The sequence below is a fragment of the Podarcis cretensis genome (assembly GCF_951804945.1).
Source record: "Podarcis cretensis genome assembly, chromosome: 5".
NCBI lineage: Eukaryota > Metazoa > Chordata > Lepidosauria > Squamata > Lacertidae > Podarcis > Podarcis cretensis.
The window spans coordinates 38,558,489-39,135,204 of record NC_137174.1 but is presented as its reverse complement, the minus strand read 5'-3'; the positions used below and the strand labels follow the sequence as shown (position 1 = coordinate 39,135,204).

At 41.9% G+C, this 576,716-nt stretch overlaps 7 protein-coding genes and 4 long non-coding RNA genes across 25 annotated transcripts; 4 read left to right on the top strand and 7 right to left on the bottom strand.

Moving 5' to 3' along the window:
• Positions 1-176,379: 176,379 nt before the first annotated feature.
• Positions 176,380-314,301, bottom strand: DNTT (DNA nucleotidylexotransferase). The gene is made up of 11 exons (XM_079978454.1): positions 314,180-314,301; positions 275,519-275,687; positions 267,660-267,788; positions 254,609-254,779; positions 253,856-253,927; positions 246,579-246,702; positions 243,457-243,589; positions 209,485-209,587; positions 196,644-196,907; positions 195,037-195,120; positions 176,380-176,571 (listed from the first exon to the last, which is right to left on the bottom strand). Exons 1-11 carry the CDS (start codon positions 314,251-314,253, stop codon positions 176,485-176,487), a joined length of 1,410 nt encoding a protein of 469 aa, XP_079834580.1. The 5' UTR covers positions 314,254-314,301; the 3' UTR covers positions 176,380-176,484.
• BLNK (B cell linker) lies at positions 309,573-408,722 on the top strand. Of its 5 annotated transcripts, XM_079978435.1 has the most exons (26): positions 309,573-309,634; positions 310,217-310,298; positions 315,368-315,430; positions 350,408-350,454; positions 376,770-376,835; positions 380,778-380,834; positions 382,642-382,688; positions 383,825-383,859; positions 385,117-385,270; positions 386,772-386,929; positions 390,413-390,500; positions 391,140-391,235; positions 393,555-393,580; positions 394,158-394,183; positions 394,972-395,076; positions 397,094-397,136; positions 397,682-397,715; positions 398,063-398,135; positions 398,543-398,573; positions 398,987-399,029; positions 400,246-400,324; positions 402,002-402,033; positions 402,237-402,316; positions 403,575-403,658; positions 404,772-404,927; positions 407,111-408,722. In XM_079978435.1, the coding sequence occupies exons 2-26, from the start codon at positions 310,296-310,298 to the stop codon at positions 407,228-407,230; spliced, it is 1,746 nt and encodes a 581-aa protein (XP_079834561.1). In that variant the 5' UTR covers positions 309,573-309,634; positions 310,217-310,295; the 3' UTR covers positions 407,231-408,722. The 5 variants fall into 5 exon arrangements, with proteins under 5 accessions (XP_079834561.1, XP_079834559.1, XP_079834560.1 ...); XM_079978433.1 differs by lacking the exons at positions 309,573-309,634; positions 310,217-310,298 and adding an exon at positions 312,385-312,584; XM_079978434.1 differs by lacking the exons at positions 309,573-309,634; positions 310,217-310,298; positions 380,778-380,834 and adding an exon at positions 312,394-312,584.
• LOC307217360 lies at positions 380,902-382,629 on the bottom strand. Its single transcript, XR_013839577.1, has 2 exons — positions 382,078-382,629; positions 380,902-381,000 (listed from the first exon to the last, which is right to left on the bottom strand). It is a non-coding gene; the product is annotated as an uncharacterized lncRNA (long non-coding RNA).
• LOC307217361 lies at positions 404,929-407,062 on the bottom strand. The gene is made up of 2 exons (XR_013839578.1): positions 406,633-407,062; positions 404,929-405,719 (listed from the first exon to the last, which is right to left on the bottom strand). It is a non-coding gene; the product is annotated as an uncharacterized lncRNA (long non-coding RNA).
• Positions 408,723-410,138: 1,416 nt separating the features above from the next.
• ZNF518A (zinc finger protein 518A) lies at positions 410,139-423,649 on the bottom strand. Of its 6 annotated transcripts, XR_013839568.1 has the most exons (6): positions 423,463-423,649; positions 419,458-419,574; positions 417,313-417,352; positions 417,063-417,180; positions 410,740-416,644; positions 410,139-410,709 (listed from the first exon to the last, which is right to left on the bottom strand). XR_013839568.1 is itself a non-coding variant. In XM_079978405.1 (5 exons), exon 5 carries the CDS (start codon positions 416,537-416,539, stop codon positions 412,058-412,060), a length of 4,482 nt encoding a protein of 1,493 aa, XP_079834531.1. In that variant the 5' UTR covers positions 416,540-416,644; positions 417,063-417,180; positions 417,313-417,352; positions 419,458-419,574; positions 423,463-423,649; the 3' UTR covers positions 410,139-412,057. The 6 variants fall into 6 exon arrangements, 5 of the variants coding, with proteins under 5 accessions (XP_079834531.1, XP_079834534.1, XP_079834533.1 ...); XM_079978405.1 differs by having other exon boundaries at positions 410,139-416,644; XM_079978408.1 differs by lacking the exon at positions 423,463-423,649 and adding an exon at positions 423,379-423,397 and having other exon boundaries at positions 410,139-416,644.
• A 24,922-nt stretch (positions 423,650-448,571) lies between these two features.
• On the top strand, positions 448,572-462,595 carry CCNJ (cyclin J). Its single transcript, XM_079978663.1, has 6 exons — positions 448,572-449,094; positions 449,728-449,870; positions 455,707-455,917; positions 457,558-457,857; positions 457,958-458,117; positions 459,836-462,595. The coding sequence occupies exons 2-6, from the start codon at positions 449,802-449,804 to the stop codon at positions 460,230-460,232; spliced, it is 1,137 nt and encodes a 378-aa protein (XP_079834789.1). The 5' UTR covers positions 448,572-449,094; positions 449,728-449,801; the 3' UTR covers positions 460,233-462,595.
• CC2D2B (coiled-coil and C2 domain containing 2B) lies at positions 461,055-498,873 on the bottom strand. 3 transcript variants are annotated; one of them, XM_079978656.1, is made up of 37 exons: positions 498,850-498,873; positions 497,999-498,084; positions 496,800-496,868; positions 495,330-495,396; positions 494,711-494,790; positions 494,382-494,462; positions 493,247-493,339; positions 491,531-491,714; positions 490,791-490,927; positions 490,558-490,683; positions 489,074-489,283; positions 488,648-488,745; positions 487,405-487,545; positions 486,192-486,318; positions 485,776-485,897; positions 483,646-483,823; positions 482,682-482,832; positions 481,474-481,621; positions 481,252-481,390; positions 480,725-480,928; positions 480,121-480,210; positions 479,572-479,666; positions 479,108-479,278; positions 476,712-476,814; positions 474,978-475,087; positions 473,942-474,038; positions 473,311-473,409; positions 472,835-473,017; positions 471,725-471,928; positions 471,276-471,365; positions 470,309-470,422; positions 468,830-468,964; positions 466,840-466,962; positions 465,377-465,435; positions 464,148-464,325; positions 462,992-463,727; positions 461,055-461,933 (listed from the first exon to the last, which is right to left on the bottom strand). In XM_079978656.1, exons 2-36 carry the CDS (start codon positions 498,044-498,046, stop codon positions 463,539-463,541), a joined length of 4,443 nt encoding a protein of 1,480 aa, XP_079834782.1. In that variant the 5' UTR covers positions 498,047-498,084; positions 498,850-498,873; the 3' UTR covers positions 461,055-461,933; positions 462,992-463,538. The 3 variants fall into 3 exon arrangements, with proteins under 3 accessions (XP_079834782.1, XP_079834783.1, XP_079834784.1); XM_079978657.1 differs by lacking the exon at positions 498,850-498,873 and having other exon boundaries at positions 463,014-463,727; XM_079978658.1 differs by lacking the exons at positions 461,055-461,933; positions 462,992-463,727; positions 498,850-498,873 and having other exon boundaries at positions 464,148-464,218.
• Positions 498,874-499,172: 299 nt separating this feature from the next.
• Positions 499,173-525,038, top strand: LOC307217481 (uncharacterized protein). Of its 4 annotated transcripts, XM_079978661.1 has the most exons (13): positions 499,207-499,294; positions 500,222-500,302; positions 505,591-505,646; positions 511,338-511,413; positions 512,535-512,666; positions 513,623-513,746; positions 515,006-515,066; positions 515,156-515,202; positions 518,911-518,986; positions 520,184-520,285; positions 520,618-521,442; positions 521,898-521,978; positions 524,372-525,038. In XM_079978661.1, exons 4-13 carry the CDS (start codon positions 511,405-511,407, stop codon positions 524,685-524,687), a joined length of 1,773 nt encoding a protein of 590 aa, XP_079834787.1. In that variant the 5' UTR covers positions 499,207-499,294; positions 500,222-500,302; positions 505,591-505,646; positions 511,338-511,404; the 3' UTR covers positions 524,688-525,038. The 4 variants fall into 4 exon arrangements, with proteins under 4 accessions (XP_079834785.1, XP_079834786.1, XP_079834788.1 ...); XM_079978659.1 differs by lacking the exon at positions 505,591-505,646 and having other exon boundaries at positions 499,173-499,294; XM_079978660.1 differs by lacking the exons at positions 505,591-505,646; positions 521,898-521,978 and having other exon boundaries at positions 499,173-499,294.
• Positions 524,808-525,529, bottom strand: LOC307217483. The gene is made up of 2 exons (XR_013839609.1): positions 525,441-525,529; positions 524,808-525,379 (listed from the first exon to the last, which is right to left on the bottom strand). It is a non-coding gene; the product is annotated as an uncharacterized lncRNA (long non-coding RNA).
• Positions 525,530-530,893: 5,364 nt separating this feature from the next.
• On the top strand, positions 530,894-572,453 carry BTAF1 (B-TFIID TATA-box binding protein associated factor 1). Its single transcript, XM_079978621.1, has 38 exons — positions 530,894-531,416; positions 540,565-540,688; positions 542,163-542,277; positions 542,634-542,780; positions 543,848-544,011; positions 544,436-544,572; positions 545,954-546,065; positions 546,184-546,252; positions 547,099-547,188; positions 547,647-547,742; positions 547,844-548,020; positions 548,920-549,060; positions 549,189-549,313; positions 549,518-549,638; positions 550,088-550,192; positions 550,478-550,627; positions 551,060-551,202; positions 551,355-551,529; positions 552,011-552,214; positions 553,643-554,069; positions 555,404-555,594; positions 556,506-556,659; positions 556,741-556,850; positions 558,533-558,734; positions 560,264-560,412; positions 562,152-562,304; positions 563,346-563,467; positions 563,564-563,731; positions 563,892-563,969; positions 564,058-564,187; positions 564,280-564,421; positions 564,563-564,693; positions 566,204-566,329; positions 566,819-566,971; positions 568,652-568,863; positions 569,710-569,869; positions 570,328-570,498; positions 570,838-572,453. Exons 1-38 carry the CDS (start codon positions 531,403-531,405, stop codon positions 570,985-570,987), a joined length of 5,538 nt encoding a protein of 1,845 aa, XP_079834747.1. The 5' UTR covers positions 530,894-531,402; the 3' UTR covers positions 570,988-572,453.
• On the bottom strand, positions 570,798-575,827 carry LOC307217447. Its single transcript, XR_013839600.1, has 2 exons — positions 575,762-575,827; positions 570,798-570,921 (listed from the first exon to the last, which is right to left on the bottom strand). It is a non-coding gene; the product is annotated as an uncharacterized lncRNA (long non-coding RNA).
• Positions 575,828-576,716: the final 889 nt, after the last annotated feature.

Genomic DNA, 576,716 nt, shown 5'->3' with positions numbered 1-576,716 from the left:
TTTTAGCCTTTTAATTAATTTTAATTAATTCTGCATCATGTTTTTTGTAATTTTAATTTTTTAAGTACAAACATTCCCCTTTTAAAGGAGTCGAGTATCCATTGTTTTCTTTAAAAACCAGAACAGATTTTTTTCTCTGCTGGAAATAGCAGTTCCTGGTTTAAATGGTTAGTGTTCATGTTTTGAACTACAGTTCCCATAATGCTTCGTTTCCTTCACCTGTATTATTGCATCTCAGGTAGGCTGCTGCTCTTTTGGGTGCTACAATTCCCAGAATGCTCCAGATCTTCCATCACCATTGATAAATCTGAAGCTGGTTGCTGCTCATTTTTGCCCAACAGTTCCCAGAGTCCTTCAGCGCTGCAGTATCTCAGACTCTCACCAAGCCTAGGCTCTATTCAAACATGTACGAATGTATTTTTGTCCCCCACTTTGTGTGCCTTTGAGTGCACAATCAAGTGATAAGACAGCAAGTCTACACATTCATTTGTGAATCTTCAACCATTGAGTGACCAAGTAATGAGGCACAGAGCGAAGAACATGAAAGCACGAATCACCCCCAAGTCATTTTAATGAAGGTTTCATTGCTGGTTTGCTACAGTATTAAACTGCAGTATGCAGGGAGGCTTCTATAGCCAGCTTCTCATTGCTTTTGCCGAGCATAGAAGCCAAACCAGAACCTTCCACAAACTGTCAGAGGCACTAAGCTTCTGAATACCAGTTGCTGGGAAACCAACTGGAAGGGGAGAAAGTTACTGCACTCAGATCCCAATTGCGGGCTTCCCAAAATGGTTCACTGGTTGCCCACTTTGAAAACAGGAGGCTGGACTAGATGGGCCACTGGCCTGATCCAGCACTCTCACCTTATGTTCTTACATTAACAACAGAAGGTATCCTTTCTGCTGAACAAAGCATGACAGTTTAATTAATCTGACATGCCATTTAATTTGCCTTTCTATTAGCATTCTTAATATGATTCTCAGCCCCCTCCCTTTCTGGGGAGACCATTTACAAAAGAAACCCCTAAATTGGAATTCTGCTTCCCAAAAGGTTTAATAACACTGAAGCAATAAACAGCAACAGGAGGATCTGACAGGCTCTGCATGACTGCAAGCTTAGGGAAGTGTTGCTCCATGAGTGCTTTTGAGAAATGATAGAAGCGGACTGAATTAAAGGGGTGGGAGGGAAGACAAGGTAAATAGAAAAGGAGTTATGGAGCCTAGAGTTAAATCACAAGGGTGAGGGGGGAGTGAAATCTCACAAAGTGAGATGTTTTGCCCTGAGAAAATTCTAGGGACACAAAGCAGAAAGATGACCAGAGGCTTGAAATTTCAAAAGCAAGGAATAGGTCTTGAAAGTTCTCGGTGCGGGGAGACAAAATGGGAACTCAAGCACAGAAAAAGACATGTGACCTCTGTTTCTTTGTATACCAGGACAGTAATGGGAGAGCGCTATTCCTTTCAGAAGAATTATTTAGGTTTAAAGACCTAGACTGGTGATGTTCATAAGTGACAGTGGGAGATGCTGCTTGCCATTGTGTCGTGCTTGTGAGCTCCCTGCAAACATCTGGATGGGAAATGGGATGCTAGATTAGGTAACATTCTGCAGACTTGGGGCAGGAAATGAGGCAACCTGAATTTCAGCTAATGTGCACAAGTTCAATCCTGCTTTCCAGTCATAGAACCTAGCCAACTCTCTACCTGCTCTACACCTAACATCTCATATGATGGAGGGCATAGTTATTTTTTATTTTTTTTGAGGGGAGAACCAGCTCGTGGGCCAAACGGGCAGGCCTGGTTGACTAAATTTGGCCCATGGGCTTGCAATTCCCCATCCCTGATCTAAATATATGTGTTTTGTGCATTAATAGATGTCAGCAGGGCCAGATTTAGGTTTCATGAGGCCCTTTATATGTCCAGCTGTCCTTTGTCAACAACAATTTGTCACAGTTTTTTGTGTTGAATATATGCTATATGGTAAATTATGGACCTAATGGGTATCTAAAGCCATTTGCCACTGCTGCTGTATGTAGGTTTTATTTTATTTGTTTTTTTATCTTATATTTTGGAAATGTACATCCAGGTTTTTCTTTCCTTTAACTTTTTTTTGGGGGGGGGGGGCAAGAGAGTGGGGCCCTAAGCTATAACTTGTATAGATTATACGTAAATCCGGCACTGGATGTCGATATGTAAGATCATGGGACAGCTACCTCAGCCCTTGTTCTTTCTTCAAAGTCTTGCAAGTGGATGAAGGACAGGGATACTGAATGTTTCTAGGACTGAGGTAAATCTGTGAAGCTTGCTTGTTATTTTTGCTATTGGATGCTGTATGCTGTTAAAGTAATCTTGATATATTTATAGTATTGAAATGTGGGGGGGGGGGTTGTAAGCTGCTTTGAGCATGATTTTTTTTGTGTGTGGAGTATTTGTATTATGCATAGATGTGCTTGACATCACATGTTTGCAGATGTACATTAGTGTTAATGTATGACAGAGAAAGAGTATATAATGTGGGCTGATCCATTTATTTATAAAAATATTGATATACCACCATTTCATAGAAAATATCCAAAAGGGGTTTATAACAAAAATACACAAAACTATATAAAACCTGAGAACAGACTTCAGTTAACCATTTTGGAAATATGTATCCTTAATTGCCTTCATAGCCTGGCAGAATATGAATATTCACTATCCAATTTGTGGCAATTCTTTTCCCCAAATGTCAGAATTCCCTCAGTTTCTGCTTCTCAAGCAAACCCCGGGGAAAGAAGCAATTTTAGCTGGGTGACTCTTAGCATTCACTGAAGGTATCACTAAGCTTTTGGACCACTACAAAATGTCAACATTTTCCACATTTTGGACCTACACTTTATTTATTTGTGCAGAGATTTATGTTGTACTGTTTCAGTCCTTAAACACCACTTTGGGTGGCCAATAATAATTATAATGGACTCTGAAAAGAAGTAACATTACAAAAATACATTATAACAAAAACAGGGAGAGTTTCAGCAAATAAAACCGTTTCAGCAAATAAAACAAAGGCACCAGATAAAACAAGTTACCTATCCAATGAAAACCAAAATCCTGCCAAAACAAAATAGATTTTGTCATATGTTAAAATACTGCAGGAAAGCAGGACAATTTAGATGCAGGCAATGAGAAGATGCTTTGAACCTCCACCACAGGACACAGAGGTCAGTGGGCAGGCTGGTACAGCAGACTTTAATATATCTTATACTAAAATGAATTGAATTTTCCCTTGCTTGTGTAACCCCAGCCATTGATGTCCCTCCCCCTGAAAAAAAAGTTTTCTCTTGTTATAAAGCATCTAGAATATGCTTAGAATCAGACTTTGATGAATCACAAGGGGAAAGAGCTTCACAAATGTGGGTCAGCCACAGGAGAGATCACTTGGCTAGATGCAGTGAGAGAGAATGCCTGCACCAGCAATCTGAAGACAGGGCACTGGCAGGGAAATAAATAAATAAGGTCTAAATGTGGTGTATAATTAGGGTAGCATAAACAGTTGGAAGTCACGGTGTTCTGTGTGGGATTATAAAACACATTTCTGGAATCACCATCAAGGGACCTTTCTGCAGGCATAAGAAAGGTGGCTATATAGCAAAGGTGTGTGCTTATTTTGAAATGGATCTTAGAACGGGGAACAATGTAATTCCACATGCATAGGAAAGAAAAATGAAGACTTGAATTAGGCTATACGTTGTCTCGGAAACTGAACAACAGGCACATTTCAGGGACTGCTCCACTTTCCGTAATTGCACTCTGGTTTATTATTCTGATTAATTCACTTTGAAAGATAGATTGCTTTCTAAACGACAGTCACAAAGAGGGTCAAGATATATTGGGGAAAATATTAAAATATGTTAAGGACTAACTTTTTTTTTTAAAGTAATCTCTTCTTGGAAATTTGAAATGTCCTAAATTCCAAAATAGACAATACTGAGCAGTATAGACTAGTGTCTCAAATTAAGGCAGATGTGCTTTGTTTGCATGCTGAACACTGGCATGGCTATAGTTTTCACAGAATCATAGATCTGGAAGGGACCAGGAGGGTCATATAGTCCAACCCCTTGTAAGGCAGGAATCTTTTTGTTCAATGTGGGACTCGAACCCACAGCCCAAATGACTGAGCTACTGGCACATACATTGTGAATGGTTTCAGGTGCTATGCACATTGTAATGGTTCTAGGGGTTGCTTGTGTGTAAGCCGGTGCAAACACCTGGGTGTATTGCCTGAGTGAACCTTTTCTGTCCGGACAGCCACTCACCCGTGGCTGTCTCAATCGCTGGCAGAATCCGTCAGTGGACATTTCTTTAACTTTTTCCAGCAAAGAAGCTCTTTGACGCCTAGTCTCCTCCTACTCTCTCTGCACGAAAGCCTTCTGCGCAAGGAGGGCGTAGGCAGCGCAGGACCTCTACTCTCCCCGCTGGTCCCCGGCAAGGAGTCATGGGACCACCTCACCGCTTTCCCCATCTGCCCCCCTTCTCCACTGGTGCTACGCTGATTCTCTTCCCCAGAAGATGGGCTGCCTCTCTCAATCCCGGGATGCTCTCTGGAATCCCTCTGGATTTTGCTCTCTCCCTCCGGCACTGATGGCAGTTCCCTGACATCCACCTCCTCCTCAGGACCCACACCCCACCCCTGGCGCGATTTTCCAGTACAACCTCCTCTCTCTCCTCGGTCGACGATGCGGGGAATCCCCTGAAGGAACTGTCATCATCTTCTGAGGATTCAAAACCAGCCTCCCATCCGCTCGGACTTCTCCCCGCTGGTTGAACCTCCCAGTCTGATCCTTCTCCCTCCCCTTCCTCCTCTTCGGAGGCAGGGAAACACACAAAGTCCCCTTCGTCGTCTGTAGGTCCAAATTCTTCCTCCCAGAATCTAGCTAATGGTTTGGGCTTCTCCGGGAACAAACCGTGGAATTCTTCCACCAGATACCCGTCAGTGATTGATTCCGCCGGGACCCAAGTGTTTTCAGACCTAGGTTCCCCCTCCCAGGCTACCAAGTACTCTACCTGGCGACCTCGCCACCTTGAATTGAGTATTTCCGTGGCTTCATTACAGTGTTCTCTCTCCTCTACCCGTGGGTGAGTGGTAACCCCTCCCTCCCATCCCAGGAACTCCCGCCCCTCCCTGTAAGGTGAAAGTAGGGACCTATGGAACACCGGATGTATCTTCATGCTGTCAGGCAACTTGAGTTTAAATGCCACGGGGTTAACCTGCTGTATTACCTCAAACAGCCCCAGCCGCCTAGGCTGCAACTTCTTGCACCCTCCCTTTAGGGGTAACCCTTGGGATGACAACCACACCCTGTCCCCCACCCATATGGCCTCCCCCCCCGACGGTGCCTGTCCCCCTGCCTCTTGTAGACTTCCTTGGCCCGCTCCAAGTTCAGCCTGAGTTGCTGGTGTAAGGCCTCCATTTCCTCCACAAATTGCTCAGCCGCAGGTACACTCCATCCTTCCTCCCCCCCCACCCCGGGAAGGCCCTGGGGTGACACCCGTAATTGGCCATGAAAGGGCTCATTCCCGTGGACACGTGTTCAGCGTTATTGTACGCAAATTTGGCCAAAGCTAATTTCTCTACCCCATCGTTCTGCCTCTCACTGACATAGCAGCGAAGGTGCTGCTGGAGTAAGCCGTTCGCTCTCTCGGCTTGTCCGTTGGTTTCTGGATCCCTCGTACATATTCCCTTACGTCTTCCCTCACCTTTGGCCACCAGAACTGCCTGGTGACAAGTAGCATGGTCTTGTGCTGTCCAAAGTGCCCAGCTGTTGGGTTGTCACGGAGTTGTCTAAGTACCTTCCCCCTCAAAGTCTCCCCTGGTACATACAGCGCCCCCTTATAGTACAGTAGTCCTTCCTTTTCCTCAAACCCTCCATTGGCTTCCTTCCCGTCCCTGAGTTCCCTGATTTTTGTCTGAGCAAACTCATTGTCTCTGGTGAGCCCTGCCAGTTCTCGTTTCCCAACCAACGCTCCCACACACGCACACCGGTCCTCGGGGAACACGTGTCTGGTCTCTGGTGGCCCCTCTCCTTCCATGTACTTCGGTTTCCGGGAGAGAGCATCTGCCCTTACATTTTCCTCTCCTGGCATGTATTGGATCTCGAAGAAAAACTTGGCGAACTCCTGAGACCACCTGATATGTGGTTGAGCACTCGCGCGGTCCGCCAGTATTCCAAGTTCTTGTGGTCAGTTCAGACCTGTATCTTGTGCCGCGCCCCTATCAATAGATGTCTCCATTGCCGAAATGCCGTATAGTTCGCAAACAGTTCTCGGTCATACACCGTGTAGTTTTGCTCTGACTTGCTCAGCTTCCTAGAAAAAAAGGCACACGGCATCCAGTTCTGCTTGGCCCCGGGCTGCAAAAGGACCGCGCCGATCGCGCAGTCGGACGCGTCCGTCTCCAGTCTCATGGGCTTCTCCGGATCCACGTGCAGGAGCTGCTCTTCCGAGGCGAATGCCTTCTTCAGTTTTTCAAAGGATTGCTGCGCATCCTTTGTCCACGCGAACTTCTTTTTGCTACTAAGACAATCCGTTATGGGCGCTGTCTTTATGAACTTCCTGTAGAAGTTGCTGAAGCCTAGGAACCTCTGCACATCCTTTCTGTTTTTGGGGGGTTTCCATTCCAGCACTGCCTTCACTTTGCCCGGATCCATGGCTAGTCCTTTGTCTGACAACCTGTACTCCAGGAATTCGACCTCCCTGGCATGGAATTGGCATTTTTCCAGCTTGACCCACAACTGATGCTTCTTCAATCTCTGTAGCACCTCTCTGACATGTTGCTTTTCGTTGTCCGAATAGATTAAGACGTCATCCAGAAAGGCTACGCAATTCTTGTACAGCAGGGGCCCCAACACATGGTGCATGAAGGCTTGAAAGCAGGCGGACCCCGATTGTAATCCAAATGGCATAACTAAGTACTCAAAAGCCCCCAGGGGGGTGAACATGCTCGTTTTCCATTCATCCCCCTCCCTTATCTTAATCAGATTGTATGCTCCCCTGAGGTCCAGCTTGGTAAAAATCTTCCCCTGCCTCACACGTGTCAAAATATTGTCAATCCTGGGCATTGGGAAAGTCACGGGTTCTGACACCAGGTTTAGGGCCCTGTAATCCACGACTAATCTGGGCTGATTAGTCTCTTTTTTGTCCACAAAGAACACTGGACTGCCTCCCACCGCCTTTGATTCCCTTATGAAACCTCTCTTCAGGTTCTTGTCAATAAACTGCTGCAACTCCTGCATCTCCTGGTCGGACATGGCATACAGCTTACCCACCGGTAACTGAGCCCCTGGAAGCAGGTTGATTTGGCAGTCAAATGGCCTGTGGGGGGCAGTCTGTCTGCCTCCCTCTCGCTGAAGACATCCTTCAAATCAGCATATTGTGTTGGCACCTCCCTCTTTTGCTCCAGGGCCACCCCAGTCACCCTGGCCACAGTCCTTCTTGGTTCCTTCCCTCCCAGACAGTGTTCTAAGCAGTAAGCTGACCCAAAGGTGACCGACCGCTGATGCCATGACACCACTGGGTCATGTATTGCCAGCCAGCTCATTCCCAGTATTATCGGGGGTCCTGCCAGCATGGCCATGTGAAAGGCAATGGTCTCCGTATGTCTGGAGACCCTCATTCGCATTGGCGGTGTCTGGTGTGTCACTTCCCCTCCCAGGAGTTCCCTGCCATCGATGGTGGTCACCTGCAAGGGAAAATCTAGTGGCAACAGGTAGAGCTGGTGCTCCAGAGCGAAGACTCTGCTGAAGAAATTACACGAGCTGCCAGAATCTAGCAGCCCCTCCACTTTGACGGGGTGCCCATTTGTGAGTTCTAGCACCACCTCTATGGTGAGAGCTGCCTTGGGGGGGTCAGGCTGGGGCACTTCTATTGGTTGCTGGCCTGGCTGCTGCCCCTGCTGGTTGGCAGCCAGGCGTTGACGTTTCCCTGCACCTGCTCTTCCTCCCCCTTATCATCGTGGCCTGCAGCCCCCATCATGCTTTGCCAGGCTTTTCATTGAGGGCAGACCTTTGAAAAATGTTCCGGCCTCTGACAGAGGAAACACTTCTTGGTAGTTTTCCACTGTTTCCCCTCCCTTTTCCGACCTTCCCCAGCGTTTGAAACTTCGCACGCACGCGCTCCATCAATTTCCATTGGCTCCGCCGCCTGGGAAGACTCCCTCGGCATCTCCGGAATGCGGTTGTCATGGAAACGTTCCATCCTTATCTCCCGCTTTTCCTGAGCCCGCGCTTCCTGGCGTACACCAATCCCAAGCACAGCCTTTGTGAGTTCATCCATCGACAGCGGGCGGGCCGCTCGAGACAGCTCGTCTTTCACTCCGGGGGCCAGACATTTGTACTGGTTCAGAGTCCAGATCCCACCCGAGCTTGTGGACTAACATTGCAAAACGCGACCAGTAGTTTCTGACAGTCAGGCTCCCCTGCTTGCACCCCATCAGCTCCCTCCGTGTCACACTTTGCTCAATCTCACTGGAGAACATCACGTCCATCGTGAGGTAGAATTTCTTAAGATCTTTCAAAGCGTCATTCCGCGATGCCATCAAGGGCCTGATCCATTCGCGCGCCCCATCCTGCAGATGTCCAATAATGTAAGCCACCCTCTCCCCGTCATCTGCAAAGTCTTTTTTCTGCAATTCCAAAGCGTATTGAATTTCCGTCCGGAAGGCATTGTAGTCTTGGGGCGTTCCACCAAACTTGTGTACCAGCCCCGGGACCTTCCTCCCTATCAGGGTGGCTCTAACCTGTGCATCCTGAGCCCGTCTTTCAGAAATATTTGACAAAGAGGGTATGAAATTAACACAGGCATGGGAAAATACGATTTTGGTCCAACAATTCACCAAATCTGTCTGTCTGTCTGTCTGTCTGTCTATCTGTCTATCTGTCTATCTGTCTATCTGTCTATCTATCATCTATCTATCTATCATCTATCTATCTATCATCATCTATCTATCTATCTTTCATTTGCAGATAAAATGAGAGACAAAGGGCTACATGCTAACAGCCTACCACACAACGAGGTTTAACTGTTAAGACTTTGAGTGATACTATAGCATATGCAAATGATAACTATAGTGTGTCAGAAGAATAATGCAACCTATATTTCATATTATAATTTTAAAGACCATAATATAGGAGTATACCATGTATGAGAATTTTGCCTTCGGCTCCTACATTAAGTTAATTAGACTGTGGTTTGTATTGCCGGGTGAGAACAAAATACAATTTTTTACTTCCATTTTTATTACTGCTGCACTAAAGATTTTACTAATATCTATAAAAATGCACACATTCTCTGGGATTTATTTGACCCTAGGCTCTTAACACTTAAAATGCCTTCCTTTTAGGTGAAAAGGGAAACCTAAGGAACACCTCTAATCTTTCATAAGCCTTAGGCAGTCTTCCTTTGAGAGATACCGTGCTGTGGAAAGAAAAATCAAATCAAGGCAGCAGAATCACAGTTTATTGGCACATTACTATAATGTTCTTGCTGGATGCAAGTATATATTTCATAGCTTACTTCACAGCATATAACTGAGTTTCAGGAAAGAAAATAGTCTGCTTAGGTGTTTTTTAACTAGAAGCTGATGGTAGTAGTTCAAAGCATCAAATGCCTTTTGCTGCAAATTTCAGGATATTGCAAGGTAAAGTGTATTTTTTTTAGACAGAACATGGTCAAACTTTCATATTTTTGCACCACCATCTAATAAAACCATGGGGACCTTATTCTTACCCCAGGGGCAGCAGTTGAAGTCTCAGCAAGGCTGTTTTCAGTATAATAATATTTGCAGTAGAAATCCTTGGTATTTTCATGATTAAATTGCAAGCACTGGTAGTGCTGGTCAAGAGTATTTCTTGCGGTTACTTTTTATATCTCACAATAAACAGAAACACAGGCAATTCTGTAGAAGAATGGCATGTGCCCCAAAACAAGGGGAAACAATTCCCCCTCCTGCCCTCCCTAACCCCTTTTATTTGAGTCAGTGTTCTCTAAAATAGGGTTGCCATATTTTAAGAAGCTTGGGGGGGGGCAATCATCCCAAGTTGTTGAGCTTTTTAGGCGACCGGCAGCAGCAGATGGTGGGGTGGTGAGCTGACCCTAAACAGTCTCTCTCTCTACAGATAGGTAGCCGTGTTGGTCTGCCATAGTCAAAACAAAAAAAATTCCTTCCAGTAGCACCTTAAAGACCAACTAAGTCAGTTCTTGGTATGAGCTTTTGTGTGCATGCACACTTCTTCAGATACATTTGGTATGAGCTTTCGTGTGCATGCACACGAAAGCTCATACCAAGAACTGACTTAGTTGGTCTTTAAGGTGCCACTGGAAGGAATTTTTTTTGTTTTGACTATGGCAGACCAACACGGCTACCTATCTGTAACTGGAACTATGGAAGGCACCACATTGAGCCGCATGAAATGGAAGTCCATCAACCTCACCAAGAAACTTGCACAGGTACAGACTGATATCTTCTTTCTTACTAAATGCAAGAACCTGGACATTATACCCAAGGGTCTTAGAATTAAGAACCCTCTACAATCCACGTATCCCACTGTGTATCTGAAGAAGTGTGCATGCACACGAAAGCTCATACCAAGAACTGACTTAGTTGGTCTTTAAGGTGCTACTGGAAGGAATTTTTTTTGTTTAGTCTCTCTCTCTGTCTCTCTCTCTCTCTCACACACACACACACACACACACACACACAATTTGGAAGTTTAAGCTATAAAGACTCTCCTCCCTGGAAGAGAGGGGAGTGGTTGTGGGCGGGAGCCTGAGCACCGCCCCTAGCAGGGGGCGTTAGCCCCCTGCCTCCACCTCACCTGGCTGGCGCCCACGCCCCCCGGTAGGCATCCAACCAGGTGCTTCGGAAGGGGCGTGTTCAGCAGCCTTTTGCTACAGCGCCAGCCTCTCCCTGGCCTCATTCTTCGCCGTCGTCTCGAGCTGACCCTAAACAGTCTCTCTCTCTCTCTCTCTCTCTCTCTCTCTCTCTCTCACACACACACACACACACACACACACAATTTGGAAGTTTAAGCTATAACAGAATGCTATGTAACCCACATAGTTAAAGCAGTAGTTTTCCCAGTAGTGATGTATGGAAGTGAGAGCTGGATCATAAAGAAGGCTGATCGCTGAAGAATTGATGCTTTTGAATTATGGTGCTGGAGGAGATTCTTGAGAGTCCCATGGACTGCAAGAAGATCAGACTTCTCCATTCTGAAGGAAATCAGCCCTGAGTGCTCACTGGAAGGACAGATCCTGAAGCTGAGGCTCCAATACTTTGGCCACCTCATGAGAAGAGAAGACTTGCTGGAAAAGACCCTGATGCTGGGAAAGATGGAGGGCACAAGGAGAAGGGGACGACAGAGGACGAGATGGTTGGACAGTGTTCTCGAAGCTACCAACATGAGTTTGACCAAACTGTGGGAGGCAGTGGAAGACAGGAGTGCCTGGCGTGCTCTGGTCCATGGGGTCACGAAGAGTCGGACATGACTAAACAACAACAACAACAAATGTAACCCATAATAAACCAAAGTATTATGCCTGGGGGCTGGATCCAGCCCAATCTCCTTCTCAATCCAGCCTGTGGATGGTTTTTACATGAATAGAATGTGTGCTTTTATTTTATTTATTATTCATCTCCGGGTTATTTGTGGGGCATAGGAATTCATTCATTCTGGCCCCCCACAAGGTCTGAGAGACAGTGGACTGGCCCCCTGCTGAAAAAGTTTGCTGACCCCTGGGTATTATGCATGCTACAAACAGAGAGAACAGGAAAAAGTAATTGTACCAAGGCAAGAGGAGCAGCAGAAGTCTATTTGATAAGTGATGCGACAATAAGCTCAAAGCACAAACTTTACCAGGAGGATCCAGGCAGCTTCCTTTCTATCTTCCCCTGGAATTTACAACAGTGGTGTACATAGCACCAACTGCAAATGCATGCAGGGCCATGAGCAGTATGCATGAAAACATCAATGCTAAATTGAGCAGATACCCGGAGGCTGTGCACATTATTGCGGGGGACTTCAATCACATAGATGTGAGGGCAGTACTCCCAAAATTCCATCAGCACATTGAGTGTGCAACAAGGGGAGAAAATATTCTTGACAAGGTGTATACGAACATTAGACGGGCATATGAGGTCAAGACCTTGGCGCACCTCGGTGGTTCAGATCATGTGTCCCTGCTTCTGACACCAGTATACACACCCCTCAGGAAACAAGGCCAGATACAAACACGGGTGGTTACGGTGTGGCCTGAGGGAGCCTCTCAGCAACTGCAGGACTGTTTCCAGGAGACCGACTGGAATATCTTCGACCATCAAGATCCAGAAACTTATACATCAACGGTCCTGGATTATATTAGATTCTGCACAGCAAATGTCACCAGGGAAAAGTATGTTAAGTTGTATCCAAATAGGAAGCCATGGATGACAGGAGAGGTTAGGAGATTATTGAAGGCCAGAAATTCTGCTTTTAGAACTGGGGACCGGGTATTGTATGGCATAGAAAGAGCGAACTTGAAGAGGGGTATCAGGAAAGCAAAAGTGGAGTACAGAGGAAAAATTGAGGACCATCTGAGAAATCATGATACTAGACAAATGTGGCAGGGAGTCCAACATCTGACTGGTTATAAATCAAGGAATTCATCAGTGGTAGAGAGTACTGCTTCCTTGGTGGGAGAGTTATTGGCTATTGGCGTCACTACCTACAGGAAATGCTGTCAGGGTGGAAGAGGGAGAAGTGAGGCGATATTAAAGGAGGTAAACATGAGGAAGGCTATGGGCCCAGATGGGGTGGCTGGCAGGGTGCTAAGAGATTGTTCGGACCAACTGGCAGGAATCTTTACGAAGATTTTTAACCAGTCTCTGGCCCAAGCCACCGTTCCACCCTGTCTGAAATCTGCTACCATTATACCCCTGCCAAAAACATCAAAGATAGACAGTCTAAATGATTTTCGCCCTGTGGCGCTGACACCCATTATAATGAAATGTTTCGAAAAACTGGTGAGGAAGCGCATCTTATCTTGTCCGCCAGTGGGACTTGACCCTTACCAGTTTGCGTACAAGGCAAAGAGATCCACAGAGGATGCTGTGGCAATGGCTTTACATGCTGTCCTGACTCATTTGGAGAAGCAAGGGAACTACGTGAGATTGTTATTTGTAGACTTTAGTTCTGCATTTAATACTACTCTTCCGCATAGATTGGTGCCCAAATTATTAGACCTGGGACTTCCACCATGTTTGTGCAGGTGGATATTAGACTTTCTATCAAACCGTTCCCAAAGGGTCAGGTTGGGTTCCCACGTCTCTGTGGATCTCATCACAAATACGGGGACGCCGCAGGGGTGCGTGTTGAGCCCGCTTTTATACACACTCTATACAGCTGACTGTGCCCCCAAATACCCCAGTAATAAGATCATTAAGTTCGCAGATGATACAACGGTGGTTGGTTTAATTACGGCTGGAGAGGGGGAGACGGCCTATAGGAAGGAAGTTGAGCAGTTGGGGGAGTGGTGCAGGAAAAACAACTTACTGCTTAACTTAAAGCAAACAAAAGAGATCATTGTGGACTTTAGGAAATGTAAATTGAATATTCAGCCACTTATTATTGAGGGGAAGTGTGTGGAACAGGTCTCAGTGTTCTGATTTCTGGGAATGGAGTTGAGAGACGACCTAACCTGGGGAGAGAACAGCAAAGACCTGGTGAAGAGAGCACAGCAGAGGTTATATTTTCTGAGAATCCTCCGGAAAAACAATCTCTCAAAGGACCTGTTGATGGCATTCTACCATTGCACTGTGGAGAGCGTACTAACTTATGGTCTGTGCGTGTGGTTTGGGAGCTGCATGGCCAGGGAAAAAACAATGCTATCCAGGGTTGTAAAGACTGCAGAGAGAATTATTGGGTGCACTCTTCCCACCTTAGATCAAATCTATGCTGCCAGGTGCCATAGGAAAGCGGCAGAGATAGCACATGATAGTACGCACCCCGGAAATGATCTCTTTCAGCTTCTGCCTTCTGGAAGAAGGTATAGGGTTATAAAGGCCAGGACTAGCCGTCTGAAAAACAGTTTCTACGCTAATGCAATTCTGGTTCTAAATGCAGCATAAGGGGTCTCTGTAGTATAGTGTATTTTAAAATGGGGTTTTAGAGTTTTTTAGGGGTTTTTGAATGTTTTATGTAGTTTTATGTAGTTTTTATGTAGTTTTATGTAGTTTTTCACTTTCATTGTTCCTCAAGGGACAATGACAATAAAGATATCGTATCGTATCGTATCGTATCGTATCGTAATAAGCTCAAAGCACAAACTTTACCAGGAGGATCCAGGCAGCTTCCTTCCCACATGCCACAATGGTAGCTCATTGGAAGAGGAAGTTGCCACAAGAGCATAGCTGCAAAGGCAGGGGCGCCGACTTATAAAAAATATTGGGGGGGGGGGCGGGGGCCCATACCGACTTATAAAAAATATTGGGGGGGCCCAAGACCTCCAAACCGCTGCTGCTGGGGGAACGAAAGGGGCGAGCCCCGGGCTGCCCCGACCTTAAGTGAACCTGTGAGGGCCCGCCCTTTGCGGCAGCCGATTGGCTGCCGCCGTGGGCGGTGAATATTAATGAGCTAGGGGGAATCCCCGCTTCTCGCGGGGCTGACGCCAGCCCCGCAAGATTGTTGATGGGTCGAGAGCCCGCAACCCCACCCCCTCTCTAGATCGGGAGTGGCTTTGTTTTAACTCATTACTGAATGTATTTTAAAAGGTAACTATCGTCAAACAAGGAAAATAAAAAATACCAACATAATTTTGTGATTTTACAAAGCATAATATAACTAATAATTTTCTTAAATTATTGGGGGGGGTGGAGCCCCCCCAAACGAATTTTTGAGGGGGCTCGGGCCCCCTCAGGCCCCATGGAGTCGGCGCCTATGTGCAAAGGGAATCCTATTGGACTCTTGTGTCATGAGGTAACTCAAGGAAACAATAGGGTTTCACTTGGTCTCTACACTCCAAACAATTTATCATGGAAACCCAACCTTGATATAACATTAAAGGAGTCTAAGCATTTGTAGTGCTTGGGTTCTGTGTTTTAAATAGCAACTTCAACTGTAGGGATTGGATGAGTTGAGAGGGAAGAGGTGCAGGATTTGGAACCATAGCAAATAAGCTATGGTCATTAGCTGTACTTTTACAAAAAAAATAAAATGGTGTTGTATTAGTTGTATTTTTACAGCTTTTTTATTGCTGGAGTTAGTGGGAGATTTTCCCCCCTAGTGCTAATTGCCACAGGTCGGTGTGGCAATTTTCACACAGATTGCCACTGGGGAGGGAATGTTTAAATACCCTCTTATCCACTGTTGTGCTGATGACAACTGTCCCCCACCTCCAGGAGAGATGTTTCTGGCATTTCATTTTTTAAAAACAGTAATTTCTAATCACATTGTTAACGTAACAAGTAATTAGGCCCTGAGACATCCTGACCCAGACATGAATAGTACAGATTTTACCATTCAGAATGCAGCTTTGCACATATAAACCAGCACAGAAGCTCATATTCCCAGTGGGAGGCAATGTATTTCACTGGGATGTAAAAGTTGATTTCCCTTTCGTGCATCTGAGAGAAATGTTGCACCCAGGTGTAGTCATCTCCAGATATGAAATATTTCATTAGCCTCCTGAGTGAACCGTGGGGTGTAAGAGATGCTTGGTGGATGGCAATCAGAGAAGTTCCATTTGATTTCACTGGCTGATGCAGAGTTTGCTTCAGAGGACTGCTTGCTAGAACATCTTGACCTGAAGGAGTCCAGAACAGAACCAAAGAGCTGTTCATAAGCAGCATGTAAAACGACGATTCCTGCATTGTTGCTCATATGAGCTTTGCTGTGAGAAAGGAACTAGTCCCCCACCTCAGTGTTGAATCTTGCTGTGCATCCTCCATATCCCTAAAAAGGGAGAAGTGCATTTCCTTTGGAGCAAAGAGAACAATGAGTGTTTGTTTATAAAAATAATATTTGCTTATAACTATAAAGGCAGAGCAAAAAGGAGGCAAAAAACATGGGCTCCTATGAGGTTGCCACCCCACAACAGATGCACATTTTTTGCAAACAGTTCCCCCTAATATACAGTGGTACCTCGGGTTAAGAACTTAATTCATTCTGGAGGTCCGTTCTTAACCTGAAACTGTTCTTAACCTGAGGTACCACTTTAGCTAATGGGGCCTCCCACTGCCGCCGTGCCACCACTGAGCAATTTCTCTTCTCATCCTGAAGCAAAGTGCTTAACCTGAGGTGCTATTTCTGGGATAGCGGAGTCTGTAATCTGAAGTGTCTGTAACCTGAAGCATCTGTAACCCGAGGTACAACTGTAATGCTACACATTTGCTTCCTTGCTATGTCTATGCAGATGTCTGCGGCAGCTGGCATAGGTGCCTGCTGTGCTATTGGCTTGCACAGTTCAGCTCATTGGCTGGCCCTGGGCAAATTATCACATTAAGGCAGGTGTGCAGAACCTTTGACCTTCCAGGCATGGCTGTGAATTCCCATCATCACTGGACATTGACCATGCTTGCCAGAGCTGGTGGAAGTTGTCGTTCAGCAACACCAGGAGGGCCAAAAGTTCAGTTACTGTTTTGTAAATTTGAAACACGGCGGACTTTTAGGGAGCCGTTGTGAAGACAAACGTGCTATGGATTGTAAGGCGCTTAACACATGAAAAAGGCTGTGTAAATGATTAATCATAATAAAATTATATGCTATAAATAATGCCAGTCTACAAAAGCTAGGAGAGAAGATGCACTAGCAGCACTAATGGAATGTATTGAAGGAAAAAACCAATTCCTTTACCTTTAGGCTAAGATAAACAATTATAAGTGGATTGCCTTAAATCATGAAATCACTGAGGCAGGGACTCTTAGTTACAAATATGCAAGAGTGCATGCAAAACATATTCAAGCTCCTTGCAATTACTCTGCAATGGGAGGCTCTCAGCAGTGATTTATGTCTTCCCCTCGAAGACGAGCCTCCTGCCCTGGACAAAGATTTCAGCTGATTCAAATGGCAGTTGCTACAGAATGGGATGGTCCTTTTATCAACATAGGGAGCAAGCAGGAAATCATTTTCTCCAGCTTCCAATATTGGCACCACAGTCCTAATAAGTGAAAGGACTCAATTAGATTTCTCTTGGGGAACAATAACTCTGTACAGTGGTACCTCGGGTTACATACGCTTCAGGTTACAGATTCCGCTAACCCAGAAATAGTACATCGGGTTAAGAACTTTGCTTCAGGATGAGAACAGAAATCGTGCTCCGGCGGTGCAGCGGGAGGCCCCATTAGCTAAAGTGGTGCTTCAGGTTAAGAACAGTTTCAGGTTAAGAACAGACTTCCGGAACGAATTAAGTACTTAACCCAAGGTATCACTGGATCTGAAAGTGGAAAAGATGCTTGAGAAAGACTCTGATCTTTTAAGGCCTGCTTAAAGAATAGTTTCAGCAAGGAAAAGGAGAAGAGCCAGAAGAGATGTCAAAGGACATCCATATCATATGTTTAAAGCACACTGCTTCCTCCAAATAATTCTGGGAACTGTTCTTTGTTAAGGGTGCTGGGAATTATAGCTCGAAGAGGGTTAAACTACAGTTGCCAAGATTCTTTTAGGGGAAGCTGTGGACTCTACATGGTGTTGATGTGACTGAAAATTAGAAAGTGAGATAAAAGGTGAAATACCGTAAATAAAACTGGGAACAGAAAGGTGGGGATAAGAGAAGAAAGCTGCTACAAAACAAAAAAGTAAATGCAAAAGAGCCAGAGGGGAAAGGATGAAAAAGAAATTGGCAGGTTGAGTGTGGTGCAGGGAAGGTAAAGTACAAGCTGAGTGTGAAAGAAGACTTACAGGAAATGTGTAAGAAAAAGGAACCAGTAAATTCTGTCTAAAATAGGGCGGCAATATCTCCAGAGCTTGGAAAGCTGAGCAATGGAACTCCGTGTCATAGCAATGTCCAAAGATAGATTTGATATGAATAGAAAATTATGTCAGTGATTGCCAATGGATCTGTACAGATTCCACTTCCATCCACCACCATGATGTAATGGACTCTGCACCTGTGCCACCATTTTGTAACTGGGTGGGGGGAGGTCAGTAATGTCCATCTGTCTTCAATGGTCCTTTGGGGTTGAAAACCCCTGTTCTGATCCAAGGAAAGAAGAGGGATCGTGGTGGGTCAAACCTGGAGGATGGTAGTGTACTTAAAGGGAGTGTACACTCTCAGTTTCGTGTGCCTCTCTGCCTGTGAGGGTCCTAGGCTTAGTTGGAAAAACGCTAGGAAAGATTTGAACTGAACAAAAATGTTTTTCCTTAGAAACAAAATTGTACAGAGCAACAAAGTAATTGCCTACATAGAGCTAAATTCATAAGTCAGTATAATTAACACAACAACAATGCAACCAACTGTCGCTCTTCATCCAAACTGAAATATGTAATTGTTGCTTGGAAAGCTCTGTAGTCAGGCAGTGCACACCTGTTTCTTGGCTTTCTCAAGCTACTCCTTTGCAGACCATTTTAGTCCCAGAGCAACGGGACAAGAGCAGCAAGTGAAATTTGTACATGGCTGCTAAGAGTGGTTGTCAAACATTTTTCTCTGGGGGGGCCACACTTTCAGAAAAAAAAAATTTAGCCCATCCTTTCAGGGCTAAACCCTGAAGCTTACTGCCACATCCAGAACACCTGCATGCACATGAGTGTGAACATAATTTCTCGCACACCCCTTCCCCCAGAAGATTATATGTGGCCTAACTTCCTCAGCACTGATGGTAACACTTATCTTCCAGCAGGACGGATATGCTACAGGGAGTGATCATGTGACACACAATACACCTAAAAACATAAGAAGAGACTGCTGGATCAGATCAAAGGCCCATTAAATCCAGCATCCTATTCTCACAGTGCCCACTCAGTTTCCTGTGGGAAACCCACCATCAGGAACCAAGCTGAAAAGTGCTATTCCCCTCCTGTGGGATTCTGGGATTTAGAAGTATTTCTGCCTCTGATTGTGGAGCCACACAGAGCCACACAGAGCAGAGCCACCAAGGCTAGTAGCCATTGATCATTGGACAGTGAATTTGTCCAATCCATTTTAAAAGCCAGACAAGCTGGTGATCGTAGTTCCATCATTCAACTATGTACTATATGAGAAGAAGGATTTGCTTTTCTGAATCTTCCAACATGCACTGTGAATAGTATGGTGTATTGGCTTAGCAAGTCAAGCTTCCATGTCACAAACCTCAACTGTTTTGCGTAAGGAAACTCAGGAAAACAATAAGCTCTCCAGTGATGTCTTTCACCCTGGCTCCTAGGTTGCAATCCTATCCATGTCTAATCAGAAATCCCATTTCATTCAGTGGGACTTGCATTCAGGTACACATTTATAGGATTTTAGCCTTAGGTTATCATCCTATAGATACTTACTTGAGGGTGAGTCCCACTGACTCTGGTAGGACTTATTCCTGGTGTACTCTAGATATACATAGGATTGTGCTATGAAAGTGGGATCCACTTGACATGGTATGACTTAAATCTGAGTACACATGCATGGCATTGTATTGTACATCCCTAGCAAGAACAGAAATTCCCTGTGTTTTTATTGTCATTCCTCATCCTGGATAGTTAAGAGTGTGGACCAAAATTAACGCAAGTACAGCATTCAAAGACAGAACCGCCACCCCCCCACTAACAAATATAATATTTGGATCCAGAAGAAAGCACATGGAGCCATTATCCCCTATTCATCTACACATTTCCCCCCCACATTATTAGCTGAAGCGGGAAAACTGGTGCCTCTTCTATCAATATGATCTTTGGCATAGTAACAACCATTTTCTACCAATTCCCATATGCTGTCAGCGTACAGATGCCTTCCACCATGCAGGAGAAGGCAGGTCAGATGCCTCTAATAGACACTGACCCATGGTGAGCAATTCATGTAAAAATGTGCTGTGCTTTTAACCCTCATGGCTGGGTAAATAAATCTCAAAGACAATAGCAGCATATGCTGATGTCTCAGAAACCAAGATATGAAATCAAAGCAAGCCCATATGTAGCAGCTCTCCCTCCCTCCCTCCCTCCCTCCCTCCCTCCCTCTCTCTCTATAAAGAGATGTTGATTGAGTTTCATATATATATATATATATATATATATATATATATATATATATATCACACACACTGTATGTATGTATGTATGTATATACACACACACACATTCTGTTTTACAGTTTAAAATATTCATTTAAACAACCTTAAAATATCAGTGACTTTCCTTATTCTCTTTCCATGGTTCACTTTGCATAACACAAATTCCTGCATATTTTACATAAACTAAACCATTAAGTATTCTATCATTACATCCATAAAAGCTTATTTACACTTTTGAATTTATCTTAATGCTGCCAACATTTTCAAATGTACACAATTGCCCCCCCCCCATATATTCAATAAGCATTTTCCAATCTTCTTTCAACGTATGTTCTTCTTTTTCTCTTATTCTATAAGTTAGGTCCGCAAGCTGCATATATTCTATCAGTTTAAGTTGCCATTTTTTGGTTGGGACCTCACTAATTTTCCATTTTTGGGTTAATGAAACACAGGCTGCAGTAGTGGCATACATAAATAACCTTTTTTGACACCTGGGAATTTCCGTCTGAATTATCCCCAACAGAAGGGACTCTGGTTGTTGCTTTTTGAAAAGTGCCTTTAAACATTTTTTTCAATTCATTATAAATTATTTCCCAATAATCTTTTACACGTCCACCAAATATGAAACAACGTACCCTCGACCTCATTACATCTCCAGTTTCTTTCCACATAGGGGATGAGAAGATATACTACAGTATAGATGTGCATATGAATTTGATGTATATAAACACAGAGAGGCACTTTCTGATGCATAAGGTCATCATCATCATCATACATAGCATTCCTACAAATCTTTATGTTACATGGTCTTACTGTAATCCTCCCAGCAGCTCTGTTAGGTAGGCCAGTGTATTATCACCCCCAAATTGTAGACTGGATGAATGTGCTTGTGGGGGCTGTCTGCTTAAGGCTGCTTGATAAATTCATGACAATGGTGAGATCTGAATCAATGGCTTCCTCATGCTCTTAGCTGCTGTGCTGTACCAGTGCTCTCAGTGACTCTAGAGTAGTCCTGTACCCCATCACTTGCATGCAGACAAGTTGCTAGCCATTTATTTATTTAACACTGCATTTCTTCCACTCAGTGGTGTTTCAGGCAGCTCTCAGGAAAATAAAAAAGCCATTAAAATAACAATACAGGAGCAGTAAAAACCCAATAGCAGCAGATAAAACAAGCCCATATTTCCAAAGCAACAGTAATCAAAGCAGTGCCAGCAGTCCACAGACCATAACAGACCACCAGTGCCTTCCCAAATAGCACTAATAACTCTGTCTACTAATTAATACAACGTAGAGCATCAGGGAGTAAGAGCCCTTTGGAAACAGGATAGCCTTTACCTGGAGCATAGGAAGATAGCAAAGGTATGGGCTATATGCAAATTATCTACCCATGCACATACACACTCCATTTGTGATATGATAGAAACATGGCAAAATCTGTTTCTTTTGTGTGCACTTTGGCCCATGGCATGGAGGACTTCTAGTTTTGTACGCTGAACTGGCTGCAGGCTTGTAAGTCATTGTCAAGGAGGCCTGGAGCTTAGTGCAAGTTTTCTCTGTTTTATATGCGCTGGCACCAATAAATTAATAAATGCAGCCCTGCGAGCCCCACGTCTCAGCAAGTCTCCCAAGAGCCCTTTCCCTTTTTTTTTCCTGTATGAAATGTGTGCTTTTGTAGGCCATAACTCACAATCATGCTGCTTTTGTATGTTTACTTGCTTTCTGCAATAATACGTTAATGTAGTTCACTTGGGGTTTTACGGGAGTTCTATAAACAACAATGTGATTTATTCTGCATCGCAGGTGGCCATTGTGCTACAGCAGACAATGGAAAAGGTCACCCTCACATAGAATTTGCATCTGAAGGTTTCCTTCCCCAGTTATGGGGCTGCAAAAGCTCAGGAAGGGAAGCTCTAAAGACACACAAAGGAAATGCCTAGCTGTCTCTTCAGGGCAACTTACCAGCTAATTTGTACCGCCTGAGTTCTAGCCTAGGGGATTAAACTTACGGGTTTGTGCTGAAGGAAGCACGCTGAATGAGGCTTCTTGAGTTTGCCCTTACCCCTCCTGAAATAAATTGGGAAGTTTCCATATTGGGAATAGAAAAGGCATCAGATGCTGTGAACAATTTTCGGAGTAGTATACACAGAGGTCTTTTTAATGCAGATGCTCACTGAAAATATGGGCAAAGACACAACCCCCTAAGCCGTAAGTGTCCTTGGCTGCACTTCACCACCCATCTATTCTAGAGTAGCCCTATGAAAGTCAAATGAAACCACCTTGGAATGAGTGAATTGTGGATTATGACCCTTGAGAGACAGGGAAACCTAAGGGTGTGAGGATTTTTTAATAGACCAACTATTGAGCATATACTGTTTGCTCAGAGAATGTATTCTCCAGATTTCCATCTGCCTGCCCAATAACTGTGAGCATATTTCCCATTCTGAGCGCTACTTCCTTCATTTATGTGCAGTCAATTTCTCTCTTGCGTCCAAGGAGCATACAAGAGCATGTGCCCACCCCTCAAATTATGTGGACTGTGTGTTAGAAACAGTAAATATATATATTCTATTCCTTCTGATATAGTAACACCTCACTAAGACATGGACAGCCCCCATCCACCTGAGCCACCAGAACACTTACTGGGGAATTTAGAGAAATGCTTTCGTTAAATCATATTTAATCTGGGACAGCCCAATGGAAAATACCTGTCTGGTGCTCCACTTCTGTTCCAGGTAAAGATTCTGACCAGACTGGCACATCATTGGAATAGTACTCTAAGATGGCAATGGGGCAGCATCCCCAATGTACCTGAGGACAGCGGGCTACTCTAGGGCGCTCAAGGAAGAGGGTGGAAGACTTCTGCCACCTCTGGCATCTGCCACCAGCTGCCTCACTCTATCTAAATGGTGTTGGGTGGATTTGAAGGATAGGATAGGCTGTTATTTATTAACTATCCTTCTTTACTCACTTGTTTGAGTTTAACTTCCAGTTTACAGAGTTTAAAATTACCATCCCTTTGCAGGGACAATGGTTGCTTAACCTTATTAAGAATCATCCAGAATGATTTATCTGACAGGATCTTTCCCATTTTATCCCTTGAAAAAATAATCCCACAGAAGTCTGTAATGTAAAATATTGTTTACTTATATAAAGCTTCAGAATCGATTCAGCAGTAAGCAGCTGTGAAAAACAATTCAGGCAGATTATACTTCTAGATTACAAAATACATAGTTGAAATTAAATGGAGTTGAAATTAAAATGGAGTTGTGTTCAGACGAGCGTGGGACTAGCCTCCATTCTCATCAGCTACTTCCATGGCAATGAAACAGACTGAGCTCCGAGCAGGAAGGAAGTAATAAGGAAGTACAATATTTTTTGCTCTATAACACGCACCCGACCATAACACGCACATAGTTTTTAGAGGAGGAAAATCCATAGGCATGCCACCCGTAGGCATTCCCTCCATAACACGCACAGACATTTCCCCTTACTTTTTAGGAGGAAAAAAGTGAGTGTTATGGTGCAAAAAATACGGTAATAAGGATCATTTTCCCATTGTTACTTTTCCCGCCAGGGCAAACAAGGGGTGTAATCTCACAGAGTATCCTCTCTGGGAATTTACAATGTCATAATCCTTCGCTTATTTAGCAACACCTGACATTTTATTTTGGCTGCATCATTATTTCCCAAAAAACACAGGGCCAGCCTTTTATTTACAGCAGGGTATTCTTTCCCCCAAAGAAGCTATGCTACAGCAGCAGTTTTCCAATGAGAAAACTCCAAAAAGCACAAGCCTAGGTGGGCTATTTATTCCATGCGAAGTGTTTCTTTAAAGATGATGTTTTCCATGCATACGGCGATGTAGCAAGCATCATGCACACTGTCCTTGGTATACATTCAGGAACCTGCTATACATTGCTGCCAAGTGTGCACCTATCAAAATGGACATTTTCACAATCTCTTTGCACACCAATGCACACTGAATGGAACCCCGCTACACCCACAAACAACTTTCCTTGTGTAGAGTAAACATTTGGTGTGAGTACCCCCCCCCCATCCTATCCAGGGCACAATAGACATGCTGGTGATTTGATTTGCACTGAGATTCTGTGGTTCCTTTTGTTTGACTCCCTTGTTTCATCTGCCAAAGTGTGAAGTCTGACAGTGTTTCAGACGCTTATATTTTTGGCAAAATCCCAAGCGAAGACGCAGCAGAAGGGGGGAGGATGGAAAGGTAATGACTTTTATCAATGTTTTGTTTCTTCAGAAACATAGTGCTGTACATTTACATTGCGCAAGTTAATAAATGATGGCAAATTCCTCCAGGCATTATCAAACTGTGTGAATTTGTGTATCTGATCAAATATTTATCAGCTGAAGTCTCTTTCTCGTAGAATATCTTTTTCCCCCTTTTCATTTATTGCTCTAGGCCTTACTCCACAACACTGTGGTGATACTCATGGGTTTTTGCCTCTGAAGGAAGGCAATCATTATGGAAAAAAAACAACAACCCTTCTTTAAAACCACAGGCAGGATGAATTTTATTTTATTTTATTTTTTATTTGGTATTTCTCTGCTTAAGTAAACTACTATGCTATTTAATTATCTTTTCCAGCTAATTTGCTTACAACTATGCAAGTAGATAAATAGGGACTGCTTACCAGCGGGAAGGTAAAAGGCGTTTCCGTGTGCGGCTCTGGCTCGCCAGAGCAGCGATGTCACGCTGGCCACGTGACCCGGAAGTGTCTCCGGACAGCGCTGGCCCCTGGCCTCTTAAGTGAGATGGGTGCACAACCCCAGAGTCTGTCAAGACTGGCCCGTACGGGCAGGGGTACCTTTACCTTTACCTTTATGCTGAAATAAAATTTCATTACCAGAGCTGAAAAGACATACTAATTTCCACTGATATGACCTTTATTTTTAGTCAGCTTACTCTTAGATGAAAGGGATTATCTGTGCTACATGTTGTCATAGTACAGAAAGGATGATACCTTTGTCATCTGTGTGCTGCTACAGTTCAACAGTCTCAGTGTCAACACTGAAATAAAGTGTCATGTGTATAAACATATAAAGTTGCCTTACGCTGGAGACGGATGAATCTGTCTGTGCCAGTTTCTCTTAGTTTCTCACTTGTAATTTTAGTTCTCCTCATTTCTGTAACAGCATGTGCTTTTTTAAAAAAAAAAAAGTCTGAATGAAAGTGTGTACACATTTGTGTGTGCATTTCTTTTGCACACATGATTTTTTAAATCTATTTTTGCCTAATATGCACATTGTTGCATGCAGTTTTCCCCAACACAATACATTGTTGTGCATTATTTTCATTAATATGCACACTTTTGAGCTCCCCTCCCCTTAATGTATGCCTTTGAGGATGTATTTTTGACTTAACCACATCTCAAAATTCAGAGAGATGTGAATCTCAAATTATATCTGCCTTTGGGAAGTAAGAATAAAGTAGGTTAGCAGTAAAAGGTGAACCACATGCATTTCCCCCTTTACATTACCTTATACTGTCAGAACAGTGGCTCATCTATCTTAGAATGGGCTACCCTGATTAAAAAGTCACTTTCTAGGCTCACAAAGCAGAGATCATTCACTTCATGTACTATCAATGTTCTTTTAAAACTATAACTACAGATGCTAGAATAGAGCTTCTGCATGCAAATAATGTACTCTCCATTACTGGGCCATGCACGTGTGTGTGTGTGTGTGTGTGTGTGTGTGTGTGTGTGCATGTTATTTCTTTATTGCCAATCCAAATTATCTGTGTTGTATTCAGCTAACTTTTACTGACTAGACCCATTGAGATTAATGGCCATGTCTTAGGCCCATAAGTTTCAGTGTTTCTATTTTGAGTAAACGTTAGTTGAATGCATCCCATAATATTTAGGATGTGGCTTTTTAAAGGGGAAAGGGTGTGGCGGAAACAATTACATTTCCTAAGTATTATTTCCTAAGTGTTGAAGCCCATAGATACTTTACACAATAGTGTTGCTTGTTGTAGCTACATTGTTGTTGCCTAGGGACTGAAGTGACTTGGACTTCACAGCAGTCTTGGATCAGGTATGAATGAGGGGAAATTTCAGCTGTGGTTTCTGTGCAGTGTAGTAGAAATAACATGGCATTATTCCAGCTCAGGTATAAAAAACAACTAGGGAAAAAGCAATTCAGGATGCGCTGAGAACAGCTCAAACAATCTGAGCTGAAGGGTCAAGTATGATGTGTTATTTCAATTAAGATACCCTTATCTTACTTGGAAGAAACCATTGCCTTACTCACACAATATATTGTTACACACCACTCCAATCTCCACAGCAGTGTGAGATTCTAAGAGTTCCAGGCACGCTTACCCAGAGTATATGTTTCCTTTTGAGCAATGAGGCATAGCAGAGACTGTGGTGTCTTTAGGTTATATGGTTTATTTACACACATATACAACCTGAGCCTATGATGGGTAGGTCCCCAGAATTACCGTATTTTTTGCCCTATAGGATGCACTTTTCTCCTCCAAAAATGAAGGGGAAATGTGTGTGCGTCCTATGGGGCGAATGCAGGCTTTCGCTGAAGCCTGGAGAGTGAGAGGGGTCGGCACGCACTGACCCCTCTCGCTCTTCAGGCTTCGCGCAGGTCTCCGCAAGGCGCGGGAGTCCGGCGCCGGGCTCCCACCGCTTGCGGAGAGTTGCCTGTTCTGGTGGCTGGGGTCGGGGAAAGCTCAGGCTTCCCCCGCGCCGCGCCTGGGGGGGGGGATATATATTTTTTCCTTTATTTCCCCCCCAAAAAACTAGGTGCGCCTTATGGGATGGTGCGTCCTATAGGGCGAAAAATACGGTATAACCCCCCAAAGTCTTGCATCTTTCATAGCCACAGTCTGGATTCAAGTAGTCCACAGCTATTTCTCTGTCCGCTACTTTCTGCTTGTCCTGGTCACGAAACTCCCTCCTCCAAGTGCCTAGCTCACATGGGTTTATCTGTGGAGTGGAAGGGGCCCTATCCATCATTTACAGAGTTCCTTTCATCTATTTTGTTCCTTTAATGCAGAGCTTTCCAAACTCTGTGTCGCGACACGTTAGTGTGTCAGTTGCAGTGTGTAGGTGTGTCACGCTAACTCTCCCCACTCTCTTCCCAGTGATGGAAAGGGGTTAATTTAACCTCTGGTTTGCTAGCAAAACTGGATTACTGTGTCGCGAAAAGATGCATGTCTAAAAAAGTGTGTCACCAGCATGAAAAGTTTGGAAAGTTCTGCTTTAATGGCTCATCCCCAGGCCCTACCTCATGAGGAAGTTAGCTTTGCTTAATTAGCCCTCAACACATGCTAATTTCAGAGGATCAAATGTGTCTAGTTTAATTAACTTCTAACACTTGATGATTGCAGGATTTACAAGTGTCTAACACAGCTTAATACACACAGGTCTGTCCTAATACACATGTGTCTAACACACAAGATCTGACTATTACCTGGTTTTAATGCTCCAAGCATTGATTAAATTCTAACACGTATTAGACCCATGAATTTAGGGCTAGAAGTGGCAGACCCCCCTTTACAAAATCCTTGAGAGTTTCTGCCAGTCAGTGTAAACAATACTGAACTACATGGAGATGTAATCTTTCTTTGTTCCTATTCTGGATAGAATCCTCAGCACAGTATCACTCCCTCCTAAAGCTTCATTTCTCCTCTATATTTTTGACGGACTCCATTGCCTCTGATTGGACTCGATGGCCCTTGTGGTCTCTTCCAACTCTATGGTTCTATGATCTTGGCTTTGCTTTTTGCTTTCAGAGCAGCAAAATTATACACCATATGAGACATATGGCTATCACCCAGAACTGTAGAGCTGCATCACTTCTCTTCTCCCCCTTGGTATTGTGGAGCAAAAGAGATTTTTGGACGTGACATCATCGTTCTGAGTTTTCCTCCTCTATTGGGGGGGACGACTGACAGGATCAGGCACCCCAAATACATAGCTGTGAAGCTTGTAATCTTTATGAATGTGGATTTCACTTTCTTAATTCCCGAAAACAGCAAATGCTGGGAACTTCAAAGAGGTGACTATACTTGGAAAAGAGCGAATAACTTCTGCCACTCAAATCCTCCTGCTTTTGTCAATTCAGAAGGCTCACCGACAGATCTGAAGTAACTCTCACTTAATCCTCAACAAAAAGACAGGACAGCAGAATGAGCACAGAAACATTTAAAAGCAACTTGGAGGGGTTAAAAGGCTTTCAGGTCAGACCTTTAGCTGCCAGACTTCTTGGGCTCTCCGTGAGGCACAGAAGAGGAAGTAAATAGAATATCCTTTCTCGGACTATTTGGCTGCGTACACATTGCCAGCTTAAAACACAGACTGATCTCTTCCACTGAATTTCAAATCGCATTTCCACATCAGTATGGTTGGGTGTGTTTTCAAGTTGCCTGCTGCCTGTCCACACCAGTGGATGATTTCATATTGCTTACATTTTCAAATTAGATCAAAGCTGATTTTGGGGTGGGGGGAGGGGGGACACACACACCCAAACACAGCAATTTACAGGTTAGATGTGGATTGTGGTTAACATTGTGTGTGCATGGTTTCACAAACCAGCCGTGGGAGCATGTGGATGCCGAATAAATGGGAGAGTGCGCACAGCCACCTATATCTAATGAATAAGCCTTATTCCACTGTGGTCGCACAATGGATTTTTTTTTGGGGGGGGGTGTTCAAAGCAAGAGGATGGAAACCCCAAATCTTCCTGATCACCCTCCATATGCATAATAGGTACAAAAGAAGTAATCATCAATATCAAGGTGATGGCTGAAAATGATATAGTGTAAGACTAGAACAAGAGGTACATATTGACACACATATATTATTTTCTGATTAATCAAAGGGGTAAGATTATGGGGACATGAACTCATGAGACTTACAGCATATCATAGCTAAAAGCAGTTAGGAACTTACAACATGAACAGAAGCAAGGCGAGGACATAAAGCATGCTTGTGCAAGACTTTAAGACAGAAGTTTATTTTTGTAAGGACAATGAAAAGGAGATAAAAGGATACAGATGGCAGAGGGGTAAGACTGGGAATGGAGGAACTGCCTAGACTGTGAGCAAGTGCAGGAGAGAAGCAAGAAGGACATTTGTATGTGTTGTTAATTCTTTAGTGTGTTATTTCTGATTCTTTAGTCTATCAGTTCTGTTCTAGCTGCAGCTTAATAAATCGTTAATATAATGTGAACTTGTATGATCTGTTCCTGCTTGATTCAGATATTGGGAAGGCTCCAGCAAACTTCAGATTCGCACCTTTAAGTGAGATAGTAGGATCCCTGTTGGAAAGTGTACTTTGAAGAGCCTCATAAACATCAGCATAAAATTCCCTACAATAGATGGATGTCATCAGACTATGGGGGCAGATAGTCACCAGAAAGTTGGACAAGGCATGAAACAGTATCAACCAGGAAATCTGATTCTGTTGAGCCAGGACAAAGCCTAGGGCTAAGAGACAGATAATGCACAGGGAGCCAATGGAAAATTTTGAGCTGGGGGGGGGGGGTAGAGAAAGTGGCACTACATTTGGATTGAGCTCTTTTTCAAAGGTTAGAGTCTAGGAGTCTTAAAATGCACTTCTAAAAGTCACTGTACATGATATGCAATTAGATGGATGAGATTCTGTATAATTTGGCATATGTCAGGGAAAGAAAATGCCCCCGCAGAACACCATTGTCTGGAGAACAGAAACAATGTGACTTTCCCCAGCACATAACGACAGTCATGTTAAGGTTTAGCGGGGGGGGGGGGGTCTACTCTTCATTGTTAAAATATTGAAATGTCCAATATAATATATATTGCTGAAATAATAAGGAAGCACAAAAGCCACATTTCTTTATTTCCCACAGTTTTCTTGTTAGGTAATATGTCCAGTCCTGAAATGGCTTTCAGATCTGAAATGAGAATCTGGAAACTTAACTGGAAGTCAATGAATGATGCTATTAAAATGCATTTAATCTAATGCATGTAATACATGAGATATATGTAAGTAGCATCATCTATTGACTTCCAGTTAAGTCTCCAGAATGGGGAGTGGCTGCATATGCGCAACATTTTATTCTGGAATCCATGGAAACTTAGTGTTGCGTCCCCCCCCCCCAGTCCACACACAATCTATATCTAATTGAAAAATTGGCTTAATCCTGAAGATAAAAACTTATTGCAGATTGATCTATATCATATATGGATGTCAGGAGACTGCCATCTGAACCAGGGAGGGAGGCAGGGGGGCCGTTGGGATACAGAGAGCCTCCAAAACTCCTGAGGAGCAGTTCCTCTTCCAGCGGTGGGGAAAGCCACACCTCCAGTGAGGAAGAGAGGGCTCGAGGATGTTGCTGAGAGCCCCAGCGCCTCACCTCGCCGGGCCGACCAGGAGGGATGCACGCCACTTCCGTCACCCAGCTTGTGCAGAGGGGTGAAATGCAAGGAGGGGAGGAGGAGACTTGAGGTGCCGAAGTTCTTATGTTGGGGGAGAAGCCGGAAGGGGCCACTCCCAGATTCTGCAAGTGACTGAGACGGACTTGAACTTGGTAGATCTGCACTGTAAATAGTTTGCACAATAAAACCTGTAAAAGACAGGTTGGAGTCCTGCCTGGTTACTCACGAGCAACCACCATCAGCATCTGACAATGGAGATGGATTCTGTACCTATATAGTCATAGGAGGGCTTTTACACTTGCAAGGTGTGCTGCCCTTCCACCTGCAGTTCTAAACAGTTTAAACTGTTTAGAAGCAATCATCTGCAAGGCCGGCCCTAACGTTTGGCCAAGTGAGGTTGTTACCTCAGACAGCAGATGCTAGGAGTGCCAGTGAAATAGTGGAGGACAGAACTGCCTAGGCCAGAGGATTTCAGCCTTTTGGCATCCACAGCTCCCTTGACCAACTACATTCTTTCTACAGCACCCCCATGGGGCTCATCAGTCAGTTTTTTGCCACTCCTTGCCTGCAGAGCTGCCAGCCTTTCACCCTTTTCCGAACACCCTCCCTCAGGGTGTTCCCTCAGCCTCCTTTCCTCTCCCCTCTCTGGGCCTCTGGGCAGCTGCAGCTGCTGCCTCTGGTCTCTGAGCTATCACACCCCATAAAAAGAGAGGTGCCTCCTCACACTGCCCATAGGAGCCTGGGAAGCATCCACTGACCAGCCCCAGAGGCACCATTCGCCTGGGGAGCTTGTAGCCAAGGCTGCTGCAATGAACAGCTGTGCAAGCCTTTGGGAGGCAGAGACATGAGAGGGCATCAGAGGAGGGAGGAATGGAAGGAGGGACAGAGGCCAGTGTTGCTTTGCTAAACCCCTGACCACCATTCAAGGCACCCCAGGGTGCCATGGCACACTGGTTGAAAACCACTGGCCTAGGCCATGAAGCCTGCACTTTGCCTCCTATTCTAGTCTGCTGCCTGCTGCCCTCAGTTATGGTGGAAGATGCTGTCTCATTGTTACTGTTGAGGTAAGATTTAACTACCATTCCAGTTCACTTCTGTAGATGGAATGCAAATGGGATGCTGTCTTGGGCCAGCCCTGTCACCAGGCCCATGAGACAACCAGAATTTTTGTTTTGAAGAAGAAAACCCTTTGCAACATGGCTGAGAAAGCAGAGAGGAATTTAGGAAGCAAGCTGTTAACAATCTCACTGAGTTATTGACACATATATCACAGGGGTAGCGGCTAGCCAAGGGCTACTTTTATCGAAAATATGGAGGTCTATAACTATTTAGAAAAAAGAAAGGGGGGGAGGAGAGAATGTCAAGCATTATTTGAAGGCAGATTGAATTTTCAAATCTCTTTAGCTTGGAAGCTAAGAAAAACAGAATGTTTGTCAACTTTGCTTTTTGAAGTAAACACACAAGCAATCTCTCTCGGGAGGCAGAGGCCTTTGGAAAGTAGTTTCACACATTCCTATCGTCCAGTAGGCTGAGGATTATTTGCAGTACACTGTCTAATGAATAAATTTCACTGCCTCCCTGCATCTCCAAAGGAAGCATGAAGGAGGTGTGAAGACAAAAGGAGTGTGCTGAGGTGTGCACATTGATCATGCGTCTCCTAAAGGTGGCATTCAATAAAGACAAATGTTAGCAAGCAAATGATGTAGCCACAGGAGTCGACGGAGCCATGAAAAATGAATTAACCTTTCCTCTGCTGGAATCCCCGCGACATCATTTTCAACTCCATTGGGTGTTCCACCGTACTCAGTGGCGTTTCAAAGCACGACAGGTACATCTGGCAAACATCTGTCAGACATGCCAAGGAGGTGCAAAGTAGCCCAGAGCTCCTGCAGGAAAATGCTGCCATATGGATAACTATGACGCACTGCAGAAGAGTCAACAGGAAAGAAACTTTTATGCAATCTGTACATTTTCACAAAGGTCAGTGCATACCTTCTTTCCCCCCCACCAAATATCACTGCACATATATGCATCAGTGCATTGCTGTGCACCTTCAGTCTTCTGCTCTCGTTGACCTAACAAATCTGGATGCCGCCGTATTTAGAGGCTTCCAAAGCAGGACTACCTGTCGGCTAAAGGAAGAATGTTCTAAGCAATCCTGACGGCAGCACTTAACAGCTGCCATAATCCTTGCAGCAACTGTTATTATCCCCTGGGGCGATGGAGCACAGATTACAATGGTGTGACTAAGGTAATGGGGCATCTTGAGCTGATGTTAAACACACACACACACACACACACACACACACACCACTCTTGATCCCCATGTTATTTCTTTTCTGGGTTTTTGCAGGCATGGTATTCATCACAACCATTTGGTTCTACAATAATAAAATAGAAGACAGAGCTGCCTGGTTGCTTAAACAATGTGAAGCCACTTTGAGAGTCCTCCTGCAGGCTGGGGAAATGTAGTTCCATTATCTAGGTATCCGGGAAGTTCTTTCCAGTCTTCTGCTGCTGTAGAACAAATGGCTGTGATGATTGTTATGGCTCTTAACAGCTACAGAAGACACAAACACGAAGGTGCACTGGGCTTTATCCAGTCTAACTTAGTTGAACATAGTTCCCATGGACACCAGTGGGACTTGGCATGATTCAAGCCCAACTATGTCTACTCTCTTCAATATGGCTTTTTTCCAGATAAGTGAGGTTAAGATTGCAGTCATGACTAAGTTTTCACATTGATTTCAAAGGGACCAAAGGTCAGACTATTTGCCTAGGGCCTTCTCCCTCTGGGCCCAAACTGCAAAACCGCTCAGAGCAAACACAAGGCAAGCAAAGGTTGTTGCTGCAGGAGGACCTCTTCATTCTAGGCTTTCCTTTTATGATCAGCAAGACATGAGAACAGGCAATAACAGTGAGGAGAATGAGGAGCAGGGTGGCCAGGACACATTGGGCGAGCAGTGGCCTTCTAACAGGGGCAATGACCTGGACAGGTGCCTGACAATGGCGTTGGGCCTGGACCTTATACAGTATTCTCTACTCTCAGCCACTAACCCTTCCATGCTAACCCAATCTCTCACAGTGATGCAATTTCTCCACTATAGTCAGGTGCGGCGTGAATCCAATGTAACCCACAGAGATGAGTATGTAGCAAGCAATCACAAAGCTACAAGTTGGCTTGTCCACTTCTACTATAGCAGGCAGAGGAAACTTTTCCAGCACAAGGACTGCATTCCTCTCTATGCAACTTTCCAGAGGCCACATGACAGTGGCAGGGGGGACCAAATTGAGAGGAGCAACAAATGCGAATTTTACCTTTGTACAGTAGGTTGGTTTCTACACACACTGGCGCACCCACCCTCTTTCCCCCATCCAGGCAAACAAGAGACATTCTCAAAGTTCAGAGTTCCAGTCAGGCACAACCACTCAAATGGTGTGTGTGCAAATAAGGTCTAGAAGGGTGTGTGGCTTCTGAGGGGTAGGGTCTGGGGAGAGTCCCAAGGGCCAGATAGAGAGCCCTGGAGGGCTGTATTTTGTACCCTGTACTGAGGCTCCCCATCCCTGGGCTATAGATTGGGGAAATAAGTGTCTAACCCTTAAATTTTAGCCCTTGAGGTGAGGAACGAGAGGGAAGCAAAGCTCTTTTCAGCTGTTCCCCATATTTTTATACTCCTTGAAAAGAAAAGTGAGTTATGCTGTGAAAGACATATTTCCATGTGATCATCAATAAAGTTGCTCTTCTCTCTGGTTTATGATGATATCCTTTCTCATTTGGAGGGAAGTGGGCTGAGCAAATTTGGCCAACAAATGTTCTTCTACCACAGCATTCACAGAAACACACACATAGATTTTTTAAAAAATTAGGGATGTCCTACTGTTCTGTTTTTGAAAGAAAACAGAAACAGCTCAGGAGCATAAAGAATTGCACTTAAAAGATATATCCTTTTATTGTTCATATAAAAACCATTTTAACTTATTGCCAATATAAAAGTGTTATTTAAAGATTTAAAACTGAGTCAATCTAAATGGGAAAATACCGGTAATTGCTGGAAATTCTCTGAGGTAAAATTTTTAGAAGCACCTCAGTGAGCCAGAAGCCCCAAACCTGCTCAGTGAGATTTCTGCTCTGCTCTGTTGTTAATTAACATTAAACTAATGCCTGCTCTGGGGTGGACAATCTTAGTTAGTGTCACAATGGAGTTGTGGGAAGAATCCATGGCAGAAGAACCACCATTTCCTAAACTCCACCTAGCTACACACCAGCCAGAGTGGAAGGGGAGGGGCCAGCTTTTTCTGTCCCATCTTTTTGTTCTTCGACTCAATACAGATAAAATAAAGTACTTCTTCATGCAGCACATAGTTAAACTATGGAACTTGCTCCCAAAGGAGGCAGTGGTGGCCACCAAGTTGGGTGGCTTTAAAAGATGACATGGCAAATCTATGGAGGATAAGGCTCCTAGCTGTGATGGCTAGGCTCTGCCTCCACAGTTTGAGGCATTAATGCTTCTGAATGCCAGTTGCTGAAAACTGCAAGAGTGAAGATTGCTGTTGTATCTGGGTCCTGTCTGAGGGTTTTCCACAAGCATCTGGAAGGCCATTGTGAAAACAAGTTGCTGGACTAGATGTCCTGATAGAAGGAAGTCACTGAGCGATAGACAGCAATTTAATGTCAAAGAAGATTGTTTGCACTTGACTTCCTCGAAAAATTAGAAAAGCTAACATCTAGTTGGAAATAGATATTAATTGGCTGTTATCGGGAATTACGGAAGTTAAATGGAAAGAGATGTGAAAATTGCTTAAATATCTCATGGCATTATATCAGGGAATTATCGCTTAATTAAGAGATGTTTTCCCCTGCAAAGGATTCTCCCTGGAGACCAAAACTGATGGAAAAAGAATAAAAGAAAAACATCCTCATGTTATGCAGAGATTATCTATATTAGGAGAAAGGTGCATCTTGAATTTGAGCTTCGTGAGCATGAGCTGAAATCCTGGTGTCAAATCACAAGCTGTTTAAAAAGCTAGATTTCACTTGTGTTGGCCATGAAAGTGAATTCTTCCCAGAGCTGTTTCACTATAGATCAGGCTAACCTTTGGTCCTCTGGATGTTACTGAACTACAACACTCATCAGTCCCAACCAGCATGGCCAATGGCAAGGGATGATGAAAGCTGCAGTTCAGCAGTATGTGGAAGGGTCACAGATTAGCCACCCCTACTCTACGTGCAGCAATTCTGTTTCTGGTTGCTGTGGTGGCATTTCCTATGTCTAGAGCCAGCATAGTATAGTGCTTAGAGTGTCCACTAGGACCTGGGAGACCACAGTTCAAAACCACGAAACTCACTGGGTGACCTTAGACCTGCCCTTGTCTCTCAATCTCACCTACCCCACAGGGTTGTTGGGATTAAATGAGGAGGGGGTGAACCATGTATACTACCTTGAGCTCCTTGGAAGAAAAGGTGTGCTATAAATGCAACAAATGTGCAAAAAAATGTGCAAAATGTGAAGGCAGACTTGCAACCGTAAACATGTGAACCTCTGAAGAGCATTGATTGGCTCCAGCTCTCTAAAATGTGTCTAATTTGTGTTTAGGAAATTAGCTAGGTTCCTGCTATGGAGGGCATGTGGAAGAAGTATCTGTTTTTTTAAAAAGCTGTTTCTTCCCCCTGGTACTTTCCTGCTATAGTAGCCAGAAACTGACTGCATAAATTGATCTGATTATTGTTCTTTTGGATGTTAAGGATGCTAAGGGTTCTGGTCATTGACAGTCTTTAGGGTACACAGAAGGGTTAGCGTGATTCCTGAAATCAGCACCATGAAATTTTGCACATATGCAAAGTAAAAGAGAAGTGGGGGACATGCTGCCCTCCAGATATTGACGGACTACAACTCCCACCATTTCTGAACAAAGCTCAGGCTGACCAACATGAGCTGGAGGGCCAGAAAATCCCTATCCCAGAAAGTAAAGAATGAATGCTGCTTCCTCAAAAGCAGCAGCTGGGGAAGGATTGGGCTTTCACAACTAATGCAGTTCATGCACACAGTATTCTGCCATCTGCTACCTGAGCTTGCATGTAAAATGTAAGGTGAGAAGCTATCCCCCATGATCTGAGGCCCACCAGTGATGAAAAAGCCCAGCATCACACATAAGGTTGTCAGATCCTGAGAACTCAGGAGCTTAAGTGCTCAGAAGCTTATTGCGCTTTTCCTTGTGTGGTTTCAAAATATGCCTTATTCATGTTTACCTGTCAGGGTGAAACTAGATGTTAATGTTGCTTTGCACATAATGTCATGTTTTAAACATGTAAATAACAGTCACTGGTGGGTGTGTTTGTGGTGATAATGATCAGAATTGCGGCAGGTAGGAAAGTGGAGGGTTAACCCATTTATTGCCTGCTGCATTCATGATGAATACTCCTCTTTTGAAGCTGTTAATTGCAATGGGAGGCATTTCCCCCCTCTGATTTATCAATTCATTCTCCATGCCTGATATAGTCCTGATAATTATCAGCACCTCAGAGCATGTTTGCAACTGTCCTCATCATTTGCTGCTCTCTGGGAGGGATTTGGAAGATGCTGGATTCTAACCCCAAAGTCTAGTCATACCTGTACCTCTTTCTCTTAGCTTTTAGCAAATGGTTTCTTTCCCTGAAATTCCGGGTTCCCAAAAATTCTGGGCAGAAGTCAAGCAAACAGCGGATCCTAAGATCTGACAACCCTGCAACACAGAAGAGGCATTAAAAAACACTCCCCCTATAACTGAATAATCAGTGTCTCCTTGGCTATTCACAGGCAGACTGTTGTGTGTGCAGCCCTGACTAATTCTGAGCTGGGAAAATAGAATGAGAGAGAGATGTAAACATGAAGCCTTATTAACAAGACAGATCTTATGTTTCATCTGTTCAGAAGATTAAGGGAAAGCTAGTGTGGCTTTTTAAAATTAAGGCTCTGTACACACTATACATTTAAAGCACATGGCTTCCCCCAAAGAATCATGGGAACTGTAGTTTGTGAAGGGTGCAGGAAACTAACTACCTGAGGGGCAAACTACAGTTCCCAGAATTATTTGGGTGGGTTTGAATTAAATGCATGGTGACTGTATACACCACCTAAGTTCCTTTCTAGCAAATTACTGGCTAGACAACTGCCTAGTTGACAAAAGCTTTGGGGAGATTTCAGCTGTGATCCGGCCATCAAGGCCATCAGTCTTTCTAGTCAGTATTTTTGCAGCTCACACTTGCCCATACGACACCTCTTCACATTTTCCTGCATTCATGTCTTCTTTTGTAAATTCCTGATCCAAGCACACACGTTTGTTCCTTTTATTTTATTCTATTGATTTATAGCTTTTTCTTTTGGTTCAAACCACAAAAGGCAGCTTGCATTACAGCATGACAGCCCCCATAAAAAAGCAAACACATTAAACATTAATAAAAACAACGATTAAAACTTCAGCAAAGTCAACAGACCCAACAGCATGACTACTGAACGAACTTTGTTGTTGTTATATTGTTACGGCTGAAGGTCAGCCACAGTTTTGTTAGATGGGTGGCCGTTTCACAGTCTGTTATGGTCAGCTGAAGTTTTGTCAAAATGGAGTTAATGGTTAGGTTGGAGTGACTTTGTTTTTGAATGACAAAACTCATCAGGTCTGGGGAAGGTAACACACACACACACACACACACACACACACACACACACACCCATTGAGGGAAGAGGAAACAGGAACATTTAAAAAAGCTGGTCAAAGGGCTATCTAGCCCAGCATCCTGTTTTCCATGGTGGCCAACCAGATTCCTGTGAGAAACCCAAAAGCAGATCATGAGGGTATTAGCCTCTCCAACTGTTGCTCCCCAGCGACGCCATGATTCAGGAAGTGTCATGATGGCTATATGTTTGGCAGCCATTTATCCTCCATATTAAAATGTCTTGCATTATAATATGACATCTTGGGGTAGCAAATTTCATAGTTTACTTAACTACGTGCCCTGTGAAGAAGCACTTCCTTTCGCCTGTCCTGAATCTCCCACCATTTAGCTTCATTGGATGGCTCCAGGCCATAGTATAATGAGAGATGGAGAAAAAACTTTGCTCCGTCCGCGCCAGGCATAATTATATCAACCTCTATCCCGAACACTGAAACCCACATCAGGCATAATTATATCAACCTCTATCCCACCTCTGTCTCACAGGAAAGTTGCTTCAGCCCCTGATTACGTTGGCTGTCAAATGCCAATGCATAAATAAATAAAAATGTGTGTATGTGTGAGAAACAGCAATTGGCAGTTTTTTCAGAAAGGAAGGGGAGAGCCGAGAATTTCTAGCTGAAGTTAGCTGTTACCGAGTGGGTGGAACTTAACAGGTGGCATGTCTCTGAGTCCTCGTTGCTGAGAATCACAAACAGAAAGAGTGTTATTGCACTCATGTCCTCCTTGAGGCCTTCTCACAGGGATCCAGCTGCCACTGTGAGGGCAGGATATTGGACTAGATGGGCCTTGGCCTGATCCAGCAGGGCTCGTCTTCTTTTCATGCCGCCCAAGGTGCTCTTTGAGGGTTTACTTAGTAGGAGCACCCATCTTTCCCCAAGCATACTTGTATATTTTGTAAATATAGCAACCATCACAGCTAGACCATATGTCTCTGGTATGCTTTCATCCAAAGGAAATTAAATCCATCAACACCATCAGCCTTCTTCCTGTGCAGAAACTGTGGCGCGTGCAACAAAATACTTGGTGCACACATGCCAAGTCACAGGGAACATAGACCTAAAAGGCACATACAGCATTCAGAGACAAATTTTAACAAATTTGGGTACTGCAAAATTTTCATTTTTGTTGATAATGAACTCTCTGCAGCCAAGCAAATGTTGTTGACATGCCTGAACTGCATGCTTAATAGAATTTTTATGGGGAATAATGGTTGGTCTGAGAGCCAATGCTGATTAGCACATATTCCCAGCACTGTGTTAATAGCTAATAATGCCGCCATTAACCTCTGTCACCACAGCCTTGTGGATAATTCATGTTAAATGGACAGAATCTTTTTCAAATGCAACAACCAGAATTCCAGACCGTACAGGTGCATGGCGGTAGTAACATAAACAGGAGTTGGTTTGCTAGCAGTCAGATATTGGCCTAAATGATATTCTTACTTGCATCAGCAAACTGGCTGCTGTAAGTGAATCGAGAGCTAAACAGAGAAACTGCTTCAAGATGCTTTATGCCATGCGATATGGGCGATATAACAATATATGATGGAAGATAATAGAGTGGGAATGGATGACTTACATTTAGTGATGCAAGACTAATTTGGAGAGTGAGTACTTGATTTCAACCATGGTAAATACAGTGCTTGAATGAACTCATCAAGGAAATGTCCATAATGGCCCCTGCTGCAAATGGCACATTACTCAAAATTGTGTTGCCTTTAGAATAGCAGTGACAACAAGGCATGGGGGAGAAATTCAATTCAGTACACATTTAAAGCCAAATCTGTCAAAGTTGCACTTTCTGAAACAATGTGAGAACAGCATTACAGCCATCATTCACAATTTGCACTTATTCAAAATTTGTGAGGCAGTTCTCCAAACAACCAATATTTACAAAAATGCACATTCCAGGGTAAACAGTGCATAAAAGGGTATATTAGTGTAATACAAAAAGACATTATATTGTGGGGAACCGCTTGAAAAACTGTGTGCATTAGTCAAAAGTGCATACAGAAATGTGTTTATTAGAATAAATTTGCCACAGAACGCTGATTAAGTTTAAAATAAAAAATCAGAAATTTTGGCAGAAATGCGGAGAACCGAATTTAAGATTAGTGGGTCCCAGGATTAGATTACCACCAGGCCACAATATCATCAGAACTATAGTGTCCAGATCAAGGGAAGTAATAGTACCACACTTTTCTGCCTTGATCAGACCACACCTGGAATACTGTGTCCAATTCTAGGCACCACAATTTAGGAAGGATGTTGATAAGCTGGAACATGTGCAGAGAAGGGCAACCAAGATAATCACGGACCTGGAAACTAAGCCTTATGAGGAACGGTTGAAAGAGCTGGGTATGTTTTGCCTGAAAAAGAGGAAATCGAGAGGAGATATGATAGCCATCTTCAAATATGTCCATTTAGTGACAGGTCAGTTGTGACCCTCCACAACAGCAGTAATTGGTGATGACACTATCATTCTAGCATTGCTAAGTTAATTAACTCAGTTAATTAACTATCATCCTAGCATTGCTAAGTTAATTGTTTCTAACATATGGCGGGACGCGGGTGGCGCTGTGGGTAAAAGCCTCAGCGCCTACGGCTTGCCGATCGAAAGGTCGGTGGTTCGAATCCCCGCGGCGGGGTGTTCTCCCGCTGCTCGGTCCCAGCGCCTGCCAACCTAGCAGTTCGAAAGCACCCCCGGGTGCAAGTAGATAAATAGGGACCACTTACTGGTGGGAAGGTAAACGGCGTTTCCGTGTGCTGCGCTGGCTCGCCAGATGCAGCTTTGTCACGCTGGCCACGTGACCCGGAAGTGTCTCCGGACAGCGCTGGCCCCCGGCCTCTTGAGTGAGATGGGCGCACAACCCCAGAGTCTGTCAAGACTGGCCCGTACGGGCAGGGGTACCTTTACCTTTACCTTTAACATATGATCCTTGGTAGTACTTCTTGTCAAAAACAGCCCACAGCCATGATTTTTTGGGTAGATGGTCCACATCTGTGAATTTTCAGAAACTGAACCTTGAAAGTAAGCTGGAGGCTGTATAAGATTAAATTCACATATGGAGGATCCTTGCTTTTTAACTGCAGCATTGTCAGGCTCGTGTGTGTGTGTGTGTGTGTGTGTGTAGAGACATCACAGACCATTGCCAGGAGTTTTATACTACCTCCCATCTTCTACAACATGTTTAGGTAGCCATTAACTTGACTGAGGTTAATACTGGGCAATAGTATGATGGAGAGGCTCCATGGCTCCAGTGGTAAACCATGAGCTGTGCATGCAAAGTGTTCAGTCCTTAGCACCTCCAATTCAAAGGATTTCAGGCTATAGGGATGGGTAAGATTCATCGTCAGCCAGAATAGACCAGGATTCCACAACCTAGTGCCCTTCAGATCTTGGTGGTCTATAATTTCTGACCATTGGTCATGTTGGCTGAGGTCAATGGGAGTTCAACAATGGGAGGGTATAAGGATGGCGAAGGATGGCATAAATTCTACTGGAATAGATAGACCAATGGTCAGAATAAAAGAGTTTCTAGTGCTCATATTTATTTCCTAAGATGCTTTTCACTTTTTTCTCCATCTCGTATCTAAACTTTATGCTGCTCACCAAGCCCAATTTCCCACATTTTTCTAAAGTCATGCTGTGGCTTCGGTTTTGTGATATGACAATATTTCACTGTTGGTACTTTTGATAGGATGTAATTTATTATTTTTGATGATCTGTCACAGGTAACCCAGTGAAGAAAATCATTGTTGTAATACCAATTTTGTGTTCCCCCTGCGATTAATTGAAAATGTAGGTCAACATCTACTTCACACTGATTATATTAAATGCAAGGTAGGTCTCTCTCTCTCTCTCTCTCTGTGTGTGTGTGTGTGTGCGTGTGTGTAAGCTGCATAACAATAACTATTACACATTTATTATGTTTTAAAATAACAGTACTCTTTCAACTCTGGCAACTGATTTGTGAGTGTACAAGGGATTTTTTTTATGCATGTAAACATCCCATTTCAAGAGAGCAACATAATGAAAGCACTATTTTTCCTTTGGAGATTCAGTAATTGCCGTGCGATAAACACGCAGGCCTGGGTACAACTAATGAGTGGACTTAAATATAGAAACTAGTAATTAAATCGTGCTTTCTTACCACTCTAATTGGTATTTAATTCATGCACCTGATTTTTCAGGTGTGTGTATGCACTCATTAAACATGACCTCCAAGAAAGTTAGAGATGCCAGAGAAGAAAGGAGGCAGAATGACAAGTCTGGTGAAGTGAAGGTTACCCTTTTCCTCTTGTGCTGGGAAATGCTTCCCTAAGTACTGTAATTACACAAAACAGAAACGGTGGGTCAGCTTCAGGAACTTTTCACATTAGGCAGCATGACCACAGCGCCTGCCAACTCCACTGCTATTCAAGACTTGTCAGCATTTCTCTTCTAAATCTTTGTTTAGAACTTTTTATATATATGAAAAATTGCACTCTAGCTGCAAATGTGTTTCGCTCGCCTGCCAGAAACTGTTATTTAAGGTGCTGTTGTGCATGTATTTTAAAAAGCATCTCTCCCCCCCCCCCCGCTTTTGTGCCTTCAGTTTCTCAGACAGAAAAGCAGCTTTCCTGCTGGTGCCCATCTGAGCAGTAGTCCAGAGCCCCAGTTAGCAGAATAAGCAGAAGGATCCCTCAAAACAATGGGGCTGCCTAGCCACATTTTGAAGTAAGTATAGCAATGCGCATTACCATCTACAGAGTTCCAGAGCCTAAAATGACCTAGCTGCACCCTTGGTTTTGCATAGAGCTATTCGGGGACATCTAATTTATTGATGGCCTACCAGCAACTTATGTTCTTCTTCTTCTTTTCCTCTGGCAATTTGGTGGGCCTTTTAGAAGCCCTACAGCATGGATGAAGAGTATTTTGAAGGCTAAGGGTCACATTCCCTTATGAACAACCTTCCAAGGGCTACATACCAGTGGAGGGTGGAGCCAGAGGCAAAAACTTGCCAATAGGCCAGCTTCTACACACACACACACACACACTATCCTTTATTTAGGCAAGGACACATTTCAGCCAGGCAAAAATACTCAAGTAAGATGAGAAGCAAGGTTGGTGAGTATGTGATCTGGGGAGAGGGGTTGTAGATAGTGGGGGGTGGAAAGTGGCCCAAATAGAGTTCCAGGTCTCAGACAGAGGCTCCTCACTCTTGCCGGATTTGACCAAGAGGCTTCCAGTTGCTGATCTCCACATTGCCAACATTTAGAATAAAATAAACTAAATTGAAATGTGTGAACATCTGGAGTAGGAAGACAAATGAATTAATTTTTTGTATGAATGTATCTTGGTTGGGAGGGCTAATGAATTTGGAATTACCATACTTTCCCATGTATAAGACGAGGTGATTTTTTTTACTCAAATATTATGTTTAAAATTGAGGGTTGTCTTATACATGGATAGTGCATTGGGGGGACATGGGATTGGTTGGTGCCACAAGCCTGATATTGTCTGCAGCATGTTATTGGTAGTTGCAGCAAGGGGTGGTGTTGATTGGCTGTGGCTGTGGCAATTGGGCGGGGATTGGCTTATTCTGCCAGCAATGGGACAGAAAATTGTTGGCTTTTGCTGGGCGATCCTCCCCCCAAAAAGCTCAACAACTCTGGGCAATTTGGAGTCCCCCAAAATAGGGGGCTTCTTATACACGGAAAAAACCCGGTAACTAGAATATTTATTATTACCACTAAAACTGGTTATATCACACACAGAATCATTATCTTATTTCCTAGGCCGTAACCCTCAAATGGTTTTGGTAGCACAGACAATATCCCCAGTTAACTAAATACCCTATGCAAATGATGTACCATTAGTAGGGGAATGCTTAATTCACAAACGTATCTTAAATATTACATGCCTGCAAATTACACAGAGCAAAGCTGTCACAAACTGTGCCTCCAAAGAAGAAAGATTCCCAAAGGGAAAATTGTTGTTTTCATAAATAAATTGTGTACACAGGGATCCTCTTGTTCTCCAAATATCCATGTGATTAATCATTAAATATCCTTGTGTTATCAACGCAGGAAGCAAATGCCTTAATATTCTCTTTGTTTCCTTTCCAAGTTGTGGAAAAGGGTGTATGAAATGACAGCCATCTTCTAAGAAAAAGAAAGTTAAAAGAAAGTGTTCCAAATTAGGCCAGTGGTGGCTAGGATGCTATTCTGGCTCTTATAGCAAATCATATGGCCCTGCAGACTAGGGATGCACATATCTGTTTTGGGTTTTCTCAGTTTTTCATTTTTACAGTTTTAAGTTCAGCTCTACACATTTCCACAACAACTGGCTTTTTTTTTTTTTTTTTAGAAAAAAAGTGATTAACTCATGACAGTTAATCACAACTTTTATATGCAATTTTGCATAATATGCATATTTTTGCAAAGCTATCTCCCTTAAAATAATGCATTTTTAATCTTATTCCCCCCTAAGATATGTATTTTTACTTGCAATTTACACCAGTGTGTGAATTTTTGTGCACATTACTTGGCCGGGGAACTGAAGGGCAAAATTCACAGATGTGCAAATTTCAAAGGCTGTACAATGCATTGTTTTGGGAAGGGCACATTGTGTAGGTTCACTTTTAAATGTGAGCTGAAACAAATTGCCCCTCCATTGGCATTTCAGATTCAGTTGGCATTTAACAGTTAAGCACACTATAACAGCTGGTATAGGGGGATCTATCTTCTCATGGAATGAATTGAGATGTCTACATGCACAGAAGCTCTGCATGCATACTGGTGAATACATGCTACTGAAATATATGAGTTTCAACTTGTTGTGATTTTGTAAACAGTGAGAGAAACTCATATTTTGCTTTGCAAGCCTGAGATAAGGACTACGGATGATAAATCACCTAGTTCAATTATGACAGCAATGGCAATGGCATACACGAATTCCACTGGGCTTTCTTTTTCTGGATTTCCTTTTTCTTTTTCCAGATTTCAAAGTTGTAGAGTGCTCTCTTTGTTAACTTTTGGCATGAAAGTGTATACCAGCAGCTTTCATCCTTTAAAGAAACTCCATTGGCCATAAAAACAAGCAAAGATCCCTCTCTTGCAGAATCAAGTCACTTTCTCTTTACTCCCAATTTTAATTACAGTGGCAACATTAATGAGTTGAGCAGCCACATCTATTCTTCCTCCCACACCATTCTTGGGAACAATTTGCTTTTAGACTAGGTTTGGGATTTCACTTCTGGGCAATGTTGCTTGCAGCAAGTAGGCAGTGGTAATATGTTATGAATCATGTTTGAACGGTTTGCAAAAAAGAAAAACCCTCCCATTTTGTTTTATTTGAAAAATAAAATATTAATGTTTTAATTAAAGAAATTGCAACTCTTTAGGCTAGGAAGGCAGAATGAGGTCGTGGAAGAGAGGCACTTTTAGGACAAGTTTTGTCCAGGAGGTAGGAAAGGATCCTCTCTCAGTGGCAGCTGGTGACCACTAGACCTGGTAGGGCTGCTAGAAGGCCATGGAATGTAGCCAATAAGGTCACGTGGGCATGGCCAAATTCTGGTTTTCTCCCCATTCTTCTCCCTTGTAAACTAAACTAGAATATGTTCTACAGTGGTACCTCAGGTTAAGTACTTAATTCATTCCAGAGGTCCGTACTTAACCTGAAACTGTTCTTAACCTGAAGCACCACTTTAGCTAATGGGGCCTCCTGTTGCTGCCGCACTGCCGGGGCACGATTTCTGTTCTCAACCTGAAGCAAAGTTCTTAACCTGAAGCACTATTTCTGGGTTAGCAGAGTCTGTAACCTGAAGCGTATGTAACCTGAAGCGTATGTAACCCGAGGTACCACTGTACTTTGGTTCAGAAGGGGGTCCCTACTGTCACAGTTGCTTCTCTGGCATGGGAGAAATGTTGTGTGGTCTCCACCTTTTCCAGTTCTTTTCCTGTCCTTCTTTCTAGAGAAACAGTGGACACAGTTTTATTAAAACTTAGTACCTCCAGAGCTTTAGTCTTATGCTCGTTTTCATGAATGTGCACACAGTTAAAGCATACCTCCTCGATAGCAAACAGGTACGCAGGTCTCTGCTCATTTAGCAATGCTTTCTCAATCCTGGTTTTTTGGTGTGAGTTTTTTTTAAAAAAAAGCACAACATGCTGGAAACTTACATTTCATAGGTCATGGATCTGATTCGTTGGGGAGACACCACAGTCCTGTTGGCACTTGGGAAGTAAAGCACACACACTCATCAGTTTTATTTCAAACCATGCAGGCAAAAACAAGTTATGTCATTGTGATTTAATATGATTGACAAGTTGGTGGCATCGTCCACCTATCAAATTTGTCCCATGGAGATGTGTGGAGAAAAGGACCTGGTCTGTCATCCAGCTCTGGTTCCCCTCACCTGCGCTATTGCTTCAGAGGGCAGGACTAGAAATAATGGGTAGAAATGGCAAGGAAGCAGATTTTTTTATATACTGTATGAGAAGCTTTCTAATGGTAAGTGCTGGTGACAACAGAACAGGCCAACTTGGGCTGTATTGGACTCTTCTTTGATGGAAGAATATAAGCAGAGGTTGACTTCCGGGTTGGCACCTCCGGCAATGGCTGAATTCCTCTGATCGGGAGGAATTTGCCTCGTGGAAATTTGGGTCTGGCCGCCACGGCGGAGGTGGAGACCCACAAAGAATCACAGGCGGGTGAAGCCTGTGAACGTGGGATTCGGCTGACACCTTTTGTGCCTCCCCTACTCACGGGGAAACCCGGTTTCGGGGATCCGGAGCGACGTGGGGTGAGCGGCGCGGTGCTTCGAATTGACTGCTTCTTCCACGGAGCGAAGCCGCATAGCTGTTGCCGGAGAGCGCTGATTTTTTCCTGTGGACAATTTGATCTTAAAGCAACTACCCGTGAGTAGAGCGGAGAATTGGATTTTTAAACGTCTTAATTTGGTGTCGAAACAGGGAGGTCTAAAACAGGAAGTCCACCTTCCCCTTTTGTAAATAGACTGAAGCAATGAGGATGCAAGCTGAAGCCTCGGAAAGCCTATTGTAAAGGACTAAATTTCCATCGGTAAAAAATACTAAACCCCCCTTGGTGGCAGGAGAAGAGGGGGGAAAGTTTTGGACTGAGTATACCTGCAGAAGAGAGTGAACAGAGTTAAAATACCACCGCTCTGATCCTGGAAACGGGCTGCCAACAGGACTGACGTGTTCTGGAATGCTTATTGATCATGATTAGAACGTTCACTGACAGTTAAATAAGGAATACATTGTTTCCACTGTCTCCGTCTGCGTTTAAAAAGGAGTAAAAGTAACAGAAAATTGAAACTAACTTTATTGTTTGAATTGAGTTTAAAAGGACTAATACAAATAGAAACTGTTTCCCTCTAGAGGAACTGTTTCCCTCTAGAGGAAGCCTTTGAAACTGTTACAAGAGTTGAGCTGGGGGAATTCCCAGCTGCAAGATAAAAACCTTTGAGATTCTGGGGACCTTGAATCGGTTAAGAATGTTGACAGAAGAGGCCTTAGTGGATGTATTATGTAAGATAAGTGACTTATTGGAACAGCTTCACAAAAAGGTGGATGTGGTAATTACCAAAATTGACAATTTGGGACAAAAAGTGAACACCAGTACAGAAACTATTCAGAAACTGACACAGGAATCTACTTTGACATGGCAAACTGCGGAGAAGGCTAGGGAGAAAGTTATTGCCGTTGAACCTAAAGTAACACAATTGGAGAGAGAGAAAGTCCCAGCCTTACAGATGCAATTTGATGACCATAAGTTGATGCCTGCTATGATTGAATTTAAAGAAAATCAGATTTCGAGGATCAGAGCCCTACCTGAACTGGAGAAGGAAAGTTTGATAGATTTCCTCACACAGGAATTTGATGATTTTTGGGACCGGGACTTGGGTCAAGAAGAGATTAAAACTGTGAGGGCCTTCGGACTTGGAAGAGGAAGGAAAAAAGAGAAGAACAAAATAAGAGACTGTTGGAACTACCAGAAGAACTTAGAAGAACAACAGTCAAGAGTGGAAATTTTGAAAGACGTCCTGAAATACCTTTTGGATCTTAGATTTAACTACGGAGATTTGGTTGCCCTGTCGAGAAGGAATAAAATCATCTTTAGGTGGGAGATTCCCCAAGATCTACTCTTTAGCCTCGAAGGAAGGAAAATGAAAATAAGATCAGTGGAAGACAAAGTAAAGCTCATGTATAAATATGAAGAAGACTCGAAGTAGGGACTTGGAAAAGAGTTAAGAGCATCGGACAGAAGATCACCAGGTTGATGGACTATAGGGAATTGGCGGATATGACTGGCAGAATCTGGGACCAGGGAGAAGAGTCGGTGGAAGAAGATTGGAAAAAGTTTAAAGACTATTTATAAAAATATTGCAAAATTAATGAGTGTTAGAAAAATGTTGGAAAGGAGTTATATGGCTTTAGTAGAAATGTTATAAGGAATTAAGTACAGTGGTGACTCGCAAGACGAAAAGAATCAGTTCCGCGATTCTCTTCATCTAGCGGTTTTTTCGTCTTGTGAAGCAAGCCCATTGATGGCTTAGTGGATTAGCGCTATTAGCGGTTTAGCGGCTTTTAGCGGCTTATCAGTTTAGCGGATCAGCTGATAAGCGGCTTAGCAGCTTAGAAAAGGGGGGGAGGGGGGAAAAATCGGAAAAACTCGCAAGACATTTCATCTTGCGAAGCAAGCCCATAGGGAAATTCGTTTTGCGAAGCGCCTCCAAAACGGAAAACCCTTTCGTCTAGCGGGTTTTCCGTCTTGCGAGGCGTTCGTCTTGCGGGGCACCACTGTACAAATAGATTATTAGAGTATTAAAGGGAAAATAAGGTTAAAATATGTTAAGACAATTATATATTAAAGGGAAAAATAAGGTTAGAATATGTTAAGATAAATTACAGGACAGAAAACAGAGGAAGATGGAAAGGAATTGCTGAAACAATTAATTAAAGTGGAATACAAAAAGGGAGGTGTGAGGAGGTCGTTGAAATAAGTAAATGAAAGTTAAGATACTGAACTTATTAGATGTGTTTTAAATTGTGTTTGTTTGGTTTTGTTAAAATTATGTTTTGGGGTTGGTGTTGTGTGGTGTCTTTGTTTTTGTATTGAATTGTATTGTTTTGTTTAATTTTTTTTCTTTCTTTTGTAGTCTTTTTTTGTAGTCTTTAAAATGTTAATAAATATTATTTTTTTAAAAAAGAGAATATAAGCAGAGGTTGGACTTCCATCCATCAAGGATGCTGGAGTTGTATCCCTACATTGTAGGCCCTGTACAGAGCAGTGATCTAGGGTAGATGGCATCCAAGATCCCTTGGAGAATTTCAACACTGGACTAAGTAAATGTCCCATAGCAGCATACTGCTTGTGCTAGTGGAATGGCTTGTGCAAGAGAAGGGCAGGGAGCCAGTATGGTTCTTGTGACTGGTTGTGCGACAGATTGCTGTATCCCTGATACTACTGCACCACAAGCTTCCACTAACCCAACTGTTGTGTTGGATTTCACATTGTGCAACCCTTCTTCTCACCCTTATGTTAGCACAACAGTTAGCTAACAAGTTAGCACAAGTTAACGGGGCAGGTCATAGTCCAAAACATTTGGAGGACATCAGGTTGGGGGAGGCTGTTGTTGAGAAATGCATTGGATCTATTTTTATTCCATTCCATTATCATATCTCACTGCTGCCAAGTCTTCAGATGAAAATGCCAGAGCAGAGTAGACATCCCCAAATGTTTTCCATCTGTATTAGTCAACCACTGCAAAAAATGACAAGCATGTTATGTAAAACCTGAGGGTATGAAATTACAATGTCAGGGCAGGCAGAACTTTAAACCCAAAGATAAAGGTCTAGAGTAGAAGAACCAAATATTTAAGAGTTATTGAGAAGCGTAGAGAAGATGCAACACACAAACCCCCGCCCCCAAACACTAGGTAATACTGTAGAAATGTACCTATAGCTGCAGTTTAACCCAGGTCACTTCTCAGATGTATCCCTGCTGATGAGAATTGTCTGTTTCACGTTATCTCCACTCTCTAGCTTGTAAGAGTTCTGTTGATCTAATGTGCAGGGAATATAAAAATGCTTTGCCTTCTAGCTTCTCTGCATTCCCTTCTTGATACTTTGCCTCTGGGAAGATATAATCTGATCCCTCTAGCAATGCCACTGTTTGTAATCTAATTAGTGCTGACCCCCATTCACACCTGCCATGTAAAGGTGTGGTTTTTTTTGACATTGAACATTTCCTCTCTTACATACACACATAGAGTGTGTTGTGTAGCCTGAAATCACATTTCTAGTCCCCCCCCTTAAACATTTGCTGACCCAATAAAAAGACATTGCTTAACTTGTTCTGCAGTAACAGCAGCAACAACATCCTAAGTGTGGCTACTCAGAAGTAAGTCCCATTGACTCCCAGGGGAGCTTAATCTCTGGTATTTGTGCTGAGAAGCACAGCCATGCAGCCCAATTTTAGTTCTCAGTATAATGGGACTTAATCATCTGTAAGAGTGATTATGACTGTAGCCTCAGGCTGCAATATAAAGTGTTGTCTATTAGGTCTTAGAGAAACCAATGGACTTCTTAAGACACAGGCTTGGACAGGAGGGGGCAGGGAATCAAGGGCTTGAAATCCAAACCAGAGAAGAATTGCTAGCTTAGGCCTTGTGGAATTTCTGCCGCCACCCTTGCCCCATGCAAGGTAAATGGACTGGCTTTGGTCCGTTAGTTTGCATAGTGGTGGGTCAGTGAACTATGCAAGGGTAATTTTTGAATTTGAAAAAGGAATCCAACCTCATTTGAGGACCCATCATATTTCACTCTTGCTGGGTCCCCTTCCCCCAATACAAGACAATAAAGTGATTTCACTCAATTGAATTCTTGACTTATATACTAAATTTTATTCCGCCTTTCCATGAGAATGTGCATGAGGCCGCTAACAACAATAAAATGAATGCAAAAAAAACTATCACAATAAAAAAGTCACCATATAACAATGAGATCAGATAAAAACAAATCAATGAAACAGTGGCCAATTAAAACCAGCACAAGGACACACACACTTGCAACACATAAGTTAGCTAGTGAGAGCAAAGAATGGTCTAATTAAGAAGGGTTGTCAGAGGAAAGTGATGAGAGAAGGATCTAAATGAGCATCCCCTGGGAAAGGACGTTCAGAGCCTAGGAATAGCCATTGAAAAGGCCGCCTCCCTAGTTTCTTGAGAGATTAGAATGTGCACTTGGTATATTGGCAGGAAAGAAGTCATTTCTCCCAAAGATCTTAAAAACCATGCAGCTGTGCATGGGTTGGTCTTTTAGGTATCCTGGTTCCAAGTCATTTAGGGCTTTAATAGAGTTGGAACCAGCTCTTTGGATTGTGTCTGTTATAATAGCAGGTGCTGTCTCCAGTCAGCCATTGGCAGTTTCTGAACACTTTTCAGATTCAGCTCCACAGGGACCTTAGCTTTTGGAGGGGGCTAGGAGTCTGGACAGGTGAGATGAGAGGGAATTTTTATGAGTTCTTGGATCATCTGGGATGAGGAATTGTTCAGCAACAACCTCAGCAGTATGGAGGCGAGGAAAGATTTCATCAGTACCCTGGACAGCTCTGTGCAGGTTGGAGGCTACATAAGAGCAGAGCACAAATGTTAACTGAACAAAGCCTTTGTGTCAAAATCAGCTCCTGGGGCTTGGTGGTAGGGATATCAGAGAATTCTCATGGAAACAGAAACAAGAGCTGAAATTGCGGGTGTTCACATATTCATTCAATGTCTGGAATGGAAATCAATCCACCGAAACCCATTGGTATTCACCGTTGTTGCTGCTCTCAGTCCACAAACAATGCGTAGTGGATTACATCCCTCACTTTGCATTACATTCCTTTGCATTGGAATAAATGGGGCGGAATAACATAATGATAATAAAACACACATAACTGACATAATTATGTAAATTATGAAAGTTTTGCAATTTTGCCATGGTGGACCATGAGACGAATAACTGTTTTGGCAGAAGATGAACTGCTACTGAATGGAAACAGCACTGCATTGCAGAAGGGAAATGGACATCTCCTCACATTCGTAGCCCAGGGCACAGTCTCAGCTTCCCTCCACATATTCATCATATAATATATTTTACATGAATAGGGTTCCAAATACAACTCTATTTGTTTTTCTTGGCAAAGATTATTCTTTCTCCAAACACAGTGATGCAGGCTCATAATTAACTTTTGTACTCTCAGATGGACCCAATAACATTAGAGCATTCATCTTAAATTTAGTAGTCACATCCAATTTCACAGAAAATACCAATAAATCTTTTATTTCAGATACTTTTAAACCATTATTTATTTAGCTGCTTACCCTCGACAGCTTAGTGTACATTTGCAAGCAGTAAGAGATGTCATATAAAGGCACTGAATACCTACATATTAATGCACTCTGTCTGCTAACCAATACCAGAATGATCAGAGCATTAACCATGAAAACATAAAGGTTTGGCCTTCTGAAATATGCAGTTCAGGGACTCAGCAATGCCCTTTTACATCTAGACCTTGATTTAAGAGGCACCGTGGCTAAAAGCTTAGGAGATTGTGTGCCTGCTGCTGCTGCACTTTAGAAGGCTGAACTGAAATGAGTTCAGGGTGAAATGCTTTTCTTCATTTTAGTGCAGAATGGGTTAGGAACGCTAGTTAAATCTACATCTCAGGGTTTCGCTCTCTAAAGAACAAATTAGAATTTAGATCACAGCCACTATTTCATTTTCATGCACAAGAGGGATCCTCTTGGCAGGATCGCTGTGCCTTGAACAGCTGCCTGGCTGGAAGAATTTCAAAGAGGGCACTTTTCCCATCATGGAGCTGTCATTCTGGGAGCTGTGCTTTTCAAAAAGGGAGCCCTCAGCTCACCCTCAGCCTGGGAGTAGCCAGGGGCACCAACTGCTGGGGGCTGATTCAAAAAATCAGGGGGTAGAGGAGACCGAGGTGGCACAGCTTCAGCGGCCAAGTCCTGCTCCTCCTCCTGCCATGGAGGGGAAGGAGGGTTGAAGCAGGTGGCAGCAGCAGGAAGAGGAAGAGGAGGAGCCACCAGCCGTTGAAGCCATGCTGTCGCCATGTTCAGCTCCACATGCTGGTTCTTTCCGATGTCTTGAAGTTGCGCGTGCGATGTTGGGACATCACACACATGCGATGTCACGTGCACAACATCACTGCTGCCCCCATCACCCTCGCATGTTGGCGCTTCAGGGAGTAGCTATTTCAATTGTAGCTTTCAATCATTGCCAAAGTTATTCGGGATGGACCTGCCTATAGAAACTACAGTATATTAAGATAAATTATTAGGATAAAAACAAGGATGAAGGATTTGCTGGAATATCTAACTGAATCAGAATATAAAGAGGGGAGGTGTGAGGAAGTCAAGGAAATAAGTTAAAGAAGCAAAGTTATGTAAAGGTTTGACTTTTTTGACTTTTTGATTGTATGTAATTTTATCTCTTTTTTTTCTGTTTTCGCTCTCTTACTTTTTCCTGGATGTGATTTGCTTTTATGTACTGTTTTGTTTTCTTTTTTGATTCTTTTTGTAACCTTTAAAATTTGAATAAATATTATTTAAAAAGGAAAAAAAAGAACAGAAAAGACATCCTCTATGAAAGCAGAGAGAAACTGAACAAAGGAACAAAGGAAACAGGAAACCACTAACGTCACATCCCGTCTCTCTTTCCCGTGAGACTGCAAGGTCTCTGGAATGTAAACAGAGTCCTGTGACTCCACGCAGCTGCTCAGTGAGAAACAGAAACTAACAGTGTGAACAGCAGGGGGAAGGGAACTACTTGGAAATGCAGTGGTGGGAAATGGCCTTGTTGCATTTCAAGCCACTAATGTGAACATAGCCCAAAGAAGATGATCTGCATTCAATCAGAGAGGGATCTTGAGCACCACCCTTCCTCCTCTCAATCAGCCTTCTGAAGCTGTATACCTCAATGGGAAATGACTTGTTGATAATCACCCCATGCTCCATCTATTCTAGGGGATCTCTCTGGCCTTAAACTTGACAATTGTGAGGTTTGTTTTGCTGGGATTATCGTGCTTTAGCTATAGTGCATATGCAAGGTTGTGATTTGGGGCCTGACACGGCAATAAAAGAAGATAAATGGAAGATATGAACTCCCTAGGCAAAGTGGCAATTAATATGGCAGATTGATGCTAACATAGTGGAATCAGGGACATGTAGAGGAGAAAGGCAAGAAGGAGAGAGAGAGAGAGAGAGAGAGAGAGAGAGAGAGAGTCCAGCAAACCTTGAAACGAAAGCATTAATATTGTTGAATCTGCATGATCAGGACCTCCATTAGTCAAAACCTCCGATGATTTCCTTCCGTTCCACAGCAGCTACATATTTATATAATCCTACAATGATTGTTTGTTTCTTGTTGCTTTAAAAGCTTCCTGTTTATGTTTTGGAAGAACATTTCATTCTTCACATTAGAACTAATGAGGTTGTTCTGTTTTATGAGCAATAACATAATTTCTTTTACAGCTCTTTCCTCTTATTCACATTATTCCAGCTTGTGTTTCATTGTAGAATTAGGCACACTGGACTAGACTATGTTGTTGTAAGGTCAAGCCAGAACCCCACTGAAGTAAATAGGCCTTTCCCAGTATTGGAATTTGTGGATCATTGTGTCTGCATATGGTCCTACATAAAACAACAACAGTTATGAAAGGCTTTGGGGTGATCCTGCCATTGATTTCAACAAGAAGAGGCTGAGGTCCTTTGAGAGGCCTGTGTTTGAGATCGATGTTGCTCTAAACCTTTCTATAATTCACGAACTCATGAGTTGAATTTCAAGATGTAACACTCAAAGTTAACACGGGAATCATCTGTACTGGGAAATATGACCCTTTATATAATTAACTGTTCAATAATACTTAGAATTCTGACAGTATGTTTCATCTTCAAACAGTTTGGCAAGCTTCATCTAATTAATCCTCACAACTACCCAAGGAAACAGGTAATCTTGCATTTATTATCTTCCTTCGCAGGGGATAATAAATTCACACTAATGTAACCAGAAGAGACCGTATAACAACTTGCTTTAGATGTGCGATATACTACGAGCAAGGAAATTGTTGTTGTTGTTTTATGTATTCATTCCTACTAGGACAAATGTACTGCCCCCCCTTACCCACACACTTTAATTCCCACAACAGTGCCATTTAGGAATAGCGACTAGCCCAAGGTCACCCCCTTGGCACCCCATACAAAGACACAAATTGCATGTGGCCTTACATTTAATTGGTCTGCGTCTCAGAGTGAAAGGGAGTAGTGTCCTTTCCTGCTTTATCCGTTTTAGCTGGGATTGCTGAGTGCACTGAAAGATTGGCTCTTTCCTCCATTCTTGGGCTTTTTCTTAACTGTCTGTCAAACAGAAATAAGCACAGCCAAAGAGAGCAGTTTCAATTTTGTCAATTATGATTTAATACGTATTAATTGCCTCATCCTGTTCTGAAGATATGCTGAAAATGAAATCCTGTACTAATGATACTCCTGGCTAAGGGGAGAGGCAGGATTCTGTGTGTGCAGGGTGGGAGGAATCTGACTATGATGCAACCTAGTGCTACCACATAGCACTAATTTAAGCCGATTCTGCTTCAAGTTGTGTCCAAAACATCAGTTCTCATTTCTTCTTCTTCCTTCTTGCTCAACATGTTCTGTTCTACTTGTTGCTGTAGCTGGACTTGTGTCTATGTAAGTGCTGTGTTGTCCCTTTTTAGACTACCCATTCTCTTGAAATATTTGTTGCAACGGATTTGTTTGAGGGGCTCACCGGTGTGTGTGTGTGGGGGGGGTTTCCAGGCCTTTCCTCCAGGCCCCGTCTGACCACCTTCTTTCTATGGGACCTGTATGTAAGTGGCCTCTTTGGCTCTTTCTATTGGCCCATATGGGACCAACATGAGTGGCTGGGCCTGGTGAACTTTAAATTCCTTACCCCTACAGTTATGATTTGTGGGTTCCCACTTAATTTTATTTTGATTTTAAATGTGATTAGAATTGTATTTTAAACTAATCATTTGATTTTGTGTTTTAATGTATTATATATTTGGTGTTAGCCGCCCTGAGCCTGGTCTTGGCTGGGGAGGACGGGGTATAAATAATTTTGATTATTATTATTATTATTATTATTATTATTATTATTATTATTATTTCTGAAGAAAAATAGGTGCCAGTACACACCATGCCCTCACCACTACCCCTGCCACCGCTTGCCTGCCACACCTGCTTGATCGTTCCTCCCCCCACCTTTGCTGCTTCCTCCTATTCCATTGCTGTCACTTCCCACTTTGGTGCAACCCTTACAATTGCCAAACACCTTTCAGAAAGGTGACTGACAAACAATCATCAAGCATCTTCCTTGGCAACTCTGGGAGGCTGTGCTTGCAGCTGGAGGAAGCAGCTGCAATGGAAGAGGAAGCGGCAAAGGTGCGGGGGGGGGAGTGAGCACACAGGCAAGTGACAGTGGCAAGATGGTGGCAGGGGGGAAAGAGGTGGCAGTACGCCATACTGTTGTGTACTCAGTGGCGTAGCGTGGGTTGTCAGCACCCGGGGCAAGGCAAGTAATTTGCGCCCCCTAACCCTGGATTCGCGCCCCCTAACCCTATCCCTAACCCTAACCCCCAGATGTTGTGCCCGGTGCGGCCGGCCCCCCCTGCACCCCCCACGCTACGCCACTGTGTGTACTGACCAAAAAAAGCACTGGGGGTCACCCACACTTCCTCTTTCCTTGCCACTTTCCCCCAGAGAAAACTACTCTTTAGCACTCAATTGAAGCAAACAGCAATTTGGGTCTTCTCTGGACTGACATTTGCTCTGATTAAGCACCAAAGAGCGAGTTTTCCCTGGGAAAGGAGTGGGGCAAGGGGGAAACTGCTCAGAACCCATTACTTTCTAGACACAGGACAAGCAGAAGTGTGGATCAGCCCAATACCTAAGCATGTTAAAAACTGTGAAGGTAAAACAGGTCCACAAATCTAGCAGAAGCTTCCTATATGGCAAGAGAACTGATTCCCCATAGGACAGAGTTACAAAATCCTTCCGGAATGTGCCTTTCCAGAAGTGAAGTTAAAAAATAATAATAATGGATTCCTTCTCTCTCAACAAGTACCGTATTTTTTGCACCATAACACTCACTTTTTTCCTCCTAGAAAGTAAGGGGAAATGTCTGTGCGTGTTATGGAGCAAATGCCTGCGGGTGGTGGTGGGGATCTGCTGCAGTCGTGAGCAGAGGATCCATGGTTCCCCTTCCTTCCCTCCTCCGTGGTTACAAAGCATGGATCCACATGGATCCTCAGGATTTTTGCATTGGGCTACTCCAAACTCACTGTCAGATCACATGTCTGTGGCCACAGCATGAACCACAAAAATCATATATCCACTATTTTGTTTAGAATATTTTTTTTCTTGTTTTCCTCCTCTAAAAACTACGTGCGTGTTATGGTCTGGTGCGTGTTATAGAGCGAAAAATACGGTAACTAGGAAGGCACTTTTGGGGATTCCTCCACACAGATGCAGTATTCAAAATACTGGCATTTGTTAATCAACCTCATAATTATGAGAGGAAGATTATTCCCAAGGAAAGGTGTTTCTATTAATTCAGCACATGGGGATTTAGGAATTTCTGGAAGACAAAAACATAAGAGAAAGTGTGCGCATCACAAGAAAGATCACCACGGGGTGGGGGGTGGAGTGGAGGTGTGGGTGGAATAGTGAACCTCAGAGAAAATATAATGAGTCAGTCTGGGATTAAGCTACCAGATAGTGCTAAAAATAAGGAAGGCAGTGGTGAAGTTGAGTTGTGCAGACCTCCAGGGTAAAAAGGAACATGAGAATAAATATTCTACTCAAAGAGTATATGGCAGAGGGAGGTGTGTGTGTGTGTTTGGGTAATTCCAGCTCCTCTCTAATTGCTAAGAACTTCTGAGACACAGAGATGGTGAAAGATACAGAAATGAAGATGCAGCTAATGATTCACCAGAATTAATTAGGGATTCAAAGACTTGTCACTAACAATAGATGCTCTGTTGGTGCTGCATTAGGCAATAACAAAGATCTAAGCGCTTTTAAAATGTTGAAACAATGCTGCAGAAATATATATCTAATTATCCAGTTTTGATGGGACCAGGAGTCACAGGGTTTAAGTGGATTTTAAAAGAGCTGAAAGCAAACCAATGCACAGCAGGATGAGCCAGTGCAAACTGGTACACCGGTAGCTTCTTCACTATAGAGTAGCTGCATCATCGCAAATCATATGCTATGGAAAAGTGGACACTTCTCATTTCCTTAGTCTTAAAACACAGTGGCAGAGGTGCATTCCACATTCAAAGAGGGCCAAGAGCCTAGCTATGAGTATGTTCATTAGTCTCTATGCATGTTGAATAAGCGGCAGTATTTTCCAAGTATCTTCAGCTTGCCAGTCTGTGATAAAGCCAGCTCAGCTGCTACTTTGCAGAGACACATCACCGCCAGATGAAGTGGGCAGAAGTGGGGAAAGAAAACCACAGAGGGATTCTTCTGTTGTTACTTATGCACCCAAAAATAATGCAAGGAGCACAAGGTGTTCAGTTTTTTATGATCGGGGGAACTATTTGTATGAATTAACCACAGAAGAATGACATAGATTTTTTTTCCAGCTTGTGATAAAAGCCCTGCAAGAGTCTCTCTTTTTTAAAAGCAAAAAACAAAACAAAAAACCCAACCCAAAAAACATTGAATGTGTAAACTGCTCTTTAGTTTGGAGTACTAATTACTTGCCAGTGACTTTTTGAGCCAGTCATGCCTACCTCCATGTAGCTGCATCTTTGTGGTTGACCACTGGGTCATATTCAATTTACTCAGAGGAAACCCATTGAAATTAAAGAATATGACTAATAATTCTTAGACAATTACATTGGTTGTCAGTTTCATTGACTGGTTAAAGTTGCATAAAGCCGCATATATTCAGCTAAATTTAATTCAGAGGAGATGCATTGAAATTAATAAGCATGGCTAAGTTAGGTTAATAAAAATCATTGTGTCTACTCTGAGTAAATCTTAAGGCATGGCAGGTGTTTGAGAATCAGAGAGGGCCTCGCAAAAATATGTTCTGGATGACATGGATGTGGAAATATCCCAGATGTGTGATGCAGTCATATGACTTGCTATCTTAAATGTTATCAAGAGGACTCAAGGAATGGAACACAGGATTGTGGTAGCCACCCTTTCGGGCATATCTAGTCTGGGTCAGCGGTCTACGACTAATCCTCCTTCATGTTTCCACCAATATTAATGTAACAGCTATAAGCAGGTTGCCATATTGATGCAGCACTTGGTATAAAATATTACAGGCCATCAACACTGGCTCAAATTGGTATTGTGTAAATGGAACTTGTACAGCAGGCTGGTTTCTGGGTTCCCCATTTATTTCTTTTGATGGCCTTTCATAACTCACTTGTAGTTCTGCTTTGCTCCATCACTCCTGAGTTATGCGGTCATCCATAACTCCTAGAAATAAATGATGTGCCACAAGTTATTGCTCTGTACAATATTACATTAATGTGTGTTACTCATATCATTTAGATTTTCCATTGAAACTCACATAAATTTGTTTACAATGTACCAGTCTATTTACATCTAGTAGAGGAGGTTTTGTAAATGCAGCCAGACAGCTGAATGCTCTCTTAGCCTAAAACCAGATGCAGCTATAAAGAGAGATTGGCATCCTAAACCTAAACGCATTGGGTAGAATCCAAGGTAGCTCTGACTAATGTATGCAGTTCCTATTGGCAAGTAAGTCTGTGGAACTTACTTCTATGTAAACATTCACAGGCTAGGAATGCATGATCCACTCCATAGGTTGCAGTAGGATTTTGTCGTAACTAATTTATATTGGATTGTATTAAATGAGAGTTTACTCTTCAATGAATTGTAGTAACTGCTTGAAAACATCAAGATGCAAAGCAAAAAAAAAAAACCTCTCAGACAAACAGGATTGGATTTCAAGTAAATATATTTAAAGTAAGGTACCATTGCAGGGACATGGGTGGTGCTGTGGTCTAAACCACAGAGCCTAGGGCTTGCCAATCAGAAGGGCGGTGGTTCGAATCCCCGTGACAGGGTGAGCTCCCATTGCTCTGTCCCTGCTCCTGCCCTGCTCCTGCCAACCTAGCAGTTCGAAAGCACGTCAAAGTGCAAGTAGATAAATAGGTACCACTCTGGCAGGAAGGTAAACAGCGTTTCTGTGCGCTGCTCTGGTTTCGCCACAAGTGGCTTATTCATGCTGGCCACATGACCTGGGAAAATTGTCTGTGGACAAACACCAGCTCCCTCGGCCTATAGAGCAAGATGAGCGCGCAACCCCAGTGTCGTCCACGACTGGACCTAACGGTCAGGGGTACCTTTACCTTTTACCATTCCAGGGGCTCACCATAAGGTACTCATCACAGGGGAGGAGACTCTTGAGAGTCCCATGGACTGCAAGAAGATCAAACCTATCCATTCTTAAGGAAATCAGCCCTGAGTGCTCACTGGAAAAGGACAGATCCTGAAGCTGAGGCTCCAGTACTTTGGCCACCTCATGAGAAGAGAAGACTCCCTGGAAAAGACCCTGATGTTGGGAAAGATTGAGGGGACAAGAAGAAGGGGATGACAGAGGACAAGATGGTTGGACAGTGTTCTCAAAGCTATTAACATGAGTTTGACCAAACTGCGGGAGGCAGTGGAAAACAGGAGTGCCTGGTGTGCTCTGGTCTATGGGGTCTTGAAGAGTTGGACACGACTAAACGACTAAACAACAACAACAACAAACCATTGCAGGAATGGGGAACATGTGGCTTTCAAGGTATTGTTGGACTACAATCCCCATCAGCCGGTAGTCAAGAGTTCTGATCCCATGTCTTATGTTAGTTATGCCACCTGATCCTATCAGACATAAGCTCCAGTGATTTTCTTAAATAATAACCTGAGCATAACTGGATGATCTTAAACACAATTAATTGATAGGCTTAGGAAACTGGATGGAATCAGACTGAGGACTTTAGTATATTTATTACTTCAGTATTACAAACTACACAATTGCCTGAGATGGATTCTACATTTATTGCCTGAGGCTAAAGACCTTTATAACAAGAGAAGTTACCTTTCATGTCACATACGGATTAGTTCCTGATTAGTAAAGTAGCTGCATCAAAATATTGTTAAATTCATTGGGTAAATGAATATTGTAGAAATACGTTTGATGTAGTTACTTTACCACTTCTTGAGCATCAAGGATTCCAGGATATGTGCAGTGCAATGTTTGATAGAGAGATACTTTGACACATTCTATATAGAATTCAAAACATGTCTTGCAAGATGGCATTTGATAAGGCCATATGGAAAGTAAATGGCCTCTTTTTCCAACCTACTCCTAGAAGAAATACATCATGATTTTAACATTAAGCTAAGCAATATCAGAAAATGATAACTTGAAGAAGCCCTCAGATTGAAGCTATTTTTAAATACCATTCATAAATTGTATTTAAGTTGCTCATAAATGAACTGGAGTCAGGGGCAAGCAGCAAGATAGCCAATTTATGAATGGCACCACATTATAGTGAATACTTAGGCACACTGTGAAGAGCTTGAAAAGGATCTCACCAGTATGTGAATGGAGAACATGGCAGGTGACGTGTATTGCAGTTATTTGTTAAAATCTAACCTATGTTCATTTGCATGAGAGTAAGTTCTATTCAATTCAGTGGGGCTTTCTTTGGAGTAGGTAAGTAGATTTGTGCTGTAAGCTGCTTTTCCAGCAAGAGTAGCAAAAGACTCAATTTGTGCCCTTGAATTATGATAATGGCTCTTGCTCACCAGGAGGAAGGATGGAGAGATATGTGTAGAACCCTCCTGACTTTGTGTGGCCTGCTATACAAAGTAAGAGTAACATCCATTGCATCTGGCTTCACTTCACTCACTGCAGGCATGTGGCCCCCAGATGGTTGCCCATGAAAGAATGTGGCCCTCTGGCTGAAAAAGATTGCCCACCCATGGTCTGTGTTGACTAGCAGCAGTTCTCTAGGGTTTCAGCCAGAGATCTTTCATACCTTGAACTGCCAAAGATTGGACTTAGGGCCTGTTGCCAGCAAAGCATGCATTCCACCACTGAACTACAGAACTTCTGTGCTGGGGATAATTGAGAAAGTGATTGGCTGGGGGAAATCACCTATATTTTAATGGCATTATGTAAAGCAATGGTGAGGATGCAATTGGAATACTATGCTAGACTGAAGTGTGGTTGGTCAAGGCAGTAGCAGCCAATTCCACTGTGCCCACACCATACCAAGCTCCATGCTGCCTTGACTTTCCCCCTCTGCCTCTTGGTAACCAGCAGTAATGCTCAGCATTGTGAAGCCAGGTCAGTGATGTGGCCCTGCTGGCCTCTACTGGGCAGAGGACTAGGCCTTCTCCTTGTGGACCAGATGGTGGGACATCCTAAGGCAGAAGGCCCATGTTACTGCCTCTGAACTGGATTTCAGATGCCAGGTAAAAGCTATTATATTTTACTGATGCTTTATCATTTAGTTGAATCACTCCCTTTTTCCCTACATATTTTTCTTGCAGTGCTATTTTCTTCTGCTCTTGCTATGTTATGTTAGCTTTTTCTTTTTCATTTTAGTGTTTTTAAATTAATTTTTAATTGTATTATATTTTAATATGCTTTTGTAATCTCATTGTCTCGAGGGTGGAAAGGTAGGGTGAATATTTGCTTAATAAATGATAATATAGTTCTGATCAAGCCATCTCAAAAAAGAACATACAGAGCTGGAAAAGAGGTATAAAATGGAAAAGTGTTTGGAGCTTTTAATTTGGAAAAATAATAACTAAGGGGGAAAATGACAGAGTTTCCCCACCTCTGTCTCATAATTAGTTAAGCCACCAAAATGTGGGATTGGTGGGGAGAGGGATTTAGGAAATGAAGTTCCACAGCTTAAAATAAAGCTTGACAGTATCCGGAGCAAAGCAAACAAACAAGCACAGTTCTTCAGCTTGGAACAGAATCTGAGCAGAGAAGGAGAAGAACTCCTTGCTCAGTTGGTAAAGCATGAGACTGTTAATCCCAGAGTTGTGGGTTTGAGCCCCATGTTGGGCACAAGATTCCTGCCTTGCAGGGGGTTGGACTAGATGACCCTCATGGTCCTTTCCAACTCTACCATTCTATGATTCTATGATTCTACCAACAGTGCACTAGTTAAGCTGGCTTGACAGAAGACAAGTCAACAAGTATGGGAGCAAGTATGGGTGGGTCACGCAAGGGACACGGGTGGCGCTGTGGTCTAAACCACTGAGCCTAGGGCTTGCCGATCAGAAAGTCAGCGGTTCGAATCCCTGTGATGGGGTGAGCTGCTGTTGCTCAGTCCCTGCTCCTGCCAACCTAGCAGTTCAAAAGCACATCAAAGTACAAGTAGATAAATAGGTACCGCTTTGGCGAGAAGGTAAACGGCGTTTCCATGCGCTGCTCTGGTTCGCCAGAAGTGGCTTAGTCATGCTGGCCACATGACCCAGAAGCTGGACGCCGGCTCCCTCGGCCAATAAAGGGAGATGAGCGCCGCAACCCCAAAGTCGTCCACAACTGGACCTAATGGTCAGGGGTCCCTTTACCTTTTATGGGTGGGTCAGACACACAACCTCTCCCATATAAAATGAGAACTTCAGGTTCTATTAGGCCTGGATAAGTGAATATCCCTCTGCACATCAGCCCACATATACTGTACACTCTATCAGAGACACAAAGGAGTTGATGAGTCGAATAAGTAGGAACATATAAAACTTGTCACAAATCATGATCTAGATATGGTGCAAGTGGCAGATTTGTAAGCATATTTCCATGTTCTCTGGGAGGAAAAACATGCCTAGCATTTTCCTGAGTGAGTGTATCCATGCTTTCTGGAAATGGAGCACAGATGCCCTAAAGTGGGGGGTGACTGAGCTCAGGCCGAAGGCCAAATGCAACCCCCCCAATCCTCTAGCCTTCTGGACTGTCCCCAGAACACACACCCCACTCAGCTGGGCTCCAAATTCACCTTGAGTGTTTTTGTCTGGGTGGAATGTGTCCATGATCTGCAAATGCTTTTTGCTTGCCTCATTGGTGTACGTGTGTAGTGATGAATATAAGAGTTGCATCTGTTGCTCTAAGAGGCATCTGTTGCCTCTGGCCATGCCCACCACCTGCACACGGGCCCTGGAATGCAGTCATTCTGCTAAGAAAGGTCCCACCCCTGCTCAGGACAAATATAGCAGCAAGGAATGGATTGCATGCAAGTATACAAAAGCATCTATATACAAAATAAGAAGCTGTATGCCCATCCTTAGGCACTCCAAATAACACTAACATTTCCAAGGACTGTCATTCAAGCTAGTACAATATATTTTCCCTGTTCAAAAACACTAAACAGTCACTATATATATATATATATATATATATATATATATGGGACACAGGTGGCGCTGTGGGTTAAACCACAGAGCCTAGGACTTGCCGATCAGAAGGTCGGCGGTTCGAATCCCTGCGACGGGGTGAGCTCCCATCGCTCTATCCTTGCTCCTGCCAACCTAGCAGTTTGAAAGCACGTTAAAGTGCAAGTAGATAAATAGGTACCACTCTGGCGGGAAGGTAAACGGCGTTTCCGTGCGCTGCTCTGGTTTGCCAGAAGCGGCTCAGTCATGCTGGCCACATGACCCAGAAGCTGTACGCTGGCTCCCTCGGCCAGTAAAGTGAGATGAGCGCTGCAACCCCAGAGTCGGTCACGACTGGACCTAATGGTCAGGGGTCCCTTTACCTTTATAATGCTAAAGGGGAGGGGGAGGAATGGCATCTATAGCATCACAGAGAAAACTTACCATTCTGCTACAAAAAGAAAAAGGATATATTTAGGCCAGATGTCACCTACACGTTTCTAGGTAATTAGCAAAGAGAAATAGCATCCGATAGATACTTTTCTTTTTTTTAACAAGGAAGACTCTGGAGAATAGCAATAATTTAATAAGAGGTACTGTAACTGGCATGACAAGGAATTTCAAGCTTTCTGCCATTCTTTCTTTCCAGATACTTTAGAGGAGGTCTTAAAGTTCTTAATGGCAGATGGCATTACTTATTCATATTTTTAGAAATCTTTTGAAGAAGTTTCCAATGACAAACTTTTCTTAAACCTTAATGATTAGAATCTAAACTCAGACAAGCAAATGAATGAAGATCAAATGTCAAAGGAGACTATTGGTAAAACTGGGTTTTTGTAGAGTGGGTCAATACATACATGACTCAGAGGTAGACTCCTCAAGTGAGCACTGAAGCTTTTGCCTGATATTGCTATTGAACCAACAAAAAATTGCTGCCGAACTAAAAACACCGCTTCCATCATCCCCCTCCCTCCAAATATGATCATTTACTTAGTAGGAGAACATTTCACATGCAGGTGCTTTCAAACAAATGTGAAACATGAAGCATCAGCTGGTAGATTCCCTGTATGAAGACTCTACCATTATGTATATATGCATTGGCCTTCAGAATAACAGATAGGTTAGGGATGTGCATTCATTTTTTAAATGAATGGGGGAAATGAACAATTGAGCCCCATGCATTCATTGATGGTTATAGGCACCGACAAATGGGAATCTGAATGAATGACAATGAAACAAATGAAAATTAATTCATTCCGTGCTTTGCATTGAATATAGTGGTCATTATTCTGTGTACAGTTCACAGAAAGGTCATTGGGTGGGTGGAAGAAAGTAGTAAAACTGACTTATAGGAAAACTCTATCTAGTAAAGATAGCAGTTATGATGCATCTGTATTCCTTTTGAAATTGCCTCTACAGCAGGAATCCTTTGTCTGGAATTTGGCCAGCAGGTGTGGGGGTGAGAGATGCAAGGATAATGCCATTTAATTTCAAACCATTTGCATAAAAAATGCTGACATGACAGTAGACTTGTTGTTTCAGTTACAGGACATTTGCTTTGCATTAAGAAAGTCCCAGTTGCAGTCCCTGGTATCTCCAAGAGAACAGCACCTGAAATCCTGGACAGCTGCTACTACTCAGTGTAGACAATATTGACTAGAGAGGCCAAAGGTCTGACATAGTATAAAGCAGATCCTATATTCCATAGAGTGCAGAATTGCTGTGGAACTCCATACTGGAGAACCCACAGGGCTTTGCAATATCCCGCCCCCAGCAGCACTTTCTATAGCTGGCAATCCAAGTAAGAGTGGAGCCACTGCAATACTGTGGGAATGTTAAGGATAGTAGGAAAGATTATATTGAATAAGTATTATCCTTCCTTCACTCATACTAGTAATTGATGTAGCAATTGATATAGCTAGAAGCTAGTTTGCAAATTCATTTGAATCTCTTAGTTAAGATTATTTCCTGGTGTCCCCTTTAAACCCTCTTGAAAGAATAAAGACACAAGCGTCTTTCTGAGTAAAGTAACAAAATGTTTGCTCACATTTCAGTTCACGATTTGATCCCTGAGAGGCAGGCTTTACCTGGTAGTTACATAAAGAAAGTATGAGTTCATTTCATAGGGAGACTGAACTCATGTGCTGCTGGCTGAGAGCCAGCAGACAACAAAATTACATGAAGGCAACAAAATGGCTGCAGGAGAGCAGCAACAAGACGACAGAAAGACAAAACTGCAAGTGAGAAAATGGCTGCATGACTTGGCTCTTTTATAGAGTCAGCCAGAGCCACACCCATCTCCCAGGACACATGCAGGGGAAGGAAGCTCTAGACCAGTGGAACAGGAAGTTACACCGACTGGATGTTGCCCTGCATGTACCCACTCTAGGGAAATAAGGAATCTTGTATTTGACTATACTAGTGGATTACATCCCACAAATAACCCCCCCAGTCCCCCCCCATAAGAATACAATGGTTGATAGTATTGAAAAGAGATGGCGGACAACAAACAGAGTCACACTCTCCCTGTTGTCTCTCTCCTGACACCAGTCACCATACAGCATGACCAGGGTAGTTTCTATACCAAAACTGGGTCTGAATCTTGATTGAAATGCATCTAGAAAATCAGCCTTCTCCATAGCATCGTGGGTTTTATTTTCCATCATGCATATAAGACTATCACAGAAATGAGTATATATCAACTATTCCCAAGGTTCCCTTATTCTCTGATGAGCGATGTACAGTGTGATGATTTCCCAGCATGTTCAATAAGTACACATTCTTCATACATTATAGAATAAAAGAACTCAATAAGAACATCATTTTAAAAAAAAGTTATCCTGAACTGGCACCCTAACATGAGTAAATTGACAATGATGCATGCAGTGGTCCTTATTAAAGACATTCTCTCACTGGCTATTCCAACATCCTGCACTAATCTGAGGGCTAGTGTAACTATATGTGCATTTAAATTAATATAAGCAATTTGTTTTTGTTCTCTGGGAAAGGGAGCAACCCAGCTTTGACTCAAACAGACCTTGGACAATGGTTAGGCTTTTGCAATCTGGAGCATGCAAAAGAGACCTATTCATGTTTTGAGAATAAAAATAGGATAGCAAGCCTTTTTCTATCCTCCCTGTTCCTGAGAGCAATTTACATCTGAAAGTACAATGGCAGGATAGGTGGAAACTACTTTCATAAAGGGTTCTTTGGGTGGGGGGAGGAGTCTGCCATACAGACACAGTTTCAAATGGTACCATTCTGCCTGTAACTGGCTTTGTAACACTTTGCTTTAGAAAACTCAAAGTGTTCAGCATTTTCACTCAGACAGAAGTGCTTTCCTAATCACATCACTTGAGCTGGGGATTCTTCCCACATTGGAAAAGGTTAGAAGTGTTTTAGGATATTATCTATTGAGCTTTCAGTTTAGAGAGTGTTTCAGTTCTGTGAAGTGCTCTGTTATTCCCCATATTACAAAGAGTGAAATGAAGTGGTAGAGTTCTGGGGCAATAAAATGAATGGTACCATTTAGGGTGCTCATTTTTTAATGTCACCCTATTTGAGAAACTCCCAGGAAGCAGAAAACCAGCATAGCAAATGATGAAATGGACTAGAACCTTCATTTTGATGTACTATTTTTTAAAAAAAAATTCACAGGAGCTCGTTCTTTATTTTTCTAAATTCAGGGAATTTTTTTAAAAAATGGTATTGCCCAGATGAAGTATTACAGTCATCTTACATTATTTTAAAACATACAGTATTTTTCCGTGTATAACACGCCCCCGTGTATAAGACGACCCCTATTTTGGGGGACTCCAAGTTAAGAGAATGGGGGGAGATTGCCCAGAATTGTTAAGCTTGGAGGAGGGCATGCCCAGAGTTGTTGAGCTTTTTTGGGAATTGCCAAAAATCACTCACCCAACTGACCAATCATCCGCCCAATTCCCACAGCAGCAGCCAATCAACAGCAGACCTTGCCGCAGCCACCAATCACCAACCCAATCACCAATGACAATCTCCTGCTCAAGGCTGCAACCAATCACCCGTCACACCTCTGCACTATCCGTGTATAAGACGACCCGCAATTTTTAACATTATTTTAGAATAAAAAAAATCATCTTATACACGGAAAACTACGGTATATAGCGACATTCCTATAAGCGGCCAAACTGTGTGACCATTGCTAACGTTTTTCTCTTAGAGCTCATATGCCATCATAAACAGACAAGAAATATATTTGAAATCAGAGCATTTGTTTCGGACAGTTCACTTTTTGTCATCTTGCTCATATTTGAATTGAATCATGAAACTCGTGCATTCCCACAGTGTTTCAGCTGTTGAGGTGCTGCAAGATCCTTAAGAGTTGCTGCTGAAAATTTATGTGATGTGGAAAATGCTATGGTCATCACAGCTTGCAAAGAAAGTGATCCACCGAACCCCAGCAGAAAAATACAATTGCATATGCAGTCCATTCAGGATCTCATTCTCTCTCTCTCTCTCTCTCTCTCTCTCTATATATATATATATATATATATTAAAAGTAAGCAGCAGAGGAGCATGGTTGACAAGCCGCCCAGAAAAAAGTACATTCTTTCAATTATTTCTAGTCACTGATGAATTGGAAGTATAATCTCTTTGGAGTTTGGCAAAAGTGCAGCTGTAGCTTTACTGATTATTGCTGCCAATATTTCTTAGAATTCAACACAGTGGATTGGAGGGAGGGGGCAGGAGTGGGATGGAAACCTTCCAGAGGGTAAGACTGTCAACATCAGGCTTAGTATGCATGGCTTGGCCATCAAACTAAGACAATGGGCTCTATTCTACAGAATTATAGAAACAAAGCCTTAAAACACAGTTCAGTTGTTCTTTTTCTCAGTTTGGATTGAAGCTGCCTTGGGGGGAAATGCATCACAACACAGTATTTTCATAAAAACCACAGGATATATATGGATTGTAGCTAACATCATATGTGCATCACTTCCCAGCCAACAGTGGGAGTACTTCAGATGCAGAGTAAACAGGGATGTGTACTCAGCCAAAGAGACGACAAATGTTCTACCTTGCTAAATGACCTGATTTCTGTCTTATGAGGGACAAAACAATATAAGATGGGGTGATCATGTTATAAGCCCACTCCCAGTATAACTTAATCTCTTTACCCAGGCTTTTGGCTCTTAATTTGAAGGCTGGCATTTTGGCCTCCTTTAGTGGGATGGGACCTGTAAGTCCTGCCTTTTATCTGTACAGTGGTACCTCGGGTTACATACACTTCAGGTTATAGACTCCGCTAACCCAGAAATAGTACCTTGGGTTAAGAACTTTGCTTCAGGATGAGAACAGAAATTGCACGGTGGCAGTGCAGCAGCAGTGGGAGGCACCAGTAGCTAAAGTGGTGCTTCAGGTTAAGAACAGTTTCAGGTTAAGAACAGACCTCTGGAACGAATTAAGTACATAACCAGAGGTACCACTGTATATAACTGTGTTTTTAGATTTTTATTGAATGTTCCTAAATGGATTTTAATGTAAGTTACTTTGGGTCACTCTGTGAGAAAAGTGACTAACAAACTCCACTAACTAATTAACAATCTCAAGTTGAGCTCAGGTAATTTGTACCAAAGTGTGGGTACCAGACGGCTGGAGGCAGGTCTGAACACCAGCAAAGAGACCAGACCAGGAGGGCCAGTAACTCCACAGAGTCATACTCAATTTAAAAGCAGCTTGGAGATGGCAGAGGAAAGCCTGGGAAGAGATGGAGGAGGAAGAGAGAGGGTGGAGGTGTGTGTGGGGGGGAAACCCCAAAGGCCAGGTGAGACTGGCAGAGAGGGCAACACTTTTTGGGTGAGAGATGCCACCATCTGTGGAGATTGTGGAGAAGGGGAGCATGGAGGAATACAAAAGAATAGAGGTTGCCAGAGGAGCATTTACCACCTGCAGAAACATCTGAGGAGGAGTTTGTTGTCCTAAGGAAGGCGTGGATGTTGAACTGCTTGGACTCTGCAGCAGGCTACCTGAATAAGGATACTGAGATTCAGTGCTTTTCTTCGGGGGGGGGGGAGTGACTGCTTAACCCCTGAGGACCCCCATTAAAAAGCACTGCTGAGAATGGAACTCACTAGCCCCACTTCTCTCATGTGAGCTGTGGTCAGTCACAGGCCACACTGAAGATGCCCCATGGGTAAATGGCAGAGATTCAGTGGCTAAATAAAAAAGAACTCTCAGAGCAAATGCACACACACCAGCTCTAATCCTGCACACAGTGACACTGCTTAAATGCCATTAGATTTGGTAAAGTTATCCATGAAAATGAAATGTGGTCATTCCTCCAAATACAATGGGAACCAAGGAAGGATGTCCACCTAACAGATATTCAGCTGACTGTTAGTAACACAACAGTGAATCAGGTGGACCCTTGGACTGATCTTTTACATGTGGTGTTTGAATAGCCTAATTGTGCACAGGATTGCAGTGTATGTCATTCTGAATCACCAAAATGATTATTGTGTAATGCCATAAGACGTGAGGTTCTGCCTCTGTAGCAGATCCTGGGCCTGAACCTATTATTATTATTATTATTATTATTATTATTATTATTAGCCATTGTTGTAGTATGTAAGGATGGGTCTCTCATCATCTCCACGCAGCTTGCTGGAATGACAGGTGGGAGTGGAGTTCATTATATCCTACAAGCTGGTAACATTTTGTGCTTTATTAGCAGGGTACAAATATAAATTGCCCCCTTACTTTAAATCTATTAAATTGCCCTGGGCATTTTTAACTGAGATGTTTAATCTAGACATGCTTTAAATAAAATAAGTAAACACTGTTAAGACAAAATCAGGGAAATAACATCTAAGAAATATTCAAGGTGTATGCAGTTCCTGTAATGCATCTTGTAGTAGTGGGATAGATGCATGAGGAGTGCAAGCACCTCATACATTTTCCCAGTTTAGAAAAATAGGCTCTAGGGTGCTTTCTCCCATTAAAGATATATTTGTGCCAGTCTTTGACATCCCTTTTGACAACTATTAAAGACATATCAGTTCTAAAGGGCCTTTGGGGACTGAAGAAATGGCCGGCCAGTTCTGTATTGCTGCTGTTCTGCTATTGGGTGATTTTATGTCATATTTTACTGTGAGTAGTAAGCAACTAAGGTTTACCCAGAGTAGACTCGCTGAAATTTATGAACAAGACTAAGTTAGGTCCATTAATTTCAATGGGTCTCTTCTGAATAAAATCCAGGAACCTTTGGCTGACAGGTGGTCTAATAACAGTAAAGAGGAGTTTCATTCCTGATTTCTGTTATGGGTGTTTGGTGCCCACATCTAAATTTCTCCTCGGGTGAATCAGTAGTCTTCTGTGACAGTCTTGCCTGTTCCTGTTGAGACCATGTAAATTATTACAAGACTGTTGTCCATTCTACCACTATTGGTAAATTGTTGAATTGCCACATATTCCTCTTCGATACCACTTTATCATATCAAACATACTATAAAAGCATTATAAAAATAGGTTCCACATCCAGAAAAGCAGGCTTTTTCTTTACAGCCTGTATTTCAATAAAGTATTTACCTTTTCCCCCATCAATACCAAAAATGCAAAATAAATGTTACATATTTCTGGCTTCAACAACTTAATTTTACGGGGAAAGACTGGCTTAAGACAGAGGGCTGCTTAGAATTTTGAACTTGGCAATTTGTCATTTTTCTATGAAGGGATTGTCTGGCTCTCTCATGGCTAGTACAGAACAACTGCATTTTACATAATTTCCTTTTCCTTTTGCTGAAACACATTGTTGTATCTAGACTGAATCAGTTTGCATAAAGTTTTAAACAGCAGGCTAAAACCAATTCACCGAGAAATTGAGTCTTTAAATTTTTTTATTGGAGTGACAGAGTCCTGGATACCATAAAACCTTATCCTTTGCTTGGGGTAATTTTGAATATGTAATCTGGTTTTTCTTTTCTTTTCTGGTTCGTTTGGTCTGACTATTTGTGTATGTTTAAATAGTCAATACTGTAGCAGTTGTATAAGCTAGGATTGTTTATAAGATGACAAAATGGTATATCGGTGTGTATTCGTTTGTTTGGGGGGGGAATAGTTCTTTCTATATATATTATTAAAAAAAACTATTTAAAAATAGGTTTTGAGTGCTCAGTTTACATCCGTGTGTACCCAGTTCCAGACCTTGTTCCCTGAAGTGAAGAATGAAGAGAAGAAATAAAAGGTCCTTCATTTTCACTGGGGATCACTGCCAATAGTGGACAGCATGGTGGGTCACCAGTGCTTACCTGGTTGCCTCACTGCTGCAGTGCTAACAGGAGGTAGAGGGAAGGGACCACATCAGCACTGTCCAAGTGCACTAGTGGAGCCAGTCCGATGCTCTAGCTCAGTGTTTCCCAACCTTGTGCCTCCAGCTGTTTTTGAACTACAACTCCCATCATCCCTGACTAGCAAGACCATTGGCAAGGGATGATGGGAATTGTAGTCCAAAACAGCTGGAGGCACAAGGTTGGGAAACACTGCTCTAGCTAATGCATTAGCACAGCACCAGCCTTATTCTCCCCCCTCTCAAGGAGCAGGAATGTGACCAACCAGAGGTCAGGTAAGTGCCACTCCCTACCATGCCATCAGCAACCAATCACTGTCTTAGAGTGATGGCAAAGTTTTCCCCATGGGAGTTTCCATTCTGGTACTTTACCTTGCAAATTCACGTTGCCAAGAATAGGTCTGAAATGCTCCTCACATCACCACTTTGCATAATCAGTTAGGAAAAACAACCTGAAGTACGCAGCTACAGAACCCTCTTTCCTGAGTGATCTTTTAATTCTGCAACAGGAAAACAGCTGAGATGCAGTCATCAAATACTATTTGCCGATGCTGTCCCTGTGCATTTTATCCTGGTATAAAATGATCACATTTGCCACTTATTAAACTGTAAAGGCTGCAATCCTAACCCCGCTCACCTGGGAGTAAGCCCTGTTGAATTTAGTGGGACTTACTTCTAAACAGGATTGCAGCATGAGTTGTGCTAAACTGCAAGGGCTGCAGAACAAGCAGCTTCTGACAGGCAATATGAAAGCATTTCCCCATTTCAACCTGTCTTTTGAAAAGAGGCAAATCATGAAGGAAAGCTTCAGTGTAATTGGATCCGGTGAAAATTAAACAGAGCTGGCACTAGCAGAACTTAACTGATTCCCATTGTGTAATAATATGACAGCCCAAAGTTCCGAGGCCTGTCAAAGTGGGAATGAGTACAAAGGACTTCATAACGAAAGGAAAGGTGCTTCATAAGAAAAATCAATTGACTTAATCTATATGTATATGGCATGGAAGCAAAAGGAAGCTTTCAAAATTCTAGATAATCATATTAAACCAGCAGTTTTGAAGCAGGAGTCTATTGATTGCATTGGGGAGTTGTTAAAGGAATCACCTTACAGCCTGGAGTGAGAAATTATGGCATGTAGATTTCCACTTGCCTTTGTCCTGTATCTATCAGCCGCAGGCTAGGCGGCCAACCATAGATACAGAGGTAGACAAGCCCTTGTTGAGACATCCATATCCAGAACAAGTTTAGTAATAAGATATGCTTATTATTTTGATGTTGCTCTATATTTTTCCAAGACACTATTATGTTTTTACATTTGTCGGAGGCTGCCCAGAGTGGCTGGGGCAACCCAGTCAGATGCATGGGGTACAATTATTATTATTATTATTATTATTATTATTATTATTATTATTATTAATGGTTAGTTTTTCTACCAGTTAGGATGTGGCTTGGATCAGGCAGATTTGCAGTTAGAAGTGGCCAGTAAGTGTTTTGGTGGAGGTTTTCACAGCTAGCTGGCAAAATGGATACTTGCCCTGAAGTATTCCGGGGGCATGCTGTTATATTTGGGAAGGAAATAATATTATTTCTTGTAAAGCACACTGGGAATACAATTGCAGGCCAAATAAAAATACCCATAGCACAAACTTCCTACCACTCAAAAAAAGTGGTTGGCATTAACAACTATAACAGTATAACGCATGAATTCTCAAAACTATCACATCTTCATCCTTGTGCCTTCAACAACTGTATCTCAGAAATTCAGCAGCCACATGCAGCCTATGCTGAGAATTCAGTGATGGAGAAAAGTCTGCCTGCTGAATTTCTGACTATCAAACAGCATCTTTGTGGTAAAGTAAGTAGAACACTATGATCCCCTCCCTCCTCAGATGCTCAAACACACACACACACACACGTGTAAAACTATAGCCCACAGCAATCTGTCCCTGGGTCTGCTTTAGCTGTTGAACACGACTCTCTGCAATAATGTCCATTGTTGTGCTATACAGATCCTGACAGCTGACAGCATCCATGTCAAAAATTTATTTTGGCAAAATGTATTCACAGTATCTGTCCACATATTTAGTAGAGATAACTAGGGAGAAATCTGGATGTATGTTTTAATAATCTTTGCTATCTCCTGATAAATTTCATTCCAAAATAAACAGAGCTGCTCTTTGAAAATTGCAGTTATCTGATTTTTTCAGTGTGGTTCTCCATTCAAACAAGGTTTACAACCATTAAGGGAAATTGTGCATATAAATGCAAAGAGCATATAAAATGCATTATATAAGGGAAAATTGATTGCAAAACCTGTGTAAATTAGTCAAAATGATTCATACTGGTGGGAGAACATACATATTGCCTGGATAAAATGCAGTTGACTACTGCAATGCGCTCTACATGGGGCTACCTTTGAAGGTGACTCGGAAACTGCAATAACAACAAGTTCTGAGAGACCTAAACTGGCTCCCAGTACATTTCTGAGCACAATTCAAAGTGTTGGTGCTGACCTTTAAAGCCCTAAATGGCCTCAGTCTCCACCCCCATCGTTCAGCCTAGAGGTCCAGCTCTGAGGGCCTTCTGGCGGTCTAGCACTGAGGTCCAGCTCTGAGGGCCTTTTGGCGATTCCCTCCCTGCGAGAAGTGAGGTTACAGGGAACCAGGCAGAGGGCCTTCTTGGCAGTGGCGCCCGCCCTGTGGAATGCCCTTCCATCAGATGTCAAGGAAATAAACAACTATCTGACTTTTAGAAGACATCTGAAGACAGCCGTGTTTAGGAAAGTTTTTAATGTTTAATGCTGAATTGTGTTTTTAATATTCTGCTGGGAGCTGCCCAGATGGACAGGGTAGAAATATATTATTATTATTATTATTATTATTATTATTATTATTATTATTATTAAATGCACATTCCCCAATACTTGTTGGAGATTAGGTATATTGATTGGGAAATATGTGCAATTCCCTTTTTTGTGGACAGATTAAGCGCAACTTCCCCATGAAGTCTGGTGAATGTGCACAAAGACCAGTTGTTTTGCAGATTAACTGCTCAGTTGACATCACTCCTAAAAACTGTTGCTTGCATTTTGCTGATGAAGACACTGAGGCTTCAATAGCTATATGACAGGCAGAAGAAAAAAAAATTGCCACTCTAATGTCACAGGAACGGGAGTGGGATTGAGACTAAGGATGAATGGAAGGTACAGCAAATGAGAAACACAATATTTGATATGTTGTTGGAAATTCTTAAATACAAGTAAAAGCTGCCTTCAAAAAAAAATCAAAAGAAGAAGTGTCATTCTTTAAAGAGGCATGGAGATATATATATATATATATATATATATATATATATATATATATATGCTATGAAAAGATTTCGGGTATTTCACACTCACTAGTTACTTCCTTCAGAACATCATGGCTGTTATTTTGCTAGATTTCTCTGGCTCCCTGCAGCTTATTAAGAACCAGCACAGTTTCTCCTGCAGTTCTTTGCTCCATCTACCGCGTGGATTGGACATCTTTGGGAAATTAAAGTGGAGCGGGCTACAGAGAGAATGACAGCCGCCGATGCCAAAGTTTTGAAATCAATCCATCCGTCTTGATTTCTAAAGGAAAGAGAACAGGACATCAAAAATATGAGACAAAAGACAAATGGCTTCCTTAGTTGATCAGAGCAGCACAAACCTCTTTTAGACGTGTATTTAGACAGATCTGTGCCCGTCAAAGAAAAGGCAGGCAGCAGGGAGAGCAAAGTGGAAGAAAATGAATTACATTAAAGAGCAGAGCACATTCATAAAGAACAGTAGATGATGACCCCCAGCGCCTAAGTCATTGATCTCTTCCTCACTTTTTCTTGACATTATGCCATGAGCCAAATTAGCTTGCCGTATTTGCTGTTTAACAGAGCACCAAAATACAGTAGTGGCAGCGGTAAGCATAGTAGATTTATATTTAATTGTGCTCTTCTCTATTTTCTGTAATCAGTATGTATTATTGTGACTCAGCTGCAGTGTAGTACTTGCTGTTACACTCATCACACACACACACACAAACACACACACTTTCAATGTAGGGGCTAAAACTAACTCCATCGCTCTGTGTTTCTATTTGTCCACTCCACCGCAGCCACCCACTGAGCTGATCAGCAAGAGACGGTACCTTTGCTGAGCCTCCTGTCCTCATTAAGGAAGATAAAACTGTGGCACATCTGAAGCAGTCACCATTAAATCCATTTGAAAATGCCTCCTGGCAAAGATACCCTGTGCTCAGAATGTTCTCTTGTCCCAAATGTTGAGTTGAACTGTGATTGCCTCCAGACTGCCGGTATTTTGAGGGATAGATTCAAGCACACACTGGATACTTAGGTTTGCACAATTAAAAGAGATTAAAGTGCTCCCTCACCCTGGTGCAACAAATAACTTTTCATATATTTATTTAAATTTCCCCGGAGACACCTCAAAATACTTTATGAAAACCTGTTTTCCTGTACATATAACACAGCTTATAACAATATACATCTGTAAAAATTTTCTTATTCATGGTAGAAGTGTATAAAATGATGCACGGTGTAGAGAAAATGGACAAGGACACTTCTTCCTTTCTCATGATACTTGAACTGGGGCCATCCACTGACACTGAAAGGGTGAGCAGATATTCCGCCTTCTCTCTATCATGTAACTGTTGACTATTCACATATACTCTTTCTTCATGATTTCCCGTTTCTTCCATTTGTTATACATGCCTTCCAAATTTGTCTTGCTTGTTTCCCATACTCTGTGTATTAGGATAGAGCCAATGAAATGTTGAGTCATTGCCTCTAGCTGTTTCTTTCTTGTAGTTTCCTGCCATTTAGCAGGTTTCAGTAACACCACTTCAGTTTCCTGTGCATCCATGAAACTATTATTCCCTGTACCTGGTGTTCCCCTGTTGTCTGTAATATTATCTTAATATTAAACCCTCCCTCTCAGGGTTTAGTTTAAAGCTCTCCTGACCAGATTTGTGAGACTCTTAGCAAACATATTCTTGTCAACTGCTGTGAGGTTCAATCCATTACTTGCCAGAAGTCCTTCATCAAGAAAGCAGAGACCATAGTCCAGTAAGCCAAACCTGGTTTACTTCCAGTATTTTTCCTTTCTCTTCCTGGGCCATGGCCTTCAACAGGAAGGACTGATGAAAAAACCATCTGTACCCAGAGTCTCAAATTCCCTTGCTACACATTGAAGGCTGTGTCTAGCAATATTGTTTGTACCGATAAAACGAAGGTGTTGAGGTCAGTGGGCTTTATAAGACTTGACAACTTCTCTGTCACATCATGAATTTGGCATCTGGAAGACAGCATACCTCTTGGGACATCCTGTTACCTCCACCCTGTCCCCCTCAGTAGGGAGTCACCTATCACCACCATACATCTCTTCCTCCTCTGGGGAGTAGCAGAAATCATTCTGTACATTGTACCTTCCACAGCTACCTCAGTATGTTCTGAGGTCTGCATCAGCTGTCCTTGCTCCTCTGACCCAGAATTGGTGTCCAAGATGAGGAATCAAGTTTTCAGCCCCAGTGACACAACATGGCTCCTGACAGTCCTGCTTCTGTGTGTCTTATTCCTCCAGGAGTTTGTCTCCCGCAGTGGACAACCTTCCTCTTTCCTAGGGGCACCCCTCCTGCCCCCTCAGCATTGCTGTTCCAGGACAGACCACTCTGCTCTAGCAAGAAAATCCTCATCTTGCCCAATGTCTTGAAGTGTGGATAGGCAGGCCTCAAGTTGCTGTACCTTCTCTTCCTGCAAGGTAACCAGCTTGCATGCGCAGCTTCATATTTTAAACTCATTTAAATCATAGCACCATCATGACTGCAAGAATAAAACAGAATTTACTTCAGCGCGGGTGGTGTTGTGGTCTAAACCACTGAGTCTCTTGTCTTGGGCTTGCCGATCAGTAGGTCAGCGGTTTGAATCCCCATGATGGATTGAGCTCCCGTTGCTCTGTCCCAGCTCCTGTCAACCTAGCAGTTTGAAAGCACACCAGTGCAAGTAGACAAATAGGTACCGCTGCGGTAGGAAGGTAAATGGTGTTTCTGTGCGCTCTGGTTTCCGTCACGGTATTCCGTTGCACCAGAAGCAGTTTAGTCATGCTGGCCACATGACCCGGAAAGCTGTCTGTGGACAAACGGTGGCTTTCTTGGCCTGAAAGCGAGATAAGGGCCACAACCCCATAGTCACCTTTGATTGGACTTAACCATCCAGGGGTCCTTTACCTTTTACCTTTACTTCAGCTGCCCTGATCCTAAACACATTTTTAACTTGGGAATATGCATCATTTTATTGTAGAAAAGGGTAGCATATTTTCAAAGCAAAAATATTAAAATAGTCATGCACACAACTGGCCAGCTGCCTCCTGACTAAGTGTTAAGAAGGACGAGAAGGAGGAGAAGGAAGGAAGGAAAAGGAGAGGAAGGAGAGATATGGTAGTGACCAGCATATGCCCCAATGGGCTCTTGCATGCTCATACCGTCCCTGGTGCTGAAATGGGACCTGATCCCACCATATGTTGTTCTCTGGGTGTCAAGACTTCAGGGAATCCAATCCCTCCCATGCTGGTAGTCAAGAAGTAGAAAAACAAGAAGAGTTCTTACCAGTCTTTATTCAATATCCACACAGAGAGAGACATAGAAACGTCATCTCTCTTTGATAATGGTGTTGCTCCATGTAAAGTCCCACCCCCTCCATCTCTCCTTTTCGATGCCACCCATGTGCTGGGTAATCTGGGCTTTCTGCCTATGAGCTTTCTGTTCTACTTGCAATTCACACCACATCCTGGGAGAGGGGGGATCAGGAATGCTGTCTAAAGGCACTGAGTCTGTTGGCTGTCTCTCCCCTGGTGATTCTTCTTCCTCCTCATGCTCACCCCCAATATTTCCCAGCTTCTTCCCTCTGCAGCCTCTGAACTATAATCTTCTGCAAACCACTATACTGTGCAGGGGGGGGGGCGGACTCCACCATTCCTCCTCCAATGTCCAGTCCCTGACATCGGGTGGTAATTTGGATGTGCCCTGGATCGGAGATCCCGGACTTTGGGTCTGAGATCCAGGCCTAGTTGCACCACTGAATGAGAGCAGTTTCTTCTATACCCTTTGGCTTGAACATAACAATCACAGCTGCAACCTTAAACGAAAGCTCTAAAATATAAGCCATATCATTTCTTACTCAGGGGAGGCCATTTTGCCATTACCCACATTTCTAGAGAGCAAAACCTAGTTTTCCTTCTATTGATGTCAGAGAAAAAGCAAATTATTCCCTGTCGTCCTGGATTTGGAATCAGCCATCATGATTTGCCATACATGATAAGTTCACATATTCACAACCCTCAGGCGTGATTATTTCAATTATCTGGACTGAAATTGCTGACATGTGCAGTGCTACATTTGTTTTGGGACCAGAGTGCATATCATACCGGCACTCGCTCTGCTGACTCTCTGAGGAATATCGCATCAAATTCAAGGCCTCATTCCTCATCCTTAACCTGTTTCATCAGATCGGCCCTGATTATCCAAGGGACCGACTCACCTGTGCCATGACAATATCTCATGACAGCTCCAGCCCACTGCCACACTCAGATATGAATTCTGTAGCCCTGGAGTCATCAGACTTCTTGCTTAGTGCATGGCCTGCAAAATCTGGAACTCTGCCCCTGAGGAGGAAAGTGTGGGCACATACTTCAGATGTAGCAGGCAAGCAATTGAAGGACCTCTGGCCCTTCAGATGTTGCTGATTCCAATTCCTATCATCCTTGGCCAGCATGGCCTTTGGGCTTGATAGGAACTGTAGTCCAGTAACAATAGGGGGCGGCACAAGGTCCCCATGCCTGCTATAATGAAGAGCTTTGATTTCACAGATAACTATTGTTCCATTACTACACCAGGAAAGGGCTATTTGATGACCTGTACAGTGGTACCTCTGGTTACGTACTTAATTTGTTCCAGAGGTCCGTTCTTAAGCTGAAACTGTTCTTAACCCGAAGCACCACTTTAGCTAATGGGGCCTCTTGCTGCACCGCCGGAGCACGATTTCTATTCTCATCCTGAAGCAAAGCTCTTAACCCAAGGTACTATTTCTGGGTTAGCGGAGTCTGTAACCTGAAGTGTATGTAACCCGAAGCATATGTAACCCAAGGTACCACTGTAATATTATTTAAACACAGACCCATTGGAACTTTGGCCGCAATTACCCTATGAAATTGAAGCACATTTAAAGCACATGGCTTCCGCCAAAGAATTATGGGAACTATAGTTTAGCCCTCACGTTTCTCCAATTCCCAGCACCCTTAACAAAATACAGTTCCCAGGATTCTTTGTAGGGAAGCCATGACTATTAAAGTGGTATGAGAGTGTGGATGTGACCTAAGAACAAATGCCTGGGTTGGCTTTTTTCTGCCTCCCTCCCAATCCCTTTTGTGCTGTGACTTTTAGATTGCAAGCCTGAGGGCAGGGTCTGCTTTGTTATTGATCTTTGAAAGCTGCTAGGGGAGGGGTTTTTTTTGGCTAAAGAGCAGGGTTAAAATGCTTCAAATAAATAAACGATGGATGCAATTTTCTTTTATCAGGCTCAAGTTAAAATATAAATATCCACATCATTATTTTAAAAATGCATAGCCCAATATGAATGCCCATAGGAATGAACAATTTAAAAGTTTGTGAAAGTTTATTTCTGAGCAGGGCATGCTGCCTAAGACCAAACAGACACCTAAATGCATATACAGGGGTTGTTCTTTAATAATGTCTTCTTAATACTAAAAAAGAGTTATGAATAGCTCACGGGCACTGATGATATAGCATGAATATAACAAATACAATATTTATAGCACAGCATATGAAATCACATCTAAAACTCTTTTGACTAAATTTCTGATTGCAATTTTGGGGGCCAAAATAATATGTTGTGGATTAATGTGAAATAACCTGGTGGTATATATTCCTTGTGATATATTGGGGTATGTGGGAATACAATGCCATCTGATATAACCAAGTACAAGTCTCAGTAGCATTTTATGGACACTTGGAAATGGCAGTGCTCTTACTGACTTGCTGTCAAGATGGGCTGCTGTTGGGCTCATAATTGGTATCTTATGGAGAGAGAGAAAATGAGAAGCCCCCCCCCCCAAAGCCAAGGCACAAGATCTCCAGATTTAGGTATGGACAAGTGGTGGCTCCTGGGCCAAGAAGGCACATCTGCAGTGAGCAAATGGGTGGAAAGGTGTGGTGGGATTCTGCTCTGCCATCTGTCTTTCACTCCTCCCAGTAGTCCTTCTTTAAAGCTTGGTTATGGACACTTTGGCCCCCATATCTTGACAAGAGTTAGTGTGGCGTAGTAGTTAGAGTGTCAGACTAGGACCAGCTATGAAGCTCACTGGGGTGACTTTGGGCCACTCACTGCTTCTCAGCCTAACCTACCTCACAGTGTTGTTGTGGGGATTCAATGAGGAGGGGAAGAACCATATACCCCTTGTGCTCCTTAGAGAAAAAGGTGCCTGCCCAAGGTTTGTGGTACATCTACATAAATGTTGGCTTACTTCTTCAAAACATGCATGAGTGTAATCCAATCTTTTTTTCAGCCTGCCATCCATTCAGAAGGGGAAAAACCTGATATGTACCTGTATATATGCCCTTCAAATCATTTCGAGTTATGCATATTTGGTGCTCAGTATCTGTCAGTATCTGGTTCAAAAAAAACAAAAAACCCATCTCATAAGAAATGGCTTTTAAAGAGCTTCTTCCCCTCAACTTAATGTCCAGAGATTGGAGGGGTGGCTGGGTGTTGCAATTGCTGCCATGTCAACTTGCAAGGGATTAAGTGAATTTTCACAAGCAATTAGCTTCTGGAGATACCTGTGAAAGCAAGTAGGCCTTCTGTGTGCTGCAGTAATTGAGAATGGCAGGTGCCGAGGTGAAGGTCAGGTATCATGCTGTTAAAATGCAAGCAATCTGTACATACCTACCAGTGATGAGTGGAAACAAAATTACATTCTGGATATAACGGCAGGCTGCATAGTTTGTTTTAAACTCAGCAGTGAAACAAACAGCTATGGAAAGCCAAGCTGCCTGCAGTAATTGGCAGAGAGCCAGATTAAACGATGGCAGACTGCCTTTTGTGACTAGGAAATGATGACTAGGGAAGCCCCATAATCCAAAAGGTGGGTTTTTTTAAGAAGCAGTGTTTGGAAAAGCTTATGTGTGCACATAGGAAATGTGCACCTATTGTATTCAGCTGTTTGAACATTAGGCACACGACTTTTTTTGCTGTGGGTGGGGGGTGGCTTGGGGAAACTGTCTGTACCCAACAAAGAAATGTTGGAAAGATATTTACATCATGCAAGATCCAAAACAGACAGGTTTGGGGGCTCAACAGTTGAGAAGGATTAACCTCAAGTAGGGAGGAAGAAATCTGTCAGTTTTGGTTCTCTAGGTATCTCTTTTTTCCAAGTTTAATCTAGAACTTTCTCCCTGACGCACAATTTCCCACTATTCATTTTATGTGCCGACTGTTCAAATTTGTGAGTTTCTGCTGGTGGCGGTGCCACCCCTTATGAGTTTCCAGTTCTATTCAAAGGCCTACTAATTTTCTTAGGCTTTTTGATGAACTGTTGAACCACTGAGTTTCTCTTGAAATGTTAATGTTTTACAGATCTTTCTTTGTTACCAATGTGTATGGTTTTAATTCATTGTGACTGGATCCTGTTTTGGGGTTCCTTTGTAGTGAAAAGCACACAATAAAAAAATCCAGATAGATAAACAAACAAATATATCCTTACTCTTAAAATCACAGAGATCAGAATAACGTTTTCACACATAAATACACTCACACTAGTGCAACTCACAACTGTGGGGGAAATATGGAGGAAGATTGCACTGCAGAAATATGAAGGGGAAGAAAGAACCCAGCCTTTCACATCTTTGACTATATGATGGAAAGAGCAATAGAATATTAAACATACGATGCATGCTACTGTTTCTGGCCCCTTTCCATTAGCATTTCTTGTACGTATAATTAAAAGAAGATACACTGCAAAGTACATTTGCAGTTCAGGAATGGTCAACGTTCTCTTGCTACGCATGTCTAAGTACTCAGAAAATACAGTTCTGGTTGTGCGTTGAATATAGGAAAACATTGATTTTTCCAGTTTCGACCTCTGTCACTGAGACACTCTGAAATAATTCCACAGAGAAAACCTAGCAATGTGTATATTCATCACAGCCTGACACATGCTGGTAATATTTGTCAAATCATTTATGACAAATGTTACAATACGTTTTTCAATACATTTTCTAGACAAATTACCTTTCTGATCTGACAGGGCTAAATGCAATCAAGTAACTAGTTAGAGAATTTGTTCAAATTTCACAGAAGAACACTGTACTAAGCACAGCCTATAAATCCAAGCACACTTTTGGAACTGACAGAAGCTTTCATCCAGGAGTTTGAAAGCAGCTGCAAGTGTGTCGTGGCTGAGCTGTGAGCAGCAGTTGGTGATCATCCCAGAACCAGGAGCTGTGGAAAAAGTCCAAAGACAGGACCAAAGAGCAAATCTGAACTGAAAGACAGACAAGGAGGCCGGATGGAGCCAGAACACAAAGGACAAACCAGGAAGCAGGAGCAAGCAGCAAGCCAGAAGGCATAATAAGTACTAGAGTTCAGGAAGGCCTTGTTACCCTCTTCCTGTCCTTCCTACCTAGATGGAGCCAATGGCCATCATGGATAGATGGGTTCAACCCAGCACCCAAAGATACCTAACTGCCTATGCAGGTGGTTCAGCAGGCAATGGCTGGCTCACTGCATTGGGCAGGTGTGTACACAAATGGAAAAACTCCCAGTTCTAAGCGGGGTGTGTGTGTTGTGAATTCAGTGGGGGAGGAAAGGGTTAAACACATGGGAAACCCATCCCATGTGCCACAGATCCATTCCTGATTCTCTGCTCTCTCTGCCCCCACTTCCCTCTGCTTCCAATTTAGAGTTGAAAAAAGCACCATGAAACTTGAAGTGATGCTTATGAAAGTCACATGTAGATTGTTCATTTGTTCACCTTGTTTTGGTTCTGGGAGCAATCTCTCCATCACTTGCTCTGGGAATGGGTAAGGTAAAGGTAAAGGGACCCCTAACTCTGGGGTTGCAGTGCTCATCTCGCTTTACTGGCCAAGGGAGCCGGCATACAGCTTTCGGGTCATATGGCCAGCATGACTAAGCCACTTCTGGTGAACCAGAGCAGCGCACAGAAACGCCGTTTACCTTCCCACCGGAGTGAAACCTATTTATCTACTTGCACTTTGACATGCTTTCAAACTGCTAGGTTGGCAGGAGCAGGGACCGAGCAACAGGAGCTCACCCCCTTGCAGGGATTCGAACATCCAACCTTCTGATCGGCAAGCCCTAGGCGAGAGCCTAAATACATGGTAGGAGCACCCTGCAGGAGTCATTGGAGAGATCTCAAGACAGGGAAATGAGGACAAGGTTGTTTAACCTAGTGCATCATCCTAAGGCTACAGTCCTGTAGCATTATCCCAGGCCTATGCTTTCATAAAGCTATAGAGGTTCTTAGAATCAAATAGCTAGCTGCATGGTCTGACTCAGTTAAAGGCAGCTTCCTATGTGGCATCAAAAGAAACTCTGGATACAGTGTTTGGGAACAAACCAGGTGTTTTCTAGATTTACATGCTGGAATGATGACCTCTGTTTCTGAGTAATTTCCATCAGGAAATTGATTCAGGGTTTTTGGGGGGTTTTTTAAAGGAAGATTTAATTCTTTCTAGGTCACTAAAACTTCAGCACAATCTATCAGCGTCCATCATAACCTATTTCATATTGCATAAATATTCCGTCATGACAACTGCTCTTTTCCAAATGAGAATTGTGCCTCTGTTTTGTTTGTATAGTGAAGATTATTTGGGGAGGGGGGATAGGATATTTCTGATTTATTCTTGTGTTTATACAAACAAACAGCATCGGCAATATAATGCAAGGAATAACTTTGCTGACCGTGTAGAAAACAATCTAATGGGAGAAGTCAAAGGAAGGTGGATTAAGGATATGGGATTGCTAGTGTTGCAAAGCTGACCCTTACAGGAAAAACTCTGTAAGAAAGCAAATTAATTGTAGCTATTTTACCACTTCAAAAATATGGCGGGTTTTATTATTTAAGACATTTTAGTTGAGTAAGTTTCTTTTACTCCTATAATGCTGCAGCTTGTTGGCATATCGCCATGGAAAAATTACTTAAACATATTTGCAAATGAGTTTACAGAGAGGTAAATCTACTGGATTAAATAGGACAGTTATGCACGTTTACATTATATTTGTAAGAAGCACATTTTGAGAATATTTGTTGTGTGTTTCATATTTCACAAATGCAACTTTGGGCATTTTATGATTGTGCATTGACATTTGTAATGACAATGGGAACAGAGTTAAGTAGACCTTGGGTATCTGAAAAGGTCCAGTGGATGATAAACTCAAGTGCTTGTTGGCCATTATCCAGTTTACAAATTCCCAACAAATGTTGCCTCTGGGTTCCATTCTGCACTGGACCATTTCCATTCTGCACCAGACCATTTCAGACAAGTTGTTCTATTGGGTTGTCACCACATGGGTACAGATATATATTCCAAGTATCCACTGAACTGGAGTGCGGGAAATGGGGCCACACCTGCTGGGCACCTTCCAGCAGTGTGGTGTAGAGAGCCAGCATGGTGTAGTGGTTAAGAGCAGTGGACTCGTAATCTGGCGAACTGGGTTCGCATCTCTGCTCCTCCACATGCAGCTGCTGGTTGACCTTGGGCTTGTCACGCTTCTCTGAAGTCTTTCAGCCTCACTCACCTCACAGAGTGTTTGTTGTGGGGGAGGAAGGGAAAGGAGAATGTTAGCCGCTTTGAGACTACTTAGGGTAGTGATAAAGCAGGATATCAAATCCAAACTCCTCCTCCTCCTCTCCTCCTCCTGCTCCTCAATGTGCTGCATGCACTGGCCATATTCCTCAGCAGGGAAGCATTTAGTGTTGATGAGAAAAGACTCTTTCCAAAGGTGGGGTGAGAGAGAGGGTGCCGGCTGGCCGCACCGCAGTTAAATCGCCTACAGCCACACCCACCCTGAAAGCTGATTGGCCAGGGCTGTCCCACAGGGAGAAGAACCCCAGCAACGATGACGTGGCCAGCATGACGCAGGGAGAAGAGGCATCCCTCCGCCCCTTAGGCCGGTAAGCTGTTGTGACCTGGTTGCCAGGCCACAACGCTGCCCACTGGGAAAAGGTGAGTGGACTTCTCACTGAATGATGAATGGTAACATTCTCAAGGAATGATAAAGAGATAGGCCAATATATAATACATTGTCTTTATTGTTCAATATACGAAAGAAGTGGCTTGATTGCATTAAACAGCACAGTATTTTAAACAGGAACCTATAGGATATGGGATAAGTTTGCGGCATCTTTGGAGGCAGTAGTAAAAGCTATATTAGGTCAGTACAAAATATTTGTAGCTCTTACAAATGCTAAGAGAAGCGAGGCAGCTTCTGTCCCATAAGATTAAGAATGATGTTAATTTACTTCAGTACAGTGCAGTGCATTGAAATATGGACAGTGAGATTTATCATATTTCATTGACAAGGATTTCTCTCATTGGTGAAAATTGTATTTTCAAAGGCATTTGCTTTTATCATTATTTATAATATTGTAATATGAATACCACATCTAATAAAGTCAGGGTGTTTACTCCAGGACTATAAAAAGGTAGCATGAGTTAATTCAAGTGACAGTTATTCTAGTGAATTATCATACGTCTGATAGAAAAAAAAGAAACTGGTGACTGTTAGTGATGGCCAAATCTCTGTTTCATTTTCTCTGTTTCTTATTTTTCCATTGTTCAGCTTGTCATATTTCTGCATCAGTTTGTAATTTTTTTTAAAAAAAAGCTCTCATGAAAGCCAGCATTTTAATGCATATTTGTACTAATATACTCATTTTCACAAGCTATGTGCCCCAAAGTACTTCAATTTTGCTCGTTAGTTTTTCCAATGTAAACATTTTAATGCACTCTTTCCTCTAATATATAATTCCCCCCTACACACAAACAAGATTTGTTTGGAGAACTGCATTGCAAAATGCTGAGAATTTCAGTAGCTGTATTTCAGGTCATGGATTATTTCTGTGCAAATGAGTTAGGTTCACTATAATATACAAACTAACCAAATTCCTCCCACATCCTTAAAATGGAAATTTCAAATGGTGGTCTGCAAATCACAGGTGGCTTGCAAGCGTCATTCAGGTGAGCTGCAGAAAAGTTGCAGAACAGCTGAGAATATCTGTATTTGGCCCTGTCTTTTCTGATGACAGAAATCAAGGCTATTTGGATCATCCAACAAGCTATGGGATTTCATAATATGGAACTGGAACAGTCTACTCTGGTCCATTGGGGGTGGAGTTTGACAAATGTTGGTATGGAGTCTTCTTTTTAGAGGGAGAGGATATTTGTAATGGCTTTCCCATTTGTATCTCTCCCTCCCCTCCTCTATTAAGGCAGTTTCTTAACTTCCCCGCATAACACTGCTCTGTAAATTGCCTTTGGATTTAAACCTTCTGCATTCCCCTTTGCTTAATTTATTGTTGTGCTCTACTAGCAAATTGCATTTGATTTTGAAAGCACACAGATACTGTGAAGGCTAAATCAAACACTGTTTTGGATGGTAGCAAGTGACAACTACCATTTTTAATTTGTATTATTTAAAAAAAGATATAACAAGTAAAACCACTTGTGGGAACAAGGGTTGCCCCACTTTGGCCCAGAGCCCCTTGCAATTTTTAATTACCCATCCTAGCTTAGAGACTTTTATCTCACCCCAGCCACTTCTCACCCATCCCTTCTCACTGTGTTCTCCAGGAACAACAACAAGAAGAGTTTGGATTTGATATCCTGCTTTATCACTACCCGAAGGAGTCTCAAAGCAGCTAACATTCTCCTTTCCCTTCCTCCCCCAGAACAAACACTCTGTGAGGTGAGTGGGGCTGAGAGACTTCAGAGAAGTGTGACTAGCCCAAGGTCACCCAGCAGCTGCATGTGGAGGAGCGGGGACGCGAACCCAGTTCACCAGATTATGAGTCCACTGCTCTTAACCATTACACCACACCGGCTCTCCAGGAAAAGGTTAGTGCATCTCAGATACAGTTGAAAAAGTTAGATAGGTCATTGATCAGCAGACTTAAGCCCACCCCACTCACAGCTTCTGTTTTTCTCTGCTATTTTTGTCTATACAATTGCCTTGCTTTTTCCATAAATATTTTCCATATGAAATATGATACTGTCAAGTTGAAAATAAAGGCAAAAATAGAAATATGACAATGAGCTTTTAAAAGAATAAAATCAAAAATAAACTCAAATGGATAATTTATAAAGTTGAGATGCAGCCTTTGAATAAATAACCTTTTTTGAGTAAGGACATTTCAAAGCAAAAGTGCATTATCCAATTTTGCTTTACTGCTGAAGTGTAGATGTGTGTGTTGATAAGAGCCTTCCATAAAGAATCTTTTATACCAATGGCAGACCGTCTTGCTTGGAAGAGCAAGTCTCTGCAATGAGTAATATACTGCATTTTATTCAGGTCTCACTTCATTACATGGATCAGATTGCTAGCTTCTGATCCCATCAAACACACTGTCGCCTACCATCCAAATCACAGGCCTTTTGGTAATGTGAAAATGCAAGTCAGTTTTAAGTTCTCTTTGGAATCAACAGAAAGACTAATGATGCTCAGAAGAATAATTTGTGGTGGTAATTCTCATCTCTGTACACTTCTCCCATGGATTTTTTTATAGACAAAACACAGATTGTGCAATCACTGAAATTGCCTTCCTTTTTAATCATTTTGAGCTTTAAGTGTTTGAATCATTAAAGTTTTGTTCACTTTCAAAGTCAGAGAGAGATCTTAAAATTGTCTCTATGCTCACAGAGGCAAATGTTGGGAGGAAACTGTTGGAAACAATGAGTTTATTTCACAACTGCTTCTAATAAATCAGGTTTTCTATTAATCCCAGTTAAATTTTGTGGCCTGGGATCACACATTGGTTCTGAGAACATGGGATTTTCCAGAGTTTCCATTAGCACATTTAAAGTTGGTCTGCATAAGGCAGGCATGTCCAAAAGTCCGTTTTGGGGGCCTAATCCGGCCTGCCAGTTGGTTTAATCTGGCCCATGTGGCTGTTTATTTCCTGGGGTAAAATCCTAAAAAAACACCTCAACAACTCCAACCCTAAAAAAAGAAACTTTGGTCGGCCCTTTGGTCGTCCCCCACGGCCCTTCACTTCATCAAATCTGGCCCTCTTTGAAAAAAGTTTGGACACCACATAAGACAAGTAAAATGAAATCACCATTAACATCCTGCCCCAGTTAAAAATGTCTTTGGCACTATAGATATGGTCTGCCTAGCTTCTAAATCCTGCTAGTTATACCTCTAAATGTCTAACAAATCAGTCAATATTCATTCACTCTCTTTTTAAGTATACAGTGGTGCCTCGCAAGACGAAAAGAATCCATTCCGCGAGTCTCTTCATCTAGCGGTTTTTTTGTCTTGCGAAGCAAGCCCATTGACGGCTTAGCGGATTAGCGCTATTAGCGGTTTAGCGGCTTTTAGCGGTTTTAGCGGCTTAGCGGATAAGCGGCTTAGCGGCTTAGAAAAAGGGGGGGAAAGGGGGAAAAAACCCGCAGGAACTCGCAAGACATTTTTGTCTTGCGAAGCAAGCCCATAGGAAATTCGTTTTGCGAAGCACCTCCAAAACGGAAAACTCTTTCGTCTAGCGGGTTTTCCGTCTCGCGAGGCATTCGTCTTGCGGGGCACCACTGTACGTTGTTGAATCTCCTATTATCCATGCTCCCGTATCTCTCACCCCAAACACTTACAGATGCAAGGGGAAATTTTGAACTATGAGGTTAACACAAACAGTGAGTGTCAATGTATTTATGGGGTCTAGGTGTTTAGCTGGGGAGTGCACAGGTTCCAGGATTTGCATTGTATCTGTGCATTTCATGAAATTCTGGTGCATTTCTGAATCACTCTGTGCTCTCTCCAGTTAGATCTGTTTCAGAATCCGAGTTATTCTGGACAAAATGAAGCTCCACATTCCTCATTCACTATAATAGGGAATCTAAATACAGCAATAACTTTTTTCTCATTGGACAAAGTGGGTAAAATTTGCAGGCAAAGAGTGGACTAAGTCTCCAAATTGCAAACAAAAACGTCCTGGGGCATTTTGTGGAGGACATAAAAGAGATGAAATTTCCTCTGTAATTCCTTATGAGGTGGGAGAGGGGAGTCACCTCTCGCTTTCTTATCTTAAAATAATACAGAGACAGCTGCTTGGTGTGCATTCTTGCTTATACATCTTTTAAAACTTCATAGCTTCATACCTTCCTTTCTGGTGCTTGTTTGTGCCCTTCAATAGGCCTTGAAATATAGGTCTTGCCAGAAGAGTTCTGAAAAGCTCTGTTGTTTTTGTTAAAGCAGAGCAAAGGGGTTTGGGGGAGGGGCATGGGGGTTGGGGGGGACTTAAATGAAGTTTTAAAACATTTTTTAAAAAATCTCCCACTGCTTTGCTTTAACAAACAACAACAACAACCGGCCAGAACTCTTTAGTACTCTGCAGGCAATATTTTGGATAGCTTCACTGCCTGCAAAGCCCATTGACCAAGAGACACAGAGAGTTATAGGAAAACATAACAGTATAAGACAGGGTTGTATTCCCCCATCTGCCCCATGGCTCCAGTCTGTGGTCCCTGGATCTGGCCCTCTGCACTGTGCTGACCAAGGCTCCATCCACCTCACCTAGGATCCACCCCTGAAGCAATTTAGGGGTGGGGCTGAGGGTTTTTTAAATGCTCTTTTCAACATACGGTCAGGAGGTGGAAAAAGTACATGCTGCATCTTCGCCCACTTCCCAGAGCAGGCGAGTTCAGTCCTGCAGGGTGCTGCTCCCTGCATACTTATTTATTTGCAAGTAAAGATTACAAATATTATTCTTGAGGTCTTTTATCTCGTTTCAACTTAAAAATTATCACATTAAGTAATGGGTGACTCTAACTTTGGTCATTTGCAGCAGTACTTCGCCTTCCTTTTCTCTCCTCTGGAGGAGATTCTGAGGCCTTGCTCAGAGTGAAGGCCATTCTGCTCATGCACAGAGAGAGCACTGGATACAGCGCCATTTTTGGGGGGAAGGGGGAAAGAAATGAGAAGCTGAAAGAACCTTATTTCAGATTTGTTTAAATATTTCCATACGGCACCTCATCTATTTTGCTGCTGAGATCATCAAGAGGGGAAGAAAGATGCTGTGAAAATTCTTTTGTTCCTCAGTACAACTCACCGACTGTTCTCCAGTAATGAACTGAAAGGCCCAAAGTTGAGATTTTTCAGGGTCCCTCAAATTGCTTTTACTATCAGGAACTAAAATTAGACCACTGAAAGTTCCATGCTACCAATATACTTCAGCACAAAAGTGATCTTCCCTCCAAGTTAATTATAATGTGCCCTGAATGTTAATGGATAATGTGGGAGGCCATTTGCCACTTTACAGAAATGCTGAGAGACGATGCTTTTTGGAATGCCAGCTTTCTAAGACTTACTTGTGTGTGTGTGGCGGGCAGGGGGTGCCATTATTATTTGCTTCTCTGTGGCTGCAGAATGCAGCTTAATTGCAATTTTATTTGAACTACAGGGACTGCTTTTTTTAAGAAAAAGAAAACAGAAAAAACAGGCAAAGTGCTAATTGATTTAAGATTCTTCAGTGCTTTGGGAAAAATGCTGAGAAGTGCTCAGGGCAAAGTTTGTGTTGTTGTTGTTTTCTTGAAATAGCCTAGTATAAACAAGTGTTTAGTTTTAGAGTGAAAACTTTAGAGTGAAGTCTTCTATAAGAAGAGCCCTGATAGGTCAAACCAAAGACCCATCTAGTCTAGCATTCTGTTCTCTCAGTGGTCAGCCATGTGCCTGTGAGAAGCCCTAATAAAGAATCATTTTGATTAGTACTCCCTTGAGTTATCTGGCATGCGTGAAGGTCTTAGGAGAAGCATAGCACCTGATACTCTCAGTGTATAGTCAAGGAATGTTGCTCATGCTGCTATTCTCGACAACTCAAGGAAGCTTGTCCTGGGCTCTAGAGTAGGGATAGCAGGAGTGCCAACTTGGCCCCACAACCATGGGTGCCCAGGGCCATGGGTGCAATGCCGCATGCATGACCCTGGCACCAAAATTTGTGGGTGCATGGCACTTTCATAGGGAATTTTGTAGGTGCTCGGGCACCTGGGGCCTCAGGGTGTTGGCCCCTGTGGGCGTGGACAGACCAAAGGTGGACAGACCCATGGACGATTAGGTTATGAATAGCTACTAACCATGGTGGTTTTGCTCTGCTTCCATGGTTGGAGGCAGGAATGCTTCTGAATACCAGTTGCTGGAAAGCACAGGAGATGAGACTGTTGCATTCAAGGCCTGTTTGTTGGCTTCCCATAGAGAAGCTGGCCTCTTTGAGAAAAGGATGCTGGACTATATGGGCCATTTAGACTGATCCAGCAGGCTGTTCTTATACATGTTCTTAGGTAGATGGGGAGTTTCTACAGGTAACGGGCTTTCTGGAAGCCTGGTAACATGGATTTCCCTTTTCAAATATTTATTTTTCTGAGCTGTGGTTTTACAGTTGCAGAAGGACATTTGCATCAGCCTGAGCTAAGCAGCAACCACACAGTAGCAAATGGGATTCCATTTAAGATATACTTTTAATAGAGAAAGCCGATTCTCCCCATAATTAATATTGCCCATTAAAATTTGATGGTAATTTGATGGTTACCCTAGTGCCAGTTATTTATTATCCTTAACATTTCTTAGATGCAGCTATTTAGGGTTGCTGTATTTCAAAACACAACAAAAGTTGTTGTGAATGTAAGCTTTTTGAGATGTTTCTGCTGCTTTTCCCATCACGTTTCCACACATCCGGGGTTTCCCTGAAGTTTTGCCAATTTGGCAAAAATCCACACACACCCCTTACGCCATTTTTACACCCCTAAACCAGGACATGTCAAGAATATTTCTGATGTATGCCAAGCCTAAGCTATCAGAATCACTGGCAAAAACCTGGAGAGATAGGGATGATGAGATGCCTTTTTGTACATACGCTGAATATATGTGTGTTAGTGTAAGTGCCTTAGGTTGCATATAAACAAGGGGAAAGAGGGGAACTAAGCTGGTAAGAAGATGCTGAGCTAGTAGGCTTTTGGGTCTCCCATTTCCATAGATTTGCAAATAAGCTACTTCCCCACACTATAGGAAATGCCTTGTTGATAATGCTTAGTGCCATTTTCAATGAAATTCATGATGTCCCAAGCCCTTAGGGTGGATTGGGCTATAAATCTAAATATCTTGTGTACAGAGCAGCAGAAGTGCTTGTCAATGCAGCTTCTATTGTGGCTAAAATCCAGGATGCTATAAATGCAAAAGAAAATGGCAGCATGACCAAGATCCAAGTTTAATTTCAGAGTAGATTTAATTAAGCTATAATTGGCTCCAGCACTGTGATCAATAAGGAAGAGGCAGCTAGGCAAAGGTCAGTGAGTTTTAAAGTAATATTTTCCCATATATTTGATGGTGTAATACGTGTGGAAAGAAAAATGATCCCGTGAACAGGGTATGAGACAAGATGACAGGAAACCTTTCATCCTTGCTTTGTCTCAAAAGTTGTGAGTGACCTTTAAGATCCTCACCTCCTCCATTCTTCATCCGTCTGCCTTTGTTAAGTTTAGAGAAGGCAAAAAAGGGGGTGCCATATTAAATCAATGCTATGGCTTCAATGAAATTTATTTTGAATTGCAACAGAGGAAGGTTGAAAGAGACATGATGTTCACTGGGTGAAGAAGGAAGAAAGTATTTCAGGACTTATGACCAGCAACAAGAGACAACAAGGGAATTGCCACAAGAAGGGCTGGAGATGCTAGCAGTCTGCAAGCACACCCCGAGAAATGTTACTAGTCTTAGGGAAACATTTTGCACCTTTCAAAATTCCTTGGGTATTTTGGCCAACCATGATGCCCTCAATTTACACAGGACTTTGTTTTATACAAAACTAAGTTGCAACTTATTCATGTGAGCATCCCCCCTGAGAAATTGCACTGCTCTTTTCATCTCTCTTCTTTGCTTTTCATATGTCTTCTTATCTTGGGAACTGTAGTTCCCCTTCCCAGAGATGCAGTTCCCAGAACCTTTAACAAACTGCACTTCGCAGGGATTTTTTTTTGGGGGGGGGGAGCCATGTACTTTAAATGTGTGGCTCTGTGCATGCACACAGTTGAGTTGATGTTATGGACTGTTTTAGTGACTGAAACAAAACCACTTGTAAAAAAGTGGTACAATGAAAACATGTTGCTTTGAATTTCACTTTACAACTTTAAGTAGTTCCCTGTATCTCAGAGAAATGAAGCCAAAATGACTGATGAACATCTTATAGCCAGAGGATATTTATAAGAAATCTGTTTCTTGAAAGGCCAGAGAGAGAGTGTGTGTACTGTGCTGCATTTTGTTGCAGCCAGAAATGAAGAGTTCTGTATCACCTTAAATAACGTGCCAAGGGGGTTCATAGGTAACATCTACTTCAGTAGGTGGCAGGTCAAAATGACATTATGCTTTATGCAGATGTGTCCAGTGGAAGAAAAAATGGTTTTACATTGTGAGATTAACACTGCAATCCTATACACACTTACCTGGGAGTGTGGCCTATTGAACTCAATGAGACTTACACCTGTAAATACATGCATAGGATCATACAGTCAAATATAAAGGGATATATCTTTAAAGGAAGGATAGCATACATGGGTAAATGAATTGAAACAAACAAGATTCAGTCAACAAGATAATGTCTGCTTTGTCTTTTAATCACCTTGTAGAGTAGATCTCCTCATTCAACCTGTCTCTGCCTACACCTTCACTGCCCACTTCATACATCTAATGTAAAGACACAGACTCTTACATAACAATACTGATTACACCATAGGTTAGTCTTTAAGGTGCCATAGGAATCTTGGTTGCACTCAAGAAATTATTTGGTGAATAAGGGTCACGTCCAAAGGTGCCTTAGTACCTGGATGGTGAACCTGCAGCCCCCGCAAATGTTGTTGGATTCAAACTCCCATCATTCTCACCCATTGGCTATGCTTGCTTGGACCGATGCGAGTTGGAGTCCCACAACATCTGGAAGACTGCAGATTCCACTTCCCTTCCTTAGAAGAAAAGCATTTCTGTTTATGCAAGTTGGAGTATCTCATTTTCACTGAACCCCCTTACTCACTCAATCCTCCTATCTTCCCTAAAACACTGCTTCTCAGGATTGGGGAACCCTCTGGGGGGAAATGAGATATGGCGAAGAGTGCTGCAAGTAGGGACATAACCTTAGCAAAAATAGTGGTGCCTCAACTTGCATGGCAAGAAGTGCTTTCTGCTAAGGCAAAACCTCCATTTTATACAACCACTATTGTGATGCACCTCTTGTGGTTTGTCACGCTTGATCGCAACTTGGTGGTCAATTTTATATTCCCACACCCACACACAACGTAGATACTTAAGGAAAGTTGGGGAGGATTTGTGAGATTTTTTACACCCGTAGTAGATTGAACTGAAATGAACCATAACATTTCACAACAGTTTATTAAAGGAGAAGTGTGGATTCAGCTTCAGAATACTGAGCAAGCAGTTAAGAAGATGCATCAGCAGCCTCTGTAGCACAGCAGAAACAAAATTCAAGCGGCATCGCACAGTACTATGTATCACCTAAGGACTCATCACTGGGATTTATATTGCAAGTTAAACTATTTTAGTGTGAACATTATGAAAACACACAGCTTTCCACTTGCTGTTCAATGAAGATAGCTAGTATATGCTTACCCTGTCTACTACTACTACAACAACAACAGCCCCTAACTGGTAGAAATAGAGCCCTTCTCAAACTTGGTGATAATTGAATCAGTGCAAGCTCGAACAAGGATGGTGTCGCTAAGGATTAAAGCATTGCTAGTGTATCTCAGGAGAGCTGCGATCGCATATGTTTGAAATGAGAAGTGATAATGAGTTTTAAGATCTCTTGCTTTCCTCTTCTGGCGTAAGCAACAGTCCATCACACTGTTTTTAATGATAAGTTTTCAGCATTCGCCTACAATCAAAGACTTAGAACAGGAGGGATGTTCTAATCGGAACTGATTCCACAGCTCTGGCAAAGTTAATAAAATATCAACTTACGGTAATTTGTTTTTTGCAGTGAGGTTTTCCTTCTGGTGTCAGCTCCCTGATCGTAAACACTGTCTAAGCAAACCGAGTCTGACTGTTCAAAATTGTTATGCTAAAACATTCCTTAATGAAGCCAGCTATTAAGAAAAAGCTATTCTGATTTTGCATCAAATAAGTTTCCTTTAAAATGCGTATACCTCTCACAAGAGAGTGGGACGCAGGTGGCGCTGTGGGTTAAAGCCTCAGCGCCTAGGACTTGCCGATCGAAAGGTCGGCGGTTCGAATCCCTGCGGCGGGGTGCGCTCCCGCTGCTCGGTCCCAGCGCCTGCCAACCTAGCAGTTCGAAAGCACCTCCGGGTGCAAGTAGATAAATAGGGACCGCTTACCAGCGGGAAGGTAAACGGCGTTTCCGTGTGCGGCTCTGGCTCGCCAGAGCAGCGATGTCACGCTGGCCACGTGACCTGGAAGTGTCTCCGGACAGCGCTGGCCCCTGGCCTCTTAAGTGAGATGGGCGCACAACCCCAGAGTCTGTCAAGACTGGCCCGTACGGGCAGGGGTACCTTTACCTTTACCTTTACCTTTACCTCTCACAAACTATGATTCAGGGGTGGGTAAAATTTTTGCTCCTACAGAACACAGGACTCTGGGGTTGGGTGGACTGGAGAGCTTAGGGTGCTTGGAGAGCTGCATACCAATGGGTCTCACCCACAGAGGGCATGGCTGGCACTGGTGGTGAGAAGGCCATTCATGCGCATTCACATATGCACTCATTCTCTGACCCAGTGATAGAACATCTGCCTTGTATGCAGAAATTGCCAGGTTCATTTGTCCCCATAATAATAGTACTGATCTATTCTGCCTTGGTCAGACCGCACCTGGAATATTGTGCCCAGTTCTGGGCACCACAATTTAAGAAGCATATTGACAACCTGGAACGTGTGCAGACAAGAGCAACCAAGATGATCAAGGGTCTGGAAGCCAAGCCTTCCAGTTGAGGGAGTTGGAGATGTTTATCCTGGGAAAGAAGAGACTGAGAGGAGATATGATAGCCATCTTCAGATATCTCAAGGGCCGTCACATGGATGATGGAGCAAGCTCGTTTTCTCCTGCTCTGGAACGGAAGACTGATACCAATGGAGTCAAGTTACAAGAAAGGAGCTTCTGACTAAATGTCAGGAAGAACTTTCTGACAGTAAGTTCTGTTAGACAGTGAAATGGACTCTCTTGGAGGTTTTTAAGTAGAGGCTGGATGGCCATCTGTTATGTATTCTTTAGTTGAGATTCCTGCATTGCAGGGAGTTGGAATAGATGACCCTTGGAGTCCCATTCAACTCCACAATTCTATGATTTGATAATACCCTGTCAAACTATTTTCAATTGATTTGTTTAAGAATATAAGAAGAGCTCATATTTGTTTATTGATACTACAGCAGCAATGGCTGACCTAAGTGTACATATGGAAAGCCATAGAAGTAGGGGGAGCCTTACTCTTTGTAGATGGGGTAATCCTCTCCACACACAACAGAATCCTCATGTAGCATGAAGAGCTAGAAACCCCTCAACATAAGAGGATCTGCACTATGTCCAAAGACCCTCTGGGAAATATTTCCACTTCCCTGTTCCTTAAATTGCGTGAATCTTAATACATATTTCAAACTATTGAAATCTTCCATCCATTTAATAACATTTCCTCCCTTTAATCTAACATCTAAGCGCTGATTAATTTCATATATAAAAATATATATACATGTGTATGTGTTTTAAACAACACCTTACAAAACATGTCATTCTAAAAGATGCTATTTCCAAGTGATGATTTATTGTTCTAATACTGTACACTATCTGAGAACAGTTGCTGTGATAATAGATGGCTGTAATATATCATCCAAGTGGCATTATCAAGAACGTTACAGAGACAAACTTATTTTACATTTTAATTGAGCTTTAACTTGGCGGTTTAAAAATATGTCATTAAGAAAGACAATTATATTCACAGCTGCACTAATACTAATATTGAAGGGCTTGGAGCTTTTCCAAGCCATTTGTAGTACCCCAAAAAACCCAACATCTGTTTCTCATTTAATGGCTGCCACCCTCACATATTCCCTGAGGGTTGTGTTTCTATCACTAAGATATTGCATCTTCCCAGTGCTCAAATCCATATTTTTATCATAGAAAGAATGTAGTCCTCCCCTCCATTTGTCAAGGAAAGGGGAACATCAGGCCTGGAGCCCTCCAAGCTGCTCTATCAGGGCTTTAGTGCTTCCAAACATGTAAAGCATGCAGAGAAGAACACTGTTACTACATTACGTGAGAGCTCTTCCACTCGCTTTTACTGACTCTTAAAGGGGCCATGGGCCAAACTGCAGATAAGCTAAACCTGCAAGCTAGCTGGAATTTTGCCCGTGGCCCTTTAAGAGCAGCTTAAAGTAGCTTGTAATGGGGAATTCGGGACTCTGCATGACAAAGTGAGGAGCCGTGGTGGCTTAAGGATTTTTATGAACATCCTGGCATTTTCGTGACAATTGAAGACCATGTCAGAAATCTGCTGGTGGAGATAGGTATGATGGAAGGGAAGGAAGAGGGATGTTTGAAAGATCAGACTAAATCTGCAAGACTCAGTTCAGACCCTTACAAGGGTACAAACTGCCTTTATGTTGTGCAAGAGTTGGTGTATCCAATCTGCTGCAATATTGCAAACAGTGCTGAGTACTAGGCTCAGTTAACCAAAGTTTTTTAGGCTTTGAACAACTGGTGTACAGTCCTTCTATTCAACTGGCTCATGACAGGGCAGAACATCACTGTTTCTCATTATATTTTGTTTCACACCAAGAATTTGGTGGATTTAGAGAGAGGGGCAACTCTATTTTATCTGATACGGTGTGCAGCAGAAAGTTATGATTAAATAGGCCACAGTAAGCAGGTACTCCTGAGGAGCAGGAGGGAAATGATGAGAGTAATGGTGGGCACCAGGAAGCATTGGAAGGATAAAGAGAAGCTTACCTGACCCTGGCTTGGGGGTAAGGAGATTTGGAGGCAACACCAGGGGCTTGTGCCCTAAGTTGTTGTGCCCTAAGTTTACTACTCTTACTTGGAGGTAAGGACAGGAGAGAAATTCAGTTAGGTTCACATTGAAGGCAGCCTTTTAAATTTGCACTTTCTGGGAGGGGGGATACACAAACTGAATCACTGTCAAAAACCAAGTGTGTCAAAATTCACGCTTCTCTGAATTTTTCACTGCAGTTCTCTGACAAAGTCATGTGTAATGCACATAGTAGGCTAAAATGCGCATCAAAATGTATGTATCATTGAAAATGACATTTAAAAATGCATTGTACTGGGGGGGAAATGCTTTGCAAAAATGTGTATCGTGGGATAAATTCACATGAAAATGCTGGTGAATTTTCACGAGGGCATTTTAAAAAGAATAACAAACTAATGTGAAAATATGAAGAACTGAACTGGGGATTGGAAAAATAAGAAACTGAACTTGACCGATTCACCCATTGCTACTGGGCACTGACTGACCATGTATAATGTGATTTATTCCCATGCCAGTGTATAGAGGACGGTACCCTTAATACGTTTCATTTCTAACATGATTTTCCCCTTAGAAACATTACAGCTTTTCTAGATGATGCTATTTGTGAGAACAAGGCTTCACTAGGACAGGTAAAATGTTTCACCATAGTACAATCAATTTTGCCTAAGTATATGTCCCTGTGAGAAATCCCCCAAAGGGAGAAAAGTAAATATGAATCTAATAAAACTAAGTCATGTTGTTGAAATTTAGGAGAAGCCTACAAGAAAGTTGCAGTGTGTGTGTGTGTGTGTGTGTGTGTGTGTGTGTGTGTGTGTGTTATTGGTATAATGGATGGATGGCAAAGCAATATAAGAAACCCATTTCAGTCTACCTCTCACAAGAAAAGCTATTTTTATTAATTTAGAGGACTCCTAATTTAACTCAACAGCCTTTGATACGGTAATAAAAAATACCATAAAAAATTTAAAATGAATCTTTCCAGAGGCATTTTTCAAGCAATATGTTAAAATAGGACATATTTTATAAAAGTCATCCAAGTAATTCTGATTACATCTTAGAAATAAGAATGCAAACTATATACATACTGGGCAGTCATTTCCAAGGAGCTCCAAAGGCATTTTATTTCAAGCTATTATGAAAACCGACCCACTAATGCAAAACATTGTATAGTATGCATAACAATGGTACAAAGGATTGGCATCAGTTAGTGAATGCCTGACCTCAGCAAGCAGGTGGGAGAACTCGCCATAATACACACTGCACTCTAGGCCATCTTTTTAAATTTGTACATGGTCCAGTGTTTAAAAGCAAGTTAACATTTGATATTATGCATATGGATCAGATCTCAGAGCAAAAGCCTCAAAGTGCTACACAGGAAGGAACACAAGACATTATATTCTGTATGCAGGGCAATTCCTAAATATAAAATATTAGCCCATGGTGATATTCTTAATGGGATGGGTCTGGGTCGGTTCTGGCTACTGCTCATAATGCTAAGCCAACCAAAGTGGATGGCACTCTACAGAGTTGCACAAAACAAACACACTGCTGCCCACATCTCAGCTTTTGTGGGGAGCCAAAAGCTGGATAAGGCAGATCGTACACCTTCTTGACCATCACTGAGGATAGTAGAGTTTATAATCTATAATAAATACAATCGTATTTGATTTCTGAACAGCTTAGTTCTCAATCGTTTTGGCTCCTGAATGCCACAAACCCAGAAATGACTGTTCCGGTTTGCGAACTACTTTTGGAAGCTGAACATCCAACGGGGCTTCCATGGCTTCCAATCGGCTGCAAGAGCTTCCTGCAGCCAATCGGAAGCCACACTTTGGTTTCCGAACATTTTGGAAGTTGAACGGATTTCCAGAACAGATTCTGTTCGACTTCCAAGGTACAACTGTAATTGGAAAGTCAACAGAGGGTGAAGAAAGAGACACAAACCTAAGGAGACAACATGAACCATAGCCAATATCAAGCCCTAAATAAGTAATCAGAATGTTTAACTGGACTAGGGTTTTTCTTCCAGAGTTCCAAACAAAGCAGCTTCCATGAAAATAATTCAATCACAGGGATATATACAGTTAGTGGTAATCAGTGATGGCACTGATGCCTAGATCATGTTCCCTACACAAAGCTTGAAATATGTTTATAGCTAAACTTTCACTCTAAGTGCAATGGATAAAATAAGAGACAGTTGGCATGCCTTCTCCTTACCTTCAAAATCTACCCTGAAACCTTTCTTTGGAGTGGCAGGTGGGGGAAAAACATCAGAAGCTGCTAGGAGAAAATCAAAACCAGGAAAAGCATCAAATACAAAGAGGAGATATTATTACAATGCTAAGGTATTAGAAGACAATTAATTATGGTTAATCATTTTTGCACAATCTAATCAATAACCTGTTTAATAGAGCCATCTGTGTCCATGCTGACGCATGTGTGTCTTTTGTTTGTTTGTTTGTTTGTTTTGTATGACTGCTCCCCACATCAAATGGGGGTAGTCTTTTTGAATGGTCGTGTGCAGCCCCCCTGACCCCATGTGGCTCCCGGCAGTACAGCCTGGATTCACACACACACACCCCAGGCTGGACACCTGGAGGTTGCCACCTACCTCTGCCAGTTATCCAATCCCAGCTGGAGAGATGTTGCCAGGAGAGAGTTGGCCAGGTAAGGGGAGGGTCCACCCTGCCCACACAATAGAGGGTGGAACTACTCACCCTCAGTCAGCTCCAGAGCTTCTCCCACCCTGCCCTCCCTCAGTTAAGCCTTCTTTTGCAGGTTAATCTCTTCTTCACGGGTACGCGGGCGCTGCTACATTATGGTCGCTGTTGAAGGGCTGGAATTGGCAGGTTTTGACTTCCTCGTAGCAAAACGTAACAACTTTGGCAGTTTCAGGTTTCGGGAGGAATCCTTTAGTCTATCTTCACTAAATGGGGGGGGGGGTGAAGCGGTGACCCACACATCCCCTCTGGTGGTGATCCCAGGGTTCACCGTTAAAGGGGTTCTTTTGAGGGGAGGCATTGGCCATACGCCAATAGGTTGTCATTGCTCTCCCCTGTGATGGCAGCAAAATGGGGGGCGGGCTCTCTGCTTGAACAGACGTTCTTCAGAGCCAGCCCAATCCACACACATTCTGGATGACCCTAATGTTCCCCAGATCCCCAGCCAGGGACTTGGAGGGACTGGGGACTGGGCCCAGTGCCTAAGCCAAGGTCTCCCTACATCTGAAGCTTTAATAAAGTTGTGGCCAATTTTAATCCCATAACACATTGTCTTGAGTGATTATTCCACTCGGGTGTTGCACGGGGTTGGGGGGGTCTCCTCCTGTCCACACAAATATGTTTTATTAGTTTTTACAAGTTATTTTTAAAATCCAGCTAACGTTTTTATTTGTTTACAATGGTCTCCTAAGTAAGTTATGAATTTTCCCCATTCCATCTTCTTGATTCCTGAGTCTCCAGTCAGTTTTGCCATTTCAGCATAGCCCAGCAGTTTGGCTTGCCATTCTTCCCTAGTCGGGACTGTTGGTTCCCTCCATCTTTGGGCTAGTAGCATCCTTGCAGCTGTTGCCGCATACATAAACAGTCTTTTCTGGTCTTTTGGGATGTCAGAACCTATAATTCCTGCTAGAAAAGCTTCTGGTTTTTTGACATTGTAAACATTTTTTTCAATTCATTATGTATCAATTTCCAAAAGGTACCCTCCTTCTCTTTACACTTCCAACAAATATTGGCGCTTGTTCTATATCTTTTAAATAACTTAGTAGGAGTCAGATACCGCCGGTACATCATTTTCATATAGTTTTCTTTCAGTGTACAACATGGTGTAAATTTTGAATCTGTTCTCCATAAAGGTAAAGGTAAAGGTACCCCTGCCCGTACGGGCCAGTCTTGACAGACTCTGGGGTTGTGCGCCCATCTCACTTAAGAGGCCAGGGGCCAGCGCTGTCCGGAGACACTTCCGGGTCACGTGGCCAGCGTGACATCGCTGCTCTGGCCAGAGCCAGAGCCAGAGCCAGAGCCGCACACGGAAACGCCGTTTACCTTCCCGCTGGTAAGCGGTCCCTATTTATCTACTTGCACCTGGAGGTGCTTTCGAACTGCTAGGTTGGCAGGCGCTGGGACCGAGCAGCGGGAGCGCACCCCGCCGCAGGGATTCGAACCGCCGACCTTTCGATCGGCAAGCCCTAGGCGCTGAGGCTTTAACCCACAGCGCCACCTGCGTCCCTATCTGTTCTCCATAGCCTCTCCCAATTTGCCATTTGTATGTTATGTCCTAAGTCCTTTGCCCAGTTTATCATAACCAATTTAACCTGTTCATCCTTTGTATGCCACATGTGTTTTTCTTTCAACCCTGGACACTCAGAAAAGTCTTCTGTAACAACTGAAAGTAGGCATGGATGATACAGTCAATTTCATATTGGTATTATGAAATCACTTGCCTGCAGGATGCTTCCAGATGTAACTGGCTTTTTTGGGGTGGGGAGAGAATGGAAGGGCCTGTTTTGTTTCATCTACTTCTCCCTGAATATGGTGCACCATGACTTACTGTTTTTTGTTTTAGAGTGTGCACTTTATTTGATGTAATATTATATGCTATGATTAGATAAACAATGTGTCATGTTTGCTAGGATACTGAATTTGTACCTTCATGTGGCTCATTGGAGCTGCTTAACCTAACAGTTTCGTACATGGCAAGATGTTATATATGTGGCTATAAAGTAAAGCACAAAAGTCCAACAGGCAAGGTAAGCTTCATTATTACTTTACTACTTCCACAACTGAAAGTGAGCAATCCATTCAGGGCTCTTGGCAGATAAAAGTTGCCAAACAGAAAAGGTCCAGATAAGCTCCAAGGTGAACACAGAAGTAGGGATGATGTATTTCAGGAATATCGCTCGTGTATTTTGAGGAAAGAATCCATAGTTTAAACTAGAGTACTCCAGCCTAAGATTTGGCAGATTATTTCATATCCGCTTGCAAACCTCAAGTCAAGTCACATAGCACCCAAGGCCAGGCAAGAAAAATTTTCAAGCTTCTCTCCACTTCTCTGGCAGTAAAAAAATACAATAAATAAATAACAATGCACTGTGCTTTGGTGACACCCAAAATCAGTGGCTTGAGGCAACTGCCTCACATAGACTAATGGTCTGGCCAGCCCTTTCAGTAGCGGACTTTCACATTACCTTCATCCTGGTCCTTGTAAGTGGAGATGCCAGGGACAGAACCTGGGACCTTCTGCATGTACTGAACAGTGGGAATTGGAGTCCAACAGTACCAGGAGGAGTGCAGGTTTCCCATCTGCTTTGAAAGGATATCTAACTGGTATGTAAAATCAGTAATCCAGAAAGTCTAAAAAGTCTGCTATCTCTCCATAAAAGTCAACAGTTCAGTTGAACAATTCATCCAGGCACCTTTTATCTTTTTCTTTGATTGGTGTTTGTAAATTAGAAAGGGAGAAAACAGCTGAAGTGAGGACAAACACAACTTTTACTTGCATGCATAATGCAGTTGTTTGGAGGGAAAGGAAAATAATTTTCTTTATCTTTTCCCTTTTGAGTAATGTGCATTGTAGCATATAATCTTTTATGGAAGTGGGAAATAATAGGTTGTTTAACTTTGATAAAAAAAAATAACTCTGAGTCTGCAGAGGATTTGAAAGGTGAGAAATTGTTAGGCACAGTTAATAAATGTAATCATTTTGTGAGAAACACAGGTTGCTAATTACTAAAATAGTATTTGAAGGCTAACCTGCTTGTGGAACTGAACCTCTATCTTCCAAAACAAACAGAAGGGAAGTCCATAGGCATTTTGATAAGTCCTGGGACAATTACACCTATCACCTGAGCACTGCAATTATCACATGGTTGCAGAAGCAGCTCACTGGATGGGACAAAGCAGCTAAGCTAGTTTCCCAGCAGGTGGAATTCCGTTGTGAGTTACCTCCCAACTTATGTTTATTTAACCACCTTAAAAAGGGGGCAGAAATGGAATGGTCATCTGGGAAAAATGACTTTGGCAACCCCACCCACCATTGAATCCAATGTGTTTTTACTATACACAGTTTTTGCTTTACGTGATATCCCCAGAACATTGAGAATCTCCTGTATTCCATTTTCATATTCAGTCAGCAGAGTAATATGTAACCCCAAAGATGAAGTAAGCAGCCGAGCTCACATTGTATGTAGCAGATTAGAACAGCAAAAGGTGGTGGCGGGGGGGGGGGGAGAGAGAGAGAGAGAGAGCACGATGCAGCAAACATTTGGGCTGGAAATGCTTGTCTGAAACTTCTTGATGAATGTTTTGGTAATAATGAACACAATCACATAATGAAATCAGGAAGAAAGAGCAAAAATGATCTGACTTAATTGGACAGGGTTTTTTCCACAACTAATTATCTAATCAGTTCAACTGCTCAGCCCACTGGGTAGACGGCACCTGGAATCACAAGAGGGGGGCAGAATGAGTTGGAGATGAGAAAGGATTTTAAATTTGGAAGATCAAATCTGCTCAAGTGCAAAAGTGTGAGAGAATAAATAAAGCAATAAATCATGTGCTGCGTTTTTTTTTTAAAAAAAAAGGCTAGGAAAAGTGATTTATATGAATATGCATTTGCTCCTAATTCAACATTTTTCATAACACAGCTTATTCATGGGTGTCACTTGTAGCATATGGGAATGAAAGGAAAACAGCCAAGAGAACTCAGTGGAGGATGAATGGGGCACTGACCCACCAACCTCAAACTACCCTGAACCACAACACAGAAGCATAGAAAGCAATGTCCCAGGAAAGAACACGCAAATCAGTTGCTATATGTCAATGAGAACTGAAAGCTCATGACACATTTCTAAATATCACATCTGCGGGGGGGGGGGGGGGGACAAGCCAGATCCATTAAATTAAATAGCCAAATGCTTACCTTGTAAGTTGTATTACCACTTTCAAAGATCCTCCCCAAATGTTGTGGATTTCAGAGAAAACAATACTGGTATCATTTATTTTCAAGTAGCCCAATGAATTAATTGGGATGGATCTGACTAATTTAGTTTTGCCCTTAGGTCTCTTTTAAATCAATGTGACAAGTTAGTTTTGACCAGCTGAAGTCCCATTGATCTCCACGGGACCTATGTGCAACTAATTAACCAACCCAGTATTCTGACTAAAGAATGAGTTGTCCCTATACTGAAGCCTAAATAGCAGTTCTGAGAAACTGGCCGCACAGTACAAAACTGATCAGAACACAGGAACAGGGAATAAGCAACAGTAGAAAAGGAAGAACACAAAACAGGAATAAGAAACATTGACTGGTTGGTGCCATCATGGTATTTGGGCAATATACAGCAGGGGAAAGAGCTTTTTGCTGAACAAATGAAAACTAAGATTCTTTAGGAACAACTGATAGATACTTAATGTAAGGACAGGAATAGGATTTTTAGAAATACATTCTTCCTGACTAGACACTGAAGAAAAGGCTATTCTACATAGTACACATCCAGCATCAGTGAACCATGAAAAGCATTTGGGTGCAAGGAGAAGGAACCAATAAAAAAAAACATTTCCAACAACGGACAAATCCTTCATGACAAACTCAGTAAAGCAAAAGAGAAATTTATCCCTAGTTATACAAAGTATTTGGACAAAATGTCATCCTCTTCCAAGGATGATGAATAGGTTTTTGCAACGAAGGGGGAGGGGGGACACAGAACCAACCGATGCAGGAGGAACTCAGAAACCTTCCCACAAATTTTTATATAACCACAACTGTGCCCTTTTCAGAAGTCTCTTCTAAGAGCATGTTATCAAGCTCCATGAACTCCACATGACCCTCTCTGGGTAGTTCAGATACCCTTTGGGGAGCAGGAAGAATGTTCTTCACACTCAGGTGGCACATTGTTGACGTAAAGGTGAACAGCTTCAACATTAAGGGGGATTAATCCTATGGGTTCTATAGTACATGTAAAAGCAAAAAAAGGTAGGATAAAAATTGACCTTGACTGTTGGGCTGTGCCAACAATTTCTTTCACATTTCTCCTCCCCTGCCCTCAACTATCCTCCATCAATTAATGGAGAAAAGAAACTGCGCTTGAAATTGTTGATGAAATTCTGGTAGGTGGGGTGCAAAGTAATTTGTTGGGCTTCTCTTACTTTTGAGGGGGCCCAGGTCTGTTTGTGGGCATCCTTTCTTTCATTCTACAAAACATCTCATCAGCGGGCTGTCCTCTGCAGCCATTCCGGGTTCCCAGGAGGACGTCATGAGGTAGCTGCTCCCATCAGGCTTCCCAGGTCAGGAAGTGTGGGCAACTGGGGAGGCTGCAGAGTGCTGGAGGAGCGTTTGATGGAAACAAAATGCACAAACCACCCTTGGCCACCTCACAATGAGAATGTATGCTCAAAATCCTGTACCCACGCAAATCCTAAATTCTAAAGTGCTGTTGAAAAACAGGACAGAAATCAGCGCAGCATCACTTCAGTTACTTGTATTGGGCTCAGATGCGATGTAGACATGTAGAAGCCCTAACTTATAAACATAAGTATAGTTAAATCAATCTACAAGGCCAGTGGCGTAGTGTGGGGGGTGCAGGGAAGCCGTCCGCACCGGGCGCAACATCTGGGGGTTAGGGGGCGCAAATCCACGGGTTAGGGGGCGCAAATTACTTGCCTTGCCCCGGGTGCTGACAACCCACGCTACGCCACTGTACAAGGCTGTTGCAGCATTTTAAAATGAACTATGAAATATTCTTAAAGATGCAGAGATGCCTTTTTAATAGTGCTTTAATGATATGGCACAATTAAGTATACAATGGACCCTCCTGATACGAACTTAATTCGTTCCGGGGGTCTGTACGTACCCTGAAAAGTCAGCATCTAGAGGCACCGCTTCTGCACAAACAATAGAGTGCTTCTGCTCATGCATGCGTGGTGAAACTTCCGGGTTTGTATACTTCTGGGTTTGCCGCGTTCACAACCTGAAAGTTATGTTACCCGAAGGTAACGTAACCCGAGGGTCCACTGTATTATTTTTGCTGTTTATCCTGTTTCACATTGTAAAATTGACCCAAGAAATATGGGTTCAGGTCTCGTTGCTGCCATCCATTGCTTGTGTACCTTTGGCAAATCCTTCTCCAAGCAACAGGATCTGCCTGTAAAATGAAGCTTGAGTGAAGTAAATATATAAGTACTAAAATATAATGAAGTTGATAAAGCACTCTTTGCATCCAAGAAATTGTTAAAATCAGCAACAATTGCATTCTTATCTATGGAGTACAGAGATGAAAAGGTGATGAATGGCTGTGATCTCACAGGAAGCCTCTCTTCTCTGAGTCCAATTGTCTGTTCACTGGACAACACTGGCTTCTATTGCTCATTATATATCTATTTGCTTTAAGGCACCATAATGAGTTAATTTGTGACAAATAAGAAAAGTAAGCACATGTGAGGAGGCTTGGTGAACAGATTTTGTGTCAACACTAGCAAGATCAAAGAGGGAGAGGGTACTTTCTCCTAAAGTATTGCATTCCAACCAGGGTGGTATGGTGAGATCCAATTTCGGATCTCCCCTCCTAACCATCCCAATTTTCACAGCTCTGGCCCTACCAACATTGGTAGGGCCAAAAGTAAGGCTCCTCCACCTTCATTTCTACTCAGGACAAAAACAAGAAAGTTCAACTGCCTTTAGTTCACCTCCCGCAAAGCCTTAAGATTGCAGTTATTTGCCCCATTCCCATAAGGCTACTAACTGAAAAATATGAGTTAATTGTATCAGATAGCCTGCTTTATTAAAATCAGTGGAGAATATTCAGAGCAAAACCTGTTAGACATGCTTCTTAACATCTCAGATAACCAAGTTCAAAGTTAGTTCATCAACTGCTACTTTTAATTGTTCTCACTGGGAGTGCAGTAGGATAGGATTCACTGGATGATTTAGCTGAAAAACATTTTAACCCCTTACTTTCTAGAATTTTTTTTTCCTGGTACTGAATATATGATTTGTCTTGTCCCCTTCATTACGAACAATGAGTTAGTAGCGATTTTTTATATTTTAAAAAATTGCTTCTGAAAGGTACACAGTGCATTAGTCATAAATGGGCTACGTCACCTTTCGTTTCAAGCATTTTGACCTTTATCAGCTAACTTGCACTTGACTGAAGATTCATCAGTTTGATTTGGACCTGCACAATGATGTAGAAAAGTCAGTCTCTTTTACTGTCTGCAGCCAGTATTTGAAAATAAAACGGCTATTTCTTCTCTCTCTCTCTCTCTCTCTCTCTCTCTCTCTCTCTCTCTCTTGTCTTAATAGGCTTCTGAAAAATAAAAGCAACCCTCAACGAACACTTTTATTAGATGAATATGCCTTGATTATTTCCTGCATATTTAAATTAAGACTAGCCATTATAGTGGGGGGAAATTATTTTCATCTTTCACATAGGATGATAATACAATCATATGGCTAAAAGTGCCTGCCTGGGAAACATTTCCACTGGGATGAATATGAAAGGCCTGAAAGTTCATTATATTCAAATGTAAAAGTTAATGGCTATACTGGCAACATAAATGGCCACAAATATTGAAAACACTGCTGAATTTTGACAAAGGGTGCATACACACTGTGTGAATAATGAGTATTCAATGCTGGATTCAGGTGTTTCTTGGAGAATACCCAAGGTTGTGGACCTTCTTGGATATTTTGGTCCTTTCAGCACTCAGTTTAGAAACTGAGATGCCTACGGGCATGTGGAATTAGTCATGCAGTTCTTTGGATATCAAACACTACAAATATTCTCACAAAATGAAGACAGTCCTGAGGAACAATATTCATATTTTTGTTGGAAGATCAACAACTCCATGTTTATATCATCTAGACTTGGAGTTTTGTTAGCTTTTCATTTGTGAATAAGCCCTAGGACTTCTCTTGTACTCACCATTTCCCTTAGTTTCTCACACTTCCTTCCTGCAAAAGTTAGTTCAGGCACAGGTCTCTGCCTTACAACTTTTACTGTGGAGATAGAGACAAAGAATCCATTCAGCTTCTCTGCCATTTCCTTATCTATTCTTAAAGCACACCTTCATCTCCCCTGAGCTTTTTGGTGCAATAATATGTTCCCAGCATTAAATTACTTTTGAGGCCATGCATTTCTACCTACAAGGTTTTTGTGGATGAGTCTGCCCTTTTTCAGCTTGATAGTTTGACAGAGTGCTCTCTTTGATGTACAGAGCAACACTGCCCTTTCTTACCTCTAGAGTTTGTATCCAGAAATAATCATATCCTGCAGTTTTTCTCTGTTCCACCAGGTTTCTGTAAGGCCCACTACATCTATGATCTCTTTAAAAGTGAAGAACTCCAGCATAGCTTGGAGACAACTACCATGCCCATATAAACACCTATACATGGTGTTCTACTAAAGCTTTTTGGCCCCCTATAGCCCTCCTCCCACAACCAAGCTTCAGGCCCAGAAAATGTATGATGTTTGTTCCCACAAAAGGCAAGATGTTTCCTCACAGGCAGATGGTGCCAACACTAGTTGGTGTGATATACATTTAATGTAGCCTCAGGTGCACATTTTAGGATAAAAGAAACGTGGAAGCATACAGTGCCCAAGTCTCAGTAGAAAAGCGTAAGTGTTGGAACTGTCATTTTTGCAGTGCAGGGTGGGGAAGGAATGTCTGCTTTTATGTACTTATGTATGTATTTATTTATAATCCACACTTTCATAAAAATAGGTACAAATAAGAAATAAAACAACAAAATGCATCCATAAAAGATCGTTTAAAACACTGATAAAAAAAAAATCAGCAAATACTGATTGGTTAAAAAAAGAAAATCCCTATTGCAAAGGCCTGACTAAACCATATAGTTTCCCCTTGACTTTTCCATCATTTCAAGGATAGCCAACAGGACTTGGCTCAGACAGCATAGGGGGATGGGAGAGATCCCAGAAGGTGAATACTTTAATCATTTGTAGCCTATAGGTATAAGTGAAGAATAAAAATGGCCCATCACTTTAATCACAACAGCCATTATTTTATTCATTCATTCATTCATTCATTCATTCATACCCTGCCCATCTGGCTGTGTTTCCCCAGCCACTCTGGGTGGCTCCCAACAGAATATTAAAAATAGAATCATACATTGAAAACTTCCCTAAACAGGGCTGCCTTCAGATGTCTTCTAAAAGTCAGATAGTTGTTTATTTCCTTGACATCTGATGGGAGTGTGTTCCACAGGGTGGTCGCCACTACCGAGAAGCCCATCTGCCTGGTTTCCTGTAACCTCACTTTTCACAGTGAGGGAACCGCCAGAAGGCATACTACCGTTAGCTAGTAGTGTTCCTATCAACTATACAATTAAAATAATGAGCACAGCTTTTATAGATTTATGATGGCCATAAGGATCAATCAACCCATTTCAGTTCAATTATGTATCTAACAGAGCAAGCCAAGACATGTACTTCTGTGAATGGTGGGACTTTCCAAGTGGGTGGGTTGGAGAGGTATGGTGCTGCTGGGCTGGCTGAATGCCCACCATATACTATGCTCACTCAGCCTTGGAAGAGAGGGGAAGGCACATGACTCAATAAATATAAAAATGGAAGAAAAACAGCAGACGCTAGCTCAATATCCCTGGAGACACAGCCAGAGCCCACCAGTCAGAAACAGCACTGGCAATGATGTCCACATGCCACACCCACACATGCAGGGAGCCAATAGGTTCACGATGACTGGGACACCACCACCACCCCCCCCCCCAGCATATGTCCCTGCATTGAAACAAGCATGGCATGCATAATGATGCCAGAGTGTGCACACCCACCCACTGCATCAGCTCCAAAGGTTCAGCCAGCAACAAGCTTGCTATTGCTGGCCACAGTCATCTGTCTAGGAAAGTGTTCAAATCCCATTATATAGTTCCCAAAGCACTGCTTTGCAGTACAACACACACAAAGAAGGTTGGAGTGCCCACACAAAACAGGGTCCACAAAGCTCCCTGCATAGGAGATCACAAACAGCCATCCCTGCAATAAGAACCACCCAGGGAGGGAAATACTCTTTCGACAATCCACCAGTGAACTAGAGCCAGAGTGGGGGGGAGGGAGAAACCCTCAACTTCATGAGGATGTGTTAATGGTGTCTAAAGGTGCAGGAGAAATTCAATTCTGTTCATATTTCGAGGTGAATTCACCTAATCGTCCCTTTCTGAATCCATGTGTGAGCTGAAATGCAGCCATCCTTAAAAAATTGCACGTTTCCAAATTATGTGATGCAGTTCTCCAACTAAAGACTGTGTACAAAGTGCACATATTGGGGGAAAGTGTGCACTAAAATGCATCAATTAGTGAAGATGACATGTAATAAGATTGTTTGCAAAAATGCATATATTAGGCAAAATTGCATGCAAAATGTCTATACAGTAGTACATACGCTTCAAGTTACAGACTCCGCTAACCCAGAAATATTACCTCGGGTTAAGAACTTTGCTTCAGGATGAGAACAGAAATCATGTAGTGGCGGCGCAGCAGCAGCAGGAGGGCCCATTAGCTAAAGTGGTGCTTCAGGTTAAGAACAGTTTCAGGTTAAGAACGGACCTCCGGAACCAATTAAGTTCTTAACCCGAGGTACCACTGTACTGTGAGAAATGGGCACTAAAATGTGGATACGTTTTCATGGCTTAAAAAAGAAAAGGAATTCAAAAACTGATGTGGAAATATGGAGAAATGTGAATTTAAGATTGGAAAAGGGAGAAATTGAGAAAAACTGAAATTGACAGTTTTGCCTATCCCAAGGGGTGTCACACATTGTTATTGACTAGGAGTTACATGGGAGGAGAGCTGGGGTTGCCCTTCAGCAGCAGTTGCTTGTTCCTTGGACTATCTCATGCTAGGATCATAGAATCATAGAATCACAGAGTTGGAAGAGACCACAAGGGCCATCGAGTCCAACCCCCTGCCAAGCAGGAAACACCATCAGAGCACTCCTGACATATGGTTGTCAAGCCTCTGCTTAAAGACCTCCAAAGAAGGAGACTCCACCACACTCCTTGGCAGCAAATTCCACTGCAGAACAGCTCTTACTGTCAGGAAGTTCTTCCTAATGTTTAGGTGGAATCTTTTTTCTTGTAGTTTGGAACTATTGCTCCGTGTCCGCTTCTCTGGAGCAGCAGAAAACAACCTTTCTCCCTCCTCTATGTGACATCCTTTTATATATTTGAACATGGCTATCATATCACCCCTTAACCTCCTCTTCTCCAGGCTAAACATGCCCAGCTCCCTTAGCCGTTCCTCATAAGGCATCGTTTCCTTATTCCTTATTGCTGCCTGCAATATTTCAAGTACCAGACTGCAATTATAAAAGGAGTGTAAAGAAAAATGTAGTATAACAGATTTGTCAAGGGGAAGAAATAAGGAGGTGTATCTTACACTCAGTCCTCCCCTGTCAGAAACCCAAAAGCCTCAGTTCTTCCACACTCAGAGCAGAATGTGACAGGATCATGGCCCTACAGTCTTGGGACTAATCAATGTGCCATCCCTACAGGTCAGAATGGGCCTCAAGCTGCACGAGGCTTCATAATATCTCCCAGATGCAAAATTAGAAAAGGAAATTTCCACACAATGGTTGACTTGGCATTAAAATCCAGTGGGACTCCTAGTTCAGCTGTCAGAACACTTTAGACAGTAGCCAGAAGCCCAGACTTTATCCCCTGGTAGGTTATGACTCACTTGATCTCTTCCAACAGTTGTACAATATAAGGGAAATATAAGGGGAGAGAAGACTGCTGTGCGGTCCACATGGCTGCTGTGCTCAGCCAAGGGCAGGACTGAACTAAATTCTGCTCTTTGTCCTGCCTGCACCGCACAGTGGTGCCAACAGAACAATTTGGGTGGCTGGACTTTCAGAAAATCTAAGACCATCAAATAACAACAACAATTTTTATTTCTACCCCACCCTCCCCGGCCAGAGCCAGGCTCAGGGTGGCTAATACCATTACAATTACAGTAAATAATAATAATAATAATAATAATAATAATAATAATAATAAAAAAAAAAAAATGCAATTTAAAATGCAGCCTCATTTAAAAAGTAGCCCATAGATCAAAACTATAAGGGGAGGGAAACATAAGGGTCAGATTGAGTCCAAACCAAAGGCCAGGCAGAACAGCTCCATCTTGCAGGCCTTGCGAAAGATGTCAAGTCCCGCAGGGCCCTAGTCTCTTGTGACAGAGCGTTCCACCAAGTTGGGGCCAGTACTGAAAAGGCCCTGGCCCTAGTTGAGAGCCCCCCACCCAAAAACTCATTTATTCCATTAAGTGCATCAGTAGTGCCTTGATACAATGATGTAAAAAGCTTTGCAGCTGAAGAGAAATATATCTTAGCCTTTGGGCTTATTGCCTGCATCATGTCCGTTCTTCCAGACCAAATTGTGCAAAACATCAGGCTTGCTGCAGGATCTGGAAGAAGAAGTGTTTGAATGAATGAAAGTTTCTCTTAGCAGAAGCTACAAAATGTTGCCCAGCTTGGAGGGGGATACTTCACTAGCAGTGAATGAAGGGGGGCGCAGAGAGAGAGATTACTTGAAGTATAGAACATAACGGAAGAAAACGCAGAATGACAACTGACAGTATGTATGCCAGTCTGGCAGATAGATGGTTACTGAAATGTGGTCAGGTGTGGTTGAAGCACACAAGGAGAGTTTTAAACTCAGCACTGTCAGTTTTACAAGAACATTAATAGCTACAAGGGCCCCATTCCCAGCAGCAGGGCGCAAGCTCATTTGCCATGTCCCAGTCAACTAGTACGTGACAAACAATAAAGGCAATTTTCAAAAGCAAGTAAATAAGTGCTGCTGCATTAGCAGTTCCCTGGAACTGAAAAGGTGATGTCAGTGTATAATACACAGGGGCACACATTTTTCTTGCAGTATTAAGCCTCTGAGTAATGCAATTTACTGAACCCCATGTCTAACAGCCTGACTTGTTTCCATAGGCGGCGGGGCGGGGGGGGGGGAGAGACCCATTCAGTCTCCCTCTCTCTGCCCCAAGGCTGCTCCTGCTAAAAGAAACCACCGCTTCCCTTCCTTACCAAAAAAACTACACAATGGTTTGGTTCTTATATCATGCTAAGCCAAATCATGGCTAGCATGAATGCATGAGAATGGCAACATCCCCACCACACATTTGAAGCAGCATCATGTCACCTTAAACAGTTACGGCTTCCCACATAATATTATGGGAGCTGAAGTCCATTGAGGGTGCTGAGAGTTGTTAGGTAGCCCCTGTTCCTCCTCACAGAGCCAAAATTTCCAGAGTTCCCTGTGAAGAGGGGTGGGTTGGGGGCCACCAGGAGACGGTGGCAGCCTGGTCCTAGCTGGTCCTTTCGCTACTGCACCACACAGAGCTAAGCCACAGTTTGGTTTAGTGTCCTATCCAGGTATGGTTTAGCTTTCGTGGTGCTGTAAACCACATGACAAACAGCTCCCCGAAGGAGTTTTGTCAACATGGACCACAACTCCCATTGTTCAGGGGTAATGAGAGCACTACATTAGCTACCCCTGGTAAAGACAGTACTGAGTTAAGATGGCCCAATGGACTGACCTGGCATAAGACAGTTATGTTCCCCCCCAAAAAATTCATTAATAGCCTTAAGTCTTCAGTGCTGCCTCCTGGAACTTCCAACCACTCAGGAAAGTTGAGAGTCACACACAAAATCAATAGTAGTTCACTAGATAGGAGACAAAGAGGAAGGATTTGATGCTTGCAATACTCAATGAATTTCTAATCATCATCATAATTTCAAACTTTGAGGAACAGAGGAAGCTAGATGGGAGAAATGCATGCATAGTGTGTCAATTCTTAATAGTGTGCAAGTGTTTAAGTAGGAGTGCATTAGGCAATGAGGCATCAATATAAATATCTGTATATATTGCAGGGGCAGTCATTTCAATGCACATGAGCTATTCAGTCACAATTAATGACACCCCGCTGCTTCATTTCAGGAAAGGTGTGTGTGTGTGTGTGTGTGTGTGTGTGTGTGTGTGTGTTAGGAGGAAGATTTAGATCTATCTTACATTTTAGACGGAACAGTGCACAATAGAAAAATAAAATTTAAAGTGCCAACAGAATCCAGGTTTTATGGTACCCACCACTGTACATGAAATCCTGATGTATTGTCTTTACCTCTGGGGCAAAATACAGTCACGTGGTTCACACAGGAGATTCATTTTTCCCCTCAGAATCATTTTTGCTGAAAGCTTCTTGAGATGAAAAATGGTAAAAGACAGAAAAAATAGTGGGAGGAAGACGATGACTTTGTCTTAAGGGATTTTTTGTCTCTTTGCTGACTGAGAAGGTGGAACAGGGTCAGAGAAAGCTTTAAGGGAATACCTATCTTAAGACTTGCTGGAAGGTCCCATGAAGCAGTTTTAAAATAAGAAACTTGGGAGGAAAATAGTATCAGCCTGCAGTAAAGCAAATTATCCAGTCAGAAACCAGCTCTGGGTCAACAGATTTTGAGGTCAGAAGTTTAGAGCAAGATATTGTGCATTAGATTATTGTCGGATCTGAACTTTGAGGTTTAGATATAAATTGCAATACCAGTATGGTGTAATGGGAAAACTAGTGCACTGTAGTGGTTAAAGTAGTTGGAGTGGAGACCCAAGTTGAAATCCCCACTCAGCCATGAAACTCACAGGGCCAGTCACTGTATTTTAGCCTAACCTTCCTCCCAGGGTTGCCATGAGGATGAAATGAGGAGAGAGAGAACCACATAACCCCCGCCCCTGAGCTCCTTGGAGGAAAAGCAGGATAGAAACATCGTAATAAATAAAATAAATCCCAAGACCGTAGGTATCTAAAGATCCATGAATGCTGCAGCAAGTAAGCACTGATATTTACCAGAGTAGACATTTGGGATCTCCCCATTTCCAAACAAGTGGACATCTCTGTTAACAAGCTATTTGTTTGGTGGGCAAGGGTTGCAGTAATACTGCCTAGCTATCCTCTCCTGATTATGAAGCCAGTTGGGCATTAAAATATGCCAAAAGGGTGGAGAACTTTTTCAATGGGGAACCTTCTGGGGGGGGGGGACCATATGCCTGTGGTGACTGTGGCCAGAGGAGGAACCATGAAAGTGACTCTTACCTTTGATCAATAGGATACATTCCATCCATACAAAAGTCAGATGTTTCTACATAGACAGGTTACACCCAGACATGCCAGAGGCAATATCACAGTTCGAGGACACATTCTAGCCAGCCTAGGGTTGGTGAGGGTGTGACCTGGTGAGGAGATAGTCCTAGGGTTAGTTGTGATCAGGTCCAGGTGGAGGGGTGAGAGTGATGGCATGTGTCCTGGGTGGCAGATTGGGGGGTGGCAGAACAACATCCTGCCCTGACAGTGATGCACCATGGAGGAAAGAGGTGTGGCCACAATGCACACTCAATGACTCCTTACATTCTGGCTCGGTTCCACTTATTAGAAGTAGTGGGTGGACAGTTCCCCACCCCAGATTTAGAGCTACTCACTAAGGGACCTCTACCATAACCCCATTCTCCATGCTAGGTCTTGACATCTAAACATTCTCATTCTGCTTTGTTTTCCTTCTATGAGCTCTGGTAACTGTGTTTCTGCTTCTTCTGCTCTCTGCTAAGTAAAGCACCACTGATGTCTTGTAGAAATGCCAAGAAGAATAAATGACAAGTAGTTCTAATAAGTAGATGTAGCAATAATAAGGCAGCTCTGGTGGTCACCAATTGTCTTGTGAAACACCTGAGAAACCAATTAAGTAATTAATGATCAAGGCTGCAGAATTCAAGTATAAAATGGCTCTGTTATGTTAGTGTAATAACACAAATCTCAAAAAGTATTACTTGCCATCACAATAAAAAAGGAAATATCATTACAGGAAAAACATTTCATAATTTGGGTTGTATCCAGCTAAAACATACTCAGAGAGGACCTGTTGAAATCAATAGACTTAAGTCAATCCATTTTAATTGGTCTACTATATTTATGAGTTAGATACAACCCTGTATGTTTAGCCTGTTTTACATCAACTCAAATTTCATAATACTCCTCCTGTACCATCCGTGCAATTGACCTACAAGACAATTGGTTCTACACTTGAGGGAAAATCATAGATGGAACCAGAATCAGCTCTCTTAATTTCCTCTCTCTGCTATCCTAGAAACATAGGTAAAGGTAAAGGTACCCCTGCCCGTACGGGCCAGTCTTGACAGACTCTGGGGTTGTGCGCCCATCTCACTTAAGAGGCCAGGGGCCAGCGCTGTCCGGAGACACTTCCGGGTCACATGGCCAGCGTGACATCGCTGCTCTGGCGAGCCAGAGCCGCACACGGAAACGCCGTTTACCTTCCCGCTGGTAAGCGGTCCCTATTTATCTACTTGCACCTGGAGGTGCTTTCGAACTACTAGGTTGGCAGGCGCTGGGACCGAGCAGCGGGAGTGCACCCCGCCGCAGGGATTCGAACCGCCGACCTTTCAATCAGCAAGTCCTAGGCGCTGAGGCTTTAACCCACAGCGCCACCTGCGTCCCTTGCGCCACCTGCGTCCCTTGCGCCACCTGCGTCCCTTTCCTAGAAACATAGGCATATGCAAAAGCAGAATGACCATCTAACCTACTAAAGAATTCTACACGGGCTCTGTTGGTTGAGAAAAATCACGTTCCGTATTTATTTCAACCACTTTTAGCTGCTCTTCATTGAAATCAAACCCAGAGCAGGTTACAACAATGAAAATTCATGAATACATACTCAACAATAAAAACAAATGAAAAACTATTTTTTAATGTGAGCAGTTTGATGGTTTTAAACAAATCCTATAGGACTTCAGTCCCTGGGGGAAATAAAGCATTTGCTTTAACAAACTCATAAGCACCCTTCGTCGTATAGTTGAGCACAAACAATTTTATGGGGCTCCTAAAGAAGAAGAATAAAAACTTATCATTCTCCCAGTATACAACTTGAATGAGAAGCTGCCGTTGGAGAACTCTGGTCTTCATGTTTGCCCAACAGGAACATTGTCCAGGACCACAGTCTCTTACAGAATATGATAGGCAATTCCTGTTGAACATGACAATTAAGGTAGCAACCAATGTCAACCAAATGAGGTCTCCCCAAAGAGATGCAGGAGAAGAGCATCTTCCCTTCTCTGTGACATAATCCTGGGTGCTACCAAATGGTAGATTTCAAAAGGGGATTGGAACTGAGGGCTGTGAGTCAGTCTAACCTTTTATGAGCTCTGTGTCTGTGACCCAGGATGCCTTAGAATTTAAGCAAAACATAGACTTGCTAAAGGTTTCTGGGTAGCCCTTACAACTGCCATATCACTTTGAAATAGCGGGTCAAATATGGGAACAATCGACTCCTCTAGGCATCAGGGCTTCATGATGTATTGCCTTGTTCATTGCTTTTTCAGACTTAGAGAGATATTTCTTATGGTAGCAAAGTGTGAAATTACTTTGTCACTGCTACCAAGCACAGCAGGGGATTACTAATAATGAAACATAGCTTTGTGCTGCTCTGTTAAGGCCAAATGACTTCTCTAGGATGACTTAACAGTAATTTCAAACATAGCTCTAAACAATCATAATAATCATAAGCCCCCATCTATTTCTGGAAACACAGCAAGCACAGACTGAGGGATGTACACAAGACGTTCTAATATATACACGCCAGACCAGAGCCCGACCACAGTGGTACCACTATACTGGACTTTGGGCTTATAGTGGATCCCCTCTACAGGTGGTAGGAGGTATTAATTTACTGACTTCAAAACCAGGCTACACAAAATGGTTGAAAAGAGACACTGAATTTACACTATTTCAGAGCTAAATATACACTACACGGTAATAAATTCATTGAAAGTTGGGTCACATTTATAAAGTATTGGGATGACAAAATGCAAGATAACGTACAACAATGTGTTTTTGACTTTATGTGCTTTAAAGAACTTGCCCTTAATATTTAATATTCAGTATTCAGTACTTATTATTGCTGCTAGATTACAACCATTATGCTTATATTGTCCTTTAGTTGCTTTGCAATATGAATTTGTAATTTGTATGAATTTATATTTTCAGTTATTTATATGAATGTGTAATGTGTATTTTTTGTAATTTGTAAAATTTCTCTTTTTTAGGTTACATAGTTTTACACACATACAGAGAGAGAGAGAGAGAGAGAGAGAGAGAGAGAGAGAGAGAGAGTCAGGCAGCCCATTGTGTTGTGTTGGGCCCTGGACTTCTGCCTTGAAGTCCCGTCCTGTCCCCCTGTCCCCCATTAGCACCATTGCCCCATCCTCCATTCAGGGCTGACATCAGAGGTCATATTGGACCTGCTGAGGTTGATGTCTCGCTCAGGTCCCCAATGCCAGTTTCTGGAACCTCCTGTCTCAAATAAGCTAAGGTACTTCCATACAAGAGTCTGAGAATTTGATACATATATCGGCCAAGGTACCTTGATAGCAAAGCTTGAAAGGGGAGATTTTTGTACATTTCTCCTGAGCATTGAGGGCCATAGAAGCATGTATTCCTCATGTGACGAGGGCATCAAGGGGCATGAGTCTTGGTACAACCCCCAGTATTGGGCACACACTCTGGCCCCCTGTACCAGATATCCACATGCATAGGCTTCTACACAATCAGTACACTGGCATTTTCAGATATCCGCATCACGTGGAAGCTGTCAAAGAGCGAGCCGGCGATAAATCACACCACTCAAAAGTGCAGTTAATGCTTTATTAGTGATAACATGATCTTCACTTGGTGCAGTGTCAGACCTAATGAGCACAACAGCTTATCTCCAGTAGGGCTCAGCTACCAGTAGTCCCCACCTCCCCACAGCTATCTAAGTCCCCTCCTCTCCAGGGCTTTCCCCAAGCAATTGGAGACTGTGCCTGCATGCTGCCTGCTGCTTTTCCACCCATTTCAGCCTTCTTCTGATTCTGGCAAACAATCATCTCTGCCTCTTGGCCACCTCTCTTGCTTCAGCTTCTGCCTCTGATTCTGGACTTCTCTCTGCCACAGACTCTCCCATTTCACTAAGCCTTGTTACCTCTTTAGCTTCTGACACCTCCTCTTCCCAATCTTCTCCCTCTGACCACTCATCGTTGTCCCACCACCAATCCCCAGGCTCTGCACCTTCTTCCCCTGGGGCTTACCTAGCTGGTTCCTCCCACTATTCCTCTGCATCCATCCATCACACAAAAACAGCTGCTTCTGCAGTGGCTTACACACTCTTTGTCTCAACTTCTCCATGTATCCCTATGTTTGGGTTCCTGCAGTTTGAGCTCTAGGAGGCTTGGATCAGGAACCTCGACCCCTAACCACTCCCATTCATTACAGTTTCATAATGAACTAGGATCTCTGGAGGGAAAACGGAACACATGCATTGGATTATCAAAAAGAAAGCCAATAAGACTGGACAAAGTTGTGGTCAGTTTGGAAAAACCTGTTATAAAACTATGTTATTTAAAACAGATTAGAGGCAACCAAGGAATGTGTGGCTGCAGGTCGGCAAATGTGTTCTGTTTTGAAGAAGTGTGTATACCTTTTTATCATGGCAGAAACGTAGCTGTGTTGATTAAATCCATGCAATGATGGTGTTTACCAGTTGCCTGACACTTCGCTGTAAATATAAATGAATGACAGCATAGATAGCGATGCTAACGGAGTGGTGAAAGTTCTAGAAGGGTGTCTCTTGATGTATTGTGCATAAACTTGATTTGTTTAATTGCATGCGTGTAAACCTGTTATTTTCAGCAGCTGCATAACATTAGATTCTTCTGCAGATATAGCTGTAGTAAGCTTCTCTTTGAAATGAGAATCAGTTGTTGCTCTGTGGGGAATGTTCTTAATTTTGATGAGTTCATTATATGTGGGTTATATTCCTTTGTAGAACACATTATTGAGCCTGCGATATCTCTGAGTTGTTCTGTGAATTGCTTCATACATGTTGCTAATAAATTAGGGCTGTCAACTAATTACAAGATTCTCGGTCGCTTGATCATTAATAATTTCCATCGATCTGCATATTACAAACCTCTGAAGATTGAGGAAAATGTAAGACAACTTAGAATTCCATAAACAAAAGCTGTTCATAAGGCCAATTTATTCCAGCAGGGATGGCTTGCTCTGTGGTCCTTCAGTTGGAGGTGAATCACAACTCCCACAATCCCAGACTATTGGCCATGCCTCCTGGGGCTGATAGGAGCTGGATTAGAGCACTTATGCCCTCAGGGGGAACTGAGGGGTACCAATTTATAGATATTCTCAGTGAACTGGGATGTAAAGTCGGAGTTTCAAACCAATGCTATTTTTCTAGAAAAAGAGGTGCTGGAATTCACCATGAACACCTCCCTCTCTTAGAGTGGCAATGGCACCCACCTGAGAAGTGCCAGAACTGTCCCAAGCTATCATGTTTATACTTTGAGTTCTTAAGTGCTTTATATACTAATAGGTAAAAGTAAAGGCAAAGGACCCCTGGATGGTTAAGTCCAGTCAAAGGCGACTATGGGGTTGCGGCGCTCATCTCACTTTCAGGCCGAGGGAGCCAGTGTTTGATAGACAGCTTTCTAGATCATCTGGCCAGCATGACTAAACCACTTCTGGCACAACGGAACACCGTGACAGAAACCAGAGCACACAGAAACACCGTTTACCTTCCTGCCGCAGAAGTACCTATTTATCTCCTTGCACTGGTGTGCTTTCAAACTGCTAGATTGGCAGGAGTTGGGAGAGAGCAACGGGAGCTCAGTCTGTTGCAGGGATTCGAACCGCCAACCTTCTGATCAGCAAGCCCAAGAGGCTCAGCGGTTTAGACCACAGTGCCACTCATGTCCCTTTTTTATATATACCAATAGCAGCACCTTGAACTTAGCCTGGTGCAGATATCTGAACAGTGTTGTGTGCTGACAAAGTCTCATTCATGCACAAGGGAAGTTCCACATAAGGGCTTTAAAAGAGAGAGAGACCCCACCCAGAAACTCTTGTCACATAGAACTGTTCGTGCAAATCATGCTTTACTGAAGAGTTCACATAGTCCTGTGACACAGTGTTAACTGTGTTAACAGAAGAGTTTCATTCCTGAAAAGGAACATTCAGAGCTTTTTTTCCCTCTGACAAGCACTCCTGCTGAACCGTTTGCCAAGGCCTATCTCACTGTAGCCCTCAGCTTTCATTTTTGCTGCTCTGTTCAATTATGCCAACTTTGCTATGTAATTAATATTGCAAAATTATATCAATCCTGCTCCGTATGCTCTGTGGAGAACCACTTAATGTTTTCCCAGGCCAGTTCTCTGTGATTTCCATGCCAATGGAGTTCATTTGTAGTCATCTGGTCATTTTCCTTAATGAGGCTAAGCGGTACGTCTGTCAGTTTCAATTCGAAACTTCCCCTTCAAACAAGGTACAACTTTTTGCATAAAGAAAAGGTGGTGAGCTACATCAATGCTTTCAAAAGTGTTTTGATGCAAGAAGCATCCTAGCCTTGGAGCCATGGAGCTCCCAGGCAAATCTTAAAAGGACATGTATGAAAAAAAGCTCAACAGCTCCAATAAGAATTTTCAGGCTGAAATGAGCCTTAACAAGGAAGAGGCTGGAAGACACTCCCCTATCAAGATTTAGGGAGTCCCTAGCTTAGGAAATTATCCAGCTGAGGCCTGAGTGAAATGTGCAGTCCCTGAACTAGTCTAAAAGGACCCTGGTCCAATTCATTATACTAGTGCTTTTTTCCCCCTGGCAGAATGCACCAAAACACAATACCACCACCTTTTCCTACCAGATACACTCACAAGAGTTCAGGACTGCCATTTGGCTGCTGCTGAGGAGAAGCAAGAATGTTACTGGGGGGGTGGCGCTGTAGGCAGATTGTGGCCACTGCAATAAAATAAAGGGTCAGATGGAGCCTGGGTGAGTCAGAGGCTTCCATACCACCACTGCCCCAGACCAGAGCAACAGAGTGCAGGAAGAACTCAGGAAAGTGCCCTCCTCCATCACCCACAGCCTTCAGGCATTGCACACACCACACATTAACATAGCCATTCACCCCCTCCTTATCCCTGTGTGGGAGCTTGGGGGCAGATATGAGAGACAGAGAGAGAGAGAGAGAGAGAGAGAGAGAGAGAGAGAGAGAGAGAGCGCTTGGCTGAAGCAGTCTGGTGTGTGAGAGAAGGACAAGGGAGCAGAGGCTGGAGTTCGCTTGTGGGGGCAAGCAGTAGGTTGAAGTTGCACCTGGGAGCCACTGACTGACTGACTGCCCAACGTAGCAGAGCACGAGACTTGGCCGGCTGCCCCATAAGTGAGAGAGCACAAGCCAGGCAGGGGAGGGGGGCTGGCCTGTGGAGCCCTGCCAGCAGGAAAGGCAATGGCAGCGATGGCAACAGCAACCTCCAGAGGAGGCCTCTTCACCCGCCTTGGTGGGTGGGTGGGTAGGCAAGTAAACTTCAAGTAGCTAACCCACCCCCAACACCCAGCCTTGGTGTCAGGCCATTCCCCTCCCCCATGCACTGCCCCCTCCCCCTGCCCGCACCCTGCCCCCCATCTTTTAATGTTAGAATTGCTGCTGCTTATTTCAACCATGTGAGCTTCACTGTTTTGTTAAACTGCTTTGACACATTTTGGGCGCTTCTTACCTCCTTGAACAGGATTTTGCTTGAACAGGATTTTGGCCACTATTTCAGGGGACTTTGTGTCTGCTGGATCCTGCCTCAGTGAATAGAGGTGAAACATAGTTACTTCCAATCCCTAGAAAGTCTGCAGACTTCAAAAGTCAATGTGTGAAGAGACCATGTTATTATACATAGAGGGTAGAGAAAAATGGGAGATTTTAGTTTACCAAGTTCTCATGATGCACTACATATGTCCAAAACCGCCTCCTCGTTTATAACTTCTCTGGACGCATTACATCCCTTACAGTGCATCATGTTAACATCTGATATATAACTTGCGTGACAAACAATGGGAAGCAAACAAAAGAAAAATGCAGCACTTGTTTCTATCATGCAGCTTTGACTCAAGATTTGATATTACAGCTATCAGAGAACGGTTTCGCAAAATGAATATGTAAACCATGCATAGCGCTCTTTGAATAGTAATCACCGCAGCTCCCAGGTAATGCCACTGTTCTCACTGTTTGAGAAGTTTGTGTTTGAATCTGGTTATTCAGATAAGTGGCTAATTTCAGGCTTTCTTCATCTACCAAATCAATCAGAAGCCTGGCATTGACTTCAATGGGATCTAGTAAGCATCTTGAAATGTGTCAGGTCATTGGCCCATCCAGTTCCACCTTAGGGCTCCGGGAGAAATGCAGTTTGGTGTGCATTTTAAATGAGAATTGACTGGATTCACATTTCCTAAAACAATACAGGAACCAAAATGCAGTACTCTTTGAAATATGCATGTCTCTGAATTTTGCAATGTAGTTCTCCAACTAAGAAATGTGTGCAAAAAAAATGCATATAAAAAGGGAAAGAGACCATAAAATGCATATATGAGTGAAAGGGAGCATACGAAAGCACATCATGCTAAGAAATACCACTTGCAAAAATGTGTATATTAGGATTGTGTACCAAAAAGCCTTTTCATGAGGATGTTAATGCAAAAAAGCAGACTGATGCAGAAATGTGGTGAACTGAATATCAGACACATGAGAAACTGAGGGCGGAACTATATCATATAGTTTAAAGCATATTTGGAACCTGTTAAGGGGGCTGGGAATTGTAGCTCTGTTATGGGAAACTACCATTCCCATGAGTCTTTGGGGAAATTCATGTGCTTTAAATGTGTGTTGGGTGTACTTCAAATCTGCGGTGAAGTAAGCCAGTTTGTCCACCGAAACTCAGCATTGTCCATATAGTCTGGAAGCGGCTTTTTCAGGTTTTACATCAGAGTTCTTTTGAAGCCAACCTGGCTGAAGCATTCAGAGCATGTGCTCTACCACTGACCTATGGTCCTCCCCACCCCCAAATAAATGTGCTCTATCATTGAGCAGTAGCTCCCTCCAGCTTTTTCCTCACAGCAAGACTACTGCAATGAGATTTGGTCCCAAATGATGTTAATACTTTGGTGACCCAAACACAAAAGCAGTTGTGGCAGAGCAGGAAACCCAACCCCAGAACTTGTGGTGCTGCACTGCTGGGAGTGGTGGGGTTGGCTGCAGTTTTGTGGTTTGGGATGCTGCAGCTTTTAGGTTGGCCGTGGCTGCCATTTTCAGTGGCGGCACTGCAATATGTTTGTGTGGTGAAAAAATGGTCAACTCAAGGGCTGAAGGGTGAGGCATATGGCTGTACCACATGGCACCCTGACAATATTTCAGCCACCTCTCACAGAGGTACAATTCCCAGCAACCTGTAAGAAACTAAAGTGCCCAGAATTTTGAATGTACCTTTAAAGGTATTTGCACAGCCTGAAGTGATGGATGAGTCACCCCTTACAAATCCTGGCTGGCTTACACTAGGAAGCCAGGTCAGCATATGTTCTCCATGTGGCCCAGAGTGTACTGTATTTACACAACTGCCATTCATTTCTTCACGTGAAACAGAACTCAGCGGTCCATCTAATGTTGACATCATAGAATCATAGAATCATAGAATCATAGAGTTGGAAGAGACCACAAGGGCCATCGAGTCCAACCCCCTGCCAAGCAGGAAACACCATCAGAGCACTCCTGACATATGGTTGTCAAGCCTCTGCTTAAAGACCTCCAAAGAAGGAGACTCCACCACACTCCTTGGCAGCAAATTCCACTGTCGAACAGCTCTTACTGTCAGGAAGTTCTTCCTAATGTTTAGGTGGAATCTTTTTTCTTGTAGTTTGGAACCATTGCTCCGTGTCCGCTTCTCTGGAGCAGCAGAAAACAACCTTTCTCCCTCCTCTATGTGACATCCTTTTATATATCTGAACATGGCTATCATATCACCCCTTAACCTCCTCTTCTCCAGGCTAAACATGCCCAGCTCCCTTAGCCGTTCCTCATAAGGCATCATTTCCAGGCCTTTGACCATTTTGGTTGCCCTCCTCTGGACACATTCCAGTTTGTCAGTGTCCTTCTTGAACTGTGGTGCCCAGAACTGGACACAGTACTCCAGGTGAGGTCTGACCAGAGCAGAATACAGTGGCACTATTACTTCCCTTGATCTAGATGCTATACTCCTATTGATGTAGCCCAGAATTGCATTGGCTTTTTTAGCTGCCGCGTCACACTGTTGGATCATGTCAAGTTTGTGGTCACACAAGTTGTTTTTTCAGTGATGTACTGATATAGCCTCTTATACTTCTTTGCTGATCTTGTCACATTTCCCATTATTTCTGTAGCGTTTAGAAACAAGGCACGTGAAAGAAGTCGATAGGTTGAAATTTTCTTTCCTGGTTCAAAATACTGTAAGACACATTTCACCTCCCCTAAATGTATGTAGGGTTCCTCATGATGTTGGATGTTCAGCAACCAAAGTTGTGCAGTCCGTTCTGAAGACAATGAAACTGCATCCACAGCTGCTGGGTGGACGTTCATTATGAACATAAAGATTGGTCATATAAATGCACAGCCGGCCTCTGCCACCTGCACAGGAACATTATCAGCGACAGAAGACCTGCTGCGCCACAAAAGCCGTCGTCACTTTTTAGAATGTTTTATATGGAATCAAATTAGCAGAGCTGTGCTCCAACGATGAGATTCTGTAAGGTTTTTAAACATCTCAGACAGAAATTCGATTAAGATTAATTCAAGCCAAGCAAGCAATTTGAGAGGGGCTGGAAGCAATTTCCTATCACATCATGGCTTCGTGTTGCTGACATGAATGCCTTGTGGCCGGGGGGCGGGGGAGAGAAACAGCCCCTAAGTGCTAAAGTTTCCAAGGCACTACAATGAACTGTGGCAAGAAAAATGGCATCTTGCCCTTGTAAACATATTTTAAATAATAAAACGAGTCCAATGGGAAACGAACAAAAATGCTCAAAATGCAACACCAAGAAAATGGACTCTGCGATGGAGGACATTTCAGCCATCACAATTACATTTCAAGGCTGTTTAGTGGAATCAACTCTTTTAAAGGTGAGCCTTTTCAAAGGAATTTGCAGGAAGAGTAAGATTTAATCTACTGCCATTTTAGAAAAATGATAGAAGTGCTCATCAAATTATTAGTGCACTGGTACAGCATTTAGAATCTAAATCTTTCACCACCTCTATTTATTTTATGGTGCTGAAAAGGTTATCCTTCAAAAAAAAAATCCTGTCAAGCAATTCATATAAAAGATTTAATGTCTTAAGGACAGATAAGAGGAAAACATGTCATTATATCTTTGAAGGGAGAAGGATTCTAACAACTGTAATATTATCATTTTTCAAAAGAGGGAGAGATGAACAGAGGGCTTTTTCACTGCACCTTCAACTCTGGCTGCACAAGGATGTAGAACAAAGATTCTGTTTTAAGCACAGATAACATTGGTAAAAACCAGCCTCACAAAGCAAGTTCTTTTAACCCAAAGTTTGTCAGGCTTATGGACTTCAAGATTAGTTTGTTTAAAAGGCAAGGGATGCAAAAAGAAATCAGTGAAATTATAGAGACTAGCCTGTCCTGGCACAATGTTCAATGTGGCAAGAAATGGAGAGGTTTATCTGTCCTGGTAACCAGAAAAGGTTCTGCATGGTGTCAGCACCACACAGCAGTTCTCACATTTGCAAGCTGCTTCACAAAAGGCCCAGCTGTACGTAAAGTCTCTGTGTACTGACCCAAATGTGCAAGCAATCAGGCCAGTCACTTAGCTCACATCCATTGCAGGCTTTGTGGTCAGCTGCAACAGTTGTGAAAGATTTCCTATGGCCTCCCATTGAAGGGATCTCATAATATGAAGTGACTGATGGAAGTTATGCTGATGCTGGGGATGTCCATCACATTTGGATGAATCCTCAATTTAAAGTGAAAGTGGGCAGCCTTGAGGCTTATCTGGAGCAAAGCAAGATCTCTCCAAAGTACTTGGAACTGAAGAAGCAACCTCCAGTGATTTGGAGCACATTGGAGATTGGGACACTGAAAAAGCACTGCAGACAGTATGTCTGCAAAAACAGAAACATTTCTTTCAAAGTTTGCCACATAAAGAAAATGCCATAGTAGGGAGAGGGGAGTAGAGGGGCTCTTTGGGACCAACATTATGAGGTTCTAATAGGAGAGAATGGTTTTACCAACTGGTCCACTCACGGTGTGTTGGGAGACAGTTTGTTTATTTTTGTATTTATTTATTTCCTGCATTTTTCCTGGAACTGGGACTCAAGGTGACTCACAAAATTGAAAACAAATACAGATAAAACATATATAATATTATGTTTAATTAAAACAATGCAATAAAACATTTATTAAAATGGGGGGGGGCAGGGAGAGACAGTTTGGTGCACCATCAAGAGCTCTTTCCTTAAAAGCACTCAGTTCCCCAAAGCCTGCCAGAATAAAACAGTCTTTACCTGCTAATGGAATGACAACGGGGAGGGAGCCAGTCTAGCTTGTCTAGGAAGGGAGTTCCAAATTAAATGAAATACCGGGATCCACCAACAGTTCACAGTGTCAATGGGAATGGAAAACAATATTACTATTTTTGCTGTCTGGGATCACAAGGCCATAATTGACTGAGGAGGAACAACATAAATTGACAACAGGTGGATTTTGAATAGAGGCAGGATTTTGTAAAGCCCTTAGAGTGTGTGTGTGTGTGTGTGTGTGTGTGTGTGTACAGGAGAGAGAGAGAGAGAGAGAGAGAGAGAGAGAGAGAGAATATATATATAACTGCCAGTGTAAGGCACAGCAGAAAGAAAAAGAGCCAGGCAACAGAAAAATTATTCCAAAACCAAACAAGATTACTTGGTGTGTGTTTTTTAATGTGTTCCTATAAAAGAAGGCAATCTAAAGGAAAGTAACTCAGCAATCATGGGGGGAAAACACCCACAAAAAATTAATGATATATTACTTGAGCAAAACTTAACAACAAACAAAAAGAGCAGAAAAAGAATTAATGAAGTTGACTCCCAGCATGGTAAGGTTTAATAAATTCTGGGTAAAACATGAAAATAATTCATATTTTTTGTGGTGACATATATTGTGCCTCTCTATTTGGGATTAACTAGTTCACCTAATCTAATTGTAGAGGAATCACATGATCTTAACCAACTTGCCCAGGCAGGAGTAATTAAAGCCAGTGGATATATTTGTGGCTGACATTATTCCACCTCTGAATATCACAAAATGTGGAGTGTTTTCTAATGCTATATTTGCATGCTGTTGGTCAGTTTTATTCCCCTGTTACCCAACTGGAACCTCCAGCATAGGGCAGAGTTCCTCTTCAGTCTTGTGTGCATGTGCTTAACCTTTGTCAAATATCAGTCTTCACTGAGAGTGAGCTTAATTTTGAGTGTCAGCTGCAGAAGTCATGCTAACTGCAATTTTCTCTTCTAAATACTACCCCAAAGAAATACACTTGAGACTTCCTGTCTCAGCAAGTACAACTTAATGATAAATGGGTTTTCATTATAATAGATTTGTGTGTGTGTGGGACAGCAGTGGGTCAAACTTTTAATTCAAGCTAACACTGGAAAAGCTAGGACTCAAACTATAACTGAGTTTAGTTGGCATTCTTCTGCTTGTATTACACATTCTGTTAAATTGTGGGTGAACATATCAGACGACACAGCAATTCTTCAACAGCTCTTTGTTGGAAGCAGGAAACAGGTGTTTCCTGCTTGGCAGGGGGTTGGACTCGATGGCCCTTGTGGTCTCTTCCAACTCTATGATTCTATGATTCTATGATTCTTCTTTATTCATAGGCCAGAACAGAACTGAACTGAAGGGCTCAGTCACCCTGCTTATATAGAGCTCCAGTACAACGTAACTGTAGCAACTTTCTAAAACTATCCAATCACTGAACGTCACTTTTGATCCTTCATTTGCATAACTATCTACAGTATTCCCCTGCTGGCCCAGGGTGAGAACTTCAGTATATAACACATTCCAGAATCAGGAAGGTCTCAGTGTCGAAAAACAATGATAGCACGGGAACAAACCTTTCTGATCTCCTTTGGCTCGTGCTCAGAGTGTGCCATAAAACAAGTGGATCTAGGGGAGCGTGACCAATTCAGTCACATCAGTTGCAGAATTCCTGGGGTTCCATAGCAGACACCATAAGTATGACGTCCAATGGGTGGTGGGAGGTGGGGGATGCCATTGATGAACATGGTTTCTGGAGAAAATGTAGGGTGTGGGAGGAAAATTTTTGTCCATCATTCCCTCTAATTGTGAACTCTGTTAGTGCCAATAGGGTTGTAGCCCAAACAGGGCCACTGAAAAGCACAAGGGAGGTATCAGCTTATTTGCCATGGTTTGTGGAATAAAAGGTAAAGGGACCCCTGACCATTAGGTCCAGTCATGGTCGACTCTGGGGTTGCGGCGCTCATCTCGCTTTATTGGCCGAGGGAGCCGGCATACAGCTTCTGGGTCATGTGGCCAGCATGACTAAGCCGCTTCTGGCGAACCAGAGCAGTGTACGGAAACACCGTTTACCTTCCCACTGGAGTGGTACCTATTTATCTACTTGCACTCTGACGTGCTTTTGAACTGCTAGGTTGGCAGGAGCAGGGACCGAGCAACGGGAGCTCACCCCGTCGCGGGGATTCGAACCGCCGACCTTCTGATCGGCAAGTCCTAGGCTCTGTGGTTTAACCCACAGCGCCACCCGTGTACTGAGAATATATCTATGCTGTGTCATCAGCTGTAAAAGAAAAATGGGAAACCAGAGACAGGGATGGTATGGAGGGTCCTGGATGACAGCATGGCTGGCTAGAAACTGGCACAGAGCACATTTTGTTGCAGGTCTTGTTTGTCTGGCAATACAGTGGTACCTTGGGTTAAGTACTTACTTTGTTCTGGAGGTCCGTTCTTAACCTGAAACTGTTCTTAACCTGAAGAACCTCTTTAGCTAATGGGGCCTCCCGCTGCCGCCACGCTGCCGGAGCACGATTTCTGTTCTCATCCTGAAGCAAAGTTCTTAACCTGAAGCACTATTTCTGGGTTAGCAGAGTCTGTAACCTGAAGCGTATGTAACCTGAAGCGTATGTAACCTGAAGCATATGTAACCTGAGGTACCACTGTAATCTGGATCTTGGCTAAAGTAGCATTCTCTCCCTTTCCCAGGAAAGAGTCACCCTGACCTTTACAGTATATCTCTTGTGTTGTTGACAAGAGACAACATGTTCCTGTTCACCTTGTCCTCCCGGACTGCTTTACCAGGCTAGGCAGAAGAGGTGTTGTTAGAAAGCAGATGGACCAATCTGATTTACATCTGGTAGGAAATAAGTATTAATCAATAGGAGGAAAGCTGAGGGGAAATGGAACGGAATGTTTTGCCTCTGGAAGACAGAATAGTTTCCTGAGGATGTCAGGAAGAAGGGTTCAATCTAGCCTTCTCCCTAATATGCTGCTGCTGATTTTCTAGTAGATTCATGGAGAGTTCTGTGCAACATCTTTCCCTCACCCCTAGTACTGTCCAGGGAAGATTTTGCCACTTGGTTCTGCTGACTCTATTAAACAATTCATCATTCACACATTCACACACACAAAGTTTAGAGATGATAGGGAATGTCTTGTTTTCAAAGTTATGTCTGAGGCATCTTAAACTGCCTGATCTTGATGAACACGGCCTGGCACAACAGCAATATGTATTGTGGAGAGGTTGTTTTTTTAAATACCACTCATAGGAATAAACTCACAAGTAAACTGAGAAAGGGGCAAACTAAGACTGTGTCCCCAGCTGCACTACACATTTAAAGCAGTATCATATCATTTTAAACAGTCATGGCTTCCTGCAAAAAATCCTGGTGGGAACCGTAGTTTGTTAAGGATGCTGCGAGTTTTTAGAGGATCCTTATTCTCCCCTCACGGAGCTACAATTCTCAGAGTTCCCTGTGAAAACGGATTGACTATTAAACCACTCAGGAAATTGTGAGGAGAACAGAGAACTCCTAACAATTCTCAGTGTGCTTAATGAACTACATTTCCCAGGATTCTTTGGTGGTGGGGGGATAAGTAAAGGTAAAGGTACCCCTGCCCATACGGGCCAGTCGTGTCCGACTCTGGGGTTGCGTGCTCATCTCGCTTAAGAGGCCAGGAGCCAGCACTGTCCGAAGACACTTCCGGGTCACGTGGCCAGCGTGACAAAGCTGCTCTGGCAAGCCAGCACCAGCGCAGCGCACGGAAACGCCGTTACCTTCCCGCTATAAAGCGGTACCAATTTATCTACTTGCACTTGGGGGTGCTTTTGAACTGCTAGGTGGGCAGGAGCTGGGACCGAACGATGGAAGCTCACCCCGCCGCGGGGATTTGAACCGCCGACCATACGATCGGCAAGTCCTAGGCACTGAGGTTTTACCCACAGCGCCACCCGCGTCCCCCGTGGGGGGAATACATGCCTGTTTAAAGCAGCACAATGCTGCTTTAAATGTACAATGCCAATGGGGACCTGTTTAAGCAGCATAATAATGCTTTAAATGTGTGGCTTGGATGTGACCCAAGTTAACAGGGTTACTTGAATGTGCTTCCAAAGTTGAGCTTGCAAAACACCAGGAGGAAAATATCTAGGGCCCCAACGCAGCAGGACTGGCTTTCCACATTTGGAAGTAAGTGAAAGTTCAAATAGCCAGGATCATAGCATCTGCCTAGTGAAACCTACAGACACAAGGATCAACCTGCTCAAGGACAAGGGCAGATGAGGAGGAACTGATGTGAAAACTTGAGAACAAAAGAAAAAGATGCTTCAGGATGTTTTGCATCATTGCCCATTTCCCCCCTGTGTAATCTGCTTTAAAAAACTTCTTGTTGAAGAGTGGTATGCATTTATTCCAAAAGAAGAAAGAAATATGTGGACTCTCCTAAGGGTGCCGCCTAAAGTGGATGCCTCGCTCTGCCAAATGTTTGTGCTGGTCCTGGCTATAATTAATAGATCCATTCAACGAGAGTGCTAGAATAGTTAGATGTGATTGGGCATTTGGCATACAACAGCTTACTCATGGGCATAAAAAAAGCATCATTTGTCAATACCAACGTGCTCTTTCTTTTGTGAACATTATTTTTAAAAAGAAAATCTCATTTTCTTTGAAAATGAACCCTCTTCCTCTTTTATGCAGAGGTCTTTATAGAGGTTCACTAGCGTGGAAAAAATAGCTAATGCACGAGTCTTGATGTGTGTCAGCTTGTCATAACAATCGCACCGCATCGGCATGTAGGATCTGCAGTTGATTGGGGGCTGAAAGATATGACGCAGAGAATAGTTTTGTGAGATAAGCGGCATGCATGCTGCAACAGGGATGACACTGATACTGGAAGTGGGAAACAAGATCAGCAGGAATATTGCTGTTCTAATCATGCAGCAATACCAGGATGTGTGAAGCATTAGCCCTGTAAGCAGATATCATGTGTTATGTTACATTCCAGTACCAGTTTCTTGGTCTCTTGAGGCCAAGCTGCACATTTCTACAGAAGCTGCAAGACCAGAGCATCCACAATTCTTCCTTCTCTTCCAGGCTTTGTGTAAAGAGCAAATAAAGGTAAAGGGACCCCTGACCATTAGGTCCAGTCATGACTGGCTCTGGGGTTGCAGCACTCATCTTGCTTTATTGGCCGAGGGAGCCAGCGTATAGCTTCCGGGTCATGTGGCCGGCATGACTAAGCACGGAAACGCCGTTGACCTTCCCGCCGGAGTGGTACCTATTTATCTACTTGCACTTTGACATGCTTTCGAACTGCTAGGTTGGCAAGAGCAGGGACTGAGCAACGGGAGCTCACCCCATCACAGGGATTCGAACCGCCGACCTTCTGATCGGCAAGCCCTAGGCTCCGTGGTTTAACCCACGGTACCATTCGTGTCCAAAAGAGCAAATACTAGCTCAGTATTTTTTTTAGACTGACTGGCAGCAGTTCTCCAGGGTTTCAAATGGGACTCTCTCCCAGCTGTTACGTGGAGATGCTGGGGACGGAATCTGGGATCTTCAGCACGGAGTACAAATGCTCTGCGATTAAGCCACAGCCCTTCCTCTTCCTGTTGTTACAGCAACTACCAGACCTTAGCTGAGAGCTTGTAGAGTGCGATCTCCCAGAACCAGCTGCAAACACCACTTTAAATAGTCATGGCTCCCCACCCCCACAATTCTGGGAGCTGTTGTTTTGTTAAGGATGCTAAGAGTTGTTAGGTGGCCCCTATTCACTACAATTCTCAGAGATTCCTGTGAGGAGGGGCTGACTGTTAAACCACTGGGAATTATAGCTCTTGTGAGGGGAAAGGGGGTCTCCTAACAGCTCTCAGCACACTTAACAAACAACAGCTTCCATAATTATTTGTTAGGCAAAACTCCCAGACAAGCCCAATTTGTCTGAAGGCAAATTCATTCCTGGCCCCGAATTTAGTGACCAAAGATTTCCATAGCAAGGTCCTCTGCAGGGCCTGCTCACATAAAGAGCAGAGTGGGTGGGGAATCCAGTATCAACCGAAGCCAGGGCCTGGACAGAGAGAGGATCACAGGAAAGAAGTCTTCCCTCTGGTCCACTCCACAAACCACACCCCCTGGCTTCCCCACGATTGGCTACAACCATGGGTGAGCCCCAGTAGAAAGTGCTATGTCCTCCCCCAGTTGCATTTGAGCCTGGAGATCACTCGAACAGCTGGTGGTAAGCAGTTTTTTCCCCTTCCAGAGAGATGGGCAATCACTCAATCCCTGACATTACATTTTCAGCACCTGAACTATACTTCAGCTTGAGAAATGTCCCAAGTGCTCTGCCTGAAGATCCAGCCTGCTCTGCAGAATAGCAACAACAGCGATGCATTCCATTACTCTGTCACCTTCTTCTGAAAGTCTAAATCATGCCCACAAATAAGCAAGCACTTTTCTAATTGAAGCATTGGGAAGAAAGGCAACTTTTGATTGACCACTGGAATTGCTAAATTACCAAACTGGCAGGAAACCAAGTGGAATTACATTGTCATAATTGCTCTGGTAGAACATTGACTAGCTAGAGGTGGTGGCGGGTGAGTCAACAAAGCAATTATAAATGAACACCCAACCTATAGTATGCATGTATATATGCCACTCAAACCTATGATTATAGGGGAAAAGCAACATTTTACCGTTGCAGTTATTCATGCAGTGATCATTTTATAAATTATCTCTTTTTTAAAAAAAAGAAAAGCACATACACGCTGATAAGTAAATTGCCTAAAGTGTCTTCTAGACATCCAAATGTCTGAACTGAGAGACATGTTGACTCAGAGAACTAAATGATATATGTGATCCAGAAAGTAGCACAGCTCCTGCTGCCATTTAAAAATGTGTTATCTGTAAAAGTAATCATAATTTGAGAAGAGGTAAGGAACATCAGATAATGGTTATGGAGTGTGCAGCACATCCGCCATGATGCTTTCCGGTCTGGTGTGTTTTGCAGGTACAGTGGTACCTCGGGATAAGTACTTAATTCGTTCCGGAGGTCCGTTCTTAACCTAAAACTGTTTTTATCCTGAAGCACCACTTTAGCTAATGGGACCTCCCGCTGCCGCCGCACCGCCGGAGCACGATTTCTGTTCTCATCCTGAAGCAAAGTTCTTAGCCCGAGGTACTATTTCTGCGTTAGAGGAGTCTGTAACCTGAAGCATCTGCAACCTGAAGCGTCTGTAACCCGAGGTACCACTGTAATGATAAGCTGATTGGCATAAAAACCCACAGGGAAAATCTACAGTTTCAACACTCTGTATTATTATTATTACATTTATACCCCACCCATCTGGCTGGTTTAGGATTAAAGCAGTCTAGCAACATCTGGAGAGAGCATTCCCCCACCTTTGGTTTAGTCCTATATGTATCTAAACAGAAGTGAGTCATATTACTTGGGTATCCAGCTGCTTTTGAACTACAATTCCTATTGTCCCTGACTATTCGTCCTGCTAGCCAGGGATGATGGGTGTTGTAGTCAAACAACAGCTGGAGATCCGAGTTTGGAAAACACTGGTGTAGAGGATCTAGTAAGTTTGGAAAGCTTCCAGTTGGTTTCAGTGCTGAAAGTTTAAGATGTTTTTTGTCCCTTTTCTTATTATGTAAGGGCTACCTTCCAGTTAGACTGCTGAGTGTAAGCAGCTGAAGGGCATTGTTGGCAGGTGAGAAAAGCTTCCATGGCTACACAAGCTGCAAATTTTGTCACTGAAAGTTGCTGTAGCAAAGAGGTGGCTCAGACACCATCCTTCCCCCTGACCCAGCTATAACCTTCCCAGTGAACTCGAAATCAAATTGACTTGTTTTAAGAATTAATAAGTAGGGAACACTTAACTGAGAATCAGTTCTCTGCATTAGCTATTTCTTCCATTTCATGTTCCGTAGCTCAGCTAAAGATTGAGCTGAGGAAATGAGATGACTAATACCACCTGCATTTACCGAGTGCAAAACATTTCCAAGGATATTATGTTCATAATGAACTGGCTGATGGAAAATATCCCCATTTAAAGGACCCCCAATGTAAAGCTATTTATTTCACGAACATTATAGCTCTATAAATGAGAGCAGGCCCATCAGCATTAACATTGCATCTGTTTAATCAACATGATTAAACAAACTTAATCAACACTGTGAAGCAGGAACAAGGAACCACTTGGGACACTTTTTGTAAAGGAGAACCCAAGGTCACAAGGCAGAATTAAGGAGCAGCCCACTGGATCCAAGTGAAATGCTATTTCTCACTGACAGCATAAAAGTGACCTAACAGATTTACTACCGCAAGACACTCTGATGACAGTGTAGCTGCATTTGAGGAAAAGTGGTGTGACTAGAGTTAAAGAAGGAGGAAAATAATGGTGGTTGTCCAAAGTAGTCTAAAGAGGCATCTCTAGAAATTGGATATGACTGATAGAACCGACTCAAGTAAACCCTGTGCCTCAGTAATAAGTTGCTTAGACTAAGGGTACAAGCCAAGATAGCAGCTTTATTGGGTCAGATGCCTCCCAGTGCAATTTGATCTTACTATGTTGATAGCTGCTGTACAACCCATTAGTCATCAGCACCAGTCGTGTTGAAAAACTCTTTCTGGCAAGTTATAGGTGCTACAGTGGAGAAAGGCTGCAATCCTATAAGGAAGGAATGGGGAAAGCTGTGGCCCTGTAGTTGTTGTTCAGTTCCAGTTTCTATCAACCCCAGCTGGCATGGCCAATGTCCAAGGATCCTGAGAACTGTAGCTCTACAACATCTAGAGGGCTGCAGATTCCTGGCCTCTGCTATAAACACACATTAATGGGATATGTCCCATTAATGCGACTCACTTCTGTTTAGATACATATAGGACTAAAATAAAAATAGAAAGTAGTATAAACACTGACAACTGGGAAACACTGGCCTGTGAGCACTCCAATTGGAGAACAGCCGTTATCAAAGGTGTCATGGGTTTTGAAGATGCTCAAACTCAGAACGAAAGGGAGAAATGTGCTAAGACCATAAGAGGAAGGCACGCTTGGTAAGCCCTCACCATGATCAACCCCCGCCCGGAAACCTATGTCCCCACTGTGGAAGGACGTGTGTATCCGGAATTGGCCTCCACAGTCACTTACGGACTCACTTTCAAAACTGTGTTTATGGAAGACAATCTTACTCAGCTACAAGTGATCGCCAAAGAAGAAATAGGACTACACCATAATACATCTCTGCCCTACTGCCAGCATTCTGATGTGGAGACCCAGTATGATAATGTGCATACTGGGTGGGTGGGATTCATTTAATAAGCCCCATCAGCTGAAACACTGCACAAGGACTTCCACTTGTGCAATGGGGATTTCCCTCCTCTCCTTCCCAAATTGGCTCAGGTGGGGGCTTGTGAGAACCCCCAGAACAGTGTGTGTTGTGATGATAGGGGTGATCTTTCTGTTTGGCAAGCTGCTATGCTTATGCAGACGCAACATTCATCATGGCATGATATTGAATTCCACCCACTGTCCATAGAAAATCTGGCTCAGTGAAAAGGAGCTGGATTTTGCAAGGAGCAGTTCCTATGAGGCAAAAACAGCCTTATCCCCTACTTCTGAATTTACCTTCTTGTGATTTAAGTGGGTGTACATTCCAATATTTCCCCGGGGTGAGCATGGAGCAAATAGCAAATCAAACTGAATGGTGTCCATTTCAGCTTTGTTTTCATTTGTCCTGCAGGAAATGCTCTGCTCAGAGGAGAAAAAATTGGCACAAATGGAAGTCCACACATGGGCATAATTGCATAAATGCCCATTCATTCTGTTTGTGGGATAAGCCAACTGAGCAGTGGCAAAAACAGAAAACACTGGTTGCCAGTTGACTTCAGCGGAGCTGACACAATGTTACTGTAGCTGAAATGCCATTTATAAGAAAGTTGTGTTCTTATTCTCATATTTTAGGACTCTTGGTTTGTATTTTATTCCATTTTGCACACCCCAATGGCGTTTTAATGTTATTTAATATAGGCACTTTTCAGCTAAACATATTTATTGTCAGGTTAATAAATAGTTATTGCTTCTTTGTTGCTGTAGTCATTGTGCAGTGTATGTCTCATTAGCTTCATAATTGTCCTTAAAGAAGATAGCTATAAAATGTAAATTGAGGCGAGGAATGTAACACCGAGTTTAATGCATGCATATAGATATACTCATTTCTCAAATCTAACTTGCAGTTTCAGATAAGTCTCTGTATTAAGGTGGTTAGGAGGGCACACTCCGAAAGCACAGCCTCTTGGAAGCTGGGTCAAAAGCAGAGGGTTTCTTTTCAGGGGAAAGTGGTCAGGATCTAGGTGCCTACCCTATTGAATATAGTATATAGTCTATTAATATTATTATAAATGTTATCTAAAAAAAAATCTAAGTAAGAATGACTATGACACTAGAAGCCTTTTCTGACATGGTTTTGGAAAAAGATAGAAAAAATATTTGTCTCTCTTGGGGTTGGTAGGAAGCGTTTGTAAATCTTGACTCTATCAAATGATGATGATGATGATGATGATGATGATGATGATGATAGAAATCTAAAAAAGACACAGCACACATGTTATGTTATGTGTTAGTTCCCCAAAAGGTCTTCCACATGCATTTTATTGCTATATTGAAATATTGCTTTTTCAATAGTATTTCTGTGTCTTACTCTAGAAGTCCATACATTTGCTTCATAGATGTTCAGAGTCTCAATATTTTTATCTCCTCTGGGTGGCATATGAAATAAGCCTCTAATTGCAAATCCTTTATAAATGCACAATGGTTATTTTCACACAGGTACCTTGGTTGACAGCCTTTACAAATCAGAGGCATGATCTATTGTCTCCTTATGCACAGCAACATGAGAATCTCCACGGGACTCCTGCTGAGCTGTTCCACCTCATGCCAAGGTAAAATGGCTATAGTTGTCAATGGCAGGTGTGAAGAGGCGAACTGCCAAATTATCTTGATCTCAGGGGTGCTTAAACAGGTTTCTTGAACCCAAATGAATAATTAGTGCACATAAACAATGAAGAAACATAAGACCAAACTCATTTTTGTCAGTCATCCATCATTAGCTGGATAGCAATCAGTCTATTAGTTTTTGTAGCTTTCCATTCTACCCTTCAGATTCTTTCTGACATCCTATCTGCTTTCGTCTCCCCTTCCTCTCTCTTTCTTTTCTCTGTCTCATCTCACAACAACTGCTTCTCCTACAGTTGTCACTTGCTGAATCTTTATGCTCTTGCTCTTTTGAAGCTCTGCCTTCTTCTCACCCTGCATTTGATCATGTCGCTGGAGAAGAAGATGGTGGTGCACTGCAACATCCTAAGATTGTTGCCGGTTAAGGATATCTCTTCTGCGTCTCACATAGAGGGATCCACTAGCATGTTCTTCTCTAGAAAAGTCCAGAAAAGTCACTACACTGCTGAGGACAGAGAAGGGACATAGTGTGGCACCTCCATACTGGGTGAAGAGGGAACTTCTCTTCTCTAGAGTCCATTTGGTTTCTGGGTGCAGAACAGGGATGGGGAGCCCCATCGCTCCTCCACCAAGCTGCTCACTCACCTACATGGCACTCCTAGTCATCTATGACTACCAGGCTAGTGTTTAATTACAAGGGTGGTTTTCAGCGGGGAAAGCCCTGTTGCACCCAGGTCTTGCTTGCAGGCTACACATGCTGGCTGGGGCTGCAGGTTCCCCATTGCTGTTGTTGAAAGAACACACCATTGCCAAAAATAGAGATTTGCACATTAGATTGTTTCCGAAATTTCTGATGTTAGTAAAACTGTGTGTGGTTTTTGTGCTGCAGTAGTTTCTACAGCAGTTCTTGTCCTCACTCTTGATTTCTGGAGGAATCTTTTCCTGTATAAACTCCAAGTCATTTTGGTTTCTCTAGCTCTTAACCGTGTTAAAAACAAACAAACAAACCCAAACTTCTTCCCTGGCCTTTTCTTACTTAGACTTCCAGCAATCAAAACAGTGCATCATTCACTAGAGTAATGTGTCCTTGATACTTACATTTACTGCCTTTCACACAAATAGTTCCAGCAGTAGGTAAACCATGTGCATCTGGCAGAGCAATGCTTTCCTAGACAGACCTGCTTACGGAGAGCAAAAAAACCCACGGTTAGTGGCCAATTCATTATTCCCATCTTTGGCAACTCTGCCAGCAAAAGCTGAAGTTTCAGTAAGAAGACTGCTTCTATTTCAAAACTGAGGGAAACAGTTGAGACTTTAAGAGGTTCTCAACCAAAATTCTTCATTGCCTGCAAGGGAGTTATTTGAAAGAAGGGCAAATATAATGTAATGAGGGCTCATTTATTTAAATATGGAGAAGTAGGATGAGCTCTTGAGTCCCAATAAGCAATGGTTGCACCCTTTAAGCTGGCTTCAGTGCCATTTAAAAACTGCCCCATTAACACACTACATGAAGCCCAGAGTTCAAAAGCAGGTGATTTCATGGGTACCATACAGGTATATGTTCAGAAAAAAAGGAGATTTTGACGACACAGAATTGCACTTTTCTAACATCTTTCTGCAAAATTGTGTTCACCCAGCAATGGAAAAAACCCTTAAGTGCATGCTTAATGCTCTTATTTAAAACCAATAGGACTTCAAAGTATGGAGAAAGGACTGAGAATGAAGCATCTGCCTCTTAAAAAAAAATACTAGCCACATTTGAAGTATTTTCCAGGCACATAGACAGGAAATCTTCTCTGAAAGTTATGTGAACCAAGAGTAGATTGGAAAGCTCAGCCATTTCTCACCTTGTACTTCCAACTTCATGGGTTGCTATAATAAGGTGCTGATGGGCCATTTCCCTGTGTATATGTGTTATGATCCAAGTGACTCCTCCAACATCTGGGGGAAGATGTTTGGGGCTATAATTTCCATAAACCACAGTCAGCATAGCCAATGGGAGTTATAGCCTAAACATTTGGAGGGCACCAGGTTTGTGTATATTCACCAACATAAGCTCAGGCAGAGGCAGTGACGGCCACACATTGTTGTGGGCCCTTGTGCAAAATACTGGGGGGGGGGGCTCCCAATTTAGTCTGATAATACACTAGTATCCAATTACATTACATACATTCTGATCATAGATGAAACATTATTAGGAGTAAAAATTTAGCTGAAAATGGACTACAGAGTTTTAGAATATCTATCTAAAGAACAGCATAACTTTTAGAAGACATCTGAAGGCAGCCCTGTATCAGGAAGTTTTTAATGTATGATATTTTACTATGGTTCTATATACTGTACGCTGTAAGCCACCCAGAGTGGCTGGGGTATAAATTATTATTATTATTATTATTATTATTATTATTATTATTGCTGCTGCTGCTGCTACTACTATCAATTATAGTGCATTTTTATATATAATATTAATTGACATGAGAGAGTTGTGTTAGAATATAACAATGATTTAATTTATGATAATTTAAGATTTTTGGGTTTGGTGGGCCATCTAGTCTGTGGGCCCTCTTGTGCCACACACACACACACACACACACAAAATTTAATATCACCACCATTGGACAGTGGTGGGTCATGGAGACCCTTCGTAATATCTTATGGGAAGACTCATATGGGCATAAACATTCCTTTATTCCTGAGATAAGTTTCTGCAGATATAGGGAAATGGTCTTTCTTTCCTCCCTTAATCTCAAAAATAGCATCATCAACATTCCATCAAAGCTAAAATGTATCCAAATTAGCATAATGAGATATAAATACTGAAGCCTATTGAACATGTCTCCGCAGATTTCTCATTTTCATGTGGTTTCCCCCCCTCCCCCACCAGAAGATTTTAATTTCCCTCCAGCCTAAGTGAGGAAAAATAATTTTGACAGTTACTTGCTGTTAGGCAAATACAGAACCTGGTGTAACAGTCATATGCATTTTGTCAGTTTCTTTGGACGTAATTATGTTAATCTGCCAGGGGTATTTTTCCCACAATGATTTGTCACTGGTGGGATCAAGCATCCCTTTGTTATCTATGAACTCAGTCACATGCAATCAGGCCTCCTGCTGAAGTCAGTTGAGCTTTGCCGCTTTTACCAAGGTCATACTCTGCCCCCCTAGCTACACATCAACCTTTCATTTCAACAATATTTTATTTTGCCCATATGCCAGGATATAGATTTCAGAACAACTGCCTCAAATAAGTTAACCTTCATTTAGCAAAAAGGAAAAGACATGGATTGAAAGCATAAAAGTCTTTCGAATTAATCCACTGAAAATGTTACCCAATTTCTCCTCGTTTGAGGTTCATATACAGATTGTTTCCTCCTGAAAGCATGTTAATAAGTACAGTGGTACCTCGGGTTACATTCACTTCAGGTTACAAACGCTTCAGGTTACAGGCTCTGCTAACCCAGAAATAGTGCTTCAGGTTAAGAACTTTGCTTCAGGATGAGAACAGAAATCATGCTCCAGCGGCGCGGTGGCAGCAGGAGGCCCCATTAGCTAAAGTGGTGTTTCAGGTTAAGAACAGTTTCAGGTTAAGTACGGACCTCCGGAACGAATTAAGTACTTAACCCGAGGTACCACTGTATGGTCAAAATCTGCTTGGAAGTGCTCTTGTACAAGCCCCAGAGAGATGAATGGGAGCCCTGGGCAGCACAGTGGTTGTCAGGAGACTTTGAATTTTGAACTGAGAACCTCAGAGTGAGAGTGTGGGGACCTCATTTAATGGGCTCCCATTGTGTCAGGAGTCCAGGTTCTGGGCATGATAACACAGTAAGCGTAGGTAATTAAAAAGGAGGATTTATTGCAAAAACAAACAGGTAGCTCCGGATGGCTCCAACGAAGCCGCCCACATTATCATTCAAGATGACTCTTCTGAAGACTCCTTCCAGTTCCTACAGAATATATTGAACCGTCACCCTTTATGTCTCTTGTTTTGCTTCCTGTCTAGCAGCCCTCCCATTTGCCGACTCTTCAGACTTATTGTATCAGCTCCAACCTCTTCCTGTTACACCAGACTGTTTCTGTGTCTGTCTGAGCCTGTTTGAGCTTCCTGAGAGCTTTGGCTGTGTTCCAGCCCGCTCTCAGTTGTTCCCTTGGCAACCGGCAATCCAATGTCTGGGGGAGTCAGCACTGGCCGCTGTTCCGCCTGTGTCAAATCTAAACCTCTCTGTTCTGCAGCCGGCTGTAAAGTTCCACTAGGAGCTGGCTTATTCCTGACACATTGGCTGCATATGCTTACATGCCAGAATCCTCTCCGGGAGCAAAAGGGATGTACACCCATTTTTACATTTATTAGAAATAAGTGAGACCCACAATGGTACTGTATAGCATGGCATACTTCTGTTCAGAGTGTCTGGGTACTCAATTCATAACTCCTTGTGCCTGGTTTTCTGGTTTCTCTGCTCAACAGGAGGTATCAATCCAGTGGGTGCAGGAAAAGCCACTTGTGAAGCCATACCCATGCAAGATTGGATCCCCCTTTAGAAGAAACATTAACAGCTGTTAAGCAGGAGCACCCAATCCTGCATGATACTGGATGCTGCTCCCTCATGGGTGATTTCTGTTGCATGCAGAATATATGCATATTATATGGTAACCTATCCAATGTCACAGCTGTCGAGATGTACTCAAATAGCAAATATGGCAATTATTCCAGGAAAAAATGTAATTACCCTTACTAAATTCTCAGTTTTGTGTAATTTTGCATGCATGCAACTATGGTCAGGTGCACACTCTCATCACAAAAAGATAAACTCATCTCTGCTAATATTAATACTTGGCTTATCCAACATGAAGGAACAGAATTTTTGCAGGAAAAAAAATTAATTGCTTTCCTCCTTTCTATTTGGAGCTGTTGAGGTGCCCTTTCTCATGTCTTTCCCGGAACAATTAACCTTTTGTCATGTGTACAAATGTTTGATGGAAGCCCCATGAGGTTCAGCATATGATTTACAGGGGGAAATGTACAAAGTTAATTAGTATAAATTGTAATTTGTATATTATCGCACATAGCAGCAAGGTGATATGGCTCCCGGAGAACTTGGATCACGCATTGGATTGTGATCTGGATTGCACCAGGTCCATATGTCTTATGCCTTAGAGGTTTCCTTCCTTCATCTCCAGGGAGTCTGTGAGTTAAGTTTTACAACAAAATATGACTAGCCAAACAGCTGGCAAGGTGATGCTGACTATAGTAAACAGGAGTCTACATTACAGAGGATGTAGGGCATAGTCATTGGATGCTGAGTTCAGAAAAGGTGGAACAATAAATGTTTTAATCAAGAGAGACAGTTACACTAGTGAAAGATGTTGGCTGTTGCTTGGATTACACTTTCTATGTTTTTAGGAACATAGGAACTCCCCTAACACCAGCTCAGACCATTGCATAGCTGTCAAGCGTCCCTTATTTGGCGGGACAGTCCCTTATCCCAGCGCCATGTTCCGCTGCTGTCCCTTATTGATGATGTCCCTTAAATTTCCCGGGTTTCAAAGGAAGCAGCTCCTCTCCCTCCCTCCCTGCCAGCCAGGGAGGAGGGAGGCTCCAACTGTGTTGTTTGGCTGCGTTGCTCACCCAAAAAGGAGTCTAAGAACGACTGTGGGGTGGAGCTTGCATGCCTTGTGCTGATCAAATCGGCTGCGTTGCCTGGGGACTTGCCTTTACTCAGCGCTTCCCAGCGGAGAGGTGACAGTGGTTTTCCTTGAGGCTTGAGGCTTCGTTGGCTGCTGGCTGGGCTTTCTACCTTTGGCTCGGAGGGGCTCAGAAGTTGAACATGCCTGTGCTTGGAAAATCCCTTATTTTGGCTGCCGATCCCTTATTTTCGAGGCTGCTGGTCCCTTATTTTCAAATCTGTAAGTTGACAGCTATGGACCATTGGTCCATCTAACTCAGTACTGGCTTCACTGGCTGGCAGTGATAGTTCCAGGTTTCAGGCAGAGGACACTCCAAAGGTATCAGGGACCTGGGGATACCAAGGATGGAAGCTGGAATCCTTAGCATGCAAAACAGATGCTCTACCACTGAGCGACACAAAGCACTTGCTCTGCACTTGCTGCTCTCTCCTTATTTTTCTTCCAGTTTTTCTTTTTCTTTTTTTCTGTTTGGATAGTCTTCTTCTATGTGTTAATGTAGGTGTCCTATAAATGTTTATGCAACACTCTTCCCCAAGAGTTATGTTTGGTTCCCTCCTACCTTCAATTTAGGGGAGTCCTATTGAGTTTTCTTTTCCAATCTGCTTTTGGTTTAAAATAAGACGGGGTGGTTGGTATCCTGTGCCCCAGCTGGGAGATAGGGGTGGTGGTTTTACTGTCTGTTCCTTTTGTTTTGTGATTAATGTATAGTTGTTTCATTTTTTTTTTTTAATAATTTTTATTCATTTTTCAGATAGATAACAAAAACAATACAAAACAGTATAATTTCAATCTCATCATTTCATACCCTTCTTTCTTTTGACTTCCCCATACCTCCCCATCCCTGCATCCTTGTTTAATAGTTCTTTAGCAACCCTTAGGTCCATTATCTTAATTCCCTTTCATAAAGATTCCTTTAGTTTTTTTTTTGATTACTGCTGCAATTCTTTACCTCTTACCCCCTGACATCTTAACATTCCTCAATTTTACAGTTATTTTTAAGATATATTTTAAATTTCTTCCAGTCCTCTTCCACTGTCTCTTTCCCCTGGTCACGGATTCTGCCCGTCATCTCGGCCAGTCCCATAAAGTCAATCACCTTTGTTTGCCATTCTTCCAGAGTAGGTAGTTCTTGCGTCTTCCAATACTTTGCCAGTAGAATTCTTGCTGCTGTAGTGGCATACATAAAAAAATTCCTGTCCTTCCTTAACACCACTTGGCCAACCATGCCCAAGAGGAAAGCCTCTGGTTTCTTAGGAAAAGTCCACTTAAGGACCTTCTTAATTTCATTATAGATCATTTCCCAGAAAGCTTTAACCTTTGGGCAGGTCCACCAAAGGTGGTAGAAAGTGCCTTCAGTCTCATTACATTTCCAACACTTATTATTAGGCAAGTGGTAAATTTTTGCAAGCTTGACTGGGGTCATGTACCACCGATAGATCATTTTCATAATATTTTCTTTTAAAGCATTACATGCCGTAAATTTAATACCGGTGGTCCATAACTGTTCCCAGTCAGCAAACATAATATCATGACCAATATCTTGTGCCCATTTAATCATTGCTGATTTCACCGTTTCATCCTGTGTATTCCATTTCAACAGCAAGTTATACATTTTTGATAAGTTCTTAGTATTGGGTTCCAACAGTTCTGTTTCTAATTTTGACTTCTCTTTCTGGAATCCTATTTTTTTGTCCTGTTTAAATGTCTCATTTATCTGATGGTAATGCAACCAGTCTCGAACCTTAGGCTTTAGTTTCTCATAACTCTGAAGTTTCACCCTTTCACCATCATATTCTAAAATTTCATGATATTTTGGCCATTTAGGGTCCATATTAAGCTTTTTTACTTCCCTAGCTTCCATTGGTGACACCCACCTAGGGGTTTTACTTTCCAGCAGATCTTTATATCTAATCCAAACATTATACAATGCTTTCCTCACAATATGGTTTTTAAAACTTTTGTACACCTTTACCTTGTCATACCATAAGTATGCATGCCAACCAAAGCTATTGTCGTACCCTTCCAGGTCCAAAATGTCAAATGTATAGTTGTTTCAATTGTATAGTCATTTCACTGTATAAATGTATATATATTTACTGTGTTATTTTTGTGGGATGCTTTGGGGAGGATCCATGATCCTGAAAAAGGACATTGAAATAATTTTTGTTTTGTATGGGGACTGGAAATTGCAGGGCGCATATGCTTGGTAGAGTAAGTTTGTCCTAGTCTTCCACTTGCCAGTGGTAATCCTGTTGCAAAAGGATTCTGCAATAGTTAGACAGATACATACAACAGGGTGTTTCTTGCCATGCCCACCACCACCCACCTATCTGCCCTGTGCTGTAAAACAAATCAGCATTGTGATGATGGAATGGCTGTGCCAATCAAAAAGAGTGTGAGAAGATGCCTGAGTTTCATCATGTCACCAAATGCTATCGCAACAGCAGCAATTGCACTTTGTCCAAAGGACATCTCCATTGGACCTGTGGCAAAAGTTTGTGAGGTCAAAAATTTTACTGCTGTATATAGTTCATGATGTTCCTCAAATTGTACATCAGCCCTACCTAACGTGTTGTTCCTGTTTAGCCACTTATTGCATGTGATGTTAAGCACATGTTTTACTGTAAATATGAAAGCTGTGGAGGAGTAGGATTGTTATTAGGACAATAGTGCATGGAGAGGAAAGATCTGAACCTTTACTCCTGTTGCACCTCCTGATGACACACCCATACTGCTATTTAGCCTGAGAGGAAAGTTTCCATTGAGCCCAATAGGAGCTTCCCTTCTGTGTCAAATAGTAGCCTCCCCCCACCGTGTGTGTGTGTGTGTGAGAGAGAGAGAGAGAGAGAGAGAGAGAGAAAAGTTCTCTGATCTGACTCTTGCACACAAATAAATATTCTTTAACATAGGAAATGAGTTTACTTGCAGAACTTTGTTTTAATTCTTACAAATGACAAAAGATACATTGGTTTCACTCTTACAAACTTTCTCACACGGGTCCAAATGTGAGCCTTTAAACATTTTTACTAAAAAGTAGCCTTTCAGCTAGGGACTCGGGTGGCACTGTGGGTTAAACCACAGAGCCTAGGACTTGCCGATCAGAAGGTCAGCAGTTCGAATCCCCGCGACGGGGTGAGCTCGATCCCTGCTCCTGCCAACCTAGCAGTTTGAAAGCACATCAAAGTGCAAGTAGATAAATAGGTACCACTCCAGCGGGAAGGTAAACAGCGTTTCCGTGCACTGCTCTGGTTTGCCAGAAGCGGCTTAGTCATGCTGGCCACATGACCCGGAAGCTGTACACTGGCTCCCTTGGCCAATAAAGCGAGATGAGCGCCGCAACTCCAGAGTCGGTCACGACTGGACCTAATGGTCAGGGGTCCCTTTACCTTTCCCTAGCCTTTCAGCTACAAATCAAAATACAGTTACTCTCCCTTCCTCCTGCTGCATACTGGCCAACACCCCAAGACCACCTGCTCTGTGCATTTCTTTGCGTGTCTGTGTCATGCAAGCAGCTCCCTTTGCTTATAGAAATGCTAGCAGACACACTCAGGTGACAGCTCCTCTCACCACTGCCTTGGGATTTAACTTGTGATCCAAACACAAGACTCAGTGGCATGCCACACCTTTGAGTGGAAAAACACCAGCCATATTGGGGGGGGGGGCGAAATGGCTGCTCAATGCATTCTTCATAGCAATTTGACTACAATGCAACTGAAAACTTTAACACAATTCCAACAATTACAGCATAGGCTGAAATTCGACAGCCCTCCCTTATTGCACAAGAGCTTCTGACTATGAAGCAGTTTATAAGTCATCATCTTCATTGAAACCCAAATATTCAGCAAAAGTTGAAGATAGAGGGGAAGTCAATTTTTTGTTTCCAATATGCAGATTGCACTTTTCTCTCTACTGCCCATGGGTTCCATTGGAAGCTTGTGAGAGATGTTTATTTAATAGTTCGCAGACAGCGGGAAAACTAAACATTGCTTTGTTCAAACTGCATTAGCTCACACATTCCCTTCACACCTCATGGAGTCAGTTTCAAGACAGTTGTATGTGGCAAGCTTTCTAAATTACCTGTCAAAAGGAAGAAGGGAGATGTTACAGCGAAAGCCAAAATACATGATGTGACGTGACACAACTGGAGTGTTGGAGGGCCAAACAGCAAACATATATATTATCTGGATTAAATAAAATATTGGTGGTGCAATCTCTATTCCTCCCATCTCAGTAAATTGGAAAATAAAGAGTGTGTCATACTGATGGCACAATTTATGTTCCTTCCATCTTAGTGACTTGAAAAACAAAGGGTACTATAGATGATCAAAACCTGAAAATCAGCAAGCCAGAAATGCCTTTAAAAATACATTGTACAAGGTTGCAAGTGTATTTTATGAATGGCAGTGCTGGATAGAGGTATGCATCTACTAAAGAATTAGGGACAGCTAGTACTTCATCGTCAAGCTAGCAAGCTGGTTGTGACACCCCCCCCCGTCCCCCCAAAAAGAGAAATCCAGTGTGACATAGTAAGGGTGCTGGACTGGGACTGGGGAGCCCCGGATTCAAATCTATGTTTAGCCAGGAAGGTCACTGGTGACCTTGGGCCAGTCATGCTCTCTTAGCCTAGCCTGCCTCACAGGATAACAAGGGGAAGAACCAGGGTCATAGGCAATAGGGGTGCAGGGCACCCGGGTGCCAGGCTCTCAGGGTGCCAGGCCGAGAGTCCAGGGCCCAAGAGTTGAGTCCAGGGAAGAGTCCACCCATCGGTTGGAGTGCCGCGTCGGGCTTTTCTGCTGCGGACGGCTCTGCGCCTAAAGTTCAGGGGCGACTGAGCTAGCGAGACGCTGAGGCGGCCAGCTGGCCAGTTCCGCCCTCCTGTGTGCCTGGGACTGGGCAACCTGGGGGGGGTGCGCCGGGCAGATCTTTGCACCCCGGCACCACATATGCTTAAGACAGCCCTGGGAAGAACTGTGTATGCTACCTTGAGTTCCTTGGAAGAAAAGTGGGTTGGGGATTAATGATAAAACAAATGAGCAATAACTTGTATAAAAGATCATATTTGTCCATATAGTCCAGTCTATCTGAGCTGGCTCTTCAGAGATTGAGGCAGAGGTCTTTCACATCACCTGTTACTCAGCCCTTCTAAATGGAGATGTCGGGTATTGAATATATTACTTTTTTCATGTTGTAAGCCACCTTGAACATGGTTTGAACTATTGAAAGGCAGCATACAAATAAAATTATGCATGTACAGTGGTACCTTGGTTCCCGAACAGTTTAGCTGTCGAACAAATTGGCTCCCGAACACCACAAACACGGAAGTAAGTGTTCCAGTTTGCAAATGTTTGCTTCCGTGGCTTCTGATTGAGTGCAAGAAGTTCCTGCAGCCAATCGAAGCCGCAACTGGGTTTTTGAATGGTTTTGGGAGTCAAATGGACTCCCAGAATGGATTAAGTGAGAGAACCGAGGTACCACTGTATTATAAACCAGGGACTGTCTGCATAAAAGGCACATGCTAAGACTCAGCTGTGGTTCGTCTCCCAAACATTGTACTGCTGTGAACTATTTGTCCATGAGAATCTTATTAAAGTCTGGCCCTTTCCATCTCCTCTCGATGTGTTTCTGTCTACCTCAGAAAGAACAGAAAGAAAGTAGCAGAGCACATGCTTAAGGTTCAGTCCCCAGGCTCCAGGTGGGAGTGAGAAAGGTTCCTATCTGAAACCCTGGACAGCTACTCCCAGTCAGTGTAACCTATACTAAACTAGATGGACCAACCATCTGGCTCAGTCAGCTTCCTATGTTCTTAAGTACTATTTCTCCTCCAGAGAGCAGAACAGAATTCTGGGCTATTGTCACGTGACTACCAGTTATGATAGTTTTGTGAGGAACATAATTCTGTGCATAAAACAAGTGTTTTGGATGGTATTGGAGTACAAAAGTAAGAGACTTATCAGGCTAGCAAGATCTTGTGAGATCTTCCTGAAATCTCACAAGATCTCATGTGTTCTGTAAGATCTTGCAAGAGCTCAGTGAGATCTCACAAGATCTCACCAGAATCTGCCATTGTTGCTGCCAGGCACCACTGCACAATCCAGGTAAGGGAAGCTTGGGCGGTGGTGAAATTCTCAGCATGTTGTACGCTGAAAGAAAATTATATGAAAATGATGTACCAGTGGTATTTGACTCCTAGTAAGCTTGCAAAAATGTATAAGACAAATGCAAATATCTGCTGGAAATGTAAGCAAAAGGAAGGCAGCTTCTATCATATGTGATGGACCTGTAAGGTTCTAAAAGCATTCTGGGAAATGATATACCGTACATAAATATTTGCTTATTTTTTCTGTTAGAGTCAATCAGCCTTGGACTTATTTTTCCATGGCTGATCATGCCCATTACAGTGGTACCTCGGGTTAAGAACTTAATTCGTTTTGGAGGTCCGTTCTTAACCTGAAACTGTTCTTAACCTGAGGTACCACTTTAGCTAATGGGGCCTCCCACTGCTGCGCCGCCGCTGCACGATTTCTGTTCTCATCCTGAAGCAAAGTTCTTAACCCAGGGTACTATTTCTGGGTTAGCGGAGTCTGTAACCTGAAAGCGTCTGTAACCTGAAGTGTCTGTAACCCGAGGTACCACTGTATATGATAAAAGTCAAATTAATGCAATGGGGAAATGTAGGGACTGTTTTGGACCTTCCTTTAGTGGCCAGTAGGTGATGACCTTTTGCAGTAATTTTGTTCCCTCTGGGAACAAAATAATGCCTTCTCGATAGCAAGATTCACACAAACACAACCATCAAGGCCTTGTTATTGATATATGTTTGTTCTGCAAAATGCTCCACATTACACTTGTGGCTAAAGGGAATCTATCCCATGATTGTTTGGAATACTTTTGTGCACACTTCACTATAAAAAACATTACCATATAGTACCCAGATTTATGTGTCAAATTAAAAAAAGAAATGGAGGAAGAAAACAGCTACACCAAATAACCAAAGCACACATACACAGAAAGATCATTTAATCAATTATATTTCCCTCCTTTATGGTACACTTGTGAATTATGTTCCTTTTGCATTTATAGTTAGGAACCACAGAGCAGATGGTGAAAGCTTAGCTGAAAGTGATGCATCTATTAAAATAACCTCTGCTGCCAAGTGATCATTCATCTGAGCTGGAGGTTTTCTCTCCCCCCCCCCTTTATGCCTTTCTTTCTCTCTCATTAAGCTGTGTTGTGACTACATTCTAATACACTGGGCAGTAATGACACTTTAAAAATATTACTCTCAAATGATGCATTATAATAAGGTTGGCTGCAAAGAATTATGGAACAGGGACAGAAGACAGAGGGCCCTTTATTCTGAACACACTTTCACCCAGCTAAGGATAGGGGAGACGTCAGTTCATGTTTAAAGGCAAACATGCAGAATTTGCAACTGAACTAAAACACAGTCATCCTTCAAAATCTGCATTTTTCTCAATTTTGCAAGGGATTTCTCTATCCAAGTAACTGATACAAGAATGCATATATATATCCAGCTAATGTGTGCACAAAAATGCATGGGTTGGTGAAAATAACATACAAGCATGTGTTTTACAGTTTGGGAATTCCTCCTAATGTTTAAATGTTACTTCATACTCTCAAACAGTAAGTTCTGACTGTAGCCTCACATTGCAGTAAATAATAGTTGCTTATTGTCTTCTCCTTTGAGGACAGACTTAGCAATTCCCTATTTGAGATTATTTTTAATTTTTGAAAATAATAATAATAATAATAATAATAATAATAATAATAATAATAATTTATACTCCACCCATCTGGCTGGGTTTTCCCAGCCACTCTGGGCAGCTCCCAACAGAATATTAAAAACACGATAAAAGATCAAACATTAAAAACCTCCCTAAACAGCCCTAAATAGGGCTGCCTTCAGAGGTCTTTTAAAGGTCAGATAGTTGTTTATTTCCTTGACATCTGTTGGGAGGGCGTTCCATGGGGCGGGGGCAACCACCGAGAATGCCCTCTGCCTGGTTCCCTGTAACCTCACTTCTCGCAGGGAGGGAACCGCCAGAAGGCTCTTGGAGTTGGACCTCAGTGTCTGCCTACATCCAGTTGCTTTGGACCACGCCCTCATAAGATTTGTGTCCTCAGACCTTCCTTTTGATAGCTCTCTTCTCTTTTGCAAGATGCATTTCCAGAGAGGAAGATTGAAGGAGCATAAAGAAAAAAACATCAAGGCAGCAGCTGAGAGGAACTCGTTTTATGCGCACAACATAACACAAACAAGAGATGGAGCTAATGAGGCCTTCGTCACTGAGCAGACTCTCGTGGCAGAAAACTCCCAATGTAAATTCTACCAACTAGGATTTTCATAGGTCTTCAGTGCAATGGCACAATGTTTATGTGTTACCTCTGTATGCCTTTTACATGACATGATTATCTGCTGAGGGGTTGTACCAGAGCCAAAAGCAGAAAATTTGCAAACTCACTACTGTAGTTTCTTTAAAATATGTTACTTAACTGTTTTCACCCGAGCTAATTGCATGTCAGTCTGAGGTAGAGGTTTTTAGCTAAAAAAGGAATGCAACCTCCCAGCGCAGCCCACAGCAGGCAATGCTGGAATAAATGAGGTTCTGCAATACCAAGGAGGAGTTGGTTGACCCCATTGTTGGTAATATATTTAAACTAATTCCAATTCCTTCTACAAAGGGAATCTATATTAAGTAGGCTGGAGCATAACTGGGCCTCCCTTTATTGCTAAATAGCTCGTCCCTGTGAAAAGAGGCACCTCTATTTTGATGATTTGTTGAAGGGCAAAGAAACAGGAGCAAAAGTCTTTGCCTCCTTCAGGGTGACTGTTGCTACTTTAAAGGAAGCCATCAACATCTCTCTGTGTGTGTAGCACAGTCTTGCCCATCTCAGTCTTGACAAGTGAGAAGGGATGTGTGCTTCGGATTGACTCCCCTGAAGCAGCTGCTGCCGCTATTCCCAATGTCACCTCTGGATGCAGAAAACACAACCTACCAGAAGAATAAGAAATCAAGATAAACTTTTTATAAAAGAATGGAAATGGTTTACTGGATATTTACAGATAAATTGTAAACAGATAAGAAAATTGGCAAGATCATTGTAATAACCTGCAGTTTCATAAGAGTATATATTTAAAGTAGGTGAATAAATGAGCAAATTAATTTGGATATTCAGAAGATATTGAAAATAAATTTAAGGAACCGCAGAAAGAGGGGGAAAGAAGTCAAGTTTCGAAATGTTAAAATGATTGTAAAATTAGTGAAATGTATAAACCTGAAAAGCATAAATAAAACTTTTTGAAAAGAAAAACAAAACTTATGAAAAATTGTCTCAGCCATACAATTAAGCAATCTCTGTAAATATAAACATTCACTGGGGAAAAAATATATCATGCCTTGCAATTTGAAGTCTTTACCGGATTGTCACTCACAGACAGCACAAAGGCGGTGTCACTCAAATGTGAGAGAACATGTGACCATAAATAGCAAATGAATCCATCAAGGACATCACTTTCCCATAGCATAAAGGATCTTTACTCTCCATCATGTGCGCTCAGGAGTCATCCACTTAGGAGGACATGACAGAGGTAAGCTTGTTTGATTGTTCCCTCCTTAATCTGTACTGGCTGATGAAGCCCTCAAATGGGAACACCACTTATCAGTTTTCTTCCATGGAGAAAATCTCTCAGCATAAGCAGTAATACTCCAAAATGTAGCTCCTGCTTTTGAAAATGTCAGTTTTGCCAGAACTCTTCCCCCCGAAAAGATAATTCCTCAAATCAGAAAGAAAGGTGGGATCACTGGCTTTAACATCAGATAAAACATAAAGATTCACAAGAGATAGATGTGTATCAGCTGATTGCCTGGCAAGCTCCAAGGCATTTGTAGCTTAGAAAAAAGGTTAGGAGGTCTATAAAATTATGCATGTGTGGACAAGGGGATAGGTAGATATTGTTCTGCCTCTCTCATCACATTAGAATTTAAGGCCATCCCACGAAGCTGAAAGAGGAAATGCTTCTCCATGCAGTGCCTAGTTAACCTCTGGAACTCACAGCAAGATGTGGTGGTGGCCACCAATTTGCATGGCTTTAAAAGGAGGTTAGGCAAATTCAAATAAGGCTTCCAGTGGCTACCAGCCAGGGTGGTTATGGTTTGTCTCTGGTATCAGAGGAAGTCTGTCTCCTTATACCAGCTGCTATGCACCAAATGGCATAACCCAACATTAGGGAATGCAGGGAGACACTCTAAAAGCCGAGCACAATGGAACAGCAAGCACATTTCTTGGTGGCTTGGTAGCCCATTTCTGATGTTGGAGTGGAAGCCTAAGCTCTCATCCTCATGCTGTCAAGGAAGCTTCTTCTGGCCTAAGGGCTCTCTTTGCTGTCACAGTTAACTACAGGTAAGAAAATGGCCGCCATAATTGTTAAAATCCACCTGCCTTTCATTTCATGGACGCTTCTCTTTTATATATAGTTTGTTGAACTTTGCACCAACTTCTTTCTTTACAAAATACTATTTTTCCAGGGCCATGTTCCTCCAGCCCTTTTAGGTTTTTGGCTCTCCTGCCCTCAGGCACAGAAGCCAGGCACTTCTCTCGGTCTGTCAACCGCCAGTACTTCTGCGGTCTCCCAGGAGAGCAAAGCTCTTCTCTTCAGACATTCTGTTACTTCTCCCAACCTCCCAACCCCTTTCCGATTCTGCCTTCTCAAGCTCCATTTCTTTGCCTGGCTTATCAATTATCCTTGTCTTTTATCCCAATGGCTGTCAAGCAACATTTATTAAAAAAGGGGGGGAGTTGCCAAAAATTTTAAATGAACCTGCTCTATTTCACCGTTGCAATGACCTATTCCCTGCACTGACTAGAAATCCTTCCAGAAAAATTGTCATAAAGAATGTTTGAAGCATTTCTGAAATTTCATCATGCACTATTTAGTAAGGGAGACACAAAATCTTTTTCTTTTCTTTTTCAGGGCAAAGTAATTACAAGATAAAATATGAGTGTAAAGTAACCATAAAGACATACATAACTATGACACCTCATACGAAGGTATGTCAGAGAATTCCAACACTATTCCTCCATAGCTGACAGAGAGATAAATAATGTAGTTTTGGGCAGAAGATGACAGTGTGACGCGGCAGCTAAAAAAGCCAATGCAATTCTGGGCTGTATCAATAGGAGTATAGCATCTAGATCAAGGGAAGTAATAGTGCCACTGTATTCTGCTCTGGTCAGACCTCACCTGGAGTACTGTGTCCAGTTCTGGGCACCACAGTTCAAGAAGGACACTGACAAACTGGAACGTGTCCAGAGGAGGGCAACCAAAATGGTCAAAGGCCTGGACACAATGCCTTATGAGGAACGGCTAAGGGAGCTGGGCATGTTTAGCCTGGAGAAGAGGAGGTTAAGGGGTGATATGATAGCCATGTTCAAATATATAAAAGGATGTCACATAGAGGAGGGAGAAAGGTTGTTTTCTGCTGCTCCAGAGAAGCGGACACGGAGCAATGGTTCCAAACTACAAGAAAGAAGATTCCACCTAAACATTAGGAAGAACTTCCTGACAGTAAGAGCTGTTCGACAGTGGAATTTGCTGCCAAGGAATGTGGTGGAGTCTCCTTCTTTGGAGGTCTTTAAGCAGAGGCTTGACAACCATATGTCAGGAGTGCTCTGATGGTGTTTCCTGCTTGGCAGGGGGTTGGACTTGATGGCCCTTGTAGTCTCTTCCAACTCTATGATTCTATGATTCTATGATTCTATGAACTGCAGCGGTGCAGAAACAGTGCTACATGCAACAAATACAGGGTGGAATCAAAAACGATGCCTTCTTATATCAGAGAGAGAGAGAGAGAGAGAGAGAGAGAGAGAGAGAGAGAAGAATGAAGAACCTACAATGGTACAAGCAAATAAGGTGAATTTGTAAATTGGGATGGTGAACACAGGGACCTCTTCATGTTACAGGATTACAGTTCCCATCATCCCTGACCATTGGCCATAGCAACTAGGATTGATTGGGGTTAGGAACCAACAACACCTTTTGTAAATGCTTCAGAGAAGTTTAATTTTGAAATTTTTGGCAGGAAATCCCATCAGCCCCCATGATCGGTTGATGATGCCATCAACCAGGTGCACTGACAGGAGACTCTCCCCCCAGGTTTCCCATGGCAACACCAGGCTACAATGGCCCCTGCTGTTGAAAACGGTAAGCAGTTTTATGCTGATTGCATGAGTTATTTCACTGGCTTCTCAGCAAGGCCAGTATCGTCTGAAAATGTCCTGAAAAGAAGCCCATTTCTGAAGCGTATTTCAGAAGGGATACTACACACAGAGGTCTGAACTTACACAGAGAACAAACTTTCTTTAACTTAATTGCATTGTCCAAAAGCCAAAGAAGGCCAGATTTAGTCTGATGAGGCCCTAAGCTACTGAAGGTAATGGGGCCCTTTATATGTCCAGCTGTTCTTTGTCAACAACAAATTGTCAGTTTTTTGTGTTGAATGTATGCTATATGGTAATTTATGGACCTACACAACACAAAACACTGTTGCTGTATGTAGGTTTTATTTTATTTGTTTTTTATCTTATATTTTGGAAACGTACATCCAGTTGTTGTTTTTCCTTTAAAGTTTTTTTGGGGGGCCCAAGAGAATGGGGCCCTAAGCTATAGCTTGTTTAGCTTATACGTAAATCCGGCACTGGCCAAAGAGCTATGTTATACTCCCCAAAAGCTTGGATACACAAAGTGGGTTTTTTTGTTTTATATTTTTTTCCATTGAACACTAGTTGGCCCTCTTAGTTGCCCTTTGGCATGGAGGCTTTCTGAGAAAGACAAGTTTCCTTGGGCCATAGAACCAGTTGCAAGTTGACAATGTTCAACAAATAAATAACAAAATGCAAAAACACAGTAAAAGAGACCACACCAAATAAATCAGCAATGTTAAAATCATATCAGATATTAAACTGTTCTTTCTTCCCATCTCATAAAGTAGTTCCATGATTTATGGTGCTTTGACCCTGCTAAACATCAATCAGGACAAAATGAAAGCATAGAAACATAGAAAGCAGCCCTCTGGCCTATGGAGCTAAGTATTTTCTACACTGACTGGCAGCAGCTCTCAAGGGTTTCAGACAGGAATTCTCTCCCAGCCCCACCTGGTGAGGCTGGGGATTAAACCTGTGACCTTCTGCATGCAAAGCAGATGCTCAACCCCTGAGCTACATCCCTCCCCCATAAAGAACCTATTGTCACACAACCATCTCAGTCCATGGAACCATCTAATGTTCCCACTTGCGCTCAAAGCCAATGCTGCTGAATTCCATGCAGGTCTCCCTCTTCACAGAAACATGTCTATACAATGCAATGAACTATGGTGGCCATGGACCAGGGTGGCCATATCTCCAAAGAGCTACCATCGGCTGAGATTATTAATATACAGTGGTACCTCAGGTTACAGATGCTTCAGGTTACAGACGCTTCAGGTTACAGACATGCCAAAGCATGCAGCTTTGCCACTGACTAGGTCTATACCTGCAAGCAGCTATTCAAAACACAGCACCTGGTGGCTTTAAAAAGCTTTACACTGGACCACGGTAGGGTTTATTGAAATTGTATGACCCAATGGCACATATGGCAGTAGGTGGGGAAATCTCTTTGAAAAATTATACTTAATCTTAGCAAACAGTACGCAGACTACAGATGATGAGAAACATTTGATCTGCTAACATCTAGAATCTCCACTTAGTGTGTGCTCAGGAAATCAGACCTTAAGCAATTCCAGGAGTGACACAAAGGCCTTTGGAGTCTCTGTATTGTCTTGCTCTACTGCAGACCACTGATGTCTTTGAACACTGAGTAGTTTTGTATAGCTACATTGCATGCCACTGGTACTACACTGGGCTTGCTGTGTTTTAATCTGCAGCAGAGTGGTCAGTTTTTTGACCTTGGGCTATTTTTTCTTCCGTTTCCTGAGCATTATGCTTAGCTCTGATGGTCCCCAGAGGCGTCTTTTCTGGGCCCAGCATTTTCCCTAATTTATATGCTGGCACTCAGAAGGCTAATTTGCTGGAAATGTACATGGATGCTGATACTCTGCTATATCTTTCTGGAACAGCTTCTGTCCCTCAGGCATTCTCAGTGATACCACATTGTTCATCTGATCAGTGCTACAAGATGGGTTGAAATATTTTGGATTTAATTTTGAGAAAGGGTTTGGGCAGGAGCGTGAACCTGCCAGTCCAACCATACTTATTAGTGCCACACAACATTCCTAGCCTTCATTCAGTTAAAATGTGAAAAGGGGAGGGCGAATGAAAGAGGGGGGTGAATTGAGCATGCTGCCTCAAGGCTCATAGCCCAGCTTTGAGCAAGAAACGACCCACCAACAATAACCAGAAAAAACTGGACATGTCATAATACTATAAGAACATATGATGCTACTTTATACTTGAGACAGATCACTGGTACATCTGACCCAGTGTTTTCTGTTCTGCCTAGAGGCATCTCTCCAGGGTTTCTGCCAAGGTGTTTCTAACATCTGCTTTTTAAAACTAAACACCCCCAAACAAATCTAACATGGTTGTGCAAAGGGTGTTTACAATTCCTTAGGGGTGGAAGCAGTGCTTTTCCTGTAAAAGAAAAAGGTGCCAGTACTCACCATGACGTTCTTACAGTAAGTCCCATGCTTTTCACCAGTGCCAGTGTTGCGTACCCTTGAGTATCCCCAGAAAAAAAGGCACTGGGTGGAAGAATCTGGTTCACTTATTTTTTAATTTTCCTAATCTTCAATTCAGTTCTTCACATTTTTGTCCTCAGGAATTTATTTTTATTTTAAATCCTTGTGAAAATTCATCAGCATTTCAATGCAAATCTCCCCTGATAAACACATGTTATACACAGTTTTGATGAATGCAACACATTTTCACAAGCAGTTTCCCCTAATATATTCACTTAAATGCACATCTTCTCCTATTTGGGTTTTTTTTGTTTTGTTTTGGTTTTGTAAACATTGGTTAGAGCACTGCATCTCAACATTCAGATAAGTACTTCAGTTATGTGTTTCAGTTCACATATGGTTTCGGAAAGTTCAAACTTGATAGATTCAACTTTAAATGCCCACTGAATCACATTTCTCCTCTGTCACATCTCCTCCCTATACACTGGTCTTTCTAAGTGTCAAACTGTAAAGCTGGAACTTCTTATTTTCCCATCTAGGCATACTTTTTAATATAAATGATTTTAGATCCCAGACCCCTTGGCTAATAGCAGGAGTGAATGTGCCCCCCCCAGGCCTCTCTATTTGGTCCTCAGAAATTTCTCCAGGCCCCACACTTCCCTGAAGACCCCCACCCCTCACTAGACCTTGTGTCACACCTTGAGTGTTTTTTGCCTGGCTCGAATGTGTCCTTTAACTCTGATGATGCCTCTTGCTTATCGAGATGTGCAATAGGGACAGTTGTGTGACCATGAGGAGAAACTAGGTTACTGTACAAAGGTAACATTTACGTTTGTTGCTCCTCCCACTTTTGCCTGTGGTCCTGCCTACCCCTTGAATTCAAATGAATGTAATGCTTTGATTCTCTTTTTTATTATTAACTTTGTTTCTCTCTTTTTGGATTAGCATCCCACCCACCCCAGCCCCAGCCCCCACCCGGCTTGTGACTCTTGGAAGGTTGCTCAGAAGGGAATGCTGAAAAAAGGCTTCTGGCCCCTTGCTGAGAGCCACAGCATCTGTGGCAAAAGTACAAGACTTGGCTCCCTCATGACCATTCAGCTGATGCTCATTTGCTAACAAACCGCACAACTGTTTGGCTATACCACAAATGTTGTTGTTATTTAGTCGTTTAGTCGTGTCCAACTCTTCGTGACCCCATGGACCAGAGCACGCCAGGCACTCCTGTCTTCCACTGCCTCCCGCAGTTTGGTCAAACTCATGCTGGTAGCTTCGAGAACACTATCCAACCATCTCGTCCTCTGTCGTCCCCTTCTCCTTGTGCCCTCCATCTTTCCCAACATCAGGGTCTTTTCCAGGGAGTCTTCTCTTCTCATGAGGTGGCCAAAGTACTGGAGTCTCATACCACAAATGTTGTCCCCTAAATGTGAACTTACCTGGAATGTGTCTGGCTAATCAACCAGCCCACACCCTTAACTGTTGCTATTCATCATGGACAGCTCTGACTAGAAGGCACGCATCTCTTTCAAACTCCTATCACCATTTTATTCCCTTCAGGCCACTAGGAGATGCCATTTTTGGGGGGGGGAGGTCTTTGTGCATGCACAGTCACACCAGATTATTCTCACTTCCCTTCTTACCACTATGCTGTAACCACTTCCTGGCTAGTAAATATTAAGAGGCCTGTAAAAACACAAACCCACGTTCTTCTCAGAACCCACCTTGCTGGCTCAAACAGTGGGTCGCTCTAGTTCAGAATGGCATCATTTTTCACCTCAGGACTGAGGCAGAGCTTGGCCTCGTTTTTCTGAAGACTCTGATATCATCTCCATTAACTAGAATGGAGATATAAAACATTTCTTTCCTTTTGCAGAATCAATGAGATTTGCGGGCCTAGTTAGCCCCTTCTGGGTAAATGGAGCACACCAAATTTCAAGAAGGGGCAATTTTTAAAGGTTTTTTTTTTTTAAGGATTCCTTTGTCCTTTGTAGTTTTGTAGGCCATTTGCTCTATCCTTCTGCCACCTCCATTCACTTCATGGAGTCTTGCACTGCCTGCATGGTATACTGTTTTGCTCTCTCTTATTTCACTTAAACTTTTTAAAAAAGCATGCTACCCATAAGTTATTGTCCCCTTTACGCCAACAGTAAATCTTCCACTTTGGTCCTTGAGGGTAGGCACACGTATCAGTAGTCGCCCCTTGCAGAGCTGTAACACTTTCTACAAGCAGAATCACTTCTCCAGGTGAACTTAAAGAAAGCCATAATGTCCTCTTCAGTCATATTTATTAAAGCAAGGTAGCTTAAAAAAAAGAAGTATATTGTCAAATGCTACTTCTGAGGACTATTAGCAATAGCACATGAGCTAAAACTCTAGTGGAAAATATATTTTTTCCTGTATAGGAAAGTAAAATCAGGTATTTAGGGTTCATGCCATACTTTTTTTTTATCATTTCCATTTCAACATAAAATTCCGCCTAAGTAGCCAGCAGCTGCTCTAGGCAAGCCCAAGGGCTGGCAGACACCAGTGAAATTTTTTACTTTCCCCTCCTTTGAACAGCAGACACCACCTGATGCCACATTACATACTGATTTTGAAACTCTCTGCAATTACATAAGTGGCTTGCTGTGAAGTGTGGCAGTGGAGGAGATGGCTGTCCAGGAAACAAGAGCCCAAAGTCGCAAGCATCCTGGCCACTGTCTTCAAAATCTCTTTCTCTCTCTCCCTCCCTCCCTCCCTCTCTCTCTCTCTCTCTCTCTCTCACACACACACACACACACACCCCAAGCCACACTAGATGTGGAGCAGCTGTGGACCTCAGCAGACTTGCTTTTTTCCAGGCAGGCACTTCTACAACCCAGGGATTTGAAGTTCAAGATTAAGATTAGCCCTTGAATTCAAATGGATGTAATGCCCTGATTCTCTTTTTTGGATTAGCTTCAGGCGGAAAGACACAGGTGTGAGTTGGGGATGTTGGCGAGAATGGCATTCCTTTTATTTGTGTTTCTCCTGTCACTTGCAACATAAGGTGGTATTCAGCTATCAGCCTAAGGATTCCCACTTTCGCAACAGGACTTTCTCTCTTTCCCACGCGTGTGCCTCCTGTCCTCCCCGCAATGCTGCTAGGCTTTGAAGGAACCCCCTAGAACAGATTTAGGGGTTGGGGGGGAGAGAGAGGAGGGAAGAACATTCCTTGGTGCAAGCAGAAATCCTTGCACAGACAGGAATGTCTATGTAGCAGTACTTGCATACAACCAATGTGGGAATACTCACTTCCGTGGCATGATACCATCACCTTGTGCATTTCCCTGCACCTCTCAGTGGCAGCCAATGAAGTGGCACAGGAGGTAAAGAAATGTGATACTGCCCAACCTGAGGAAACCAATCCCATGTGCTTCAAGGAAGAAGACAAGATGGTACCATGGAGGTGTCACTTTCAATGGCATCCCCGTGTCATATATAACACATTGCTCTGCTCTCAGCAAGCCAGAATCTGCAGCAGTTCCAGCCCAGGTTTTATTGCGCAGATTCCTCATTGACTGGATCTAGGCAGGCAGACATTCACACAAGATTTTGATAGCCTCTAGGATCACGTTTTCCCAGTAGTGATGTATGGAAGTGAGAGCTGGACCATAAAAAAGGCTGATCGCCGAAGAATTTATGCTTTTGAATTATGGTGCTAGAGGAGACTCTTGAGAGTCCCATGGACTGCACGAAGAACAAACCTAACCGTTCTTAAGGAAATCAGCCCTGAGTGCTCACTGGAAGGACAGATCATGAAGCTGAGGCTCCAATACTTTGGCCACCTCATGAGAAGAGAAGACTCCCTGGAAAAGACCCTGATGTTGGAAAAGATGGAGGGCACAAGGAGAAGGGGACAACAGAGGATGAGATGGTTGGACAGTGTTCTCGAAGCTACCAGCATGAATTTGACCAAACTGCGGGAGGCAGTGGAAGACAGAAGTGCCTGGCGTGTTCTGGTCCATGGGGTCACGAAGAGTCGGACACGACTAAACAACAACAACAAAAAGGATCGTGTTCTGATGATAGCACTTCCCATGCCTCTGTGTGTAGCATGTTCCTCCCTTTGCATGAGTGATCAAACAAGCCAGGAAGTCTTCTGTTAATTACAGCTTCCCATGAAGTTGGAACTGAAAAACTTTGTTTAATGACTTCCAAAGAAGCCAGGGTAGGAAACAATGGTATGAAAGAAGCCCTAACTTCCTGCTTCCATAAACACTCAAGGGTGCACATGACTCATCTACCTCTTGGCTTAATAAACCCAAATATGAACATTCAAGCATGGTCATTTTTTATACTCCTGCTGGAAATGCTTCAATAGCATATTCCTTTGCACTGAACACCTCTCTGCACCTTTGCATGAAACAATACAAAATTATTAAACTGCACATGTGATTCCATCCATGTTGTTTCTTAGAGGCTGAGAGTAGCACCAAAAACATTTGCAGGACTCAAAAGGGCTGTAGTTTGGTGGTAGAGCACATGCTCTGCATTCAGAAGGTCTCAGGTTCAGTCCCTGGCATCTGTAAGGTTGGGCTGTGAAGAACTCCCACCTGAAACCCCGGGGAGCTGCTGTAAGTTAGTGAGCAAGATGGACCAGTGGTCTGACTCAGTATAAGGCAATTTCCTACATTCCTAAGACTCAAGCAGTAGCAAAAGGCACACTCACCTTTCCTCCCTCCAGCTGAGTTCCTGCTATATACCGGGATGAGAAAGGTGAGGCAGTAGGGGGTTGGTGAGGTGTAAATATGGTTGCAGGAATGCTGGATTGGTTCCACAGGTGCAACTGCACTGCACCAACCTTGCCCCTCCTCCCCTCTATCCTGAAATGCAGCAGCAACTGAAACATAGGGTGGTCAGGTGAGTGGCACAGTCCCACCATGTCATCTGCTGTTGAGCTAAAGGTTTGCTGAACTATTCCATCTCTTTTCTTACCTTGCTCGTTCATTCATTCATTGCACCCAAACATGTTCAGCTAGCTCAACTCCTAATTTGGCTGCGAGATCCTGACTCTTGGTTTCAGCTCTGAAACCCTGCTTTGCGTTCACCACCACAACACTACAACTGAACTCACCTGCCAATTAATTCCAAAAGTATTTGGAGGAATATTAACTGCAAATGATATGAGACAGGGGTCAGCAATATTTTCAGCAGGGGGGTGGTCCACTGTCCCTAAGACCTTGTGGGGGGCCGGACTATATTTTGGGGGGGGGCAAGAGCACCACAAGCCCCGGTGGCTGCTTACCTGTGTCTTGCGAGCGGCAGGGGCTGGCAGCAGCGGAGGGATGATGAGTGGTGTGCGAAAGGGCTCTGGAGAGGGGCTGCTTAAAATGGCGGCCGCTCCAGCGCAGCCGCTGCTGCTGGCACCAACAAAGCCCAACCCCCTTCCTCCTCTAGGCAGGGCAGGAAGAAGCCAAGAGGAGGGAGGGAGGAGGCGCCGACACTGACGTCGTGTGAGGGAGAGGGAAAGAACATGCATGCTGACGATCCACTCGGCAATTCTTGGACCGTCCGCAGGCCAGATCCAGAAGGCAATTGGGCCTGATCCAGCCCGCGGTCCTTAGTTTGCCAACCCATGGAGTAGCCTGTCAATGACTGCCTTGAGAAAAAGCCATCTGGTCAGGATGTTGCATTGCAATTTCCTCTGCTATCTCAAAACTGCTTGCAGCTGAGTGCTTCCCTTTTCTGCAAACTTTTAAAAAAGCAGATGAATAATTTTTAACACAATATATCGTCAACATCCAACTGATTTATTCCATACAGTATCTGAGCATATTGCATACCACGTCAACTCTGCAACTTACATTTACCAACAGCTGTTTTTCTTTTTGGAGCAGATGGTACGTTGAGTGTACCGTGACATAATTCACATTTGCATTATCAGTCACAAATGCTAATGTGTTTAAGGAAACTGGATTTTTGTGTTGAGCTAAGATATTTTTAGTAGCCACAGCACTTTTTAGCATCTTTCTGAAATCTATTAGTTTGTTAGTGCAATCATCAGTGAAGCCCAACTTCTGCTTAAATTTTGTTGGTAAAAATTAGTTATTTTATTACGCTATCTGTAATAAAGTAACACATTCGTTCGTTATTCCATTTAGGTCTGCTGCTGTTGCTGTTCACACATTGGCTTAAGTGGTCAGTATTCCTTTATAAGCAAATTGGAGCTGATCCAGCAGGAACATGCAGAAACTGTGTTTCTTTGCCACCACCTTACAGAAAACTGTGGTGTTAATTTGTTTCTTCAGCCTGTACTCACTTGACTATAATAGTATGTGACAGCACACTACTAGGTTGTCATTTACAGTGGTACCTCGGGTTAAGTACTTAATTCGTTCCAGAAGTCCGTTGTTAACCTGAAACTGTTCTTAACCTGAAGCACCACTTTAGCTAATAGGGCCTCCCGCTGCCGCCGTGCCGCCAGAGCATAATTTCTGTTCTTATCCTGAAGCAAAGTTCTTAACCTGAAGCACTATTCCTGGGTTAGCGGAGTCTGTAACCTGAAGCGTATGTAACCTGAAGCGTGTGTAACCTGAGGTACCACTGTACAGAGTAAATGCCACATCTATTCCTGGCTTTCATGATATCTGAGCACAGGAAACTTGTGCTGATTTGGATCTTGTCCTCTCAATGAACTTGAGAGCCAGCATGGTGTAGTGGTTAAGAGCAGTGGACTCGTAATCTGGGGAACTGGGTTCGCGTCTCCGCTCCTCCACATGCAGCTGCTGGGTGACCTTGGGCTAGTCACACTTCTTTGAAGTCTCTCAGCCTCACTCACCTCACAGTGTTTGTTGTGGGGGAGGAAGGGAAAGGAGAATGTTAGCCGCTTTGAGACTCCTTAAAGGGAGTGAAAGGCGGGATATCAAATCCAAATCCAAACTCCATTCTTTCAGCATTCTAAAAGCTTTTGCCCTCCAGATGTTTCAAACTCCAAACTCCCACCAGCACCAGTGAACATGGTCAAATGGTCAGGCATTATGGGAGCTATAGTCCCAAACATCTTGTGGGTTCCAGGTTGCAGAAAGCTGATCCAGGAACTCTAGATTTACTATTCTGAACTTTTTGAATATATATCCATGTAGTGCTTCTCCCCTTCTGTCACAGCTCATGCAAGCCAGCAGGGCTTGGGATGTGACACCAGTTGAGGTTAGGATTGCTCTATTTAAATATATATATATCCTTCCTTTCCTAGCAAATTCAGAACAGCAGCATATTTAGAAACACATTGGGATGATTATCTGAATGGCACTGGAGCATTCATGTTTATCTCATTTGGTGCCCTGTCTCTTTGCCCATCATCCCCTATTCCTCCTAAGTATCCACTAACTTGATTTCCTCCTCACTCAACTAATGAAGATATTCTCAATCACTAACCCTTATTTGCTTACTTTACTCATATGCAGTGTCATGGCTGAATTATTCCACTTTCTTCCACCCTTTCCCATATCTTTGCCAATTAAGTAATGATTTGCCAAAATTCCCATTTGCCTACTTTGGAGTGTGCATTTGCTTGGCTTATAATACTCGGCTGTATTGCAAATTGATTGCCATTTCCTAAAGACGTCGTCCTCCACCTTAGAATGTTAATGAAGGTTCTGGATGTGTGCAGTCAGCATTCAGCAGTGCAGGTGCTTTGCAAATGTGTGCATCTTCTTCTGTAGGATGTCTTGTATGTTAACTCCTTCCTCTCAGTTCAACTCTTGTTTGCCATTCTGTGCTATGTAACCAACAAAGCAGACATTTCCGTGCCAATATTCTCTGTGGGTGCTGCTTGAGATCAAAACTCCTCTCTTGTTGTACAGTGTGTTTGTTGTAGGGGGAGAGGGTCAAGTTTCCAAGCTGCTCTCCTTTATGGCTGGTGCTTTGAGACACAGTAACTGAAAACAAACTACAATCCTTAGAGGTATCATGATAGTGTGTGTAAGTGTACCACTACAACAAGCAAGGAGAGACATTGCTTGGGAAAGTTTTTTTTTTTTCATGGAAAAAAAAGCTTTCAAATGCCAAAACTACTGCAAATCCAGACAAAGATAATTTACTAAAAAAAAAAGTTTAAAAAAAAATAACCAGAACTATGAACATTTTGTCAACATTCATAATTTATCTTTGGCACAGAATATTGTTTAGCCCAAACCTTGGAGTATCTGGGCACAGAGATGTCTTTCTTTTTCTGGGGTGGGGGGTGGGGAACTAGAGCATATACAGAAAAAAGCTGGGTCAAGTACTTTTCCTCCTCCCCACATATTTGTAGGACCATTTGCCCCTGCAAAATTGGAAGTAGATATCCAGTGCCTTTCAATGACAAAATCCTAACATCTTTCACAAGCAGTCTTATATTGTAAATGAAGTTCTGATGCCCCTTCTTTTTCCTTATATGGGGGGGGGGGGAGAGAGAGAGAGAGAGAGAGAAAGGAACCTTCCTCATATTTAAAACATAAGGGGAACCCCATTTGCACATGAAATGTCTTAGAATCCCCATCCCAAGATCAAATCAATCCTCAAGGGTGTTTTGGCGCATGCATACCCACAGACACTCACACTAAATTCCAACGGAAAAGCTGGGCTAAGTATTGCGGTCCTGCTTAATACATAGATCAAATAGTGATATCTGTTGTGCCATCAATGTTCATACATATAGACATCATTTGAATACACAAATGCTTTGAGCGCCCTTTGATATTCACTCACAATCATCATCTTCCCTCTCGAAGGTCCTTGCAAATGATTCCTTGCATAATGACCTTCACAGCTGCAAAGTTCAGCTCTCAAGGCAACTCCCCCCACCCACCGTTTGCAGATATGAAGTTCAAATCTGAGTGAGCAAGCAACCTCTCTGGCAGCTGCAGGAAGGAAGAAGGTGAATAGGAAAGATATTTTAACAGGCTGCAGATATTGGTTAAGAAGCAGCTGTGCTGTGGCTGCAGTGGGACCAAGACAACGGCCACATTGCAAACACATGCCAATTGAAGTACAATCTCCTTCAAAACTGGGGAAGGGAGCATCCCCCCCCCCCCCCATTGATAAGGATGCCAAGTAACAAAGGGAGAAATCAAAATCTGGCATACAATGGCAGAATCTGATGCAAACTGCTTTATTCACTTGCCCATAAAGTGCTGCATATAAAAGTGCTGAGCAGAGTAAACTGTGAACTGTTTCTACATGCTACCCATTTGGAATGTTACTGCTCAGTTATAACATTGATATCTCAATGAACCTTTACTTTTCCCAGTACATTTAAGTGACTGCACTTGGCTCCTGTGTACTGTTTTCATTTTCTAATCCAAGTTTGATCGATACTATAGATCAATAGAACTAATTACACACATTGTTTTGGCTGTACCTTTGCTAGTTATCATGCAAATGGAAATCTAAAGTGACTTGGTCACCTTTGGCAAAAGAAAAAAGAAGATCTAAGAGAAGGGTGGAGCTATGCACAGTGGTGGGGCACTGCAGCACGGAGGGGCGAAGCTAGCCCCCCTGTCTTCCATGTGTTGTCTGTGTGTCCCAGTCCAGCTTGTGACACAGGGTCTCCTTTCCGTCTTACAGACCAGCTTGCACTTCAGCCTGGAAAACAGGTTCTGAGAGAATCACATGAGGCGCAGCCTGGAATTTCTTGAGTGAAAGCCCTAGATTGTAGCTGTACTTGGATGAAAGAAAAGCTTTTGAACCATATTTTTGGAATGGACAATTTTTATTTTAGGAAGAGACAGATTTTATTCATCCTGTTGCTTCCAAGTGCGCAATATTCATAACCTCAATAGAGCTGGCATCCTTGCTGCCCCATCCAAAGTGACTGAAGCCGGTGTGGTTAGGGGAGATACCAACCCAGAAGCCCACAATTCATCCCATTCCCTTGGTTTTCCTCGTCCTCCTTCAGAGCCTGCCAACCTAAACCCAATCCCAGCAGCAATGTGGGGTCATGACAGTGTATGGATCACAGCAGGGCATTCCACTTGCTTCCAGCTCAAATCTCATTGAGTCTGATCTGTTTCTAACCACCTTTCTACCACTAGACTGATGGAAACCTAGTTACATTAAATCATCACTGTGGGTGCAGGAAGGCAGCTATGCTGCATTGTAACAGTCCCTGGAATAAACTAAATGTTTCTAATTCATCATTTGAGTGGGTTTGGTGAACCCAACCTGCTCTCCACCCAACTCTAGTGACCTCAGAGATGAGAAATGCCCTCTACTCCAGGTGCCCAGCAACATGGCATTCACTTAGATCTCCTCATAAGGTAACATAAACCTTATATGTATATGATGCCTCTTCAGCGAGGGCCTGCAACTCACGAGCATTTCCCACCCAGCATGACAAACACATCACTAGTGATGGATGTCAAGAATGTTCCAAAAGGAGGAAAGGTCTTAAATTGCATGCAGCGCTTGAAGTTTGTGGGTGGGGAGAAAAAAACTGAAACAGTCTCATTTCAAACAAAGCCATTCTCACCATTTTTAATAACCATGCAAAGTATTTGATAGCAAGTTTGAGTTAGTACATTCACACTTTGAAATAGCTACGGCCCATTAGCCATCACTACCAGCCCACCAGGGAAAGAATGTTGCCAGTAAAGAAAGTCAAACCTTTCGTGATTATGGCTTAATATTAGTCGTGATGACATTCCTTCAAAAAAATGTCATGATATTCTCATGTATTTGGCCTATTTCTAACCGAGGAGTGGGGAGCCTGTGGCCCTCCAAATATTTGTTGGACTACAACTCCCATCAGCCCATGTCAGCGTGGCCAATCACCAGGGACAATTGGAGTTACAGTCCAGCAACATATGGAGGGCTACAAGCTCTAAACACAGCAGAGGCTCTCATGGATTTGAGATTGCAGTTGTTGGATAAAGATGAAACTGCCTTTGCTAGTATCTGCCTCTCCCAGCTCCACATACAGCTCTGGCCTGGATCTAGTGACATTTCACAGTATTGGTGTAACCGTTTTCTGTACAGCACTCTGAGATGGTTCTATATATACTGGAAAGAAGAGGGGTGCTTTTAGATTCACCTAAAAAGAAATGGGATGGCATCCCATGCCATTCTGGCTGCATGGACATCACACATTTTTAAGCATCTGACTTCCTCCAGAGAATCCTGGGAATTGCAGCTTGGTGCTAGGAATAGTAGTTTTGTGAGGGGTAAACTGCAGTCCCCAGGATTCTCAGGGAGGGCAAGTCATGTGCATTAAATAGGTGGTTGTGTACACAACCTCTACCCCACTTCAAGCACTGAACCTATGCAAATAGCAAGAGATACAATTATTTTTAACAATTTGGCTTTCATTTATTATGAAATCAACATAATGTAAAAGTTAACAAAATAGCATCACCTAAAATGTGATTTGTTGCATTTTTCTCTTATCTGTGATTTTCAGGTTCACAAGTTTTCTAAACAGCCAAGGCAGCCTAGTCATTCAGAAGCCTGAGTCTTGAAACCTAAGACAACTCACAGTTCTATTATGGCCAGGGCTTTTTTTTTCAGAGGGAACTCACAGGAACTCAGTTCTGGCACCATTCAGGTGGGTGCCATTGCCATTCTAAGAGAATGAGGGAGGTGTTCATGGTGAGTTCCAGCACCTCTTTTTCTAGAAAAACAGCACTGATGGCAATCAGACCTTTCATGACTAAAGAGCTTTCATTTTAGCCTAGATGCAGTTATATAAATTAAATTATAGGTATATTTTTACAATCAAAAGTGGCATTTTATTACCCAAGTCTAATTAAATTCAACAGGAAATAATGGTGGGGCAGGCCCAAGTTTAAAATGGTACAAAGAGTTCAACCTTGGCTTAAGACTTGGTCCACTTGAACTCATCCACTACCTGGGTTTAGAGCTGAATTATTTAACCAAGTTTGCATATGCCAACTGTGTCTACACAAACCACTCTTCTTTCTTTTGTATATTTATTGTACATTTTACCACAGCTGTTCTTCACTTCCCACAGACCCTTGGTTCCACGAACAAGTCCATTAAACTAATTGGCTGTTCTTCTCATAAGTGAATGTTACAGGGCAGAGCTTCCTCCATACCTGCCATATTGTAACTGTGCCAAGATTTCATTCTTACAAAAGATCTTTGGAATTTCTTATTCATTAAAATGAGGTCACACTTCACAGAAGTACATAGTATGTTATCTATCTTTTTTAAAAAATAAATTGGAGTCAAATTTTGGCATAATGAAATATGTACTGGAAGGATATTTTTGACAGTCATGTTTACTAACACAGCAGTACTTCTCTAGAGCAGCTTTTCAAAAAGAAAGAAAGAAATTCCAGACATTAATTACTTTTCAGAGCCACACTTCAAATCATCCTTCCATTAATGCCATGGGTTGTTGTTTTTTGTTTTGTTTTTTTGTATATGAGAAACCTTTTAAAGTCTAGTGTTGCCATGGAATATTTAAATATGGATTGTTATTAACATTGGGGATAATTTGATGGGCAGGATCCCTCAAGTCTTTGAATTCCCACTGTGAAACTGTAGGAAACAAGCCTCTCTAAGCATTAAGAAAATATGCAGCTAACAAGAAAGTACTTATCCAGTCCCAACCCAATGGGCTCAAATGCCCATAATTTTACAGTGACACTTTAGAAATCACTCTGTAACCTCGTATTTTGGATAAAGTAATGCCTTTGCTCCGAATAAGAATATTAAAGTACAAAATGTGCCACTTACCACCCCAGTAATTTTCACTGCAGCTAGTCATTCTGCCTACATCTAAGTGCCGACACCATTATTGGACTTCAGCTTGCTGACATCTGGCCCCATTGCTCAAACCACTTAGCACCAAAAAGTAATCATATACTTATACAAGAGCTTTTGGCATCATGTTAAACACCACCTTTACTCAAGCCCACAATCCTTTATTTAAATCAAAGCAATAGCATTTGTTTAGCAAGAACCAATGTAATTATACATCAGTATTCATAGAGAAAAGACACCCGTCAATTAGTAACCATACCACAAGCTTCTCTTGATCTGTGTGGAGGAGTGCATAGAACATGTATTTAGTTGAGTTGGGGTCAGCTGAATCAGGATAAAGACTACTGCCTGATACTTCCAGTCTGGAGCTGCCCAGTAATGTTTGCTGCATGGTGTATGGATTGATGTAAAAGAAAAACCAAAGCAAATGGCAATGGTGGTTGCATTTGACCCAGATGTGAAGCTCAAGGGACAGCAGCAGAGCATTCTGAATTTGTATTGTTTGTGGAACCAGCCTGCTAGTTTTGTGCCTTGTGCTTTGAGCTATTCAGCTGTGGAACAGACTTCCACAAGAGATGGTGGGCTGTCCTTCTTTGGAGGTTTTTAAGCAGAGTTTGGGTGGCCATCTGTTATGTATGATCTAGCTGAGATTGAGTTGGACAAGATGACTCACAGGGTCCCTTCCAACTCTCCAATTCTACGATTCTATTCTCCTAATTATGGGACATGCATAGCCTTGATTCTGAGCAAGCTCCTTTCCTCATCTTAAAGCACATGCAAAATGTCCCAGACAGTTGCAAGGCATTCTCAACATTTTCAATAGTTTTTATTCAGGTAACATTTGGTGCAGCTGGTAACATTATGGCGGTTGGTCACCTTGAATAATTCAAGCTTCCAAAAGAGAATTATGAAGCAAGTTGCAGGATCCATGAGACCAGACCCCCCCCCCCCCCAAATCTCTACACCACCTTAAATGCTATAGAAATCAAATGCACAATATTCAATTAAGGTAACAGACCTGTGCATGTCTGCTCATATGTAAGCCCCATTGCATTCAGTGGGACTTAATCCCAGGTAAATCAGTAAAGGAGTGCAACCTTAATCTGTGTTTCACCTTCCTGATTCAGTTGTGTCAATATTACCTGTATACCGTGTTTTTCCATGTATAAGATGCCCCCATGTATAAGACGACCCACAATTTTGAACATAATTTTTAAATAAAAAAACCTAGCCTTATACACGGAAAAGTACAGTACAATACATTTTCTTCAACACTGTTTTGTTTTTGTTTTTGTAACATGAAAAATACAATCAAATGTGACAGTTTATGTACAGATGCACTAAATTAATCCTCTTTCTTTTAACTATTCAGAGGATAATGACATCTACATCTGACTATCTACGTATATTTAATATGTGACTTTCTAAATAATAAAGACAGGCTTGTCAGGTAAATGCGCCTCTACAATGTGGGAGGTTTTTAATAATAATAATAATAAATGCTGTGAATTCGTAATAGCACTAACAAGTCACTCTATGCGTTTCTTTCCCATGGTTCAATGTAATCCAAACCAAGATGTGCAAAAATTTCTTCCTCACTTGCAGCTTTCAGGAAAATTTTCTGTAAAAATGAAAAAGAGAGCAGCATAAGCCTTGGGAAGGTAATAATTTTTGAAAACAAAAAACACACAATTCTATTTGAAATAACATTCTTAGCCATTTTATAATCCAACCCTATAAAATGTCTACTCAGAAGTAAGTAAAGGTAAAGGGACCCCTGACTGTTAGGTCCAGTCGTGGCCAACTCTGGGGTTGCGGCGCTCATCTTGCTTTATTGGCCGAGGGAGCCAGCATACAGCTTCCATGGCCAGCATGACTAAGCTGCTTCTGGTGAACCAGAGCAGCGCACAGAAACGCTGTTTAGCTTCCTGCCAGAGCGGTACCTATTTATCTACTTGCACTTTGACGTGCTTTCGAACTGCTAGGTGGGCAGCTCACCCCGTCGTGGGGATTCAAACTGCCAACCTTCTGATCGGCAAATCCTAGGCTCTGTGGTTTAACCCACAGCGCCACCCGTGTCCCTTACTCAGAAGTAAATCCCATCAAATTCAGTGCAGTGATTCCCAAGGAACTGGGTAGAGAATCACAGAGATACTACTAATCTTGATCTCATCAGAAAGAACCAGAAAATTCATCATCATGTTCTTAATGAAGGGCCATCCTTTTCTGGACCGCCAAATGAACTAACTTTTCATAGAGTGTGCGGAAACGCAAAAATACAGAGGCTTCACTTTTCTTTATGCTTGTAATGATATTTTTGTAACTCAGGATCAATTATTTGTGTCTGCAGGAACTCGCTCCCTATCTTAACTGAGCAATTATTTCAATGAATATAAATATGACATTTATGGTTGCTAACATGACCATTAACTACACTTAATACAAAATGGCTGTTTTGCAAATGACTTCTGTCTATGAATTGCAATGCTGTATTTCTCATTCTGGTTTCAATTATCAATAAGACATGTGAAGCGTGAAGTGAACGATCTTCGTTAACATTTTAATCAATGAATCTTTGTTAGTGCACCAGGATCAGATTTCAAAACCACCTTTTAACTCATAACTTGTTTTGGCTTTGTTCTATTAATATTGCAAATGTAGCTTTTCCAAAATGATTTGACATACAAGAGAAATCTTAAATTCACAAATTATCTTTGCTGAGCACTTTTTCCAAAGTGCCCTTCATTAACTAGGTTGTGAATGAATGGCATACTGGCTGGGAAGGTGAGCTATAAACATATTCAATTAAATACATTTATAACCCAGAGCTGTAGGAGTTCTACTTTTTGTTCCCACTGGTTCTGATCTTGCTATTCTACCAGAACCATCCCCCAAATATTTTTTATTTGCTTTTCTGTTATATCTCGCCATCAACACATACTCTGTTACATTCATGCACAAACCGAAAAGAAGCACAATAACATAAATATAAAACATAAACATGTAATAATAATAGTAACATATATATATTCCTCCAAGCTGTTTAAATCCTATATATCTTTACTTTTACTTCCCTTCCACTCTTTCCTTGGTTTCCTATCTACTATGGTTTTAACTGTGTTTTCTTGTTCTTCTACATTATTCTCATTAGCTTACATTGTCTCATGTTGAAGCATATACTGCTGAGTATTTGTTCATCCAGTTATGAAAATTTTCTTGCTATTATATTCTTTCCATATAATCTATATATAATATCCAGTGCTCTTTAGACCAGGAGCTTTAAATCACTGCCAAATTGAGACATAAGGCAGCCACAAATTCTCCTATGCATACCTATTACCTACCCCAACCATAATATATTGGGACAGTTGCATTACATAGGATTGAGGAGGAGAACAGAATGCAGGATTGAGAATGTGCCCAAGTCTCCCAATGAAGTAGAAGTTTTAAAGGGAAAAGGAGTCTCTCCCACATGCAACCTGGGAGCCCCTAAGCAAAGGATAACCTGATAACACGCTTCACGTATTTGACGTCTCGTGAAATGCGCATCAACATTTAGGCATGGCTTGCACGACCTTGCGCTGTGATTTCACTCTGAGATATAAAATGTTTTGATGGACATTCCGTTCTTCTACATCTCTAAACAAGTCTTTGAGCTTCTTGTAAATGGCTCCTAGAAGGTACTCCATAAAATTAAATTGCCCTGAACAATCTGGCTCTGTAAGTTAAACGTTAAGTGCTGTGCACAGCTTTAAGAAAGATTGAAATTAGAAAATGTGCACATTCAGTCCAATCTCTAACGCCATCTCTGTACCTCGCCTGTTGTCCCAACTGCCTCCCCCTTGTCTCCACCTGCTTTTCTCACCCAAGCCCTCCTTACTCACAAGTTTAAGTGGTGCCACTTTGAATACAGAAAGTGATAAGAAGGTGACAGCAGAAACTGGGATCTCAATGGGAGAGGGAGAGGTGACAGCTGGAGCAGAGCACGGGGATCCTTCCTAGCACTAATGTTACAAATCTGAACCCAAATATTGCCCTTTGTGCACAGCCTTATTGAAAAGGAAATCATAGAATTCTATGATTTCCTTTTCAATAGGGCTCTGCACAAAGGGCAATAATGAAACCATTTCTTCCTGAAAGCACTTCAAGATTCATGCAGGTGGGTCAATCACAAGAAAGATGAAGGAACAAAGTGGTTTCATCTGCCTATTGTGCTCTGAAGGCTGGGTCTTGCAAAGTCAATAGCCATGAGTAGTTCAGATAATAATGGGAAAAGGTATTCTGTTTGTAGAAGGCACTTTACGCACAAAGGAACTTCACCATTGGATTTGCCTTCCTGGACAAAAATCAGCCAAGAAGAGATATGCAAGAGCACACCCAGAAAAGGAAGGCCTCCCTTTCATAGAGTTGAGTTTGGTCTTCATCTCCCATTACCAAAAGCTTGCCCCCCTAAGGGCACGACAGCAGTGACAGTAGAGGCAGTTATAGAAGGGGAAGGATATTTCTCTTGCCTCAATCACAGCCAATTCTGCTAAAAGGAGAGGCTAAGGCCTCTTTCTCTGTGGAGCACACAAAGAGGCACTACCTCACAGGCCTAGAAAAAAGCCAGATGAGCTTGGTTCTGACCTCATCTTCATCTTCCTATCTCTCCCCCCCCCTCCATCATAACAATGGTTACTTGCTATGGCTGTGCCAAATCCCAGATCCTGATCCATTTAAAAAAAAAAAACCACCTTCATACTCATTGTCTTTATTACATACACAACATACAACATTTTTCTCATGCTACTCAGGCAAAAAAAAGGCTTACAAATGTTAAGATAAAACTTTCCTGCTCTCTGGCTTAAAATCTTAAAGGCATGACACAAAAGGAAGGGAGGTTGGGAGAGGAGGAACAAAGCAATCTCGGGCACTATTTCTTAGTTGCTGAGTTATTGTCATGACCAGCTGAAATGGAAAGATTTCCATGGAGATGAGTAGCCAAAAGTTGCTGGTCTTTCAGAAGAGCTGAGGGAGAGGCCCTGCAGTTTCTCCTCTCTCCCCCTTCTAGAGCCCATATATTGTTGTTACCATCTCAGAGGACACAGCATAGGGCTAAGAGAGCAAGCTACAGACTGGGAAGTCTCTGGTTTGACTCTTGCCTCTGCTAGGAACTTGTTATTGTTATGGATGAACATTAATTTGTACCCCACTTTTATGTAACAAGCGACCCCCAAACAGCTTGCAGAACACAAAGCAAAACCAACAAGTCGAGTGATTTGTGCACAAGAAAATCCTGATCCAAACTGAGGTGATTTTGGTTGAGCTTGGATTAGGCTGGAGCAGGCTGAGGCGGCCCTGAATCACCCTGGATCAGATCAGGAACACCCAGAGCAATCCAGGGCTGCCAAAGAGACAGCTATGTCTGGGAGCAAGAGGTAGGGGGGAGATGCATGCAGGCACCCTCAACCACATGTTTAACCAGGGTTTTCAAGCCTAACTAAAGACTGTTCCCTGCCCCTGATTTGGTTCGGAGCCCAGATCCAGCTTAGCCCCAAATCTCCATGGCCTCTTCAAAGGGTCTGATCAGGTCCTAAATTGGATCAGGGGAGTATACTTGCAAGAATATGATCAAACCCACGAAGAAATGCTCCTGCTACCAACAATGATATGTGGTTGAAATCACATGAATGGATACATTTGCTCAAAATTCATGGTAGTCTAAGAGGTGGAGGAATAGCCCATGTCAAATATGCCATCATAAGGCAGGCACCAGAGAAAGTTTTACACTTGTAAGGAGATAGATGTACCAGAGCTCAAAAGGTTCTATAAAGTCAAAAGGTTCTATAAAGGTTCTATAAAGTCAAGAACCCACTGATATTTATTGAATGTATCAGTACATTCACATCGCCACAGTCCATAGAGGTTTTTCTTGACAGACCAACAGTTCACTGATATGTATTGAATGTATCAGTACACTTGTGCAACCAATCCCAGAAACATCGACACACTCCATAGAGGTTTTTCTTGACAGACCAACAGTTATTACATGAAATACTTGTAACTGAAAGCCATTTTTTGTTATCCCAAAAAGCCTGTGGAACAAGGAACAAAACACTCTTTTTCAGGGTTCAACTTGGGTCCCTTTTTCATTTCTTGTATTTCAAGTAGACCCTACTCTGAGCTTACATGTACTGCTGGCAACTAAGATGGGCAGAATCAGAGAGGATGGGGACAGAAAAAGAACTTTCAACTAAATTAACTAAAGGACAGATGGAAAGTTTCACACAGAGCAGTCAAACTGCCCTCTTGTCCATTTCAATATAAAATATTTTTCTTTTGAAATTCTATATGCTGTTGGGTGGTACAGATTCATATTTTGCCACCTAAAGCTGCACATATTCCTCAAGCTACAAACCACTGTGCATTTGTCTTAAAGTCAATATTCAGACTGCACATTTCTCAAGTTACAAATGCAATTATCATGATCAGTTCATTGCTGGAAATTGCTAGGATGGATTTTCTATCTGAGACAAGAACTTCAGTTTTATGTAGATGAAGTGCCCGATAATGAGAGACACTCTCAAAGGAGCTTTTTTTTTTTTTTTTTTTTTTTTAGCACCATGAAAATTGGTGGCATGTATTGCAGCATTAACACCAATCCATCTGCGTATTCTGATGTTCTCCATCCAAGCTTCTGATTCATTCATATCAAGTCATTCCGATGCAGAACTGTGAACACTTCCTAATTTATGTGGGGAAATGCAAAAAGCCATTGGCGTCCGCATTATCACAAAACAGGAGAACCACATGTACAATGTAATATCAGAACAAGGCTTAAGTCACTAGTCAGCTGCAATAAACTCAATGCTTGTTAATTAGCTCTCAGAATGGTTTGGATCCAGAGAGCCAACAAGGCAGGCATCCAAGGTTGGAGGAAATGAGCCCAGGAAAACAGAATAATCACCTGGGCTGTGAAACCAAGCAGAGCAGAGCAGGCTTGAAATTCTGAAGCACACAAAAAAAAGGACACAGGGTGAAGAAGAGGAGAATACAGGATGCTGGACTAGATGGGCTTTTGGTCAGATCCAGGAGGGTTTCTCTTACACTACTGGCATCAGCCTCCACTCAGGCTTCTTTCATGCTCGTTCTTTTAGGATACCAAGGAATCAAGGATCCAGCAACCATCTCCAGGTAAGTCATTCCCACAGGAAGTATATTGATTTCAGTACATTCACTTACAATGGCTATCATCCTTAGCATTTCCTACATTGCTGAACAACATCTGGATAAAATCCAGTGGGGGTGGAATCCGGTCTGGAAAGATGTATTTACCTGGTGCCTCAGTTCCTATGAGCTAAAATTCCACTGAGTGTAGCTTATGGGCCTCAGGGAAAATTCAGCCTCACAGCAGTAATTCATATAAATGCAGTGGCATATATTCTTACTCATTAGAAATCTGCACAGTCCTTTTGACTTTTAAACTAAGAAAGAAATAAAAGTATAGTCCACCTTTTGGAGAATTTTCCACGAGTGAACAATAATATTTAAAACATTCCAATAAAACACAAATTCATGGAAAATGTTAGACAACTCTATCACCCCTTACTAGACCCATATATAAGTGGATCATAATTTCACTTTCAACAGACTTATTAATGATAGTGTGCAAATTATAAGAAATATATATGCTATACTTTAATTACTATTTTAATGAGTCACAGTTAATGGGGGAAGTGTAAGAGAATGAAGATAGGAACACGATCCAACTAAGATCACATGCACTTAACTCTTCAAAAAATTGCAGTCAAACTTTGAAACCCATTGAAATTAAACATGTTCAGTGTTGGCTGATCATATTCCTAATCTTTTCTTCTGAAAGAATGCCTTGAATGGGAAATGTAATCAATGAATACATTCTCAGGCTCAGAGAATACTCACCTTCACAATATATACATGCAGGTGTTCTTGTGATTCAGGTATATATAGCCTTAAAATATAAATGCCAATTGAATACTGAGCCTGAAATAATGATATCTTTAAGTGAAGTTGTGAGCAATGCCAGATGAGGAAAAGAGTTCAAATTATTTTTTGTATTTAATCTTACACAGCAGAAGAGACATATATTAAAAAATGGCAAACACACCAAAAAAGGAAGTTTAGGCAGGAAAGGCTATCACAAAGGAAACATCTACCCAAAACTAGAACTGATTTTTAAAAAAACCATAAACACACATTACGTTTGGAATTTAATAAGTTTATGAACTTGCAGAGTTCCAAACATTTAGCAAAATGGAAAATCACCTTACCATTGGATTTATCTCAAACAATTAAAAGATAATTTGGTATTAAAAGTAAATTTTATAGCTGTTTTTTCATTAAACCCCTCAGCTGTGTGGCCAATTAGTCAGCCTTGACAAACAAGCCTTCAGAAAGATAGCCAAGTTGACAAATACCATTGTGTAGCCCATGTCCTGCATCATAGCTTTAAGCTTAGTTTAAAGTAGAAGTCCGACTGAGTTAAATGGGGCTTACTGCCAGGTAAGTGAATATAAGATTTCAGCTGAAGTTCTATAATAAGAATGGGTGTTTATGTGTGCCTAGAGCAGAGGGAGCCAGTGGTGCTGCACAGATGTTTTGGATTCCAGCTAGCATAGCCAATGTTCAGGGACTATGAGAGTTGTGGGGTGGGCACATTAAGCTGCTCCAGAGACAAAGGTTGGGTAACAACAAGGCCGAAATGTATGTGGGGGTTAAAACAGGCCACAATGCTATTGATTACAAGGTATCTGGATTCAGGTAGGTAGCCGTGTTGGTCTGACGCAGTCGAAATATATAAAATTGTCCAGTAGCACCTTAGAGACCAACTAAGTTTGTTCTTGGTATAAGCTTTTGTGTGTCTGCACACTTCTTCAGATACACCGAAACAGAAGTCACCAGGCCCGTTATCCATAGGGGGAGGGTGGGGTGGGGTTTTTCTCAGGAGGGTGGTAGGAGAAGAAGAGTTTGGATTTGATATCCCGCTTTATCACTACCCGAAGGAGTCTCAAAGCGGCTAACATTCTCCTTTCCCTTCCTCCCCCACAACAAACACTCTGTGAGGTGAGTGGGGCTGAGAGACTTCAGAGAAGTGTGACTGGCCCAAAGTCACCCAGCAGATGCATGTGGAGGAGTGGAGACGCGAATCCGGTTCCCCAGATTACGAGTCTACCGCTCTTAACCACTACACCACACTGATGGGTGATTGATTCAGTGGGTATGGTAAACCTGTTGACAACTGACTGTTAACAACTGCAGGAAAAAGCAAGGAATAGTATGCAGATAATTAGCATATCTAATGAGACAGGAATCCAATATCTCTATTAAGACCAGGTTTCTCCATAGTTTTCAGTTTAGTGATAAGTTGTTTCTCAGCAACTTCTCTTTCAAGTCTGTTTCTGAAATTCTTTTGTAATAAAACAGCTGCTTTGAGATCTTGTATTGAATGTCCTGGGAGATTGAAGTGTTCTCCTACTGACTTCTCTGTAGCTGGAGTTAGAATTTGGCAAGACAGCATGGAACTGTGCCACAAAACTGTTTCCACTGCTAACTGGGGTCTCCCCTGCGTTTGAGATCCTAACCAATGCCATTTCCATCACAAGGGGGAGGAGGCATAACCAATTATCAATCATCCCCTTTGTCTATCCACTCTGCTGTAAAGGGAGATTCCGTTCCACATTATAGCATGCAAGATAGGGAAGCCTTGAGCAGATTAAATTAACAGCAAAGGCAACACCAAACATCTCCCCAACACCAAACACTCTTGAAGGTTTCCCCCATTCTTAACATTGAGATATTTCAGGAATTACATGCAGTCTTTTATTGCTGTCCAAAGAAAATTAGTAATTAATCAAATGGGATGTGCTTGGTTCATACACTTTTGACTCCCCCCAAAGATGGGTAAATCAGAAATGAGTTTGAATGGACTAAGTGATCAAATGTCAGCAAAACAAACACTACAGCACAAATAACTGGATGCTCATCTTATTGACATTCACGTTTCTACAAATCCCAAAATAGCACTTCTAAGTGATTATTTTCTTGTTCCTATCGATTTCAGTTACACGTCCCCCAGTCCCATGAGTCTGCAGCACTTGGCAGCATCTTCCTAAAGCGCTCAGGATTGAATAATCCTAAATAAAAGCACAGAATGGAATATCCTACTGAGGAGGCAGAGACACACTGGGTTGGGGGAGGGAGAATTCTCTAGACAAGGCAATATCATGGATGAAAAATTAGGCATGGACTCAAAGGTATGTTGGCCCAACAGCACAAGCCAACAAGATGAAAATGTTCTTCTCAGATATTTCACTACACATATATTAACATCAATAATTAGTCTTCAATTGAAATATTGGGCGGAACTACAGTGGTACCTCGGGTTAAGTACTTAATTCATTCCGGAGGTCCGTACTTAACCTGAAACTGTTCTTAACCTGAAGCACCACTTTAGCTAATGGGGCCTCCTGCTGCCGCCGCACCGCCGGTGCACGATTTCTGTTCTCAACCTGAAGCAAAGTTCTTAACCTGAAGCACTATTTCTGGGTTAGCAGAGTATGTAACCTGAAGTGTATGTAACCTAAAGCGTATGTAACCTGAGGTACCACTGTACAGACTTCCCCAATTATTACCCATTTTATTCAATTGCAGAGGATACAACACAGATTAAACAGCTGCAACATCCAGTAAGACAGATCTAGTGCTTCTGTCTATAAAACTGAGTGGGAACGTAATTTGATTGGATCCTCATATCATATATTGGTCTGGTTACTGCTCAGGACTACCCATTTGATTACCACTTATTATGGAACTTGCCTCTTCCCTTCTCCCACCTCTATCCCTTGCTTGCTTTATACATACTAGCTGAAAAGCTAGCTTTGTCTTGTATCATTTATTTTATGCCTTTTAGATTAGCAAGCCCTTTTTAAAAAACCAGATATTTTAGAGGTTTCCATTGGCAATCTGTAACTGACTGAGAACTACATGAAAATTGTGTCAGGAGACTTCCGGGTTGGCGCCTCCGGTAATGGCGGAATTCCTCTGATCGGGAGGAATTTGCTTCGTGGAAATCCGGGTCTGGCCGCCACGGTGAAGGCAGAGACCCACTAAAAATCACAGGTGGGTGAAGCCTGTGAATGTGGGATTCGGCTGGCACCTTTTGCGCCTCCCCTACTCGCGGGGAAACCCAGTTTCGGGGATCCGGAGCGACGTGGGGTGAGCGGCGCGGTGCTTCAAATTGATTGCTTTTTCCACGGAGCGAAGCTGCATAGCTGTTGCCGGAGAGCGCTGACTTTTTCCTGTGGACAATTTGATCTTAAAGCAACTACCCGTGAGTAGAGTGAAGAATTGGATTTTTAAACGTCTTAATTTGGCACCGAAACGGGGAGGTTCAAAACAGGAAGTCCGCCTTCCCCTTTTGTAAATAGACTGAAGCAAAGAGGCTGCAAGCTAAAGTCTTGGAAAGCCTACTGTGAAGGACTAAATTTCCATCAGTAAAAAATATTAAATCCCCCTTGGAAGCAGGAGAAGAGGGGGGAAGTTTTAGATTGTATATGCTTGCAGGAGAGAGTGAAGGAAGTTAAAATACCACCGCTCTGAACATGGAAACGGGCTGCTAGTGAGACTGACGTCTTTTGGAATGCTCATTGACCGTGACTAGAACGTTCACTGACAGTTAGTTAAATAAGAGAAATACATTGTTTCCAATGTCTCCGTCTGCGTTTAAAAAGGAGTAAAAGAACTGAAATTTGAAACTAACTTTATTGTTTGAACTGTGTCTAAAAGGACTAATACAAATAGAAACTGTTTCCCTCTAGAGAAAGCTTTTGAAACTGTTACAAGAGCTGATCTGGGGGTATTTCCAGCTGCAAGATAAAAAGCTGTGAGACTCTGGGACTGACCTTGAATCGGTTAAGAATGTCGATAGAAGAGGCCTTAGCGGTCGCATTAAGTAAGATAAGTAACTCACTGGAACAGCTTAACAAGAAGGTGGATGTGGTAACTACCAAAATTGATAATTTTGGACAAAAAGTGAACATCAATACAGAAACTATTCAGAAACTGATACAGGAATCTACTTTGACATGGCAAATTGCGGAGAAGGCTAGGGAGAAAGTTGTTGCCGTTGAACCTAAAGTAACACAGTTGGAGAGAGAGAGTCCCAGCCTTACAGATGCAATTTGATGACCATAAGTCGATGCCTTCTACGACTGAATTTAAAGAAAATCAGATTTTGAGGATTAGAGCCCTACTTGAACTGGAGAAGGAGAGTTTGATGGATTTCATCACGCAGGAATTTGCTGATTTTTGGGACTTGGACTTGGGTCAAGAAGAGATTAAAATTGTGAGGGCCTTCAGACTTGGAAGAGGAGGGAAAAAAGAGAAGGAAAAAATAAGAGACTGTTGGAACTACCAGAAGAACCTAGAACAACAGTCAACAGTGGAAATTTTGAAAGACGTCCCGAAATATCTTTTGGATTTTGGGTTTAACTACGGAGATTTGGTTGCCCTGTTGAGAAGGAACAAAATCATCTCTAGGTGGGAGTTTCCCCGAGATCTACTCTTCAGCCTCAAAGGAAGGAAAATAAAAATAAGATCAGTAGAAGACAAAGTAAAGTGCATGTATAAATATGAAGAAGACTTGCAGAAGGGACTTGGAGAAGAGTTAAGAGCATCGGACAGAAGATTACCAGGTTGATGAACTATATGGAACTGACTGGCAGAATCCAAGACCAGGGAGAAGAGAGGGTGGAAGAAGATTGGAAAACGTTTAAAGACTATTTATAGAAATATTGTAAAATTGACGAATGTTGGGAAAATGTTGGAATGAAGTTATATGGCTTTAGTAGAAATGTTATAAGGAATTAAGTATAGATAGATTATTAGAGTATTAGGGAAAAATAAGGTTAGAATATGTTAAGATAAATATAGGACAGAAAACAGAGAAAGATGGAAAGGAATTGCTGAAACAATTAACAGAAGTGGAATACAAAAAGGGAGGTGTGAGGAGGTCGTTGAAACAAGTAAATGAAAGATATGACATTGAAATTGTATGACGTATGTTAAATTGTTTTTGTTTTGTTTTGTTTAGCTTATTGTGTTAGTGTTGTGTAATGTTTTTATATTGTATTGTAATTTTTTTTCTTTTTTTCTTTTTTCTTTTTTCTTTCCTTTTTTGTAGTGTTTAAAAGTAATAAATATTATTTAAAAAAAAAGAAAGAAAATTGTGTCGGAATTAATACAGAAATAATACAGAAATAATACAGAGCTAGAGTTTTTAAGCAAATCTCCCTGCTTTGTGAAGAACAGCACCTTCTTCCTCTAGAAGTCTGAACAGCATAAAAAAAAAATATTCGAGAAATTCAGACCACAAAGGCATTACTAATACCTTGGGATGTGAATTAATGGATGCAATGCTGAGTTAAACATAATGCAAGTTTGTAAATCAGGTTGCAGAAAGCTCTACCCAACTTCTTTAATGCTAGATGGAATGCAAAATATTTTAGTAGCAACTCTAAACACTATTGTTGCTGCTGTACCTGAGATGGTGATTATTATGATGACAATGATGATGTCGTAACATCAATGCGCATACAGAAAACCAGGAAATACGTTTCTTCCCAACAGGATTGTAATATCACTTTTTATCAAATTTATCTTTACTGATACTTCTTTATTAAATGACATCAGTATGAATAACTTACTAATGAAGAAAGTAAAAGATTCCTGTTCAGAAGACATCTTAAAGCATACATATCTTTGTCTATTTCATAGCTATTTGCCCAGAAGTTATACTGGCTGGTGGTGTGCGCAAAAATTGTATCCAATTATTGAAGCTTATTTGCTAAGTGGATGATGTGACAGATTTGGGACTAAGTTCCTGATCTTCAAAATGATTAACGGGTTGAAAAAAAATGGGTCTGCTTAGCATGAACTGTGGCTTAGTGTGAACAAGCAAGTGTGCTGGTGTACAGTGAGAAAATCACAGCCACTTTGGTGAGCCAAGAACAAACCTTGGTTACAGCTTGTGGTTTGTTTGGAGGAAGACAAACTACAAATCCACGTTCTGATGTAATGCTAAGCCAAACCATAGCACAGCAGCACCAAGACCAGAGGAACAACAAAATGGCAAAATATTCTCACCATGCAGCAGCACACTTGCTAAAATTTGGCTTATTGTTATGTGCAAACTGGGTCAAGTCTGAAAGGGCAAATGAGATAACGGCATGATATTTGTGTTGGACGGGAGAAGAGAAGAGGTAATTTTGCACTGTGTTGTACATGAGATATTTATGTATGTTCACTTTGATAAAACAGACTCCAGGGGTAAACAATTTGACATGCCTTAGGCCTTATATTATACAACAAATGTAAATTCCACATTTAACCGGCATTTTGTTGTAGAAATATTCGCATTACAGTGCATGCTTTAAAGATCTAATCTATCCTTAATCCAGCTACAAATATAACGACAAATAAATTAGATGGAAAACCATCACTCTTTGAAATGACATTATAACAAACTCTGATTGAACAAGGAGTTTTCCGAACATAAGCCACTGACTCGAAGCCCTTGAGAAAAATCATGAGGAACAGTATTAAAATATGCAGTGGAATTTATTCTAAGCAGTCTAAGCATGAATACACTTTGAAGCAAATATGAACCAGAATTATATACCCTAGTTTCATTTGATCATTGGACAAGTTTTAGAATCATAAATTAATGAAGCCCTATATGTTTCTATAAATGATTTTTTGGTGATATCTATCCTATGAAAAAAAAATTACCTCTAATGTGTTTATTAGATAAAACTGATTTATCAAGGAAATGTTGGAAATAACAAGTATTTACAAATTGCTTGGCAAAAAATATTGCAAGTGCATCAGGTTTAGTCCCCTGTTCCTTTGGAATGATCATATGCTCACCATATTTATATTATATTGTTATATAATCCCATGGGCATAGTATTTCCCTATGGGAGGATGTGGTGTCTGCAGAGGAATTCCCATAGAATGCAATAGAGCTCCATGCTCCTCCCTCTCAGCACATAGAGTGCAGCAGATGGTTATGAGAAACTTGGTTTAGAAGAGGTGGATGACTGAATGGGAATATGGGGAGTATGTAGGCCTCTCATTCCCCCAGGCAACTCTGGTCAGCTGACTGCGCATGTGCAAAGTTGGAGGGAGAAGAAATAAGCATACAGGAATCCTTCTGCATGTGAGTTTATGCAGGGAAGAATTGTGCCCCAAATCCCATGTAAACTAATATATCTGATGAGAGTCACCTTTTCCTAAGTCCAGTACAAGTTGTGTGTAAAATCCAAGCCCAGTCTAGCTAGGCTCCAAGTGCATGCACAATCAGATCCCAGACCAATACACAATTGTGCATGCAAACAGATATCAGACATGCATTTCCCCTTTCTAGGCCAATAAGCCAGGGTTGTGCATGTTCAATTGTTCAAAGAAAGCTGGAATTCCAATGGAAGGGAAAGCACATGGCTTCAGCTCCTGCTTCTTCACCAAACATCTGATGGGCATGTTTTTAGCTATTTCTTAAAGGTGAAGCCCTAGTGTAGGATCAGTAGATGCCACATAGAAGGCTGTTCTATGAGAAGGAATGGAAAGTTTAAGATGTGTTTATTCAAAATATTTATGCACTGCTTTTCACCCTAGTAGATTCCAGGGTCATGTACAAATCAATAAACAAGTAAACAAATTGACAAAACATGGACCAAAGATAAAGATGGTTGCTGTCTTTCTCTCCAAACCAATGGTACAGGACACATTGATACTCATGGGATACTAACCGTGGACATTTATATGCACTTAAATTCTGTTGAACTCAGTGGTGTAGAAGGGTACAAGATACTGCACTGGATTGTGCCCATGATCATGATGAAATTATCTAACCATTTTTCAGATGTACTTTCAGATAAATTACCCCAAAATGCCAACTGTGACAAGAATATTAGCACCTCAGAGCTTCATAGCACGTAGATAAAGGAAAGCATAGGTAAAACATTTTAAGATACAGTATTCATATGAGAGCTACTGTTTTTCTATAACTCTGAAGCAGTGTTTTAGTTAGCTATTCTACTTTATAAGCAGCTTAGAAAAGTCTCTCCCTTTACAGCAAAAGGCTCTGAGGCTCTTTAAACCAATCTTTATCAGAATCCCCTTGGTATCAACACGCAGCAGCAAGCTTTAATTATACAAAAGTTGCTTGTGGACCTCAGAATGCACAATCCATTGCCCCAATACAGTCAGTTGTGGGTCCCCATGGTTCAATGATATCACAAACACCATAATATCTGAGCCAATGGCAGTCATAGTTGGCTGACTTGTAAAGGAAATGAAGGCTCACTGTGACATGCGAAAGCCTCTTGCAAGCCCCAAGTGAACTGATTTGGTTTTATTGGCGTTAAAGAATCACTTGGCTGGAGTGAAAACATGGCAAGTAGACAAAACAGAAGCAGAGGCTCTTATAAGAAGTTATACTGCCCACCACATTGGTGGATTTGTCAGCTAACAGGTTGTCAACTGTTAGATTTGTGTTGTTAACATTTTCACAGTTTCACAGGTGCTTCTATCACAACCTTTTGTGCTGAACAGGGGATTTCTATGTTTTTATCCTAAGCGAAAAACCAACAGCTAAGAATTCTGTGTGCAAAGTAATTTAATTAGTTTCAGATTTAAGTGGATTTGTACATTGCCCATGTAAAAGTGACCTATCAATTATGAATCTCTAACAATTAAAGTTACCAACTGGATTGCTGTGCAGGAAGCTTTAAGATGCAAAACAATGTATGGTCATTCTTTTCTTTTCTTTTTCTTTTTTTGGAGGAAGAGCTGAGATTATTTGAGCACTTGATTTCTAAAGCAGGCCAGGTGCAGAGAAAAACAAATTCCCAGAGTTGAATGCAAAATTGCTCTTCTGCCAAGAGAGATAAAAGCTGGGGAAGCACTTAGTAAGTGAAAGAATGTGCATCTGTTTACAATGACTTAGTGTTTAATTGTAGTAATGACTATGTGAACAACACCAATCACATTGGAAATCAATATTATAAATTTGGAATCTTTATGTTTACTTTATGGCTAATCTAGCCATTACTGCAGACATCTAAAGCAAACACTGCAGCTGTACCATGTTTAATTCATCAAGATGTTCTCTCAAGACTGACTGCCTCTCTGTTATCACCAAATAATTTTAGCTGAGCATCTGCCAAACTCTAGACTAGAGCATCCAGTTTTGCAAAGAACCATTAAAAGCCCCTCTTTAACTTGGCAAGCAAATCCACTTCTAGAGTTTCTTTGTAATAAAAGCAAGTATGAAACAAAATGTTCTGTGTTCCTACAGAAAGGCAACTGCCTTTAAAAAATGCAGGGGTTTTTATTTATTTATTTATTTTCAGTAGATAAGCAACATAAACACCCCCTGGAACCCAAAGAGCCCTTTGGAGAGTTACAGGCCATATTCATACGTTACAATCCAGAGGACCAGTTTCAGATGGCATATATGAATCTGTCTTGCACAGAAGAAGCCAGCAACTCTCCAAGGTCCTATTTCTGCTACCTATGATTCTTTAACTGGGGGGGGTGGGGTGGAGAACCTTGGGTCCTACAGTGTTGAAAGTAAATGCTTCCCCCCCCCCAAGCTATGAAACTAATCTGGTACAAACAAATGTTACACTGGATAGCAGCAGCAGTGGATCAAACGTCCTCCCTTCACAGAGAGAAGGAATTAGAGTATACAATTTTGCACTGTGAATGGAAATAAACATTTTACAGTATCTGGAGGCAGCGCATGGAAGGTATAATCTCTATGTGAAGACATAAGAACATGCTCTCCCTAAATGTCTCACTGCTAGACATCCAGTTTAGTCAGCTATTACTTGTCCTTCATACTCATGAACCCAGAAAAACCTACCTGGTCAATGTTATAGAGGGATCATCCAGACTTCCTTTAGTGCCACATTTCTAAACACGGGTACAAGCTTTAAAGCTCCGTGTCTGAAGAGTGGGTATTTGTTTTCCTTTATCCCAGCGCTTTTCCTGGGAAAACTTGTGTTTTACCGCTAAATTGGAGCAAATGGCAATAGGATTTTCCATAGGTTGTCATTTGCTCTGATTCATCCATAAAATGTGGGCCAGGATGAGCCCTGAAAGGATACTAGGTTAGATTGTGATGTAAAACACATCCTGTCTTCTAAAGCTGTGAGCAGCCCAAATGAGTACAGTGGTACCTCAGTTTTAGAATGTCTGTGTTGACGAACATTTCGGTTTTCGAACGCCATAAACCTGCAAGTAAATGCTTCAGTTTTTGAACATGCCTCAGAAGTTGAACATGCCACGCGGCTTCCTCTGAATGCAAAATCCTGTGACCTAGCTGCCGGCTATTGAGTTTTCGGTTTTCGAATGTTTCAGAACTCAAACGGTCTTCTGGAACAGATGACATTTGAAAACCAAGCTACCACTGTACCTCTTACAAACTTCTTTCAAGTTGTAAGTGAGATGTGGCCTATTTTCATTAATATTAGAGAAAGGGTGCAACCCTATGCACACTTTCCTATTAGGAAATATCATGAGAGACTGACTTCTGAAGTAAACATTTATAGAATCTTTATAGAAAACACCACTGAATTTGTTAGTCACTTTACCTTGCCTAGGGAAATCCAAAGTGACTTACAACCAACCAACCAACCAACCAGACCAAAAAAACCTCACATAGATACATTAAAACCAGGAGGAAAAAGAAATACATTAAAAACATCCTGCCAACTTCTAAATGGCCATAGATTAAAGGCCAAAGGTCTGGTTATAGAGGAAAGTTATGTTATGCTCCGTTCTTCCTCAGAGCAGTTTACCTCTGGTTCTCAGACTAGGTGTGTTTCAACAGCCAAACTGCACTATTGGCCTTTCAAGAATATTCTCTAGGCTTTGCTCTATTTTTATGAGAGTACATCTCCCTTCTTTGTGTGAGGTTTGTATAATTACTTAAGTCTCTGTTTGCAAGAACAATGTAAGCTCATATAATATATTCCCTTGAGGATTAAAGAAACTAGGAAAATGAGAATGGGGGCCTTTTCTTCTCTCAGGCTCCAGCTTCTATTCAAAAGCTATTATTATCTAACTACATGTTTGAGTGGCAAGGCTTTGGTTTTCAAATCCATTTAGCTAAATCAGATGAAAATGTTTCCATAGGTTGGCTAAGTGAAATTTATCCGTGATGGGCAAAGCAATCACTTTCCAAACTATGATTACTTCCTGACGGGGAGCTTCACTCCCCAACATGAAATCAAACAGATGCATTAGAAGTCGGCGGCAAAACAGACATGGGTCCAACTTTTGAAAGAAAGAAAGCTATCAGTCACTGGTTCCATTTGGATGATCAGACTTCATCAGAGGTAGCCAAGATATGAAGGATTTTTGTGTGCCCACACATAGCTGCGTTGCCCCTCCTTTTGCAGAAGCAGTGAAACAAGCCAGAAAACTGCAGTTAACTATGGTTTTCCATTGCATCCAAAACTGAGAACAACACTTCATGGTTTCCAAACAAGACAGGCTATCCAGCCAATTTTAAACCATGGCTTCATATCCTGGTTTATTTGGAAGCCATTAACCATAATTTCCAGGTTTCGGTATAGCAGGAGACTATAGTTAACTGCAGTTTTCTGACTTGTTTCACTCTTTGGCTAAGGGATGAGTGAGTATCTGCATGTGGATGCAGGAGGTTTATTCATATCTCAGTTTATTAAGCTGAGAAATCACTGATATGTGGCCATTGCATCAGCAAACATAAATAAAAATATATAGTTTATTTGCACTTTTTGCATACTGCTGCTCTTGTGAAATATTTCACAGTAATTGCTTACTGACCTTTAATTAACCTAGCAATAAGAGGTCTATTGGCAGCCATTATGGTTTTCTGGGAGTTAACATTCTTACTGAAAGAATTGGATGCCACTGTTTGATACGACTGGGTTGAGCCAAGACAGACAGCACACAACATAAGGGAAGCTTTATGAATTCAACAATGCCATTTGAAAGTGTGGGGGGAGAGAGACAATACCTTGGTTTTATCATATAACGCGTGATTATCCAGCATCATTTTCTTTTCGTGGGTAGCATATCTCCGCAGGTCACGTTCAAATTGCTACACAGACAGAAAAATCGCAACGATATGATAATAAACCAAAATGAATCTCCAAATTCAAACTCGCTGAAATGACACCTTTTAAGAAGAAATGGTGTTTTCCGATTTCAGTAAAGGGGAAAAAATGCATTCACAGCATACGATTTACCAAAGGCTCATGTTGCAACACACTTCCCTGACTTGAAATTGATGCATTCAACAGATCTCCATCAATTTCGGCTACTTTGAAATGCTGGAGTAAGACTGATTCTTTAGAGCCGGCATTAAAAGAATGGGGAAGGCAAAGTCGCCATCTACAAGGAAGTCTGTCAGGATCCCATTACTGTACAGATAACATTAAGAAATATGAAATTGCGATCATACATTACCCTCTTCTCTGTAATGAATGTAGCCTGCAGTTCATGCGAGCTCCATAATGGATGCTCACCCAGAGGGACTGTCTTTTGACATGTAATACTACATCACATTAGCTTTGTCTGATACTAACTGCCTTGCCGATTGTTATAGTTTTATAAGAAGAGATAGTTTAATTTAAACACATACTGGACTCCATTTGCTTGTGACTCACACAATTTGTCTGAGTCTAAAAAGCTTAAGTGTTTGCACTTTTCCAGTGAGCACAGAAGTTTGCAAAGTGCTTGGCTGCAGCTATCTGCCTAAAGGCATTCACGCTGCTGCCAAAGGAACACACTGAACATAGCATTGTTTTCAGGCTTATATAGCATTCCAGTGCATGTCTGTTCAGAAATAAGTCCTATAGAGTTTGATGGGGCTCATTAATATCTGTTATTTCTTGAAAGGAGCAGTAACGGGACATATCAGGTTCTCTGTCACAAACATGAATACTATGCAATATGGAAAGGGAGACATTAGGGTTTTCCACTTCTGGTGCTTTCATTAAGGGGTCTTAGAAACTAGAAATTCCATTTTTAAAAGGATAACAATACTCAGCTGTCTTTTCAAAAAAGTACATTTGTAGTTCTCATGGTTGTTTGAGAATGTTTGGGAAATGTTAGCCACAATCTCAGGGAAAAGAAATGTCTAGAGAATGGTCCCAGATGGCTCATCATTTGCTGAAATATTTCAAATTCCACAAATCCCCAATGTGCCAAAGATTCATGATTAATTTTAAAATTAGGACTGATTTTTAACAACTGCATTTTCTAACAATGTAAACAATTTCTTAACACCTAGCACAACCTAGTATGGAACCAGTACTGTGTAAAGGACAGAGAACTGAACCTGCACCGGGGTGATCTGGGTTCAAATCCCCAATAAGCTAAAAAGCTCAATGACAAAACTTGGTCAGGTCACTATTTCTCAGACTAGTCAGAAAATAAAAGAGCACTCTCAACTCTTTGGTAGAAGAATGAGAGACACATTTAAAAATAAATAACCCCCACTGTGGACAATGGGAAACAATTAGAAAATGAAATATTGTTCAGATATATGGATCTTCCTATTATGCTGCAAATATCAGAATTTCGGCTGAGGTTTCAAATTAAGGAAGGGAGGTTACTTACCCTAGATCCACTCCATCCTAAGAGTGCAAATGCATATTGTTCAAAGGGGCTTACAACGAGATCCACACGAATTGCTTTCCAGTCCTTCTTTCCTTCCTCAGCAGAACCAACTGATATAACAGAGTTGCCAAATTCCACTTTTCCCTTGGGTAATTTTAAAATTATAAAGCACTTCTGAAAATTATCTAAACCATCAACCTTTTTGCTCGGCAGCTTTTTCTTCTCAAATGTAGATTCAATGAGATCATAGTATAAGACCAATCCCTAGAAAGAAGACACAATTCAGATAATTAATTAATAGCTGAAATCAGAAGACTAGTAATGTAGGTTAATGCTCAATGGACAGCAAGTCTTAGGACCACCATACGACTATCTGAGAGTCATCTTGCCCCAAGAGGAGGAGAAAGAGAAGACATAACAGCCTAATGAGCTGCCTCTCCATCCAGCTTTCCATTGTTCCAGCTGAGATGGTCACTTCCTCCTCCAACCATAACCATAAGGACAATCTCACTCTGAGTGAATGGGTAAAGGGAAAGCAGAACAACAATCTAGACCACCATTTAGTTCCCACCAGATGAAGGGGCGTTTCCCTTCTTCAAACACCACCTAGAACATCCTTTCTCAACCTGTGGTTCCCCAGATGTTGTTGAACTACAACTCTCATCACCCCTAGCTAGCAAGACCAGAGCTCAGGGATGATGGGAGTTGTAGTCCAACAACATCTGGGGACCCACAGGGTGAGAACTGCTGACCTAGAGACACAACTTTTCTGGAAATTTTGGAGCTATGGGGAGTGGGGGAGTTTTCCAGGTGGTGGTGGAAAAGAAGGATTTTTGAGGGGGGGTAAAAATATGCATTTCTTATTTTTACAGCCCTTTAACTTATCGAAAGTCACTTTGTTATTTCTCACATTTGAGTTTACAAAAGAGAGAACAATACATCCATGCCAATCACCTGCATATTGGCAACCACCACTATTCCACCAGCAGGATGCAAGTTGTGCTCTAACTGGGGGGGGGGGGGTTTCAAGAGAACCTTTATTGAGCCATTTCTACCCATTTTTGTCATCTGCTGCAATGTTGCTGTTGCTGTTGCTTTTGAATTTTGTTTTCTGAATCTCTTTCCTGTGACATGTTGCGGTGCATTCTGATGCCTCAGATGGGCAATCTCTCTTCTACTTGTGTTTCTGCAAAGCTGCTGTGTTCCTGCAAAGCTGCTGCCAGGGGAGTTGGAAGAGTCACCGCTGTGCTAGATGGGCAAATGACATAAGGCTGTTTCCTATGTTCCTGCCAACAAACAGCTCTTCCCCGCTCCACCCCTTCCCTCTTTAAATTAGATTTCAAATCTGTAGGTGATGGTTCATAAGTTTATATATGCAGATCATTCCAATCTTATGCTCATGGAATGCAATATGTAATTAGCTCCACCCCCTGAAGCAGCACGTGGTTCTGACCCAGCCCACTACAGTGGTAACTTGGTTTATAATAATAATAATAATAATAATAATAATAATAATAATAATAATAATAAAATTTATTTATATCCCCCCCTCCCCAGCCGAAGCCGGGCTCAGGGCGGCTAACAATAATCAAATAATCAAACAATCATATAATCACACATTCTAAAAATATTTCATTATAAAAATTAATTAAAATCAAATTAATGGCAACCGATTAAGCAAAATTCTGTGCAGGTTGCCAGAGGAGGGAGTCAGGCTGCGCCCTGACCAAAGGCCTGGTGGAACAACTCTGTCTTGCAGGCCCTGCGGAAAGATGTCAGGTCCCGCAGGGCCCTAGTCTCTTGTGACAGAGCGTTCCACCAGATTGGAGCCGCAGCCGAAAAGGCCCTGGCTCTAGTTGAGGCCAGCCTAACCTCTCTGAGGCCTGGGACCTTGAGGATGTTATTATTTGCAGACCGTAGGTTTCTCTGTGGGGCATACCAGGAGAGGCGGTCCCGTAGGTACGAGGGTCCTTACAACCATAATCCGTTCCGGAGGTCCGGTTGTAAACCAAAAAAGGTTGTAACCCAAGGCGTGCTTTCGCCAATGGGGCCTCCCCCCCCAAAAAAAACTGGTTGTAATAAAAAAAGGGGGGACACACACTTCCAATTTTGATGTGGTTGTAATCCAAAACGGTTGCAAACCAAGGTTCCACTGTACTTTGGTCTGACTCTGGACAGTAAAAAAACAAAGCAGATCCCACAAATCTGAGTCTTCCCACTTGTTTCAGGCGCAAAATCCCATCGCTGTGATTTTAATTTTTAACCACATTTCTGCAGATACCAAGAGAAACTCCTGAAATGATTCATTCATTACAGCAATCTTCACTTCCAGTTTTGTGGCTTGGACCCTTCCAGAGAGCACTTCACTCCCTTAATCCAGGCAATTATAGGCCATTAAATAAGTTAGCAATAAAACATAGGTATGAAACATTCTTTCTCCCTTGCTGATTTAATAATATAAACTCAAGTGGATACAGTTTCAGAATCTGTGGATGGTGCTGTGTGGCAAATATGATGAGAAAGGCATTTTGGGAATGAATGCCTCTAAGTTATTCTTTACTGCCTCCCTATCATTAAATGGCTTAGCAATTTGTAGAAGTAAGTAAGAACACACAAAGGCTAGAAACCTGCAAATAACCATATCATTGCTTTTCTTTTTCTTTTCTTTTTTAAAATGCAATTAGGCAACAGTTACACAGATGCTGACTTCAGCAAGCAATTGAAATCTGACTCAAAGTCAGAATGCAACTTCTAAACAGTAATCAAGGCCTAGGATATATCCATTGAGACAATGTTTCTGATTAACTTAATTTGACGAGGCACCGGACAATACCCTTGTTTCACATAACACAGCTGAAGCAGCACTTCTCTAGGTTACAAATGGGGCCTTTTGTGAAGGCAGCTAGCCGTGAAAATCTTAAAATGCTCTAATCTGAGCATTGTAGTCTACAGAATATGAAATAAACAACACTTTTATGTCAGTTCCTCAAGCATCTCTCTCTACTCCCACCCCCATTTTACTATTCCTGCACTTGCAAAGGACTATATGCCAGATTTAAATTTTAGCTGAGGGTTATCATACAGACCATTTTAACATGGAGTTCAGTTGTTCTGCTCAGTGTTAATACAAGGCAGTATTTCTGGCCTTTGGATAGACTTTTTAACATTAAAAAATGAAAAGTTTTTTCTTATATGAACCAACTGTTTGTCAAAATTGCCAGTTTTGTGTCAATTGCACTAATTTAAACATTGAAAAGGTTCCTCATTTTTTTGAGGAATAAAATTCTGGAAGCTACTGCAGGGTTAGCTTATTATCTAGACTAATAGGGTGCCATTCAGAATATGTCAAGTCACCTTACAGCCTTTGTGAAGACTTGAAATTGTTTCAGCCATTTTGTATTATGTTTTTAGGGTTTTGTGGTCTATTTTTAAGGTTTGGGATGGGGAAACCATTTCATAAAGTGTTGTATAATGGACAGATGGCATACTGATGTTATTATGTGATCATATTTATGGATTCCAAATTGCATTCCTATTTTGTTTGCTGTGACTCACCTAGAAGCTTCAGTTTAGGTGACATACAGATTTAATTAAAAGAAATGTGGTTCTTTTAGATATGGGCTGCTCTATGCAAGGGGGTGGAACATTCACAAGTTCAAGAGAACCAATGAAGCAGAAACTTAAGGGAAGAGAATGAATCCTAAATACTAGAAGACACAGAAACATAACAGATTTTGTAAAATGTAAACTTAACCAGGTCTGTACTCCCCTTTGGATTGAGTAAAAGGGTGGGAAGTGGAGTTGAGATAATGTAAAACTAGCAAATGGCATTGGGTAAAGAGAACTCAAAAAGTGTAGGGAAAGTTAGAGTCACAATTAGGGTGCTATGAAGAAATGGCAGAAAGCAGCCAGAAAGCTGGAGTTGATGCAGACTCCCAAAAAATGACAAGTGAAGAGCAGTATTTGTTATTCCAGTGGACAGACAAATCTGGGACTCAGGTCCACCTTCTGCCACTGCCATCCAGCAAGCTCCAAGGTAGCAGTGAAGCTGGAACTTCAGGGTCGATCCTAGGGTCCCTTGTGCCCTTGGAAAGGAGCTGTATGGGAGGGGGGACACTATCTCTTGTGGCCTTGGTACAGAGTTCCACCAAGGCACCCAGAGGAGCCTGCATGACTCACCTGGCCACCCAGAGAGGCAGAGGTCCTAGCCACTCTGAGACAGAGTGGAGAGGCTTGGTTTTTGCATGCACACACACACACTGGGCCTGCACCCTTGGCAGGGGCCAACCTACCCAACCCTAAGGTACGCTCCTGAGAAAACCCATGCTCACTTATCTCTTAAAGGAAATGTGTATTAAATGGAACAAACCATGAAGGCAGACCCCATGTGGTGAGCCTGAGTTGGAAACTTAGTAGTTTAGCTGGAGCAAGCTAGATTCTTCTCTGTACTGGCTATCTTGACCTGAATGCCTTACAAATCATACTCAGTGAAGTTGTGGCTTTCTCATCCCAGAGCCTTGTGTTTGTCTCTTCATTTCAATTGCTGCAGCAAATGCAGGCGTATTAACCATCCAAGACATGATAAATTATTAGCAGTTGATATACTACTGGCCCTGCTTTGTAAGCCCTCACCCAGCAGAGTTTACACTAAAAGAAAAAAGCCTAGAGAGGCATCGTTCATCATCACAACATCTTAGAGCATGCCAGGCCTCAGCGAGTGTAAAATGGCAACATTCCATTGGCTCCCAGAAACGTTGTGCCAAATCAGACCAGCTGAGGATTTGACTTAAACTCTCTTTCTAGCATAGCTTGACAAGCACAAATGCATCCATCTTTAGACAGCTGCTAAATCAGTCGGCATGAGTGAGACTGTAATTGTTTCACGTAGCAGGAAACCACTGTTCTAGCAACAAGAACAGGAGAAAATTATTAGGCTGGAAAAAATTACAAACTGCATAATTTTAGGGTCCATCTAATGTGCAAATCCCAAACTATCATTTAAGAGTTTGTTTTCAGTGACCAAGTTACAGCTTTATCCAAAATTGATTGTGCTGCAGGAAAAAAAAATTGCCTTCAGTCTGTGCTAGTAAAACTATTAAGATGACTGAAAAAGAGTTTTTAGCACCACTAGATTTTCAGACCAGCCATTCAGTTAGGTATGAAGACCTTTCTCCTCCCACCCATTCACCCCTAGGAAGTTTGCAATTAAAAACCTGTTCTAATTTAAGGCAAGGCAATTTACACACAGATGAAAAAACCTAAGGATAAAACCATGCTAATCCAGGCATTTCTTTTTAATCACAATAGTTAAACAATTATAGGATAAAATTCCAAGAACCCATGTATATTTGTGTCAGGGGCTCAGGAGCAGAGGCACAGGGAAGAGAGGAGATGGAGAGCGAAGGGGAAGAATCCGAGGGGAGCGTAGGAGAAGAGGACAGTGGACCGAGGGATTCCATGAGCCTCTCCAGCGAATCGGAAGATTCACAGAAGGGGGCGCCAGTGGCCAGGGGTAGGGGGTTCCCAAGGGGAATGCCCCATGAGCAAGGGGGCAGCAGGGACTCCCAGAGCAGTAGCTGGAAATCGGACCAGCTTCCCCACCAGAGCAGAGTGGGGGGGAAGAGTCCCAAGGATCGGGGCCAGTGCATTCCCCACCAGGGAGAGAAGATAAGGCAGGGCTGACCACGCCTCCATCAGAAAGTCGGACAACGGAGGAGAGGTCAGATCCGGCCAGTGTCCCGGAAGAAGGAAGCAGTGACCGAAGTAGTGTAACGGTTAGGAGAAAGGTCACTGGGCTGGCGCGAGAGGCAAGTTCAAATGTACAGGAGCGCGGGACAGCAGAGAATGAGGATTGGGAACCGGGTCCTAAAGCCCGCCGGAGGGAGGGGGAGGAGCTAAGCGACTCAGCGTCGGAAGAGTCCAGAAAGGGCAATGCCCCAGCGGGCAGGAGGACCCAGAGGAGGAGAGAGCAGCGGAAAAGGTGGAGCAGGGCTAGGATCTTAAACTGGTGTCATAGGGGAGGAGACTCAGACGGGACTTCGCCGATCTAGGGTTTAAGACGTAGGGCTGCACGCTGTGGCTTTGAAATGGAAACTGAACTTCAATAAAGACTTTTGTACATTACTACAGCCTAGCGTTGGTCCTCTGTGAGCTGGGACCTAGAGGCAGCTCTGACAATTTGTATCCTGCTTTTCCACAAAATGGATATCAAGGTAGCCCAAATCAATGCTGTCACTACTACGATAAAATAATAAAATACAATATGAGAAACATTAAAAAACAAGGCAGGTAAAACACAAAATATACCATTGCTGACTATGTAAAATAACAGAAATTATACAAATTTACCCAAAGTGCATAAATGAATTCAGTTTTCCTAGGTGACAAATATTATTTCAGCCCTGAATATAGGTAGCCCTGGTGATATTACACCAGTGGCATAGAAATAACTCCAGTGATTTTAGAAGGGTATACAGCAGCTTTGACACGTGGAAACCCACAACGCTGAAGCTCAAAGAGCTCCATGGACACACATTTAATTGAAGTTGTTTTCAGAGTACTCTGAAGACAATAGCTAAAAGCCTATAGATTTCCAATAGGACTCAAGATATTGATTTGAAGCCAAGGGCTATGCTTACAAAACAAAAGACATTATCCAGATGCAAGACTACCATTGACTTTCAATGGTGATTACTTTGGATATTATGCTTCATATTTCCGTTCCGAGGAAGCACATTATATGTAGTGTGCAGTGGGGGAGAGGCAGATCAATGTCTCCTTCGAGCGACAGAGCCTGGTAGTACAGATCATAAAAGCAGGACAAGAGAGAGTGTGGCTAGACAGTGAGAGTGGAGAGCCAACATTTTTGCTCTTGAGGGCTGTATTCCTTCAAGGATACCCTATCAGAGGGTCATGATGACTATGGGTAGGGTTGGGGCTAAGATTGGACAGGGCCACGATCTTTTATCTCTCATTTCTCTACCACCCTATGCTAAAAAGACATATAATTCTCCTACTCCAGGCCTCCTCTAGAGGGGCATTCTGATTGTGACACCAACTCCTAGAGGCCTCTATGTTATTATCCCAAGCTATGCACTGAAATATAACACCAAATATGAAAGCTCTCTCAACATTTGCGCTTTTGTTGTTGGCATCTGTCTGTCTAGAGAGACAATGGAGTGTGCCTCCAGGGGTGAAGTGAAACCACTGGAGAATCACAGTGCCTGCTGTGGCCGCAGAGACCAGTAATTCGGTACTGCTGCCTCCCACGTTGTTTCTGCTGCGTTACCGGCCCTGAAGTGACCTCTCTGGGGCGCAACCTGGGCAGTATTACAAAGGTCCTGGGCTGCACGTATGACAAGACCCCCACTCTCAGCCTCTCTGATGTGGTCCAAAGGAAAGCAGAGCAATACGTTTGGCACTAGCTTAGCTGCAGAGTTGCCGGAAGGAAGCGTACATGACGCCACCCAACCATCTTAGCTCCTGGCAGCTCCCAGATCATTGGGTGGAAGAACATTTGCTTTAAAGTGCATCAATATATACTAATGACTGGTCTATAGCATTCCAGATGGCAGCCCACAGCAAATTCATTTTATAAGGCCCATGTGGCATGTTTATAAAAGCATTAATGTAAAAGATAATCCATCAATTGCAATGCAGCTTTTCTGTTTTATTGTTACCCTTTTAAGTTGAGAGGCCCCTTTTTAGCCTCTGTTCCTAGACTCGCTTATCCCCAATGATGCCACATCAAAAAGCATCATAGGCCTGACTTACCCCATTTGTTTTCAACTGCCTTTAAGAGGATGTGACAATGTTAAACTTTCAGCTGAGGAAAAGCAGTGCTTCCAAACTACTGAACTGATGGGGGGGGGGGAAGGTTTATTCATTGTTTACAAGTTAAATGCTGCAGAATTCTTTCTCAAGAAAACAGCTGAAAGAAAGTCAGCACTGTGACCTTAGTGGCTTTCTTTTTGATGCATTTTGGGCTTTGAAGTTGTTGCACGAAAGCAGGAAAGGAGTGAATACAGAGACAGGCTTGCTGTCACAAGTATAAAAGCATGCTTTCCATTTGCATAGCAATCAAAGATGCTTTTCAGAAAAGGCAGGGGGAGTATAGGTCTTTTTGTCTTTTTTTTGCATTTTGATATTTGTTGACAGCCAATTCCTTCAGCCCTGATGGTAGGGAAAGGGCTTAAGAGGACTGAAACAGGGTTGCAATCAGCTGAAAGAATGGGCAGTGAGGCAGCAGGTTCATGCTTTACAAACCATGGAAATTCCCAGGAGAATAATTGATTTCAACTTTCCCAATTGACAGATCACTATGTTATCACATATTCTGCCTTACTGTCCTTGGCTTGGATATTTCATTCTCAACTCAAAGCTTCATTCATGCATCTCTAAGTCTGTGCTGAAAGTGCTGAAAGCACATTCTTTCTACAATGGTTGTTGGCACCCATCTGTCTCTGCTTTGAGAATTACAGTCAGTTTAAAATGAGGTCTATACAGGACTGGCCCTATAATGTGGCATGGAGAGGCAGCCGCCTCAGGTGGTAGAAGTTGCTGATACAACATTCCTTTTAAAAAAAATCTTTATTAAACATTCAACCACATATTTACACAACAATTTACCATGCTGAAATTTATGCATGTACACTACACAGAAAAAGGAAAAATACATCGAAAAATAGAAAAAAAGAAAAAAGAAAATAAAGACTAAAGATAAGAAAGTTAAAATAAACTTCCGATTGTTCTCAAAAAAAAAATGAATCTCATTTGTTATTTTTTACACAGTATCATGTTATTGTACTTTGTTTCCTTAATTTCCTTCGGAGAAAAATTCTTTAGTTTATTATCTATACATTACAAGAATCATTCAAGGTCTGCCAGGAGATTTTTGCTATCATCGTAGTTTTTCAAATATTCTTTAAATACTATCCATTCTTTATTCACCCTCTGCATTGAGTACCCTCTAACTCTCCCCATCATTATTGCCACTTGGATGTATTCTGCCATTTTTACCTGCCATTCTGATTTTGTAGGTATAATTTAACTCTTCAAATTATACAAAATCCTGGCTGCAGATGTTGCATAAATAAAGAGTGGTCTTACTTCTTTCTTGATTTCAGTTGCCATTATCCCTAATAAGAAGGCCTCTGGTCTTTTTGTGAATGGGAATTTGAGTATCTTTTCTAATTCATTATATACAATGTCCCAGAACTCTCTGATTTTTTTACATTCCCACCACATAACCAATGCTACATTCCTGTTGCCTCTGCCACTGTTGGAGAAGCAGCACCAGAAATTCCTTAGGCTAAAACAGAGAGAGCCCAACTCAAATAAATAGGGGATCTCTGAAATTAGAGAAAAACTTTAGCACACAGTAGGACCTTTGAAAGGTACTTGGTGTTCAGCCTTGTAATACTGAAATAGTGAGCACTTAACAGACAGAGCAGTTGGGAAATCTACTGAGAATCATTGAGATGGTGGAAGGTTCAGGTGAGTTCAAAGAAGAAGTAATGATTTGAGTAATGACAATCCTGATAAGAAAATATATAGCAGCCCCAAGCAACTTACTGAGAAGTTGTAAAGTGGGCCTGAGGGCTAAATTAGCAGAGAGAGCAGATCCAATACAGACTCAAATCAGGGAATGTGATGATAAAATCAGAGACCCAGAGCTAAAGTGGCAGATTCAGCTCCTGAGTCGAGTTTTCAGTTTCAGAGAGATGCACTAAATCTCAGTAGAGACCAACAGAATGGGGCAGCTTGACTCTAACAAAAAGCACGGCAACTTTCACTTTAAAGGGGATATCCAGAGGGAAGAGAGAACGAAGAATTACAGTATTGATATTCATTCTCTCCTGGTTAGGAGAGATAATAGATATAGAGGAGAGCCCACCCTTGGCTATTCATAATGAAATGCAAACAGAATAGCTAGCAGAAAGGAGTCTCATCTTGGTAAGCCACCCAAGAAATACAGGAATAAAATTTATGAGCACTCTGCTGAGAAATGCAGTGTTACAAAAGGCAAGAAGAATATAAAAAATTCTGAAGCTACTGTCCTTGAGAAATTTCCTTTAGCCAATCTCCAAAAGTGGCATGCCTTTAAAATGGTGACTGTGGATCAAACTACAAGCCTGCAGCTATGCATGTGCTTTTTCTCTTAAACTCAAACATAAGTACAAAAGGGCAAATCTGGATGAGGCTCACACAGGGAGGGGAGGTTTAATTATGTCCTCCCTCCCCAGCTGCAGCTGCCTCCACAGCAAATCAAAACAAAACTTTCTCCTATAATAATAATAATAATAATTTATTATTTGTACCCCGCCCATCTGGCTGGGTTTCCCCAGCCACTCTGGGCGGCTTCCAACAGAGATGTAAAATACACTAAAATGTCACATATTAAAAACTTCCCTGAACAGGGCTGCCTTCAGATGTTTTCTGAATGTCAGGTAGTTGTCCATCGCCTTGACATCCGATGGGAGGGCATTCCACAGGGCGGGCGCCACCACCGAGAAGGCCCTCTGCCTGGTTCCCTGCAACTTGGCCTCTCGCAGTGAGGGAACCGCCAGAAGGCCCTCGGAGCTGGACCTCAGTGTCCGGGCAGACCGATGGGGGAGGAGACGCTCCTTCAGATATACTGGACCGAGGCCATTTAGGGCTTTAAAGGTCAGCACCAACACTTTGAATTGTGCTCGGAAACGTACTGGGAGCCAATGTAGCTCTTTCAAGACCGGTGTTATATGGTCTCGGCGGCCGCTCCCAGTCACCAGTCTAGCTGCCGCATTCTGGATTAGTTGTAGTTTCCGGGTCACCTTCAAAGGTAGCCCCACGTAGAGCGCATTGCAGTAGTCCAAGCGGGAGATAACCAGAGCATGTACCACTCTGGCGAGACAGTCTGCAGGCAGATAGGGTCTCAGCCTACGTACCAGATGGAGCTGGTAAACAGCTGCCCTGGATACAGATTTGACCTGTGCCTCCATGGACAGCTGTGAGTCCAAAATGACTCCCAGGCTGCGCACCTGGTCCTTCAGGGGCACAGTTACCCCATTCAGGACCAGGGAATCCTCCACACCTGCCCGCCTCCTGTCCCCCAGGAGCAGTACTTCTGTCTTGTCAGGATTCAACCTCAATCTGTTAGCCGCCATCCATCCTCCAACCGCTTCCAGACACTCACACAGGACCTTTACCGCCTTCACTGGTTCTGATTTAAAAGAGAGGTAGAGCTGGGTATCATCTGCATACTGATGAACACCCAGCCCAAACCTCCTGATGATCCCTCCCAGCGGCTGCATGTAGATGTTGAAAAGCATGGGGGAGAGGACAGAACCCTGAGGCACCCCACAAGTGAGAGCCCAGGGGTCTGAACACTCATCCCCCACCACCACTTTCTGAACACGGCCCAGGAGGAAGGAGCGGAACCACTGTATGACAGTGCCCCCAGCTCCCAGCCCCTCAAGACGGTCCAGAAGGATGTCATGGTCGATGGTATCAAACGCCGCTGAGAGATCCAGCAGAACTAGGAAACAGCTCTCACCTTTGTCCCTAGCCCGCCGGAGATCATCAACCAGTGCGACCAAGGCAGTTTCAGTCCCATGATGAGGCCTGAATCCCGACTGGAAGGGATCCAAATGGTCCGCTTCTTCCAGGCGTGCCTGGAGTTGTTCAGCAACCACTGTACTCCTAGTACAGTGGTACCTCAGGTTAAGAACTTAGTTCGTTCTGGAGGTCTGTTCTTAACCTGAAACTGTTCTTAACCTGAAGCACCACTTTAGCTAATGGGGCCTCCCGCTGCCACCAAGCCACCATCACGCAATTTCTGTTCTCATCCTGAAGCAAAGTTCTTAACCTGAGGTAATATTTCTGGGTTAGCAGAGTCTGTAACCTGAAGTGTATGTAACCCAAAGTACCACTGTATCTGATAGTTACATCATTTATTATTATTTATTTTTTATTGAATTTGTATACCACCCTTCATCTGAAGATCACAGGGAAGCTCACAACATAAAAATACAAAATGAGAACACAAAATACATAATAAAACCAAAAAACCCAATAACCTCCCCTTCCCAGCAACACATTTAAAAGGCATTTTAAGATAAATAAATAAGCAAAATCTGGACAATTTAGAAGTATGCTATTTTGTATTATTGTCTAACAATGACTGTTTTGTTTTGTTTTTATTGCATTAAGGTACACTTATATTGAATTCATGGTATTATGAAACTCATAGAAAATCATAATCCAGACACTGACCAAACTCTGATTTGTCTTCAGCCAAATTTGTCTTAGTTTTGTTGCATCATGTGCCATTTCAGACCATCCCCTGTGTTTATCCCACCTCCCTCTGATGCCACTATTGCTCAATTCCTACATTGCCTTTTATTTTCAATAACTCATCCTTTTTCTTTTAATAAACATGCATGTAACTGATATAGACCATAAGGCTTATAAGCAATATCATTGCTCCCCATTCAGCGACCTGAGGCATTTTTGTGATGTCACTGCAATCTGAGTCAGAGGTATAGTGTTGTACAACTGGATTTTACTTAGAAAATAAACTTCAGAGAAAGAATATAGTCATGTATCAACCCATAGGTTCTGCTGGTCATTCTGGCAAGCAAATGAGCAATTAAGTATCTCTGGTCAAGAAACAGCAAGATGAGCAGAATGCAATTAGTACCCTTTTCTATTTAGAACCCCTCACAAATTAGCACAAGCCAATAAGTGTGATTGAAAAATAACTTCTGGGGTGTTGATCGGAGCAGATAAAGTATTCAACATCTACCTACATTCATCAAGTTGAGAGTGCTGAACACAGTGATCTTACGACAATTTGTCCTACCTGCTTTTTCCAAAAGTCAATCACTAGGTGTAACAATTCATCCTCCTGACTTGATCCTGGAACTGTGATCAAAAAGTCTACATCATGTCCAGCTTTCTTGCCCCTGTCAATAACAAACAAGCAAAGCATAATAAAACTCAGAGGTGCTCTGTCTTTGGGAGGAAAAAAACACCCATATAACTTTTTGCTGAGATCCAAGTCCAACTTTCAAAGACTCCCCCACCCAGGCCTTATGAAAACAGCTTGCAGGATAAAATGATAGCAATGTTTCTTAAAACATAATCAAATTGAAATCTCCTATTTCTTTTACAAGGACTGTCACTGTTCTTTGTTAAGCAATAATTTAAAGGGCTTGATGTATTTCATCTCTTATTCAAACTAGATAATACAGATCTTTTGGGGCAAGGTGTGATGTTGCTTCTTTTTCTGTTAATCCTGAAAAAGAAGGCATTAGTCTTCTGTAAAGGAAATAATAATTGAGATACAGATACAGATCTAGACGTGTTTTATTAATCCAAGGCAGTAACTTCTGATAAGCCTGGCAGTCCTGTCACCATCTAACGTTCTGGTTTAAATGTTGATGGACATTTTAATTACAAAAAAAAGTGTCTAGTTGCAGGTAATTTTATTCTATTTCTTTTCTGCTCACAATTCAGGTATTTCTTTCCTTTTACAATATAGGAGTAATGAAGGTCTTTTGTGTTTCAGTATTAATAATAGCTTTAGTGGAGTGCCTCAAATTCTAAGCACATTTATTTATATACCTGTCTGTAGCCAAGTACAGATCTCACCTGCTATTGCCATGGAAGAACAAAGATGAAGCACAAACACGTCTGCAGAGTGTTACTGAGAGGCTCGACCACACTGTCATTTTAAGTATGCCCCCTAACACCTTGGCCCCAGAGAATCCCCATGCTACCTGCGATTGGTACATCACGCAGAAGCTCAAGACCACCAAGAGCAATGTTGTAGTTTGACCCTGAATGATCAATGCAAAACTCTTACTAGTTATTCATACCAGGAAGAGCCCTCCAGAAAATACAGATATAGTTCTATTCTTCCTGACCTCTAACTAATCAAGTCATAACAGACCAGGCACGAAGTAGTTTGACATATTTACAGGCCTGGTTAAGGAAATTCCATGCTTGGTTTGGCACTGCCGCCATTAGTAAGCTGCATTACCACCCGTAAGCAGTGCTTTTTTTCTTTAAAAAAAATGTTTAGGGGTACTCTCATTTTCCTACTACCTAAATACATCACAGTACATATGAAGTACTTTCTACTCTTGAAATGCACTATATAAATGCTAAGTATTTTTATTAGTTATGTGATGGCTTCCAGAGTGAAGGCTTCATTGTTATCTATAAAGTCGTTTTCTTAAGGCATCATTGTGAAAGTATCACATGAAAAAGGAAGCTGAAGTAATTATCTCTTCGATGCAGTTTAAAGAATAGACGCTCACCATATTTAGGTGGAATTTGATGGAGTGCTATTTCTCCCCCTAGCATATTAGAAAAAGTTCACTAATGGAAGGACTCAAACACTCTTTTTGTGAAGCATGACAGTCTGTCAAAACCTTGCAAACCCATCAGTAATTTTCATGCTCATATAGAGTTCAAGTGCTTACAGGGGGAAACAATGGACTTCAATTTCTGTTCTTGCCTCCAGGTAAACTATCAGTTTGTTGTAAGCCCCCAACCCTTTGAACTGTAAGAAAAAGAACTAACAAAAAAAAAGTCACAGGCCTGCAAGATTAAATGCTTACATTAACCAGATATGTGACAAGAAAACATAAACAGAACAAAAAATGCAGTATCTGCAGAGTAAATTCAAGACGCTTTGGAAAGTTCCAGTCTTTAATTTGTCCCCTTATGGTACTCAGACATTTCAGTCCCTCAGAAACAGTTAGATGTTTTAGAATTGTAATTTTTAACCATTCCTTTTAATAACTAAAGATGTTGTCATGGAGGGTTATGCACGCCAGGTTCAATTTCGACTAGAAAGCTATCACTGCCCTTGCTAGGAGAAACAAGAAAAGATGCACAAATACATATTTTGCACCTCCAAAATATTTTGGCAGTTTTATATTCCTGTTATTCAATATGATATACAATATATCCTACTTCGAATTGCTTATAGATTTCAGTTGGAAATGATATTTAGGGTGGATATGCTAGCATGATGGTTAGAATTTGTGTGCTATTAAAAATGTTTCACCCTACAAGCAGCATTTCAAATGCATCCAAAGCTATTCATGAACTTCCCTGAATCACATCCTTCAATATCAAAACATTTTAAGAGTTCTGTGATCTGAAAGCACTAAATTATGAAAATAATACGTCATTAAGTATTTCATTACTACAGTGGAACCTTGGGTTACGTACTGTCCTCCTCACGAATGCTTTGGGTAACAAGCTCCGCTAACCCAGAAGTAGATACCCCTAGTTGCAAACTTTGCCCCGGGATGCGAGCAGCAGTCAAGCACCGGTGGTGCAGCAGCAGGAGGAGGCCCCATTAGTGAAAGCGCGCCTCATGTTAAGAACAGTTTTGGCTTAAGAACGGACCTCCGGAACAAATTAAGTTCATAACAGGAGGTACCACTGTACTGCAGATGTACAATATGCTCTTCATTTTCTTCACCTATACTAAAAAGCATGATGCTCTACATTGCTCCTAAAATAGTCTGGTTTAGTTACACTATACTTCATTTGAGGATTTATATTTAGGCTGCAGCCTTATATATGATTACCCAAGGCTGGATTAACCATTAAGCAAAATAAGCATGCACTTAGGGCATGAAGGTAAGGGGGGCACCAAAGAACTTTTTAATTGCCGGATTTACCATGGACAATATGGTGCAGCTGAACCAGGTTCCACAAAAAAAGGCTCCCACAATATGTGTGTCATAAGTTCAGTGCAAGGGAAGGTTTTTTAATGTTTTGTTGTGTTTTTATATGTGTTGGAAGCCACCCAGAGTGTCTGGGGCAACCCAGTCAGATGGGGGGGGGGTACCTAAATCATCATCATCATCATCATCATCATCTGCAAAGATTACAGAGAAGGACATGAGAGCCTATCACAGCATTTAGGGCCAAACTATTCGTGACACAAATCGTATCGTTTGTCCTTGAATGCAGGCCTTTTTCTTCCACAAATTGCCAGTGGTGGGCTGGGGTTGCGTCCAACTGGAACCTTGGTACAGCATGGTAGAGGACTTTAGCACTCCCTGTTCCCACATTCTCATTCTGGGTTGAAAGTTCTGTGCCAGGAGTTTTCACGGAAGAAAGCTCCCGCTTTCTCCATCCTTCATCCAACCAAGCAATAGGCATGATCACAGTTTGAGGACACCTGAGGAGGGTGTGGAAAAGAGGCAGTGGGCAGTGTGGCCTGGGGAGAGAGAGAGAGTGGTCTAGAGCAGGCTTCCTCAACCTCAGCCCTCCAGATGTTTTTGGCCTACAACTCCCATGCTCCCTAGCTAGCAGGACCAGTGGTCAGGGAAGATGGGAATTGTAGTCTCAAAACATCTGGAGGAATGAGGTTGAGGAAGCCTGGTCTAGAGAAAGGCAGAAGAGGCCAAGCAGAGAGGCCTGGATGGTTGCTTTCAGTCCCTGACCTGACAGACGCCCCTCCCCTATTCTTGAGCTTCTGGAATCATAGTTCACAGATTACTGATGATGAATAACATTTTGAGCAAAGAGGATGATGAAATAAGTGTTAGATATAAGCAATGTTGCATGCCTCCAATCAGTTGAGAGCAGGGTTGAGACTAACAGAGGAAAATACATGTTGTGATTTCCTACTCAACCCACAAGCTCTGTCCCTCAGCCCCGCTTTCTCCTGCAGGAGAAACCAGCTCTCACCTTGTAGGTTTGAAATCCTTGTAAATTTGAAGAAACTGGAAGTAAAGAATCTCCCCCCTCCCCCCTTACTAACAGGCCCTTGGTGTGTTTTATTTATTCTTTTTAAGTAATTTTAGAGCGATGTGTGAATGAGGCAGAACAAGTGGTGGAGGGACTGGGCAGAGCCAGCTTCAAAGCTGTTAACACTGCTATAAACCAGTGTTTCCCATCCTTGTGCCTCCAGCTGTTTTTGGACTACAATTCCCATCATCCCTTGCCACTGGTCTTGCTAGTCAGGGATGATGGGAGTTGTAGTTCAAAAACAGCTGGAGGCACAAGGTTGGGAAACACTGCATAAACTATAAACCACCCATTTTATTTTTTAAAAAACCTAAGAATGAGAGCAGTAGCTGGAGTCACATGCCTATTTCACAAATTCAAACTGCATTAGCAGTGCTAATAGATAGCTTTACCTCAATCATTTCAATGCCTATTGAGTAGATGGGTGAGGGAGAATCAACTGAAAAATAGCCTTCAGAAAATGATAGCTATTAGGCAGCTGAAATAATTTAGGGTTATGATGGGTGCTTTTTAAAAAAATAAGTAAGTTATTTATTCCACAAAGGAGCCAATAATCAGCCAGGAGAATCCCAGACCTCAAACAACTGAGTTACTCAGAATGTCATGTGTAGAGTTTGTACAAAGCCTCACATGCAAACACCAACCAAGTTTGGATCTACTTTCTTGAATTTTAAAGAAATATTATATTAGAAGAGACAGTGATAAGTGAAGAGGATGAAATCAGACATGTGGAAATTTGGAAGAACTTTCACAAGTTTGGAGGGCATTGATTGCTTGTCATTCGTACTGGTTACTTAAAGAGTTGGGTTTATCCACCCCCCCCCCCTTTCAACTTACAAGCTAATTTACTAGCTGGTTCAACCTATAAAATGAGTTCTACCGCTAGCAACTGTCGGAGTTAACTTGACAGTCTCCCCCCGCCACCTGGTGGGTTGTCTCATTCTGCGGTGAGTAAGATGGTCTCTTTCATCTTGATCTCTTGGAAGAAAAATAATATACATGGCTGTATGGAATAGACAGGGCTGTCTACAGCCACATGAGCCTGCCAGCATGCTGATATCATCTGCCAAGGCCATTTTCAGTTTTGGCACCCTGCTTATGGAATCCTCGCCCCCATGGAGACTCACCTGATGCCCCCACTCAAGTCTTTTTAGTGCCTGGTAAAGGATTTTATTATCCCAGGCTTTTAAAACACATTTTTAAAAACTTACTTTATTTCCACTGCTTTTCTATTTTTTACCATTCTGGTGTTTTCTTGTTTCAATGTGTTGCGTGTTTATTTCACAATCCTTGTATGCCACCCTGGGTATGATAACATGAAGGGTGGAATATAAATCTCCTAATCAATTAACAAAATTATTTAGATAGAACCTGCTCAAAAATTATTTTCATTATTCTAGCATCATTTCCTCTGAAACTCTTTCTAACTAAAAATTGAGCAAGTTACTAAAGTCCATTTTTTAAAAAATCCAATAACCTTTCAAAGTATATCTTTATTCTTTATAACTAGAACGTATTTAACCTTATTGTATTTTGCATTTCGTAAGCTTTTGGGCTCCAATCCTGTATCTGCTTACCTAGGAGTAAGCCTCATTGTCTTTTAATATCTAAATCATACTCAGAGTAGATCCACTGAAATCAATGAGCTGTACCCAATACTCTCTGCTTGCTAGCATTCTCTTGCACTAGAAAACAGGTAAGTTACAATGTTGTGCAAAAAAGGAATCAAATGCAACAGTTGCACAAGCAGGAACTCTTTGTGCAATCTATTGTGCAACAAAGTTTCTAGCAACTTCCTTGTGTGCTTTTCTTGTGCAACAATGTCTGGCAAAAATTTCACCAGCGGAACAGGTATACCATTAAGTAACTTTAACTTAGCACCACACTGGATACAACCCAATGGACACGACTCATTTAGTTTGATGCAACATAGTGAAGCTTATTTCTGAGCAGTGGTGCATAATACCGCACCATTAGTAACTTTTTCTAGAAAATGAAAATTCCAAGATTCCCCACTCCCCTTTTCCATTAGGAAAGAACAGGCATTGACTCTTGCAAGAGAAAGCTGAAGAAGTCCACATCAGACTTCCTGTTCCAACAGGAAGTAGCATGCGCTGAATGGCCAGATTAAGCGTGGTTGTTTCTGGTCACATGTGCATTCAAGACAGCTTTTCAAAATAGCATTTGGATTCATGCTGTCAGTGAAATAGCTGCTCACATACTTTTAGAGTAAGAAAATAAAGGTTCCCTAAACTGCAAAACCAAACAAATCAGCAGCGTCAGTCCAAACAACAGTGGAGAAAAACACGAGAGAGAAAAAAATGCAAAAAGTTGCCATTCTTCCTCCCCAGGTTTATCTTCCATTGTACACTTTCTGTTTGTTAATGAACGGGGAAGCAAAAGGAGAGAAAGAATTGTGTTGAGATGAAATCCCAGGCATTTGATCATATAAGCTCTGCGCTGAGCTCACCTGAGCATTTGCTGCATGATCTTTATTCCTTCATCTGCCAACTAGGGACAAAGATGCAAGATTGATGACAAAGCCGGAGGCAAGATTTCATTTTATAATTCATCATGATATATGGTCAGAAGCTACAGAGAACCATGAGAATATGGTGTACCAAAACACAGAATGACAAGACATCACAAAGGTTGTGTCTAAAATAATTCATTATAGACTCAAACCTGCATTCTTTATACAAGGGGAGGGGAAACCTCTTTGTGGTAGGCTTGGGACTATCACAGAAGAGACATGCAATTCAGAGCTTTATATGCCTAGAGCATGGAGAGGTATGGAGCAGTGGCTCTTATAGTACATAATACTGTAGCTGAAACAACATGTCAGCTTTGAACAAGCTGCTGCCATCTGATTAGATATGTCCCATGAATGTGGAAGGCCATTCCAGAAAATAAGGCTGTCCTGATACTTTGGCACCATTAAATCCAACTTATCTCCCAGGACTCTCTTAGCATTGCATATCCTTCCACCCAGTCTTCTGTTTAGAGTTCTGATACTGAAGTAGAATTCCTGCAGTTTCAGTGTTGTGCCTGTACCAAAGAAAAAGGAAAGTACCATTCCAGGTGGAGAATGCTAATTAGGCCTAAACTTCTGTTTATTTCAGTGGAGTCAAATATTTTATTGGCAGTAGCAGGCACATCTTAATTCATTGTTGATGGCTCTTTCGTTGTATTCCTTTAACAAATGATAATTTTATTGTTTAAGACCCTACTGGCCTCAACACTTGCACGTACTTTTGTAAACCAAGAAATCTTTAATAAAAAATAGCTTTTTAAAAACAACAACAACAACACTGCAGTCTGCAGGTGGGCAACTTGGAATTCCCATCACTTGGATGCTCTAGAGAAACCTCTTTCTCTCTATTTGTGGAATGCCTTCATTATATATTTTTAGGCACCAGGCAAAAATGTTCCTCTTCAGCCAAACCTTTGGCTGGTTAATATTCTATCTACAGCCTTTTAAATGTGTATTGGGGGGGGGGTTGGTTTTGCTGTTTTTATTTTAATTTTTTACTTGTATTTTATTCTGTGAAGCGCCATGAAATCTTATGATGAAGAGCAGTATACAGTGGTACCTCTAGTTACGAACTTAATTTGTTCTTAACCTGAAACTGTTCTTAACTAGAGGCATGCTTTCGCTAATGGGGCCTCTTGCCGCCGCTGCGCCGCCGGCACATGATTTCCATTCTCATCCTGGGGCAAAGTTCTCAACTCGAGGTAATGCTTCCAGGTTAGCAGAGTTTGTAACCTGAAGCGTATGTAACCTGAGGCGTTTGTAACTCAAGGTACCACTGTATTAGATAGATTAGATAGAGAGAGAGAGAGAGAGAGATGATAGATGATAGATATAGATATAGATAGATAGATAGATGATAGATAGATAGATAGTTAGATAGATAGATAGATAGATAGATAGATAGATAGATAGATAGATAAATAGATGATAGATAGATAGATAGATAGATAGATAGATAGATAGATAGATAGATGCTAGATAGATAGATAGATGCTAGATAGATAGATAGATAGATAGATAGATAGATAGATAGATAGATGATAGATATGTAGATGATAGTCTCAGGGGGGACCAGCTTAGAAGCAAACCTGAATAAGATTGTGCTGCAAATCGCTATATCTATCTGCCCTTAGGCTCGCACACTTTTTCTATACAAGTGACCAGCACCAACCCATCTGAATATGGGCACTAATGACTTCACTAATAAAACAGAAATGTTATTTTAATGCTCCACGGGTGCCAAAATGACTGAAAGTGGCTTTATTTGATGATTAAATTTGGTCATAATTTCTACTTCTAGTTAAAAGCTGTTCTCTTCAGAGTCAAAAGCAGCTATTTTCTTCCACTCAGCATTGACAAATTAAAACGTTAACACCTGAACAAACAAGTATATTATCATGTACATTAACAGTGCTTGCATTCTGCGGTAGAAGATAATAATGTACCATCAAAAACCAATTTTGCATTAATTTTTTTTCTAGAATTAGTTTTAAAATACTCACCTCCTATGTTATTTCCCTCTCAGCAAAAACTAAGTGTAAATAATTTGTTTTCGATTAATACCACCTTAGCAATAAGTAAAGCTTGTGGTCTGTGACAATGACATCAGCTCTCTAAACCTCCTGCACTAACATTACACTGGATTCACCCTCTAGCAGTCATATTTTATTTATTTATTTTCTTACATTTATATTCCGCTGTGGAATCCAAGGCAGCACACGTGTGAGTACTATATGGTATTTATTAACAATACCACATATAAATTGCAAGTATGCCACCTTGGCTTCCACAGTGGAATACAAATGTTGGGAAATTTAAAAAAAGGAAATGTTGGGCAAGACCCAACATAAAGGTAGTACAATCGGTTTCAGGCATTGACATTCTTGCATAAATGGGAGCAGGCAAGCTTCATGGTCACTGAATATAATCATTGCTGCTGTTGCACTAGGAGCTGCACAACGCTTTTTGCAAGGGTTAATGCGCCCTTTGGATTTGGCTGTTATGTTAAGCTAAGAATGAGATTTTCACTAGTAGACTGGCTGTTGCACAAGTGGGGATGCCACAGCTGGGTATGACCCAGAGCTTTTTTTATAAATCAAATGGTCAAAAGCTGAAGAAAGTCATCACATTTATTTCAACATGCAAAATTATAAAGGATTCTTAGGCAGCCATTTTATCTGGGACTAAGCTGATGTAGACTGAAAGGTGCATACTTTAAGCATATAAATGTTACGCTCTTTAATTATAGCCTAATGCTGGAGGCTGCTCCTGTTTGGGCTTTGGTTCAAGTTGAAGTTTTAATACTAAAGCTCCAGTCTACTACTAAATTATCCAGACTGGATAATTCCTAATTCTCCTGGAGTCTCTCCAGTCCTTTACCATCCAAAACCAGCACCGTGCTTAAGCTTTGACTTGCTAGTCTCAGGTTCATGTAAATAAAACAACTGTACCTGCAAGCCATCCACAGAATTTCAAGCATTTAAAGCTTATGAAATGTAACATACCAATCTGTCACTGTTTTATATGAAGTCATAAAATACATGGCTCGAGTTTTCCTTTTGCTGTCTTGGCAGATCTTGTAAATTGCATTCCTTTCCAATCAAGCATTTCAAATGACATCATGGCAACTTCCTGCATGCATAAATTTTTGTGAGTGCCAATCAATGCGGAAGGGATGGGGGGGGCAGAAACCTTCTACTTGTTTAAATAAATAAATAAAAGACATACACCCCGGTGAATATTGATGCATATTCGGGGCCCAGCTGTACTCAGCTGAAATGTTAAGAGCATACAGTCGGCAATTCTTAGTCTTAAAACATCTATCTGGGTTTTGCATACACGCACAAAATAACTGTCAGCACATTTCCTCACGCTCTGCAGCAAATTTTCTAATAGGTGAAATGTCCTGTGTGACATGATAAAACAGACTGGACAATCTAGAATTCAGACCTTTCATTTGAGATTAATTCTGATCTGTGTTCAGGCCTGGCCATGTGCCCAAATCAGCCTCAATCACCCTGATGGATTAGCTGTACTGAGAATGGGACAAAGGGAGTAGCTCTTGTCCCTGCTTCTCAATCACTCTGTTGTTTTGATGCTGTTGATCATGGATCATGGGATGGTTATTGGGGGACTGTCTTACAGTGATTTTGCTTCTTCCTATGAGGTCAAGAGTTCTTCAAATGCATATCTAACGCTGTACTGTTCTTAACACTTGAGTGGGAGCTGCCCAGAGTGGCTGGGGAAACTGAGCCAGATGGGCGGGGTATAAATTATTATTGTTGTTGTTGTTACTGTTGTCAGCTGAAGTGCACCATTTTATCCTCAGAACGATTTACTATTTTTACGAAGCCATATATGAATACTATTTAGTATTTATATGGGGTGCTCATTAGATTTGCAGCAAGGTGCTAGCACTAGCTGATGACACTCAGCTCTGTTTCTCCATAACATTTAAATCAGGAAAGCCTGTGCAGGGCTTGGACTAGTGTCTGGATGCCGGGCTAGGCTGAATGAAAGGAAATAAACTGAGTTTGAATACTGGTAAAGCACAGGTTCTGCGGGTGAGTGGTTCCTGTGTCCAAGAAATGGGTCAGCTGCTTGCCCTGAGTGGGGTTGCCCTCCTTCTGAAGCAGCAGGTACACAATTTGGGAGGTGCCCCTTTATCCAGTTTTGTTACCAGAAGTCCAGTTGACCCCTTGTGGCTAAAAGTGCCTTCCACCAGGTTCATCTGGTGCAACTTCTGTGGCTATTTCTAGACTGGGATAGCTTGACCACAGTATCCAAGCATTGATAACATCAAGACTGGGTTACTTCCCTTGGTGTTGGTGCTGAAACTCCAATTAGTGCAGAATGCAGAATTATTCTGTAGCATAACAGCTGACAGAAGTGAGAGCCTACCAGCACATTATAGTTCTGTTCAAAGATCTGCTCAGGCTTCAGATTTACTAATCAACCAAGCTCAAGGTTTACATACTGATGGTTGATTAGTAAGATATTAAGTCCTTAATATCTTGGGACCTATTTACTTGAGGGATTATTGAATTATGTGAGGGATCACTGATCAATGAAACTCAGTGGGTGACCTGGGGCCAGTCTCTGAGCCTAACCTACCTTGTTGTTGTTGCAAGGATAAAATGGTGAGGAGAAGAACCATCTACTTTCTTGGAGGAAAAGTTGGATATAAATGTAATGATAAATAAACAACAATTTCAAGTACACATGCTCTCAAACCATGTAATTATACAGCTCAACAAGAGCTGCATAATCAAAGATTCAATACCAATCCATATCTGACGACAAGACAATGAAGAGACTGTTACTTTTGCTCAAAGGCCCAATGAAACAAGAATATTTTAACCTGATGTCAGAACCAACCAAACAGATCCATGTTGATGATGACAAAACCAACAGGGCCTCCCTGGCAGACCTCAACTTATAGGTACTCTGGAATTTTAATCATTTCAATGAGGATAGGGAACTTGTGGTCCTCTAAATGTTGCTGGACTACAACTTCCATCTTCCCTGGCCATGCCAGTGGGGACAAATTCTGGAGGGTCATGGATTTGCTCCTTCTGAATTAAACAACTGACCTCACCAGTGCCAATACCAATCCCAATACCAGTGCATTTCCTTATCTCCATAATCAAGGTGGCTGAGGGTTCTTATGCTTGAGAACCACCCTACAGTAAATCCCAAGGTTAATATTGCATTTTACAGGTATGGCCAAGGTTGATTTCTGTCTCCAGGCAAAAAATCCCCTACAGTTATAAAAAATATCAAATCCAATTAATTGCACCCTCAGGTTGCCTCCAAGCCCAAATGCCTTTGTCAGCTGCACTCCAAGCCTCATGCCCCACTTACTTAGATGCAGCCACAATGGATTTTTAAATGTTAAAAAAACTTAACAAACAAAAACATTTCTAGAGAAAATACCGTAAGTTTAAAAGACCATGATGTGTTCCAGCCTTCTGTATGGGGCTAGACGCTAGCTACAAAACACACAGCTGCACTCAAATCCTGGAGTTTGCCTTTGTTTACTATGAGCATCTCCCATTTCCAATAATCGCCTACTTGGGAGTAAATCCCATTGAACTCCCTAGTAGTAGGCCTGCATAAGAGTGCATTGCAAAATAAACCAGAATTCTGTATCCTGGGAATGGGACATGCTACTCTAGGGTTGTTGTTTTTAATCTCTCTAGGCTCAATTATCATCAGCATTCTGCAGATCCTGGAAATTCACAGGTCCTTGTCAGCTCATTATGGTGAGGTTAAAAAAAGTGTGTGTTTTAACTTTTCAACTAAAATACTTGTGCTTACCTCAGGAGTCCCCTGAGTGTGAAGAGAGCACTGCCTTATTTTATGGTGGCCCAGTTTTGTTTCTAAACAATTAGGTACTCTGCTACCTCAGTTTGCTGTTAATGTTAGAAGGAATGGTAGAACACATCTAGTAATGCCTTTTTAAGGCTTTTATTACTTTTTATACAGAATTTCACCAGCAGATGCCTTAATTTAAAGACTATTTTTACATAATCTGCTAAGCAAAGTTACTACATTATAAAATGGATTAGTGGGAAGAGCCAGATTTGCTCAAACAATAACCAAGTGATTGCTCCACTTTCATTAATAATGTAGCTGTGTAAAAGAGAAAGGTCAGCTGCATAAAAATTATTTACTGAAATAAGTGGACAGTGTTTCAGGTTATTAATTATGAAAGCTCTGTATTCTGAAAATCTGATTTTATAATACTATTTGTTGCACTTTTTAAACAACTGCTAGAAAGGGGGGGGGGGTTGAAGCAAGGCAATTTCAATTTACTAGTTCCAATTTTTATTATCCAAAAGAGAGTTGTTTGTTTTGGAATTATATTTCTATTCTCCTTACTCAGAATCTCTCTCTCACACACACAAATAAGTTTGAGCGATGATACTCTATTGTGTAGGAAGGAGGAGGAAGACATTTTTATCTATCGAAGCTCTAATAAAAGTAACAAATTACTTAATGGCAGCAATGTTTGCTGGGTTAATGCAGTCTGATGTGCTGGGGGAAGTGTGCTTTCAACTCAAACTCCCTCTGTCTGCTTTGAAGGTTTTCAGTGATTTATTTCATTGTCTCACTTACCGCTGAAACTTCTAATATGCTCTTTTTAAATGCACGTCTATTTTAGCATGTCAACAAACATAGCAGTGTTGTTGTTTTTAATCCTTCAAAAGATAATGCTGTCAATCCATCGTTCTGTTCATGCTCTGATAGATCTGAGGCAACGGGGCACTCCTGTGTAACTGGGCTTTCCTATTCCTTTTAATGAACAGAGAAGATCTATCTGGGTTCATGTCCTGCCACCTCTTTTGAATGGAAATGGAAACCCAGCAGAATACATAGAATATATTTAGAAATCTATGCTGGTATCCAAAATACAAATCTCGCTCTCACATTCATCTGAAGTGGACCAGCCCCATCAGAATCAGCCAACCATAAGCAAAATGGTTGCTATTGGCTTCCAGTGCAATTGTAGTAGAAGTTATGTAAACATGACAGCTTTTCTATTAAAGTGCTCTGAAGTGAAAAACAGATTACTTAAATTCAGCCAAATGAAGAAAATCACACCGGTTGGACAGTCCTTTAACATAAAATGGGAATTGTGTTCTTTTTCGCTATGAATTGGTGCAGGGATGGCAGTAATGAGTGCACAGCTGTTTACACAGCTGGTGAAGTCAATGAGACATGAAAGGGACTCATTTTGGAAAGTTAAGTTGTCTAAACTTTGGGTTGTTTCCTTCACTGCTATTCTTTCTTTCTTTTTTTCCAAAAAATAAATAGGTGCCTGAAATTTTATACGCTCCATCATAGGGATTTTTTTCTGTTTACTTCCAGAAATGGGCCACCATTTTTGTTACCAGTGAAGGTGATCTTACTTTTTAAGAGATTCTTTTAAATGACTTCATGATTCTATCTAAGTAGTGTTGTGGGTTTGCAGGGAGCAAGGATCCCCTAAAATTCCTGAGTGCCAGGTTCTTCCCCATAATCTCTGAAATTAGTAAATATTGGGTTTGAAGTCAAGCCATCTTCCTCAGGAGATTGGCTTAGATGGGTGCTATCAAAGAACGTGAGAAAGACTCTCCTCCTGCAAAAGAGGGGAGTGGTTGTAGACGGGAGCCGGTCTCTGCCTCCCGCTCACCTGGCTGGCACCACGCCCACGGGCAGGCACCCAACTAGGTGCCTTTGAAGGGGCGTGGACGGCAGCGTAAATCGCTGCTGTGCCAGCCATGCGGCCTCATTCTTCGTCGTCCCGTCGCGAGTCACCCACCCTCCACTCCCTTAGAGCTCAGGGTCTCAGTTTTCTTTTGGCCTTGCTATGGACCTTAGGTTGGTCGCCCTGGTTGTCTGGGGGGGCCTGGTAGGAATTTTTCCATTTGGCATTAGGCTTTGTGATTTTTCACCTACCTCATAGCAATCATCACAACTTTCGTGGTATTGGTGGGTAGGTTAGGCATTGGAATAAAGTGTTGTGGTGTGTGGAAGGGCTAGGTGTGTCCATCGCGTACGCCTTCAGTTTTTCAGTATTCCGTTAAAGAAATCCGGCGGTCGTGTATTCTGTCCGATGCCTGCGTGGCGGGGGGCCATGGTATGACCCTCGGTGACATCAGGGGAGAGCTTATAGTTGGATTAGCATCAACAGGCTCCACCTACTGGTGAATAAACCCCCCTTTCAGGCTCACCCCTCTCCGAGTGGGTGGAGTCAACTGATGTAATCCAATGCCTAAGCCAATACCTTTCACTTGCTGTAATCAATAAAGTTGTGGCCTTTTCTTGCCCATTAACCTTATATCGTGTGTCCATGTGTTTTCATTCCACTATGCGGGGATCGGGTCCTCGAACCACAAGAGTCATTTCCCTAACGAAATGCAAAGCATTCAGCAGCAGACAAGGAGAGTGTGAAGTTCCTCTCTCACTATTAGCAGAAGAAAATACTGTTGTGAGGGGGAGGTTGCCGGGGTAACAGTAGTCATGATGTCACCACAGGGGGAAAAGGGGTGAGGTTTGGGGGGCAGGGGTTTCTTGGAAGGATGAACAGGAAGTGAGCAGAACTCAATGCACTTTGACTGGCAGAGACCAGGGACTGAGAGACCAGGGACCGTGGTTGGCTGCTGCTATGGACCCAAGCTTGCTGAAGCTATGAAAGGAGCAATGAGAGACAATCTTGGGGTTTAATGTTCTGACCCCGCCCCCCTCATTGTTGGATGGCCTGGTGCAAAAGACTCTTCCTAACTTTTTGACATCTGTCTATTAATCAAAAGATCACCTCATCCCATATAGACCCACTCAAACACTGCAATCTGTGAAACTGGCACAAATATTCATTCCACATTTGTAAGGAATCAATCTTTTAGTGTGACCGGCAGCTCCTATACTGTGGAACTCCCTGCCCATTGACATTAGGCAGACGCCTTCGCTGTATTCTTTTCAGTGCCTGCTAAAAACATTTCAGTTTAGGCAAGCCTTCCCAGACAGGTAAAGCTGATATGTGTTTTATTCCATAACTTTAGCTTACGATGTATACTTTTAACTGTGGATTTTCTTCGTTTTGCTTTTAAATTTGATTTTTATTGACAATTTTAATATACATTTTATATCTTTTCTAAACAGCTTAGAGGTTTTATTTACAGCTAAGCAGTATAGGAAGGTTGTTAAATAATAAATAACATAACGTTTTGTAGGGACTTGGGAATTAGGTCTCATACATTGGATGATAAACGAACTCCCGTTGAATTTTTGTACGAAATGTAATTGTTGTGGCTTCCGCACCATGCTAATTTGATTTGTGTGAATCATTTCCTTTAAATTGCTGTTGCTCTCGGAGGTCACAATTAAATTCATCCATATGGATCTACCAGCAAATTGGTTTCACTGAAACATTGCTAAGACTTCTTTGAGACTTATTCTCTCTTCCCCCTTATCCTCTTTGTACAGTTGTTTCAAATATTGCAAACAGCCTTCTTCCACACTCATCTGGTCCTGCTTGTTTTGTAATATCCCCAAAAGGTCTTGCATCACAAAGCTGTCCAGGCAATATTTGAAGATGAATGCAGAATTCATCATGTAGAAAGCTGGCACCGCTTATTTGCAATGTCCAAAACTTACGCGAACGTATCCTTCTTTAAAGTATTACCAGGGAGTTAGAACAGTATCTATACAGAATGCATGTACTCACTACTAAAATTCAGGGTTTCTGTTGTATTCTGAATGTGGAAGGTTGGGCCCAGGCCAGGCTAAGTATTTTCCAACCTTAAGCAATGGGGAAAAAATGAATCTGCCCCTTTCCATATACAGAAACTGACAGGACAGCCAGTTGTATCTTATTTCACTGCCACTACAAAAGCATTCACACAACCATACCTAAGGGCAACAAGCCTGCTCAGGGCAGCTGATGTAGCCAATGCAGCTCTGTTTTCCAAGCAGGGCTGGCCCACCTGTTAGTCAAACAGAGATCTTTGCTCAGGTGGCAGACTGGGAAGTCCAGTAGATTTGCCTGACCAGTCAGCCACCACAGTTTAGCACTAGGAATGCTGCTGCCATTTCATCAAAATCATCAGTGGGACTCTTACATAGTTTTTTTAGTGGTGCTGGGTCACCCACTCCTTGCTATTATAGTCATGCCTTGGTTCTTGAATGTAATCCATTCCGGAAGTCTGTTTGACTTCCGAAAACGTTCAAAAAATAAGGCACAGCTTCCGATTGGCTGCAGGAGCTTCCTGCACTCATTCAGAAGCTGTGGAAGCCATGTCGGGCGTTTGGGTTCCAAAGAACGTTCAAAACCATAACACTTACTTCTGGGTTTTTGGCGTTTGGGATCCAAAATGTACAAGTATCAAGGCATTCGAGAACCAAGGTATGACTGCCTATGTGAGGTGGCTTGACAGAGTGCCTCCCTCACTCTAACATGGTAAATACTGCTTCAAGTGGTAAATAGTTTACTACTATTAAGCTTTAAAGAATCCTTCAGCATCTGGTGTTTCACTACAGCAAGATACTGTCTGGTGTGAAGCCCTGGAGAGCCTCAGCATGCTCAGTGCTGCTGCAGTGACAAAAGCAACGCACAGGGCCAGGTCAGGACATTTTGTTACCTGAGGCAAAGGACACAGTGACACTCTTCCTTTCCACATTCAGAAACTAAATGGACTGGCAGATGAATCTTACTTCAGCACTGATGATCTAACAGTGCTCTGTATTGCATCTGAAGGCAGCCACTCTCAATCCCACCTTGTCTCCCAGTCCTCTGCTGCCTGAAGCAGCTGCCTCATTCTGCCTAATGATAAAGCTGGCCCTGACAAAAAGGAGGATGACAGTGTTCAAGGGCAGCTAGGGGACAGAGGCGGCATCAGGTGTCAGAGTGTGTTGCACCAGCTCAGCCTCTAACACCTCTCCACTTCTCCATGCCCCACTGCATGAGGTAGCTACTGTACTTCATTCTGCCTAATGGCAGGCCAGCTGTGATTATGGGCAGCAAAATGAGCAATCTGACCATTGAGGCTATGATACCTATTTACTATTTAAAACATGGGAAGAGTTGCATCCATATACTCAGAGGAGACCCATTGCAATTAATGGACCTAAGTTAGTTGTGATAATTAATTTCAGTGGGTCTACTCTGAGTAGTCGGAAGCAAATTCCCTACTCAAGGAAACTATTTTTCTTGCAAAGCCTCCGACACCCTACAGAAATAAAATATTGACACTGAAGAAGGAATGTATTTATACATAAGATGAAAGAGGAACAAAACAGCCCTAGAATAGCAAGAACATGTCAAGCTTTTTGCTTGCATTGCTCAGGGGAAGGAATAAACAATGCTATTTAAAGATGAGAGGGTTTGTAAAGTGTAAATGGTAGATAGATCAGAAACAAAGAAGAGATGCCAGCTTGCTGCTGCTTTTGATTAGGGAACTTAAACATTAAGTTTGCCCATTCTTGACAATTAACTCTCTTAATCAGTCCCAGGGAGTAAGAACAATGATAAGGGTGGTGACTTTGCTACTAAAGGCTACTGCTGATGGGGTTCTGGATCCATTGGCTCGGGAAAAAAAGGTGGTATTTCCTATTCTGCTTCTCCAAATCACACATCATCCCATTACCAGGACACAGTTGAGGATTACCAATAAGGCAGATTTTGCAGCCCCTAAAGGCACAAGAGCAGGAGGAGGAGGAGGGAAGGAAGGAGCGATTGCCATTTGCAGCAGGGATGGGCAGGATACAAGCTTGCAGGATCTACTTCATTTTTTTACTAGAACCCCAAGATCTGACACCCACAGCCAAGTGCATAATAGTGGCTGGGGGGGTGGAGCCAATAACCTCCTGCACCACATGAGCCATACACTGGGTTGCCTGCACATACAAGCACATTAACCACATCTGAATTATTAACATCAGATATTCCAACATGTGCAAATGCTATGACTCACCAGCAGAGCTGCACAGAGCCTTGGTCAAAGGCAACCAATTGTGACTCTTATTTTTACAGGAGAGGGGTACCGATGGTGAGAGAGAAGCAATTAGCACAAGACTAGCCATGGAGGAGAATCATTAAAAAAAATTAAAAAGCTATTTATATTGGGCTTTATCTGATATTCTGGGTCTGCTTGTGCAAGAATTCCTGGGCTAGTTGCACAGCAGACTGTGCAATCCATTGCACAGCAAAGTTACCAGCAACTTCTTGCTCACCACTAGACCAAACATTTTACCAGTGGAACAAGTATACTGCTAAGTGAATTTAAACTAGAGATGTACTGGATACAATCCATTGATTTGGAATCAAGAGGGCACATGATGCAATCACCTTGCAGAAATTAAGCTGATCTGGGTGTAGTCAGTACCTGATTGGGAGACAACCTACTGATCTACAAAACCCTTGCTGATCTATTGCAAATCACCCAGCAGAGATCTACCTATCCATCTACCTTTTGCCCATCCTGGATTTGAGGACCTTGAATATCAACTGCCAAATTTAGAACCCAAAGATGTGTAAATCTGTTTCATCCCCCCCCCGTGTCCATTTAGCAGTTGGAACATTCCAATTATAATCTTCCATTGTATTGTCTGTTCTTACAGTTGTATAGGATCAAACTATGGAACATAGGAAGCTGCCTTGTACCAAATCAGACCATTTGTCCTCTTAGGTGAAAGTTGTTTCTTAGTTCTGCTGGATCTCTCAGTGGCATTGATACCATCGACCATAACATCCTTCTGGACCGTCTAGAGGGGCAAGGAGCTGGGGGCGCTGTTATACAGTGGTTCCGCTCCTTCCTCCTGGGCCGTGTCCAGAAAGTGGTGGTGCGGGATGAGTGTTCAGACGCCTGGGCTCTCACTTGTGTGGTGCTTCAGGGTTCCATCCTCTCCCCCATGCTTTTCAACATCTACATGCAGCCGCTGTGAGAGATCATCAGGGCGTTTGGGCTGGGTGTCCATCGATATGTGGATGATATCCAGCTCTACCTCTCTTTTAAATCAGAACCAGTGAAGGCAGTGAATGTCCTGTGTGAGTGTCTGGAAGCGGTTGGAAGATGGATGGAGGCTAACACTGAGGCTGAATCCTTACAAGACAGAAGTACTGTTTTCGGGGGGACAGGGGGCAGGCAGGTGCAGAAGACTCCCTGGTCCTGAATGGGGTAACTGTGCCCCTGAAGGACCAGGTGCACAGCCTGGGAGTCATATTGGACTCACAGCTGTCCATGGAGATGCAGATCAATTCTGTGTCCAGAACAGCTATCTACCAGCTCCATCTGGTATAGTGGTGGCTCTCCAGGATATCATACAATGGTCGTTCATAGCAGGGATTGAACCTGAGACCCTTTTGTGTGCAAAGCATATGTTCTGCCTCTGAGCTAAGACTATGTAGGTCTAGCTGTTATGGTTTCCCCAAAGAGTGGAATGACTGCTTAACCACTTTAACATGCAATTGTATGAATGCCTACTCATGATCAAATGGGACTCATTCCCAGGTAGGTGATATAGGATTGTTCTTTGAGTTCATAGCACGGCTAAGCTTTAAAAGTCTTTGCAGTCTGTCAGACAAACATTACGTTACGTTATTTACATTAGTTGTATGCATAAACCTTGCCACATCTTTGTGCATGCACTCTTACACCCTACAATAATCAAACAAGGGGCACAGAGCCCAGAAAAGCTCCCTGGTGAATCCCTACAACCACTACTCTTCGTTTTGGTACTTTTAAAGGACTACTTTTTTCTGACACCTTTTCAGCCAAGATTACTTATTGAATGAAATTTTAATGGGGACTCCTGGAAGAGCTTTGGTCACTGTATGGACTAACTCCCTCCATCCAAGAGATGTGTGAGATACAGTAAGCCTATCGCTTAAAACCTCAGTAATCTTTAGTCTTTGATTTGATCCTATAAATAATAAAGTGCATGTCCTGAAAAATCAAAAGCTCCGGATCTCCGCTTTCCTTCTTGGAAAACTTGCAGAATTTCTCACTGTCTCAGACAAAATAACTCTGCTGAGGCTACAAGCATGTAAAAGGAGAAATGAACAGAAGACCACTGCCCTCTTCAGTTTACTAGAAAACCATTTGATAACAATTCTGTTGCAAAATACTACTAATCGCATCATTGATCTTGGCTGAGGTTGGTTTGTATAGAACATCTTGACATTCCTCCCACAGATTTGAAAGTGGTACATTCTTCAGAATGATCCCCTTCCATTTTATTGTCAGGCAACAATTGCTTGTGCAGTCTCTCTTTAAATAAGAACAACATTTTTATGTAATTCAGATATTTTCACATCTGCCTTGGCAGTCTCTCATCATAAATTATCGGAACACATGATGAGCAGACACTCAGTTTTTGAAACAGAAATTCTAGCACTTAAATTCATCTCAATAATTCAGTTTTAGTACAGTTGACATATACTTTGGCTGCAGAACCACCAAACCACCACTGTAGTGCACCACACATTCTAATAGTGCCTGGGGGCAAGCGAGTTTAAGTAACAGCAGAGTGTAACATCTGAGAAGATAAATGTCTCAAAGCAAATGAGCATGGCTGATATGTTGCTTGTTGCCTGCTGAATACTTTCCTTTCCATTTCAATACAAAAGTGTAGGCAAACATGGTTGATAAGAAGCTGCCCATGAATACTGCCTGGGTTCTTCCTATGGCTGAGCCAAAATATCCCAGATACAATCAGAGTTCCTCAAAGGGTATCTAATCTGAACTTCTGTCAATGCATAAAATTCATCTGCTGCAGCATCCCTGATAGGTTGCATTCTAACTCTGCTTAGAAACCTCTCATGAAGAAAAAGACCACCACATTCTGGTGGAGGTTTTTCCCCCCACTGTCAAACTGTTTGTGCCAGCATCAGAAAGTTCATCCTAATTGTTCAGTACAAACCCCCTTTCTTGTAACTTTAATCCATTGATTTCAGCTCTACCCTCCACCATCTCCATTTGCTCCACCAACTTGGGCTACTTTAAAAGGAGGATCAGACAAAATCATGGCAGGCAAGACCATCAGGCTCTAGACTGCCTCCGGGATCAAAGGCAGCATGAAAGAAGAGGGAATAAATTTTACTGCTTGCAGTGCGTTAAAAGAAAATATAACGAAAATGATGTACAGATGGTATATATATATAAAACACCAGTAAAACTAGCCAAAATGTACAAAACAAATAATAAATGTTGGAAATGTAAAGAAAAGGAGGGCAATATGTGGTGGGAATGTAAAAAAGTAAGACTTTTCATGATTTACAATGAAATTTTAAAAATGTTGAAATTTACATTTCCAAAAAAAAAACCCCAGAAGCTCTTTTACTTGGTTTGGTAGGTCCAGAAATTCATAAGAATGACAAAAAATTGTTTTTATATGCGACTACTGCAGCTAGTCAAACAACAATAGCAATAGTTACACAAAAATGGCATTATGTCAGACTTCAGTGCAGCAAAGTCATAGTCCTTTCGACATGCTTACACAGGCAAAGAGAGAGAACTCCATCATGTCAGAATTAGGGTCATTGATTTCCCTGCTTGATATTCAGGCTTATATTTCTCTCCTATCCCCATTTCTAAGTACAGTGAAGGTTTTATCTCAGTAGGAGTCTCCACTTTGTACAGATGGTTTTGAGAGCCTGTCACAGAGAAATTAAAATAAAGCTGAAACAACATTATTGTGAGCAAATCAAAGACGGTGCTGAACACACCAAAGGGTTGCAGTTGCTCTCTCAAAGTATCACCATAATGCCATTATTTATAAGCCTATGTGTCTTTAAAGCGCTTGAATTGGCTGTGAAGATATTCTATTAAATCGTATTACATGAACACAGAATAGTTGGCTATAGAGACCACAGGTGAAGTTCTAACTTTGTTTTGAGATTGCACTATACGCAAGGTATAAAAAGAAAGAAAAGCTAATCACGGCTCTTTGCACTGTTAACTTGTTGTTTCCCATTCACGTTCGTCAAGTGATTTTAATTGAGCAAATCATTTTCTTTTAATAACATTTAACAGGCTGTTTCCTTTGCATACTCAACAGACACACAGAGATCCCGTCCCCCCCCCCCCCGGAGTTCATTCACTAAAACAGGGATCTCCACAAGAAGTGCTATTCTTTTGACATTGCTTCTTAATAAATGGATTAAATGAGCCATGAATATTGGCATTTAACCAATAATAAAAACTATCTTTATTTATTTAAAATGTATCAGATTTGCTTCACCTAAAAAGGCTAATTGAAAAGGCTATTCAGGTCAGCTGCCGGTATTAAAGTCGACTGAATCACATTAAATGCTATTTAAAGGATGTGAACGGGCTAAAAGAAAAATTAAACCGGGGCCATTAAAATTTAATTTGACTTAGCAATGCCATTAACATTTTGGTTTTATGCAATGGCAGGCTTTCTAAAAATATGTCTGTATAATTTAGAAGCCTGGAGTTGTCAAGTGGATGGCCCTCGTGTAGGAAAAATGATGATGCGTGACCTTAAAAGAAAAATTATAGAAAGAATCAAAGGTGATAACTTCATTGGCTCCTGTGGGTATTTGACAGCTTGCTCTTATGTGGTATGCAGATGAATGCATTCACATGAACTACTCACAAGGAGAGCTCTCTTTTCTTTTTTTAGACCCATTTCATTCACTCCACTCCATTTCCTGTTATTGCTTTGCCATCCTTGTTTGCATATCATCACCAACACTCTTTGAGACGCCACAGGAGACCACAGAGATGGGCAGTTATGCATTGAAGATAATTGCCAACAAGTGTGTGTCTCACTTGTAAGGGTCACATTAATCGGCAGCCAGTCCCTTGTAGAGCTTTTGAAGATGTCTGGGCAGTAATAAACATCTATCAGCTTGCTTGTGACAAAGAGCATTAAAGAATGCCAGTGAATTATGTTAGCATGCAAGGGACTGCAACTTCTCCAGTATGAAATGGAATAAGCTTCCAGTATGACAGTCACTGAATCCTGTACTAACTGCCTGAAGATGAAAGTGTCACCCTTTAGTGTCATTTATTAATATTATATTTTCATGGTATTTTATTGATTTTGTTATTATTGATGTGCAATTTTATGAAAACCGCTTTGGGTTCTGGTCAACAATAAACAAAGTGGCTTATAAGATTCTGATAAATTTTGAATGCACTTAAATACCTAACAGAAAATACTAGATGCACTAGAGGTTGCAGAGGTATGGTTAACCTCAGTTCCCTGTTCTTCATCGCTCTCCTGTGGGAAATGGAAGCCAAGATCTGACCCAAGAACAAGGATGGAGAAACTGGAGTCCTCCAGATGTTGCTCCCTAGCCAGCTTGGCCAATGGCCATGGATAATAGAAGCTGAAGTCCATTCCCCATCCCAGATTTAGAGGGTTTTCAGAATGAAAGGAGCTCAGCTTTCTTCTCTCTTCCCTTAGAAGACGGTGCTTAACTCTGATCCTGGCTGGTTCCCAGCAGAATCACAGCTTAACTTCCTTCTCTCTACCACTGAAGGACAAGACAGAAGGAAAATAAGCATTACTGAGCAGGAGCTGTAGGGCAGGGTGCAATGCACCTCTCTTACAAGAGAGGTGCCAGGATCAGCCCCCTCCCGAAAAGCTCAGTTCTAGGAAGTTTACTTAGGGTTCATCCAAATTTCTGCTTGTCCTGTGCCTAGAAAACAAAGGTCCAAGGAGTTTTCCCTTTGCCCTGCTCCTGTCCCAGGGAAAACAGACTCTTTAGCCCAGTAATTTGCTGAAAATCTGATTGCTGTTTGCTCCAAATGAGCACCAAAGAGCTGCTTTCTACAGGGGAAAGCAGTGGGACAAGAGGAAGAGCAGATAAGTCCTTGAATGTTTTCAATGAAAGTGCCGGTCAGTACACAGAGTCTCTCTCTCCCTGGAGGATCACACGTATCACACAGCTGTTCTAGACTGAACCCACAATAAACAAATCAAAACAACAACTTACATGGTTAATTGTGTAATGTGTTAAATGCAAAGTGGAAGTAGCCGAGTGAAAACTTCAATGCATGCTTCCAGGATTAAATGTATACACTTTCAACACACATTTTTCTTCCAGAAGTTATCATTCTTTTAGCAGTAATTAACAAGACAGCTCCTGAGTGATGAGCAGCTGTGTGGACCTACATTAGGGTTCAGCATTGCTGAGCAGTACCTGAGACCAACACTCCATCTGTTGCTGCCTGTTCACCTGTCGTCTCTAAGTATTTGAGCAGTAATAGGAGCAAGAAGGAGAAGTATTTCTCCTTCTGGGCCAGGAGAGAGAGGGCAGGTAGTGACCGTAGGAAATAGATGCACCCACTCATGGAGGGAACCTCACTGAGGATATCTTGCTTAAGGGTCTCCCAACATCTGGTGTAGACAATGGTGCTAGGATAGGATTTTCTTTTTCCTTAGATAAACACACACACATACTGCATTTTGGTTGTCTTGGGACACATCTTCCTGGGGCCACCTTCTGTTCCTAGAATTGGAGGTGTATTTCAGCACCAGTATGCAGGCAACGCCACAAAGGCCAATGATGCACTAGGTCAATGATGTCAACTCTCAAACAGGCAGCGGCTCAAGAATGAATTATGAGACAAGCTCAAAAGAGACAGAGCCTAGGATTTTGCCGATCAGAAGGTCAGCGGTTCAAATCCCCGCGACGGGGTGAGCTCCCATTGCTCGGTCCCTGCTCCTGCCAACCTAGCAGTTCGAAAGCACGTCAAAGTGCAAGTAGATAAATAGGTACCACTTCAGCGGAAAGGTAAACGGCATTTCCGTGCACTGCTCTGCTTCATCAGAAGCGGCTTAGTCATGCTGGCCACATGACCCAGAAGCTGTACGCCGGCTCCCTTGGCCAATAAAGCGAGATGAGCACCACAACCCCAGAGTCGGCCACGACTGGACCTAATGGTCAGGGGTCCCTTTACCTTTACCTATGCAGGCAACACCACAAAGGCAGCATAGGTAATGTGCATCGTGGTGTTTGCACTAGGTCAATGATGTCAACTCTCAAACAGGCAGCGGCTCAAGAACACAGAGCGCATGTGATTTAGGTGGTCTGGAAGCACCAAATTAGCACATGCCCTTGTCTTGTGCACATGTCTCTTTTGAGCTTGTCTCATCATTCAGAGTTCGTCTGATGCTGCTCATATAGCTCACTGCATAACATGTCACTCAATTCTCTCGTAGTAAATTTTTGAAGACGCACCAGATCAGCAAGTTCTATTAAATGCATCTGCAAAGAACTCTCTAGACTGAGACTGAATGTATTTTTGGTGGGTTATATGATGGAATGGATTGGTATGGTCCCTGGGGGGAATCCCTGATGTGCGGTGGCGTAGTTTACCAGAGGCAGAACTGAGGGCATGGAACATGTCCAAAGGCTCTTCTTAGCCTCTGTCCTTGACAAAACAGCCAAATCCCACTAGGATTTGTTTAAGTTAGAGAATGTACAAACCAACTGATTGTCTCAAGCATCCATGCAGCAAAATTACCACAATGCTCCCTTAAAGTAGATTTGTTCCCACCAAAAAAACCGGGAAATAACAGCTTGATAACACAGTTGTCATCCCCAGAACTGCACAGTGAAGAAATCTACAAAAATTACTGTCATTTGCACTTGAGCATCTCAGTGCAAATTCTCTTTTCCTTTATTACAGCTAATGTTTCAGACAAAGGAAAAGGCGTAGAGAAATCACAGTTAGGTACAAAGTGGCAACATCGTTTACTGTGTTAACATCCAAGTACCATGCAGACTTACCTCCCTGACTGAGATGGTTTTCAGCCAACGATTTACTTTAGATCTATACTATTCTGGCTGAGTGATATATGGCAGGCGGTACTCCTTTAATTCTAAAGCAGCCTTTTCCAACACAGAGTCCTTCAGATAGTTTGGACTACAATTCCCATCAGCCCATATCACCAATAGCCAGGAATGATGGGAATTGGGAGTTCGAAACACCAGGAGAGCACCAAGTTGAGAAAGTCCTAGGCTTTGCCTTTGTTCTAAATTAGCCTTGAAAGAGAAGGGATGCCTTAATATTGTTTTAAGAGTGAGAAATAAACAAAACTTCCTTAGTGACAGGTTTAAAGTCTTACACTTCTTGTTTGGTATAAGGTGGTACCTACCTATTATTCTACAGCAGCAGTACATAATATGTGGCAGTCCACACTGATAACTCATAAAATCATGTGCTGATTCTTAACAAAATGTGTCTACTGATCTGCTTTGTTCAACAGCTTTAATAAATAAACAATAAAATGCATTCCCATTGACGGTGTGGGTGGAAAAACAGGAGATATATTTAGTCTTTTATCACAGCTGTTCTAAATTTACACAAGACTTTCTGCTTTGCCATTTGTTTTTCAAAAATCACCCAGATACAAGTGTGATTGCTGAAAGGCATTTTTATCATCTCCCAGCCTGGTACACCAGACACACACAAGCTAAAAGTTGCAAATCACAAGAGGGGGGGGAAAGAACATTTGAAATTCAGCTGGGTTTTTATTTCCACTACACATGCACAAGTAAAAGTACAACTTTCATGTAGGCTAATCCCAACCACATTTACTCATAAGTAGGGCAGGGGGAGATTAGATTCAGTTTGCATTGAAAGGCAAACCAGCCTAATTCGTACTTTTTGAAACAATAAGCAAAGCAAAGCACAGTCAGCCTTCAAAATTTGTGCTCCCGTTGATTTTGCAATGCAGTTCTCCAGTCAAATAATGTGTACAAAAGTGCATATACTGGGGCAAATATTGCACAAAAATGCATATGTTAGTGAAATTCATTTACACAAATACATCGTAATAAGGGAAACTGCTTTGAAAAAAAAGTGTATTATTAGGCAAAATGCCATGAAACATATGTACGTTAGGAGAGATTCACACTGAAATACTAATGAATATTCATGACGGTGTTTTTTTTTTTTAAATCACAAGCTGGTATGGAAATGTGGACTGGAAAAATAAGAAACAACAATGACATATTTGTCCACGTCTACTCAGAAGTAAGAGGGACGCGGGTGGCTCTGTGGTCTAAACCACAGGGCCCAGGGCTTGCTGATCGGAAGGTCGCGGTTCGAATCCCCACGACAGGGTGAGCTCCCGTTGCTCGGTCCCTGCTCCAGCCCACCTAGCAGTTCAAAAGCATGTCAAAGCGCAAGTAGATAAATAGGTACCACTCCAGCGGGAAGGTAAACGGCATTTCCGTGCGCTGCTCTGGTTTGCTAGAAGCGGTTTAGTCATGCTGGCCACATGACCCGGACGCTGTATGCTGGCTCCCTCGGCCGATAAAGCGAGATGAGCGCTGCAACCCCAGAGTCGGCCACAACTGGACCTAATGTTCAGGGGTCCCTTTACCTTTACCTTTACTCAGAAGTAAAGTCCACTGACTTCAGTAGTGATTAGTTCTAGATAAGTGATTTCAGAATTATGGCCCAAGTCTGAAATCGTAAGCATGCATTCTGGGGAGTAAGTTCCAATGACTTCAGCTGAAAGATTAATACTTCACCTGAGAATTGTGAAGTGGTGCATTATTCACATAGCTTTCTACAGGAGGACTCTCCTGTATGTGAGTGTCTGAGGGCCCTGCTCCTTCCTGCCACTCACCATCTGGCCTGGGGTGGGGCCTGAAGCCTCACAGGGACTGCTGGACTCTGCTGCCCAGGAGGACTCTCCTGTATGTGAGTGTCTGAGGGCCCTGCTCCTTCTTGCCACTCACCATCTGGCCTGGGGCGGGGCCTGAAGCCTCATAAAGGACTGCTGGACTCTGCTGCCCAGGAGGACTCTCCTGTATGTGAGTGTCTGAGGGCCCTGCTCCTTCCTGCCACTCACCATCTGGCCTGGGGTGGGGCCTGAAGCCTCACAGGGACTGCTGGACTCTGCTGCCCAGGAGGACTCTCCTGTATGTGAGTGTCTGAGGGCCCTGCTCCTTCCTGCCACTCACCATCTGGCCTGGGGCGGGGCCTGAAGCCTCATAAAGGACTGCTGGACTCTGCTGCCCAGGAGGACTCTCCTGTATGTGAGTGTCTGAGGGCCCTGCTCCTTCCTGCCACTCACCATCTGGCCTGGGGTGGGGCCTGAAGCCTCACAGGGACTGCTGGACTCTGCTGCCCAGGAGGACTCTCCTGTATGTGAGTGTCTGAGGGCCCTGCTCCTTCCTGCCACTCACCATCTGGCCTGGGGTGGGGCCTGAAGCCTTATAAAGGACTGCTGGACTCTGCTGCCCAGGAGGACTCTCCTGTATGTGAGTGTCTGAGGGCCCTGCTCCTTCCTGCCACTTACCACCTGGCCCAGGGCAGGGCCTGACGGGCCTCACTAGGACAGTTGCTGTTACTGCTGGAGGGGTGCAGAGTGCTTTGAAAATGTTTTAAAATTTTTATTTTGAATTTTTTGTATGTGGGGTGGGGTGGGGTGGGGTGGATGTTTATTGGGCCTGGGAATTTGTTTGATTTTATGTTTTTGTAATTTTTATAATTTCTATTGTTTTTTGTTTGTATTGTTTTATTTGTGTTGTTTTTTTTTTTTTGTTGTTTTTTAAAGGGGTTATTTTGTTCTTAAGGGGAGGGGTCAGGGCTGCCAGGGAATGGGCCCCAGCCCACAAAATGGCTGGGATATGTTTCACGGGGGGGAATGCACTGGGACAACCGATCTCAGTGATCACGGGTAGGAGGAGGAGTTACGCTAAGACCAGACCATGTCATTACAGAGGAGGCAGGTTTAGTCGTTGTCTGAGGACTATCCCTGCCTCCGGGTCTGGCCCTGACCGGATGAATACTAGAATCAGCAAGGGATACCCACGTGACCTGAAAGTGTTGCTGTGCAATGCCAGGTCAATGATTCATAAAACCACTGCCATCCATGACTTGATCATGGATGGAGGACTTGACCTGGCATGTGTAACAGAGACTTGGTTGGATGAAGCAGATGGGCCTGTCCTTGCCGCTGCTTGTCCACCAGGTTTCTCTTACGCACAGCAACCCAGGTCATGTGGGCGGGGAGGGGGGGTTGCAGTGATTTTTAGGAAGTCATTAGTTTGCACCAGGCGTCCTATTGGGAAGACCCAGTTTTCTGAGTGCATGTTCTGGAAGTTGGGCAATAGGGGCAGTAAAGGATTCCTTTTGGTGTACCGACCTCCCCGCTGCACCAAGGATTCCCTGCCCGAGCTGCTTCAGGTCGTGGCGGATGTTCTCCTGGAGACACCTAGCTTGGTCGTCCTAGGGGATTTTAACATCCATGCCGACACGACCTTACAAGGGGCCGCTCGGGACTTCGTGGAAAGCATGGCCTCCATGGGGCTGTCCCTGAATAAGTCTGGCCCAACCCATAGCCGCGGACATGCCTTGGACCTGGTGTTTACCTCTACGGATGTTGGTGATCTGACACTAAGTAAAAGTGAAACGAAAGAAGTGCCATGGTCAGACCACTTCCTGGTGCAACTGGACTTCTCTGCGACCCATCCCCTCTGCAGGGAGGTGGGACCGATTCGGATGGTCCGCCCCCGCCACTTAATGGATCCAAATGGTTTCCAGAGAGTGGTAGGGGATGCTTTATCCCATGTTGATGGCCTTTCAGTCGATTCCCTGGTGGCCCGCTGGAATGTGGAGTTAACCAGGGCTATTGACTGTTTGGCTCCGAAGCGCCCTCTCCGATTGCATGGTTTTCCACGGATCTGAGGGCAATGAAACAATCGTTGAGACGGCTAGAGCGCCGGTGGCGGATAACCCATTCTGAATCTGACCGGACACAGGTTAGAGCTCAACGTCGAGCCTACCAAGTGGCGATAGCGACGGCGAAGAAGACTTTCTTCACTGCCTCTATTGCATCTGCAGAAAACAGCAGCAGGAGACTCTTTCAGGTGGTTCACAATTTAGCGGAACCACCTGTAACATCGGGGCCCAGTACGGGCCACATGTTCTCCTGCAATGATTTTGCAAATTTTTTTGCAGATAAAATCGCTCAGATTCGGGAAGAAGTAGACTCCACCGTGGGAGCAGGGCCGGGGCGGGAGAGTGCTAGAGTCCTGTCTGGTCAAGTTGTGTGGGATCAATTCCAATCTGTTACCTCCGAGGATGTGGACAGGCTGCTTGGACAAGTGAAGCCAACCACCTGTCTCCTGGATCCTTGCCCATCCTGGCTTATAAAAGCTAGCCGGGAAGGACTGGGCGATGGGCTTCGTGGGGTGGTGAATGCTTCCCTCCGTGAGGGAGCCTTCCCAGACCCGCTGAAAGAGGCGGTTATTAAACCGCTTCTTAAAAAACCATCTCTAGATGCGGCCACGATGGCCAATTATCGCCCAGTCTCAAACCTTCCATTCTTGGGCAAGGTGATTGAGCGAGTGGTTGCTGAACAACTCCAGGCACGCCTGGAAGAAGCGGACCATTTGGATCCCTTCCAGTCGGGATTCAGGCCTCATCATGGGACTGAAACTGCCTTGGTCGCACTGGTTGATGATCTCCGGCGGGCTAGGGACAAAGGTGAGAGCTGTTTCCTAGTTCTGCTGGATCTCTCAGCGGCGTTTGATACCATCGACCATGACATCCTTCTGGACCGTCTTGAGGGGCTGGGAGCTGGGGGCACTGTCATACAGTGGTTCCGCTCCTTCCTCCTGGGCCGTGTTCAGAAAGTGGTGGTGGGGGATGAGTGTTCAGACCCCTGGGCTCTCACTTGTGGGGTGCCTCAGGGTTCTGTCCTCTCCCCCATGCTTTTCAACATCTACATGCAGCCGCTGGGAGGGATCATCAGGAGGTTTGGGCTGGGTGTTCATCAGTATGCAGATGATACCCAGCTCTACCTCTCTTTTAAATCAGAACCAGGGAAGGCGGTAAAGGTCCTGTGTGAGTGTCTGGAAGCGGTTGGAGGATGGATGGCGGCTAACAGATTGAGGTTGAATCCTGACAAGACAGAAGTACTGTTTTTGGGGGACAGGAGGCGGGCAGGTGTGGAGGATTCCCTGGTCCTGAATGGGGTAACTGTGCCCCTGAAGGACCAGGTGCGCAGCCTGGGAGTCATTTTGGACTCACAGCTGTCCATGGAGGCACAGGTCAAATCTGTATCCAGGGCAGCTGTTTACCAGCTCCATCTGGTACGTAGGCTGAGACCCTATCTGCCTGCAGACTGTCTCGCCAGAGTGGTACATGCTCTGGTTATCTCCCGCTTGGACTACTGCAATGCGCTCTACGTGGGGCTACCTTTGAAGGTGACCCGGAAACTACAACTAATCCAGAATGCGGCAGCTAGACTGGTGACTGGGAGCGGCCGCCGAGACCATATAACACCGGTCTTGAAAGACCTACATTGGCTCCCAGTACGTTTCCGAGCACAATTCAAAGTGTTGGTGCCGACCTTTAAAGCCCTAAATGGCCTCGGTCCAGTATATCTGAAGGAGCGTCTCCTCCCCCATCGGTCTGCCCGGACACTGAGGTCCAGCTCCGAGGGCCTTCTGGCGGTTCCCTCACTGCGAGAGGCCAAGTTGCAGGGAACCAGGCAGAGGGCCTTCTCGGTGGTGGCGCCCGCCCTGTGGAATGCCCTCCCATCGGATGTCAAGGCGATGGACAACTACCTGACATTCAGAAAACATCTGAAGGCAGCCCTGTTCAGGGAAGTTTTTAATATGTGACATTTTAGTGTATTTTTCATCTCGGTTGGAAGCCGCCCAGAGTGGCTGGGGAAACCCAGCCAGATGGGCGGGGTACAAATAATAAATTATTATTATTATTATTATTATTATAGATTCAGATTTACTTTGAACCTGCTTGCTTTCTGTACTTGACTTAGGCTGCAATGCACAAACCAATTAAGGCATTATATTTCAATGTAAATCTATTTTGGTGTTATTTACTGTCCATAGATTTGTGTTTCATATCTGCTTGCCATATTTTATTTGTTATGAATAAGAGCTAACCTGTGGCTGACATAAGCTGCATTTCACTTCAGGTCAGTGAATAACCAGCTTGTTTTGTATGTAGGCATTTAAGAAAGTAGAAATGATTGGTTTGGTTAGAAATTGCCTCTGCTGAAAAGTTTTGTGGCTTCTGAACTGAGCAGTGTGGCCTGATAGCTGACTCATGTGAAAAGATGTAAAAAAAAAAATGTGTCAGATTACTGTCAATAACCCATTTCCCTCCTTTTTTAAAAGGCAGTGACCTTTGATTGAAGAACTAGCCATGTTTTATCTTATCACCTGAAGTCTCTGCCTCTCTGGAGTGACCTTTCATGTGAAGGAAATGTTGGCCAGAAAAGGAACCATACTTCAGCACTACTTAGGGACAATTAACATGACACTTTTGGAATAGTATAGCATGGAAAGTAGTTGAATGTTAAAATCAGTGCTGAAATTATTGCTGGATTTCTTCACCACAAACAAGATGACAGGTCAGTACCACCATGGAACAACTGGCAAAACATTAATTTCCATCTCTGACAAACACTTAGCTAAAACTCAGCTCTTTGCAAAGCAGAGATATACAGTTAAATCTCAAGATATAAAAATGCAACACATGGGCTGAACAGATTGCAGAGAACTATCTTAGCTTCTGCTGTCATGTTTTGTTGATGTGGCATGTGTGAGAACCTTGGGGAAGAAAGTTGGATGAGTAATATATGCTTCACTTTCATATAAATGTACTTCAAAAGGTACAAAACAGAAAAACAAACAGCAATCACGTCTTCACTGTGCTGATAAGACAGCAGATTTACAGAAAACACGCCCCTCTTTCTAATACAACTAGGAAACAATGATCCACCCATTAACAAACTGTCTTGGGCTTCAGATCAATTTTCCTGAAGTTTAATACTTTTGGGATTATCAGGCTACTAAGTAGTGTCTGTATTCCCTTGTCAAAAAAGCAATATAGGGGAGAAATCATTTAAATAACAGAGAAGCAATCCTAGGAATCACGCACATGTCTGAATAAAATATAACATTGCAGCAATAGACATATCTGTCTCAAAGAGGTCACTCCAGCCTTCAGAGCTGCTTCGAGAGTGTTGCCCTCAATCTGTCCTGCCTCTGAGACAGGTGTACGTGTTGCTTCTATACACTGCTAGGTATTTAGATTGAGGGCCAAAATAGACGTGATAGCTTCCTGCTGCTTGCCACAAAAGGGTTGGTTGAATCTATGTGAGCTTTCTAAGTGAACACGTGCAAAAACTCAACTGCCCTTTTGCAGAGTCCTTGTCCCCATCCCTCAACCTCCGCTGAGTCTTCCCCTCCCCATCCCCACAGTGATATAGCTACATGCGTACAGAGGATGAGAATTCTTTCCAGGAGGCAGTTGGAATCGGGGTGGTGATGGGTCCCCAAAACACAAATGCAACACCCTATGGGCAGTAGGGGCAGTAGACACCTGGGCCATGGAAGCTTTTAATGACCTGGTTTTTGGAGCAGGGAAAGCTTTCTTGAGGCCTTGGAGGATGGACCATATGTGAGATTGGTCCCAAGAGAGCTTTACCCCCCATGTCACCCTTTGGGACATGGTGTCCCACAAATCAAAGGTGGCCAAAAGGCCCATGGTTCATTATACATACCTTCTGAAACCACCAGTCAAAGTTACCAAAGCGCTGGGGGAAAATCTCTGCACAGACTCCTTAACAATTAGGCTTGCTGCATCTGCCTCTGCCTTAGATACACAGCTAACAAGGTCTTCATAATGCAGGAATCCTGAAAAGCAATTTAAGTTTGGTATAATGAGCATAGTCTAGTGGACAACATATTAAGCTTGAAAATCTAGGAGGCCTAAGTTCAAGTCCCAGATGAAGCAGGGACTAATTGGATTTTGCTCAACTCACTGTCAGTCTTTGCTTGCCATCTAAGCTAAAAATTAGCTACCTCGTAGGCTTGGAATAATGATCATAATATATTATGGAAATGTACCAAGGCCAATAAATAACTTTCACTAACAGTTCACTCACCATTGTTGTTTTCTAACCAAAAGCTGGCTGATATTCCATGAATGTAAATATGTGTGTCAAATTTCCTGCATAGTAGTGATATCATTGCAAGAAATTTCCCCTAAGCGACAGGAGTCAGTGAGATTTTGATCCTATGCTAAATGAGTGGCATTTTCCAACTAAATACAGACATTTTACCAGGAAAAAATATATATTTTTAAATAGAATGCAGGGGAAAGGAAATATCCAAGATTTTGTTTTATTTTAAAGGAAACTATTTATTTTCTTATGTGACAATTCTGCGTGTCCTCTGTTTCAAAATAAAAGCTCCATTAAACATCACTGGAAGATACACAAGCTCCACAGGGTCAATCATTTTACAATATTTTAATCTGCCTATCCCAGAAGGTTTCCTCATTCAGGAGGCTCAGATCCAAATACACAAATCTGCCGTGATGTTAAGATCTGCCGTGCAGCCTTTCTACAAGTCCCTGCTTCCTATATTGAATGGGTGGGTAGAGTTTTCTCTAGTGATCTTTGTCTTTGGAAAGTTTCACCAAAAAAAGACTTGTTTAGCACTGACGTTACTATTCTTTGGGTGCCAGTGTGTTAGTTTGTTTCCAGATACAGTGGTACCTCGGGTTATATACGCTTCAGGTTACATACACTTCAGGTTACAGACTCCACTAACCCAGAAATAGTGTTTCAGGTTAAGAACTTTGCTTCGGGATAAGAACAGAAATTTGGGCTCCGGTGGTGCGGCAGCAGCAGGAGGCCCTATTAGCTAAAGTGGTGCTTCAAGTTAAGAACAGTTTCAGGTTAAGAAGAGACCTCCGGAACGAGGTACCACTGTACAATGGATTCAATGATGCTTGCTTTGGTATGCAAGCATGCATAGGACTGCACTGTTAAGAGTGATGCCTGGTTTTATTCAGGTTTTGTCCTTTTCCAGAGTTCTATCTGATTATTTTTGATTGGCTACTTTATACTGTTGGGGAAACTCAGCCAGATGGGCGGGGTATAAATAAATTATTATTATTATTATTATTATTATTATTATTATTATTATTATTATTATTATGCAACCTGCTCCATGAGGTTTCCTCCCATCCACACAAAAAGAGGATGTAAAAATATAGGTAATGATGTCGACTACAATAAGACCATCCTTGTTTTCAAAACAGAAAAGTGAAATCTTGAAGAACGAGATTTTTCCAGTTAAGGGGGAAATGTGGCTATCTGTACCTATTGTACTACAAGTGAGATGGGGGCAGCGTAGGAATAAGTATCTGAAAGGAAATGGATGGGTAGCTCTGGTTAAGGAACTTGCACTTGGCACTCTCATGAGATCCATGGTTCAGATAATGCTCTAGGAGTCTTGCAACACTGAAAACACAAAGCAGGACTACAGAGTTTATGTAAAGGTGAAAGGTAAAGGACCCCTAGATGGTTACCATAAGTCCACTCAAAGGCAACTATGGGGTTGCAGTGCTCATCTCACTTTCAGGCCAGCATTTGTCCATAGACAGCTTTCCAGGTCATGTGCCCAGCATGACTAAACTGCTTCTGGTGCAATGGAACACCATAATAGAAACCAGACTGCATGGAAATGCAGTTTACCTTCCTGCCACAGCGGTACCTATTTATCTACTTGCACTGGCGTGCTTTCGAACTGCTAGCTTGGCAGGAGCTGGGATAGAGCAATAGGAGCTCACCCCATCATGCGGATTCGAACCACTGACCTTCCGATTGGCAAGCCCAAGAGGCTCAATGGTTTAGAAGACCACAGAGCTGCCTGCGACATTTGAGAGCAGGGAGCCTTGGGGGGCAGAACACACAGGGGAAGATAGGGGCTGAAATTGTTCAGTGATTACCGTAGTTTTCATACAGAATAAACTCAATCCAAAAATTGCTTCTTTTTGAAACCAAAGGGCCACTGAAACAGAAGGCCTCAAATAATAAGTCTATATTGTTGTACATATTATGTAAAAAGTATACGTTTTTGGATATTTTATGCAAAATGAGAGGTAACCCACTGAGATGGTCAAACAGTTTTGAGTATGAAGTTTCATTTATAATTCTTCCTGAAAACTGAACCGACAGATATTGTAAAATTCCAGAGGCTAGGCCTTTGGCATAAATTCATCTAGAACTCTATTTTCTAGTTCATGGTTGGCATTGAAGGACTGATGGTTAGGTTTTGATTTTGCTGAAGAAAAAAGTGAACATTTAAGTAAGATGGAAGGGAAGAAGAGAAGATTATCATCGAGACAAATAAAACAAATAAATGGCACATTCTCTCTGAGCACTGAGCTACCAAAGAAACAGAATTTGACTTATTTATAGCATAAAATCCAATTTATGTGATTCTTGTGCAGTTATTTTGTGGCTTAGAACAGTATTTGTTGGCAATACTAATTTATTTCATTTTAACAAGAGAATGCTTCCTATCAAGAGAATGTTTATTGAGATAAAATATGAAACATCTCATTTTCCAACCTAAAACCAATCAGGAGAGTTTTCTTTATATTACCTAGGATGATTGACCTTGTAATTTATCATGGGAAATAGAGATCTTCAAAACAAGCATGTTCTGGTAAAAAAATATTCAGCTTTATCACATATTCTGTGAATAGCCAATAAATATGTAAGACATATGTGGATGAAATAGATCATATTTTTACACTCATCAGTAATAGCTATTCTGATTCATGCTGCTTTCAAAACTTAACCTAGATTCCATGGTAACAGGATATTACCTGCTCTTTGCATTCTTGTCAGTTTTAAATTCTTGTCGCATTTTACTTCTTCCAGTGTCCGGAAACCCATCCTGTACCACTTCTCAGATGTCTTCAGTCCCACTCCAAAAACAGAAGTGAAGAGCTACATGGAATGGAATGATGCTCAGTTTAATGAGCTGGGGAGCTTTGGGATAGCTGTGGACAACAATGCTTCCATGTTTCCCTCTTTGGCATTTTAGCACAAAGGAAAGAGTCTCAACCCCATTGCCCCAACTCCATTGCAAATGATGACCACAGAGTTCATGTCTGGTAGGATTCCATGAATTATGAAGATGACAAACACTCTTAATGCTGTTGTACGCAGATCTTCAGATTTTCCAGCGTCAAACCTTTCTGCCACTCTTGGGACAGGATTCTCCTAATACACCTCGCCAATGGAAGCCCTGCCGAGGCAATTTTTCCCCTCTCCTCTCCCATGTGCCCCCTTCCCTGCACTTTGACATTGGCTCAAGGGTGTTGGAAAAGCCCCCAGAACAGCACATGGGGGGGAGAGGAAAAGGAGTATTGTCCTATCTGGCAAGCTACAATGCTTGCTCAGACAGAACATTGGGAAGGGTTTGGTGTTTAGACAGTATCATCAAGATATGCAAGTGGCCTTGGCCCAGTATACCTGAAGGAGCATCTCCACCCCCATTGTTCTGCCCGGACACTTAGGTCCAGCACCGAGGGCCTTCTGGTGGTTCCCTCACTGTGAGAAGTGAAGCTACAGGGAACCAGGCAGAGGGCCTTCTCAGTAGTGGCACATGCCCTGTGGAATGCCCTCCCATCAGATGTCAAGGAAATAAACAACTATCTGACTTTTAGAAGACATCTGAAGGCAGCCCTGTTTAGGAAAGCTTTTGATATTTGATGAATTGTTGTATTTTAATATTTTGTTGGAAGCCGCCCAGAGTAGCTTGGGAAACCCAGCCAGATGGGCGGGGTATAAATATTAATATTATTATTATTAATTTCATTTAATAAAATGTATTAAAATAAATTATCTTCAGCTTTATGAAATGGCCATTTGGTTTTTCTTCTTTAGGGATAGCAATAACAAAGACCTAATATTGATGATATATTGGATGTTGAATCAGACTGTGGGTGTGGCAGGAAAGGCCTACATTGTGGGTTGCCCCAAGCTAGTCTTCTTTCCTGCGCATGCTGAGAAGGTGAACTGGGAGATAAATCTCTCGTGTCACCAGTTTTCAGAGTCTTCAGGTGTCTCACCTGCTTTTTCACCATGTAAGCTGCTTCCAATAAAGTTGTGGCCTGTTTAACCAAGACATGTGTCCATCATCATCCTTCTCCTTTCTCTTTCTCTCTCTTTTCCTTCTGGTGTGGTGTTCTATACAGTGGTACCTCAGGTTAAGAACCTAATTCATTCTGGAGGTCCGTTCTTAACCTGAAACTGTTCTTAAGCTGAGGTACCACTTTAGCTAATGGGCCCTCCCACTGCCACCGCGCCACCGCCGCATGATTTCTGTTCTCATCCTGAAGCAAAGTTCTTAACCCAAGGTACGATTTCTGGGTTAGCAGAGTCTGTAACCTGAAGTGTCTGTAACCTGAAGTGTCTGTAACCCAAGGTACCACTGTACATAGCATGCTGAGTGTTAAAGTTTAGGCTTATTATAAGGTATTGTAAGTTTAAGTTAAGTATGCTGCAACTGGATTTCTTATGGACAGTGCCAATCCTGAAGGTATTGAATTTGTGACCATTATGCTCATTTGTCTTCAGTAGCAGTAAAGCTCTGCTGGATGAAATATAATTGCCTCTGGTCTAATTTTTGGGAATCCTGCAACATGTTTAAGTTTTTACTCTGCTAACTATACAGTGGAATCTACTCTGGATCAATATTGAGTAGAATTCCATGACAGTTCTGGGCACAACAAAGCACTAGTAAACGGAACTGGACCAAATGTATTTACTTCAGGACTGTCTGCTGTGCAAAGTGACTTATAAATTAAATAAACAAAACTCACTAACTTATGTACGAGAACTTCAAGTCTTGTACTGAGCGGAAGGGTTGAACTAGTTAGCCACAAAAGTTTTACCAACTCTATGATTCTATCAGATATTCAAGAAACATCATATTCAGATCAGATATTCTGGCTAGGTAGCCAGAAATAGGCACTACCTACTGGGAGCTTCTCCTGCGCAAGTCTTACAGAAATGAACAGGACTTATTCAATAGCACATCCATGCCCTTGTCTGAGTCTTATTCCTTCCATTCTCTGAAGGTTTTACAGGAGAAAAGTCCTGGTGGATTATTCCAAATAATGCGTTTGACTAATTGACAATTGCTATAGTAATATTTTTATAGGAAAAGTGAAGTGCAGCAAACATTTCCAGATATGAATCCTACATGAACAATGCACTTCTATATATATTTTATCAATGTGGTGTTTCCTCAATGCTTCACAGCCATTCATTTGATTTGAGAACTGTCTGTAAAGTCCCATTATAATTCTCTTCCTAGTGAGTGCAGTCTTTGAAACATGGACCATGCTAATTTTATCTTGTCTTTCTAATGAGACTATTTTTTTAAGCAATTATGATAAAGAAGCGAAGGGGATGGAAATCCTGGACAATTTAAAATACATATTACTCGACATTTAAGATATAAAGAGTGAAATTACCTACTCTTTGTAGACAGCTTTCTGTTTATAAGGAAGAGTAATTGTATTTTGTAATCTCATTTTTCAAAAATTATTTAGATTCTTATCTATTAATTTTTAGTACTTTGTTTGCTTAGCAGTGTTTTAATGGGATCTAGAGGATTCAAATAAGTTGTATTAGTTCTTGTTTAAAGATTAGAATGGTTTTCTTTTTTATATAAAAAATGGGCTATCAATGATAGTAAAAGGAAACAAAATTAAAAACTTTTCTTCCTCTAAAGAATATTGTCTCTTTTAAAACTGTGAGTCAAGTTAGATTCACTGATAACTGTCTTTCTGTTAGTGAGTAGCTTGACCTGCACCTACGCTTCAGGACAAAGAAATTTCCTTTGAAATTAGTCTCAAAGGAGCCAACTAAACTTACTCACAAGTAAAAATGAATCCTGATGACTTGTGCTTCTGCTTTCTGCACCTTCAGTAAGATGGGATGGAGAAACTTGCACATCTCCCCAAAACCTGATGTTCAGATTAGTATGAATTTTGTACATCTTATCACAAATTTGTAAATTTCCATTGTGCCATCCTTGGGTCCAGTCAGCCTTTAGCTCCTGGAGGCAGGCCAGAGTGAAGACTTCTCCACTCAGGTCCACCACCCAGGCTCCACTCCCACCCTCAGCTTGCCCCTGATTGGGAAAATTCCAACATCAGGATGGCAGCCAGCCGGGGAGGCGTTCCAATGGCAGGCCACCATGGTGAAGTCAATTTGACCATCAGCTGTGTGAGGGGCTGCCGTGCTGGGCTGCAACCACCGCCTACCTTCCAGACCAGGTAAGAGGCCATTACCAGAAGAACAAAAATCAGAAGTCAATTATGAACAAACACCTGTACAAATTCATTTACAAGAACAAGCAGGCTGAAATACCATTCAGCACCTGCTTGTGCCTAGGACAGAGAACTCCAGGGGCCATAGAGGAGTTCACAAAACAAAATTCAGCAAAGGAGACGAGGAGACACTGGAGTGTAGGGCATGTGCTGTATAAAAGTGAAAGCACCCTTCTTCCCAAAAGCATCCAAAGCAAGATTACTCATTCTTTGGAAAGTATCCACAGTGACATTTGTGAACCCAAGAGGACTCACATGCCAAGTGGGAGCAAATACCTGGTGACCTTCATGGAAGACTATTCCAGGCACACTGTCATGTCTCTCGTGAAGCAGAAAAACGAGATGCTTGAAAAATTATCAGAGCTTATGGCAGCACCCAGAAACAAGTTTCAATGGAAGCTGCAAATACTCTGCACAGGCAATAGGAGGAATACAAAGGAAAGGAAGTGAAAGCCTATCAACAGGAACAGGATACGAAACACTAGAGAACCATGCCATGGCCTTCTGCTGGATTTGGAATTGCAAGGGGTGATACTTTTTCCTCCTGTCAGGCAGCAAAATGTATTGGACTGGCCCTGCAAAACTAGCATGGCAATGGGTGCCTGGTGTTCAACTGGAACAGCCAAAGGTTTTGCCAAGAGAGGGAAAATGTTGAAATTTCATCCTGCAAAGTAATCTCTTTTGTTTTCCATATCATTTTTATTAATTTTCCAACACAATTATACATTTTTCTCCATATTTTAACAATTTAAACTTTTTGACTTCCTCCCGCTTCTCTGGTAATCATCCATATTTACTCTTCAATTACGCATTCCCTTCGTTGCAAAGTAATCTCAAATCTGCCCAACAATGAGGCCAGGAAGCAGAAAGAGTCAACAGCAGGAGAGAACCAAAACCTTCACAATGATAAGACATAGATGCTCACCCTGTTGCTACCTGGACGGAAAACTACAGGATGTAAATGGACATTTAAAATAATATGCAGTGCAGAAGAGGTGTTCCGTTTATAGATTTGTGGCCAAAGAATATGATGAAACATTCACCTGAGTTGTAAAGCACATCACTATAAAAGCACTCCTAAGTGTGGCAGCCAGAAGGGGGATGCAAATCAAGGACCTAGGCATAAATATTGCCTTCTTGCCTGGTGTCATAAAGGAAGACACTTACATGGACCAGCCACCCCATTTAAAGGAATTAAAGGACAAGAACCTCATGTGTAAACCTCAAAGGAGTGTCTATGGAATTAAACTGGCTGCTGGAGCATGGAATGAGAAAATAAATGAAGTACTTACCAAGGAATGATTCATACAAGGTAAAACCAATCCAAACTTGCACTCCAGAAAACAGGAGAATAAATGGGCATACGTGGGCTGCTTTTACATTGTTGATATAATGATTTGCTTTTAACAAAAGCGAGACAAGCAATGGGATAATATGCAAATCAAATCAACATTTTGAAATGAAAGACCTGGGAAACATCACAAATCACTCTAGCATCCAGATGGAAGGAAAGGAGGACAGGAGCTTTAATTGGAAACAAAAATATTGCAATGATACTGGGACATTTCAGCTTGGAAAAGATACAAAGGTCCACTCCAGATTGTAACTATTTTGTGGGAGGAATTCAATCACATACCAGCAAATTTAGGTTTGCACAATTAAAGTAGATTCAGGTACTCTGGCACCCTTGCACTACAATGTACAAGTAAAAAAGCAAGGAAACTGATGGGGAAATGTGCTAGAAAGTGTGGGACAACAACAATGGATTGATGGAAAGTCATATAATTTCCACACAAACAAATCAGAACCATTGCTCAATGAACAGCAGACATCACAGAACCTCCATGCAAGCTTTGTGCAGAACAAATCAGGATGAATGCTCAAGTGAGGTACTCAAACAAAGTGAAAACCACCATAGAAGTAGGATGAAGTAGGCACCACTTCAAGCTCCACACAACAACCTCTCCTGTCATCCTTTCAGTAACAGGCAGCAACATGCAGCATTGATTAGCAACACAACCCTGCCCAGCCCAGTCTACTGTCCACTACTGATGCTGTTACATCTATAGGGCTAGATCTGGAGCTGCAGTGATGTTGTGCAGGAAGAGTCAGAGCACAAAGTGACTGGAATGCAGTGAAAACAGGGATATGGTAGCCAAGGGAAAAAATCCACATGAAATTGCAACTGCAAGCAACTGTAGATTAAAAGAGAATTGGACATGTGGAGGCTGACTAGGCTGGGGGTGCCACCACTCTCAAGTCCACCAACATGGGGAAGGAACTATTAGCTGGACCAGTTGAAAGGACGCAACTGATGCATCTCCCTCAATGGAAGAATAATATGTGGCAGGTGCAAAAGCACATCAAGAAGCCATTTAGATTAAATTTAAGATTGGATAGACCTGAACCAATATCAGTGTTCAAGCACAATCAAGAGTCCGAAAAGGTTTATCAGGCATTAACAAGAAATTGTTGACATTCAGTATTGTCCACCTGAAGAAAAGATTGCAGATGTGCTTTGGAATTTACAGAAGAATGGTACACCTACCATTGAAAAGGGATGCAGAAGAAGTTACAATGTGCAAAGCGATTCAGATCATTGGTCTTCAGTCCATAGGTTGGGACCTATTATTAAGTGATAGCTTGATATAAAGTGAGTCTTGGTTGCAGTACTACCATCATATAGATAGATGATTTAAAAATTAAGAAATGGGTCCCCAAAGGCATGTTTGGGTTAAAGGTGAGTTCCTGGTCAGAAAAGGTAAACAAAAAACAAAAACTACTGATCAATGTATACTGTCTATGAACATATTTTGTTCCTTCCCAACAGTAGGTGGGGCTGTAACGCATCCTGTGAGTTGGCTAGTGCTTGTTTGTTTCTCTTTTTTCTCTGATCCAAGCATCTTCCTTTCTATCTTTTTGCTCCTTTCGTTCTTCTGATGTCAAGCTATGCAATGCTACTTACAGTTTCTGGTTGTAGTAAACTATTTGTAGAATGAAATTCTGTTACATGTGTGTGTGTGTCATTTTTTCACAGCTGTATTACCACCCCACAAACTGTTCACAATCTACATTTTCTACATGAGGAAAATAAGTGTGGTGTAATTGTTCTGAAATTTTTTTAAATATATGTTTTAAAAAACCTGGAAATCATACTCAATTTCTTCTTAATATCCATTTCCTCCAAATCCAACTAACCTCTATGTGTGAGGAGAGAAAATGTTGCTCAGTTGTACAAATGTTGACATATATAATTTGGACAGTCATAAAATTCTTCTTTGATGCCAGGATTCATGTGTAAATGTCAAAATTCACCAGACTTTGAGCATTCATTGTAACATATTTTATATATTAACTTTGTATGTCAGTCACCTCAGAATAACTTTGGCCCTGAAAGGTGGCATTGAAATACTGTACTGGAAATATATATATATATATATATATAATCTAAATTAACATTTAATATTTGTTTTCTTATAGTTTCCATCTAGTAATTCTTACAGGATTGAGAACTTTAATAGATATGTGATGCTCCTTTGCCTGTAAAAGCTATTTCATTTGTTTCAACAGAGAGAACATGTACACTTAAGCAGTCATTTTCTCATTTGATCCATTGACTGAAATAATAAGATTTCCCTTCATGTCTGAAACCAAGCGATTGTGCACATTGAATGGAAAGGAAGGCAACACATTAGGGGGGCGAGCTAGAAGATCAATTCTATGTGCAAAAAAAGACAAGAGCAAAATAGACTTACTTTTATTGATCTATAGTTTTCACTGTTTAACACAGCATTCACTCGAGGACTCTCCCCATCTTCTATTATATCCTGTATATATGAGATGCATACAGATCTTTATTGTAGAATGGTTTTTTAATGGGGTTTGTTTATAGGAGAATAAAGTCTGATGAGGTCATGTTTACAAACTTACCACCCTCAACTTCTAAAAGCTTGGCAGTTTTGTTTTAAGATGAAGGCTGCCATAGATGCCAACTCTATGGGCCATGGGTGCCCAAGCACCCACAAAATTCCCCATGAAGGGGCCAGGCACCCACAAATTTCAGTGCCAGGGCCATGCATGCTGCACAGTTGCGGGGCCAAGTTGGCACCCCTGAAGGCTGCAGTCTAAATTGTGGGGTCAGGAGAGCTGAAAATAATGCCAATGTATTCTATAGCTGGCAAACAATGTCCCCCCTTTGGTTCCAGATAGGACATGGGTAGACAAGTCTAAAAAGCCTGGGCATTAACTCTGGAAGTGTATACTCAATTCTGACCAAACTAAGTCTCCTATATATATTTTGCTCTATGAGGCTTAGCTTGGTCAGAATCAAGTTAACGCTAAATGCATTGTCCAGCATTTGTAGCCTTCATTTAATTGGGTTTATTATTCATCCCACAATATATGTTCTTTAATTGTTTTCTACCTTCATTCGACAATTCTGCTAACATCAATCAAAACACTAAAAAGACAATGTATCTGTGTGTGTTTTTAAAAGCATTATAACTTACCTCTATGATCACTTTGACTTGTTCTCCCATCCAAGGCAATCCTTCAACATCACTTACTCTAACGACAGCAAAAGGAAGAAATTTCAACACAGAGGCAGCTCTCCTAAATGCAAGGCAATGCCCTTCATCTTCTCTGAACTCATAGTTTTCAGCCAGTACTTCAAACGCATCCTTGATGGGGCAAGGAATGAGGACAGAAGCAGAGAATGAGTTGTTAAAAAACTGACACTCATACATTCCATACACAGAAAGTTTAAAACTTGCAAGCTGATGCACAGACTTCCTTAGATGGCAGTAAATGTAACGTAGCTAGTAACTGTCTGTGACATTTTGCTCTTAGGTACACTTAATAAAAGGACCTTTCCATGAACTGCTTTGTGGCTTTTTGACCTAAAGAGCATTAGGTGACATATCACCACCAATTTGACCAAAACACCAGAGGCAGGAAAGGTGAAATGTTGCAGTTTCTGTAATACTGAAAAATCTGCCCAAATCCTCTTTTGTCAAGTATGTCATGGTGTGACATCTTTGTTTCTTCAAAACAATTGAGGGGGGAAATGGCGGGTGAGGGGGAAGAGTCAGTAGGTGCAAAAATTGATCTGGGGCTCCTATATATTGAGCATTGGTCCTGATCTGCTTTCACAGTTCTTGTCTTTATTAAGCATGCATTCTGGTTTGTTTTACAGGAAGGCTATATGGCAAGGAGCATTCACGCTGAATTCATTTCCGCATCATTTTCCTAACCACACAAAGTCCATTTCTTTTTTTAAAGTGGGCTTGTTCTGCTAGGACAAAAGAGTGCTTTAATCCACTAACTGCACAAACCTCCCACAAAATGGTAATACGTAGTCTGGAGGTGCCCAGGGAAGTGCCCAACGAAGGCAATGAGGAATATAAACAAGCACAGCCTGGGTACTTCTTTCCTTTTCTTTGATAGGGTTCCAACTTCAGGCTAGCAGTTTAAATGGAAACACTTCTTTGCAAGATGATGGGCACTTTCTAACAAAAAGTTATAGGCTGTATTTCAGCTAGCTGAAGACCTTTCATTAAAGCTCAATGTGTTTTATGAGTCAAACCTATGTGAGCACTGTTGTGTTCAGTGGAAATTACTCCCAAGGAAACTATACATAGAATGACGTTGTTCTGATACTAATACATTGGTTGTAGTATTGCTGTTTGGGAAGGGAGTGAATAAATAATGGCTTGACACAGCTGTTTCCATTTTTGAACTCTGTGGTTATGGGGTTAGGGGGGCTTTCATTATTAGCTCCTTCACCTTCACTTCAAAATTTACCACTACATGGCCGTGGTTTTGTGTTAACTGGTCCTCCAATGGGCCTAAGAGTGTTGTCACATCTTATCTAATAACATCTGACAAGCCTAATGGTATCTTGATTGTTCGACCCCTTTTTTACAATTAAAGCAAGAAAACTCAACCAAAGATCTGTCTTCTACACAGACCTTTAGCAGCCATTGTTCTCAGTGGACAATATAATGTGCTGTCTCAGTTCAGTAAACGTGTTATCTTGGCAAATGTGAGTTTGGAGAAATGCATTTGCCAAGATAACATCTTGTTGCCACCTCAAACTAATTTGGGAGTCCAGTTTGGGTCACTGAAATGCAAGGAAAGTTCGCAAATGTCAAATCCTTTCCTGTTAAAGTGTACCGGACTAAGACGGTGCATTATGTCTGTTGACAACAATGTATGTTATGTTCACTCATTGTCGAGTTATGTTTTCATGGGGGGGGGAATAACCTAGATAATGCCAGGCTTTTCAGATATTAGGCAAGGCATGACAAGAATCTTAGGTCTGAGGAGAAAACAAAAGCACAAACCAAAAATGTCTAGGGCACACTGTAACGTCTGGCAAGGTTAGATAACATACTGAAATGTTCAAGTGGCAGATCAATGTGTGTGTTTCTTTAAAAAAAACCTTGGCTTTCAAAACTTTTTAAGTATACTAGTTTCTCTTAAGATGATCAGTGTTTGAAACAAAGTACTTAAGTGTCACAAAGTTCACTGAATTTCTGAACTACACCAAAAAGAAGTTCTCATAATTGCCAGGTAAGATGAATGTAAATTAAGTTCATTCTGGGGCAGTCTCTTATGTTCTTCTGTCAGAGGATGATGGGAATTGTAGTTCAGCAACATCTAGAGGGCCTTTGATTAGCCGCCTCTATTTTAACTCTTTGCCCCACAGTCCCAACTAGGACCCCTCACCCTATAGGAGGGAAACTCACCAGCCCCAAGGGCACCAACTATTCATAAAATAAAGAATGAGTTGTAGAAAAGCAGACAACATGACAAATGTCATGTCTAGTTTGGCTCTGATACACTATTCATCCAAACCATGCTGTTTACCTTGAATGTAAAATATGACTTCTGCAAATTGCAGTATAAGACCTAGATTACAGAACACTTTGAAAATAAAATGAAAACTCTTATTTAAGCTTGTTTCTGTCTCTTTCACATACTTAGAAATAATCGGCTTTCCCCTACACATTTGACACCTGTTTTCCCTTCCACCATAGAAAAACATGGCAGATGTTTCACTCAGAGAGCATATTATGTTTTGGGAAGTCTCATTTGCCTCCCTCTGCTTTTTTGCACTTTCAGTCAAGGTAGAAGAAAGTTGATCTTGCTACATTTTGACCCAAATACCTCTGTTTGTAACTAAACTGCCTGTGTAGGGTCTTTGTAGGGTCATTCCTCTTTCCTTGAGGAATGCATTATTACAATGATTCACATATTACCCTCTTAATGAGGAAACACTTGTAATAAAGACCTGCCCTGTCTGTACTAGCCACTGGAAGGAAGGAGCAGATGCAGTCCTCCAGATGCCAACGCAAGTAGAAATGGCTGGGAAATGCATCCAAGCACACTCATGCTTGCTTCACCTTGCCAGATGCTCTTGGCAAATCATGTGTTCACCAGCTGCTGTTGCTGCTACTGACTCACCTTCCACGAGCTCTATTATCTTCCTATTTGCTCTTGCAGTGATTGCTTCCTCCTGAGCAAATGAGGATATTACCGTCACCCCTTCCAATATAACTTCATGTAGAGCACAGAGAGCAGAAAGTATTGCTGACAATTTTATTCTCCCTTTGGGTTATGATTACCAACCGGTGGGGGGGGGAATAGCCTGTCCGTTAAAATGAAATGGGCCTCTTGTCAGATTTGTGTGTGTGTAGAAGCCATAATTTTGGTATTTGCGGAGAGGTCTCTCCTCCTCCTCCTCCTCCTCCTCTTCTTCTTCTTCTTCTTCTTCTTCTTCTTCTTCTTCTTCTTCTTCTTCTTCTATATTTTTTAACATTACAAACATCCATTGAAACAAAACATTCAGAAACCAAAGTGCGGCTTCCTGCAGCCAATCGGAAGCCCATTCGGACATTCGGCTTCCAAAAATAGTTCACAAACTGGAACAGTCACTTCCAGGTTTGCGGTGTTCGGGAGCCAAAACATTCGAGAACTAAGCTGTTCGAAAACCAAGGTATGACTGTATCATGGAGAGGAGTTATCCAGAGGCAGAACTTTTTCAAATAATGCCAGTGCATGATGGGTGTAGCAAAGGACATCATGGTTTGCACAAGAAATAATTAAAGCTGCCTTAAAGAACAAAGGCAATCTAAGTGAAAAAAAGAAAGAGAGGGAAAGCAATGGCCCAGTCAGGTTGCACTTGCTTAAGCTATCAAGATAAATGATAGAAAGCATAATGCCATTGCTATTTTAGGTCGGCTACTCCTTGCTTTCTGCTAGTGGGTGGACAGGTCTTGAGGGAAAGTGTGTTACTGCCTTAAACTGAGAAGAAAACTAAAATGCCACGTCTACTCAAACATTCTTGACAGTCAGCTAAAAGATGTCATCAAAGCCTTCATTTCAGTGATGTTTTCATTACTCTGTGTTTTCTCCAACTACCCAAGAGCTCATTAAGACATTTTAAATAAACAATCAGACTAACGTTTGAATATGTATTCCTCCCTAAACAAACCACTGCCAGCAAACGCTGAAAGAAATTGTAGGACTGCCTTTTCCCTGTAAGACACATTTTGGCATGTTTTGATTTATTTGCTCAGGATTAGAATAAAATAAAAATCTGCTTCACCACCTCTATCTCTTCTCACTGCCATGTAATCAGAATCAAGGGAGAAGGAAAGCACTGCTAACTGTTTGGATTTAACAAATATTTAATTGGCTTGTATCCTAGTAGGATACCACATCAGTATATGATACCGATAATTTTTACTGTCTGTTAGCCTGCCAGAAACATCCTAATAAAAAGGATATCTTCCACACTGTGTATTAAAAAGCAACATAGCCAAACATCTTAATAAAAAGGATATCTTCCATACTGTGTATTAAAAGCAACATAGAAAAACAGTTCATTTACATTAATCTAGTACAGAGGAGAACCCCAGATTCCTGCAGTGCTGTAATATTTCATAGAATCATAGAGTTGGAAGAGACCACAAGGGCCATCGAGTTCAACCCCCTGCCAAGCAGGAAACTTCTGGTCCATGCATCACCTCCAAGAGATTTTAATTAGTTGCAAACTTGATCCAGTTTTCACCTCTTATAAAAGCATTTTACAGATATCTCCAACTCTAGAAGTTGGCCATAAAAAGATTACAGTTTCTGTTTTTGGTGTTAACTATACAACTAAACAAAACTGCATGCTTGTCGTTTGCATATTTTTTAACTGCAGAGGAGAAAATGGCCACAAAGTCAGCACCAATCATACCTCAGAGGGGGAAAGTTTTCCATAAACGAATCAAAGTTTGCAGAAATAGATATCAAGACTTTGTCAATCATTTCTTTCATAGGCTACTTTCCCGGTGGATTGGGCCCCTCGTACAGGACCTTCCACATTCAGAGCAAGCAACTTCTACATAGTGCTAAGGTTCACAGAGACCATCTATTACTTTATTGTTTCAACACATCAGTTTGTGAATTTCTCTTCCCTAAACACTTTCTACACTACAAATAAAATGTTATTTAGAAGATATTGTCACCAAGTTGTCAGATTTAAACTGCATTAAAAATAATTTACTTGTTTACCAAAGTCAGTGACACAACAGACTCTTTTAGGGATGGGGACAAAATAATGAAATGCTACATTAATGGAAAAAAAGAACAATCTCCCATCACCCACATACCGGATATAGTAAGGCAATTGGTATTCAGTCTATAGTCAAACATCCACTTTCTTATTCTCATGAGTAATGGCCCAAGGCCAGTACAATTCAAAAACTGTTTGTAATGAACCTCAGGATTGCTCCGCCCTTTGTGCCAGCCTTAACTACTTTCTGTTCTCAGAATTAAATTGTATTTGTCTATAAGAAAAATGTCCTTCTGCATTTTATTGCAGTTCAGTATTAATATTCTAAGCTAACCAACCTTCTTGGAGGGTTGGGGAGAGAATAACAATGTTTGTTTTGGCTCATAAAAATCACACTGCAGGCTTGAGCTGTGCCTTATGGAAAGAGACAGGAAGGCAACAAGGTCTTGGTGCTTTAATGTGTGAAGAATCCTTTGCTCAGAGAGGGTAGCCGGTGACCATGTTACTGATTTATTACAGAAGCAGAGAAAGAAATTAAAGATTCTCCAGTTGAAAACTACCATGTGATTTTACACTCTCGGACATTTATTAATCCTTCATCATGCAAGAAGACACATAGGGCTGCTGTGGAACTGCCTACAAGTTACAAGTTACATTTTCATTTTTGAAACTTAAGTAATAGGTAAGGCATAATTAGCAATCTGAAAATGCTACATAAAGTTGGGGGGTGAGTCTGCTCAAAACCCACCCACCTTGCACACATGTGTGAGACATGCACATCTGTCTACAACAGGTCTGGGCAACCTTTGCCCTCCAGACGTTGCTGGACCACAACTCCCATCGCACACCCTCCAAGTGCCCCTATTTTCCAGGTAAAGGTAAAGGGACCCCTGACCATTAGGTCCAGTCATGGCCGACTCTGGGGTTGCGGCGCTCATCTCGCTTTATTGGCCGAGGGAGCCGGCGTACAGCTTCCGGGTCATGTGGCCAGCATGACTAAGCTGCTTCTGGCAGACCAGAGCAGCACACAGAAACACTGTTTACCTTTCCGCCGGAGCGGTACCTATTTATCTACTTGCACTTTGATGTGCTTTCGAACTGCTAGGTTGGCAGGAGCAAGGACCGAGCAACAGGAGCTCACCCCGTTGCGGGGATTTGAACCGCCGACCTTCTGAGCAGCAAGTCCTAGGCTCTGTTATTTAATCCACAGTGCCACCCGCGTCCCTTATTTTTCAGGAACAGTCCCAGAATTATGAAAGCCATCCCAGCTTCTTATCTGATCTCAGAATGTGCATTTCCACTCACACCCCGGCAGTGCCACCGCCACCGAGCTCAGGGAGGAGGAGGAGCTGGCACTTGTCCTGAGAGGGGGCTGAGAGCGATCATCTGACCTCCTCCCTTGGGCAGCTCATAGCAGTTTCTGGAGAGCAGGCGAGGAGGAAGAGAGACTGCCACTGTGGAGGCCCAGCCCATGCATAGCCATGGCAGACTAAGGCAGGCTGGAATGGGGAGGAGAGATACAGTTTGATTTGGGGAGTTATCTTTTGTTTCTAAGATACTGGTCCTGTGCTGGACAGCACATGAAATTGTCTGGATATTTGGGTTGTATCTTTGATGCTTATGTTCTGTTTTCAAAGAGCGCTGAATAATATTTTTATGGGTCTGGACCATGATTTCTTCCCATAGGAGTCAGTTCTTACGCTTCCAGTCACTTCAAACTGTGCAATATTAATATCTGCTTTCTTTCTCAGTCCTTCCCCACTGCTCAGTTTCTCCTTGGGTCATCCAAAATGGCCTGTAGCCACATCTGCAGCTCTGGCCTCCTTTATTCCATCTGGTTGTCAGGTTGGCTGATGAGGTCCCTTGGCCTACATTTTTTATTATCCAAAGCATTAGAGCTTGTGGCCACTCTGCCCTGGTCCACACCACAGTGTGGAGGAGTGTGGAAATGTTGCAGCCCTGGGCACCACCTGACAATTATGATTTAGGATGTAACGTAGCACAAGCTTTATCCCTAGAAGTAGACGCTGAAAACCACGACTTGTAAGAAAAGAAGATTTCTTCAGCCTCATTACATGAGAGTGGCTGCGGTGTTAGCAAAACACCTGTTTTCTTGCTTGACTTGAGAGTATGGAAAATGGCATATTTAATTGCCTTTACAAAGCAACCGCTATTCTACAAGAGAGCTCAAAAATGGGGTTTGAGAGTCCCACGGGTCACTTCTAAGTGAAAAATCCCTGTCTTTATCAAAGACCAACACAGACTGCAGTGCTAACATTAAAAGCTAAAAATAGCAACAGCAAGAAAAAAGCTATTGCCAAGTTACAAAGGGAAAGAAAAGGCAATATATTTATATCTTAAAATAAAGTGGTTATAACAAGATGCTATCACCAGCACATAATTCAAGACAGTTTGGACCTAATTTGCAGGCTATGTGGCATTCAGCCAGAGACAATGCGTCATTTAATGGTTGGTTGCCCACAGCTTGTATAAGTAAATTATACTGCTGCCTCATCGCAGCTCCGTATTTGCACAGAAAATAATCTTTCAGGACATCTTTTTTCTGAATGTATGAATTACAGTCAAAGCACAGGCCCCAGATAAAAACGCTGCGGGACAGAAGTTTAAATATAAAACTATTGCTATGAAAATCCTCCCAGTAAATGCTGTTCTTGCATTGTTCTTCACCACAAGATGTTAAGTGGTCCCACTGCAATTTACTAGTCATTTCAAGGTATATCTACTGTGCAAACCTATTGCAGTTTTGCACCTATTTAACTCGTTAAGGTCTCTCCTGCACTGCAAAAAAAAAAAAAAATGGAAATCATAGCATGCAAAGATGGTAAGAATTATCTGTTGAGATCCCTAGGCTCCCTCCTAGAACTACAGCTCCCAGAGTTTCATGGGAGTGCAAAATCAATTTATAATGTTAATGTAGATGCTATTACATATGTAGAATTAACATGCAGGTGGGAGGGGATCACAAGTGGGCATTGTGCTAATTCTTATATTGCCCTCTAGTTGATCTGTTCATCTGTCAACAACTGACCAAGCCTTAGAATCTGTTATCCTGCATTGACTGGTTGTTCTGATGTAGAATATCTAATCTCCTGAGAAGGAAAAAGGCCCGTTTCTGGCCTTGCTCTCTGCCATGGCACACTAAGCCAGGACTGAGGAAACACTAGCTCACAGACCAAAGATGGTCCTCCAGACCTCCTCATTTGGCTCCCGCCGTTTTCAGGAAGCCGTGCCCACCTAAGGGCTTCAAAGGAGCAACTGGGAGCTGAAATCTCCTGGTTATTCCTTTGATTGAGAAAGGTATGTTCCCATCCACCCAGGGGGGAGTACACCTTCAATCCCCCACACCACATATTTCCCCCACTTGGAGGAGAAACCTGGGGGGCACATCTGAAAGACCTTTGTAAACATAGCTGCTGAAGGATGTTCACAAAGCCCCTGTAGTTCACAGGTAAAAACCATCTGACATCGCAATGATGGCTGTAGCACTAGCAGATGATGCAGATGACTATCTGTCCACCTAAGAAACTTTAATCGCAAGTGAAGATATTTGCAAAGTGAAGGGCTTATATCTACCATGAAAGAGACCTCTCCCCCCTTCACAGCTTTTCAGAATAGTGGAAGCTCAGGAGATCCCAAAGCAATAAAATATGCTTCAGAATGCAGTTTTATTACTTGCAATGAACTGCTTTCAAGTGAAGAGAACATAATAAGTAAAAATAACAGTAAAAAGTATCACACAAACTTTTTTTTAAAATAAAAAAAACTACACATCTGATTTATTGAGGTGCTACAAAATGACCCACTGGGGTGTAGTCATCAATTGTTTAAAATTGCCACTGTTCAGCCTTTCAGAGTTTAATTTTACTGACCTTTAGAGTGATGGATTTGAGAGCCAGCTGGACTATATTTTGAAATAAGAAGAAAGACATCAAAATTATATGCATGTACAGCTGCAATGGACTGACTGGGCATACCCTCCCCTCAGAGGCATCATCTTGTTTTGCAATGTTGTTGTTCATTATGGGTCACTTCCACTACCATGTCCTGTCATGGACAGTGCTGCTTGTGTAGCCAAAGCAGCAACATCTACACACAAGAGGGAGATATCGGCATGCTTGGAAGAACCCCAAAGTACCAAAAAAAAGGTGGGGAGAACCCAAAAGGGGGAGGCGAAAGACGGATGAGGACTGAGCATTCTCAGTAGCCACTGGATGCCGACTAACCATATGACCTATTATTGATGGAGTAAATATATAATATTTTATTTGACATCAACATTTATAAGACAAGGATTAGGCCTATTCTCAATGGAGGAATTTAATGGCTCTTTACTGTAGAGGGCAACAAACAAGGCAGGAAAAGTAAAACATAGAACATGAGGCCTACGCAACGTGTGAGTCACCAAGACAAATTATTATTACATTTATACACTACATTTTCTCCAAGGAGTTCAATACAGTTACATTGTTCTCTCCTTGGGAACAGCTGCTATGAGCATATTATGTCAGCCCTTCACTGGTTGGAACAGCTCCCAGCCTATTTCTGGGCCCAGTTCCAAGTGCTGGTCTTGTCCTTTAAATCATGTCCAGCCTTGGTGCCAGGGTGCTTGAAGTATAACCTGCCTCCACATTTGCCCACTTGGACATTTAGGTCCCCATCAGAGGCCCTTGCTTGGACATGAAGCTTGCTATGCAGCAGCAGCATTTTAAAGCGGTCTGCCCTAATTTACTGGTCCTGAACTTGCATGCAGATCAGCGGGGACTCAGGCGGCACAAGAGGAGCTTGGGCAGAACAGCAGGGGGGGCGCTCATTCTGCCACCTCCCCAATCTGACACTTGAGTCGAGAGCAGGGTTGCCACCTTTGGTTGGGCAAAATACAGGACAGGTCAGGGTGGGAATTGGGGAGCTAAAAATTACTTTACCTGGTGCAGAAATGACTTCAAAGCAAGCCCTTACTCTCTCTAGCTCTCCGACTCTGAGTCTCTGTCTTCAAGCACACAAAACTCTTTCCACCTGCTCTCCACCAAAGCCATGCATACCCCCTTTCTTGTTCTCCAAGTCTGACCCACTCTCTGCCCACACAGTTTTGAGGAGGAGGATGAGCTTGAAAACATGAAAAAAGGCATCCAAACAGGACACAGGACACTTTTCTCTTTAAAAACGGACAATCACATTTTTCTAGGGGCAGGTGCAAGCCTAGTCAAGAAGCTCAGCATCGCTCGTGGCGGGTTATGTCTTTCCCAAGAAGGTTGTAATTCCTCACCTCCACAGACTTTCTACTCACATTTATTCTCATTACCACTTAACTAACTGCTGAGCAGACTTCTGGAATTCATTGGAAATACCTATACAGTGGTACCTTGGTTTACGAACTTAATCCATTCCAGAAGTCCATTCTTAAACCAAAGCTTTCTTAAACCAAGGTGTGCTTTCCCACAGCAGTGGGGAACTCCATTTACAAAGGAAACACACTCAACAGGAAGTGAAACATGTTCTGCTTCCAAGGCAAAGTTCACAAACCAAATCACCTACTTCCGGGTTTGCAGCGTTCTTAATCCAAGTTGTTCATAAACTAAGCTGTTCTTAAACCAAGGTACCAGTTGCTTGCCTTCATACAAAGTAGGCCTCATAAATGGTTCCAAATTATGCTATAGCAGGCTTCCCCAACCCAGTGCCCTCCCAATATTTTGGACTACAGCTTCCATCCTCCCTAGGCAGACCACCTTGAGAGAGATGGAGATTCTGCAAGCGAGTTCAGATGCGGCATGAAGCAGGCACAAAAACTATATAATAAATGCCCTTGTTTTGAGCTGTCAGTTTAACGAGGTAGGGGGGAATGACAAAAGAGCTTAACTTTTAAAAAGCCAAAACAAAGCAATAAATCTTTATGTTTAGGCATATCTGAAATAATATTGTGGGGGTAATATTCAGCCAATGATTGCAGAGGAAAATTCATAACTAAGGAGGACAACACAGCAGCTTGAACAGGCTCTGAATTTTGAGTGGCTCAGGAAAATGAAATTCAACATTCAGCTGGAGTCAGTTGCAGTCTGTAGCCCATCATAGCCAATCTGTTCCTCATTTTGGTAGAATGATTAGAATCCTCAGGGCCTAACAGAGGATGCTCATACTCACTTGACATAATACAGAAAGAGCAGAAAAACTTTACTATCTGAAAGCCCATTTCCCAGCTCTTGATACCGTGGGGAAAGATTCCTTAGAAAAGGACATTTACATGGCATTTTTCACAAGTTCTCAAAAGGTTACACAGTCCTCAGTAATGTTTCCAACCCTATAAAGTAGGCCAAGAATAATTAACAACAGCAACAAATGTTACAAATTGGGGGGGGGGGAGGTTTTGGCTGAGAGAGAATGGTTTGCTTAACTAAGCTGAGCTCACTGACCAGAACCACATTGCAACTAACCACACACTGAAATGAGGCGTGCGCTTGTTTCGGTGTTTGCCAATCACAAAACAGAACCATTTTTTATTCCCATGTGGCAGGAAAGCTCTAGTCTGAAAAGGTTAACTGGTAATAGCAGTGGTGGGACAGAAAATGTAGGTTGAAAATGCCAGTGAGGCACACATTGAAATAATCACAAGCTACCATCTGTCCCAACCCATTAAGGAGAAAATGACAATGGACCTAGACACTAGGTGGCTGGTGGTCTCTCTTGTACCGGAGGCCTTTAAGCAAGTGCCTGACAACCATCTACTGGGGATGGTATGCCTCTAACTCGAGGTTTCCTACATCAAACAGAGGATTGGACTACAAGGTCCTCTCCAACTCTATGGTTATATAACCACATGACAGTCATTTTTATCAGGAAGCATAAATTAAGTTGCTACAGCAATTCTTGAAGCAGATTACAAGTCATTTTCTCTCCCTGTCTCTCTCACTCATTCACACATACAGTGGTACCTCAGCTTAAGTACTTAATTCGTTCCGGAGGTCCGTTCTTAACCTGAAACTGTTCTTAACACCACTTTAGCTAATGGGGCCTCCCGCTCCCGCTGGAGCACGATTTCTGTTCTCATCCTGAAGCAAAGTTCTTAACCTGAGGTAATATTTCTGGGTTAACAGAGTCTGTAACCTGAAGCGTATGTAACCTGAAGTGTATGTAACCTGAGGTACCACTGTACAAACAAATACACACACTGAGAAGCATAGGAATTACTTGATTTGATTTGATATTTCTGTTCCGCTTTTCCAACAACAAATGTTGGGCTCATAGCAGTTCGCAATAATTACAAAAACAATTTTTTAAAAAACCAAGAAACATTACATTACTTCTCCACGACATGATCCCATGTTGCTGGGAATTGTGTGTGAACTAAATAGCCATGTGGGGAAAAGTTGATTGTGCAGCTCTTGATCGATTGAGAAAAACCCTACCCACAAAGTTATTTGACCCACGCGCAACCACCAGGAGTGCTTCATGACACCACAGCAAGGTTGTGTGGGATCAAGAAGCCATTCTAAAGGAACAAGTGCTTTAAAAAAACCCACGGTTTATTGATTAGCTTTTTTTAAAAAAAATGTATTCATTAACTAGAATTGTGCCAAAGCTCTGTGCATATTTAGAAATAGTTCCCATAAAAGTAAGCAAGCTAGGCTTCTTAATAAATATGGCTAGGATGGTTGTTCATCCTCCGACTTAGGTGTTGCTGCTTCCTGGGCAGCTATACAGTGATGCCTTGTTTTGCAACCGGGATCCATTCTGGAGCCCCGGTCACTAGCCGTTGCAAAGCGCCACATCTGTGCACATGCACGGAGCGGTTGTGCTTCTGCGCATGCGTGAGTCATTCCGATACTTCCAGGTTTGCTTGCAGATGTTTGCCGGAATGGACACTACACCAGGTGGACGTTTGCGTAGGCATCACTATATGAACAATGTATTTTTAGTTCCTCAAGGTGCCTGTGATTTAGTGTGACCCTCTATTCTGAGAAGAAAGTTATTATGTATATTACCGTGAATTTTTTGTTGTAATTATTTAAAGTTGTCCTCCTTTGACAGGCATACTGGGAGACACTATCCGTACCAAGAACTGAAGTATCCACTGACTGCATGGATGAAGTAGCAGAACACTTTTCACCCACCTAGAAAGAGAGAGGAGGGGGAAAATGGGCAATTTGTCATTCTAATAATTACCTCAAAACCTGATTGCCAAGTTTCTATTTCTATAGAATATATTCCGTTCCTTTCTCGCCATGTTGCAAAACATTTCAAGCAAACAGCCCCTTATGTTTCTCTCGTGGAGACAATGTGCTTTTGAACAAACCCAGCCATATTCTCATGCCATCTTTCTCTTATTCTGACAGCGACAGTTTCAAACTGTGATGCTCCCAATATAGAATGAACACCACAAACGCCTCTTACTGCCAGCTATGGGAGATACCAAATGACCGCAGCATCATTTGACCTGTGTCTGAAGGATCCATAATGGGACCAACACCACTGATAGAACTTTCATATTATCTCCCATCATTCCCAGGCATGATGCTTTTTATTCAAGTATTGAGTTACCATGGAAACACAAGAACCCATCTTATATCAGATTAGACCATTACCTCAGTATTATCTAAACTGACTGGCAGCTGTTGCCCAGGAGTTGTTCCAGGAGATCCCAGGGTTCATACCCAGGGCATGTAGACCTTCTCCCAGAGGGCAAATTTTACATTTGCCATGAAAAAGTTGTTATGAAAAATGTCTCTATGGTGACCAAATGGCCATAAAACACAGATTCTGGAGAAAGATATGGATAGACCAGAAGGGTGGAGAAACATACAGTCTGTGGGTCCAATTCCCTTCTGGGCAACGTTCTCAGGTTCACATATCACTAGTGTGGAGGGTCAGAGACAAAACTGGGCAAAACAATGAATATAATTTTTTTAGCTTTGTAGTACATTAGGCTGGTTTCTTAATGCAACACACACCTCTCTCTATCCTCCAGCAAGAGTCATTATTAGAGTTCAAGGACACATTCCAACCAAGCAATACTAAGGCAGGATGTAAATCAAGGGCTGGTAAGGGGCGTGGCCTCAGGAAAGAGGGTGTGGCTAGGGGGAGCCACACAAAGTGACCTGGAGAGCCACATTTCGCCCCTGAGCCTGAGGCTTCCTGCCCCTGGGTTAGACTGGCTAAGTCATATTACCACACATGCTCTGACTAGTATTAAATCTTCTCCATGCCTGTGTTCTTTATCCTAGCCAGTACCCAAATGAGGAAAATACATTGCTTCCTCCTTTCCAAAGACAAGCGGGCCTCCATGTTGAGCTGATACTGTAACATGGTAAAGTTGTCAACTGAATCCCAGCTGTCCAGCAAGAGAATCAAAGAACAAGTGGCTTATAAGTGGTTTCCTTTTACGAAAAGCAGAGTTTGACAAAGAATCAATTCTTAAGGTTGCTTGAGAGCACCTAGTACTGCTCCCCTTCTTAATAAATATGATTCACCAAGTCAAATTATAGAACATCTCCGTTTGGGGGGGAAAGCACCCATTCCAGATTGGTTCATTCTGTATTGACACATTTAAGGACAAAGATGTAGGAAACCAGGTATAGCGTGAAAAGCTTTCTTCCATGTCTACATCAGAGACATGACTATAATATATGGGACAAAAGACTTTTGCCAAATTAGATAAGCCCTTCCGCTAATAATATTTCATCTAAAAGTTGCCATTATATATGATCCAGTGGGGACTAGAAATTCATTTACTTGTTCAATGGCATTTGTATTAGGATAATTTCTAATAGCAGTAGTAAGCGCAGCTTTCTGGTAATTTTCGCTGTGTGTTTTGAAAGGAGGAAAATTAGTGTGCGTATGTCTGAGCCTGCCTTGGCAAATAGCCCAAAGGGATTCAGTAGGTTGCGACAAAATCATTCAGACTTGATAATAATACAATCTGTGAATTATACTTTAATGGTGGATTTTAAACTGCAGACATCATATCACAGCTAAATGGGCTGCCAGAGACCCAATGCCAGCTAAAAAAATTCAGAAGACAGTAGTGCTGTGTGGGAAATTTCGGAAGTTAAGTCATCTCTTAACTTTGTAAAACTTACAACTTCTGAGTTCTCTAGTTTCAATGATTTTATGCAAGAGCAGGCTGAATAATATGTCTATTATGTGCAATTTATGACCTATAGCCTCAGTTTGCCTGGTACAACATGATTAAGTATCAACATGGCCTGGAAAATAATTTAATCACCTTAAACAAGTTCCTTTCAATATAAAACTTATACTGTACTCTCTTGAGATTTTAGATAATTCCAAGAGCCTGTTTAGACAGAAGATTTTGTAACATATATAATCAGTGATGCTACATTTTTGCAACAAGGAAATTGCCAGTTGCACATGCTCTAGTCACTTCCAGATTGGACTAATGTAATGCGTTGTTCATGGGACTGATTTTGAAAAGTGACCGGAAACTCCAATTGGTGCAAAATGTGGCATGAAGATTTATGATAGGAGCCTGGTCAATTTATTATATTACACTAATACTGCATCAGTTGCATTCTGCCAGCTTTTGAAGACACAAATAGACTTGAAACAGAAAATTGCCTCCTTGCTGGGACCTGCAGGGGATGCTGAGATCACAAAATTATAGAACTGTAGAGTTCAAAGGAACCCAAAGGCTCATCTAGTCTAAGTCTCTGAAATGCAGGAATCACAGCTAAAGAATCCCTGATAGATACCCATCCAATCTCTGTTCAAAAACCTCCAATGAAGGTGTTGTGTTCTAAGCTTGGATCCTAAAATAATAGGCAGGTAGGATCCTAGATGGTGACAGCAGCCACGAAATTAAAAGACGCCTGCTTCTTGGGAGAAAAGCAATGACAAACCTAGACAGCATCTTAAAAAGTAGAGACATCACCTTGGCAACAAAGGTCCGTATAGTAAAAGCTATGATTTTCCCAGTAGTGATGTATGGAAGTGAGAGCTGGACCATAAAGAAGGCTGATCGCCGAAGAAGTGATGCTTTTGAATTATGGTGCTGGAGGAGACTCTTGAGAGTCCCATGAACTGCAAGAACAAACCGATCCATTCTTAAGGAAATCAGCCCTGAGTGCTCACTGGAAGGACAGATCCTGAAGCTGAGGCTCCAATACTTTGGCCACCTCATGAGAAGAGAAGACTCCCTGGAAAAGACCCTGATGTTGGGAAAGATGGAGGGCACAAGGAGAAGGGGGCGACAGAGGACGAGATGGTTGGATAGTGTTCTCGAAGCTACCAGCATGAGTTTGACCAAACTGCGAGAGGCAGTGGAAGACAGGAGTGCCTGGCGTGCTCTGGTCCATGGGGTCACGAGGAGTCGGACACGACTAAACGACTAAACAACAACAAAAGGATCCTAGAATGCAACTGATTGGCCTGCAGGAGCAGGCCAGTCAGGCTCCATGAGGGAAGCAGAATCAGCCAATCACACCGGACCTATTGTGTAAATAATGTATATAAAGCCAATGGTTTCGGGGGCGGGGGGATTCATTTACTGTTTTGATGAGCTGCAATAAAGAGCATGAAATCACTACGCAACTCCAAGTATATTTCAGAAGGAAAGTCCAATACCCTCCAAGCTAGTTTGTTCCACTCTGAAACAGCTCTTACTGTCAGAACATTCTTCTTAAAGGTTAGTCAGAATCTCCTTTCTTCTAATTTGAATCCATTGGTCTTACCCTACACAGGTCTTACCCTGTGAAGCAGCAGAAAGCAAACTCCATCTTCCATGTGACAGCCCTTCAGCTATGTGAAGATAGCTGTCATATCACCTCTCAGTCTTCTCTTCTCCAGGCTAAACATACCCAACTGCCTCAACCGTTCCTCATGAGGCTTGGTTTCCAGACCCTTGATTATCTTGGTCGCCCCACTCAGAACAGGGGTGGTTGCCCAGTGTCTGATCCTAGCTCTGTGCAGCTTCAATAGAGCAAAATCACAATGGAACAACCAGGATATTGTGTGGCTGGATGTGAGAGTCAAATGATTTTTCTGTTTTAATGCTATTGCTTAATGTTGCCTAAAATCTGCCACCTGAGATAACCGCCTCATTCTGCCTAGTTGTAGCATTAGCTCACTGCCTTGTCCCTCACCTCCTGGCAAATCCTGGCCTTTCCTCCTCTCACTGGGCTTCCCTGCAGTGGCAGAGTCCACACTCCAGTAGAGTCCATTATTTTGTCACTGACCCTTGTCTAAAATTAGCTGATCATTGTAAAACAAATCTCCACTTCGTGTTGCTCCAATTAAATTACAACAAAATTAATTTGAAAAACCCTTAAAAACCAATTAACCTTTATTTCAACTCTTCCTTATTCCTGGAGGCAGCAGAAAATCTGAAAGACCATTCTGGTAGCAAAACGTCATGGGCTGGTTTTAAACATGCTTAAGGCAAGGGCTTCCCTGCCTTCTGTTCAATTTCAGTGTTTGGTGTGTTGTTGTTTTTTTAATTTCATTAAAATTCTTACTGCTTTGATATGTGTCTTGATTATGAAAAGTTCATTTGAGATGGATTCTAATTAGCCGACTTGCACAGAACGAAGCCAGAGTTGTTCCTACACGAAATATTTGCACCTTTTAAGCCATGGGTAGGCAAACTGAGGCCCAGGGACCGGATCCAGCCCAATCACCTCCTCAATCCGGCCTGCTGATGGTCTGGGAATCAGTGTGTTTTTACATGAGTAGAATGTGTGCTTTTATTTAAAATGCATGTCTGGGTTATTTGTGGGGCATAGGAATTCATTCTTTCCCAAAAAAAAAATATAGTCTGGCCCCCCACAAGGTCTGAGGGGCAGTGGACCGGCCCCCTGCTGAAAAAGTTTGCTGACCCCTGTTTTAAGCCATAGAGAAAAGGATTGTGTTGCAGCACATAAAGCATTGCATCAGGTCTGAGAGAAGCCACAGCCTGAGGAAGGAAACAGTGGTGTGTGGTGAAATTTTTTGTAGGCGAGCAGTTAGGGACAGAGGCGCCAGCTTGTGAGGGTGATTGGGGAGGCAATATCACAACATCATAATGTATGTGTGAGCATTGAGCCTCCTTTTCTAAGCCTGGCTGATGCTTCCCAGGCCTCTGACAGAATGCTAGGACCCTGCTGCCTCCTTCCCAAAACCGGGCAGGGGGGCTCTTGGACCCCATCACTGCATCACACCTCCCTCCCTAAACCAGGCAGAAGCTTCCTGGGCTTGGTCGGTCCATTGAAATTAAAATTATGGCCAGATCCACACCATACATGATGGCCATCATTATCCATGGGTCAACTCTGAGTAGAACTAACCATCTCAAATCTTTGACACCTGTCCTGTGGTTTGGGCCATAAGTAGCACAGTTGAGAGAAATTGCTACCATAACCTTGGAAAGCTCGGTTATTATGCATCAAATCCCTTAATTGTTATGAAAATGTATATAATATTACTGAGTTTCTCTCTCTCTCTCTCTTTCTCTCTCTCTCTCTCTCTCTCTCTCTCTCTGTGTGTGTGTGTGTGTGCACTCACATACATGCATGCATGCACACACAGAGGGATTTTCGTTACCTGTTCCTGCATTACATCATCTCTCCCTGAGCTTTTAATCTTTTAGCACAGACCTTGTAAGCCAATACCAAAGCTTAACCTGTATAAATCAACAAATGTATTGATATAAACAGGCATTATCCAAAGTATTGGCTATATTCTTTTCTTCAACAATTCCATTGGCAATATTTTTTAAAAAAATAATATAAGCGCTGTACAACGTCTGGTGCCTGAGAGCAATATCGCCATCTGGTGGGCACATGTGGATTTTGCTAACACAAGACTTGGATTGTCAACTTGATTTTAGACACATGCTTAGGACTCACCCAAAACAGAGTTGTTAAATAAAGTTTAGCAAATTATCCAGGATGTGCAACAGAACGATCACAATATCTGGAACAAATCAGTCAACTGCAATATCCCAAAGAAATCTGGGCCTTGCAATATCCTGAAGAAATTAGGAAACTGCAATATATTTTTTTATCTGCTCAGGTGATAGAGACTTGCATCTCAGCAGAGCGTTTAAATTATTGATGATGTCAGATCCATATTTCTTGATCAGTTGTCATTCTCTGGCTCTGCACTCACAAGAACTAATTCTAGCATTCTCCAACTATGAGCCATCCAGGTTCTGTGAACAAAAAGACTGAAGTGATACTATACATTAACAGCTTGTTTACACTTAACGGTGCTGCCACTGTTCTCTCCATGTAATTATCCTCAGACTTGCTCACACCCACAATCTCTTAAAGCACAGCATTCACATTTGTAGCTGGACAGCCTTGCAATCCCTCCTGTAGTCATGATGGCACTTGCTGAGCTTGCCATGATGGCAGAAATTGCTCCTGCTTTTTATGCCCATTCTTTGGGCATTGTAATTGACATGGGATGAGGACTACACATAAGGAGTTTCAATAGCAGGGCTGTCCTAATTCCTATTAAGCAATTACTTTCTTCAAGATATCCACAGAGCTGCATTAGGCTTAAATGAATAAGAACAGTGTCTTGCTTGTGGTGGGGGCTGCTGTTCTGGGCGGGCGGGGGCGAGGAAGTAAGTCGCAAACTCAGCTGTGCAGATATAATTACTGGTGTGGTTCTCTGGCTTGGGGCATGAAGTTATAGGAAAAACGACAGTGCTATAATGTTCAAGACGGATTGGAGAGTTAATGTTGTGCTCACACACAAATTGAAAGTTCCTGCATTGAAAGCATTCTGCAACAGAGCAATATTTCAGTGGGGGAGGGGTTGGGTGGATGGGGGGGAGCTTTGAGAAGCTACTACCATGTCCTCTGTTCTGTTGGCTAGCTATGATCAGGACATGAGATAGGGCAATTTACTACCACTATGTTTTCCACTTCCCTCTTCCATTGATGACAAAAGAAGGGAATGATTAGCTCCAGGGCTGATGTCATCTTCAGTCAAGGGTGCCAACTTGAACAAAATATTGGGGGGGGGGGTTAAGCCCTGCCCTGCATAATTGATCACATGACATGGCGCACACACACCATTTGAATGGGAATTCCCCTCAGTTTTGGCCTGGCCCCCTCAAATATTTTAGGGGAGGGGGCGAAGGGACCTTGGCCCCTAGGAGTTGGCTCCTATGTCTTCAGTCCCGCTTTGAGGGACATGTCAGCAGAATGAAGGGGCTTAGGATCCATGACTGACCTCCCTACATGAAAGGCAGGGTGGAAAGGGTCTCCCAGGCTGAGAGACTGGGAGAAGAAGTGGGAAATGGGAGAGTCCACTTCTCTGTATGTAGATAAATGACAGAAAATGTGTTTTTAAAAAAGAAAAGGATACATCACCTGGTCTCAGTGGCAGCAGCCCCCTACCCACCCAAAAGCTGACCAACCCGGAGTTTGGCATTTGGTGATTACATGCGCACCACCATGTACTTTGCTATAGATTATTTATTTATTATTTAAATTTGTATGCTGCTTTTCCATACAAATATGCTCCAAGATCATCACAGCTGGATATCAGGGAAATTATGGAGGTGGGTGGTCAGAAGGGCAGAGAAGATCATGTGTACCAGCATTGACTCTAGGCCATTATCTGTTTGCTTCATGTTTCTCAGGGGGCTTCCACAGAGAAGAACAACAACCCTAAGCCATGTTTTGGCAGGAGAATAAATTAGGTAAGCCAAGTCCGGCTGTGATCCAACAAGCAAGTTAAGTACCTTGGATTTCAGCCACTTTGGATTCAATGAAGCCAGCCTTCAAATCCATTTAAACCTAAGAATTCTGGCCCAATCATCCATTATTTGTGGTTTGACTTTTCCAACATGTTGCCCAGCCTGTTGATCTCACACTGAGTCCACTTTACTTACAAGCCGATATTTCTCTGAATCCACCGGCCTTCCCGCCTCCAGGCAGGCTGTCAGCCACGAGACGTCCAGGATCCTGAATTTCGCACTGTCCTCCACCTTCTGTGCTTGTAGCCATTTCAAGATCTCAGCGCAAGAATTATTCTCAGTCACAATGTGTGTGACAGAATCACTAGGAAAGAAACAAAGAAAAAAGTGTTTCTCTCAGTTATCAGGAATAACCTGGAATTTTGCTGTCCCCAAAATGAACAGGGGGAAGTGATTTGACGCCACGATGCTTTCGATGACACCTTCAGACTAGACTGTCCTCTGACGCTCAGTATTAATTGATGCCCTTAAGGCACATATTTTTTCCCCACCATTGCCTGCAGCACTGAAAATATTTGGCCTGCCCACATGCTGTTGCAATGAAGAGCCTCCTTAAGGTTACCTGACAGCCTTGAGAATTAACGGTGCGCCTGTTCATTGACTTGGAGCTTCATAACAGTTAAGAGACAGTTGGGTTAAGCCCTTCAAGCAATGCCACTGCTGGTATTTCTCAATAAGCTGTCTGTACTTAAAGCTATGGTTTTCCCAGTAGTGATGTATGGAAGTGAGAGCTGGACCATAAAGAAGGCTGATCGCCGAAGAAGTGATGCTTTTGAATTATGGTGCTGGAGGAGACTCTTGAGAGTCCCATGGACTGCAAGAAGATCAAACCTCTCCATTCTGAAGGAAATCAGCCCTGAGTGCTCACTGGAAGGACAGATTGTGAAGCTGAGGCTCCAGTACTTTGGCCACCTCATGAGAAGAGAAGACTCCCTGGAGAAGACCCTGATGTTGGGAAAGATGGAGGGCACAAGGAGAAGGGGGCGACAGAGGACGAGATGGTTGGATAGTGTTTTCGAGGTTACCAGCATGAGTCTGACCAAGCTGCGGGGGGCAGTGGAGGACAGGAGTGCCTGGCGTTCTCTGGTCCATGGGGTCACGAAGAGTCGGACACGACTAAACGACTAAACAACAACAACAACAACAACAACTTGAGCTTCTACATATGGCAGCTGAAAACCAGCACAAGCCTTGTGCCTGATGCCCACAGGCTTGTGATCTTCAATATACCAGTCCTCTGGTTTAATCTAGGCAGAGCAGGGACTGCATAGTGACTATACCTTTAAAGGACATTTGAAGCAAATTCTTTCCCTCAATGAATTCTGAGCACTGTGGTTTGTTAAGGGTTTCTGGGAATCGTAACTCTGGGAGGTATAAACTACAGGGCCCAAAATTCATTGAGGAGGAAATGTGCTTCCAATGTGCTTTTCAGGGGATAGCGTGCTAAGCCGTTTAAGACGCTTACCAAAACTTGTTTCTAAAATTACTGCCCAAATAGGATAGCACCATCTCGCATAATTTCATGTGGCATAAGCCATATGGGAAATATATGGTGAGGCATTAATTTACCAAATGGAAGCAAGAGCCAATCAATCAAATTTAGCTGCAGTGGCACAGTGACTTGACTTGCCACAACAGCTAACAACCAGCCAACGCCTTCCAGAGAATGCTGGAATATGTTGCAGAGCAGAAAAATTAACAATTATTATGTCTTTATTACATTTCTGCATTTGCTGCAGCCTCCAGAGAGTCTTCAAGGGCAGCTCCACATAAAGTGCATTGCAGTAGTTCAGACGAAAGTCATAGATTACTAAGCCCTGGCCACCCTGGTCCAGGAACAGCTGTAGCTGCCAAACCAGCCTAGTATGACCATAAACACCTCTAGGCATAGAAGCCACCTGGGACTCCAGTGACGTGACTGGAATCCAAGAGTTCCCGCAGACTGTGAACCTGTTCTTTCAGAGGATTTCAATCCCTCCCAGAACAGGTTGTCCACAAAATTTCCAGATACTGGAACTGTCCACCCACAGCCTTATCAGAATTCAGTGTAAGTACATTGGTCTTCATGCACCGTGTCACTGATTTCAGGCAGCAGCCTCTCCTGATTCAGATGGAATGGAGAAACAAAGCTGTACTAATGACCTGGTGCTTCAAAAAGCCAAACAGCTGTTCCCAGTAGTTACAAATAAATACTGAATAACATGTCTGGCATGCTCTGGTCCATGGGGTCACGAAGAGTCGGACACGACTAAACGACTAAACAACAACAACAACAACTGAATAACATTACGTGACTGAACCACCCCCTAGTATGACCTTGCAGGTAGGAATGAAACCATCACAACACTGTACAACCAACTATTGCCTTTGTCACTATACCATGTGCCTGAGCTGGGTCAATACTCACCACTATGTTCCTATAACTGACTTCAGAGGAACAGGACTCATTGTCACAGACACAGAAAAATTGGTTTGCAGTGCAAACTGCAGGCTGCAGCAGGGAGGCGGGTAGGATTAAGTTCTCTACCCAGCTTGCTGGGAGCCCAGTCCAGTTATCAGGGCAACTGGGGAGAGAGGGATGGTGCACTCAAGGGCAGAACTACACAGTGAAGGTCATGTGCAGTTTGACCCTAATACATCTTGAAATGCCAGTTCTGAAATTCCACTAGTCTGGCATATTATAGAAGGGAGGATCCAAAGAATTGCCATCCTGCTTCTGCTTTGGATTATAAATTGTTTTAATTGCATGTTTTATTGAATTTTTCCATTGATGTTGTAAGCTCAGTTTTTTTAGTGGAAAGATGGGATATGTTTCCTAAGTTAAAAACATATCTGAGTAATCAGATTCACTGTGCATCAATGTTCTTATCAACACTGAGCTAGGTTCTGCCTAGTTGTCTCAACAACAACAAATTTCAGTTAGAGATGTTTAACTTCTGCTTCCTGTGGTTTATATCCCTTTATATAAAATGTGCATATTTAATGTATATGTATAAAGCTGACGATCTGGGAACTTTGCCATTTCTGCACTCACAACAGCAGCAGCTCAGCCAACAGTGCCACAGTTTCCTCTGATACTTTTACAGCTGCATCATCTTCTTGGCAAAAAAAAATAATGTAAGAAGTGCGGGATTTCCACAGATATTGTTGACAATATTTTAAAATTGACGGTTAAATGGTCTTGGCTGAAGTGAATTCAGAACGGATGCAGGAAAACAAAGTGATGCATTCCATTTCCTCACTAACAATATGAAGTGTATTTGCAAGATTTTCTTTCTCCACCTTTTCCTTGCTCCAAAGGCATTACTCTGCCATCACACACACACACAGGTATCTTCCCTAGCCTGGAAATGCCAAGGATTAAATAACTTAATGGAGCCTCCAGGAACCACCCCAGCCCCCATTAACATAGGCTTGGTTTGAATTCTGTATCTTGGTCACACTAGAGCAGGTATGGCTCTCCAGATATTGTTGGCCTACAACTCCCATCATCCCTGATCCTTGGCTATGTTGGCTTGGGATGATGGTAGTCCAACATATGGAACATACATTTCACCATCTCTGCACATTCTTTTACATGTGCAATTGGTATTTGTTAGGAAATAAGGTACAGTGGTACCTCAGGTTAAGTACTTAATTCGTTCCAGAGGTCCGTTCTTAACCTAAAACTGTTCTTAACCTGAAGCACCACTTTAGCTCAAGGGGCCTCCTGCTGCTGCCGCGCCACCAGAGCACGATTTCTGTTCTCATCCTAAAGCAAAGTTCTTAACCTGAAGCACTATTTCTGGGTTAGCGGAGTCTGTAACCTGAAGCATATGTAACCTGAGGTACCACTGTACAAGCATGTTTGATTAAGTTTCATCATACCATCATGTTAGGTAAGGAACCATTGCCGGTATGGAAGGAGATCAGAAAGCCATTGCGAGATGAATTAGATGCACTCCTGTTACAGGTAGGTAGCCGTGTTGGTCTGCCATAGTCAAAACAAAATAAAAGAAAAAAAATTCCTTCCAGTAGCACCTTAAAGACCAACTAAGTTAGTTCTAGGTATGAGCTTTCGTGTGCATGCACACTTCTTCAGATACACTGAAACAGAAGTCACCAGACCCTTCTATATAGTGAGCTCACTATATAGAAGGGTCTGGTGACTTCTGTTTCAATGTATCTGAAGAAGTGTGCATGCACACGAAAGCTCATACCTAGAACTAACTTAGTTGGTCTTTAAGGTGCTACTGGAAGGAATTTTTTTTCTTTTAGATGCACTCCTAATATTCTACTTGAGAGATTCTATTTGAAAGAATTAAGAGCAAAAATTAAAAGCAATTTTGCTACACTGGTGCTCTAAAGCATGGGAATGACAAAAGAGGTCAGACAACTGGGACAACTGGTCGGACAATCGTTAGTCACCAGCCACATGATGGCAAAGAATGCATGCAGCCTGTTGTGGATGCCATTGACCATGATGTACCAGAAGAGAAAGAGAAGCATGTCTGTGTTTACCCAAAAGACACAGGAAGAGGCCTTTATTTGCAATACTCTGTTCAGTCCGGATCAGAAAAGATTTAAAAATAATGACAGAATGGAAATCTGTTCAACTCCAAAGCACACCAGTCTCTTAAAAGGTGCATTTGAAAGAACTGCCTATTCAGACTCTAGCAGAAAGGGAGATAAAAGATTTTATGAGTGAACTCTACAAATACATTTAGGTGCAGAGTTTAGGGATGTGTCGGCACATAACAAATGGGGGAAGATAAAGTGTGTGTGTGTGTGTGTGTGTGTGTGTGTGTGTGTGTGTGTGTGTTCAGGCTGGTGATCTGAAAATTGTTTAGAAACCAATTTATTCCTTTATCATTAAAAGAATGAAATGTCTGAATAGGCTTCTGAGAAGCAGTAATGTAAAATGAAGGACTCTTGTTGCTTCAGAACTGATACAGTAACTTGTCTCAGGAGGATTTCTGAATCTGAAGCCACTATCATTGTGGTTCCCACATTTTCCTATAATTTTTCTAAATGGCCTAGAGGCCCATTGAGGGGGGAAAGGCGGGAGCTCAGTCGGTAGAGTATGAGACCCTTAATCTCAGGCTTGTTTGTTCAAACCCATGTTGGGCGAGATCCCTGCATTGCAGATGTCCATCTGGTCCCTTCCAACTCTACAGTTCTATGATCCTATGCTGAAAGCTAGGAAGAAGACTCACATGAAGGTTATCTTGGTCACCTGAAACCCGGGAAAGCCACTGCCAGCCAGTGTTGAAAATACTGGGCTAGATGTACCAATGGTGTGATCCTGTATAGTGCAGTTTCCTATGTTCCTGCTAGTTTCTTGCAGCAGTCAAGAATTGTAGCCTATGCATATACGCAAAATACACCTCTGTTGAACTAGAGTGCATTTGAACATTCATTTCCTTGAAGCTATATAGACATCAAACTAAATATGTAACTCGAATGCTAAGTGAAGTTTCACAGAAATGTTGCTAAACAGCCCACTTATTCCACTTATTATTCAATTCAGATCTCTCTGCTTCGTTATCTTCCTGTCAATTTCCAAAACTTTTAAGCGACAGAAAAATTACTAAAAGACAGCTACAGAATATCTAAGCACATCCTTGCAAACCAAGCCTGCAATTCCATATCCCTACTTACCTGGGATAAATTACTTCTGAGTAGACATGCATAGGACTGCACTGTCAGAAAAGATGTTAAGCTCCAAGTCTATATACAAAAGAATCTAATGAATGGTGAGGGTGGAGTGGTAGGTTTTTTTCCATACCTTAGCTCATTTTCTACCCTGAAGCCTTTTCTTCTTGCTAAATCCATCAGGAATGTCCTTCTGCTCATTCCCATCTTCTTCTCAACAATAAAAATGATTATGTCATTGAACTGTATTTTGTAGCTCACAGGAGCTGAAAGTTGCATCCCTTTCCACTTCTTCCTCATGGGAATAAGGCCTGTAGCTCTGATCATATTCATGACACAGTGCAGACTCTGTCTTGTTTGTCTAAACCAACGCTTCACTCAGAAAAACCAGCTTGCACTCAGTCTGTCTGCCCAGCCAACAGGCAGCTTTTGATGGCACCATCCAGTGATGTCATTTTGCTCTATTTCTCTTCCAGGCTCACAAGCTCAAAGCTACATGGGAGTAAAAACACCAGGCTTTTTTCAGACTCTGTGTGATTCATGCAACTTTTACAACTTTCTCTAAAGTCAGAAAGCAGAAAAGGTAGTGCAGTTGTCACTCCCAATTCTGTTTGAAAAATCTGTCCGAGGAGATAGTGAAGCAGCTTCAGAAAACTTTGGTTTCAGCTGGTTTTGAAATAAGAATATCATCAGTACAGTGAAATGGTGCTAGGTTTCTGCTAGGTTTCTTTCTCTTAAGCTAGGAGTGTGCCCCAACCACACGACTCAGATCAGATTGCAGTTTGGTGCTTCAGAAAACAGTCTGACTCAGTCTGAAACACTTTGCAGGCTGCACAATTTGGCTCGGGATCTGTGGCAGAGTCAACTTCAGGAAAAGCAAAGCAATTCCCCCTCTCCATTCACTATTGGGAAATTTTAAAAATAGCCACGGATTTTGTGTGCAAGCTTTACAATTAATTGGAGGGGATCAGAAATGAAACACATTTGCTTTCCTCTTCCAAAGCACTGAGACTGAAACTTGGTAAAATCCTATCCTCTGACTGCAAGGTTGATCTAGCCACTAACAACAGAGTTCTCCTTACTCTCTCTCCTGCCACAGGGTTCTGTTTTATCTAACCCCTCACAGACATCTCCCAATCCTGGTGTTTTCCATTTAGCAGTATGTAGGTATGTGGGTGGTCCAATGTGCAGCCCACAATTGTGTTCTCAGTAAAAACTGAGTGCCATCCTGACACTACCTTGGGTGTCACTATACAATTCACAACCCAAGAGCAATCAACTCGTACTAGAGAAACTCTTCTGAAGAGGCCAAACGCAGTCTACAGATTCATGGTTTATTATCATGGCTTAATATTCTCAACCTGTAAAGGCAGTTAATTAGGATACACAACAAAGAGAACTGTGGCAAAATGAACAGGACCTCCATCTCATATGATCCATGACATCCCTTGACCCAATACAATATACCAATGGGTCAATGCCCTATGGACTACTGCTCTGTGCAATATTGTGGACCATCATGAGTACTGGACACATTTCCTATATTCAGATCAATACATGAACAGAGAAAGATGGTTATATTCCCAATGCATGCTGAAAGACCACACAAATATTACATTAGAGTTTTAAAAAACACTCTCCCTTTATGACCACTTTCAGCAGGTGTGGAACCAAGTTGTCTAGAGGCTGGCGGGAAGCCAACCTACAAAACTTCCAGTTATCTGAGTCACAGCACCATATGCAATATCTTACTCTTCACCACCCATGACTAGTAGTACAAAACCATAATGGCCACAGAACTGTTTGTGGTACAGGGTGTGTCTTAGACTTCCCTTAAGCCTTTTGAAAGTGAAGCTGCTTGAGTGCTGTGTGCAGCGCAGGGATGATAAGGAACACTCAAGCTTATTTAGAAGCAAATAGCCAGGCTGTGGGCAGAGAGAAAAGAGTTCCACAAACATTTGGACCATTAATAGCAACTAACTTTGGCTAGGTTGTGCCCAGCCCACTAAGTCTTACAGTAAGCTGTATAAAGCTTGGTCCTACACATAATGGGGACATAGGGAGCTTCCTTCATCCTCTCTCTTTTGCAATATTGTCTACTTGGACTGGCAGAAGCTTTTCAGAATGTGAGATGGGGTGTTTTAGTCACATCACAACTGTTCACTGGTGCAGACTATCGCCACCATGTTATGCTGCTGCTGTAAGAATTGCACTGGCTGCCAATTGGCTCCCAAGCTAAGTTCAAGGTGCAGGTAGAATCACAGAATTGCAGAGTTGGAAGGGACCCCTGTGGGATTCTCACCTAAAGCATCCATGATAGACAGCTAACCAACCTCTGCTTTAAAAACTCCAAGGAAGGAGAATTTGCAACCTCCTGAGGGAGATCGTTCCACCAGTAGTGGTGCACAAAGCCAATATTATAATGCCACTATTAAAATCTATGGTGTAGCCACATTTGGAATGCTGTGTTGAGTTGTGGTCGCTTCACATCAAAAAGAAAATTGTGGAGTTTGGAAAAGTTCAGAAGAAAAGCTACCAATATGATGAAGGGTATGGAGCAACTCCCCTGAGAAGTAAGGCTAAAGGCATTTTGGCCTTTTTAGTTATAATAATAATAATAATAATTTATTTGTACCCGCCCATCTGGCTGGGTTTCCCCAGCCACTCTGTGTGGCTCCAACAAAGATTAAAAATACATTAAAGAATGTAAGAAGTGTCACGACAGAATTGTGTAGAATTATGCATGGTTTGAAGAAAGTGGATAGGGAAATGTTTTTCTCTCTCTCCCATAACACTAGAACTCAGGAACATCCAAAGTAGCTGAAGGTTGGAAGATTCAAGGCAGGCAAAAGTACTTCTTCACACAGCTCATAGTTAACCTATGGTGATGGGCACCAAGTGGATTGGCTTGAAAAGAGGACAATTTCATGGAGGAAAAGGCTAACAGTGGCTGCTAAGCATGATGGCTATACTCTGTCTCTGTGGTTGGAAGCTGTATGCTTCAGAATACCAGTTGCTGGAAACCACAGAAGGGGAGAGTGCTGTTATTGCTTGAGTCCTGCTTTTGGGTTTCTCTGGTTGGCCGCCATGAGAACAGGATGTTGGAATATATGAGTTTCTGACCTGATCCAGTAGGCTTTTCTTTAGATAGAATTTTAGAAATGTTCAGTAAACATTATCTGAAATGTTCTGAGTTATGAACAGGTTACTCAGGAATACATACAAATATCTGTAGGTCACTTGGTTAGAGCATGGTGCTGATAACGCCAAGGTTGCAGGTTCGATCCCCATATGAGACAACTGCTTATTCCTGTGTTGTAGGGGGTTGGACTAGATCAGCCTTTCTCAACCTGTGGGTCCCCAGATGTTGTTGAACTACAACTCCCATCACCCCTAGCTAGCAAGGCCAGAGCTCAGGGATGATGGGAGTTGTAGTCCAACAACATCTGGGGACCCACAGGCTGAAAACTGCTGGACTAGATGATCCTCAGTGTCCCTTCCAACACTACAATTCTGATTCTGAGTTCAACAGAATGCTCAGGTGGCCAATACAGACTTTGGCACACATGGACCTGAGGGTGTTAGATCCATGTGTTTGTTGTACGTTATTGCATTCCATAAGTAACCTTGAGAGAGTTTTACACTTATAAAGCATCCAACCAACTTTTCTAATAAAATAGCTCTCATTGCTCGGTCCCTGCTCCTGCCAACCTAGCAGTTCCAAAGCACATCAAAGTGCAAGTAGATAAATAGGTACCACTCCGGCGGGAAGGTAAACAGCATTTCCATGCGCTGCTCTGGTTCGCCAGAAGTTCGCCAGCTTTGTCATGCTGGCCACATGACCCAGAAGCTGTACGCCTGCTCGGCCAATAAAGCAAGATGAGCGCCGCAACCCCAGAGTCGGTCACAACTGGACCTAATGTTCAGGGGTCCTTTACCTATTAAGAAACAATGCAGCCTTTGCCTACCTGGTGCCCCCCCCCATTCATGCTGGCCAGGGCTGATGGAAGTTGTAGCCCAATCCCTCTGGAAGGCACCAGGTGGGTGAAGACTGAAATAAGACACCCCTTACAAGGGAATTGTGCAAAATTACATGTGCTGGAACCAGTGGCGTAGCGTGGGTTGTCAGCACCCGGGGCAAGGCAAGTAATTTGCGCCCCCTAACCCGTGGATTTGTGCACCCTAACCCTAACCCCCAGATGTTGCGGCCGGGCCCCCCTGCACCCCCCACGCTACGCCACTGGTTGCATTCATGCCACCTTGAGATTTGTTTGATTATTGTTCTCATTTGACACCATCTATAACTTATTTTTGGCCCGTCTTACTGATATTTGGGTAGAATAATAAACTGTTTCATGTTTATGTCCCTGTGCATCTGATTAAGAATGAACACAAATGGCCTTGCAAAATGCAGGCTATAAGAACCAGAAGACAAGCTTTATTTCAGACAGCAAATATGACTCAGGCACCCAACAGACCCCTCCAGATCAGGAAAGCTGCATTTCGTGGAGTGGTGGTGATGTCGGGAGCAGAGGCATAGGGGGGGAGCAGAATCCTTTATTTGCTCACTATTTCCTTGCTGGGACACAGGTGGTGCTGTGGCTTAAACCACAGGGCCTAGGACTTGCCGATCAGAAGGTCAGTGGTTCGAATCCCCGCGACAGGGTGAGCTCCCGTTGCTCTGTCCTTGCTTCTGTCAACCTACCAGTTTGAAAGCACGTCAAGTGCAAGTAGATAAATAGGTAAATAGGCACTGCTCTGGTTCGCCAGAAGCGACTTAGTCATGGCGGCCACATGACCCGGAAGCTGTACGCCGGCTCCCTCGGCCAATAAAGCAAGATGAGCGCCGCAACCCCAGAGTCGGCCACGACTGGACCTAATGGTCAGGGGTCCCTTTACCTTTTTATTTCCTTGCTGCAAATTGTTCCTGCTGGAATTGGCATTCTGATACACAGAGGTGTAAAATCCAAAATGGCAGGTCCCCAATTGACAGGAGACATGACTGACCAGAAAGTGAGCTGCTCTGCGACCCAAGAGGAAGCACAAAGAGATCCATTCATTTATAATTACAGAATTTATATTTATATCCTCCAATTGGACATGGGCTGTAGCTCAGTGCTAGTGCATCTAATGTACGCATTTTAGTGTCTTCCAAAACAGCTCCCACACAGAACACCTGAGGGTCATCCAGCCCTGATGGGGCCAGGCTCAGGTTCTTAGGCAAGGTCGCCCATCAGCATTTCCTTGGGTTTCGCCCCACCTCATTCATAGCCTTCATTGTTGTAAAGGCTTTTATTCTAATCCTCTCTTTACGCCTAAGGGAGACTCCTTGCCCTGCTTCCCTGGTTCTTATTGACTTGATTTGTTTCCTGAGGCTCGCGGGACTTGCGTCTGTCACTCTCCAGCCGGGACACTCCTCTGCAATTGTGGGAACACCTTGTACCACTTACATATATTCTAGGATCGCAGTGTTGGCTATCCAGACAATCTGGAACCTCGTGGCTTTGTTTTAGCGAGAGGAGGAAGGTCGCCTTCTGCGAGGGACAACACCCCCCCCCCTTTATAATCTAATTCAGTTAAAGCAGAAGGAACCTTTGCCAGTTCTCCCATCGCGGGAGGGAGGCAGATTATTCCCCCCCCTCCTTTTCAGGTGGGCTGTTGATTGATTGGAAATATTGCTCCCTCGCCCCCTTTGAGGGTTTCAAAGTCCATCAAAGGGCGACTTACAGGCATCGGGCCATTAAAAACGGAGAGCGGAGGGTGGGCTAGGAGCCTTGGATTTTTATAGTACTAAAATCAGCCTCGCCCTTTGGGCACTGGGGAGGCTTTGCCTGCAGTCTCCAGATTCAGGGCCCCTTGAAGGAGCGGCCAAGCTCTTCGCTGCTAAACCCGCCCTAGACATAGGTTTCAAAAATCGAATATTGGGAAGGGGACGAAGCCGGGAAGAGACTTTCTTCCTCCACTTTGCCTTGGGTTGGGCAAGCGCCATCTCCCCTCCAGAAGGAAGCGGGGAGCCCGGGCGACTCTTGCCCCCCCCCCTGCCCGTTGGCTCTCTCGCGCAGTCCCGGCGGGCAGGCGGGCGCTCTGCACATGCTCGCGGAGCCTCTTTCTCAGCTTCCCTGGATCTGGTTTTCGTCGCAGGAGCGAGGCCGCGGCGCCCGCGAGCATGTGCAGAGGGCCGCGGAGAGCGCGGGCGGCCTTTCCCCTGCGCGACTCCGCCTCCGCCCAGGGTGGCTCCCCGTCCTGGGTCCCTCCCCCGATGGCCGGGAGGAGGCGGGCAGGCGCGCTCGGCCGTGCCTGGCTCGGAGGACCAGCCTCCCTCGACGGGGCGCTCACGGGGAGGAAGGAGCGCGGCGCCGGCGCTGTCGCCGACTGGACGGCCGGCCGGGATCGCCCAGGGGGAATCGGCGCTCTGCACGTGCTCCGGGGCCGGCTAGCCGCTGCGGGGAGACTTCACGCACCGCTTTCTGAAGTACGGGCGACGCAGCCTCCGCGAAGGGCTCGGCGCCGTCGGAAGAGCCCTGCGCGGCCCGAAGCTTGCTGCACTGTCCCTCCCCCAGATAGTCCCTCCCTCGCTCTCTCTCCGCTCCGCACAGTGGGCGGCGACCCGGCAGCTCGGATTCGCACAACCAGCACTGTGAGAGAGTGTGTGTGAACCAGGTAGGGGCAGAGAGCTGCGAGTGCGCCCCCCAAAATGTTGCGCCCGGTGCGGCTGGCACCCCCTGCACCCCCCACGCTACGCCACTGGCTGGAACGATCTGTGAAGACATGGCTCGAAGTACGTTGTCACCTCTTTCCTCAGATGTAAAGAACTCTTAGCATTTTCCAGTGTCTCAGAATATCTTCCCCGTCATTTTTGTAGCCCTTCTGTCACTTGTTTCTCTTACGAGACTTGCTGTTCGTTTGAGATCTGGTTTTTATTTACTGCTGTGCATTCCATCTGTTACCAATGCCGGTTCTACCAAAGTCTACACGTTTAGAAGTAGCTTGCCACCGGTCCTTTTCTTTGTCTTTGACTAAAATCTCAGAGGAACAGATTTAGAACAGGGATACATGTGTTATAGATAATGGGGTTTTTCGGGGGACAGGGGTGCATATCGCTTTGAATAGGGCGAAGGCATACACATGCAAACAAATAAATATACGGTAAGCCAGGTATAAGACTGATAAATAAGATGTACTCTAAAGTTGTTTTCTGTGTTTTCTTTCTTTCTTTTTGTTTAATTTATTATCACTTCAGGCATCTGTTCTTATTACCACCAGGGAATGATTCTGCATTCATTACAGCTTGAAACTTCTGTTCGTAATCCAACTCTGTCTGGGTAAAGTGTTAATTAGTTGTAGTTGCTGTCATTGTTAAGTTGGCAGCCCCAGGCCGCAGCAAAATATTACCAGCACATCAGGCTCTAAGGATATGGATTCCACTAGGTGCACACAAAGGATTTGCATGACTTATAGCTCTGATCAGATGTATTGGACATTAATTGCTGCATCAGCAAATACTCCCCCTGAAAAGCATACCATATGTATCTATTTCTGGAGACAGTGTCTCCCAGCATTTTCTAGTATAAATTATGATAAACTGCACACAGAGGTTTCATTCAGGCAGTAGGATATTAAAGAAACAAAGCATTATCCTGCTACTTTAAAATGATTATGGCTTCAGAGGCAAGCTAGCACTAGAGAGGAGCAAATATTGAGAATATGCACAAGCCTTTGTTCTAAATATAAGTTGGGAAAACTTTGTTCCTCCAGTTGTTTTTGTGGTTGGACTCAAACTCCCATCATCCCTCACCGCTGGCCATGCTGGCTGGGAGTAGTAGTCCAATAATATGTGACTAGACAGGTTCTTGTTTGGCTATATCTGCTGAACCTGTTTGATTTAGTGTGCTTCTACTGCTGAGGAGGTATCGTAAGGAGTCATAGGGCATCGAAGCCAAATGGGTCCCATGTAATGCTGCTCAACCAGCCTGCTAATTTCTGAGACATTGCCCAATTAATTTCTGGCTTCTGCACTGAAGACAACTCTCAGGCAGCACATACCCCTCAGCATGTAGGCCCCAGCCAACTCCAGAAACCCCTAGCCCTACTCCTCCTTGTTGATAATGTCTGTTCACTTGCACCCTCTGTGTGAGGAAGCTGATAACAGTGAGAAGAAAGAGCAGCTCTCTCCACTCACCTTGCATTTCCCTTTGACCAGCCATTGGATGAGATAAGGCCCAGGAGAAGAGGTCAGGTGAATGGGCAATGCCAACAGTGGCAAGGAGGAGGGTCCCTTGATGCCCTCTTCCCCAAAGGTTCCTAAAGCCTGGGTCCAGCACAGACAAACTCCATGATTTTGGGAGTGTTTGTATGTAATCTCAGAACAAATACATCCCTACTGATGCTCTGACAAAACAATGCCACCAAGATTGAGCATGTAAACACACAGTCCAATATCTCATTGACTTAAAACAGTATTTTATGAAATTTTATGTTAAAACAGTATTTTCTGCTTGACTTCATGCTTTCTCTAGTACACTCCAGTAAATATCAAGAAGACTGCTACATGTACCTAATAAATCTGCGTCATTGCCACATTTCCAAAGTGCACATTCAATTAATGCTTTGCTAATTTTGTTGAAAACACTTTTCTCTGTGTGTTGTCTTATTATTATTCTCCAGATTAACAGAGTTGTATGAAGATCCAAACAGTAACTGATTACAATGCATTATGTGCCACTGATGGTGGAAAACATATGACACTTCGTGAAGATAGATACATATTAATTAGTGGAAATGAATGAAAACAACCCAAAGTGTTGGGTTTAAATAAGATTTGCAGTGTAAAAAAAATATACCACCTTTTAAAAGTAATTCTTTTGACTATATTCCCATGGGGATAAATGACAGGTTTCTGTAAAGTGTACAATGCTAGCAGCAGCAGTGGATGGTGTTTAGGGGCAGAGGGACTTACCTGACCTCCTGGCAGATGAGTCACTACAGTTTACTGGGAAGCAAGAGGTAGAGGTGAAATCAGGGTGCTGCAAACACACAAGCAGGAAGGCTTGATTTGTTGAGCCAGTGTGTTTGCACCACACCAACCCTGCCACTGCCTCATCCTTCCCCAACCTGAAAAACAGTAGCAATGACTCACCTGCTGGGAAATCAGATAATCACCTCCATCCAACCATGCTGTCCGCTACTGATTACAAGGTGATGTTTTTTCAGTGCAGTCCACTTAGTATGACTATGTCTAGATCCAACTTAACATCTTCTTCCTTATATATCAGCGTCCAGTTTCTGTAAAGTGTCTTCATTTTATTGTAGCTGGCTTTGTTTTTTGAAGCAAGCACATGGTTCAAAACTGTAGTTCAGTGTTAGAGAGTTCAAATGGATGGTGTCTGCTTTGCACTCTCCATTCAAGAGAGATAACAGAAATTGCAACAACAAGGTTGAAAGAGATACATGCCCCTTTCCTCTTGCCTTAGAGAGAGCCAAGCAGGTGTTCAACTGTTAGATGAGATGCAGGAGGTTCTTGCTCCCAAGTGAAGGTTCTGAATCAATTAACTGCCTCTTATTCTGTAAATATGAACCAAATGGCCCAAGAATGCACTAGGAACACCAAAGGATCCCCAAAGCTGCTGCTGCAGTTCTTAGAAAAATCATGCTTAACTAGTATTGCAGTCCACGTTGCTATATTCTCAGGCATTTGATCTACTGAAGGGAGGAATTTAACTATTGTTGAACTAACTGTGATGCAAAGAAATATTGCATGTTGCTGCTGTCTTAGCAGGAGAGAGATTATATAATTTCTCCAGCTGATTATTTTCAGTTCCTCTGTCCTGTGCAGCCCAAGCCTATTCAAGTTTACTCATAAAGCTCAGGGCCCTTCCAGACTGGTGGGTTCCTCAGATTTCTGAAACATGTCATAGACACAATAATAGTCTATTGAGGTGGATTAATAATTGTTGGAAGAAAGTACCGTATTTTTCGCTCTATAAGACGCACCAGACCACAAGACGCACCTAGTTTTTGGAGGAGGAAAACAAGAAAAAAAATATTCTGAATCTCAGAAGCCAGAACAGCAAGAGGGATTGCTGTGCAGTGAAAGCAGCGATCCCTCTTGCTGTTCTGGCTTCTGGGATAGCTGTGCAGCCTGCATTCGCTCCATAAGATGCACACACATTTCCCCTTACTTTTTAGGAGGGAAAAGGTGAGTCTTATAGAGAAAAAAATATGGTACTTACTCACATAGGGAATAGTTAAACTATGGAACTCACTGCCACAGCAGACAGTAATGGCCACTAACTTGGATGGTTTTAAAAGAGGATTGGACAAATTAAAGGCTATCAATCGCTACTAGTCATGATGGCTACGTTCTGACTCCAAGGTTGGAAGCAGAAATGCTTCTGAGTAACAGTTGCTGGAAACCACAGGAAGGGAGAGTGCTTTGGGGCTTGGGTTGTGCTTTTGTGTTTATTTGGTTAAGGTCTTAAATTACTATTAAGCCAGGTTGATTATTCTTAATTATATTTTTAGACAAACAGAAAGACAGGAAAGGAATGATCCTTTTAATCGTGAGAAAGAGGAAGCAGTCACATAACTGGGGCAGCTTTGTGGAATATTCATGCCTTAAATAGGGAAGTTTGGATTCCTTCCACCCCCATCACATCCAAGGATGTGTTTACCACATCTGCTGTAGAGGAACACCCTGAACAACTTTTAGATAATGAAAACGATTCCCCTGACGATAAGTGACCTAGAGGGTTTCAGCTGAATAATGTGACTTTTTAATCACCAAAGCTATTCATTGGGAATTATCCCATATATCAAATTTACTTTCCACTTGTAATTTTCAGAAGCAATGTAGAATCAGTCAAAGCACTAAGATTAGAAAAACAGAATGAAAGCAATAACAAATAAGAATATAGAAGATGATGATTGTGTGAACTGCTATTGCAGCCTCATTTTTCTACAGCTGCATACATTACATATATTTAAAGCATGTGACTTGGCCAAAAGAATCTTAGGAACCATAATTTAGGTCTCATGCAGCTACAATTCTCAGCACCCTTAAGAAACTACAGTTCCCAGGATTCTTTCAAAGAAGGCATGCACTTTAGATGTATGGCGTGTTCACAATCCAAAAGTCAAAGTCACTTTCAGAGGTCACCTTGTCCAAACCTTCCCCCAAAGTCAGGGCCACCCAGCCACCAGCCCCTACAGAGCAATATACACAATCCAGATTACAGCATACCACAAGAACAGAGCAGGTGCACTCCCAAAGCTGCCTGCAAAAGTAACTAGCTCCAGATGAAGAAAACCACACCATAGAGAGAAAGCACAGAAAGGGAAGGGAAGAGGCTTCCTTACCAACTGTCAATGGCAAACATGTGAGAACAAATGTATGAATCTGGACCAGACCATGAAATCCACTCCAAGCCAGATACCACCTCAGCCCTTCCCTTGAATGGTCACATTTCCATATTTTAAGCAACAAATCTACCCTTTTCACACACCAAGATACATAAGGAGCAATGTGCTGGCAGCCTTCTACCCAGTTACTTGGTCAGAAGTAAAGCCGTTCTCAATTCCTAAGTGTTCCAGTCCTGGCCAATCAGTTGCAAGGCATCAGTATGGCTGACAATAATGTGGCAGTTGGCAGCTAGCATTTGAAACAGCTTTAACGGAAACATAAGATAAGAAGTCAGGGCTGTAGAAAGAGTTGGATTTTGCTAGAGTCTTATAGGGACTACTCTAAACAGAGCTACTACCATTTCCAGTTTCCAAGAAGACCAGATGCTGTCTAAGAGGATCCTCAGTGTGTATGTTCTGTCTTTCCCCGGGTTGGCTGGCCAGGCTCCAGTGAGAGTGCAATGCCTCAATCCTGGTCCACCACTGCAAGCGGTGTTTCACTTTTACATAGCCATTACACTGTGGTAGTGGCAGCCTTAGAGACACCCCTATATTCTGTAGCATAGAGATAGACAAATGGTAGACTGAGAACCACTGGGAGATTGTTAGGCAATACATTACAGCATATAAGCAAGTAAGCAAATCTCTATTAATAAAAGGGCTCCACCATCACCTAAAAATCAGCTGTTAGAATTCTTGATGTAAGATTGTACAATTCAGATGTAAGATTGTACTTGTTGCATACAGGTCATCCCAGTGTTGTCTTCTTTGGCGATCACTCGTAGTCGAGTAAGATTGTCTTCCAAAACAGGGTTTTAGCAGTGAGTCCGTAAGTGACGGTGGAGGCCAATTCTGGATCCACACTTCCTTCCACAGTGGGGACAAAGGTTTCCAGGTGGGAGTTAACCATGGTGAGGGTTTGCCAAGCATGCCTTCCTCTTAGCACGTTTCTCCCTTTAGTCCTGAGTTCGGGTGTCTTCGAAGTCCATGACACCTTTGGTAAAGCCTGTTTTCCAATTGGAGTGTATAACTCATGTGGCCAAGTAGACAATTGCTTCCGTTACACCCTCAACCACCCAGACCAGCAATTCACACCTGGTTTTGGTTCATGGACCTCAGAGTTCTAGCAAACAACAAAATGGCTCCGCAGCCTTGCAGTTTTCCCACGGCTGCTTTAGAATTCACCATTCCACCTTAAGAGGCCCCCTGTCACCGAAAAACCATCGGGACTGCAGTCTTCTGATAGATTTCCTTGTTTAGAATTTCACATATTCTCAGTTTAAATTGATATTAATGCCCATCAAATACTTGCTTGGAGAACAGCAGTTATTTATACCAGACAACCCTATTTGTTTTGACTAGTGTAGTTATCAGCTGGAACTCTGCTTTCAAATAACTCAAACCAAAAAGAAAGAAAAAATAGTCCTTGCTGTTTTATAATTTAGAGGCAATTTGGTTCAGCTGCGGTTTTTCATTACACCACTATAGATACACTAATAATTCATTATCGTTCTTTTCATTTGCTCCTGGCTGAAATATCATGGGACGTACAAATAAACTGCCCTTGAAAATCTTGTTTTTGACATAAGCAGGAATTCAGTGCGCAGCTTGAAAACTAGAATGAGACCCAACTTCTCAGAGTGGTATAAAGCAAGTTAAAATATATTTCTGTTCCCTATCACCACCATTAAAAAAGCTGAAATATGCTGCACGGTGCCTACAAGTCAACATGTTATATCTGATATAATCACTAAGAACAAGAATATCACAAATGTTATTCCAGTAATAGCTCAACATAGTGATAGTAATCAATATGTAGAGCTTTTACTGGGAATATCATTTGCAAATGAGGTGACTACCTCAATCAGCTGATTTTGAGTTAGCAAGCAAGAGCAGCATTTTTTTTATTACTTTATTATTGTATTTTTACTGCCAGGGACAGGGAGAGACACTTGTGGGATTTTCTGCAGCGGTTGTCAAAACAATTCCTTGGGGTACAATTCGCTTTAACTTTGTGAGCCACCTCAGGCACTACAATGTCTTCAGCCAACCAGGATTCAAACCAAGACAAGAGCTAAATGCAAAAGAAACTAAAAACCAGGCCAACTAGTTTATATGAGTTTGTAGTGCCTGGTCTCTTATCATGACATAGAGAAGGCTGGAAGCCAAGTTATATATAAACTCAGGAATGGGGAGACAGAGGCTCTACAGATGTTTCTACAACTACAGCTCCCATCATCCTCCCTAACCATTGGTCATGCTTGCTGGAGCTGATACAGTTCAATGACATCTGTAGGACCAAAAGTTCTCAATCCCTGTTCAAGGTGATCATTGCAGGGATGAGGAACCAGATGTTGTTGGCTCTCAATTCCTCCCAGTCCCAATCTGCATGGCCAAGAGTCAGGATAATGGGAGGTCAAATTCCCCAACCCTGTTGTATTGCAATCCCACATTTATTCCCTGAAGGGTGGAAGTTGTCTGAGATTTTGCTGTGTTTTGCATGGTTGAAGACATCATAGCGAGGCTGCTCACCATTGTTAAGAGGCTAAAGATGTGCACAGAAGTTTATATCGGGCTTCGTGCCTGTGATAAGCATGCCACTTAAGTCACCTTGTGTTAATTTGATACAACATTTAAAGAAGAAATGAAATGTACTTAATTATAAGCCAGGTAGGTGTAGGTTCTCATTATAATTACTTTCCTACTAATGGAAGATTTGAAATAATTGACCAATCTATTATATATCGTGCAGATGTTTTATGAGACAGAACTATGTCAGCTGGCACCTCTGGCAAAGAAGGGCATTGCACATATTAATTGTCCTGTGGCACACTTTCATAGATGAGTTAAAGCAACACTAAATTATCCTCTGCCACTCTTAATTATATTTGCTTTGTTCACATCCTTCTGTGCCCATCTGGTGGCTATCCAACAGCAATGCATGCAGTGCTATACAAGTTGGCAGAGTTAAATGCCCTCCGATTGGTGTTTGTGTGCACGAGTTAACACATGTGTCCATTAGCACTGCAGGTGGAGTAGTTTCTTTGAAGATTTGGAGGGGCGGGTACTATACAAAGAGTGGCCAGAGATTATAGTTGTATGAACTAAGTCATGGTTCCCTGTTATTATTCAGGGAACTAGGGTATTAAAAGGAGGAAGGTTGGTTATCAGCACAGTACAGCTGGTGTGGGGGACTTTTGGTCCTTCGGAATTTGTAAATTACAACTCCCATCATCCCTGGCCATAGGCCTCACTTGCTGGGGCTGATGGGAGTTGCAGTTCAGCAACACCCTGAGGACAAAAGGCTTCCCATACCTGCCATGCAGGTTGGGAAAAGATTAAACAAACCTTTGTTAATATGTCTGACAAATATGAACCTCAAGTATCAGTTTCAACAGTAAAACTCCATACCCTTCAGCATCAAAAAAGGAACCTTGTGAATTCTGACAAAATGAAGATTTGGCCAGAGCAGGCCACATACCTTTGAAATAATGCATATTTGCATAGTCTAGACAAAGAAGAGTTCATAAACGTCATGATAACTTTTTGTAAAACAGGGGTAAAGATGTACTTAGAAGTAGCTCAGTCAAAGACTCCTTTTGGAGCAAGAGAAAGCAGGCTATGTGAATCAGCGCCCATCTAATAAAGAGCACCTAGACTTTGCTGTCCAACAAGATCTGTATTTTTGAAAGTGCCGCATTTTGTGTTTTTAGCTACTTACACTCTTCAGTTGTGACTCTCTTCAAGATGGTTTAAACTACCTTTAGAGTGGGTGTTGGCTACCGTTCCTGCAAGGGGGAAGGAGACACAGGAAAGTCCTGGAGATGTTTTCTAGGTTGGCATTTGATCATTTCAGTGAGTGATCACATTTGCTCATTGTTGATTTCAGATTGCATTAGACATCTGAGCCCCAAAAGGCAAATGTTGACAGGTAAGAAAGTAAAAATTGTATCGCTAAGGACAATGGCAGCATAGACACTATATACACTTAATGCTCTCACACACCCAAAGAAAGAATCTGGGGAACTATAGTCCACCCCTTACAGAGTCCTTAACAGGATTCTTGGGGATGGTGTGCTTTAAATGCACTTTAGCTGTATGGTGTATACTCAGTCACTAATATATCATTCAATCCCCTTGCATGACATTCACATGGGGCAGAGCCAGATGCTTTAAAGGCCATTTGCAATGGCACTGAGCCCTTAAAGAACATTGCATTCCTAAATGATCACTTCCATCTGTTGAGAAACATTATTACCTAGGAGATATATGCTCTATCTACCCTAGGTAATACCCATTGATCTCCCATGTGTTTTGTGTGAAGGTTTTTTTAGTTCCACTTTCTTCTTCGCTATAACTCTGAATTTCAAATGGGCATTATCTCTTGCCAGAGAAAAATATTTCATGATTGCCATGTTATGATTGCCATACATTAAATTCACTCACTCAGTGTCATTATTACGTAAATTGGGGGGGGGGGGGGAATCTGTGTGTGTTTCTCCAGAACCATTTTCCAATGGCCTGAAGATGCCAAGCTATGCATTCTTCCCAAGATGTACTCACTAGGATTTACTTTGAAGTCTAAACCACAGAGCCTAGGGCTTGCCAATCAGAAGGTCGGCGTTCAAATCCCCACGACGGGATGAGCTCCCGCTGTTTGGTCCCAGCTCCTGCTTACCTAGCAGTTCGAAAGCACGTCAAAGTGCAAGTCGATAAATAGGTACCGCTCCAGCGAGAAGGTAAACAGTGTTTCCATGCACTGCTCTGGTTCACCAGAAGTGGCTTAGTCATGCTGGCCACATGACCCAGAAGCTGTACACCGGCTCCCTCGGCCAATAAAGCAAGATGAGCACCGCAACCCCAGAGTCGTCCGTGACTGGACCTAATGGTCAGGGGTACCTTTAAACATACCTATAATTGCTCTGTAAAGAGACCTATGGCTATTTATTTTATTTTATTTTCTCTATCTCCAGTAATCTGAGCATTTCAATCTGATTTGCAATGGAAATTCTCAATACCTTTAGATACCACCGTAATTGTTAGGTTAACTTGGGATAGAGGAGAAAGCTGGGAAACAAGAGGGGCATCTAATAATTTCAAACAAAATATCTTAGCAGAGTTTGACAACAGTTTAATTTCAGTTATAGTGAATCAGTTGAATAGTGAATAAATACCACTATATGTTACACGTGGGCATTTGAATTCCATATAGGATCAAGAATCATTTTTAATTACTTGATTTACTACCAATCAGGAACATATAAAAAGCATTTACTGCTATCACCTGGTGGGTAAATTTGTTCTGAATTTTAAATCTCTGGGTCACAGAAAATGAAAGCATCGCTTTCACATTAACAAGGAACGCAGAGCAAGCTCGTGATCTCCCCCTTCTGGTTCCCATGAAATCTGCACGGAACGCTTTGGTTCCACTTTTTGCATCACTCCTTCCCTATTAAAGTTTGTGAGGGAGAGAAAAAACAAAACTGCGTGCAGAAGAAAGGAGTCAAACAAATAAAGATGCATCAGCAGGTAAAGAAAAGGTATGTGTTCTTTAAACACATCCAATCTTTTTAAGCACATGTTGGGAAGGTATCAGATGTTCTCAGGTGGTTTGACATTCCCTGCTAAGTATGTTAAACAATAATAAACCACTGGGTGTGCAAAGGGCCCAGTTACAAATTACCTGCTGTACAGTGGTACCTCGGGTTAAGTACTTAATTCATTCCAGAGGTCCATACTTAACCTGAAACTGTTCTTAACCTGAAGCACCACTTTAGCTAATGGGGCCTCCTGCTGCTGCCGCGCCGCCGGAGCATGATTTCTGTTCTCATCCTGAAGCAAAGTTCTTAACCTGAAGCACTATTTCTGGGTTAGCAGAGTCTGTAACCTGAAGCGTATGTAACCTGAGGTACCACTGTATTTTAAAAGAAGGTAGATCTGGACCTACAGGTAAATCTTGGGTCTGTAGTTAGTGGACGCTAGTCTATTAGAGCAAATAGGACATTGCCCCACCAACCTCAGCCAAACAGGAGTTTCTAGTCCAGCGATTTTAATATCCAAAACCAGTTCAGCTCTTGCCATTTGGCATTATTAAGTTATGCAATCTCCCTAAGCAGAGGGTCCATTTAGCAATGATAACTAATTCTCAGGCAATATCTCCTAACTCAAATGGATATTAACTTACTGTTTGACTTTGCCTCAAAATTCTAGAACCTTTGATCATTCCATGAAGTTGATTTGCAATAACTCTATGACCAAAAATTTAAAGGAAGCCTTTTTCCCCCTGCTGAACTCATAATTCATTGTCAGAATTATGCTTTGACGGTCACTGACACTGCCCACCCAGGAAAGAATTTTCAGCAAAATCCACAGCTTGCAAGTAACTTAAAAGCACCATCCAGCTGTTAGAACAATCAAGAGCTGTTAATTCGCTCAACAACCTGAGTGACCTATTGCACCTTCTTTAAAATACTTAAGAACAAATTAAGCCTTAGTTTTCACTTTGGGGCATGAAGCCATCATTTCTATTCCAAAACAGATGCAGTCGAGGATGCCCCCTCACTGCAATTCCTACATCAAAGTAAGTTTCAAACAGTCAGTCTGGTCAGATTCTATATGTGGAATGAGATGGGTGCCATCTTGTCTTTCGCCTCAGGCAGCAATCTGTCGTGTACTGGCTTTGGGCTGAGGGCCAGTTCATAAGAGCATTTGAGCAATGATCTCCCCCACCCTGCCATCCAGTTACATTTTCCAGTATAGTGAAGATAATACTTTTTTTAAAAAAAGTTAAAGTACACACCCATGGATATCCACAGGGGAGACAGCAACAGAAAGACCTCCATTGGCTCCCAGTACATTTCTGAGCACCATTCAAAGTGTTGGTGCTGACCTTTAAAGCCCTAAATGGCCTCAGCCCAGTATAGCTGAAGGAGCATCTCCACCCCCATCATTCAACCCAGACACTGAGGTCCAGCTCTGAGGGCCTTCTGGCGGTTCCCTCACTGCGAGAAGTGAAGTTACAGGGAACCAGGCAGAGGGCCTTCTCGGTAGTGGCACCCGCCCTGTGGAATGCCCTCCCATCAGATGTCAAGGAAATAAACTATCTTACCTTTAAAAGACATCTGAAGGCAGCCCTGTTTAGGGAAGTTTTTGCTCTGCCTGGGTCAGAGGAATATGCCACAGCGTAGGCACCGGCAGATATTCCTTGGCGACCTCCCGGCTGCTACTCCCGGCAGATAAGCTGGCGAGGTCTCGGCGATTTTTCTCAGGCTGTGAGAAAAACACACCGTTCCTTCTCTCTCCCCTTTGGTGTCCCCAGGGAGGGGAAAGAAGCAGACAGAAATCTATTTACATCTTTTATTTCTGTCCTTTACATCAGTACAGAGAAACATATCTGCACTCAACAGCAGTAAGAATAAACTCCACCCATGTACATCCTGTACAGGTCATATGACACACACTGAGCTCACATCCTGTGCTCAATAAGGAGAATGGACTGCCCCTTTGTTTCCATGGCAACAGTCACAAACTTCCTGTTTGGCTTTCCAGCCACAAGCAGCTGACTGAGCTGCTAGAGCCTTTGCTTGCTGCTGCATTGCTGCTTTAGAATAACAGTTTTTAATGTTTGATGTTTTATTGTGCTTTTAACATTCTGTTCGGAGCCGCCCTGAGTGGCTGGGAAAACCCAGCCAGATGGGCGGGGTATAAATAATTATTATTATTATTATTATTATTATTATTATTATTATTATTATTATTCCACAGATTCCCAGACTTCATTGTTTTAAACAAGGACGTTTCAAGCATTTGTATAAATTCAGCTATTATAGAAAATGCACATGCACTCTTGTTCGCAATTTTTCTAAGAAATCAGCCTGACTTCACACTTTTAATGTTTTTATTATTATTATTTTAAAAATCTCTTGGGGGGGGGGGATCCTGCAGATGCCCCTGGTCTCCCATCTACTCTACAAACGTGGAGATGGCTGTTCAGCCAGTAGTGTGAGCATTTCATCTTCCTCCCACCTACGCACCCAAACAAACAGAAGAACAGCCCTGCTGGATCAGGCCCATGGCCAGCCTAGTCTGGTATCCTCTTCTCGCAGTGGCCAACCAGATGCCTGTGGGAAGCCCAGAGGCAGGATATGAATGCCTCTTTTCCCCTCCTGCCCTTTCCAGCAACTGAAATAGAGGAGAGCATTTCAGTATCTGGAAGCAGCAGGGACAGCCAGAAAGGCCAGCTGTCACCACTGACACCTCTGCCTCTCGCTTTCAGCAGCTAGGACTGGCCCCTCTTTCCCTCAGAGGCTGATGCAGCCAACTGCTCTGCGAAGAAGAAGCCAGCTAGGCAAAATGCCATCGCTGCCACCTTTTAAATAAGGCTATTAAAAACCACATGCATTTATTTATTTATTTTACTTGGTTTAATGATGTGCTATTTCTTTTGCTGTGCTTATTATGCACTGGAGGATGGTCAACGGGGTAAAAAAATAAAGCTTAAAATAAATAAGTCAGCCTACATAGTTTATTACTGATTTAGTAACTTCCTTCTGCAGCTTGGGAGGCAAGGTGGGAAACCTTTATTGCTTTATCCTTGGGCTCTTCCTGGTTTTCTGAAAAAAAGCAAACTTCAGCAGTATAGAGAGAGCAGCGCATACTATGACTTTACTGCCCGGGTTACTGTAATATCTTTCACAGCAGGAGATGTGCATTCCAATAACGTGCTCTGTAAATATGTAGTTTCTTAGGATGCTTCCGGACAGGCACCTAATAGGTCATTAGATTGTAGGCAACCGGTGTGGTATTTTTAATGTATCACACTTTTAGCAGAAAGGGTATATCCAGGTTGAATAGCAAAGGCAGCAGGAGGATGCAGGCTGCCATTTTGATGCCAGTGATATCTGTTAGATAGTGCTAAAGATTTTCATGCATTGGGAGCACCCGTCTCACAATAAACCCCCTGTCTGGAAGTACCCTCAGAGGCAAGTTCAGATCCAGTGCAATTATTTAGTTTTCTCTTTCTACCCGGACGGCCCTGTCATTAGGCAGAGTGAGATGGTCACCTCAGGTGGCCGATGCTGAGGGGCATGGAGCAAATACAGCAGTTGGACTCATTTTCTCTTTGTACAAGAACAAGCATGAAGGAGGTTTCCCAGCCCGTTCACAGGTCCTTATAATCTCAGTGGAAACAGTTGGTCCAGGCGAGTATTAACCGCTTTCAATTTTAACCTGAGGACTGTCATTTGTTCAGTTTTAATTTTAATTTATTTGAATTAATTTTGGGATGCATTTCAATCGATTGATTGCTTGTTTTTATGCATATTGTATTACTTATATGATGTTAGCCGCTCCTAGCCTGGCTCCAACCAGGGAGGGCGGGGTACAAATAAAAAAATATTTTTTATTTATATTGTGCCATGACCTGCACTCTCTTAGATACCTTCTGCATTTGAGCAAGCATTGTTTTCAAGACAATGGCCCTCTACTAGGTGTTGAAGTGAGGTTTAAGTGCCTGTTAGATCCGTTTGCATACATGAAAGTGGAGGCCATCTTTGCCTCAAATAACTGAATTTCTTGAGCCAGCCCTGTACACACGTAAGAATGATGTCTGGTGTTATTCAGATATACTTTGGCAAATTTTGTTTTATGCATCCATCCATCCTTCCGAAGCCAGGCCTAATGTATTTTTTTAGAGAATGTTTATCGAATCAAGCTAACAACAACCATTTATCATCTTAAATCAGTCTAAATTGTTGTATGAGAGAGAGGAAAGAGAGAGAAAGAGAGAAGGAATTGTTTTAGCTAATCAAAGCATTTGCCAGCGAAGGATTTTATTTCCGTGAAATGTACTTGCTAAGGGCCTTCATTCTTCACAATTGCACTAGCGGTAATTTGTCGGTTATGGAGAGTGGCAAAGGCTTGGCGGAGAAATGTTCTGTGTGCACATCCAGGACATGTTTATCAATCTGAAAGATCCAAACCCAGACAATGTCCCCTCTCTAGTTTTCATGCCCCCAAACAAAAAAACCAAATGAATGGAATGAGGAAGCATTTAAGATGTGCTAAAGCTGCTGTAATCTGAATCAATGGTGCTATTACATAGTCAAGCCATGCAATATTGCACAAATGGAAAGACCTTTCTGCAGGCCAAGTCAACACAAGACCCTTTTGTGCAGTATTTTCTGGTGCAGCATGCAACCACGTCAGGTGGAGTGAGCAAAAATCAAGAGATTCTAAAGAGAACACCAAAGAGATTTCAAACTGAAATATATTTTTGTGGCAAACAGCATGGAATTCACCTTTGGGGTCCTCTTAAGAGACCCCTGCAAATCAAGAACTGGCGTTTGATCTGCAAAGCAACGAGGTATAGCAACCAGAGCCCACTGAACTGTCTAGCAGGGCCAGAGCAAGGGCTGGTTATTCCCTTTTGTGAGGAAGAAGTCAAACAGCTCTTCCTAACTGTGGAATGAGAGGAGGAGGTTGGGGAATGGGGGAGATTTCAAAGCCCCATCTCCAAATTCACTTGTCAAAGGCAAGTTTTTGGGGTGAAAATCTTTTAAAATATATTTAGCAAGTATTTTAAGATATTTTAAAAATTAACTATGGTTTCATGTGGATGAGGAGGAAAGAACAAAGATTAGCTCCCACTCATTATTTGTTTGGGAGTGAAACAACTCATGAGGGCTGGTTCACACATGATGGAAATCCAGCCTCTAGTTTATCCCCCCTGCCCTGCACACCTCCCCATCCAACATGGCAAAGTCAGGAGTGGGAGTGGAATAAAGCAGGGATCTTTAAACAGCACACACCAGCACACTGCTTATTCACATTTAACCATATTTTAGAGGGCTTTTTAAATGAAAGTTTTTTTATCAAAACTTGAAAAACAAAACATAGTTTCATTTTTAACTATGGTGGTAGCAGACAGCATGGTGGGAGTGCCAGTACTCACCTGACCTCACCTAAAGCTGAGTCACTGCCGTGTCATCACAGCTTCCATGGGATACAGGTGGAGCTGTGGTCTAAACCACTGAGCCTCTTGGGCTTGCCGATCAGAAGGTCGGCGGTTCAAATCCCCGTGACAGGGTGAGCTCCCGTTGCTCCTGCCAACCTAGCAGTTCGAAAACACACCAGTGCAAGTAGATAAATAGGTACCGCTGCGGCAGGAAGGTAAATGGCATTTGTGTGTGTTCTGGTTTTCATCACGGTGTTCCATTGCGCCAGAAGCAGTTTTGTCATGCTGGCCACATGACCCAGAAAGCTGCCTGTGGACAAACGCTGGCTCCCTTGTTGAGATGAGCGCCACAACCCCATAGTCGCCTTTGACTGGACTTCACCATCCAGGAGTCCTTTACCTTTACCATCACAGCTTCCACTACTGAACTATGGTTTAACCTTGCATGAGAACAAGGTCACCAACTCTAGGGCCCCTTGCCAAAAAAAGTCTTCGACCTCCTGTCCCCAATGCTGGTATCAGAGTGATACACTGTGATAGACATCTTTTGATGACAAAATGTCCTTGATAGAAACAAACTTACTCCATGCTTTAAAATAAAAGTTTTGTTTTTGTTTGTAGATATCCTAAACTGGCAAATGGATGAGCTCCCTAAGGGGTATGGGGATTACATTTTCCTCTCCATACTGAGGTAATAATGTAGAGCTGGCGCTTCAATACAGCAGGAGACAATAATTCTGAAATGTAAATCCCTCCCTGACCCATTAAGGATCAACAACAAAAGAGATAAGAGAGTTAAAAGAGAAGAGAATGGGTATTGACATTACGCAGTTCCAACATTATTGGTTTTTGTAAAACAAAAATAAAAAGAATCCTTTAACATTGATTTTTCCCAATGTTCACTGGCCAGTTATTCATTGATTATCATCTAGTGCATTTTTACACACAACATAAGCTAACAAATTTAACAATTGGACTTGTCAGGGAGGAAATACCACCGCAACTGTTCTGGCAATATTGGTCAGTATAAAGCAGTAATGTGTTTTTATGTTGTTTTTATTAGATTCACATGAAATTTTTACTGTTCTTGTAAAAGGCTCGGTGGAGATTAAGGTATTATTCCTAGCATACTGTTGACACAGCTTTTTGAACCTGAGCTGCTGAAGCAGAAAAAAAAGCACGTGGAGCAACTGCAATCAGAGCTCCTTTAATCCCAATTCCCTGGCTTTAAAGTGCTGCTTAATCAATCAAAACACTGTGTTAGACGCCATGCGGCTTATAACCAAGAGCTACATATCATCTTTAAATAAAGTCTTAAGTTGAAAGCTCATTTCATGCTTAGCAAGAATTTTCTTGCTGAATCGATATTGCCATTGTGTGTGCCCTTTGAGCAAGCGCCAGTGGTTTCCAGCTACAACATTGGAGTATTGCAGCATTGTTGGCTGAAACATCCTATAGATGTCTAGGCCACATCCAGACATCCTAACATTTAAGCTGCCACTTTAAACAATCAGGGCTTCTCCCAGAGTATCCTGGGAACTGTAGTTAGTTAAGGGTGCCAAGAGTTGTTAGGAGATGCCTGTTTCCCCCCAGAAGGGTACAATTCCTAGAGTGATTTAACCATCAATCCCTCTTCATAAGAAACTCTGGGATCCTCCAGCCTTCTTCAGCAGATCCTCAGGGTGCCCTTGGGGAGACAGGGAAAAGAAAAGGATAGCAAAGCACCAGTAGAACAGCTGCATTGGATACCACCCAAGGTTTTCAGGGACATTTTGTGACTCTTGAATAAAAAAAGTACAGTGTTCATCCCACAAATGTTAACAGGAAAACATTCGGCACAGCCCTGTTATTTTCACAATACATTTTTTTTTCTTTTTTTATCATAGATTTTGCAAATTCCTTTTGAGTGGGGTTTTGATATCAACATCAACCAATTGCCATAAACAGTATACACAACAGAGACTCTGAAAAGCCCAAGATATGACTGCAGCCAAAGAACAAATATAATTCAAAGAAATTGCCCAATTAAATTGAAAAGCACATTGAAATACACACGCACACAAAACCACAACTGAGCATTTCAGCAACAATCGTTAAAAAGTGAAAGATGAAACGGAATTCTTGATGCATAAGTAGCAAGAGGGTGACGTACAATATTTTTTTTTCCCCAGCCGTACTAACATAACCATGAATTTATGATGGAGTAGTAACTAAGGCAGATTATAATGGTTTTAACATTTACCTGGGAACAGGGATGCCAGCAGAATTTTCTGGGCCCAGGACACTGTGAGCGAATTGAGGCCCCTGTCCCATCACAAACAAGAACTGAGACTTGCATATAAATTTGAGGTGTGTATAGAGGCAAATTTAGAAATGCCATACATCTCACCACGGTGGGGCAGAATGTTACTGGGTGAGGTGACTTTGATAAGTATAAACTTTGTAAAAATAAATAAATAGAAAGGACCATTGATATGCATAATAAGACAAGGGTTGAATTGGTTGGTCTGCTGCCATTGCTCTTGTTCCATCTCCTGTTTGTCTCTTTGTCTTCTCCCCTACCAGTCACAAATGGGCACCAGCCATCACTTGTCGCATCCAGACCAATGTTGTGCCTCCTCCTTGATGAACGGCTACAGAGGTGCACATGGGCCTCCCGTTCCCAATAAACTATTAGAGGCTACCGACTATAACCGCTTCCCAAAGCTCTAGCAGAGTTTCCCTGGCGGCAGACGACAGAACTGCAGACAAGCTCAAATGCACAGTGAAAAATTACTGTACTTTATGCAAGCATTTCCAGGTGCTACAAACATTTTAGTTGCTACTATTTACAAACTATTTACACTCTTCCTCCTTCATCGGCAGGGTATACTTTTAGTCTTATGATAAATGGTCCTGATACTGCAAAGTCATAGTATCAGGACTTTTAACTGCATCCGCCTTTTAACTGCATCTCTATCTGATACCAATTAAGCTGCCACTCCCACACATTGAAGAAACTTCTTGAACGCTTTTTTAAACTTAAAGGAACCTTCTCTCTTTCTTTAAAGAATGTATTCCTAACATAAGCAGCCTGGCACACACTGCAGGAGAATGGGGTTCTGTGGAGCTCTATGGGGCTCTAATGTTTATCTTTCCAACTGTGGGTGTTTGGGCCTACATGAAGGTAGACCATGACCTGGGTTATGTGCATTCAAACGTACATAATTGAGATGGTTCAATTATCAGGTAATGGCTCTGTATCTCCTCAGGTGGCACGAGAGGTAGCATTTGTTTGAAAGAGGGATGGGGGTCGGGGAATTTGATTCAGTTTGCATTTCAAGGTGAAACCTACCTAATTTGCAGTTTCTAATACAATAGGAAAACCCCAACAGAGGCACGCTTCAAAAGTCACACTTCTCTGAATTTTGCACTGTGAATCTCCAGCCACATAATGTGCACAAAAATGCATAAACTAGGTAGAGTGTTCATTTTTTTTAAAAAATGCATATATTAGTGAAAATAACATCAACAATGCTTTATATTTGAGGAAATGGCTTTGCAAAAAATATGTGTGTAAGGCAAAATTTCATAAATATTGCAATATATACATATGTGCATATTAGGAGAAAATTGCACTAACAAACTGTTAAAATTTCATGGAGACTTAAAGAAAACTGATGTGGAAATGTGGGGTAGGGGTTGAACACTGGAATTTTAGCATCCTTTCATTTTTGGAATTACCTTGTGCAAGTAAGGCTCATTGATGTCATTTGGTTTGCAAAATGCCTTTTAACCTGATGCCAAATTGTGTTGTTGGGTTTTTTGCGAAACTGGTGCAAGTGACCGACTGTATTTTGTCTGCCACAAAAACAATTGATTGCACAACTGAAGGTCTGCTAATGTGAATCTTTGGCTGTCATCTCCACAGGTGTTATTGTGCCCCTGCAGTCTTCCCCAACTTTTTTCTCAGCAAAACGAAGTTTTTTCTTCACCTTAAACCTCAATAATCACACCTTCCTGCAGTTTGTTTCCTCTTTCAGGAAAGGCTGGTTATCTCACTCAGCTTGAAAGGACAATTCATTCTTGTGGTCATTTGATAGTTCAAAGTAACAATTATGCCTTTCCTCTTTTTTGTCAATTTGATTTATCCTCATTCCTCAATCATGGATCCTCATTTATGTAGTCTGTCTAGATGTTGGAATGGGTGATGTTCACGCTCTTTCACAGCCAATATACTAAGGCTGAAGTTTGAACCATTTTTGCCTGGGAGTAAGCCCCATTGAATGGAATAGGACTGACTGAGTAGCCATGCTTAGGACTGTGCCTTAAAGCAAGCTGTAAGCTTGCTCCTGAAACCATTCGTTTTACTTGTAGGGGTTTGGTCTCTTGTAAAAGCAGGATTTTGATCTTTTGACTGGCAAAAAGATTTCGATCTTTTGTCTTGCACACACAAAATATTTTTTTTAAGATCTGTCCACCCTTGGCCAAGGCAGGGTATGGTGTACTGTATATGCATTCTGTGTCTCTCATTTTTATAAAGAACTACTTGCTCAATATAAAAAAGCATTGTAAAAAAAAAAGTTCAGTAACATTCACATTTCAAATGAAAACAAAAACTGTCTATCCTTCTCCTCAGTGGTGAAAAAGTACCTGGATTATTTTCTTTATAAGAACTAAATGAAAAACATGACAAAGTGAGAATGAGAGATGAGAACACTGAATAAAACTTGCGTAACTCAGAATGACCTGTTTTCTTGATTAAACTCTGAGGCATGAAGCCCCATTTCAGTTTTCCTACCATCTCCCACTACCACCAATGACATACATGGCTGACTAGCTAGCTAGCAAACAGGATTTGAAAGATAGCAAAGAGGAAGGGAAGATAAAGCATGTTAATGGCTGCCATAAGCAGAGTATATAGGAATCCTCTTCAAAGGAGAAAAATAGTTTTGACATAGAAATTGGTTGCTGCATTCACCATAAAGCAGCCCTTTTTACTGCAGTGATCACAGGAATAGGTTCCTCTAAATACTGAAAAAATCCTTTAGAGAAAAGCATTAACTCGGCAACTGCAGTTGACATTCGTAATCAAGCAAATCTGTCTCCGTTTGAATGAAAGCTCGACGGTTGCAAAAAATTGAGTCCATCCCTAATGTGGAGAACTGAACTTAAGACTGGAAAACCAAGACACTGAGAAAAACTAAAATCAACAGATTTGCCCATCCCTAGTTTGAAAGCACCCTCCACATCAAACATTTGCCATGCCCTTGCTGATAGAGGGTGGTATTCACCTAGGTTTTTCTCAGAGTAGACCCATTGAAATTAATGGACCTAGCTTAATCATGATCATTAATACTGCCCATAGTACTTTTTATGATGTGGGGCAGGGGATTACGTGGATACAATTTCAAACACATTTAATTTAAAGCGATATTTGGTGCAAATGATGACACCAGTTTCACCCAAAAACATCACTGGTTCAAGCAGATCCTCTGAGAAGCATCTACCACAGGCTTCCTCAACCTTGGCCCTCCAGATGTTTTGAGACTACAATTCCCATCATCTCTGACCACTGGTCCTGCTAGCTAGGGATCATGGGAGTTGTAGGCCAAAAATATCTGGAGGGCCGAGGTTGAGGAAGCCTGATCTGCTATATCGAATTAATGTTACACAACATAGTCTAGTAACTGTCTTTTCTCCTTTAGTGAAGGAAGCAGACTACATGTGCAGGGCAAATATGGCAGAAGCGTGTAACCATTCACCTCTTGCTCCTAGCACTGTCCTGGTACTAGGGGAACATTGTCGCTCCAACAGCCTTTTGCATGTGGCACACAGTGTACTTAATAGTAATACACACCTATTTTACTCCAAAACGTAGCATCTCATGGCCCCTCCCACCCAGTTCTCAGTTCCACATAGCAAAATTAAGTGGGCGGTTTCAAGAAATATAAGCAAATTTCACTAATTAATTTTCAGCACAGAACTGGGAATTTAAATGTTAAAATGCCAGACCTATTCAGGCACCAATGAAAGCTATCAGTGAATTTTGCAAAGAGGATTATAATAATTGATCTTCCTGGGGATATTGCACGGGGTTTTATGCAATGCATTCCCTGAACTAGTTTTATGAATTTAAAGGCTTCTTGTTTCCCTCCCACTGGGCACAGCTAGCTTGTCAATCATCCTCCAAACACACAGAACAGTTAGCTTTCAGAGGAATAATAGACAAAGCAACTCCTCTGGACTTTAAGCAGTTTGATGACTAAGAAGAACACTTGTATGTGGTAAGTTGTTCTTTAAATACTCTATACACAGTATCTTCATATCTGTCTGCATTAGGCTTGTTAATAAAATGCATTTATGCTTTAAATAACCACAGTGCATTGATAGTTGCTGCTTCTGTAATGCCAATATTGATTTTAAAGGATGTTGCATATTTCATATGTTGAATGCTTGATAAAACACCCATGGGAGCAAGTTGCTACAATTTAGCAAGTAGGTTAACAGTATAATTTCCAATTAACTGCTGCTTTAATGGGTACAGTGAGAAATTACTTTAACGACTACAGTAGTCAATCCATGTAAACAAGACTTAGGAATTTGCTTCCTGTTAAGTGGAAGAGGAGTTTTAAATAGTTTGGATTTTTTAAAAAAAGACAAGAAATATGCTTGCGTCAATCCCTCTAAATACAAAAACTCCAACATAGGAATGGGAGATTGAGACCTGACTTTAAAGTAATTACTTCAGTCTTTAAAATATATATTAGCACAGAAAATACTAAACAGGAAAAGGAAAAGCAGGATGTGGAACAGAATATCCTCGCCCTCCAGTCTTGATGGAAACTTTTACATTTGTCATGTCACAGTGACTCAGGATTCCCGAACGAAACAAGCTGATTCCTGTCAAAATGAGTGATAACTTCATTCTTCCAGCTTTATTTCTAAATGGTAAGGTTCCATTGTATCTTTTTCTTCTTCCACTTCTTCCACAAAAATGCAATGTGCTTGTTACTGACTGATCTTTAAAAATGCTGCTTCTATAGCTGTATAATTATATTTATAAGAACATAGTGGGATTTAGCTTACACAAATGCAGCTCTGTTTTCTGCACCATCTATTTTAGACTGTAAGCTCATTGGGAGAAGGGACCTATGTTCCTAATTCTGATTATGCAGTGCACATTAATGACATGGGGCATAGTAACAACAACAACAACTGCAGAACTCTGTGATCACCAGTGTGACTTAAGTACCGGAATTTGCTTTGGAAGCAGGAATATGTTGGTCGCAAGTAGGGACATCTGAAGACTTGGTTTGACCTGCATTTTTAAGCAAACTGACCTGATATACACTTAATGCACCAGAAGGCAGTTTCCTCTTCAGGTTTCTGTACTTCTCCAAATTCACGTTATAGTTGAGTACATAAATGCATGCAGAGGATATCTGAAGAGGAAATGCATGCCAAAAAAAATGCACATTTTGTGGAAAGAATACATTCAACATGTGATTTTTGTGTGTGTGACGTTCAAAAAAATTAACAGAATGTGAACCTGAGATGGCTGAAATAGGTTGATTCATCTATCCCTAGTGCCTAGTGTTGTCAAACTAACCTTAGTTTGTGTGTGTGTGTTTGGTGGGGACCAGAAAAAGTTCTACACAGTAGGCTTGGCTAATGGGAAGCTCATAGGAGATGCTCTCAAAGCCCAGTTTCCACCTAGCAATGCCCCAATGTGAACTGCAATGAAAGAACTGGCCTTGAAGGATACAATCTCTTCAAGGCCAATTTTGCCATGAAGTTTTGGGGGTTTTTTTGGGGGGGGACAGGTCCTCACTCAGGTTTGTGCATCTATTTTATCATGAACATCATTAAGGAGGCTTATTTTGTTTGCTTGTTTATGGCATTTCCGCTCCACATTTTAACACATATGTTCTCAGGGTAGCTTGAACAGCTTTGTTGTTGTTTAGTCGTTTAGTCGTGTCCGACTCTTCGTGACCCCATGGACCAGAGAACGCCAGGCACTCCTGTCCTCCACTGCCCCCCGCAGCTTGGTCAGACTCATGCTGGTAACCTCGAAAACACTATCCAACCATCTCGTCCTCTGTCGCCCCCTTCTCCTTGTGCCCTCCATCTTTCCCAACATCAGGGTCTTCTCCAGGGAGTCTTCTCTTCTCATGAACAGCTTTACTGTCATGTAAAACACAATACAGAAAAATAATAGAAACAAAAACAAAAGCGAGGAAACAACAATGAAAACACCTTGAGTTAGTCCCCAAATGCCAGACAGAATGAACATACTTTAAGTCATCTCCAAAAGCAAACTAAAGAAAACCATAAATGGGCTTCTTTTCAAGAAAAGTAATGTAAGAGCAACAACTAAAAAGGCTCTGTTCCCAGGAGATGCCAATCTCAGTACCCCCAAAGGATGCCACCTGGAGCTAAGTTGAAGAACACAGAATGTGAGTGCTGAAAATCCCAAATTAATTTTGTGGATTCTAAAAATACAGTACATCTGTTTCTCTCTTCTTTTTTCCAGCAGTGAATGTTGACAATAAATTTTAATAGGGATAGGTTGTCGGCATTTACTGGCACATCTCTGAATTTCTGGACATTCACAAATTTATCTGGGGTTGCAAACATTCGTTATAACATATTCATACATACACTTACATGAAACAGAATGGCAGAAATCAAGGCTTCCAGCAATATGTATTTTAAGATGTGATTTGATAAACAGTAACACTGAAAAACTCAAGATAACAAGATAAAAGATTTCCTACATACAAAACCAGTACATTTACTCCAGTAAACGTCACATCGGCAATACACCATTATCTAAACTTGCTGTTGATGGTGGATATGCTTTTGATTTTTGCTTTGCGTTGAGTGGTGAGACATCTTTGCCTCCTTGTCATGTTCATCGCAGCTTATGAGCAGAATGACTGCCACTGAATGAAATGTGAAATGATCACACTAACAACTGTGCAGCCACTGTAAATGGATGTGTAGCTTTAAGCAATGACGACCACAGGGAGGGGGGGAAAGTTGCAAAGAACACTTCCTCTAATAACTTCCAGAATCTCTCAGTAATGTTTAGTAAAGCAAACAGTTTCTGCTTTACCAGAAGAAGCAGGTCAGTTTGCCCTTGTTGGGTGACCCAGCATGGCCACAAAACTACCCTTCCGGGAAGAATGTGAGACTTGGACTGCTATTCAAGTGGCAGATCTCCTGAGACAGGTACTGGACTGATATGATATTCTAGACAATTGAATGTCCAAGATTAAGAGGCGGGCACGGTTAAAGAGTTGATGTAACATTCCTCCATTATTTTTGAAGACATTGTGGCAAGCTCTCAGAGGCAATATGCCTGTGAAATTCTTCTATTATTAGCCTAAAGTACCAAGAAAGGGAATATTTCATTAGTCGCTTGTGTTATACTGAATGTTATCACAACATGTACAGTTGTCAGATTGCCATTAGGAATATGAATCTGGGTGCAGAACAGTTAACATACGTAACATTTCAACTTCAAGATCCTCCTCTACATGCAGCCATGAGCAGACTCATATTCTTGACTTCAAAACTGCCTGCACCCTCCCCTCTTACCCTCAACACAAGGACCTGCCTGGCCATGCAAGATGCAGGGTTCAAGAATTCTTGAAGGGGATCACCCCCCCCCAGCTATGGTGGCCATGTGACACCTAACAAGTCAGCTGACAGCTTCAAGGGGCTCACCAGGCTGTAAGTTATATTAGGGGAAATTGCTTTGCAATACAAGTTTATGTTAGGCAAAAATATGTACATAGATGTTTACATTTGGGAAAATGTGCACTAAAATGATTGATTTTATGAAGATTTTTTTTAAAAAAAATGCACACTGGCATGAATGAAATGAAAATAAATAAATAATTGTACCCTGCCCATCTGACTTGAGTTGCCCCAGCCACTCTGGGCGGCTTCTAACGTATAAAAACATAATAAAACATTCTGCACCATGCCGAACCTTGTACTATACAGTGTTGAAAGCTGATTGATAAGAGAGAGAAACTGAAATTGTTAGATTTGCCCATTCCTGTGCCAGCTCTTGGAGAATCTACTGCACTTGGAGAATCTACTGGAGGGTGGGGATTAACAGCTGAATATTCCTCAAATGTGGACAAGCCCTAAGCAAAGCTTGTAAGATTCATCTGCAGCGGAGGCAAGGCAGCAGAGGAATAACAGCTGAAAACAATATTCTTGTGTATGTGTATACATCCATACTGGTAACCAGTGTTTTTTTTTTCTGGGGAGGGACACAGGGGTACACATACTCCTAAAAATTTTGTGAATCTTTGTACTTTTGTCCATTTACTGTATTTATTTTTCCCGATTTGAGCTGTAAAATTGTGATTTTCTTGATTCAAACTGAGAGTACCCCTAAACATTTTTTTAGAAAAAAAAGCACTGCTGGTAATTGTATGTGGGGCACAGGTGGTGCTGTAGTCTAAACCACTGAGCCTCTTGGGCTTGCTGATCGGAAGGTCAGTGGTTCAAATCCGTATGATGGGGTGAGCTCCCATTGCTCTGTCCAGCTCCTGCCAACCTAGCAATTCGAAAGCATACCAGTGCAAGTAGATAAATGGGTACCGCTGTGGCGGGAAGGTAAATGGCCTTTCCATGTGCTCTGGCATTCATCACGGTGTCCCAGAAGCGGTTTAGTCCTGTTGGCCACATGACCCGGAAAACTGCCTGTGGACAAATGCCAGCTCCCTCTGCCTAAAAGCGAGATGAGCGCCACAACCCCATAGTCGCCTTTGACTGGACTTAACTATCCAGGGGTCCTTTACCTTTACCTTTTACATTTACTAATAACTGTAGACACCCCTTCCTCACTCAGATAAATATTTATTTTCTTCCTTCTCCTCATATTGCAGCCTTGTCCTCTTCAGTAGTTTGTCCTGTCCTGGCTTCTGAAGCAAGCAGGGGGACAGTATTATTAAACTGATCACATCCTTGTCATTTTCACCCTTGTAGAATGTATGATCTCACAGTGCCTCTGATGGTGCTAATTAGAGAATAGCTGCAACCCTTGACACACTTAGCAACACTTACTACCTGGTGAGAGGTTATAGGGATGTGGAAGTGGAAGTGAAGCAAGAACTATGCACTCACAAAGCCTTTTTGTCAAAATATTCTCATTTAGCAGAAAGGGGGCATATAATACTGAGGTATTTATGTCATTAAACAGGGCAATCCTGAATGTGTTTGCTTTTCACTTCTATTTCCTTCTATAAATTCAAGATCTTTTAGAAGTCACATTTTATTGTACTGTTTTCCCCTGACCTTGCATTTCTACAATGGATGTCTGCACCGCAAAAAAAATTCCACTCCTGCTAACTTCCTCTTTAAATCTAGACATACAACACATCTGTCCATGGTACAGGGTACAGGTCAAGAAAATATGACGTTTTCAAAATAGTGTTGTGTAAAATTAAAAAACAACTCCAAAGGAAATGACCCAGCAATCTTCTAAAAAAAGGAACTGTGGCAAACTTTCTACTGAAATACTTAGTACAAAACTTATCCTACCCAAATTGCCTATTAATAGGTCGTGTCACTGGCTATTTTACCAGACTAAGCCCCTGGGGCATAATCTCCCTAGTATCACGATGGCCAACAGTTTTTAGGCATGTGAGCCACAGAAAAGGAGACATAAGCCCTCCTGCAGCCATCCAGTTGTGTCTCAAATTGCTGTTGCTTATGCCACACGTGTGACCTGTGTCTGGTACAGGGATCAGAGTATCAGAATGGGATGTAGAGACCCAGGTTCAAATATCCACCCAGTCATGAAGTTTACTGGATGACAGTCACCACCTGTTCACTTAACTTACCTCACAAGGTGGTTGTGAGAATAAACAGAAACTGTACTTAAAACGAACATTCTTCAAGGCACTATGTCAGCCTGAAAGCCATCTAAAGGGTTTGTGTAATGTACATATCACCAGTTCTAATATCACCTTTCCCTCCCTCTTCCTTTTCAGTGTGGGATGCATGACTGTGCCCGGATAGTGGAAAAACTAAAGATAGACGGAGCTCGGTTTTTGGTAAGCATTTTTCATAATTTCTCTTAGAAATTGTTAACAGAAAGATGGCCTCCCTTTTAGTGAGCAGCAATGATCGTGCCCTCACACTGTATAACACTGATAGAGTAACACCAGTATTCAGACTCAGATGCATGAAGGCAACAGAAAAATATCAATATAAAATGAACACAAAGAAAAGTGAACCTTGCCTTAAACATATAAGCCAAGCAATATATATTTAGAGTTCATTTCCAATTGTGTTGCAAGAAGTGACGAAATGTCACATGACAAAAGATCTGGAGGAACTTTCATGGGCTCTTTCACTTTTCATCACAATTTAATATTGCTCAACACCGTTGACAATGTAAGATCAAATCCGTGGTAAATTTATTCTTCTGATGGCATTTTGCCAATGCTGAGTGATTAGTTATGTGCAAGTTAGGCTGCTTACAAATCTAGAACTATTCATTTAAACTAAAAAGAAAAAGAAAAACAAATACAGGCGCAAATTAAAATTAAAATATTTGGAAAAAGCTTTCCCTGCCTTTCCCCTTCACTGACCTTCCCTTCTGTTAGGAGTCTTGCTTTATTTAGACTGTAAGTCTGTGTCTAATTTTATATACAGAGCCTGCTTCTTGAAGGAAGACTGTATGAAATTTAATCATACAGGAATCATGAAGAGAAACTAGCATTTTATGGCTGTATGCACTCTGCCAGTTGACGGTCTTGAAATCTGCACAGAATATGACTCCCTGGAGGGTTTTGTTTTTAGAAGAGTGTGATTTTAGCCCTCATGACTGTAGAGAATTTGTTCTAAAGTTGGGGAACAGCCTGCAGATCAGGAAACAAAAGTACACTTTATGTGCTATGTTCAGTGGGATAAAGTTGTGAAAACATTATTAGTCTTGTGCCCTGCGACACTCTCCCCCCTGTGTACAGGGAGCATGTAAAATAAATAAAGGAGCTATACTAAGTTTAGGTGCCTCCCTAACCCAACAGTCAGAGAATGCAACTTCATTAATGCTAATCTGTCACTAACAATTGTAGAACTTGAAAGTCTTGTTATCACCTCATTCACTTGCCAGAGCAAGGAGGGACCATCAAATTACCCTAGCAAAGCGGAGCAGCTCCCCCCTTCTGACGGCTCGGAGTAGGCTTGGGAGTCGCGGCAGGCGGCGCGCCAAATGTCACCCCCTCAGCGAAGACACCTGGGGTGGGTGATGACAGCACTCCTGCTCTGAAAAAAGGCCCAGAGCTGTGCTTCCTCACCCTACTGCACTAACTGCTTTCTCCCCATGGGATTGGTGCCCACACCCCAAGTCTAATATCAGCTTGCTCTCCCTGAAACACTGGCAAAAACAAGACTGGTTTAAAACTTCCAGACAATAGGACTTTCCTTGTAACAAATGGCTTTTTAGAAGTCACCCACAGGCTATTACTGAACCATGGCATGTGTCCTTTATTTTCCACATCTATTTCCACACATAAACCTCCATCACACTGGTCCTGCTTCTCACCCAAATCCATACCTTCTTTTACCTTCTATTGTTCATTCCTTGCACACGTATTAAATTATATTAAATATTAAGATTCCAAATAATGTAGGGTTGCCATCTTTCAAAAAGTAAAAACCAAGACTTCCCCAAAATTGTCAAGCTTTTTTCCGATTGACTTGCCTAGATCCAGGACAAAGCGCCCCCTTTCGGAAATTCCACAGGGATATCAATTCCATCTTTGGAATCCTGCTAATGTCTGGGAAAATTCAGAAGTATGGCAGCCCTAAAATAATGCAATCAAATCAATTAAGCAAAGTAAACCTTTGGACATGTATGTATTTCACTGTAATTAAAATCAAGAGGGCAGAATATCTTCAATGGCATTTTATTTCTCCCTCCTCCCTTTATAGATTAGAAACAGTCCTGCTTTGCAAGGCATTTTTCCAAATTAGGAGACAGTTGATTCAATTCAAAGGGTTTTAAATGCCAAGCTGAGAAGACGCAATTGGCTTCATTTTTCTCAGAGCACTGAACATTCATTACTGAGGGACGAGAGTGTAGTAACAGAACAAACATATAAAACTATTGCTAGGGGGTGGTTTAGTTTCAGATCATATGTCAAACACTGCACGTTAATTGAAAATGAGTCTGAGCGATTCAATTGGATAGAGCGCTAAAACCTGGCAATTAACGCCATGCAAATATCCAATGGTGCCATAAAGCAGGCCAAAGGATCTTCAGTTAATTGGTCCAGAATTAAAACAACTAGCACAAAATTTAGTAATAAAACTGGCACTCAGATTCATCCAGAGTGTGGCTCTTTTGCGCATTTCTCAGCCGCCTTGGGCCTATTATAGCCCAACTGCTTTTGTAGTAGTTCTGTGTTGCAATGACAAACTCATGGCATCTTAAGACTGCTGGCTTGTTGGTAGCCAAAAGGGTAATCATTAGACAATTGCTCTTAAGTCCTCCAAACGGCACAAAAGCAGACATTGCCTCACCCCCACAGCTAAGGATGATGTAACCTCAGCGTGTCTGTGTGAAGAGAAGCAATAGAAACTGCCATTTAAGCAGGGGAGTGAGACAAACTGATAATTTTCCTTCCTGTTAAACTGTGATGGATTTGGTGCATGTTGCCTCTGACAGTTGCTAATTGGTGCTAGCCTGCAGGCTCAACATCTAGATCAGGTACAGGCAACGTGTGGTCCTCCAGATGTTGCTGGATGCCAATACCCATCAGCCCCAGCTTGCAGAACCAAAAATATAGTCAAGGATAATGGGAATTGTAGTCCAACAACATCTGGAGGGCCACAGGTTCTGATCTAGATTCAAGCAGCTGTGAGGCAGTGTGAGGTGGCTGACTCAGGAAGCAGACACTAAAAGGGAAGGGAGGTTGATTTTATTTAATATTTGCATTCTGCTTTTCCAACAACAAATGTTGAGTTCAAAGCAGCTCACAGTAACCACAATAGCATTAGGAGGGGGAAACATTGTAAACACCATAATATTAAACACAGAAACATATAAATAAAGCAAACAACAATAAATTCATCAAAACAGCTAATAACAGTTCAGCAAAATCAAAATATGGGAAAGAGCACCAACCCTGTACCAGATGATTTCCTCTCTCTGGGAAGCTGCTTCTTTTCTCATGGCAGCAGGTATCACCACATTACTGTATCCTCTTTGTCCCACTCTATGGTCTTCTTGAACCATAGAATGGGACAAATAAAAAAACAGCATGGGGGGATTGTAGTATAAAATGTTAGCCGGCGTTTCAAGACATGCTCTGATCGGAAACAGAGCAATATGACTGTTCCCTGACTTTTGCAGATGTAAGCAGTACCGAAATTGGGGCCTCAAATAACTGACTATTGGGTGGGAATGGAATATTTAGAAGGAAGCTGTGGTTGGCTGATAGATCTCACTTGCTCTGCCTGATATTGGTTATTTTAAAATGGAATAAATAGTGGAGGAAATAAGCATTTTTGTCTCCTCCATTTCTAGTTCAAACATAGAAAACACAAAATGGAGGAAACCCCCATGCTCAGTATGTGCATCATCCCTGCACTTACACAGCTGTGCTAGAACCTTGGAGAATCTCTTTAGACAATGAGTTGTTTATTCCTGTAACAGTTCTTTTAATCTGTAGTTCTTTCTTAACCTCCTTGGCTAGCTTTATATTTCCTGGCTCCCTCTACTTCCCACATCCCTTACGGCTGGGGAGTGCTTGCACTGCATCGACAGTCCCAATGCCCTTCATTTGCAGGCTGCAGCTGATTTCAGAGGCCACTAAACTCACTTTCCACTTAGAACCACAGTGAAAGGGTGTTTCTGAGGTAGAGTTGGATATAGAGTCATTCCCAAGGGCTACCTTATTTCCTAGTTAGTTTTCAGCATTCAGCTTTACACTGGCTGCTGTGGCCAAAACATAAATTGAGTGAAAGAGGAAAGAGATCTCCCCTTCTAGATTTGTGGTTTTAAAAGAGGAATGACAGAACCGTAGAGTGCGATGGGACATGTTTAACACTTGCCTTGCAGTTCAGTGTGAACCTAATGCTTTATTATAGCTGTCAAGATATTGCTTCACTGTGTGTGTGTTTTTATATAAAGGTGTGTATCATCAATAATACTTTAAGTAGAGGAGGGAGCTACATTATTTATGCTTACTAGATGTTACCAATGACAACCGTGGCCTAGTTAATGTACTGTAAGCATGCCAGCTACTGCCGATAAAGAGAGGGAATGGTGCCTTTAAAAAAAGATACAGATAGAATTTACAGTGCTTGGCTATCTGCCTCAAAACACTTTCAATCTATGTTTGCTGTGTTGAGGAAGGGCTACTGTTCATCTTAGAGTTATTCTTTATTTTAAAGCTTTCTGGATTACCCTTGACATATTGTTCTCCGCTATATGATGCATTTTTAAGCCTTTTGACTGGTGCAACTCCCATCAGCCCCCAGTCAAAGGCTGGTGTAATCTATTGCTAGCATTTTTCAAAGAAAGAAGCTGAGGGTTCTAACAAGGAAAGGTTGTTAAAGCAAACGGCATTTAAAGCAAACAGAACGAGGAGACCTATTTTAAAACCTGAGTTTAGAGGATTTAATACAGTGGTACCTCTGGTTTCAAACTTAATTTGTTCTGTAGGTCCGTTCTTAACCTGAAACCGTTCTTAAACTGAGGTACCACTTCCCCGCTGCTGCCGCCGTGCGATTTCTGTTCTCATTCTGAAGCAAAGTTCTTAACCAGAGGTACTTGTTATGTACTGAAGTTCTCACCCTGTGCCAGCAGAGGGATACTGTAGATAGTTTTCACTCAGGTCCACATATGCAAATAGGGGATTAAAAGTGACGTTCAGTGATTGGATAGTTACAGAAAGTGCTTACAGTTGCGTTCTAGTGGAGCTCTATATAAGCAGGCTGGCTGAACCCTTCAGTTCTGTTCTGTTCTGGCCTGTGAATAAACAAGAGCTGTTTGAAGAATCGCTGTGTCGTCTGATATGTTCACCCACAACTTAACAGTACTACTTCCAGGTTAGCGGAGTCTGTAACCCGAGGTGTTTGTAACCCGAGGTACACTGTAGTTGAGCACATTTGCATTCCTCGGCAATTGCTCTTAGTCTCTTTAACAAGCTATGTTGATATGCCTCCAATGGAATGCAAACTATAAAAAGCGAAGACATATTTTTGTCTTTTTATTTCCTCCTACAAGAATAAGACAGAAGCCAAGTTAAGCATTGTTGTGTAACCATTACTGTTGATGACTAAACTGTCACCGATCTGTAATAAGCCAAGTAAGTGAGTGAGGAGAAAAAGGCAAAAATATAGCAGGTTCATCTAAAAAGTCAACACATATACACATAGGCTTAATGTGTTTCCAGTGCTGGGTTTTTAATCCATGTGTGATATTAATCCAGAATGCATATGTATCCTTTATTTTGCTATAAGATGCTTCTGTATGATGCATAGTCCTTAAGCCTTAGCATTCCCACTCATTGACACCTCTTGGTGTATGCACAAATTGTAGCTGTGCTGATGTGAAAAGCTAGGGGGCAAAGAGCTGTGAAACTCACTGGAAAAACCACTAAAAGCCCTGAGGGAGAGAACTATGAATGTTTCTGAATAAAACAGCCCTCCCCAAGCTGGTGCCCTCCAGTTAAGTTGAACTACAGCTCCAGTGAGTCCCAGCTACCATAGCTAATGGCCATGGATAATGTTAGTTGTTGCTCAAAAAAATCTTAAAAGCACCAGGTTTAGTAAAGGCATAAAAGAAAGCATAATTTCTCAAGTTGTTGGGGATCATAGCAGCCAATGCCTAGGAGCTAAGTTCCCTTGTCCCCGCTGAATATCTGATGGGATTGCCATTCAAATGGTGTCTGTGTGCCGTGTCTTATGGTCGGTTAAGCAGGGTGGGGCTTACCTGGGCTCCCCCCTCCATATTCCCTTGTTGAGAATGGGGAGTTACCAGTTCCCTTTCCAGTTTCTAATGCATCAGCAAGTTATTTCTACAACTACTACTGCTAGCTGTTAATGTACATTTTACAGGAAAACAAGCGGAAACAATCCTTTCCCTATGAGGAGTTTCCACTCTAAATGTTGATAGTGAGAGAGGGTAAGAAAATCCCTTCTGGATCGAACCAAATACTGGTACTTCTTTAGTCTAGCATCCTGTTGCACAAAATGGTCAACTAAACCATGGTGGCTGTTATTCATTGGGGCTATAAAAAAGGTAAAGGACCCCTGATAATTGTCCAGTCGCGAACAACTCGGGGGTTACAGCGCTCATCTTGCTTTACTGGCCGAGGGAGCTGACGTTTGTCCGCAGACAGTTTTTCCGGGTCATGTGGCCAGCATGACTAAGCTGCTTCTGGTGCACCAGAGCAGTGCACGGAAATGCCGTTTACCTTCCCACCGAAGCGGTACCTATTTATCTACTTGCACGTACTTTCAAACTCCTAGGTTGGCAGGAGCTGGGACCAGGCAATGGGAGCTTAACCCATCATGGGGATTCGAACCACCGACCTTCCAGTTGGCAAGCCCTAGGCTCAGTGGTTTAGACCTGCTGAGCTACCTGCATCCTAGCACCACTCGCTATAATAAATAATTATTATTATTTATTTATACCCCGCCCATCTGGCTGGGTTTCCCCAGACACTCTGGGCAGCTCCCATCGGAATATTAAAAATCCAATAAAACATCAAACATTAAAAACTTCCCTAAACAGGGCTGCCTTCAGATATCTTCTAAAGGTCAGATAGTTGTTTGTTTCCTTGACATCTGATAGGAGGGCGTTCCACAGGGCGGGCGTCACCACCGAGAAGGCCCTCTGCCTGGTTCCCTGTAGCCCCAATTCTCACAGGGAGGAACTGCCAGAAGGCCCTCGGAGCTGGACCTCAGTGTCCAGGCTGGATGATGGGGATGGAAACGCTCTTTCAGGTATACTGGGCTGAGGCCGTTTAGGGCTTTAAAGGTCAGCACCCACACTTTGAATTGTGCTGTTATTGTGGAAAGCAGGGAGGCCAACAGGAGGTGGAGCCAGAGCCAATGACAGGCAGAGTTGCACCCTGACTTTTCTGTAAGCCAGAAGGCAGGCAGGGGGCTAGTAGAGCCATGCCCCTTTCATCCTAATGGACCAGCCTCCATTGCAACCAGATGTCTATGAGAATCCCACAAGCGCAATAGTCCTCTCTCACTCATGATAATCTCCAGAAACGGGCATTCGGAATCATACTGCCTTCGATACTGGACATAATATATATCCGTCATGATGAGTAGCCGTCACTAGCCACGAATATGTCTAATTGCATTCTGAATGCATCTACATTCTCAACGCAAAACAAGCCAACCCAAATTTAAAAATGGGGGGGGGGAGAGGAATGCTAGTACAACAGCAAGGATGGTTTATCATAAAAAGATAGGGTACAAATGCAAAAAATAAATAAATAAACATAAATAACTCATATTCGCATTAAATATAGATCAAAAGAATATCCTTTGATGTCTAACCCTTTGTTCTTAAAGTTTTACAGCTATATTTTCAAGTAAGATGAAAGCTGTTACTTGGAGGTAACATACTCTGGGTGCTTGTAAGTGGCTTTGTAAAACACCCCCCCCCCTTTTAAAAGAAAAAAGAAAAAGAATCCCATTCAACAGCAGAGAAACTTGGAAAATTTACCCAGCATTTACATATATTAAATGATGCCCAGTTGCTGGCCCATAGTTTTTAAAAGTAATTTTCTTGAATCTCATTTTAAAGAGAGCAAGAACCTTTTCCACCAATTTCAGTGGGATTTAAGACGGAGCAAATAACTTTCTCTGTATTGCCTCAGAGGTGATATACCGTAATAGCCATCTTCAAATATCAAAAGGGCTATCACATGGAAGAGGGAGCAAGCTTGTTTGCTGCTGCTTCAGAGGGTAGGACACAAACCAAAGGATTCAAATTGCAAGAAAGGAGATTTCTTTGGGAGGAAAATAATGAGATCTGTGATCCACGTGTGGGAAAACAAAAGAACTGGTTGGACACCTGAATTCAAAACACCAGGCTTTATACACTCTCTAGCAGGAGAAAGCCCCCACAGGAGAAAGTTAAGCAGCTGTATAACATGGGAATGTAGGTTGTTAGACCCCTATTATATTGGCTTACAGTACTCGCACTTTTGTTTGCCAGAGGGCAATGAACAGACCACACACTGTTAAGTAAGTTTAAAATGCTTTACTTACAAAACCCAAAGGTCTGATTCATGTGTTATTCCATGCCACAGCAAGGAAAACACAGGCATCAAGCATGCTGTCTGAAGTGAGGGGGTGTGACAGCTCTGTGGTCTTAACCCCTTCATGTACTAACTAGCACTCACACATTTTTGACTGTAATTTCCCACAATTCTGACTAAACGTAAGAGTTATTCAACCAAGGAAAGGACTACCTCAGAAGGTGGTGGACTTTTGTTCACTGGAAGTTTTTAAACAAAGGTTGGATGGCTGTATGTAGCTGTGATTCCTGTATCGCAGAGGACTGGACTAGATGGTTCTTGGGATCCCTTTTAACTGCAGTTCTATGACTTTGTCTCAACACTCCCTTCAGCAAAGAGCTGCTGATAAGAAAAGGGGCCCTCTGCTCCCCAAGAATCAGAAACTGTAGTTTGCCCCTCACAGACCTATAATTCCCAGCACCCTTAAACTACAGTTCCCATAATTATTTGGGGGTACTTTAAATGGGCTTTACATTTATGGTGCATATGCAGCCGCCATTTTATATTCATGGTGCCTTTGGGGAAGAATTTGGCTCAAAACGCATTGGCCTCAATAAATATTTTCTCTTGTGCCTTTTTCCTTCTTTTCTTCTTGTCATAATACCAGATAAGTTTGCCACAAGACAAGCCAGTGGGCTGGTGACAGCAGCCAATCATTATCATTTTTATTCTAACTATTACTCCCCAGCCCGCATGGTTCTTATAATAGTTTGGCACCTACTTCCAACCACACAAAGCTTGTCTGAGCTTCTCAAATTACATTTAACATTATGCTTAGCTAGCAAAGCTGTTAAAGGTGTAAAGGAACTTCCTTGATGGCTTCACAGAAAAAGTACAGAACTGAACACTCAAGATTTCCCCTCACTAATATGATGACTCCATCCTGCCTTCTCCTAAATTACACCATCTGCTATGAATATGAATGAAGCCAAACAAGCAATGGCAGGCACAGAAGAAGCCAGAAGAGAAATCAGCATAGGCCTAATCACTAATTAGTGTCAACCTGCAATTGTTCTCAACTTAAAAGGCAAAAACCACCAGACTTTTCAGGGTTGCCGGCTATCTGCAAAAGGGGACAACTATTCCTTTAAGAGATTTGCCTAAGAGCCGCTCAGGGGCTGTGTCAAGCTTTCTTCTCTGTGGGAGCTCTTAAAGGAACAGCAGTCCCCAACTGGGCTGGAACTGGCAACTCCTGGTGAAACATGAACAATCTGTCCATTGTCAGCATTCTCTGCCAACGAATGAAAACTAGCAGACATTCTTCTCAGTGAAGCAGAGGAGGTTATTAAAATATTTATCAGCCATTCCATATTTTAAAACCCAGGGAGTTTGCCCCCGTTACAAACAAATTCAAAGGAAACAGAAGAAAGGCTTCGATTGCGGAGGGTTGTGGTTTTTTCCCCCACCTGCTAGTCCTGTTTGGTTGCTCAGATTTTAACATTATGTAATCTTGTTCCAATTTTTGATTGCATTGGCTAACACACACTCACACACACACACACACACACACACACACACAAACACACATATATATGTGCAGTCTGGTGTCAACCAGCATGGGGAGGGACTGGTGAGAAAATATGGTCCCCAAAGTTCTCCCAGAACTGTTATTAGCAGGAAATGCTTAGATGTCTTGATCATTTTAGAGCTTTTAGGCTCCCATCCTAGGGGACGCAGGTGGCGCTGTGGGTTAAAGCCTCAGCGCCTAGGGCTTGCCAATCGAAAGGTCGGCGGTTCGAATCCCTGCGGCGGGGTGCACTCCCGCTGCTCGGTCCCAGCACCTGCCAACCTAGCAGTTCGAAAGCACCTCCGGGTGCAAGTAGATAAATAGGGACCGCTTACCAGCGGGAAGGTAAACGGCGTTTCCGTGTGCGGCTCTGGCTCTGGCTCTGGCCAGAGCAGCGATGTCACGCTGGCCACGTGGCCCGGAAGTGTCTCCGGACAGCGCTGGCCCCTGGCCTCTTAAGTGAGATGGGCGCACAACCCCAGAGTCTGTCAAGACTGGCCCGTACGGGCAGGGGTACCTTTACCTTTACCTTTTTAGGCTCCCATCCTATACTTGCTTACCCAGAAATTAATTCCAGTGAACACAGTGGGACTTGCATGTTTACTGCACTAACTGCAATTCACTTCATTATCCCTCCTGTGGACAATCTACAGTCCAATGCCTGTCCTGACTATTGTATAAAATAATACGTTATGTCAAGGGTTGCACTGCTCAAGGCAGTGTTGTACAGCTCCACGGCCCCCCTGCTCATTGGCTTTTACGTAAGATGAACCTGCTGAATCACTCTAAGGGCTCATCCAATGGCCAGTCTAGCTCTCACAGTGGTACCTGATGCCTGCAGGGTGCATGTGAACAAGATCAACAGCAACTGGTAATTCAGAGGCATCTGACAGTGGAAGCAGAACCAGAACCACTGTCTACCGCCATTCAGCACTGGTAATGCTTCCAGATTGGTTTTACTTTTCACAACTAGAAATGGTTGCATTAGGAAGCTAAAATAAATGCCATGTTAAGAAAGTGGACAAACAATGGCTTCCTACAGAGATAGCCCATTCCCATCATCCCTCGCCATTGCCCATGTAGTTTGGGGCTATGGTGTAGGGCATGTCATTTTAGGAGGTGAAACTAAATTTTTGCAAATTGCTTCAGTGGTGGAGGGGCTTAAAAATATTTTGGGAGTATGAGGAATTCAATTCTGCTACTAATTCTTGTAACTGGACAACATTTAACTTGGTAAATCTACATTTGATTAAAAAAGCACATGAATTGATCTCAGAAAACCAAAGAAGCTTGATTTTACCTTCTGAAAATGTCAGGTAATACTATAAAATAATTAGTTTCTCTGCATAAAACTTATCATACTAAGCATACAACATTGCCTTGTAATCGTAAAACATTAGAAAGTAATGGTATCGGTTAATAAGAACTTTACGCAACAAATTTCATCAAGTCTTGCTTCGTTCTGGGACATCAGTCACCAACTTGTTTCTTGGCCTCACATTTCTCATGTGTGTACACCCTACCTGCTGCCTCTATGACTTGTTTCACACACCTCTCTATAGACTGAGCATGGCAGGGCCACCGTGGAACTTGCATGGGCTTTTCAGTGAACTTCTTTATTTCCACTGAGTAAGTCTACATGTCAAAGGAGGTCCATATAGCCGTCAGACCAGTCCATCAGTTCCAACAGGGACAAAGCACTGGGATTGATGGAAGATGTCTTCCTTGGACATAAATATCTCCCAATATGCCATCATCTCCATCATCTCCATCCCTCAAGTCAACAATCTTTTGGACACCAGCTCTCCCCTCCTCACTGTCACCCGAGCTCAATGGTCAGGTATGAGGAGGTTGCAGTCCCGCAACAACTGAAGGGTCCATGCCTATCTTACAGGTTCACCCACTCCCCTGCCCGCAACAATGAAAAGGTCAGGAATGACAAACAAATTTGAAAGACATCTTGCCTAACCATAAACTATTCCCTTACACTGCACCGATTTAGTGGAGTGTTTGTTGGGTGTATTCTAGGGCACACTGTGAGTTGAGGAGACTGGGTGATATCAGCCAAGGTCCAAGGGTTTTGCTGCTCCTAAAGGAAAAGAAATAATACGAAATGCTCGATTCCACATGTCTACGTTTAAAGTTCATTGTTAAAAGTAGCTTCGTTTTAATTGTGGTTGATTGTCTTCGGGTGCTTCTAGAAGCTATTGTTCCCCTTGTTAACTCTGCAAATGCTCTAGGGAAGCCAGATGGCATCATAGCATGAAGGCAGAGCCAGACGGTAGCCCTTTTTGGATCATGCAGCTGCCATCTGCGTTGGTGAGTGAACAGTTTTGGCGAGGGGTAGTCCTATGCCACCCTGTTCCAATTTCCAAACAGAAATAAAGTCCCTTCTTGTGCTTCTTCCTGCCTACTGAACGGCAAGAGATGGAAATGCACCCCAGTGTAGTGCTCTCCAACCTGAAGGCAACCCAAATAAACTGTGCAATGCCTGTCTGGCAGGTCATCAAAAGCCTATTAGCATGTCATCAGGTGGAAATAGCAGTTTGGGAACTCTGCTGTACCTTGACCCTCAAATTCTTTGTCCCCTACCTAATTTCCATAGCAGCCAACGAGAAACAGACAACTCTCTGAAAATAGAAACCAACATTATGTTATTAATTTCGCAGTGAGGCTTTTAGAGAGTTTAGATTTTACAGATCAATATCTATAAAAACAAGAACTGCGGGCTCCCCCCCCCCTTTTTTTTTTTTAGAAAATCTTTGTCTTTTTCATAAAGAACAGTAAATCTGCATTAAAGTAATTTCCCCATAACTGCCCTCTCTGCTCATTTGCAGCTCGTTTAAGAAATTGGTTTTTCTACTTCCTGATTTGAGAAGTTGCGCCAGCAGAGAAAGTATAGCTTTTTATTGCTCTTCGGCGAGTTAGCAATTTAATTGCAAAAGAAAAGCTGGCATTTGTAGTGAAGCTCTAAGGAAATGGAACCTTATATCTGAAGGGATGAGATCATTGCTGATGGCAAGGAGCCACTAATGAAAAACAAAAGCTGCTTTGGCAAGTAGCGCTTAGTAATATTTAGTAAGCCATTAAGTAGTTTGGTAACAAAATTGCTTTAATTAAAATTGATTGAAATCCCCCAGTTAACACTGTGTTTTGATTCTTCTTGCTTAAAGACGATTGGCTCCCCACTGACAAATACCCTAATAAAACTGTTACTTAAGCTTTCCTAACACAGAGGCTGAAGCTGAATAACCACAATCTATTGTGAAAATCCATGCACTGCTTGCCTTATGCGCATAAGCAATTGTAGAATTTCAATATCATTTACTGCTTTTGAGGGAAAGAGAGAGACTGAGGGGGCACATGCATTGGTAAACACCCGCAGTCTACAACAGCCTGAAATAAACAAATGTGCAATACCCCTGGTACACATCTTCTTGGTGAGTAATGGGTTGTGATTTGGTAACCAACATAAGCTACCACTTGCAGCTCATTCTCAAATCCTGCTTCAGCTAAATGCCATCCTTCTGCAGAAGAAGTTGTACAAAGCCATTGAGGCAGTTATCAATCTCGCCTCGCTACAGGATTTCAATGGAGCAATCTTGATCCTACCTCCCAAGTATCCCCTGAAGCAGATGAGGATCAGGTGCTCAGGAAGTTGTTAGATGCCAACTCCCACCAGTCACCACTGCCAATCATCTGGGATGATGGACGTTGTAGTCCAAACCCATCTTTGCACATGTTTGCCATCTGTGTCTTGAACCAATTGACCTCCCTCCCTCTCCACTCTACTGCACTACATAGAAGGTGGGGGGGCTGTTAGGCGAAGCCAGCTTGCTTTTGTAGAGCAAAAGGATAGATGAGGTTTCACTATATGCTGGCATGAGGGTGCCAGTGCCTGATCTTTTTCTTCTCCTCTTCACAGTAGAATTCTGAACCAGGTTGCATGACTGATGAACAAAGGCAAGCTTCTGGGTTCATTCAGCAGTCTGATCTTTTTGTCAGTAATGCAAAACTCTACTGAACGTTGAGGTATAGAAATGAAATTTAGGTGCACTCATTCTAGGTGTAATTCCACAGTTCAGATTTGTGAAAATGTTAAGACTGTGCCTGTTTTCAGAGAGGTGTGTGGGAAAATCCTGTGCGAAGCAATCTCTCACTTGAAGGTTCACCCCTTTCTATTCCCATGTAAAATGAAGGCATGAGCAGGAATGAGAATGCTGAGCAGGAATGAGAAGCTGCCCAGAACCTTTTTCTCATTGGTTAAAAATTGTAACCTAATAGATGCCTGGAGACTTAGACATCCACTGGTAAAGCAATTCACGTACTATTCTGAGCCCAATCAATCATTGTCCCGAATAGATCAGATCTGGGTCTCGAATGAATTAACACCAAGAATTATATGGGTAGAGATCCAGGCTAAAACAATATCTGATCATAATCCAATAAAGATGGAACTGAAAGGCCTGGAAGAAGGTACTTTTAGATGGAGACTGAAGGACTATCTCTTAGACGACCAAGAAATAGTCGAAAAAGCGCAGAAAAGGATGAAAGAATTCTTTAAGGATAATATGAATAAAGGCACCAAAACTAAGGTGGTATGGGATGCAGGTAAGGCAGTGATGCGGGGCTTCTTTATCCAGCAGAATGCCATTAAAAATAAAGGAAGAGAAAAAGGGGAAAAGGACATTCTGAAACAGATAATGGATTTGGAGGGGAAGTTAGTTAAAAAACCTAATAATAAGAGAATAAAAGAAAATATTAAAGTATTGCAAGCCCAGTATGCAACATTAATAAACAGGGAAGTGGAATGGAACATAAAAAAACTAAGACAAAGAACGTTTGAGTTTGTGAATAAGTCAGGGAAGCTTCTGGCATGGCAGACCAAGAAAAGAAAGGAACAAAACACAATAAATAAAATTGTAGCGAACGGAGAAGAAATAACTAATCCCAAGGAAATAAGGAAAGTTTTTCTGTATTATTATAGAGGATTATACAAAAATAGAGAGAGAAATAACCAGAGAAAAATAGAAAGATTCTTGAAAGATAAGCAGGTACAGAAGATTCCAATAGAGAAAAAAGAACAACTAAACACACTAATAGAGACAGAAGAAATAAAGTCAGCAATAAAAGAATTAAAAAGAGGGAAAGCCCTGGGCCCAGATGGCTTCACGGCAAGCTACTATAAAGAAATGGAAAATATCTTATCGACACCACTGAGAGAAGTAATGAATAATATTCTGAAAGAAAAAGAAATACCAGATACTTGGAAGGACGCATTCATTACTTTAATCCCAAAACAAGATTCTGATCTGCTACAAGTTAAGAACTACAGGCCGATTTCGTTGCTAAATGTTGATTATAAAATCTTTGCAGGAATACTGGCAAGTAGAGTCAAAAATATATGGTTAGAATATATCCATGGAGATCAGGCGGGCTTTCTGCCGGGCAGGCAAATGAAAGACAATATCAGAAATATAATAAACACTATAGAATATTTGTCTGCCAGGTATGATAAGCAAGCCATACTGATGTTCGTGGATGCAGAGAAAGCATTCTATAATATAGTTTGGGACTTCCTATTAAAACAGCTAGAACATATGGAGGTCGGCAAAAAAATTTTTAATGGAATAAAGGCAATCTATACGGAGCAAAAGGCCAAACTGATTATAAACAACGTGGTGTCAGAAGAAATAACGGTAGCGAAGGGTACAAGACAGGGTTGCCCACTTTCCCCGTTGCTATTTATAATAGTATTGGAAGTACTTCTGAACTCAATAAGACAAAATAAGAAGGTAAAAGGGATTAAAATTGGTCAAAATGAATATAAAGTCAAGGCGTTCGCAGACGATTTAGTAATAACAACAGAAGATCCGTTGAGCTCAATAAAAGAGATACTGGAAGAATTGGAACAATTTGGCAAGGTGGCTGGCTTCAAGCTAAATAAAAGAAAGACCAAAATAATGGTGAAGAATTTAGATTCGAAGGTAATCGAGGAAATACAACAACAAACAGAAATAGAAGTGGCCAAAAAGGTGAAATACTTAGGAATATGGATAACCCCGAAAAATATAGATTTATTCAAGAATAACTATGAGCAGGTATGGAAAGAGATAAAAAAGGACTTTGAGAGGTGGGGGAAGCTGAGACTGTCATTCTGGGGTAGGATAGCTTTAATTAAGATGAACGTACTTCCGAGAATGTTATTTCTGTTCCAGAACTTACCGATAATCAAGGGCACTAAGATATTTAAAGAGTGGCAAAGAGAAATCTCAAAATATGTCTGGCAGGGCAAAAAACCAAGGATTAAGTTTAAATTGTTAACAGAAGCTAAAGAAAGAGGGGAATTTGCTCTGCCAGATCTGAAATTATATTACGAGGCATCGTGTCTTTGCTGGGTGAAAACGTGGATAAAATTGGAAAATAAGGAACTATTAGATTTGGAGGGGTTCAACAACAGAGCAGGATGGCACGCGTACTTATGGCAGGGGAAGAGGAAGCACAAGGGTTTTGCAACACACATCTTTAAAGGCCCTTTGATGGAAGTTTGGGAGAGGAATAGATTCTTACTAGAACCTAAAGTACCACACTGGCTATCCCCATTGGAAGTTATGAGTGTGAAAAAAGTAAACATGAGAGGTGATTGGATAACCTATGAACAATTGTTAACAAAAGCAGGGGGGACATGGAAACTGAAACCGTACGACCAGGTTAAAGAAAAAGTATATGATTGGCTACACTATTTCCAAATAAACGAAATGTTTAAACAAGATATTAAAGAGAGAGGATATGCGGACAAAGAATCTAAATTCCAGATTGAAATAATAAATAATGATTATAAAATTCTTTCTAAAATGTACAATCTGCTATTAGAGTATAATTTGATAGATGAGGAAGTAAAGTCGGTGATGATTCATTGGGCAAGGGACATCGGCCATAACATATACTATGAAGAATGGGAGAAACTTTGGAAAAAAAACCTTAAATTTACAGCTTGTATAACGTTAAAGGAGAACCTCATGAAGATGTTCTACCGTTGGTATATAACACCTGCAAAATTAGCAAAAATATACAAAACTTGCAATAAATGCTGGAAGTGCAGGGGAAAAGAGGGATCCTTTTTCCACATGTGGTGGGACTGCAGAAAGGTCAAAGGTTTTTGGGAAAGTGTATATAATGAAATGAAGAGTATATTAAGATACAATTTTGGAAAAAACCCGGAGGCTTTTCTGTTAGGACTAGCAGGAAGTGATATAAAGAACAATGATGGTAAATTTTTTCAATATGCAACAACGGCCGCAAGGGTCCTATTAGCTCAAAACTGGAAACAACAGAACATACCGACGCTTGAGGAATGGAGAGCAAAACTACTAGAATATGCGGAGATGGACAGATTGACGGGGAAAATTAGATATTTAAAAGACCAAAGGTTCATTGATGACTGGGGGAAATTTGTGGAATATCTGGATAATATAAGTGAGGGTCAGATAACGCTAGTTGGGTTTAAAAAGGCTCTGTGAAAAGGTTGGAATATTGTCTAAAGAGAAAAAGAAGGAAAGAGAAAATAATGTCAATATAAACTAGGATTTGCGTGAATTTGTTAAATAAGGGCATGGATGATTCGAGGGGAAGCTGAAGGAAGTCTCATAGAAAGGAATCTGTGATAATAAGGTGTAAATTGTTTTATTTTTTTTGTTTTATGATTTAAAAACAATAAAAATTATGTATGGAAAAAGAGAATGCTGAGCTCTGGTGTTCTGACATGCAGTTCTTGGTAAGCACAATATATATGTAGCTCATACACTCAGACTGATTTACTTCTAAAAGATATGCAATGGTAATATTAGCATGAGACAGTTTATGCTTACAGAATCCTCATCACATCAGTAATTGCACTTATTTTAATGGGCCTATCTGCTATTATAAAGAACTCATTTGATGAAGGGAGGGGTTTGGTTGTTTTTTTAAAATGCAGTAGTGTTCTCCAGTTCCCCAAAGTATCAAATGCTATTATGGGATAAAGAAAGTATGGTAATGTACATTTAGCATACACTGATAGGAGCTGTATTTCAGTCATGTAGCACATTCCACCTGTGCTATAGTATGATCACCATACTGCAACAGATAATGTTTACAAAACAGCTGAGGAGCTTTTATGCTTTTTTAAATACAGTACATGGTAGATTTTTATTAAGCCAGCTAAAAGCAAAGCTTTGCAGCATCCTTGGCTGTCTGATATATTAAATGGGTACGTTTAAGATATATGTTGGGTGGAGACAAAAAAATGGTAACCAAACATGGGGTGCCAGTTCTTCAGTGCAAAATGTTTAAATTCATGTAATTCAGCCATTTTTAAAGCAAATTTTCTGAGATTTGGTCCCATCCAACCTCTGCCCAATCCATTCTTATAGGACAGTGGGTGCTTCTCATGCTGGCAAATTTGTAGCAGAAGTCACATACAGTCATACCTTGGTTGACGAACGCCTTGTGACTTGAACGTTTTGGCTCCCGAACGCCACAAACCCAGAAGGGAGTGTTCAGGTTTGCAAACATTCTTTGGAACCCGAACGTCCAATGGGGCTTCCTGCAGTCAATCAGAAGATGCGTCTTGGTTTCCGAACACAGTAGTGCCCCGCAAGACGAATGCCTCGCAAGACGGAAAACCCGCTAGACGAAAGGGTTTTCCATTTTGGAGGTGCTTCGCAAAACGAATTTCCTATGGGCTTGCTTCGCAAGACGAAAATGTTTTGCGAGTTCCTGCGGGGGTTTTTTCCTTTTCCCCCCTTTTTCTAAGCCGCTAAGCCGCTTATCAGCTGATCCGCTAAGCCCTTAAGCCGCTTAACTGCTGATCCGCTAAGCCGCTTATCAGCTGATCTGCTAAGCCGCTAAACCGCTTATCAGCTGATCCACTAAGCCCCTAAGCCGCTAATAGCGCTAAGCCGCTAATGGGCTTGCTTCGCAAGACGAAAAAACCGCAAGACGAAGAGACTCGCGGAACGGATTCTTTTCGTCTTGCGAGGCACCACTGCATTTCCGGAACAGATTCCATTCGACTTCCGAGGTACCACTGTATTATCATTGACATCATAATGACAGCCCGCATTCCTTGCTCCCCCTCCTTTAACCCAGATTGATCATTTCTGGGTAAAAAACAAAAAACCAATGTTGTTGGGTTTTTTAATGTTGCCAACTACCTATTTTATCTCAACAACCCATTTTCAAACTAAGCAACCAAATCTGGAAGCACCAGAGCCAGACCTACTCTTAGGCAGAGTGAGACTGCTACCTCATGCAGAGGTCACTGGGGCTGGGAAGGGGCAGCAAGGTGTTGGAAGACACAGCTGTGTATGCCACACAAAGCAGCCTGCAGACCCTTCTACTGTACTATCCTGCCGTCCTCAGGTGCAGCAAAGGATGTGGTCTCCAGTCTGGTTGTCTTCTTCTGTGTATGTGAAATGCTGAGGGAGAGACCTTGTCTTTTGCCTCAGGCAGCAAAATGCCTTGTTCCTGTTTACACTCCCCTCCTTTTCTCATTCTCCACTGAGCTATTTCCCACACATTCTTGTTTTTCTCATCCAGATGCAGAACAGGAGGGACAGAGAGAGAGGGAAAGAAACAGCTACTTTGGCAGTCAGTGTCAGCAGGGAGCAGTTCTGCACAGTTCCCAGGCCCTCAGCCAGCAGGGACTCATTAGAATACAGAGGTGACTGACCACAGTCTTCAGTCACAAGCTCTTCCTTCCATTAAATTCTTGTAAACTCTCATTCTCCCCCCTCCCCCCAATCCAAATGTTTGCCCTGTGAATAGTGACTGAGGAAGGATCCACACAAGATGATGGTCAGTCCCTCAGCTTCAGCTACTGCTGGAGTTTAACACTGCCCGGTGTTCTCATGTCAGCGCTCAGCTCCGATCAGTTTCATTTCAAAGTGTCATTAGGCTATTGCAAAAAAAAAAAAAAGCAAATTTAGCTCCCCAAAAATTACATAATCAAAATGAAGCTGATGCAAATCAAATTTACAAACGTGCATGACTTGTTTAGCAGCAAGACACTTGTATAAGAGCCAAACTAAACAGGACATTTGATGCATATAAGCATTTCACATATACATTTTTAAACATTTAAATATGACCCAGAGGAGGGAAACAGGTGAGGGGTGGTGAGGATGGGATTTAACCAGACAAAACTTGCCTCAGAGATTGCAATTATCTCTGGGAGGAAAGCTTCCATTGGTGACAATTTACTTCTATTCTTATTTGTTAGAGAGCCAGCTAGAACTGCTTAAAACAAAAAAATGATCTGTAAGTTATAGCCACAGATGAGCATTCTGCATAAGTGTGGCAACTGATGCAAAGAGAGAGAGAGAAAGAAACCTGGTCCAGAACTATTTGGCCCTTCCCATTTCATTAAACACTGTTATAGGTTTATAGGTGTTAGGATTTTATTGAGGTTTGGAGGTGTCAAAGCTAATTTCCTTGGAAGAAACAGCCAGACCCAAGTGTGCATTAAGGGTGTGGTGGACTCACCGATAAGCCTCTGCTATTGTAAAAGCTAGTTAAGTAGGCACACTTGCTGGGCTTTTTATTGGACATTGTAATCCTCGCCAAATCAACAAGTGTTAATGAAGTCAGACAAACTTCTTTGTGAGATGACCACCTTGGAGAGTTAACCTTTAGGAGTTCAAAGCCTCAGAGGAAATAGGTGTTGGAATGCAAATGAATGGAGTCCTCCCTCTGTAGAACCCCTGGCCTACCTGGCAGCAAGTCAGTATGTCAAGTCCAGGGATCAAGCCACACACACAAAGTCCGAAGGTCAGGAAATGCAGTCCAAGGTCAATCCAAGTAACCAAGTCTGAAGTCCAGCAGTCAGGATACAGTCCAGCATCAAACCTATAGCACAGTCCTGCAGAGGCCAAGGTCCATCAACAAGGGCAGTTCAGCATACACAGCTCCTCAGCTCTACTTCCCTTTTGCAGCATCTGGGCTTGATGAGGCATGTGACCTTCACCTGCTCAGAGTCTGCTCCAGCTGAGGAATCACAACCCTCCTCCCAGAGCTAATGAGCCCCACCTGGCCAGCTAATGAGCTGGGCTATGGGCCCTTGCCTGCCTCAGCCTCCTAGAGCACCTCTCCTGCTGCTTCTTACATCTCAGAGTCTGCCATGTTCATGGAGATAGGGGCCCCTCTGGCTCTGAGGATGGGTCCTGCTGCTCTGGTTCCTGTGCATTGACCTCCATCCCCCTACCATCCTCCCTCACACTGTGAGTACTTCCTTCCCCATCTCCTGCTTGCCCCTGTGTGTCCCAGTCCTGGCTATGCCTCTCATCAGGATCCTCTTCTTCCTCCCCGTCATCCTGCCAGTTCATGACAAAGGTTTAGTTTAGGGAAGGGGGTTGGCAGGGTTGTAATGAGGAAGCAGAGAGGAACAGTTAAGCTGGCAAGTATCCTGCAGAGCAGGAGAGGCTATGGAGAAAAGATACTGATACTATGGAATAAGTTGGCATGTTTTGGGCACTGCTGCTGTGAACTCCTCCATAAGCAGGTTCAGGTTATACATCTGTGAAATTAAAATCATATCTCTTAAAGACACTACAGTCTCTATTTTGCCTCGTTTTTGAACCCTGGTTAAATGCCAAATACACCTGGAATCTCATGCACAGCTGGGCAGAGGCTGGGGTGACCTGTAACAATATGGAACATTATTTTTAAAAAATCCTGCCTGACAAGAGTGGAGATAGTAGGTTTCCCTTTCCTTCTGGTGCAAGCAGCATGCAAAACATATACAGTAAAGGCCAAATCCTTTACTGCCTCGGCTCAGTAAGTGTGGAACCTTGTAGTTGAACTCAGCAAACGGAGGTCTTTAGAGCAGGGAAATCCCATGGCCCATGACCCAGTATTCAGATGAGAACAAAGTTCAGGGTACCAAGGGGGAAATGGCCAGCTGGGAGAACATCCAGGGCTCTCCCAGCTGGAGAACACTGTCCTGCCATTACCCTCTGACTCAGAGAATGAGTCCTCTGCAGCATCTCTGCCTCCTCAGCCTTTCAGAAGCTGAAGACTACAAAATAAGGTGACGGCCCTTGAACCAGCAAGTCAGCTCCTCTAGTGAGGTGGAGCCTGCTACACTCCAGGCCTGCTCAGAGGACATGAGTCTTCATTTGGTTATAGCTTCCTCCAAAAACACCTCCTATGGCTGATTTAGAAGGGCCACTTGGAGTTGCCCAAAGCCCTGTATGTTCCCTGCCTTGCTAGGGCTCTTGACTTTGCCTATTTCTCCTGAAAGCTCCAAAGACACACAGAGGCTGACAGGTTGGGAAAGGTGTGACTGTCCTGATGTTATTGGACTACAGTTCCCATAATCTCTGATCATTGGTCATGCTGGCTAGAGGTACTAGGTACTGGGAAACATCCATGGGGCCACAAGTTCCCCACCCTGGCTTTAGAGCATTTTCTTGCAAGAGGCTGAAAGGCAGGAAGTGAAAATCTTTGTCAAGCTAAAAGGGGAAAAAAGAAGTCATAAAAAATGAGGCTACTGGGATAAAGCCACATTTGAACCATTTTGTGTTATCATCATCATCTTTTTTTCCTGTACCACTTTTCCTATAAACTCAAGGCAGTAAATATGAGTTTCTTCCCCTTTCCATTTTATCCCTATTTAAACCCTATGTGGATATTGCCTAGGGTCAACCAGGAGACAGCGGGGAGCATTCTAATATAACATAGCCCAGGAATGGCGGAAGCCTGCTGCCCCTCCTGATATTATTGGGCTCCAACTCTCATCAGCCCTTGCCAGCATGGCCAGTGGTCTGAGATGGTTTGAGGTGGAGGACAATAATGGCCTGTTCTGTGCCCCTGGAACATCTGACACTGTGTTGCCCCCTCCCAAATCACTAAGTTCTTTGGGCAGGTAACAGGAACAGGAACAGGAACAACATTAAAATATAAATTTAAACCATAAGATTTGGCTTTATCTCCTGTTCTTGGTGCCAGGTATGTCCAGAAGGTCAGGTTTCCATGGAAATATTTGGGCTCACTGCAAATCAAGAGTCAAAGATTGATCCATCTGCCCCAGAATTGTTTATTAACTGGCCTAACCTCCCAAGCAAAAGGCTTAAGTATGCAGTTGATAGTTAGCATTGCTACCTGATTAGGAATGCACACATTGCATATTAAGTTCCATCCAGCAGTGGGCTGAGTTGGATGCAGTGCAGTGCTGGTGCTGTGTCTATTGGTGCTGGGGAGCTGTGAGCAAGCGCTCCAGGTTGACAGTGGCTATACATATTTGCACATCTGCAGGATGTTGCCACTGCCAGTCCAGAGCTCTCCCAACCTCACTGCTGCCTTGGCCAACCCCACCTTGATCGTGGTGAGCAGCAGCAGCAGTGCAGCTATCAGGAGGGCACTACAGCCACTGCATCGCCGCAGCCTCCACCCTATGTAATGCTGCATGATTATTTGAAGGAAAGGACATCTGAATATAAGAGCCCTGCTGCATCAGATACAAAATCTGTATCCCAGAGTGGAACGCAAGACTAAACTCAAAATACGTTGCATTATTACAGGAGAGCTGATTTGGGTGATTGGATTCCTAACCCACAAAGTCTATTCTGGATAAGAAATGAGCCCATTTCCCCAAAATAAAAAGTCGTTATCTCTAGGGCTGGATATTGCTTTTAGCTGACCTCTGGCCACACTGTCAGTATTCAAAGGGGCCAAGAGACACCCATGTGTTCCACCACTGGAAACAGTCAATTGACCTTTTAATTCTGAGCAAGCCCTTGAAGTTGTAAACCCCAAACAAAAGGAATCTGACATCCACATTTAATTGACTCCTTTTCTCTCTCTCTCTCTCTCTCTCTCTCTGAGCGATTCCCTATGAATAGAATCAAATGCTGAACTCGGATCAAAAGGTATCTTCCCATGACCATGCAGGCTGGGTGACAAGATACAAAGCGTTGCTGAGTTGTTCAACAACTTTCTTAAAACTAGGTTATATAGCTATGAGAGATTTCATTTGCCCAGAATTCTAGGGTTCCTAAAAAGAAAATCAGCATAATGTTTAGCAACAATGTTGATCTCCCTTGTTGTTGTTGTTGCTTAGTCATTTAGTTGTGTCCGACTCTTCGTGACCCCATGGACCGGAGCATGCCAGGCACTCCTGTCTTCCACTGCCTCCCGCAGTTTGGTCAAACTCATGCTGGTAGCTTCGAGAACACTATCCAACCATCTCGTCCTCTGTCGTCCCCTTCTCCTTGTGCCCTCCATCTTTCCCAACATCAGGGTCTTTTCCAGGGAGTCTTCTCTTCTCATGAGGTGGCCAAAGTATTGGAGTCTCAGCTTCAGGATCTGTCTTTCAGGATCTGTCTTACTGAAGATTAATTTTTTGTAGTTGATCCCCACCCTCCCATACACGCCCCTTTCTTCAACTCCAGAACAAATAAGGTTCCAATCCTATGCACACTATTGTGGGAATGATGTTCACTGAAATGAATGGGTCTATAGTAGGTATGCTTTAGAGATGCTCTACATAGTATTCTGTTACAGAGAGGATTGATTTTGTATCTTCTGTCTTTTGAAAGGTCTAAGAAAGGGATGGGGAAACTGGTGCTCTCAAGGTGTTGTTGGACTCCACCTCCCTAAGTGCTTTGAGACATGTGGGTGAGAAGTGTGTATAATTTTTTTTAAAATTAAATTAAATTATTCCTGACTATAGGCCATACTGGCTATGGCTGATGGAAGTTGGATTTCAACAACGTTTGATGGATCAGTGGTTAGACATCCCTGATCCAGAAGATGGAGGGGCTTCTGGGAAGCAGTTCTCTAGGTTCAAGGAGGACCATCCTCCAGCTAGGAAGGCACAGGAGAAGCTCTCCCCTGTGGAAAGTGTCCCGAGCCTTCTCTTCATCTGAGCCTTCTCTTCAGAGGCCTGTGGAACCGCAGAGCTGGGGACCATGACAGGCTGGGCCCCTGAAGGCACTGGCAACGATCTTAGAAATGTCATTCAAATAGAAAGCAAATCTAGCAGGTATGTTACCTAGAGACAAAATTGGACTTCCCACGTTGAATGCAGGGGCTGAGCATCAATGTTTGTATTAGTCTCATGAACGACAACTGCCAAAAATTAGAGGAGTGTCTACCCAAAGCAGGCATCTTCTGTTCATGCCAGAGATCCTTCTGATATTCTGCCTTCTTCAACACTAGAGTTTTATATTCTCTTGGACGGGCTACCATTTCTTGTTATTTTTGAAAGGATCCCTCCCACCCTATTAAAAATAACATGAATGGTGTAGTCATCAGTAGGCTGTTTATCATCTGATTTAGAACAGCTAAGGAACCTGCTGGTTTTCCCAACCCATTGATTCAGCAGAGTACAGTTTATCTGTAGCAAAATGCAGTCGGCAAGGTAGCTTCTGAACTGATGCTAGGACTATCACACTATCCAAAATATATAAGTAGTACGAAGGCAGGCTTAAGAAGGAAGGAATTATGCTGGCAAGAGGAACATAGAGCTGGCAGGCTCGATCACACTAAACTGCAAGCTACTATTGCATCATTGCAGCTAAATATAATTTTACGGGAACCTTGATACAAACTGAAATAGTCTAATCTTCAGAGGAAGTTCTTCTCTGTGTGCCATGGCTCGGCGAGGCATGTTATGTGGTGAGGAGAGAAAGAGCCCTCTTTGAAGTGATGTCCTACTTTTGGAATGCCCTTCCCTTAAAAGTGTACTTAGCACCCAACCTTTTTATCATTTTGGTACTATGGAAAGACTGGCTTGTTCGCCCCTGCATTTTCAATGTTCTATTGTATTGCATTGAAATGATAGGTTAGCCTGCTTTGTGGTTTTAACTACTTTTACAGTTTAAAATGGTTTTTGTATTTTGTATTATGTGATTTTGTATTTTGGGTATTTTCTACCCTGCCGTGGCACCTACTGAGCGGAAAGACAATCAAAATTTCAAATAAAGGCTGAATTGTATCCAAGCTTAAGTAAGAGTGGATCTGTAGAAAGCAATGGGCTTAAGTTACTGAGGTACATTAATTTCAGTGGCTCAACCCTGAAATTATTTAGCTGGATACAACCGATGATGTTAGCTTCTGTTGGATGCAAGGACACACAAATTGTTAGTAGAGTCAAAGAGGCATTTCATATGTGACACTATACTGGAGTCACAAAGTGGTTTCCAAACAGTCAAGCAGAAACACCAGAAAGCTCCTGTTGGACCCTTCTCCAGCAGTGAGCCACTTCTGATCTACTGCTGGTCATTTGCAAATGCTACCACACTTGAGGCATCCAGAAACCAGAGGCAATTTGCTAGAATGAATGAACTCCAATGTGTCAGAAAGTCAACGCCAGTCATAGCACAAGTCTATGCTTAGAGCTCTCAGATTTCAGGAGAGAGTTGTGTCTTTGAATACACAGCTTGGGTGTTTTCTGGAGTTGTTGTTGTTGTTGTTAAATTTTCCAAGTAATAGTGAAAGAATACAACCATTAATGATAAATGTAACAGCTTAGAAAGGCATAAGATTACTCAGTCTTACACTTTCAAAATAGAATACTTCCAAATAACACCCATATGGAAATATTTTTAAAGTAGAAAATTAATAATTTATCCTTACAGGTTTTTATGTAAACATCCTTATGAGTTTTTTATAACAGGAACATGAAGAGGCAGAAAGCAGAATTTGAAAAGACTGTTCCAAATATAACATGCAGCTGAAATGTGTCCTGTCTGGATCTTATGTTGGCATGCAAGGATGCACATTATTTTAATTTGCAATATGTTATGCTATTAAGCTTTTTGGATGGTTTGAATCTATTTTGCTCTTTTTATGCTGATTATTAACCTTTTAAACAATATGTGTGAAAGCTATGAGAACTGGGGGGGGGGCAGGGCTTATTCTTTTTAAGTTAAAAGAGAGCCAGTGTGGTGTAGTGGTTAAGAGCGGTAGTCTCGTAATCTGGGGACCCGGGTTCACGTCTCCGCTCCTCCACATGCAGCTGCTGGGTGACCTTGGGCCAGTCTCACTTCTTTGAAGTCTCTCAGCCCCACTCACCTCACAGAGTGTTTGTTGTGGGGGAGGAAGGGAAAGGAGAGTGTTAGCCGCTTTGAGACTCCTGAAGGGGAGCGAAAGGCGGGATATCAAATCCTAACTCTTCTTCTTCTTCTTCTTCTAAAAAAAATTAATTTGTGCTTTTACCATAAATTGGTACACCCATTTCACAATATTCTTCATTATCCTACATTATTTGACTTCCCCACACCTCCCACCATGGTGTTCCTTTTGACTCTTAGTTGGGCTATATAGCTGTAATGGGAATTGGGGTTGCTTGTGCGTAAGCCGCAACCGCTCCAAGCTGGGTTGCCTGGCTAAAACTTTTCCCTGGCTGGACAGCCCTTACACCGTGGCTGTCTCAATCACTGGCAGAATCCGTCAGTGAGCGTTTCCTGAACTTCTTCCAACATAAAAGTTCTTTGACACCAAGTCTCCGCCTAGCCTCCCTGCGCGGAAGCTTTCTGCGCAGAGTGGGCGTGCCCAGCGGAGGTCCTGTGCTCTCCCTGCTGGTGGAAGAGTCTCGGAGCCCTCCCTCCGAAGCCCTCTCAGCCTCCCCTTTCTTCCTGGCGTCACGCTGATTTCCTTCCCCAGAGGAAGCTCCCCCTCTCCCCTTGCTGGTCCCCTCTCTGGCGTCATTGGGGAGCCGTGCCTCCACCCTTGGCTCCGATGGCAGTTCCCTGACAATATCTTTCTACACCTTGTAATTAATTTAGCTGCTGTTCCTATATCTAGTCCTACTTGGAGATTTATGTAACTGCTATAACGCTTTAAATATTCTCGAAAGGTTTCCCACTCCTCTCTTATGGTATGTTCATCCTGGTTTCTTAACTTTACCGTCAGCATCACTAACTCCACATATTCTATTAACTCATTCCGCCAATCCTCTTTGGTTGGACTGTTTTCGTCCTTCCACATTTGTGCATAGGTTATTCTGGCTGCAGCAGTTGCATAAAGAAAAAGATTTAATACATTCTTAGGTATCTTTTATTTATTTTTCTCATTCATGCATACTTATCACGATGTTAGGATTTGGAAGATAATGTGGTCCAACCTTAAGGCAGGATCCTGAGTGCACGATTCTCTCCCACACCACACACCACACTCATGGGAGTTTCAATCTCCCATCTGTAAGACTGGAGCAAAATTAACTGTAACAGGGATATGTTCAACAGGTCTGTTACAAAGTTGAGCAGGTGTTGTACAGTAGTACCTCGGGTTACATACGCTTCAGGTTACAGACGCTTCAGGTTACAGACTCCGCTAACCCAGAAATTGTACCTCGGGTTAAGAACTTTGCTTCAGGATGAGAACAGAACTTGTGCTCTGGCGGTGCGGCGGCAGCGGGAGGCCCCATTAGCTAAAGTGGTGCTTCGGGTTAAAAACAGTTTCAGGTTAAGAACGGACCTCCAGAACAAATTAAGTTCTTGACCCGAGGTACCACTTTACATCACTTTTACTTTTCAATTCTTTCCCTCTTTATCACACTCCAGGCCCTTGTTACTGGTTCCGTGGTTCTGTCGCTCACAGTTGCCCTTCTTGTCAATGTTTGTTCATTTCCTTTCTGAAACACCACAACTGCCCTTGTTTTGTGTAGACACAAATATGCAGCACACTCATGCCTTATTTTAGGCTTAATTTAGCACATTCCTGCTTCCAACAAGTGGAATCCAGTAAAAGCATACAGATTAATACATAAATGTTTCTTTTAGATGCCTGCAAGATCACTTTACTATTAAATGAGAAGTGTAGTTTTAAAACTCTACTCACCATTAGTTTTTCCTTTGTTCAGGATATGGCCTATTAAAGTTCTGGTGTGTCTGACACGATCCAGTCTTGCAAGTTTTTCCAAGTTCTAATTTTGTAGCTCTGGCCCAATTTGCAAGAAACAGAAAAGCAAATTGTGTTGCCCAACAGCATAGGAAGAAAAGGATAAAACATGACAAATGCAGGAGTCATTGCATTAGTGAAAAAGTATGATATAACTAATTTCTGGACACAATAAGAATGTTAAGATAAATGACCAAGCAACTTTGGTGTGAACAGGAATCGTCTTCCTGACCATGGCATATCTGGGAAAGCAGCTTGAATTCTAGATGCCACAAATACAGCACATCAAAGCACACAGTACATTCATAAAAAGAATTTGAGTGCTATAAAAGCCCTTTCCCATTTCTTTTTTTCCACAGTTCACTTTCGTTTAAAAATATCTCAGAACCCTGGCTTTCAATTCGCATGACATAAAACTGCTTCTGAGAAGAGTTTTTAAAATGCACTTTTCATTAAGACCGCCAGATGTCAGAGTTTTCTACGCTGAAATGGCTTTGAAACCAAATTATCTCCTTGCTTCAATCAATGCATATTTTCCGTTTTCACTGGTCACATGCCCTCCTCTATGTTTCCGAACTCTGGTTTTCCACCAGATATCCTCACATGCCAGGATGAGAGGTGCTATTTGACTTTGTAACCTCAGTTTGCGGCTTAGAGAAACTTAGACGTACATACATTACTCCACAACCTCAAGGTTATTTTCACACCTTACATACTTTAACTAATACTGGAAATATAACCTTCTCTTGACTTCCACATCCTTCTAGAATACATTTCAAAGAATACAACCATGTTCCTCCCACTTGGTTCAGTTCAAATTTATTAATAGCCTACAAACCTTCATATTCCGGGGGCGGGGGGGGGGGGGGCAAGTATTTGATTCCATACACTGCCAGTAGTCTATATGGTTTTTTTTTTCCTTATTGTTTTGCAGTGTTTGGTAACTGATACATTCTTAAATTATGTTTGTGTTTGTTAGTCCTCTTCGGTTTTGTTTTGTTTTTAAGAAAAGTGGAATATGATTAAAATGTTTTCTTTTTAAATGGGAAGAAGATTTGGACTTCGGATCTTATTTTGGGGGAAGCAGGTTATTATTCAGAACATTCAGATTTTAACTTTGAACTCTGGGAAGAAATTTCAAATTGACTAATTCATTTCTGTATAACTCATAAAACAAGCACCATTCCATACTAATTAGCCCAATATTTCTCTCTCTTTTTTTGTCTAGCTGCAAGGAATGCTGGGAACCCATTCCAAGCTCTTGTTAGAAAAGCTTTGGAAAGCAAGCGATAAGAGTCCAAAAGAGACAGGCGAAAAAAGGATTATCTCAGTATTAATTTACTGACTTGGCTGACGCAGCTAATTAGGGGTTGTAAAAGCATCCACTGGTTGCCAAATGCTGAAATGGTCACAGAGGGCATTACTAGCTGGGATATTTTAGCATTCAGAATTGTGTGTGTGTGTTGCTCATATCCCCCACCCACTGTTTGGTATTGTACAGGAAAAGTAGAGCATTAAACTGCAAATGTACCAGAGTACACATAAGAAAAGCTACACCTTTCCTAGGGTGAAGAAGAAGAAGAAGAAGAGTTTGGATTTGATATCCCGCCTTTCACTCCCTTTAAGGAGTCTCAAAGCGGCTAACAGTGTGGGTTATGGGTGTTTGCATACATGAAGTCTTTAATGTTGCCTGAAAAAAGGATGGTGTGGGACATTTGCGTAGCCATCAACAAATTTGCTTTAGGAAGTGACTTCTCAACAGATGTTACAATGCAGGAAGTTTTTATTTGAAGGCAGGAGCACAGTCTACTTCCTTAAAGGCAAATGGTGATTTGTTTTTCTTTTAAACCAAGCATGCATGGTTTTCAGGCTAGCCGGCATGTGAGCAAAATCAAGAGGTGGAGGAAAGCCAGAATGAATGTTTGTGCCAGAGTTTCTGAAGCATTTTATACAGTGGTACCTCGGGTTAAGTACTTAATTCGTTCCGGAGGTCTGTTTTTAACCTAAAACTGTTCTTAACCTGAACCACCGCTTTAGTTAATGGGGCCTCCCGCTCCCGCCACGCCGCTGGAGCACGATTTCTGTTCTCATCCTGAAGCAAAGTTCTTAACCCGAGGTACTATTTCTGGGTTAGTGGAGTCTGTAACCTGAAGTGTATGTAACCTGAAGCGTATGTAACCCAAGGCACCACTGTACACATGGAAGAAGGGAGTTACTACAGCACAATGCTAGAGTAACTCATTTCTAGGTTTATTTTCAATTAATCACATTCCAGTGAACTTGAGGTTCAGACCATTGAGCTATCAATAAACAGTACTTGCCATCTAACTACTAGGTGTGGTTTTATACGTGTTGTAAGCTGTCCAGAGTGACTGGGGAAACCCAGCCAGATGGGCAGGGTATAAATAATAAAATGATTGTTGTTATTATTAATAATAGTTAACTGACCAATAAAATCCTTAATTACTCCCTAGATGAATGCAAAAATCCTTCTAGAATAACCAAAAAGTTTGACAAAGTGAACCGAGACTTTCCAAACATTAAGCACTCTGTTTTATAGGAAGTATATCTAATATGTTAATTCCCAAGATCAGTCTGTCCAAATGATAGTAACTGTTTTATTTCCAGTTTTGGGTGGTAAATTATTTTGGCAAATCCTAATAAATACTACCTCGATTTCTGATCTGAATCAGAATAGTGACTATACTAAGCTGCACAGTATTGTAGTAATTCCTTTCCAGGGTTGCCAACTTAAAAATAAATAAATAAATAAAAATCCCTCATCCATCCTACCACGGACTCCAGGCGTTGCTACATGGCCTCTCCCAAGTCAGATGTTAGGGAGCAATAACCCTGAGTATCATCATCGTACTGACAGTACTGTGACCCCAAACTCCTAATGACTGCTCCCAGCTGCTTTATATAGATGTTAAATAGCAGTTGGGTTAAAACAAGTGCCCTGTGGCACCACATAGTGGAACTGCTAGGGAGTCAAAAAGCACTCTCCCAACGCTGCTTTCTGGACTTGGTCCCATAAGTAAAAAAGAAAAAAGGTAAAGGATCCCTGGACAGTTAAGTCCAGTCAAAGGCGACTACAGGGTTGTGGCACTCCTCTTGCTTTCAGGCTGAGGGAGTCGGCATTTGTCCACAGACAGCTGTCTGAGTCATGTGGTCAGCATGACTAAACTGCTTCTGGTGCAACGGAACACCGGGACGGAAACCAGAGCACACGCAAACGCCATTTACCTTCCCGCCACAACAGTACCTATTTATCTACTTGCACTGGCGTGCTTTCAAACTACTAGGTTGGCAGGAGCTGGGACAGAGCAACGGGAGCTCATCCCATCGTGGGGATAGGAACTGCCAACCTTCTGATCGCCAAACCCAAGAGGCTCGGTGGTTTAGACCACAGCACCACCTTCATCCCATAGGTCCTGTAAGTAGGACTGGAACCACTGTGGCACCGCACCCCTGATTCACATTCCCCAGAGCCAGCCCAGGAGGATACCATGTTCAGTGGTATCAAAAACTGCAGAGAGAGTGAGAGAGCAAGAAGCAGGAGCAAGGTTCCTCTCTCCCTGTCTTGCTTTCCGTAAAAGTCATCCTTTACAAGTAACTCATAACAGGCTTGAACCCAGACTGAAACAAATCTGCAAGGCAGATCCTGATAGAGCATGTTACAGTAGTCAAATCGAGATGTAGCTAATACATATAGGACCATAGTCAGGTCTGAGCATATCAGGAATAGGTGCAACTGATGTACCAGCCAAGCGGGGGAAGCTCTACCCATTAAATTTCTGCTTCTCATGCAGATCTTAATGGCACATGAATTGAGGCAGAAAAAAAAGCTGTCTGCCCCTTTCCTTATCCATATATATATATATATATCCATAGGAATTTGCTGATTTCGAGACCTAGTCAGGCATCCCCTAATTATGGTACATACAGTGTGTGAAACTAGTTTTCTGTTTTGTCTTACAGTATAATTACAGGATTAGTATTAAATATAGATGGTTTTCTAGAGTCTGAAATGCCACATTTTCCTAATGCAGATAAGAATCATAATGAGAAGCAGGGATACAGTACATTTGAATTTGAAAACAGTCTGTAGATACACAGTTTTGCTGAGATACTGCATATGCCATATATATATGGGTTGAGGGTTGGTGGAAACACTTAGTTCCACTCTGAAATCAGTTTTAGCTGAGCCAGCAATATTCCAGATTTGATTTCAGAACCTGGACTGGATTCCATTCCACACTTGTGAAGAGAACAGGATTGCCAGTTCTTGAAAATAAACATTATATTACCCAGGCAGGGTTATTGGTGAAGCATGGATTTAAAGGTGAAGTCAAGATTACAGTTTTTTGGTGGGTCCGCATGTGGAGTTCAGTGGTCTACAGTAGGCCTGGAGGTAAAGCTCAGTGCAAAAATTGACTCTCCCAACCAAACTTTCTTAGTAGTTTCTCCCCCTCCCCTCCAAAAAAAATCCCAACCAGGATTTACAAAATGTTAATAATATTCAGAAACCAGTGAGGCAACAAGATCACTCTGCTTCTGACCTGAAAGTCAGCACTAGTTAACAACGTAGGCAAAGGCATACTAAGGCTGAAACTGCAGAGCTAGAAATAATCAGATTTAATTTTGCTCATTTGAGCTTGGTCAAGATGATTTGTTTTCTCACTACAGCTGTTGAATAGCAAAGCTAGGAAGACTGAAAAGGTGCATGGTCACTGAACTTACCTTACCTTTGGGCTTTGTCCCACTGACAAGCACCTCTAGCATTTCTTGACCTTTTGGACAGACTGTTTGCAATTTGTTTTTCTAAACCCATTGTGTGTTTACCTGTGCATAGGTATGTGCCAACCTTCACCCCACAATCAATATATTAGATGTCCAAAGAGTAAGTCTTGCTTTCACTGCAGAACTTCAACATGACTATCACTCTGGATTTGTATTGGCAGAAATCATGGATTTCAGCTGAAGACTAGTTAACTTAAGGTACTTTACAGAACAAAAGTTGCGTTCCCCATGTCTCATCCTACATCGCTCAGAAAGGGCCCTTGACCTTCTGGAAAGGTTTGGGGGGTCATGTGTAGTTGCAGGGAGGACATGAACTTTCTTAAGTTATCTTATCTGAGGAACTGAACTCATGCTTTCCATGCTATCTGGTTCTCATGTTTCTGCGATAAAGTTGGGGTTTTAAAGCCCTGTTTTGAAGTTCACCCTGCTTTTTGCTTTTGGAACACAGCAGAAATGGTAAATCTATCAAATTCAGCTTGTGTGCAAGTAGACAGATGGTTATAAATTTTGTAAAAATGACACGCTCAAGCTTATGTTACATCAAGATAAAAAATGCAGTGAAAACTTTATAAACAGAACGTTGCTGTCTTCAGTTTGAAAGGGTCTGCAAATAAACACTGAAGTCTGTGCTAAAATATATGTTATTTGTCTGAGTGATAACAGTAATACAAATTTGTCATTGTGTGCAATAGTAATATTTATAATCCTAGTGATACGGCAACCCAATAGTTCAACTGGAGGAAGCCAAAAAAAAAATCTTCTAAATAAATAGGAATAAAATTGGGTTTGGTGATGTTAAGTTCTCTAGATGAGGAGTCATGGCCAAGGGCAAAGACTCACTGAACACCAATGGCAGAGTGGAGAGGCACTGGATGGGGCCTCCACTGGTAGAAATCAAGATTTGGATGGCATCCTGTCATGCATTCATGAGCATAAAACGTGGTAAATGGTGTTTGCTCCAATTCATCTGTAAAGAGTGAGTTTTCCTGAGGAAAGCAGTGAGGCAAATGGAAAACTGCTTGGACTCATGCCTAGAAAGTATGGGACAAGCAGAAAACGTTGGACCTGTGCCTTCTAGCCATGGGGCAAGTGGAAGTATGGGAGAGCCCTGAATGCCTTCATTTCTGAGTAGCAGTGTTCTTTGACGCCTCTCCTTTCCCTCAAACGCTCAAGGACTGCAAGACTCCTGGAGCCTCAGTGGACATTCTGTGGAAGCTCCAAAAAGGAGACACATCCAATTAATCCTCTTGCTTGCAGTTTTAATAATCATTCATTAACCTGTGTGGGGTTTTTTATGCACAACATTCCTGGGAAGATTTTGCACTGTACAACATGTGCCACTTCCCCTCCACAGTATCACCAGGTGTTAGTAATAAAGAGTTAATAAGTAACCAGGACTTAATCCTTCAGTGGCATTAAAAGAATATGATTACTTAACTCCACAGAGTAATCTAACTGTCCTCCAGCTAAAGTGAAACTCAGTTTCAATTAACTCCTCATTTGTTTTGGCTGTTCCCTACAAAAACACTTCTCTCTCTCTCTCTCTCTCTCTCTTTCAGAATTTATCAGAATATGAGATGAACAGATTCTGTATAATGGACCAGCCGTAAGTTTTCACTTTTTTGGCCTTCACAAAGTGAACAGATGTTTTGCTGCAATTCATAGTTAATTTTGTATGATTCATATTTAATTTAATATCCTCCTTTCATTCCCCCCCCTTTTTTTTTTACATAGAAGAGAATCATCCAAACTGCTATATTTATTTTGTGTTTGGATTAGAACAAACTGGCTTGGCCTTGCAGAATAAATTCCACCTTCCGTTTGGGTATTTCAGCCTATATCAGCCATAAACACTATGAGTTTATTTTATTTTGTGATTCAATCATGCACAAAGTAAACTGAAAAACAAGACAAAAGCAAAAGCAAAAAATAAAGATCAGACTCAAAGCAGCAGATTGGATACAAATATATTAGTCTGTTCTTAATTCTGAATTATAAATATATTAAGTACATTAAGTATATTCACACACACATATATATGTAACACATAAGTTAATATATGGATGTATAAATGGTCCAAACATCATAAATGGTTTCCTATAAACAGTAAAATGTACCATTATCAAAAGAAGAAATATTTGTTTAAAAAGCAAGTCAAAAGTGTATTTACAAATGATATAACTTCTAAAGGAAAGACAAATTAACCCAGTCTCTATTAATTCAGCTTTACTTGAAAACCACATATGGTCTGTTCTGATCCCTGATATTCTTCTCTTAATTATTTGTGTGATTAAATACCATCTATTTGATACTTAACTAAGTATTGACATATGATGCCATAATGTTATTTTTTTATCACTTCCAGCTTGTTCTAATAATTTCCAAATGAAGTCCTGTTTGCTAGACGTGTGTCCTCACTTCCAAGTCTGAGCTTAAAAATCCTTGCTAGTGTAATTATACACAGGACAGGTTACACTTTTTTTAGTTGCAGGTGTTGCAAGGTTTGCATCTGAGCCCACAGGTGTGTCCAGCACTCGTACATACTCAATGCACACCTTCAAGAGAAAGTGGAATCTGTTATGAATACACATTTACCCTTAACCTTATGCCCCACACTGGGAAAGAAAGGTTGGTTTATTACATGAAATAAAGGTGGGAAAGTATATGGATGCTGTTTCAATCAGCAAACTTCCTGCTACATAAAAGTAAGTCTTAGGTTGTGGTTCTATACACACTTATGTAAGATTAAATACCATTGAGCTGTTAGGTTTACTTCTGAGTATCTATGCATAGGATTGCACATCAAATTGCTCAAGCAAAACAGCTCTGAAGTAAAAGAATTTTGATCAGGACTCTTGTGTGAAAATACCCTCCAATGTCATTCAGGACATTTTCTATTTAAATATCTTCTTAATTTCTAAGTGCCTAAACGTTGGTCATAAGTAAGTAAAAGAACCCTGGAAAAATAACATATTTTTGTAAACATTTCGAGCCCAGAACTGTCTTTGTTTTCAACACAGTGACTGCACCATAATTATAACTCCTTCTTGAGAATATATTTCCAAATTACAGGCCCAAACCAGACAATTATCTGTAAGATTCACACCAGTTTTTGCAACATGCAAAGTACTAAATTCTAGTCTCCCTTGCAGTGCTCATTAAGCAGTAACTCGTGTGAGTTATGTCTGGAAAGGTTAGGGTGAACACAGATGTTTCATATTTTATATTCACATTTTTTAAAAAATATTGCACATTACTCACTAAATCTTCATGGTATTCCTTGATTGGTACCCAGGAAGATTTAGCTAGCTTAGCTTAGCCCCCAACTTCCAGCTCTATGGCTGCAGAGTTTATTCCTCATAGAGCTACTATTCCCAGCACCCTTAACAAACTATAATTCCTAGGTTTATTTGGGGAGGAGGATGTGCTTTGAATGTGCTTTAAAGGTATAGTGTGCGCACAGCCTGTTTCTCCCATACAGGCTCTTTCCTAGAATGTTTCTAGTTGGTCTAAAAAGTTGGTGAATGTGCATTTTAAAGATTTTTGTATCCAGTTTCCTGTTTTATTTTCGTTAGAAAAAAACCCAAAAACTTATTTCAGCTGCTGTTTGTATGGACAATTTATTTGCTGGCAGCCATTCCCATCAGTAAACAAGGGTCTGTCATGTGGTGATTCACATTATGTAACTGCTTCCTTATGAGAAGAAAATATGCACCTATATTTACCAGAATGCAATAGAAGATCGCTTAGAATATAAAGTGTAACTGTGGCGCCACAGCATCTTTTAAAAACTTCCTCATATGTTACACTTGCTGGGTAACTTTGTACAAAGCCATGATCTTTCACTCCATGGCCGTTTCAACAATTGCTTGGGAGACTTTCAGTTACACGTAATACATTAATTTCCTACTGCACATCCTTTGTTGAGAAACTATTGATGTAGGAATTCAGATTCAGTAGGGTCAAAATGAGAAGGAAGCATATCTTTGGGAGTGCCTGAAGTGTCATGTGAAGAAATTCCAGGAAGTAATCAGCCGTCATATTCCAGAATTCCCATCAAAGGTTCTCTCTCATATACTCTTATATAATATATTCTCCTTGATTTATCAGGATCACTGATAAAAGAAGTCTATAATTATGGAAATACATTTTTTCCCTCTTTGTGAGTATCTGGAACAAATTATGCATTTGGATATGAATATATTCTACATACACACATTATGTGGTTAACATGATTTCAGAATGTGTGGCCATTGTGCATATTGAGCACACATCACAGAGAATTTGCTGTGTTTTAGCAGCATGAGCAGGCAATATGCATAATATCCAAGTGAGGAATTTGCAAAGTGGAAGAGTAATGCATGAAGTGCCCTATTCATGTTGCCAAGTCATGCACATTTCCCAACATCACTTGGAGACTAAACGTATTCACCTGACAATGTCCCCTGCTTATGCTGTTCAGTTTTGCTTATTCACCATGGTATCTGTTGAATCTGCACAATGGCTGACGTTTATGCACGTTCTCCAATGACTTCAAATTAATTACACATGCACTGACTTATTTTTACAAAATGATGCATTGTATCCTCACAGTGGGGTGAGAAATGTGTGCATCAAAACAATTACAATTCCAGTGCAAAGAAACCAAAATTCTTCAGCATGAAAACTCAAATGTATTCAGAGGCATGCAACCCAATACAATATATGCCTATACAGTGGTACCTCAGGTTACATACGCTTCAGGTTACAAACTCCGCTAACCTAGAAATAGTGCTTCAGGTTAAGAACTTTGCTTCAGAATAAGAACAGAAATCGAGCTCTGGCGGCACGGCGGCAGCAGGAGGCCCCATTAGCTAAAGTGGTGCTTCAGGTTAAGAACAGTTTCAGGTTAAGTATGGACCTCCGGAACAAATTAAGTACTTAACCCGAGGTACCACTGTATTGGTTTATTTTGCCACAGTAAACATATCCTAGCAGCAGGGCACTTTTGTATACATTTGTATATGTAAATTTATATGTGTAGATGTAAACTTCAGGGGAGAAAGCAAAGTTGATTATTTTCAAAGTGTTTTGGAGGGAGCAGTCAATCTGAGACGAGATGGAAAAACCCAGGGTGCAGGACTCCTGAACCACCTCCAGCAATACCACGGTTTAGAATAATTAACAATTTGCCCTGCTCATCTGAACCAGAAGATAAAATAACAAAGATGAGGCCTTGCCATTTTTGCAAGGTCTGAGACCCCCGCCCCCACCCTTCCCTCTTTCCAGACAGTCTGGTAGAAAGTACTGCACCTGGACCTCAGCAGTGAGAAGAAACTTGCCTTTCACTCAAGCATGAAGAAACTGCACATTTAGATTCTCAAGCTCTGTAAGGAAGGAAACTGTGAACAGATGCATCTAGTAATCTGAAGTCCTATCTCTTTCGCATTCGACTCTGAAGTTATTTGTGCCTAGTGTGATGTCGCCATACACCAGGCCTCGTTCCAATCTGAGGACCAGAACGCTCGATTGTTGCTATGATTGCCCCATGCTATAAAAGCCATGTCACAAAACACAGCTGAAATTGCCTTAAAGTATTATCCCAAACAAAAAGAGAAAAGTATTCTCAAATTTAAAAGTTTTAGCTAACTAGTAATAGTTTGAACTATATTTTTTTTTAATGGCACATTGCAACCTACAATTGTATTTTTGCTATTTCATAAAAAAGAGAAATGTGCAAATGATTCCACATTGGCACATTTCCCCCTGTCTGTTTTTCCAATTCTGATTTGTTGTTCATAGCATTCTCTAATTAATTTCATTTATTTGGAAATACTGGTCTTTAATTAGCACAATTACTAATGAATTAGCACACTAACTGTGAACTTCCGTGCATGTTTACTCAAGTGTTAAATGGGGCTTACTCCTTGATGAGAGTGCATAAGACTGCAGTCTAAGTGGGAAGACAGTTTACCTCTTTTATGACTTTAAGATGTATATCTCCTGGACAGCTCACTTTTAAGAAATGCAAATTCAAAATTCTGTTCTCCCATACAAGGTATAAGCCCACTGTCTTTTTGTAAAACAACAACTGACACAAATAGTGCATTCAAACACGGGAAAACAAAATGTTGTTGTATTTTAGTTTTCTTATGCAACAAAATAAACCCAATTCTTCTGCCATTATGTGTCATGGTATCCTAATAATGGAAATTTTAAATCACTCATATTCCATGGTCTGAGAGCTGCACAAATAATGGAAAAAATTCTGTGGTAAACCATTTTCAAACAGCAAATTTCCAGCTTCATGTTACATTCCAAAGACATAAAGAGGGAGATGTTTCTGTCTCTCTACAGAGTATAGAGTAACCCTATACTCACTTACCTGGCTGTGTGCCCCATGAACTCAGCATGGTTTACTTCTGAGTAGGCATGTATAAAACTATGCTGTGTGTTTCTTTAGCTATGTTGCTTGGTTAAAACATTTGAAATACTTCAAGAAAAAATATTTTTACTGATACATATATAGATATATTAAAAGACGCCTGCTTATGGGAGAAAAGCAATGACAAACCTAGACAGCATCTTAAAAAGCAGAGACATCACCTTGCCAACAAAGCTCCGTCTAGTTAAAGCTATGGTTTTCCCAGTAGTGATGTATGGAAGTGAGAGCTGGACCATAAAGAAGGCTGATCGCTGAAGAATTGATGCTTTTGAATTATGGTGCTGGAGGAGCCTCTTGAGAGTCCCATGGACTGCAAGATGATCAAACCTATCCATTCTTAAGGAAATCAGCCCTGAGTGCTCACTGGAAGGACAGATCATGAAGCTGAGGCTCCAATACTTTGGCCACCTCATGAGAAGAGAAGACTCCCTGGAAAAGACCCCGATGTTGGGAAAGATGGAGGGCACAAGGAGAAGGGGGCGACAGAGATGGTTGGATAGTGTTCTCGAAGCCACCAGCATGAGTCTGACCAAACTGTGGGAGGCAGTGGAAGACAGGAGTGCCTGGCATGCTCTGGTCCATGGGGTTATGAAGAGTCGGACACGACTAAACAACTAAACAACAACAACAAATATAGATATATATCTATTGCTTTAATGAGATGTTAAAACAGTACATAGTCAGATTTTGACCTGAATCTTACCGCTAAACAAAAATGGTTCCATATTGAAGCCTCGGATTCAAACCACTACTTAATAGTTAAGCCTAGGGTCTAAGTTATGATCGACAGATGGTAAGATCCAGGCCTCCACAGCACCATTGGGTGAACCTGTATTTCAGGGATGGGGAACCTGCAGACCACCAGATCTTTCTGGGCCCCAGTTCCCATCAGCATAGGCAATGGTTAGGGATTTTTAGAGTTGCAGTCCAACTTATGTAGAGCCTCTGCTTCCCTATCTCTCCTGCATAATAACAGGTAAGGCAAAAAAATCAAGCCTTTTAGTTGATACGAAGCAAAAGTCCCCCACTGACTGAAGAAGCAATCAAAATAATTTTTTAAAAATAATAAAAGCAGAAGTGTTAACTGTACCTCCAAACTGCGATTTTGTTCTCAAGGGAAATTAACTGTGGCTGGAACAGTTGCTAAGTGAATCATGAAGACAGATCCGGCATGAGAATGTGCTGTTTTCATGAATGCCTTCTGACTGTCAGTGTTTCCTAGTAGAAGTGGAACTGTACTACCTAAAAGGAGTACGTGTGGCCCTCCAGATGTTGTTGCACTGCAACACTCAACATCCCTGGCCGTTGGTTTTGCTGGCTGGGACTGAAGGGGAACTGGAGTCCAACAAGGAATCTTGGATGTGCATTGGCACAACTTGTTTTTATGTTGGGACTGGAAGATTTTGCAAATCCTGCAAAATACAGTAACCTCAATAATGCCAGGTTGGAATGAGCAGGTTGAGGACCAGAGAGCTTGTGTGATTGCTCTGTCATATTCCAGCAAGAACTCTAATTACTCCAAATCTGCTAATTGAGTTACCCATTACAGGACTGTAATGTGCAAAAAAGAAATGTCCCAGCTGCCTTTAGAGCCACATTTGCAGAGGAGGCATTTAAGTAACTGAAGCATCAAACTGAAAACCTTCTGAAGCCATATAAATTATATGGCTTTAGTAGAAGTGTTATAAGGAGTTAAGTATAAGTATTATAGTATTAATGGAAAATAAGGTTAAAATAAGTTAAGATATTTACATGACAGAAAATAGTGAAAGATGGAAAGGAATTGCTGAAACAATTAATAGAAGTGGAATACAAAAAGGGAGGTGAGAGGAAGTCGATGAAACAAGGGAATGAAAGATAAGGCATTGAAATGGTATGATGTATGTTTTCAAATTGTTTTTGTTCTGTTTTGTTTAGTTTAATGCGTTAATGTTGCGTGGTGTGTTGTTTATATATTGTATTGTATTGTTTTTTTCTTTCTTTCGTTTTTTCTTCTTTTTTCTCTTTTTCTTTTTATTCTTGTTTGTAAGGTTTAAAAGCAATAAATATTATTTAAAAAAAAAAACTGAAAACCTTCTGCTGGGTGTCATCCCCCCCCCCAAAAAAAATTTCTCTTATTATAAATCTGGACTTGCATCAGGAGGAAGGGCATAATATAAGAGCAATAAAAGAAAAAGTGAGGGGAATGAGAAAGAAAACACATACATATTGAAATCGTAAAATACAATTCAACACATCTCCTGCAGCATTAGAAATCTTGGTGGAGTTGTCCATCTTTGTGCATATACAGTCGTACCTCGGAAGTCAAACAGAATCCCTTCCGGAAGTCTCTTCGACTTCCTCAATGTTTGACTTCCAAAGCATGGCTTCTAATTGGCTGCAGGAAGTTCCTGAGGCCAGTCAGAAGCCACGGAAGCCCCGTCAGACGTTCGGCTTCCAAAAGAATGTTCGAAAACCGGAACAATCACTTCCAGTTTTCAATTATTTGGGAGCCGGAACGTTAGACTCCCAAAACTTTCAGGAGCCGAGGTACGACTGTATGTATATTTAACACACATGACTGTCCTCAAAGAAGCCTGGGAAACATAGTTTGTTTAGGGTGCTGGGAACTGTACATCTGTGAGGAGTAAACTACAGTATAACATTTACGGATCTGTCAAGGTCACAAAACTTACAAGAAGAGAAATGATTCGTTTTGGAATTAGGTTTCAAACCCTCATGGTTGAAACCAGGTGGTGACATTGTGAAACTCCAAGAGGCACACAAAGTAGCAAAAACAAAATAAAATAACATAAAATATTTTTTAAAAAACAATTCCTTCCAGTATCACCTTAGAGACCAACTAAGTTAGTTATTGGTATGAGCTTTCATGTGCATGTACGCTTCTTCAAATAGCAAAGAACAGGTGTTGGAGGCACACTGAAGAAGCTGCTTAATTTTAGCATCTTCCTGAATTTGAGAGTGTGATAATATCTGTAGCGCCCAGACACAGCATTAGGGATGGTGCAACTGCTACAGTGGAGACTGGAAGCACTCTTCTCAAAGCATCTTAACTTCACATGACCCTACAAGATGCTTCAGCCCACATGACCAGAATAGGACCAGAGCGGGTGGTGCTATGCTCAGTTCCTTTCCATTGGGCATGAGGCGGAAGTACCCAACAGCACCCAGTCAGGATGCAATGTGGAAAACATCTGAATATACTTGGACTTGAATGCCCAGGTTCAGTGTCCGCACCATACATTCAAAGCACGCGGCTTTCCCCAAAGAACCCTGGGAACTGCAATTTTCTAAGGCTGCTGGGAATTGTAGAAGTCAGCTACAGTACCCAGGATGGGGAAAGCCAGGTGCTTTAAATTTACAGCGTGGGTGTGTAAGTCTGCTACATGACAGTGGCCAGCAGCAATGAAAGTGCATTGCTTGTTGTTTTTCCAAAAGTGTTCTGTTGTGCCAATAGTGGTTTAGTCATGACCCGGAAAACTGTCTGTGAACAAACGCCAGCTCCCTCAGCCTGAAGCGAGATAAGCACAGCACCCCATAGTCGCCTTTGACAGGACTTAACCATCCAAGGGTCCTTTACTTTTCCAAAAGTCCTACTTGAGCTCTGTAACTCTCCCACGGTTTGAGTTATACCAGACTCCCAATGTAAATTCGACTCCCAAGCTGCTGTTCAGCCACTGGTGCTACTGGTAGCTTTCCTTCCAAGGCAAATAGCAGCTTTGCAACTATCTGTGGGTACATCATGACTGTGGTATGGTTCATCTCCTCCTCCCCATGCAGTAAACCTAGTCCAAATCCTAAATCCTGATCCTATTTAAGTATTTTTTAAAATAGGAAATGTATTCCCCCATTTCACACACCATCCCACTGACGAGATTTCAGCATGCGTGCACACAAGCTGTAGTTCATTTCATCCACTGCTGTGGCTGCTACCACAATCAGCTGACAGTTTTTGCCTGGTTCCAGGTTTAACAGTGTTTTAACATGCAGCCCCCTCACTTTCCGAGTTCCTTCGCAAAATCTGTTCTTGCTCATCGAAGAGGAACAAAGGGTAGTGTTGCAAAATTCAGTTGCCACGTTACTCTCACTATACACGGTATCTTTGCAGCCCCTTGCCTTTGTTTAGATCAGTATGTATCAGTATGGGAAGCATGATGCGCACACATTGAAATCGACATGGAAGAGAACGTGCTTGCCTTTCATGAACACAGAAGGCACGATCTGCGCAGATCCGCCACACTGAAAGAGAGCCACTGCGGTGTAGCAGTTAAGAGTGTCAGACTTGGACCTGAGAAAGCAGAGTTCGAATCCCCACTTGACTATGAAGAAGGATCACTGGGTGAACCTTGGTCCAGTCACTGCCCCTCAGCCCAGCCTACCTCACAGGGTTGTTGTGAGGATAAAAGGTGCTGGAAGGAAAACCATGTACACCACCTTGAGCTCTTTGAAAGAAAAGTGAGATATACAGTGGTACCTCGGGTTAAGTACTTAATTTGTTCCGGAGGTCCGTTCTTAACCTGAAACTGTTCTTAACCTGAAGCACCGCTTTAGCTAATGGGGCCTCCTGCTGCCACTGCATCGCCGGAGCATGATTTCTGTTCTCATCCTGAAGCAAAGTTCTTAACCCAAGGTACTATTACTGGGTTAGCGGAGTCTGTAACCTGAAGCATATGTAACTTGAAGCTTATGTAACCCGAGGTACCACTGTAAATATTACAACAATAATAAAAATGGGATTCCAAATGTGTCTGGATGCAGCCCGCTTTATGGAAGGAGCATAAGGAGAGTCCTGTGGGTACAGATCCACAGAAAACCAACATTCTTTCTCCAACAGCAAGTCGGCTGGGCACACCAGGAAGAACTCTTCATAGAATCACACCAGGAAGAACCCTTCCCGGTTTCTTGTCTCCAATATCTGCTATTCCGAGGTAGTCTGCACTGGAACATGGAGGCTCTACAAAGCGAACTTTGTGTGTTGTTGAGGGGCGGGCGAGGCATCCCATTGCAAGAGAGGAGGGCCTTTCAAGGCAGCAGAACGTGCAGGAAACTCTTCCAGGTAGCAGCCGCTTCAAAGCCCCGGGACTGCGGCAGGAAGTGTTCCCAACACAACCAGCTTGATCCCTGGGATGAAACGCCCGCGGCGCGCGAGGCAAAGCCGCGAGGACGTCAGGAAGGACTTCAGCCCCAGACGGGGGTGGTTTTGGACACGCCCAATAGGTGCGGATCTTCTTCAAGTTTGCACAAACACCCTATTGCCAGCCAAGCTGGCTTCGTCACATGACCCCCTCGAAACATGAAACCCGGCCGGGCGCTCGGGCAAGTTTTGCTTCTCGTCCCAACACACGAGGAGTCGCCTGGCGGGCCGCGCGCAAAGGCGGCGCTAAGGGGATCCGCGAGGAGGCGAAGCAGCCTGGGGAGTCATCAGGGGGAATCCAGCCTTTCTCTCTCGGGAACGAGCCAGGAAGCCCCCCTCAGTCCCTGCCGACTCGGATGCCCGTTTGTCCGAGGCAGTCGCCTCGCCTGGCAGCATGGACAAGTTCAATAAAATCACGGTGCCAGCGGGACAGAAGTTCAGGTATGGTTTGAACCGCGTCCCTCGTGTTCCTCTCGCGCTTTTACGCCAAGGCGCAGAGGCTGTTTCTTTCTCGGAGGCGCGCACGAGGGGGATCTGGGGGACAGAAGCAGGAAGAGATCTTGTGAAAATGGGGGAATATATTAGGATTTCCTTATCTATCTAGCGAACTGGCTTGTCTTCTCACTTTCCCGGAAGATTGGATGTTTGGTGAGAAGGAATGGGACAGGAACGGGCAACATCATCTAACCTCCCCAACAACCAAGCAGAATGCATGCTCAGTGAAATAGCTAAACATCATCTCATCTCCTTGCAAACAAGTCAGGATGAATGTGCAGTAAATATGTCATCTTGAAGCACCTTACGTTTCCATCTTGAGAAATGCTTCCTTTGTTGAGTGTCAGCCGGTCACTAAAGGTGCAGTAGCCCAGCCAAGCTGGCAGGTTTGCTCCTCAATATGCCAGCACGTATTCAGAACCGTTTGGGAGCCTGACATTTGTTTAAATAGGGATACAATAATGCTCCCTGTGTTCCTTTTTTGTACTTTTCTCTCTTTTTTTTGCAAATTCAAGAAGCATTGCTGTTTATCACATTGGTGCATGCATCCTTCCTTTGTGTGGGCAATGCCACTATCTTTGAGCTGTTCCTCTTCTCTGCGTTGGGCATCCATCTAGAATTTGCACAGGTGCTGCACAGTTGGCAGGAAGTGAATGTGCAAGGTGGTGGTGGTTTTTTGCATGAAACTCTTCAATAGCGTTTGTGGCAGCTTTCAGATTTATATTGCAAAGACAAAAATTAGTCATGGTCGGTTGACCGGTTACTGAATGCCTTCCAAAGATATCTCCAAAGAGTAGGACTTCTCTGTCTGCTTCACAAGGGAAAACCAACTACTGCAGATACACATGTGTTCTACAGGTGTTTCTGCAGCAAACATGTCAAGTGTGGGTGATGCCATGCAGGTGTGACTCAGCTACACCTGTCTGGGAACTTTATATCACAAACTGGCTTTGAGACAGAGTGTTTCTGAAAGTGCTCTACTGAAAATTAATTTGAAGTGGAGAATTAATAGTGCCCACGGGACTTTTGATGATGGGACATGTAAAAATGTTCTGTGAGTCAATCGATCTAGGGGAAGATAATTTGGTTGGAATAAAAAGTAAAATCTAAGTAAACCACATTTTTATGAATTGCATTTCTATACTTCCCTTTGTCCTATAGGAGCACAGAGCAGTTAACAAAATAGTAATATATAAAACAAAAAGTATATGCCTCTTAATTGTAGTAAAATTGCAGTAAACACTTTACAAGAAACATTTAAGCCATCAGTAAAATCTTCGACAAACAATAACAAATCAGTAATCGTAAGCACTTAAATTTACATACCTACAAATGCCACAGCAATTATACTTTGCAGCAGATTAAAAAAACTATTAATTCAAGGTTTTATACAGATATCCCACCAAGCAGCTCAAGGTGATGTACATGGTTCTCTCCACTACCATCACTTTATCTTCACAACAACCCTGTGAGGTAGGTTAGGCTGAGGGATGGTGACTGGCCCACGCTTACCCAGTGAACTTCATGGCTGAGTGGAGAATTGAACCCTCGTCTTCCAGGTCCTAATCCAACACTAATCTCTACTACACCATACTGGCTCTTTCATGTGATGTCAGTGAGGAATGATATCAATGTGAGAAAACAAATGCAATTACATACACATAAAGGCAATTGGATGTTAATGAGTTACCAGTGCTTTGAGGATGCAGGAAGGAACAGGTATGCAGTAAAGGTAAAAGCCTGGTCCGATGTTCATCACTGTGCTTGGAGCATGGATAGAGTAGTACAGGAGCGCTGACAAAGCATGTAATTCGATTTCATCAGCCCATATTAGCTAAAGCAATTATTGCAAACTAGCATTTGGCAGAGGGTGGCTGAATAGCTAAGCCTATTTCTGTAAATTTTGCAGGACTCTCTGTTCTTTCCTGACAGAGACAGAGAGAATTTATCTTGCCCAGTGTGCTAATTCATCTCAAGTCTTGCAATAAGGCAGGATATATCTTTAAACAAATATCTAACACAATTGTATAAGGGTGGCTGCTTGGATTTAGCACTGTTGTTCAGGACTTTTCTCCACAGAATAAGGGAGGAGCCTGGAGTCAGTGTTGTGTTGAATACCACTTCCTGCCGAAACTTCTACATGTAGTAGCATGTCGGCACTGCTAGGCACATTTCAAAGAGGTGCAGTCTGCAATCCCACGCATATTTAGTCGGGAATAAACGCTACCAGAGTTAATAGGACAAGAAGTGCTGGAAAGTGGGGGCACAATGACGTGAGTGGGAACTTTTGCAGCTCCCCACCCCCACCCCGATGGTGAGAAAGAACATCCCACAAACTCACGCATACACTCTTGGGACACTTGCTGCCCCATGCAAAGCTTGTCCCTCCACCACTGCTCCGTCATAGAAATTAAAAGGGAAATGAAGCAGGATAAGAATTAAAGACGATAGCAGAGCTTGTTAAGAGTGTTATGGACATCTGGGAGAAGACAGCATAGAACCCAGAAAAACAGTTGCTCCGGAGATCAAGCAAAGGTCCAGATTCTATTAGGAACATAGGAAGCTGCCTTATTCTGAGCCACACCATTGATGCATCTAGCTTATTAGTGCCTACACTGACTGGCAGCAGCTCTCCAGGCTTTCGGACAGGGGGTGCTCGCAGTCCTATCTGGAGATGCCAGATGTTGAGCTTGGGACTTTCTACATGCAAAGCAGTTAACTATATGGCCCCTTCCACACCCAGTGATCTGCTCACACATTAATCAGTAAGAGGTGTTCAACAGTGGAAAGAACTACCTCAGAAGGTGGTGGGTGGACTCTCCTCCATAGAAGGTTTTTAAGTAGAGTTTAGATGGCCATCTGTCTGGGATTCTTTAGCTATGGTTCCTGCATTGCGGGGGGTTAGACCAGGTGACCCTTGGGGTCCCTTCCATCTCTAGAAGTCTATGGTTATAGGAGTGAGCCCACGCTGATCAGCCCTGTCCTTGGCATTGTGCCTTCCAGTTAGCCCCACCTCTGGCATTCTCACATACAGCACACTTGTATCATCAGGGTTCCAGATTACATGGAATGCACAAATGTTCTCTGCCTGCAAACATTTGCACTGCAAGTCTGGATACCAGCTGGAGCATACAAGCTTGGCATGAGAACTAATGGGTGCAATCCTGTTCACAAGTTGATTGGACAAGTGAACACGTCCCTTTAATAAGGCTACCAAAGTAATAAGTTGTAGGAGGGAATTTAGAAGAAAAGAAAAGAATTTGAAAGACAGAGAAAGACAGACTGAGGATAACATAGCAGAAACTAGCAAGGTGGAAGGTGGGACCATCGGCTGGGGGAGGACTGCAGGGCCTGCTCCCTTCCAGGGCCTTTTCCAACTGGCCCAGGGGGCGTGGCCCAGGCCCGTATTTGGAACAAACTTTTGAGGAAGTTGGGAAGTCCCTGTTCCAAGTGGTTAATGTGTTTTAAAATGTCCTCAAGCAGTCGGTGGCAATTTAAATTTTTATTTCTTTTTCCCCTTTTTTCCTTTGCTGGGGGTGGGTGGATGGGATGGATATTTGGTTGGGGATTAATTTTAGTATAATTGTTCTGTTTTTGTTTTTTGTTGTTTTGTTGGTTCTTTATAGTTTGTGTTTTGTTTTTAAGGGGCGGGATCAGGGCTGCCTGGGATTGGGGCCCCAGCCAACACGATGGCTGGGACAAGTTCCACAGGGGGGGAAGCACTGGGACATCCGATCTCTGTGATCACGGGCAGGAGGAGGAGTTACGCTAAGACCAGACCATGTCATTACCAAGGAGGCAGGTTTAGTCGTTGTTTGAGGACTATCCCTGCCTCCGGGTCTGGCCTTGACTGGATGGATACTGGAATCCAGGGGAAACCCACATGACCTGAAGGTGTTGCTGTGTAATGCCAGGTCAATTATGAATAAAATCACTGCCATCCAAGACCTGATTGTGGATGGAGGATTTGACCTGGCATGTGTGACAGAGACCTGGTTGGAGGAAGCAGATGGGCCTGTCCTTGCCGCTGCTTGCCCACCAGGTTTCTCTTACGCACAGAAACCCAGGTCATGTGGGCGGGGAGGGGGGGTTGCAGTGATTTTTAGGAAGTCATTAGTTTGCATCAGGCATCCTACTGGGAAGACCCAGTTTTCTGAGTGCATGTTCTGGAAGTTGGGCAATAGGGGCGGTACAGGATTCCTTTTGGTGTACCGACCTCCCCGCTGCACCAAGGATTCCCTGTCCGAGCTGCTTCAGGTCGTGGCGGATGTTCTCCTGGAGACACCTAGTTTGGTTGTCCTAGGGGATTTTAATATCCATGCCGACACGACCTTACAAGGGGCCGCTCGGGACTTCGTGGAAAGCATGGCCTCCATGGGGCTGTCCCTGAATAAGTTGGGCCCAACTCATAGTCATGGACATGCCTTAGACCTGGTATTCACCTCTAGTGACGTGGGTGATCTGACACTATGTAAAAGTGATACAAAAGAAGTGCCTTGGTCAGATCACTTCCTGGTGTAACTGGACTTCTACGCGACCCTTCCCCTCTGCAGGGAGGTGGGACCAATTCGGATGGTCCGCCCCCGCCACTTAATGGATCCAAATGGTTTCCAGAGAGTGGTAGGGGATGCTTTATCCCATGTTGATGGCCTTTCAGCCGATTCCCTGGTGGCCCGCTGGAATGCGGAGTTAACCAGGGCTATCGACTGTCTGGCTCTGAAGCGCCCTCTCCGATTGCATGGAGCCCGGACAGCCCCATGGTTTTTTCTTCGGAGCTGAGGGTGATGAAACAATCGCTGAGATGGCTAGAGCGTCAGTGGCAGAAAACTCACTCCGAATCTGACCAGACACAGGTTAGAGCTCAATGTCGAGCCTACCAAGTGGTGATAGCGACGGCGAAGAAGACTTTCTTCACCGCCTCTATTGCATCTGCAGAAAATAGTAGCAGGAGACTCTTTCAGGTGGTCCGCAATTTAACGGAACCACCTTTACCACCGGGGCCTTGTAAAGACCCCAAGATCTCCTGCAACAATTTTGCAAAGTTTTTTGCAGATAAAATCATTCATATTCGGAAGGAGCTAGACACCACCGTGGGAGCAGGGCTGGGACGGGAGAGTGCTAGAGCCCTGTCTCGTCAAGTTGCATGGAATCAATTTCAATCCGTTACCCCCGAGGATGTGAACAGGCTGCTTGGATGCATGAAACCAACCACCTGTCTCCTGGATCCTTGCCCATCCTGGCTTATAAAAGCTAGCCGGGAAGGACTGGGCGATGGGCTTCGTGGGGTGGTGAATGCTTCCCTCCATGAGGGAGCCTTCCCAGACCCGCTGAAAGAGGCGGTCATTAAACCGCTTCTTAAAAAACCATTTTTAGACCCGGCCAGTATGGCCAACTATCGCCCAGTCTCAAATCTTCCATTCTTGGGCAAGGTGATTGAGCGCGTGCTTGCTGAACAACTCCAGGCACGCCTGGAGGATGCGGACCATTTGGATCCCTTCCAGTCAGGATCATGGGATGGAAACTGCCTTGGTTGCACTGGTTGATGATCTCCGGCGAGCTAGGGACAAAGGTGAGAGTTGTTTCCTAGTTCTACTGGATCTCTCAGCGGCGTTTGATACAATCGACCATAACATCCTTCTGGACCGTCTAGAGGGGCTGGGAGCTGGGGGCACTGTTATACAGTGGTTTTGCTCCTTCCTCCTGGGCCGTGTTCAGAAAGTGGTGGTGGGGGATGAGTGTTCAGACTCCTGGGCCCTCACTTGTGGGGTGCCTCAGGGTTCCGTCCTCTTCCCCCATGCTTTTTAACATCTATATGAAGCCGCTGGGAGAGATCATCAGGGGGTTTGGACTGGGTGTCCATCAATATGCAGATGATACCCAGCTCTACCTCTCTTTCAAATCAGAACCAGTGAAGGTCCTGTGTGAGTGCTTGGAGGCAGTTGGAGGATGGATGGCGGCTAATGGAGTGAAGTTGAATCCTGACAAGACAGAAGTACTGTTTTTGGGGGACAGGGGGCAGGCTGGTTTGGAGGACTCCCTGGTCCTGAATAGGGTAACTGTGCCCCTGAAGGACCAGGTGCGCAGCCTGGGAGTCATTTTGGACTCACAGCTGTCCATGGAGACGCAGGTCAATTCTGTATCCAGGGCAGCTGTCTACCAACTCCACCTGGTACGCAGGCTGAGACCCTACCTGCCCGCGGACTGTCTCGCCAGAGTGGTGCATGCTCTAGTTATCTCCCGCTTGGACTACTGCAATGCGCTCTACGTGGGGCTACCTTTGAAGGTGACTCGGAAACTACAACTAATCCAGAATGTGGCAGCTAGACTGGTGACTGGGGGCGGCCGCCGAGACCACATAACACCGGTCTTGAAAGACCTACATTGGCTCCCAGTACGTTTCCGAGCACAATTCAAAGTGCTGGTGTTGACCTTTAAAGCCCTAAATGGCCTCGGCCCAGTATACCTGAAGCAGCGTCTCCACCCCCATCGTTCTGCCCGGACGCTGAGGTCCAGCGCCGAGGGCTTCTGGCGGTTCCCTCATTGCGAGAAGCAAAGCTACAGGGAACCAGGCAGAGGGCCTTCTCGGTAGTGGCGCCCGCCCTGTGGAACGCCCTCCCATCAGATGTCAAAGCGATAAACAACTACCTGACATTCAGAAGACATCTTAAGGCAGCCCTGTTCAGGGAAGTTTTTAATGTGTGATATTTTAGTGTTTTTTGGTTTCTATGGAAGCCGCCCAGAGTGGCTGGGGAAACCCAGCCAGATGGTCGGGGTACAAATAATAAATTATTATTATTATTATTATTATTATTATTATTATTATTTTTTAAGTTACAAGGAAGGTGATATATGAGATTGACCTTTTTTCCCAATACAGTGGACTCTCGGGTTGCGAACGTGATCTGTGTGGGATGCACGTTCGCAACCCGCGTCTGTGCACGCGCGGGTTGCGATTCGGCGCTTCTGTGCATGCGCAAAGCACAATTTAGCCATTCTGCGCATGCGCAACCACCAAAGACCAGAAGTAACCTGTTCCGGTACTTCCGGGTTTTGGCAGTCTGCAACCCGAAAAAAACGCAGCCTGAAGCAACTGTAACCCGAGGTATGACTGTAGTCTCTGTGCCGTTAACAGGCATTCAACAGGCAGAAATGCAGCAATCCCCACACCTGAACAGCTTCACCCCTCTGATCACATTGAGTGAAGGCAAGATCCAGGTTTCCTCAAACAGACTCCTCCACATGGCTGGGAGCCCCATCTGTGAAGGGCTTCCAGTCGCATGGAGGAACCTATGGAAGTCAAGCTGTCTTCCCCCTTAAGACCTTTACCAAACAGGCAGAGATGAGAGAGGCAGAGCTGGGCAGCACATAACCTCACAGGTGGGACCAGCCACCTGTCCCTACTCTCTCTTATCTAAGTGTTATCCTTCAGTGCAGCAGATATATGAACAGGGCTTTATAGCCACACAATCAGATAGACCGTGTTATTCCCCAGAAGCACTGGGAACATTTTGACTACCTAAATACTCCCAGAATTATTACTGTCATGCACTTCCTAAAATATGCACTACGAAGTTGGCTTGAAACATGAAATGATGACGGTCATCGTAAGAGGACCCACCTTTTAGCCTATAAACATTTCAGCTAAAGAAACAAGGAAGCTAACGAAATCCCACCAAAGCAGCCGACGTTCATCGCCATGAGCAGGTCTAATGATAGCTTAGAGACGGTATAAAGAAAATCAGCCGTACAGGCCACAATCTTCTGCTTTCGCTCCAGCTACTTCATTGTATAAACAAGCATTCATCTACCTTAATAACATGCTTTGCCCTGCTTCACTTTAATAGAACTACTCATGCTTAACAGAAATTATTTGAGTGACCTTTCGAGATACAGCTTCAGGTCCAGTTATGTGGAATGAAATCAGTGGGACTTACTTCCCAGTAAATGTTATGGGGACTGAAGTGTTTGGCAACCAGCATTTTAAAGCTTGGTTTCCCATATACAGTGGTACCTCGGGTTACATACGCTTCAGATTACAAACGCTTCAGGTTACAGACTCCGCTAACCCAGAAATAGTGCTTCAGGTTAAGAACTAACCTTCAAGATGAGAACAGAAATCTTGTTCGGTGGCACGGCGGCAGCAGGAGGCCCCATTAGCTAAAGTGGTGCTTCAGGTTAAGATTAAGAACGGACCTCCGGAACGAATTAAGTACTTAACCCGAGGTACCACTGTAGTATGTACAGGAATAAATGGGAGGTGGGGGTGTTCTGCCCAGGTTGAGGTGTGTACATGTCATATGCAGCAATGACTGCTGTACAGTAAGCAATAGAAACAGAAATAATGTGTGTATAGGGGCAGGGACCAGGATAGAAATATGTGGGGGACTGTTTTCCCCCAAGCATTTGTTTTATTTTTTCCAGTGGAGAAAAAAATTGGGAGAAATTGAAAAACATCTTTATGATCTATTTTCCTTTTATAGAATAACAAAGATAACGTTTTTAAGGCAGGTTTTACAAGTATTCCTTAAGCTGCACTGTGTTCCCTCAGAATGATTTCTAGTACCAATATTCTGTATTTTTCCGTGTATGACATGCCCCCATGTATAAGACGCCCCCTATTTTGGGGGACTCAAAATTAAGAAAATGGGGAGAGATTGCCCCCGTGTATAAGACTACCCCCCTTTTTAACATTCTTTTTTGGTAAACAAAACCAAAAACAACCTAATATTATACATGGAAAAGTACGATAATAACTATGTGATGCAATATAAAGTGTTGGGTAATTGCAAATTCCCTCCATTCTTGCGGTGGCTAACTTGCAACCCCTGCAGATGACATTGTGGGACTCCAGCTCCTATCAGACCCAGCTGTAAGAACATATGAGGAACAGCCTGTTGGATCAAGCCAGCATCCTGCTTTCACATTGGCCAACCGGGTGCCTGTGGGAAGCCTAAAGCAGGACATGAGCAGAAAACGCTCTTCTTCCACTCCTATGCTCCAGCAACTGGTATTTATTCAGAGGCATGTTGGCTCTGTAACTGAAGGCAATATGTAATCCCACCATGTCTTGTGGCCATTGACAGCCTTAACCTTCTGCATGGCCGGTAGTTAGGGATGATGAGAGCTGGAGTTGTGGAACATCTGGAGGGCCAGATGTAAACTGAAGACAACTCAAATCCTATGCTGCTTGGCTACAGATAGATAATTAACTCTTTTAAAGAGAGGTGGAGACAGTTTGAAAGAGGAATCATTGTTTCTTGCATTTTAATTGTCCCATTTTGTGGAGATATAGATATTTGTGGTGGTATTTTTTTTCCTGTTTCTGGATCATTGTTTCCTAAATCAAATGTGTGTTTTTAAAAACAATAACAAAAAAGCCTACCCTACTACAGCACTGTTTTAACCTTCCCCTCATTTCCCCCCATGATACTTTTTGACACTTCAGGGTGCCTCAGTTTTGATGCTCCATCTGGGTTTATTTGTAATGATTTGAATAAACTAACGGTGTAATTCAATACATGTTTACTTGGAAGAAAGTCCCACTGCATTCATGGTGGCTTGCTCTAAATGTGTGCTGGGTTGCAATTGGTAGAGTGTATGCTTCTGAATTTAACAAATATAGCCAGCATGTACAATTCCATGTACTCTGATATACATAATGCATTTTAGGTTCCAAACGTAGTAAAATAGGCTTAGAACTGACAAGAAAGTAAGTGCTGCATATATTTCTATTTCCACACCAATCTCCTTCTATTTTATGGAGAAGGGAAAAGTGAGGATTTCCCCGTCACCCTCAGCTTCGAAATATTTGGAAATTGTACATATTTTACCATTCTTCTACATAAACCATTTTTCTCAATTTGTCTCTTAAAAAAATGGATAATTGTAACACCTCTGGAACACTGTTGCAGTGTTACAGAGGAACAATATGAAGCACATCTTTACACAAATGCTGATGAAACAATGACTTGCTTCACATGTCATGCAAGGCCAAAGCAATGGCTTTAGTGCAGGAGTGCAGAACTTCTGCCCTGGGTCCTTAGGCCAGTCTGGGCCCACAAGGCTATTTCTCTGAAACTACATTCATCTGCCAGTCAGGTGGCATAACCCTGATTAGAGAGGGAAGTGAAACCCTCTAGAAAGAGGGCCTGAGCCCTGAGTCACCCACCAATCAGCTGATGGACAGGGGAGGTCAGTCCTGCCCAGTTAAGAGTGTGCAATAGAGCTCCCTGCAATAGAGCTCTCTTGTACACCTGAACCCGGCAGAAGCAGGGCAGAACATCAATCGTGGTCTGTTCAGGAGCAGTAGGTTCTCTAGTGCCTGCCAACCACCTGTCAAATCATCTGACACCCCAATGATGTGTGACTGACAAGTGGGTTGTTAATATGACTTTCATTTCTTGTTGAAGTAGAATGCCAGACTTTAAAAAGCAGCAGCAGCAACAAAAGTGTGCTATTAAATATCAGCTCCACTAATTAAAATAAATTAACTAAGCAACTGAAGCAGTAGTCAATTCATCCCCTAATTAAAGTTGGCATACTTTAACAAAACAAAAAAAAAGTTTGTTTTGGTAAGAGTTCTCTCACTGATAAGTATGTGATCGAAGGACATTTTAAAAGTAACAAATAGCCCATGCAGTCTCCCAATACTTGTAATTTGAAAGGAGCTATGCAGTGCAGCCCCAGACACACTCACCTGGGAGTATATCCCATTGAATTCAATGCAGCTTACTTCTGAGTAAGCATGAGTAGGCTTGCATTGTTAATTGTCTCAGGTTTCTCAGGACCCAAAGGTACATTCAGCAAAACATTGACCCTGAGATGTCTTTAACTTTGGATTACCTGTTTCTACTTTTTTATGAAGCTAAACAGAAACCTGTTTGACCTCTTCTCATCTGTTTGTTTTGTATGATGGCTGTCATTTCAGCTTCTTACTCTGCACGCTTGTTTCCCCGACCTGACTGACGTTATAATCACATGTCATTGGCCACCAGGCTTTTCTAAATAGAGAAGAACCTTCAAGGAGTGTGACGCTTAATAAAAGGAAAAGCGGAAGCACTTGATGAAGATAACCACACAAAATCTCAGCAGGAAGGCAAGGAAGGCAATCTGTAAAATGTGACAAGGTTTTCAATAAAGATCCAGTAGAGCCATGTTGAAAGCTGGTGTTCCAAAGGTTGCAAGGAAGGGCATGGCTATGGGGAAGCAAGTGTATCTCACATTTTGTGGGACATCATTATAGCTGTCATTCATGTCCCCATGAGAAGCAGCTGCTTTTCCTGTATAAACTTCTCAGATGGGGAAATCTGACCCATGGGTCAAACTCCATGCACTGATACCACAGTTATCGCCAGTCCATCGTGGGTATGAGTGCTTCCCTCCCATGCTTGGCCATTTGTATGTTGGGCCCTCTTTTTTTGTACGCGATATTTATTGGCATCTGTCTGCCTCGGGAGACAATGCAGTGCGCTTCCAGGGGTGAAGTCAAACCACTGCATTAGCAACACCCAAGTGACCTTTCTAGAGTGCAAGCTTGGGCAGTGTATATGGAAAGCCTGGGCTGCCCAGATGACAGGACCTCCCTCTTGGCCTCACTGATGTGGTCCAAAGCAGAGCAATACGTTTGGCACCAGCTTGGCTGCAGGAGTTGGTGGAAGGTAACGTACAAGGCACCATCCAACCGTCTTAGGGACTCCACTCCAGATCTGTGTAGAGTTTATTCCTTAGCCTCGCCACCACCACCAAGGCAGTGAAGGTTCAGGATCAGAGTTATCCTTCTAGAAGGGCTACTTTCCCAGGTTGATGAGCCCCATCTGCTCCTCAGTACAGCATGTGCAGAAACCTCCTTCTTGACCCACTATTGGTCTCGTCCGCTCAAACCACTGGAGCCTGTCACTGCATGCAGGGGGAAGTTCCTAACCCACTGAGGGCTTGAGACCCATCAGCTACCCTCACCTGTCAAAGCCATTCCTGGGGTCTGGCCATTTTAGAGTTGTCACATGCAACTCTAAAAAACCCTTTAGCTCTTTCCACAGAAAGGAGTTCATCCTACATCCACGTTGTTTGCAGCTAAGAGTGAAATATCGTTGTCAAGTGTGCATATGCTGTGCACGTTGCTCCAAAACATGATCTCACAATTTTGTTCTTGAGTACTGCACTTAAAAACGCCAAACCTTTCAGGAGTAAAACATTTACTGGAAGTAAAAACAGACTGATTTATGAGAATGAAACAAGTGACAGCCCGAAGTTAGTCAGCCTATTGCCATGAATGCTTACTCAGAAATAAGTTGACTCCATAGGACTTACTGCCTAGCATTGTATAATTTGTTCCTTAAAACTAGAGGGACTTAGTCACAAATCATTTGCCCTGTTTATTTCAGCAGGATTTAAAAGTGGCTTTATCTAGATTGGGACCCCATGCAGGAGAGTTCTCTGGACAGGGACCATAGCTCAGTGGTAGGCAGGGCCACCCAAGACATTTGGTGGCCTAAAGCAATGGGCGAGGTGTCACCTTTCCCCTTCCACAAACAGCAGCCACATACTCAGCTGGCAGTTGAGTCTTACTTCAACACTGATGATGGCACAGCTTCTTCCGTTGCATCTGAGGACAGCTTTAGAGGGGCAGGGCAGTTCTGCATCTGCCGTCTGAAGCAGTTGCCTAACTTTCCAATATTAGGAATGACCCTGATGGTAGAGCACATGATTTGCATGCAGAAGGTTCCGGGGCAAACCCTGCCATTTCCAGCATAAAAGCATGAAGTTACAGATGACTGGGGAGAGCTCCGCTGAGTCCCCAGAGAACTGCTGCCAATCACAGTAGACAGTCCTAAGGTAAATGGATAAAAGAGCCTGGCTCTGGTATAAGGCACCTTCCTGTATACTAAAACTCTGATTTCTATCCTACAGAAATGTACATTTAGAAGATAGTATATTGTCCGTCAAGATGTGCCTTGGCAAATGGGAGGGTGAAGAGGGAAGGGATCCTTGACTCTTAAAACGTTCTCCAAATCGGCTACTATGTTTTTGCTTTTGTTGTTTTATTTGGTGCTGCGGTTTACCTGTTTCATTATTTGTTTTTATATATGTATTGTTTTTAGTAAATCATTTAGAGATTGTTTCGGTATGAAGCAATAGATAAAGATACGTAATAAGTAAATAAATATAATAAGAAAAATATATTTACAATATCCATTATTGACTTAATATTTGCAAATATCTGCAAAATATTTGGGGGTGGGGTGGGTAATTCTGCTTAGACCTTTTTAAAAGAAAAAAGAAGCAAGTTCCTAATTTATAACTGGGGGCGGGGGGAAGCAATGGATTGTATACAGAGTAGCGCTAAGTGACACATTCCATCAACTCAAGAATTTCTACTTGTACAACAGAACTTTGCCCTCCCCTTGTACACCTCCTAAATCTGTTAACAGGATCAGGCCAATGGCCCATCTAGTCTAGCATGCTGTTCTCACAGTTGCTGACCAGATTGTGCAAGCCGAAATCCATTGCCCTGACAGAACACATTAGTTGGATACCTACTGCCTAGTGACCCTGGCATAGATACAAAAATCAATGCAAGTGGTAATTGACTGTGTACTCCTTTGTGTGCCTAATCCTTGGAACACCTGGTTGCTACTGGCAGCTCAGACACTTCCCATCTTCCAGTTAAGAGGGAAAGGGTAGCAGAATTAAGTCACCAACTGAACAGTGCTACATTTGAATGGCATTACCTTCCTTACTGGATTGATAGCATTTGTATTTGACTTTGACAATTTTAGAACCAACAACAATATTTCTCTGTCCTAAATTATTTTTTTGAGGTTGGGCATAATGCTGAGAAACCAGTCTGATACCCCCTTTTGAGTGAACACATCCTGATTAGAGAGTTACTATTTATTTTACCTGTCTCACTGAAATAAAGGGAAGGACTGTGGGGGCATTCCTAACTTCCAGTGGATTTTTACAATCTGCCTGGAGCTGGTGAGCTCCATTCATTGCTCAGAAACTATAATCCTCTCTCTTTCTTTAATTTCTGTTTCACCTGCACCTTTGTTTATACAAAACTAAAAGTCACGTCTACCAAAACAAAGACAAGCTGAGAGGTAATTACTATGTCCAGCTCCATTGAAATAATATTGACTAAATGGGAACAAGCTCTTTGGCTCCCTTTCTACAACAGTGAGGTAGAGGTGAAATATGTCTCTTCTACTCCTCAATGTAGGGGCAATACTAGGGTTAACTTGTTTTCCAAGACCATAGGAGCTAAAATTGTAAACTGGTGACATCAACTTAACATCAACTTGATGTACAAGAATTAGCAAATAAGGTTGCTCATGGCATGGGTATAAGCTATAGCACTTGATAACATCTGCAGAGTTGGAGATGCGGGTGGCGCTGTGGTCTAAACCACTGAGTCTCTTGGGCTTGCAGATCAGAAGGTTGGCAGTTTGAATCCCTGGTGTAGAGTCAGCTCCAGTTGCTCTGTCCCAGCTTCTGCCAACCTAGCAGTTCGAAAGCATACCAGTGCAAGTAGATAAATAGGTACCACTACAGCGGGAAGGTAAACTGCATTTCTGGGCACTCTGGTTTCTGTCACTGTGTTCCATTGTACCAGAAACAGTTTTGTCATGCTGGCCACATGACCCGGAAAGCTGTCTGTGGACAAACGCTGGCTCCCTCAGCCTGAAAAAGAGATGAGCGCCGCAACCCCATAGTCTCCCTTGACTGGACTTAACTGTCCAGGAGTCCTTTACCTTTTACCTTTGCCTAACATCTGCAGATCAAGTGGTTCAGTGTCTGGCTTAGAGATGGGGAATATGTGGCCCTTCAGTATTGCAACTTCCATCACCCTGAGCACTCGCCATGCTGGCTGTGGCTGATGGAAGTTGGAGTCTAACAATATTTGGCAGACCACAGGCTCCCCACCTCTAATTCATAATACTGCAAGGATGCTCTAATTCTGCAAGGATGCTCAAAAAAGGCATGATTAAATGGGAGGGGATTCATTATGATTGCATGTTCTTTTGCAGGACAGATCAGGTTCTAGAAAAGGTGTCTTGAGCCTACCAAAGGTCTTTTAGTTGAAATCTTCCTCTCCACTAATTAACTGATTTGGGTTAATAAAATTACACGTGGTACCGGGAGAGACCAGATAGAGAGAAGAGTGCGTGCACTCTCTCTCGCATAATACTAGAATCTGGTTTATCCAATGAAGCTGAACAGTGAAAGAGTCAAGACAGACAAAAGGATGTACTTGTTCATACTGTGGATGGATCAACAATGGGATTTGCTAGACCAAGATCTGGTGTTAGTCACCAATTTAAATGGTTTTGAAAGCAGATTTAGACAGATCATAAATGATGACTATATACTACCTCCAGGACCAGTTGCTGCGAAGCAACAGTGGGGAAGACAATTGTCCTCATGACCTAAATCTCTTAAAGTTTGCAATCTTTTTTAAAAAAAATTAGAAACCTTTTGTAAACTAAAAAATGCCAAAGATTCCCCAAAAAAGGAATGCCATAGATTCACTTTCTGAGAAGTTGCTCAATAAACTGATTGAATCATTGTCATCAGACCAATGAGAAGATTTGCACTGTAGCACTATGGATGCTTATTTTAGATTGCCTCGCTACAGAACACTTTGATGAGTTTTTCTTAACAGATGCTGGGTTTACCAACAGCTTCTGAGAAGAATTAACACTTCCAGCAAGAAAAAGAGTGAAAGAAAGAAGTGGTTTGGGGGAGAAAGGAACATATGACACCAAATACGGGGCTTTTGATGTGTTTAGTTGTATACGTTGTAATACACCTTCTTGTTCTATTAATAACACAGCCATGATGAAAGATGTCCATGCTTTATTTTCTACAGGCAACTTCAAAAGATAGTACACGATATCAAGAAAAATGACAGCGGAATAATGAGCAAGTTCAAAAAGTAAGCTATGCACACCCGTAATTTACATGATTTGAATGTTTTACTCATTTTAGTGCCTATTTTTGATACATGTTCAGCAGAAGACTGTGCATGCCTACTCAGAAGTAGGTGCCAGCATGTTCAAGGGGGCTTACTTCCAAATAAGTGTGCATTAAATGGAACACTTCGTGGTATGTGACGGGGGGCCCAGATGCCCAACTGAGCATTTTGAAATTCTCAGTTTTGCTCATAACAAACAGTTCTAAATAGTCTTCTTAATAACAGTATGTATATGAGGCCACATTCACTCCATACATTTAGAGCACTATGATAACACTTTAAACATGGCTTTCTCCAAGGAGTTGTGGGCTCTGTAGTCTGTTAAGGGTCCTGAGAGTTGTAAGGAGACCCCTTATTCCCCTCAGAGAGCTATGATTCCCAGAGTTCCCTGTGATTGGCTGTTAAACTACTCTGGAAAATGCAGTCATCATATGACACATGAAACCATTCTGAACCTCGAAGATGGTGTCCCAGATTTGGGCAGTGTTGTGTTGAAGGATATGCATAGATGGCCATAACAAAGCAGTTTACTCAACAAGCCGTAAAACAATCCATCGGTCAAAATAATAAAGTGCTATAACAAAACCAAAGGTAGATAACCTAAGTTCTGTAAATGACTTCCTTAAAATGTCTGCTGAAATAGAAAGGTCTCCGTCAAGCATCTGAAGTCCAGCAGAAAGAGGGCCTGTCTCATCTCAGGCAGGGGAGGGGAGCTTCACAGTATCATCTCCACAATGCTGAATGAGCAGCTCCAGGTGAATACAAACCATGGACCTGAGCCATAGGAGATCCCTAACAGAGACTTCCCCAAGGTGATCCTTAAGGTAACCATCAGCCAAGTTGTTAAGGGCCTTGTTAATTGACACAAGATCCTTTAATGTGACCCGGTAACATGGGCAACTGGTGCAAGCTTTAAAGCATCAGACTTATGTGATGGTGGAATGCATGGTGCCTCCTTGGTCTTCCCTGCAGTATACATACCATCTGCACAAATGTCAGCTGAAGAGTTCTCTTCAGATGTTTCTCAGTGACAACTCACCACTGTTCCTAGGTGTATGTAGGCTTCAGATGGTCTACCTCATTGACGTTTGCTTGCAAATGCAACTGATTAAGAATTACAGCCTCTTCTTTGTCTGAATGAGCCTGCAAAAGACGAGGCAGAAACTCAGGTGTATGTCAAAAGCCGGCTGAAAGTTACATCATGAATGGTCTCAGCCTCAGTAGGAGCACTGTTACTGCTCCTCTGCCTCACGAAATGCTCATGGTTAGGAAGCATATCTCCTCGTGACGTGCTGCTCCAGAGCTGTTCTACAGAGATTACCTCAGAAGGTGATGAACTCTCCTTCACTGGAGGTTTTTAAACAGAGGTTGGGTGGCCATCTCTCAGTAATTTTTTCGCTTGGATTCCTGCATTGTAGGGGGCTGGGCTGGATAACCCTTGGGGTCGCTTCCAACTCTACAATTCTATGAGGCGAAGGAGAAATAGAAGTAGCATGCAGCTCACCTTGCAAATACTTCCACTAAATAACCTACAGTGGATTCATTTAAAAGTGCTCAGACTTACAAACAATGCAATCCCAGCCACGTCTACTGAGAAGTCCAACTGACTTCAGTGCTGCTTGCTCCCAGGTACATGGGTTTAGGGCTGAACTTTTATAAGGGCATCCCTTTTTGACCCAGCTGTTATGTATTGTCCTCCTATTGGACAAGCACTTTCAACAACTGCATTTAAACTGGTATCTCTGTATTACAATGGCATGATAGCAACATGTCTCAACAACTTCTGTTGCAACAGACCTGATAAACCAAATCAACAAGGTTGTTCTCCCTCCTTCAAAGAGCTTGCAGCAATTCTTTTCTTTAGGGAGGGAGGGAGGGAGGGAGGGAGGGAGGGAGAGAGAGAGAGAGAGAACCAATTTGCCCCTACCACAACTGCTATGTGTGTGCTCTTAACTCTGTATTTATCCTTAAAACACTTGACTAAATATAGATGCCTACAGAAAGGCACTCTGGAGCTAGACTCGTTTTATATTAGCTCATATATCACTCCTGCAATTATTACCTTCCTTCCACTCCAGAAAATGCTTGTGCTTCTCCTTGGCTCTAATGGCATCAATAGATAGCTGTGGGCAAAAAAAAAATAGTCCCACAATCTGTTACCAAGAACAAGCAGCCAGTTTTGCTCACATGCAGGGCAAGAAGGAGGTATACTAAGTCCCCCATTCACAGCTGCTGCAACATCCATATCTTACATTTAATGCACTCTTATACCACTTTAACAACCATCATTCACCCAAAGAATCCTGGGAACTGTAGTTTGCTGAGAGTGCTGGAAATTACAGCTCTCTGAGAGGTCTGCTAAAAACAGATCCCCTCTAGGAGATCCATATGGCTGTATTTAATCAGACTTCTTATATTTTGAATGCGGTGAGTTTTGTTGTTGGTTCCTGTTGTGTTCATACTGTTTTACTATCTCTAATTGACTCTGCTCTAACCCTCCTTAGGGAGAGAAAGAGCAGGATAAGAATGCTCATCATTAAATAAATCACAATGCTAAAGTGATGAGAGAAAACGCACTTGATGTAACTTTCTTTTCTGTGCAGAAGTGTAGACGTCCTTGAAGTCGTACTGATGGGCTCGGCCGTTTCTCTGTTAGCAGAAGCCTGGTTTTGAAAGCACCTGCCAAACACCACATGCATAACCTTGCACATGGGCAAACTGGCTTACAGAAGCATGCATGACCGAACACACCACATTTGACAAATACACGACTTCCTTTTTTATTTACTGTAAAAGCAAAGCTACTTTGGAGTACAAGAACCGGGTCACCATCTTTTGACCCTCCCACAATGGGAAAACGATATCAGTGAAAATAGCTACATTTTGCATGCTGACTGTGCAGTCAAGGAAATGAATTGAAGCATAACATGAAAGGAGAAGCAATACTGAAAGGAGGAGTGCCATAAATTGTAGCATAACTGAACTAAAATGGGGAACTAGGGGGGTTTATGGCAGAATATCTAGGCCTCTAAACCTTGGTTTGATGATGATGATGATAATGGAACATCAGTCATGTTCTCTCACCTACAGACAGAGGCTTCGTTGTGCTACTTGTTGCAAAGAAAAACGTAGGAGTTTTTCGTTCATCAGGTTTGTTATCAGCCTGATAACTATTGTGAAATTTTATTATGAGGGTTGCAAACTTTTTCTGCAGGATCCCACTTTGTGGCTTGATCTGCAGATATCAGTATCGCTTGCTATTAACAGATACAAGAGCAGGCATGACCGGTTTCTTTTCCCCTAGTCCATCAACAATACTGTTCTTAATAGCAGGGGTTGAGAGCATGATCCTCCCAGATGTTGCAAGACTACAGCTCATCGCCAAGCATCGTTCATGCTGGCTGCGGCTGATCAGAGAGTCTGACAACGTCTCAAGGGCCACAGGTCCCACAGCCCTGCTTTATGGTCAAGCCTGTAAATGTTATAATGCCAGTGATTCCCAAACCAGTTGAGCAAGGTTACGTGACTTGTAAATGGTTCCATTCCATTGACTGCTCACCAGATGCACACATATTCAAGCAATACACACACAGAGAGGAGCTTTCTGTTTACTTTCTCTAGCAGCAGGTTCACCAATCTGAACAGCCAAAACTCACAAGAAATAAAAATGCAGCTGAGTGATTACTTTAGCAGCTATCAGGTCGAAGCAACTAGATACATCCTCCAAATGCACATGTGGAACTCATACTGTCAAAGACTCACTATGTGATGCTACAGAAATACCAGTGGTGTGCATTTGTGGTTTCGTTCCATTTGCAAGTACGAGTGTTACAGCTTTCACAAACTGACAGACCTAACCTGCTTGAGAAACGTTTGTCTTTTCTTCTCTCTTTTGATACTTAGGTTCCAAAATGAACAAATGGCCATAATTTGCAAAACTGGAAAAAATACATGGGATCGGTATGGCGATTGAGAATTGCACAAGTTTTGGTTGTTCAGCATGAAGTCTTGTTGCCCGCTTTCAGTGTAATGCTTTTGTGTTTTTTGCCAGGGTTTACTTGTAAAAGCAGCACCTTCTCTCTCCTGTCGAATCCCTAGACCATCAGCCTCTTAATTTTCTTTTTTCCTAAAAGTACATGGGCAGAGCAAACTTGAACATCCATTCCACCACGGGACCATCTCATGGATTGTTTTTCCAGCACTTACCTGTGTGATGCATGCTAAAAATGTAACACATGGTGTTTAAAAGCATGTTTAAGCATGTGTTTGATGTGGATAGCCGCTGCAGGAAATTCCAACTCCTTGTAGCCTTGTAACTGTATCAAATGATTTATGGCATCTACAGGTATTTTGTGAAATCTGCTAACAGCTCAGGCCTGTAGAAGTTGGAAGGCATTTTGTTTAGTTAAACCCACAAATAATTCAAACAACCATGTCATATTTCAGGCCAGTCCCATTCGAAAAAGACATCTACTGCCAACCTGAAACACTGAGAAATTTCACTGCACTCTCATATACTGTGGTCAAAGATAAACTCATCCTTTTTAAGCATGCCAGCTATGGTTAACTTCATTGGCTTGGATTCTAAGATAAATTACCTTAAGGAAGCTCACAGGAGGAAGTGTTTCCTAAATTCTACTCACTACTGCGGTCACAAGAACAAAAAATAGCCTCATTGGAGTGTTGGGAAGCCCCTCTGAACAATCTGAGATAGGGCATGGGAGGCTGAGAATCAGCCACAATTGAGCAGACCTCCATCTGATTTTGAATGATTAACACTATCCTCTACATGCCCACTCAGAAGTAGGGATGAGGGAGACATTCATTTCAGTTTGTATGTAAATGTGCACTGATAACATTAAAATTCTAAACAATATAGGGATGAATAAGTAGACACAGCAATAATTGTAAACAACTTTTAAACACTTGCTAAAAGATGCATGGCTTTTAAACAGTGCTGGGGGACATGTGGCCCTCGAGATTGTTGTTGGACTCCAACTTGCATCAGCCCCAGATAGCATGGCTAATAATCAGGAATGATGGGAATTGTAGGCTAACAACATATAGGAGGCTACAGGTTCCCCATGCCTGGCTTACATTGTATCTTTCAGATGTTACAAATTCAAAATCAGATTGGACATGTCTTGGAAAACTCCCATCCACCTAACTAGGATCATTCCAACTAAAACAGCTTATGAATCACCATTATCTGAGAACCCAGTTCTGCTTAGATTTGCATTCATCAGCAGCTCCTCTTAAGCTGGTCAGGATCAGAACTGGTCCCTAGGTCCTGTGGAAAACAAATTGAAATTTTGATTAGCAAAGAAGAAAGGAACTTGTTTTCAAACAAAGAAGCTAGAAACCAATATTGAGATGCAGAATCAGATTCTGATTCAGAATAGACAAGAAATACTGGATGCATTCAAACCTAAAATTTGCAGATTAAAAGGACATTTCACTATTTAGCATTCTAAATGTTGTATTGGATAGTTTTGTAACTAACAATCTGCATTTCTTACATCCTTAATTGTCTGTCTGTTGTGTTTTCCTGCAGAAATATCCATGTTCATTACATGCATTCTTTCCCCAGAAGTATCACAAACCATAGATTTGTTTGCATCTTCATGTACCTCTTGCTAAGTGTCTTTGTCGTGATCTTTTGTCACCAGCTTTTTGTTATAGTTCGTTTTCGCCAAGTGCTTTGTTGCTATGCAACTATTATTTAATGGTCTGGAAGTGTAATATAATACTTTTGTATTTTTCACAGGCTAACAAATAAACCACCACCAAGTGTGCCACCAGTAGATTATAGAGGTATGAACATGAAACTGTTTATTAACTGTTAATTAAGTCCTGTGGTTGGTACCAACCACAGTTTAGGGAGTTTGGGGCTTATAAAGGAAGGTGAGAGGCAAGTCACATGTATCTTGCCTTGGGGCTGCCCATTCCTTGGTGGGGGCCCATGCAGTTGGCCCCACCCAGATGGTTGGGTTAATTAAAAGTTATCTCAGCTACATGGAAACCACTCACAGAAGTGGTTCCGACATGGCTAGGGCAATGGTTAAATGGGCACTTAATCAATGACTTCATTGCATAGCTGATCATAAGTGTCATGTAGCTAACGTGAACACTGCATCCCTATGAAGAAATTTGAATCATTACCTCGGCTATTAGATGTGAAAAGGCAGGCCACAGAAAAGCTGCCTCAGCTAAAAGATCAAACCATAAAGAAGTACCTGATGAAACATAACCCTTTGCTAGCTTTCAGAATGGTATTTAGGAAACCTCAGGAGAAAAGCAGTACTGTGCTACATTTAGGCATCGGAGGCTGTGATTTAAGAAAGAGCAGTTTTGGATGCCCGTTATACACAGTTCCTTGGCCTCAGATTTCCTGAGTAACATTTTGCAAGATGTTTCCTCTCCTTCTTGGTTCCTGTTTAAACAGAGATGCTGACTTTCTTCAAGAAGAGGGGTGCCTGCATTTGCCTCGTTCTGTCAGAAGATTGTATTAATGTCTCATGCAAATGGTGTGCAGGCGAGGGATAGGAAATCAGTGTTGCAGACTGCCTAGCATACAGCTATTGGGGATGGATGGTCAGGCATTCAGGCTTCCACTGAGAAAAACGATCGCTGCAAATATCACAGCATCTGACGGCCTATGAGAAGTGGCCAAGAAGATAAACAAAGGGGAGGGGGAGCAGCTTTCCCCCTTCGCCATAAAATGCAAATGCTGTATATTGTAGCACATGGTTATCAAATTGTGTCCTCAAGTGCCAGTTCATTTCACTACCATAAATCTAAGTTACAGTATTAGCTAGCTGTATGAACACCTCAGTTAGCAGTTAGGAGCATTTTGTAGACAGAGTTTTGCAAGAAGGAAGTATTTGACATCTTGCTAACCTGCATGCTCTTCAGTGGCTAGCAAACTAATTTTATTTGTTTTTACGCAGAGGCAGAGGAAGAGGAACAGTGGTCAGATGAATTTGTAAGTATATTCATCACACTTCCACCATTGCACCTAAATAACTATAAATCTGAGTTGTGGAATTTTTGACTCCAAACCATCTATTTTTGCTTCCGTTTATATAAATGATATTATCAGTCTTCTAGTCACACTCTTGAAGAGCTGGAGATGTGTGTATGTGTGTGTGTATCTGCATTACTACCAAAATGCTCACAGCAGTGGTCTTGTGTCTGGATAATAAGAAGTTGCCACTTAGATCAGAACTGGAGTTGGGAGTCCAATAACATCCAGAGGGTCACGGGTTCCCTATTCCTGACCTATTTAGTTCTGATCTCACCACCCATTTCCTCCAGCACCACTGCATGACAAATGCTGATAAGGTCTGCTATTTAGTGCTGTCACCCTGCCTCACTGGCTGCCATTAGGATTCGCCACAGGGCATAAAAACCCACTGAGTGTGCTACCAGCAAAAAAGTCACTGGTCCTCTATTCAAATTATTTCTTGTCTTGTTTTCCCTGAAACCCACACCCGCATGGCTGTGTTCCTCTGCACCCAGGGTGGGGAATATCAGGCCCATGGTCCAAATGTGGACCTCCAAGTCTTTCCATTTGGCCCTTGGGACTGTCCTCAAGCAAAACACCCACAAGCCACACACACCCTTCTTTCTTGTCTGGAATGGGTCCTTGACCCCCTGTGGTAAAGTTTCTGGCCTGGAAGGAGAATGGAGGTGTTTGTATATAGGAGCCTCTGACTTTTGCATAGCTGGAATGTAACTTAGGCATGTGATCAGAGTCCCATTCTTTGCTTAGCCCCCTTTTGCAACTTCTCCTGCCCACCACTGCTATGCAGCTCTCAGAAGGTGGCCTACATAGGTATGTAGCCCTTTGCCTGTAGTTTCCTTGCCCCTGCTCTTCTCCATAATCGTAAGCTGCTTTGTAAACTCAGGACAGGTTTAGATTGTCAGCTGAAGATGTGGCTTGTCCCAGAAAATATTGCATCCAAGTTGTTTATTGAGTGCTGGGGAATGTTCTCATGTTGTGACTAGTCTCTGGCAGCCCATTCACATCTACAGGTAATCATTATACATCACAGGGGACTAATCATGTTCATGTAAACACAGAATTAAAAGACTTTGGGGGAGCTGCTTACATTTTGGGGTGGTGTTAAAAATAAACGATACTGTGGCATATCTCAACCCAACACCCGTATTCTCTCTAAGAGTTGCATCTTACAGGGTTCTAAGAAAATGAATGATGCCCTATTTATATTTTTTTTAGGATAGTGATTATGAGAATCCTGATGACCACTCTGATCCTGAGATGTATGTGGTTCCCACCGAAGAAAACCCTGATGACAGCTATGAGCCCCCACCAAGCGAGCAGGAAAAGAAGATTCCAGCAGCCTTCTCATGTGCTGGAGGAGAATATGCAGGTAATCTTTATGCCTCATTCTATGCACCTGTTATCCTATTCCAGAACATAATGAATGGCATAGAATTTGAAGGAAGCAGGAGGGATTTAAATGGTGGTCACACCCCATTTCCCCAGTCTCCTAATCAGGGCTGAGCCTCAGTAGGATGATCTTCCTGCATTCCTAACTCCCACCTTACAATTGTTTCCTTTATGTATCTGCCAAAGTGGGCTTGAGTCCATGAAAGCTCATGTCACAGTAAGTTAGTTGGCCTTTAAAGGCCACAATCCCTTTGTTGTTGTAGTTTCTAATTGTCGGCTGAGGTTACAGTACTGCTCCCCCGCCCTTTTAATGGCACACACAAGTCTAGGGTCATTCATTGGGTGCTTTTCTGTGAGGTGGGAAATTAAATTATAACAGAACTCAGAGCTGAGCTGCACATGACACCATTTACAAAATTAGCACAAGTGACTTTTTAAAAGTCAATTTCAAGGGCAATCTGGACCAATGGGGCAGAGGGAGTCCAGATCAGGCTCCCCACATCTGCAATCAACTTTTAAAATGCCAGTCAAAGAAAAGTCCACAATATTATCCCCACCCGCAAGATATGAAGTTCCTGTCAAAACAATGAAGGGGTTTTTAAAAAATATAGCTTGTTATTAAACAAAAAAGCTTTATTTTATTTTTAAAATTGCTGTGCAAGCTGATATAGAAAATATTCAGAATGCTCAGTTCTCTCAGTGGTATTGTTTTCTCAAAAGTGATCAATTCCAGGAGTCGGATGATTTTTATGACTTCCCATTCCGTTGCCGGGGAGTCGAGGGTAGGGGGTATTTACAGTGCCCAGTTTTCAAACAATGCATTTTATGTCAATCCCCAGAAGTGTTTTTTTGGCTGGGATCTTAGGGAGGGTTTCAAGCACAAGTAACTTTGACTGTTGATCCAGTCGTGATAAGTATGTCATATCCAAAGTAGTTTTGGATGTGTTACTGTGCGGGGGGGGGTGGAAATAGACATAATCTTGTACAGTCTGTTGTTTCTTAAATCAGACAGAGATGCAGAGAACCAGCAAGCACAATATACTGAACTTGCTTTGCAGTCACACTAAACCATAATAGAAATAAGCTACAGTTAATGTGTATGAGCAGCGTGCTGGTACGCACTGCTGAAACCACTCCTGCCATGCTGTTAGAAAACAAGCCATGGTCTGGCTTGGCATGTCAACTTAGAAACAAACCACAAGCCCAAGTTCAGATGTCACAACTAGCCAGACAGCACAGCTGGAGTGGGAGAGGAGTGACATGCCCATAGTTTCAGCAGCATGCTGTTCTTTCACATTAAACCATTGTTTTTAACTATGGTTTAATGCACCTAAGGTCAGTTCCATGTCCTGTTCCCTGTACATCAGTCGCACGTCTGAAACTGATCTCAGTCTATAAGTAGACTAGATCAAAATGGAAGGGGATGGAGGCACCCTTTTGAAAGTTAAGGATTCTTACTGGATTTTCTTTCTCGTTTACAGACAACAAGCGGCCTAGTCCACAGAAACCTTGGCCCGTCACCAAACCACTGCCTACTTTGCCAAGCAACTCTTTATCTAAACCAAAGAAACTGGCCACTTTGCCCTTGCCGCCTGCTGCTCTCAGGCCAATACAACCACCTAAGCCTAAGGATGATGAGGTAACGCTGACAGATAAATCAGGATAGTTATTAGATACAAAAGCTACGCACGGCTACCCTAAGAATGAATCCTCTTGACCATGGTGATAGGGAGGTCACAATTTAAAATAATAAAAATGATGACAGGAATGATTTAAAAATTATTGTTCTAGGACCATTTGCCCATTTTATGAATTTAGCACATTTCACATTCTCTACATACAAAAGATTCAGAAGTAGAAGGGAGAGTTGTAGGAAGCTGCATGCTTATTCCTGTAAATAATATTACCCTGGCACTAACAAGGCACTTCACATAGTTTATTTATAAAAGCAGGAGGAACAGAATGGAGATCAAGATAATCAAGGCATAGGGAATAGGCACACAACTAGGGGAAGAAGTCAAATACAGTGGTGCCCCACAAGACGAACGCCTCGCAAGACGGAAAACCCGCTAGACGAAAGGGTTTTCCGTTTTGGAGGCGCTTTGCAAAACGAATTTCCCTATGGGCTTGCTTCGCAAGACGAAAATGTCTTGTGAGTTCCTGCGGGTTTTTTCCCCTTTTTTCCCCCTTTTCCTAAGCCCTAAGCCGCTTATCAGCTGATCCGCTGATAAGCCGTTTATCAGCTGATCCGCTAAAAGCCGCTAAACCGCTAATAGCGCTAATCCGCTAAACTGTCAATGGGCTTGCTTCGCAAGACGAAAAAACCGCTATACGAAGAGCCTCACGGAACGGATTAATTTCGTCCTGCGAGGCACCACTGTATTAGAATCTCTCACTTGCTGTTGTTCCTAAAATAATAAAATAAAAGGAAATAATAGTAGTTATTAATCTATTATTATTATTATTATTATTATATTTTCTTCATCATCATACTAATCTTAAATCCCTGGGACTGGGAACAGTGTTAAAGTGATTGTACCATCTGAGGTCTTACAAACCCTCACATGCTCAAAGTGGAGACATGCGAATAGTCTCATTTAACAGAATGGCAGTGTGTTCATTTATTGTTTGAAGCATTTATTGCATTGCTCCCCCAGTGCTCACATCACTTGTCATACTCCCATAGTTGTACTAAAACCTCTAGAAGAGAAAGGCTCAGAACAGGTTCTCAACCCAGACCTGTCACTCCAATCCTCATGTAGGAGCTTGGATGTTCCCTGTGCAGTTCTGGAAGATCAAGGGATGTTCTGCTCCTTTCAGTATTCAGAGGATGTGCCCATATTAAATGGGAATGATGTATGTGTGGAGCATTCTCTGCTGTTGAAGAAAACTAGCTGCTCCCGCACATGTGGTGGTCTTTGTGTGTGCACAAGAGGCCTCATGGAGCTTTGACTAATGGGCAGTGAGTCACCCCCAAATTATTCACATGCAGTCACAGTCACACATAATCCATTCCCAGTATTACATTCTGTCCTTATAACAAACAGCCTTGGTCCCGCATACATTACAGAGCATCATTCTCCCATCCTTTCTTCTTCTTTGGTTATTTCTTTGTCTTAAGGCTTTCATATACATTCATATACCAATTGGTATACATTCATATACCAATCCAGGAAGAAATGCTACAGAACAAGAAGGAATAAAACTATTCATATATCAAATACAATTCATACACGGTTGATGCACCAAGTTTACTTTTTTATGAATTTATCATGTTTTTATGCTGCTCTTTGGTCATATTCCCAGGGCAGTTGGCAAAATAAAAACCCATCCCAAGCCCCAAAACAATTAAACTGTAAATACAACTGTGTTACTGATGTAAATACATTTTGCAGAATGCAAAACAAAAAGGAGAACCTGGTTCGTACAAGTAATAAAGCAGGTGCAACAAGTTTTAATTTCAGTTTAGTACATTGTTTTCCAAAAAAAATATCAATACAAGGATTCTGTTCTGTTGAAAATTTAAGAATGGGTTCCCTAAATGAAAAGGTAGCAAATTGTTAACTTTGAATGTCATTATTATTGTTGTTGTATTTTTGCTACCAAGAGGGGAGGGATAGACATATGAGATTTTCTGACTTGGGTCCCAAAAGAAGCTTCCATCCCTTAATCTGACCATGTTGCTCAATGGTCTCAAATTGATTAACAATTGCAAAAAGAATCCTTGTGGAAACCAACAAGGAGAAGTCACCTACTTGACAAGAGCAGACATGGCAAACCTTCAGCCCTCCAGTGCAGCTGAACTATTAACTCCCATCAGTCCCAGCAAGTATGGCCCAGTGGCTAGATATTATGGGAGTTGCAGTTCAGCAACATCTGGAGGGCTGATGTTCCCCAAATTTGCTGTAGAGGATAATTAAATCATAGCTGTTAGCTCAACTGCTATTTATTTGTTGTTGGATCCATAGCCAGCAGTAGTACCAAAATCTTAACTAAACCAACTATCTAAAACAGTTGAAATCACCCATAGGTCTGGATGGAGCAGTATGGCAGCCATGATGCAATGGACCCCACTGCAGCTCGGTCCCTCCCCAACTTCAGAATGGACCAGCATAAGGGGGGTTGGTATTGCACCTGATGTCATACTCAGAGTGAACTCATTGAAATCAGTGGACTGAAGCTTGTCGTTGCTTAATTAATTCCATGCATGTCAATTCATTCATTCTTGAGTCGGATACAACTCAAAGGTCTCAAAAGGGCCAGTTTTTATAAACTACAGTCAAACCTCTTCTTATGTCTGCCTCCGCTTGCATCCATTTCGCCCAACGTCTGTGGCAAACCCAGAAGTAACCGTCAGGTTTGCCGCCATTCGCACATGCACAGAAATGGGAAATCGCCGCCTGCCCACAATGGCGCCTCTCCCAGTGACCTATTTTGAACCCCAGTCGGACATCCGGAACGGATTATGATCTCAGGTAGAGGTTCCACTGTACTTAAAATCCTGGTGATGGATGCCAAGCAAGCAGACCTCTTTCTTCCATTATTCAGGTGCTCCCACAGAAAAACCCATGCTTCTAGCGCAAGACAGCTTCAGCACATACATGACATAAAACCCAAAACAATTAATCTTGGCTCACTGGAGCTGGGGGTATTTATGGGAGAGGTTTCCCAAGCTTAGACCTTTGTGTGTGTTTTTTCATCGTCTCATAAAGACAATTTATCTAGGTGACATACTACATCTTCCATGTGTAAAACAAGGCTAAAACACAACACTGAATCCAAACCCGGCATAAAATAATGAAACAAACAACAGCCATAGCAATGCAACTTTATAACATGAAAAGAGAACAAAAACGTACCGACCACCATCAACCAGCAGAGATGAATGTTAAAATGATCGGAAGGGGGTTTTCCTCCCTAGGAGACTGGCTATTAATGGCTTTGCCGGGACAGAAAAGATAACAGTGGCACTTTCTACATCCCATTTATTTCACAGGAGAAATCTAATCGTGTGCTGAGAGCTCTGCATTGAAACCGCAGGGGAACGTACAATAGTCTCTGGCTGGGTCATGTGCTATTTTATACATACCCTATATTAACTCATCTCTGCATTTTCCTTCAGGCAGATTACGTTGTACCTCTAGAAAATGATGATGAAGAAGATAATTATATTCAACCCACAGAAGAGAGCACTCCGCCACCTAAAAAACGTAAGCATCTGGGTTGTTGTTTTTTTACACACAACTTCATGAAGCCAACCAAGTGGGCAAGGTATTGGATCTGAAACGTGTAGGACTCCATTTCTGTCCAACAGACAGGAAGAAAATTCTCAGAATTGGGCGTGCAAATTTAGCTAGCAGGGCCATTCCTTTTGATATGATCCAGTCTCTTCCCTTCACCTTCCAAAGGACTGCAGAGGTGAAGGGAAGAATGCAGGAAATGAGGGCAAGCAAAAGCCACATTTTGAATTTGAGAGGTGATATTTTATGCACATTTTTAAACTTTCCATAGAACGATAAGGGCTAGATTCTTGGCTGCTGATTTTAATATATTCCTTTCTTTTTCTTGGGGTTCTGCACATACCACTAGATTTCTGCTGTAGGCTTGCTGAACCATGTCTCTCCACGTTTGAACGGACCACTTCCTTTTTAGAAAAGGAGCTATAATGCATATTTAAGTATACTTCTAAAGGGGGGGCGGGGCTGGTATATTGCTTGCAGCATAAAAGAGAAAAATTCAGTTTCAAACAATTTTAAGGAAACCAATTTAGCCAAAAACACTATCCCCCGATACATGTGACTTTGGTTTTCATTAGTGTGACATGCCTATGTTTCTTTCATCATTTTAAGCCCCAGTGGTGAACAGATTGATCAAGCCCATGCAAAAACTCGATCCTCCCAGTTCGCCAGCATTGCCTCCTGTTCCTGCATCGCCTTCAACATTAGGTATGAAAGAATGTGTATTAGTATAATTATAAACACCATTGTATATGTTTTGAAGTTGTGATTACATTTTGCAGTCCTTTTAAAAAGCCATCATAAAAGCAAGATCTAGGTTTGTACATATATATATATTTAAAGGGTGTTGGGAAACTGTGTCCCTCCAGATATTATCCCTGACCTGCAATCATCCCTAACCATTGGCAGTGCTCCTTGAATTTGCAGCAACCTCGGGGCTGATTTTGCATCATAACTCATCCTGGATCTACTATATTGCCAACTAGAGGAAATAGCTCACTGTTTTGTCTGATAAGACTAGCAGGCTTCATTAATGCTGTACAGTGTAAACAAGCCACGCCAGAGAAGGGAGTTTTTTCTACGCACATTGTTTGGAACGTCAAAAAGTTCATTCATAGTACTCCTTTCGGTTTCTTTGGATGGTAGCAATAACTTTGCTTTCAAATAAAACAGCACCCTCTAGTGGAATTTATTAATGCTACGACTATCCCTACTTTCATCCTTTGCATCAATGACATTATTATTTAACACATAGTTAGGAAAGCTGGATTTAAATAATTTTTCCAACCAATTCCTTCTAATAAGTGAACACACACTTAGCCATAACAGACAGTACAACATTGCAAGGCAAAAGTTTGACTTTGTTCCTGCTGAAATCGATGGGATTTAACTCATTTGTCCTCTCGCATTGATTTCAGTGTGGCCTGAATTCACATAATTTAGTCTGTATTCAAGTCAGAAAAAAATAGAGCTTTGATAAAATGAAGGATGTTAGTAACATGCTTAAGAATTTTTTGCAAGGATCCTAAGATAAGTGAGCAGAAAACTTAACAGAAGGAAAATTTTCCATTCCCTCCCCTCAGCCTATATCCCCTTAAAACAGTGATGGCCAAACCTGGCCCTCCAGCTGTTTGGGGACTACAGTTCCCATCATCCCTGACCACTGGTCCTGTTAGCTAGGGATGATGGGAGTTGTAGTCCGAAAACAGCTGGAGGGCCAAGTTTGGCCATCACTGGCTTAAAAGCTTTTCTGAGATGTCAGGGGACCTTCTTCAGTAATATGGGGTGGACACATGGGGGGGGTGGGACTGTTCAGGAAGAGCAGTTCCTGTTATGAGCCCCATGGAAACACCTTGACTGGAGTCGGTCCGATGGGGAGGAGGGGTGGGAAGAGATATGGGAACTGGAAGACTCTGACCCTGCAGAGGGTCCCAGCAGATTGGGAGGTGCTGACATAGACCTGGGGAAGGGGCCGCGTTGGTTGTCAAGAATACAGCCTGCCTTAGGGTCATCTGATACTCCCAAGTGTAATGTCTTAGCCAGCTTATGTGACTCTGTTGCTACTCCCAGCCAGCGAAGAGCCACTCTCCCAAGGGGAGGCACAGAGGGGTCAGTCAGACAGTGAGCTGACAAATGTCACCACCAAGGAAATTGCACCAGTGCAAACAAACTTCACTCCCTCAACCTGCTCTCAGGAGTGCTTGCATGTTTGACCAGGCCCAAACCTTGGGACCTCACAGTGCCTTCAGGAAGCCCTCTGGCAGCACCTGAGGATAATAGCTCTCTCCTGCTGTTTGCATTCAGACCTCCAAACCTGGAAGTAGCACATAGCCACAATGGCGAGTACTCAGTGATAGCCTTATGCTCCACAGGGTTTGTCCAGTCCAGGGATCACCAACCTTCTGGGGCAGTGGGCACCCTTGGAATTTTGAGAAACTGCCATGGGCACCAGTCCAAAATTGGCTGCTAAGGGGGCATGGCATAGCACAGACTATCCACTGACATCAACTGCATAAATGAAGGTGTCCATCACACTCTTCAAAAGGAGAGCCCAGGGTGTGTTTCAGAACCTAACTTCTACCTAGCCATGAACTCTCGAGCTTTGCCATGCCTCCAGGCTTTGTGACCTGTAACCCAACTTTTGTTTAGGCACTGTAGTGAATTTTGGAATAAAGCTTTCCCCCCCTAACAACCCTTTTTGCCCAGTATTGTCAGTGAGGTTCCTGACTGTCCTTAGAGGTTTCTTCCTGTGAACGTCTTTCTTTTCACTTATCGTAGGACTGGAGCCAATGATGCTTAATATTGCTAATATTTTTTCTTTTATTCTGTTTCAAAATATCAGTGGCTTTTCACATTTCAGAAACATTTTATCATGATCTACAAGTATCAAATGTCCTGCCAAAACTGGTTATCATTAAAAAAAAAAAAAAATAGAACTCTCTCTATATATAGTCATTCCTGTATCTATATTTGTGCATAGCTGTTTTGAGTTTTGTTTCTAACTGCGGAACGTCCTTCTTTTTCCAGATGTCTATGAAATTCCTGAGGAAGAGGTAAGACCTTGTATACATACCTTGAAAACCAAACGCTGCTTGAGTGCTAAAAACTCCATCTGCAAAAAATCTCACCTGTGCAGAAGGATCCTGTTTTTTATTGGAGAGAAGAAATGTTTTATGCCCAGAGTGGGAAATGGCATATGGTCCATTTTGTGCCCAGATGAAACCGTGTGCATGTTCAGAACAGTATTTCACACATTTGGAATATCAAATGGAATACATTCTGACCATACTAGACATGGAAGTTTCCTTGTATCTATAATATTGTGACGGGGGACTTCCAAGTCCCTTTCCATTTGCATCACTTCTTTCTCCTCATTGCCAGGAATGTTCTGTTTATAGTCCTTCTTCTAAGAGCAACTCCATCCAATACAGCTTATGTCTCGACTCTGTCCTCTTGTGGGGCAGGTTCTGTACAACCTGTCTTTTATTTGTATGGATGTGTTTTAGGTTTTATTGGCTTGTTTAATTTTGTAATTGGTTTTAGTGTTTATACTGTGTTGGAAATCACTTTGGGTAAAAATGATTAAATAATAATATTAATAATAATAAACAATTCATTCTCTCCCTACAGGAAAAAGCACTGCCTCCATTGCCCAGGTAATGTGAAACCTGTGTGAAATTCTGTATAAAAAAATTATTATGTGATTCCCTGCACAAGTGTATGTCCTCCTAGAGATACTTAAGGCACATTTAGATCAATGGTTTATGAATGGACTAGAATTCAACTCAACTTAAGTGGCAACAAGGTAGGGGGGAGATCAAATGAGAGGGAGGTTTGGCTTTAGGCACCAGGCAAAAATGTTTCTCTTCAACCAGGCCTTGGCCTAATTAACGTCCAATGCCCTTTTAAATGTGTTGTGGGAGGGGGCATCCTTGGTTGGTTGGTTTTTTTCTTATTTTATGTTATATATTGTATTTTTTATATTGTATTTTTATGTTGTGAACCACCCTGTGATCTATGGATGAAGGGCAGTATACAAATGTAATAAGTAAATTAATAATAATAATAATAATAATAATAATAAACAACTAACACCTTTAGGATTATGGCCATAGTCATCTGACTGGTGTGCCTTATTTGCAAACTGAAACCATATAGTCTCTAATGCTACAACTGAGACCTAGGAATTTATTAGAAGATTGATGCATATTTATAGTTATCTTAATAGGAAAAATATACCCAGCACCATCTTTTTCAAGAAATACGTCCTGTAAACTTCTTCCAGCATCTGTCTTGCCTTCCAATTATGAGAGTATCTGGGCAAGAAAACTGCTCATTAATCCAAACTCACAACAGCTGGGCAAAACTTGTGGGCTAGTTCACATTTTTTGTAAACGTAAACTTTTAATATGAAACCTAGACTTTTAATATTTTTATCCCTAAGGAATTCCAAACAACTTCCTCCGAAACCTGGACAGAGACCTGAACCCAGAGGACACCCACTTGAACACAATGCAGCTAAAGATCCCTTTAAACCTGACGTGCCCAGGTTAGTTATGAATAATTATAATATCTGTAACAATCTACGAGTATGTTACACGAAAAGGGGTTCACACTGAGCATTCAGTTTGGCATTGTGGGCCATGCATGTTCTGTTTCAAATGCCAGCTCAGGCTCCATATGCACTATGCATTTAAGGGAGGATCATACCATTTTAAACAGTCAAGGCTCCCCACAAAGAATCCTGGGAAGTCTTGTTTGTTAAGGGTGCTGATAGGAGTTGATAGGAGACCCTTATTCCCCTCTCAGATCTACAATTCCCAGAGTTGGGAACTAGGGTTGGTTTTGCTCTCTGCATTTTTCTTGAAGCTGTTGAGCAGTGATAATCGTGTCCACTGTCCCCCTAGAAGGTCGAAAACCATTTTGGGATTCAGGAAGGGTAGCCTCGGATATAGTTAGGAGATGGTTTGCTAAGATCCTTGCAAGAATTTTGCCAGCTGCAGCTAATAAAGAGATGCCTCAATAGTTTCTGCAGTCTGCTCTATCACCCTTTTTAAAACGGTTGATAATTTTGGCATCCCTAAAGTCTACTGGGATCTCCTTACTCTCCCAGATCTTTTTTATGAGCTTGTGAAATTGTTGTACAAGTTCAGTTCCACCCACTTTGAAGAATTTGGCAGGTATGCCATCAGGTCTGCTGGTTTTGTTGTTTTTCATTTGGTTAATAGCTGTACACAACTCTCCCAGATTTGGAGATACTGCAAGCTCATCTCTAATTTGTTTTGTGGAATTCGTGAGAGGACTTCAGCAGCTATGGGGGGAGTTACGGTTAAGGAGATGCTGGTAATGTTCTTTCCAGCGCAGTGCAATAGCTTCTTTATCTTTTAGAAGTGTGGCATATGCATAGGGGGAATATGCAATGATTTATTGGTCCATAGATGGTCTTTGTAGCTTTAAAGAAACACTCTGCATCATGAGTGTTGGCTAAGTGCTGGACTTCTTGAGCTTTTTTTATCCACTAAGTGTTCTTTGGTTCTCTGGTTCTTCTTTGAACTTCAGCCTTAGCACTGGCATAGGTTTTTTTCTTAGTGGCGCAGTTCTATCTCTTTGGCAGATCTGAAAGGCCTTTCTTTTCTTGTCAATAATGTGTTCAATCTCACCACCATTCTCCTCAAACCAGTTCTGGTGTTTCTTGGTTTGGTGTCCAATAGTTTGTTCACAGGCTGCAATAATGGAGTTATCAGGGAACTCTGAAAGCTGATGGTCCTTAAGGGTTGTTTGGAAGCAATCTTGCTTAATAGGCTCTTGAAGGGCTTGAGTGTTCATTTTGTGCCTTGGTTTCCTTCCTTGAAGCCTGTGTTAAGGTATAATCTTGATAGCCATCATGGAATGTATTAATCAGTGATCTGTCCAGCAGTTGTCAGCACTCATCATAGGAGAACATCACGGCGATCTTCAGCTCAGACAATTACATAGTCTAAGAGGTGCCAGTGGTTCAACTGAGGGTGGCTCCATGATGTTTTAAATTTATTTTTTTTGTTGAAAGAGTGTGTTGGTAAATAACAAGGTTGTGCACTGCACATATAGTCAAAAGTAAGATTCCGTTCTGGTTGCTGTTGCCAGTTCCTTCCCTTTCCAATAGTCCCAAGCCACAGATCAAAATCTCACCCAACTCTTGCATTAAAATCACTCAGAAGGATAATTTTCTCCTTAGGCATCTCTGATAGGATGGCATCCAGCTGAGAATAAAAAAAATTATTTAATGTCTTCATCGATATCCAGTGTTGGTGTACGAGCACTTAAAAATAGTAGCCTGTTGATTTTTGGTGAGTTTTATCCAAAGGGTTGAAAGTTGCTTAGTGCTGACATAACAGCACTAAATGTCAGACATCTCTGCCTTACAGGAAGTCCACTAGTCTCTCTCTATATATATGCACAGTTCATCCTAATCAGGGTGCTCGCTACAACAAAAGTTTCAGGTGAAACTGAAATTATAGCAAAGCAGATAATTACTATTACAATTAAGAGCAAAAAAGTTTGATTGAAACATTTTATATGCTTTCCAGAAATGTTTTGCCACTTCCTAGGAACCGGCCACCACCAAAAATTGTAAGTTGTTAACCACCTACCTAGTTTGAAAGACAATTACTTGCTGTTGCTTGAGGGACAGAAAACCAATTGCCTTCTGGTTGTTGTGGAGAAACAAGTTCTCATGTCCTGCTTGTAGGCTTCCCATTGGCATCTGATTGGCCACTGTGGATAATAGACTGATGGACTAGATACATCTTTCTTCTTATCTAGAAAGCTTCTTTTTATGTTGTGCTTTGAACTAACAAAGATCTTCACCGAAGGATTGGAAAATGGCATTTCTTTTTCTTCCAGTTTTGTCTAAATAATTTAGGAGAACACATCTCCTCTGATTAAGATATTTGTTGGCTCAGAATCCTTCTCTGATTGTTCCTTCAGTTTTCTGTGGCTTCATAATCTGGCTTTTCTTATTAAGTAAATGTTGTTATTTATGTGGCCAACACATTTTGAGCCTTCATCACTGATGCTAAGTTTGTTTCAGAAGCCCAGAGAAGAATTTTTTTGTATGAAATACTCCTTATCAAAAATTTAGTACCAAAATCTGACAACTGTTATTTTGATTTCAGGAACCTGATAGCCTCGGAATACGAGATGATGACAGTAAGTATATTCTGCCCTGGACACAATTGAGGGGCCTTTTGTACTATGACTGGAGGACATTGAAAGCCACTCTAGCACCAAATTTCATACCTCCCCCTTCATTCCACTTAGACTGAAATCCTAAGAGACTGGGGCTACATTCATACATCTGCACTGTTAATATTCTCTGTGTATCTAATGCATATATTTCTGTGGCATATGTATTTCAACCTGGAGCCCTCCAGATGTTTTGTACTTCTACACCTATCATTGCTCAATATTGGCTACACTGGCTAGAGATGTTGGAAGTGTAGTCCCCCCCCCCAAAAAAAAAGAAGGGGCACTAAACATTGTGTCTGGATTTTCAGATCTCAGCAGCAACAGTGCTCCAGAATTCAAGGCTCCTTCTGCTACAGTCCCATCTCCATTTCCACGGATTCCGTAAGTTATAAAAAGATGTTACTTTAGAACTGTTCCATGTACTGGAGGCAGTAAAGTAGAGGCTGTCCTATGCATTAAACCCATTATATAAAGGACCCCACTGGATTCTTTTTAAAATGCTCATCACCATTAAGCCGAGCAACATAAAAGTTGGGTTTCCATGGACTGGATTCCCCACTTCTAAGAGGGCTTTCCTGTCTCCCTGTTCCCACTACAGTCCTCTGTAAAGGCTCTCAGAAGGTCTAAGGATCTCTCAGGCATGGCACTTGCTGTGGCAGGTGGGGCTGGAGGAGGAGGAAGGGGGGTGGATTCCCCTTGTGTAAACCAAAATGCTTTTCACTCATGTGACACTTTTGCCTCCGGGCTTATGAATCACATGCAATAACTCTTTTTTTTTCCCCCTGCAGGAAAAAAATACCAAATCCAGCACTGCCATCAGTAAGTTGATTTTGATTTTTAAAATATTATTACATATTGAAAAATAAATGAGAATACAACAAAACTTTCAATCATTCCATAATACTAAACAGTGCTTAACACAACCATTATCCTAAATCAGCCATGTTGTTCCAATTTCTCAGCGCTAAATGGTAAAGAGGCTATTTGTACAGTGAATTTTGCTTCTGCTGACAACCAAATCCTCAGTGTGCTACTGAACGGAGCAGAAATTTATTACAGCTAATTGCTGTGGCAGATATTTGGTGCTTCTCTTCTTACAAAGTACTTCAATGCCTAGCAAAGGATATCCTCTACCACAAGCCTAGAAGGGAGCAGGGATCTCAGTCAGATCACTGGTCGAAGAGCATTTTACCACACAATCTTAACCCAATTTACTTCCTGTGTCCCCGTAGAAACCAAGCCTCCCTGACAGAGATCACCTAACTGTTATTGAAGGTAAACTACTTCTACTGTTCAAACATTTGTCTACCATTTTCTTATTAATAATGCATAAAACTCTGTAGTGCTGCACAGCCACATACACTATTGAATCCTACTCAAGGCAGGATTGATTTTTGTCTAACTCTTCTACGAAAATTCAGATGGGGGTAGACAGTAGCTCAATGGCATAGCACACGCCTCCACAGCATCTCCAGTGAAAAGACCAAATAACAGAAGATGGGGAAGACCTCTTCCCAAGTCAATGGAGAACTGCTTCCAGCTAGGGTAGAACATATTGGGCTAGATGGAACAACAGCCTGACTACTAGAAGGCATTTCCCTCTATTCCAAGAGAGCTTTTGCAAAGTAGAATTAGCAAGGTGTTTACAACCACATCCAATTACTAGATGTACCAACCAGCAATGTCATCTTCTCCCCAAGTGTTTAGTATTTATTGACTGGATTTGTGCTATAGGGTGGGAGGGGGTGCAAGTAGATTGGTCAGTGGTCTATTGGGGGTTCACCAGTCAGTGATCTGCTGATAGACCATCTCCTGCTTGCTGGGCTTCTTGCAAAAAGTGCTGAACTAAGTAGTCTACATACTCCAGGTCATGAAATATAGACTAGTAAAACCTGTTAAAGAGAACCTGGCTATTCACTTTTGCTTTGCAAATTTATCAAGTGCATGTGAACCATGCGGATTCTCAAGAGAGAAGACCACCACCAAAGTCTGAAGTCAGCTCTGGCACAGTGCACTGTGCACCCATCTCATTCTGCTCATTTCAACAAGGTGCAATGGAATTGGTAAAAAGTCTCGCTTCCTTGCATGGTGTTGAGCAAGTGGCATCCAGTTTCCCTTCCACCTGTATGTATAATGCCACTCTGGTTGTAGAACTGAGGACTGAAAGCCTGAGAAGCCCGTTTTGCTCTCCTCTTCAGGATTGTACCTTATATCACTTTATAGCCAGAAAATGAATGATGTGTAATATAAGGCACAATTCAGATGAAGATAGCAAAACCAGATTCTCAGCAGAGAGCAGATGAAGGACTAAAAGCTGTTGTGCCTTGACCTTCGGTAGTTGCAGCTGCAGCACAGCAAGAAAGTGGAAGGTCAAATCACAAGGTAGTGTCCTTGCCGCTCATGCAAGCTGAGCTACGCAGTATGTCACCAAGGGCAACCGAGACCCATTCGCATCCTTTCCCTAATCAGACTTCTCTTTTTCCAAATGTAGATAAACCTATACCAGCTGAACGCCGGCGCGTTTCCAATCATGATATCCCTCTTCCACCCATCCCACCCAGCATCCAAAAGTAAGCACATAATTTGCTTTAATTTTTTCGTTTTTGCTACTGAGTTATGATCTGCTGGTTTCAAAGTCTAAAAAGATAGAGAAACCAAAGTGGGTACAACTGATTATTGGGCAAGAGATGGAATTAGGTACAAATGTCTTCCTTAACAATTTGCACATTAAATCCTCATAGATGAGCACACTGCCATGTATTTGTATTGGGGCCCTGATCCCCAGTGCAATCACTGCCTTTGCCTTTCCCCCTCAGAAGAGGGGGAAGTGAGCTTTGGAGCACCTAAAATTAAAGAGTAAAAAAACAAAAAATATCCCAAGGTGCAAGCATAATACAGTGGTACCTCGGGTTACATACGCTTCAGGTTACATACGCTTCAGGTTACACACTCTACTAACCCAGAAATAGTGCTTCAGGTTAAGAACTTTGCTTCAGGATAAGAACAGAAATTGTGCTCCGGCGGCGCAGCAGCAGCAGGAGGCCCCATTAGCTAAAGTGGTGCTTCAGGTTAAGAACAGTTTCAGGTTAAGAACGGACCTCCGGAACAAATTAAGTACTTAACCCGAGGTACCACTGTAAAAGTCAAGAAAAGTAGTTTTAACCAGAGGAACAGCATGTAAGCTCCAAAATTTGTAACACTGTTTCTTAACCTCCTGGCAACGTTGCACAAGTTGGCGTTTCAGTGCTATTACTTGAGGAAACTATTGACAATTTAGAAAATGCCCCTCTTTTCTTTGCGGCAAATATTTCCAGCAGTTGGGCAGGCATCACCAGCAAAACATAATGGATTGGATCTTAACAACTGTTCTTAACTCCTCCCAACTGCAGCTCTGCATCCTTTTCTTCTACAAGCAAAGCATAGAACAGGCTGTAGTTAAAAGAGAGAATTGTGCAAGTAGAGCTGCCTTAGGTTCTGTGGATACAACCACTGTCTTTATTAACAGCAGACAGGGGATCCTGCAAGGGCTTGAGTACTTTCTTCTCAAAGAAAACCAGGAATAAACCAGAGGAGAACATTTCCTTAGGACTATAAAGGATGTATAAGTTTCCCCGAAGGAAAAAGCATGTTGGAAGAGCCTTGCTGGACTTCCAGCATCCCATTCTGGAAGTGCCAACCAGGTTTCTGTAAGAAGCCCGCAAGCAGTACCCAAGCGCAACAGTAATCTCACCACTTACGTTCCCCAGCGACCAGTGTTGAAAATTATACTGCCTTTGGTACTGGAGTCAGTACACAGCCATCATGACTAGCAGCCATTGAGAGCTTTCTCCTCCATGAATTTGTCGGCCATTGGTAGCCACCATGAGTTTGACTAAGCCAGGCATGCCAAGTCCATTTTGGGGGCCTAATCCAGCCTGCTGGTCGGTTTAATCCAGCCCCCATGGCAGTTTATTTCCTGGGGTAAAACCCTAAAAAAACCTCAACAACTTCAATCCTAAAAATGGTTTAAAAAAAAGGCCCTTCACTTCATCAAATCTGGCCCTCTTTGAAAAAAGTAAATAAACTGCCACAGTAAGCTCTTTACAGTAAATACCACCCTTTTTGCTGCTTTGTAGTTTTCTTTATTCCCTGTACGGCTTTCTCCTTTTCTGGTTAAAAGAAATGGTGAGCAAAATGCAGTTCCCTCACTTAACTCAGTTGCAACGTGTAACACCACCCTGCATTTCCTCAATTTCTGTTTGTTTCAGACCGCTGCCTCCGAAGCCAGCAACGCTGCCAAGTAAGCCTTCCTTCATTTGACTTAAGTTGGGGTGGGTTTCCAATTCATGCATCTTCAGCACGATTAAGGAAGATTCCTCTCACACTGTCTTTATGACTGGCGTGGCAGCAAAGGCAATAGGCAAAGGGGGCTGCAATTTTACATAACAGAGCCCTCTCTTGTTTAAACATGGAATGTTACAGGTTGCCTTGTATCTTCCCCAGGACTCCCAGAACCTGTGAACCGCACCTCATGTGCTCCACGTAGTAGTAGCCTGCAAGGTGGTTCTACTGCAGCAGAACAGGTACAACACTATTTAAATTCATTTTTAAAAAGAGGGAGATTGGGGAGTGTGTTCCACAAACGTTTGGTCAAGATATAATACAGCTGTAGGGAATTTCCAGACCCCGGGCCTAAGCAGCCTCCCCATTTAGCACACCAGGCTGTTTCAGCCAAGTCACACTCACCTACCTTACAGCTGATGTTATATATTATGTCAGGTGTGGGGCAGGTAAAAACTCAGCTGGACAGAAAGGGAGGTTTGCAAGTGCCAACGATAAACTGGTTGTCAGCACTTGCAAAGTGCTGTGCCTGTGTCCACCTGGGCAAAAATGGGTCATTGTGACATCAGGTGATAAGACAGGTGGGCAGTCTCACCCACCTGTCAAACTAGAACATGCAGGGAGGAGGTACAACAGATTCCTCCTATTATAAAATGCCAGTCCTCCGTTAGGTCCTTCTGCCAGTTCACCACAGACAAAAAGAATCTTTTAAAACAAATAACCTGTTTAACATTCATTTCCTTTATGAGGAGTTAAATCTGTTGCAATTACCATACTCGGTGTGTGGTCTGAAGGCATGTAGGGCCACCCTAGCAGAAACTAGGCAAGTGTGGGTCTAGATGGGAAACTTCCTAAGGACCACATAGGTAGGTTGCCTTGTGTTCCATGATAAAAGAAAGGTGGTTAATAAACTGTTAGTAAATATAGCAGAAAGGTGTGTGGGAACAACTATTAGCCACACAATTAAGTAAGGGATATGAGCTCCTTTTGTCATGAATTCTGCAACCTACATTTAAAAACTCTTCATAACCTGCATTTTAAAAATAGAATAAAAGTCATTTCAAAATATTACACTTGTGAATGTCTGGTAGTTCCCTCACTGTGAGAAGTGAGGTTACAGGGAACCAGGCAGAGGGCCTTCTCGGTAGTGGCGCCCGCCCTGTGGATGTCAAGGACGTAATGGATGTCAAGGACGTAAATTATGTGACTTTTAGAAGACATCTGAAGGCAGCCCTGCATAGGGAAGTTTTTAATGTTTGATGTTTTATTGTGTTTTCATTTGTTGGAAGCCACCCAGAGTGGCTGGAGAAACCCAGCCTGAAAGCTACGCAAATGCTGGTTCATTAATAGATATGTATAAATTTATACATTGCCTCTTCATTCATATATGCTTCTGATCTTAAATATGTATTCCGATCTTAGCATTGGTTTGTTAAGGCAACACAGCAAATAAGTGCTTTTTTTTGAGTGTGCAGATGGAAATGCCTCTCCTTTTCACAGGATGCCAGTGTTCATGGTAAAGCATGGTTTATGGCTTCAAGTGATCGAAAAACAGCTGAAGATGCATTATACAAATCAAACACGGTAAAAAATAATTTTCCAAACACTCATAGCTTGTAATAACTCCTTAGAAGCATAGAAGGGGAACGGAACTTGAAATTTACAAAATAAACATCAAGAGGCATATATACTGTATGTCTGACAGAAACAAATGATACTAGTTACAGGCTTTTCATACAATTTAATTTGGGAACACTGATCCCAGAGCCCTCTTTCACAATGCATAATTCAGCCAGTTTGTGCAAAGATTAAACCGTTCCAAGTCTCTTAAGAAGGCTGAGGGGTTCACTGCAGGCTGACACAGAGTAATGGGATAGAATTGCCACCTTACTGATCTTGCAATGTTAAGTTTACCATAAAGGCAAAAATGTACATTAGACCATGCAAGGGATGAAAGGAATAGGGATCTAATCATTCTTATTTGGGTCTGTTTAAGTTGATGGACCCATTCTCTTCTACAGGAAAGAGTCTTGTAGAACCTTTAAGCATGAACACATGTATTATGGCATGTGCTGTCCTGGACTTCGCTTCATCAGTGAAGTATTAGCCGAAGTTGCAATTCCATATGTACATGGTTAGATGCTATGTAGAACCTGTCACGAAAAACTGATTTTCCAGTCTGGGAAAGGAATCAACTTCCTAACCATAGAATCCTGCATTCTAGAACAGAATGCAATATTCTTAACAAATTCTACACACTCTCTCTCTCTCTCTCTCTCTCTCACACACACACACACACACACACACAGACACACACAAACACAAACACACACGCACACACACAAAATTATCTTGTCACATTCTGTAGAAAAAGGCCATTTCCTCACTAGCACATGCAACACTAGCATAAGCTATATATAATAATTCAGATACAATGATGCAGTTTGCCTCGGAGACTTTTAATCACCACTGATGTTAATTGTGAAGGTAAACAATAGACTTTTTCCAAGGGAACTGGGTAGACACCAACAGGGATGAGAAAACTGGAATACCCCCATGCTAATATTTGGGAGAGCTGCACATTAGCTAGCATTTGTCAGTCTGTTAAGATCTTAGGAAAGAAAGGGTTACGGGGGGGAATGAATTTCTGTGTTATGAACCCTCATTAGTATTTGCTTTTTCATATATGACTTCTAGGATGGATCTTTCCTAGTAAGGAAGAGTTCAGGACAAGACTCAAAGCAACCATATACACTGGTTGTGCTTTATAACAAGAGAGTATATAACATCCCAATCCGATTTATTGAATCAACAAGACAGTATGCTCTGGGCAGAGAAAAAAGTGGCGAAGAGGTAGGTGATTGCATTTCTGTTTTATTTGGATGGAAATTTTAGTTACATTGCTTCTGGGCATGATAATGTATAAAAAGAAAATCTTTTAAAAAACTTATTTAACTATTACTTTTCTTACACATTAAACTAAACAGAAAAGGAGGTGATTCAAATCCAAACGAGACCTAATTAAAATGTGAGTGCAGTTCTTTTTAACAATCAAGCCCTTCATTAAAGAACTCCGACTGGGAGCTCCTAACCGTAGCTTTTCCCTTAAAGACAATAAAATGAAAAGCACACCAAAATACTATCATTTATCCAAACTGTAGGGATGTTGTGCAGGTGGGGGCTTGTGGGGATGATAACAACTTAATTGAATGGGAGACAGATACACTCAATTCCCACTTGTAGGCCACATCCCTTCAAGCTATGAAGAAAATAGCCAAACAGTTGGATCCAAAGATGTCTTATCTTATTCTCTCAGAACAGTTGCTTTACACTTTGCTTTGTGCTAGAATATGAAACTAAGCCCACAGAGGGGGAAACAGCACTATTTGAACTCTTCTGCTACCCTTTACATAAGTGGGGCAGCACTCAACACTACATTAATTTTGCTTTTTGAGTGGGATTCAAGCAATCATTAATTAGCAACTTCATAAAATTGACTGTACAAAGGACATTACTGGATTTAACAACAACCGCCGTAATGTGTCATGTACTGTCGATCCAATTTTACTCTTATCTTTTAGAAGATTTTAATTAAACTCCGCTGATTCTGAAAGTTCTGACCAGTACATATTACTTGTCAGGCAACTACCGTATTTTTCTCTCCATAACACTCACTTTTTTCCTCCTAGAAAGGGGAAATGTCTGTGCGTGTTATGGAGCGAATGCCTATGGATGGCGGGGGGATCTGCTGCAGTCGTGAGCAGAGGATCCATGGTTCCCCTTCCTTCCCTCCTCCGTGGCTCGCTTTGAAACAGCGAAGCGGGAGAAGAGCTGCTGAGTGGGGAGGAGAGAGGGACAGAGAGCCTGCTTGCTTTAAAGGAGCAAAGCGGGAGAGGAGAGGAGCTGCTTACACGAGTGTAAGCGGCGCCTGTCCGGTTGGCTCCTTTAAAGCAAGCAGGCTCTCTGTCCCTCTCTCCTCCCCACTCAGCTTGCTAAATAGCAGCAAAGTTTTTCAGTGAGCCGGGGAGGAGGGAGAGAAGCAGAGCCTGCTTGCTTTAAAGGAGCTAAGCGGAAGAGGAGAGGAGCCTTCTCCTCTTATACCCCTCTTCTGCATTATTAGCAGCATCCTTCTCCACCCACCCCACGCGTACTTCTTGTCCCTTGAGTGCTTTTCCTTCTCTCCCCACTTAAAATGTGGTTACAAAGCACGGATCCACATGGATCCTCAGGATTTTTGAACTGGGTCACCCCAAATTCACCATCAGATCACATAGCATGTCCATGGTTACAGCTTGTACCAAAAAAATCACGCACCCACTGTTGCCTGGGGCCGCAGTGGTGCAAAAATGTGGTTACAAAGCATGGATCCACATGGATCCTCAGGATTTTTGCACTGGGCTACCCCAAACTCACCGTCAGATCACATGTCTGTGGCCACAGCATGAACCACAAAAATCATACATCCACTGTTTCGTTTAGAATAGTTTTTTTCTTGTTTTCCTCCTCTAAAAACTATGTGCGTGTTATGGTCGGGTGCGTGTTATAGAGCAAAAAATACGGTAATTTTTGCCCCCCTACCCACCTCCCAAAAAAGTGTGCATTTAATGTTTTGGGATTATATTGTAATAAAAGCAAGTGTGTATATTGTCTTCTCACAAAACTGGAAAATTAGTCAAAGTATCCACTGTTAAATCAGAGAGCTCAACAGTATTGTTTCATATTTTTAATTCTTTCTTGGGGCTAGCCAAGTGTGTGTGTGTGTGTAACTCGAAAAATTAGAATATCGTGGAAAAGTTCATTTATTTCAGTAATTCAACTTAAAAGGTGAAACTAATATATGAGATACTCATGACATGCAAAGCAAGATATGTCAAGCCTTTATTTTTTATAAATGTGATGTTTATGGCGTACAGCTGATGAAAACCCCTGTATTATAATCAAAGTTTAGTTGTTGTTTTTTACCCAAATCTTGATGATTCAGTTTTTGGCTGAATTTGGCTGAAAGCCATCTTGCACTCTTTGTTTTCCCAATCCAGCACTTCAACAGTGTGGCTGAAATAATAGAGAATCATCAACGGACTTCTCTCGTTCTCATTGACAGTCAAAACAACACAAAAGACTCAACCAAACTGAAATCTATTGCTAGAGTATCATAACTGCACTGAAGATCCACAGGGGGAAATCTTCCAGCCCTTATCTTCTGAGAATTTAAGATTGAACATCTTAATAAGCATGAAAAGCTTTCTCCAAAAGCTTTACACCAAGCACCATAGCCTGAGAAGACCACACAATGTGTAAGAAGAGAAAGAGAGATTTTATTTGATATAGTTACCCAGTCTTTGAATAACCTACTGGTTGGCTAAATGATGAAGGGGCAATTTTACAGTCACACCAGCCTCTAAGTTGTTATGTACTTGAATGTACTTAGGTACTTTTAAGATGTTCCAAGTTCAGGTAAAGTATTCCTTGACATGCGATATATTCAGAAGAAGTGTACCAGCTACATCTTAACTGTTCTTAAAGCAACTTCTTGGGGAAATTCACATTTGTTAAACCAGGATGTCTACGTCAAAATGAGCCATCGTGGAACAAGCTAAAAACTGGACCTTTTTTCCCTGGGACAGGTCTAAAAATTCAGTTCTATTTAATGTAATGCAGCAGATTTGTATTGGCTTCAACTGTGCTAGTTGAGAGTATTGTTACATGTTTATTAAATGTACATAAAAATAAGAATATAAAAAGCCTATGATAGAGTATAGTTCTATGCAATTGTGACTGAGTGTACTTGTTGTAATCTTTCACATTTAAAGTACAACTTACCTACCTCTCAAATTCTATTAAAATGGGACATAATCGCACACCTCTGCTTTTTTAGAAATGGGTAACAGGCAGATTCCTTGTGCTAATGATTTTACTGATTGTAGGCATGCAGGATCAGCTATCAAGGTTAGACTTAAGTTTGGAATTTTAGACTGTGCACAATTTAGGACAGGTGGGTATAAAATGAAAGTCTAATCATTAACTGATTCTTGCGGGGAGGGGGTGTATTTTCCTCCATCACAGAATTTAAGACAAGATAGAAGGCACAACTTTGTAGTGAAAAACATTATGGCTTGGATCCAGCAAGGTAGCCATTGTGCTTATGGAGCTTTTCCTATAATTAGCAAAGAGAGCTCTGTGCATTTCTTGCCTTCTGTCAGTGAAACTAGAGTTGAGATTTTGCTCATTTTCCAAAGGACAACCCCCTTATTTCTAATCAATGGCCTTTTTCCCCACCTTCCTTTTCCTCCCAGATATATTTTGCATCAGTTGCATTTTACTACCCCCCAATTGTTATCTAAATAATTTTCCACTTGATTCTATGAGTTATGCTAACACTCTAGAATTTTTTGGACACAGAACACGTAGCTTGCCTTCCTGTTACTTCAAAACTGAGTCTTTTTCTTTAAACTCCAATTTCTATAATACAGTGTTTCTAAATGAGAATTGACAGCAAAGACCTGGGGTCACGTTTTTTGTCAAAGCTCTGATAACTACTGTCCTTCAGAAGGGAAATGTATTTCTGCTCAAAACTACACGCTTGTATGATTGTATAGCCAAATGATTTTCAGCTCTCATCTCAAGGTGAATAAAGGTAATTGAACAATGCCTCCAGCACTATCCTAATTAAACAGAAGCCCAATTTCAAAAGTCCTTTTCTTCCTAATCACAGTAAGTCGTGCTGGACCAACACAGGATATTATGGTTAAGAAGTGAACTTTTTTCTTTCCAAAACAACCAATTCACTGTTAAGCACTCTTCGGGCATTCTACACAGAAGTAAATTTCAAAAGGGAGATGGGTTGATGAGCAAGCTATCTCTGCCCACTTCTGCTGCTTCTTTTAGAAATTCTCTATGGATGCAAAAAGCTGCTCTGCAAACATGGAAGGCAAATGAAATGGAGACAGGTTTCCCCACTGCCTACCCTCAGATTTTTACTTATACCCTCATTTGGAACACCTGAAGAGGCCTATTATTTTACAGCAAACGAAGCATGTTTTTGGAACCAGTTTTCTAGTTTACCATGACTAGGCCTGTCACATACCATGTGATTTGCAAAAATGAAAGTGGGGGAGGAAATGTTTTTTTCTTACCAGACAGTATTGCTACATTAAGGAATACTTCATTTGGGTTTCAAATTCAGTTATTGTAGAGTCAGCTGATGAACAACAAACTTCAGTAGCTTAGGGAAGAAATAGTAAACCAGCAACAGGACTGATGCTCCAGAGCTGGGGCAAGTATTTTTACACAGCAATCTTACACATTCACTCAGAAGCAAGTCAAGACAAGAAACTCAGCTTCTAAACGCAGCAGCAATTTAAGGCCGTTTTGCTGCCTTGAGTACATAATACTAGAAGTGAATGCCATTTAACACAGATATCAAAATTGTATAAAATCTACCGTTTCCTCAAAACCTTTAGCAAATATGTATATAAATAATATGATGCTCTCCAACCTTGTTAACTGTGACAAAGGATTAAAATTTAATAGCAATGTTACAAAAAAAAATTAGTGGCAAAAAAATCACAGTCACCTTACAAACACCCACTCATGCAGCATTAAAAGTAGCTGTGCTGTAGCAGAGAACAAAAGCCACATTACAAATATACTGCCTGGCGCTGAACCTTTGTGGATGGCATATAAATATTTAAAAGTCTAGCAACAGCCTTACAAGATCTCCTTTCTGGATTGCATGTTTGTTCAAACTCTTACATTCAAGGTGAGGCTTGTGTCATTATGAAATATTTTCCTTTATAAATACCCAAAATAATTATGAATATAAAAGTTGGAATGTCCACACATGGAAATAGATGAACCATACTACCTCCTTTAGTAAACTTATATTGTAGCTACCTTTTTAAAAAGTGTGCATCCTGTAATGTATCTGAGGATGTCACCTCAAGTAACTAAGACCATTTTTTAAAACTATAAATTTCTACCGGCAAGGTAATTACTGAATGTTACCATAAAGACCAGTGCTTTACTCATTGTTTAAAATTATTCAACACAATTAAAGAACAATAGATCTCTATAACAAATTTATTAACACCAAGCATGTGCAGGGGAATTTTTAAGAGGTAATTCTGAGTTGCATTTCTTGTTTAAAAGCACATCATTTTCCTGAGATACTTTACTTTGTAGGAACTGTTTAAACACTGGAAAAAGTTAAAAATACAAATGTGAACCTGTTACTGCTCATTACACTGGATTTTTCTCCCTGCCCCATTCCCTTCAGATATGTCTAAATTTTCTACAGAGGACCAATATATAACTTAGGTACTGAAACACTGCCAATACTCAAATTACTCCCTGGCCTTACAACACAAAAATTAAGTATTTGTTATTTCTATCAATACGAATTATTCACAAAATGCCTGTTCAGATTTGACTTGCTAGGGACAAAGTTGTCTCAACACTAGTAGGTGTTGGGACAGGTATATTTCTCTTTATCCCTTTCACTTTGGCAGGGGATAGGAGGAGAAAAAGTACTGTTTGATCCAGGCTATCATATACTTATTTAAATGCTTAAGATGTCCAACAGTTTTTTCCAAAATCAAAGATGCAATGTTCTGTGTTACAACATGGATTATTGCAACTTCCATTTTATGACAAAGGGGGAGGGCACAATCAGCAATACCTTCTGCCAAACTGAGATTTCTCTCCTTTCTGTCCCGTAAGTAATATCTGAACAGGCCAGACAATTTAAAGATGTAATCTCTAGCCTACAAGGAGAAATAAAGACTGCAGGCTATAAGAGGACAGTAGTTTGTATAGTGGATTGTGAATCAACACAACTAAAAGCCTGAGAATCTTGAGTAAAAACCTGATACCATTTCTAGAACATAGCAGCCAGTGCTATACTGTCAAAAAGACAAAAATCTATTCAACAATTAAGAGACCACAATCAAAATGCAAAGAGTTTTTTGTCCGAATCAGAAGATAACCAAATATAAGAGGGTTTTCTTCCCTATTGTGGAGTGACAAATACTCCAGAATTTTATGAGGCATCAATGTATGGGGTAAGAAAATCTAGATTGGAGTACTCTTTAAAAACTAAGTTATACTCTCTAGCCACACAAAAAGACTTACAGAAAAATAGCCATAATCCAATTTCTAGCAAAACCAAAGCCACCGCAGCCACAGGCTGCCCTTTATATACATCTGGTGGCAAAATTATTCAGTATAACACAAATCATACTGATTTAATAGGGATGTCAAACATCCACTTGGAATGTTCTTCAATGTACTGTACAAATTGTGAATACATTATATTTACAACTGATCTCATTATCAGGCTTAAACACAATAACATGTTTATTGATTTATATGAAAAATACTTCACTAAGAAAGTAGACAAACTGCACAGAAATAGTACAAGTGTCATGTGCATAGCAATATAGCTTAAAGCATTCACATATGGCTTTGTTTAAAAGAAACTGTTAGAAAACCTGGCCCTATGAGGGCCTGTGGTTATACAGTTGACACAAAGTAAACTGCTTCACATCTTTTAGGCACTTGCTAACAACAGTGTTCATCCCTGGAAAAGAAAAGGGGGGTTGTCTTGAAAGAGCGAGGAAAAATACGGCCATAGCTGTGTGTAGCTGAAAAACATTTTTTTAGTAGTGCATGCACAGAGCTGAAAAAATACAATTCCTGTGCAAGATTTTATAGCAAATAACTGAAGTATAAAAATATGTACACACTTTGATTTTTAAATATATACATAACAAAAGCCCTGAAATTCATTCTCTAAATATATCACATGATAGTAGTAACAAAATGCAATTTGAACTGCAATTGAAGCTATTTAAATTAAATTCATACAGGATAATTTTAGGTGTTAACACATTTGTTTCTCTTTTTAAAACATCATTTTGATGCTGTCATCCAAAATAATCTGCAAGCAGATGAACTCTTTTGTCTTTTTCAGTCATCACAATAAATTACCCTAATGAATTCCAGTCTCGAGTGGCTTCCATTAGATGACGCTGTCCATGTCCTACCCAATTGTCCTGATTGTCAAATATCCTCCCACAAAACCAGCACCTAAATTTAGTTTTCAGCGTATTATCAGAGGTAGTTTTCACAATCTGATAATTGTTTTTGCTCGTCTTCTTCAGTGTTAATTTTAAAACAAACCTTTCTTTTACAGGACTTACAGGTTTGAGCATTTTGCGTTTTCTTCGAGAGAGATCATTAGTAATTATGTACAAACTGTTATAATCTGCTGGCTCCAAAAGAGCATCAATAGTTCTCTTTGACAAGGAGACCTTTAGCACATGTCCTTTAAATTTAGTAATAGTCTTCATAACATTTACAACTTCTGGAACATCTGCATCAGGATGGTTTAGCACTACAACTGGCTGATTTCTTCGGGGGCATTTGATTAATTGTTTGGAATTAAATGGAAGTAGCTTTAGAATCCTCACAGTGCCTTTTGACAATCTTGGTCTACAAGGGGCGCGAATTAAGGATTCAAATTCATTCACATCCATTTGATTTTTCGCTTTACATTTTCGATGCAACATTTTCTTTCTAGGAGGTTCTTGAAGGCCATCTTTAACTTTCCGTTTCAAATTCCTGTTCTTCTGTGAAACCGTAGCATCAGAAACTTTAGCACCAGTTTGCTTTGAATGACGTTTAGCTTTTGAAAATTTGTTTGTTGGTGGCCCGGTTGACATCTGGGTTCCAAAAGCGTTCCCTTTGTTAGCACTAACTGTTTGTGCTGAATCAGATGGAATCTTTTGTGACCGTGTCTTTAAATTCCTAAGGGAATGTACAGATTCTACAGAAGTAATAGGATCCTTTGATTTATCAGTTGCCAAACAGGCATTTGCTGGCATCAATGTACCTGGAAGCAGTAAGGCATTGCTAGAAGACAAAGCTGCCTTTTTCTGATCTAGTGCAGGACTATTAAGGGAATGCATATTATTGAACTGTAAAGATGACTTAATGTTGCTAATTGGCTGACAATTGTCAGCAGCAGGAAAGGTCTTAATTTTCAAAAAAAGCTTTTGTTGCATTGCTCCAGTTTTCTTTGGTTCACAATTTTGACTATTAGCAGTACCTTGAAGAACATTATGCTTCTGTACTAGGGACTTGTTTGGCGACATACATTTAAGAAAAACTGCTTGTCTACCATCAGGCAAAAGTGCATAAACAGGTTGTTCTTGTCCAACCTCGGGTGGTTTTGACTCCAAGGTAGCAACATTACTGCCTTGATGTCCAGCCTGTATTTTCAAGGAAGAAATTCTGCTCTCTGAATTTGTCATGTTAAGTTGCTCCTTGTATGACATGCCAGTGGATGAAGCAACCGCTGTCCCACTAACACCAGAATAATTTCTTATACTGCCAGAGCTGTCTATTTTAAATTTCATACCTGATGTAGCTATTTCCTCTTTACCACACTCTTTAGATGCAATTTTCTCTAAAACCTGAGAACTATTTTCAGTGGCATTTGCAATTGTTCCAATTGAGCCACTACCAAAAGTCAAGATCATTCCAGGTCCTTTGTTTAAAAGTAAAGGTGTAGCTCTTGTTGCCTGAACATCTGATGAACTGTTTTTTGGAGACGGCTTCCCTGAAATAACATGTAATCCTTGCTGATGGGCAAGGCGCAAAGGTACAAAAAACCTTGGGAGAGATGACTGAAGTAGCACGGATTTCTTATGTTCTGGAAGCATTGGACGGATAGCATTAGGGACATTCAAATTGTAGTGCATCTTGTGTTTTTCCAACTGCTGTGCTAAAATGGAATCTGTTTGAGTTTTAAGCAATGCACCAGTGCCTGTTGTCCTTGAAGTAGAATGCATTTCGTCTGTTCTATGAGCCATCACTGGGAGTCGTCCTTCATTCCTAAAATACACACCTTCATTCATTGCACTGCCATTCGCATTCAACTCTCTCTTGAATTTAACAGGAGAATTGGTTAAACTGCATGCAGCAGTTGAATCTCTGAAGTGTGCAAATGTTTTACAATCCATTTTATTATTTGGAAATGAGTTGTCATAACCAGTTTTTATGTAGTTGAGTGGCTGAGTTGCAGGTTGCCCTCTTAGAACATCTTGTAATGACTGATTTACTTCAGGTGACAAATAGTTGGATGCCTGAGTACTCTGGAGTGAGAAAACAGATGTTATTTTAGGCATAAGTGATGTATTTACACAATTAGAGGCATTTTCTTGTTTTGATTTTTCAGCTACATGTTCCAACACTTGATTTACCTTTGTATTCAAATGCTGCTGGTCATCATGATTTTCTATAGGATGCTGTCTGTCAGTAGCATAATTGGATTGGTTAGCTGAAAATACTGGAACATTGTTTGTATTTACAAAGCCATGAAGAGACAGCAATGAAGATCTTCTTTCTAGATTTAACACTGTTTGTTGTTGCAGATAAGTGGTTTCATTTACAGGCCTACTCTGGAGAGAAAAGGCGCTGTTGGACATATGGTGTTTGGAGCTATCCAAAGTATCTATTTTGGAATAATTATGGAAAGGCAGTGGTACTTGATTAGAAAAATCAGTTGATGGGCAGTAGATATTATTGTATTTACTGTTGCTTACTTCACCATTCCGTACTTTTAATTCTGTAGGAAAGGTTTTTTTCATAGGGTCATAATGTAGCATGTGTGCACCAGTAGAGGATAAAACCTGAGAATGGTCCTGAGGTACACAATTCCTCCACGAAGAATCTCTGTTTCCAGCCTTAGCCACAAAAGCACAAGGAAGTGAAGAATCTGGTTTTGCTGGCAGACGAGTTGTACAGTTTCCTACCATTACAATATGAGGTTCTACTGTTCGAGATGTATTCAAACTAAAATAATCTGGACTTTCTTGCTTTATTTTTCCTGAATATTGATTAGAAAATGACAATGGAGATGATGCCAATGAGTGAACAGAATTATTTCTAGACATTTGCTGATTAATTTCATGAGGTCCAGCAGCGGAAGATAAATTGAAGTTGTCAGCTGTCTGCTGCAGACATTCAGTTGAACCATCTTTTACCCCATCAACCTTATTTTCTGTTGGCAAATTCTGTTTATCTGTAGGTAGCAGTTTTATTACTATATGCTGTTTTCCATCAACCACCTTGAAGCCCATAAATTTAGCACTGTAATTTGCAGGAACAGATATTTTGTTGTTTTTAACCATCAAAACTGTAGGACCATGAACAGCTTTTTTCAGCACACCAGAAGCCAAGCCATCTTCTGCTCTACTGTATGGTATTGCTGGAGAGGATTTTGCCCCACTGTAGATATGCCTTTCATTTAGAAGATTGTTGTCTTCGCTGAGGTGTAATTCTTTTGTAGGCTGGCCTAGCTCTTCAGATTTAGGCTGAATTTCCTTCATGTTTTTGAGAACTTGTCTGTCCTCTTCTCCAGTTCTACAACTGCCAGTAGTCATTCTTTTACGTCTCCACAGGGCCTTCCTCGATGCACCTGTTTTGTACCTTTTCAAGATAAGTTTTAGTCCTGTTGAAGTTTTCTTCATCTTCTCATTGTTATCTGTATCCGTTTTATCTTTTGCATAGAGGTGGTCTCTGTGTAATGTAATAATATGTTTTAAAAGATAGTTTTTCCGAGATGCCATGTAGTTACAATATTGACAACTGAAAGGAAATGTGCCGGTGTGTGAAGCAACATGTTTCTGAGATTCTTCTTTTGAAAAACTTGCATGGTGACATTTATCGCATTTATATTGTATTTCATTGTGCCGATGAATATGCTGAACAAATGTGCCAACATCATGGGTGGAAAATCTACATCTTTCACACTGAAAATGGCCATTTACACAGTGCCTAGATGTGAAATGTTTTGTTAGGTCCAACAAAGTATATCTATTATCATCATTACAGATTTCACATTTTACTAAAGTGCTACGATGTGTTCGACGGTGTTGATTAAATGATTGGAAGTCATTAGCTGAAAAATTACACATTTCACAGGGGTAAGATGGCAACTCTCCACGATGTAACAGCTGGAAATGCTTCTGCAGATCATTTGGACTGTACTTAACATTGTTTCTGCATTTGGTACAGCTAAAATTCAGTATCTTTGCAGATGTTTTCAATCCCTCCTCATAATTCAGTCTTGGTTTACTATGTGGAATATCAGTCTCAGAAAAGTTGCTTCCATTCACATCCATGTGCATGGAAAAGGCTCTTGCAGGCTTTTCTTTACATTGAAATACTTTCATGTATCTGTCAATTTCATGTGTACATAGCACTTCATTTGGAATATTTACCCTAGGCAGCTCTATTTTCACATTTCTCAGTCCATAGGTGAGAATATCTGAAATTGCAGGTTGAGTTATATACCCCTTAACAGAAGTATCCAATGTAGGAACACTTGTTCTATCTAACTCAATGTTATTTAACAAACTTGTATTTTGGATGCAAAAGGATGGTTCTTGTTCAGATGGCATTTTTCCTAAAGTACTCTGTAATTTACTATTTTTGTACTCTTCGTTATTTAAGAGACTCTTGTGCAGAAGTACTCAGAGTTCCAGGATTTCCTCAGTTTAGTAAATCTGGAATTAAAAGTACAAAGTTAATTTTAAAGGTTAAAAGGGGGAAAGATACCCATAGTTTCACATACTAAAAGCAGCATAATGACTGACACCTGTGTGCTAACATAGCCATTAAAACTAAAAAGTCACAAAGCTTTTGATCGAAGTTGTTTTTTGTCACCACAGGCATGTCACATTTTCCCCCATTAAACCCATAATCCCCTTGATGTGGATTAAGAATTGAAACCTTCACAGTGACACTCAAAACCTTTCAGCTATTGGGGTCTCCTTTTACATACTCAGATTACTTTGCTCCTCCCACATACAAGTTATTCTCATTGGTTAATTCCTACATGAGTTAATGCAGTGCCAGAAGCAATGTGCCATTGTTTCAGCCACAGCTTTTCTCCCAAATCAGTAGAAGACAGTCAAACCCTACCTAGTTATGTTCCTGGCCTTCCACCTCCAAGGTGATCAGTAAGTCAATCTTCACCCAGTTTCCTATGATCGCCCCATATTCTACACATTTGGACATGATGGACTGCTTAATGCAGAGGCTGCCAACCATTTTATAAAAAACAAAATACACAAACAGGAGACTCAATTACCAACAAGCACAGACTGTACCATGACAACATGAAATGAAAATAACCTTAAATGTCAACTAGGACTTCAAGCAGGCAACTTACCAGAAATCTCAATTAAGTAGATTTTAAAAGATGCTTCACTCTGCAATACAGGAAACAAAAAACCCCTTACTACGTGTTCTGAAAGATAAACTCTCACAGGAGTAATATGTATACATCAGGAACAAAAGACAGAAATTTGAAAATATGTGCCTCAGTGGTATCAGACCTAAACATTTCTAACACAGGTCTTTCCCTAAGTAGATGTTTTGCTGTGGAAAATCCTCTTGTCAGGGGCGGGGGTATCATTAAACAGAAGTGCTGTGCAGGCATTACGCCTGAACGAGGAACTGGGGGGAAAGTAGGAAAGACGGCAATGCAAGTCGCCCCTGTTAGCAACATTCTTGCATGCACCAGCCTTCTTCCCACATTGAGCCAGAAGGTCTGAGGGGGTTTTCTAAGTACTTTTGGTTGAACACATTTAGAAACCCCTTTTAAATGTTACTACTCAACACATGAAGGTCGGGGTAGATCCTGCACATACAGAGACATTAGGCGTACAGCAGTGTGTGGTCCTATTCCCCTTTCAGGATTTGAAAATTCTAACACCTAAACAGAGCTAGAGAGGTCTTTGTTTTCCTATATGCCGCTATGTTATCTATAATGTTGTTCACCGAATTAAAGCAATGAAGTCCAAGGGTTCCAACACTGGTTGATGTTCTCCTTTTCTAGCTCAAAGCATAGTAGCAATGTTTGAAGTTCTCAAATGGAAGCAGCATTAGGTAATTTTGTACTTGGTTCAAATGCCATGTCCTTGCCATTGTGCAACACCTAATGGATACCCCTATATCCAGTCCATCACCAGATCATGTAATCTATTACAATGTCAGAAAATACAGCCCTTCCTCTATGCTTCCTCAGCAAAACTCTGGCCCCTGCCCTGGTAATTTCTTTCTTTAGCTACTGCCATCTCAGGTCTTCCACTGTCCCATCTTCATCCACTCATCTCCATCTAACATTATGCTGACAATGTCACCTCCCTTGGCAAACTGACCACATGATGCCCCTTCTTAAATCCCTATACTGGCTTCCTACCCCCTTCCAGATCCTGGCCAACTCAGCTCCCAAGTATCTTAAAAAATTGTATCCATCCATACTGACCTTCTCAGGCTTTTAAGATCTACAGAGGGGGCTCTCTTAGTACAGTGGTACCTCGGGTTACAGACACTTCAGGTTAAATACTCTGCTAACCCAGAAATAGTACCTCGGGTTAAGAACTTTGCTTCAGGATGAGAACAGAAATTGCGCGGTGGCAGTGGGAGGCCCCATTAGCTAAAGTGGTGATTCAGGTTAAGAACAGTTTCAAGTTAAGAACAGACCTCCAGAACGAATTAAGTTCTTAACCTGAGGTACCACTGTAATTCCACCAACCACAGAAGGGAATAGAACCCAAGAAAAGACTTTCTCTGTGACAGCCTCTAAACTATGGAACTCCCTACAGAGCTGCATTTAGCATCTTCACTATACAGTGGTACCTCTGGTTACGTACTTAATTCGTTCCGGAGGTCCGTTCTTAACCTGAAACTGTTCTTAACCTGAAGCACCACTTTAGCTAATGGGGCCTCATGCTGCCACCCTTGCTGCCTCAAATACCTCCCAGAATGTGCCCAACCATCTCCCTTACCTCATTCAAATTTCTCCTAAAAACTCACCTTTGGAACAATCTTCTAGTGATAATACCCTATAGTAACTAAGCCAAAGAAACTTAATTGCATCTTATTCCCCTGTTTTTCACTGCTTTCATTGCCAAGGTTGTTTTCCTTTGTTAGGTTTCAGATTGTAAGAACATGTAAAGTGCCATGGTGGTGATATATAAATAATAATAACCAACATAGGCAACCAAGCATGTTGTGATTTACAAGTCTGAACACATACATAAACATAACGGGTGATATCCAACTATTCTGTGAAATGCCCTGAGACCTCTGGGTATAGGGTCGTATATAAATTCCAGGTATAGGGCGGTATAAAAATAAATAAGTAAGAGCACACTCACTGCAATCAATGGATTTTAAGTTGATTTTGGTACTACTCTGAATATAACTAACATTAGATATCACTCAACAGCATTTGAGAATACAGGATATTTTAAAGAAAACTCCCCCACAGTGAATTTTAACTTTAACCACAGATAAGTAATAAACTTACTGTTTAAAAAGATTAAAAATCCATTCTTCAGTAGTCTGTTCAATACTTTTCTTTTCCAAGAGATGAAAGGCATAAAACAGAGGGTCAAAAGACACTGCATTCAATGTACAAAAAATCCTGAAATAAAGAACATGTTTTTAAAAACACAAACATAGGAACAACTTAGAAGTCACTACCACCTGAGATCTAACTGTGCCTGATCCTAATGTACCTACAGCAAAAAAATTAGGTAATTTTACTCTAAATGTGGTCATTCATAATATGGCCAGAAAGCAGGGAGGGATTTATGTCAATATCTAGAAGTTTTGCAAGTTTTTGTAGTTCTGCACATAGCTGGCACTAAGTATTTACTAATACTCCCTTTAAAAAAATGATACAGTATTGTTGACTACAAATCTGTAGCATTTTTTGACTCCTGACTTTTAGCAGGATAATCAAAATCAAATAAATGCCCACTATGACAGAAATTCTAAAGACTCTCCTTCCTGAAAGAGAGGGGAGTGGTTGTGGGCGGGAACCTGAACACCGCCCCTAGCATGGGGCGTAGCCCCCTGCCTCCAGCTCACCTGGCTGGCGCTCACGCCCCCCCCCCGTGGCCATCCAACCAGGTGCCATGAGGGGGCGTGTCCAGCAGCCTTGATGCTGCAGCAGCGTCAGCCTCTCCCCGGCCTCATTTCTCTTCGTCGTCCTGTGCGAGTCACCCACCCTCCACTCCCATTGAGTTAGGGCTTAGGTCATTGGCCTTGCTATGGACCTTAGGTTGGTCGCCCCGGTTGCACGGGGGGCCTGGTAGGAGTTTTTCCATTTGGCATTAGGCTTTTTGGTTTTTTCGCCTACCTCGTAGCAATCGTCACAACTTTTGTGGTATTGGTGGGTAGGTTAGGCATTGGAATAATGTGCTGTGGTGTGTCGAAGTGCTAGGTGTGGCCATCGCCTATGCCTTCAATGCTTAGGGGTATTCCGTTAAAGGAATCTGGCGGTCGTGCATTCTGCCCGATGCCTGCTTGGCGGGAGGCCATGGCACGACCCTCGGTGACAGCAGGGGTGAGCCTATAGTTGTATTAGCATCAACAGGTGATGAACCCCTGGTGAATAAACCCACTTGTTTCGCGATCCAATGCCTAAGCCAATACCTTTTCATTGCTGTAATCAATAAAGTTGTGGCCTTTTCTAGCCCATTAACCTTATATCACGTGTCCCTGTGTCTTCTTTTCACGTCGCGGTGGTCGGGTCCTCGAACCACAAACAAATACTGTAAACTAGGGAAATGCCAAGTTTAATTTATTCTCCCAAATCTCACCAACCTTACACATCTGTACAAGTCTTCTACACTTTGGAATAGAAACCTGGCTATGCTAGCTAACTTTAAAGCACATGTAACGAGCTTCCTTAATACCTAATATTTACATTGCTTATTTGTAAATTAACCTGCAAATATTTATCTGCAGAAACTGGAAATCTAACTATTTCCCAAAATATTCCAAAAATAGTTAAAAGATGTCAGGAATGAATTTGTTCATGTTACAAAACAAAGGCTGCACTCCTACTTTTGAGTAAACACAAAGGGGATTGTACTAAACACATGCACCTTATTGATTTTGCAAGCTTTAAAATAGTGCAAACACCACTAGTTTACTAAGGGTGCAATCCTGTGGTAGCCCGGAAGGAGTCCCAGACACCATAAAGTATCTCTAGAAGTGGACCACTGTCAGGTGGTTCCCTGGATGGCAACAGTGCTTTCTGCTGCCATGGCTACCCTACCAGTGGTGGGCCCAAAACTATAAGGATATTAGCATACATTGAGGGCAGCCAATGATCTGCAGGATCCTACACTTCTTCATTCACCCATCATGACTCCAAATGGAGCCAGAAACTACAGTAGCCTAAGAGCTGGCATACCTAATTCTCTGCAATGGAAAGCAACCATAACAGAAAAAATGGTCACCCCCTTCCTCACCTTCTGCCAAAGCCAGCAAGGCTTTGAAAATGGAAATCGCTTTGCCACAGATCTTTCCCACCCAGTAGGACTGCTCTGCTCACTTCCCGCTTCCCCAGATTAGATTACTTACAAGTAAAAAAAAACTGTTTAAATTTAGGATTTTCTAGACAGCAGCAACTTGAAAACCAGAGTACACAATCAGAAGCATGAAATCTTTCACAGAGAAAGAGGTCTGTTCTATGAAGAGGTATGTGTCATGGGGACCAGAGAAGGAACTTAACAGGCTAAATCACTCTGCCCAAAGATTAAAAGCAGATATACCTAAACAAAAGAAAAAAAACCCAAACCTCAAATTTAGAACAATTTTAGTATCTCCTTATACAGGCTGAAGCCTAGAATACAGTTACCAAAACATGCATTATTTTAATGGCAAAAAACAAACCCAATAAATCAATCTTACAAACTATCATTCTTGGTTCAGCATTGTAACCTACATGCAATGTAGTCACCTTTTTTAAAAGAGATGTCTCAAGTCTACTGATCAATTCCCTATACAAAATATCCCATATTTTGCAAGAGTTGAAGGAATAGCAAAGACAAATTATCTCCATAGATTGTATAAAATGTGTCTACTTGTAACACTGCAACTTCTGGTAGTATCTTTCTTATTTCAGAACCAAGCTTTTGTTGTTTTCACGTCTCAAGTATATGTGAGCAAGACTGGACTGGCAGATTTAGAATTTTCTCAACTTAAGTTGTAATACAGGTCGATCTTACAAATTATCCACATAGGTACATCCCACTATATTATTATACAGCAATATATCACTCACTATAATTTAGTGAGACGGCCAGTGAGAACAAAAATGATTAGCACATTTCCATGGTTATATAAGAATCGTTGCACTATCTTAAGGAATTTTCATGAACATTTGGCTTTGTTGGTTTTCCTTTCCAAATAACTTCTTTCAAGCTGCAGCAACGCATGCTACTTAACTTCAGTCCTATGGTAACACACTCATAAATATCAGCAACCAAAATCAGCTCAGTACTTTGTTGTGAGCAAGAGAGGATTATCTTGGCAAGTCTTTTTTGGTGCAAGGCTACACCCAAGCAAAACAAGATGGCAGTCAACAACAAAGCAATCTCCCTCCCACTCTCTCTCTCATTCTGCAGGAAGTGCTTCCTAGCCATTTCCAAGTTAATCCTTTCAACACAATCCAGATAGGGCAACACTCAGCATCTGCACTTGGAAAGGGTGAAGGGCCTTTGCCCCAAGTCAAGCCCATGATAACCCTTGTTGAGTTTTGAAACCATGGAGTCTGGCCTGCCAACTTGCTGTCTTTAGGTCTCAAGACCTTTAAGGTGCTGGAGGAGTCCATAAACTGGAGGGAAAACAAAAGACCACCCAACTCATCCGTCTGCCTGGACACAAAAAAAAAGCCATTTCGGGTTGAGTTGGGCTTCCTGGGCGCCTCTAGAACTTTTGGGCGCCATAGGGAGAAGCGCTGCCAGGCCCCTCAGGTGTCTCTCAGGGCCACCAACCCCGCTATTTTGGTCCCCATGGAGCTGTGTTTCGGGAGACAGGGGGTGGGGGGTCAAGCTGCTCGCGCCCCCCGTCCTAGAAAGCCGCGAGGAGACGGGGCGCTGCCGAACAGCAACTCTCATCCTGGCAAGGCGGAGGGATACACGCGCGCTGTGTTGGTCGAGCCTTCGCCCACAGGGGCGCGAGCGGCCGCGCGGCCAACGGCGCGTGGCCCCTCAATAGTTCCCCCCCCGCACCCCTTGAATGAGGTGCACTTCTCTCTCTCTCTCTCTCTCTCTCTCTCCCCAAAACCAAGCCGCGACCGCGGGACTATTTGATGCCTCGGCCCAACAAGAGGGCGGGTTCCTGCCCAACTACCGGGATTCGCCCGTCCCGCTGAAGAAGCTGCCCCCTCCCGCCGCCCGTATGGGGTGGGGGGATCCCGCCTCCCCGTTACCTAGCTGGGCGTCCAGGGCCCCGCGACTCCCCCGCGACCTTCCCCCCCCCTACGCTGGGCACGAGCGCTGGGCGCCTAAATTACCTCGCCCGTCTCCATAGTCCGACGAGTCACAATTGGCGGCCATTATAGTTTTCCATCCGGGGATTCCGGCAGTTTGACGAGCTCAGCAATGGAAGGCGGGGTGACTGTGGCGGAGGGATATGCCGCCGCACAGGAGAGGGGGCGGAAGGACGGAGGCCCAGGGAAGTTTGGGGGGCGCGAGGAGACGCCTGGGGGGGGCTGCCAACAACCCCCTCTTTGCCGCTGAGGCGCCACGACCCGCGCGCCTTTTTTTTTTTCCCCTCGTCGCTTTCACATACCATGAATGCTGCCTCAGCGGCGACGGCGGCAACAGCCGGCCGGGGAGTTTTTCTGTCAAAGTAATGAAGGCAGCAGCGGCAACACGGCCGAGTCCCTCCTCTTCCTCCTCCCAGCCTGTTATTTGTGTGTGTGAGAGAGAGAGAAAGGAAGGCTGTGGGGGTGGATTACTAACACCAATACACACTACCAGATCCAACAAAGAGGCACCCATATTCCCCCTCACGGGTGGCCAACGAAACGGCCTGGTGCCACACAAGCAGATACATACACACAAGCAAAGCCCATCCCGGGAAGCAAAACAGGGCGCCATCATGTCCTCTCCCTCAGCCAAGGGATGACGACGACATCACCCACTTATTCCCCCTTTGCTCATCCATCAGCCGCACGCGGCCATTGTCTGGAAGCCGCCTCCTGATATTAGCAATGTATTTGCCCTCCTTCCAGTGCTCATCTTTCAGTTGCAGATAGCAGTCCTTTTGTACTCAAAAGAAGAAGGAAAAAGGCGGCCTGTTTCCCCTTCTCTTGCATGAAGACAATGGCGTTGTTCTTTGCACGCTCGCGAAATGCAAAGGGAAGGGGAAATGGCCTCCTCGAAGCAGCTTATATGAACCCAGCTTAGCTGCAAAACAAAGCAGACGGGGAAGAGAACTGCTGAGTCGCACAATAGAAGCATGAATAGGTAGCATGAATCGCATTTGTTTAAAACCTAGGTGAACGTTATCAGGAGGACCTAAAAATGGGGGTGAAGCCAGTTCTGAAGCTCGCTTTGTGACAGACAACACAGGGATGCACCTTTGGTTGGTATATGGAAGGTAATTCTTTCTTTAAAAGGCCAAAGGATTGCGTCCAAATTCGACATTTTTGCAGCCTTGCTGAAGCAAATCCAGCACAGCGTTATTCAACATATGAACAGCCATATTTGGATTTTAAGACCAGAGTCAAATGCAAAGAAGGAAGCTAGCAGGAAAAATATTTGGAGCATAAAGGGGTGGCTTAAATGACATGCGGTATAAAGAAAATAGATTGGCTTCCTGTGTTCTATTGAAGATCTTAGACGCAGAACTAAAACAAATGTAACTTTCAAAAAATGTCATCCTTACATTCCCAGGAAGGGAGTTCAATAAACAGATCTTCAAACTCTGTTATTCAGAGTTGAATTTCTCCATCAGACTCAACTCTGCCATTCTCTCCCCCCCCCCCACACACCGTTCTGTATTTGAACTTCCAAAAGCAAATACTGTTTCAACAGTCAGAGAAAAAGTGCAACTTTTCAATGGACTATAAAACGTTTAGACATTTGCTAAAGATTCATTACTTTATGAAAAATATGACTATTTTCAATGAACAAACTTTCAAAGCAAATGCTTATCCAAGAACCTACTTACATATTAAATCTATTTTTATTTGGCTTATTTGTTTGAAAATATGATATCCTACCTTTCTGTTTAGATTACTAAACATTCAATATGGCTAACAAATATATAAAATGTTGATAGCATATACAATGTATATAAATACATCTAGGAAGCAAGATGCACGTTTCATAAATCATGAAATAAAGCATTTGTGACTGTGGAGAGATCATGTTTTACTGGGTTTGTTTTACATACTGTATAGGAATTCGCTATGTGTCCATAGTTTAGTGAAGAGCTAAGTTTAAAATACAAAGTATCCATTGCTGACTAGCAGCTGGTTGTTACATGAGACTGGTCTGGAAAGAAGCAAGGTTCTTTTTTATACTGTACTGAGTAATAAATTGCACTTCTGATTGGCTGTAAAATGGGAAATTATTGGGCACTCATTCAACAGAATAGGTGATCTTACAGGAAGGGGATGAGAATTCTTTGGCACTCAAATTTGTTTAAGTGAAGAATATGCTGGCTGGAACATTAATAGGCTGGAGGGGAAGCAAGGTCGTCAAGAGGCGATTGCAGTAAAGTGGGTTTTTTCCCCCAGGGGGTGCCAATACCACTCCTAGCAAGGATACAAGGGACCCTGGGTATGCCTCTGGCTACCAAATATCTTTAGGGCTGGTTCAATCAGCTGCCCCTCCTTATGGTAGTAGAACTTCATCAATGCCCCTATGGTTTTCTATGCCTTTACTTTTACTACCTATATATAACGCTTCCAACAGAAGGTTTCATTAAAGAGTACACCCAGGTATCTAAATGAGAAAGTTGATTCTATAGCCTGCTAATCCAAGCACAATCTATATCTAGGAATGTGTCTGTCAAAAATCATAATCTTGGTCTTAGAGTAATTTATAGATAGATTTTCCTGTCTACAGTATGTGCTGAGGCCCAGTCAGGAAAAGGAGAACAGCATTAAACCACCTGCATACACCAAGATTGAGATCTTTGTGTTCCTAACTACTGGTGAGGGGGAGTTTGCATTGGATAAATATAAAAGTTAAAAAGAATGGGAGCCAGAATGCAACTTGCTTCACTCCTCATGACATTTTAAAAGCATCAGTCACATCACCATTTAAACCTACTTTGACCCTCATTTCTGTGGTGCTGTATAGTTCTTGGATCAATAGCAGAAGTCTGCAGTCAATGTTGGCAGTTTGAAATTTATCCTGCAGAGTTGAATGCAGAAGAAAGATAAGTTAAGGTTACATAAAGATTATTCGTAATGCTCTTACTATATTTTCTTATAATATGATTCAGAATAAAACATCGATCAACAGTACTGTATCTTCTTCTGAAAGGATTGTTTACTCTTCCCTATGTAGCAATTGCCTTTGCTATACACCACAAACTGATTTTTCCACCCTCCTAATTTCAAAAGTCCTTTGCCATGCAAATATGTGGGAGACTACTCAGGAAACACAACTCCAATACACTACTGAGCAACAGAACTAATTTGGGACTTCTTTGAGTCATATTATGTCTGCCTCTCTCCATAAAAATCTTTTTTCTCTTTGAGCTGTGTGCTTTCTCCTCTTCTGAAAAGTTTATTTATAATGCTACACACAACAGATACATTTATTCCACATAAATTAATCCAGAATAACTGTCCTCCCCCATTTTTGGTCCTACATTGCTGTTTAAAATGTATTCTTTATTCATAAGTGACATTCAAAAGTAGGAGTATACGCTTGTGCCACCCTCTGTATGTTTTATTCCATGTTTGGAGCAAACATGGTGAGCAAAAAGCTGAAAGGGTCAATTAAACCACTTTAATTGGATATCTTCTGGATGCTATAACTTAACCATTAGGAAAACTACTGTATTTTTCATCCGCCATATAGAATTAATTATTTTACAGAATGTCTATCATGTTCTCATTAACATGCATTGTATTGTTCATCATTTATTTTTTCTTTTCTGATAATCCAGATCCTGTTTAGAAAATATGCAAGTGAACAAAGCAGAACCTAAAACAAAACACTCACAAGAGACAGTGCAGATGGAGTGGTGTTTTTAATTAAGTCAACTTTTTGTTGGGTGTAAAGAGAGCAATATTTCAGACGAAGTCCCTTGAAGCTGGAAATAATGTATTCATTTTCATTAAAGAATGTTGGCCTGATACAATATATCAACCTACCAACTTGATTTCTCTCACTTCCTAGTACTCTAATGACAATAGTAATCTTTAGTATGCAATCCTTTGTATGTAACAATTGATGGAAGCTGAAAAATAGACTAACACCATGCTATAGCTCAGTTATGGAATATGTATGGTAAACCAGTGGGCAAGACAGGAAATCAGTTTACAAGTGGGCATGCATTGCATCAGAAAGTAAAAGGAGGCTTGAAGAGCTGGAATGGATTTAAGAAACCATATAATGGCAAAGGAAACCAAGTGAATTAAGATATCTTCTGCAAGGCAGGGAGGGAGTTAGTAATAATGGTCATAAAATCATGAAGCTATCTAAATTCCAGTTTTTGAAGTCGCAAAATTGAGCTTAATACAAAACAGCACCAGTATGATGTTATCTCTCTTAATGAAAGAACTGGAATTAGAGGCCAGTTGGCCTAATTTCTGTACCACACAAATGGAAAGCAATTTTATAAAGACATATGAATTCATGTATGTATGCAGCAGATTGTGGACCAATGGCATCATGCCTCAACAAAGCCAACAGAACATCTTAACGGTGTCAACAGTATGTGGTTAAAGGTGGTCCACATTCCAATGTGCAACATCCACTCCGTATATTCGAAGCACATGGCTTTCCCCACTGAATTCTGGGAACAGTCACTTATCCCTCACAGAGTTACAATCCCAGCACCCTTGAAAACTTCCCCAGGATTATTTGGGGAAAGCCATGTGCACGAAATGTATGGTGTGAATACGAGGTTGCTTCCTCCCACAGCATTTCAAGTTGCTTTCTTATGCTGCTGTGCAGACCAGAGTAGGGTCTGGTTTGTCTTCATCCAGTGCCCAGTGCCTGCTTTGTCTTCCCTGTGTTCACTGAAGGTGTCCTCTGTACATGTGTTTTCATCTGCACATGTGCAACAGCTGCCTGAAATGTATACAACTTAGCTTTACCGCTGCTTCTATTCTCAAATCAGATGGAAACTGGTTTGAGGGAAAGCGCCTCAGACAGAGTATTTAATCAAGACGTTACAGGATACCTATGGATTGTGGTTTGTGTCATGTGTGCTCAGCTTCAAACACCAGTTATGGAAATGTGCTGGAGCTACAGTAAGCATCAATGTGCAGTAAGATAGCAATAGCAGAGCAGGTGCATTCATATCTTTGCCAATATCCTGAGGGCTTAGGGTGTATTTTAAATGGATACAAAATAAAGCAGGTGATTAAATGAAAGGTTTCCTCCACAGAAGTAAATGACAGCATAAAGACAGAAGTGTAAATAGTGAGGAAGTGAAACTGCAGATTGTACAAAAAAGCTGAAACTTCTGTCTGCTAATTTCACATAAAGTCACAATACATGCAAACCTGTAAAATTTAGAGAAGATCTCTCTAACGTATAAAAACAGCAAACTGAATTCTGTGTTGATGAGAACAATATGGTATTTGAGAGAAGAACAACAGGTTTTAAAAATTGCTTTGACTCTAATAGATGGTGTCATATCCTAAATATCACTCAGGATTCAAAATCATTGAAAACATTTGTATTGTTTTTTCTTTGGGGATATTTGTATTGCTTTAAAATGTTGTTTTGAGAGTGCTGTGGCTACATCTTATATTTTTCCTGGTGCTGAGGAATGCTCCTAGTTGTTACTAGATAGCAACAGTAGGGTGGGTGGGGGAGGGGAAGGGGGAGGGGAGAGAGAGAGAGAGAGAGAGAGAGAGATGGATGCACAGTCAGGAACATGAGGGTATAGCTGCCTAGGATGTCAAGAGTGTTTCTCTCTCTAATTCTAGTGTTATTCCACAATTTCCATTACAGCCATTTTATGACATGCCCTCTCCACGGCAATCAATTTGTGATTGACAGCCTCAGCACGCTCTCAAACTAGAAATGTGCCTACTAGTTCAAAGAGGTTGGCAACTTCTGCCCTAAAATATTGTTAATCTTAACTAAATTTAGTCCAACAGATTGCTGGTTTAGCCACCATTAAGATTATCCACACTTCAGATGACATAGCAAACTGTGGTTAATCTAAAATGGAAGCAAAATCTTCTCAACTACAGTACTTTCCACTGCTGTGCTAGAAGGTGAAATGACCAAGGCTGAGGCTCACAGTGGCTCAATATAGTAATGCTAAATTATGTTTTAGTGTTATGTTCAAACTGGTTCATTAGCTTCGTTGTAGATGTAACTGAGAGATTAAATAGATGGGATGTAAACCCATATAGAAGTGTTTAAGATCTATTGATTTCAGCTGAACATTCCTTACTTTTTCTGGATTGGCCCCTATGGGATATTTAAGACAGGAGTATTAACTTAATTTTAAATTACTTAATAGAATTTCCCTCCATTAGAAACTTCCCTAAAAAGTTTCCTCCAAAATATTTCTTCAATACTTGAATCATAAGTTCCTGTAGTTACACAAATATATTTATATCTAAATATAAATATATTCCTGTTTAATATAAGGTTTTTAATCTTCATTAAACAAGCAAGGTACTACACACAACTGGCTAATGCTAATTTTTGCTGTTTCAAAATATATCCCAAACACTGGTTTAATTATTTACTGTATTTTTCCATCTATAAGATGCCCCCATGTATAAGACAACCCCTATTTTTGGGCAACAATCAATCGCCAGTCCACTCTCAGCACTATCTGTGTATAAGACGTCCCCTAATTTTTGACAATATTGGGGGGGGGGCTAGTCTTATACACAGAAAAATACGGTAAGTGTTTCTCCCTCCAGATACAAAGCAGCATAAAAATCAGAGTTTAAACTCACTGGGAGATCCCAAATCCGTTGTGATGAAACTAGAAAATAAAAATATTTAAATATGATGATATGATCTAGTTATATAATGATATCATCATAACAAGCATCTACTGTAGCAATGTAGGTATGTTTCCATTGACTTTTTTCATACTATTGGCACCCAGATGTAAACTTCAATATTAAAACCACCAGTTTAGTCAAATAATACAATTCCTCTGTACTTTTTATCCAGGGGAATCTTTTAAGCTTTTGGAGCTTTGAGTTTGAAGTGCTAATTAGTGCTTCATCATTGCTGTTTCACAGCTTATTGCTTTTGCTTATATCACAGCTAATATGGTTATTATTCTGTTCATATTTAAAGACTAGAGTTTCAGTTTTTTTAGTAGCTTATCCACACACACACACAGGTGATCAAGAATTATGTAAGGTGGTTGGATAAATAGCTTGCACATTTCATATCTGTATGTCTTCTTTGAAGCACCTCTACATACATTCTCCATATATGCTGTACTGAAATTACTTATACTGTACTAATTAGTGTCTTTACTTTGTATCTGGTATTTTTAAGAGCTATGTTTTCATCAGTTGTTCTCATATAGGTTATATTTTCTGGGAAAGACATTTTGTCAAGACGTGTTGGGATCCATGCTGTGTTTAATTAAAATGTTTCCTCTTCCTACTGAAATATATTTTAGTACCCTCTATAAAAGTAAGTACCATTCATCTCTAAGGGAAGAACAACAACAAAAATCCACCACAAACACTGTAAACATGCTAATGTGTACCACAACATTAAACTAGCTAACCTGCTCAGGGACTCTGGGAACTGAACTTTTGAGGTGCCTCAGATCTGGAAAGGCAGGAAGCTGCCTTATATTGAGTCAGACCACTGGTCCACCCAGCTCAGAATTTCTGCACTGACTAGCATTCCCAGGATTCAGATGGGAGACATTCCTCACCCCAGCTTGAGACGCCAGGGATTGAGCCAGGGACCTTTGCGTGTAAAGAAGATGCTCTACCATTGAGCTACAGCCCTCCCTGAAGTTTCCAGAGAAAGCCAAGATCATGAGCAAAGGAATCCTATGGAGGTGAGAGAGTTTATGGTAGATCTACCACCACTTCCCAAGTCCTATTGGACTCATGCCAGCAGAGCAGAAGATGCTGGGTGGGTGGGTAGCCTATTACCTCTTTTCCCTTATCCATTTTCCCTTTTGGAACCAATAGGAGGAGGAAATAATAATTTAATAATAATTTATTATTTATACCCCGCCCATCTGGCTGAGTTTCCCCAGCCACTCTGGGCAGCTTCCAATCAAGTGTTAAAAACAATACAACATTAAATATTAAAAACTTCCCTAAACAGGGCTGCCTTCAGATGTCTTTTAAAGAGAAGATAGCTGCATATTTCCTTCACATCTGAAGGGAGGGTGTTCCACAGGGTGGGCGCCGCTACCGAGAAGGCCCTCTGTCTGGTTCCCTGTAACCTCACTTCTCGCAATGAGAGAACCGCCAGAAGGCCCTCGGTGCTGGATCTCAGTGTCCGGGCTGAACAATGGGGGTGGAAAGGAAAGAGGGAAATTAGCTAGTCTCAACAGGGCTACCTTGCTTCCTAGCTCTCACCTGGAGCATCCTACATCAGGGGCTCCTCCTTCTCTCACCAGGGAGCCAAAGACATATTTCACTGATTCTTTTTGCAGTGCACACCAACTGGAGAGGCACTGCCTCCCTTGTAATGCTTTTACAAGGTGGTGAGATGAATAGCATTAACTGAAATGTTCATATGCCCAGATTAGAAACAAAGGACTTTCCAGAGCCCTTATAAGTGTTGTTGTTGTTTTTATTTGCAACATTTTGAGTAACCATTCCCCCTTCCAGATCAGTGGATATGATAAGAGTTATGGAGTGGTAGACTGTACTTCAAGTGCACTTGCGTGTGCACACGAATGCAAAACCAGATCTTTGCCTTTGTTTTGAATAATCACAAGTGATCCTCACAATCAGAAGCGTGGCTCGAAAAGATAAAGCCCTGTTGAGTATTTGCTCTCTCCCAAGTTATAATATTGGGACGTGGGTGGCGCTGTGGGTTAAACCACAGAGCCGATCAGAAGGTCGGCGGTTCAAATCCCTGCAACGGGGTGAACTCCCATTGCTTGGTCCCAGCCCCTGCCAATCTAGCAGTTCGAAAGCACGTCAAAGTACAAGTAGATAAATAGGTACCACTCCTGCAGGAAGGTAAACGGCGTTTCCATGCACTGCTCTGGTTCACCAGAAGCGGCTTAGTCATGCTGGCCACATGACCCGGAAGCTGTATGCCAGCCCTCTCGGCCAATAAAGCGAGATGAGCACCCCAACCCCAGAGTCAGACATGGCTGGACCTAGAGGTCAGGGATCCCTTTACCTTTACTAAGTTATAATAGGGGCTGTGTATACACCATGCATTTAAAACACGTGACTTCCTGTCAATGAATTGTTGGAACTATAGTTTCTTAAGGGTGTCAGCAACTGTAGCTCTGTGAGGGGTAACAACAGTTCCCTCAATTTTGGGTTGGGGGGAGTCATATGTTTTAAAAGTATGGTGTGTACGCAGCCACAGACAACACAGAGAGACTTCAGCCCCTCACCCACTTGACTAAATTTGAACTAGGACCCTACAGGAGAGAAACCTTAGAATCTCAATTTTTTTTTTTTTTTTTTTGTTCCCTTGATAAAATTCTGCAGTCCCTTTACTCTTGATTTCAAAAGACAGATTTGAGGCAGCAGGTGTGCATGTGATTGTTAATTGTGCCCCCAGGCTTTAAGATTTTCAGCTTAATGACAGTGGATCAGTTACTTCTTTGCGGCTGTGATTTCAAAACAGGCTAAATAAAAGTTATTTTTGCAGTTTTTCTTCCAAGCACATTAATCAGCATGCTACTTTAGATCTTACTCCCTTGAGGCTTTTAAAATGCTGCTTGAGACTTTTGCAGATAGCTGTACTGTTTGGAACCTTCTCTCTATACATATGTTTACTCAGGGCAATTAGTTTTATTGTGGTATTTTTAATGTAATACTTTTGTGAGCTGGGGGCGCGGAATTATGCATTTTGAAATTAAAAACCAGAAGGTAGCATGCAGTTGCTATGAACTGTGCATCACCTTTAGCTACTATATGAAAATAGCTGGAAGGTAGGAAAATTCCTTCATATTAACCAGAAACTTTTTTAAATTGTTGTTCTTTTCCCCTTGGAGATGAAAGAGCACACACAGAAGGGAGATGTGCAAAGATGATCAAATATAGTAAAACACCAAAGTGTTGCCTTAGTATGTATATCAGTGAAATGTCTTATATAAAAAGAGAGAGCTGTCAGCCATTTTGTGGAGAGACCAATACCAATTCTAATAAATAAATACTAATAAATCAGCCAATTTCCTACTTAAATTCATGAAATTGCAGGGCAATCCCATGCATGCCTACTCAGAAGTAACAACATTGAATCGTATTAGACTTACTCCCAAGTATTATAGGATTGTGTACACACCATACATTTAGAGCACCCACCCAATGAATCCTGGAAGTACAGTTTACCCCTCATAGTCACAATTCCCCTTACAAAACTACAGTTACCAGAATTGGGAAGGGGGCACTTTAAATGTGTGGTATGTACACTGAGACTGTTGGTCCCACTGAAATGAAACTATAGCAGTGTTATAAAAAAAACTGCTCCTATATCCCTTAAAGGTACCCCTGCCCGTACGGGCCAGTCTTGACAGACTCTGGGGTTGTGCGCCCATCTCACTTAAGAGGCCAGGGGCCAGCGCTGTCCGGAGACACTTCCGGGTCACGTGGCCAGCGTGACATCGCTGCTCTGGCGAGCCAGAGCCGCACACGGAAACGCCGTTTACCTTCCCGCTGGTAAAAAGGTAAAGGTACCCCTGCCCGTACGGGCCAGTCTTGACAGACTCTGGGGTTGTGCGCCCATCTCACTTAAGAGGCCAGGGGCCAGCGCTGTCCGGAGACACTTCCGGGTCACGTGGCCAGCGTGACATCGCTGCTCTGGCCAGAGCCAGAGCCAGAGCCGCACACGGAAACGCCGTTTACCTTCCCGCTGGTAAGCGGTCCCTATTTATCTACTTGCACCCGGAGGTGCTTTCGAACTGCTAGGTTGGCAGGCGCTGGGACCGAGCAGCGGGAGCGCACCCCGCCGCAGGGATTCGAACCGCCGACCTTTCGATCGGCAAGTCCTAGGCGCTGAGGCTTTAACCCACAACGCCACCTGCGTCCCTTTTCCCGCTGGTAAGCAGTCCCTATTTATCTACTTGCACCCGGAGGTGCTTTCGAACTGCTAGGTTGGCAGGCGCTGGGACCGAGCAGCGGGAGTGCACCCCGCCGCAGGGATTCGAACCGCCGACCTTTCGATCGGCAAGTCCTAGGCGCTGAGGCTTTAACCCACAGCGCCACCTGCGTCCCAGGGAGGGAGAAGAGGAACCCAAAACATTGGTGTGCAAGCTCTTATATAGACTTTTGAAATTGCCTGCCCTGAAGCTCAAGACCACCCCCCAAAGCACCATACATACATCACAGAAAGAGGTGGTCCCCAGCAGAAATTTGAGTGTGTTGCTTATCTCCTGTCTGCCAGGATACCTGATAATGCCTTATTTTATTGTCTTTTCTGCGTAGCCTGGCCATTCCTTTGAGATGGTAAATACTTAGTTCCTGAATCTCTTACGCATATTGATAGTGTGCTCAGCTTAACAGGTACTTGCCAGACTGTATTTACAGGGAGGTGTAAGCCCCTGAAGTACAAAGACAACTGGAAAGCTTCTCCCATTTCCTTCCTCCTTGCAGAGAAATATTTGAGGTCAATTTGGGAGAGTCAAAATGGCTTCAGGGTTTTCTCCTGTGCTATTTCAGACACGTGGTTTATATACTTATGTATGTGTTTGCCTTGTACATTTATGAACATTTATTTTGTATCTTAGACCTTATAATTCTCATAACAGCAGAGATGAGCATGAATCTGTGGTAATGCCCAGACAACCTGATTTGTTGTCCATCCTGACAGCTGAACATGATTCCTGAGCTGTAATCAGTTCAGTTATTGCCCTACTGTCCCATGCACCAAACAAACAGGATGTATTCCTACTTTCTGCTTCCTGTTATCCAGACTTTTTCCTGATCTACAAGAGGAACCTTGCCTGTTATTCCATGACTGCTAACCTTACTCAGGAGTCTTTGGCGTGATACTTTGTCAAAAGCTTTTTGGAAGTCCAAGCACACAATGTCAACTGGATCACCACTAAAAGGTAAAAGGTAAAGGACCCCTAGTCCAGTCAAAGGTGACTATGGGGTTGGGCGCTCATCCCGCTTTCAGGCCGAGGGAGCCACCATTTGTCCACAAACAGCTTTCTGGGTCATGTGGCCAGCATGACTAAATCGCTTCTGGCGCAACCGAATAACGTGACGGAAATCAGAGCGCACAGAAATGCAGTTTAACCTTCCCACCACAGTGGTACCTATTTATCTACTTGCACTGGCATGCTTTCAAACTGCTAGGTTGGCAGGAGCTGGGACAGAGCAACAGAAGCTCACCCTGTCGTGGGGATTCAAACCGCCGACCTTCCAATTGGCAAGCCCAAGAGACTCAGTTGTTTAGACCACAGTGCCACCCACATCCTTTTTGGATCATCACTATCTGTATGCTATGGCGTACTTTCAAAGAACTCTAAAAGGTGAGAGAGGTCCCAACCTTGCAGGAGCCATGCTTTGGCACAACCTTTTCATCGATGTGTTTAGTAATTATATCTTTAACAATGCTGTTCATTAGTTTTTTCAGAACAGCCTCTAATTCCCCAGAATCCCACTAGAATCCTTTTATATATTTAAAAAATATTGATCATTTTCTACTCCTCAGGTATGAATGCTGATCTTCTGGACAAATTTCACTTCTTCTTTTTTTAGATCCTAGAATTGCAAACATTTTCCCCCTCCTCTGATGGGTCACAGTTAGGTGAGAAACAATGATTCAGCAGGTAAGTTCTTGGTAGAGAAAGGTCTCTATTTCTCCGGGAAAGCTTTGCTTTCTGGATTTCTCATACAGCTGTGGAAGTAACAGGTCCTAAAAATGCAGTAAATAAAACCGAGCCATAGGGAATGAACATTGGGGATGTTCCCAAGGATCACTGAAATACATGAACTTCGCTGCTGACCTCTGAGACATATAAAGGATCAAAAAAAGGATGAGTGTAATATACAGCTTTTCATGCCCATTGTGTGCTAACTGAGGATCAGTTTGCTGAGCAAAGATGCTGCAGATGTGAAATGATACCCAAGGCCATGAATGGCTGAGCAGAGAAAGTGTCCTTTTGGAGCTGTTCAGGAAAACATTGATGGTACATGTATAATGCATAAGAGAGGAACAACCCAGGTTGGCCTTCCGGGCAATGAGATGAGTCACTGCATTGGAATGAAGTTGACAAACGCCACAAGCAAATTGTTTGGCTGCCATTTTGTGTGAGTATCTCCAATATAACATCTACTTTGCAGCCTCAAAAATGGAATAGCATTTCTTCCCCCTCCCCCACCAAAAAAATATGAATTGTGTATGAGTAGAAGGAAACTAACATTGGACAGTATAACGGATTGGATCTACAGTATAGAGAACTTGAGCTGTAATCCCAGGAGAACCACTTACCAAGTAACCTTGGGAAGCCTGGCTGATCTTGTTATGCAGTGACCTCAGCTGGAAATTGGATAGAATCTGGACCTCTGAGAGTAGCAGAGACATAATCTGAACTAACACTACGATAGACATATGAACTATGTTACTGAGCTGGTCCCAGTATTTAGTCACTTTTAATAGATGCAAATACACATCCAGACTAAAGGGGTGGGGTGGGGGAGAGACACAGAAAAGAAAACTACAGTACATGGCAGCATAAGCACTGCAATAAGATCAGAAGGCAGCCATTTGCTTTCATGTCCCTCTTTTCCTTTTGTTTGTACATAACAACATGACTGTGGTGACTTTTGAATAAGAAATTACCACTGCTTTTTATGTTTCCCCAATCATAAACCTAGGAGCAGCCAATCTGAATTCATCTCCTCCCCCTCCCCGCCCCCCACAAAAAAAGGATTCAAAACCCTCTTTAAGTTTCCAGGGAGGGATAAAAAGGAAGCACATCGGGGCTTGAAAAATTTGATGGAATATTTAAAATGCTGCCTGATCACAGGGCAGCTCCAGTGCTATTAACTGTATTTTTCAAGTGGAGATTATGGTGAGCTGCTCAGAAATTGAGGTTGGTGAATGGGTGGTTGCTAGCATTATGACTGCCCATAACACTTTATTCTGCAGTCTTTGAATTACAAGGGGGCATGGGCGCAGCCAGGGGGTCAGGGGAGGGGCAGCTGCCCCCCCTTAAATCAATAAAAATCAATAAAAGTACATAGCAAACTGAAGTTGTGCCCCCCTTTAACAAAATCCTGGCCACGCCCATGCAAGGGCGTGGACCCCTTAACACATTATGTGGGCCCCTTAGCTTTGCTTTTGTGTGGCTAAAATTGTGGAGAGAAGAGATGTTACTGTAGTTTTGGGTTTCTTTAAGGACTGCCTCCCATTTATTCCATAATTCAAACACGTGAGTTTTCTAATGTAAATCAGCCGAGTTCCTCCTTGCCCTTTTCTCTCTCCTGCCACCATGGAAGGCAAGAGAGATGAGCCAGATTTTCAGGGGTTTGAAAAGGATCACAGCAAGATTGGTTGCTGGCTAGCAAATCCTTCAGCAAGAAAACGAAACAAAAATATCTTCATTTAAATTACAACTGCAGCTTCTCGCTTTGGTGTCTTACACCTTCCAGCTGGTGCCACAGTAGTGATTATATAGGTTTGGCAGAACATAAATCTTATACATACACATACATATATATATGGTCTCCTGGTACTTGAAACTTTAAAGAAAATATTACCATACATCATCACATGTGGTTGAAACATAATAAAATATCAAAAGTGATGAACGATTCTTGCATTACTGCTGTAAACCTATACACACACACACACACACACACACACATGCTCAGCCCTGAAGACTCTTCTTCATTGACAGAAGACTTTCAGAAACAACATTGTGCCCGGGCTACTCAGCACTGCAAGGAGTTTAATTGTAAAACCATTTTTAATATTTGAGGGAGAGCAGGGCATTCGTAATTGTAAAAGCATACATGCTCTATATTACAATATATTCAAAGAACATAGATCACACATTTCCCAATGTAAAAAAACAACAACAGTGTTGGTACTTGAAGAGGCAAAACAGCATATCTTCTAGTGCAGAAGTTATTACTGGCAGGGAAATTTAACCTGGAAATTTACAACCGGAGAGTAGCCTAAATGAAATTAAAAGAAGATGGTGAAACTAACCAAACTCTAGAAATCGTTAGACAATTTAAAGGCTTCTACACAAATTTATACATCAAAAAAACGAAGATCATGGCCACTGGTCCCATCACCTCCTGGCAAATAGAAGGGGAAGAAATGGAGGCAGTGAGAGATTTTACTTTCTTGGGTTCCATGATCACTGCAGATGGTGACAGCAGCCACAAAATTAAAAGACACCTGCTTCTTGGGAGAAAAGCAATGACAAACCAAGACAGCACCTTAAAAAGCAGAGACATCACCTTGCCAACAAAGGTCCGTATAGTAAAAGCTAGGGTTTTCCCAGTAGTGATGTATAGAAGTGAGAGCTGGACCATAAAGAAGGCTGATCACCGAAGAACTGATGCTTTTGAATTATGGTGCTGGAGGAGACTCTTGAGAGTCCCATGGACTGCAAGAAGATCAAACGTATCCATTCTTAAGGAAATCAGCCCTGAGTGCTCACTGGAAGGACAGATCATGAAGCTGAGGCTCCAATACTTTGGCCACCTCAAGAGAAGAGAGGACTCAAGAGAAGAGAGGAGGGCACAAGGAGAAGGGGACGACAGAGGATGAGATGGTTGGACAGTGTTCTCGAAGCTACAAGCATGAGTTTGACCAAACTGCGGGAGGCAGTGGAAGATAGGAATGCCTGGCGTGCTCTGGTCCATGGGGTCACGAAGAGTCGGACACGACTAAACGACTAAACAACAATACAAATTTATATAAATATTCCAAACTGGACCAATCAAATGTATCAGAGTAGGAGTTGAATTACGGTAGGAACTTGCACTATTCCTTTTCTCTCCCATCCCTTGTTCATCTCTATAAAAATAAATGCCCTGTATAGTGGCTAGACACTAGAGAGAAAAGGGTTTCTAGCATATGTGGGTTTTAAAAAAGAAGGAATTCACTTCCAATATTAGGTCCAGAAATTAAAGAAAATTAATAGACCCTGAGATATAACTGGCTTCAAATCCACGAAATTTACATTTTATTCAAACCCCTCTTGTCTATAAACAAACTTCTAGGCAACTTGCCCAGAAGATGGAGGAAAACATGAAATGGGGTGTGTTTTTTCTATCCTGGCCCCCACCCTCAGGGACAGTACTTAGACTCTCAGCTCCAGGAAACTCCAAAAGATTCTTTCAAGAACTTGGCAAGAGGTCTCAGCATTAGCTTAGGGTACAGATCACAGGGGGACATGGATGGCGCTGTGGTCTAAACCACTGAGCCTCTTGGGTTTGCCATTCGGAAAGTTGGCGGTTCAAATCCATGTGACTGAGTGAGTTTCTGTTGCTCTGTCCCAGCTCCTGCCACCCTAGCAGTTCGAAAGCATGCCAGTGCAAGTAGATAAATAGGTACCGCTGCGATGGGAAGCTAAACAGCGTTTCAGTGCGCTCTGGTTTCTGTCTCGGTATTTGGTTGCGCCAGAAGTGGTTTAGTCATGCTGGCCACATAACCCAGAAAGCTGTCTGTGGACAAACGGTGGCTCCCTTGGCCTGAAAGCGAGATGAGCTCCACACCTCATAGTCACCTTTGACTGAATTTAACTGTCGAGGTCCTGTACCTTTACCTTTACAGGTTACACAATTCATAGGTCTATAAGCAAGTCTGTAAGATTCATGACCAGGTGTTAGCTAATATGCTGTTCCAGTACTTGACATGCCTCACCTGCTTTCCTTTTTAAGCTGAGGGGATTGTGCAATTCTCATCCCCAATGAGAAGACTGACCTTTCAAGTGTGACCTCCAGTAAATGGGCAGAGTCTGTTTGTGCCAATACAGATGGCAGTCTGTCCTTGGTGATGGAACTCGCATCAGTTCCTCTGGCTTTTCCTCCACTTCTGTGAGTGAGCCGGCTGCCTCCTCAGCTGCTATGGACATCCCATTCTCCAGAGATGGGGTAAAGACTGTCTCAATTGCTTCCCCATCCTCCTTGGTGACATCTAGCAATAACAGGGTAGGGACCTCTATTCCCTTCAGGGTCCTCTATTCCCTTCTCTTCTGACTGATCCTGCCAGCCCCATCCTTCTTTGGTAGGAATAATATCTCCGGTGGTTAAGAGACAGAGCTTCAGTGGCCTGCACAGCTTCCTGCCATTCGCCAGAGGGCTAGCAAAAATGGAATAAGGTCCATCAGGTTGGAGGGCACTAGGAAAGCAGTCAGTCACATTTATGGTACCTTAAAATCAGTATGACATGCAGCTTTATCCCATAACATATAAGGAAGTAAGGATCGTTGACTGAAATGGTAATTACTCCCTAGAGAGTGAGCAAAGGATCAGATCTTTGAATGTATTATAGTGTAGTGCTTAAGGTATACTGATTTCAAGCAAGACATAAGCAAGGTACCATTTCCTGGCTTGACCTGTTAGGTGGAAGTTCCACTGATTCCTGCAGGCCTTAGTTTAACATGTTTTAAGGAAGAATAGCAGTGTAAGGGGGGGAAAGGACTTCCACATTTAACTAAGGAAATACTATTTAATTGTTGTTTTAAGTACAATGGATGCGGTAACGCTGAAGGAACAACTTCATGCCAGCCTTCAGATAAGAAGGCGAAAGATTGTGGAGGCCTGTACTTAACTTCAAATTGCACAGGGAAACAAGATGTTACTGAAAAGAAACCAGAATAATCCTCCCTCTCAGAACTACAGCAACCGAAAGACCCTGCATGTAACATTGCAGATGTTATAGCTCAGTAAAGAGACCCAATTAAAAAGGTCCCTGTAAGCCAGGCATGGCTGAACTTGGACCTCCAGCAGTTTGGGGACTCATCCCAGACCACTTGTCCTGTTAGCTAGGGATGATGGGAGTTGTAGTCCCAAAACATCTGGAGGGCTGAGTTTGCCTATGCCTGCTGTAAGCCAAAGTACAACACTCAAGTGGACCACCTGGACTCCACATACTTGCTTTTCAAAAGATAGCAAAATTCCCACAAAGGGAAAGAATATTTACATAGCTGCCAACCTTTGAAAGAGGGAAAGTTTGAATTCCCTACTCCTTCCCACTTCCCAAGCAAAAGAGCTACTTTGCAGTCATGAAAGAAACTGGTCAACCTGGCCAACTAGTTAACTGAAATCCAAGGTCTTGCCAGGATGGCGAGCTAATTTACAAACTCCATCGTTTGAAGAAAGCTGGCAGTGTTTGAAGGTGCTGCAGCGCCATATACCAAGCCTGTTTAGCTCGTGGGCAGTTTATCTTAATTAACAACATTGCCATTTAGGAAGCTATGGTATAAGGAAATGAATCTAGCCAAAGTGGGCAAGTTGGCAGGTCCGCTATAAAGTTGAAAGGGGCAGGGGGTGGGCCATGAGTAGAATCGGCAGCTAAAATAACAGCAGTTTATGAAATAACACTGTGTGTTTCTTTTTAGAATGGGACAAAAATAATTCAAAACTACCACACCTTGTTTTTCTCTCTACAGTAATAAATGTTGAGTAGAGTTATAAGGAGGATGAATGCAAGGATAAAAAGAAATGTTCCTATTTTGAAATGTTGTTACCACAGTTTCATATGACAAAAATAAATGAAATAAACCTGAAGACTAAAGCAATTGACCCTTTAGGTCATATTCAGATATAACATTAAACCAGGGCTTAATGCTCTATGCTTTCCCCGCTTCTCCATGGGGTGTGTGAAAAGCACACACCCCATGACCATTTTAAAACAGAAGAAACCAGATGTAGGTGGCCCAAGCAATGGACATGGTGGTGATGTGTCCACACCTGCCCAGTGACATTGTGGGTGGGTGTATACCAAGATCGCACTCAGCACTTCCTTCATCATTTACCCTGGGGTATGTGCAGGGAGAAAACGGTATGGATAACCTAATCAAGGGAAGGGTTTTCAAACACATATCAAATAACCACACACACCTTTGTGGAAGGCAAAATCTAGATGCAATCAAAGTGTTGATACTGACCTTTAAAGCCCTAAACAGCCTCAGCCCAGTATACCTAAAGGAGCGTCTCCACCCCTCATTCAGCCCAGACACTAAGGTTCAGCTTTGAGGGCCTTCTGGCAGTTCCCTCTCTGAGAGAAGAGAGGTTACAGGGAACCTGAAGGCAGAGGGCCTTCTCGGTAGTGGCGCCCGCCCTGTGGAACGCCTTCCCATCAGATGTCAAGGAAATAAACAACTATCTGGCTTTTAGAAAACATCTGAAGGCAACCGGGTTTAGGGAAGTTGTTAATGTTTGATGTTTTATCGTGTTTTTAATATTCTGTTGGGAGCCGCCCAGAGTGGCTGGGGAAGCCCAGGCGGATGGGCGGAGTATAAATAATACACTGTTACTGTTGTTGTTAGCAGCAGCAGCAGCAGCATATTGAGGATTAGTGAATAATTCCAGATTAGGTAAACAAAATGAGTGTGTATTCTAAATGGAACTCTTAACAGTATTTTTCTTCAATGCCTTCAATATAACTCTTTGCACTGAGATAATGTAATGCTGGTAAAGGTAAATGTAAAGGGACCCCTGATCAGTTAATGGCCTTGCTAAAACCCAAGGCAGCTCAGTTGGGAAACCTTGACTCTGATGACAACCTGATTTTAACCCCTTATAGCTTTCCCCACCTGGTGATCTCTGAACATGCCACACCAAGAGAATAAATAGAAAAGCTGTTGCATAACAGTGAGGATTTCCTCAAGTGAGCTGGCATGCCTAATCTTTGATCCTGGTGGTCCCTCTAGAGGTGGAAAACTATTCAGCTTTTTAAAATACCGTATTTTTTGCTCTGACTCACTTTATCCCTCCTAAAAAGTAAGGGGAAATGTGTGTGCGCAGCAATCCCTCTTGCTGTTCTGGCTTCTGAGATTCAGAATACTTTTTTTCTTGTTTTCCTCCTCCAAAAACTAGGTGCGTCTTGTGGTCTGGTGCGTCTTATAGAGCGAAAAATACGGTAAATATAGTCATTGTACTTCCCTGTCAAACTTAGTGTTGCTGGGGATGATGATTCTCTGCTATAAATAGTGGCTCAGAATGGGACATCTTACACTAGACTACTGTAAAGACTACCTTGTGTGGTTGGTGACAGGGAAGCTATCAAGTTATGCACTTACAGTATTCTCATCAATGGGACTTATATATTCTTGGGATTTTGATCTAGGTAAACAGGCTCCCTTTATTATGACACAGAAGGCTGTGTGGACAATTGCTGGAATGTAGCAGATGTTTAACCTAACCAAAATGTCACTTGATAATGACTGAATGTGCGAATTGATCCCAGGTATCCTTGCTGAGCTATCAGCTTTGCAACTAAGCCACAATATGCTTAGAACTTTATTCCCTTTCCTGCATCCTTCTACTTCTTTTATGTCTTGTGGGTATTTTCATTTCGCATTGGGTAGTTTATTGGCTGGTCCCTGTGAAATACAGTAATTGGAGATGGATTTAAACAAGAACCACCACTGCTTGCATTCAAAGGTGTCCTTTGTACTTAATCCAGTTGAGGCTTCCATCAGTGGAAAAGGGAGGGAGGGATTTTTTTGCCAGTTTCCCCTCAAATATGTGCCAGAGGGTTGGGGAGCCCTTTGAGACAACAAGAAGGATGATGCAGGGTGCTGCATCAAGAGAGGTAACCAACAACAACAAAAATCTCCTTTCTACTGTTTGGGTCCATGAGCCCTCCATCACTTTAAGGGACACCATTAGACACCTGAGGGCCCACTTACCTTTGTAGGCCACCTTCCAAGGGCTCCATGCCAGGTGGGGCTGGAGGCAAAAGTGAGCACTGAGCATAATTTTTTCCTTCGTATGGTAGGCTGCTTTCCACACACCTCCCTATCTTCAAGACGGGCAAGTAAGAAGAGTTCCAGGACATATTCTAGCAGGGCAAAAACACTCAAGGAGAGTACAACAAAGGCCACTGGCAGATCAAACTGCCCTTCCAACTGAAAACCAAAAGCCCGAGTAAATGTTTTTGCCTGGCTCCTATAAACAGACAGTGATGGCACCAGGCGTCTTTCACACAGGGCACAAAAAGAAGCACATCAGATGATGAATGCCGTGTACTGGTTGTTTCATAGGGGGGAGGTGGTACTTGAAATACTGGGATCCTGAGCCACATTCTTCTTCTCATACTAGCACTGTACTTCAACAAAGTCTGAAAAGGTGACTCAGCGCATCAAGCATTAAGGCAGGGGTCAGCAAACTTTTTCAGCAGGGGGCCGGTCTACTGACCCTCAGACCTTGTGGGGGGCTGGACTATATTTTTTTTTGGGGGGGGATGAACGAATTCCTATGCCCCACAAATAACCCAGAGGTGCATTTTAAATTAAAGGGCACATTCTACTCATGTAAAAACACACTGATTCCCAGATCATCCACGGGCCAGATCTGGCACCCGGGCTGTTTGCCTACCCATGCATTAAGGCATCTCAGGCTATACCACCCCCCCTTCTTGCTTTCTAATTCCTTCATAGTCAAAGTTGACACCGACCTGCTTTTAGGGTAGCCCTAGCTATATTATGGCTTGGAAAACAAGTCATTTGTTCCAGTTACACAGTGTTTTTTATCCACTTGAAATTTTGCCTTCTTCCTGTGTGAGCAACCATTTTTCAGAGATGCTCCATTGTAAAGCTTAAACACTCTGTTCCCATAGATTTGCTAAAATGGATCGGGTAATTAATGATCCACACCGTTCTTCTAAGTCCCTAATAAATTTTGTCACTTTCTCTGCAATGCAAGGAGAGGACTGTTATGCTAACTGAAAGGCACGAGTCAAAATCACACTGTGATCTCTCTTATCTATAATCTTTGGCATCCTAAATTTGCTCTAGGGTGTTTGTTGGCCATTTCACCGTAAAGCACACACTAGTAATTTAGAAAATCATAAAGTGAACATTGTTCAACAACACACACACCTAAGAGTTTATTGTAGGCAGCACACACACACACACACACACACACACACACACACACTCTATATATATCCAGGTAGGTAGCTGTGTTGGTCTGATGCAGTCAAAATAAATTTTAAAATTGTCCAGTAGCACCTTAGAGACCATTTATAGTAGATATTGTATCCTGCTCTATGAAGGCATTGTATGTTGCTTGGAAAAACAAGGTACAAATACCTGAATAAATTCAGAGGGCATATGCACGAATATGCACATCTTGTAGTAGCACATCTAGTTTGGCCCTGCCAATTCTGTACAACCGGGATTGTTATTTACACAGTACCATCAGTAGACATGGCTTGTTACAAAAGATGCTGGGATTCACACTTCCATAGCATGATCAAATGGTCACAGGAGAAGCAAACTGTCTTAGTGTGGTCCAGCCCCAGTCCCAGGCAATTTTGCACCCTAGTCCAGGCTAACTACTTGCACTCCCCACCCCCATTACTCCAAAACTGCTAACATCAATTTTCAAAAACAGATGTCTTGTTGAAAAAATGAAAAGCACAAAACTTGTAACTGCTAAATTTATTTTAGCACACAAATCATTTTGAACAATTGTGTGAATTGTGATGTTAAAACAATTAGTCTTCTAAAAGTTTCAATTTCAGGCACATCAAAATCTCACTTTGTGTGCCTTTTCTTTTGATAATTTTGTCACCAATTCCTTCAAGTGAAGTGCTGATACTGGGGCATGTTCAACTGGGGCCAAGCCAACTAGTTGCAAAATGTAAGTTCATACAGTATACGGTAAGTTTGAGCTTTGAGAAATTGTGTTCACCACTTGCCATTGACACTGGAAGTGGGGGAAGTATTCTTAGAGCAACAGAAACATTAGGCACATTATCCTGGAGTTTTTGTTGTAGTATAAAGAGATGTACTCCTTGGCTTAACCGATGCCTAAGTGTGATACATGGCTAGTTAGAAATTTCTAATGTTGAGTCAATGCAAAGAAATAATTACAGATCTGTTGAACCAAACTGAAGAAACTGGTTGCTTCCAGATAACATTTAGCAGCAGCACTGACTACCAAGTTTAAAGAGTGTGCATTGAAGGGCACAGAAAGGGAACATGGATTTATGTCCCAGACTCTCTTTCGTATGCCATTTTCTTTGCTTTTCGTGTTACTTCCATCATCATAACTTTGAGCACACAAGGTTCTCAATTGTTAATCCCATTTGCTCAAGCTGTCCAAGAAGAGTTTCTGTCATAAAGGCAGCTGTAATCTCCTTTATAGTGGAACAAATCCCAAGAAATGTTCTCTTATGATAACCTCAGGCTCAGACATCTCATTATCTGTGGCTTGATAGCATCAACAAAATATACAATCATTGTAAGTTGTTCAATGTGACTAACATCAGGTGTGCAGTCCAGAATAATTGAGTAGTATTTGGCTGAGTTTGCATGTGCTAAGTTGTTCTGCTTTGCAACATCTACTAGAAGCTATATAAGCTCATTTTGGATATCTTTTCCCAGGTAGCAACCATTGTTTCTTGATCTTTCCCTGTGCAAATGTTCATTTGTGATAGGATCAAAAAAGGCTAGATAATTCTACAAGTTGTTTTTTTTTAAAAATCCTATGCCAGCACTGTACAACTTTTCAGATGAACCACAGAATGCCAAGAAAAATGCCAAGTAAACATTTTGTTTAGAACATATGACAAAAACTAATCTGTGTAAAACAGTGCCCCTCAAAGGTCAGTACTGCGCCCCTCAGAGATCTGCACCCTAGATAGCTGCCTAGTTGGCCTAATGATGGCTCTGACCCTGGTGTGATCCTTTGCATGCATCTCTCACTGAATTAAATACAATTTAGCATGGATGATAGCCTGTGCACAAAACCTCCTCGGCTGCAAAAGTGACTAGACAGGTCCAACTACTGCATTCTTCTCACACAAGCTCTATTCGCTTGAGCAGACTTCATGCTTTATGAATGAGAGGCTGCAACTATTAAACAGCTACACAAATCCCAAGCCCTTCTCCTTCATCTCCATGAATGTGGAACAGTGCCTGCACCATGTCAAAGAGGTAATAAGATGTGATACCAAATTGTGTCCATACTCACTCAGAAGTCCCACTTCATAGAATTTTAGATCTAGAAGGGACCGTGAGGATCATCTAGTCCAAGTCTCTGCAGTGCAGAAATCTTTTTGCCCAACATGGCGCTTAAACCCACAACCCTGTCTCTACGAACTGAGCTATCTCAGTACAGTGGTACCTCGGGATGCGAACGGTATCCGTTCCGGAGCCCCGTTCGCATCCTGAACGCAACATAAGCCGCAACAGCATGTCTGCGCGGGTCGTGTTTTGCCGCTTCCGTGCATGTGCGTGACGTGCATTTTGAGCATCTGCGCATGCGTGAGCGGTGAAACCCGGAAGTAACGCACTCCATTACTTCCGGGTTGCCGCAGAGCACAACTCAAACACACTCAAGCCGAAGCGCATTCAACCCAAGGTATGACTGTAGTACTTACAACAGAATCTGGATGGCTTTGCTCAAAAGCTATGTCTTTACCACATGTCCATCCTGACCCTGTGCTTGCTCACTCTGAGGTCCCACTCCTTTCTGTCAAACTTACCCAGGGCATAACCACCACGCAGCGCAAGTAAGCAAGCAGTAAGACTTAAGGAGCCTTATATGAATCTTAAACAGCACAGCCATGCAACATAATCCTATGCATGTTTACTTGGATGTAGGTAGCATTGTATTTAATGGGGTAATACTCTCTGCTAAGTGTGCAAAGGATGCAGCCCAAGTCTCCTTACTCTGCATAGCCACCTGAAATAATATCTACAGTCTATTAGGCAAGGCATCCCAGTTTGGGGTTGCTAATTAAATATCATGCATTAAACATGGTTCGCATTGAGTCACACAACTTTCATGTTTCTGAGCTCTACAAATTATCAATTAACCAGTGCAGCTGAATTCAGGAAGTGTGTTCTGAGAAAGAGAGCCATCAAGTGATTCCCAGAAGCCAGAGGAGAGAAAGGAGCAAAGGCTATCAGACCAGCTCTCTGACCCTTGATCAATGCAGCCTCCACTCCTCTTATCACGATCCCCTTATTCGATCCTGGCTGTTCTCCACACCCAACCTTTTCTAAACTGATAAGCATATACGCTTATTCAAACTTGTTCAAAAACACACACTTTCACAACGGGCAAGACGTCCCCCGCCAGCCACGGACAAGTACTTGAGTCGTTTACATATCCCCGCCTTGAATATTAAAAAAACCCAAAACCAATCCACGCAAGGCGACCTTTACCCGAGCGCACCTAAAACCACTTGCCCCAAAACAGGCCACGTGACTCCCCGCTCGCCCGCCGCCTCGCTTTTGCTTTTTTAAGTCTGAGCGGCCTACGGCAATCCAATTGGCCCAAAAACTTCCAGCGCATATGGCAGCGGCGGGGGTAAAGGGAGTGGATGGCGCGCGCTGATTGGAGCGCGAGGCTGGAGCGGAGTTGTAAGGCGAGCGCCGATTGGCGGAGGCGCGGCCGCATGTGTCCGGCTCGCTGTCTTTGTATACAGAGTCGCTCTCGGAGCCCCTTTAACAATGGACGGAGGGAGCCGCTCCGCCGGATGGCGACGGGCAACGAGCGCAGCTCCCGCGGGATGCCGAGTCTGAGGCTGCAGCTGCAGCTGCTGCAGATCGGCGTTCGAGGCGGGGCGATGCCCGGGGAGATCCCCGAGGTGGATCTCTTGCTGGCCCGGGGGCTGTAAAGAGAGAAGTGGAGCTGGGCAAACTCCGGGTAAGTGGAGAGGAGGAGGAGGCGGCGGGGCTGCGCGGAGCTCCGAAGGAGGAGGAGAAGGGGACTCTCCAGAGGCAAGCTCGGGCAGCAGACGGAGGAAGCGTGTCAAGCCCTTTGTTGTAGCTTCATCTGGCGCTGCGCTCTCGCTTTCCACAAGGAGGAGGAAAGTTGGCAGTTGCTGCGGGACGGTCTTGGGCGGGGAGGAGGTGGTCGGCGCTCGCTCTTCCCCGCAGCCCTTGTCGAGAGGCCAAGACGTCCTCCGCCTCCTCCGAAGCTCAGCTGGGCGCCCGCCGCGCCGCCGCCCTTTAATGCAACCCCAGGCTCCCCGCTTCCCACCAGGGGGATCCGACGGGCGCGGCACCAAAAACTCTGAGCTCGATCTCTCTTGCTCTTCCTAGGATCCCCTGCGCGCCTCTCTCTCGACGTGCATTGAGTGGGATCAGCTGCGTGGCTTCAAGCGCAGCTCCCTCGGCCAGCCTCCCTCCCTGGGAAGAGAGTGGGGAGGGGATCGCGGAGTTCTCGTAGCTCGGGCGGGGCGGGGTGGGTTGCCCGGTTGCTTCTAACTGGGCGCAAGCGGCGGCCCTGGAAAAGGGGGTCTGAGCCCGGGCTGCTTCCGCTCCCTCTCCTGTGCAGGCTTCGGTGCTGCTGCTGCTGCTGCTGCTGCTGCCGCCGCCCGCTGCTGATTCCCGGCCGCCTCACCCTGTCCCATGGAGCTAGAGGGGCAGTGGTGGAAAGGACAGTTCGCTGCCGACATCCACCAAGCGCTTCGCTACAAGGTAACTCGGATCATCAGGGCACCATCGTGTTCTACCACTTTTTCCCACTTTTTTTAAATTTTAATTGCTCCGGGTGAAGGTAGTTCTCGGGCTGCTCAGGGCTAGAATTAAGTTTGCTTCTTTTGAGTGACAGGGCGAAACAGCTGCCTGCTGCTCTTTCTGTCCTCCTCCCACCCCACATTGGGCGCATCAAACGGCTTCCTGCGTTCACTCTTTTGTCCCCAGCGTTTACATTTTGCAGGAAGGCCGTGCCTTATGGGCCGCCTGTTTACCTCCAGATGGATTTCATAGTCTTGTGTTCCTTCACAGGGCTGTTTCAGGAGCAAAGTTGCTAATATGTTCACGTGCAGGTGGGGAAACTTAACTGCATGCTTGTTGGGAATTCAGGGGGACTTGCTTCTGAGGCCCCTATGCCCTGAAAGTTAGTTGTGCTTTAAATCCATCTTGGTAACCGGCCTTGTATTTCCCACTGAAGGGGGCTTGCTTCTGAGTAGATACTCATAGGGTTGCACCATAAAGCTTAGGTACATTAAATCCCATTGGTTCCGGTGGCTTTAATTCCTAAGCTGCTTTGTTCTCTCATGGGACAGGGCAACTCTTGTCAACTTTCATGTGCACCCAGCACGGTGTATCAGGGCCTCCCAGCCACTAGGAACAGTTTTTGGAGGAGACTGGGTAGAGAGGGGAAAGTTGCCAAAGCAATGTTCCTTGTACTGTATTCTATTCATGGAAGCAAAGTTAGACTCCAAGCTGGTGTCCTAAAACTGCCTAGGATCAGACTTCACCTTTCTCTGAACTGGGGCCTAAGGTAAACATCCCAGACTGCCCACACAACTTGCTTCAGGCTGCATTATATGTCTGTGGCAGAGATGAAACTTAGATCTCGCAGATCTGTGTCTGCCTTGTCTGTCTTCTGAGTCATGGTGTCTGCCAGATGTATGTATATTTGTGAGCATTTGAAACTGGACCTGTTGCTTTTGCAAAAGGAGTCTGAAATGTTCCTTCTGAGGATCAAGAAGGGTGGCTGAGTCAAAGGTTTCACGTAAAGTGCTATAGAAACAAAGGGTAATATATTTTGCATTGTCTTCAAAGAGTTCATTGAAACTTTTCTTCTGCTTGATCAGCTTTCCTTTCTTAATTGAACAGCATGTGGAGATGAAACTCCTATTCAGATAGTAACTTCATTGAGGGACCTGTTTATTTTCTCTCTACTCATTCAGGAATTGTGAGAACCTGTTTAGTCTTGGCTTTTCCCAAAGTGACTCATCCCTGATCAAAAAAGGCTTTATTCTACCTTCTATACAAAAGGGTTTTCCTTTTTTTGAAATAAATCATCATCAAGGCAACTTCAGATGCCTTGTCCCAAAGCCCGTTGCGCTGTGTGGAAGTTCAAGGCTGCTTAACTGGGCTATTGAGCCAGAGTTTCATGGGAACTACCTAAAGAATGAATAAAATGTGATAGTGGGTTGCTGGGCGGCAGAAACAACTGTGGGAGAGGCTGGGTCATAGTCGTTAAAGGGACATTAGACAGCTGGCTAGTGCTATAGATCCTAGTCGGAAATTGCCAGCATATGAGCTCTATTTGTCTCTTTCCCCTAGACTAGAGGCAGACTGCAATAAAAATGCAGCGGTCTTCCTCAAAGGACCAGTGTGAGAACATTTCTTACTTACAAATCTTATAGGCTGCCAAACTTAAAACGTTGGGTTTCTATCTGGAATGTCTTCTTGATTTTAGTTTTTAATAATGAACAAATGCACGTTATCTGCTCTGGAGTTGCCACCTGTTTCTGGCAGGACTCCTGTGGTTTTAAACAGGGTAGAAATTCAACAGGTGCAGTGGTTGAATTTCTGCCTTTCGTGCTACTGTTAAAGGCACATAACCCCTGCTGGAATAATGATGGCAACTCTTCTGGAATTACCAGTTAATATACCGTACTGATTTGCTTATGTTAATTTCATAAATAGTTGCCACCTATTTCTGAACCCTTTGGTGTGTGTGTAGTTGCCTCTGGTTGTACAAATGCACTCTCAGCAGTTACCACTGCTATAAATGTCAGTTGATGATGTTTAATTATAGCAGCGTTCTGAAAGTGTAAAGGTCTGGATGTGGCTGACAACTTGGGTCAATTCTCTCTTGAGGAAGGGGAGCATGCATCTTATTCTAAGCATATTTACTCAGATGTAAATACAACTGAAAGCACCAGAACTTACATATTTGTAAGTATGCTTAGGACTGCAGCCTTTTAAGCATTAATCTGTCTGAACAGCACCTTAGTCATACTCACATATAGGTCACAAACAGGAGCAACTGAAGCATCAACCTCTCTTTGAAACTAAACCAGTGTACTTGCCCTGGCAGCTGTTTTGAAGCATGAGTGGTTTGTGTGACTATCATCCCATTTTTCTGCTCTCTCGCCAGCTTCTTAAAGCCTTTGTTGATCCCAGTGTAAGCTAAGAAAGATGGCTGAAGTCAGATGTGCCTTCAAAAAAAAAGATCCTGAAATTCTGGATTTATGCCGCAGTAAATCATTCTTTGCTGCAAACTAAATCCAAACTATTATTTGGGGATATTCCTTCTTGATTACTTTAATTATAGACTTGTCTTGTCTTCAGTGGAAGTGATTCTCTGTCGTATGTTTATTTTTAAAGCATTGGGCTGTGATGTCTTACCTTGCTGACTGCTCTGAGTCAGGTAACTAAAGCAGTGACTCTTGCAGTTAACCCTTGACTACAAAGGATAATCGCTATCTAAGGCAGCTGAGCTGTAAAGTAAATTCAGGCCTTTGTGTGTCAAAGCATTTTATCTGTGGTTTTCCCTGTGAAAACCAAGAACACTTAGAATCATAGAATTGTAGAGTTGGAAGGGACCAACAAGGCTCATCTATTCCAACCCCCTACAATGCAGGAATCTTTTTCCCAACATGAGGCTTGAACCTACAACCCTAAGATTAAGAGTCTCATGCTCTACAGACTGAGCCCAAATTTTTTGAGCCCTTGGATATAGTGCTGGATAAAGTTTCCCTGTTCTAGCAACACCCAATGCTCATTGTAATGATCTTTCATAACTTCCTAGACTACAGACTTCCTGGAGTACTGTGTCCAGTTCTGGGCACCACAGTTCAAGAAGGACACTGACAAACTGGAACGTGTCCAGAGGAGGGCAACCAAAATGGTCAAAGGCCTGGAAATGATGCCTTATGAGGAACGGCTAAGGGAGCTGGGCATTTTTAGCCTGGAGAAGAGGAGGTTAAGGGGTGATATGATAGCCATGTTCAAATATATAAAAGGATGTCACATGGAGGAGGGAGAAAGGTTGTTTTCTGCTGCTCCAGAGAAGCGGACACGGAGCAATGGCTCCAAACTACAAGAAAGAAGATTCCACCTTAACATTAGGAAGAACTTCCTGACAGTAAGAGCTGTTCGACAGTGGAATTTGCTGCCAAGGAGTGTGGTGGAGTCTCCTTCTTTGGAGGTCTTTAAGCAGAGGCTTGACAACCATATGTCAGGAGTGCTCTGATGGTGTTTCCTGCTTGGCAGGGGGTTGGACTCGATGGCCCTTGTGGTCTCTTCCAACTCTATGATTCTATGATTTTGTATTCTTGGCTCCAGTGAATTCTTGGGTACTTACATGCGAATAGATGGATCATCCGCATCTGTTTTGTGCAAACAAGTCTGGAGAGGTGATAAGTGCTGGCATGCCTGCTAGTCAGATGTGCTAATTGGCTGCCTCCCCTTGGTCCAGCTGTGAGCTGGAGATCCAGTAACCCTCTCCACCACAGAGGTGTTGTGAAAGCAATGATTACAGGCAGATCTTGCTAATGTAATAGAAGCCCATGTAGTGGGCTGCCCAGCTGCTCATATGCATAGGGGTGTTACTGTTCTACATTAGCTGAAGAAGCCTTTTGCCTTGTCTGTTACGTGAGCACTGTGACAAGTACAGTGGTACCTCAGGTTAAGTACTTAATTCGTTCTGGAGGTCCGTTCTTAACCTGAAACTGTTCTTAACCTGAAGCACCACTTTAGCTTATGGGGCTTCCTGCTGCTGCTGCACTGCCAGAGCCCATTTTCTGTTCTTATCATGAAGCAAAGTTCTTAACCTGAAGCACTATTTCTGGGTTAGCAGAGTGTGTAACCTGAAGCGTATGTAACCTGAAGCGTATGTAACCCGAGGTACCACTGTAATAGGATTGAAGGCTAAAGTAGTTTGGGTGGTGGTGGTAGGGATGGAAAGGCCTATGAACAACCCTTACATATATGGTGAGAACCGGAGAGAACAGGCAACAAAATAAGGCTGTTGTGCAAAAACTGACTCTTTTTATAATGTCTGCAGTAATAAAATGCAGGACAACGTAAACTCATTTGTGTTACTTGGAACTGTGTGGTGTTTTGTTGCTATGTTTGATTTTGGTATGGAAATTTGTTCCCATATGTTTGATTCTAGCTATATCTCTACTTCTATTTGACACCTGCTGTTATAAATAAATAAAAATACAAAAAAAAGGCCCACTCCTGGGCCCTTATGGAATCCAGTGGATTCCTGAATGGTCAGTGGAATTTTCTTGCATATGGAGCTAGTGATTCTGTCAAGGCCTTAGTCTCTAGGGAGATGTGGCAGGCCATCAACACTATTGTTCCTGAGTGTCCTTTCTAGTGCTGTGGAGTCAGTGCTGTTCTCTGGTACTCGAAAGAGCTGCAGCTGATGAAACGGGCTGGATGATAAGTGCATTTTGAACCCACCACTCATTGTAGCTAATTTGGATGTGTGCAGGATGTTGTGTATGTGTGGCTATGTGAGATAGCGGTGCACCCAGAGCTATTTGACGACTTCCACCTGGCTTTCCCTTTGGAAGGAAGGTAGGTACCCGAGAGGGTTGTGGAGGCCCAGCTTCTTGCACTCTTGGAAGAAACTGATTACCTGGACCCTGTTCTTCCTTGATTTCTCAGTGACTTTTGATACCATGGTATCCTGCTAGACTTGACTTGTGAGTAGGGACTGGGAGGCATTGTGTAAAAGTGCTTCTGCTCCTACTTACAGGACACATTTCAGAGACTGGCATTGGGTGGCTATATACAGACCTTGGCAACTATCTTCTAGGGTGCTGCAGGAATGTGGTTGTGTTTTAAAGGGTTGTTTTTGATCCGTTGATAATTTTAATTCCTGCTTTATTGGTAATTGAGTTTTAATACAGTAGCTAGCTGCTCTGGAAGGAGGTAAGGAGTGATTCAGTGGCGTAGCGTGGGTTGTCAGCACCCGGGGCAAGGCAAGTAATTTGCACCCCCTAACCCGTGGTAGGGGCAGAGAGCTGCGAATGTGAGCGCCCCCCCAGATGTTGCGCCCGGTGCGGCCGGCCCCCCCTGCACCCCCCACACTACGCCACTGGAGTGATATAAGAACAACAAATACAGTTGTACCTTGGAAGTCAAACGGAATCCGTTCTGGAAGTCCGTTCAACTTCCAAAACGCTTGAAAACCAAATCGCGGCTTCTGATTGGCTGCAGGAAGCTCCTGCAGCCAATCAGAAGCCCTGTTGGATGTTCGGATTCCAAAAGATTGTTCGCAAACTGCAACAATCACTTCTGGGTTTGCGGCAATTGGGAGCCAAAACGTCTGAATTGTAGGGCATTCGGGATCAAAGGTATGACTGTAAATGTAACATCCGAGTGGAATCATCACAAGATCTGGAGTGTGGTGCCACCAGTAGGAAAAAATAAGAGAAACTGTAAACCCTAGGTTCCTAAACCTTAAAAATGACTTCAGTTTCTTTAATTTTGGTTAGTTTCAATGCCCGTGTAGTGGTGGCTGCCTTTTTAAAAGTGCCTGTTATTCTCCACTTAGGAGCTGAAGCTTCCATCCTATAAAGGCCAGTCTCCCCAGTTAAATCTGAGAAGATACTTTGCAGACTTGATTGCCATTGTGAGCAATCGCTTCAGGCTCTGCCCTGCTGCCCGCCATCTTGCTGTTTATCTCCTGGACCTCTTTATGGACCGTTATGACATATCCATTCAGCAGCTGCATGTGGTGGCTCTTTCCTGTTTGCTTTTAGCGAGTAAGTATGAAGTAACAGGATTAACAGATTTGAAAATCATATTTCCCATTGTTCGGTTAAAAGCTCCTCAGTTTTCCAGTCTGTTACATGTCCTACAACTATGCAAAAAGAAAAACACCACCCTGCATGATATCGAAGGATTGTGAGGGAGACACAGGGCCTTGGCAGTTTCTCAACGAGCAGTGTTCTATGTAGATTTGATCTCATTCTTATATCCACATGTCCTGTGATAATATCACATTACTCTCTGGGCTGCCTCAGGTACAATCTTACTGTGGTTTTTGAATTTAATCCATTCCGGGAGCCTGTTCGACTCCCAGAACAGTTCGAAAACCAAGGCGTGGCTTCCGATTGGCTGCTGGAGCGCCCTGTGGCCAACCGTTCAAAAACCGGAACAATCCCTTCCAGTTTTCGATCGTTCGGGAGCCAAAACATTTGAGTTCAAAGGCATTCAGCTTCCGAGGTTCCACTGTACGACACATCAAAAGCAAGGTGACTGGGGCTGTGTTTAAACCTGCCCTCCAAATTGTGTGACTCCTCCCACCTCTGCCATGTTGATCATAACTTATAAATTGGGAGCCTTCTCTACATGTGGAATCTCACTACACAGTGTGGAACCCCAGGCAGGAAGCATTTCAGATTGTGTCGGGATCCTCAACAAATTGAAAGAAAACCATAACTTCTGCAGCAGAGAGCTAATGTAATGAAGGGTAGAGCTAAAAGCAGCCACTGTCCCAATGAGTAAATTGTGAAGAGGGCTTTGGTGAGCAGCAGAATTCCTGCTAGAAGTTGTTGTGTCTGCCTCAGAAGCTTTTGGACAATTGATTTTGCAATTTAAGAAAGGATGGAATGCTCAGAATTTCAAATATTGCGATACTATACCTAGTTGTCCACATCAGAATCCTCTCTCTTTCACATTTGCAAAAATACGGAAACCAAAACTGGTTATTTCAGATACTGCGGCACTGAGTATGGCATACATCCCAAATAAAAAGCAACCGCTTTCTACTCGGTGAATATATCTGAAGTGGCAAACCAAATCTGCCTTGAATCTACTCAAAACGCTTTTGTCAAAACCTTAAAAAAAGAAACAATAAATAAATCCATTTATATTGCCAACCTAAATGAGGAACCTATTTTTAATTTTAAAACTGAGGACCAGATCTACCATAGATTTTGTAAATGTATATCCTTTATGCTTAATAGAAAGTGTATGTATGCTCTGGTTAGGCCATTATCTACCTCTGCAGCTTTTTGCTATGAGGTGATATAAGGTACTACAAGTGCAACAGAATCCCCGTTGTAACTTTTTGCAGGATGTGGTGGCAATTAGCTAATCCTCTGTAGCAGGACTGACCAACATGCTGTTCGCCAGATGTTGTTCAACTCCCATCAGCCCCAGCCAGCCAGAACAAAGGTTGAGGATGATGACAGTTATGCTTCAACTCCTGGAAGGCACCCTGATGGCTAACCCTGCTGCATAGCAGCTGCTATTATTTTTATTTTGTTTTATTTTGCAACGTTGATCTATTTCTTTTTGAGGCATTGCCGTTCCTCCATGAGGAGCTAAAACATAAATACATGTGTTTTTATCGTGTACCTATGCTGTAATGGAATTTTACCTTCTCATTTCCCTCAAGGTAAATTTGAAGAGAAGGAAGACAGTGTGCCTAAACTTGAACAGCTAAACAGCTTGGGTTGTATGACTAACATGAACCTGGTACTAACCAAACAGAACTTGCTGCACATGGAGCTGCTGTTACTGGAAACCTTTCAGTGGAACCTTTGCCTCCCGACAGCTGCTCACTTCATTGACTATTACCTCTCCATTGCCGTTCACGAGTCCGATCTTCACGATGGATGGCCAATGGTTTGCTTGGACAAGACAAAGTTGTACATGGCAAAATATGCTGACTACTTTTTGGAAGTATCCCTGCAAGGTGCGTTTTCATGGCTTTGTTCTAAAGACCCCCATAGTTACTTAGGTTACACAGCTAATACTGTGCTTGACTAAACCGTGATCCTCCGATGTCTCTCCAGATCATGCATTTTTAAATTATGCCCCTTCGTTAGTGGCTGCTGCATGTGTGGCTTCTTCAAGGATTATCTTGCGTCTTTCTCCAACGTGGCCAGCAAGACTCCATCGCCTTACTGCGTACTCCTGGGACTTCCTGGTGCCATGCATTGAACGATTGTTGGTGTAAGTTTTTCAAGCAGTCTCTAACGTGGGTTTAAATCACCCAAGTGGTGGAATGCAGTGGGGTGTATGTGTTTTGTTTTGCCTTGTGATCACTTTCAAGAAACTGGTAGTCGTGCTGGTGTCATTCTTGATTCTGGCAACTGGTTGGTTTTTAGCTTGAATGCTTTCACAATAATTGCCACATTTTATTATTTCCCCCCAATGACTTCCCCCTTTTCTGCCTGAAATTCATCCTAGTTATCACAGACTTCAACCTTGTGTGTTTTGGCTAAGGTACAAAGTGCCTTTATTAAGGGGACTTTCATTCTAATCTTGCCTTCCTTGGGACCCACTTGACAAAATCGGCTTTTGACTTGAATGTGGTTTCCCCCCTCGTTGTGCTACCTTGCTCTGCATCCATTGTCTTCAGCCTGCAATCCACCACTTTAGAAGGTCTGAAATTGTATGATGGCTTTATTCATACAACTATTTTTATTTAGGCTTTTTATTGTGGAGTTTTGATTTGCATTACTACTGCAAGGAAAATCTGGCTCGTGGTGGCTTTGGTGCCTTAGAAATAGTTGCATAAACAGTACCTTGTCTGACTTCTATCAGTGCACTTATTGGTTATCTTTCTACTGAAGTACCCAAGGTGATGTACCTACAATAAAATGAAAGAGCAGAAGCATACACGTTTAACAGCATAAAAACTAATCTAACAATATCCATAAGATAGCCAGAATAAGTCAAATACAGGAAGTTGTAAAGAAGACTTAGGAGTTCTATGCTTCATTCATGCCCACCAGATGGTGATAAACATTAAACTTATTATTTTTGATTAAACAGTCACCTGTTTCAAACATTCATGAATTCATTTGCTTAAAGTATACCCTTTTAATGGCCTGCTGCTAAACTCATGGTCTTGCATGCATGCCCTATCGATTTCAACAAGCTATGTTCAGAAATGACAGTGTTTTGGATTGCAGCTTTAAGGTGCCAGAATGCAGAGCTTATTAAGCATACTGAAACTATTAAAAAATTAATAGCCATTCAGAGTATAACCTTCTGAGGTATATTTTATTGTAAGGATAGGAAACCTGTGGCCTTTTAGATGTTGTTGGAGTGAAACTACTGCCCATTGGTGATATTGACTGGGGCTGATGTAAACTGGAGCCCAACAGCTCAAGAGCCACAGATTCCACTTCTCTGGTTTACTTTACTGTTTTTTTTTTCAAAAATACCAAATTTTGCATATGTAAAAAAAGAAACACCCTGTTTTAAAAGCAACCTTAGATGCTGTTTTTAAAATGCATCTGCAATGTAAATTCAGATCTGCATCTGTTTTGGAAGGCTGCTTATTTTCTGACAAGTCTCTTCCCGCCCCGCCCCCCAGTCCAATTGTTTTACAAGGATGTAAAGTGCTTGTTAGATTTGTTTTACATGAGGTAATGTCAGTGAAACAGAATACTGAGATTATTATTGTGTTCTATTGTTGTTGAAACTGGGGCCAGGATCTAAAGCATTGTAAATAATGTTCACACCTGTATATGTGTGTTCCTCTCCCCACACAGACATCCTCAGTTTCTTCCCACAGAAATTTCAAGTAGGCTTTGATATATGAAGAAATACTCTCACCCCAATATGCCTGCATACATATATACATGGGATGGGTGGGTGGGTTCTGGTTTCCAGCCTCTCTAAAATGGATAGTAAAACAAGGTTTTAATATTATATTCTAGAGCCCATGATAATGATGTAAAAGAAGCCAACAAGCAAAAAGGACAGCACGGTTCTCAAGCAGCCCAGCACAGTTTATTTCAAACAACCACACAGCCTCCACAGCAGCACATACCCCAGTATGTTCAAGCACATCAGACTCCTCAGCAGTTTCATCCAACAGCGCAGCAGCAAAACTGCCAGCAGATTCTGCCATCTGGCCACACGTCGTCTTATCCACTGCAGACTTGCCCAGCTGGTTTACAAGGTGGTGTCCAGGCTAGAGGTCATATACAGACGGCTGCTGGAATGTCACTAACTGTCCCCATAGAAGTGAAGCCATGTATAAGTGTTTCTTACAACCGAAGCTATCAGATTGCTGGACGTTATCCTTGCATTACTCCCTGCTTTGAGAGGTGATAACCACAGCAGAATGCTGCAAGGAGGACAGTCCTCTCTTTTTCCTCTTAACAGCAGAGAAGTAGTTGAATACTTTTTTTTAAAGGTAACTCAATTGCAGGAACTGCTAATATGAGATTATACCTACTGATAAGGTGTTAATAACCTGAGGATGGAATACTCCCCGTTCACAGTTGTTGTATTTGTTCAGTTGAAGCCTGCGCTTAAAACGGATGCTGAGAAACTGCTGCACTGGCTTAGTTTGTCTTCCCATGAAGAGGAATGATCCTGTGTGGTTCTAAAGGGACCACTGCGTCTACCCTTCGCTATACAGTATTGAATAAGACTTTAAACTCCACCAAGTGCCATGCTTTCCTTCAGGATGGAGAGCCACATGGGAGAGAGGAGAGAACCTCTTGATTGAAATTGGCAGTTCTGCTCTCGTTCAAGATCTTTGGATGAGATTTTGTGTTAGAATGCCCTTTGGGTTAACTTTTTTGTATATCTCATACTTCAAAGTACTTTAGTGTTTGCTGAAACCAGTTTAGAGCTAAACTGTCATACTAACTCAGGGAATAATCAAACTACTTTGATACTGGTGTATATCATTTAAGTAGTGTTCTTGGGTTTCCTCACTCAGGGTAATGGCCATAGCAAATACCAAAGGGAGTTCAGATACTCATCCAGACTACTCCCTTAATCCAAAATTGTGCTTTCTATTGGGAAGAATGGTGTGCTATCTTCAAACAAAACCAATGTTGTACCATAGCCAACTGAATATTGTTTGTGGTTTCCCCTAGATTATGTAACCAACTATTTATGACCCAAATCCTTTTTTCCCTCTCCATTGTATTGAATTCCTACTTAAATAGGGAGAAAGTACAATTTAAATCTTTTCAAGAAACGTAGCATTGTACATGATAGTTGCAGAGCAAATACGGGATTGAAGTTCTCAGGCTCTACCAGAACAGCTACAACTTCTTGTTTCTACAATCGTATTAATAGTGATTCAGATATTTTTCTGATGTGAACTAGATAGTCCTACAAAGACTGCTAAGTGCATAACTATCAGAAAGGTGATAGTTTTTAGCTATTTAATTTCCTATACTTGGGTTCATACCAGAAACAGAGTGGCAAATAGGTGAACACCTTACATCTTCTCTAGCTTCCTATCTGATGTAGATGTGAGAAGGAATCCATGATGGTTGAAGGCAGAGGGTAGCACTTGCTTCCTAATGTCTAGAGATGGATTAAGTTTTTCAAAAGAATAGTATGAGTTGATAGGGGAAAGTATATATAAAAATTGTCAACAGATTTTCCTCACAAAAGGGACCATCCCCAAACACTTGGTGCTCTGAGAGAAATGGCACTGCTTGATTGAAAAGGCTCTCCTAGAGCTGAATATGCTGCAAGAAAATATTCTTTAATTTAGAGGAGAAACAATCCTCTGAGGCGATTATTTTATACCGTAATATATTTTCAGGGTTTCTTTGACAAATGTGGGGAGTTTTTGAGAGAAGGGAACATTCTGAGACCACCAATTTGATAAAGTGTCCTTGCTACTTCTTTCCTAAGGTCTTGAAGTATTGTCTTGTTTTCCTCTCACATGCTATCCTTTAAAGGGGCAGAGAGGAGGTTACAAATAGAAGAGGTGGAGGTCTGCTGGTATCACTTGTGGTGGTTTCACTTTAATATGCGAGGATGAAGGACTACAGAATGCATCTGAAAAGGAAAGATACTCAACTTAGTTTGTAATACTATATGTAAGACTCTTCATTGTTTGACTACCTCAATAATACGTTGAATGTACAGTCTTGTGGTAATCCATGACTTGAAATAACAGCAGGTTACTTGTTTTGTGTTTTTTTTTTACATTGGGTTCATTTTCATCCTCCATGTGTGAGACAGCAAACGAGTTACTAATACAAAAGAAGTTTATTTTGTAGGCCTGTACACTCAAACATTAGCTGATAATTAACACTGGAATTATGGGGGAGGGTAATTAGTTAACAGCAAAGCCTATGTGTAATAGGGTATTGTTTGTATTTAAGTCGTTAGACTTCAAAGGATCCACTATGTGCTATTGGGCTTGTGGTTTTCTGCTCTGAATTTTTTATTTATTTATTATTTACCGTAGCCTTTTGAGTTTGACATACTAGCAGGATATTGACAATAGAATATGCACTGTGAACCATTTCCAGGTCTTGCTTTTTTATATATATAAAAAATGGGTTTGGTCAATCTCCACTGAATCCACACACTACTTGAAATTCCAACTGAAGGAATTATGTGTCGTGGTCATGCAAGAGAAATGTCTACAATAAAAAAATTCCAGCTGAGTGCCATGCACTCATTTTAAAAATAAAACTAGTTTTGAGCAATCATCTCTCTAGTGGTGTGTATATTTGAGTGCAGCAATTGAATGGAGCTCGTTCCATACCATATGTCCCAGCATGTGTTATTTTTAAAATATGCTAACTCTATAAACAAAATAGGCAGGAAATACTTTTTTTAAAAATCTATAGCGAAAAAGGTCTACTTTATACTCCACCACTGACACATCCTCCTCTTCTAAGAAGGAGAGGAAGCAAGACAGGAAATGTTTCTGTATTAGGTTATAAACAGCTAGCAGTGGAACTATAGGCTATTTATGCTGAAATCACATTGAAATCAGCATGGTTATAGGGCAATTGCTAACAGGATGACATAGAATTCTACAGCTAGCTATTCAACAATGTATTTCTACTCTTGTACAAAGGAAATACAAAACATACATTAACTGCAAACTTGTAAGACACTGACTATTGAGCATAGGATGGTATGCAGGAGTGTCTACAGAATGAACCAAATCGCTGGCTAATATGCCATTTCAGACATTATCCAAAGGTAAAGGAGGTTTGGTCCCTTGGCTTCATGGTGAATATTGATCCAAGGATGCTTTCACTGGGTAGTCATTAGAAACACAAGTCCTTGAACCAGCAATATAACATTTTGAAGCTGGCTAATTTAAATCTTGCAATATAGAGGTATGTGCAAGGAAAGCTTTTATTTTCTGATTATTAAAATCTTTTTCATGCTGTTTACCACTGCAGAAAGTAAATGAAAACACAAGTTAATACAATTACAAACGAACAGCATTTTTACATATATCTAGTAAGCAAGATGTGAGGAACATTTAAGAGATAATCTCTGCAAAAGCAATGTGAATCTCAAGACATAACTAACTACTACTTGTTGATATAAGAGTGAAAATTCAGACATCACAACCAGCAAGCTCCTCAAGGCTGCATCAAAATTCTTGATTCCTGAAGAGTTTTGTGGTACTGCTTACTGATGGCGTACCAAAGATACTAAATATATCCAGACAGATAACATGTTATTTGGGTAAGGATGAATATACACAGCAAGAGCAAATTCTGTGTTGGGAACCTCTGAAGAATGAATTCCTGTCTGATAAACAGCTTCAGTTATTGACTGTAGATCCAGATACGGCATTTGAATAGGAAATCCTGTAACCTACAAAAATTTAGAAATTAAATTATAAAATAATCACTGTGTCAAACATCAAACGTTGCATATTTGCTCGGCAACGATATTAAACTTTAGAAAGTATAAATTCTATAACTTTTCAGTACCTTAACACTGTGTTTCATGTTTGAAGTTTGTTTAAATGAAAACGGCCACCTAATGAAATAATTAAGTTCTGGTTCTGAGTTCTGGCTTTACCTCTGAGCACTAGTCCCCTCAACTCTAAATCTTGGGCTTGATCCCTTATCTCTGAACCCTTGTGCCTAGCTCCTAAATGATGTCTGCCTGTGGCTCAGTCCTGACTGCAAAGATCCAACACACACACACCCCTTTATAAGAGCAGAAATAATGGGAGTGAGTGTCCCTGAGAACAGGACATTTCAATAATCTAGCAGCATAAACACTAACCCAGTAATGTTCCTGGAAAGCCTCCAAATTATTTTCTTCTTTTTCTCTAGCTGTCTGTCCATTTCTAAATTCTAGATTTGAGAGAATTTGTCGTAAGACACTGGTACACTGTCGATGCCACCGAGTTGGCTGCTGAGATCGCCATTCCATAAATTTCTTTTTCAAAGTCTTTTCAATCCTGTTTTTTTTTTAAAAAAAAAAGTAGCAGCATGAACAGTAACCATTACAGCATTGTATTAACAAAACGTAGTGTTGTATTAACATTGTAGTGACAAAACGTCTAAAGTAGTGGGTGTCATGGAATGTAGAACAGAAACAATATTTGCAAAGGGGGAAATTACATACAAACCATACATGCAGGAGAAGCTATGATAAGAAGGAAGAGAGGCTGAATGGAAAGTGGTCATGATGTCAAGTTTGCTAATGGGCCTTGCCTTTTGAGTGGCATAACTGACACTGCAACAGAAGAAGGCAGATGACTTATTACAAGGCTTCCTTCTGGTCAGCAGGCTGGATGAAAAAACTTCTTTTTTTGGCATCTTTTAAATTGATGCCAATTAATCATATTATAATAAAAAACAATAAGTATATAAAACCAAAAAAAGAGAAAAGGGAAAGGGGGAATACAAACCCCCCCTTCTAAGGTAGATCTTAACCCTAGTCTCACACTGAAGGGGATAGACTCTTCCAGCTCTCAACTGGGAGCTTCCCTTTCTTCTCCTAGCCTCTCACCCTGGGAGATCTTCCCTTGTCTGCCTCTCACACAGGGTCTTTCACCAACCATTCATCACCTTCATTAGCCCAAAGTAAAGGACATCAAAAATGAAACAAATCTTGGACCTAGAACAGTCTAACAACTGTTCCACAGTTGCTAGTATTTCACTCTTTTCTTTTTTATGGAAGATGCTTGACAGGGTGGTGATGGTGTATTACATAGTCTCTTTTCAGTCTGAGTTCAGGCCTTTGTCGTAATACTAGAACCCAAGATCATACAGTGGAAGATTAGAACAGACAAGAATCACTTCTTCACACAGTGCATATTTAAACTATGGTATTTCCTTCCACAATATGATATGATATAACTACAGCCTGCTGCTTTTCTTTGAAATTAAGGGTGGTAACATCAAATGCTTTAAAAAAACACCACCATGATTAACACAGCGTGTAGTTTGATCCAAAGCTCCTAAACTTTAAAAGTTATTTGAAAGAATGTTGTTTAAAGTACATACCTATTTTGTAGCTCTACGACTAAACTTACATCAGTTGGGGTGTAAAATAGTTCTTCTTGCTAAAACAGATATTGTACAATACTGTAATATACAGATACACATTAAGCAGGATCTGGAACGATTTTCTGAAGGTATCACAATTTTTTGATACAAAGCACCTCATACGTTATGGGACGCGGGTGGCGCTGTGGGTAAAACCTCAGCGCCTAGGGCTTGCCGATTGCATGGTCAGCGGTTCAAATCCCCGTGGCGGGGTGAGCTCCCGTCTTTCAGTCCCAACTCCTGCCCACCTAGCAGTTCGAAAGCACCCCTAAGTGCAAGTAGATAAATAGGTACCGCTTTATAGCGGGAAGGTAAACGGCATTTCCGTGTGCTGCGCTGGTGCCGGCTCGCCAGAGCAGCTTCGTCACGCTGGCCACGTGACCCGGAAGTGTCTTCGGACAGCGCTGGCCCCCGGCCTCTTAAGTGAGATGGGTGCACAACCCTAGAGTCGGACACGACTGGCCCTTACGGGCAGGGGTACCTTTACCTTTACCTTTACCTTATACGTTACTAGGAAAATGCAGCTGTAACGTATAAGATGGTCAGGGAGTGAGATTCCTGAAGTATAACTGGCACCAATTAAATACTGCTTGTGGTATGGAGATTAATAATGAGAGAAGCTGTGCAGAAAAATGCTAACACTGATGGGAGAGGAGTGAGAGCACAGATAAAATTGACAATAGACTCCTCCCTCTAACTTCAGCTCTCATCTGTTTTCCCACTATGAGGAAATGTTGGATTAGCCTGTGGTTCCAGTTCCAGATTCCATGAGACTGCATGTTTCTTTCCTCCTAAAAGAATCATAGAACCATACAATTGTAGAGTTGGAAGGAATCACGAGCATTATCTAGTCCAACCCCTTTTAATGCAGGAATCCTTTGCCCAACTCAAGCCCATGACCCTGAGAATAAGAGTCTCAGGCTCTACTGACTGAGCAATGAAGACAGTAAAGAAGTGAACAGAATTTCCACAATCCAGCATTCCATCCTATGATGGTCTCTATTAAATAGTAAACACCTGTGTCTTCTACACTGACCTAAAGTTGATTGAATGATGTTGAAGACCACCCTTTTTGAGTGCTCCTGCTAAACTGCTTTGTACAACAAAGGCTCACATTATTTCTGTGTTTGATGTCTTTTGACTGACAGGTAGGTATGGTTTGCCCAAAATAGCTCCACAGACCAAACTGAGAGTCTTGGTGGGTCTAATTAGGCCTGTGACATGGAGGTTCCTCACCCCTGATTTAAATGCACACACAGCTCTCAGGTATCAGAGCAACTTGCAATTTTTTAAAGCAGAATTCTAGCTCAAATTCTTCTTTCCTTCTTACCACAATATGTAATATGTTGGCTCATCCAGTGAGGGACTGCCCCACTGGGTAAGTCACTTGCAAGGTAAGTACTTTTTGAAATATTTGTCACCTGTACAGTCTGCATTTTTAAATCCTGAACATGGTATGGAAGAAACTGTTTCCATAAGCTTTCCTTTGAAATATCAAAACTGACACACATTGGTGAACTGTTCTGCTGTATGTTGAACCAGACCTATCAAGACATAAAATGTCAACAATAAATAATTGAAATAAACACATATTTGAACTAGTTCTGCTACCACATATCCTTTTAGCTGGAAATGCCATGGACTGAAACTAGGACCTTCTGCTTACAAAACATCTGCTGTCACTGAATGATACTGCCATTTCCACATACACTGAAATTAATACATAATACCATCAGTCTATACTGGATTTGATTCAAAATATAGAAGTTCCTGTGTTTATATGAAGTTTTGCAAAGTGGGCTGTTCCAGAAATGTAGCAGCACTACAGAACTTAACAAAGGCAGAGACCAACTAAAACTGGTGAGGTTTATACAAGAGTGGGGACTAAGGAATGTCTGTGGGGAGATGAGCATGCCCCAGTCTGCACAACATTTGAATTCACTCCAGTTGAACATACAACCTCACTAGGGTATTTCATAACAAATCAATTACAGTGGTACCTCTGGATGCGCACGGGATCTGTTCCAGAGCCCCGTTCGCATCCTGAGCGAACGGATGCGTCTGCGGGTCGCGATTTGCCGCTTCTGCGCATGTGTGTGACGTCATTTTGAGCATCTGCACATGCGCGAACAGCGAAACCTGGAAGTAACCCGTTCCGTTACTTCTGGGTCGCCGAGGAATACAACCTGAAAACGCTCAACCTGAAGTGACTTTAACCCGAGGTATGACTGTAATAAGAGAAAGACTGACTAAAATATTAGAAAAAAAATAAGGAAAATAATACGGAAGGAATAAGCTCTGGTCTATTGTGGGAAACAATGAAGGCAGTGTTGAAAGGGGCATGTATACAGGAAAAATCACTTTTAAACATATCACGTATGACACAAAAATGACAACTGGAACAGGAAATTTCCCTTCTGGAACAAACACACAGTTACAGGATCAAAAATGCTTTTTAAAAAATTGCAAATAAAGTGGAAAGAATTGGAGACCATAGAAATAGAGAAAACTATGATACAGCTGTACTTAAAACAAAACAAAATACGAATCTGGGGTGAAGAGGGTCTAAACTCTTAGCCACAAGATTATGAAATAAAAGCAATAAAGAAACTATAACTGCCATTAAAAATAAACCAGGAGAAAAGTATTTTCTACATAACAAATCTGAGAAGTATAAAGAATTTTTCTCCTCGTACTCCTCAAAAAAAAAAAAAAAAAGATACAATTTTTTAAGCACAACACAAATACCAACTGTAAAGGAAGTTGTGGATTTATGGAATGGCAATTAAAAACTAGAAGTGAGAAAATCTCTTGGTCCAGATGGATTTTCTACAGTATTTTATAAAATATTTACAGATTTAATAGTCGCACATATGACTATATTGCAGAATATCTTAGCTGGAGACTCATTGCCACCAACCTGGAAACAAACAATAATTGTATTAACTCCCAAACCTTACAAAGATCCCTCATTAGTGGTATAATATTGCCAATTTCTCTACCCAGATTACAACATTTTCACAACAGTGATGGTTAATGGGAACTTTTATCGGGAAATATAGTTATCAGGCTCAAGCTGGGTATGTCCTGGGCCTTCTTCAGCTGAGGAAAAGCATCTAAAATTGGTTGATAATTTAAATGTGAGTGAACGGATGAGCTGCCTGAGAGCTTTACAGCTGAAATTAGTTGGAAACAGGGCTGCAGGAGGAGGGTCAGACCATAAATGTTGCTCTCTGGAAATCTGCTGCAAGCTGTTAAATCTAATTAGAAGGGTGTATTTGTCATCACTATGTTCTGTTACTGTAAAGAAATACAGTATTACAAACCCACCACTGCCAATGAATCTTCCCACAATGATGCAGGAAGCATGTAACAGTATATTGTATTTCTGCTCCATTTAATCATACTTACATTTTCCCAGCTGATTAAGCAATCAACACTCTGTAGAGGGCAAAATGCATCAAACTGCTTATAGCACTGGCCACTCAGTGGATTCCACAGGAAATACTCTCCATTTTCTTGTGTTGCTACATAAGCTACTTTCCCCTGTAATAAGCAAAGGATACAGCCAGCTTTGTTGTTAAAAAAATTACCAAAAAACCCCGGTAAAAAACTCTATTTTCCTGCCTCTATAACATGGAAAAAATAAGAAAATAAATAAAGCAACACTTAACCTATAATGTCTGTGTTTATACAAGAGGGAAGGAAGAAATAAATAAAACACATTATCTTGCACTTTGTTATTACACTAATACATTATGAACAATGACAATTTTTCGATAAGACTCTTGCTCTCTTGTTAACCTTTAGCATAGCTATCAATTTCAACATGTATACCATATCCAAGATCATATTTCATCATTCTAGTAATGGAAATTCTCTCTGTTTCTACTCTTGGATTATTGCCATATCTATACTGCTTGTTTATTCCAGTTTTTACATTGCCAGAAGATTACTACTGGGTCCTATGTATAGTTTTTGCTCCTTTACAAATACAGGAGAAACTATATATTATATTTACTCCTTATACTTTCTAATATACTGAGAAATAAAATAGCAATTTGGTATCTTTTAGAAATCCTACAATCCTTATTCACATAAATACTTGGCTTGATAAAAGCTAGGGCCATTTTATTTCAAGAGAATGGGATAGAGGTGTGTAACTATTATTAAGTAATGAAGAATATATAAATCTAAAACAAATAATATTAAGAATTTATTGTCATGGGTGCCGTTGAATCAATAATACAACATCTTAAGGATCACACATGATTGATCATTTAATATCAAAGATAAGACTACACTCCATTTAAACGGGGTTTTGAAATAACTTATCCCGAAACAATTTATTATTTGATAACTTTAATGGATTTTCTTTAATCCGGCAGCTTCTTTTAACACTGTCCTCCTGTTCCTGCTACGCCTAAGCCTATGGGATGGACTCAGAGTTAAGTGCATAATAAAGCTATGAATTTATACTGTTCCACTTGTTATGTGGCTTATATTTCTGAGAAGAACTACACCACAGGCAGGAAACCTGAAGCCTGCATCTCATTTGGCTCAATGGCTGAATTTGCTGATGACACTTCTAGAGTCAGCTGGTTCATTTCCTTGCCCATTCAAGGTTTTTGCACTTGTTTGTGTTGCTCTCTTTCAGCGCTGGGCTCACTACTGACCCTGTTGTTCATGCCTACTCTTATTTTCATGCCATTCCTCTTCTGAACACAGACATACCAAGAACAACATCTACTTAGCATATAACCATGCACCCTCTATGGTTTCCTGCTGCCGCTGATTCTCTCCATACTGATCTGCACTGAACTGAGAACGAAAAAGTTCGCCAACCCCTGAATTATAGAAACAAAGATTGAAATATTTTGCCAGACTTACTTCTAACACTGATGTTCCCAACAGTACCCATGCTTTTTTCCCAATATACAGAAAGTAGTTACATAGAAGCACTGCATGTTCTTCTTTACTACCAATACCAAGTTCAAGGAAATTCTGTTAGAAATAGAAGATCATTCATTTTTAAAAGCAATGCATATATCCTTCATCTTCTCACAAAAATAATACTACAGTGGCATTGCCACGAGGAAGTTCAGAAATAGCAGCTTGCATGTTATTTAAAGATCAAGTAGCAAAATAAAAAATCACAATGCTCTCACAAGTTATATTTCTTCCACTGCTATATTTAAACATATAATTATGTAAATAATAAAAACAAGCAGACTAAGTTCAAGGTGCTCATACTGCTGTACTGCTTTATTTAGATTGGAATGAAAGTACCCCTTTGAAAGCCACTATGAAGTTTGGGAAGCCTCTGTAATCCTGTGGAAGATGCCCCCATCCAAGTTTTGCCAACTACCTACATCATTTTGATGGGGCCCTAATTCTACCGTAATACTTTCTACCATTTTAACTGGAACAGATGTAACACCTGTAATTTCCTCTTAGAATCTTTCTTTCCATTGGTGTAATATATTGATCGAATTCTGTGGCATACACATGGTTAAGGAATTTCTTTTTTGACTACAGTACTTGCATGAAAGCTACGCAGGGCTGGTGACTTGTTACTTTTATCAGTTTAGCTTCTGCCCCTCCCCTCATCTTAATTAACTTAGAAGACCTTCAAACTTCAAGCTGTTTGAACTGCAGAAACATTTCAAACATCATTGCTCATATTTTCAGGTATATTATTATGACTTAAAAGTTAACATCAAAACATTTTTTTTATTTAACAAATTTATACCCTGCCCTTCAATAAAATCCTTTTTAAAGTGGTTAAGAAATGCAATTTACATTTTAAAAAATCAAACCAGTAAAAAAAGCACAGCAGAAATAAAAAGGCATATACCTCTGATGTCATCCAAAGATCAACATCATCATTTTCATCCCCAGTGTCTGATATACAAGGAATTAAAGACACAAATCGTGATATAAGATCCTACAAAACAAATAGGAGTATGCCTGTCTCAGAAATACATATTAAAATAATACATCTGACATTTGGCATTTAATTAAAGGCATCAAGCAATAATTAACTCATTGTGTTACCTTTTTTTTACATTCTTACAGAGGTTAGCTATGATCTTATGCCACCCTGATGATGGATGTGAGCTTTGGCTGTGATATTGACCGTCCTCAGCATCACATGCCTCAGTTTCATAGCTGGAACAAAATGCTGCAATGCCAGCCTTACAGCTCATAGTTTCCACCAGTTTGCCTTTAATTGTGGGACCCCTGCTGTGAGCGCCCCAGCCCACCAAGTATGTGCTGATTCTGTGATAAACATTACATACTTACAGAAGTTGAGTTAGGCTCATCAGCACACATATCTAATAACTGCTGAGGTGGATTCAGAGAGGTAATGTACTTTGTTACTAAAATATTTCTTCCTTGATTGTTAAAAGCTGAGGTTATTATTCTCCTCTTTGGAAACAATGCTTTGCATGTTTGCTTAAAAATGTATGCTTTTTGCAACAGTGTTTGATCTTCATGATCTATGAACTGAAAAACAATCTAGAGTTAGAAGTGAACAGTGGTGTGGCTGACTTTGCTGATGATATTAAATTGTTCAGGGTCATTCGTTGTTCAGGATTGTTAAAACAAAAAGGGATTGTGTAGAGCAGGCATAGGCATATTCAGCCCTCCAGCTATTTTGGGACTACAATTCCCATCATCCCTGACCTCTGGTCCTGTTAGCTAGGGATGATGGGAGTTGTAGTCCCAAAACATCTGGAGGGCCGAGTTTGCCTATGCCTGGTGTAGAGCTCCAAAAAGACCTCTACAAACTGAATGAATGGACAGTAAATGGAAAGTAAGAGGTGACATGATGGAACAGTATAAAATTACGTATGACCTGAAGAAAGTTAATAGCAAAAAGTTTTTCTCCCTGTCTCATAATATTAGAACTCACGGACATTCAGTGAAGCTGAATGTTGAAACATTCAAAACAAACAAACTAAAGTGCTTCTTCACACAGCACATATGTAAACTATGGAATATGTTTCTGCAGGAGGCAATGATGACCACCAACTTGGGTGGTTTGAAAAGAGGACTGGAAAAATTCATGGGGGATACAGCCATGAATAACTAATAGCCATGTGTTTATGCTCTGCTTCCATGCTTGGAGGTAGTGGGCTTCTGAATACCAGTTGTTGGAAACCGCAGGAGTGGGGAATGCTCTTGTGATAAGGTCTTCCTTTTGGGCTTTCCACAGGCATCTGGTTGCCCACTGTGAGAGCAGAATGATGGACTAGAAGGCCAATTGGCTTGATCCAGCCGGTTCTTCCAAAGTCCTTAAAAACTTATTTTAAACTGAGATCAAAACTATAATCTCAGTTATAAATTTCAAAGCAATAATTTCATGCAAATTATCCTATTTGTTAAACAGAGTAAAAAATAAAGGCCAACCTTGTCTGATTCTAAATTATTTTCAGTAGAAGATATTTGAGGTTCAATAGTGGCAAAAATGGTTAAAAAAGTATATTCCTTCAAGTTCTGACCATGACATTCTTCTTTGGGAGGCACATATGTCTTACTCCAAGTATATCCAAGCAAAACCGGTGGCATATTTACTTGAAATGTACCACAAATCTGTGAAAACATACATTATTTGGCTTACTGAAACAAATGCAAGTATTAAGCTAAGAGTTTAAAAATCTGATGATATGGCTGCATTACAATCTTGCTACTTTAAAAGCAACTCATTACCTGCAGTAATAGTAATAATAATAATAATAATAATAATAATAATAATAATAATAATAATAGTTTATTTGTACCCCGCCCATCTGGCTGGGGTCCCCAGCCACTCTGGGCGGCTTCCATAGAAACCAAAAATACACTAAATATACAAAATCTTTAAAAGCATGATTCTTCTTCATTACCTTTGATTGCTCCAGGAGTGTAGAGAAAGGAAACATAACTGATCCAAGCCAATTCTTTCTTACATAGGAGTGACCACTGCAGTTTTTTGGACATGTGTCCTAACCAAGTTAATAATTTGCGTTAATCTTTTGTATTTTAGTATGCATTATTCAACTATGTTTTCTCAACAGCTGAATCTTAGAACTATCTCATGTCTTTAGTCACTTACTGCCTAAACAAGGTGTAAGGTGTTTAAGCAGACCAAAAGTATTTTCCTAGCTGCAACTTATCAAAAACTTTGGGGGCACGAAACAGATTTTCAATAATATTCTCTCCTCATTAAATATCACCAATTTTATTTCTAGTGTTAACAAACAATTTGAAAAGAAATGCAGGGTAAATATTTAAACTAGAAACAAGAGGTAACACCTAATACTTGTAAAAGTATCAAATGATTTAGCTGGGTTCTAAATATATTATTAGAAAAAATGCTGTCTAGTTTCAAATATGATGCTGAAATAGGGTTTGGTGTACAAAATACCAGACTTTTCTTTAAAATCTGTAATACAATACTGTACTCCACCATATTATACTATAACCTTCTGTGATTCCTTGTACACATTACCCAAACAAATTTAGTCTACAATTTACCTCATGCTTTTCAATCACGAATTCATCAAAAATGTTAATATTTATATTGTCTTTGATTTTAGATAGCCCTGAAAAAGTATAATCATGCCCTGGAGAGCTGAAACAAAAACAAAAGCAAAAAAATTAAATCAAACATTTTGACAACAAAGTTACTGAAACTATGTACAGTCGTAACTCGGATCTCGAACGTCTTGGGAGTAGAATGTTCCAGTTCCCAGACAATTGAAAACCAGAAGTGAGTGTTCCGGTTTTCAAACGTTCTTTTGGAAGCTGAACAGACTTCTGGAATGGACTGACTTCCGAGGTATGACTGTACTGTAATACTGTACTGAGGTTTTGGTTTAATGTTCTGTAAGCAGTTCTGCTTGTGCACTGCATCTTTATGCATAACCTCTCAAGCCATTCTGAATGGGTCCTGCCATGAATAGTTGAGGAGGTGGGGCAGCAGAAGAGCCCCAATGGGTCAGACTGAAGACACATATAGTCCAGCATCCTGTTTTTACACTGGCCAAACAGATGCCCATGGGAAGACTACAAGGAAGACCTGAGTGCAACAGCACCCTCCCTACTTGTGATTCCAAGAAGCTGGTTCTTAAGAGACATACTGCCTCCAAAAGCGAAAGCAGAACATAGCCATCACAGCTAGTCGCCATTGGTATCTTTATCCTCCAGGAGATTCTGCAGCTGGGAGGAAATCTGTGACTCCCTCCACTCACCAAATACATGATCAGAACTGCTTCCACTCAAGAATGTGGAACCTGGGATCCAAACCTATATTTCTAAACAAAAAAAAAGTCTGAAGCCTTCAACATTTCATATTCTTCAGGCTCTCTGCAAGGCAACCCCTCTGATAATATTCAGATAATTTCTACAACCATGCAAAATAAGGGCTTACTGATTTAACATATGTAACCGATATATACAGTTGAAATCAGAGACTTAAAATAATGGAACAGGCTGCAATGTAAAAAACATTTGGCTACAGAAAACTTGAAGTACTGTATACATTATTAAAAGTGAGATACATGTAACTTACATAAAATCAACTTGCAGTTCTTCGTTCCAACATGGATGAGAGCCATCAGCAGTGCTAGTTTGATAGATTGTGTCCTGAAAGGTAACTTCTACAAAAGGGTGGACACCCACCTAAAATAAAAATGTGCAGTACATACTGGAATTTATTTTGGTTTTGTCTCATTTTCAGGCCTATTGATCATAGACATTTTCCTTATTTAGATAAACTGCAGACATTTTAAAAATCAGTATCAAAGTTACTCATGTAATGCATTTATCTCCCCCCCTCCCAATATAATATACCCAGTGGGCATTACAAGAGAAAAATACACTCCAGTTCTCATTCTATCACAAAAACAGTTGCCAGTTTGGTGAATTGACAACCAAACTGGTACCAAACTGTAAACTACATCCCTAACCACAGCCAAGGCAGATGCTGTGTAAAAGGTGTGGAATTTAGTCTTAGGGTTTTTTAACCTGGTTCAGAGTCCTACAGTATAGACAAACTGAAGCTATATGTCTTACTAGTGCCTTATTCTATTATTGTTAAATAGACAAATCAAGCAGCTTGTTAGAAGTTAGTTCTGAAATGTATGATCTCATAGAACGGTGGCCAGCAAACTTACCGCGCCTCAGGCCAGTGTCTCCAGCGCCAATCAGGCAGCAGGCCAGAGGGAGGGGGAGTGTGTGCCCATACGTGTGCGCACACGCTATTTCTGGCGCACTTCCGGGTCGGAGGAGCACCGGAAATAGCTTGTGCGCATGTGCACGGGCCTCCTCTGACCCAGATGAGCACCGGAAATAACTTGTGCGCATGTGCAAGCATTGTGCGCATGCGCACAAGTTATTTTCGGTGCTCCTCCGACCCGGAAGTGGGCAGCCGCGCAGCGCAACGCCAGTAAGAGCGAGCAGCAGGGGTCGCCACGGGCTGGATAAACGAGTCCCTCGGGCCTTATCCAGCCCGCGGGCCTAGTTTGGGGATCCCTGTCATAGAATATAGTGTATCACCAGCAGGAACAGCCCACCAGTTTCTTGTTGTTTCTCTTCAGCACCATGTGCGTGTGGTTCAATCATAAAAAGACTGAATAATCAAGTCAATAAGCTGTGGTTACAAGTCATAGACATTGCCCCGCCTCCATTATTTCTGTGGACACTCATGGAAGGTACTCCTTTTTTTGCAATGGGCAAGGCTAGCACATAGGATACAGCTGTTGCTACTACTGTATGACATCAAGTCTTAGTTTGTTCCTTGCTGATCCAACCCTGGAGCTCTGTGTTGCTGGAGCACAACCTGAGTCCTGCATTCAGTCTGAACCCTGCTCTACCTAGTCTTATTGCAGAGAACATTATGTCTTCAACATTAAAAATAAAATTTTAGAATCACCTCATTCTCCAAAAATAAATGTATTTTACTGCAAGGTATGGGATAACTTTCAATCCCTGTGCCACAAAGCTCATTGAAGTCCTGCCAGCACAGCATGGGTGTTGATTCAAGCACAGATTGCTCTCTTCTCCCTCAATGTAATAATCAAATTCCACCCCCTGAATACTAGCATTCAAATTAGCTGAAATATCTGAGATTCAGAAGCAAAAAAAGAGGCCTTGTTGTTCAATGAAAGCAAACTTTTAACCACAAGATAAAACTATGTCTAAATATACTGCAGTCTTTAGACTAATTTCTGCACACAAAAAATACACATGATTTGGAAATTAATTTAGAGGGGAGCATATAAATGTTGTTGTTTTTAATAATTACCTCATACAAAGGGTCTGCTGAATAGGCTGAATTTCCTGACAAAATATGTCTGCCTCTGGACATACGATTTGGTAAATAGGATGGTGAATTAGCAACTCCAACCCTTGAGATAGTAAACAAGAATTACATGCATATTTCAGCAAGTTTACCTCATTAACATGCATCAAGATTCCCTGCTTATGTATAGGTACATAATTGGCTGGTTGTTACTAGAAATAAAAGGCAGTAGAAATGCACTCCTGCTGGAGTGGAGGCAGGAAAAGACCACTTTGAAAGTTGACACTGCAGCATACACACTTGCAAACTGAGACAGGAAAAAAATGAACGTTATCAGAGGCGCAATCTCAGCAAGTAGGCAGCCAGCTTGCTTTCCGTTAATTGCTAACCAGGTGAAAAGGGGTTAGCAATGAGCAGCAATCTTCTGAACTGGGGCCCTGAGCCAAGATGGAGTTGGCCAAGCAAGACAGAGACAGCAGGAGGCAGTATCCGTTGCTATACCTCCACAACCTGGTAGGCACCTACATTTGTAGCGTGTGTGTGCTAAATTAAGATTAGTCTGCCTGTTGCAGGTAGCTCAATATTCAGTGGCTCAATAAAGTTGTGGCTCTTTATTTAAACCACATCCATCCATCCATGCCTTCATTCTGAGTTTGGAAGCAATAATAGTTAATAGTTTTCTTTGTGCTTTGCTACTTAAGCAAAATCATGAATAATGCATCTCTTAAGGGAGAATTTCAGCATAACGCTTGTAATTCTATGCAAGTCAATGAGACTAAACCAGTGCAAGTATTTTGTGATTTGCCCTCTACGTCAATCATTATTGTTAAAATATTATTTAGATTCTCTGAAAGGAAGCTCTGTTTGCTTGCAGCTACGGCATACTATTTTGTAATCCAAATTACTTGCATAGTAATGTATAAAAGAACAAACATACTTTCAAAGACTGTAACTTGTAAAATTATTATTAGTTTGTTTCAGAATACACTAAAGCCTTGATTTTTCAACATAATTTGATTAGATTTAGTGGCTATTATGCTAACCATTTACACTTTCACAAAATCCTTCTACATATCTGTACACTAAAATAGTATTTCACTGCACAGCTGAACTTCAGATAAAAATAGCACAAAATGCTAACAATGTGTTGATGATTAGAAGCTGCAGTAAAATATGCACTATGTTTTAATATGCTTTCCCTATAATTCTCCTTGTTATACTTCAATTTCACTGTATTTTCCCATAAATATTTTTTTCTAACTTAACCATTGTATCTGTCTCACTTCATTCAGTGACTTTTAAGATACTGAAGATATTTAACAAAATATTTGTAGCAGTATTCTTAGCAGTTGAAATGGTTCCTTCATTCTAGATGTTATGTCCAAGGGGAAACTTTATACTGATAGGCATATAGAACAGATTATGAAATATGTATGCAACTCCTGAGACAGACAGAACCCAACCATTATGCAATTCTCTATGACACAATGTGTTGATATAAACAGTCTTTGCGTGGACAGGCGGAGTCCCCAGATCCCGAGCGCCCCTCCCCCGTCATGTGGAATAACGACTCAAGACAATGTGCTATGGGATTAAATTGGCCACAACTTTATTAAATTTCAAATGTGGGTAGACCTTGGCTCAGGCATTGGGCGTTCTCCCTCCCCAGTCCCCAGCCGAGGACCTAGGGAACATCAGGGTTATCCAGTGTTTGTGTGGGGGATGGGCCGGCTCTGGAGAACATATGTTCAAGCAGAGATAGCCACCCCTGTTACACCGCCACCGCAGGGGAGAGCAATGACGACCTTTCGGCGTACGGTCAAAGCCTCCCTTCAGAAACCCCTTTAACAGGGAACCCTGGTATTGCAAAGAGAAAAGGATTCCGCCCAAGGCCTGATACTGCCATAGTTGTGACGTTTTGCTACGGGAAAGGCGAAACCTGCCAATACAGGGAAATTTCTTTCCGGCCCTTTGACAGTGACCTTAACGTAGCAGCGCCCGCATACCTGTGAAGAAAAGTTAACCTTCAAAACCTGTGAAGAAGAGTTAACCTGCAAAATAAGGCATTAACTGAGGGTGGGTAGGGTGGGAGAAGCTCTGGAGCCAAGTGAGGATTCCCAGGTAAGATCCTCCCTCTATTGTGTGGGCAGGTAATCCCTCCCCTACCTGGCCTGATCTCCTTGGCAACGCTTCCCCCAGGTGGGACTGGACAACTGACTGGGGTAGGCGGAGACCTCCAGGTATCCCACCTGAGGGAAGGCAAAGCCAAGCCTATGCTGATGGAGCCGCTCCAGATCCAGGGGCTGCGCGTGTCCACGCAAAGGTCGCCCCCCGTTTTATGCAGGGAGCGGTCATTCTCAAGAGTCAAGACCTTTATAATCTAGGAATTCTGTACCTACTTAGTTGGTGGTGCCTTTCTTGCAGGAATATTATAGGCTCTCAATATTCTGATGAGAAGTTTTACATCTCCATCAGAGACAGCCTGTGCTGGAATCTTTCGCCTCTCTTTCCTTTGTGGTTTCAAATGCCTTTTGCGTTCACCTAGCTTGAAAATTGCATTACTCAATTCACTATTTGAAAAAAGGAAATAATTTAGATCAGACTTGCATATGCTCATATGAGAAAAATCTAAATCTTAATTATGCATTTTGTAACATAATTCTAGAAAAATGAGTTTTAAACTTCAATGTTTTTCTATAGGCTTTTTGTAATAAAATGAACCGTAAAATTCAGAAACTTTAGTCAGGTGGTCTATGGAAGATTATAGAAACAGCCAAAAATATATGTACATAGCCCTACACTAAGCAGCAAAGTGAATGTGGTATAGTCCATTAAGCTTTTACATAATAAATGAATATTGTACCTCATAGATATAATTTCTTCATAATCATTCACAATATCTGATAAGTTAAACTTGTGCCTAATGGTCACAATTCGTTTTGTAGCTTGTTTTCTCATCTGTATATAAAAGAGACTCGATGAATGCAATCTGAAACTAAATCATCATGGGTTTAGCTACATAGACACCAATATTGTAAGGTCAAATATACCTCAAATGTTTTTGCATTACAGACTACTTTTTTAGAACATGATATGGATAAAATCTATTTTTTATTTATTTTTTATTTTGAAATCAGATATTACTTTTAGTTCTAAGTGGGAATTGAAAGGGTTCCTCCAGATCCCAACAGCAAATGGTGGGGACAGTTAAGCACAGGTGTGCTACATTGTTGCAGGTGCAGTGATGACAATTTTGATGCTTCATAGGAATACAATACTGACATGAAACCAAGTCTAACACAAGATGACTCAAACAGTCCTTGAACCCAACCCAGACTGAAATACCTAGCTGTATTTCCAGTTCTTCTGTAGCCATTTATGGTTCATATTAAATTTATGGAAAGTATCATACCATCCTAACAAAAGTGGCTGAACTATTCCTTCGTGCAGAAATAGGATCTGCATCTGTCATCATGTCCTTTTCTAACTGGTTCCCATATGCCTGAAATAAGAATTAGTTCATTAATCATAAAGCATTAATTTTCACTGGATTGTGCAGCTAGCCATACACAAGTTAATTTGATACAATTATGTTCCATTTTTCATTGTATCTGGGGAACTCGCATAACTCTCAAGCATTTTGTCCCTCAGCTTTAGAATAATACTTTCTAAGTACTTTTTTGTATGAATTAATGTATATCTTTGATTTCCTATATAAACATTATATATTTGATATTTCCTTGTTTTCTGTTTTCTCCATAAGTTATTCAACAGCCTGGGATTATGTATGCAGTCTTGAGCTTCTTGAAAGAAAGACAAGATGGAAATAATTTTTTTAAATGAATTTACTAAAACTATGTAAAAAGGCATCATAAAGCTCCATTCCTCAGAATACATAATCAATATTGCCCAACATGAATGCGGATATTAGAATGAAACACATAGCCAATACTGTTTGTATTCAAGCAAACAGTATCCAAAATTGTAGGCCAACATTTGTTTTTAAAGTGGAATACCTGAAAGACTGTGTCTGGTATTTCTCTGTCATACAGAGGGATTTGCTGGAAACCATAGAAATCTAACTGTCCCAAGCTTCTCAGCTGCAACAGCTGGAAACGTTTACAATTTGTAATCTCTTCTGCAGTAACAAAGTTAAATTCTTCTTGCAGCTGTTCAAGACGAAAGTATTTTGATTCATTTTGCTCCAAGGATTTTGTATACTAGGAAATATAAAATAATTTATTTAGCAAGTTAGTTGCCTACAACAAATAAATATGGCTGTTGTTTCTAAACTAAAAAATTTACTTCTCTTAATACCGCTTGCAATGTTATGTTCCACATGCATGCTGAAATGATAAAGCATAATCACTGAAAACACAAATTTTGCACATCAGAAAGTGCAGGTGAATGGATCTTGCAAATCTGTTTCAGGAGCTCAGCAAAATGTGTGTCAAATGCACACCTCACATTTCCAAAAAGTCTCTGATATGACAAAGACCTAAGTATCAACTGATACACTAGCTACTGAGACTTAAATATTTACCATGATTATCTCAATCAAATCCAAATAGTCAGGGTTATTTGGATCAATATTGGCTTCTTTTGCCCACTCAATTAGTTTCTGTATGTCAGAATGCTGCCAAATTCCAGTTCCTTTTCCTGAATCGATATACCTTGGCATACTAAAGAAAAAGAAAAAAGAATTAAAGGGATAAACAAGTCTCATTATGATGGAACTCTATTCAGCAAATATAAACCTTATTACCTAATGCAGGCAACATGAAGGGGCTGAAATGTGGGTGCTAAAGGAGCTCCTGTGTCATCAACTGTCCAAGATAAAGAATACATTAATTTTCCTGATGTCAGAATACATAGTTCTTCTCTTTCCTTTTCATCAAGGAAAAAAGATACATCTGTCAAAAACATAACTGAAATAAGCCTTTTGATAACAAGACCTTATGTTTGACATATTATTACTAACATTAATGCCGCAATGCGGATAAGCCTACACAGACAGAGAGAGAGGAAACTAATATGAGATATAAACTACCATTAACACCCCCAAACATTCCTACTTTTACATCATTTGAGTGAATTAATGATAACTGCTATACATCCAATTTATACCCGAACTCCTGAGCTGGGTTTTTTGTCTGATAACAAACAAGTGATCAGAGTGAAGTATCCTGGCCACCATGATGTTAATGGAAATGGTTAGGACTGCAGTGTTAAGGCCAAACTAATCATGACAACAGCAGCTTCGTGTGTTTAAACGTGGATCTGACCACTCACATGAGGATATGATGGTCTGTTTTTGAATAATAAAAGAGTGTACAGTTGATTGAAACCTTAATACCCTCAATTTACCTCTTCACAGTTTGTTACCCCAGAAATGCTTGGTGTTTGAATCAGGATGATATGCTCTAAGAAGGTAAGCTGTCAGTGAAGGGTGGCTTATACACCCCTTACCTGTGCTCCTTTTACTCTGTGACTGGGACAGTTCTACACATGGGTGTAGCCGAGTTTTTAGTTAGGGAGGGCAGAACCTCAGATTTGTATTTATTGTTTGTTTTGTTTCAGGGGGGCTGCTGCCCCCCCTTGACTATGCCCATCGAGCTACATCTAAAGGCATGGATCTGCCATCATTGCATATTAACTAGCCCTCACAGTGACTTATCAGAGGTCTAAAGGTAGAAAGCTAAATATCCTCAGAGTTTGGGGGCTCTATTTAAAAACCTTTTAATTCTATCAAATATATCACTGGATATAACGGGAGGAATAAGCATTTTTAAAAAGAAAGCCATTATCATACTGACAGGTGCAGCAGAATTAATAGAGGCACCCTTCCCATATCTAGTTTCCTGTACTGATCATCCACAGAGACATATTGTAGCATATTGCTTTGAATGATCCGCAAAATAGTAGTCACCACCACCATACCTATCGAGTTAAAAACATATATTATGAACTTACTGCTTCCCACTGCCCCACTGGAAGGTTTAACTTGTTGTTCACAACTAAACTCTGCCTCGTCCAGAACATCTTTGCTTTTCAATGTAACATTATTGGGAAGAGGTAAGTACACTTTGGCCAACAAAGTCGGTTTTCTACTTGATTCAAATATCTAAAATTAAACAAATCACCCAATGTTTTTAAAAAAGAAGATTAAGCTGTGTCAGCTTAACCAAAGAAAGGCAAGGAAAAAATATGCAAAAAAACCCCTATTATACACATATCAAAAGGCTGATATCTTATAAATCAGTACTGTACCTAGTGCAAAGTGGATTCTTTTTAAATAAACAAGTAGTCATCAGTACAGCACAATATTGTGTAAAAGGTACCACTGATCTAAGATTATAAATATGTTCTAAAATCCACACATTACAAAATCAATGGCTGCATCACATGGACTCATGATGTACTCCCAAAATGTAACTACATCTTTTCTTCTTTACCATAAGCATGTCCTACAAGGAAGCCACAATTGGCCCCACTTTCCACTGGCATGTACAGATAATATAACACAGCATCAAAGGTGGGCCTAGGGGAGGGTGACTGGTACAATCACTCCGGGCATGGAGCATCTGGGGTGCTGAAGCAAGTGCCACAACTATGATATCCAATGGAAGGCAAGAGGCAGGGAGTGCCGGATTTTGGCGTTGCACAGGGCACCACGGAAATTTGAGATGCCAAAATCCTGACAGCGTGAAAAAGACATGTGACATTTTCACACATTATGGAACACCATAGATTCACACAATTTTTATGCAGCCTCCCCATTAAAATAAAAATACAGGAAGCTATGCTGAGTATGAACAATAGTTCTTAAATATTACATCAAAATACAATCCAATTTTCTTCAAAGTGCATGGTTTGTAAAGAACAGCTTCAGCTATGGTACACTGTTGAACTATTTTTATCATCTAACTAGGCATACCTCTAATCGAAGAGATTCAGGCCAGTTTAATACTTGAATTCTAAAAATCTGCTGAAATATTACTTTAAAATCCTGGTGAAGAGGCGCTTCGGAAGTAGAGGAGACCAATTTATTGTTGTAATATATTTTAATAAAGTATTTTTCCATTTTGACTTTTTCTCTTCTCTGTCGTTCATCTCTAAACATACCGGAATACAGACCAGATCAAATAATATATTAATATTTATATACAGAACCAGCCAACAAATCAGAGGAAACTTTCAAAGTACAATAAAATATGTGCTCAAACTTTTCCTACATTGGTTCTCACTACAGCAAAAATTTTAAATGTTTAATGTGTACATAATTAAATTGAATATTAATTATATATTCCATGTCAAACCAAAAAGTGGGGGATTACAGCATAATCACATATTTTCTTTAACTTGTGCAAAGTTATTAAAGATCTTGAAATCAATAATAAAGATACATTTTCTTTCTATCACTAGGGTTCGAAGTCACAATTCTCATATGTGTGTTTCCTTTTACCACAAGAATTATTAAGAGCTCCACAAATTAGGGAGCCATTGCTCACACAGCGAAGCTGCTTCTTCCTCTCCTCTAACCTGCAGCTCCCACACACCCCAAATCTGCTCCAAAGGGCTGGGGGATCCAGGGCAGATTTGGGGACGGGGGGGGGGGTAGATGGTAAACCAGAAGATTTATGTTGCATAAGCACAGGGCCGTCTTAAACAAATTCGGTGCAAAGATCCCTCCGGCGCCCCCCCTTTCCCAGAGTTGACCTTTTTTTTAGGGCTAGAGGAGGCGGGCAGTGGCTGGAGGGCGGCTCTCCAGTGGGGAAGAGGCGGAGGCTGGCCGCAGTGGCTCCTGGCTCACCTGGCCACTTTGTGCTGCAGTGTCCATGGCAGGTAGCACACCGTGCGCCGCTCCCGCTAAGCGTCAGCTCGGTTTTTTCCCTTTTAACGTTCTGGCACCCCGCAGAATTTGGCGCCTGCAGGCTAAAAGGGAAAAAACTGAGCCGATGCTCGGTGGGAGCAGCACACGAACCCTCGCTCACTCAGCACGCTCGTTCAGTGTTCCCCAGACTCTTGCCTGGCGCCCTCCAGAACTTGGCGCCCCAGCGCTCTGCGCCACTAGCCTTGATGGGTAAGACGGGCCTGCATAAGCACATGGATATAACTGGATTATACCCATAGTGCACTGTGTCCTACAGTTAGCAGAAATTCAGAGTAACTGACAGCCAAACATTCAGGAAATTTCCAGGTTTTCCATTCAGTGATGGTCTTCACATAGGATTTGGCTCTCCCTACTGCTTCAAGAAGCAGGTGGCGCTGTGGGTTAAAGCCTCAGCGCCTAGGGCTTGCCGATCGAAAGGTCGGCGGTTCGAATCCCTGCAGCGGGGTGCGCTCCCGCTGCTCGGTCCCAGCGCCTGCCAACCTAGCAGTTCGAAAGCACCTCCGGGTGCAAGTAGATAAATAGGGACCGCTTACCAGCGGGAAGGTAAACGGCGTTTCCGTGTGCGGCTCTGGCTCGCCAGAGCAGCGATGTCACGCTGGCCACGTGACCCGGAAGTGTCTCCGGACAGCGCTGGCCCCAGGCCTCTTAAGTGAGATGGGCGCACAACCCCAGAGACTGTCAAGACTGGCCCGTACGGGCAGGGGTACCTTTACCTTTACCTTTACTGCTTCAAGATGGGAAATGCTGAACTTCAGAAATAGTCTTGGAGGACAGCATTAATATACAGTAATGGGCATAATGGTGGGGTGGAAAGAACCAGTGGAACATAGTTCTTTCTGGATATCAGACATGCATAGGCTATTGTCATTGGCATCTCCACTTTCAGAAGCAAAGTGAGGTGTGGGATGGGCTGGCTGGGGGCCGGCTCACTTAAAGGGCATTTCCCCCTTCCCCCACCATAAAGCATTATAAAACTCAATAAATAAGCATAAATCTACAGGTGCACAGTCTTCTCTTTGTGTCTCATATATGTATGTGTATGTGTACACACACACACACACACACACACACACATATATATAAATTCCCCCCCAGTAGTATTTATACTACTGGGGAAATACGTTTTTATATAGGTGCTTTGTAAAACTAAAAAAAAGGAAACCTGCAACTCACAGAGGGCACATGTCGTCTGCTGTTATTTCTGTTACAAAGGTAAGATGTGGTACCAAAAGAGGTTCATTTATCCCTCCGATGTCCATTGCAGTTTGGAAGGTATGAGCTGAATCCAAGCATCCCTAGAAATCAATATTTGTATTTTCATTGCACCCAATATATTATTTCAAACAAACCACAATATCTGCATTCCAATTAAAAAACCTGGTGTAATAAGCTTAGACTGGCATGTATGAGATAGAGTACTCTTCAATTCTGAATTTACACTGTATATAAAATATTCATAAGGTCAACCAGATTTCTACAATAAGCGCCAGAAATTAACTGAGCACAAACCAACAGGGAACAGTGCTAATCACAGCCATTTTCCTATGGCACAATGATTTACTATTCTGCAACTCCTTCAACTTAAGAACCTTCTGTCTTCTTCCAGCTGCTGAAAATTTGTTTGATAAATCAGTATATCTTTCATCTCTTGGAGCATTTTCATTCTCTTCTGATATGTTGCCTTCGAATTCATCAAGTTCTGAGATATATGTCAGCCTTATTCAAAGATGGGGAGAAAACAATGAAACCTCTACATTTAGGCTCAGATGTTATCTGACATTTGGTTGTACGATTCCTCTCCCTTTTTAATGCGAAGAGGATATAACTGGAGAAAGGAAGTGCTTAACCTCTTTGCTACCTCTTTCACCCATCACTCTTCTCACACCCAATTATAGCGCTCCAGTGCTCTGCCTCTGCAACTATTACAGTGGTGCCCCGCAAGACGAACGCCTCGCAAGACGGAAAACCCGCTAGACGAAAGGGTTTTCCGTTTTGGAGGCGCTTCGCAAAACGAATTTCCCTATGGGCTTGCTTCGCAAGACAAAATGTCTTGCGAGTTCCTGCGGGTTTTCTCCCCTTTTTCCCCCCTTTTCCTAAGCCGCTAAACCACTTATCAGCTGATCCGCTGATAAGCCGCTAAACCGCTAATAGCGCTAATCCGCTAAACTGTCAATGGGCTTGCTTCGCAAGACGAAAAAACCGCTATACGAAGAGCCTCACGGAACAGATTAATTTCGTCTTGCGAGGCACCACTGTATCTGAGTTTTGTTCCTTTGAAAGGAAATCTTTGGAGGTCCACTGCATTTTGTAATATTTGAATTTATTTACAAATATACAGGTTAAGCATAGATGGAGGCACACAGCCTAAGCCAGGCTTCTTCAACCTCGGCCCTCCAGCTGTTTTTGGCCTACAACTCCCATGATCCCTAGCTAGCAGGACCAGTGGTCAGGGATGCTGGGAATTGTAGTCTCAAAACATCTGGAGGGCCGAGGTTGAGAAAGCCTGGCCTAAGCTTTCCAACAAAATATACTGCCCTACATCACACCCTCAGAGAAACATACTCCTTGATCTCCAAATATTGTTAGTTTACTGAGCACACAAAATCCTGCTTTTTGTCTTTTTAGATTTTAGATTATTTTTTAGAGATTTTAAAGATATCAAGCTGTTTATCAATACATATAAACAAACAAACTGCGATAAATTCCATTTCTTCTCTTTGAGAAACACAAACACACAAGGACTAGATTAAATCTTTCTGAAGAATTAAAAATCATATATGAAAGATAATCATTACCACTTACTTTTGAAATTGCAGCCTGACAGTAGAACTAACAAATCCTTGCTGTCTCCGTAGAGATTTTATTTGTTTCCATACTTTCATAATACTTTGTATTAAGCATTTATCTCTTTGGTGTTCTATATCATGTAATATTCTGGTATTTCTTGTATTTTATAATGCAAAACAGAAAAAAAAAACCTGAGCACAAACTTAAAATTCCATTTAATGATTTGCAGTTGTTAAACTAAAATCTAAAATCATGACATAAATTGTACATTCGTTTCCCCTGTGATTAACGTATTTTATAAATATAGTTACACACTGCCCCAGTTTCCAAGCAGTGAGAGATTCTAGGGGTTCCAGCACTTTGCCCAGAATATGGTTTGCTTGGAATGAAGGTCAGCAGAGACTGTGGCATCTTTAGGATAGATGGTTTTAATTCCACATATATACAACTTAACTCACTTCATATCTGTGTCTCCTGCTTCCAGCTCATAGGCAAGAGGATGCCAATGCTCTCCTACGCAAGAGAGAGGGTGGGTGGGGGAAATCCCACCCATTTGTTGTATGGCACAGAGCAACTTCTTTGGTTATGCTAATCATGGTGCTTAACAAGCCAGACAAAGTCATTAGCTTAATAAAGTAATTGGTTTGGCAAACCTGTACATTCTATCCGCACAGATGCAGGAGCCCAAGAATTGGAAGGGATTCATGGTACCATTCAGATTGACACCCACCAAACTACCCACTAATGCTACCCACTTCCAAGAAAAAGAGGTCTGGGCCTAGACCTACAACTAAATAACAGAATAACAATTTACATGTATCTGCATCTGGTGCTTTCACAGTACATAGTTTCCACTGTATGCTAAAGATGCACTCCTTTACCTGGGCTTTGACACCCAAGATATATATGTACAGCACCCATCCTATTCCTGGAACTGCAACTTGCTTTAACTTTTTTGAATTTTACATTGTTATAAATTACCCTGGGATCTGATGCTGAAGGGTGGGTAACAAATTGAAATGATGGTGATGTTTGTTTTTCATTTTATTTCATAGAATTTATTTTCTACTTGATGGGGGTAGGACAATGTGGTTAAAACCTCAAAGCAGCTTAATCAGTTGCCTCAGGGAATTGATTTTGAGTCAATGCAGATTACTCACTATTTTCAATTTTGTACTCTTGGAAATCAGCACTGACCAAAGCAGTATATACCTACAGCACGGTCAATTCCTCCTCCTGCCCCATTTTAAATAGGTACCTTATTTGTGATCTGTAATCCTTCAAAGTTTTCGTACTTAGCTCACTTGTTTTTAAGTTACTTTCCAGTAATTTTGTGGAACTTATTAATGCTTTGAGCTGTAATTAAAAATAATTTATTTAAAATGCATTAATTCTTTTATTAGCAAATAACTTCATGTGATATTTTGTTAAAATTATTAATATTTTAAAATGAAAGTGTCACACTCTACAGGACAATATCCTTTCTGGATATTTAGGGTTGTTGGTTTTTTCCTGCCCTGATATGCATCACTTTGCATTCATTTACATGGATTTACATTTGCCATTTTACTGCCCATTCTGTCAGAATGAAGACACCAAGTCTTCAAGCTGTGACATCCTGAAGTCTTAAAGCCTTTTACATCATACCTTATAACTAAAACTGTAAGATAAAGCATTTTCTTACTTTTTCAGATAGCAAGAGAGTAACGTTTTGCTGCTGCCGTTGTTGAAAGCAGTCATAAAGGTCAAGCAACCTGGCAGCCAGTACTTGTTCACAGTTGAAAAAAAAATGATGGCTAAACACAATACTTGATATGTTAAGATCCAGTTGATAAATTTTGCTCTGTTCCTCTGACTTAGTTATGATGCAGTTTTCCAGTTGAGGTTGCATTGCCTGTGTTTTTAAAAAAAGTAAATTTGAGGTGAAGCAACAAGTTTTTCAGAGTTGAGTATGGTTTAAATGAGGAATTACTTCATCTGGCATACATGTTTTTGGCTCTGATAGGTAGTTTTTGCTTTGTTTTCTAGGTTTTCACAACATTAAAAAAAAACTGAATAATCTCCTTGACTAGAGATAACAGTGGAGAAAAATGTGTGTAAGTCTACACTGTGGAAAGTGATGCTTCTCTCGTACCAATTGACTCTCCTAAAAACTATTTCTGTCTTAATTCTTGGTTACTAAACTAACTCTTACTCTTATTTAGTCCTTTTGAGTTGCTATATGATTCAGCCTTAAATATATGTACAGTGGTACCTTGGGTTAAGAACTTAATTCATTCTGGAGGTCTGTTCTTAACCTGAAGCACCACTTTAGCTAATGGGGCCTCCTGCTGCCGCTGCGCCAGTGGCGTGCAATTTCTGTTTTCATCCTGAAACAAAGTACTTAACCCGAGGTAATATTTCTGGGTTAGCGGAGTCTGTAACCTGAAGCATATGTAACCTGAAGTATATGTAGCCCGAGGTACCACTGTTCAAGAATTTATCACATCTACAAAAATATAAGGTGTATTTTACATGAGAGCATAAATATTACATATGTAAAAAGGCATGATAAACATACCTCCACCCCAAATCAAATGTGTTTATTCTAAGTCACTCTGGTGACTATTAGTCTTACTTCAGATAAACTAAACATTTTTAATATTAATTTTATCGCGTTAATATCCTAAATTTCTTTCATCATAGCACCCAAGTACATGTGATTTCCAGACACTTGTGCACTAATCAGACCCTACCTATGAACAAGGTGGTGTGCCTTCAGACCATTATAGTGCCTTCATGTGTGTTTGATTCATTAGCAAACTAATTTATAGAAATCACTAGATTTATAGAATTTTATTTGATCACTAGATTTTAAGTGTACTGTATGTATATAAAATGAATGAAGTACATTAAAATATTTTAGCTAAAACATAAGATATTATATATTACTGTTAATATTAGCTCAAATATATTCATTCCATTTTAGCAGTACACTGCACAACTCCTAGTGCAGTAGAGAGCTTCCTCAACTTTCATTAATTGTAAAGATGTGAATTAACAATTCCATCTAAAATATACTCCCAGCCCTACATAGTATTTCTAGCCTGGGAATATAAAGCATTTCCTAGCAAAATAATAGTCTTAAAAAGGAAGCGTTTTGGTTTTTTAAAGTGGAAAAAAACAAACCTTCCTGTATGTTGTCTTTAATCGTGGGTCAATCTCAGAAGGAAAAAACACTCTGTAGTAACTTGATGGTTTGATTGGAGAAGGCAATGACATTATTTCCCCGCTTTCGTCAAACCAGTTTTTCCCCTTAATAAATATGATTCAGAAACACAAACAACATTAAACAAGTCATCTGCTTTTTAAACATATTATTTAGGTAACAGAAGTTTTTAGAAACTAAACAGCACATTTACCCCATCTTGCTGAAGAAGACGGTTTTCCATTTTGTAGTATGTATTCCTAGATACACGAGGCTTTCTTGGAATATAAAATCCTTCATCTTCTAGGAATCGTGGTGCCATATTGTCTGGCAATTTACAGCTCTGTATAACTGAGAACAATTATTATGAAGTTAGGGTGACATATAGGTAGAATGTAAATTCTTGAATTAATTTATCCTCTTCTTTTTGTTGGTCAGATATTTAAATCTAATCCAGAAAAGTACAACAGTAACACAAAACAAACTGCTTAACCACCTACGCCAAATATAGCAAATTTTAAAATGAGCCCTCTCTTTCACTAACTTTTGCTCTTCTCTCTAATCCTTCCTTCTCTCTCAGAACGGTTGATACTGAAACGTGTCCTGTTCTGGTCCTGCAGATAAGCTCATATAGCAAGGCAGGTCTATTATCACAGCACCAAGCAGAGCTCCTAGCAAACAACTTGCTTTGACAAGGACTGAAAGTGTTCTAGGACCTTTAGAGTTTCTGCCTCTAGCCCACATCTCTTAAACTCTGCCCACTTTTGAAGAACTAGTCTCTTAATGGACTAACCTGAAAACAGGCAGTTTCCATGCATTCCATGGCCTCTTACCTGGTGAGGGGTGGCAGTCATTTCTGCATTTGTACCAGAAAATGCAGCCTACTGGGCATTTGGTGTTCACATGCACATTTGTAAGATCTAAGTCACTGTCATATTTTGCAACATACATTACCCGGGGAAGTGCTTGGCAGAAAAAGTTGTTGGTCCCATTGCTTTTGCTTATCGAGATTACTGCTTTCACACCCAGGAGGTTTTACTTCAAGCAGTTCTGGTAGTAGTATTTCTCTCACATGATCAAGCAAAGGAGTTTGTTCATTTAAGCCGCAGACATTTTGAAGGCTGTCATTTATAGATTTCTGTTAATCATAATAAAAAATAAGTGTGATAGAAATATAGAGAGCGATGGGACAGATACCAACAGAAAACAATCTACATAAACATGTTGGAATAGATATAGGTAATTTCCAGAGAAATTGCTTTATAATTTTATGAGTCCAGTATGTTTTATGTAGTGCTGTAACACCATTATTAGGACCAGTTTGCTCACTTCTTTCTAAACTTTCAATAGGTCCTAATAAAGGAAGCACCTTATTGTTACCCTTTGATTGTTTATAATGCATAAACATTGATAGCTACAATTTTTGTTATATTTTATTGTTTTCATTGGAATTAGAAAACTCATACTTCAACTTTCAGGTTTAATGAACAGTATCTAAGTATGAAGAATTAAGTGATTCCTTAATACAGTACCTGGATCACTATTTTCTATCTCTATGAAAATAGGCATTTTCCACAAATACTTCAAAAATGAAGTATCACCAATACTGCTTACATTCAGAATGTGCAGGCATTTCAGTGCATGGCCTAGTCCAGGAGTAGTCAACCTTTTTATACCTACCGCCCACTAATGAACCTTTCTTGATAGTAAAATTTCCTTACCGCCCAGCAGTGCTTGATAGAAGGAGAATTCAGCTTGTGCCATAAAATTCCCTACCGCCCACCTAGAATCCTGAAACCCCACTAGTGGGCAGTAGGGACCAGGTTGACAACCCCTGGTCTAGTCCATAGGTGTGGGGAAACAGGCAGTACCTCTCTGATCTTTTTGAAAAACAAATATACAGGGTCTGGTGCTTTGTGCAGCCCAAATACCTAATCTCTCCCAGTGTCTCTGCTTAAACAAATATCAGTGTATTTCCCTCCAGTAACAAAGCAAGTGAAAGAAATGCATAGTGATTTCATCCAAGATGCTGTCTTCCTCACTCTCATTCACTTGAAAACAAAACAGCAAGCCTTTTTTTTGTACCTAGCTCTCAAAGCATCTCTTTCCTTCAAGCTCCCTCACAAGCAATCTCCAGTCCAGCCCATATTGTTGCTCATTTTGGCACTTTCTCACCTATATACAACTAATTGCAACCCAGCTCATCCCTTTAAAGTAATCAACAGAGTATTAAAGTGGTCAACTGTTCTCTGCAACACTAGAAAGTATAAGAAAAGTCTGTGAAAAAGTTAAATATTTTAAAGAAAGCTCCCAGTTCCACGACAATTGTTTATAAATGTAAATCAAATACTTATTTGGATCATGGTCAAATATATCTAGGAAATCTATGGTACAAGGTACTTTGAAAAAAAGAAAATGAATGAAATAAAAATTCTTTTTCTTTTGTTTAAGGCTATATAGTTATTTTGTATATAAGTTTAGGGCCACTGAAGAAAACTTTTGAATAGCTTATTTCATAATTTTCCTTTGTTACCAGAGAAAGTGAATTAACTGTAGCTATAAACAACTTCAAATACTAGACATCTATTTGACAGAAGACTTTCAAGACACTCCAGCATCATAATGCAACAGAAAAGAATGCAGTTTGTATGAAGAGAAGAATAGCAGTACCTGGTCAATGACCTGATCAGTTTCTTTCAGCTTTGAGTAATCTTCAAAAGTTGATGTAAAAAATATAAAACCCTCATCAAAGGAGACTTCATTCTAAGATTTAAAATTTGGTGAATAATTATCAATCAGTAGTGCTAAATACTGGGTAGCCTTCTCTTTCTCCAGAAACTTAATTTTCCTTTATTTTCCTTTATTATATCCATTGACAACATCACCATCTAACCTAGCACTGAGGCTGTTTTACTCCCTCCCTCCTTCTCATATTCAGTCTTCTCACCAAGTCAAGTCACATGTTCTTATATAAAAACCTACCAATTCATCTCTATCTTTCTCAACTTAAATTTTGGTTCATCATCTTCTCATTCCCACCCTGTCTAATGAAACATTTTCCTCTTAGGCCTTCCCTTATCATGCCTTAGTTCACACACCTCTGCCCATAGCTTTGCTGCCAAAATCATTTACCTTCTTCATCATTCAGATCTTAGTACTCTGAATGTAGAGGGGAGACAGCATATGCCAATCTTTGTGTAAGCAAAGGTAATTCCTATATCTCAGTCTTCTCCAGCTGACCTTCAACTTCAACTTAAAACACCTCTAGATCTTGTTGCTTAAGAGAGAGCGGGGTGCTTCTTTGGCTTTTCTCAAATTTGTGCCACAGCAAGAAGAAGCTCTAGATTACCGAGCTATCAGAGAGATTTTTTTTTTTAAAGAGGAACAAGTAGCAAGCACCTCCCTCTTGCTTCTCCCCTCCCCACCTCTCTGATGCAGAGATTCTTGAATATGCACCATATATTTAAAGCACACACGCCCCCACCCCTCAGAATCCTGGGAAATGTAGTTTATACCTCACAGAGCTACAACTCTCAGCACTCCTAAAAATGTCAGTTCCCAGGATCCTTTTCTTGAGGGGATGGGGGAATGTGCTTTTTTAAAAAGCAGTGAGAAGAGATTCAAGACTGAATGATACTCATCTTCTTGATGGCACAGGTGTTTTCTACATGTAATGGCAGGAGTAACCAGAATCACACATTCTACAAAAATATGCTCATATTAGAATTTGTTGCACCAAATTGAATATAAAAAGCAATGGTGCAGCTTATCAGTGTTGGCAGCAATTTTACAAATATTTTATTACCTCAGTGCTCACTTCAGAGTTGTGTTGGTATTCTTTAGTATCAGAGTAGGGTTTGTCGCAAGATTTTTCTTCTTGTTCAGCCTAAAACAAAGGATATTTTAGTGTGTTTCTTGTAATTTTAAAAACACAGAGAAAACAAGAATTGAGATAAAATGCAGGCTTTCCATATTCAGCACTTAACTTCTTTTTTCTGATGCGCTCCAATTGGTGTGGGAGAAATGATGAGTCTTTTAAATTGGTTGAACTTACCGCCTTTTATAGAATCATACATATAATAAGTTACATGTTTCATTTGAATGCTAAATCAAAATTCAATTAAAACTATTTACCTTAACAGTTCTCAACTTCCCTCTCACTCTATCCCGTAATACTTCAGTTAATCTACTTTGTTTTTCTTCTACAGCCACAGCTATTATAAAAAGCACAGACATTTGAAACACACTTTGCAATAAAATACTCGAATATTATCGGAATGTATTTTGCAGTACTTTTCATATAGACAATTTTGGATTCTCAAGGAAATGACAATAATCCAGTAGGTTTTTCAAAGTTTGTGAAGGATTTAGATTAAGTATTCTTTATTTGAGTCATACATTCACATTTCAAGCACGCTCCTTAAAGTGCAAATTATAAATGAAAGTGCATTTAGTTCACTGCACAAGAAAAATGCAGAAAACACATGATTTCAAGTTGCAACATCTGCACAAAAAGTTGACAAGAATCTAAAATTAGAATATTCTAATTCTAGCACATCAGAATATTCTGTATTTTTTATCAAGTGCTAATATTATTACAGTACTTTAGAATAGAATGAAAACAGGAAAAGGTCATATGTAGGTTTGACGTTTGAATAACATCTAAATTTAATCTGAGCCACATTTGTGGAAATGCCCTTGAACTTCATTGTGATATATTACAACTTGGTAAGGAGTAAAAACATTGAGCTACCTTCCTGTGGATATTGGTCCAGGGTTTCTTTTTGTTTTCTATCAACATGTATGTCATCTTCAGTTTGCTACATTAAACAATTTACCAAAAGAGAAAAGTTGCAATGAAATTATCAAAACTATTCCCTCACATTTTTATTCATTTTTTCAGCTGTATACATCATATACCATCACCCCATCCAAAATGTTTACTAGTGTGCAACCTACAAAAACTTCAAGTTGTGATGCAGGCAAGGTTTATGCCATCATTCAGATAGTAAATGGAATAAACAAAGAAGAATGATCTTCATATTAGAAACAAAATAACATTTAGAGTTGGTCAACATGCTATAAACATTTAATTGTCCAAGATACAAGACATCCCATGTGTTCAACAAATGTATCTATATGTATAACAGAGTTCTCAAAAGCTCATTTCCATTTTAGTTCCTCTTGTTCAGCGGCATAGCTAGCCGCTTGGGTGCCAAGTGCGGCACGCGTGTCCTGAAGCTGGGGATGGAGCGAGCCGCCCATAGGGGTGGGGCGCGCTGCGTGGAGCCTCTCCGCCACCTCCTCCTCAGCTGTAGGACGGCTGAGGGAGAGGTGGAGGGCAGACCCAAGTCCCACACTGCCATTTCAGGCAGTGCGGAGCCTGCAGGCCCCAAGCCACTACATCACTCCCAGGAGAGACACGTGTCTTGGGCATGCTGCAGGCCCCGCGGTAAGTGCTGGCCCCCGTGGTGTGGCGCCCAGTGCCAGCTGTTTTGTTATGTTCACTGACTGAACTAAAAAGTTTCATGAGCCCATTTAAACAAACAAACAAACAAACAAAAACACCTCATATTTTTGTCATTTTGTCACGCCCCCCCCCCCCCAGTGATGACACCTGGGGCAGATCCGTACCCCCCTTCCTCTGCCATGGCTCTTATTGTATTTAGAACTTCTAAAGTGGCCTTTTGAGAGATTCTGAAGGACTAAAGGAAAATAGAGAAAGGCCCCCAAAGCCCATGAGTGCTCCGCCAATGAGTCTTTGAAGTGAATGCAAAACCAAATATTACAATATGAAATGATTACAAAAACAGGAACCTTAGTTGAAGTGCCTCACTTCATAATGTCTAATACTAGCTTTCCAACCTGGTGTTTCCCTCCAGGTGCTCTGGACTACAGCTCCCATGATCCCTGACCATTGATCACACTGGCTAGTAAGAATGATGGAAATTGTAGTCCAAAACATCTGGAGGTATCAGGTTGAAGAAAGCTGGTCTAGAGCAACTTACCCTGATGTCATTATATCTTCACCCATACGTGCAATAAAATGGCACTGCGCAGTTAAGATTTCACTTTCAAGATAAAACTGATTTGGGGGAAAATACATTTTCCATGAAACCTCTGTAGAGAAGAGATTATTTTTTAAAAAATTTAAAAAGCAAATGCTTTCCAAACTCTTGCTTCAGTAAATGTTTTGCATGCTATGTGATGGGGTAAAACGTACCTTTCTTCTGACACTTCTTTTCTGTAAAGATTTACTTTTCTTTGCAATTCTTTCCTGAACCTTTTCTTTCTGAATAATAAAAAAGAAAACTATCTAAAATCATAATCTATATGATACACAACTTCATAAACAAATGTAAATAAAAGTGTGATGTTGCATAGAAGGATGAAGTCAATTTTAGGGAAGTCCTTCCTAACTGAACCTTTGACACCTACCGAATATATATATATTTTTTACTCCACCAAGCATTTCAATCCAAGTCAGATGTTATAGATTTAACTTTTTTTTTTACTTTTTATATTGTATTATTGTAAACTGTTTGTATTATTGTAAACTGACTATCATAGTCAAGTGGTAAATAAATAGAGGGACTACATGTAGATGCATAATTTGGGAACTAAATCTCACTAGCCAAGTTATCTTCTTACACTAAATAACCTCAGGCTTTTCAATAAATTTCAGTACCATGACATGCTGCCTTTAAAAATATTTGATTATACTGTATTGTTAAGGTTAGGCTTCTTGCAATGTAGGGATGTTCACTATAACAATTTTGTTTGTCGTTATAAATATCAATAACAATTAATTTCAGGATTTTTATAAATAATTTTTATTAAAGATTTTCTTGAGTTACAAAAGTACGTGCATTGCCTCTATTTGCAGGTTGTAGAGTCTTTTCTACAAATCTGTTACATTTGATGTGAGACATTAATGTAGTATACTGTATGAAGTTGGGGGAGAAGAGAGGCAGGGATAGAGTGTGCAGGGAAGGGGAAGTGGTAAACTAACACTCTTTTACATAGTGTATGTGTGAGGTTGTTGCATTAATAAATTTCAGTTTTAATAAGTAAGCAACCACACCCTCACCTCCAAAGAGGCATCTGCTTGCCTGGGATTTTAACCATTAGGGAGATATCCAGAAAACAGAATAAAGTGTTGTGTGAATGCAGCCATAATTTATATGTATTTGTTTTTAAAATACACTTAAGTCTATTATCTATAGGAGTATTATAAGAAATTCAGAATAACCATATGAATTGTTAATTGCAGTACATTCTTGGGGTATAATAAAAAACATATGCCTGTTATTATGATTACTATCTTATCTAGAATAAAAAAAACTGATCAACAAATCTAATTATTGGGGCATTGTAGCTGGGTAATAATGTAAACATTTAAAAATAGTCTTCATAGCTTGCCTTTGTTTTTCTATCCAATAGTATTCCTAATTCTTTGTCAGGATCCATTTTATATAAAAACTGGATTCAGTTGGTCATCAAGGAAACTGGGAAGGAATATGCAGAATATTAAAATGTAAAAACCAGTCCATCTTTACTCCATTCCACATATTTGTGTCTATCACAGCTCATCTTATTCTTTTGCCTAGTACAGAATGTTTCTGTGCCAGTACTGCTCATTCATTGAGTGCAGGTGTAGAATGCAGAAGAAGCGTGTGCCGATGTGCTTACAGAAGCTCTGTGTGACCTGGAACATTCCAAGTCAACCACATCTCATATACCAAGCACACTTGAGTGGCAGCTGTCAATCCCCTGGCAGGCCACATTTGACGGCTTGTGAGTTCTATGAAATAGCTGTGCAGGCCTGTTACAGCGACCAAACAATGAAAGCAATATTGTTTCAAGTGGCTGCCACAAGATAACAATGGAATGCAAGCAAGTCTAAGAAATAAGCACCCAACTTGAGAAGCCCTATTTGAGAAGTGCATTAATACCAGCAAGTTCTGACTGAGAATAGGAGTTTTGCTATTGCCAATAAACATGGTCCAGAAGTTTAGAACCAGAAAGTCCTAAGTTCTTAGAATCGCAGAACTGTAGAGTTGGAAGGGACCAGCGAGGACTATCTTAGTCCTGCAATGCAGGAATCTCTCACTCAACAGGAGGCTCAAACACCCCCCCCCCCAAAAAAAGATGGAGAGTCTCACGCTCTACTGACTGAGTTATCCTAGAAAATAAAAATGCAGTAAGACAAAATCTTATTCTTCCTCTTTTTTGACCCCAGCACAGAAATGCACCGATAGGCACGCATCCACCTCTTCAAAAACTGAAACTCCTTCTCTCCCCCCCACCGCCCGCATTCCTGACTAGCTGGACCATTTCCTCCTGAGGTGACCTAGAAGGGAGAGTCCCAGCTCCATTTAGGGTGAGGCAAAGTGAAACGGCAAACCGCTCTGAAGCAGAGAGACGGTCCTCTCCCGCCCTGGCTATAACCGTAACCTTTCTACCGTTAGCGAAACAAGCACGCGCACCACCTCCCTCCATCCCGCCCCGCTCGTCATCCAGCCAGAAAATGAAGCGTCCTCCCCTAAAACTGCCAACAGAGCATGCGCTCTAATGAGCGCCGCCGGCCGCTGGGCATGCGCTCGCTGCTCTGACCGGCCGCTGAGCATGCGCAGTGCCGGAGCGTGAAGGGGGACGCCTTCCCCGTCGCTGGGTCCGCTCGCTTCTCTCTGGAGAGAGGAAAACGCGTTTCTGAGGGTACGAGCAGCCGCCCACCCGCTTTTGCCGCCGTCGCCGCCGGTCCTCTTGCGAGGCCTGGTGAAGGCCACGCCGCAGCTCGGTTGATTTCTGGGCCCGAAGGCTTCGGTGCGCAGATAGTTTACACGCCCCTCTTGTTTGGGGCCCGGCGCCGAGGTCCCCAACCTTGGTGTCCGTCGCCGGGGAGCCGGGGCTTCCTATGGAGTCTGTGGCGCCCCCTTTTCTCCCCACCACGCTTCGGGGGGAGGGGAAGCAGAAACCTGCCCCCCCCTCGCCCCGCGGCAGGTTGGTCGGGCAGCTCTTCTTCCTCCAAGCTTCCAGCGAGGCAGCTTCGTTCTCTTCCGCCAGATTTGCTTCCTGGAAAATGGAGGTGCTTTGCCGGGCGGCTGTTTAGGGGGGCTGAGAGGTTCAGCTCTATCTCCGCGCCTTGCAAAACAACAACAACTCACTAGCCGACCAGCTGCTAATTCCTCTAAACCCCCCACGCACTCATTTCCACCTCCTCGAGTGGAAACGGTGCAAGCAAACGGTGAGGGGTGTTTGTTTGTCGATCAGGCTCTTCTTTCCCAGGTGCCCCAGTAGAGAGGGGGCAAGGGTCTGGTTTTGGAAGCAAACTGGGTTTATTGGGACCCTCCCCCCGTTTATCTCCCTGCAGTCTGACCCGCCCCCCTCCTGTGCTCTCCTGTGTTCAAAGTAAGGTTGGTGTGGTGGTATGGGGCTGGACTGTGGAGAGAGAAGTGCTGGGTGAGGGTTCAGCTCTCCTCTTTGGCAACAAAAGCTAGACCTTCTGCTCCCTTGCTTTATGCATGGCTGGTGAGCTACCACCATTGCATCCGACATAGGCCTTTGAGGGCTCTCAGCTCTGTGAGATTTGGAGGAAGAGACTGGCACCGGGTTAACGGCGCGGTTCTCTCTCATTTGCTGCAGTGCTGCCCATTTTCCCTGCTGCCTCGCACTCTTGTCCACTCCTGCTTTCACCATGGTTAAGAAGAATAGTATTCCCGCTGGGTAAGTATCCGATAAATATTACATGGAGAGAGGGGAAGGGAGCTCTGACAGCCCCACCTGTTCTCTCTTGCTGCAGCACCATCTTTGCCATCTACCATAAGCTAAGGTAAGTATTTGCAGCAACATGAAGTCACAGCTTACCGTCCCCCAGGTAAGTATTTTATCCCACCGTGTTTGTGAATGCTCCTCCATCAGCCATAGATGGCTCCTGTTTCTTCTCTCTTGATCCTCAAATGTGTGCAAAGAGGAATTAATGGGAACTACGTTCTTAACATTTCAGTTCTGTGACATGGCAGAATAATACCACATCACCATGTCATAAATGTGGTTTTTATTAATTACATGACATGCAGAAACATATGCTACTTGACTAAGCACGGGCTATTTACATAAGCCCAACTTTACCAAAGTATTATTCAAGTGTGGTTATATTTAACAGTAGGATTGTCAGCATTGACTTGCATAATTGTCTAACAGTTATTAAACAATAATTGCTTTCCTTCATCACATTTAGCCCCTAAGGTCCCAATTTTTCTCCACTTTTGTGACATGCCAAAATACCCCAGAACTCTCTTAAAACATAATACAACTTTTCTATGGAAAAGTGCTTTTAAAATGTAGAGATTAGTTTGATAAAGCTATCCAAATATCAAGATAAAATTGAAGTAATTCAGGAAGTGACATTAGAAAATTAAACATAGAAACAATATTGCTAAGCAGTATTATTTCTAAAGGAGTACTGTTGCAGCAATTCGAAAGCAAAGTTTGTGGTTATGACATATTTTTTAGTTTGAATTGTTCTGCGTCTTCCTCTGTTGCCTCCTGCTCTTGTACACTCTTGTAACCTGGCATTAAATTACCAACATAAATTGAGTATGCATTTAACAGACAGTTGAAACATGCATTGATTTTAATAAACAGATCAACTTGGTAGTCCAACCCTCAATAGAAGGATAACTTGGTTGGAATTCTGCATTGAGAACAAAAGCTTAACATTGTAAGGAATTATTGGGAAGTTAGGTACCAATTAAAATAGTGCAAATAAAAGTGAACTGTAGTTGCAAGATTGGTACATTATCTTTTAGGCTAGAACTGGAAGCATAGTAGAGCTTGATTTTTTTGTCTAGAGGCCAATCGTCACAACTTCTTCAGTGTGTAGCTGCTAACCAGCAGGACTTCACCTCTTCCAGCTTGGTAACATACTATGAGAAGCGATGCATGACTATCACAATTGTGCACTGAACTAGGCACAGAAAAGTTTTCAGTACTGAAGTTACTATACAATTGCAGCTGCACATTACAGCCTCTGTGCACTGAGCTGTCTGTGTTGTTGACAGTTATATTAGCCATCTTAGTATATGCTGCTAGAATGGAATTCATTACTGGCTGAGTTTACTGGCAGCAGCTGTTCATTTAAGGAGCTGTTACACAACCTGCCATCTCTCATTTGTTCTTCTATGTCGTTGCCGTTCTCTATGCCTTCACAATACACCCATACAAATACCAGCACTAGAGTTGTAGTACACACAGACTATAGCAGCCCAGATACCTCTTGGCTAGTAGATCCTTGGTGAGGGGGTATATGAAAAAATCTGTGATAAATTGGTTGAAAGGATTATATAAAGAATGGACATTGGGCTGCCTTTGCTAAGAAGACAGTGCTGGGGGTTTTCAGTTTTTAAAAGGTTTCCATCTCGCCTCTCAGTGGAAGTTTCCAATGATTTAAAATTGAACATTAACATAAAAGCAAAAACAACACCAATAAAGAGGATCAGTAAGAATAGAAGCAACATTTTAAAATAGGGAGAGGTATGGCAGTTCCCAGTGCCAAAAACATTGTGAAGTTACACATCTGGGGCACACCAATGAAAAGATCCTATCTCTGGTCCAAAGCCAGATGTAAATGCATAAAGCAGATCAAAAACATAAAATGCATATCAGTCGGTTTCCTCCCAAGTCAGAGGGTCTTTCACTGATGCTCTCTTTCAAATACCAAATATCAGAGATTGTATTTGTTACAATAAGGGCAAGGACATCTTTTGTCTTGGCTATAGAATGCGTCCCCAGGGTAGTATACCTGATGCCACCATTGCTATCTTTTAGGCACCGGACAAAAACATTTTGTATTTACTCATTTAAAAGAATTTTTCTATTCTAAATATGTATGTCTATTGAGAATGAAGTTCAGTGGAACTTCCCCTTCAGTAAGAGAGTACTGTATAGGATTGCTATATTATATGACTTAATTGTGCTTTTATCTGCTGCTGCTTTCTGTGTCTGTTGTATTACTTGTTTTTATTTTTTTGTACACTGATTTGAAATTATTGATGAAAAGAGGTGTATAAATATTTTAATTAAAGGGAAATAATGCAGAAATAGATTTACCTTCCCAATATGATTCGGTCCTACAGCATAGAAGGCATATTTTACTATAGAAAAAAATGCTGATAACTTTCACAGTAAGTTGAAGGTTCCAGTTTTTACGTCCTCCTTTAATTGCACACTATAGCTGGACTATTTCAAATTGCACATTGTTATTCTATTTTATTTTGTGTTAATTTTTATACCTATAATGAATTTGCTAACAATATAGGTAAATATACATTATCCAAAGTGCTGAGACACATTACTTGGAATGTGTTGTCATTATATACTTCAGGTATATTAACAATCTAATAAAAAATAATTAAGCAATTCAGGTTGGTAAATATTTTCTGCTTTCATATTAGGAAAAATACATTCAACTTAAACAGCTAAGTTATTTTAGGCAGCTAAATAATAAGGAATAGAAAGTGAGTGCAGTTAAATGTCTTTGTTTCCTATTGTAAGAAGGAACTATACTTCTGTATGAAAAATGTTATGTTAAAGTAAAGTAAAGGTACCCCTGCCCGTACGGGCCAGTCTTGACAGACTCTGGGGTTGTGCGCCCATCTCACTTAAGAGGCCAGGGGCCAGCGCTGTCCGGAGACACTTCCGGGTCACGTGGCCAGCGTGACATCGCTGCTCTGGCGAGCCAGAGCCGCACACGGAAACGCCGTTTACCTTCCCGCTGGTAAGCGGTCCCTATTTATCTACTTGCACCCAGAGGTGCTTTCGAACTGCTAGGTTGGCAGGCGCTGGGACCGAGCAGCGGGAGCGCACCCCGCCGCAGAGATTCGAACCGCCGACCTTTCGATCGGCAAGCCCTAGGCGCTGAGGCTTTAACCCACAGCGCCACCTGCGTCCCTAAATGTTATGTTACTTTGCAATTATTCATAAGACATGTAGGCTAGCAAACATTTAAAAATCATTTTTTTATTAATGAAGCACTTATTTACATAATTTCAGGTGCTTGCATGATCATTCTTTTAACAGGTGATGACATATTATCGATTTCAGTTTGCCTAAATAGAATAAAGACAGATTTCCCTTCCTTCTATTAATTTTTTTAATTTTAGAGTCTTGAGGAGGGCATTATAAGATAGCTCTTTACTCTGAGCTATTTGCTTAAGTGGTTCTCCTTTCATTCCTTATGATTTGAGGGACTGCTGAAATATTATTCGCTTTGTGTATTTCTGTAACACAGTTTGAAGTATTAAATCAGATGTTAATTGGGGTCACTGCAAGTAGTCCTGAGTTTTTTTCCTATTATGAAAAAATAGCTTTTAACTCAGATGAAGAATTGTGTACAACCATTACATCTGCTCTGTTTTCCTCCACAAAACTCAATTCCACCTTCACCCCTGTTGATTTTCTCCATCTGACAGTCAACTTTCCATATGTACTGAGTATTCTCAGGCCTCATTGAGGGCTTTGCCATTTGGGATTTTTTTAAAAAAACATTTTTTATACTTTTGCAAACTATGGGGTTTCACTGAACATGCTGGTACCCCTCTCTTTTTTTCTCATTAGTTCCATTTCTGCCATCACTTACTGCCTGATCTCTTTGTTAGAGGAAGTGATGAGTGCAACTTAAGTCTGCATGAGATGGATTTCATTCCAAAGTTTTCACTGCATGAGTGCAATGAGGCAAGTCTCCCACTGTGGTGGCATAGTGTTATTGCTGTAGGGTGCCTCACCAGCTCTCCAAAAATTGGGCTCCTTTGCCTCAGCTTAGCTTTCAAATGCACCTCTTCTTCTTTGGTGCGATACAATTGCAAGAAGGCCTTATAGCTCAGGAAATGGGAAGAAAGGTTTCTTTCTGTTTCCTGTGTTGTCTTGCAGTGGCATTGCACAAAAGAGAGAAAAGGCTGCTTTGGAATGTAAAAATACATTTGAAACTGTTGGCTTTTCATCTCCATTATAGCATTGAGGTAGGAGGAAGGCCTCCTACCCTAGCTCTAGAGTGCAAAGAAAAAGTGCAAAGAAAGAATGCTGGAAACTTCACTCCTCCTCTGCTGGTCTGTCCCTCTCCACCTCACTCTACTGCATGTGTGCTTGCCTCTATGGTGAACTGTATGCCAGCATAGCTGAGTAGGAGAGCGTACACATGTTCTTTGGGCACACCCACTACTGGCATGCAAAACTTGGAGGGGTGGCAGCCCCTAGTGTGGCCCTCAGGGTGAAAAAGATTAGTCACTCCTGTTCTAATTGATCCTAGAGTAATATAATATCAAGTAGCTTTTCACCTATTTAATGTTCAGCATAATTCTAACAGTTTGATGCATGGCTCTCAGTGGCATGAAAGGCAGAAATCTTCAAAAAGACAAGACAAATCATGTTTAAAACTATCAATTATGTTCCCCCCTTAAGGCAGGGGTGTCCAAACTTCTTTCAAAGAGGGCCAGATTTGATGAAGTGAACATGCGTGAGGGCCGACCAAAATTGTTGAGCTTTTTTTTTAGAATTGAAGTTTACCCCAAGGTTGTTGAGGTGGTTTTTTGTTTTTTGTTTTTTAAGGATTTTACCCCAGGAAATTAAATAGAATGGCAGACTGGATTAGGCCCCTTAGCCTAACTTTGGACATGCCTGCCTTAAGGGGTCATCCAATCTAGTATTTAATCAGGAAATGATACTTGAGAAGATATCTCTTTTCCTCTTGCCAGATGCTTCCTTGTATAGCAAGGTAGCAACAACTAAAACAAAAAAACTTCAGCTCTGCATGTCAGTTTTAAGATAATGGATGACAAGGACCTTCCTCACTTTCCTGGAGAATGTAAAGAGTCCATGACAGATGAAGGATTTTCAACGGGGGAGAGGGCTTTGGTTTTGGTTTATCTGAAACTGCCTCCATGTGGTGAGATGTTTTGTATGCATCACTTCACTATGAGGATCAGGCTCAACTATTTCATTTATCTCCATGTTCACAGAAGCTGGAATGTTTGGCATTGGTGTGGAGACAAAATGGTGGGAGTTGACCATCAAGGTGAGGCAGTACATATGAAATGGCTCACTGCATGAGGCTGTTGCTACCAAGGAAGCAATTTCAAGCAGTAATATTATTTATGGCCGCTATAGTATGCCAAAAGGTGGCAGATACGTACTCGTTTTTGCCCAGGACATATTGAGTCAAATGTTTTTAAAAATTGGTTTCATTTTCAGCTTGGGTTCATGAGTATTGCCTCCTTCTCCCAGTATCTTAAAAATATGTTTGGCAGCCTCTTCAACCATTTGAGGTGGTTCAGATATATTTACTGCAGGTTAATATCAAAAAGCCTTCTGCTTGGAATGCAACTACCATAAAATGAATACAGTAACAAAAATTAACATTCATAAATTTTAAACATGTTTAGTAATAAAAAAGACTTCATAGGATACTTGCATGCATACTTCTGAGGCAAGGTTCACTGATAAAAGAATCTTAAGACAAACGAATAAGTCTTTGAGTCTTGCTTTTATCAAATATCATACTGCTTGGTTAAAGCAGAATTTAAATATTAACTCATTTCCTTGTTGGAAACTCAAGCTGCAAATTTGAATTGTAATCAGTGGTTTGGCACGCTGTTTGAATTCAGTACTGCTTGCTGGATTCCAGTCCAGTTTGGGTAGATGGATAGCTATACAAACAGAGAATGAAAGCCTGTCCCTACGATAAGAGTTTTAGTGTTCAAAGATGGTAAGTATACTTTGGTCAATGAACAAATGTGTTGCATCACTATGTGGCAGCAGATAACGCTTGCTTATTTTATCTTCATTAAGTGGTTACATACGTAAACCTTGAAATTACTCCATACAATCTTTGAATTAATCTGAAAAAAGCCCCACAATCTTACTTTATTTGTATTTCAGACAAGCCAATATTTCTGACAATAAAATATAACAATTCTACCACCTCTGTGTCTGTTTATTTCACCTGTCAGCTATACTTTTTTATAAACTACTCTGAGGCAATTCATTTTGAGAATGGAAGCTGAAGCTCACACAGTAGAAAACATTTACTGAAATAAAGGAAATGTTTACCATTTTCCTTTAAAAAAAAAAAGCTTAAGCAGTATATAAATTTTCTTTTTTAAAAAACAAAATTTTACTGAGTTGCTTTTTTGTTATGGATACCAAGCACTGTGTCTGAAAGAGTCCAAATGAGTACCTACTACAAAAGTGTTATAGTGTAGCCTTGGAGGGCCACTGTCCATCAGTGCAGACAGTAGTGAGTTATGTGAGCCAATGGTCCAACCTTGAATAAGACAGCTTCCAATATTCCTAACCTCTCTAGCCACATACATACACATTGAATGGATTGCTGCTTCTGCTATCAACAGCATCATTTTCAATATACAGTGGTGCCCCGCAAGACGAATGCCTCGCAAGACGGAAAACCTGCTAGATGAAAGGGTTTTCCGTTTTGGAGGTGCTTCGCAAAACGAATTTCCTATGGGCTTGCTTCGCAAGACGAAAATGTCTTGCGAGTTGCTGTGGGTTTTTTTCCCCTTCCCCCCCTTTTTCTAAACCGCTAAACCGCTTATCAGCTGATCCGCTAAGCCGCTAATAGCGCTAATCCGCTAATGGGCTTGCTTCGCAAAACGAAAAAACCGCAAGACGAAGAGACTCGCGGAACGGATTCTTTTCGTCTTGCAAAGCACCACTGTAGCTGTGGTTTGGATTGGCATACCACTAGCAACCGATGAGAACCTTTAAGCTATGGAAACAATCTGCCAAACTGTTGGAAGGTAATGTGGCGCTTTCTTTGTCAGCTGTAGTAAAAGCTGGCTAACAACATACAAAGCTGTCTTCTATTCAGCCTATTAATAATTTCATTATTGCATTTTTATCCTACCTTTCCTTCAAGGAGCTCAAGGTGGCTAGATGGTTCTCTCCCCATGTTATCCTCAAAGTGACCCTATGAGTTAGACTGGGACACAGTGACTGACCCAATCAGATCCACTTGGTGAGCTGCATGCTTGAGGTGGGGATTTGAATCCTAGTCTCCCAGGTCCTAGTCCAACACACTAACCCATATCATGCTTAAAGCAAAATAAATTTATTTTTGAAGCAAGTGCCACTAAGTACAACTTAGGAAATATGCTATTGACAGTTAGACATAGCGATAAGTGTTCATACTTTGGGAGCATGTATATAAAGCAAGAAATACAGGCTGTGCTATCCATTGCTACTATTGAGCAATACTCAATACTATTGAGTGTTGAATATGGGGGGGGGCCTATATCCCCCCCCGTTATAATTGCTTCTTTCGAAGCATCTTGAAGTGATTTCAGAATACAATGAAAACTTGCATAAAACAATTGGATATCTGAAAACAATTTCAAATGCATACAGAAAATATTAGGGATAGGAATATCCACTCAGAAAAAATGTTAAAAAGGAAAGTCTTCAAGAGCTGTTGAAAAGAGAGTACAGATGGCACCTGTTTGATATGTAATAGGAGGGAGTTCTAAAGGGTAGGCGCTACCACATTGAAGCCCCAATCTGAATGCAGAGCAGTTATGATAAGATGGTCATTGGTATATAAGGGATGAGAAGATCTTTATGTCAAAGCCTTAAGTGTTGTAGCACAGGTTATAGTTGCATTGCTTTATGCAGTAATGAGGAACCTTTTTCAGCCTAGTCCCCATTCCCTTTGAGGAGCATGCTTGTAACAGATGGGGCCAGAGGCAAACAATGAGCTTAGTCAGATTCAGAAGTGGACTTGGAATTGTGAAACTTAATTGTGTATAGTAAACTCCTTTCGATGCACTTCCACACCTCTGTCCATCCAGGCAACCAATAACTATCAAGAGTTTAAAAACATTTCAGCCAGGCAAAAATACTTAAGGAAGGTTTGAAGCAGGACCAGTAAGAGGTGTGGCCAGGGGAGAGTTCTGTGGGCCAGGTAAATAGGTCTTAAGGGCTGCATTTAGCCCCTTGGGCTGAGGTTCCCCATCCATGAATTTATATTAAGCCTGCTCTTGCTTGCTTCGCATTCCTAAAACACTTCTTGCAGTTTTAAATTGGTGTTGGAGGCTAATATGCCTTACACGTTCAACAAGAATGAGTTGGAGGTTAAATACTGGTCTTGTATGCCTGCCCTTGGGCTTATGAAAAGATGGACAGCTGAATCTTGTGATATTGCAAAATATGCAAATGTGCTTTTTTATTTTGAGTAATTTTTCTACTATTACTCATGAGAGGATAGTCAATGAATTATTTAGGGTACTGAAGTCCTGAACCTGGTCCCTGGAAATGCTGCTCTTCTAAGATTCATCATGTATTGCATACACATTTTCAAAATCACCTTCACATAGATCCACGCTCAATACACATCATATGTATGTTTAATAAGCAGAATATACATATAGGGACAGGTTATGAAGGATGGAAGAGCATAGTTGTGAATCCCGATTTTTTAAAAGCAAACTAGAAGGCCTCTTGGCTGAGTTTTATGTTCAGTTGCATGCTGAATCCCCAATAATAGTGCAAGAGACAATGAATGTGACATGGCTAAGTGTCCAGGCAATAATGCTTTCTGCAGGATAGCTTCACTATCCATGCTTCTGTTTTCAAATCCCCACCCCATATCCTGCATTAGCACCTGCAAATGTGAAAAACATTCCTCACAATATCCACAATAAAAAGATGCCTACTTTGCACAAAGAAGTATGTGTACTTCCCCTGTCCTTTTGATGCATATGACATGCTGAGCCAAGATTTGGCTTAGCGTGTCCAAATCTGGCCTTGTGGTTAAGCTCTCTCCTTGCTAACCACAGACTGTAGCCAAGGTTTGCTCTTAGCCATGGTTTATTCTTACCTGCAGCTCATAGTTTGCAGGGAAAGAGCTTGATCATGAGCTGGGGTTCAGATGACACGTTAAGCCAAACCTTGGTTTAGCTCAGCATGTTGTTGGTGTGAAAAAGACTTAAGAGGAGCAAAGCAGCTGTGAGCTCTGCTGCAGGAGCCTGCACATCCAGCAGTCCCAGTAAGCCATAGTTTGAGGCTACCTATGCAGCAACCTGGTTTGCACAACGTGGGAAGCCAAAGACTTCCATAGTAGCAAGAGATACTTTTCACCTACCTCTCACTTTGCCAGAGGCTTCCCATTACTTTTGCAAGTAACATTTCTATTTTCTAGTTCCATAATAGGGTATCTCATATAAAATACAAAATAAAAGCCAAAATTAAATCTATGAGTCCCATGAGTTTTTACGCTTACTGTATGTGCTCAATACACAACAGCCCCCTAATGTAACTGGCAACAACATAGAAGCTGCTGCAGTATGGATGCGCCTCGTAAAGTTTTTAGGAAGTGATTGCAGACATTGCTGGAGCAATGGTTATTTCTCATATATCAGAGATGACGGCTTGGGATATAAACATGTTAAACCAGCTCACAATTGCTTCCTGCAAACCCTGCCAGAAATAGCATTGGAACAGCCACGTCACAGTGACTCCCATTTTTAAAAATTGCTAAAGATGCATTCTAAGCTTGGAGCATGCCAACCTCATTTCTAGTTCTATATGTTGCTACATTAAGTAATGTATATTTTAGCTTTGCTTTCAAAAAGAAACTTTTGAAATGATACAGGTTTTTGTCTTGCTTCCAGCCCAGATTTGGACCTATGGCAGGAGTAGGATAGGGACAGTGTAGCCCTGTTGACCTTCCGGAATCTCACAATGGCATTCAATGCCATTAATCATATCAGTGTATTCTAGACTACCTCTGTTTGGTTTGGGAGCTTTTTACATAGAAATGATAGAAATGTCCCTAAATAATTTAGTAGTAGTAGTAGCAGCAGCAGTAATAGATGCCCCATGGAATTAGTAGTAGTAATAGTAGTAACAACAACTACTGTATAGCAAAATGTGCTATTTGGCAACAAAAAACTTGATTATCATCTCACAATAATAGCAAGAGAAAATGGTTTCCTGTCTCACTACATATGTTAATTAACTCATCATCAGTATTGATTATGTTAACATTTGTCATGGTTTGGGGGAATGTTCACTCTGGTTTTTTTGCAGACATTCTAACCCTAATTTAATTGTCCTTTGTAAATTTTGAAATTTCATTTCTCTCTGATTTCACTGCTGATAATCCTCTTCCCACCTGCAACCGAAGAGAGCATACATCTGATAAAGCAGACTCTCGCTCACAAAGGCTTATGCCTTCATAAATTTCTTAGTCTTTAAGGTGCCTCAAGATTCTTTTGTTATTTGTTCTTTGACAGACAAATTCAGCTGCCCTTCTAGAAACCTAATCAAAGATGAGCACATTTCTATGGGAGAATTTTGAGCTCTCTCCTATTAAAATCAATAGGGCAGGCTCAGGCTCTGAGATTTCAGTAAGCATTACATGCTTACCTGTTTGGAATGGCATGACCAACGCTACAGAAAAGGAGAAATCAGCCTTCTTAACAATGTTGGATTGGAAATGAAGTGTACACAAATGCTTGCCTACATAGCTTCTGGGGCACAGTAACACTGGCCTGAGGATTACATCTGGATTCAGAACCAATATCAACTGCACCAAAACATATAATTGGTGCAGTATTCTGAAAGCAAGTTTCTGCTTTTTGTACATATCTCTGGATTGAAGTCCTTACGTTTTCTGTAAAACACTGTAAAAAAAACTATTTTTCCAATGCATGCAAAATTAAATACAACCATATTTCCCTTTTCTTAACAGATGGCGGAATGTATCGCCAATTGGACAACCTATAGCAGGAACCCGGTTCATTCCTTTCAAAGCACCCATGAAAGGGGTACGTATACAATTTTGCTTTCATACATTTATATTAATCACAAAGCATAACACATAAACTCAGGTATATTTTAAGTGTTTAACTTATCCCCCTTTGGATAATCCCATTCAGCACAATATCAGACAAGAGCAACAGAATAGTCTTTAAACTACAAGACTATTCTCTTTTAGTATCCTCCTATCCCTGCTCTGTGTTTTGTATGTGGCTCAAGACTGTCATGGTTGTAGGGCAGGGTATTCTATTGTGTTCTGTGTACTGGCCCTTTGTCTCAAAAACCCTGTTTGCCGCTCAGTTGCGCCTGTGAGTTTTATTAACTGAGATTAAAAGAAAGAAAGCACTTTCTTTCCAGAACAAAGGTCAAACCTGTATCCTATGTGCACCTACATCACACATTTCCATATTTTTCAGTGGGTCACATGACACTTTTCCAGGAATCTCAATTTACACAGATTGAATTTTGTCTTGCTTACTCACTCCTTAAGGCTGAGGAAAAGGGAGTGATATGTAAATTGAACTTAAGAAAAGAAAGGTGAATAAAGGAGAGAATTTTCTTCCAATTGAGAAGTACTGTTTCTTAGCCTGTCTGTACTGGGTGGAGTTGCTTACAAGCTCAAGAATGGGAAGTTTGGTTTACTATCTGATAAACTATCTGATATTTACTATCTGATAAACAGCATTGTTACTCAAGATGATGCAAAAGAGGTGTTTCGTGAAGGATGCTTCAAAAGGTGAAACTGTATAGATAAAAGATGTTTACTCCACAGTGATCTGCTCCACCTAGACATTGCTTATCAGTTTCTCTCCAAAGAAGCAGGCAGAAGTTCCAGTAACTTCACTTTTTCAGGTTGTTGCAAAATACCACATGTTCAATTCAGGGCAATTCCATTTGGGCTCTAAATTAGCATTATCCTTACAGCAGCCAAGACAACAACCTTCTGTCTGAATTTTCATATTACCTCTGCCTCCTGTTTAATTTTAGGTAAAGAATTTTTGTGCTTCAAAACTACCCGTTACTTTTGAATGCTTCTGTTTCATTTCCTAATTCTCAGTTTTATGAGTCAGATTTTTCCATTTCCATAGGTACATTTTCTCATATATAATTACTTTTTTCTTCACCCTAGGAAATCAACCAGCGACTGACACCAACTCAAAAGTTCACGCCAAAAGATCTGATAGCTGCAATAAAAGCTCTAAATATAGAGCTTGGCTTAATTATAGATTTAACATATACAACAAGATATTATCATGTGAAGGTAAGAATAGTAAATTTGTATTTCCAAGTTTTGCTGCGTACTTTCTAATGCTGATCTTAAAACATATCAGTTCTCTATGTGTTATGCAGCATTCAACAGTGGAGGAACTTGATGAGCTCTGAATGCCAATTATTTATTTATAGTTGCCATCTATGTGCACAGTGCTTTGCTTCGTGTAACAGGATTAGATCCATGCCCCTGAGGGCATTCAAAACCGCAGAGCAAGGGAAGAGAAGTAGAGGTAGGGAGAAAGAGCAAGAATGCATTTAGGCTTCATTACAATAGTATATTAGAATCAATGGGCTGATTCGCTTTAGTGGATTATAGTGTGACTGAGTTACATCAGACACTTAGACTGGTAGTGAGACATAGTGACAGGATTATGAGAGTAAGATTTGCCAATTTGAAACCAGGATCTTTCTGTTCATTGATTTTAATCAAATTATGAAATGCCTATCACAATGAAATTCCAAAAATGTTGGAAACGGAGAGAAGCACTCTGATGATATTTCCAGCTGACATCTGTCTATGTTTTGGCAGATGATTATAATGATGCCATGACTAACCTTTGAAACTGGATACTTAGCCACGTTACTATGTCATATGTTTAAAACTCTATAGGGCTTTCTCCAAATATGATCTTATGGGGCAGGTTTCCTGTCAGATCTTGTGCAATAAATAAATAAATTGCAGTGCAAGGAAGACAGATGACACAGAAGTGCTTGGAGTTGTTGCAATCACATTCCCTTTCTGAGTTTGGGGATTTGTACCAACAGTAATTATGACTGATGCAAGAGCGTTTGAAAAATGATTCACCAGACATAATTGTGCACTTTCAGCTCCTACAAAATGAACTTTATTCAGAGCCAATTTTTAAAAGTTGGATCAATCTTAGAGATATGCAGTGATTAAATTACAATTTTTTGCTACAAGTTTGTTCACCTTCTTGTTGATAGGATTTGCCTAAAAATGTGGTCTATAAGAAGCTTTATACTATTGGATTTGAAGTTCCAGATGATTCTACTATTCTACAATTCAAAAAATTGGTCAGAAAGTTCCTATGGGAAAATGCAGAAAATGGTAATTAACAGTAATTTTCATTTTGTAAAACACTGACAGTATTTGTCCGTATATGTATAATTTACTAATTGCTGTTGGAATCTGTGAATATGGATTCACAGTTTTCCAATGTAACAAATCTGGAATTTTACAATGTTTCCATTTCCTCCCTTACTAACAGTGTATTTTTCAGTAAGAAAAGTCAGAGACACTAAATACATGCATTTTACATATTGTGTAGTTTCGCCCAGTTTCAAATGAGGTTTGCTACGCAGCATGAGACTGCTATTCAAGAAATACAAATACAAAGCCCTTTTGTGCATGCAAAGCTGTTTGTGTGTTTATTTGGATCTCGGCTATTGTGTAGAAACAATTCCTGTTAAAAATGTGCATCCACATCATTGTCTCAGTCCAGAAAAGTCAATCCACATGCATTAACAGATTTCTGCATAGTGTGGATCAAGCTGCAGGGAAAGCCTTGCATTCAGTTTTGGACCTGCAAAAGCAATTCTTCGGGTGGAATTCAATGTCACACTCTTCCAAATGTTCCATTTGCACAAGCATTGCAGCTTGCCTTGCTGAATGGAATGATCATCCCTCTCCTCCCCTGCATGCTGTTCTGTGAGTTCTCCTGATCTGCCCCAGAACGTTTCCATGTGCTCTGGCACTCGTCATGGCATCCCATTGTGCCAGTAGTGGTTTAGTCATACTGGCCACATGACCTGCAAAGCTATCTGTGGACAAATGCCAGCTCCCTCGGCCTGAAAAAGTGAGATGAGCGGCACACCCCATAGTCGCCTTTGACTGAACTTACCGTAACTATCCAGGGGTCCTTTACCTTTTTTTACCTGATCCCCCCACCATGCCAATTTCATGTGATGGGGGGGCAGAAAGGCCCATTGCAGAAGGAGAAATCCTTAGGTGAATTCTGCTCCATGTATATGGCATGCAGACTACCTAAGATGCCATCTCAGTCCTAACAGTTCTAATTACTAGTTAAGCAGAAAAGGAGGGAGAAGTTGGCTCAAGACTGTCAGCTTTCAGAGTCTTCATCACATCTTAGAAGAGGTTTTGCAAGTGAAGCAGAGTGCAAATAGCCATTTGCTAAATTTGTGGTTCTCTAAGTGGGAGCCAATACATTCAGTATTAAGGGATTAAAGATGCACTACTGGACCAGTTCTGTAAACAGCAAGAGTCTTTGCAAAACCTCTTTGTTTTATTGTGCACTTACTGTATTTTTATATTCACATTCTTTTATTTTCATTTTGCTTTTTAAATAGCAAAGCTCATAGGAGTACACTGTACTAATGGAATTAATAGAACAGGTTATCTTATCTGTAGGTAAGTATCATATAAAATATTAAACAGTTATTTTCACTAGAGTGATATGTTCTGCTTGGTGATCTGCATCTGTGCATATATTCCTTTAGATATCTTATTGACGTTGAAGGCTGGGATCCAGAAACAGCAATCCAAGGTATTTGTGTGCCCCTTGATCAAAAGTCAAGGTTCTGCATGCACTATGTTGTTATATCAGTTGCCATAGCTGGGATCCAAAAGGCTGCCCCCCAAAAGCCACAATCATACTGAGACTTTTGCAGCCTCCTGTCTTTGTTTAGTTTTATGCAACTCAAAAAAACTTCTCCTGGAGGTCATAGGAGCAGCAGGATGCTATACCAAAAGTGCAAAATTACAATCTCTCCATATGTGCACAGAAAACTTTACACTTGTGTAAGGGAAAATAGAGCCTTCTTCATGTGATTTGGCTTATGTAATTTAGCTCATGATAATTCAGTCCTGACCCTGTCTGTAAAATGTCTGTAAATTGTTTTAATGTGTTATTTTATGGAGTTCTCATTTGCATGATCACCATGATGTGAACCATACAGATACTGGATACAGCAACTTCCACTGCCTCTGACTTCAATATATATTTCTTGACATGTTAGAGACCACAGTGGTGTATCTAAGAACTCAAAGTTTCAGGTTTTTATCAAGTTGCTCATCAAATGGATAACTCTCATGCCTAGCGGGGTGGGGTGGATGTAATAAGCTGTTTTTGTGAGAGTCCATGACATTGGTTAAATGAAATGACAAACCATAATTCATTGTTACGAGAACGAGCCTTTCTGATCCTTGGGCTCATATATTCACTTTACCTTCTACTTTGTACATGAGGAATAGGTCAAAAACCTCTGCTTCAACAGTCATCATATGCCCCTGTTACATCAAAAGTAGGGAACTGCAGTTTATTCCAGCTGTTGTTTTCTCAATATCCCAAACAACTGTGGTTAGTTAAAAAGAAGGATGATCCTTCTTTATAAGAGTTTAAGCCTAATTACGGTAGTTTTAAGTAACCACAGTTAAAACAAACCACAGTTCCTTGAGTGTGAATGAAACAGGGAACTATGGTTAATGCTGAAGCAGAAGTTTTCAATTTTCTTATGCAAGTGATGGAGAAGAGGTAAGGATGAGGGTGGAGTATGTGAACCAGAGGTTCCTGCTTGTGCATCTTCATAATGACAAACCATGATTTGTTATATTGCAGCTGGGCACAGTTTATTTTTTCAGAGATTGAAAATATTCTGCTTATAGCAGCAGTGGCAAATAGCACCCACTAGACCAGTGCAGTGTACTAGCTCTCTGAGAACCATGCTTGGCAAATCAAGAGTCAGCCTTGGAAATACACATCCTCACCTCATACCTCCTCTCCTTCTTTGGTCAAATTCTCCCTTCTAACTACAGTTCCAGATCACAGTTAAATTAGAACCCTGATTAACCTTAACAGCAGTTAATGTTGGGGTCAATTAACTGCTTTATTGTGGTTAAAGAAGGAAGGAAGGATTTGTCTTAGTAAGAAGAGGCACTGCGATAAGGCTATCTCTTGATTTGTTAATCAGAGTTTATTTTGTTTTTGTTTTTTGTTTATTATTTGCATTTGTCTGTCACCTCATAATACAAGTTATCTAGGCCAGAGGTAGGCAGATGGTAGTTCGTGATCTACTAGTATATTTTTAAGTTATTCAGATCCACAATCGTTTCTGGGTTTTATCCAACACGGCTGTGGCACCAGCAGAACAGTCTTCTGGCAGCACAGCATGACTTTCCCTTCCTCTTCTCCCACCTGCAGCTGCCATGCAGCCTCAGACTCTGGACCAGATGTTTAGGGAACCCTCTGGAGCATATTTTGGAGGCATGATGGGGGATGCATAGGGGATGACAGGAGGGGAAATGCCTGTTGCACAAGTGGAAATGTGTTTGCACCCTCTGACTCCCAGTTATTTAACAATGGCATCAACAAAACAAATTTTGCCACCTAAATTATGCAGCAGAAGTGTAGAAAGCTAACCAGGAGGTAATTTTTGTGTGAAAGTGCTGTGATCTAATTTCACTTCTGATACTGGCAACAACTTCCTAGGTTCAGAATATGCTCAGAGGCACCCTGTTCTTTAATTCTAACTCTGTGTCTTTGCCCATGAGTCTGGTTGTTAGAACCTGGGGCTCTAGTAAAAAATGAATTAGATCTAAGATGTCTTCCCCCTCACACACCACACTTCTAGGCAACAGTTTATAGAACAAATAATATGTCAACACCAGCCTGATGCAGTTATTATCGTATCGTATCGTGTTGTGTTGTGTTGTGTTGTGTTGTGCTGTGCTGTGCTGTGCTGTGCTGTGCTGTGCTGTGCTGTTTTAAAACAACATTATTCATGTTGATGAAACCAAATAGGTTGGGGGAGGGATCCACACTTCAGAGTGAGGTTGCAGTCTCCTTCTGGACTACCTTCCCGGATCCCCAGTCAACTCCTACATAGAGGCTGTGAGACAATCTAGCAGGGTTCCTACAATTTAGCACAAGAGGAAGGGAGGGAGGAAGGAAGGACTAGATGACTCACAAAGCAGCAGGGAGAACAATAGTCCCAGCAAACTTCAATCATACCTTTAAATAGCAATGGGCCAAGCCAGCCAAGCCCAAGGTCAGGTGAAGGCAGAGGACGAAGAAAATCAGGACCTTGGATAGCTCCAAGCAACCCTGCTCTGCTAAAGCTCTCTCCTACATAAGGTAGCTATGAGAAAATATAGGTAATACTAGCAGGGAGAAAGCCAAGTGAAGATTTATATTGGCTGACAGGGCCTGTAATGTGGCTGTGCCTCCCTGGAGGAGCAGTCTGAGTTGTTGAAGGGCCTTGTTTGATTTTGTAGTGTTTGACTTCTGCTAACTTGGGAGGAGATCCAGCAGGGGACTCATCAGCTGAGTCCAAGGATGGTGACAGGGCTGTGTCCTCTGACCAGGAAAACTGATGGTTCTTCCTCTCACTGCTCCCCTACCCCTGGAGGAAGGGACCTCAACCTCTTCCTCTACCATGCACTGCAAGGTTCCAAGCTGGGGGAGGGGGTCATAACACTACGATGCATTCTCTCAACCAACATGCTAGCAAGGTGGTAGCTGCATTCCTGCCCAGGGAAGAACTGTTTAAAAGTGATGAACAAGATGCTGTGTCCTCAATGTGAAACATGATGGCTCTATAAATATCTAAGGAAGGTCATTCCCAGTCAAAGGGTGCCTGCTGTGACTTGACTTTGTCTGCCTTGGCCAGACTTTGCTGCTTGATCTGACCTTTCCCATTGTGAGCTTGCCTTTATCAAATAGTACCTGCTTTACACCCAAGCCTCATGCTCCTATGGAAACCAGAGGAAATAGCTCCTCACTCAGTCACTGAGGAATCAACTTCAGTGGCTTTTTGTGACAGAGCACTTCAGAACAGAATTGCATGCAGCCAACTCTGCTATCACTGGTCATTACAAAATTAATATCTTTGCATCCTCTGATGGGGAACTTTGGCAAATGGGCTCTCCTCAAAGCAAGTATCATATCCATAGGGGATCTCATCAAAGATCTAAAATGATCCTTGAACCATCTACCTTTGCCTTGGGATCAGGAGGGGGGGTAGGGGTGGACCTGCAACCTCTAGAAGGAGACTGCATCCTTTTTCCCATGGCGTGGAAATTTCCCCAACTTAGCTGGCCTCCTTCACTTGAGAAGAACAGAAATGCCTATGTTAAGTATAACAGAATTTGTTCCTAGAACAGAAATGCACTGCAGTTTTTGAACCCCTATCAATAGTTTCCCCCACTGTTCACAAAATGGTATTCCACACAACTAATGTTCGCAAAATCTGTTTAGCTTTTGGGGAGGCTCGTGGTCACCATATTGATGGGAAAATATACTTGGCAGATCTCAAAACACAACCAATGAGAAGGTAAGTAAATACATAGTTTTTCATTGCTAAATACATTCCATTTCTGTTATTGGAGATTCTATACAAGTTCAGTGTTTCCTTCTTCAGACTTTGATTGTGATAACAAATGTTACTTTTTTCATGGATTCTGCTCCATATTGATTCAGAGCAGACCTCAGTGTATGGTTAGCAAAGTAAAAACTTAAACACAATGCAGGGTTCCCAAAAAAGAGACCAGAGGCAATCAAGTTCATCCATCAGAGCTTTTTACTACTGAAGGCAAATGAGCTTTATGGTCACAAATCCATAAATTTCAGGATTATCACAGACCATAAGAAATCCAGTTGCAGCAGACTTAATTTAAACTTACAATATGACTAAAACCTCAACACTTAAGCACAGTGCTTTTTTTCTGCGGGGACACAGGGGTACACCTACCCCTAAACATTTTGTGAATCTTAAGTTTGGCCTCATTGAGGGGCAGTGTTTCAATATGACTAGGAAAATGAGAGTACCCCTAAACATTTTTTAGGGGGGGGGAGCACTGCTTAAGCATACTATGTACAGAGCAGAAGAAAAGAGACAGGAAGTGAAGAAGAACAGAGGAAAGAAATAGGCTCCTTCTGGCCTATTATTATTGTCAGCATGACCTTGACAGAAAGAGATAACAGAACCCATTTAAACCAGCTGTTCATCTTCTCTGAAGGAATTACCCAAACATCAGGAACCTTCTGCTTGTTTCTATGCAGAATAGAAGCTTGCTTGTTAGCTAGAAACTTCTAGCTTGTATCACACAGAGAAGCTTCCAGAATCAATAGAAGCTTCCTTCTTGACTCAATAGAATAGGAAGTATCTCTACATTTAGTTTAAACTGATAATTTCTGTACAAAAAAAAAAAAAAAATGCAAACCTGACAACTTTTTTGTTCACTTTCTGAATATACACTAAACTGATAAACTGATAAGTAAAGAGTAACATATCCTAATATGAAATCTGGTGTCCTACAGGCTGATTAAGCACATCTGTCCCTTGCTTATAAAAATACAACTGTACAGCAAGAGCTAGCATTGTGGAAGTATAAACATATATTTACATACAGGTGTGAAACCGATAAATATGGTTGAAAATTTCCTCCTTTCTTCATTATAATGTTGCTTTGTATTTTTCCATCAGTAACTTCAGCAAACAATTAATACATTCTGTTTTGACATTTTCTAGCAATCTTGGAATGAATTTATGGGATACTGATGGAGATATTGCACCGCCACCAAATGATATTGATGGACATATTGATAGATTCCCAAATGAAGAGTATCCTAGGTAACCTGCAGAAATTCATTTTTCTTAAGTAGAAGTATGAAAAATATTGTCAGAACAATGAAGTCTGTATAGTTCTATGGTAATGCTTACAATTAAGCCATAATTTAATGATAATTAGGTTTTAAATTGTGGAAAGTGCAGTAAAGGTCAAAATAATTCCACTCAAGGATTTCTTCTATAATGAAAACTGACATGCAAACATTAAAACTATGACCAAAAATATAAATTGTAAGTGTGATACTCTTAAGAGATGAGATATTTCTTTACATTTTGGTTTTATCTGCTGATTTCAATACTTGCCTTTCTTAAAATGAGAACCCTTTCCTTAACAGGCCTGAGAAAAGAGTAAGAGTTTTTGACTATGGCCACAATGAATTACCAGAACAGGTTCAATTGAGAGAGTTCGATTTCATTAACAAAGGTCCAGGACAACGGCGAAAACCGTATCATGATCACCAATTTCAAGATGATTTGCAGCCACTAGTACAAATAAGTCAAAGGCATTTCCCTGACCGCCAGTATTATGATGACGACTATCAAGAAGAAATGCGCCGGATGGATTTAAGGGGCTCAGAACATAGGCTGAGTCCTTTCCATGATCAGTTTTCTGATGACTTTCCAGGAAGGGCATCACCAGAAGATCTTAGTAATGTGGGTCGTGATCAGAGGCAAATACATTTTCCTGACATCCCTGTTCTCAGAAGTATGCTGCTAGATATGGAGGTTGAGGAGGGCCATGTGGAAAGGAGGAGACCATTTTATGAACCGCAGTCTAATGATGGCTTTCAACCACATGTGCAGTTAAAAGACCTAACATTCCACAAGAGATCTCTGCAAAGAGTTAGACGTTTTCATGACTGTCCCCCTCATGATGATATGCAGCCACCAGTAGGAGACTTTGAGTTTGTTAGTAGGGGCCACGGACAAAGAATGGCACCTTTCCCCGACCACCAGCATCACATCGATGACTTACAAAGAGAGGTGCCACTAGAAGATTTTGATGATAGAAGTTCTGGATCAAGATGTAGACGTTTTCATGGTGATCAGTCTTACAGTGATGTCGCTGAGGAAACACAACTGAAAGGTTTTCGAAATAGGGGACCTTTTAATGACCACATGCCCCAAGATGATGTGCCATGTGAAGGATATTTAGAAAGGTAAGAATTACCCTACTAGCTCAGAGTATACATCTCTCTAGATCAGTTTCCTGTGTTTGACAGTAGCTGCTATTAACTAATACAACGGAAGAACAGTACAAAGCAGTTAGGAAGACTCCTTTTCCGTTTATGTACTGCTAGATTTAAGATTTCTGAGGTCAAGGAGCCTGATATCCTGGCTATTTTTGATATTCCCATCTACAGTGGAATTCTGTAACCTAGCCAGATTAGCAAATTATAGTTTTGATAGTTTATTGTATTTATGGAATTGAAAACACGAATACTGGTGAAAATACTGTTTTTCTTTAAGCTCCTTATACAATTAACTTTCTGACTGTATAAACTTCATATTCCATATATATTTTTAATGTCATGCCAATTATTATATATATTATTTATACTCAGATTTCTTCTTACTTTCCACTTTTTTAATATGTCCGTTTTGCTCCTTATAGAGGTCATCCTTTTCTTTCTCATGAGAACTTCACAGAATCTCCTTTACTTCACAGAGAAAATGATTATAATAGAGATTGCAGGTAAAGGCATTTGTCATGGCATGTCATGGCATTTATGCAGAGCATGTCACTGATTCACATTCAAAAATATAAACTAAATAAAAACTGATTCACATTCAAAAATATGAACTAAAAGATTGACATTTTCTAATAATATACATACGCCTGCTTTGTTTTTGCAACAAGACAGTTTCCTGTGGACATAATACATCCTTTCATAGAATTACTTCATTCTTGAGGAACTCAGCTTTGAAAATAAAGATTTTTCTTTAGAGGCTGGAGCAGGTACAACTTTTGGTTCCCTCTTAGCTATAATTAGGAGCAGTCTCTGAAATCACACCCTACATCTCCTCCACCCTCTTCTCAGTTCCTTTCTCCCACCATGGCTGCTGTTAAGCGATACAACAGCACAAACTAATTCATCGGTTCCAGTCTAAAAAGGATTTTGATCAAGATCAAACTCTGGCTTCAAATTATGCTTAACTGGAAATCCTGGTTAGAATTGGATATGGTTGGGGGTCAGTTCTAATGTGTCCCTTTTGTAGTTAAGGTAGTGGAGTAGTGTGTGCATCCAACAGAGGAGGGTTTGGAGAGAATCCTGCAGCTGGTTTCCTAGTATCTTAACTGTGGGTAGGAGATAGGTAGCATTGTGGCTCCAGATAACATTAATTTTACTGGGTATAATTGGACTCAGAATTGTAGCCCTAAAGAAGTTTTCATTTATTTCTTTTTAATGATGCCCTCTTAAAATTTGGATGGCTTATCAGGATCAAGTGGCAGTGAAAGCAATATAGTTCTAAAAGTCGTATGGCTTTAAAGGAAATCACATCATCACATCAAATGAGGCCTTAGTAGAGAAGGCCTGAAGTCACTGATCCTTAGGGTAGATATCTGGTCAGTGTGGTGTGGATTCATGGTGCTGACCACAAACCTGTTTCTCTGCCTGTGTGATATATAGCATGTAAAGTAAAGGTAAAGGGACCCCTGACCATTAGATCCAGTTGTGAGCGACTTGGGGGTTGTGGCGCTCACCTCGCTTTATTGGCCGAGGGAGCCGGCGTACAGCTTCCGGGTCATGTAGCCAGCAGGACTAAGCCGCTTCTGGCGAACCAGAGCAGTGCACGGAAACGCCGTTTATCTTCCCGCCGGAGCGGTACCTATTTATCTACTTGCACTTTGATGTGCTTTCGAACCGCTACTTTGGCAGGAGCAGGGACCAAGCAACGGGAGCTCACCCTGTCGCAGGGATCTGAACCGCCAACCTTCTGGTCGGCAAGTCCTAGGCTCTGTGGTTTAACCCACAGCGCCACCCGCGTCCCTGTATATTATAACATGTAACCTACCGTATATTATTATTTATACAGCAGGAAGTCAGGAAATAACCATTTTCGATTGCAACAATTCATTATAAGCTAAAGTAATTTACACTGGGATGAAGCAGCAAAATAATTAAGTATTTGTGTTTGGGGATATTCCTGTTGAGACAATGTGTTTGATCATATTCTTAGGAAGATATTTGACAGTCTCAGCGGAAGACAGAAGGGGAAGCAATAAAGGGGGGGAAATCCTAACCCAGTCGGGTGGGGCTGAACAGACTGGCAGGGCCACTACTACATCTGCAGCCCTGCCATTCATGGTGGCCGGGACAGAAAGTAGGGGCAGGCAGATCTCTGCATCGACCTGCCCTCAGAGCTCTCTACTTTGGGGCTATTTATCAGTGGGGTGGGGATCCCACCGGTAGGCCTCACATCTGCCTGTTTGGCAGGCAAAAAGAGAAGGTCTGCACTGACATTGTGATGCTGGCATCACTCCACAGGTAGCGGGAGGCTGTTGGAGCAATACCTCCACTCGGTCCAACGAACCACACCTCCAGACCAGCACAAAGAGGCTTTAGATTGCTCTGTATCACACTTCAAAACACTAATGCTGTATTATGTCACCACAGTCCAAAATTCTGAGTGGGGTGGATATACACAAGGGTCTCAGCATGCACGAGACTTCTTGTTCTCACATAGCATGATCATCTCACTGTGTACGTGGATCATATTTCAGAAGAGACGCCTGAAATCTCTTCTTGAGTAGAGGCTGAGCCTTGTGTGCAGGTATGAATCTTCCTATGCATTGGGACCTATACTGGTAACATTTTCCAGTGAAATGTATTGAAACTAAAAAGCTTTTAGGAGGGAATTTCATTATCATCACTTGGAGGAGTACACCTTTTGCATTTTTAATTTGACAGGTTCCTTTCCAAAGAAAGGAAGTATTCAGGAAAATAATGCATATTACTTATGTTTCAATGAGCAATTCATAGCTCTTTTTGTAAAGTGCAACCTTTTATGCTTGTCTCTCCTGTCTTTGATAACTGCCTGATCAGTTGAAGAAGTTTACAATTAATAATTGTTTTCACATTATAGACCTGATTGCCCTGAAGATTTCAGGAGAAGCCGCCCTTCTAATGATGAAATTAACAAAGGAAGAAAAACCATATTTGCACCATATCCCTCACAGCCAGTACATCACTCTTCATCCGTGCAACAGAAAGTTAGTTCAGTTTCAGTGGAGCATGGAAGGGAACTTCAACATAAAATTACAAGGGAGACAGAGCAAAGGCAAAGATTGCCTGTAGTAACAATAGATTACAATTATGGTTTGCCTTTAGACTATGCATCTGAAGACGAAGATAGATCACACTATGATTTACCTCCAAAACAGCACCAGATTTGGAAATGAGCCAAGTATGTGTGGCCATGCATGTTTACCTATTACCCCTTGTGTGGGGACCAAACCTTTTCTCAAACTGAAGAAGCATATCTTTAAAAATTACAGTACTTGTATCAGTAGTAAGACTAGTTTCCACAAATGTTTGGGGTTTTTTACATGTAGATAGTGGTACATTTGTTACGTGTATGTGGAGACAAATGTTCAACTTCTGTAAAATAAAATAGTGGTTACCTATAGTGAAATTGGAAGACCGCAGCTTACAGCACCACAGAAGCTGTGTTCTTCTCACTTCCCCTATTTTGAAATGTACATATATTGCTTCAACTTACAAAATGTGTAATAAAATAATTTAAAGACAAAGACTGCTCTCAATAAACTTTTACTATGAATTTGAAAGGAAATACATTGCAAAAAATGAAAATAAAAGAGTTATGGTAATGTGGTCAATTCATTTGATGGTAGCAATTTGAATTTCTCAGTACCGTGGTACCTTGGTTTATGAACTTAATCAGTTCCGGAAGTCTGTTCTTAAACCAAAGCGTTCTTAAACCAAGGCACGCTTTCCCATAGAAAGTAATGCAAAATGGATTAATCCGTTCCAGACTTTTAAAAACAACCCCTAAATCAGCAATTTAACATGAATTTTACTATCTAACAAGACCATTGATCCATAAAATGAAAGCAATAATCAATGTACTGTACTATAAAATAAATAAAACAGTATTGTAGATGATAAAAATAAAAATTACAAAAAATTATTACTTGCACTGATGATAGTCATTGTTTGGATGGGGGACTTTTATCCATTTCCGCAGTCACACAATCAGTCAATCAATCAGTAGCTGAACTTGGATTCACACAGATCTACCCCCACCCCCCACGCTGCTGTGGGAAATGCTCCCTAGAGCATGCGTCTCCCGCAGCAGCATGGGGGGGGAGCTGCGCGCCCACCAACCAGATAGCTAGCAGGTGTGCAGCTGCCCTCACTCACAGCTGCGGCAAAAGCCGTGACGACCCCTCTCTGCTGCCGGACAACAGAAGTGTGGCACTCAAAACGGAAGTGCACCCCCAGAGTACGTTCATATACCACAGAAAAAAACCCGCAACCCGGAACACTCATTTCCGGGCTTGAAGTGTTCATAATCCAAAAAGTTTGTTAATGAGGCTGTTCGTAACCCAAGGTACCACTGTTTTTCCTATTTTAAAAGCGTGACAGCAAGGGAACCTACCCACTGAGAAAAATTGTAAACTTGAGGACTTGTACTCTATTGGTATCCTGCCCATGTAATCTCAGCAGCAGGTGCCCTTCAATGTTGAATTTCAATTCCGTGTTGTATATTACAAACAGGTAAAGGAATTTCAGGCTTGAAGATAGATAGCTGTGTAGAGTCCTCACTGCCATTGGAGGCATTCATCATTTTTCTCCTGTCATTCTTTTGGAGGATTTTTAAGTACTACTATAAGCAGTATCTCAAAAAAGCCAAAACTAGAGTCTAGAAGCAAGATCAGTATCAAGACTACAGGACTATTTGTTTATTAAATTAAATTAAACTTTGTGTTAAAATAGGGATTTAAAAATCCTAAACCCCACCAACGAATTGCTTTGGGGACAGATTTGGGGAGGGACGGGGCAGCAGAAAGCAAATTGACCCAATCTGGGACCACAGATTGGATTGAGAGGTCCGTCCACAGCCTTAGCTGCTACTCGTTCCTGTGATGGTAAGTAAGTAAGCAAGCATGCACTTGAAGAGACTCTTGGGTGTTTTTTGCTGGGACGAAAAACACCATGATTCATAAAGCTCAGTTGCTTGTGGGGGCAAACCGCTACCAGCATATATCGCCTTGCCTGCAGGATTTATACTGGCTACCAATCTGCTACTTGGCCAGATTTAAGGTATTGGTACTAACATGTAAGGCTGAATAACTCAGGACCAGGTTACTTGACAGGATGTCTTTTTTTCTTCCAAGGGTCTTTTACGAGCAGGTTTTCCACTTTATCCTCACACTCTCAGTGTTTAAACCTGACTTGGACAAAATCATTGTGCATTTCATATCTGACTGGTGAATGAATTGAGATTTTCCTGATGGAAGCACAAGACTATATCCACCACAACACACTTCCATATCGTGGGCTGGAACATCCAACGAGAAGGGAAGATCAGAAATAGTAAAACGGGAAAGGAGAAAATAGCCCAACTCTAATACAAGGCCACTGGCTATTGAGAAAGGTATGGTGGGACGAAATGGAACTAATAGTGGGTGCTGTGCAGCATGGGAGACAGCAACTAATACCACACTGCCAAAGCAATGACACAAGCACCAAATATGGGAGTAGCAGGCATTCACTGGGTGGCACAGGCTAGTTAGAGGAAAAGCCATCCAATCTGCAAATGAGGATGCAGCCACCACTTCTCCCACCCTGTTTCTCCCCCAGCCCATTAATCCACACACCTTTCTCCACTGTTGGAGGAAGCAGGGCTTTCAATATGCTGTGCAGCAGTCAGAAAGAGAAGGGTGGCCAAGGCACAGACGGGTGATCAAGGCAGAAGAAGCCACAGCTGCATAGATTTGTGTTATTGTGGGGCTGTATAAGGGCACACATGCTCTCTGGGTTGTGACCTGGCAACCCTATTTGGGGGCTTAAGGCTAAATATAGCATAATGTTATTTAATCTTTAAATCTAGGCTACATATAGTATCTAGGTCCCATCTAGGTTCTGAATCAATCAAGGTACTGCCCAGGGAAACATGTTTTTAAGGTGTGTTTAGGTCACATCATTAAAATACTGTAATGAATTGCTGAAAAATGTATGACGTAAGGCAAAATTTCCAGCACAATGTAGTATGTAGTATGACCTAAACAAATTCAATGCTACAAACTTATGTTCATAAAATCCAACAGGGCTCTATTTATGTTCTCACAGTCATAATGTAAGGGCTGTAATTTAAGTCAATTGATTTAAATGGGTCTACTCTCACTATGAGGGACGCGGGTGGCGCTGTGGGTAAAACCTCAGCGCCTAGGACTTGCTGATCGCACGGTCGGCGGTTCGAATCCCCACGGCGGGGTGAGCTCCCGTCGTTCGGTCCCAGCTCCTGCCCACCTAGCAGTTCGAAAGCACCTCTAAGTGCAAGTAGATAAATAGGTACCGCTTTATAGCGGGAAGGTAAACAGCGTTTCCGTGTGCTGCTCTGGTGCCGGTTCGCCAGAGCAGCTTCGTCACGCTGGCCACATGACCTGGAAGTGTCTGCGGACAGCGCTGGCTCCCGGCCTCTAGAGTGAGATTAGCGCACAACCCTAGAGTCTGTCAAGACTGGCCTGTACGGGCAGGGGTACCTTTACCTTTACCTTTATTCTCACTATGACTTAGTTGGAGATTGATGACTGCTGAAATTTAGGGTTGGGTGGAGTTAACATTAACCTATAAATTATTTCTCATACTTTCTATTACAGGAGATAATATTGTGTGGGCATGTTTAGGGCTTTTGTAAAAAGGACTATATTACGCCAGTGTGGTGTAGTGGTTAAGAGCGGTAGTCTCGTAATCTGGGGACCCGGGTTCGCGTCTCCGCTCCTCCACATGCAGCTGCTGGGTGACCTTGGGCCAGTCACACTTCTCTGAAGTCTCTCAGCCCCACTCACCTCACAGAGTGTTTGTTGTGGGGGAGGAAGGGAAAGGAGAATGTTAGCCGCTTTGAGACTCCTGAAGGGGAGTGAAAGGCAGGATATCAAATCCAAACTCTTCTTCTTCTTCTTCTTCTTTAGTCTGTCTTGGTGGAGCTGATATTTCAGAGCTCACTAGAGTTTTCTAAGTGTTTGGTTGGGCTGTGTAAAAAAAAAAAGTTAAAATGTGACCTTTTTATGATTGGTAATTATTTTTGTTGAATTTGGGCTAGTTCACAATCCTTTCAGTATCTAAAGATTGCACCTATAGAATTATGGAATATGTGAAATTTAAAGGGATTAGTTGGTGAGAGCTGATGTATTAACTAAGGCTGTATTCGTATTCCTGTTTACTGTGCACTCACCCTGTTTCCAGTGCTGGGTTTTAATCCATGTTCACATGTTATCCAAAATACATATGTGTCCTTTACCTGGTTCTAAAATACTATCTGATGTGTTCTTTCGCAAACCAGTTTCACACTGATTGGAGTGCTTAAGCCCTTCCTAATTCATCTCTAGCCAAGGTGTGAACACCTCTGCATAGAGTAAAGATGGTGCACACGCAAACAGAAATTAATCTGACACTAATGAAGCCATGCTGATGTGAATAGCTGGGGGGAAAGAGCTGTAAAATTCACCAGAAAAAAGTAGTTTTGAGGTGGTATTGTGAACATACCCCAAGTTATCGAAGCGGTGGGAATCTCATGTTCTTTCCCATTATAAAGACTGTTATAGCACTCAGTATTTAAATGGTGTTCAAGCTTAAAAGAGGCAGGAAGAGTGCAGCTTTGTTAGCATTATCTACTGCAGAGTCTCCTTGTGACAACACCTTCTATTTCTTGCATTTTTAGATTTTCAATGTGCTCAACAGTACTCTCTCTCTCTCTCTATATATATATATTCCAAATTTTTAAAATTAATATATCAATTTATAACACATTTTAACTTTTAGCTCTGCCAAGCTCTCTGCTTCCCTCCATTCGTCTTCTGGTTTTCTAAGACATTTCTTAATTCCACACAATTATATCATCACAGTTCTACATTTTTCTAAACTATTCAGATTTTTAAAATACAGTGGTACCTCTGGTTACATACTTAATTCGTTCCGGAGGTCTGTTCTTAACCTGAAATTATTCTTAATCTGAAGCACCACTTTAGCTAATGGGGCCTCCTGCTGCTGCCGCGCCGCCACCGCACGATTTCTGTTCTCATCCTGAAGCAAAGTTCTTAACCCGATGTACTATTTCTGGGTTAGCGGAGTCTGTAACCTGAAGCATATGTAACCTGAAGCATATGTAACCCGAGGTACCACTGTACAAGTAGAAAAATTCTTCTTATAAACATTGCAAGTTTTATCTCAATCCTGCTAGTGTTTTTAAATGTGTACACTGATTTTCTATATATGAAATTAATTTACTCCAGTCTCTCTGGAACACTTGGTCACTCTGATTTTTCCTGTCAGGTTTGTCAGTTCCACATAGTCCATCATCTTTGTTTGCCAATCCTATATCATCGGGATTTCTTCTTGTTTCTATTTTTAGCCAAGTAAAGTTCTTGCTGCTGTGGTGGCATACATAAATACAGTAATCTCTGGTCTAATCTGGATATTTCAGCCCCTACCATTCCCAACAGGAAGGCTTCGGGTTTCTTAGGAAAAGTATATTTTAACCTTTTCTTTAACTCATTATATATATTCTCCCAAAATGTTTTAACTTTATCACAAGTCTACCACATATGATAAAAATCTCCTTCTTTATTACATTTCCAACATTTCCTATTTTTCATTCTGTGCATCTTAGCTAATTTAGTTGGAGTTAAATACCATCTGTAAATCAGTTTCATTATATGCAGTGAAATTAATTCCAACATTCTATAGCCTTAACCAAGAGTCAATTTGAATATTATGCCCAATATCTTTTGCCCATTTTATCATCATCATCATCATCAAATGTGCTCAACAGTACTTCCATGCCAGTGCGTAAGTCTGAGTTGATTCCTTACGGTCTACTTTTTCTTTCTGAAACTGACCTAAAACTGAACTCATTAGCATGACATTTTCTCGGCCAGGGGCATAGTAGCCAATTCATTCACCATAAATAGGGCAAGAGAAAGCCAAATGTGGAACTGCTATAGTAATAGCGCAACCCTAACAATGTTTATTCAGAAGCCCTAGAGTGCATCTCATTCCTAGGAAAGCGGGGTTAAAAGCACCACAGGTACTCAATTCCCCTCTGTAACTGAAATGGAAGCTAGAAATGCCACATGGGCATTTTCTGGGGAATAACATACAGTAGTAACATAAGAAGAGACTGCGGGATCAGTCCAATAGCTCGTCTAGTCCAGCAACCTGTTCTCACAGCGGCCAACCAAATGCCTGCGGGAAACCTGCAAGCAAGAACAGGGGACAACAGACCTATTTCTTCAGGAACTAACACACTCACCACTTTATTTTCCAAGTTAAGTTTATTTGCGGAGACACTGGTAGAGTGTGGGGGAGGATATATTATTTCTCTTTATTCCGCGGATGGGAAACCGCTAAAACTACCGAGTCTTCCTTTCACCACCACCCCCATCCGGTTGGGCGAATGGTACTGCCCCGTAAGCATGGCCGCCGCCGCCGCCTCCTCCTCAGCAGGCCCCGCGAACTCCTCTCCGGCCCCTGCTTGTCCCCTCCCCCGCGCTTCTCTTCAGAGGACGCTTCCCATTGGCTGCGGTCTGGCGTCCATGCCAATCAGGAAGCGGCTTCCATGGAGGAAGGGAATAAATACAAGATGGCTGCTCATATAAAACCAGGCGTCGGGCTTCTCCCTGGTGATGGGAGAATAGAGGCTTTAATCCGCGCGGGTGGAGTTTCTGGTCGCTACTGCTCGTACAGGCGGCCGAAGGGAGGAGGGGGCTCGAGCCGCCGCTGGCCGAAGCCTCGCCTAGTCGCCATCCCGCCCTCGGGCCGCGCCGCGCTTCCCGGAGGCCCAGGCCGGGGCCCTGTCCCCGCTCCTTCCTGCCAGCAGCGCGGTGGCTCCCTGCCTGCTCAGCCGGGCCTTAGCTCCGTCTCTCCTTCGCCATGGCCGTCTCCAGGTCGGTGTGAGGTGGGGGGGGGAGGCGTGGGCTGATGGGGCAGGCGGTGTCCTAAGAGGGTTTCCGCCTCGTTCTTCGTTTAATTGCTATTTCCACGGGTTGGTATAGTAGCCCGGGATATCGGCAGGCGCCTGCCTTTCTTACTCCGGAGGCACGCCTCGTGGGGAGGTGGCTGCTCATGGAGTCGTGGTAGGCAGCCCCCCCCCCCCCCCCGCTTTTACTGTTGCTATTATTTATTGAATTTATATACCGCCCTATACCCGGGATTCTAGAAGCTTTGTGGAGTCTAGAAGCAAGGATGAGTGCAGACGAAAGGATCTTGGGCCCTGCACACACACACACACACACACACACACACCCTAAAGTTAGGGACTCCCGAAGCTTTAAGGGGGTCGGTGGGTGGTAGGTGTCAAACTTCATTTCAACGCAACTTTAAGTGAGTTTGAATAAAGGGCGGTGGAGAAATCTGATGACACACACAATTATGGTTTCTGGCTAAACGAAAATGAATGAGAAGTCATCAAGGCTGTTAGGGTTTCCCTTTCTGAATGTCTGTGCCTGTCTATGCATGATGTGTGTGCACGGAGGCCTCCACTGTATATGAAGAAGCTGTGCATCATGCCCTTCCCAGTGTTTGAGCATCCTGGTGCATGAGGTTCCCACATAGTAAAGATGCTTTCACTGTAGTCCTAAACCAAATTAGGAACCTAGAAGCTGTTAACTTGTGGCCCATTATGTTCATTTGGTCAGTATTTTATTTATCACTTCAGGTTATTCTTTCTGTTAAGCAGCAGTGCTGTTACCTTTCTTCATAAAAAGCTGATTTGAAAAACTTATAGGAAATTGTCATATCCATCTAGTTGAGTATTTCCTACACCAGGGATACAGAATATGTGGACTTTCAGCTGTCGCTGGACTAGAGTTCCTATTATCCCTGACTCTTGGCCATGCTGTCTGGGACTGATGATGTTGGACTATGGCCAACACTGGGGGCAGGCACAGATTCTGTGTCTCTAGACTAATGACTGGTAGAAGCTCTCCAGGGTTTCAGACAGCCCTATTTGGAAATGGGTATTCTAGGGATTGAACCTGGGAACTGCATGTGAACCATGTGCTCTGCCTCTGTTATAGCCCTCACCGTTTTTCTGATCATGTAAATTAAAACCTAGCTGCCTTGTGCTACACTGGCTTGGCAATAACTAGTGAGCTTCTGCCAGCAGTTATTTACATAATTGTCTTGCTGTAACATGTGACGTGTCCAACTCTTCATGACCCCATGGACCAGAGCACGCCAGGCACTCCTGTCTTCCACTGCCTCCCGCAGTTTGGTCAAACTCATGCTGGTAGCTTCGATAACACTATCCAACCATCTCGTCCTCTGTCGTCCCCTTCTCCTTGTGCCCTGCCCTCAATCTTTCCCAGCATCAGGGTATTTTCCAGGGAGTCTTCTCTTCTCATGAGGTGGCCAAAGTATTGGAGCCTCAACTTCAGGATCTGTCCTTCTAGTGAGCACTCAGGGCTGATTTCCTTAAGAATGGATAGGTTTGATCATCTTGCAGTCCATGGGACTCTCAAGAGGCTCCTCCAGCACCATAATTCAAAAGCATCAATTCTTAGGCGATCAGCCTTCTTTATGGTCCAGCTCTCACTTCCATACATCACTACTGGGAAAACCATGGCTTTAACTATACGGACCTTTGCCAGCAAGGTGATGTCTCTGCTTTTAAAGATGCTTTATAGAATCATGTAACTGGAGAGTTGGAAGGGACCACAAGAGTAACCTAGTCCAACCCCCAGCAATGTAGCAATTGCAACTAAAGAATCACCAAGAGATGGGCAATCAACCACTGTTGAACAGCTTTTACAGTCAGAAAGTTCTTCCTAGGTGGAATTTCCTTTCTTGTAAATTGAATCCATTGGTTCAGGTCCTAGCTTCTGGAGCATCAGAAAACAAGCTTGTTCCATCTTGCATGTGGCAGCTGCTCAGATCTTTGAAGATGGCTATCATATCTCTTGTCTTTTTTCCAGGCTCAACATACCCAACTCCCTCAACTGTTCCTCTTAAAGCTTGGCTTGCAGAACCTTGATCCTCTTAGTCACCCTCCTCTGCAAGCATCCCAGCTTGTCAATATCCTTCTTAAATTGTGGTGCCTGGAACTGGACACAGTACTCTAGGTAGGGTCTGACCAAAGCAGAATAGAATGGTACTGTTACTTCCCTCGATCTGGACACTATACTTCTGTTGATGCAGCCTAGAATAGCATTAGCTTTTTTTACTGCTTCATCACACTAATGTTAAGCTTGTGTTCTGCTAGACTCCTAGATCCTTTTCACATAGCTCTCTAGTAGAGCATATGTTTTGCACGGAGAAGCAGCTTCATTTAAAGGAGTGTTTTTCAACCTTAGGCCCCCAGATATCACATTATTAAGTTGTAGTTTAATTATACACCATGTTTTGGCTCAAGGGCCACCTCAAGCTGTGAGCTGAATATTAATACCAAAGGGTACAGTAAAAATACAATAGAAAACAATAGAAAATCACCAAATGTCCACCAATCACCTTGAGCTCATTGTTTTATCACAGAGCAGCTCCTCAGCATTCTAGCTCTGCTGTTGGACTACAGTCCTTATCATCCCCAGCCAACTTAGCCAGTGGTAAGTGGGGGGATGGTTGAAAGGATCTTTAGTAGCAAGTTGACAAAAGTCACTGGATATTTCAAATGTCTACTGCTAATTTATATTTGATTTTTTCCTGTGAACCATCCTGAGATCTTGTGATGAAGGGCGGTATATAAATCTAATAAATAATAAAATATTCGTTACACTTAGATCTTGCCCTTCCCCCCAAAGGGTCCCCAGGGTAATATCAGCATAAACAAAATAATATGCAGTAATTGTTGTGAAATTCCAATGTCTAGCTATCTGTATTCCCTTCCACAAACACAAACTTCTTCAAATTCCACCTCAGTTTGGCAAATGAATGTCTACCAGATCTCTCCCAGGAGAGAGTTCTAGAGGCAGGGTGCCACCACAGGGAAAACCCTCTCTTGCATTCCCATCCTGCTTGCCATCCATGGTGGTTTCACTATGAGAAAGGTCTCACCCCCTGGTTATATACATTGTGACGCAGGACATATAGAGAAAAGTACTTTTTCAGATACTTGTGTCTCAAGTCATAAAGGGCTTTGTACACTAGTACCGGCATCCTGAATTAGGCCTGGTACTGTGCTTTCACTGGCATTCGGTACAGTGCTTTCAAAATTGGGAGTGATGTACAATACTCTAGCAGCTGAACTCCCACATTCTGCACCAGCTGCACCTTCCAGATTGTTTTAAAGAGCAGCCCCACATAGAGCACATTGCAGTAATCTGTATGGGAGGTTATTGGAACATGGATCACTGAGGTCTAATTAAATTGCTCTAAGAAAGGCCATAGCTTGGCCAAGACACAATTGAAGTACGAAATAGTGGGCCCAAATAGTCATCTGAAGTCAAGGCAGTTTGTTTGTTTTCCCTACTTTCTGTAACCTGCCAGTAAAGGTCATTTGCAAATTAGAAGATGATAGGTCTGAGTTAATTATGATATTCTTAACATTTTAAAGCAGGCATGGGGAGCCTTTGGGCCTCCAGATATTGCTGAACTGCAACTCCCATCGTCCCTGACAATTAGCCATACTGGCTTGGTCTGATGGGAGTTGTAGTCCAACGACATTAGGAAGTCCATGGATTCCCAGTTTTAAAGCCACGATTTACTGAAGTGGTTGTACATGTTTTATACAAACATTAATGCTCACTAGCAGCTAAAGAAAAACAGTCCCTTCTCATTTGAAAGGTTGAATTGATTGTTCTGCGTCTTTTGCCCTAAGGTTTATAAGACATAAACTACTATCTTGTGCTGTTAGAAAATGAGAGAAAAAATGAAGCTATATAAGATTTTTATTGGCTTAGTTATGAAGCACCTACAGTTTTGTAAACAACAATAGGTCTGGGAAAGTGGTGTAGGAGTTTGAGCAATTAAACATCCAAAGAAGACAGGAAACCATGAAGTAGGGAACCTTGTGGTCAAAGTGATACAAAAATAGAAAGTGATGAATAAAATTGACATCTTTGCCAAACAAAAAAATCTAGCAGTTGTCTATGGACCTTGTTGGTGGATTTTCCATCTCTTTCTGTTAGTAATTACAGGCATTAAAGAGTTTCCCCCTGTCTAAATGATGGCTCATATGTACCTCATACTGTACATGAAGATGCTATTTTTAAAAAAGCTGCAATTGTAGCATGAAATCACAAAGTAGCCACATCTTGATACAAATTCTTCAACTCATCTCTGCAAGTGTTGCATAAAGCACAAATTTTACATACTATGCAGAGAGAAACATAAGTTTCCAGCACAGAAACTACTGCCAGCAGTTGCTGAGTAGCCAAACATGGTGCCCCAATAACAGCAGCATACGAGACCCCCTTCAGCAATTATCATTGTAGCTTGAAATTGAACCATTGGATTAATTTAATTACATCCCCATGTAAGGCCAATTAAAACCATTCTGACACCTGGCAAAAAAAATCGAAATGGTGAGCCTCTGTGTGGCTTGTACCTAGTTGTTCTTAAAATGACAGGTCCACACTGTCACTTGGTCTAATGAAAATATTCAGAGACTTCGTTGGGAGTTTTTAAAAAGGTCTTGTGTTACTTTTGTTAGGCTTTTAGATGGAGGGAACAGTGTTACTGTAAAAGGAAATACTAAGATTTTAAAATGGAGCAAAAATGCAAGAGACAACTAAAATGGTTTGTGATTTAGCAAGAAATACTGGTTCTTATATGTGTGTTAAATAGTTTTATTTTTTCTTGTAGTTATCTAGAAAATACTTTGACTGGTGGTTGTCAACAAACTCATTAATTGCAAACATTGTTTTGTTAACAGTGGTCTAGAATGGGTAGACTTCAAAGAAAGCACTCACTGTGCCTTTTTGTGGTATAGGTGGGTTTTTGTTCTAGTCTATTCTATACATAGTAACAGTATTTCACTAGAATTTTGCTTAACTTTATTATTTAATTTTCCAAATTAGTAGATTATCTGGATTTCTTGGTGAAAGTATTTAAAATGGTTTCACTATTGACATATTCATTCTGTTCCACTAGGAGCCATATTGAGAAAACCAAGGGTCAAAAATATGTTAATTATGAATAGCAGTGTGTTCTTGAACTCTGCTTCAAGTAGGACTTGGTATTGCGGGAGCCCAAATCCACTGATTTGTATCTATTCTTCCCATGCCTGGAACAAAGATCATTGTCTTGGTTCTTGTTTCCCATTCTGTGTCCTGCTTCCTCTTGCTCAAGGACACCCTGAAACTGACTGTGCCCAAATGCCTTGTGTGTGAAGTGATAGTGATAGTGGATGGGAGTGGGAGGCAGGATATGGGAGCGGGAGGTAGGATAGATAGTTATCAAGTCTGTGATGGAATTGGTATTAATGGAAGATCCTGTAATTTCATTGATGTATCACGCATAGAGATGTAACAATTTCTATAATTTTTAAGCCATAAGGAAAAACATTTTTCCAAGTTTCCCCCCTGAAATAACCAATTTTGGGGAAATTGAAATATGAACAGTACCATTTAAAATTGAAATATAAACAGTAGCCATTTAAAATCAGGAAGAACTGGTTAAGTAACAGAAGAATAGCAATAAATGGGACAATCTTTCTCCGATGGAGGGCTGTATAAAGTGGAGTTTTCCAACGATTGGTATTGGGACCTGTTCTTATTGATTTCTTCATAAATGAGGTGAGCAGTGAGGCAGCAAAGTTTGCTGATGATACTTAATAGTTCAGGGTGATTAAAACAAAATGGGATTGCACGTTGAAGCAGAAAAACATTATTTTCACATATGCACTCACAGGGTCTGAACTGGCAGTGACTGACCAGGAATGAGATCTTGGGATCATAATGTATAGCTTGATGAATGCATTGACCCAGTGTGAGGCAGCTGTGAAAAAGGCAAATTCCATGCTGGGGACTATTAAGAAAGGAACTGAAAATAAAATACAATCATGCTGTTATACAAACGTATGGTGAAACCAATTTACAGTTCTGGTCACTTCATTTCAATAATGATATTGTAGAGTTGGAAAAGTTTCAGAAAAGGGCAACAAAATTATCCAGGGGGTGGAAGAAAGGTTGCAAGCATTTGGAGCTTCTTAGTTTGGAGAAAAGTCAAGTAAGTGTGGCGTGATTGAAGTCTGTTAAATTAAGCATTGTATAGAAGGACTGGATAGAGAAAATTTTTTCTTCCTCTCAAGTTACACTAGAACTCAGGGATATCAGTTAAAGCTCACTGTTGGAAGATTCAGGACTGCCGTGGAGGTAGTAATAATAATAATAATAATAATAATAATTAATTTAATTATACCCCGCCCATCTGGATGGGTTTCCCCAGCCACTGTGGGCGGCTTCCAACTGAATAGTGAAAACAATACAGCATCAGACATGAAAAACTTCGCTAAAGAGGGCTGCCTTCAGTTGTCTTTTAAAAGTAAAATAATTGTTTATTGCCTTGACATCTGCTGGGAGGGCGTTCCACAGGGCAGGTGCCACTACCAAGAAGGCCCTCTGCTTGGTTCCCTGTAACCTTACTTCTCGCAATGAGGGAACTGCCAGAAGGCCTTCGGCGCTGGATCTCAGTGTCCGGGCTGAACGATGCGGGTGGAGACACTCCTTCAGGTATACAGGACCGAGGCCGTTTAGGGCTTTAAAGGTCAGCACCAACACTTTGAATTGTGCTCGGACAGTGGCTACTAATCCTGATAGATGTGTTCTACCTCCTCTGTCAGAGGCTGCATGCTTCTTCTGAACACCAGTTGCTGGAAACCACAGGAGGGGAGAGCTTTGTTGCACTCAAGAGTTCCTCTTGTGGGCTTCCCATAGGCATCTGGTTGGCTAGATTAGTCCTACACACGTTTACTCAGAATGCCCATTTTGTTTAGCAGCACTTAGTTCCACTAAAAGGAAGATTGCAGCATCGAAACTATAGCACTTTACATTACAGTCCTGTGCATGTCTATTCAGAAGTAATTAGTATTGAATTCAGTGGGGCTTATATTCCCAGACACTTCTGAATAGACATGCATAGGATTGTACTGTTTGGTAGCAGTGTGACAAGCATTTGAGGAATAGATGAAAAGGTCATCCACAAGCGATGGGGCAACTCAAAGGGACATCAGATGCAGTGCACTTGCTTCTGGTATCTCAAAACTAGTTCACAACTCACCTGATGGAGACAACAATTCATAAGAAAGCAAAGGCCTTGTGTGATCTTCTCATGAAGGTTGCAGCACTTTCTAGTTGCAGAAATACAGGTTGATTTGTGTATTGCATATGTCTACAGTATGGATAGGAGTTCTCAATCTCTATTCCTGTAATTGTTGCACAGTGAGGACTCCTATACATGGCAGAATGTTTCTTCTGACATGGGCCTACATGGATCTGAGATAATTGTTAAGAGACCCTCATCTGAGTATCCCCGCCAGCAGAAACTTGGAGAGTAGCAACAAGGAAGAGGCTTTTCAGTGGTTTCCCTCCCTTTTGTGGAATACTTTCCCTAGTGAAACTCACCTTATTGCCTACATTCATATTTTTGGCAAAGACTTTCCTTTTCTCTTAGGCATTTGATTGTTGATGTCTTTGTCATTATTGGTGTTTCAGCTAGCTAAAGTCTTAGTAATTGTGATTTTATATAAAGTTGGAGGGAGTGGAGTTTCTTTCTGTTGGCTTTATAATTATGTCTACGATTATTTTCAGCCTTTGTATTTTTAAATGTTAAGGTGCTGTGACATTTTTTGTAGTAGGCATCTAACAAATGAAATAATGTGGGGTGGGATACAAAACGTGCTGCAGTAATGCTTTTAGTTTTACCCTTGCAGGTCAGGGTGACTAGAAACATTATATTCCATAAACAGTCAAAGGTGAAAGTTTGTCTTACAAGATCATCATCAAATAAAGAAGCCCCAAGCTGGCTGGATCATATGTGTACATTTGCTTAACAGCATGCTTATAGGATTTATCCATTTTCAAGACCCCTATGGCAGAATTCTTAAAGAGGCATTCTAGAAAATTAAACTAGAAAATGACATTCAAATGTAGACTTACAAGTAATACTTACTTGGATTCCTTATCTATGTACTACAGTAAGCCCACAATTTACGTGGAGTTTACATTCTGGGCATCATGCCTCAAACCAAAATTGTGTATAGTCAAAACACATTTGATGGAATGGTGGGAGGGATTGCAAAGGTCTTTTTTCACAGACGCATCCTACCCCACACTTTTAAAAAAGTTGCCTAGCATGTAAAACTGAACACACACGTTAAATGTGCATATGTTGCAGGCTGTACTTAGTTATAAGTATTTTAAGTTAAGTAGTCCATCACTAAGCCAACATCTGCTCAAGCAGCCATATAGCATAAGTGCTATGCTAAAAATGACTATAAAGTAAGTTTACTATATAGTAAAAAAGAAGTGAGAATCAGCCAACAAATAGAGGCAGAGAGAAGATGCAACAAACCTGGTAACCACAACTTGCTTTACAAAGTAGTATACTGGGTAGTTTGCTTTGGGCAGATTGTGAAGTTCTTTGTGCAGTTATTTCAGTTCACACTGTCAAGGACAATGAGTAAAAATGTTCAGAGACAGCATACCTTGTTTGAAGTCAACCTGATGTTAAAGATCTGGATGTCTGTATGGTTACATTTCACTGTGACAGAAATGTGACTGAATCCGAATTGTTAGTCTAGTCCAGGAGTTGTCAACCTGGTCCCTACCGCCCACTAGTGGTTGTTTCAGGATTCCAGGTGGGTGGTAGGGGTTTCTATGGCACATGTTACTGCAGCACTGGTGGGCGGTTGTAGGAATGAGAATCACGACAGGCGGTAAGGAAATTTTACCATCAAGAAAGATGCATTAGTGGGAGGTAGGTATAAAAAGGTTGACTACCCCTGGTCTAGTCCCATGGTATTTAAACTCCTTTTTTAATATAGTCAGTGCAGTGCACTGTAATTAGCTATCTAGTCATGTGATCTTTAGAACATAGGTTGCCTCAAAATTTGCAGATACATTTTTTAAATATTTATTTTCATTTTGTCATCCATGCTAGGCTTGATCGTCTCTTTATCTTACTGGACACTGGCACAACACCAGTCACAAGGAAAGCAGCTGCACAACAACTTGGGGAGGTTGTGAAACTTCATCCACATGAACTACATAATCTCTTAGCTAAAGTAAGCATTTTGTTGAATATTTGATAATGTTGGAGCCAGGATTAGGCAGTGCAGGGGGATGGGCACTACCATGGACTTTGTAACCCCTCAGCTGCTGTGTACCAGGATGAGGGGGCAGAAGTTGCTCAGGTTCACCTCTGGGACTGCTGGATTGATTCTGCCAGTACACCAACACCTTCCTGACCTTGCTGCCACCCTGCACTCCCCCATACTGGTGTATGGCAACAACATCAGTGCTGGAAAGCCTGTTCTGCAGTAGCACCGCTCTCCATTAGCCTCTTATGGTTGGAGGTATTCCTTGTCATCAAAATGAGCCAAATGTGAATTTTTGTAACCTTAAATACCTGGTGATGGTGGAAGGCCTTAAGTTAGAATCAGTTGAATAATACCGAAATACATTTAATGGTGTATTTTGTTAACTTATTTAATAGAACCCTTTAGATAGCATATAAGTCTATGTTAGAATTCTGTATTTACAGGGCAATCCTGTATATGTCTGCTGTGAATAAATTTTTAGTAATGTAGCTTATTCCCAAGTGTTTGGGTGTCTGATTGTGGCTTTAATTGATAAAGCCTCTCTGCATAGGGGCTGTTTGTTATGATACTAGTTGTAAAACACTTTATTAGGGAAGATCATTACTGAAAATCCACAGAATTTACTGTCTAATTTTTTGTGGAACACAACCATTGCTTTCCTCCATGGCATTTTTATAAAAATAACAAAAGTAAGCTGGACATATTGCAGACTTTTTGTAAATGGGCTGTCCAGCCTCTGTGCCACCCTTGCTTTTGTCCTGTGATAGGTTAAGGAAGTGACTTAACATTGTCAGTTTCTGATAATCACAAGTGGCTAGAGTGCTATTGTACTCTGTTCCTGCTTTTGGACTTAGATGGGTCTAGTTGGCCACTGTAACAACAGGATACTAGACTAAATGGGCCACTGGCTGATCCAGCAGATTCTTAAGTTCTTACTGAATATCCTCTGTAGAAACAAATGGTTTCAGGAAGAGCTGAGATGCCGAGAGCCTCATGCTGTTGAGCTATTTTAGAGTAAAAATAGCTATTAAATCCTTAAATTTGTTAATCTAGTGTTCTGTCTAAGTAGCAACCCTATGACTTTCTGGAAGAAAAGAGAATTATGTCAAAAGTGTCCATATTTTTTTTAAAAAGCTAGTTGAACCAGACCATTGCTTAACATGTATATATCAAAAAGTGGGGGGGGCATTTATAAACTACTAATAATTTTGTTTAAAAAATCAAGTGGTATGTAACAGAAGTAAACTAGATAGGCTATTGGGATGTAAAGATAATGGTGATCTGCGTTTGATCACCTATTTCAATGACTAGCTTTTAATCAGTCATATTTTATAAGCTCTTTTATAAGTGTTGTGCAGAATATTTGGTGGCTGCTGAATTTAATTTCATCTGTTTGGAAACAAAGAGCATAATGAATGCATTTTTGAACTTCTTAAAGGTATTGATACACTTAAGGAGTACAAACTGGGATACCCGCATTGCAGCTGGACAAGCTGTGGAAGCAATAGTGAAAAATGTACCAGAATGGAACCCAACTCCACGACCAAAGCAAGGTGATCCCAAGAGAACTAAAAGTATTACTGTGAAGTGGGCTGGGGAAACCCAGCCAGATGGGCGGGGTATAAATAATAAATTATCATTATATAAGTATATTTTTGTTAAACTTTGTTTGCAGCCATCTTTCTAAACCTGCTTTGCAACATTGTATGTTTGGTTATTAACAACAACAAAAAAGCCATAATGGAACACAATTTCCCCCTCTCTACTATGAAGTACTTTATGTGGCTGTTACCTATTCCTTCACTTTGCTTAGACCCGTTAGTGAAACGACACTGAATGGCAGTTGTAAATTTTTGAACCAGTTACTTCACTAATCTCATTCTAAGTTTTTTTGTTAACCTTTACCTAGAACATGGCTGCGAAAGTCCAGTGGAAGAATCCTCCGCCTCTGATCGGTTGCGTTTTGACCGATTTGATATCTGCCGACTTCTAAAGCATGGTGCTTCTCTTCTTGGGTCTGCTGGTGCAGAATTCGAGGTTCAAGATGACACATCTGGTACTTGATCCTTTAATACATTAACTGTGCCACATACTTCAGCTACATTGTTTTCATTGTGTCACCTTTCGTTATCTCAAATCATTAAAAACATTTTATAGTCTCTGCATTTTTGTGATTAAATATGTCTACTCAGGTTTTACAACTGATATATCAGATTTATGAAATAGAATCTGTTTATTTAACTACATTAGATACAATGGTGCAGTTCAGATGTAATGCTAAACCAAAGCATGTCTTAGCATGAACAAGCAAACAGATGGAGAGAAGATCACACCCACTGTGTTCCTCTCGGACCTGCTGTTGCCATGGTACTAGAGGGTAAACAATGGTTTGGCTTTGCACTACAGCCAAACCTGAGCTCATGACAAACCATAAGCCTGGGTTAGTTCATATAATACTAAGCCAAGCCATGGGTAGCCCACCTGCAGCAGGACTAATGGAGGAGAGCAGCAATAACAATTCACTCTGGAAATGCACACATTTGCTTTGGCTTAGTGTTAGATGCGAATTGTATCACTCCTTCCACATTTGGAAGCTAAGTCCATGAAAGAATTCACACAGTATCATTGTGGGGTGTGGGTGATACCCAACCAAGCCATATTAAGATCTGAAATGTCTAAAATTGGAGATCTACCTATATTCTTAAGGCTCTTGCACTGTTTCTCAGTTTGGTCCCGGAATTATTGCTCATGTGTTTTTAGTTTATAAGCCATACCTATAAAAACAATCTGAAGTGTTGAAAATGTCTATATAGCAGCACTAGTAAAGAGGCAGAAATTTACCTCTTACACCATGTTGCAGATGGCAATAGCAAAAATTAAATATTTTAAATAGCATATTAATATATAAATGTGCATTTTTATGTCAAAACCAAACTTTCTATACTAGTCAAGATGACATATACTTCAGACACAAAGTGTGGCAGTGAAGAGTATATATTGAAAGAAGCGGAGAAATAGAAGTTATTCTTCAGTAAAGGTTCTGCTTCTAGATTTAAAATGTGCTTAGTGCTTTCATGTTAGTAAAGGATAAGCATGAGATTAAAGACTGTTTTACTTTTTAAGGTGAAGTTGATCCCAAAGAGAGAATAGCACGACAGAGGAAGCTGCTCCAGAAGAAGCTTGGCCTTGATATGGGGACTGCCATTGGAATGAACACAGAAGACCTGTTCAATGATGAGGATTTGGACTACACTCCTACTTCATCATTTTTTGTTCACAAACAACCTGTAGGTAAAATTTTAGACTGTTTGACTGCAAAGACTCATATGACATTGTAAAGAATTAAGTTTCAAATACTATGTCATAACTTCAACTTTAGGAAAATATATCATAAAGTAATTTATTGTAACATACTGTAAAAATCATTGATGGAGGATGATATTGAAAGTTTTAGGTGAGGGGGGAGGTCTGTCCTCCTTTAAATTTCAGATAGAAGCTACTTTTACTTACCCAAAGTGGTCCTGAATTTCCAGTTGTTACCACTTCAGCCATACATGCCTCGTGTTGCACTCCTCAAAGAATCCCTTGCTACCCAGAGGTGATGCTGGGTACAAGAGGCTACAGAAAGGAGACATTTTGTGTGAGTGGAACTCAAATCATGTTTATCTGGATCTAAGCCAGAGTAGCCATTGAACCTTTGTATCTTTCCAGACTCTTCAAGCTGCTGAGTTGATTGATTCAGAATTTCGAGCTGGTATGAGTAGCAGGCAGAAAAATAAGGCTAAAAGAATGGCCAAGTTGTTTGCGAAGCAGAAGTCAAGAGATGCAGTAGAAACCAATGAGAAGAGGTACTGTATCAATTTGAACTTACTTACCATTATAATAGGACACGGGTGGCGCTGTGGTCTAAACCACAGAGCCTAGGGCTTGCCGATCAGAAGGTCAGCGGTTCAGATCCCCACGACGGGGTGAGCTCCCATTGCTCGGTCCTTTCTCCTGCCAACCCAGCAGTTTGAAAGCACGTCAAAGTGCAAGTAGCTAAATAGGTACCGCTCCGGTGGGAAGGTAAACGGTGTTTCCGTGCGCTGCTCTGGTTCGCCAGAAGCGGCTTAGTCATGCTGGCCACATGACCCGGAAGCTGTACGCTGGCTCCCTTGGCCAATAAAGCAAGATGAGCACCGCAACCCCAGAATCATCCACAACTGGACCTAATGGTCAGGGGTCCCTTTACCTTTGCCATTATAATAAAATACTTTAAAACAGCCTTCTTCAACCCTGATGCCTTCCAGATGTTTTCGGCTAGAGTTCCCATCAGCCCCAGCCAGAAAGAGCAATTTTCATGGATAATAGAAGTTGTAGTCCAAAACAATCAAGAGGGCACCAAGCTTGGAAGATTGATTTACAAAAGTACATCAGTATAGACATACTAAAACACCCTCCCTCTATTTCTCAATTTCTGGAGTGAATGCCATTGATCATGAGGCCAAAACAGCACTTTCTGTGTGTACAAGGAAGGTATCTACAAGCTTGAGGAAACCCTAAGGTTTGCGCGAATACAAAAACCCTAAAAACAGCTCTAAGATGGCAGAACATTCTTAATAGCCACAGAATGCTGATATGACGGGTGGAGGAATGGAGTATCCTGGGAAAGTTGCCTAGCTGAAATCCTGAAAGAGTATTCTACAGTGCAACAAGTTGTCTTATTAGTTCCTTTTCAGTACTCCCAGTGCCATGTGTATATCTTGAACCTTGTCATTCCATTCCATTCCATTCCATTGCAAGATTGGTTGGTTAGATATAGATAAGACTGTTTTCCATCTAACTTACATTAATTGTGCATGTCCTGCATCCTTTGCATTAAAGAGGATGTATCCCTTTGTTTCTGTCTGATTTATAGCTATGCTAGCAGCTGCCTACAAGTTGATAATGGAATTTTTTATTTCATGTAGTAAAATAATACCAAGGAATCTAGTGATAAATCAAAGCCAATCTTTTTTCTTATATTTTCAAATATAATACTGTAAGTTTCTGATTTGGAAGCATTCCCATTCAATATTATATTTGCACCTGCATGCCCAAATTTTCCAATAGTTGCTCTGTTAGGGGTCTTAGACACTTTCATTTAAAATTGTCAATCTTTAAATGCTAATAGTGAGTACAGTAACTTATGTGACAAGTAACTATTCTGTCAAGCAATTGGGTACTTAAACATTTCATTGTTCTTTCTAGCAATGATAGCACTGATGGTGAGCCTGATGAAAAGAGAAGAAAAATTGCTAATGTTATCATCAGTCAACCTGCAACTGACTCCAGACTTTTGGTAGAGAATATGCCAGAAGAGGTAGCGTATACCCTCATAAAAATATGAATTGACAGCAAAATCCAACCTCAATAACTTTGTCCAGTGATTCAGTTGGTGACAGTGGTAATAGTCCGTATTATTTATGTCTCTCTTTTAGACCAACGAATGGCCTCTGGAGAGTTTTTGTGAAGAAGTGTGCAATGATCTCTTTAACCCATCATGGGAGGTAAATAATAATAATCTTGCTGTCTTCAGTTATATTGGGTTGAAAAGAATAGACACTTTCAAGATTGAGTTTGGGGCAGTTTTTCTAATTATTTGTTTTCAATTGATAAGTTATTTGTATTGACACTAACGGATAGTTCAGACCATAACATCAGTTCAGTTCTATTCATTCTGTGCAGTTCTAACCATTTTAAGGTAACTTGACATTCAAGACCACTGATGCCCTTTTCATGCATTGAATACAGTGGGACAATTGTGTAGGCTTTAGTACAGAGATGGGGGGACCTTTGCCCCCTCAAGCTCTACAATTCCCTTCAGGGTGAAATGGACCATGGCATATCAAGGTCTGTGTGCTTTGAATGCAGGCAGGTCCCACTATCTGAATGCTCGTTACACAAAAATTCACTTGCCCAAACATGAGTTATTAGTACCCTACCTCATTATACACACCATCAATTCAGTTATCCAAACAGCCAGACCTGTGTGTAGTACCGTAAGCAAATAAGCAGTTTAACAAGGCTTACTTTTTGGGAGGTGTTTTCCAGAACCATCTGAGAGGGGGAGGAAATGGGGGAGACTGAACAAATAAAGAGAGCATTTTTTCCTTCCTGGTTTGTCTTTTGCAAGATTTCAGAGGGTTTTCATAAATTGTTTCATCATTTTGGGATCTCAATTCTGTAGTTGGGAACACATTAGAAATTTTCCCATAGGAATCAATGGAAATTGTCAAGAAATGATTTCCTGAGAATGCATTGTTTGGATAGTGAGACCTGCATGTATGTAAATAAATCTTGTGTTGTGAAACCTCTTCTTAAACTGCTAGAAACTTAATCTGTTTTGTGTTTAGATCCGGCACGGTGCAGGTGTTGGACTAAGAGAGGTACTTAAAGCTCATGGAAAAAGTGGGGGTAAAATAGGAGACAGCACTATAGAAGAGGTAAGATCAATATGCAAACCTAGATAATTCATTGTGAGCATTTGTACATTCAGCTGTAGTGCAGAGTTCTCAGCTGTTCTTTTGTCATAAAAATAATGAAGTGTTGAGAGAGGTTGCTACAGAAAGCACTGTCATTTCCTGGCACCATCATTATCTACTTTTTGGCACCAGGCAAAAATGTTTTTGTTTTTTTAATATGCTAGCTTTTGGACCTTCATTTTGAGAGTTTTGGGTTTATCTTGGCTCTTTCCTTGCCTTTTTTTTGTAGGGTGGGTTATATTAGACCTGCCTTTTGTTTGTTTTAAATTTTTATTGTGTTCTGGTTTTTATATTTAGTTTTAATGTTGGAACTATATAGTAAGTCACTTTTAGTTAACTTTTTGTCAGGAAGTGACTAAAAATGTAAGTAACAATCTTGAATATTTCACCTTTTCAAAATTTACCTTTTTTCTAAACAGATGACTCAACAACACCAAGACTGGCTGGAAGACTTGGCTATCAGGCTTCTTTGTGTGTTTGCATTAGACAGATTTGGTGATTTTGTTTCAGATGAAGTAAGTATCAATCTTTGACGCCTTAATTTGCATATGGGGCTCAATTTTCTGATGCCTTTGTTTTATTACGCTGGGTGTGTTTATTTCCCTTTAAACCTTAGGTTGTGGCTCCAGTACGAGAGACTTGTGCTCAGACTTTGGGCGTAGTGCTGAAGTACATGAACGAGAGTGGAGTTCATAAAACTGTGGCTATCTTGCTAAAATTACTGGCACAGGAGCAGTGGGAAGTGAGACATGGTGGCCTGCTGGGGATAAAGTATGCTTTGGCAGTGCGTCAGGTAATTGGTTTTAAATCTTCAAGGTGCTATTGTTTCTTCTTTGATTTCAAAGTCTTGGCTGCTGTATAAAGTGGCATTGTGCCAACATGTGCAATGTGTATGTGAATATCTCTACTGAGCGGTTTTGTGGGCCTTTCCTGCCCTGATCAGTACCCACCAGGAGGATGGGGTTTGTTTTGGCTTAGAAATGTGTTCTTTGATGATAAGACTAGGCAATGCTTCCTTCATTGTTAATAATAATAATAATAATAATAATAATAATAATAATGGAACTTGCAGCATAGTGTTGGTGTATACTTCACCCCTTAAGACAGAAATTGAAAGGTGCCCCACTTTGAGAGGTGGGCAGAAAAATGTTCCTTTATTGTTTCCCACATGCACATCTCCCAGATACTTACTATAGGATGTTAGGAACTCCAGCAGGCCAACACTCCCTCCCCTCTTTTTCTTTTTATCCAGCTGTCACCCTAACATACTATGTCCCAACCGTAGATAGTATTCATAGACTCACACAGTCTGCCTGAGCTTTGGCCCCTTGGTCTCTCCTTGTTGAGCTCAAATTTCCATCAGAATTCTGTTGTTCCTGGGAGTTTGCAGGTATTTGTCACCCTGTTCTGTTCTGTTTTGTTTTGCTTTCTTAGTGTTCTTGTGACTTGCATACTTCTGTGTACCTAGAGAATATTGTGTGTATGTTGAAACTATTACCTTATATTTTGAGTGACTCCATTTCAGACTGATAGACACTCAGCTTACTTGAGTATTCTGTTAGGCAGAATGATGCTAAATTACCTAAAGTGCAAATAGTCTATGTGTGCTTGAAAAGGAACAGTCATCCTGCCTACAGGCTTAGAATTTGCTTTGACCGTTGATCTTCAGCTTAAGGATTCTTGCTTTTGCAGGACTTAATTGATACTTTATTGCCTAAAGTATTGCCTGCCATAACTGAAGGTCTGCAAGACTTGGATGATGACGTTAGAGCTGTTGCTGCAGCATCTTTAGTACCAGTTGTGGAAAGCCTTGTGCATCTTCAGCCACAGAATGTAAGTAGAGCACACCAACACTTAAATGTTTTGTTACCCTTCTGAAGGAAAAACCAAGTCTTAGGAATCCATGTTTTATGAAACTCTCTTCACCTCATGTATTTTTCATCTCTGTGTCTATAATCTAGGTTCCCTTTATTCTTAATGTACTTTGGGATGCACTCCTGGAACTAGACGATCTAACAGCTTCCACAAATAGCATTATGACCCTTCTTTCATCCCTTTTGATGTATTCTCAGGTCCGAAAATGCAGGTAATTTAATTCTTTTCACAATTTGAATTTTTATGTAAAAATACACTGTTTTCAAAATACCTTGTCTTAATAATATATAGAATGAATTCTACTTGTCAGCATACCTACACAGCAGCACTGATTTTGCTTTATAAATTTATATGAATACAAACGAATATGAATTACAATGTGATCTTCTTCTTTTTCCTTCCACACTTACCTCAGTATTCAGCAATCACTCACAGTTCTCGTACCACGAGTGTGGCCATTCCTACATCATACAATATCATCCGTTAGAAAAGCAGCATTAGAAACTTTGTTTACCCTATTATCTACAGAGGATCAGGTGAGAGTTATTTACCTTCTAGCTGTCTTCTGGACATTGGCGTACCCTTTCTAATCTATCAGTTACTTCTTTGTTCATCTTCTCATTTTCCCTCACTTTTAAAAGTCTCCCCTATTTTTTTAAGTTGGTTCAAAAGGGTTAGTATTTTATTGGATAAAAATACATTGATGTGGAGTTTTTGTATTTCCAGTATGGCTTGCCGGGAGTGGGGAGAGTTGTCCCTCCAACTGTATGAGAACTAATTTGTAAACTTCTACCACTCACATATACTGTGTGTATAGCACACTCAAGTGAGAAAGGAATTACTTTTGCTTGCTCACCAAAACAGTAGCTATATTGCTTTATTGTCCTAAAAATAAAAAAATAAAAACTATTTATATGCTTATTTGAGAATAAGCTTGTTTTGTTAGAATAATCTGCTTTGATAATTTCTTATTTGCTGTTTCTAGAGTTCTGCAGCCTGGCTTACTCCCATTTTGCAAGACATGCTAAGACATATATTTCAGTTCTGTATTTTAGAAAGCAATCAAGAAATTCTGGAACTAATACATAAGGTATGTGCCCTTTTGCAACTTAAATTTACCTTGCCCTGTTTGTAAATGTGGTTGTGTGCGGATGCTGTCTTGCAATGTTCTATCGTTCAGTTTTAGCATTGGTCAAATCTGATTTGTACCATGCAGTGTGAAATGCTGTTCCTTGGAATATGTTGGTGAAAATTGTGGATGTATTTTATGAGCACAGAAAAGTCTTAAAGAAATTGGTAATGTAAGATGTTTGAATATGAAGGGTTGTTGTTGTTTTTTATAATCCTGTGAATGTTGTTTTTCTCCTTTTTTTAGGTGTGGCTTGAATTACTAAGCAAGGCTTCCATACAATATGTAGTAGCAGCTGCGTGTCCGTGGATGGGAGCCTGGCTCTGCTTAATGATGCAGCCGTCACATTTGCCTATTGATTTAAATATGTTGCTAGAAGTGAAAGCCAGATCAAAGGTCAGAAGAGACCTGTATTCCTTTGGGTGGTGTTTTGCTTATTTTGTTGCATTATACTATGGAGCAATCTGAACTGTGCATGTCACAAGCTTAGGCATTTTCTAACTAAATGCTTGCACTTTTTGGCAAGGGCTGCCTCTTACTTTGAGAACCATGGAGCCTGAAACCATTCAAGGCTCAGGGGTTGCACCAGAAGGGTTAGTAGTATTGAAGACAAAGCTACGCAATTTTTAGAAATTATATACATTCTGTAAGAGTCAGGATTGTTTTCTAAATACAATTTGACTTGAAAAGGTATTACATTGTAGTGTTAAATGTATCTGTAATGGAAGGCTGCTTTTCTCATATCTGTAGCCCAAATTTAAAAACAAAAGAGTAGGATGTGAAAGCAAATGAGGCTTGTGCCAACAACTTTTTATATCTTGTTCATAGGAAAAGACAGGTGGCAAGGTGCGGCAAGGACAAACCCAGACTAAAGAAGCAGTACAGGAATATATTGCTGGAGCAGAAAGTGTCGCCGAAGATCTAGCAACCAGGGATTATGTTGTTATGAGAGCCCGGATGATGGCAGCAAAGTCAGTTTATTACTGAAAATCTTAAAACGGGGTTTTTTTTTGGAAAATCAATGAGTTTATAGACAAGCTATTCATAACATATTTCAAGTTTGATTGTGCAGAACAGTGTGTTACTTGAAGTGTAACTAATATAAAATTGATTGTTGTTCCAGATTGCTTGGAGCACTTTGCTGCTGTATTTGTGATCAAGGTGTGAATACCGTTTCCCAAGAAATAAAGCCAGCTGAATCACTAGCCCAGCTATTGCTTTTCCACTTGAATTCCAAGTCTGCTTTGCAGAGGTTTAGTGTTGCATTAGTAATCTGTGAGTGGGCTTCCTTGCAGAAGGTAAGACATGTACTTCAGTAAAAATGCATGCTTTTTCAAAGTTAAAACATTAAGCTTCAGTTATACTTTTGGAGCAGATTTACATTTTCTTTATACTGTCATGAGCTGTTACGCAAGGTGCTAATTTTAATGTTGAAAGCATGTAGCTGACAGGGCTGCGTTGAGTACTCCTGATGCACATAGACTGTGATTGAAAATGTATTGCTAGGCATGCACGTAGTGAGAAAACTGCGTTCAGAGCTTCTCGGAGATGGAGTAGAGTGGGTAGGTGACTAGCAGTTTGATAATAAGCCATCAGCTGTATTAGACATGTAATAGACATGTATTAGACATAAGCAGTTGTATATGTTGGAAATGCCTGTTTTTGTAAAATAATAATATTTTTTTTTACAAACCCAAAATTATTCTTCAAGGACAATGAAGATTGCTTGCACTTAAAATAGCTAATTTGACAGCTGAACGACATGGTGTTTGCTTTCAGGAAAACAAAGAAGTGACTACTGCTGTCCAGTCACGCTTGCTTGGGGTCCTTTCTGAGCATCTGTATTATGATGAAATTGCTGTTCCCTTCACCCGAATGCAAAATGAATGTAAACAACTCATCTCCTCTTTCACTGATGCAAACATTGACATGGGCAGCAGAGTAAACTGCAGTGTGTTTACAATAGATCAAGCGAATGAATTGGTGAGTGACTCAATGAAAGGGCTAGCCTCCAGTCCTTAGGTGAGCAGTGTAAAAAAGAGCTTGAGCAGCCGTGGTAGCATACAAGCATTCACCTGTGGCTACACAGAAAGATATTGCCCCCCCATGCATATTACTAATAAATATAGTGTGGAACGTATTACCAGTCTTCAGAGAGAAATCCCCTTCCATCTTGTAGAGGTGTCTGGCTTGTAGATGTGGACCGTATAAGCAAAGCAAGGCACTTCTTCCTCAGTGCATCTTTCACCACTAACAGAGCTGGCCAGATCTTAATTTCACAGAAGGGACCATATTAATCCCCTCACCCCAGGAAAAAAGTTTCAACAGTTAAATTTTTATGAGAATAACATGTGCATACTGTGTTTTGTAAAGAGTACACTAGTTTTCTTTGATGCATTTTGTTAATCAATGTGTAATTCATTAAGTATTTGGTGCAGCCACTTCCAATTGTGAGAAAAAAGCACTGAAGAACAGAATAGTATGGCAATTGCCTAATTGCAAGGTGGGAGCTGCCACTAAAAAATATAAGTTACAGTGGAACCTCGGGTTGCGAACCTGATCCATGCGGGAGGCACGTTCGCAACCCACAGCACCGCGTCTGCACACGCACGAGTTGCGATTTGGTGTTTCTGCGCATGCGTGGGCGCCGAAACCCAAAAGTAACCCGTTCCAGTACTTCCGGGTTTGGCATGGTACACAACCCAAAAATGCGTAACCTGAAGTGTCTGTAACCCGGGATACCACTGTACTGCTGTCTTAAGGCAGCAAGGTACTACTACTGCAAAAAAATGAAAATGAGTCAGTATATGGTAGCTTCTACCCTCTTTAGGGCAACAGAATAAGCTGCAAGCCTCTCAGTCCTCCTTTACCTTTTCTGTCTGCTGGTAAAAGGGATCTGTTCTCATACTGAGATTCCAGAACAGGCAGAAGGATATTGAAGTACAGGTACACCCTCATTAAGAGGGTCACATATGGCTCAGCTCATAATCAAGGCCTTCCTTTTCATCATACTTACGAAACTTGGAAACACGGGGAAACGATGCATCAATGTTTAGTGATGGATCTATCTGGACAAAATTTTGTCCAGGGTATTATGGACTATCTCGCATTTACCACTGCCATATCTCTGGCAGTTTTCTCTAGAATGCATTGAGCACTGCAATGGGTGTGCTAAGCATCTTTACTATAATTTTACTATGGAGGCTTATTTTGAACTTACATGTACTCTTGCCTGCCTTGGCTACTTCTGGAGGTAGAGCGTACAATATCACCTGTCCCCGGAGGGGGGGGGGCAAGCAAAAAATAAGTATCAGCTTCTAGCACCATGTGTAAACAAACCAGCAAACTTTGCTGTCCTTCTTTCTGTTGTAATAGAGCATTGTTGCTTTGGGTTAATTTTCATTTTCTTAGGTCACTACTGTCTTCAATGAAGCTACATCCTCTCTTGATCTAAATCCTAAAGTTCTGCAGCAGCTGGAAAGCAAACGACAACAAGTCCAAATGACTGTTTCAGAAACAAACCAGGAATGGCAAACATTGCAGATGAGAGTGCATACTTTTGCTGCCTGTGCTGTTGTGAATCTTGAGCAACTTCCAGAAAAACTAAACCCTGTCATAAAACCACTGATGGAGGCTGTGAAGAAAGAAGAGAACACACTAGTACAAAACCATGCCGCTTTGTGCATAGCAAAGTTACTTCAGCAGTGTACAACAAGATCTCCGTGTCCCAACTCAAAGATCATAAAAAATCTTTGCAGTTCTCTCTGTGTAGACTCGCATCTTACTCCTTTAGCATCATGCCCTGCACAACCTCAGAGCAGCCATGAAAATTCAAAAGGTAGGTTATGTGCTATTCTGTGGATGAGTAACTTGGTAGAAGAGAAACCTACAAAGAGGCTGTCCAAAACAGCTTGGGGCATTTGAATAATCCTTGACAGACTGTCAAAGCAGTTTTTCCAGCTAGCAATAAAATCAGCATCTTTGCCTGGTACTGGTCATGATGCTTTCTTTGGATTCAGAGTAGGAAAATATTACAGAAACTCCTAAAATTTTTTGTTTAACCTGGTGGTACCAACTGACCACTGGTTGATCATTCTTGTGTTTGGCACCGTGATATTTTTTTTAATGAGAGTAACGTTCTAAATGAACAGCAATTTTATTGTGTTACGCTTGCAGTGCTTCAAGTTTCCTTATAGGAAGGTAAACATTCATTTTCTGAACATACTTCTTTCTTGGGAATACAGTGGTGCCTCACAAGACGAAATTAATCCGTTCCGTGAGTCTCTTCGTATATCGGTTTTTTCGTCTTGCAAAGCAAGCCCATTGACAGCTTAGCGGATTAGCGCTTTTAGCGGTTTAGCGGCTTTTAGCGGCTTATCAGCTTAGCGGATCAGCTGATAAGCAGCTTAGATGCTTAGAAAAAGGGGGGGAAAGGGGGAAAACCCGCAGGAACTCGCAAGACATTTTCGTCTTGCGAAGCAAGCCCATAGGGAAATTCATTTTGCGAAGCGCCTCCAAAACGGAAAACCCTTTCGTCTAGCGGGTTTTCCATCTTGCGAGGCGTTCGTCTTGCGGGGCACCACTGTACCATTAGTGTTTGATCCATGGATTAAGTCCCGGTCAGGGCTTCTAGAAGAGATTTGAGGAAGTAGATCTTGGGTTTGAGCCTACCCTGATTTACTGTCACTGCGTGGAGAAGAAATTGCTGTCCTTATCTGAACACTCACTCACCCTGGAAGTTTAAAAGTGTTAGAGGAGATCCTGTATCCAAGTCCCTCTTCCAGGCAAGGTGGGAGGGAGGAATAATATCTAGGCATATCATTTATTTAATTTCTCTCTAAAAATAATGTGCATCTGAATTTCATTGTCCACCCTCCTCCCCCCATTATGCCATTTCGTTTGAAGGATGTGCGTTTCAAAACAATGGTTTTAGTGTTCTGTTTTGATCTTGTCCCTTTCTTTAATTCATCTCAAGTGTTTATCAGAGAACTGAATTTCCAGACTGTATTTCTAGTCTCTCCTTCATGTCTTTTCCTCTACTCTCCCTTCCCCACCCTCTCAATCCTCTGGAGAGGAAACATATGCTCCTGGTTTCCCCTCACCATTTTTTATTAGCATAATTGCGCCCTGGGTGTGAAAAAATGTTTTAATTGCCACCTTTCTTTATTGTAGGATCTAATTCTGAAAGAGATGGGATGCATCATACAGTCACCAAGCATAGAGGTATAATCACACTGTACAGGCATCAGAAAGCTGCCTTTGCCATCACAAGCAGGCGAGGTCCTACACCAAAGGCCCCCAAAGCCCAAATTGGAGATCTACCTACAAGCAGTAGTGGAAATGTAACCACAGAGCTTGATGAAGTGGGTGTGAACTTTTCGTTTTCATTCTTGTGAATGTCGTTGTGTGGTGCTCCACTCCAGGTGTACATGACCCTGTATAGCATGAGATGCTAATGTGGTGCCCATGCACCCTCACAGGCCTTCCCTGGCACTTTCAGTGTCCCGTCCCACCACTGAAATTAGGCTTGAAAGAAATACCCTGCTGTAGCCAATAGAATATGTGTAGTGAGTGATCAGATGCAGCATGTGTCAACATCAGTTTCTACAGTTTACAACAAATAGAAAACATAGAGGATTAAAAAGAAAGGACAGAGAAATAATGCTTCTGGCAATGCTTTTCTAGAGCATTTTCTTGGTTTCTTTACTTCTATTCACTGGTTAGCACACAAGATGTGCATAAGTTGATTACACAATGCATTGTAACTCTGAATAGGCTTCATTTTTTGAAAGCACAGTTATCTGAGATAATCTGTCTCTGATTAATGATAGTCCATTTGCACACAGAGATATTCAGCAATGAACATACGTGCAAAACTGGCCTTGAAAACCATTTACGGAATCTCACTTGATTTTGGAAATAGTCAACTAGTTGTGAAGATTTAGCAGTTATGCCTGTTCCTTGATCACATGCATTTTCAGTCAACAGCCTTTGACATTAATCTGATGCTTGTTCGTATTGTGTTTGTCTCTTCTGGTTATGGTTCTGTTGAGAGAGAAGTGATTTATATCTTGTAGGCCTATATCAGTGGCAATTTTTGCCTCAAAATTTTGCTGATCTTACTTTGCTCTCTCTGTGTAAGTGTGATTGCTTTCTGTTTCCAACTTGATATGTAGTCTAGGGCAGTCTAATTTATTCTGGGCAGGCTGTATGGTTGGATAAAAACTTTTCTATTTTGCTTCATAACCCTTCTCTTTACCTTATCAAATTCTAGGCTCAGAAGCCTTATGTTGTACAGAGAAGAGGAGCAGAATTTGCTTTATCCACTATTGCTAAACACTTTGGATGTGAAATGGCCGTGGGTTTGCCACATCTCTGGGATGCTATGGTTGGTTCTTTAAGGAACAGTATTGACATAGACAACTTTGGTATGTGTATTTCTTAAGGTATAGGTATTCTAGAAGTTGAATTCTGAAACTCTTCTGATAATATGATATTGCTCCTTGTAGACAGAAAAGTGCTCTTGGATAAAGGAGATGGTCCAGCCCAGGAATTAGTGAACTCTCTACAGGTTTTTGAAACAACTGCAGCTTCTATGGATGCTCAGCTTCACCCTTTGGTAATTTAAATGTTTTGAATTTATTTCTAACACAATTTTAATTGCCAATGTAGGTGTTTGGAAATGGATAACATAAGTGATGCTGTTCAAGAATACAATTTTTTGGCGTTTGCACGTTTTCTAAGCTAGGAAAAATGCTTATGCAACAGTAGCTTGCAATTATGAAGGATGAAGGAAGTTTAGGATATTTGTGTTTAAATCTGTTATTTTCAAAGTGAGACCCCAAGTGGTTACAGTCCTCTTCCTAAGTCTCTTACTGCTGTTCTATTCCAAACAACGGCAGCTCCAACAACCACTCACTGACCTCTTATTTACACCAGCCATGCATTTCCATCAAGTTTGTACCATCAATACCACTGAGGTAATTTTCCACACTCTTATTGGTCTGTGATTATGAGATAACAGGATGAGGCAGCATGTTCACTAAATTACCAATTAAAGCAGAACACCCTTTTTGATGCCTTTGATTTGGAACATAAAACTAGAAACCATCCCAAACATATACATCTCCATGTTGATATTGGGCTACTTTTGTTCCCTCTAGTTCCTTGCAGGAACACCATTCTGTTCAGTTCAGTTCAGTTAACTCTTTACATTCATTATTTTGTTAGGAATGATGCAACATCCTTCAATGTAAACTTTGCTGTACAGATAATATGATTTCTCTACAAGAGGTGAAATGAGACATATACTTTGCTTTTTTCCATTTTTTACTGAAATGGTCTCTTGAAATGAACTTCCTAGTTAAGTTATGGTTGTTCCTTCTGGAAATGAGCCCAAAATATTTTAAGCTGCCAAACACCTAATATGTTCCGATTTTCATTCCATCCTTAATATAAAACTATACACTAGGATTACACATTTCCCTCTTTGTACAGAGGTTCTAGGAGCCAAGTAGCTTAAAAGCACCTAATGCCCTATGTGTGATTATGATACAGTTCTGTTTTGAGTTTATGCAGGTTGCAGTATTTGGCAAAATAGAATACAATGGTACCTCGGTGTAAAGGTTGTAAGGGGTTACTTGTGCGTAAGTTGCCTTCAGTTTTGGTTAGATTGCCTAGCCAACCATGCATTGGCTGACAGCTCACACTGCGTGGCCGGTCAGTCACTTGCAGAATCCGTCAGTGGGCGTTTCTTGAACCTCTTCCAGCATAAGAGCTGTTTGACGCCAAGTCTCCTCCTACTTTCCCTGCGCGGAACTCGTCTGCGCAAGTAAGGGGAAGGCAGAGGCGTGTCCGCGCTCTCCCCACTAGTCTCGGGTGAAGGGTCTTGGAGACCTCTCTCCGAATCCTCCATTTCCCTCCCTTCTCTACCGGTGTTACGCTGAATCCCTTCCCCCCTGCTGGTCCCCTCTCCTGCATCGCTGTGGAGCCTTGCCTCCACCTCTCGTTCTGATGTCAGTTCCCTGACACTTGGGTTATGTACTTAATTCGTTCTGGAGGTCCGTAGTTAACCTGAAACTGTTCTTAACCTGAAGCACCACTTTAGCTAATGGGGCCTGCTGCTGCCGCCGCGCCACCGGAGCACGATTTCTGTTCTCATCCTGAAGCAAAGTTCTTAACCTGAAGCACTGTTTCTGGGTTAGCGGAGTCTGTAACCTGAAGCGTATGTAATCCAAGGTACCACTGTACTCACGGTTGGCATTCAGTATGTTTTAAAACAGCTGTGATTTCTCTTTGCAGTTGATCCAGCACTTGCCTTACCTTTGTACGTGCCTTCAACACCCCACCACTGCAGTGAGGCACATGGCTGCTCGCTGTGTAGGTGTAATGAGCAAAGTGGCCACCCTGGAAACCATGCACATTTTCTTGGAAAAGATTCTTCCTTGGCTGGGAGCAATTGACGACAGTACCAAGCAAGAGGGTGCAATTGAAGCTCTTGCCTGTATCCTTTCCTGATTCTAAGGAAGAGGTATTCATGTATGACTTTAAGTGCTGAAATGCTCTCCAGATGTATGATTTCGTGGGGAAGATTTAGTAAGTTTTGTGAAGCCTGGGGAGTTTCTTCAAAAGGGCAAGTGCTTCTGCAAGATTGAACTGGAGCAGAAATATTTGCTTCTTACTAACATGGTATATATGATCACCTGATTCCAGGCTTGGTAGAAGAAAGATATTTTTTTAAGGAAATGCATAATAATTGTTTGAGCTCTAGTCCAATGTCTGTATATTGACACTGGATACTCCTGTATAGAGAAAGTGTCCTAGAAACCATTCTGTAACCCACTAACTTTGATAGTAATGACCAGAGACTGTTTCTACCTTGACCCAGGTACATGACTTCCAGTTGCTCTTATTCTCAAGCTTTCAGTTCCACAAAGTCATGAGAGTATCTTGCTTCAGTAGTTGAGAAGATCATGTACAACTCATAGCTGCCCAGCCTTAATATGATTCCAGTTCCGTCTAAATTTTTTTTTAATCGCCACAATTTATGCATTTGGTGAAGGCTGTGCTGAAAGACACCAGAGATCCCTTGACCTTCATGAGTTGTGTGGTGTGGGGATAGCCTGAAGTGTTCTTGTGTGCAGGTTGAAAATTGCATGTGGCCCTTTGAATGGGAGCCAGAATTCAAGTAATGTACAGTTAACACTATGAGAAGTAGCATCATCAGGAGTCCACACATGTCCTTGCTGTGGTTGCCATGGTGAGTGTACCACTGTGTCCTGAAGAACCTGATAATGCCAAGTTGTGTTTCAGGAAGGGGCGGGCGGTGGTAGGAAGAATGCCTCTGATGAGAGGGAAAGCATAACAGCAATTACTGCACCACACTGATATGGAAGGAATTCACTCCAGCGGATACTTCATGGCTGCGCCTAATACAGCATTTATCAGGTCTGCTTTCTTTAGCTTATGCAGGGCTGCCTGCATCCAATCCCATGCTGCATCTATGCAACATGAGTCTTCCTCTGATCATTGAAAAGCAAAAAGTGGGATTCCCTCCCCTATATATGCCCAAAAGTTCCACCCTGTTTCCTTTTTTAAAAAAATGTTATTATCCATTAAGATGAATACTGCACAGCATGCTATAGCAATAGAAAATTCTATATTGGTGCCATTTTCTTAGCACTAAGCTGGAAGGTAGTTTTTTAAAAATGTACCATCTGACCTGTAAAAGAAGAACTATCTGAAGAGAAAATGGAAAATGTAAGTGAGAAGTTTTCAGGGGTTGCAGATATTCATAACTGGACCAGCTGCATCAAAAATACATATTTTCAGGGGGGAAGGGGTTGCATTAGGAAGTGGGAGGCAGGAAAGCCCCATTCCACAAGGGCAACACTGCTCTCAGAAATTAAGATTCATGCACATGTGATTCAGTAATTGCTGTTCAGATGCATTTTGGGTTTAGATAAGATGGATTTATTGTTGTGGAAATGGCTCCAAAACTGGTAAAGAGAAGCTCCTTAATTATTAATCCAGGTGTAATGGAACAGCTAGATGTCGGAATTGTTCCCTATATAGTTCTCCTTGTGGTTCCAGTTCTGGGCAGAATGAGCGATCAAACAGACAGTGTGCGTTTCATGGCCACCCAGTGCTTTGCTACGCTGATTAGATTAATGCCTCTTGAGGTAAGTCAAAGTCTTTCATTTTGACTGAAGAGAGTCAGTGAGTGAGCCCTGTAAAAAGCGTATTGGCATATAGTGATAGAAAAGAGCAGTCTTTCAGTATTGCATCTTATTTAGGTAAATAAGTAAATCTTCTCAACTGATTAAAATATGAAGTTTTGGAGCTTGGAACATTGTATTTTACAAATACTTGGATTGAACATTCACTTTGAATTTCAAATGCATTCTTTCATACGATGTTCGATTCATTCTTGATCCTAGCACCTTTCTAGACTCTTAGTTAAATTTGTCTTTGTGCATTTGCAAACACTGAAACTATCTCTATTATGACTGTGAAATTTAACACTGAAAGATAAAGAAACCACTCAGGAATAGCAAGAAACATAACAGCATACAAAGAAATCAGTGTTGTAGAAAAGATAAATGAGTCCTTTACATTCTCCTCTCTCCTCCCTCACCTTTTGTCAGTTTAAAGGAGGCAGGCTTGAAACTGACAAAGTGGGTTTCTGTGTCACGTAAATCACCGTTAACTCTTTTGATTTTACTGTGTCATAATGCCACTTAAAACATTAATTCTCAATGCCTGGTCATAGTTTAATCTGCTTGGGTAAACACTTCTCTGTACAGTTTGTCCTCCTTGTTTGGTTGCAACATAAGTTCGGCTTTAAAGCATCCTGTACAGATCACTGTGTGGGTACCTTACACAATAGATCTGTGTATATAGCAGATGGTGCTATATAAATAATGGAACCTGCATGTTAGATGACGTAGCTGTTGAGGCTTTGAACACCTATATATCTGCAGAGTTCAGGGGATGTTCTGTTTGAACACCTGCACTTCATTGAGACTTACCTTTCTCCCAATTCATAGAATCATAGAGTCAGAAGGGACCCCCCAAGAGTCATCTAGTCCAATCCCCTGCAGTGCAGGAATCTCAACTAATTACCATATTGGTCCGAATATAAGCCGCACCTGAAAATAAGCCACACCTTTAAAGTTCCAGAGGGGGAAAAGGAAAAAAGGCAATACCCAAATATAAGCCGCTCCCTTAAAATTCTGCAGGCACTCACACCTGTTCCATTTTACCGTATGTCTGTTTCAGCAGGGATATCCTAAGAGCCATTTTTTGTAAGGTCACGAATTTAACTTTTCACGGTCTGAATTTGGAAAAAAGTAAGGCTTATATTCAGGCCATTATGGTAATTGTTTTTTCTTCTGATTGCTATTTATCTGCCGATTCCTGAGTAGATCATGTAATGGAAGCATCACTATTTCTTAATTGTGAACTGAACACACTTCTACAGCATTATTTTCAAGAAAATTACACTGCAAGGCAGTAGTTTGTTTGAATGTTTAATTCCCATTCTGTGTTAAAAGTCTGAAAGCTGAGTTACTTCAAGTTACCGTATTTTTTGCACCATAACACTCACTTTTTTCCTCCTAAAAAGTAAGGGGAAATGTCTGTGCATGTTATGGAGGGAATGCCTACGGGTGGCATGCCTATGGATTTTCCTCCTCTAAAAACTACGTGCGTGTTATGGTCGGGTGCGTGTTATAGAGCGAAAAATACAGTAATGACACTTTCAAATTGTGTGATTTCATTATGTTTTTTGTAGAATATTAGTATTGATAGAGTTGAAACATGAATTAAAATTAACTATTAGCATATCATGAACTTTATTTCTTATTTTAATTAAATATGCAAGATACTGTACATATAAATATATATTTTCTTGTTTCAGGCTGGCATTCCAGACCCACCAAATATGCCTGAGGACTTAATAAAAATTAAAGCCAAAGAGCGCCATTTTCTGGAACAATTATTGGATGGGAAAAAACTTGAAAACTATAAAATTCCAGTACCGATTAAAGCAGAACTAAGAAAATATCAGCAGGTAAATTCTTATGGGAAGTTTTTTTAATTTCAAGACGCACATAATTTCCTTATCAAATTTGTCTTGTGGATTGGTTTGAATAGCTTTTATTATTATTTCAATTTGTATTTTGGAACCTGGTATGAAAATCATATAGTTTCTGGTCTTCTGAACACTGCTTCCAATCATAATTTTATGAAGACTTGAACATTAAAAAAAATATATTTTCCAATTAATGCCTACCTGGAAAAAATGCAAGTACAGTGGTACCTTGGGTTACATATGCTTCAGGTTACAGACACTTCAGGTTACAGACTCCACTAACCCAGAAATAGTACCTCGGGTTAAGAACTTTGCTTCAGGATGAGACCAGAAATTGCACAGCTGCAGCGCGGCGGCAGCAGGAGGCCCCATTAGCTAAAGTGGTGCTTCAGGTTAAGAACAGTTTCAGGTTAAGAACAGACCTCCGGAACAAATTAAGTTCTTAACCCGAGGTACCACTGTAGAGTTGAATAGCTTCTATTGATCAAGAATTGTATCTAATAAGATTCCTGAGATTAATCATAAAATACATGAGCAGAGTTGGAAATAAATTCCTCTGTGCAAGCACCATACTAGGTGGCTTTTTTTTGTACTTAAGACGTTTTAGAAATATTTATCAAATTCTTGGCTCTAGTGCACACTTCTGAGTGCTGGCAGTTTCATGAAGTGGTATAATGTTAACATTAAAGTGTCAGAGGTCTGGCTGGGAGGAGAGGACTGAGCTTTTACTTCTAGCAGAATCTCTAAGAAAAGCATTAATACTCCCCCAAGAGATGTGGTTACTGGGGAGAAAAATGCTTTTTATTCTTCTTTTTGCTAGATGAGTGGTAAGACTTTTTTTTTTTTGCACCAGAATTTTAATGTATTTCAATGTTGCCTCTTGTTTTCACTTTATATAGCCTACTTGCTGTCTGTTTTTTTGCCCGTGAATGTATTTTAAATGTTAATAATTGTGGAGGCCTTTTTAGGGGGCATAAGAACAGAAGCCTAAATTATGTTCCTCTTCCTTTCTGTTCACAGGAAGGTGTGAATTGGTTGGCTTTTCTCAACAAATACAAGCTTCATGGAATCCTCTGTGATGATATGGGCTTGGGTAAAACCTTGCAGTCTATCTGTATTCTTGCAGGAGATCACTGTCTCAGGTAGCATGCGCAATTACGGCTAGTCAGTTTTTACATCAACATATCTGCAGTATAGAAGATGTAACATTTCTTGTGATTTGGTTTTGTTCTCCAAAGGGCCCAAGAATATGCAAGAACTAAGATGGCCGATAGTGTTCCACTCCCATCCTTAGTGGTGTGCCCTCCCACACTCACAGGCCACTGGGTGGATGAAGTGGGCAAATTTTGTTCCAAAGAGTATCTAAATCCTTTGCACTATACTGGCCCTCCCACAGAGAGGGCTAGGTAAGTACTGTAATATATTGCAGTAGCTTGGCTCTAAGATTTGCTTTGCAGTGACAGTTCCTTCTGCTGTGATTATGTGAAAAGTACTAAAAATAAGTGTACAGGTTTATTTTTTGTTGCTGTCTCTAAAGTTCTACTTTTTATACTTTATCTTCTTAAGGTTGCAGCACCATGTGAAAAGATACAACCTAATTGTAGCTTCCTATGATGTTGTGAGAAATGACATTGATTTTTTCAGGTAAAAGCTATAGTTCTTCCTGCTATTTTGAAAGATACTGTATGTTTCAAAGCTATTTTAAGTTGATTAGTTGTGTTTTCTTTCCTAGAAATATTAAATTTAACTACTGTATTCTTGATGAAGGCCATGTCATCAAAAACGGAAAAACAAAACTGTCCAAAGCAATAAAACAGTTGACTGCCAATTATAGGATAATCCTCTCTGGGACACCAATTCAGGTAATCCCTGCTGTCTCTTGAAATAAATAAATGCGTGAGAACTCGCCCAGTTTGCCGTAATTAAAAACAATGATTGTTTATCGTATTTTCAGAACAATGTCTTAGAATTGTGGTCACTGTTTGACTTCCTTATGCCGGGATTTTTGGGTACTGAGCGCCAGTTTGCAGCTCGCTATAGCAAGCCCATCTTAGCAAGTAGAGATGCCCGGAGCTCTGGTCGAGAACAAGAGGCCGGTAAGCAAGTTCTGTTGCTTAATGAAGCGCTGTTGTTCTTGGGGAAAGTTAATCCTGCTGTGGGTGAGACACCAGAAGAATCCTGTTCTTGTTTAGTGGCTTTGCTGATCCATATGCTCTTCCTTTGGTGGGCATTTGCAGGTGTTCTTGCAATGGAAGCATTGCACAGGCAAGTACTGCCATTTTTGTTGAGAAGGATGAAAGAAGATGTGCTACAGGATCTTCCACCCAAAATTATTCAAGACTATTACTGCATCCTCAGTCCACTACAGGCAAGTCCCTTGCGCTGGTTTGCATTACGCTGATATTAGTAAACAACAAACGAGCCTCTTGTAGATCTTCTCAGATCCTATACTTGTTCTAAATTGGAATTTTATTATGTTGTGTCCTGCCTGAAAAATATTGCTGGGTCTTGCGTCCAAGATAACAACCTCCTCATTGATGAGCAGTTAGTCATAACTTCTTGGACTCAAAACCCTTTGTTTTTTTCTGGACTGTTGAAATAGCTTTTGTCTTGTTCGGTAGTTTATATGTAGTGTATGGTCAATAATAATAATAATAATAATAATAATAATAATAATAAATGGAAGGGAATCAACAGTGAGGATAGTTAATGCTGCTCTGGTGTGGAGCAAAAGCTTCTGTCCCTCTGCATATGAATAGTTGAATAGAGTGCCCTTTTCTAAGCATTTTCCTTTGGGCTAATATTAAGAATAAGATAGTTGTGGTTGTATATTCCCTTGCAAAGAGGAAATGCAGTGGCTTAATCCTGAAAGTGGCAGTGTGTTGAGCATTCAGTAGTTTAAATTGTTGCTGGATTATAGTTTGGGAAACAACAGTACCTAAGAAATGAAACCATGGCTGTCTCACACAGGATGCTTACCTTCGGTCAACTATATTGTTGAGGTTAATGTGGGAGTAGGGACGCAGGTGGCGCTGTGGGTTAAAGCCTCAGCGCCTAGGGCTTGCCGATCGAAAGGTCGGCGGTTCGAATCCCTGCGGCGGGGTGCGCTCCCGCTGCTCGGTCCCAGCGCCTGCCAACCTAGCAGTTCGAAAGCACCTCCGGGTGCAAGTAGATAAATAGGGACCGCTTACCAGCGGGAAGGTAAACGGCGTTTCCGTGTGCGGCTCTGGCTCTGGCTCTGGCTCTGGCTCTGGCTCTGGCCAGAGCAGCGATGTCACGCTGGCCACGTGACCCGGAAGTGTCTCTGGACAGCGCTGGCCCTCGGCCTCTTAAGTGAGATGGGCGCACAACCCCAGAGTCTGTCAAGACTGGCCCGTACGGGCAGGGGTACCTTTACCTTTACCTTTAATGTGGGAGTAGGTAAATAGGTAAATGACCCCTGGATGGTGAAGTCCAGTCAAAGGCGACTATGGGGTTGTGGCATTCAACTCGCTTCAGGCCGAGGAGCCAGCGCTTGCCCACAGACAGCTTTCCAACATGACTAAACAGCTTCTGGCGCAATGGGACACCCTGACGAGTGCCAGAGCGCACAGAAACACCATTTACTTTTCTGCTGCACCAGTACCTATTTATCTCCTTGCACTGGCGTGCTTTCAAACTGCTATGTTGGCAGGAACTGGGACAGAGCAATGGGAGCTCACCCTGTCACACAGATTCAAACCACCAACCTTCCGATCAGCAAGCCCAAGAGGCTCAGTGGTTTAGCCCACAGTACCACCCTCTTTAAAAAGATAGCTACTGTTGAACACATCCCTTTGTGAGGTAATTTTGAAGTGAACAATAGTCTATTAAGCATAGATTTCTTCCTTTCTTAATAGGTTCAGCTTTATGAAGATTTTGCCAAGTCTCGTGCCAAATGTGATGTGGAAGAAACTGTTTCAGCAGTGTCACTGGTTGAGGAAACTGAGAAACCAAAACTTAAAGCCACAGGACATGTGTTTCAGGTTGAAAATTCATTTTGTTACATCTTCCTTACAAACATTTAATAAGAGTAGTAATTTTTATGTAACTGGTGATTGTTTGATTAAACACTGTAGCTATATTGAACCGAAGCAGTGAGCTGCCTCTAAATTTCCAAAATAGATTTTAAGCTTGGTGATATATAAATGTAAAATTTATTAAATAATACGTTATAACTTACAAATAGAGTGCGGTGTATTCTTAGATTCACAGGAAGCAAAGAAATTATTTTTAAAAAATACAGGGTAAAGTAATTGCTCCAGGGACAAATTTGACAATCATATTTTTTCCTGCCCTCTGCAACTGATTATGATTAAACAATGAACATTAGTTAGCTGTCAGTATGGCATCTATCTCCAATCTTTGGCAAAATTTCAACGAGTAAGAGAAATATACTATCTTGTGCCTTATCTGAATATATATTAAGTTGTTAATGCATGTTTAATGGCTTCCTTCATGGGGTTTTTTCTTAGGCATTGCAGTATTTAAGGAAACTCTGCAACCATCCAGCATTAGTTTTAACTGCCCATCATCCAGAGCACAAGAGGATTACAGAAAAGCTTGCCGTTGAGAATTCTTCCCTTCGAGACATCCAGCATGCACCTAAACTCTCTGCTTTAAAACAGGTGAGGAAAACCCTGGCTGCATATCTAGTTTTAGGAAAAGTGTTCTTCTTAAGCCTATTCATTTTTTATATGTAACAAAGGGATGGGAAAGAAATTGTGGTATCAGTTATAAAATTCATAGAATTGTAGTTGGCAGGGACCCTGAGGGTCATCTGGTCCAACCCCCTTCAATGCAGAAATCTCAACTAAATCATACATGACAGATGGCCATCCAACCTCTGCTTCAAGACCCTGGGAGGAAGGAGAGTCCACCACCTCTAGTGGGAGTTTGTTCCACTGTCAAATAGGTCTTGCTGTCAGAAAGTTCTTCCTGATGTTTAGTCATTGTTACTTGAAACCATTGCTTCAGGTCCTAGCTTCGGGAGCAGCAGAAAACAAGCTTGCTCCATGTGACAGCCCTTTAGATACCAGTGGTGCCTCACAAGATGAAAAGAATCCGTTCCGCGAGTCTCTTCGTCTTGCGGTTTTTTCGTCTTGCGAAGCAAGCCCATTAGCGGCTTAGCGGATTAGCGCTATTAGCGGTTTAGCGGATTAGCGCTATTAGCGGCTTAGCGGATCAGCTGATTAGCGGCTTAGCGGCTTAGCTGATCAGCTGATAAGCGGCTTAGCGGATCATCTGATAAGCAGCTTAGCGGCTTAGAAAAAGGGGGGGAGGGGGGGAAAACCGCAGGAACTCGCAAGACATTTTCGTCTTGCGAAGCAAGCCCATAGGAATTTCGTTTTGCGAAGCACCTCCAAAACGGAAAACCCTTTCGTCTAGCGGGTTTTCCGTCTTGCGAGGCGTTCGTCTTGCGGGGCACCACTGTATTTGAAGGCGACTATCATATCTCCTCTCAGTCTCCTCTTTACTAGGCTAGACATACCCAGTTCTCTCGACCCATTCCTCATAAGACTTTGTTTCCAGACCCTTGATTATCTTGGTCGCCCTCCTCTGCACACGTTCCTGTCCTCCTTCAATTGTGGTGCCCAGTGTTCCAGGTGTGTTCTGACCAAGGCAGGATAAAAGTGTTCAATATAGATCAGTTTATAAAAAGAACACATTAAGGAAATAGAAATTCTATCATCCTGAACACATTTGCATGATTTCTGTTCTTGTTTTGTTGCAATCCTGGAATCAACGTCTTTTATGAAAAGCACATTTGCCTCTTGCTTTGTCACTCGTGTCTCATTTCTAAGCTTATGCCAAAATACTTGCATTCGGTCATTAGTATGAAGTAGATTTCACCAATAACTACTTTAAAAAAGAGAAATAAATGGTGCTGCAGCTGATGTGTCCTAGCTGTTCTCTTGTTTCTAAGGCATGTACATGTGCACCTCCAGAGGGTCTAAGAATAAGATATTTTTAACTTCTTTGCAGCTTGATTGGTTTCATGTTTTGATATTATGACACCTGGGAAGGCGTCTCATCCATTGTTAGATTTGGCTGGTCCTGTATTTTCTTCTCACTGCCAGCAGCTGTCCAGATTCTCTGGCAGTGATCTTTGCCATTACCTGCTACCTGTCTCTTAATTGGCAATGCCAGGGATTAAACATCCGAATTCTGCAAGCGGAGCATGCACTGTCCTGTTTGAGCGACGATGACTCCCCCAATGGATAAAATCTGTGTAATCATTTTGAATGAAGAATATATGCCTACTAAGTTCAATGACTAACGGCATGCTTTTGTATTTGGTCTTTAAGCTGCTGCTAGATTGTGGCTTGGGAAATGGAGGCTCCTCAGAAAGCGGCACAGAAGCCATAGTTGCACAACACAGGATCCTTATCTTCTGCCAACTCAAGAGTATGCTGGATATAGTTGAACACGACCTTCTCAAGCCCCACTTGCCCTCTGTTACTTACCTGCGACTGGATGGCAGCATACCTGCTGGTCAGAGGCATTCCATTGTGTCAAGGTAAATCCAGTGTCAGATATATTCCAACAGAATAGCTCTTGCATGTAGAGCTCCCACAATTGCTGAAGGAAATGAAATCCTATGGTTCACTTGGAATACATAACTCAAATGGCCCCAATGGCCTGCTTTTATGCTGGATGCAGAGGAGAGGACCGCTCATCCTTGGTGCCCAGCATAAACATGAAAATGGCATTAAGGTGAACTTATCAGCAACAGTGGGTACTTTTCCCTCTCTTACTTTTGCAAGACGACATTTAGCTTACCAGATGTTAACTTAATGGACAGAAATTCTGCCTGGGTTTCTGACTGGAAGCCATACAAGAGTTTGCCTTCCTCTTAGCATACTATTTTGCTTTGAACTCACATTTTGCACTCTTTGCTCTTAAGTCACAATGGGTTTTGGCACTGGGCAGGGACCGTAACTGGGATGAGTAGAAATTGGCTGCTCCCACGGTCCCATCTAGAGGTGATGGCGCTATCTACAGACCCAGGTTGGTGAAGGTATTCAGAAGTAGCTCATACCGTTGACTTGCCTTAAGCTGGGTTTTCTAGCCTCTTCTCCCTCCCACCACAAGAGTTAGGCTAGAAGTGGCCTGTCAGCAGATGGACAGTTTCTAGTGAAGCCGTGATTTCTGTCCATGCAACACCAAAGTCTCTGGAAGGTGCAAGCAATAAAGTTGTGACGGTTTTAACATAACTTGGGTCAGTTTCTGACCTGTCTCTTTCCCTTTCTCTCCAGTCCCTCCACCCCACCAGCACTCTGTCTGCTCAGCCCTGCCATTGTGGGTTCAAGCTTTTTCTGCATGTGCAACCATATAAATCTAAACTGGCTTTTTTCATTCACAGGTTTAATAATGATCCCTCCATAGATGTCCTCTTACTCACCACTCATGTTGGTGGACTGGGCCTTAATTTAACTGGAGCTGACACAGTGGTATTTGTTGAACATGACTGGAATCCAATGAAAGACCTCCAAGCCATGGACCGAGCACATCGTATTGGACAGGTAAAACATAAATTGGATAGGTAAAACATAAAACTTTTCACCCTGCCCCAAAAATAGATATTTGCTATTTACCAGAGAAGGGATCTCATTAACACCCAAGATAAATCCTAGGAAGAAAAATACTATCCTAGGAAGGAAAAAATACTATTTATGTATTCCATAATTTATTGCAATTTATTCCATACTCCTTTAAAGGTTCTCATTGGGGTCTGCTTCCTTTCTTTCCGCTCCACCGTTGAGCCAGGCTTGGGTTCTCTTATGCTGTGAACATTTTTGTCTTGTACAAAACCTGGATTGAAAGTACAGTGAAAAATTTGCTTCCAGTGATGAAGGCCTCTATTGATTCCTTTATTTTCTGTTATGGTGTAATTGAGTGTATATCGAGTGTCTTCCCCTACATTTTCTTTTACCCTGTGGTAGTTTCTTGAACGCTCACGAATATTAACTGTCTCCTGCAGAAACGAGTTGTTAATGTTTATCGCCTGATTACAAGGGGAACCTTGGAAGAAAAAATAATGGGTCTGCAGAAGTTCAAAATGAATATTGCAAATACAGTGATTAGTCAAGAGAATACTAGTCTACAAAGCATGGGGACAGATCAGCTGCTTGACCTCTTCACACTCGACAAGGTAAAGAGTAGCTCACATATGATCTGAAAGCAAGCGGCTAATGGTACCATAGTTGTAATGCTTTGGATTAGTCAACAATGTTTGGTAAGATTTGCCGTGGAATTATAGCCATTCTCCCTTTATGCCGTAAGTCTTTCATTTCATTGATGTGAAAAAGATAAGTACCCTCTTGCTTCTGCTTGCTATCGTGTTGTAATTTGCAGAGACTGCTTTAGGATTGTTGGATCTTTTAAGTACTGATTTATGTATTTGCAGATGCTTTCTGGCTCTTAAAATACATAGATTTCAATGTGCTTCTCTTCTCTTTTTCTTCCACTTCACCTTCCAAATGCCTTCAAGGATGGAAAAAATGAAAAATCAGATGCTTCCCCTTCTGCTTCTGGAAAAACAACTATGAAGTCCGTTCTTGAGAATCTTGGAGACCTGTGGGATCAAGAACAGTATGACACCGAATATAGTCTTGAAAAATTTATGCATTCACTCAAATGACCATTTTAATACAGTGGTTGCTAGTTGACATTTTCAGCTGATATTCAGCAACTCTTAAAGCAATTATAGTGGACTTCAAGCATAACATGTAAATATACTTGTGGAAAAATTATGAGAAAGGGCTGGCATTTTGAATAGAGCCGCCTTTGTCACTTTGGGATAGTTAAAGTCTTAAATACTTGCATTATACAAAACCTCTAAATGTAAACTTACTGTAAGGTAGTTCTGAATTTCCAGAATAGCTACAGATTCTTATTTGATAGAAAAATAAAACAGGTCTTAACAGGTTTTGCACATGTTGATAAGTGTTACTTCTCTTTTGAAATATGCCTGTTGCTCCCTCTTCCCTCAAGCTGCAGTAATTTGTACAGAGTGTTTGAGTATTTAACTAGTTTGTTCTTTTAAACCTCACTTTAGCTAACTTTCATAGTATACTTTAAGAATGTTTAGTCTAACAAGTTAGAATGAGGTTTAGATCTCTTCAGGATATATACATTGGTAGAATAATGGCGAAGCCTATCACTCTGGAAGAATATTAGGGAATTAAATGAAACTTCAAGTATTAAAGTTCTCAACTTTATATTTAAGTATGTGGTGCTCTTCAGTCTTCTGACATTTTGAGAGCAGTTGACTTTTTCATAGGAATTGCAGGTAATGGCTTATTTTAGGCCATTTCCACATCCTGTTTAGAGGGTGCCATTTTTAAAGTTTGTGTGTGTACATATCTATATGTATATATGTGTGGCTAGAACATAGCCCAGTTAAGAAAGCAATTGTATGAAGTAGACTTCAATCCTATTTTTTTTAAACCAAAAGAGCAAATATATAAACAGAGTTTTTCTAGCAGTAGATCTTATAAAATTGAGGTTCCATGCTAGAAAGACTCTCTAATGCATGAACCTCTTAAGTGAAAGCGGGAAGAAGCTTTGAGGTCCAGAGAGGTAGTCTATTTAGAAATGCCTTCAGGGCATCAGAGGGAAAGAAGTATTTACAAGCTGAAATCATGTAACAAATTTTAGGAAGCTTTAATAACAGAGTAAGAATAACAATAGTTGTACATTTTTTTTAAAAAAGTGTCTTCTAAAAGGGAGTCAGTAGTGACATATGTCTGTGCATAGATGTGCATGTCTGTACCAAACGTGGACACGGTTTTCTAAATATATTAAAGGCAAACCTACATAAGCTGTCAGAATGCATACATGAAATATATGTTCAGTTGTCATATCTAGGGTTGGCGCTTGCTGTGCAATTCAGCATCGGAGCTTGAATAGCCATGAGATTTCAACAACATAGAGAGATGGTTTTAAATGTTGACTTACAGAGCAAGGTCATTTTGCAGCACTTGCATATGAATGGACGTGTGTCAAATTTCAGTAGATATATGAACTGCCATACTGTAACATTAAACTAGCATTCCGTAAAAAAAAAATTAAAAAAGCCAAACTGGCATTAATCATACCGTTATATATCTCATGTAGTTCTTTCTGTATATTTGGTCATAAACCTGACAGCTGCATGAAAAAAATAAAATAAAATTGGCATTTCTCTGGATGAATGTTTTGTGGGGGAAAGGCAGCTGGTTTCCTGGCGCTGAACACTTACAAGATTGTGTGATCTGGTTTTTCTATTAAATGGCTGAGGAAAATCACACTGTGACACAGATCTATCTACTGCTATTTCAGCAGAGGATTTTAATGACTGATCTTGGTATCCGCCTGTCTGTCCTCACAGGCTAATTCAGCTTCTTATGAAAGTGCCTGATAAAGAAATTGGGCAGCATAAAGCATGCATATAGTTGTACTTTGAGATAAATGTCTGGCTTCTACTAGAATATGTGTGCACAAATTTAGGTCTACTCTTTATATCTAGGTTTTATTTAGATAGTACATTTTAGGACAATACAAATTATCTTCATTCACCTCCCTGAAATGTTGTCAAACACCATCTCTCTCTCCCACCCCCCTGTCACACACATGCTGCTACTAACCTCTTTTGCCACCTTTCAGCAAGAGCTTATCCTCTGCAATGAATTTAGAAATGATGAGCTTATTTGGTTATGCTCCTTGTCACCATCCTTTATAGTTGCTGGCAGCCATTGTAGGTAGCCCTGGCTATTTATAGAATCAATAAACACTGCCTGCATTTTTTGATGTTAACTAGGTAACTTGTGTTGGTCCCTGGTCGTGAATTGTAAGTGAGCTGTGCTTCTTGTATGTGTACAGATCATTAACGTTCAATGGGAGATCACTTCCTCAAAGAGATGTGTGAGCTCTTCCCATATTTGGAATACATCATGGCGGTTTGTAGAGGGGTTAACTCAGTTTCAGTAGCTAAATGTGTTCAAAACAAGGAAATGAGTTTACTGCTGTGTTCATGCTGCTGTGTGCTGTCCCTCTGGCCCAAACAGTCAGATGCAGAACCACCAGATTTAGGTGTGTGTGCTTTTAATTTGGAAGTATAAGCAACTTTGTAGTAAAATATACAAGTGGTGCATAAGTGGAAGCAAGCAGGCAGGCAGTCTTCTCAAGCAGGTCCTCAAAGAGCATCTTGAGCTATTCCTCCATTTTCAGCTAACTCCAGCTTGAAACACTTGACTTCTTCTCTTCTGTTTTCTTCCAAACTACCTACTCTGCTTTCTGTGTTTTCTTTCCCCCCTATACAATTCACATCAAAATCTGATTCATTTAAAAACACCGAAAGATCCCAAACTGCCAGGAGACCATCTCCTTCTAGATGCTAAGCAATTGCCCCTGGTGACTTATTGATGTTAAGTTTATCAGCAATTTACCTAACAAAAGAATAGTCAGCCAAAAACCATTAAGCCCTAAAATGAACATCTAAACTCTGGATTATACCTGTGATCTTAAAAATGTTTACATACCTTGTAAAATGAGCTCTGCTAAGAATCAATATGAATATTGGGAGGGAGCTGAAAAGGTTTGTGTGTGTTTATTTTAGGGCTGCTGTATGGAAGATTAGACTCCTTTTTAGGAAGATGTTTAGATGTCACTTTCTGCATTGTAGGGATTACTGTAAATTGTTCCCATCTGTGTCTGTTAGGAAGTAAATTTCATTGAGCTCAGTCAGACATATTCACGTAAGGATGTATAAAACCACACTCTTAATGTGGTAAATGGGAAGATATGTTTATGGGCATGTAGTCCTCTGGAAGCTACAAAATATGGGTAGGAAGCATTGTGGAAGGTGCTATAATATGGGGCAAAGAAAAAAGCACTTTGGCACTCATAGCAGCATCTACCTTGGCCTTAATTCAAGAAGCGAAAGTGGGATTAAATGCTGGAATACGGAAACCATAAGGTTAGAAAGCAGAGGCTTCCCACTCATAAAATAAAATAGGCTATAGCTGTCGTCTAGCTATAAAATGTATAAAATGCCTCCAGCATCCCTAAGTAACATTGACTTATCAGTTCATCACCTTTATTACAGTTTACTAGTCAATTGGGTGGTTTGTAAACCAGTCAAACACAGTAAAATATGTACATGATCAGCATTTAAGCTTCAAGTATTTACAGCAGGCATAGGCAAACTCGGCCCTCCAGATGTTTTGAGACTACAACTCCCATTATCCCTGACCACTGGTCCTGTTAGCTAGGGATGATGGGGGTTGTAGTCCCAAAACATCTGGAGGACCGAGTTTGCCTATGCCTGATTTACAGCATAAACTACCTGATTATACCTTAAATATATGTGCTCTGAGAGAAAAATGCCATTAAATAGTAGGCTACTTCCAAAAGGGGTACCAAACTGCCTTGGACAACCCACAATTGCTATTTATACATTACACTTACTTTAGTACATTGGTTGTCATTGGCATTGCTGTGCTTCTGTTACAACACCCACGGGAGTGAGGTAAATATTAATGATGGCTATTGTTTAAGCTCTAGTTCTAGCAAAGTTCTGCATCAACCTGCTTTAAAATGCCATGAGACCTTAAACCTGGCAATTTTATTTCTATAGTAACCCAGTGAGTCACTTTGCAGAGGCTTTAGGCTGTCCACGTTGTGATTTACAGGCATGAATTTCGTATTTGAATGGCCAAAAGGTGGTGTTGAGGGTACTGCTTAGCTCCATGGCATTAAATTTCTATTATCCCACCGCTATTTAATCCCTGCATGAAATTGTTGAGTGAACTCGTCAAGAGTGTTGGAATGTGGTGCCATCAAATATGCAGATTATCCCCCCTGCCCGCCCCCAAATAAATCCTAATTTTTCATCTTGTTCAAATGAGGCAGTAGAAATGCCAAACCAGTGTTTGGGCTCAGTAAGAGACTGAAGAACTGTCAACAACTGAAACTCAGTCCTGATTATCAAGACTCAGTTTGGCTTATGTATTTTGTGGTTTTATATTCTGACTTTATCCTTTGAACCATCCTGAGACCTGCAGATATAGGGCGGTATACAAATTTAATAGCAGCAGCAGCAACCACAACATCTGAATTCATTTCCTTTTTGATGTCATTTGTTTAGTACTACAGGCCAATGTGGCTGTTTCAGAGGCAAATGAAATGTTTTCTTTCCCCTTAGCGGGTGACTGCTCAAGTCTTCCTACAAGACTAATATCCCTGGTGGTCTTTTGAAGGCGCTCAATGACGTTTGCTGTGATCATCTTGGCCTCGGTTTTTCATCAGCCAGAGGAGCTGTTTATAGCCTCATTTTTCCTCCATGGCAAAGTCTCTTAATTAATGCCCCATGATGATTAGGCCTTGTGCATGCAACCTACTAAGCACCATGCAAATGAGGAATCCTTCCCTACCTTCTCTTTTTTCTCCTTGGGCTTGATTTGTTTTACACAGCTGCCTGTTGGTGCAAGTCCAACATTTCATTCTGCCAGCAGCAGCTCTGCAGGTTAGGTTGTAGAAACTTGGAGGAAAAGAAAGCAGATCACCCGGCAGCATTCTAGAGCCAAAGTCAACTGCTTTTACATGATCTTACAGGCAAATGCCATAGCTCCATGGCTGTATGCATGCAAAATGTCCCAGGTTCAAATCCCCAGGTAGGGCTAGGAATGCCCTCTGTCTGAAATTCTGGAGAGCTGCTGCCAGTGACAACAGTACAATAAGTTTGAAACTTGGAAAATCATCTTGTAATGCAAGGAGGGCACGCAAATCATTTTGAAGACCTCTCATTTTTTAATTTGAGGGAACCCTTTATAAGCTTGCCTAGAAGTAAGCGGTTAGAATCTTAGCTTAAACCATTTCGTTAACTCTGCTTCCCCTGTCCACACTAATATTGTGCTGTGGACATCGCTGAACGTGGGCGGTCTGGGTTTTCTACTGTACTTAAAAGGACCTTTAGAATTGTTGCTGAATAACAAATAATCTGATCGGTGAGAGAAGATTCAGCAAACTTGCAGACAGAACAGTAGCTGCTTCAAAGATGTGAAAGGACATCATGACTCAGGAGGGTCAAGGTGAGTGGGTTGTCATGGTAACAGTGCCCCATCCTCCTCTGTGATCTCTAGCTGCAGGTTTAAATTTATTTAATTTATGCCCCAAGGAAGTATTAGTTGGTGGTTGCCTATCTGGCTGCTGCAGGTAAACGAAGTTAGGCTCCCTTGCACCAGTCCTCTGTTCAAGGGAAGAAGGAAGAAGGCTGGTATTTCTCCCCCGTGGCTGTTTTTCATAGGCTTGTGCAGGCCTTAGAAGTTTGTACACCAGCATGAGCAAGAGTTGCCAGCTGCAGGTATTCTAATCCACCTGCGGGACTGA

Coding starts and splice junctions, on each gene's coding strand:
- ZNF518A (XM_079978405.1), bottom strand. CDS start 416,539: ATGCCATCTGAACAAGAACCATCCTTTTGCATCCAAAATACAAGTTTG.
- BTAF1 (XM_079978621.1), top strand. Junction 542,278..542,633: donor AACTCCACGACCAAAGCAAG/GTGATCCCAAGA, acceptor ACCTTTACCTAG/AACATGGCTGCGAAAGTCCA. Junction 550,193..550,477: donor TTCTGGAACTAATACATAAG/GTATGTGCCCTT, acceptor TCCTTTTTTTAG/GTGTGGCTTGAATTACTAAG.
- LOC307217481 (XM_079978659.1), top strand. CDS start 500,274: ATGGTTAAGAAGAATAGTATTCCCGCTGG. Junction 511,414..512,534: donor TCAAAGCACCCATGAAAGGG/GTACGTATACAA, acceptor TCTTCACCCTAG/GAAATCAACCAGCGACTGAC. Junction 521,443..521,897: donor TGTGAAGGATATTTAGAAAG/GTAAGAATTACC, acceptor TGCTCCTTATAG/AGGTCATCCTTTTCTTTCTC.
- CC2D2B (XM_079978656.1), bottom strand. CDS start 498,046: ATGGATCCTGACAAAGAATTAGGAATACTATTGGATAGAAAAACAAAG. Junction 487,546..488,647: donor GATTACAGATCACAAATAAG/GTACCTATTTAA, acceptor ATAAAATACAAG/AAATACCAGAATATTACATG. Junction 463,728..464,147: donor CTTTCCAGGAACATTACTGG/GTTAGTGTTTAT, acceptor AAATTTTTGTAG/GTTACAGGATTTCCTATTCA.
- CCNJ (XM_079978663.1), top strand. CDS start 449,802: ATGGAGCTAGAGGGGCAGTGGTGGAAAGGACAGTTCGCTGCCGACATC. Junction 449,871..455,706: donor ACCAAGCGCTTCGCTACAAG/GTAACTCGGATC, acceptor TTCTCCACTTAG/GAGCTGAAGCTTCCATCCTA. Junction 457,858..457,957: donor TTTGGAAGTATCCCTGCAAG/GTGCGTTTTCAT, acceptor ATGTCTCTCCAG/ATCATGCATTTTTAAATTAT.
- DNTT (XM_079978454.1), bottom strand. CDS start 314,253: ATGAGGAGAAGGAAGAAAATAAATATTTATCTGAGTGAGGAAGGGGTG. Junction 254,780..267,659: donor ATTACAACAAAAAATTCACG/GTAATATACATA, acceptor TGCCCCATCAAG/GATGCGTTTGAAGTACTGGC. Junction 195,121..196,643: donor TAGGATGGAGTGGATCTAGG/GTAAGTAACCTC, acceptor CTGTCTGTGTAG/CAATTTGAACGTGACCTGCG.
- BLNK (XM_079978433.1), top strand. CDS start 312,510: ATGGCCACAAAACTACCCTTCCGGGAAGAATGTGAGACTTGGACTGCT. Junction 393,581..394,157: donor ATGAAATTCCTGAGGAAGAG/GTAAGACCTTGT, acceptor CTCTCCCTACAG/GAAAAAGCACTGCCTCCATT. Junction 399,030..400,245: donor TCACCTAACTGTTATTGAAG/GTAAACTACTTC, acceptor TTCCAAATGTAG/ATAAACCTATACCAGCTGAA.